This window comes from Pseudophryne corroboree, chromosome 3 (assembly GCF_028390025.1).
Source record: "Pseudophryne corroboree isolate aPseCor3 chromosome 3, aPseCor3.hap2, whole genome shotgun sequence".
Taxonomy (NCBI): domain Eukaryota; kingdom Metazoa; phylum Chordata; class Amphibia; order Anura; family Myobatrachidae; genus Pseudophryne; species Pseudophryne corroboree.
This window is the reverse complement of record NC_086446.1, coordinates 99,101,709-99,587,341: the sequence shown is the minus strand read 5'-3', so window position 1 is coordinate 99,587,341 and position 485,633 is coordinate 99,101,709. Positions and strand designations below refer to the sequence as shown.

The 485,633-nt window shown below is 48.0% G+C and overlaps 5 protein-coding genes and 1 pseudogene across 15 annotated transcripts; 4 read left to right on the top strand and 2 right to left on the bottom strand.

Moving 5' to 3' along the window:
- Window positions 1-24,946: 24,946 nt before the first annotated feature.
- Window positions 24,947-107,952, bottom strand: TEKT4 (tektin 4). Of its 3 annotated transcripts, none has more exons than XM_063958328.1 (6): window positions 107,333-107,948; window positions 74,225-74,295; window positions 72,383-72,526; window positions 37,739-37,961; window positions 27,363-27,517; window positions 24,947-25,234 (listed from the first exon to the last, which is right to left on the bottom strand). In XM_063958328.1, exons 1-6 carry the CDS (start codon window positions 107,861-107,863, stop codon window positions 25,018-25,020), a joined length of 1,341 nt encoding a protein of 446 aa, XP_063814398.1. In that variant the 5' UTR covers window positions 107,864-107,948; the 3' UTR covers window positions 24,947-25,017. The 3 variants fall into 3 exon arrangements, with proteins under 3 accessions (XP_063814398.1, XP_063814400.1, XP_063814399.1); XM_063958330.1 differs by having other exon boundaries at window positions 107,313-107,336; XM_063958329.1 differs by lacking the exon at window positions 72,383-72,526 and having other exon boundaries at window positions 107,333-107,952.
- A 51,571-nt stretch (window positions 107,953-159,523) lies between these two features.
- LOC135054883 (oocyte zinc finger protein XlCOF7.1-like) lies at window positions 159,524-406,874 on the bottom strand. 5 transcript variants are annotated; one of them, XM_063958319.1, is made up of 9 exons: window positions 406,791-406,874; window positions 335,032-335,150; window positions 276,667-276,956; window positions 197,875-197,994; window positions 197,246-197,437; window positions 171,904-172,021; window positions 164,572-164,669; window positions 163,782-163,905; window positions 159,524-162,865 (listed from the first exon to the last, which is right to left on the bottom strand). In XM_063958319.1, the coding sequence occupies exons 4-9, from the start codon at window positions 197,950-197,952 to the stop codon at window positions 161,895-161,897; spliced, it is 1,581 nt and encodes a 526-aa protein (XP_063814389.1). In that variant the 5' UTR covers window positions 197,953-197,994; window positions 276,667-276,956; window positions 335,032-335,150; window positions 406,791-406,874; the 3' UTR covers window positions 159,524-161,894. The 5 variants fall into 5 exon arrangements, with proteins under 5 accessions (XP_063814389.1, XP_063814390.1, XP_063814388.1 ...); XM_063958320.1 differs by lacking the exon at window positions 406,791-406,874 and adding an exon at window positions 359,337-359,411; XM_063958318.1 differs by lacking the exons at window positions 276,667-276,956; window positions 335,032-335,150; window positions 406,791-406,874 and adding an exon at window positions 217,298-217,590.
- On the top strand, window positions 216,092-230,973 carry LOC135054882 (uncharacterized). 4 transcript variants are annotated; one of them, XM_063958316.1, is made up of 3 exons: window positions 217,213-217,694; window positions 225,516-225,712; window positions 227,863-230,973. In XM_063958316.1, the coding sequence occupies exon 3, from the start codon at window positions 227,864-227,866 to the stop codon at window positions 229,331-229,333; it is 1,470 nt and encodes a 489-aa protein (XP_063814386.1). In that variant the 5' UTR covers window positions 217,213-217,694; window positions 225,516-225,712; window position 227,863; the 3' UTR covers window positions 229,334-230,973. The 4 variants fall into 4 exon arrangements, with proteins under 4 accessions (XP_063814387.1, XP_063814385.1, XP_063814384.1 ...); XM_063958317.1 differs by lacking the exons at window positions 217,213-217,694; window positions 225,516-225,712 and adding an exon at window positions 216,092-216,148; XM_063958315.1 differs by lacking the exons at window positions 217,213-217,694; window positions 225,516-225,712 and adding an exon at window positions 216,576-216,645.
- Window positions 296,044-296,161, top strand: LOC134890420 (5S ribosomal RNA; annotated as a pseudogene).
- A 19-nt stretch (window positions 406,875-406,893) lies between the features above and the next one.
- On the top strand, window positions 406,894-464,532 carry LOC135054875 (zinc finger protein 271-like). 2 transcript variants are annotated; one of them, XM_063958295.1, is made up of 10 exons: window positions 406,894-407,039; window positions 411,576-411,754; window positions 411,864-411,961; window positions 412,106-412,217; window positions 424,314-424,405; window positions 424,555-424,666; window positions 424,994-425,091; window positions 425,552-425,705; window positions 426,293-426,568; window positions 462,700-464,532. In XM_063958295.1, exons 2-10 carry the CDS (start codon window positions 411,724-411,726, stop codon window positions 464,427-464,429), a joined length of 2,703 nt encoding a protein of 900 aa, XP_063814365.1. In that variant the 5' UTR covers window positions 406,894-407,039; window positions 411,576-411,723; the 3' UTR covers window positions 464,430-464,532. The 2 variants fall into 2 exon arrangements, with proteins under 2 accessions (XP_063814365.1, XP_063814366.1); XM_063958296.1 differs by lacking the exon at window positions 406,894-407,039 and adding an exon at window positions 407,068-407,204.
- Window positions 426,574-427,441, top strand: LOC135055915 (gastrula zinc finger protein XlCGF71.1-like; the record flags this gene model as incomplete). The annotated part of the gene is made up of 1 exon (XM_063960509.1): window positions 426,574-427,441. A coding segment is annotated over one exon (678 nt), but the record flags the coding sequence as incomplete, so codon positions are not given.
- Window positions 464,533-485,633: the final 21,101 nt, after the last annotated feature.

Genomic DNA, 485,633 nt, shown 5'->3' with positions numbered 1-485,633 from the left:
CTGCCACAGTGGAGGCGTGTTCACAGCTCATGTTTATGGCACTGCATATGTGCACAAATACCTTATTTTTCCTGCACTTTTCAGTAATTTACACCCGTTTTGCTACCAACTGTGCATCAGCGCCTTATCGTCTATCTGCCTAGAAATAAATTACACATTTAAAGCAATTAATGAAGTATGCTCTGGACTACACATGGGGGGTCATTCCGAGTTGATCGCTCGCTAGCTGTGTTTAGCAGCTGTTCGAACGCATAGTCGCCACCCACAGGGGAGTGTATTTTAGCTGTGGAAGTGTGCGAACGCCTGTGCAGCCGAGCTCTGCAAAAACAGTTTGTGCAGTTTATGAGTAGGTCTGAACTTACTCAGCCGCTGCGATCACTTCAGCCTGTCAGGTCCTGGAATTAACGTCAGACACCCGCTCTCCAAACGCTTGGACACGCCTGCATTTTTCCAACCACTCCCTGAAAACGGTCAGTTGACACCCACAAACGCCTTCTTCCTGTCAATCTTCTTGCGATCAGCTGTGCAAATGGATTCTTCATTAAATCCATTGCCCAGCAACGATCCGCTTTGTACCCGTACGACGCGCCTGCGCATTGCGGTGCATACGTAGTAGTGACCTGATCGATGCGCTGCAAAAAACAGCAGCGTGTGATCAGGTTGGAATGACCCTCCAAGGAACGAACTCCAGAATGCTGCTGTACAGAGATCTCAACTTCTGATGTCCATAATGGTATCAAAAATATCTTTCCATCACTTACCTACAGTTCTGATGAAGTGAACAGGTGTTTTGCGAAACGCGTTAGCATTTACTGCTGCAATTGAAATGTCAGGAGAGACCTGCTTTATCTAATAAAGACTTAAAGAGTTAGGCACCTTGTGAAGGATTCCAACTTATCAAAGTAAGAATATCTCAATTAGATGGTACTCTTATGCCCACGAGAATTATTCTTTCTTAGGGGTATATTCATGAAACAGTGTGCCAGTGGAGAAGTTGTCCATGGCAACCAATCAGTGTTGAGGTAACATATAAAAAAGCATTGTCTAAAATTAAACGTAGCAGCCGATTGGTTGCCATGGGCAACTTCTCCACTGGCTTACTTCTCCACACTTTTCACTGCTTCATGAATAGACCCCTTAGCGATGATTTGCACCTTTAAGCAATTTTTTTTAAATAACTCAATTATCTCTTGTCAGTGGTTCTACCAAATTAATTTTGCATAATGTGAAGATTGTGGGGGAGATGTATCAAAACTTGGAAAGAGAGAAAGTGGAGAGAGATAAAGTACCAACCATACTGTTAGCTGTCATGTTTCGAGCACAGCCTGTCACATGGCAGTTAGGAACTGATTGGTTGGTACTTTATCTCTCTCCACCTTATTTCTCTTACAGGTTTGATAAATCTCCCCCTGTGTTTTTCCAGTTCTATGTTATCATTCCCGTAATCTTTCTCTTGTGACAATGTGAACACCCTTAGAACAAGATACCATTTTCTCTAACGTCCTAGTGGATGCTGGGGACTCCGTCAGGACCATGGGGAATAGCGGGCTCCGCAGGAGACAGGGCACATCTAAAAAAGCTTTTAGGTCACATGGTGTGTACTGGCTCCTCCCCCTATGACCCTCCTCCAAGCCTCAGTTAGGTTTTTGTGCCCGTCCGAGAAGGGTGCAATCTAGGTGGCTCTCTTGAGCTGTTTAGAAAAGTTTTTTTTAGGTTTCATTCAGTGATTCCTGCTGGCAACAGGATCACTGCAACGAGGGACTTAGGGGAGAGATCTTCAACTCACCTGCGTGCAGGATGGATTGGGATCTTAGGCTACTGGACACTGAGCTCCAGAGGGAGTCGGAACACAGGTCAGCCTGGGGTTCGTCCCGGAGCCGCGCCGCCGATCCCCCTTACAGACGCTGAAGAAGACGGCAGAACGGAGGTCCGGAAACAGGCGGCAGAAGACTTCACAGTCTTCATGAAGGTAGCGCACAGCACTGCAGCTGTGCGCCATTGTTGTCACACGGCTCACTGACCTAGTCACGGAGGGTGCAGGGCGCTGCTGGGGGCGCCCTGGGCAGCAATATAAGTACCTTATTGGCAAAATAAATACATCACATATAGCCATTAAGGCTATATGTATGTATTTTAACCCAGGCCAGTTCTTAAAAACCGGGAGAAAAAGCCCGCCGGAAAGGGGGCGGAGCTTATTCTCCTCAGCACACAGCGCCATTTTCCCTCACAGAAAGGCTGAGGGGAAGGCTCCCATGCTCTCCCCTGCACTGCACTACAGAAACAGGGTTAAAACAGAAAGGGGGGGGCACTGATTTGGCGATATAAATATATATTAAATGCTATAAGGGAGGAACACTTTTATAAAGGTTGTCCCTGTATAATTATAGCATTTTGGTGTGTGCTGGCAAACTCTCCCTCTGTCTCCCCAAAGGGCTAGTGGGTCCTGTCCTCTATCAGAGCATTCCCTGTGTGGGTGCTGTATGTCGGTACGTGTGTGTCGACATGTATGAGGAAAATGTTGGTGAGGAGGCGGAGCAAATTGCCTGTAATGGTGATGTCACTCTCTAGGGAGTCGACACCGGAATGGATGGCTTACTTGTGGAAGTACGTGATCATGTCAACACGCTGCGAGCCGGTTGACGACATGAGACGACCGGCAAGGGGCTCAGACACCGTCAGGGGCTTGTAAAAACGCCCATTTACCTCACGGACACTGACTCCAGTGTCGACGGTGAAGAAACAAACGTATTTTCCTTTAGGGCCACACGTTACATGTTAAGGGCATGAAGGAGGTGTTACATATTTCTGATACTACAAGTACCACAAATAAGGGTATTTTGTAGTGTGTGAATAAACTACTTGTAGTTTTGCCTGAATCAGATAAATTAAATGAAGTGTGTGATGATACGTGGGGTTCCTCCGATAGAAAGTTATGGGCGGTATACCCTTTCCCGCCAGAAGTAAGGGCGAGTTGGGAAACACACCTTAGGGTGGATAAGGCGCTCACACGCTTATAAAACAAGTGGCGTTACCGTCTCCAGATACGGCCGCCCTCAAGGAGCCAGCTGATAGGAAGCTGAAAAATAGCCTAAGAAGTATATACACACATACTGGTGTTATACTACGACCAGCAATCGCCTCAGACTGGATGTGCAGCGCTGAGGGGGCTTGGTCGGATTTCCTGACTGAAAATTTTGATACCCTTGACAGGGACAAGATTTTATTGTCTATAGAGCATTTTAAGGATGCATTTCTATATATGCGTGATGCGCAGAGGGATATTTGCATTCTGGCATCAAGAGTAAATGTGATGTCCATATCTGCCAGACGAAGACACGACAGTGGTCAGGTGAGGCAGATTCCAGACGGCACATGGAAGTATTGCCGTATAAAGGGGCGGTCCATCGGACCTGGTGGCCATGGCAACAGCTGAAAAATCCACCTTTTGTTCCCCGAGTCACATCTCAGCAGAAAAGGACACAGTCTTTTCAGTCTCAGTCCTTTCGTCCCCATACGGGCAGGCGGGCAAAGGCCAGTCATATCTGCCCAGGGGTAGAGGAACGGGAAGAAGACTGCAGCAAGCAGCCCATTCCCAGGAACAGAAGCTCTTCACAGCTTCTGCCAAGTCCGCAGCATGACGCTGGGGCAGTACAAGCGGACTCAGGTGCGGTAGGGGGTCATCTCAAGAGTTTCAGCACGCAGTGGGCTCACTCGCAAGGGAACTCCTGGATCCTACATGTAGTATCCCAGGTGTACATTGGAAATTCGAGACGTCTCCTCCTCACAAGTTCCGGAAGTCTGTTTTACCAACGTCTACCTCCGACAGGGAGGCAGTATTGGAAACAATTCACAGGCTGTATTCCCAGCAGGTGATAATCAAAGTACCCCTCCTACAACAAGGGAGGGGGTATTATTCCACACTATATTGTGGTACTGAAGCCAAACGGCTCGGTGAGATCTGAAATATTTGAACACTTACATACAAGCGTTCAAATCAAGATGGAGTCACTCAGAGCAGTGATAGCGAACCAGGAAGAAGGGGACGAGATGGTGTCACTGGATATCAGGGACATTTACCTACATGTCCAAAATTGGCCCTTCTCACCAAGGGTACTTCAGGTTCGTGGTACAGAACTGTCAATATCAGTTCAGACGCTGCCGTTTGGATTGTCCACGGCGCCCCGGGTCTTTACCAAGGTAATGGCCGAAATGATGATTCTTCTTAAAAGAAACTTGGACGCTTTCCTGATAAGGGCAAGGTCCAGAGAACAGTTGGAGGTCGGAGTAGCACTATCTTTAATAGTTCTACGACAGCACGAGTGGATTCTAAATATTCCAAAATCGTAGCTTTTCCGAGGACACGTCTACTGTTCCTAGGGATGATTCTGGACACAGTCCAAAAAAAAAAAGGTGTTTCTCCCAGAGGAGAAAGCCAGGGAGTTATCCGAGCTAATCGGGATCCTCCTAAAACCAGGAAAAGTGTCAGTGCATCATTGCACAAGAGTCCTGGTAAAAATGGTGGCTTATTACGAAGCAATTCCATTCGGCAGATTTCACGCAAGAACTCTTCAGTGGGATCTGCTGGACAAATGGTCCGGATCGCATCTTCAGATGCATCAGCGGATAACCCTATATCCAAGGACAAGGGTGTCTCTCCTGTGGTGATTACAGAGTGCTCATCTTCTAGAGGGCCACAGATTCAGCATTCAGGATTGGATGCTGGTGACCACGGAGGCCAGCCTGAGAGGCTGGGGAGCAGTCACACAGGGAAAAAATTTCCAGGAAAGTGTGATCAAGTCTGGAGAATTCTCTCCACATAGATGGAGCTAAGAGCAAAATTATAAGGCTCTAAACTTAGCAAGACCTCTGCTTCAAGGTCAGCCGGTATTGATCCAGTGGGATAACATCACGGCAGTCGCCCACGTAAACAGAAAGGGCGACACAAGAAGCTGGAGGGCAGTGAAAAAACTGCAAGGATTTTTCGCTAGGCGGAAAATCATGTGATAGCACTGTCAGCAGTGTTCTCTCCGGGAGTGGACGACTGGGAAGCAGACTTCCTCAGCAGGCATGACCTCCACCTGGGAGAGTGGGAACTTCATAGGGAAGTTTTTCCGCATGATTGTGAGCCATTGGCAAAGACCAAAGGTGGAAATGATGGCGTCCCGCCCGAACAAAAAACGGGACAGGTATTGCGCCAGGTCATGAGACCTTCAGGCGATAGCTGTGGATGTCCTAGTAACACCGTGGGTGTAACAGTCGGTGTATGTGTTCCCTCCTCTGCTTCTCATAACCAAGGTATTGAGAATTATAAGACATAGAGGAGTATGAACTATACTCGTGACTCCGGATTGGCCAAGAGGGACTTGGTACCCGGAACTTCAAGAGATGCTCACAGAGGACTAAGGGCCTGGGGAGCTAAGAAGGGACTTGCTTCAGCAGGTACCATGTCTATTCCAAGACTTACCGCGGCTGCGTTTGACGGCATTGCGGTTGAATGCCGGATCCTGAGGGAAAAAGGCATTCCATAAGAGGTCATACCTACCCTGGTCAAAGCCAGGAAGGAGGTGACCGCACAACGTCATCACCACATGTGGTGAAAATATGTTGCGTGGGTGAGGCCAGGAAGGCCCCACGAAGAAAATTCAACTAGGTCGAATTCTACACTTCCTGAAAACAGGAGTGTTTTGAGCCTAAAATTGGGGTTCTTTAAGGTTTTAAGTTTCGGCCCTGTAGAATTTCTTCCGAAAAGAATTGACTTCAGTTCCTGAAGTCCAGATTGTCAAGGGAGTATTGCATATACACCCCTTTTTGTGCCTCTAGTGGCACCGTGGGATCTCAACATAGTGTTGGGTTTCCTTAAAATCATATTGGTTTGAACCGCTCAAATCTGTGGATTTGAAATATATCACATGGAAAGTGAACATGCTGTTGACCAATATCTCACATGGACAGTGACCATGCTGTTGGTCCTGGCCTCGGCCAGGCGATTGTCAGAATGGGCGGCTTTGTCTTACAAAAGCCCATATTTAAATTTCCATTCGGACAGGGCAGAACTGGGACTCGTCTCCAGTTTTCTTCCTAAGGGGGTGTCAGGTTTTTCACCTGAAACAACCTATTATGGTGCCTGCGGCTTCTAGGGACTTGGAGGACTCCAGGTTAATAGACGTTGTCAGGACCCTAAAAATATATATATATATATATATATATATATATATATAGTTTAGGACGGCTGGAGTCAGAAAGTCTGACTTGCTGTTTATATTGTATGCACCCAACAATATGGGTGCTCCTGCGTCTAAACAGACGATTGCACGTTGGATCTGTAGCACAATCCAACTTGCACATTCTGTGGCAGGCGTGCCACAGCCTAAATCTGTAAAGGCCCACTCCACTAGGAAAGTGGGCGCATCTTGGGCGGCTGCCCGAGGGGTCTCGGCATTACAACTTTGCCGAGCAGCTACGTGGTCAGGGGAGAACACGTTTGTAAAATTTTACAAATTTGATACTCTGGCTAAGGAGGACCTGGAGTTCTCTCATTCGGTGCTGCAGAGTCATCCGCACTCTCCCGCCCGTTTGGGAGCTTTGGTATAATCCCCATGGTCCTGACGGAGTCCCCAGCATCCACTAGGACGTTAGAGAAAATAAGAATTTACTTACCGATAATTCTATTTCTCGTAGTCCGTAGTGGATGCTGGGCGCCCATCCCAAGTGCGGATTGTCTGCAATGCTTGTACATAGTTATTGTTACAAAAATCGGGTTATTCTTGTTGTGAGCCATCTTTTCAGAGGCTACTTCGTTTTGTTATCATACTGTTAACTGGGTTCAGATCACAAGTGGTACGGTGTGATTGGTGTGGCTGGTATGAGTCTTACCCGGGATTCAAGATCCTTCCTTATTGTGTACGCTCGTCCGGGCACAGTACCTAACTGAGGCTTGGAGGAGGGTCATAGGGGGAGGAGCCAGTACACACCATGTGACCTAAAAGCTTTTTTAGATGTGCCCTGTCTCCTGCGGAGCCCGCTATTCCCCATGGTCCTGACGGAGTCCCCAGCATCCACTACGGACTACGAGAAATAGAATTATCGGTAAGTAAATTCTTATTTATTCACACTCGCCTTAGAAGTTTGGCTGGTAAACCCCACACAAAGTACAGAAATGGTCACTTGTAGAGGTGGCCACAGTTCTGGAATTCTTTGTGCATACTTTGTTTTCTTACTGTCCTTACTCATCACATTGTGACTATAATCAGGATTTTCTCTCTCTTTCCTCTGTTCTCGGGAGAGAGCCCAACAACTGGGGATTTCTCTAACGTCCTAGTGGATGCTGGGGACTCCGTCAGGACCATGGGGAATAGCGGCTCCGCAGGAGACAGGGCACAAAAGCAAGCTTTTAGGATCACATGGTGTGTACTGGCTCCTCCCCCTATGACCCTCCTCCAAGCCTCAGTTAGGTTTTTGTGCCCGGCCGAGAAGGGTGCAATCTAGGTGGCTCTCTTAAAGAGTTACTTAGAAAAAGTTTTTAGGTTCTTTATTTTCAGTGAGTCCTGCTGGCAACAGGCTCACTGCATCGAGGGACTTAGGGGAGAGATTTTCAACTCACCTGCGTGCAGGATGGATTGGATTCTTAGGCTACTGGACATAGCTCCAGAGGGAGTCGGAACACAGGGCTCGCCCTGGGGTTCGTCCCGGAGCCGCGCCGCCGACCCCCCTTGCAGACGCTGAAGATGAAGAGGTCCGGAACCAGGCGGCAGAAGACTCTCAGTCTTCATCAGGTAGCGCACAGCACTGCAGCTGTGCGCCATTGTTGTCAGCACACTTCACACAGCGGTCACGGAGGGTGCAGGGCGCTGGGGGGGGGCGCCCTGGGCAGCAATGTATAATACCTGTATGGCGAAAAATACATCACATATAGCCCTTGAGGCTATATGGATGTATTTAACCCCTGCCAGATATCTAAAACTCCGGAGAAGAAGCCCGCCGAAAAGGGGGCGGGGCCTATTCTCCTCAGCACACAGCGCCATTTTCCCTCACAGAAAGGCTGGTGGGAAGGCTCCCATGCTCTCCCCTGCACTGCACTACAGAAACAGGGTTAAAACAGAGAGGGGGGGGCACTGATTTGGCGATATGTATATATATTAAAATGCTATAAGGGAGGAACACTTATATAAAGGTTGTCCCTGGATAATTATAGCGTTTTGGTGTGTGCTGGCAAACTCTCCCTCTGTCTCCCCAAAGGGCTAGTGGGTCCTGTCCTCTATCAGAGCATTCCCTATGTGTGTGCTGTATGTCGGTACGTGTGTGTCGACATGTATGAGGAAAATATTGGTGAGGAGGCGGAGCAAATTGCCTGTAATGGTGATGTCACTCTCTAGGGAGTCGACACCGGAATGGATGGCTTATTTATGGAAATTACGTGACAATGTCAACACGCTGCAAGCCGGTTGACGACATGAGAGGGCCGGCGAACAAATTAGTATCTGTCCAGGCGTCTCAAACACCGTCAGGGGCTGTAAAATGCCCATTTACCTCAGTCGGTCGACACAGACCCAGACACGGACACTGATTTCAGTGTCGACGGTGAAGAAACAAACGTATTTTCTTTTAGGGCCACACGTTAAGGGCAATGAAGGAGGTGTTACATATTTCTGATACTCCAAGTACCACAAAAAAGGGTATTATATGTGAGGTGAAAAAACTACCTGTAGTTTTTCCTGAATCAGATAAATTAAATGAAGTGTGTGATGATGCGTGGGTTTCCCCCGATAGAAAATTATTGGCGGTATACCCTTTCCCGCCAGAAGTTAAGGCGCGGTGGAAAACACCCCTCAGGGTGGATAAGGCGCTCACACGCTTATCAGAACAAGTGGCGGTACCATCTACGGATAGGGCCGTACTTAAGGAGCCAGCTGATAGGAGGCTGAAAAATATCCTAAAAAGTATACACACACATGCTGGTGTTATACTGCGACCAGCGATCGCCTCAGCCTGGATGTGCAGAGCTGAGGTGGCTTGGTCGGATTCCCTGACTAAAAATATTGATACCTTTGACAGGGACAGTATTTTATTGACTATAGAGCATTTAAAGGATGCATTTCTATATATGCGAGATGCGCAGAGGGATATTTGCACTCTGGCATCAAGAGTAAATGCGATGTCCATATCTGCAAGAAGATGTTTATGGACACGACAGTGGTCAGGTGATGCAGATTCCAAACGGCACAAAGATGTATTGCCGTATAAAGGGGAGGAGTTATTTGGGGTCGGTCCATGGGACCTGGTGGCCAGGGCAACTGCTGGAAAATCCACCGTTTTTTACCCTAAGTCACATCTCTGCAGAAAAAGACACCGTCTTTTCAGCCTCAGTCCTTTCGTCCCTATAAGAGTCATATCTGCCCAGGGATAGAGGAAAGGGAAGAAGACTGCAGCAGGCAGCCCATTCCCAGGAACAGAAGCCCTCCACCGCTTCTACCAAGTTCTCAGCATGACGCTGGGACCGTACAGGACCCCTGGATCCTACAAGTAGTATCCAAGGGGTACAGATTGGAATGTCGAGAGGTTTCCCCCCTCGCAGGTTCCTGTAGTCTGCTGTACCAATGTCTCCCTCCGACAGGGAGGCAGTATTGAAAACAATTCACAAGCTGTATTCCCAGCAGGTGATAATAAAATTACCCCTCCGACAACAAGGAAAGGGGTATTACTCCACACTATATGGTGGTACTGAAGGCTAGGTGAGACCTATTCTAAATCTGAAAAATTTGAACACTTACAAGGGTTCAAATCCAGATGGAGTCACTCAGAGCAGTGATAGCAAAGAACAAGGGGACTATATGGTGTCCCGGGACATCAGGGATGCTTACCTCCATGTCCCAAAATTTGCCTTTTCTCACCAAGGGTACCTCAGGTTCGTGGTACAGAACTGTCACTATCAGTTTCAAGACGATGCCGTTGGATTGTCCAAGGCACCCCGGGTCCTTACCAAGGTAATGACCGAAAGGAGGATTCGTCTTCAAAGAAAATGGACGACCTCCTGATAAGAACAAGGTCCAGAGAACAGTTGGAGGTCGGAGTAGCACTATCTCAAGTAGTTCTACGACAGCACGGGTGGATTCTAAATATTCCAAAACCGCAGTTGTTCCGACGACACGTCTGCTGGTCCTAGGGATGATTCTGGACACAGTCCAGGAAAAGGTGTTTCTCCCAGAGGAGAAAGCCAGGGAGTTATCCGAGCTAATCGGGATCCTCCTAAAACCAGGAAAAGTGTCAGTGCATCATTGCACAAGAGTCCTGGTAAAAATGGTGGCTTATTACGAAGCGCTTCCATTCGGCAGATTTCACGCAAGAACTCTTCAGTGGGATCTGCTGGACAAATGGTCCGGATCGCATCTTCAGATGCATCAGCGGATAACCCTATATCCAAGGACAAGGGTGTCTCTCCTGTGGTGATTACAGAGTGCTCATCTTCTAGAGGGACGCAGATTCGGCATTCAGGATTGGATGCTCGTGACCACGGAGGCCAGCCTGAGAGGCTGGGGAGCAGTCACACAAGGAGTGTGATCAAGTCTGGAGAATTCTCTCCACATAAATATACTGGAGCTAAGAGCAAATTTATAATGCTCTAAGCTTAGCAAGACCTCTGCTTCAAGGTCAGCCGGTATTGATCCAGTGGGATAACATCACGGCAGTCGCCCACGTAAACAGAAAGGGCGGCACAAGAAGCAGGAGGGCAGTGGCAAAACTGCAAGGATTTTTCGCTAGGCGGAAAATCATGTGATAGCACTGTCAGCAGTGTTCATTCCGGGAGTGGACGACTGGGAAGCAGACTTCCTCAGCAGGCACGACCTCCACCCGGGAGAGTGGGATCTTCATCGGGAAGTTTTCCGCATGATTGTGAACCGTTGGGAAAGACCAAAGGTGGACATGATGGCGTCCCGCCCGAACAAAAAATGGGACAGGTATTGCACCAGGTCACGAGACCTTCAGGCGATAGCTGTGGACGTCCTGGTAACACCGTGGGTGTAACAGTCGGTGTATGTGTTCCCTCCTCTGCTTCTCATAACCAAGGTATTGAGAATTATAAGACATAGAGGAGTAAGAACTATACTCGTGGCTCCGGATTGGCCAAGAGGGACTTGGTAACCGGAACTTCAAGAGATGCTCACAGAGGACTAATGGCCTCGGGAGCTAAGAAGGGATTTGCTTTCAGCAAGTACCATGTCTGTTCCAAGAGGAACCGTGGCATCGGCCTTTAAGAAAGGACCTGCTCCAGCAGGGACCTTGTCTGTTCCAAGACTTACCGCGACTGCGTTTGACGGCATGGCGGTTTGAACGCCGGATCCTAAGGGAAAAGGCATTCCGGAAGAGGTCATACCTACCCTGGTCAAAGCCAGGAAGGAGGTGACCGCACAACGTTATCACCACATGTGGTAAAAATATGTTGCGTGGGTGAGGCCAGGAAGGCCCCACGAAAAAATTTCAACTAGGTCGATTTCTGCACTTCCTGCAAACAGGAGTGTCTATGAGCCTCAAATTGGGGTCCATTAAGGTTCAAGTTTCGTCCCTATAGATTTTCTTCCAGAAAGAATTGGCTTCAGTTCCTGAAGTCCAGACGTTTGTCAAGGGAGTATTGCATATACAGCCCTTGTGTGCCTCCAGTGGCACCGTGGGATCTCAACGTAGTGTTGGGATTCCTCAAATCATATTGGTTTGAACCACTCAAATCTGTGGATTTGAAATATCTCACATGGAAAGTGACCATGCTGTTGGCCCTGGCCTCGGCCAGGCGATTGTCAAAATTGGCGGCTTTGTCTTACAAAAGCCCATATTTGATTTTCCATTCGGGACAGGGCAGAACTGCGGACTCGTCCCCAGTTTCTTCCTAAGGTGGTGTCAGCGTTTCACCTGAAACAACCTATTGTGGTGCCTGCGGCTACTAGGGACTTGGAGGACTCCAAGTTGCTAGACGTTGTCAGGGCCCTGAAAATATATATATATATATAATTCCAGGACGGCTGGAGTCAGAAAGTCTGACTTGCTGTTTATATTGTAGGCACCCAAAAAGCTGGGTGCTCCTGCTTCTAAGCAGACTATTGCTCGTTGGATTTGTAGTACAATTCAGCTTGCACATTCTGTGGCAGGCCTGCCACAGCCAAAATCTGTAAATGCCCATTCCACAAGGAAGGTGGGCTCATCTTGGGCGGCTGCCCGAGGGGTCTCGGCTTTACAACTTTGCCGAGCAGCTACTTGGTCAGGGGCAAACACGTTTGCTAAATTCTACAAATTTGATACCCTGGCTGAGGAGGACCTGGAGTTCTCTCATTCGGTGCTGCAGAGTCATCCGCACTCTCCCGCCCGTTTGGGAGCTTTGGTATAATCCCCATGGTCCTGACGGAGTCCCCAGCATCCACTAGGACGTTAGAGAAAATAAGATTTTACTTACCGATAAATCTATTTCTCATACTGTAGTCCGTAGTGGATGCTGGGCGCCCATCCCAAGTGCGGATTGTCTGCATTACTTGTACATAGTTATTGTTACAAAAAAATCGGGTTATTATTGTTGTGAGCCATCTTTTTTAGAGGCTACTTCATTGTTATCATACGGGCACAGTACCTAACTGAGGCTTGGAGGAGGGTCATAGGGGGAGGAGCCAGTACACACCATGTGATCCTAAAAGCTTGCTTTTGTGCCCTGTCTCCTGCGGAGCCGCTATTCCCCATGGTCCTGACGGAGTCCCCAGCATCCACTACGGACTATGAGAAATAGATTTATCGGTAAGTAAAATCTTATTTTTTTGCACGTCCAGTTCTGTTATACTGAGGACCCTTATCAATTTGTTTGGAGTCGGTGAATAAAAACTTGACACCTTCTTTTTCTGACTATTCTGTACGTTGACATCTCCGTATCATTGCTCTAGTGTTGTTTCCAATGTTTGTCACAAATCTCTCCCTTTGCTGACTGTTTTTCCATAAGGTCCAGTGTCAGTCATGGCTGGGATTTATAGCTGGGTGGTGATAACTGAATTGTCATCAGTAGGAGAGACTGATAGGCCCTACACACTGGGCGATATTTAAGAACGATATAGTTCAGAAATGATCGATATATCGTTCATATCGTTTAGTGTGGAGGCACCGACGATGAACAATGCGTGTCCCCACGGTCATTCATCCTTGTTTTTTCATCGTTAAACATAGCAAGCCAATTTGGACGATATCGTACAAAGTTCATATCGATCATCGTCTAAATCGCACACATCGCCCAGTGTGTAGGGCCTATTAGACTTACTGCATTTAATTAAAAATATAGTGTAATTCAGTGGTTCTCAAATATGGTCCTCAAGGCACCCTAACAGTCCAGGTTTTAAGAATAGCCATGGCTGAGCATAGATGGTTAAATAAAACTTAATGAGGTACAAATGATATTACCTATGCTCAATAAAGGATAGCCTTGAAACTCTGACCCTTAGAGTGCCTTGAGGACCAAGTTTGGGAACCAGCGATGTAAACAGATTTAGGCTATTTATCTATGTTTGTTAATCCAGGGAAAGGCTTAATAAGATGCCCAATGTGACATTTGGAAATTTTCCAACTCCAGTCCTTGGAGACCCCTAATAGTGCATGTTTTCCAGGTTTCCTAGTTCGCGCACAAACTAGGAAACCTGACTACCAGCTGACGTATTTTAAAAGATTAACATGTGGTGCTAATTATTGTGAGACTGAGGAGATCTGGAAAACATGCACCATTAGGTGTCCCTGAGGACTGGAGTTGGGAAACATGGTCTTTAGAAACACAGAGAAAGCGTTACATGTGCTGCCTGCAGCTCTGTTCTGTCTGCTTAATTGCTGTAGCAGCTGCATGGGATTAGTGATCTTTGGAGGCTTGGCTGCAGAAGTCTGGTGATTGGCTCTTGTTCCCTTTATCTCCTGAATCTGCCTTGCACTGCTTGCTGGTAATAGAGCTTAGTTGCAGCGGGAGCCCTTGTCCCTCTGTGTTGGAAACCTACCCATGTACGTTTTACTATCTTACATTCCTCCACAGCTGCTGCCTGGCAGAACCCCTATTGTCTGTCCCTTGGCCCTCTGTGTGGAAGCCTAGCTTTGTGTGTTTACTGTCTTCCTTTCTTCCTCAGCTGCAGCTTTGCAGAAGCCCTATTGTTTGTTCCTGCAACCAGTTCATTATTTGTGCCTCTGTTCCATGTGCTGTTGGTGGGTGTAGTATGAGTGGCTGGGGGCCAGCATACCGGCGCCGGGATCCCGACTGCTGAACGAGCGATAATGAGCCCCTTGCGGGCACGGTGGCACGCTTCGCTATCTATTCTCCCTCCAGGGTGGTCGTGAACCCCCAAGAGGGAGAATATGCCGGCGGTCGGGATCCTGGCGCTAGTATGCTGGTCGCTGGGATCCCGGCCGGCGGCATACTGAAGACCACCCGCTGTTGGTATGTATACATTGTATTATTAATTGGATAGTAAACAGTAATCACCACCCGAGTACCTAGAACTCCTGCCACCGTTATCTCCCAACAGTAGTATTGCTCCTCTGTGTCTATTACTGCGGTTGCCAGAGGCAACATCCATTGGCCTGGAGCATTCTGTGTTCTTTGTGTATCTGTTCTGCTATCCCTGTCTCATCACCTCCTAACAGTAATATTGCTCCTTTGTGTCGGTTACTGTGGTTGCCAGGGGCAACATCCATTTGCCTGGAGCCTTCTGTGTTCTTTGTGTATTTGTTTTGCTCTCCCTGTCTAATCACCTCCAAACAGTAATATTACTCCATTGTGTCGGTTACTGGGGTTGCCATTAGTGACATCCACTGGCCTGGAGAATTCCTTGTTATTTATGTACCAGTTGATATTTGTTCCTTGTCTGTCTCTTTAGTTAGATTACCCTGTCTGTCACTTTCCCCCTTCTCTTGTACCTCAGTCTCAGCCCTGTATCCATAGTTTGCCTTCTCTTAGCCCTGTAGTGTATTTCCGGTACTCGTTCCCACCGGCATTGATTCATGATACTCGGGGGTTGAGCTCATACTACCGTCAGTGGTGTAAGTCCTGGTGGGCATCCCAGTACCAGTAGGCACATCAAGCCTTATAGGAAAAACGGCTTACAGGCATGAAGACCTGCTGGTAGGTTCTATGAGTCACTACCAGAAGACCTTCAGGAGACTGATATCCTCAGAGTTCTCAGATCTTACCAAGGGAAGACCAATGCTTAAAGTGGTCCTAGAGGTGGTGGAACTCCCCTCCCCCCGGTGCCCATGTAATAAAGGTATTGGGCGTGCCCCCAAAAAGGGGCGTGGTCACACAATAGTAATAATGCCTACAGTAGCAGCACCCCTAATACACAATGCCCACACTAGTAGCACCCCGTAATACACATAATGCCCACAGCAGTGGCACCCCTTATACAATGCCCACAGTAGTAGTGCTCCTTTTACAGTATCCACTGTACTGGTAGTGCCCTTTATGTCCCCAGGAGTGATGGCCGTTATGAAGTGCCCCCTTTGCAATGCCATCAGTAGTGCCCCTGTGTAGTATTGCCCCCAGTAGTAATGTCGCCTGTAGTAATGCCCCTGCAGTTATGACCCCAGTAGTTTACCCCCCCTCCCCCTTTAGTTTATCCTCCCAGTGGTAATGCTCCCAGTAGTTTAGCCCTCACGTAGTTTGCCCCCTTGTAGTTTAGCCCCCCAGTGGTAATGCCCCCTGTAGTTTAGCCCCTGCAGTTATGCCCCCAGTAGTTTAGCGTCCCTGTAGTTTTACCCCCATGTAGTTAGCCCCCTGTACTTTGGCCCCCCTGTAGTTTGCCCCTTGTAGTTTAGCCCCCAATAGTTTAGCCCCCTTGTAATGCCCCCCTGTAGTTTGCCCCCAAGTAGTTATGCCCCCAGTAGTTATGCCCCCAGTAGTTTAGCCCCCTTGTAGTAATGCCCCCAAGCAGTTATACCTCCAGTAGTTATGCCCCCAGTAGTTTAGCCCCTGTAGTTATGCCCCCAGTAGTTTAGCCCCCTGTAGTATTGCCCCTGTAGTTATGCCCCCAGTAGATGTTTCGCTAATACATCACACATGTAAAAAAAAAAAAACCACACCATACCAAGCCCCGCTCCCGCGTCCGACCACTGCAGTCTTCCGGCATCCGCTCCTCGGCACTATGAGAGAGACGTCATGATGTCTCTCCCATAGCGCACACTGACAGAGCCGGAAGCCAGAGCTCAGTATTGAGCTCCTGCCACCGGTTTCCACTGTGGAGAGAGAGCTGGGCGCCCGCTGGTAACACAAACTCAGCGGGCGCCTGGCATCTCCCTGCTGCGCTGGGCACACATGAGGTTAGGTGATCCGGAGGAGGTGGAACGCAGTTCCACCCCGTTCCGGCTCACTTTAACCCCTGGGGAAGACTCTCCAGTTGTGACAGAAAGGGACAAAGGAGACTGGAAGCATGGATAGTGCTTATGATGAACATGAGGAAGGAAAGCCCTGCCCGCCAAGAGGAGGAGTGAGCATTAGGAGGGTGATCTGGGGAGAATTGTAGGACATGTGGATGTTCCCCCAGATGTATACTTGACAATTGAAATTAACGTAACTATGGTCATTCTCTTTTTGTATCTTGAGTTATTCCGTGCAGGTATCACCCAATTACCATCGCTGTTCCAGGTCCCTCGCAGTTGCGTGCTAGGTATCTCCTGTTACAAGTGTTCACAGTTTATGGTATACCTCACTTACATGCTATCACTAAATCCATGTCCCCTCTAAGTGCCATTACTTTTCAAGCTATCCCATACATCATCAATGTTATAGATATTAGCCAAATGCCTTCACAGTTGTGTGTATGCCCGTTTTTGAGCACTGTTCTACCAACTCCCCAAACTCGCATGCCATACTGGTCCGAGTATTCCTCCCACTATGTTTGGTCAGTTGCACATTCCATCATTGTCATTCTTCCCACATATGCCATAACTGAACCAGGTATCTCCTTTCTGTTGCCACTGTTCCAATACCCTCCACTCTGCCCTTCACTGTGTCAGATATACTTCTTATTCCATAACAGTTCTGTGTTTCCTCCAAATGCCTTTAGATATTTGCCCTCCTCCATGTGTCTTCACAGTTACAGGTATCTCCTACATATACTCAACTCAATAACTGTTCAAGGTTTACTCTTTTCTCATACGTCCTAGAGAATGCTGGGGTCCACTTCATGACCATGGGGTATAGATGGTTCTGCAGGAGCCATGGGCACTCTTAAGAATTTTCAATGGGTGTGAACTGGCTCCTCCCTCTATGCCCCTCCTCCAGACCTCAGTTTTAGAATTGTGCCCAGGCAGACTGGATGCACTCCAGGGGAGCTCTACTGAGTTCTCTGAAAAGACTTATGTTAGGGTTTTATTTTCAGGGAGAACTGCTGGCAACAGTCTCCCTGCTTCGTGGGACTGAGGGGGCAGAAGTAGGAACCAACTACCTGAAGAGTTTAATGGCTCTGCTTCTGGCTGACAGGACACCATTAGCTCCTGAAGGGAACTGAACGCTAGCTGTGTCTAGATGCTCACTCCCACAGCACGCCGTCACCCCCCTCACAGAGCCAGAAGACAGGTGAGTGTAAGAAGACAGATCTTCAATCAAGTAAAGTGACGGCTGAGGTACCGTGCGGCTGGTGGGAGTGCAGCACGCCATTGCTGTCCACACATACACAGGCACTGCAGGGCGCTGGGGGGGGCGCCCTGGGCAGCAAATAACCTCGTAAACTGGAAAAAAGGGGGCATAAGATGCCAAGGCACAGCCCTACCCCCGCCAGTATAAAATGTGAAAAATCTCTGAGGAGAAACGCGCCATTGCGGGGGCGGAGCTTCCTCAGTCAGCCAGCACACTGTCAGCGCCATTTTCTCTCATTCACAGACTGCAGAGAAGAAGCTGGTCCTCCTACACTTCTGAACAAGTATCAGGTGAAAAAAGGGGGGGCCTGGGTGCTAAAACATATTATTCATAATATAATAGCGCTTAAAGGTTTCTGTGTATGGAGTACGCGACACTGGGATTTTGTCTGTGTACATAGTACGCGGCATGGGGATTTTTTTCTTTGGCGCTGGGTTGTGAACTGGCTGCTCCTAAACTGTGTCCCTCTGACAGATTTTACTGTGGGTCTGTCCCCTATAAGTCCCAGTGTGTCTGTGAGTGTGTGTTGTACATGTGTGTAAGACATGTCTGAGGCAGGGAGTTCCTCCCCAGACGAAGGCATTTTAGGGACACAGAGTTGTAATGTGGTGGCGCTGCCGGCACACCAAGAGCCTGCATGGGTGAAAGAAATACGCGATAGTATGCATCATATCAATAGGAGATTAGATAAGTCTGAATCTCATGCTGAGTGCTGGAGAAAATCTGTGGAGGATGTGATTTTTCAGGGCTCCGTTCTTCCATCCGCAGGCGACCCCTCTGGGTCACATAAGAGACCATTTACGAATATTGTGAATACTGATACCGACACGGACACTAATTCTTGTGTTGACGATAGTGACTCCAGAGAAATAATCATAAATTGGCAAAAAATATACAATATATGATTGTAGTTATAAGGGAAGTTCTGGAAGTCACGGAAGCCACTTCTGTACCTCAGGAGAAGGCTTATTTCTATAAAGAAAAGAAATCCAAGGTCTCTTTCCCACTAGCTTAATACTCTCTTTGAAGGGATGTGGGTGAATCCCGAAAAGAAATTTCGTATTCCCAAGAGAATTCAGATAGCTTATCCTTTCCCGGTGAAGGACAGAAAAAAATGGGAGTCACCCCCTGTGTTAGACAGTGCTCTGTCCAGTTTGACAAAGAAGGTAATTCTCCCTGCACCTGGCACGGCTTCACTAAAGGAGCCGGCAGACCGCAAAATGGAAACTACATTGAAATCCATTTATGTTGCAAATGATACGCTACTCAGACCCACAATTGCTTGTGCGTGGGTGAGTCGCGCTATTGAAAAATGGTCAGAAAGCGTGTCATCAGAAATTGACACGATTAATAAAGATGAGATACTCCTTAAGTCAGGGAATATCAAAGACGCTGCCACATACATGCCAGAAGCGATGAAAGATATTGACTCTTGAGTTCACAAGCCGCTACCATGGCAGTATCGGCTCGGCGGGCATTGTGGATTCGCCAGTGGAACGCGGATGCAGATTCCAAAAGAAATATGGAGGCATTCCCAGATAAAGGTGAGGCCTTATTTGGCGATGGACTGGATGCGTTAGTCTCGGCGGCTACCGCAGGTAAGTCGACATTTTTGCCCTATGCGCCTGCATCGGCAAAAAAGACATATCACCCTCACATGCAGTCCTTTCGGCCCAGTAAATACAAAAAAGCGAGAGGTTCCCCCTACTTTGCAGGTAGGGGAAAGGGAAAGAAGTCCACAGCGGCTCCAGGTTCCCAGGAGCAGAAGTCTACTCCTCCTTCTGCCAAATCTACAGCATGACGCTGGGGCTCCCTTGCGGGAGGCCGCTCGGGTGGGGGCACGTCTCAAACTGTTCAGTCAGGGTTGGATTCAATCTGGCCTAGATCCCTGGGTTTTACAAATAGTGTCCCAAGGGTACAAACTGGAGTTTCAAAACGTTCCCCCATGCCGATTTTTCAAATCGACCTTGCCAGCTTCTCTTCCAGAAAGAGAAGCAGTAACGACGGCAATTCAAAAATTATGTCAGGACCAGGTCATAGTCCTGGTACCATTGCCACAACAAGGGGAGGGGTTTTATTCAAGCCTCTTTGTAGTTCCAAAGCCGGACGGCTCGGTCAGACCAATCCTAAACCTAAAAAAATCTTAATCTCTACTTGAAACGGTTCAAGTTCAGGATGGAATTACATGGTGTCGGTAGACATAAAGGATGCTTACCTGCATGTTCCCATTTTTCCTCTTCACCAGGCTTATCTGAGATTCGCGGTTCAGGATTGCCATTACCAGTTCCAGACGTTGCCTTTCGGTCTCTCCACGGCTCTGAGGGTATTCACCAAGGTGATGGCGGAGATGATGGTCCTCCTTCGTCAAAAAGGAGTCAATATAATTCCTTATCTGGACGATGTCCTGATAAAAGCGAGATCCAGGGAGCAGTTGCTACAGAACATCACACTCTCCCTGTCTATACTCCAACAACACGGTTGGATCATAAATTTTCCAAAGTCACAGTTGGATCCGGGATGATTCTGGACACAGAAGTTCAGAGAGTTTTTCTTCCGGTGGAAAAGGCTCTGGAAATCCAGAAAATGGTAAAACAGATATTCAAACCATCAAGTGTGTCGATCCATCAGTGCATTCGGTTTTTGGGGAAAATGGTGGCGGTCAACGAGGCCATACAGTTCAGCAGGTTCCATGCCAGAATATTCCAGTGGGACATGTTGGACAAGTGGTCGGGATCCCACCTACACATGCACCGGAAGATAGTCCTGTTGTAAAAAGCCAGGATTTCGCTCCTGTGGTGGCTACACAGTTCGGACCTACTAGAGGGACGCAGGTTCGGGATTCAGGACTGGGTCCTGGTAACCACGGATGCAAGTCTCCGAGGCTGGGGAGCTGTCACTCAGGGGGAAAGCTTCCAAGGAAAATGGTCAAGTCAGGAAGCTTGCCTTCACATAAACGTGCTGGAATTGAGAGCTATTTACAACGGCCTTCAACAATCTGTACATCTTCTTCAAGATCATCCCGTGCAAATCCAATCTGATAATGTAACAGCAGTCGCGTACACAAACAGGCAGGGCGGAACGAAAACCAGAGCGGCAATGGCAGAGGTGGCGAAGATCCTCCTCTGGGCAGAGAAGCATGTACAGGCTCTCAGCAATTTTCATTCCGGGAATAGACAACTGGGAAGCAGACTTCCTCAGTAGACACGATCTCCATCCAGGAGAGTGGGGCCTCCATCAAGAAGTCTTCGCAGAGGGGACAAGTCTTTGGGGAGTTCCTCAAGTAGACATGATGGCATCTCGTCTCAACAAGAAGCTTCAGAGATATTGTTTCAGGTCAAGAGACTCTCAAGCAATAGCGGTGGATGCGCTAGTGACCCAGTGGGTCAGTGTATGTCTTCCGTCCACTTCCGCTGATCCCAAAAGTTCTCAGGATCATAAGAAGAACAAGGGTTCGAGCAATCTTCATTGTCCCAGACTGGCCAAGGAGGGCTTGGTACCCAGATCTTCAGGAGTTGCTCATAGAAGATCCTCGACCTCTTCCTCTTGGTGAGGACCTGCTGCAGCAGGGGCCGTGCGTGTATCAAGACTTACCGCGGCTACGTTTGACGGCATGGCTGTTGAGCGCTGGATCCTAGCCCGAAAGAAGTCATTCCCACACTTATTCAAGCCAGGAAAGGAGTAATGTCGAAACATTACCACCATATTTGGAGAAAATATGTGTCTTGGTGTGAATCCAAGAAGGCTCCTACGGAAGAGTTTCAGTTGCGACGTTTTCTCCATTTTCTGCAGGCTGGTGTGGAGGCGGGCCTCCGATTGGGGTCAATCAAGGTCCAGATTTCGGCCTTGTCAGTGTTCTTCCAAAAACAATTGGCCTCTCTTCCAGAGGTTCAGACCTTCGTGAAAAGGGTTCTGCACATCCGGCCTCCATTTGTGCCTCCAGTGGCACCATGGGACCTTAATGTGGTGTTGCAGTTCCTTCAATCGGATTGGTTTGAGCCTCTACGAGAGATAGAGTTGAAGTTTCTCACTTGGAAAGTGGTGATGCTTTTGGCATTGGCATCCGCACGGCGGGTGTCTGAATTGGGGGCCTTGTCTCACAAGAGCCCTTACCTGATCTTCCGTGAAGATAGGGTAGAGTTGAGAACTCGTCAACATTTTCTTCCAAAGGTGGTTTCATCTTTCCACATAAACCAACCTATTGTGGTGCCAGTAGTTACTGACACATTCACTGAATCAAAGTCTCTAGATGTGGTTAGAGCTTTGAAGATTTATGTAGCTAGAACTAGAACAGCTCGAATTCGGAAAACAGAGTCTTTGTTTGTCCTTTATGCTCCCAATAAGATTGGGTGTCCTGCTTCCAAGCAGACTATTGCGCGTTGGATCAGAGGTACGATTCAGCAAGCTCATACTACGACTGGATTGCCGTTACCGACGTCGGTGAAGGCCCATTCCACTAGGAAGGTGGGCTCATCCTGGGCGGCTGCAAGTTGGCATTACAACTTTGCCGAGCAGCTACTTGGTCGGGGTCAAACACATTTGCAAAATTCTACAAGTTTGACACCTTGGCCGATGAAGACCTCAAGTTCGGTCAATCGGTGCTGCAGGGTCATCCGCACTCTCCCGCCCGTACTGGAGCTTTGGTATAAACCGCATGGTCATGAAGTGAACCCCAGCATCCTCTAGGACGTATGAGAAAACAGGATTTTAATACCTACCGGTAAATCTTTTTCTCCTAGTCCGTAGAGGATGCTGGGCGCCCGTCCCAGTGCTTACTTTACCTGCAGTTTAGTTCATTAGAGTTACACATGTTGTGTTATATTAGTTTCAGCATGTTGCTGTAATTGGTTCATGCCTGTTGGCATGTGTTATGTTGAATGCCATGTTGTGCGGCATGGTTGAGGTGTGAGCTGGTATGTATCTCACCACTAGTATTAAAAGTAAATCCTTTCCTCGAAATGTCCGTCTCCCTGGGCACAGTTCCTATAACTGAGGTCTGGAGGAGCGGCACAGAGTAATGAGCCAGTTTACACCCTTGAAAAGTCTTAAAGTGCCCATGGCTCCTGCGGAACCGTCTATACCCCATGGTCATGAAGTGGACCCCAGCATCCTCTACGGACTAGGATAAAAGGATTTACCGGTAGGTATTAAAATCCTGTTATTGCAATTACTGTTCCAAGTACCCTCCTACATGCACTCACCTTCCTTATATCTCTTCTCTATATGCCATCAGTTATGTGGGTCCCCCTTACAAATACATTCACTGTCCAGGTTACCTTCTACAAATACAATCATAGTTTCAGAAATCTCCCTTTTATACAGTCAAAGTTCTAGGTATATGTCCCACATACAGTAACATACTGTTCCAGATTTACTCTGTCATCACTGATCCAGGTACTCTTTCATCCACATGCCAAATCTGTTCCAAATATCGCTCTTTATATACCGTCAATGTTACAAGTGTCTAGACAACCCTCCTCAATTAGCCATGGACATATCATGGATTGTACAGTTATGTAGTATGCTCATTCCAGGAGCAGACTGTATTTACCAACAGGTGAATTTAAGGGGTTAGGCCACCCCTAGCCACACCATTACTGGTCAACCCCCCTCCCCCACCCCACCCCATCACTGGGGAAGAGCATTCCATTGGTTACATTTTCCCAGTGACTAATCCTTTCTGCAGCTGCCTGGACGGGGTGCCGCCAGGTTGCTCAATCACTGCGACCAGTACAAGGGAGGTCCTTCTGAGATTGGCAGCTGCAGGAAGACCATTTTCCAGCAGCTGCCCAGTGGGCATTTGACTGGTCACATCAAATGTGATCATGTCAAGGAAGCCCAGCTTGGCATGGTTGCATCTAATGCGACCACAGTAGGCAAGTGTTTTAGTCATGTACAATGCCCTTTTAATATATTGTCAAAAAAATAATGTATGCAAATGGTGATCTGTAAAACAGGGGGCCCTGAGGACTGGAGCTAGAAAACACTGAACATTTTCATCACACTTTATAGGGATGAAATAAAAAATGCTTACAAAGACTTAACCATTGATGGTGCTATTGGTACTTAGCATTCATGACATGAAACTAACAATGGGAATCAATCAATGGGTTCACCCATCAATGGACATCCCTGCTATGTTACATGTTGTGCATTCGGCCAAATAGGTGTGGTAGGACTTCGTGGTCATGACATCGGGAGGAAGCGGGGCTTTGCAGGTGGCATCAGGGGCAGCAGAGCTATGTCAAATATACCAGAACTGGGGGAGAAGAAGGAAAATAGTCATCGATGGCAGAGAGCCCAGCAATGGTGAGAACCATAAGATTTTCTGCCATCGATGTCCATTGAACCATAGGAATTTCTGCCATCAATGGAGGAACCCATGAGTGCCTCAACCGGCTTATTTTCAGTCGATTGGTGAAGAGGGATTGAAATGCTTGCTAGGCATAAACTAGTGTCGTCCTCGTCCCCCCCCCCCCCCCCCCCCCTTCCCTTTCTACCATCTGCCCTGTCCTTTTCTGGGTGCTGCTCTTTGTTCTGATGCCATTTCTTTTTTTCTCTCCTTTGTATCTGTTCTATTATTATTCCCCACTGTATTAATAGTCTACAAATTGCCCACTATATCCTATGCTGTTTCATCTGGTACTTTGAAGGTAAGCATGAGCAACATTTAGAACTTTTTGTGCAGTGGAGATCCAGTGAGTCGCTGTCTATTTTACATTTGTTTTATAGGGATGCAGTTAAGATTCCGTCAGTTGGAATACCGACGCCAGAAACCCGACAGCCGGCATCCTGACCATAAGTATAGCGGGCAGGGGAAGTGAGGTTAGGTTTAGGTGCCACCCGGGGGGGATAGGGTTAGGCTGCGGGGAGGTTATGTTTAGGCACTAAGGGGGGAGGTTAGTGGAGAGAGGATAGCATACTTACCTGGCCCCTGTCAGGATTTTAAAGTTCGGGGTGATAGCATTGGTATTGGGAGCATCGACATCCCTTCCGCCGGTCGTACATAGCGAACACTGTAACCTATGTAGAGAGCCGGAGAGGGCTTCCTCACCTGGTACTCGTGTAGGATTCTGTAGATTAGTATATTGTAGTACCCCCATTTCGTGCAATATTGTCCAGGCTTTGCTAGTTCTGCTGTATTTCACCCCAAGTAAATAGTAATAGCAAGTACAGTAGACAGATTAAATATCTAAAAAGTTGAAAAAATATAAAAACTTTAAATTCCCAGGAACAGATCTCTAGGCTGATACGTAGGTCAGGTCTGGAGATTTACACTAACAGATCTCTCACATAAACCTCAAAATGAATACAAAAATGAAATAGACTGTCATAGTTTATTCAAATTAAATTCACACTTGAGCATTCTATAACACTGTATGACTTTATCAATTCTACTGATAGCCAGTAAGCTTAATTAGGACAGGGTAACGGGTGCGGTGGGTCATGCACTTCTGCCGGTCAATAAATAGTGCATTGGTTTTGTAGGCTATGTCTTTTTCCAGAGACATCCTGGTGTCCTCCAGGTTCCTGAGAGACTGCTCAGCCTCCTCCAGCTTCTGCTTCAGGAATTCTATGGATTCTGTCAGCTCTCCCACTTCACTGACCAACCTACGGAAACACAACAATGACCATACTAGGGATAATACAGGAACATGGCCTGACCTAGCAGAATATATCTGGGGGAAGTGTGTGTGGGGAAAAAAGGTTCTATGACCAATCAGATTCTAATTGTCATTCTCCTAGTACTATTTATAAGTGGCTGATGAAGAGCTGGAAAACAAGGGCTGATGGGATCACTGCAGCACCAGACGTCTCTGACATTAAATAGGCCCCACATGCCCTTCCATAAAAATGAAACACTGATTTATTTCTGAATTCTTTTCTTCTGGGGTAATCATTGGCCTTTACTCTAATTTGGATTGAGTAATTTACTGGACTTTATATTGTTATGTTAATTAAAAGTAAACTAGAGAAAAGTGCTTAAACAGATATGTCCTCATTCATCTTTGCTGCAGTTACGCCAAACAGTCCCTCTTGGCACGCCTGGTCTCATGAGAATCTTGTATCGTCGGGCGTCTTTATTGCTTTTTTTTGGGGCCGAATATGTGTCTTAGGACACACAATGAGACTGATTAATGTGATATAGTGACATATGACACTTGTATATCTGTGTGCGACTGAGTCTCTGTAGTTACACCATTCTACTGTATAGTGTAACTTAGGGGTGGGAACCTCCGGCCCGCGGGCCATATTTTCGTTTGTTCCGGCCCAACCGCTGTGTCAATGGGACACACTGCCGCTCAGTCCGGCGGTTGCGTATTTCAGCTGTCAGGGCAGGGAGGAGATCGCAGCTACATGTCCGGGCAGGATCTCAAACCAGCCGCCGGTTCATGAGACCGACAGCCAATCAGGAGCCTCCACGGCTGGTCCGCGAGCTCTGATTGGCTCACGAACTGGCGGCTGGTTTGAGATCCTACATGCCGCTGCCCGACATAGCCGCGCTCTCCCCCCTGCCCTGACAACTGAGACACGCCGCCGGACGGAGCAGCTGCGGTGAGCAGCACAGTGGGGTGGGGGGGCACTGTGGGGGCATTTGTGGATCTGGCACTGTGGGGGCATTTGTGGATCTGGCACTGTGGGGGCATTTGTATATCTGGCACTGTGGGGGCATTTGTGTATCTGGCACTGCATTATTGGGGGCATATGTGTATCACGTACCATTTTAATTGGCCACACCCATTTTGTACCTCTAAGGGTCAGAACTACTGGGGGCAGGGTATTTTTAAGTTGATAATTTTTGTATGGTCCCCCAAGGATTTTTATAAATAGCCAAATGGCCCTTGGTAGAAAAAAGGTTCCCCACCCCTGGTGTAACTACTGTAGTAGTTACACCATACAGAAGAATACAAACAAGAGGTAATGATATTAAATATTTGATCTCCTTAACAATGGCTGATCATCATATGCACATGTTCCTGCTGTGACGCATCGACAACCCAGGAAAGAGGGGAGAAAGGACAAATTGTTCTGCGTAAAGCATGATTAACATGCTGGGAATTGTTATGGGAATATAATTCTGTATTTACATCCAGGTGGGACCACATAGAGTCCTGCAAAAGTATATCTAACAGTACTCACTAATTACACAAAAAAAGAAAAGTGTAGAGGCACTAAGGTCACATGGGCTGATGGAATTTGAGTGACTAGGTGGAACGCATTGGGGTTCTGAGCTCACATTTTCTTACTAGATACCCCCTTCAACCTGCGTGTTTCACTGATGGATATGCAGTATACAACACTGAGCCCATTCTATACATGTAAACACAGGAAATCCAATCTGGTGGCTAGTATCCAGTGCTGACCTGTCATGGCTAGTGGAATGAGCAGACCCCAATCTAGAGGTGAGATCTGCCCATTCTAGTACACTACAAATCAGACCTCCGTATTCAGTTAGCCCAGTGTTTTGGATATAGGCTTCCGCATAATGTTGTAGATTCCAGCAGTCCGTACAATGCCCGTGCAGCCAATAAGAAGCTTGCTTTCATTGTTAAATGAGAGCTGGTAGTTTGCGTTGGTTCAGGGCAAATAAAGTGCCTAAATGTAATGTTAGCAAATAAGCCCCAGTGGAAACTCAGTCTCGTGATCGCTAGGGCAGGTGGGTGCTCTAGCCTCCCCCCCCACCTTTTCTCCTATTCAGCTGCCCTAGTGATCTTTGATATCAGCGCTAATTACTTACCGGAACTGCGCAGGGTCCCTGCAGAGTTCTACATTGGGTCTGTACGAGCGCTCATACAGCCGGCTCTCTGCAACTTTCACAGGGGCCTCCTTATCCTTAATAGCCTGCTTAAGGGCAGCTATGTTCTTCTCCTGCCCTCCGATCTCATTCAGGATCTGTATAGAGAAAAATAATATACGGTTATATTGACGCAATATAGCAGCAGTGCCTTGTAGCTGCTGTAGTACTCAAATATTTACAAGGATATAAGCATGTGTACTGTAGGTTGGGTCTGATATGCTGGCGGGCAGGATGCCGTTGATCAGAATTCCAACCGCAGCATCCCGATGGTGACAATCCCGACAGAGGCAAGGTAAGTATACTTACCTTTTCCCTTTGCCTCCCTAAACCTAACCCTCTCTTCCGCAGCCGAAACCTAACCCACCCCTCCACCCACACAGCCTAACCCTCCCAGGTGGTGGCTAAACCTAACCCCCTCCCTGCAGCCTAAACCTAACCCACCCTCCACACAGCCTAACCCTCCCCCTAAGCCTAAACCTAACCTTCACCCCCACCCCACCCCCGTGGCTTAGCTCTCCGGCTGAGTTAGCCTTCTATGTGACAGGTCCAAATTACATGATTATAGATGTATTTATCAATTTTAAAAGAAATCAAGAGATACTTGAGGATCTGTGCACAACTCTAGTATAAAGGGAACCAACCATGTGGTTCACTGTGGGTCTAGGAATTCTGAGCCTCATTCACAGATAGACGCAGTGCGCATCGCTCCTGTGTTTTTGGATTCCCCACCCCCACAAGGTGACAGGCTGCGGCTTAGAAGGCACTGTGTGCTATGACGCAGGACCCGTTCTGCACATGCCCAGAACGGGGCCTGGGCAGATGCCCCACCATCAGAGATGTATGCAAACCAGAATTTAAGGAACCACTTGCATGTGATTAGTTTTGTCCAATAGGAATACATAAGGAAGTCATATATGGTAGAATTTGAACAATACCAAGAGAGCGCAATATAATTAACAATAGTTTTCACGACATGTATTATAATAAGCATAGAAATATAAAAATATTAATGTAGAGACTTTGAACTTCCTAAGGGACTCCAATATAATTAGTGTTCTCACCAATACATAGTTTCCTTAGCAGCGATAAGATGCATTTAGCAGACTCCAAAAGGTTTTGGTTATTTCATTCATGGGAAAAATAAGATTTTACTCACCGGTAAATCTATTTCTCGTAGTCCGAAGTGGATGCTGGGAACTCCGTAAGGACCATGGGGAATAGACGGGCTCCGCAGGAGACTGGGCACTCTAAAAGAAAGATTAGGTACTATCTGGTGTGCACTGGCTCCTCCCTCTATGCCCCTCCTCCAGACCTCAGTTAGGATACTGTGCCCGGAAGAGCTGACACAATAAGGAAGGATTTTGAATCCCGGGTAAGACTCATACCAGCCACACCAATCACACCGTATAACTCGTGATACTATACCCAGTTAACAGTATGAAATATAACTGAGCCTCTCAACAGATGGCTCAACAATAACCCTTTAGTTAGGCAATAACTATATACAAGTATTGCAGACAATCCGCACTTGGGATGGGCGCCCAGCATCCACTACGGACTACGAGAAATAGATTTACCGGTGAGTAAAATCTTATTTTCTCTGACGTCCTAGTGGATGCTGGGAACTCCGTAAGGACCATGGGGATTATACCAAAGCTCCCAAACGGGCGGGAGAGTGCGGATGACTCTGCAGCACCGAATGAGAGAACTCAAGGTCCTCCTCAGCCAGGGTATCAAATTTGTAGAATTTAGCAAACGTGTTTGCCCCTGACCAAGTTGCAGCTCGGCAAAGTTGTAAAGCCGAGACCCCTCGGGCAGCCGCCCAAGAAGAGCCCACTTTCCTCGTGGAATGGGCTTTTACTGATTTAGGATACGGCAATCCAGCCGCAGAATGCGCCAGCTGAATTGTGCTACAAATCCAGCGAGCAATAGTCTGTTTAGAAGCAGGAGCACCTAGTTTGTTGGGTGCATACAGGATAAAAAGCGAGTCAGTTTTCCTGACTCCAGCCGTCCTGGAAACATAAATTTTCAAGGCCCTGACTACGTCCAGTAACTTGGAATCTTCCAAGTCCCTAGTAGCCGCAGGCACTACAATAGGTTGGTTCAAGTGAAAAGCTGATACCACCTTAGGGAGAAACTGGGGACGAGTCCTCAATTCTGCCCTATCCATATGGAAAATCAGATAAGGGCTTTTACATGACAAAGCCGCCAATTCTGACACACGCCTGGCCGAAGCCAAGGCCAATAACATGACCACTTTCCACGTGAGATATTTCAGATCCACAGTTTTAAGTGGCTCAAACCAATGTGATTTCAGGAAACTCAACACCACGTTGAGATCCCAAGGTGCCACAGGAGGCACAAAAGGGGGCTGAATATGTAGCACTCCCTTTACAAATGTCTGAACTTCAGGCATTGAAGCCAGTTCTTTCTGGAAGAAAATCGACAGAGCCGAAATCTGGACCTTAATGGAACCCAATTTTAGGCCCATAGTCACTCCTGACTGTAGGAAGTGCAGAAAACGACCCAGCTGAAATTCCTCTGTAGGGGCCTTCCTGGCCTCACACCACGCAACATATTTTCGCCAAATACAGTGATAATGGTTTGCGGTTACTTCTTTCCTGGCTTTTATCAGCGTAGGAATGACTTCCTCCGGAATGCCCTTTTCCTTTAGGATCCGGAATTCAACCGCCATGCCGTCAAACGCAGCCGCGGTAAGTCTTGGAACAGACAGGGCCCCTGCTGTAGCAGATCCTGTCTGAGCGGTAGAGGCCATGGGTCCTCTGATATCATTTCTTGAAGTTCTGGGTACCAAGCTCTTCTTGGCCAATCCGGAACCACGAGTATCGTTCTTACTCCTCGCCTTCTTATTATTCTCAGTACCTTTGGTATGAGAGGCAGAGGAGGGAACACATAAACCGACTGGTACACCCATGGTGTCACTAGAGTGTCCACAGCTATCGCCTGAGGGTCCCTTGACCTGGCGCAATATCTCTTTAGCTTTTTGTTGAGGCGGGACGCCATCATGTCCACCTGTGGCCTTTCCCAACGGTTTACCAACAGTTTGAAGACTTCTGGATGAAGTCCCCACTCTCCCGGGTGTAGGTCGTGTCTGCTGAGGAAGTCTGCTTCCCAGTTGTCCACTCCCGGAATGAATACTGCTGACAGTGCTACGACGTGATTTTCCGCCCATCGGAGAATCCTTGTGGCTTCTGCCATCGCCATCCTGCTTCTTGTGCCGCCCTGTCGGTTTACATGGGCGACTGCCGTGATGTTGTCTGATTGGATCAGTACCGGCTGGTTTTGAAGCAGGGGCCTTGCCTGACTTAGGGCATTGTAAATGGCCCTCAGTTCCAGAATATTTATGTGTAGGGACGACTCCTGACTTGACCAAAGTCCTTGGAAATTTCTTCCCTGTGTGACTGCCCCCCAGCCTCGAAGGCTGGCATCCGTGGTCACCAGGACCCAGTCCTGTATGCCAAATCTGCGGCCCTCTTGAAGATGAGCACTCTGCAGCCACCACAGCAGAGACACCCTGGTCCTTGGAGACAGGGTTATCAGCCGATGCATCTGAAGATGCGATCCCGACCACTTGTCCAAGAGGTCCCACTGGAAGGTTCTTGCATGGAACCTGCCGAATGGAATTGCTTCGTATGAAGCCACCATTTTTTCCAGGACTCGTGTGCAGTGATGCACCGATACCTGTTTTGGTTTAAGGAGGTCTCTGACTAGAGATGACAGCTCCTTGGCTTTCTCCTGCGGGAGAAACACTTTTTTCTGTTCTGTGTCCAGAACCATCCCCAGGAACAGTAGACGTGTGGAAGGAACCAGCTGTGACTTTGGAATGTTTAGAATCCATCCGTGCTGTTGTAGCACTTCCCGAGATAGTGCTACTCCGACCAACAACTGCTCCTTGGACCTCGCCTTTATAAGGAGATCGTCCAAGTACGGGATAATTAAAACTCCCTTTTTTCGAAGGAGTATCATCATTTCTGCCATTACCTTGGTAAACACCCTCGGTGCCGTGGACAGTCCAAACGGCAGTGTCTGGAATTGGTAATGGCAATCCTGTACCACAAATCTGAGGTATTCCTGGTGAGGATGGTAAATGGGGACATGCAGGTAAGCATCCTTGATGTCCAGGGATACCATGTAATCCCCCTCGTCCAGGCTTGCAATAACCGCCCTGAGCGATTCCATCTTGAACTTGAATTTTTTTATGTATGTGTTCAAGGATTTCAAATTTAAAATGGGTCTCACCGAACCGTCCGGTTTCGGTACCACAAACAGTGTGGAATAGTAACCCCGTCCTTTTTGAAGTAGGGGCACCTTGACTATCACCTGCTGGGAATACAGCTTGTGAATTGCCTCTAGCACAGCCTCCCTGCCCGAGGGAGTTGTCGGCAAGGCAGATTTGAGGAAACGGCGGGGGGGGAGACGCCTCGAATTCCAGCTTGTACCCCTGAGATACTACTTGAAGGATCCAGGGATCCACCTGTGAGCGAGCCCACTGATCGCTGAAATTTTTGAGGCGGCCCCCCACCGTACCTGGCTCCGCCTGTGGAGCCCCACCGTCATGCGGCGGACTTGGAAGAAGCGGGGGAGGACTTTTGTTCCTGGGAACCTGCTGTTTGTTGCAGCTTTTTTTTTTTTCCCCTACCTCTGCCTCTAGACAGAAAGGACCCGCCTTTTCCCCGCCTGTTTTTCTGGGGTCGAAAGGACTGTACCTGATAATACGGCGCTTTCTTAGGCTGTGAGGGGACATGGGGCAAAAATGCTGACTTCCCAGCTGTTGCTGTGGAAACTAGGTCTGAGAGACCATCCCCGAATAACTCCTCACCCTTATAAGGCAAAACTTCCATGTGCCTTTTCGAATCTGCATCCCATGTCCACTGCCGAGTCCATAAGCCTCTCCTAGCAGAAATGGACAATGCACTTATTCTAGATGCCAGCCGGCAGATCTCCCTCTGTGCATCTCTCATGTATAAGACTGAGTCTTTTATATGCTCTACGGTTAGCAATATAGTGTCCCTGTCTAGGGTGTCAATATCTTCTGACAGGGAATCTGACCATGCAGCAGCAGCACTGCACATCCATGCTGAAGCAATAGCTGGTCTCAGTATAATGCCTGAGTGTGTATATACAGACTTCAGGATCGCCTCCTGCTTTCTATCAGCAGGTTCCTTTAGGGCGGCCGTATCCGTAGACGGTCGCCTCCTGCTTTCTATCAGCAGGTTCCTTTAGGGTGGCCGTATCCGTAGACGGTAGTGCCACCTTTTTTGACAAACGTGTGAGCGCTTTATCCACCCTAGGGGGTGTTTCCCAACGTGACCTATCCTCTGGCGAGAAAGGGAACGCCATTAGTAACTTTTTAGAAATTACCAATTTTTTATCGGGGAAAGCCCACGCTTCTTCACACACTTCATTTAATTCTTCAGATGGGGGAAAAACTATTGGTAGTTTTTTCTCCCCAAACATAATACCCTTTTTTGAGGTACCTGGGTTTATATCAGAAATGTGTAATACCTCTTTCATTGCCTCAATCATGCAACGAATGGCCCTAGTGGACATTAAATTAGACTCTTCGTCGTCGACACTGGTATCAGTATCCGTGTCGACATCTGTGTCTGCCATCTGAGGTAGTGGGCGCTTTAGAGCCCCTGATGGCCTTTGAGTCGTCTGGGCAGGCACGAGCTGAGAAGCCGGCTGTCCCGCATTTGGCATGTCGTAAAAAATTTTATGTAAGGAGTCGACACTTGCACGTAATTCCTTCCATAAGTCCATCCACTCAGGTGTCTGCCCCGCAGGGGGTGACATCACATTTATAGGCATCTGCTCTGCCTCCACATAAGCCTCCTCATCAAACATGTCGACACAGTCGTACCGACACACCGCACACACACAGGGAATGCTCTTAACAGGAGACAGGACCCCACAAAAGCCCTTTGGGGAGACAGAGAGAGAGTATGCCAGCACACACCAGAGCGCTATATAATGCAGGGACTAACTGAATTATGTCCCCTTATAGCTGCTATAAGTTATACTGCGCCTAAATTGAGTGCCCCCCCTCTCTTTTTTACCCTTTCTGTAGTGCAGACTGCAGGGGAGAGCCAGGGAGCTTCCTTCCAGCGGAGCTGTGAGGGAGAAATGGCGCCAGTGTGCTGAGGGAGATAGCTCCGCCCCTTTTTCGGTGGACTTTTCTCCCGCTTTTTTATGGATTCTGGCAGGGGTAATTATCACATATATAGCCTCTGGGGCTACATATTGTGATTATTTTGCCAGCCAAGGTGTTTATATTGCTGCTCAGGGCGCCCCCCCCCAGCGCCCTGCACCCATCAGTGACCGGAGTGTGAGGTGTACAGAGGAGCAATGGCGCACAGCTGCAGTGCTGTGCGCTACCTTGGTGAAGACTGAAGTCTTCTGCCGCCGATTTTCCGGACCATCTTCATGCTTCTGGCTCTGTAAGGGGGACGGCGGCGCGGCTCCGGGAACGAACACCAAGGACGGGTCCTGCGGTCGATCCCTCTGGAGCTAATGGTGTCCAGTAGCCTATGAAGCCCAAGCTAGCTGCAAGCAGGTAGGTTCGCTTCTTCTCCCCTTAGTCCCTCGTTGCAGTGAGCCTGTTGCCAGCAGGTCTCACTGTAAAATAAAAAACCTAAAATATACTTTCTTTCTAGGAGCTCAGGAGAGCCCCTAGTGTGCATCCAGCTCGGCCGGGCACAGAAATCTAACTGAGGTCTGGAGGAGGGGCATAGAGGGAGGAGCCAGTGCACACCAGATAGTACCTAATCTTTCTTTTAGAGTGCCCAGTCTCCTGCGGAGCCAGTCTATTCCCCATGGTCCTTACGGAGTTCCCAGCATCCACTAGGACGTCAGAGAAAAGACACTTGTACACTCACGCTGTGCTTGACCTCCCAGATGCGGTTTTAGTGCTGTGTGTGGTCCGGTCCTTTCAGATAAAGCAAGCAGCGGCTTTTGTGTTCCTCAGCCAGGGTGCAGGATCAACGGATCGGCGGTCTTAGTAAAAGCCCCCACTGTTCTGTGCTCGTAGTGGGCTTGCCGCACATAGTAGCCAAGCAAGTTCTGTTCAGTGGGACCCGCTTGGCCGCAAGGAGACTGCACATGGGTGCCTATGCAGGCGCCCACACATGTGCGGCAGTCCCACCGCCGCCGTATCCAACCGCAACATGCTGCGGTCGAGCCGGATGACAGAATGGCGGGATTTCAATGTGAACACATACATTTCAATGTATGTGTTCACACAGCGCGGCTGTGCAGCACTGTGTTCTATGAAATCCTGTGTGTCACTGACCGGATCCTGTTCTGCGGCATCCGTGTGCACATAGAACCCCTCTCCCAGCCAAGCGGGCCTCTGACCGCTATGTGTGGCTCCAGCTTAGGACCGTCGATCCATATTGCTTATTATAATACATGTAATATAAACTATTGTTCATTTTAGTGCGCTCTCTTGGTATTGTTCACATTTTACCATACAGGTCTTTCTGCTTTGACACCCCAGAGTGTCATTTGGGAGCTGCACAATTATCATTTGCTTAAGTTGATACATGGTTTTAGATAATTTGTTTTTTTACACATATAAATAGTTATATATATACTGCGCCTGATAAATTATTATTATTTTTTTAAAAAATTAAATGCATAAAGAAGTGTTTGCCGATTTTTATTCTCTTTCATTTGATTTTATATTAGATTGTATAGGTGATTTTATGTTCAATCCAAAACTGAACAAGAAACCACTAGTCAAAATTGACACACATCGAATTTGATTTTGAAATAGTTTTCAAAATTTAATATTGTTAAATGAACGATTTGGACAGTGAAATATAATGTGAATTTGATTTCAGTCTATTTAAATAGACCTTACAATGGAATACAAAATCGAACATTAGTAAATGTACCCCTTAGTAATCAAAACCGAGACAGTCCCAGGCAAATCTGGATGGTTGGTCACCCTATATACTAGTCACTTTTTCCTACAAATGAATAGTGGACATAGATTTGGTCATTCAATTGTTCAAGTCTAAAGGCAGCTTGATGAGAGCTAACTGATACCCGGCGGGTCGCACATGGGGGACTGACACGGGAGCTATCAGCCTCAGGCGCCCCGCTGCCGCAACCCAGCATATTGCCGGGTTGATGACGTCAGCGGTGACACAGCGGGGGCGACACTTGGAGATCACATGACATCCGAGCGCCGCCTGTACACAGAGAGTGAACGGAAAGAGGGTTGCATCGACCTGGCTCCCATGAGTTCAACCCTGCTTGTGACCAGGGTTGAAATACTGGGTCGCTCGACCTGGTATTTCAACCCTTGCACCTTCCAGACCGCACCTGAACACGGGTTATGCGCGCTCGTGTGCCAATGACCAGTGTTCATAGGTGGCGGTCTGAAAGGGGTATGACAGCTACCATGTATCAGATATCACCAAGTCATACCTAGCATGACATTTTAGATTACAAGTCATATGTCTGAAACAGCACTTTTGCTGTTGAAATCTCTAACAAGCCATGGGTTTAGAACACAGGGGGTAACTCAGACTGGATCACAGGCTGAATCCCTCTGTGGAGTGCACACGTGCAGTGGGTGTACTGCATGTGTGCACCCCGGGAGCCCAGTGAGATGCTACAAGTATCTCAGGGCTGCGATTGCCTCTGCCTGATTGACAGGCAGAGGCGGGTTGGGAGGGGGCATGCCAACGGCGTTAGAACAGCATTGGCGGGGCGCGGTCCGGAAAACACAGGCGTTGTGGGGCAAGCCGCAGCGGCTGTGATGTCACACGTAGCCGCTGTGACCCATCGCCACACATGTGGTGGGGGAGGGGGCAGAACCAGACATGTGGGGCGGATTAGTCCTTTGCTGGGCGTCCCCCCACATGTCAGAGTAAATGATCGTAGATGTGCTAAATTTAGCACATCTACGATCAGATCTGAATTACCCCCATAGGGGTCATTCTGACCCGATCGCACACTGCAATTTATGCGATCGGGTCAGTACTGCGCATGCGCCGCTGCCACAGTGCACCGGCACATGCCAGATGTCCGAAGGCTGCCGTTGCCTAGCGGTCGCTGGGCGGGAGGGGGCTAGACGGGGGCATTAAGCCGCCGTTTAGGGGGGTGCAGTGCGGCCAACGCGGGCGTAGCCGGACCGCTGGGGGAGGGGTGGGCCACGGCGGCTGCGTGACGTCACACGCAGCTGTTGCGACCCGGGCAGCGGGGAGGTTCTCCCTGCCAGCCACAGGCGCTGTGCTGGTCGGGAGTCACTCCTGAAATGCAAAAGCATCGCCGCTGTGCGATGCTTTTGCATTTCTGCAGGAAGGGGGGGGGGGGCGGCACTGACATGCAAGGCGGACTAGTCCTGAGCTGGGCGTCCCCCCGCATGTCTGAGTGCCTGATCGTAGCTGTGCTAAATTTAGCACAGCTACGATAAACTCAGAATGACCCCCATAGTGCGTTAACTTAATAAGACTCATCCTCTGTCCTAGGTGCTGAATACGTGGAACATCTAAACCAGACATGTATGCAAACAAACCACATTTGCAATTTAAATAAACTGACCTATTATTTCCACTCCAGCTTTGTATGCTTTTATGCCTCGGGCTACAGCATGCAAATGATATGCTAATGATCTTTCCTATCAATGCTAATTGTCACTTTTCTCAACGTACAGAACATTCTCACATGGCCTCACGTCAATACACTGTACAATGGCAATGTATACCAAATGGGTGTAGTAGGGTATGCCGGCTGCCGGGCTCCGACCGTCCGCATACCTATCTATTCTCCCTCCAGTAGGGTCGTGGACCCCCAAGAGGGAGAAAAGGTGTCGGTATGCCGGCTGTCAGGATTCCGGCGCCGGTATACTGTGCGCCGGGATCCCGACAGCCGGCAAACTGAAGACCAAATGACTTACATAGTGGAAAGAAAACTTGTTTTATTATAAAATAACCTTCATGTAAAGACATTTTAAGTAGAAAGAGGGAAGTGACTGTGTTCTATCCCTGTTACTAAGCACATGACAGTGACTGAGCAGCGGCCTAATAAAGGGTTTGTCGTATACACTTGGGGTCTGAGACTGTTCGATGAACTGTCATGAACACATCACTATTATAAGACATGTATATGAAATAAACTATACAGATCTGTAACAGCCGATATGAGCAATGTCCTGTGATAGGTCTGTGTAGTACGCAGCTCTAGGCCCACTATGCACATAGATAATCTAGAGGAGGAGCTGTCCTGCCAAGTGTATCATGTACAGTACTGTATCTGGAATGTATGATAAATGCCCAACGTACGTTTCTCAGGTGGCTTTCCATCTTCCTCTTGGCATCTTCCATTTCCTCGCAGCGCTGTGCAAAGGCGCTATTCACAGTATTGCACTGAGTCTGCAGGTCTTCTGCCGTGTCCTGGAGAATGTTGTCAATCAGAGAACGCAGATTGATGGAGGCAATTCTCTCTCTCTCAGCCTTATATATGATTTCGTGGCTGTACTGGGCCCACGTCTCTGGTGTGGAAGTGCTGGGGAAAGACACGGGCAACTTTATTTTCTTATACCACCCAGTATGTTCCTAGAAATATGCCATCTATACTTTATTATAAGGAATAAGCCGGAATCCTTTCCGATTACATTTAAAGCCTGGAGGCAGAATGGTGAGGACTCAGCAGCAGTCACCAATCACATTTTGTTAGTGGCGCTTTGGTTCCCGGCCCGCCGGGTTTGGGCGAAATGTGATTCATTCACTGCATGGGACTAGAATGTGACGCTGTTGTTTTGTACTGCGTTACCCTCTATGGTGCTGTGTGTGTTGCATTCAGAGGTGGAGTACTGTTCCCATGTATAAAGTCCTTCTATAGGTTATAATGTAGCCCCTGCTGTGTAATATAAAGATATTGGACGTCTCCAAGGAATTCCGTGACAATAGTAACAGCCGGTGCTGGCACCAGGGTTTAGGTGACACATAAAACACTGAATTATAAAGATTAATAATATTCCTATTTTATTTAATTATTTTATATTACAGATGGGACTAATAACATTTCATTTACAGTAGAAAACAGGTTATTTAGAATTAGAATAAAAATATATATGTTCATTTTGATCACATTGGGGGCCTGATTCCGAGTAGTACGCAGATATGGGGCCAGATGTAATGCACTGCGAGACGGCCAGAGCGCCGAGATTTCGGCCGAACTAATAAAATTTTTTTAAAGTGGCAATCATTTACTAGGCAAAACCAACCTGCTTTGCCTTGTAAATGATTGCCACGTTAAAAAAAAAAAAGTACGAGTTAGGCCGGAATCTCGGCGCGTCGGCCGTCTCGCACTGCATTACATCCAGCCCCTAGTCTATTGCAACATGCCTGTGACTTTATGTTACATCCATGTGTCCAAATGTGCACGGACTGAGACGGTCAGTGTCCGTAGATGCTGAGATACCAGTTGAGGAGTCTTTTAAAGCATCATGAAAACTTACACCAGCCCGTTGGCAGGTGCAGATTAACCATCTGAAAGGGTGTGGATCATAGGGTCGACCACACTTAGGTCAGCAGTCATTAGGTTGACCACTATTGGTCGACAGTGACTAGGTCGACAGCTGAAATAGGTCGATATGAGGTTTTTTAATTTTTCTTGTGTCGTTTTCATCGTAAAGTGACTGGGGACCCCAATTAGTGCACCGCGTCCACTCGCTTCGGCCACGGTGCCTCGCTCCGCTACTGCTGCGCTCGGCACAGGCTACTATTCCCAATCGTAGTCCACGTGGATCGTAAAGTATGAAAAAGTTCAAAAAATGAAAAAATAAGATTTTAAACCTACCGGTAAATCTTTTTCTCCTAGTCCGTAGAGGATGCTGGGGACTCCGTAAGGACCATGGGGTATAGACGGGCTCTGCAGGAGACATGGGCACTACAAATAACTTTAGATGGGCGTGCACTGGCTCCTCCCTCTATGCCCCTCCTCCAGACCTCAGTTAGAGAAACTGTGCCCAGAGGAGTCGGACAGTACGAGGAAAGGATTTTTGTTAATCTAAGGGAAAGATTCATACCAGCCCACACCATCCACACCGTATAACCTGGAATATACGCAACCAGTTAACAGTATGAACAAAACAGTATCAGCCAACAACTGATCTTAACTGTAACATAACCCTTATGTTAGCAACAACTATATACAAGTCATGCAGAAATATGTCCGCACTGGGACGGGCGCCCAGCATCCTCTACGGACTAGGAGAAATAGATTTACCGGTAGGTTTAAAATTTTATTTTCTCATACGTCCTAGAGCAGGGATGGGGAACTTTCGGCTCTCCAGCTGCTGTTGAACTACACATCCCAGCATGCCCTGCAACAGTTTTAGCATGACCAAATAGCAAAAATGTAGCAAGGCATGCTGGTATGTGTAGTTCAACAACAGCTGGAGGGCCGAAGGTTCCCCATCCCTGTCCTAGAGGATGCTGGGGACTACGTAAGGACCATGGGGATTATACCAAAGCTCCAAACCGGGCGGGAGAGTGCGGATGACTCTGCAGCACCGATTGAGCAAACATGAGGTCCTCATCAGCCAGGGTATCAAACTTGTAGAATTTTGCAAAAGTGTTTGAACCTGACCAAGTAGCCGCTCGGCAAAGCTGTAAAGCCGAGACGCCACGGGCAGCCGCCCAAGAAGACCCCACCTTCCTAGTGGAATGGGCCTTTACCAAATTTGGTAACGGCAATCCAACCGTAGAATGAGCCTGCTGAATCGTGTTACAGATCCAGCAAGCAATAGTGCCAACCTTGTTGGCTGCATACAGGACAAACAGTGCCTCTGTTTTCCTAATCCGAGCCGTCCTGGCTACGTAAATTTTTGAGGCCCTGACTACATCAAGGGACTTGGAATCCTCCAAGTCTCCCGTAGCCACAGGCACCACAATAGGCTGGTTCATATGAAACGATGACACCAACTTAGGCAAAAATTGAGGACGAGTCCTCAACTCAGCTCTATCCACATGGAAAATGAGATAGGAGCTCTTATGAGACAAAGCCGCCAATTCGGACACCCGCCTAGCAGATACCAAGGCCAACAACATGACCACCTTCCAAGTGAGAAATTTTAATTCAACTGTTTGAAGATGCTCAAACCAGTGAGATCTTAGGAACTGTAACCCACGTTAAGGTCCCATGGTGCCACTGGGGCACAAAAGGAGGCTGGATGTGTAGCACTCCCTTTACAAAAGTCTGGATTTCTGGGAGAGAAGCCAATTCCTTCTGGAAGAATATAGATAGGGCCAAAATCTGTACCTTAATGGAGCCTAACTTTAGGCCCATATCCACTCCTGTCTGTAGAAAGTGGAGAAAACGGCCCAAGTGGAAATCTTCAGTAGGAGCATTCTTAGCTTCACACCAAGATACATACTTCCTCCAGATACGGTGATAATAAGAATTTACTTACCGATAATTCTATTTCTCGTAGTCCGTAGTGGATGCTGGGGACTCCGTAAGGACCATGGGGAATAGCGGCTCCGCAGGAGACTGGGCACAAAAGTAAAGCTTTAGAACTACCTGGTGTGCACTGGCTCCTCCCCCTATGACCCTCCTCCAAGCCTCAGTTAGGATACTGTGCCCGGACGAGCGTACACAATAAGGAAGGATTTTGAATCCCGGGTAAGACTCATACCAGCCACACCAATCACACCGTATAACTCGTGATCTAAACCCAGTTAACAGCATGATAACAGAGGAGCCTCTAGAAAAGATGGCTCACTACAGCAATAACCCGATTTTTTTGTAACAATAACTACGTACCAGTATTGCAGACAATCCGCACTTGGGATGGGCGCCCAGCATCCACTACGGACTACGAGAAATAGAATTATCGGTAAGTAAATTCTTATTTTCTCTAACGTCCTAAGTGGATGCTGGGGACTCCGTAAGGACCATGGGGATTATACCAAAGCTCCCAAACGGGCGGGAGAGTGCGGATGACTCTGCAGCACCAAATGAGAGAACTCCAGGTCCTCCTCAGCCAGGGTATCAATTTTGTAGAATTTTACAAACGTATTTGCTCCTGACCAAGTAGCTGCTTGGCAAAGTTGTAAAGCCGAGACCCCTCGGGCAGCCGCCCAAGATGAGCCCACCTTCCTTGTGGAGTGGGCATTTACAGATTTTTGGCTGTGGCAGGCCTGCCACAGAATGTGCAAGCTGAATTGTACTACAAATCCAACGAGCAATAGTCTGCTTAGAAGCAGGAGCACCCAGCTTGTTGGGTGCATACAGGATAAACAGCGAGTCAGATTTTCTGACTCCAGCCGTCCTGGAAACATATATTTTCAGGGCCCTGACAACGTCTAGCTACTTGGAGTCCTCCAAGTCCCTAGTAGCCGCAGGCACCACAATAGGTTGGTTCAGGTGAAACGCTGAAACCACCTTAGGGAGAAACTGAGGACGAGTCCTCAATTCCGCCCTGTCCGAATGGAAAATCAGATAAGGGCTTTTACAGGATAAAGCCGCCAATTCTGACACGCGCCTGGCCCAGGCCAGGGCCAACAGCATGACCACTTTCCATGTGAGATATTTTAACTCCACAGATTTAAGTGGTTCAAACCAATGTGACTTTTGGAACCCAAAAACTACATTGAGATCCCAAAGTGCCACTGGAGGCACAAAAGGAGGCTGTATATGCAGTACCCCTTTTACAAACGTCTGAACTTCAGGGACTGAAGCTAGTTCTTTTTGGAAGAAAATTGACAGGGCCGAAATTTGAACCTTAATGGACCCCAATTTCAGGCCCATAGACACTCCTGTTTGCAGGAAATGTAGGAATCGACCCAGTTGAATTTCCTCCGTCGGGCCTTACTGGCCTCGCACCACGCAACATATTTTCGCCAAATGCGGTGATAATGTTTTGCGGTTACATCCTTCCTGGCTTTGATCAGGATAGGGATGACTTCATCCGGAATGCCTTTTTTCCTTCAGGATCCGGCGTTCAACCGCCATGCCGTCAAACGCAGCCGCGGTAAGTCTTGGAACAGACAGGGTCCTTGCTGGAGCAGGTCCCTTCTTAGAGGTAGAGGCCACGGATCCTCCGTGAGCATCTCTTGAAGTTCCGGTTACCAAGTCCTTCTTGGCCAATCCGGAGCCACGAATATAGTGCTTACTCCTCTCCATCTTATCAATCTCAGTACCTTGGGTATGAGAGGCAGAGGAGGGAACACATACACCGACTGGTACACCCGCGGTGTTACCAGAGCGTCTACAGCTATTGCCTGAGGGTCCCTTGACCTGGCGCAATACCTGTCGAGTTTTTCCCAACGGTTTATAATCATGTGGAAGACTTCTGGGTGAAGTCTCCACTCTCCCGGGTGGAGGTCGTGTCTGCTGAGGAAGTCTGCTTCCCAGTTGTCCACTCCCGGAATGAATACTGCTGACAGTGCTATCACATGATTTTCCGCCCAGCGAAGAATCCTTGCAGCTTCTGCCATTGCCCTCCTGCTTCTTGTGCCACCCTGTCTGTTTACGTGGGTGACTGCCGTGATGTTGTCCGACTGGATCAACACCGGCTGACCTTGAAGCAGGGGTCTTGCTAAGCTTAGAGCATTGTAAATGGCCCTTAGCTTCAGGATATTTATGTGAAGTGATGTCTCCAGGCTTGACCATAAGCCCTGGAAATTCCTTCCCTGTGTGACTGCTCCCCAGCCTCGCAGGCTGGCATCCGTGGTCACCAGGACCCAGTCCTGAATGCCGAATCTGCGGCCCTCTAGAAGATGAGCACTCTGCAACCACCACAGGAGGGACACCCTTGTCCTTGGTGACAGGGTTATCCGCTGATGCATCTGAAGATGCGACCCGGACCATTTGTCCAGCAGGTCCCACTGGAAAGTTCTTGCGTGGAATCTGCCGAATGGGATTGCTTCGTAGGAAGCCACCATTTTACCCAGAACCCTTGTGCATTGATGCACTGAGAGTTGGCTCGGTTTTAGGAGGTTCCTGACTAGCTCGGATAACTCCCTGGCTTTCTCCTCCGGGAGAAACACCTTTTTCTGGACTGTGTCCAGGATCATCCCTAGGAACAGAAGACGAGTCGTCGGAACCAGCTGCGATTTTGGAATATTGAGAATCCAATCGTGCTGCCGCAACACTACCTGAGATAGTGCTACACCGACCTCCAACTGTTCCCTGGATCTTACCCTTATCAGGGAATCGTCCAAGTAAGGGATAACTAAAATTCCCTTCCTTCGAAGGAATATCATCATTTCGGCCATTACCTTGGTAAAGACCCGGGGTGCCGTGGACCATCCATACGGCAGCGTCTGAACTGATAGTGACAGTTCTGTACCATAAACCTGAGGTACCCTTGGTGAGAAGGGTAAATTGGGACATGAAGGTAAGCATCCTTGATGTCCCGAGACATCATGTAGTCCCCTTCTTCCAGGTTCGCAATCACTGCTCTGAGTGACTCAATCTTGAATTTGAACCTCTGTATGTAAGTGTTCAAAGATTTTAGATTTAGAATCGGTCTCACCGAGCCGTCCAGCTTCGGTACCACAACAGTGTGGAATAATACCCCGTTCCCTGTTGCAGGAGGGGTACCTTGATTATCACCTGCTGGGAATACAGCTTGTGAATGGCTTCCAAAACTGTCTCCCTGTCAGAAGGAGACATCGGTAAAGCCGACTTTAGGAAACGGCGAGGGGGAGACGTCTCGAATTCCAATTTGTACCCCTGAGATACCACCTGAAGGATCCAGGGGTCTACTTGCGAGTGAGCCCACTGCGCGCTGAAATTCATTGAGACGGGCCCCCCACCGTGCCTGATTCTGCTTGTAAAGCCCCAGCGTCATACTGAGGGCTTGGCAGAGGCGGGAGAGGGTTTCTGTTCCTGGGAACTGGCTGATTTCTGCAGCCTTTTTCCTCTCCCTCTGTCACGGGGCAGAAATGAGGAACCTTTTGCCCGCTTGTCCACGAAAAGACTGCGCCTGATAATACGGCGTCTTCTCATGTTGAGAGGCGACCTGGGGTACAAACGTGGATTTCCCAGCTGTTGCCGTGGCCACCAGGTCTGAAAGACCGACCCCAAATAACTCCTCCCCTTAATAAGGCAATACTTCCAAATGCCGTTTGGAATCCACATCACCTGACCACTGTCGTGTCCATAACCCTCTACTGGTAGAAATGGACAACGCACTTAGACTTGATGCCAGTGGGCAAATATTCCGCTGTGCATCACGCATATATAGAAATGCATCTTTCAAATGCTCTATAGGCAATAATATACTGTCCCTATCTAGGGTATCAATATTTTCAGTCACGGAATCCGACCACGCCAACCCAGCACTGCACATCCAGGCTGAGGCGATTGCTGGTCGCAGTATAACACCAGTATGTGTGTAAATACATTTTAGGATACCCTCCTGCTTTCTATCAGCAGGATCCTTAAGGGCGGCCATCTCAGGAGAGGGTAGAGCCCTTGTTCTTACAAGCGTGTGAGCGCTTTATCCACCCTAGGGGGTGTTTCCCAACGCACCCTAACCTCTGGCGGGAAAGGATATAATGCCAATAACATTTTAGAAATTATCAGTTGTTATCGGGGGAAACCCACGCATCATCACACACCTCATTTAATTTCTCAGATTCAGGAAAACTACAGGTAGTTTTTCCTCACCGAACATAATACCCCTTTTTGGTGGTACTCGTATTATCAGAAATGTGTAAAACATTTTTCATTGCCTCAATCATGTAACGTGTGGCCCTACTGGAAGTCACATTTGTCTCTTCACCGTCGACACTGGAGTCAGTATCCGTGTCGGCGTCTATATCTGCCATCTGAGGTAACGGGCGCTTTAGAGCCCCTGACGGCCTATGAGACGTCTGGACAGGCACAAGCTGAGTAGCCGGCTGTCTCATGTCAACCACTGTCTTTTATACAGAGCTGACACTGTCACGTAATTCCTTCCAACAGTTCATCCACTCAGGTGTCGACCCCCTAGGGGGTGACATCACTATTACAGGCAATCTTCTCCGTCTCCACATCATTTTTCTCCTCATACATGTCGACACAAACGTACCGACACACAGCACACACACAGGGAATGCTCTGATAGAGGACAGGACCCCACTAGCCCTTTGGGGAGACAGAGGGAGAGTTTGCCAGCACACACCAGAGCGCTATATATATACAGGGATAACCTTATATAAGTGTTTTTCCCCTTATAGCTGCTGTATTGTTAATACTGCGCCTAATTAGTGCCCCCCTCTCTTTTTTAACCCTTTCTGTAGTGTAGTGACTGCAGGGGAGAGCCAGGGGAGCTTCCCTCCAACTGAGCTGTGAGGGAAAATGGCGCCAGTGTGCTGAGGAGATAGGCTCCGCCCCTTTTTCGCGGACTTTTCTCCTGCTTTTTTATGGATTCTGGCAGGGGTTAAAATTCATCCATATAGCCCTGGGGGCTATATGTGATGTATTTTCGCCAGCCAAGGTGTTTTTATTGCTGCTCAGGGCGCCCCCCCCTAGCGCCCTGCACCCTCAGTGACCGAAGTGTGAAGTGTGCTGAGGAGCAATGGCGCACAGCTGCAGTGCTGTGCGCTACCTTGGTGAAGACAGGACGTCTTCTGCCGCCGATTTTCCGGACCTCTTCTGTCTTCTGGCTCTGTAAGGGGGCCGGCGGCGCGGCTCTGGGACCCATCCATGGCTGGGCCTGTGATCGTCCCTCTGGAGCTAATGTCCAGTAGCCTAAGAAGCCCAATCCACTCTGCACGCAGGTGAGTTCGCTTCTTCTCCCCTTAGTCCCTCGATGCAGTGAGCCTGTTGCCAGCAGGTCTCACTGAAAATAAAAAACCTAAAACTAAACTTTTCACTAAGCAGCTCAGGAGAGCCACCTAGTGTGCACCCTTCTCGTTCGGGCACAAAAATCTAACTGAGGCTTGGAGGAGGGTCATAGGGGGAGGAGCCAGTGCACACCAGGTAGTTCTAAAGCTTTACTTTTGTGCCCAGTCTCCTGCGGAGCCGCTATTCCCCATGGTCCTTACGGAGTCCCCAGCATCCACTTAGGACGTTAGAGAAAATGTTTTTCGCCGTCACCTCCTTCCTAGCCTTTATCAGAGTAGGGATGACTTCCTCCGGAATACCTTTCCCAGCTAGGATTCGGTGTTAAACCGCCATGCCGTCAAACGTAACCGCGGTAAGTCTTGGAACACGCAGGGCCCCTGCTGCAACAGGTCCTCCCTGAGAGGAAGAGGCCATGGATCTTCTGTAAGCATCTCCTGAAGATCTGAATACCAGGCCCTTCGAGGACAATCTGGAACAATGAGTACTGTCCGCACTCTTTTTCGTCTTATGATTCTCAATATTTTTGAGATGAGAGGAAGAGGAGGGAACACATAGACCGACTGAAACACCCATGGTGTCACCAGGGCGTCCACCGCTACTGCCTGTGGGTCCCTAGACCTGGCACAATACCTCCGAAGTTTCTTGTTGAGGCGTGACGCCATCATGTCTATTTGAGGAAGTCCCCAAAGACTTGTTATCTCTGCAAAAAACTTCTTGATGAAGTCCCCACTCTCCTGGATGGAGATCGTGTCTGCTGAGGAAGTCTGCTTCCCAGTTGTCCACTCCCAGTCTTGAATGCCGAACCTGCGACCCTCTAGAAGGTGAGCACTCTGCAGCCACCACAGGAGGGACACCCTGGCCATGGGGGACAGGGTTATTTTCTGATGTATTTGAAGATGGGACCCGGACCACTTGCCCAGAAGGTCCCACTGAAAAGTCCTCGCATGAAACCTGCCGAAGGGGATGGCCTCGTAGGTCGCCACCATTTTCCACAGTACTCGAGTGCATTGATGGACTGACACTCATTTTGGTTTTAGCAGGTCTCTGACCATGTTCTGGAGTTCCTTGGCTTTTTCCATTGGGAGAAAAACCCTCTTCTGTTCCGTGTCCAGAATCATGCCTAAGAAAGATAGTCGAGTCGTTGGAATCAACTGTGACTTTGGTAGATTTAGAATCCAGCCATGCTGCTGCAGCACTCTCAGGGAGAGTGACACGCTTTTCAGCAACTGATCTCTCGATCTCGCTTTTATCAGGAGATCGTCCAAGTACGGGATAATTGTGACTCCTTGCCTACGCAGGAGCACCATCATTTCAGCCATTACCTTGGTGAAAACCCTCGGGGCCGTGGAAAGCCCAAACGGCAACGTCTGAAACTGGTAATGGCAGTCCTGTACAGCGAATCTCAGGTATGCCTGATGAGGAGGATATATGGGGACGTGAAGGTATGCATCCTTTATGTCTAGTGACACCATAAAATCTCCCCCTTCCAGGCTGGCCTGAGCGATTCCATCTTGAACCTTTTTAAGTACAGGTTTAGGGATTTTAAATTTAGAATGGGTCTGACCGAGCCATCCGGTTTCGGGACCACAAACAGAGTTGAATAGTACCCTTTTCCCTGTTGTATTAGGGGAACCTTGATAATCACTTGCTGTTGACACAGCTTTTGAATTGCAGCTAAAACTATCTCCCTCTCTGGGGGAGAAGCTGGTAAAGCCGATTTGAAGAATCGGCGAGGAGGCACGTCTTCGAATTCCAGCTTGTAGCCTTGGGATACAATTTCCATCGCCCAAGGATCCACGTCCGACTGAACCCAGACGTGGCTGAAGAGTCGAAGACGTGCCCCCACCGGCGCGGACACCCTCAGTGGAGCCCCAGCGTCATGCGGTGGATTTAGTAGAAGCCGGGGAGGACTTCTGCTCCTGGGAACTAGCTGTAGCATGCATTCTTTTCCCTCTACCCTTACCTCTGGAGAGGAAGGAAGAGCCCCGACCTCTTCTGGACTTATGCGACCGAAAGGACTGCATCTGATACAGTGGTGTTTTCTTTTGCTGTGGGGGAACATAAGGCAAAAAAGTAGATTTACCCGCGGTAGCTGTGGAAACCAGGTCCGCGAGACCTTCCCCAAATAAAACTTCACCCTTGTAAGGCAAAACTTCCATATGCCTCTTTGAGTCGGCATCACCCGTCCATTGGCGGGTCCACAGGGCTCACCTAGCAGAAATCGCCATGGCGTTGGCCCTCGAACCTAGTAGCCCAACGTCTCTCTGAGCGTCTCTCATATATAAGACTGCGTCTTTGATGTGACCTAAGGTCAATCAAATGGTATCCCTATCAAGGGTATCAATATCAGCTGACAAGGTATCTGTCCAAGCTGCTACCGCACTACAAACCCAAGCCGATGCTATTGCCGGTCTGAGCAAAGCCCCCGTATGTGTATAAATTGATTTTAAAGTTGTTTCCTGTCTGCGATCAGCAGGATCCTTGAGGGCCGCCATGTCTGGAGACGGTAGCGCCACCTTCTTGGATAAGCGCGTTAAAGCCTTGTCCACCCTGGGCGAGGATTCCCAACGTACCCTGTCCTGTGCAGGGAAAGGGTATGCCATAAGAATTCTCTTGGGAATCTGCAGTTTCTTGTCTGGAGTTTCCCAAGCCTTTTCAAATAACGCGTTCAGCTCATGAGATGGGGGAAACGTTACCTCAGGTTTCTTTTCCTTAAACATGTGTACCCTCGTGTCAGGGACAGAGGGGTCATCTGTGATATGCAAAACATCTTTTATTGCAATAATCATATAATTAATACTTTTGGCCACCCTTGGGTGTAACCTTGCATCATCGTAGTCGACACTGGAGTCAGAATCCGTGTCGGTATCAGTGTCTGCTATTTGGGATAGGGGACGTTTTTGAGACCCTGAAGGGCCCTGTGACACCGTCAAAGCCATTGATTGACTCCCTGTATTATCCCTGGACTCTGCTTTGTCTAATCTCTTATGTAATAGTCACATTTGCATTTAAAACATTCCACATGTCCAACCAATCAGGTGTCGGCGTTGCCGACGGAGACACCACAATCATCTGCTCCACCTCCTCCTTAGATGAGCCTTCCGCTTCAGACATGCCGACACACGCGTACCGACACCCCCACACAGACAGGGATATATTTATATGGAGACAGTTCCCCAATAAGGCCCTTTAAAGAGACAGAGAGAGAGTATGCCAGCACACCCCCAGCGCCAACTGACACTGGAAACCTAATTTCCAGATAAACAGCGCTCTTATATAACTATATATATATACACTCGCTGCGCCTTACAAGTGCCCCCCCCCCCCCCTCTTTTTTGCCCTCTGTCACCGTGTTCAGCGGGGAGAGTCCGGGGAGCCAGCTTCTCTGCAGTGTGCTGTGGAGAAAATGGCGCTGGTTAGTGCTGTGGGATCAAGCTCCGCCCCCTCAGCGGCAGGCTTCGGTCCCGCTCAAATTTTCAATACTGGCGGGGGATTGTATAATCTACTGCCTCCGCAGCCTATATAACTATATAAGCCAGTCCTAGAGGTTTATTATTGCTGCCCAGGGCGCCCCCCCTGCGCCTTGCACCCATCAGTGCCTGCAGTGTGTGTTGTGTGTGGGAGCAATGGCGCGCAGCGTTACCTCAGAGAAGATCTGAAGTCTTCTGCCGCCTTTGAAGTCTTCTTTCTTCTAATACTCACCCGGCTTCTATCTTCCGACTCTGTGAGGAGGACGGCGGCGCGTCTCCGGGACGAACGGCGAGGGTGAGACATGCGTTCCGACCCTCTGGAGCTAATGGTGTCCAGTAGCCTAAGAAGCAGAGCCTATCATTTAAGTAGGTCTGCTTCTCTCTCCTCAGTCCCACGATGCAGGGAGCCTGTTGCCAGCAGTGCTCCCTGAAAATAAAAAACCTAACAAAATTATTTTTCAGAGAAACTCAGGAGAGCTCCCCTGTAATGCACCCAGTCTCCTCTGGGCACAGGATCTAACTGAGGTTTGGAGGAGGGGCATAGAGGGAGGAGCCAGTGCACGCCCATCTAAAGTTCTTTGTAGTGCCCATGTCTCCTGCGGAGCCCGTCTATACCCCATGGTCCTTGCGGAGTCCCCAGCATCCTCTAGGACGTAAGAGAAAAAATAAATAGAAAAACTAATGTCAACCTTTTGTCACGTCGACCTAGAACATGTCGACCTATACACCACGTTGACCTAATGTATTTCGACTAATAGTGGTCGACCTAATGACTGTCGACCTACGTGTGGTCACCTAGAGACTGGACACCCATCTGAATATGGCTTGCTGTGTCAAGAATTCTGTATCTTTGTACGGAACGACTATTAGTGCCACGCAGTGGCACACACCTCTGTGCGTCTGCTTAGCAACCCCCGTTACCTGTTCTGTAGCAGGGACAAAAGTTACTCCATCTAACAGGAGTATACACACGTACTTGAGCAGCCTTGCTGAATGCTGCTACATGAGAACGCTGCTTTCTCTCCCCCCTTCTGGCCCTGAGGTTTGATAAAAATCCCTGCGGGTTTGCATAGTTGCATATGCGTGTGGTTTATATCACACTGTTTATATGAGTATATCAATGTGCTGTACAGGACAGTCTTAAGCCCCATACACACTAGACGAGAAAGTAAAAGATCTCACTCAGAAGGGCGAGATCTTTTACAATCTCGCCTAGTATGTACACTCAATGTCGTTAATGATGCGCACTCCCGCGTATCGTTAATGACCCCCTCCCTTGTTTGAACATGTACAGACGAGGGAGGTCCTCGTTAACGACAGCCATGCTGCAGGCGTAGTTCCCCCACCGCCGCCGCTTCCTTCCCCGCTGGCATCGTCAAGTGTATATGCACTTGCAGCTGCCGGCACCCCGCCGGGTCCCCACCGCTGCCAATATTGGTGTCGGCTCGGCTAGTGTGTACAGGGCTTTAAAATGAGTCATGTGTCACAAGTGACATCACTACCTGAAACATAACAACAGCACAAATTAATTTTACAGAAAACCTCTATTAACCACTTGCCTGGCACTAACGTATGAGATATGACTGCAGCCTGACCAGGTTGTATCCCATACTTCCGGCACTCCCTGTTATGGAGGAAACTGCAATGTGAATGGGTCTGAGCCTGCTCGGACTTGGGTCGCACCCAGGCTCAAATGCCGGGTCCAACCCGGGTTTGCAATCTGAAAGCGGTATATCTAAGCAATATACCAAAATGCTGTGTGAATAGGTTATCCTGTATTAGTGATGTTGAGCTAATCCTCTGCTGCCATCTAGTGGCCTTTGTGATGAATGATCAAAACGTAGACAGCATTTGAAGGAAGTGTGCAAGGCTGGTTATGGACAGAGGACTTATTCATGCCAGTGCATTCACAGCTGTGAATTTGTACGCAAATAATGTATGAAAATCTGCTAATGCTGGAGCCGCCTGGTAATGTGCTGAGACACCCCGCCGGTGGCTTCGCAGATCCAGGCAACTGCGTACAAACGTGCAGGGGCGGTCCTTCGATAACCAATCATGTAAGTAACCCTATGCCTGTGGGATCCGAGACGCTGGCGCTATGCTTGCGTTTTTGCTGCCACTTCCGGTTACCTCCCCCAAACGCTCCCTGACTGTCAATCACTTAGCAAAAAAATCCTCACTGCAATCAACATCAATATGGTACTGTACTTTGGCGCAACTCTCAACTCCGTAAATATAGGCAATGCGTACAACTCTAAATCAGGCCCAGAGAGGAGATATTTTAGTGTACTGATAGATTTATGAAGAAGACTGATCAAATGTACTGTGACAGGGACAGCATGCTTTCACATGAGGTTAATGTGGAGCAATAAACAGCATGGGGTAATGAGATCCAGTCCAAGACAGCAGTGCAAGTGGGCGGGTACGGGTGGGTATGGCGTACCCTTAAGAATTTAGCCGTGGGTACGCCATACCCATTGCCGACGGGCTGACGCTCCCTCTTTCCCTCCGCTGCTGCGAGGGGAGGAGAGCGCAGCGTGCGCCTCTCCTGCCCCTCAGTGTCTACCTTCAATTCAGTGCCGGCCCGTGAGCCAATCAGAGCTCGCAGACCGGCAGCCAAGGCTCCTGATTGGCTGCCGGACCGCGAGCTTTGATTGGCTCATGGATCGCACTGAATTGAAGGTAGACACCCGCATCGCCGCCGGAGACTGAGGGGCAGGAGAGGCGCACGCTGCACTCTCCTCCCCTCACACCCTGGATAGCAGCAGCGGTGAGCAGCAGGGGAAGGGGAGGGGGGCATGTGTACCTGGCACTGGGGGGACATGTGTATCTGGCATTGGGTGCATTCTGGCACTGTGGGGGCATTTCTGTATCTGGCACTGGGGGGCAATGTATATCTGACACAGTGGGGGCATTTGTGTATCTGGCACTGTGAGGCAATGTATATCTGGCACTGTGGGGCAATGTATATCTGACACTGTGGGGCAACGTGTATCTGGCACTATTGGGGTCATATGTGTATCTGCCCCTCCCCCCATATGTGTATCATGTCCCAATTTTCATTGGCCACACACATTTTTGGGCGCGCACACAGTACCTATAAGACATTTTTTCTACTTGCACCACTGGTCCAAGATTTCCTAGAATCAGTGGTAAGCCACAATGAAGACTACTTGGCAGCACCCATAGCCAAATTAAGGGGGGGGATGCATACTCTACCCTGGGCCCCCCGCCACCAGCCAGAGCACACTGACATAATTAGCTTTCCCTCCTATGCAACAGCAGAACCAGCAGCCAGAATGCGAGCAGGACAGAAGGCAGTGCAGGCAGAGACACAGGAATATCATGTTTCATGAACTATCAAATGAGCTTCCCAAGGATGTTGGAGAGAGCTGTAAGTTGCACAGGGTGGGATCCTTGTGTCACTTACAGCTTTCTCCACACCTTGGTTTCTGAGTCCTGTGTAACTTGTTATCTAATGAAGGTCTAGAGAGACACACACACACACACACACACACACACACACACACACAGTCCTCCTGAGTCTTGTCCCAGGGTGTAAGTAGTACAGAGGCTGCTGCTATTTTTGCATGTGACAAGATAAACTATAGATTTTATTTTTCTATGTGTATTTTAAGGTTGTTTAAGTTGCTTTTGTTCCACTACAAGAACATTTTATAAAATAGTTGTCTTTCAATTAGGTGGAGCTATAAACGGTACCCAGGCATTACTAAGCTATTAGTTCAAATCTAATATACGCCATTGGGCTAAATTTAATATACACAATCCATACCTCCCAACATGTGACCTATTCCAGGAGGGACAAAATGCTCTCTACCTGGACTTCCTTCTTACATTATGATTGCAATCACCTGTGTTAAAACACCTTTCTTATTAATTAAATAGTTCAACACAAGTGACTACAATCATATATTAAGAGGGAAGTCCAGGTAGAGAGCATTTTGTCCCTCCTGGATTAAGTCATGTTTGGAGTTATGCACAATCTAATATACAACACCCCCTCTCCCTCCCTCTTTCACTGGGGCCCCCCTGTCCTTAGTGCCCCGGGCACCCCCAAGCCTTAATCCGGCCCTGGCAGCTCCTGACATCAGCCTTTAAAGGTGTGTAAGTGCAGATCCACAGGGATTCAGATGGTGAACCAGCTGACTGGTCGATAGGCTGGGGGCGTGGAGTTACGATAGATGGATGTGTTGCCAACTTGCTTGTGAACTGTGAAGTGTATGCTGTCTGAAGGTAACCTGATGATTTTTTACCTGCCTGAAAATAAAGGAACTACTTGAACCTTTTAATCTAGAATATGTGATCCTTTCACTGTACCCATTAAAAAAATAAGAATTTACTTACCGATAATTCTATTTCTCGTAGTCCGTAGTGGATGCTGGGGACTCCGTAAGGACCATGGGGAATAGCGGCTCCGCAGGAGACTGGGCACAAAAGTAAAGCTTTAGAACTACCTGGTGTGCACTGGCTCCTCCCCCTATGACCCTCCTCCAAGCCTCAGTTAGGATACTGTGCCCGGACGAGCGTACACAATAAGGAAGGATTTTGAATCCCGGGTAAGACTCATACCAGCCACACCAATCACACCGTACAACTCGTGATCTAAACCCAGTTAACAGCATGATAACAGAGGAGCCTCTAGAAAAGATGGCTCACTACAGCAATAACCCGATTTTTTGGTAACAATAACTATGTACCAGTATTGCAGACAATCCGCACTTGGGATGGGCGCCCAGCATCCACTACGGACTACGAGAAATAGAATTATCGGTAAGTAAATTCTTATTTTCTCTAACGTCCTAAGTGGATGCTGGGGACTCCGTAAGGACCATGGGGATTATACCAAAGCTCCCAAACGGGCGGGAGAGTGCGGATGACTCTGCAGCACCAAATGAGAGAACTCCAGGTCCTCCTCAGCCAGGGTATCAATTTTGTAGAATTTTACAAACGTATTTGCTCCTGACCAAGTAGCTGCTCGGCAAAGTTGTAAAGCCGAGACCCCTCGGGCAGCCGCCCAAGATGAGCCCATCTTCCTTGTGGAGTGGGCATTTACAGATTTTTGGCTGTGGCAGGCCTGCCACAGAATGTGCAAGCTGAATTGTACTACAAATCCAACGAGCAATAGTCTGCTTAGAAGCAGGAGCACCCAGCTTGTTGGGTGCATACAGGATAAACAGCGAGTCAGATTTTCTGACTCCAGCCGTCCTGGAAACATATATTTTCAGGGCCCTGATAACGTCTAGCAACTTGGAGTCCTCCAAGTCCCTAGTAGCCGCAGGCACCACAATAGGTTGGTTCAGGTGAAACGCTGAAACCACTTTAGGGAGAAACTGAGGACGAGTCCTCAATTCCGCCCTGTCCGAATGGAAAATCAGATAAGAGCTTTTACAGGATAAAGCCGCCAATTCTGACACGCGCCTGGCCCAGGCCAGGGCCAACAGCATGACCACTTTCCATGTGAGATATTTTTAACTCCACAGATTTAAGTGGTTCAAACCAATGTGACTTTTGGAACCCAAAAACTACATTGAGATCTCAAGGTGCCACTGGAGGCACAAAAGGAGGCTGTATATGCAGTATCCCTTTTACAACGTCTGAACTTCAGGGACTGAAGCTAGTTCTTTCTGGAAGAAAATTGACAGGGCCGAAATTTGAACCTTAATGGACCCCAATTTCAGGCCCATAGACACTCCTGTTTGCAGGAAATGTAGGAATCGACCCAGTTGAATTTCCTCCGTCGGGCCTTACTGGCCTCGCACCACGCAACATATTTTCGCCAAATGCGGTGATAATGTTTTGCGGTTACATCCTTCCTGGCTTTGATCAGGATAGGGATGACTTCATCCGGAATGCCTTTTTTCCTTCAGGATCCGGCGTTCAACCGCCATGCCGTCAAACGCAGCCGCGGTAAGTCTTGGAACAGACAGGGTCCTTGCTGGAGCAGGTCCCTTCTTAGAGGTAGAGGCCACGGATCCTCCGTGAGCATCTCTTGAAGTTCCGGTTACCAAGTCCTTCTTGGCCAATCCGGAGCCACGAATATAGTGCTTACTCCTCTCCATCTTATCAATCTCAGTACCTTGGGTATGAGAGGCAGATGAGGGAACACATACACTGACTGGTACACCCACGGTGTTACCAGAGCGTCTACAGCTATTGCCTGAGGGTCCCTTGACCTGGCGCAATACCTGTCGAGTTTTTCCCAACGGTTTATAATCATGTGGAAGACTTCTGGGTGAAGTCCCCACTCTCCCGGGTGGAGGTCGTGTCTGCTGAGGAAGTCTGCTTCCCAGTTGCCCACTCCCGGAATTGCTGACAGTGCTATCACATGATTTTCCGCCCAGCGAAGAATCCTTGCAGCTTCTGCCATTGCCCTCCTGCTTCTTGTGCCACCCTGTCTGTTTACGTGGGTGACTGCCGTGATGTTGTCCGACTGGATCAACACCGGCTTGTCACGATCCAGGTAATTCCTTATCAGTATTTACCTTCCAGATGTCTCCTGAGACTGTCCCAGTGTTCCAAGCCTGGATTCCATCTGCACTGTCTGTGTGCAGGACGCTGCATCTCATTGTCTCTAATCTCCTTACTGTGATTCTGGCAGCATCAGGGTTAAGTTTCACATGCAAGTTACAAACAGTCTTTCCCTCCAAGTTCAAACATGGGCGCAGCCATGTTTGTTTTCATCACATGTTGCTTTTCAGCCTATCAGCTGCACTCTGGTTTCTACCTTATTACCCAGCAGCTGCACTCTAGACTCTGCTTAATCAGCCAGCCAATCCCTGTTTCCCAGCTGGTATAAATATCTTGTTCCTGGGCTGGAAAGATGGTCAGTGCTTCAATTGTCTTCAGTGATTCCAGTGTGCAGTTCTTCCATGGACTTTCTCTGCTGTACAGCCTGACTCTGCAGTGTCTACATTGCTCCCTGTGACTGGCAGTTACCTGAGACCGGCTTCCAGCTTCTAGCTTCCAGCGGTGCTCTGCCCTGCCAGTAACCATCGGTGTTCCGCCATCGATCCCCAGTCACCATCGGTGTTCCGCCATCGATCCCCAGTCACCATCGGTGTTCCGCCATCGATCCCCAGTCTCCATCGGTGCTCCGCCATCGATCCCAAGTCTCCATCGGTGTTCCGCCATTGATCCCCAGTAACCATCGGTGTTCCGCCATCGATCCCAAGTCTCCATCGGTGTTTCGCCATCGATCCCAAGTCACCATCGGTGTTTCGCCATCGATCCCAAGTCTCCATCGGTGCTCCGCCATCGACCCCAAGTCTCCATCGGTGCTCCGCCATCGATCCCAAGTCTCCATCGGTGCTCCGCCATCGATCCCAAGTCTCCATCGGTGCTCCGCCATCGATCCCAAGTCTCCATCGGTGCTCCGCCATCGATCCCAAGTCACCATCGGTGTTCTGTCATCGATCCCAAGTATTTCTCTGAACTGTGATTCCTGTTACCTGTACCAAGTCATCAGTATTCCTCTGAACTGTGTTTAATAAACCTTTGAACTTTCCTTCGTTGTCTTGGTCACGCCTTCGGGCATTTGTTCTAAAGGTTCCCTGCATGTCTAAGAACCCTGTACTGCCTCCCAGGTACACATATACCTCAGCCCCTACAACTGAGGCTTCCCCCTGGTCAGCATCAGCCCTCAGTTGTGACAGTAAGCACTGACCTAATGGATCCGGCCGGAGACCAGGTCCAAGCGACCAGGCCGATGCAAGAACTTGCAGCCTGCCTTGAACGTCAGGGGGCTACACGGGGCCATGTGATTCGCTGTCTCCAGGACCTCTCCCCTCGGCTGGATGGAATACAAGTAACCCTCCGTGGTTCAGGGGCGTCCAGTGTGCCGACTGCAGTACCTTTGGTGGTATCCCCACCCACCATTCCCGTTTCTGCTCTTTGTCTCCATTTACCGACACCTGCCAAGTTTGATGGTTCCCCAAAAGCCTGTCGGGGTTTCCTAAATCAGTGTGAGATATATTTCGAGTTACAGCCTGGCAGTTTCCCAACTGACCGCACCAAGGTTGCTTACATCATCTCCCTCCTCAGTGGCTCCGCCCTCGATTGGGCATCATCTCTATGGGAGAAGTCTGATGCCCTGCTCTCTTCATACACAGATTTCGTGGCAACCTTCAGGCGCATCTTTGACAAACCCTCAGCCTCCTCTGATATCCTCCGGCTACGTCAGGGGACACAAACAGTCGGTAAATATCTGGTACAGTACCAGATCCTAGTGTCCGAACTTTCCTCAGCCCTAGAAGGGGCGTCTGTGTCTACAGCCCAAGAAGGGGCGTCTGTGTCTACAGCCCAAGAAGGGGCGTCTGTGTCTACAGCCCAAGTTGGGGCGTTCGTTTCTGCAACCCCAGGAGGGGTATCCAATGTTCAAGCTCTAGTAGGGGCATATGAGTCTTCTCAAAAAGGAGTTTCTGATCTGTCAGCCCCAGGAGGGGTGCTGGAGAAAACAACCCTGAGAGAGGTGTCTGATTCGTCAACCCCAGGAGGGGTCACCGAAATTTCAGCCCCAAGAGAAGTATCCAGAGCCAAGTTCCCAGATGGAAATTTTTGTGCTACAGATGCAGTTATGAACTCCTGTTTGCCGTCTTCAGAGAGCACCACCCTGTTGGCATCCAGCATGGACCAGATCCAGGATGGTCTAACTAAACACTCTGATACCACTCATTCCGGTTCTAACCGGATTCTGACTCCTTCAGCTCCAGCTGATTCAACTGTCTCCAAACTCAATCCTGTCTTATCCGTCGGTCTAAAGACTCCACCGGTCTCAGCCGGTTCAAGTTTGTCTGGACTCAATCTGGTCTCGTCCATAGGTCCAGTACAGTCTCCTCTGGTTCCAGCCAGTTCAAGTTCATCAGGATTCAATCTAGATTCTTCCGTTTGTTCAGATAAAGAATTTATAAGAAGTGTCCTGGGGCCACTCCTAAAGGAGGGGTGCTGTCACGATCCAGGTAATTCCTTATCAGTATTTACCTTCCAGATGTCTCCTGAGACTGTCCCAGTGTTCCAAGCCTGGATTCCATCTGCACTGTCTGTGTGCAGGACGCTGCATCTCATTGTCTCTAATCTCCTTACTGTGATTCTGGCAGCATCAGGGTTAAGTTTCACATGCAAGTTACAAACAGTCTTTCCCTCCAAGTTCAAACATGGGCGCAGCCATGTTTGTTTTCATCACATGTTGCTTTTCAGCCTATCAGCTGCACTCTGGTTTCTACCTTATTACCCAGCAGCTGCACTCTAGACTCTGCTTAATCAGCCAGCCAATCCCTGTTTCCCAGCTGGTATAAATATCTTGTTCCTGGGCTGGAAAGATGGTCAGTGCTTCAATTGTCTTCAGTGATTCCAGTGTGCAGTTCTTCCATGGACTTTCTCTGCTGTACAGCCTGACTCTGCAGTGTCTACATTGCTCCCTGTGACTGGCAGTTACCTGAGACCGGCTTCCAGCTTCTAGCTTCCAGCGGTGCTCTGCCCTGCCAGTAACCATCGGTGTTCCGCCATCGATCCCCAGTCACCATCGGTGTTCCGCCATCGATCCCCAGTCTCCATCGGTGCTCCGCCATCGATCCCAAGTCTCCATCGGTGTTCCGCCATTGATCCCCAGTAACCATCGGTGTTCCGCCATCGATCCCAAGTCTCCATCGGTGTTTCGCCATCGATCCCAAGTCACCATCGGTGCTCCGCCATCGATCCCAAGTCTCCATCGGTGCTCCGCCATCGATCCCAAGTCTCCATCGGTGCTCCGCCATCGACCCCAAGTCTCCATCGGTGCTCCGCCATCGATCCCAAGTCTCCATCGGTGTTCCGCCATCGATCCCAAGTCACCATCGGTGTTCTGTCATCGATCCCAAGTATTTCTCTGAACTGTGATTCCTGTTACCTGTACCAAGTCATCAGTATTCCTCTGAACTGTGTTTAATAAACCTTTGAACTTTCCTTCGTTGTCTTGGTCACGCCTTCGGGCATTTGTTCTAAAGGTTCCCTGCATGTCTAAGAACCCTGTACTGCCTCCCAGGTACACATATACCTCAGCCCCTACAACTGAGGCTTCCCCCTGGTCAGCATCAGCCCTCAGTTGTGACACGGCTGACCTTGAAGCAGAGGTCTTGCTAAGCTTAGAGCATTGTAAATGGCCCTTAGCTTGAGGATATTTATGTGAAGTGATGTCTCCAGGCTTGACCATAAGCCCTGGAAATTTCTTCCCTGTGTGACTGCTCCCCAGCCTCGCAGGCTGGCATCCGTGGTCACCAGGACCCAGTCCTGAATGCCGAATCTGCGGCCCTCTAGAAGATGAGCACTCTGCAACCAACACAGGAGGGACACCCTTGTTCTTGGTGACAGGGTTATCCGCTGATGCATCTGAAGATGCGACCCAGACCATTTGTCCAGCAGGTCCCACTGGAAAGTTCTTGCGTGGAATCTGCCAAATGGGATTGCTTCGTAGGAAGCCACCATTTTACCCAGAACGCTTGTGCATTGATGCACTGAGACTTGGCTCGGTTTTAGGAGGTTCCTGACTAGCTCGGATAACTCCCTGGCTTTCTCCTCCGGGAGAAACACCTTTTTCTGGACTGTGTCCAGGATCATCCCTAGGAACAGAAGACGAGTCGTCGGAACCAGCTGCGATTTTGGAATATTGAGAATCCAATCGTGCTGCCGCAACACTACCTGAGATAGTGCTACACCGACCTCCAACTGTTCCCTGGATCTTACCCTTATCAGGGAATCGTCCAAGTAAGGGATAACTAAAATTCCCTTCCTTCGAAGGAATATCATCATTTCGGCCATTACCTTGGTAAAGACCCGGGGTGCCGTGGACCATCCATACGGCAGCGTCTGAACTGATAGTGACAGTTCTGTACCATAAACCTGAGGTACCCTTGGTGAGAAGGGTAAATTTGGACATGAAGGTAAGCATCCTCGATGTCCCGAGACATCATGTAGTCCCCTTCTTTCAGGTTCGCAATCACTGCTCTGAGTGACTCAATCTTGAATTTGAACCTCTGTATGTAAGTGTTCAAAGATTTTAGATTTAGAATAGGTCTCACCGAGCCGTCCGGCTTCGGTACCACAGCAGTGTGGAATAATACCCCGTTCCCTGTTGCAGGAGGGGTACCTTGATTATCACCTGCTGGGAATACAGCTTGTGAATGGCTTCCAAAACTGTCTCCCTGTCAGAAGGAGACATCGGTAAAGCCGACTTTAGGAAACGGCGAGGGGGAGACGTCTCGAATTCCAATTTGTACCCCTGAGATATCACCTGAAGGATCCAGGGGTCTACTTGCGAGTGAGCCCACTGCGCGCTGAAATTCATTGAGACGGGCCCCCCACCGTGCCTGATTCTGCTTGTAAAGCCCCAGCGTCATACTGAGGGCTTGGCAGAGGCGGGAAAGGGTTTCTGTTCCTGGGAACTGGCTGATTTCTGCAGCCTTTTTCCTCTCCCTCTGTCACGGGGCAGAAATTAGGAACCTTTTGCCTGCTTGTCCACGAAAAGACTGCGCCTGATAATACGGCGTCTTCTCATGTTGCTTCCAAATGCCGTTTGAAATCCGCATCACCTGACCACTGTCGTGTCCATAACCCTCTACTGGTAGAAATGGACAACGCACTTAGACTTGATGCCAGTCGACAAATATTCCGCTGTGCATCACGCATATATAGAAATGCATCTTTTAAATGCTCTATAGGCAAAAATATACTGTCCCTATCTAGGGTATCAATATTTTCAGTCAGGGAATCCGACCACGCCAACCCAGCACTGCGCATCCAGGCTGAGGCAATTGCTGGTCGCAGTATAACACCAGTATGTGTGTAAATACATTTTAGGATTCCCTCCTGCTTTCTATCAGCAGGATCCTTAAGGGCGGCCCTCTCAGGAGAGGGTAGAGCCCTTACAAGCGTGTGAGCGCTTTATCCACCCTAGGGGGTGTTTCCCAACGCACCCTAACCTCTGGCGGGAAAGGATATAATGCCAATAACATTTTAGAAATTATCAGTTGTTATCGGGGGAAACCCACGCATCATCACACACCTCATTTAATTTCTCAGATTCAGGAAAACTACAGGTAGTTTTTCCTCACCGAACATAATACCCCTTTTTGGTGGTACTCGTATTATCAGAAATGTGTAAAACATTTTTCATTGCCTCCATCATGTAACGTGTGGCCCTACTGGAAGTCACATTTGTCTCTTCACCGTCGACACTGGAGTCAGTATCCGTGTCGGCGTCTATATCTGCCATCTGAGGTAACGGGCGCTTTAGAGCCCCTGACGGCCTATGAGACGTCTGGACAGGCACAAGCTGAGTAGCCGGCTGTCTCATGTCAACCACTGTCTTTTATACAGAGCTGACACTGTCACGTAATTCCTTCCAACAGTTCATCCACTCAGGTGTCGACCCCCTAGGGGGTGACATCACTATTACAGGCAATCTGCTCCGTCTCCACATCATTTTTCTCCTCATACATGTCGACACAAACGTACCGACATACAGCACACACACAGGGAATGCTCTGATAGAGGACAGGACCCCACTAGCCCTTTGGGGAGACAGAGGGAGAGTTTGCCAGCACACACCAGAGCGCTATATATATACAGGGATAACCTTATATAAGTGTTTTTCCCCTTATAGCTGCTGTATCTTTAATACTGCGCGTAATTAGTGCCCCCCCCCTCTCTTTTTTAACCCTTTCTGTAGTGTAGTGACTGCAGGGGAGAGCCAGGGAGCTTCCCTCCAACGGAGCTGTGAGGGAAAATGGCGCCAGTGTGCTGAGGAGATAGGCTCCGCCCCCTTATCGGCGGCCTTATCTCCCGTTTTTCTATGTATTCTGGCAGGGGTTAAATGCATCCATATAGCCCAGGAGCTATATGTGATGCATTTTTTGTCATCCAAGGTGTTTTTATTGCGTCTCAGGGCGCCCCCCCCCAGCGCCCTGCACCCTCAGTGACCGGAGTGTGAAGTGTGCTGAGAGCAATGGCGCACAGCTGCAGTGCTGTACGCTACCTTGTTGAAGACAGGACGTCTTCTGCCGCCGATTTTCCGGACCTCTTCTGTCTTCTGGCTCTGTAAGGGGGCCGGCGGCGCGGCTCTGGGACCCATCCATGGCTGGGCCTGTGACCGTCCCTCTGGAGCTAATGTCCAGTAGCCTAAGAAGCCCAATCCACTCTGCACGCAGGTGAGTTCGCTTCTTCTCCCCTTAGTCCCTCGATGCAGTGAGCCTGTTGCCAGCAGGTCTCACTGAAAATAAAAAACCTAAAACTAAACTTTTCACTAAGCAGCTCAGGAGAGCCACCTAGTGTGCACCCTTCTCGTTCGGGCACAAAATCTTAACTGAGGCTTGGAGGAGGGTCATAGGGGGAGGAGCCAGTGCACACCAGGTAGTTCTAAAGCTTTACTTTTGTGCCCAGTCTCCTGCGGAGCCGCTATTCCCCATGGTCCTTACGGAGTCCCCAGCATCCACTTAGGACGTTAGAGAAATAGTGATTCCTGCCTATAACAAACAACATTGCTTGAAGTCCCTTGCAGATGACACCACAAACATGTTGGAAAGCTGTAAATAATTATTGTGACGGTATAGTCAGAGCCAGCTCTAGGCATAGGGCATAAAGGCCAATGAACAGTGGCGCCCTGCAGGTGAGGCCCTCACATTGCCTAGCACGCACTAATAGGAGGAGCCCCAGCAAACGGGACCTCTTAGCAGCGGCGTTACAGTCAGAATGCAGGAAAACACAGACTTAGGGGTATATCCAATTAGCCCCCGTAATTTACCGGGGCTAATTGTCCTGCCGGGGGCTATCTAATTAGCCCCGATAAGCCGGCGCGTGCCGCTGCTTATCGAGGATTTTGTTTCACCTGCCTCTGGCAGGCGAAGCAGAATCCCTGGAAAAGGACGAAAATGGGGCTCACACGAAAACACACAGGTTTCACTGAACCTATGTGTTTTCGGGAGAAGGTTTTTTGTTTTTTTACAGGCGATCAATCTGGATAGCCTGTAAACAAAAAATAATAAAAAAATAAAAAAAATCGGTGAAACATCGGGAAAAAGTCAGAAAAACGTCCGAAAATGGACGTTTTTCGAACCCAATGTTTTAACGGGGATAATTGGATACCTTTAGTGCCGCTGCCGGGAGATGTCCCACCCTCTGCACATAGACAAAGACATAAATCTATGTAGTAGTTTCTGTGTGAGCGCTTTGTGTTGGGATTTGCATCAATTTAATGGGCACTAGCTAAAATTCTTGCAGATGGCACCAATTTGGTCAAATTGTTTTTGCTAATTATGCCCTCCAAGTGGCACCTAGACGGGTGGGTGCCAGTAGTATTTACCTATACCAGAAGGGGGGGCCCATTCGGAGGCCTGGGTCTACGATCACCTCCACTGCTCTGCCCACTTCTGCTGGCTGCATCGACATAGCAGTGTAGCCAAACGGCACGTTGGGCAGTGAGAGAGGAGACTGCTGCAACAGTCCACTCTCACTGTCCGAGGCACCGCTGGGCTGCGTTGCTAATCAGGCACTGCCACTGGTAGTGGGCAGAGGAGAAGGGTGTCTCCACTCCTCTGGAGCAGCTACAAATAGTAGTTTATTAATTTTTTTTAAGGGATTGTGGTGAAGCCTTCCCAGATTTGCCCAATCCCCCCCCCCTCCCCACCCCACACACACACACACACACACACACACACACACACACACACACACACACACACACACATTCCCTGTCGTGATTTGGGCAGTCGGGATGTCCATTCCCTCTTCACGGCCCTGTCTATAATGTAGTACTTGCAGAGGAGGGCTGGCGATGTTTTTACTGAGAGCACACACAAGCAAGCCCAGTCTCTTCTACCAGCAACCCGCAGTAAAAAGTGTGTGTTACAAAAACAGAGAGGTTTGTCTAACCACAACTAATAGGTCAAAAAGCTATGACCGAATACAACAGTCCCATGTGACTAGTGTTCAATTCAGACTATTCCAGTGATTCCTTTATAACACACAGAGCATCTTAATGACTGATTTTTAAATGCAGAGAACATTCTAATGACTTCTATATCATATACAGCATTCTAGTGAGCGTTATGCAATACAGAGTATTCTAGTGACCTCTATACAATACACAGTGCATTCTATTGACCTTAATACAATAGAGAGCAATTTAGTGACTGCTATACAATACAGAGAGCACTACTGTGCCCACCATACAGAATACAGTGCATACCAGTGAACACTATTCACTATCAACCCTGTTCTGGAGGCTGCAATAGAAAAGGCAGACCTCTAAATAACTAGTGGTTTTGTCAGGGGCTGGTGTTCAGGGGCAGCTTTAGGGTCAGGCTCTCCCCTAGGGAAATCATTATTCCCCCACCTCACATCAGGGTTACTGTCGGCTCTGCCCCTTAATGTTGGGGGGTTTGATGCCTCCAGGCAGTCAAGGCAGCCCCAGCCTTACCTCTCACACCTAAATTCGTTGCTCATGACCCCGTTCCCCTCACCCACCGGTTGTAAAATAAAAAATTGTGATACAGTTCAGAGCCTTAAAACGTCTGGTGGCTTTACGATACAAACCCCAGAACACTGGCGCCTTTTATAATGTAGCCCACCCCCCAATCTTAGTTTTTGTAAGATATTAACTACATCTCAAGATTTGTCATGTACCGCTGCAATCCTTCTTATGTCATCACCATCCCACAGGGTACTATATAATTTAAACAATTTTTTAAATAGATAGATAGATAGATAGATAGATAGATAGATAGATAGATAATCTCATATTTTATCTGTTTCTAAATCTGTTTCTTTTAGTTTCCTTGGCTTTATTTTTTCACAACAATTGACTAGTCAGCTGACTAATGTGCATATACACTGTGTTTGGCAGAGTAGTAAGGTAACCGTTACAAACCCAGACTGGTATTGCTGAGGCAAAGGAGCGTCACCCAGCAGCCTTGGTGGGATTTTATTCACCACGCAGACTTCCTGGCATCGCAGACCCCGCTTTCGTTGGCCAGCTGCGTAAGCTAAGGATATACTCAGCTGGCCGTCTGTGTGAATAGCACAACCGATGGTTGCGATGTTAGTTCCCAGCTTGCAACGTTGGTCGCAGTGCTGGGATCGCAGCTACATGCATGAGGCGTCTGTTCTACTGAGACATCTCCTGCATATCCCTCCTTCAAATCTGACGGTAATTCAAAGTCGCTTACAAGTGGCTCTGAATTACCGCCAATCTATTAAAATAAGAATTTACTCACCGGTAATTCTATTTCTCGTAGTCCGTAGTGGATGCTGGGAACTCCGTAAGGACCATGGGGAATAGCGGGCTCCGAAGGAGGCTGGGCACTCTAGAAAGATCTTAGACTACCTGGTGTGCACTGGCTCCTCCCACTATGACCCTCCTCCAAGCCTCAGTTAGGTACTGTGCCCGGACGAGCGTACACAATAAGGAAGGATTTTGAATCCCGGGTAAGACTCATACCAGCCACACCAATCACACCGTACAACTCGTGATATGAAACACAGTTAACAGTATGAAACAATAGAGCCTCTCAACAGATGGCTCAACAATAACCCGATTTAGTTAACAATAACTATGTACAAGTAATGCAGATAAACCGCACTTGGGATGGGCGCCCAGCATCCACTACGGACTACGAGAAATAGAATTACCGGTGAGTAAATTCTTATTTTCTCTAACGTCCTAGTGGATGCTGGGAACTCCGTAAGGACCATGGGGATTATACCAAAGCTCCCAAACGGGCGGGAGAGTGCGGATGACTCTGCAGCACCGAATGAGAGAACTCCAGGTCCTCCTCAGCCAGGGTATCAAATTTGTAGAATTTTGCAAACCAAGTAGCTGCTCGGCAAAGTTGTAAAGCCGAGACCCCTCGGGCAGCCGCCCAAGATGAGCCCACCTTCCTTGTGGAATGGGCATTGACAGATTTTGGCTGTGGCAGGCCTGCCACAGTATGTGCAAGCTGAATTGTACTACAAATCCAACGAGCAATAGTCTGCTTAGAAGCAGGAGCACCCAGCTTGTTGGGTGCATATAGGATAAACAGCGAGTCAGATTTTCTGACTCCAGCCGTCCTGGAAACATATATTTTCAGGGCCCTGACAACGTCTAGCAACTTGGAGTCCTCCAAATCCTTAGTAGCCGCAGGCACCAAATAGGCTGGTTCAGGTGAAACGCTGACACCACCTTAGGGAGAAAATGGGGACGAGTCCTCAATTCTGCCCTATCCATATGGAAAATCAAATAAGGGCTTTTACAAGACAAAGCCGCCAATTCTGATACTCGCCTGGCAGAAGCCAAGGCCAATAACATAACCACCTTCCATGTGAGATATTTCAGATCCACGGTTTTTAGTGGTTCAAACCAATGTGATTTTAAGAAAACTCAACACCACGTTGAGATCCCAAGGTGCCACAGGAGGCACAAACGGGGGCTGACTATGCAGCACTCCTTTTATAAATGTCTGAACTTCAGGTACTGAAGCGAGTTCTTTTTTGAAAGAAAATCGACAGAGCCGAGATCTGTACCTTAATGGAACCCAATTTAAGGCCCATAGTCACTCCTGCTTGCAGGAAATGCAGAAATCGACCTAGTTGAAATTCCTCTGTTGGGGCCCTTTCGGCCTCACACCATGCAACATATTTTCGCCATATGCGGTGATAATGAGTTGCTGTAACCTCTTTCCTGGCTTTAGTAAGCGTAGGAATTACTTCCTCCGGAATGCCCTTTTCCTTCAGGATCCGGCGTTCAACCGCCATGCCGTCAAACGCAGCCGCGGTAAGTCTTGGAACAGACAGGGCCCCTGCTGCCGCAGGTCCTGACTGAGTGGCAGAGGCCATGGGTCCTCTGATATAAATTCTTGAAGTTCTGGGTACCAAGCTCTTCTTGGCCATCCACGAGTATTGTTCTTACTCCTCGCCTTCTTATTATTCTCAGTACCTTTGGTATGAGAGGCAGAGGGGAGAACACCTAAACCGACTGGTACACCCACGGTGTTACCAGAGCGTCCATAGCTATCGCCTGAGGGTCCCTTGACCTGGAGCAATATCTTTTATAGCTTTTTGTTAAGGCGGGACGCCATCATGTCCACCTGTGGCCTTTCCCAATGGTGTACAATCCTATTGGAAGACTTCTGGAGGAAGTCCCCATTCTCCCGGGTGGAGGTCGTGTCTGTTGAGAAGATCTGCTTCCCAGTTGTCCACTCCGGGAATGAACACTGCTGACAGTGCTAACACATGATTTTCCGCCTATCGGAGAATCCTTGTGGCTTCTGCCATCGCCATCCTGCTTTTTGTGCCGCCCTGTTGATTACATGGGCGACTGCCGTGATGTTGTCTGATTGGATCAGTACCGGCTGGTTTTGAAGCAGAGGCCTTGCTGGCCTCAGGGCATTGTAAATGGCCCTCAGATCCAGAATATTTATGTGTAGGGAAATAACCTGACTTGACCAAAGTCCCTGGAAGTTTCTTCCCTATGTGACTGCCCCCCAGCCTCAAAGGCTGGAATCCATGGTCACTAGGACCTAGTCCTGTATGCCGAACCTGCGGCCCTCTTGAAGATGGGCACTCTGCAGCCACCACAGTAGAGATACCCTGGTCCTTGAAGACAGGGTTATCAGCCTATGCATCGGAAGATGCGATCCGGACCACTTGTCCAACAGGTCCCTCTGAAAAGTTCTTGTATGGAACCTGCCTAATGGGATTGCTTCGTAAGAAGCTACCATTTTTCCCAGGACTCGCGTGCAATGATGCACCGCTACCTATTTTGGTTTCAGGAGGTCTCTGACTAGAGATGACAACTCCTTGGCTTTCTCCTCCGGGAGAAACACTATTTCTGGTTTATGTCCAGAACCATCCCCAGGAACAGTAGACGTGTCATAGGAACCAGCTGTGACTTTGGACTGTTTAGAATCCACCTATGCTGTTGTAGCACTTTCCAAAATAGTGCTACCCCGACTACCAACTGCTCCTTGGACCTCGCCCTTATAACGAGATTGTCCAAATACGGGATTATTACAACTCCCTTTTTTTTTTAAGGAGTATCATCATTTCGGCCATTACCTTGATAAAACACCCTCGGTGCCATGTACAGTCCAAACGGCAGTGTCTGGACTTGGTAATGGTAATCCTGTACCACAAATCTGAGGTACTCCTGGCGAGGATGGTAAATGGGGACATGCAGGTAAGCATCCTTGATGTCCCGGGATACCATGTAATCCCCCTCGTCCAGGCTTGCAATAACCGCCCTGAGCGATTCCATCTTGAACTTGAATTTTTTTATGTTCAAGGATTTTAATATAAAATGGGTCACACCGAACCATGCGGTTTCGGTACCCCAACCCGTGTGGAATAGTAACCCCGTCCTTGTTGAAGTAGGGGCACCTTGAGTATTACCTGCTGGGAATACCGCTTATTAATTGCCTCTAGCACAGCCTCCCTGCCTGAGGGAGTTGTCAGCAAGGCATATTTTAGGAAACGGCTGGGGGGAGACATCTCTAATTCCAGCTTGTACCCCTGAAATACTACTTGGAAGAAACAGGGATCCACCTGTGAGCGAGCCCACTAATTGCTGAAATTTTTGAGGCGGCCCCCCACCGTACCTGGCTACACCTGTGGAGCACCCGCGTCATGGTGTGTACTCACAGGAGGCGGGGGAAGAATCTTGATTCTGGGAACAGGCTGACTGGTGCAGCTTTTTCCCTCTACCCTTGTCTCTGTACAGAAAGGAAGCGCCATTTGACCCGCTTGCTTTTCTGAAGCCGAAAGGACTGTACCTTTTTCTGTGAGGAAACCTGAGGTAAAATTATTTCTTCCCAGCAGTTGCTGTGGATACGAGGTCCCAGAGACCATCCCCAAATAATTCCTCACCCTTATAAGGCTCTCTATGCGCTTTTTAAGTCAGCATCACCTGTCCAGTGACAGGTCTCTAATACCCTCCTGACAGAATGGACATTACATTTATTTTGGATGCCAGCCGGCAAAATATCCCTCTGTGCATCCCCCATATATAAGACAACGTCTTTAATATGTTTTTATGTTTGCCAACTATTATCCCTGTTTGACAGGGTCACCAACCACGCTGCAGCAGCACTATCTGCAGGTCTCAGTCTAGTACCTGAGTGTGTAAATACAGACTTCAGGATAGCCTCCTGTTTTTTATCAACAGGTACCTATTAAAGTGGCCGTATCCTAAGACGGCAGTGCCACCTTTTTTGACAAACGTGTGAGCGCCTTATCCACCCTAGGGGATATCTCCCAGCGTAACTTATCCTCCTGGCGGGAAAGGGTACGCCATCAGTAACTTTTTATAAATTACCAGTTTCTTAACGGGGGAACCCACGGTTTTCACACACTTCATTTATTCATCTGATGGGGGAACAAAACACTGCCTGTTTTTTCTCCCCAAACCTAAAACCCATTTATAGAGGTTAAAGTCAGAAATGTATAACACATTTTTTATTGCCGGGATCAAGTCACGGATTGGATTGTGTATATGTCTCCACCTTGTCGACACTGGAGTCAGACTCCGTGTCGACATCTGTGTCTGCCATCTGAGAGAGCGGGCGTTTTTGAGCCCCTGATGGCCTTTGAGACGCCTGGGCAGGCGCGGGCTGCGAAGCCGGCTGTCCCACAGCTGTTACGTCATCCACCCTTTTATGTAAGGAGTTGACACTGTCGGTTAATACCTTTTACCTCTCTATCCACTCTGGTGTCGGCCCCACAGGGGGCGCCATCACATATATCGGCCTCTGTTCCGTCACCATATAAGCCTCCTCATTCAACATGTCGACACAGCCGTACCGACACACCGCAGACACACAGGGAATGCTCTAAACGAGGACAGGACCCACAAAAGCCCTTTGGGGGGACAGAGTGAGAGTATGCCAGCACACACCAGAGCGCTATATACTGCAGGGACTAACTGAGTTATGTCCCCTATAGCTTTATATCTATATATATATATAATGTATACTGCGCCTAAATTTAGTGCCCCCTCTCTCTTTTTTTAACCCTTGTAGACTGCAGGGGAGAGCCAGGGAGCTTCCCTCCAACGGAGCTGTGAGGGAAAATGGCGCCAGTGTGCTGAGGAGATAGGCTCCGCCCCTTTTTCGCGGCCTATTCTCCCGTTTTTTATGGACTTCTGGCAGGGGTATTTACCTCATATATAGCCCCTGGGGCTATATATTGAGGTATTTTTGCCAGCCAAGGTGTTTTTATTGCTGCCTCAGAGCGCCCCCCCCCAGCGCTCTGCACCCTCAGTGACCGGAGTGTGAAGTGTGTATGAGGAGCAATGGCGCACAGCTGCAGTGCTGTGCGCTACCTTGGTGAAGACTGAGTCTTCATGCCGCCGATTTTCCGGACCATATTCTTGCTTCTGGCTCTGTAAGGGGGACGGCGGCGCGGCTCCGGGACCGAACATCAAGGCTGGGCCTGCGGTCGATCCCTCTGGAGCTAATGGTGTCCAGTAGCCTAAGAAGCCCAATCCGGCTGCAAGCAGGCGAGTTCGCTTCTTCTCCCCTTAGTCCCTCGCTGCAGTGAGCCTGTTGCCAGCAGGTCTCACTGAAAAGAACAAATTCTAAGACTATAACTTTCTAAGAGCTCAGGAGAGCCCCTAGTGTGCATCCAACCTCGGCCGGGCACGAAATCTAACTGAGGCTTGGAGGAGGGTCATAGTGGGAGGAGCCAGTGCACACCAGGTAGTCTAAGATCTTTCTAGAGTGCCCAGCCTCCTTCGGAGCCCGCTATTCCCCATGGTCCTTACGGAGTTCCCAGCATCCACTAGGACGTTAGAGAAATACACATTTTCCATATTGCCACTTCTAAATATCCACTACATATACACAGAAGCGTAACCGACCCTGCATTCACCAGGACAAGGGGCCCCTTCCATCCCTACACTTACCACAGAAGTAACATCTTTCAGCCAGCTCCCGGCCTCTCACTGAGCAGATCCGACTTGGTATAGGCTACAGAGCTTTATTATATGGATAATAGTGGTCATTCCGAGATGATCGCTAGCTGCATTTGTTTGCAGCGCAGCGATCAGGCTAAAAAACGGCAGTTCTGCGCATGCGGCACAAAGCGCGCGCGCATCGTACGGGCACAACAAACGATGCAGTTTTGCACAGGATCTAGCGAAGCATTTCAATCGCACTGGTGGCCGCAGAGTGATTGACAGGAAGTGGGCGTTTCTGGGTGGCAACTGACCGTTTCAGGGAGTGTTCGGAAAAACACAGGCGTGCCAGGAAAAATGCAGGCATGGCTGGGTGAACGCTGGGCGGGTTTGTGACGTCAAAACAGGAACTGAATAGTCTGAAGTGATCGCAAGCGCTGAATAGGTTTTGAGCTACTCTGAAACTGCACAAAAAAAAATAATAAAGCCGCTCTGCGATCCTTTTGTTCGCACTTCTGCTAGGCTAAAATACACTCCCAGTGGGCGGCAGCATAGCGTTTGCACGGCTGCTACAAACTGCTAGCGAGCGATCAACTCGAAATGACCACCAATGTGCACTATTTTGCACAGAGAAGCTAGACTACTAATGCCCTAATGTAGATAATGTGCAGAATATAACACTGCTCTTGCTGGAACGTCAGTGTAAAAGTAGCTCCGCTGCCAGTGACATACGCCCTCCATACACTTTGTGTCCTTACTTGTCTTCCCATTTAGATGAGTTGTGATGAAACTGGATTTCAGTGCTTTGATTACTGTATCTGCCGCATTTGACATCAGTGTCGTATGCTTCCACTTTATCTGACCAGTCCATTTCCAGCTTCTCCTTAGCATCTCTGTTCATCCTAAAGAGACAAACGTCCCATCAGGCAGAGAATCAGGATTCAGTCTCAGCCCAGAACAGTGGTGATACCAAGATAACACAGATTGGCTGAATGCAGAGCCCAAGATGTAGAACAACAAACGCATACTCTGCCTACTCTCCCCCAGTGTCGGACTGGGGTATGAAGGGCCCACCGGGGGTATGCTGATGTAGGGGCATATGCTTAAAGGTGTAGCCAGGTTGCCCCTTGGTAAATATATAATAAACCAAATTATTGTGAAGTATAATGCAGGGGCGGATCCAGAAGAAAATGATAGGGGGGGCACCATGGAAGGGGCAAGTACATTTGCGTGCGGCTTCGGTGCATGTGAGGTGGCGCTTCTTATACAATGCCCACAGTTGTGGCGCTCATTATGCAATGTCCACTGTACTGGTAGTGCCCCTTATATAGACCCCATAGTAGTGGTGCCCCTTATGCAATGCCCGTATTGCCCCCAGTAGTAATGCCCCCAGTCATTTAGCGCCCTAGTAGTTATGCCCCCAGTGGTAATGCCCTTGCAGTTATGACCCCAGTAGTTTACCCCCGCCCCCTTTAGTTTAGCCTCCCAGTGGTAATGCCCCCAGTAGTTTGCATGCTTGTAGTTTAGCCACCAGTAGTAATGCCCCCCTGTAGTTTGCCCCCTTGTAGTGTAGCCCCCAGTAGTTTGGCCCATGTAGTTATCCCCCAGTAGTTTGGCCCCTGTAGTTATGCCCCCAGTAGTTTGGCCCCCCTGTAGTTTAGCCCCCAAGTAGTAATGCCCCTATAGTTAAGCCGCCAGTAGTAATGCCCCTGTAGTTACGCCGCCAGTAGTAATGCCCTCCTGTAGTATGCCCCCAGTAGTTAGCCCCTTTGTAGTTGGCCCCCAGTAATGTCCCCCAGTAGTTTGCCCCTAGTAGATGCCCCCCCAGTAATAATGTCCCCAGTAGTTTGCCCGCAGTAGATGCCCCCCAGTAATAATGTCCTCCAGTAGTTTGCCCCCAGTAGTAATGCCCCCTAGAAGTTTGCCCCCAATATATGACCCCAGTAGTAATGCCCCCAGTAGATGCCCCCCAGTAAAAATGTCCCCCAGTAGCTGCCCCCAGTAGTAATGCCCCCAATAGATGACCCCCCAGTAGTAATGCCCCCAGTAGTTTGCCCCCAGTAGTAATGCCCCTTGTTGATGTCCCCCCAGTAGTAATGGCCCCCCGTTGTTTGCCCCCAGTAGATGCCCCCGCTGCACTAAGGAAGAAAAAAACATCATACTTACCGAGCCCCATTCCCGCTTCCAGACCACTGCAGTCCTCCTCTTGGCGTCCGCTCCTCAGCACTATGAGAGAGACGTCATGACTGACGTCTCTCCCATAGCAGTGACAGCGCCGGAAGCCGTTGCTCAGTACTGAGCTCCTGCCTTCGGCTGCCGCTGTGCAGGGAGACAGGCGCCCGCTGGTAACACAATCTCAGCGGGCGCCCGTCATCTCCCTGTGCGGCGCCGGGGGACGGAGGCCACAAATGACATGGGGGGCACGAGCCCGAGTGGTATAATGTAACATATGTATAATGCATAACTCCAGTGCACTAGGATAGTCTGGAACTTGATCCCTAAAGGAGAAGGAGGACCCACAAGCAGTAGGGCCCACCGGTGGTTTCCCCTGTTCCCCTGTGGGCCAGTCCGACCCTGCTCTCCCCCATTGTACGGTATACCTTATCTGCTGGACGGTTTGCTCCAGGGTCCTTTTCAGAAGTTCTTGAATATTTCTGATCAGTTCTACTTCCTGAGTAAGGGAAGGAGACAATGTATCACCATAACTCATATAGCATGCGTATTGTACTGTTAGTCATGTGATTTATGGTCCAGGACTGTGTACAGGCCCAGATGTACACTCTTGTCACTCTAAGCCAGGCAATTAATGGACAGCAATATTATTTTCTTTAGGTTTCTCAGAACCTTACCAGTACCCTGTGAGAGAGTCCTATTTGAAGATCTTCTCTCCTGCATTCCTGAAATGTGAATCAAATCTCCGAATTCTTTACTGCATTCAAGGGAACGCCACCAAGGATATTTCTGGGCAAGGGAGGTGATTTGTTGTAGTCACCAGTATAACCTCTGTCCAGGCTGTCGACTCCCAGAAAATCTTTGTGGTACCCCCAGCAGCAGAGACTACAGTTCGCCTAACCCCTGTTGATGTGCGACCCGAACCCCACATCTCTGGATAAGTGGCGAAGGGTACCTGAGGCAAAGAGAACTAAGGGGCAGATTTATTAAGCCTGGTGAAGTGATAAAGTGGAAGGTGATAAAGCACCAGCTAGTCGGCTCCTCACTGTCATTTTTCAAACCCAGCTTGTGACATGGTAGTTAGGAGCTGATTGGCTGGTACTTTATCACCTTCTATTTTATCACTTCACCAGGCTTAATAAATCTGCCCCTAAGTCCTATGAAAAGTCTGAAATAAAGTAAAGAAAAAAAGAGAACTGAGCTGGAGCTCAGCCAACAGTGACCGGCTCCCTAGGCACAAATTCAGAGATGATGGGGGATAGAGGGGGAGGAGCCTGTTTCACGTCTTAGATTATTTAAGGTGCCAGCTCCCTGTAAGCCACTATCATCGCCTCACAGTCTTGAAGTTGTGCCAGTGTCCCCTAGTGGCTGACAGAAAAAGTTTTAAAATCCATTTTTTTTTTTTAACTAGAGATGTTCATAAAAGTAAGACTTCACACAAAGAAAAAATGCATTTGGAATTTATTGCACAGGCATCACTGTTATGTTGAGTAAGAACAAAAAAAAATATTACAGTGAATAGTTGCACACAAGAAATCCACTATTGCAGGCAGCAGTGTTAGTACCAATAATTGCAAAATTTCCAAAATATATTCCTATATAGGCTGTGGAGAGGGGAGGTTGGTCATCACTGGAGGTAGGTTGGGTTTAGGATGCGGGGAATGGGGGATAGGTTTAGGCACCACCTGGGGAAGGTTAGTGTTAGGCTGCGGGAAGGGAGGGTTAGGGGGGGGGGACACATACTCGCCCCAGTCAGCATTTCACACTTAGGGATTCCAGCAACGGTATTGTGGCAACCGGCGTCCCGTCCAGTGGTCAATCATACTGATCCCACTGATTACCTCCCAACATGATCCTCTCCAGGAGGGACACAATGCTCTGCTTCTGGACTTTTCTCTTCATTTATGACTGCTGGCACCTGTGTTGAATAGGTTGATGGATAAGAAAGGTGTTTCAGCACAGATGATGGCAATCATACAGTAAGAGGGAAGTCCAGGAGCAGAGCATTCTGTCCTTCATGGAGAGGGTCATGTTGGGAGTTATGCCACTGTAATATATATAAGCTAACAACAGGGACAGTGCCAGGGATCATGTTACTGTCCATGAACTATATATCTAAGCCAAAAAGTTTATAACTGGAGAGGATGTAATATTTCCGTCGAACACAGAAAAACAGAAAAAAAAAGTGGATCTATTATATGCAGACTCTACAACCTGCTGGATTGAATGTAGAAATTGACATTAATGCATATTTGATAAACTAATAAAATTATTCCAAATAGTCACACACACCTTTTATTATTCATTTTATATTATACATTTATTAATATGAATGCCATACCAAACTTTTTAAAGTAATCTGCCCCACGTATGAATCTAAAAACACATGGTCGCCGCCGTTTGCAAGGACATCCGGTTTTATACTTCCTGTTTTTAATAAAGGAACAATAAAGTTTTTTACGAATAAAAAGGAGATCCACATCCACTATCTCTATCCTTGACAAGGAGCACCTAAGCTCGAAACGCTTTGGAGAAAGCACGGAGACGCGATAGTGACATCATCGCTAAGTGCTTATGGATGCCACAGCGCACAAGGGAACCAAGGCGGACACCATCAGGAAGCTGCTGAAGCGGACGAAAAAGGTAGATAGAGCAGGGAAAGTTAGATCTTGCACCCATAACCATTGAAGGTGTTGTTTGATCCGAACTATCCATCGGAACCCCCAGCACTCCATCTTTAAACTCTCTTAAAAAGAGCGGTTTACATTTTTATAAACCAAAACATTTTCTCACAGGTATGAGCGTTCACACTCCATTTAATAACAAGCACTCCTTTTTTACATTTATTAAATTGTCTATCTGAACGGAGCTGCTAACACTGAAGCACACCTACTTAGGCGTATAATCAATTAGCGTCGGATCCATTCCGACATGCATTTGTCGGAATGGATCCGACAATCCCTTTTCAAATCTCATCCCAATTCGACTTTTTCCAGTCGAATTGAGATGAGGGACCAAGAGGAGGAGGGGAGTGGGGAGGGAGGGGGGAGCTGGAACCGGGTGGAAGCTGCCGTGAGCGGTGCGGCTGTAAGACATCCTGCTGCAGCGTTGTGCTGTAGCGCTGATCTCGCCTGGCTGCCTGCGGCTGTCCCCCGTCTCCCTGCGGCTCTCCCCCCTCTCCTCCTCTGGGTCCCACATCTCAGTCCGACATTTTTTTATGTCGGACTGAGATGGTCGAAAAGGGGGCCAAAACCGTTTTCAACACAAGCACGTGGATCGGCAGCTATTCCGCCGATTCACATGCTTTTCGACAAGTCGAATTCATCGACTTGTCGAAAAATTTGGGGTTTGATTGAATAGGTCGAATCACGATTCGACCTTAAAAAGTCGAAAACTGCCGTCTTTTCGACAGACGGCAGCTTTTGACTTCAATTGAATATACCGTGCGGTAAACTCTTTTATTTAAAATATATATCGAAGCAAGTAACACTGAGACTGGAGGGGGGGGAGGTTCAGGGGAAATTTGCGGAAAAATTACTTCACAGAAAGGGTAGTGGACAAGTGGAATAGCCTCCCATCGGAGGTGGTAGAGGCTAAGACAGTAGAGCAATTTAAACATGCATGGGATAGACATAAGGATATCCTTACAAAGAAATAAGGATCAATTAAAGGTTAGAGCTAAAAATAAATAAAAAAAAGTGGCAGACTAGATGGGCCAAGTGGTTCTTATCTGCCGACAAATTCTATGGCCCTCATTCCGAGTTGATCGGTCGCAAGGCGATTTTAGCAGAGTTACACACGCTAAGCCGCCGCCTACTGGGAGTGAATCTTAGCTTCTTAAAATTGCGACCGATGTATTCGCAATATTGCGATTACTAACTACTTAGCAGTTTCAGAGTAGCTCCAGACTTACTCTGCCTGTGCGATCAGTTCAGTGCTTGTCGTTCCTGGTTGACGTCACAAACACACCCAGCGTTCGCCCAGGCACTCCCACCGTTTCCCCGGCCACTCCTGCGTTTTTTCCGGAAACGGTAGCGTTTTCAGCCACACGCCCCTGAAACGCCGTGTTTCCGCCCAGTAACACCCATTTCCTGTCAATCACATTACGATCGCCGGAGCGAAGAAAAAGCCGTGAGTAAAAATACTATCTTCATAGTAAAGTTACTTGGCGCAGTCGCAGTGCGAACATTGCGCATGCGTACTAAGCGGATTTTCACTGCGATGCGATGAAAAAGAACGAGCGAACAACTCGGAATGAGGGCCTATGTTTCTATGTAACAGGGACACAGATTACTACTGTCCACGATAGATAGAAGCTAATAATGGGGACAGCGCCAGAGATCATGATACACACACATATATATATATATATATATATATATATATATATATATATATATAATAAGAATTTACTCACCGGTAATTCTATTTCTCGTAGTCCGTAGTGGATGCTGGGAACTCCGTAAGGACCATGGGAATAGACGGGCTCCGCAGGAGACTGGGCACTCTAAAAGAAAGATTAGGTACTATCTGGTGTGCACTGGCTCCTCCCTCTATGCCCCTCCTCCAGACCTCAGTTAAGGAAACTGTGCCCGGAAGAGCTGACACAACAAGGAAAGGATTTGGAATCCAGGGTAAGACTCATACCAGCCACACCAATCACACCGTACAACTCGTGATAACCATACCCAGTTAACAGTATAAACAACAACTGAGCCTCAGTAACAGATGGCTCATAACAATAACCCTTTAGTTAAGCAATAACTATATACATGTATTGCAGAGAGTCCGCACTTGGGACGGGCGCCCAGCATCCACTACGGACTACGAGAAATAGAATTACCGGTGAGTAAATTCTTATTTTCTCTGACGTCCTAGTGGATGCTGGGAACTCCGTAAGGACCATGGGCATTATACCAAAGCTCCCAAACGGGCGGGAGAGTGCGGATGACTCTGCAGCACCGAATGAGCAAAGGCAAGGTCCTCCTCAGCCAGGGTATCAAACTTGTAGAACTTAGCAAATGTGTTTGAACCCGACCAAGTAGCAGCTCGGCAAAGCTGTAAAGCAGAGACCCCTCGGGCAGCCGCCCAAGAAGAGCCCACCTTCCTTGTGGAATGGGCTTTCACGGATTTAGGATGCGGCAATCCTGCCGCAGAATGAGCTTGCTGAATCGTGTTACAGATCCAGCGCGCAATAGTTTGCTTTGAAGCAGGAGCACCCAGCTTGTTAGGTGCATGCAGGATAAACAGCGAGTCAGTTTTCCTGACTCCAGCCGTCCTGGCTACATAGATTTTCAAAACCCTGACTACATCTAATAACTTGGAGTCCTCCAAGTCCCGAGTAGCCGCAGGCACCACAATAGGTTGGTTCAAATGAAACGCTGATACCACCTTAGGGAGAAATTGGGGACGAGTCCTCAATTCTGCCCTGTCCATATGGAAGATCAGATAAGGGCTTTTACAAGACAAAGCAGCCAATTCTGACACACGCCTAGCCGAAACTAAGGCCAATAGCATGACCACTTTCCACGTGAGATATTTTAGTTCCACGGTCTTAAGTGGCTCAAACCAGTGGGATTTCAGGAAATCCAACACAACGTTAAGATCTCAAGGTGCCACTGGAGGCACAAAAGGGGGCTGAATATGCAGCACTCCCTTAACAAACGTCTGAACTTCAGGCAGTGAAGCCAGTTTTTTTTTTAAAGAAAATAGATAGGGCCGAAAACTGGACCTTTATGGATCCTAATTTTAGGCCCATAGTCACTCCTGACTGTAGGAAGTGCAGGAATCGACCCAGCTGGAATTCCTCTGTAGGGGCCTTCCTGGCCTCACACCAAGCAACATATTTTCGCCATATACGGTGATAATGTTGTGCTGTCACGTCTTTCCTAGCCTTTATCAGCGTAGGAATCACTTCATCTGGAATGCCCTTTTCCGTTAGGATCCGGCGTTCAACCGCCATGCCGTCAAACGCAGCCGCGGTAAGTCTTGGAACAGACAGGGCCCCTGCTGTAACAGGTCCTGTCTGAGAGGCAGAGGCCATGGTTCCTCTGAGATCATTTCTTGTAGTTCTGGGTAACAAGTTCGTCTTGGCCAATCCGGAACGATGAGTATAGTTCTTACTCTTCTCTTTCTTACTATCCTCAGTACCTTGGGTATGAGAGGAAGAGGAGGGAACACATAAACCGACTGGTACACCCACGGTGTCACTAGTGCGTCTGGCGCAATATCTTTTTAGCTTTTTGTTGAGGCGGGACGCCATCATGTCCACCTGTGGCCGTTCCCAACGGTTTACAATCTGCGTGAAGACTTCTGGATGAAGTCCCCACTCTCCCGGGTGGAGGTCGTGCCTGCTGAGGAAGTCTGCTTCCCAGTTGTCCACTCCCGGAATGAACACTGCTGACAGTGCTAGCACGTGATTTTCCGCCCATCGAAGAATTCTTGTGGCTTCTGCCATCACCATCCTGCTTCTTGTGCCGCCCTGGCGGTTTACATGGGCGACCGCCGTGATGTTGTCTGATTGAATCAGCACTGGTTGGTTTTGAAGCAGGGGCTCTGCTTGACTCAGGACGTTGTAAATGGCCCTTAGTTCCAGGATATTTATGTGTAGTGAAGTCTCCTGACTTGACCACTGTCCTTGGAAGTGCCTTCCCTGAGTGACTGCCCCCCATCCTCGGAGGCTTGCGTCCGTGGTCACCAGGACCCAGTCCTGTATGCCGAATCTGCGGCCCTCGAGAAGATGAGCACTCTGCAGCCACCACAGCAGAGACACCCTGGCCCTTGGGGACAGGGTGATCAACCGATGCATCTGAAGATGCGATCCGGACCATTTGTCTAACAGATCCCACTGAAAGATCCTTGCATGGAACCTGCCGAAGGGAATTGCTTCGTAAGAAGCCACCATCTTTCCCAGGATTCGCGTGCAGTGATGCACCGACACCTGTTTTGGTTTCAGGAGGTCCCTGACCAGAGATGACAATTCCTGGGCCTTCTCCACCGGGAGAAACACCTTCTTCTGTTCTGTGTCCAGAATCATGCCCAGGAAGAGCAGACGCGTCGCAGGAATCAGCTGCGACTTTGGGATATTCAGAATCCAGCCGTGCTGTTGCAACACTTCCCGAGAAAGTGCTACGCTGACTAACAACTGCTCTCTGGACCTCGCCTTTATAAGGAGATCGTCCAAGTACGGGATAATTATAACTCCCTTCTTCCGAAGGAGTATCATCATTTCGGCCATTACCTTGGTAAATACTCTCGGTGCCGTGGACAGACCAAACGGCAGCGTCTGGAATTGGTAATGACAATCCTGTACCACAAACCTGAGGTACTCCTGGTGAGGTGGGTAAACGGGGACATGCAAGTAAGCATCCTTGATGTCCAGCGACACCATAAAATCCCCCTCTTCCAGGCTTGCAATAACCGCCCTGAGCGATTCCATTTTGAACTTGAACTTCCTTATATAAGTGTTCAAGGATTTTAAATTCAGAATGGGTCTCACCGAACCGTCTGGTTTCGGTACCACAAACATTGTGGAATAGTAACCCCGTCCCTGTTGAAGGAGGGGAACCTTGATTATCACCTGCTGGAGGTACAGCTTGTGAATTGCCGCCAGTACTACCTCCCTTTCCCTGGGAGCAGCTGGCAAGGCTGATTTGAGGTAACGGCGAGGGGGAGTCGCCTCGAACTCCAGCTTGTATCCCTGAGATACAATTTGTACAGCCCAGAGATCCACTTGTGAGCGAACCCACTGGTTGCTGAAGTTTCGGAGACGCGCCCCCACCGCGACCGGCTCCGCCTGTGGAGCCCCAGCGTCATGCGGTGGACTTAGAGGAAGCGGGGGAGGATTTTTGTTCCTGTGAACTGGCTGCCTGGTGCAGCTTCTTTCCTCTACCCCTGCCTCTGGGCAGAAAGGATGCACCTCTGATCCGCTTGCCTTTCTGAGGCCGAAAGGACTGTACATGATAATACGGTGCTTTCTTAGGCTGTGAGGGAACCTGAGGTAAAAAAGTTGACTTCCCGGCTGTTGCCGTGGATACGAGGTCCGAGAGACCGTCCCCAAACAATTCTTCACCCTTATAAGGCAAAACCTCCATGTGTCTTTTAGAATCAGCATCACCTGTCCACTGCCGAGTCCATAATACTCTCCTGGCAGAAATGGACATTGCATTAATTCTAGATGCCAGCCGGCAAATGTCCCTCTGTGCATCCCGCATATATAAGACGACGTCTTTTATATGTTCTATGGTTAGCAAAATAGTATCCCTGTCGAGGGAATCAATGTTGTCTGACAGGGTATCAGACCATGCGGCTGCAGCACTACACATCCATGCTGAAGCAATAGCAGGTCTCAGTATAGTACCTGAGTGTGTATACACAGACATCAGGATAGCTTCCAGCTTTCTATCCGCAGGCTCCTTTAAGGCGGCCGTATCCTGAGACGGCAGTGCCATCTTTTTCGATAAGCATGTGAGCGCCTTGTCCACCCTAGGGGATGTTTCCCAACGTAACCTATCCATTGGCGGGAAAGGGTACGCCATCAGTAACCTCTTAGAAATCACTAGTTTCTTATCGGGGGAACTCCACGCTTCCTCACACAATTCATTTAATTCATCAGATGGGGGAAAAGTCACTGACTGCTTTTTCTCCCCAAACATAATACCCTTCTTGGTAGTAACCGTGTTAATATCAGAAATGTGCAATACATTTTTCATTGCAGTAATCATGCATCGGATGGCTTTAGTAGACTGTGCATTTGTCTCATCCTCATCTACACTGGAGTCAGACTCCGTGTCGACATCTGTGTCTACCATCTGAGCTAGCGGGCGTTTATGAGCCCCTGATGGCCTCTGAGACGCCTGGGCAGGCGCGGGTTGAGATCCCGGCTGTCCCAAGGCTGCTGCGTCATCGAACCTTTTATGTAAGGAGTTGACACTGTCTGTTAAGACCTTCCACATATCCATCCAATCCGGTGTCGGCCCCGTCGGGGGCGACACCACACTTATCTGCCCTTGCTCCGCCTCCACGTAACCCTCATCAAACATGTCGACACAGCCGTACCGACACACCGCACACACACAGGGAATGCTTTGACTGAGGACAGGACCCCACAAAGTCCTTTGGGGAGACAGAGAGAGAGTATGCCAGCACACACCACAGCGCTATATAACACAGGGATTTACACTATAATGAGTGATTTTTCCCAATAGCTGCTTAATATATATTATTTGCGCCTAAATTTATGTGCCCCCCCTCTCTTTTTTACCCTTCTTGTATCAGGAATACTGCAGGGGAGAGCCTGGGGAGCTGCTTCCAGCGGAACTGTGAAGGAAAAAATAAGATTTTACTCACCGGTAAATCTATTTCTCGTAGTCCGTAGTGGATGCTGGGAACTCCGTAAGGACCATGGGGAATAGCGGCTCCGCAGGAGACTGGGCACAACTAAAGAAAGCTTTAGGTCACCTGGTGTGCACTGGCTCCTCCCACCATGACCCTCCTCCAAGCCTCAGTTAGGACACTGTGCCCGGACGAGCTGACATAATAAGGAAGGATTTTGAATCCCGGGTAAGACTCATACCAGCCACACCAATCACACCGTATAACTCGTGATACTATACCCAGTTAACAGTATGAATATAACTGAGCCTCTCAACAGATGGCTCAACAATAACCCTTTAGTTAGGCAATAACTATATACAAGTATTGCAGACAATCCGCACTTGGGATGGGCGCCCAGCATCCACTACGGACTACGAGAAATAGATTTACCGGTGAGTAAAATCTTATTTTCTCTGACGTCCTAGTGGATGCTGGGAACTCCGTAAGGACCATGGGGATTATACCAAAGCTCCCAAACGGGCGGGAGAGTGCGGATGACTCTGCAGCACCGAATGAGAGAACTCCAGGTCCTCCTCAGCCAGGGTATCAATTTTGTAGAATTTAGCAAACGTGTTTGCCCCTGACCAAGTTGCAGCTCGGCAAAGTTGGAAAGCCGAGACCCCTTTGGCAGCTGCCCAAGATGAGCCCACCTTCCTTGTGGAATGGGCTTTTACAGATTTTGGCTGCGGTAGTCCAGCCGCAGAATGCGCCAGCTGAATTGTGCTACAAATCCAGCGAGCAATAGTCTGCTTAGAAGCAGGAGCACCCAGTTTGCTGGGTGCATACAGGATAAACAGCGAGTCAGTTCTCCTGACTCTAGCCGTCCTGGAAACATAATTTTTCAAGGGCCTGACTACGTCCAGTAACTTGGAATCCTCCAAGTCCCTAGTAGCCGCAGGCACTACAATAGTTGGTTCAAGTGAAAAGCTGATATCACCTTAGGGAGAAACTGGGGACGAGTCCTCAATTCTGCCCTATCCATATGGAAAATCAGATAAGGACTTTTATATGACAAAGCCGCCAATTCTGATACACGCCTGGCCGAAGCCAAGGCCAATAACATGACCACTTTCCGCGTGAGATATTTTAGATCCACGGTTTTTAGTGGCTCACACCAATGTGATTTTAAGAAACTCAACACCACGTTGAGAACCCAAGGTGCCACTGGAGGCACAACCGGGGGCTGAATATGCAGCACTCCTTTTACAATGTCTGAACTTCAGGTACTGAAGCTAGTTCTTTTTGGAAGAAAATCGACAGAGCCGAGATCTGTACCTTAATGGAGCCTAATTTTAGGCCCATAGACACTCCTGCTTGTAGGAAATGCAGAAATCGACCTAGTTGAAATTCCTCTGTTGGGGCCTTTTTGGCCTCACACCAAGCAACATATTTTCGCCATATGCGGTGATAATATTTTGCAGTTACATCTTTCCTGGCTTGAATCAGCGTAGGAATGACTTCCTCCGGAATGCCCTTTTCCTTTAGGATCCGGCGTTCAACCGCCATGCCGTCAAAACGTAGCCGCGGTAAGTCTTGGAACAGACAGGGCCCCTGCTGCCGCAGGTCCTGTCTGAGCGGCAGAGGCCATGGGTCCTCTGATATAATTTCTTGAAGTTCTGGGTACCAAGCTCTTCTTGGCCAATCCGGAACCACGAGTATCGTTCTTACTCCTCGCCTTCCTATTATTCTCAGTACCTTTTGTATGAGAGGCAGAGGGAGGAACACATAAACCGACTGGTACACCCACGGTGTTACCAGAGCGTCCACAGCTATCGCCTGAGGGTCCTTTGACCTGGCGCAATATCTTTTATAGCTTTTTGTTGAGGCGGGACGCCATCATGTCCACCTGTTGCCTTTCCCAATGGTGTACAATCCTTTGGAAGACTTCTGGATGAAATCCCCACTCTCCCGGGTGGAGGTCGTGTCCGCTGAGAAGATCTGCTTCCCAGTCGTCCACTCCGGGAATGAACACTGCTGACAGTGTTAACACATGATTTTCCGCCCATCGGAGAATCCTTGTGGCTTCTGCCATCGCCATCCTGCTTCTTGTGCCGCCCTGTTGGTTTACATGGGCGACTGCCGTGATGTTGTCTGATTGGATCAGTACCGGCTGGTTTTGAAGCAGAGGCCTTGCCTGACTCAGGGCATTGTAAATGGCCCTCAGTTCCAGAATATTTATGTGTAGGGAAGTCACTTGACTTGACCAAAGTCCCTGGAAGTTTTTTCCCTGTGTGACTGCCCCCCAGCCTCAAAGGCTGGCATCCATGGTCACTAGGACCTAGTCCTGTATGCCGAACCTGCGGCCCTCTTGCATGGAACCTGCCGAATGGGATTGCTTCGTAGGAAGCTACCATTTTTTCCCAGGACTCGCGTGCAATGATGCACCGATACCTGTTTTTGCTTCAGGAGGTCTCTGACTAGAGATGACAGTTCCTTGGCTTTCTCCTCCGGGAGAAACACTTATTTCTGTTCTGTGTCCAGAACCATCCCCAGGAACAGTAGACGTGTCGTAGGAACCAGCTGTGACTTTGGACTGTTTAGAATCCAACCGTGCTGTTGTAGCACTTTCCAAAATAGTGCTACCCCGACTAGCAACTGCTCCTTGGACCTTGCCCTTATAAGGATATTGTCCAAGTACGGGATAATTAAAACTCCCTTTTTTTCGAAGGAGTATCATCATTTTGGCCATTACCTTGGTAAACACCCTCGGTGCCATGTACAGTCCAAACGGCAGTGTCTGGACTTGGTAATGGTAATCCTGTACCACAAATCTGAGGTACTCCTGGCGAGGATGGTAAATGGGGACATGCAGGTAAGCATCCTTGATGTCCCGGGATCCCATGTAATCCCCCTCGTCCAGGCTTGCAATAACCGCCCTGAGCGATTCCATCTTGAACTTGAATTTTTTTTATGTATGTGTTCAAGGATTTTAAATATAAAATGGGTCACACCGAACCATGCGGTTTCGGTACCCCAAACCGTGTGGAATAGTAACCCCGTCCTTGTTGAAGTAGGGGCACCTTGAGTATTACCTGCTGGGAATACAGCTTATTAATTGCCTCTAGCGCAGCCTCCCTGCCTGAGGGAGTTGTCGGCAAGGCATATTTGAGGAAACGGCGGGGGGGAGACATCTCGAATTCCAGCTTGTACCCCTGAAATACTACTTGAATGAAACAGGGATCCACCTGTGAGCGAGCCCACTGATCGCTGAAATTTTTGAGACGGCCCCCCACCGTACCTGGCTACACCTGTGGAGCCCCCGCGTCATGCTGTGGACTCAGAGGAAGCGAGAGAAGAATTTTGATTCTGGGAACAGGCTGACTGGTGCAGCTTTTTCCCTCTCCCCATGTCTCTGTACAGAAAGGAAGCGCCTTTGACCCGCTTGCTTTTCTGAAGCCGAAAGGACTGTACCTGATAATACAGTGCTTTCTTAGTCTGTGAGGAAACCTGAGGTAATGGATACGAGGTCCCAGAGACCATCCCCAAATAATTCCTCACCCTTATAAGGCAGAGTCTCTATGCGCCTTTTAAAGTCAGCATCACCTGTCCAGTGACAGGTCTCTAATACCCTCCTGACAGAATGGTCATTACATTCATTTTGGATGCCAGACGGCAAAATATCCCTCTGTGCATCCCTCATATATAAGACGACATCTTTAATATGTTCTCATGTGTGACAGGGTCACCGACCACGCTGCAGCAGCACGATCTGCAGGTCTCAGTCTAGTACCTGAGTGTGTAAATACAGACTTCAGGATAGCCTCCTGCTTTTTATCAACAGGTACCTTCAAAGTGGCCGTTCCTAAAACGGCAGTGCCACCTTTTTTGACAACCGTGTGAACGCCTTATCCACCCTAGGGGATATCTCCCAGCGTAACTTATCCTCTGGCGGGAAAGGGTACGCCATCAGTAACTTTTTAGAAATTACCAGTTTCTTATCGGGGGGAACCCACGCTTTTCACACACTTCATTCATTCATCTGATGGGGGAACAAAACACTGCCTGCTTTTTCTCCCCAAACATAAAACCCTTTTTTAGTGGTACTTGGGTTAATGTCAGAAATGTGCAACACATTTTTTATTGCCGGGATTAAGTCACGGATGTTCCTAGTGGATTGTGTATATGTGTCAACCTTGTCGACACTGGAGTCAGACTCCGTGTCGACATCTGTGTCTGCCATCTGAGTGAGCGGGCGTTTTTTTTTTGAGCCCCTGATGGCCTTTGAGACGCCTGGGCAGGCGCGTACTGAGAAGCCGGCTGTCCCACAGCTGTTACGTCATGCACCCTTTTATGTAAGGAGTTGACACTGTCGGTTAATACCTTTCACCTAACCATCCACTCTGGTGTCGGCCCCACAGGGGGCGACATCACATTTATCGGCATCTGCTCCGTCACCATATAAGCCTCCTCATTAAACATGTCGACACAGCTGTACCGACACACCGCACACACACAGGGAATGCTCTGACTGAGGACAGGACCCCACAAAGCCCTTTGGGGAGACAGAGAGAGAGTATGCCAGCACACACCAGAGTGCTATATAATGTGGGGATTAACACTATAACTGAGTGAAATTTCCCCAATAGCTGCTTGTATATATAATATTGCGCCTAAATTTAGTGCCCCCCCTCTCTTTTTAACCCTTTGAGCCTGAAAACTACAGGGGAGAGCCTGGGGAGCTTTCTTCCAGCTGCACTGTGAAGAGAAAATGGCGCCAGTGTGTCTGAGGGAGATAGCTCCGCCCCTTTTTCGCTGACTTTTCTCCTGCTTTTTTCTGGATTCTGGCAGGGGTATTTACCACATATATAGCCTCTGGGGCTATATATTGTGGTATTTTTGCCAGCCAAGGTGTTAATATTGCTGCTCAGGGCGCCCCCCCCCCCCCCAGCGCCCTGCACCCTCAGTGACCGGAGTGTGAGGTGTACATGAGGAGCAATGGCGCACAGCTGCAGTGCTGTGTGCTACCTTGGTGAAGACTGATGTCTTCTGCCGCCGATTTTCCGGACCTCTTCTTGCTTCTGGCTCTGTAAGGGGGACGGCGGCACGGCTCCGGGACCGAACACCAAGGACTGGGCCTGCGGTCGATCCCTCTGGAGCTAATGGTGTCCAGTAGCCTAAGAAGCCCAATCCGGCTGCAAGCAGGCGAGTTCGCTTCTTCTCCCCTTAGTCCCTCGCTGCAGTGAGCCTGTTGCCAGCAGGTCTCACTGAAAATAAAAAACCTAAATCTATACTTTCTTTCTAAGGGCTCAGGAGAGCCCCTAGTGTGCATCCAACCTCGGCCGGGCACAAAATCTAACTGAGGCTTGGAGGAGGGTCATAGTGGGAGGAGCCAGTGCACACCAGGTGACCTAAAGCTTTCTTTAGTTGTGCCCAGTCTCCTGCGGAGCCGCTATTCCCCATGGTCCTTACGGAGTTCCCAGCATCCACTACGGACAACGAGAAATAGATTTACCGGTGAGTAAAATCTTATTTTTCTTTCAGATTTTTTTATTTTACAGGGAGGCTGTTGGCGACAGCCTCCCTGCAGTGTGGGACTGTGGGGGGGGGGGGGGGGGGAGCAGTGTCCACCCCGCGGGGTCTTGAGCCACTGCTCCTGCTGACTGGACGGTGGCTCCAGAGGGGTCTGATCGCGCCCCGCCGCAGGGGAACGCTCGCCCCGGCAGCAGGCCGCCACCCCCTCAGAAGCTGAAGTGTGGCGAGTCAGTCACTGTCCCCCCTTGCAAGCGGGGGAACGGTGTGAAGAAGGCGGCTACGGGTCAGGAGCGCGGTTGTTCCCGCGCTCCGTGAAAGGCTCAGCGGTACCTTGGTGCGGCGCTTGGGAGGGAGCACTGGTTTTCTTCAGCGTGTCGGGGTCTGCGGACCCAGGTAAGCATATTCCTCCGGCCAGTATAATCATCTTGTGAGCGGGAAGACAGCGCCATTGAAGGGGGCGGATCTTCTCCTCAGAGCAAACCCAGCAGCGTTCAGCGCCATTTTTCCTGCCTGCAGCCACAGTTCACTGGATCCAGGTCCCTTCAGAGCTTTCTCCAGCAGTCTGTATGGTACCAGGTGGCTGTAGAAGGGGGGGGGGGGGGGGAGGCTGCTTAAAGGCTGTGTCACCTATTAAGGGACACAGCGCTGGGAAGGGACTCCCTTTGCCTGAAAAGCGCTGTGTGTGGGTTGGCTCCAATCTCTGTGCCTCTCTGCCATTTTTGGGGGGGAAACTCTGTCCTCAAAATAGTGTGTGTGTGTGTGTGTGTGTGTGTGTGTGTGTGTGTGTGTGCGCGCGCGCAACATGTCTAGGGACACTGTTTCATATGCTGCGGAGGATTTGTCTTCCCAGGAAGACTCCATTCCATGTAATCAGGATTGCACTGTTTTAGCCCAAATCCCAGCTAGAGAGCCAGAATGGTTAGTCTCTCTGAGGGGGACTATTTCCCAGATTTCTGATAGGGTGGCTAGGACTGAGCATGCCACTCAGGTCCTCCAGTCCTCTATGGTGGTATGGTCTGATCCTGCCTCCTCGGGGTCCCCTGCGGTACTTTCTTATAAGCGTGCGCTTGCAATTATGCAGGATGACACGGACACCGACTCTGACATTGCAGACGGTGAAGGGGAGGTGTTGCGGGGGACGGCATCGCTTGCCAGGGGGGTGCAGTTGATGATTGAGGCTGTTAGGGATGTTTTACACATTTCAGACACAGCTTCGGAACAGGTGGAGGAGGTCTTCTTCACAGATAATAAGAAGCCCCCCCTCACTTTCCCGGCATCCAAGGAATTGAATGCTATCTTTGAAAAGGCATGGGAAACTCCGGAAAAGAAATTCCAGATTCCCAAGGGAGTCTTGGTGGCTTTTCCCTTCCCAGAGGAAGATAGGAAGAGGTGGAAGTCCCCACCGATAGTCGACGCCTCTGTATCCAGGCTGTCCAAACAGGTAGTTTTACCGGTCCTGGGATCTACCGCGTTAAAGGACCCGGCAGATCGCAAGGTGGATGCTACGCTGAAATCCATTTACACGGCTTCAGGGGCTATATTGCGGCCTACTATAGCCTGTGCTTGGATTGCTAAAGCTATTGCCAGGTGGTCGATCACTCTGCAGGAGGAATCGTCTACGCTGGACAAAGGTGACATTGATTTGTTTTTGCATAATATTCAGGATTCTGCAGGGTTCCTGGTGGATTCCATGAAGGACCTGGGTTCCATGGCTGCGGGGATCTCCTCCATGTCAGTCTCGGCTCGAAGAGGTCTGCGGACGCGGAATCCAGGAAGTGTGTGGAGGGCCTTCCGTACAAAGGTCAGGCTCTATTTTGGGAGGCGCTGGATGTGTGGATTGCCACAGCTACCGCGGGTAAGTCTCCTTTTCTCCCCTCAGCTGCACCGGCTTCGAAAAAGCCCTTTTCATCTAACACGTCACAGTCCTTTCGGGCCGCGCGGCCAAGGAAGTATAAGCCTTCGAACACCTTCTTCAGAGGTGGTCGTGCCAAAGGAAAGACCCAGACCCAGAAGCCCGCTTCTGATACCCCTATGTCCTCCGCATGACGGTGGACAGCTAGGCCTGGAGGAAGGTCAGGTGGGGGCGAGACTCCGGCAGTTCAGCCACGTCTGGGTGTCGTCGGGTCTGGACCCCTGGGTTCTGGATATAGTGTCCAGGGGTATACGGGTGGAATAGAAAATAGCGCTCAGTGGGGACAAAGCAGCCTAAGGTATATTCTAGTGACTCCCAATCACTGAAAGCTAATACACAACAACAAATATTGAATACACCTTTGGGCGCTACCACTTTCTAGATGTCATATAATGTTCTCAATAGTCCCAAATACAGTCAATTGCTCCACTTGCACTGTTCTTTCTTCTAAACTTTCATTCCTCTTCAAATTGGTTTTCTCTAATCAAGAATGTATTTAGTAGATTTCACGTAGCACAGGTACAATACAGTCCGCATTCACTCGCAATACGACTCTCTCCAGGAGGGACACAATGCTCTGCTTCTGGAGAAAAGTCCAGAAGCAGAGCATTGTGTCCCTCCTGGAGAGAGTCGTATTGCGAGTGAATGCGGACTGTATTGTACCTGTGCTACGTGAAATCTACTAAATACATTCTTGATTAGAGAAAACCAATTTGAAGAGGAATGAAAGTTTAGAAGAAAGAACAGTGCAAGTGGAGCAATTGACTGTATTTGGGACTATTGAGAACATTATATGACATCTAGAAAGTGGTAGCGCCCAAAGGTGTATTCAATATTTGTTGTTGTATAGTGTCCAGGGGGTACAGATTGGAGTTTCAAGAGCCCCCGCCTCACCGTTTCTTCAAGTCAGGCTTACCAGCACTGCTGGCGGACAGGACAATTCTTCTGGAGGCCATCAGGAAATTGGTGGTGTCAGAGGTCATTGTTCAGGTCCCTCTTCAGCAACGGAACAAGGGTTATTATTCAAACCTTTTTTGTGGTACCGAAACCAGATGGTTCGGTACGGCCTATTCTAAATTTAAAGTCTTTGAACCCTTATCTCAAGGAGTTCAAATTCAAGATGGAATCTCTGAGAGCTCCACATTCCCATTTGGGCGCCGCATCAAGCTTATCTCAGGTTTGCGCTGATGGACGATCACTATCAGTTCCAGGCGCTGCCATTTGGCCTCTCAACAGCACCAAGGATCTTCACCAAGGTGATGGCGGAGATGATGGTTCTCCTCTGCAAACGGGGTGAACATAATTCCATATCTGGACGATCTCCTGATCAAGGCGTCATCCAGGGAGAGGTTGTTGCAGTCCATCGTGCTCACGACACAGCTGCTCAGGAAGCACGGTTGGATCCTGAACCTTCCGAAGTCTCATCTGGAGCCGACAAGGCAGCTGTCTTTCCTGGGAATGTTCCTCGACACGGAAGTACAGAGGGTATTTCTCCCGGCAGAGAAAGCGTTGGTGATTCAAACAATGGTCCGGGATGTCCAACGGCCTACCCGAGTATCGGTTCATCAATGCATACGCCTTCTGGGGAAGATGGTTGCCGCCTACGAGGTTTTGCAGTACGGCAGGTTTCATGCTCGACCTTTTCAACTGGACCTCTTGGATCAGTGGTCGGGCTCTCACCTACACATGCACAAGAGGATACGCCTGTCTCCAAAAGCCAGGATTTCACTCCTCTGGTGGCTGCAACTTCCACACCTTCTGGAAGGGCGAAGGTTCGGAATTCAAGACTGGATTCTTCTGACCACAGATGCAAGTCTAAGAGGTTGGGAGTGGTCGCTCTGGGGGAAACCTTTCAAGGACGATGGTCGGATCAAGAGTCACTTTTCCCAATAAACATCCTGGAACTCAGGGCCATTTACAACGCCCTTCTGCAAGCAGCACACCTTCTACAGGATCGGGCTGTTCAGGTGCAGTCGGACAACGTGACCACAGTAGCCTACATAAACCGACAAGGCGGAACGAAGAGCAGAGCTGTCAAAAATCCTCATCTGGGCAGAAAGGCACGCGGTGGCGATTTCGGCAATCTTCATTCCGGGCGTAGACAACTGGGAAGCAGACTTCAGCAGACACGATCTCCATCCAGGGGAATGGGGCCTCCATCCGGAGGTGTTCGAGGAGGTAACCGGTTGGTGGGGGGTTCCTCACATAGACATAATGGCCTCCCGCCTCAACAAGAAGCTACGGAAGTACTGTTTCAGGTCAAGAGACCCACCGGCAGTGGCGGTGGACGCACTGGTAACACCGTGGGTGTTCAAATCAGTGTATGTGTTCCCTCCACTTCCTCTGATACTAAAGGTTCTTCAACTCGTAAGAAGAACAAAGGTTCTGGGAATCCTCATTGCTCCGGACTGGCCAAGGAGGGCTTGGTACGCGGATCTGCTGGATCTTCTGCTGGAAGATCCGCAGCCTTTGCCTCTTCGGGAGGATCTGCTTCTGCAGGGGCCGTTCGCTTGTCAAGACTTACCGTGGCTTCGTTTGATGGCATGGCGGTTGAACGCCAGATCTTAACTCGGACGGGTATCCCGAGTGAGGTTATTCCTACCCTGATACAGGCCAGGAAGGGGGTAACGTCTAAGCATTACATCGCATTTGGAAGAAATATGTCTCTTGGTGTGAGGCCACGAAGTTCCCGGCGGTGGAGTTTCAACTGGGACATTTTCTCCTTTTCCTGCAAGCAGGGGTGGGTATGGGACTAAGACTGGGCTCCATCAAGGTCCAGATCTCTGCTTTGTCCATCTTCTTCCAAAAACGATTGGCTGTTCTTCCTGAGTTTGACCTTTTTGAAAGGGGTTCTGCACATCCAGCCTCCCTTTGTGGCGCCTACGGCTCCATGGGATCTTGATGTAATGCTGCATTTCCTACAATCTGCTTGGTTTGAGCCTCTACAGGAGGCTGATCTCAAGTTTCTCACGTGGAAGGCGGTCACCTTGTTGGCATTGGCTTCTGCACGACGCGTGTCGGAATTGGGGGCTTTATCTTGTAAAAGCCCCTATCTGATCTTCCATGAGGACAGGGCGGAATTTAGGACTCGTCCACAGTTCCTACCTAAGGTTGTGTCGGCTTTCCACATCAACCAACCTATTGTGGTGCCAGTGGCTACTGACTCCTCAATTACTTCAAAGGCCTTGGATGTAGTGAGGACTTTGAAGATTTACGTGAAGAGGACGGCTCATCACAGGAAAAGTGACTCCCTGTTTGTCCTCTTTGATTCAAAGAAAATTGGATGTCCTGCTTCTAAGCAGTCGATTTCATGCTGGCTCAGGTTTACTATCCAGCATGCTTATTCCACGGCAGGATTGCCGTGTCTGAAATCCGTAAAGGCCCACTCTACTCGTAAGGTGGGCTCTTCCTGGGCGGCTGCCCGGGGTGTCTCGGCGATACAACTCTGCCGAGCAGCTACTTGGTCTGGGTCGAACACGTTTGCCAAGTTTTACAAGTTCGATACTTTGGCCTCTGCTGACCTCAAGTTTGATCAAGCAGTGTTGCAGGAGCCTCCGCGCTCTCCCTCCCGTACTGGGAGCTTTGGTACATCCCCATGGTACTAATATGGATCCCAGCATCCTCTAGGACGTAAGAGAAAATTGGATTTTAATTACCTGAAACGGTAAATCCTTTTCTCGCAGTCCGTAGAGGATGCTGGGCGCCCGCCCAGCGCTTCGTTTTCCTGTATTGGTTATGGTTCAGTGTTACCTGGTTCCTAGGTAAGTTCTGCGTTATTTACTGTTTCAGCTGTTGCTGAGTTGTTCCGGCACGTTGGCCGGATTTTCATGTTTGTGTGAGCTGGTATGAATCTCGCCACTATCTGTGTAATTCATTCTCTCGAAGTATGTTGTCTCCTCGGGCACAGTTTCTAGACTGAGTCTGGTACGAGGGGCATAGAGGGAGGAGCCAGCCCACACTATTAAACTCTTAAAGTGCCAATGGCTCCTGGTGGACCCGTCTATACCCCATGGTACTAATATGGACCCCAGCATCCTCTACGGACTACGAGAAAAGGATTTACCGTTTCAGGTAATTAAAATCCTATTTTCTCCATTTTAAGCTCCAGTTTCCTCAGCCAGTATAAAAAAAGCGGGAAGACCGCGCACCATTGAAGGGCCGGGACTTCACTGTGACTGACAGGGATGCGCAGCTTCTCCAGTGTGGCTCCAGATTACCTCATCGGTACCAGGGGGTCACAGCAGGGGGGGGAGCGACTATTAGTTTACTAAGTCCCCTATCAGGGTACTTAGTCTGCGACCCAGCTAAGCTTGGCATTAGCGGCAAGGGCGCGGTGGGGACTGGCTCCAAACAACTGTGTGTCTCCCTGAAGGGCTCTTTGTTGGTTACTTGTGCTTAACCTTTTTTGTGTGTGTGTGTGCATACTGTCACATTTACATTATGTCAAGCAAAGAGTGTGTTTCTTGTACAGCGGAGTGTTCCTCTTCACCAGGGGGCTCACTACTGGGTACTCGGGGATCACAGAATAGCGGGGCTGAACCGGAGTGGGATAATTCTTATTTCCCATGGCTACAGACTGGAGTTCCAAGAGCTCCCACCTCACAGATTCTTCAAATCAGGCTTACCAGTTTCACAAGAGGCAAGTATAACTTCACAGCATGATATCCAAAAGCTGGTACAGACTCAAGTCATTGTTCCAGTTCCACCTCATCTGCACAACAAGGGGTATTATTCCAACTTGTTTGTAGTACCAAAATTGGACGGTTCGGTAAGACCAATTTTGAACCTCAAGTCATTGAACCCGTACTTATGAGTGTTCCAATTCAAAATGGAGTCTCTGAGAGCTGTGATCTCAGGTCTGGAGGAGGGGAAATTCCTAGTGTCTCTGGATATCAAGGATGCGTACCTTCACATTTCGATCTGGCCGCCTCATCATGCTTATCTACGGTTTGCACTGCAGGACTGTCACTACCAGTTCCAGGCCCTGCCATTTGGTCTCTCCATGGCACTGAGGGTGTTCACCAAGGTGTTTCTACTCCGCAAACAGTGAGTGAACATAATTCCGTACCTGAACGATCTCCTGATAAAAGCACCGTCCAGGGAAAGGTTGCTGGACAGCATTGGTCTCTCAAACTCCTCCAGGATCACTGGTGAATTCTGAACCTTCTGAAATCTCACCTAGAGCCAACACAGAGGCTTCGATTCCTGGGAATGACACTGGACACGGATTTGCAGAAAATGTTCCTTCCGTTGGAAAAGGCATTGGTAATCCAGTCAATGGTTCTGGATGTCCTGAAGCCAACCCGGATATTGGTGCATCTTTGCATTCGCCTTCTGGGGAAAATGGTGGCCTCTTACGAGGCACTTCAATATGGAAGGTTTCACGCAAGACCCTTCCAGCTCGACCTGTTGGACAAATGGTGCGGATCGTATCGTCACGTGCACCAGAGGATCTGTCTGTCGCCAAAAGCCAGGATCTCCCTTCTGTGGTGGCTACAGACTTCTCACCTCGTCGAGGGTCGGAGGTTCGGAATTCAGAACTGGATTCTGCTAATCACAGATGCAAGCCTCAGGGGTTGGGGAGCAGTCACTCAGGGGGTGCAGTTTCAAGGAAGATGGTCAAGTCAGGAAGTCATCCTTCCAATCAACATTCTGGAACTCAGGGCCATATACAATGCCCTTCTGCAGGCCTCACATCTTCAAGATCGGGCCATTCAGGTCCAGTCAGACAATGTGACGGCAGTAACGTACATAAACCGACAGGGCGGAACGAAAAGCAGAGCAGCAATGTCAGAGGTGTCAAGAATTCTCCTCTGGGCAGAAAGAAATGCTGTGGTGTTGTCAGCGGTATTCATTCCAGGAGTAGACAACTGGGAAGCAGACTTCCTCAGCAGACACGACTTGCACCCGGGGGAGTGGGGCCTTCACCCGGAAGTGTTCAGGTGCTTGACACGTCGATTGGGATATCCACAGATCGACATGATGGCCTCTCGTCTCAACAAGAAGCTCAGGCGGTATTGTTCCAGGTCGAGAGACCCACAGGCAGTGGCGGTAGATGCTCTGACCACTCCATGGGTCTATCAGATGGTGTACGTGTTTCCTCCACTTCCTCTGATCCCAAGAATTCTTAAGCGAATAAAAAGGGAAAGGTTCAAACAATACTCATTGCTCCGGACTGGCCAAGAAGGGCCTGGTACGCGGACCTTCGGGAGATGCTCCTCAAAGATCTGTGGCCTCTACCTCTTCGCAAGGATCTTCTGCAACAGGGCCTGTTCGTCTACAGGATTTACCGCGGCTACGTTTGACGGCATGAAAGTTGAACGGCTGATTCTAGCCAAGAGAAGGATCCCTAACAAGGTTATCCCGACTATGATCCAAGCCAGAAAGGGAGTAACGTCTAAGCATTACCATCGTATTTGAAAGAAATACGTCTCTTGGTGTGAGAGCAGAAATTATTCTGCGGTGGAATTTCATCTGCAACGTTTCCTGCTTTTTCTGAAGTCAGGTGTGGATGTGGGCCTGCGTCTGGGCTCCATAAAAGTACAGATTTCGGCCTTGTCCATTTTCTTTCAGAAACAATTGGCTTCTCTCCCTGAGGTCCAGACATTCTTGAAAGGTGTTCTGCACATCCAACCTCCCTTTGTGCTTCCCACGGCACCTTGGGATCTCAGTGTGGTGCTGCAGTTCCTCCAATCGGACTGGTTTGAACCGTTACAGGAGGTGGACATAAAATATCTTACGTGGCCTTTGCTCCAGCAAGACGTGTGTCGGAGCTGGGGGCTTTGTCTCACAAAAGTCCCTATTTAATTTTCCGTGAGGACAGAGCTGAACTCAGAACTTGTCAGCAATTTCTTCCTAAAGTGGTGTCTGCGTTTCACATCAACCAACCTATTGTGGTTCCGGTTGTCACCGACACCTCTGCTACTTCAAAGTCTTTGGATGTTGTGAGGGCTTTGAAGGTGTATGTCAAGCGAACAGCTCGTCACAGAAAATCGGACTCGCTGTTTGTTCTTTATGATCCCAATAAAATTGGGTGTCCTGCGTCAAAGCAGTCCATTGCACGCTGGATCAGGCTTACTATCCAGCATGCTTATTCCACGGCAGGTTTGCCATGTCCAAAATCTGTACAGGCCCACTCTACTAGGTCGGTGGGTTCTTCCTCGGCGGCTGCCTGGGGTGTCTTGGCTTTACAGCTCTGCCGAGCAGCTACTTGGTCAGGTTCGAACATGTTTGCTAAGTTCTACAAGTTAGATACTGTGGCCTATGAGGACCTTCAGTTTCCTGTAGGACTTAAGAGAAAATAAGATTGTAATTACCTACCGGTAAATCCTTTTCTCGTAGTCCGTAGAGGATACTGGGCGCCTGCCCGATGCTTCGTTCTTCCTGCACTGTTACTTGGTTAAGTAATGTTGGTTCAGCTGTTGCTGTTCCTGTTTCAAGTTTGGTTAGCTTGGCTTTCCTCTTGTTGTGTGTGCTGGTTCGGAATCTCACCACTATCCTTATCTATCCTCCTCTCAAAGCATGTCCGTCTCCTCGGGCACAGATTCCTAGACTGAGTCTGGTAGGAGGGGCATAGAGGGAGGAGCCAGCCCACACTATCAAATTCTTAAAGTGCCCATGGCTCCTAGTGGACCCGTCTATACCCATGGTACGAAATGGACCTCAGTATCCTCTACGGACTACGAGAAAAGGATTTACCGGTAAGTAATTAAAATCCTATTTTCTTTTTTCACTCTGAGATTTAGAATTAAGGGGGTGATTCAGAGCTAAATTTAGCACATCAACGATCAGTTTCTCTGACATGTGAGGGGGCGTCCAACACAGGACTAGTCCGCCCCGCATGTTATGCCCTTCCCCCGCGCACGGGTGTGAAAGCATCGCACGGCAGCGATACTTTAGCACCTGCTAAGTAGCTCCCTGCCTGTGCAGCGTAGCTGCGCTGGCGGGCGGCTACCCACCACGTTCTGGGTTGCAGCGGCTGCATGTGACGTCACGCAGCCACCGCGGCCTGCCTACGCAACGTTCCAGATATGCCTGCGTTGTCCGGACCGCGCTCCACCAGCGGTGTTCTAACGTCGTTGGCAAGCCCCCACCCTCCCCGCTACCGCTTCTGCCTGTCAATCAGGCAGAGGCGATCGCAGCAGTCAGATGCTTTTAGCATCTCACTGGGACTTACTGCTGCGCACTCCACAAAAGCCTTCAGAGTGCGATCGCTGCCGTTGCAGCGATCGCACTGAATCATCGCCTAAGCTAGGATGCACATGCTCCCGACTTGAAATATCTGCATATTCTAAGTTTGCCCCATTTGCAGAGCATCGAGGGTCTTCTTTTTTTTTTGTGTGTAATTTACACCTAGTTCTGAATTCGGCCCTTAGTGAATATTCTGTTCTTCTGTCATTTACTCTGTACATATTGCATTTGTTCTAAAACTATTGTGCCATAGCAATGTAACTATTCTATACTTGTAAATTGTAAAATTATAATACAAACTCTTGTCCTTTAATATATGTCTGGGTATCTGTTGTTCTGTATACTAAGGGTGTGTACACACAGTGAGATATTTTCTTATGATTTTGACTATATAGTCAGAATCGTAAGAAAAGTTAGTGCAGATCGCAAGGCGAAAGTCACCTTGCGATCCCGATTCGATGCCGATGCGCGGTCCCGTGCGGTCGGCATCGCAAGCCTAGATAGACTGTGCAGGCAAGTCAATTTTGACTAACTCATAGAAGAGATAGTCAAAATTGACACTTAGCCAAAATCGCACATAGTATCGCAAGCACACTCATTATGCGCTTGCGATGCCGACCTAGCCCCTGTCGCATAGTGAGAATCTGGGTATAGCCCGAATCTCACCGTGTGTATGGGCCTTAAGACAACCCCCTGGCTTTATTTTACTATGAATGACCGTTTTGTTTTTTTACCAGGATCTGCTCATTGTTATTTTATTTCCATCTTTTCCCTTATATGTGAGCGTGCCCCAAGCTCTTTATAGGGTCCTCCACTTGCTGTAGACTTTACTTCGGGTTATGTGACTGGCGGTCAGGGGTCCCGGCATCTGAAAATCCCGCCAACTTGGACTGTTCCCACTTGTGGGTATCCACAACACCCATAGAGTGGGAATAGAACCTGTGGTAAGCGCAGCGAACCCGCAAGGGGCTTCATTACGATTGCCCCCCCGCGCTGGCTATCCGACAGCCGGGATCCTATCGTCTGTATCGTGACTGCCGGTCACACATACCTAACCCCTTTACTTCCGTAGATCTTATCCACTCACATTTCAGTGATAACCCTATAATACACAGACTTTTTCAACACTAAACATCAAGTAACTAATGGCCTAATTCAGCATGGATCGCAAAAGCAAAATCTTTAATGGGCAAAACTATGTGCACTGCAGGGGGGGCGGGCTCCGCAGGAGGCTGGGCACTCTAAAAGAAAGATTAGGTACTATCTGGTGTGCACTGGCTCCTCCCACTATGACCCTCCTCCAGACCTCAGTTAGTATACTGTGCCCGGACGAGCTGACACAATAAGGAAGGATTTTGAATCCCGGGTAAGACTCATACCAGCCACACCAATCACACTGTATAACTCGTGATACTACACCCAGTTAACAGTATGAAATATAACTGAGCCTCTCAACAGATGGCTCAACAATAACCCTTAGTTAGGCAATAACTACATACAAGTATTGCAGACAATCCGCACTTGGGATGGGCGCCCAGCATCCACTACGGACTACGAGAAATAGATTTACCGGTGAGTAAAATCTTATTTTCTCTGACGTCCTAGTGGATGCTGGGAACTCCGTAAGGACCATGGGGATTATACCAAAGCTCCCAAACGGGCGGGAGAGTGCGGATGACTCTGCAGCACCGAATGAGAGAACTCAAGGTCCTCCTCAGCCAGGGTATCAATTTTGTAGAATTTAGCAAACGTGTTTGCCCCTGACCAAGTTGCAGCTCGGCAAAATTGTAAAGCCGAGACCCCTCGGGCAGCCGCCCAAGATGAGCCCACTTTCCTCGTGGAATGGGCTTTTACTGATTTAGGATGTGGCAATCCTGCCGCAGAATGAGCTTGCTGAATCGTGTTACAGATCCAGCGCGCAATAGTTTGCTTTGAAGCAGGAGCACCCAGCTTGTTAGGTGCATGCAGGATAAACAGCGAGTCAGTTTTCCTGACTCCAGCCGTCCTGGCTACATAGATTTTCAAAACCCTGACTACATCTAGTAACTTGGAGTCCTCCAAGTCCCGAGTAGCCGCAGGCACCACAATAGGTTGGTTCAAATGAAACGCTGATACCACCTTAGGGAGAAATTGGGGACGAGTCCTCAATTCTGCCCTGTCCATATGGAAGATCAGATAAGGGCTTTTACAAGACAAAGCAGCCAATTCTGACACACGCCTAGCCGAAACTAAGGCCAATAGCATGACCACTTTCCACGTGAGATATTTTAGTTCCACGGTCTTAAGTGGCTCAAACCAGTGGGATTTCAGGAAATCCAACACAACGTTAAGATCCCAAGGTGCCACTGGAGGCACAAAAGGGGGCTGAATATGCAGCACTCCCTTAACAAACGTCTGAACTTCAGGCAGTGAAGCCAGTTTTTTTTTAAAGAAAATAGATAGGGCCGAAAACTGGACCTTTATGGATCCTAATTTTAGGCCCATAGTCACTCCTGACTGTAGGAAGTGCAGGAATCGACCCAGCTGGAATTCCTCTGTAGGGGCCTTCCTGGCCTCACACCAAGCAACATATTTTCGCCATATACGGTGATAATGTTGTGCTGTCACGTCTTTCCTAGCCTTTATCAGCGTAGGAATCACTTCATCTGGAATGCCCTTTTCCGTTAGGATCCGGCGTTCAACCGCCATGCCGTCAAACGCAGCCGCGGTAAGTCTTGGAACAGACAGGGCCCCTGCTGTAACAGGTCCTGTCTGAGAGGCAGAGGCCATGGTTCCTCTGAGATCATTTCTTGTAGTTCTGGGTACCAAGTTCGTCTTGGCCAATCCGGAACGATGAGTATAGTTCTTACTCTTCTCTTTCTTACTATCCTCAGTACCTTGGGTATGAGAGGAAGAGGAGGGAACACATAAACCGACTGGTACACCCACGGTGTCACTAGTGCGTCTGGCGCAATATCTTTTTAGCTTTTTGTTGAGGCAGGACGCCATCATGTCCACCTGTGGCCGTTCCCAACGGTTTACAATCTGCGTGAAGACTTCTGGATGAAGTCCCCACTCTCCCGGGTGGAGGTCGTGCCTGCTGAGGAAGTCTGCTTCCCAGTTGTCCACTCCCGGAATGAACACTGCTGACAGTGCTAGCACGTGATTTTCCGCCCATCGGAGAATTCTTGTGGCTTCTGCCATCACCATCCTGCTTCTTGTGCCGCCCTGGCGGTTTACATGGGCGACCGCCGTGATGTTGTCTGATTGAATCAGCACTGGTTGGTTTTGAAGCAGGGGCTCTGCTTGACTCAGGGCGTTGTAAATGGCCCTTAGTTCCAGGATATTTATGTGTAGTGAAGTCTCCTGACTTGACCACTGTCCTTGGAAGTGCCTTCCCTGAGTGACTGCCCCCCATCCTCGGAGGCTTGCGTCCGTGGTCACCAGGACCCAGTCCTGTATGCCGAATCTGCGGCCCTCGAGAAGATGAGCACTCTGCAGCCACCACAGCAGAGACACCCTGGCCCTTGGGGACAGGGTGATCAACCGATGCATCTGAAGATGCGATCCGGACCATTTGTCTAACAGATCCCACTGAAAGATCCTTGCATGGAACCTGCCGAAGGGAATTGCTTCGTAAGAAGCCACCATCTTTCCCAGGATTCGCGTGCAGTGATGCACCGACACCTGTTTTGGTTTCAGGAGGTCCCTGACCAGAGATGACAATTCCTGGGCCTTCTCCACCGGGAGAAACACCTTCTTCTGTTCTGTGTCCAGAATCATGCCCAGGAAGAGCAGACGCGTCGCAGGAATCAGCTGCGACTTTGGGATATTCAGAATCCAGCCGTGCTGTTGCAACACTTCCCGAGAAAGTGCTACGCTGACTAACAACTGCTCTCTGGACCTCGCCTTTATAAGGAGATCGTCCAAGTACGGGATAATTATAACTCCCTTCTTCCGAAGGAGTATCATCATTTCGGCCATTACCTTGGTAAATACTCTCGGTGCCGTGGACAGACCAAACGGCAGCGTCTGGAATTGGTAATGACAATCCTGTACCACAAACCTGAGGTACTCCTGGTGAGGTGGGTAAACGGGGACATGCAAGTAAGCATCCTTGATGTCCAGCGACACCATAAAATCCCCCTCTTCCAGGCTTGCAATAACCGCCCTGAGCGATTCCATTTTGAACTTGAACTTCCTTATATAAGTGTTCAAGGATTTTAAATTCAGAATGGGTCTCACCGAACCGTCTGGTTTCGGTACCACAAACATTGTGGAATAGTAACCCCGTCCCTGTTGAAGGAGGGGAACCTTGATTATCACCTGCTGGAGGTACAGCTTGTGAATTGCCGCCAGTACTACCTCCCTTTCCCTGGGAGCAGCTGGCAAGGCTGATTTGAGGTAACGGCGAGGGGGAGTCGCCTCGAACTCCAGCTTGTATCCCCGAGATACAATTTGTACAGCCCAGAGATCCACTTGTGAGCGAACCCACTGGTTGCTGAAGTTTCGGAGACGCGCCCCCACCGCGAACGGCTCCGCCTGTGGAGCCCCAGCGTCATGCGGTGGACTTAGAGGAAGCGGGGGAGGATTTTTGTTCCTGGGAACTGGCTGCCTGGTGCAGCTTCTTTCCTCTACCCCTGCCTCTGGGCAGAAAGGATGCACCTCTGATCCGCTTGCCTTTCTGAGGCCGAAAGGACTGTACATGATAATACGGTGCTTTCTTAGGCTGTGAGGGAACCTGAGGTAAAAAAGTTGACTTCCCGGCTGTTGCCGTGGATACGAGGTCCGAGAGACCGTCCCCAAACAATTCCTCACCCTTATAAGGCAAAACCTCCATGTGTCTTTTAGAATCAGCATCACCTGTCCACTGCCGAGTCCATAATACTCTCCTGGCAGAAATGGACATTGCATTAATTCTAGATGCCAGCCGGCAAATGTCCCTCTGTGCATCCCGCATATATAAGACGACGTCTTTTATATGTTCTATGGTTAGCAAAATAGTATCCCTGTCGAGGGAATCAATTTTGTCTGACAGGGTATCAGACCATGCGGCTGCAGCACTACACATCCATGCTGAAGCAATAGCAGGTCTCAGTATAGTACCTGAGTGTGTATACACAGACTTCAGGATAGCTTCCAGCTTTCTATCCGCAGGCTCCTTTAAGGCGGCCGTATCCTGAGACGGCAGTGCCATCTTTTTCGATAAGCATGTGAGCGTCTTGTCCACCCTAGGGGATTTTATTATTTTATTTATTTATTAACACTTTCTTATATAGCGCAGCATATTCCGTTGCGCTTTACAATTGGAACAACAGTAATAGAACAAAACTGGGTAAAAACAGACAGAGAGGTAGGAAGGCCCTGCTCGCAAGCTTACAGTCTATAGGGAAATAGGCATAGATACACAAGGATTGATGCTACCTATTGCATAATGGTCCACCAGATTGCTAGGTTCTTAATGGGTTGTATGATGATACCCCACAAAGTTATCCAAGTGTCAGGAGGGTGTGAGACTAAAGAAAGACATGATAAGTGATGTTATGAATACTCTACAGAGGATGTAATTAGATAGGGAAGCACTGAAGGTTATGTGGGTGGGTCTGGAATTTGATAGGCTTGTCTGAAGAGGTGAGTTTTCAGGGAACATTTAAAGGTTTGGAGACTAGAGGAGAATCTTACTGTGCGTGGGAGGGCATTCCACAGAGTGGGTGAAGCCCGGATAAAGTCCTGTAATTTTGAGTGTGAACAAGTAATGCGTGTGGATGAGAGACGTAGGTCTTGTGCAGAGCGGAGAGGTCGGGTAGGGAGATATTTTGAGATGAGTGAAGAGATGTATGTTGGTGCAGTTTGGTTAATGGCCTTGTATGTGAGTAAAAGTATTTTATATTTAATACGGTAGAATACCGGTAACCAATGGAGGGACTGACAGAGCGGATCTGCAGACGATGAACGCCTGGCAAGGAAGATTAGCCTCGCAGCTGCATTCAAAATGGATTGTAGTGGTGAGAGCTTATGTTTGGGAAGACCGGTCAGGAGACTATTACAATAATCAATGCGGGAGATAATGAGAGCATGGATTAGAGTTTTTGCTGTGTCTTGTGTAAGATAAGGGCGTATTTTGGATATGTTTCTTAGATGCATGTAACATGATCTTGAGACAGATTGAATGTGGGTAACAAAGGACAGTTCAGAGTCAAGAATGACACCTAGGCAGCGAGCTTGTGGGGTAGGGGTGATTGGGATGTTTCCCAACGTAACCTATCCATTGGCGGGAAAGGGTACGCCATCAGTAACCTCTTAGAAATCACTAGTTTCTTATCGGGGGAACTCCACGCTTCCTCACACAATTCATTTAATTCATCAGATGGGGGAAAAGTCACTGACTGCTTTTTCTCCCCATAATATCAGAAATGTGCAATACATTTTTCATTGCAGTAATCATGCATCGGATGGCTTTAGTAGACTGTGCATTTGTCTCATCCTCATCTACACTGGAGTCAGACTCCGTGTCGACATCTGTGTCTACCATCTGAGCTAGCGGGCGTTTATGAGCCCCTGATGGCCTCTGAGACGCCTGGGCAGGCGCGGGTTGAGATCCCGGCTGTCCCAAGGCTGCTGCGTCATCGAACCTTTTATGTAAGGAGTTGACACTGTCTGTTAAGACCTTCCACATATCCATCCAATCCGGTGTCGGCCCCGTCGGGGGCGACACCACACTTATCTGCCCTTGCTCCGCCTCCACGTAACCCTCCTCATCAAACATGTCGACACAGCCGTACCGACACACCGCACACACACAGGGAATGCTCTGACTGAGGACAGGACCCCACAAAGTCCTTTGGGGAGACAGAGAGAGAGTATGCCAGCACACACCACAGCGCTATATAACACAGGGATTTACACTATAATGAGTGATTTTTCCCAATAGCTGCTTAATATATATTATTTGCGCCTAAATTTATGTGCCCCCCCTCTCTTTTTTACCCTTCTTGTATCAGGAATACTGCAGGGGAGAGCCTGGGGAGCTGCTTCCAGCGGAACTGTGAAGGAAAAATGGCGCTGGTGTGCTGAGGAAGAAGGCCCCACCCCCTCAGCGGCAGGCTTCTCCCTGCAGTTTCTGACTGAAAAATGGCAGGGGTTTTACACATATACAGTCACAGACTGTATTATGTGTATTTTTATGCCAAAAGGTATTTTATTGCTGCCCAGGGCGCCCCCCAGCGCCCTGCACCCTACAGTGACCGGAGTGTGTGGTGTGCAGTGGGAGCAAAGGCGCACAGCTGCAGTGCTGTGCGCTACCTTAATGAAGACCGGAGTCTTCAGCCGCCGATTTCATCTCCTTCTCTTCTGTCTTCTGGCTCTGCAAGGGGGACGGCGGCGCGGCTCCGGGAACGGACGATCGAGGTCAGGCCCTGTGTTCGAACCCTCTGGAGCTAATGGTGTCCAGTAGCCTAAGAAGCACAAGCTAGCTGCACGCAGGTAGGTTTGCTTCTCTCCCCTCAGTCCCTCGTAGCAGAGAGTCTGTTGCCAGCAGATCTCACTGAAAACAAAAAACCTAACAAATACTTTCTTTCTAGCAAGCTCAGGAGAGCTCACTAGGAGCACCCAGCTCTGGCCGGGCACAGATTCTAACTGAGGTCTGGAGGAGGGGCATAGAGGGAGGAGCCAGTGCACACCAGATAGTACCTAATCTTTCTTTTAGAGTGCCCAGTCTCCTGCGGAGCCCGTCTATTCCCATGGTCCTTACGGAGTTCCCAGCATCCACTAGGACGTCAGAGAAATATAAATAATCCTAACAAGCTGGTACTCAATCTTGATGGCACAGTACCTGGGTGCCTTTGCTGCATGCAATTAGTCGTCCAATTTAGTCAGAACTCGCGGTCCATAACTAGGCACCCACCACACGTCACTGCTAGGCACGGCACTCCAGGATTTGGTAAGGTGTATTTATGTAAAGCAAATCAAGTATACATCATATTACAACGCCCAGATGCATGTTAGATGCGGCATTTCGGAACCTCGCAGGGCTCCTTCATCAGGGTGTTGGTAACATGCACAAAGTGTTACCAACACCCTGATGAAGGAGCCCTGCGAGGTTCCGAAATGCTGCATCTAACATGCATCTGGGCGTTGTAATTTGATGTATACTTGATTTGCTTTACATAAATACGCCTTACCAAATCTTGGAGTGCCGTGCCTAGTTGTGGACCGCGAGTTCTGACTAAATTGGACAGTGTCTTTCCATGTGGTACAAATTCTATTTGAAAAGTTGTCACATATTCAAAGTCAACGTTTCGTGGTTGTACCACATGGAAAGACACTGAGTGCCACTGTTCAGTTCCATGGATGTAAGTTTGCTTTTGCAGAGTTCACCTGGGCAAAACTATTAATAGTAAGTGGAGTGACAGATTTCTTTCCAAATAAATAAATAAAAAAATATATCTATCTATATCTCTAACGACAGGAACAGTGCAAGAGATCATGATAAAGATAGAGATAGATAGATAGATAGATAGATAGATAGATAGATAGATAGATAGATAGATCTATATCTATGACAGAGACAGTGCTTAGAAAACACGGACCATGCTATGTTGTATCTCACCCTCAGCAGCTCCTCCTCGGGCCCGTCCCTGACTAGCTCCCCGGCCGCCCTACGCTCTCGGCACTGGAGGTTATCGCTGGCGATGCTGAGCGGGATCTCGGTGGCGTCCAAGCCCCGTTCCAGGCGCTGCTTCTGCTGCAGCAGCAGCTCGGTCTCGGCCGTCACGTCCCGGATCTCCCGGCCCAGCTCGGACTGCCAGAAGTGGATGTCCAGCAGCCTCTGGCCCAGCTGCTTGGTGGCGTCCGCCTGGCTGCGCCGGGTCCTGGCCTCGCACTCGGCCGCCAGCTGCTTGGACTCCCCGCGCAGCGACTCCGAGCCGCCCCGATCGGCGGCCGCCTGGTAGCCGGACGAGTCGGCGCCCTGCCGCCATTCCTCCAGCAGGTACTTGGCGGTGCGGAAGCCGGAGGTGGCCAGGCCTGAGGACGAGCTCTGTCCGGTGTTGTGGGCCGGCTGCACGGTGCGGGACGGGAGGCATTGCACGGGGATGCTCTGCGGGTGCAGCGGGCGGGACACGAGCACCTGAGCGGACATGGCGACGGCTGTCTGCGGGCCTCCGTTACTATGGCGACCGCGTACACTAGCATCAGGCGCCGCGTCCCGTTGCTAAGGGATCGTTGCCTGGATACATGCCGCGTCAGCCAAGGAGCCAATCATAGAGCGCAATGGGCGTTCCCATCAATGTGTTATTATAGTGGGAAAAGACTGCTCATGAATATGTAATATATGGAGTAATCTGCGCATGAGTATGTAATGAAGGTAGCGGGCTGCTCATGAATATGCAAATATCTCCTGGTTCTTATGATGCAATGTTCCCCAGCAGCACAATGATCTTTCTGTACACTGTCATGTTCTCATTTATGGGAGATATAACTACAGAGTAGCCTGTAGCTGGCGTGGTACGCCTCGCAAAAGTCACAGGCTGGCGCATCCATGACGGGGCGGGCCTCCCCCTGGGAGATCACAAGGTGGGAGGCCGACTTCTACAGTTCACCCAGGTATGGTTGAAGACCACTTCAGACGCTTGGGTGCGGGAAGTTGTCACTCACAGATACGCTATATCCTTCAAGACATGTCCCCCTCCTCGCTGTTGCCTGACGGACATCCCTTCGGACAGGGCCGGATTAAGCCCTCGGGTGGCCCGGGGCACCAAAGACAGCAGGGCCCCCCAGTGGTCCACCAGCCCCCACAGTTACACCCCCCCCCCCCCCCCCGCTGCTCACCTCCCGCGGTCGCAGGCAACGGGAGCCGCGCTGCAGCAGGGGGAGAAGAGAAGACACCAGGCTGCCGGGGTATGAGGGATCCACGCTGCCGGGGGAGGAGTGCGGCTGTGCATGCGGCTTCCTCCCCCCTCCTCTCGGGCAGCACGGTCGGGGACTGAGTCAAACAATCTCCAGCCTCTGCCGCCAGCAGCATCTCTCCTGGCAGCAGCGAAGGCTGGAGATTGCTTGACTCAGTCCCCGACCGTGCTGCCCGAGAGGAGAAGGGAGGAAGCCGCATGCACAGCGTGGATCCCTACTGCCCCGGCAACCTGTAGATCAGTGCAGAGCTTCGGCCGGGGGGCCCCTTAAAACAGGGGGGCCCGGGGTACTGACCCCCGGGGCACCCCCCTTAATCCGGCTCTGCCTTCGGATCAGGTGAAGGCAACAACTGTCCGTTTCGTGGTACAATCCCTCCTGCACACCAGAGTGGTAGTACCAGTGGCTCAGAGGGGCAGGGGGTACTATTCAACGCTGTTCCTCGTCCCCAAACCGAATGGTTCCTCCCGGCCCATTCTCAACCTCAAATCTTTGAACAAGTTTGTGGGGGTCTCCAAGTTTCGTATGGAGACCCTTCGCTCTATTGTCCTGGATTTGGAACCAGGGGACTATATGGTATCCCTGAAGGATGCTTACCTGCATTTACCTATTGCCATGTCACATCAGCAATACCTGCATTTTGCTATTGGCAATCTCCATTACCAATTCCGGGCCTTGCCGTTTGATCTGACCATGGCTCCAAGAATTTTCACCAAGGTCATGGCAGTTATGACGGCTTCACTCCGCCGTCGGGGCATCCGGATCCTGCCGTATCTGGACGATCTGCTGATCCTGGCCAATTCCCCAAAAGTTCTCCTCCGTCATTTGGATCTGACGGTCCAGTTTCTGCAAGCCCACGGGTGGCTGATCAACTGGAAAGAATCATCCCTTGTCCCTGCCCAGAGCATGGTGCACCTGAGAGCGTTGTTGGACACACACAACCAGAGGTTTTTGTCACAGTAGAAAGTCTTCAGGACAAGATATGTTGCTTCCAGTGGCGGAATTAGCGAGCGGTGGGCCCAGGTGCGACAAAATGCTTTGCCCCCCCCCCAACCCATCCCATCCAAGTCCACCCCCTCACACCTGGAGAGGATCTGGTGAGGGGGACCTGCTCAGGGCCAGAGAAATGGATACCTAGCAACAGTGCCGTAACTAGACATTTTAGCACTGTGTGCAAGAAACAGCATTAAAGCCCCATCCCTGCATGCAAAACAGGGGCAGTGCGCGCCGTAGGCGCGTGCAAAAATACATAGTGGCATGGCTTCGTGGGGAAGGGGTGTGGCCCCAAAATAATACCAATTCATAAAACGGTGCACAGTAGTCTCCATTATTCAAATTACGCAGCACAGTAGCACCACTACACCAGGTAGAGACCCTTTTACACCTTACGGCGGACGTATTCCTTTTATTACACATAACGGCAGACAGCATCCCCTTTTTACACATAACGGCAGACAGCGTCCCCCTTTTTACACATAACGGCAGACAGCGTCCCCCTTTTTACACATTGCGGCAGGCAGATTCCCCCTTTTTACACATTGCGGCAGGCAGATTCCCCCTTTTTACACATTGCGGCAGGCAGATTCCCCCTTTTTACACATTGGGGGTGATTCTGAGTTGATCGCAGCAGCAAGTTTGTTAGCAATTGGGCAAAACCATGCTGCACTGCAGGTGGGGCAGATGTAACATGTGCAGAGAGAGTTAGATTTGGGTGTGGTGTGTTCAATCTGCAATCTAAATTGCAGTGTAAAAATAAAGCAGCCAGTATGTACCCTGCACAGAAACAAAATAACCCACCCAAATCTAACTCTCTCTGCACATGTTATATCTGCCTCCCCTGCAGTGCACATGGTTTTGCCCAACTGCTAACAAAGTTCCTGCTGCGATCAACGCAGAATTACCCCCATTGAGGCAGGCAGATTGCCCCTTTTTACACATTGCGGCAGACAGTCCCCTTTTTGCACATGGAAAGAAAGAAGGAAAGAAAGAAAGAAAGAAAGAAAGAAAGAGAAAGAAAGAATGAATGAAAGAATGAATTATACTTACCCTCTCTGCTGGCTCAGGCTCCTCGGTGCGGCTTCTGACAGATCACGATTCCTGGGCAGGAGAGAAGGAGGAGGAGGGAGGAGGAGGAGGGAGCCGCAGCAGTGCTGTGTTATTGGTGGAGGCGCTGCTGCTGCTGTCCCTCTGCTTCACTATAGGCTGTTCTCGTAAGACAGCCTATAGTGAAGCAGAGGGACAGCAGCAGCAGCGCCTCAACCAGTAGCAAAGCGCTGCTGCGGCTCTCTCCTCCACCTCCCTCCTCCTCCTTCTCCCCCGTACCGCTGCGCTCCTCTCCTCTCTGTCCGGGCGGCTGTGTGCTGCGGGCAGCGGTTGCCCTCAGCACACAGCGGCATGTAATGAGTCAGTTTGACTCATTACATGCTTTGGGCCCCTGGACAGAGGCGGGCCCCAGTGCAACGCACTGGTTGCATTGGCGGTAGTTCCGCCTCTGGTTGCTTCCTCTCTCGTCCGCATGTGTCGATACACTCGGCGATGCAAGTACTAGGCCTCATGGTGTCGGCTTTCAACATGGTGGAGTATGCGCAGTTTCATTCCCGCCCTCTGTAGAAACTGATTCTTGCCAAATGGGATGGCCTGGCTCACCGGATCAGGTCTCAAATTATCTCCTTATCTCCGGAGTACAGCTGTCACTGACCTGGTGGCTGCAGGAACATCGATTGAGCAGGGGTCGTCCCTTCTGGATCTCCAACTGGGTCCTTCTGACGACGGATGCCAGACTGAGGGGTTGGGGCGCGGTGTTGGAGCAACACTCTCTTCAGGGTTGGTGGACCAGGGAGGAGTCTCTCCTCCTGATAAACATTCTGGAATTGTGGGCAGTGTTCAATGCTCTGAAACTGGCCCGGCAACTGGTACTGAACAGGCCTGTTTAAGTACAGTCAGACAACGGCACCACGGTGGCGTACATAAATCTTCAAGGTGGCACTCAAAGCCGCATGGCACTGTTGGAAGTGTCAAAGATTTTTCAATGGGCGGAACGCCATCTGCCAGCCATATCGGCAGTGTTCATTCCGGGGGTCCTCAACTGGGAAGCGGACTTCCTTAGATGTCAGGACGTACATGCCGGAGAGTGGAGCCTTCATCCAGAAGTATTTCAACTCCTAGTGGACAAGTGACCAGATGTAGACCTGATGGCGTCTCAACACAATCACAAGGTTCCGGTCTTTGGAGCAAGAACAAGGGATCCTCAAGCAGCGTTCGTGGACGCACTGCCAATTCTATGGAACTTTCGGCTGCCATACGTGTTACCTCCGGTGTCACTTGTGCCCAGAGTGGTGAGGAAGTTCAAGCAAGAAGGAGGAATCCTTCTTTTAATAGCTTCAGCATGGCCCAGACGGCATTGGTTCTCAGACCTACAGGGTCTCTCGCTAGAGCGCCCTCTTCTGCTTCTGCAACGACCAGACCTCCTCGTTTAGGATCCTTGTGTTTACCAGGATTTGGCCCGACTGGCTTTGACGGCGTGGCTCTTGAAGCTTCCGTACTGAGAGCCAAAGGATTTTCTGAGGCGGTCATTCAAACTATGTTGAAGGCCCGTAAGCCGGCTTCTGCTAGGATTTACCATAGGGTCTGGAATTCTTACTTTGCTTGGTGCGCATCTAACAATCATGACATTTACAAGTTTAGTACGGCCAAACCTTTGGCCTTCCTACAACAGGGCCTGGACTTGGACCTTGGGCTGGCCTCCCTCAAGGTTCATATTTCTGCCTCGTTGGTATGGTTTCAGAGAAAAATTGTGACTCTGCCTGATGTTCATACCTTCACTCGGGGTGTTTTACGGATTCAACCTCCCTATGTCCCACCTGTGGCTCCTTGGGATTTGTCGGTGGTTCTGGAGGCTTTGCAAGAGTCTCCGTTTGAACCTCTTGAATCTGCGGACCTTAAGTGGCTTTCCCTCAAGGTCTTGTTTCTGCTGGCTATTGCCTCTGCTAGACGGGTATCAGCTTTGGGTGCCTTGTCTTGTAGGTCCCCCTATCTGATTTTTCACTGTGACCGGTGGTTCTTCGAACACGCCCTGGTTATCTACCCAAGGTGATGTCTTTCCACCTTAACCAGGAGTTTGTGGTTCCGGCCTCTGTCTCTCTGGATTTATCCTCCAAAGAGCGGTCTTTGGATGTGGTACAGGCTCTCCGTATCTATGTGAAGAGGACAGCCTCCATTAGGAAGTCTGATTCTCTCTTTGTACTGTTTGGTTTCCACAAACATGGCTGGCCTGCTAACAAGCAGACCATGGCCAGATGGATTAGAATGGTGATTGCACATGCTTATGTACATGCTGGCCTTCCAGCTCCTGCTACCATCAAAGCCCATTCTACTCGGTCTGTTGGACCTTCTTGGGCGTCCCGCCGTGGTGCGACCCTTGAACAATTGTGCAAGGCGGCTACGTGGTCCTCAGTGAACACGTTTATAAGGTTCTATGCCTTCGATACTTCCGCCTCCCAAGATGCTTCCTTTGGACGCAGGGTTCTTGTGCCTGCTACATGAGGAACTGCTTTAGGCAGTGCCGTAACTAGGCATTTTAGCGCTGTGTGCAAGAAACGGCATTGGCGCCCCCCCATGCAAGACAGGGGCAGTGCGCGCCGTAGGCGTGTGCAAAATACATAGGGGCGTTGCTTCATGGGGAAGGGGTGTGGTCACAAAATAATACAAATTCATACTACGGTGCACAGAGCCGGCCCTAACCAATATGATGCCCTAGGCAAGATTTTGGCTGGTGCCCCCTAGCACCGCCGCTAGTTCTGCAGGAGATGCTTGGCATGAGTCAGCTGGCAGCTCTGCTAACGTCGGGCGCCTTTTGTTTATGAAAATGCATCTTATTTGCATTACTATGTGGCTAGAATACAAAAGCAGCTTTTGCTGATTAAAATAATATGCAGCATGCCTATATTCTGTGTGCGACTGCGGCTGTATCTGCATATGAAATGCTACATTACAGTGATTTCCAGGAATACACTGCAACGTAGCATTTCGTATGCAGATACAGCCGCAGTCACACACAGAATATAGGCATGCCGCATATCATTTTAATCATCAGAACCTGCTGGTGCCCCTAAGCATACCAAATGCCCTAGGCATTTGCCTAGTTTGCCTATGCCTAAGGCCGGCTCTGACGGTGCACAGTAGTCTCCATTATTCAAATTACGCTGCACAGTAGCGCCACTACACCAAGTAGAGCCCCTTTACACATTACGGCAGACAGTCCCCCTTTTTACACTGTATGGCAGACTTCGTCCCCTTTTTACACATTACGGCAGACTTTGCTGGTATATGTGGTTGGTTCATCCAGACAACTTAAGGCGCTCATACATCAGCAATCAACTGGGGCAATTTGACGTTTTGCAGATGATTGTGTAACTAAAACTGCAAGGTATGGGGTTCACAGATCGCAGATTCAGACCAAAAATCGATTGGGGTTGTTAACTCAGGTTGTCCAACATGTTGGATTCCACAGATCAAGTTGAGCTGTAGATTGCTAGTGAATGGTGACAATTAGCAGATTTGCAGACCGTTTCTAGTAAACTGATGAGCCTTTCAAGATTGCCATATATGTATTTGCTGAAAATGATCTGCAAATCGCTGAACAATATCTGTAATGTATGGGGGTAGATTGGTGGATTGGGGAATCTTTAAATCTGGGGAAAAAAACCTCAGAATCTGCAAATGGTCTTTTTGTGATTGGTGATGTATGGGGGGCCTTTAGTCGGGATGAGGGTAGCAGGCAGATTGTGGCTTAGAAGGCGGTGTTCAATACACGACAGGCGGGGAGCAGATTAGAGTGCTAGCTAGCTCTTATCTGGGTTTCAATGTTTAGATAGACAATGTCTAGGTTGACCCCATATGGTCAACATGCATTAGGTCAACACGGATAAAAGGCAGATGCTGGAAAAGGTAGACAGGTTCAAATTGTGGACATGGCAATGGTTGACACATGTCGACAACTTTTGAAAGTTTTTCCCTCTTACGTCCTAGAGGATACTGGGGTTCCATTTAGTACCATGGGGTATAGACGGGTTTACTAGGAGCCATTGGCACTTTAAGAAATTGATAGTGTGCGCTGGCCCTCCATCTATGCCCCTCCTACCAGACTCAGTTTGGAAAATGTGTCCGGAGGAGCCGGCCACGCTTATGGAAGCTCCTGAAGAGTTTTCTGCATTTATTTTATATGTTTGTTATTTTCAGGCAAGGCTGGATGGCACGAGCCTGCCTGCTTCGTGGGACTTGGGGGGGGGGGGGGGGCAACCTCTTGAACGGTTAATGGTCCCGTTCCCTGCTGACTCCTGAGGGAACTATTCGCAAACCCCACCACGGCGAGCGTACGTTCCCGCAGCATGCTGCCACCCCTAACAGAGCCAGAATAAAGAAGAGTGGTGGGTGCTAAGCAGCGTCCCAGTTAACGGGTTGCTGGCCATTATGGCGGCATGAGGGTACGGAGACGCACGGCTTCTAACCGGGGCGGAATGCGTCTCCAGACACAGTACACAGCTGCATCTCAGTACACTGTACACAGTACCCACACTGGCACAAACAGCCTTAAAACGGTTTTCTCTAACGTCCTAGTGGATGCTGGGGACTCCGTAAGGACCATGGGGAATAGACGGGCTCCGCAGGAGACATGGGCACTTTAAGAAAGAATTTAGATTCTGGTGTGCTCTGGCTCCTCCCTCTATGTCCCTCCTCCAGACCTCAGTTTGAATCTGTGCCCGGACGAGCTGGGTGCTGTTCAGTGAGCTCTCCTGAGCTTGCTGTAAGAAAGTATTTTGTTAGTTTTTTTTATTTTCAGGGAGTTCTGCTGGCAACAGACTCCCTGCATCGTGGGACTGAGGGGAGAGAAGCAGCCCTACTCTCTGAAGATAGGTCCTGCTTCTTAGGCTACTGGACACCATTAGCTCCAGAGGGATCGTACACAGGATCTCACCCTCGTCGTCCGATCCCGGAGCCGCGCCGCCGTCCCCCTCGCAGAGCCGGAAGACAGAAGCCGGGTGAAAGAAGCAAGAAGACTTCGAAATCGGCGGCAGAAGACTCCAGTCTTCACTGAGGTAGCGCACAGCACTGCAGCTGTGCGCCATTGCTCCCACACTACACCCACATACTCCAGTCACTGTAGGGTGCAGGGCGCAGGGGGGGGCACCCTGGGCAGCAATTAGAGACCTCTTTGGCAAAAGTTTGCATATATACAGTTGGGCACTGTATATATGTATGAGCCCCCGCCAAAAATTGTACATTAAAGCGGGACAGAAGCCCGCCATCGAGGGGGCGGGGCTTCTTCCTCAGCACTCACCAGCGCCATGTTTTTTCTCCACAGCACCGCTGAGAGGAAGCTCCCCAGCCTCTCCCCTGCAGTTACACGGTAGAAGAGGGTAAAAAGAGAGGGGGCACATAATTAGGCGCAAAAATCAATACAAACAGCAGCTACTGGGTTAACATTAAGTTACTGTGTTATTCCTGGGTTAATAGCGCTGGGGTGTGTGCTGGCATACTCTCTCTCTGTCTCTCCAAAGGGCCTTATGGGGGAATTGTCTTCAGATGAGCATTCCCTGAGTGTGTGGTGTGTCGGTACGTGTGTGTCGACATGTCTGAGGTAAAAGGCTCCCCTAAGGAGGAGATGGAGCAAATGTGTGTGTGAGGGTGTCTCCGTCGACAACGCCGACACCTGTTTGGATATGTGTAATTAAGTGCTAAGGTGAATTTATTGCACAAAAGATTAGAGAACAGACAGGGAATCTACCCATGTCTGTCCCTATGTCGCAGAGACCTTCAGAGTCTCTCAATGATCACTATTTAAAATAATAGACACTGATATCGACACGGAGTCTGACTCCAGTGTCGATACGATAATGCAAAGTTACAGCCAAAATGGCAGAAAAGTATTCAATATATGATTATTGTAATAAAAGATGATTTGCATATCACTGATGACTCATCTGTCCCTGACACAAGGGTACACGTTAAGGGGAAGAAAGCTGAGGTAAATTTCCCTCCTCTCATGAAGAAAAAGAGCGGGAATCTCCAGACAAGAGACTGCAGCTTCCCACAAAGAATTCTCAAGGAGTATCCTTTCCCCTAGGGCAGGGGTGGACAACCAGTCAGAGACAAAGAGCCAAGAAATCTTGTTAGGTACATGAAAGAGCCGACTTCGAGCCGAAGGCGCACTTGCAAAAATGGGGTGTGATCTTGTGCCTGCTAGGCCACGCCCCTGGTATAAAATACATTGAAAAAGCCAGATCCAACATAAAATACGATGAAAAATCCACTTCTACATCAAATAATTGAAAAAGCCAGATCCGCATAAAATATATTGAAAAAACCAGATTCACATAATACACTTCAGTTCCCCCATGTGTCACTCCAGCCAGCAGCCTCCTGTGTCACTCCAGCCAGCTCCCCCGTGTGTATTTGGCTCCCTCAGTTCTCAGTCTACGTAGTGCTGCTGCATGTCTGGCTGGAGTGCAGCAGTTTACAGATCTCTTGTGGTCACGTAACTTTGAGTGTTGGGAGCCACATTTGAATAAAGAAAGAGCCTCATGTGGCTCAAGAGCCACGCGTTGGCCACCACTGCCCTAGGGTGTCACGTTTGCCAAAAAGGTAGCCCTGACTTAACAGCTATCCTCAGGGATCCTGCAGATAGCGTGCACAGTCTGGTACACTACTCAGACCGGCGATTGTGTCGGCATGGGTTTATAGCGCTGTAGCAGCGTGGACAGGTACCTTATCAGCAGAGATTGAGACCCTAGTATGTATATATATTGTGACAAGAACACTGGGATAGTGTTTGAGGGCAGGTATGTTTGTCCCAGGTTCTTGTCTTACATGTTTTAAAAAGTGTTAACTTCTAGGAAAAATGCTTTTGGTTTTGTCAGAACCTTTTCAGTTTGCTGTAAAAGCTGGGTATAGGCTCTAAGAGAGAGATAAGGAGAGTTCTAGACATTGGGCCCAGTTCGGGTCTTTGGCCTCACAGAGGGCTAATCAGGGTTTCAGCTGTGTAAGTGTGTTATAGGGCTGCTAGCCTGATTAGTAGGAGCAGACTGCCTGGGAAGGCTGCAGGATCTGTGTGTGAGAGACACGCTTTCTGATGCAAGTAAGCTATACAGTATGTACTAAAGAACTCTGTGTTTTGTTTAGTGACAGTTAGGAATATCTTATGTTTAGTTAGTGCCGGACAGGCAAGGTATTTTTATTTTGGGGTTTGTTTTATTTTCTGTTTCAATAAAACTGGCCGGGGTCAGTTGTACCAGAAACTGGACTTGTGTTGTTCCTCAGCTGCTGCGTGCTGCCATATTCCCCAGGAAAAGGCGCCTTGCACCCCTACAGTGTTACAACTTGGTGGAGAATGCGAGCACACCGTTCTGCGCATAAGTGAAAGCAGCAGCTTTGTGAGGCCTGCAGAAAACGGTGGTTTATGCAGATACAGCCCAGTGTGAAGTTACTGAGACTCACCCCTGAGGGTTTGATATATGTCCTGGGTGAAAGCAGCTACAAAGCCGCCTGAAAAATCTGTCGACATGGAGGATCTGCTTAAAGCCTTGCTGCAAGCTACAGCGGCTCAGCAGGAGGCCAACCGACAGCAGCAGGTGGCAATGGAGGAAAATAGGAGACAACAGCAGGTGGCAATGGAGGAAAATTGGAGACTACAGCAGGAGGCCAACAGACAGCAGCAGGTGGCAATGGAGGAAAATAAGAGACAACAGCAGGCAGTTGTTGATGAACTTTACAGGCAACAGCGTCAGGATAGAGAGGCCTTAGCAGAAGTGGTGCAGAGACTTGCAGCTCGGGTTGGAGATGTGGCCGTCAGTGCTCCAACCAGCTCTAGTTCTATACGGGCCAGTCACTTCCTGCAGAAAATGACAGAGGCTGATGATGTGGAGGCCTATCTGACCACGTTTGAAAGGACTGCCGAGCGTGAGAACTGGCCGAAAGCACAGTGGGCCAGTCTGCTGGCACCTTTCCTGTCAGGTGAGCCCCAAAAAGCTTACTTTGATTTAAGCCCTGCTGAGGCTCGGGACTATGATAAACTAAAGACTGAGATCCTGACCCGCCTGGGAGTCACGCTGTCAGTACGAGCACAACGGGTGCACCGTTGGCTGTACGCCATGGAGAAGCCTCCGCGCTCCCAGATGCACGACCTTATTCAGCTAACAAAAAAATGGCTACAGCCAGAGACATTAACTGGTCCCCAGATGGTGGAAAGAGTCGTCATGGACCGCTACTTGAGATCTTTGCCCATGGTCCTGCGCAAGTGGGTGAGCCATGGAAACCCGGGTACTGCTGACCAATTAGTGGACATGGTAGAGAGGTATTTGGCAGCAGAGGAACTACTGATGACCACCCAGCAACCCATAGATCCTCGACAGCGCCCTTCAGTAAAGACTGGTAAGACTGTTCCGTGGGAAAACGTTGCTGGGCGGTTAAGAGAACGCAAGGCTGGAGAGACTGTAAACACTGGCCCTGGAAACAGGCCAATGGGGCTAGAACGGTCTATGCTGCCCAAACGGGTTGATAATCGTGTGATTAAATGTTTTAGGTGTGGTATGCCAGGTCATGTTATTGCCAATTGCCCAGTCACGCAAGAACCCATGCAATGTGATGCTGCCTTTGAATGTCGCAGAATGTCTTTCTTTGCTAGGTTAGCCTGTACTGTGGTACCTTCACCTGAGCTGGAAAAACAAATGTGTGATGTGTTCTTAGAGGGTAACCGGGTAGAGGCCTTGCTAGATTCAGGAAGTTTAGTTACCCTCGTGAAAGCTGGGTTAGTGAACCCCTTAAAGGTCCAGCAAATACCTATTGGGGTAACTTGCATACATGGGGATACCCAACATTATGCCACTGCTGAGGTGAATATAGAAACTTGTTGTGGGTCAGCAATAGTTAAAGTGGGACTGGTCCCTACCTTGGTGCATGAGGCCATAATAGGGAGGGATTTTCCTCATTTTTGGAAACTGTGGGAATCACGGTTATCTACAGATGTGAGAAGTAAAAAGCCAGTTGATAATACCGGTGATTTTATGGATGTACGTGGGTCTTCGGAACTTTCTGGCCCTTTGCCTTTTGCTAGTTTGGCTGGGGAAGTGACAGATGGGGAGTCCAGTGAGGACCCTTTTGCTGGGAACAGAGACATAGTAGTTAGAACTGAAAGCGTGCCTGACCTGGAGGTAAAGAAGGATCTGTTTGCGTCTGAACAGTTAAAGGATCCTACCTTAATAAAGGCTAGAGAGAATGTTAAGATTGTTAATGGGGAACCTGTGGTACCAGGTGACAGGGTTACGTATCCCCACATGGCCATCTGTAATGAGCTCTTGTACCACATTGTCAAAAGGGGTGAGGATGTGGTGGAACAGTTGGCAGTTCCCCAGCCTTATCGGAGAACGGTACTAGATTTAGCTCATAGTCACGTTACCGCAGGACATTTAGGGGCAGAAAAAACCACTGAAAGAGTTTTACAAAGGTTCTTTTGGCCAGGGGTTTATAAAGAAGTGTCTGAATATTGTTCTTCCTGTCCTAAATGCCAGTATCATGCCCCTAGACCCCATTTCAGGAGCCCACTAGTTCCCATGCCTATTATAGAGGTCCCGTTTGACAGAATAGCCATGGATCTCGTGGGGCCCTTGTTAAAGTCTGCTCGGGGCCATCAGTATATCCTGGTAATTATGGACTATGCCACTCGATATCCTGAGGCTGTCCCTTTACGCACTATCACAACCAAGGCGATAGCTAGGGAGCTGGTGCAGGTATTTAGTAGAGTGGGAATACCAAAAGAAATTTTGACTGACCAAGGTACTCCATTTATGTCAAGGATCATGAAAGAATTGTGCAAGTTATTTAAGGTCACTCACCTCAGGACGTCCATCTACCATCCCCAAACTGACGGGTTGGTGGAAAGGTTTAATAAAACATTAAAAAGTATGTTAAAAAAGGTTGTTGAGAGAGATGGGAAAAACTGGGATTGTTTGTTGCCCTACTTGTTAATGGCCATCAGAGAAGTTCCTCAGTCCTCTACGGGGTTTTCTCCATTTGATTTGTTGTATGGTAGACACCCCAGAGGGCTGTTGGATATTGCCAAAGAGACGTGGGAAGGACAGCCCACTCCTTATAGAAGCGTTATTGAGCATGTAACACAAATGCAGGATAGGATTGCAGCCGTGGTACCTGTTGTCAGAGAGCACATGGAACAGGCCCAAAGTGCTCAACAGAGGGTCTATAACCGGAGTGCCAAGATACGGGAATTTGCTCCTGGAGATAGAGTTCTTGTTTTGGTACCCACTGTGGAAAGCAAATTCCTAGCTAAATGGCAGGGTCCATTTGAGATTAGGGAAAAAGTGAATGAGGTTAATTACAAAGTATACCAGCCGGGAAAGAGAAAACCCGAACAGATCTACCATGTTAACTTAATCAAACCCTGGAAAGATAGGTTGTCTCTGTCAGCGGAGCCTTGCCCTTCGGTGTCTTCACCCCGGTTGCTTCCCGCAGTGAAGGTGTCAGAGACATTATCAGCTGATCAGAACAATCAGGTTAAAGAATTTCTCATCCAAAATAGGGAGGTATTTTCAGAGCTGCCTGGCCGAACGACCATAATAAAACATGACATTGTCACAGAACCAGGGGTCAGGGTTCATTTAAAGCCATATAGGATTCCTGAAGCTCAGCGAGAAGCTATTTCTAAAGAAGTTAAAACCATGTTAGAACTTGGAGTCATAGAGGAGTCTAACAGTGAGTGGTCCAGTCCCATAGTGCTCATCCCGAAGCCCGACGGTAGCATACGCTTCTGTAATGACTTTCGTAAGTTAAATGAGGTGTCCAAGTTTGACGCATACCCCATGCCCCGTGTGGATGAGCTTGTAGAAAGGCTGGGAACAGCCAGGTTTCTCACCACATTGGACCTGACCAAAGGTTACTGGCAAATACCTTTATCTGATAGCGCCAAAGAAAAAACAGCCTTTTCGGTTCCGGAGGGGCTGTACCAGTATAAGATGTTACCCTTTGGGTTGCATGGGGCTCCAGCAACCTTTCAACGGGCGATGGATAAAATTTTGAGGCCCCATAGAAAATATGCAGCTGCCTATTTGGATGATGTGGTAATTCACAGTAAAGACTGGGGGTCCCATTTGGTTAAAGTACAAGCAGTACTGGACTCAATCAGAGAGGCAGGGTTAACTGCTAACCCAAAGAAGTGCTGCCTCGCAATGGAGGAGGTCAAATACTTGGGCTTCACCATAGGCAGAGGTCTGATTAGGCCCCAATTGAATAAAGTTGATGCTATTCAAAACTGGCCTCGTCCAGTGAATAAAAAACAGGTAAGGGCTTTTTTGGGAATTACTGGGTACTATAGACGGTTTATTCCCAATTTTGCGACCACAGCGGTGCCGTTGTCAGACCTTACCAAAGGGAAGCAGTCAAATGTGGTGAAATGGAACCCTGATGCAGAAAAGGCGTTCCAAGCGTTAAAAGTGGCTTTGTGTTCACAACCGGTGTTGATAACACCAGATTTTTCAAAAGAATTTGTGGTACAGACAGATGCCTCAGAGGTAGGGATAGGTGCTGTGCTGTCCCAAACCAGAGATGGGGATGAACACCCTATCATTTATTTGAGTAGGAAACTCAATGAGCATGAAAAAAGGTATGCCATTGTGGAAAAGGAGGCTTTGGCCATTAAGTGGGCACTAGATACCTTGAGATATTACCTCTTGGGTAGACAATTCAGACTAGTGACGGATCATGCCCCTTTAAAATGGATGTATGTAAATAGAGGCAAGAATGCTCGGGTAACTAGATGGTTTCTAGCGTTGCAGGATTTTAAGTTTACTGTTGAACATAGACCGGGAACACAATTGGCCAACGCAGATGCATTGTCTCGCATCTTCTGTTTGGGGGCTACAAGTGTTCCGGCCCCTAGGTCGAAACAGGGGAGGGGGATATGTGACAAGAACACTGGGATAGTGTTTGAGGGCAGGTATGTTTGTCCCAGGTTCTTGTCTTACATGTTTTAAAAAGTGTTAACTTCTAGGAAAAATGCTTTTGGTTTTGTCAGAACCTTTTCAGTTTGCTGTAAAAGCTGGGTATAGGCTCTAAGAGAGAGATAAGGAGAGTTCTAGACATTGGGCCCAGTTCGGGTCTTTGGCCTCACAGAGGGCTAATCAGGGTTTCAGCTGTGTAAGTGTGTTATAGGGCTGCTAGCCTGATTAGTAGGAGCAGACTGCCTGGGAAGGCTGCAGGATCTGTGTGTGAGAGACACGCTTTCTGATGCAAGTAAGCTATACAGTATGTACTAAAGAACTCTGTGTTTTGTTTAGTGACAGTTAGGAATATCTTATGTTTAGTTAGTGCCGGACAGGCAAGGTATTTTTATTTTGGGGTTTGTTTTATTTTCTGTTTCAATAAAACTGGCCGGGGTCAGTTGTACCAGAAACTGGACTTGTGTTGTTCCTCAGCTGCTGCGTGCTGCCATATTCCCCAGGAAAAGGCGCCTTGCACCCCTACAGTGTTACAATATATATATATATATATATATATATATATATATATATATATATATATATATATATATATATATATATATATAGAGATATATATATAGAGATATATATATTTCTCTGACGTCCTAGTGGATGCTGGGACTCCGTAAGGACCATGGGGATATAGCGGCTCCGCAGGAGACAGGGCACAATAATAAAAGCTTTAGGATCAGGTGGTGTGCACTGGCTCCTCCCCCTATGACCCTCCTCCAAGCCTCAGTTAGATTTTTGTGCCCGACGAGAAGGGTGCAATCTAGGTGGCTCTCCTGAGCTGCTTAGAATAAAAGTTTAAGTTAGGTTTTTTATTTTCAGTGAGTCCTGCTGGCAACAGGCTCACTGCTACGAGGGACTTAGGGGAGAGAAGTAAACTCACCTGCGTGCAGGATGGATTTGCTTCTTAGGCTACTGGACACCATTAGCTCCAGAGGGATCGAACACAGGCCCAGCCATGGAGTCCGGTCCCGGAGCCGTGCCGCCGACCCCCCTTGCAGATGCCGAAGTTGAAGAGGTCCAGAAACAGGCTGCAGAAGACTTTCAGTCTTCATAAGGTAGCGCACAGCACTGCAGCTGTGCGCCATTGTTGTCAGCACACTTCACCAACAGTCACCAACTGTCACTGAGGGTGCAGGGCGCTGGGGGGGGCGCCCTGGGCAGCAATGTATAATACCTTTTTATGGCTAAAATACATCACATATAGCCCTTGAGGCTATATGGATGTATTTAACCCCTGCCAGATCTCACAAACTCCAGGAGAAGAGCCCGCCGAAAAGGGGGCGGGGCCTATTCTCCTCAGCACACGGCGCCATTTTCCTGCTCAGCTCTGCTGTGAGGAAGGCTCCCAGGCTCTCCCCTGCACTGCACTACAGAAACAGGGCTAAAACAGAGAGGGGGGGCACTTATTTGGCGATATGATTACATATATAAAAATGCTATAAGGGAAAACACTTGTATAAGGGGTTGTCCCTGTATAATTATAGCGTTTTTGGTGTGTGCTGGCAAACTCTCCCTCTGTCTCCCCAAAGGGCTAGTGGGGTCCTGTCCTCTATCAGAGCATTCCCTGTGTGTGTGCTGTGTGTCGGTACGTGTGTGTCGACATGTAGGAGGACGATGTTGGTGAGGAGGCGGAGCAAATTGCCTGTATTGGTGATGTCACTCTCTAGGGAGTCGACACTGGAATGGATGGCTTATTTAGGAATTACGTGATAATGTCAACACGCTGCAAGGTCGGTTGACGACATGAGACGGCCGGCAAACAAATTAGTACCTGTCCAGGCGTCTCAGACACCGTCAGGGGCTTGTAAAAACGCCCATTTACCTCAGTCGGTCGACACAGACACAGACACGGACACTGACTCCAGTGTCGACGGTGAAGAAACAAACGTATTTTCCTTTAGGGCCACACGTTACATGTTAAGGGCAATGAAGGAGGTGTTACATATTTCTGATACTACAAGTACCACAAATAAGGGTATTATGTAGGGTGTGAATAAACTACTTGTAGTTTTTCCTGAATCAGATAAATTAAATGAAGTGTGTGATGATACGTGGGTTTCCTCCGATAGAAAATTATTGGCGGTATACCTTTTCCCGCCAGAAGTTAGGGCGAGTTGGGAAACACACCTTAGGGTGGATAAGGCGCTCACACGCTTATAAAAACAAGTGGCGTTACCGTCTCCAGATACGGCAGCCCTCAAGGAGCCAGCTGATAGGAAGCTGAAACATATCCTAAAAGTATATACACACATACTGGTGTTATACTACGACAAGCAATCGCCTCAGTCTGGATGTGCAGCGCTGAGGGGGCTTGGTCGGATTTCCTGACTGAAAATATTGATACCCTTGACAGGGACAAGATTTTATTTACTATAGAGCATTTTAAGGATGCATTTCTATATATGCGAGATGCGCAGAGGGATATTTGCATTCTGGCATCAAGAGTAAATGTGATGTCCATATCTGCCAGACGAAGACACGACAGTGGTCAGGTGATGCAGATTCCAGACGGCAGATGGAAGTATTGCCGTATAAAGGGGCGGTCCATCGGACCTGGTGGCCATGGCAACAGCTGAAAAATCCACCTTTTGTTACCCCAAGTCACATCTCAGCAGAAAAGGACACAGTCTTTTCAGTCTCAGTCCTTTCGTTCCCATAAGGGCAGGCGGGCAAAAGGGCCAGTCATATCTGCCCAGGGTAGAGGAAAGGGAAGAAGACTGCAGCAGGCAGCCCATTCCCAGGAACAGAAGCCCTCCACAGCTTCTGCCAAGTCCGCAGCATGACGCTGGGGCCGTACAAGCGGACTCAGGTGCGGTAGGGGGTCATCTCAAGAGTTTCAGCACGCAGTGGGCTCACTCACAAGTGGACTCCTGGATCCTACACGTAGTATCCCAGGTGTACATTGGAAATTCGAGACGTCTCCCCCTCACAAGTTCCTGAAGTCTGCTTTACCAACGTCTCCCTCCGACAGGGAGGCAGTATTGGGAACAATTCACAGGCTGTATTCCCAGCAGGTGATAATCAAAGTACCCCTTCTACAACAAGGGAAGGGGTATTATTCCACACTATATTGTGGTACTGAAGCCAGACGGCTCGGTGAGATCTGAAATATTTGAACACTTACATACAAGCGTTCAAATCAAGATGGAGTCACTCAGAGCAGTGATAGCGAACCAGGAAGAAGGGGACGATATGGTGTCACTGGATATCAGGGACGCTTACCTACATGTCCAAATTTGCCCTTCTCACCAAGGGTACCTCAGGTTCGTGGTACAGAACTGTCACTATCAGTTCAGACGCTGCCGTTTGGATTGTCCACGGCACCCCGGGTCTTTACCAAGGTAATGGCCGAAATGATGATTCTTCTTAAAAGAAATATGGACGCTTTCCTGATAAGGGCAAGGTCCAGAGAACAGTTGGAGGTCGGAGTAGCACTATCTTAAGTAGTTCTACGACAGCACGAGTGGATTCTAAATATTCCAAAATCGCAGTTTTTTCCGACGACACGTCTACTGTTCCTAGGGATGATTCTGGACACAGTCCAGAAAAGGATGTTTTCTCCCGGAGAAGAAAGCCAGGGAGTTATCCGAGCTAGTCAGGAACCTCCTAAAACCAGGAAAAGTATCAGTGCATCATTGCACAAGGATCCTGTGAAAAGTGGTGGTTTCTTACAAAGCGATCCCATTCGGTAGATTTCACGCAAGAACCTTTCCGTGGGATCTGCTGGAAAAATGGTCCGGATCGCATCTTCAGATGCATCAGCGGATAACCCTGTCTCCAAGGACAAGGGTGTTTCTTCTGCGGTGGCTGCAGAGTGCTCATCTATGAAAGGGCCGCAGATTCGGCATTCAGGACTGGGTCCTGGTGACCACGGATGCCAGCCTGAGTGGCTGGGGAGCAGTCACACAAGGAAAAAATTTCCAGAGAGTGTGATCAAGTCTGGAGACTTCTCTCCACATAAATATACTGGAGCTAAGGGCAATTTACAATGCTCTAAGCTTAGCAAGACCTCTGCTTCAAGGTCAGCCGGTATTGATCCAGTGGGACAACATCACGGCAGTCGCCCACGTAAACAGACAGGGCGGCACAAGAAGCAGGAGGGAAATGGCAGAAATTGCAAGGATTCTTCGCTGGGCGAAAAATCATGTGATAACACTCTCAGCAGTGTTCATTCCGGGAGTGGAAAACTGGGAAGCAGACTTCCTCAGCAGGCATGACCTCCACCCGGGAGAGTGGGGACTTCATCGGGAAGTCTTCCACATGATTGTAAACCGTTGGGAAAAACCAAAGGTGGACATGATGGCGTCCCGCCTGAACAAAAAACTAGACAGATATTGCGCCAGGTCAAGGGACCCTCAGGCAATAGCGGTGGACGCTCTGGTAACACTGTGGGTGTACCAGTCAGAGTATGTGTTCCCTCCTATGCCTCTCATACCAAAAGTACTGAGAATCATAAGAGGGAGATGAGTAAGAACGATACTCGTGGTTCCGGATTGGCCAAGAAGGACTTGGTACCCGAAACTTCAAGAGATGTTCACGGAAGACCCGTGGCCTCTACCTTTAAGAAAGGACCTGCTCCAGCAGGGGCCTTGTCTGTTCCAAGACTTACCGCGGCCGCGTTTGACGGCATGGCGGTTGAACGCCGGATCCTGAAAGGGCAATCCAGATGAAGTCATCCCTACCCTGGTCGAAGACAGGAAGGATGTAACCGCAAAACATTTTCACCGCATTTGGCGAAGATATGTTGCGTGGTGTGAGGCCAAGAAGGCCCCTACAGAGGAATTCCAACTGGGTCGTTTCCTACATTTCCTGAAAACAGGACTGTCTATGGGCCTAAAATTAGGGTCCATTAAGGTTCAAATTTCGGCCCTGTCGAATTTCTTCCAGAAAGAACTGGCTTTAGTGCCTGACGTTCAGATGTTTGTAAAAGGGGTACTGCATATACAGCCTCCTTTTGTGCCCCAGTGGCACCTTGGGATCTCAATGTTGTTTTGAGTTTCCTAAAGTCACATTGGTTTGAGCCACTCACCACTGTGGACTTAAAATATCTCACATGGAAGGTGACGATGCTATTAGCCCTGGCTTCAGCCAGGCGTGTGTCAGAATTGGCGGCTTTATCATATATAAAGCCCTTACTTAATTTTTCATTCTGACAGGGCAGAATTGAGGACTCGTCCTCAATTTCTCCTTAAGGTGTTTTCTGTTTTTCACATGAACCAACCTATTGTGGTACCTGCGGGTACTAGGGACTTGGAGGACTCCAAGTTACTTGACGTTGTAAGGGCCCTGAAAAATATGTTTCCAGGACGGCTGGAGTCAGAAAATCTGACTCGCTGTTTAGCCTGTATGCACCCAACAAGATGGGTGCTCCTGCTTCTAAGCAGACGATTGCTCGCTGGATTTGTAATACAATTCAGTTTACACATTCTGTGGCAGGCCTGCCACAGCCAAAATCTGTAAAAGCCCATTCCAAAAGGAAGGGGGCTCATCTTGGGCGACTGCCCGAGGGGTCTCGGCTTTACAACTTTGCCGAGCAGCTACTTGGTCAGGGGCAAACACGTTTGCAAAATTCTACAAATTTGATACCCTGGCTGAGGAGGACATGGAGTTCTCTCATTCGGTGCTGCAGGGTCATCCGCACTCTCCCGCCCGTTTGGGAGCTTTGGTATAATCCCCATGGTCCTTACGGAGTCCCAGCATCCACTAGGACGTCAGAGAAAATAAGATTTTACTTACCGATAAATCTATTTCTCGTAGTCCGTAGTGGATGCTGGGCGCCCATCCCAAGTGCGGATTGTCTGCAATACTTGTACATAGTTATTGTTACAAAAATCGGGTTATTCTTGTTGTGAGCCGTCTTTTCAGAGGCTCCTTCGTTGTTATCATACTGTTAACTGGGTTCAGATCACAGGTTGTACGGTGTGATTGGTGTGGCTGGTATGAGTCTTACCCGGGTTTCAATATCCTTCCTTATTATGCACGCTCGTCCGGGCACAGTATCCTAACTGAGGCTTGGAGGAGGGTCATAGGGGGAGGAGCCAGTGCACACCACCTGATCCTAAAGCTTTTATTATTGTGCCCTGTCTCCTGCGGAGCCGCTATATCCCCATGGTCCTTACGGAGTCCCAGCATCCACTACGGACTACGAGAAATAGATTTATCGGTAAGTAAAATCTTATTATTAAAGATGCTGTCTTAAGAGATATATATATAAAACATGCCCAAAGAGACATTAGTCTACTGGGTTCTAGAGTCAACGCTATGTCGATTTCTGCTTGACGTGTCCTGTAGAATATGCAATGGACAGATGATGCCGACTTAAGAGGCATATGGAAGGCTGAGGATTGTGTGGAGAAGGGATCTCGGACCTGGTCTCCACAGTTATAGCTGGTAATTCTGATATTTTGCCATATATTCCTGCACAGCCTAGGAAAGCACGACATTATCAAATGCAGCCTTTCGAACACAAAGAAACAAGAAAGTCCGAGGTGCGTCCTTTCTTGCCAGAGGCAGGGGCAGAGGAAAGAAGCTGCACAACACAGCTAGTTCCCAGGAACAGAAGTCCTGCCCGGCCTCTACAAAATCCACCGCATGTCGCTGGGGCTCCACAGGCGGAGCTAGGCCCGGTGGGGGCACGTCTTCGTAAGTTCAGCCACAAGTGGGTTCACTCCCTGTTGGATCCCTGGGCAATAGATATTGTGTCTCAGGGATACAAGCTGGACTTTGAGGAGATGCCCCCTCACCGACGGCCCTGCCAGCTTCCCCCCACGAGAGGGAAATAGTGTTAACTGCAATTCACATATTGTATCTTCAACAGGTGGTGGTCAAGGTTCCCCTCCTTCAACAAGGAGGGGGTTATTATTCGACCATGTTGTAGTCCCGAAACCGGACGGTTCGGTCAGACCCATATTGAATTTAAAAATTCCTGAACATATACCTGAAAAGGTTCAAGTTCAAGATGGAATCGCTAAGAGCGGTCATCGCAAGCCTGAAAGGGGGTATCTGGACATAAAGGATGCATAACTTCATGTTCCCATTTATCCACCTCATCAGGCGTACCTCAGAATTGCGGTACAGGATTGTCATTACCAATTTCAGACGTTGCCGTTTGGTCTCTCCACGGCCCCGAGAATAGTCACCAAGGTAATGGCGGAAATGATGGTGCCCCTGCGGAAGCAAGGTGTCACAATTATCCTGTGCTTGGACGATCTCCTCATAGAAGCGAGATCAAGAGAGCAGTTGCTGAACAGCGTATCACTTTCTCTGGAAGTGTAACGGCAACACGGCTGGATTCTATATATTCCAAAGTCGCAGTTGGTTCCTACAGCTCATCTGCCTCTCCTAGGCATGATCCTAGACACAGACCAGAAAAGGGTTTATCTCCCGATAGAGAGAGCTTAGGAGCTCATGTCACTGGTCAGGAATCTATTAAAACCAAAACAGGTGTCAGTGCATCACTGCACTCGAGTCCTGGGAAGGATGGTGGCATCATACGAGCCCATTCTCTTCGGCAGGTTCCTTGCGAGGACCTTCCAATGGGACTTACTGGACAAGTGGTCCAGATCACATCTTCAGATGCATTGGTTAATCACCCTATCCCCCAGGGCCAGGGTGTCTCTCCTGTGGTGGCTGCAGAGTGCTCACCTTCTCGAGGGCCGCAGATTCGGCATTCAAGACTGGGTCCTGGTGACCACGGACGCTAGCCTCCGAGGGTGGGGAGCAGTCACACAGGGAAGAAATTTCCAAGGTCTGTGGTCAAGTCAAGAGACTTGCATTCACATCAACATCCTGGAACTAGGGGCCGTATACAGCGCCCTACGTCAAGCGGAGCACTTGCTTCGTGACCAACCGGTTCTGATTCAGTCAGACAACATCACCGCAGTGGCTCATGTGAACTGCCAAGGCGGCACACGGAGCAGAGTGGCGATGGTAGAAGCCGCCAGAATTCTTCGCTGGGCGGAGAATCACGTAAGCGCTCTGTCAGCAGTGTTCATCCCGGGAGTGGACAACTGGGAAGCAGACTTCCTCAGCAGACACGACCTCCACCCGGGAGAGTGGGGACTTCATCAGGAAGTCTTCACACAGATCACATATCGGTGGGAACTGCCACAGGTGGACATGATGGCATCCCGCCTCAACAAAAAACTACAGAGGTATTGCACCAGGTCAAGAGACCCTCAAGCAATAGTAGTAGATGCCCTGGTGACACCGTGGGTGTTCCAGTCGGTCTATGTATTTCCTCCTCTTCCTCTCATACCCAAGGTGCCGAGGATCATAAGAAAAAGAGGAGTGAGAACAATACTCATTCTTCCGGATTGGCCAAGAAGGACTTGGTATCCAGATCTGCAAGAAATGCTCACAGAGGACCCGTGGCCTCTGCCTCTACGACAGGACTTGTTGCAACAGGGGGCCTGTCTGTTCCAAGACTTACCGCGGCTGCGTTTGACGGCATGGCGGTTGAACGCCGGATCCTAGCAGAAAAAGGCATTCCGGATGAGGTCATTCCTACGCTGATAAAGGCTAGGAAGGACGTGACGACTCAACATTATCACTGTATATGGCGAAAATATGTTGCTTGGTGTGAGGCCAGGAATGCCCCTACGGAGGAATTCCAGCTGGGCCGTTTCCTTCACTTCCTACAGTCGGGAGTGACATTGGGCCTAAAATTGGGTTTCATTAAGGTCCAGATTTTGGCCCTATCCATTTTCTTTCAAAAAGAACTGGCTTCTCTGCCTGAAGTTCAGACGTTTGTAAAGGGAGTGCTGCATATTCAGCCCCCTTTTGTGCCTCCAGTGGCACCTTGGGATCTTAACGTGGTGTTGAGTTTCCTGAAATCACACTGGTTTGAACCACTCAAGACGGTGGAATTGAAATATCTCACGTGGAAGGTGGTCATGCTACTAGCCTTGGCTTCGGCTAGGCGTGTGTCAGAATTGGCGGCTTTGTCACATCAAAGCCCTTATCTGGTTTTCCATGCGGATAGAGCAGAATTGCGGACCCGCCCACAATTTCTGCCAAAAGTGGTTTCATCCTTTCATATAAACCAACCTATTGTGGTGCCTGTGGCTACAACTGACTTGGAGGATTCCAAGTTACTGGATGTGGTCAGGGCTTTGAAGGTTTATATAGAACGGCTAGGGTCAGGAAAACTGAATCTTTGTTTATCCTGTATGCTTCCAACAAGCTTGGGGCGCCTGCTTCAAAGCAAACTATTGCTCGCTGGATCTGTAACACGATTCAGCAGGCTCATTCTGCGGCTGGGTCGCCGCTGCCTAAATCAGTTAAGGCCCATTCCACAAGGAAGGTGGGCTCTTCTTGGGCGGCTGCCCGAGGGATCTCTGCATTACAGCTTTGCCGAGCGGCTACTTGGTCAGGTTCAAACACCTTTGCAAAGTTCTACAAGTTTGATACCCTGGCTGAGGAGGACCTTGTGTTTGCTCATTCGGTGCTGCAGAGTCATCCGCACTCTCCCGCCCGTTTGGGAGCTTTGGTATAATCCCCATGGTCCTTACGGAGTCCCCAGCATCCACTAGGACGTTAGAGAAAATAAGATTTTACTTACCGGTAAATCTATTTCTCGTAGTCCGTAGTGGATGTTGGGCGCCCGTCCCACGTGCGGACTTCTTCTGCAATGCTTGTATATAGTTATTGCTTAAATAAGGGTTATGTTATAGTTGCATCAGGGTTTCTCTGATGCTCTGTTATTGTTCATACTGTTAACTGGGTAAAGTTATCACAAGTTATACGGTGTGATTGGTGTGGCTGGTATGAGTCTTACCCTGGATTCCCAAAATCCTTTCCTTGTACTGTTAGCTCTTCCGGGCACAGTTTCTCTAACTGAGGTCTGGAGGAGGGACATAGAGGGAGAAGCCAGAGCACACCAGATTCTAAATTCTTTCTTAAAGTGCCCATGTCTCCTGCGGAGCCCGTCTATTCCCCATGGTCCTTCCGGAGTCCCCAGCATCCACTACGGACTACGAGAAATAGATTTACCGGTAAGTAAAATCTTATTTTCTCTCCATTTTAAGCAGCAGATTACCTCAACCAGTATAAAAAAGCAGGAAGACAGCGCCATTAAAGGGGTGAGGCCTTCACTATGAGAGGATCCAGCAGCTCACCAGCGCCATTTTCCCTCTGCAGTGAACACAGATGCTGACTGACAGGGTCGCGCAGCTCCTCCGGAGTGACTCCAGTTTACCTCAGCGGTACCAGGGGGTTATAGCAGGGGGGAGTGATTATTAGTGTTCTAAGGGGGAGATGTACTAAGCAGTTGTCGAATATTACAGTACACACATCACGGACAAACTCCACACAGATGGCCTCCGTGCGCGTACTTTGTCTGCCGTGCGTGCGCATATTCGCACGTTGCGTATGACCGCTCACACAGTCCTGCGTATTAGCGCGTGGTATGAGTAATTACGGTAGCATTTGTACTCGCATGGAAAAGCCACAAAGACATATCATATATTTTATCCACATAGTGCACAATGAACACATAGCCCACATGCACCACACCAGCAATTTATACTTGTTTAAATGGTACAACAACAAAGGGATTCACCTTTACAGTATATGAGGGGACAGCATTAGGTTATGAGGTGGTGTTTGGAATCCAGCTGTAGGGTATTTTAAGGGCAACATTCCGGTAGCAGTTTGCAGAAGATAGCACGCTCCTGCGCATAATTATGCGCAGGAACAGAATATTACTTTTATACTGTATTTACTGTACTCTGATATTCGGCGGGAACCCAGTGGAGACCAACTGCAAGCATACTTGGAACAGACATCGCCCACCTATTCAAACCAACCTATGACCCCTCCTGTACTGTAAATGACCAGCCCTTTGACCTATGGATGAAGAGGTTACAGTTTCTATTGTATTGTGTTTTTACCAACTGTATAAAAGCCAAAGCAGCCTAGCCGGTCACTCTCTCTCTGAAGGGTCATCTTGCCTGATTGATCTGAGCACCGGACCGTGTGGCGCTGGCGAAACCAAACGTATGTACCATTGTATTGTAGCCTCTTTTCTGTTAGTGTAATTGTATATTTGTTGTAACCCCATTTTATCAATTATATGTTGGCGGGTCGGATCCCAACAGCTTAAATACAATTGGTGTCATGTCTCTTTCCCTGCTAAGGTTATAAGTGTATTTCAGGCACACGTGTAGCTGCATAGTGCTCACGGCATGTCGGTGTGTGTGTATGCACCGCATGTACTTTGTACGTCCGTAGCGGCGTGTGTACGCAAAGTGCGTACATGGTACGGACCTTTGTACGCTAACCGAGTAAAAAGTACGTAGGTTAAGGATTGAATACAGCGGCTCGATTTATAAGTGTATTTAGTGTATTAAAGTATTGCTTTTAGTCCTGTAAGTAAATCAGCATTTACAATTGGGGGCTCGATCCGGTTTTTCACACGCTCATAGGCTAGCAGATCATAGCAGACTTTAATCTATCAGCAAAGGGTGGAAATACATCTTTAAGTTAAACCTTTTCCTGGTTGCTTGGATGTTTTAAAACTCTATTTTGTGCTGTTAGATTGCGTCTGCTCTGTCTGGTCTGCAGAGGTGCTGAAAGAACCGAGAGGTAAACAGGAAAAAAGCTATTTAAAAATCTGTGTAATTTTTTTTGGCGCCAAAAGCGTAACAAAGCGTACCAATATTTTGCATACCCCCCCACATAGTGTTACCATAGGTTATTAGTCATTTTAGACCCGTGTGAAATCGGATACATTTATTTTCTATATAGATACATTTGAAATAAGTGTATTAAGGGAGTAATTATAAAGACACAAAATGCAGTTCTGGCCTGGTTGTAAAGGTTTACACAGAACAAGTGTAGGTTGTGTTTGCGAGCGATTATAATTTATATTGCTCACATTTATAGAGATTGTGGTTTGTTTTATTGTGGACGCACGTTTGAACACAAGGTCCGGACAAAGTACACGCGGCTTTTGAAAAGCCTGTGTACTAACCATTACCAATAAGGCTTGGAACTAAATTGCACTTTGTTTAATGCTCTGCAGGACTGACCGGCACATAGGATGAGTTTTGTTATTAACAATTATTGAATTCTTTAAATTGTATTAATAAAGGTACATATCTTTTTAATAAGCGCTGCTATTTGTGTATTTAGTTTGTATATTAGATTCCAGTGATCGTAGGGCGGATAGGTAACAAGTACCTATACGCTGTGCGATTGGACCGCACGTTTGTGGGTGCGATACGTACTGCAACTTGATACCCCTTTACGAGCTTTGCGTAAAATCGCGGTATCATTAGCGCTGTGTAGAGCACACGCAAGCGTGATTTGTGTACGTCAAAAGGGAAGTTTTCGCTGGTCTCTCTCAGGAAAATCTTCAACGGTAGATATTCACTGGAAAAGGTAAGTTACTCCTAAAACTTCCAGTGAATAGAAGCCAGTTAGGGCCTCACTCGGGTACGCGGTGGTCACTATTGGAGTGAGTCGTGGTACATCAGCGGAGAAGGAGCGAGTGAAAGCGTTAGGTGTCTTTCACCGTCTATTGTGTTGTGCATTTGGGGATTGCGTTTACAGGCAAAAAGTCCGCGATGGGATCCAATTGCACAAGCAGTGGACGTTTGGTAGCCAGGGTTCAGGCTGGAGAATTGCGGCCCAGGGGGTTAGTGAGGTTTATTATGTGCGAGTAATATGGTTCACACACGGAGGCTTTTTGCAATGAATGGGTACGTATGACTGCTACAGATAGGGCAGCATTCCCTGGGGTGGGTAGCTTTGAATCAGAGGTACTGCAGAACATAAGGATTAAAATATGTCTGATTAAATCTAGAAAACAAAGGGTCAGACATATCAATTGTTTAAACCTATGGCAGCAAGAGGGGGAGGTGCAGAAGGAACTAGCTCGCACAGCAGGTTCCAAACCTAGCGGGAAAGCGATTGCGAGCGCACCACCACCACCATATGTTGATGGGGAGAAATTGGCTACAAGCAATGGTACATTGGTAAAGGATAGGAAAGTGATTGATCAATGTGTTCACCCTAACCCTTACCAGTTGTATCCCATCTTAAATTTTCCCCAGGATTGTGAACAGGAAGATGAGCCCAGCACGATATCGGCACTCTCTCTAGCAGCCACCATAAGGGACACCCAGGTGGGCACGGCCCAACCACCGAGAGTAGTAGCGATACTCCCCAGCGGAGGGGTGAGTGAGGTTGTGTCCACTGGTAAGTACGGTACCATACACTATGCAGAGACGATAGCTCCCCGCATTATAGAATCAAACAAAAATTATATCGTTTAACTAAATCCTGTCAGAATGATTGCAGTTCCCAATGGGAGAACTGATAGTCAGGGAGTAACTGCCATCAGGAACATTGCCATGCAGTGTCCTTGGTCCCAAGCAGAGTTGAGGTCAATTATGTCAGAATTCCCAGATCCCAGAAAAGATCTAGTCGGATGCCAGAAATTCGTTAAAGAGTTAGGTAACGCCCATGAACCCACAAATAAAGATTGGCGAACAGTGCTACGGGTGTGTTTACCCTCAAATATTGACATCACGAAATTCATAACGGATTGTAAGTTAGATGCAGAGGTACCTCTCACTGATGAGTATAATCAGGAGAACGTAATGCAAATCAATCTGCAATTAGGAGTATATTTCCCTACTGTTGTTAAATGGAATAAAATCTCCATAAGACAAAAAGAAGGTCAAATAGCATCTGAATATTTCCATCGAGCACTGCAGGAAATAGCTAGATACACTGGGATCGAGGATATTAAGGATAATGCACACTACAGGGAGGTAGCTGTTTCTGTGTTGATGGACGGTTTAAAGGAATCACTAAGGACAAGGGTGCAAACCTCTCTACCTAACTGGAGAGGTATATCGGTGGCAGCGTTGAGAGAGTCCGCTATCGAGCATGATCGTAACATCGGCAAACACAGGGACTCACAAGGGGATAGGCTGATGACGGTAAGTATACAGGCTCTTACAGCAAAACCACATCAGCCAAGACCTGATGGTAAGTCACGGTCAATAGTATGTTTCTATGGTAAGAAGGAAGGACATTTTGCAAGGGACTGTAGGAATAAAGGGACACATAACGTATACAGACCCCCTAGACCTGAATACGAGCCACACTACAATTCACATAATTGGGATAAGGGACCATATAGAAGAGAATACGAGCCACATAGAGGGGAAACAAGGAGGTACCCACCCAGGAGAGACTGGCAGGCCTCCGAAAACTCACAGCTAACCCCCTCACATATTGTAGCTGCCAATGCGCTGCGGGAGGGTCCCACTACACAATAGGCGTTGGGCCACACCTGTAGTCTGCAGCCAGTGAAGTTGATTGCTAGCCTTGGTAGTGAACCTGAGGTCATGGTTGATGTAGCTGGTGTACCATTACCTTTTCTTGTAGATACAGGGGCGGCCAGGTCAGTGTTGAATTACACATCAGGTGTAAAAACCACGGGTAAAACGATTTCGGCAATGGGAGTAACAGGAAGAGATTACGATAGGGCCCTTGCAGACAAAACATTCCTTTCTGCTGGCTGCATCGGCTCCGACTAATCTACTCGGCAGAGATTTATTGTGTAAAATGAGGTGTGTAATATATAGTACTCCTGAGGGTGTCTTCTTGGATATACCTGAGAACCACGCACAAGAAGTGCAAGATATACTAGACACCCCTCAAAGGCTAATGTCGCATTCTACTGTTATAGACAAGTGTGCATCAAAGGTAGAGGAAATTATCTCACAAATACCGGGTTCCCTTTGGACCAAAGATGGACAAGACACTGGATTGATGGCGAATGTAGCTCCAGTAGTAGTACAAGTAAAAGATGGTAGAATAGCTCCAAAAATCCCTCAGTATCCTCTGAAGCCAGAGGTAGAATTAGGAGTGTACCCCGTCATAGAGCGGCTACTACAGCAGGGCATCCTAGAACACTGAACTAATCCCCTCTTGCGCTGTAAATAGTATGATATGGCTCAAAGTTCAATAAGGACAAATGGATAAATTCATATATTCTATATATTTTTTAATAATACATATAATATATATATATATATATATATATATACACTTTACAATGAACTATTAGACCGGTCAAATAAAATCACTAACAAATATATTACCTAGCTATAGGAGGTGGATCTCAGGTAAACTCTGTGCACAGAGTATTCTTAAAAATAAAAATCAGTCCATGTATTGGATTAAAAAATCAATTGACCAACTATAATTCGCACCCATGTAGTGAATAACATATTTAAACGTGGTTATGTATTGGAATTCCTCAATATGTTACCACTTAACCAGGAAGATAGTATTGTGCAGAATAACCGCTCCACACTGGAGCCTTACGTGTAGCTTGCACCAGTGGTTGTATCACGGAAGAGTCCAATGACAGGAGAGACGGTCTCGGGCTGCGGGAACGGCGCTTCACTGGCGCCTGCTGTGCTGATAGTTTACCCGACTTCCAAGCTGCGGGAACGGCGCTTCACTGGCGCCTGCTGTGCTGATTGTTTACCCGACTTCCAGGCTCTTTGAGGAAGCCCCCATAAGAGGAGCGAAACGCGTCAGTAGTAGACCATTGGACCCTTGTACCAGCTTATTTGCACCCCTACAATATACCATCATCCAGCGGTACTATTCGTGGATCAAACGGAGATTGGCGGAATACAACCGTGACTGAGGTGTCTGCATACGGCACTTGGAGACGTGTACTCAGAGAGCCTGGAAGTCGGGTAAACAATCAGCACAGCAGGCGCCAGTGAAGCGCCGTTCCCGCAGCTTGGAAGTCGGGTAAACTATCAGCACAGCAGGCGCCAGTGAAGCGCCGTTCCCGCAGCCCGAGACCGTCTCTCCTGTCATTGGACTCTTCCGTGATACAACCACTGGTGCAAGCTACACGTAAGGCTCCAGTGTGGAGCGGTTATTCTGCACAATACTATCTTCCTGGTTAAGTGGTAACATATTGAGGAATTCCAATACATAACCACGTTTAAATATGTTATTCACTACATGGGTGCGAATTATAGTTGGTCAATTGATTTTTTAATCCAATACATGGACTGATTTTTATTTTTAAGAATACTCTGTGCACAGAGTTTACCTGAGATCCACCTCCTATAGCTAGGTAATATATTTGTTAGTGATTTTATTTGACCGGTCTAATAGTTCATTGTAAAGTGTATATATATATATATATATATATATATATATTTATATGTATTATTAAAAAATATATAGAATATATGAATTTATCCATTTGTCCTTATTGAACTTTGAGCCATATCATACTATTTACAGCGCAAGAGGGGATTAGTTCAGTGTTCTAGTGTTACCGGAGACTATAAAGTGCCGGTTCTTTTTGACTTGATTTACCCCAAGTCAAGCTCTCTCCTGCAGCTTGAGTATACAGTATTTGCAGTATTATTTATATATAATTTTTTAATTTTTGTAATTTGACCATCAAATTATGGTGATGATATATTAGCGCCTGGTTACATTCCTTTGTATTGTAGCAGGGCATCCTAGTCAGGACGTCCAGCACCGCCAATAGTCCCATCTTCCCTGTGAAAGAGAGTGGGGGGAGGGGTTACAGGCTAGTGCAGGATCTAAGGGGGATAAACAAAATAGTTGAGAGCCAATTCCCCGTAGTGCCCAATCCAGCTGTCATCCTTATGCAGATTCCCTCTACCGCAAAATTCTTCACTGTCATTGACCTCTGTTCTGCTTTCTTTTCTGTCTCTCTGCACCCTGACAGCCAATACCTCTTTGCCTTTACATACAGGGAAGTACAGTACACCTGGACTCATCTACCCCAAGGTTTCATTGACAGCCCGAGTATTTTCTCCCAGGTCTTGCATGACTGTTTACAATCCTTTCAACCTGAGAGTGGATCAGTGCTAATACAGTATGTTGATGACTTGTTGTTGTGTTCTGACTCACTCGAGTCATCCTTGAAAGATACTAAACAGCTTCTGTTTCATCTATCCCAGACAGGACACAAGGTTTCAAAGGATAAGTTGCAGTTGTGCCGGACCAGGGTCAAATACTTGGGACACTGCTTGAGACAAGGACTTAGGCACCTGACCACTGATAGGATACAGGCGATTCGCGACATGACCTTGCCGCAAACTCAGCAACAGGTCCGCACTTTCCTCGGAATGTGTGGGTACTGTCGGAACTGGAGTCCAGGGTTCTCCATACTAGCACTATCCTCACAGGAGATGGTCTCTTCGAACAAACCAGAACGGGTCTCACACACAGATGAGTCCAAACTGGCGTTTGAGAGACTAAAACAGTGTTTATCACAAGCACCTGTGTTGGGTATGCCAGATTATGAAAAGCCCTTTGAATTGTACGGTACTGAAAGTGCTGGGTGCGCGGCAGGAGTCCTAACACAGAGACATGGTGATGCCAGCAGACCGGTAGCTTACTACAGTGCACAGTTGGACACTGTAGCCCGGTCTCTCCCCACTTGCTTGCGAAGTGTTGCAGCGATAGCTTTGCTGGTAAGTAGAAGTGAGGACGTAGTGTTAGGACACGACTTGACCATCCATACACCTCATGCAGTATCAGCCTTACTAAACTCAGCCCAAACCAGACATGTCTCATCCGCTCGGTTTACAAAGTGGGAATTATCACTGATGGCCCCTGTAAACATCACCATTAAGAGATGCAGCTCACTAAATCCTGCAACTTACTTGCCAAGTGTGCCTGGACAGGCACAAAGGGTGGAGGATGAGAATAATGAGTCTCACTTGGTAACAGCCGGGCAGACGAAGCTGCTAAATCAGCAGCAAGCACCACCATACAAACGAACACCACACCACTGATGACATTTAACACGGTCAACACACAACAGTTAATTGAAATGCAAAATGTGTGTTCCCTACAGGAAAAGGCGGTCTGGAAGGCGAAGGGATATGGTCAGGAGTCCTCAGGACTTTGGACAGATGGACACGGTAAGCCAGTGGCCCCCAGAACATATCTCCCAAGTCTAGCTGAGGCGGCACACGGTCTGACTCATCTGGGCAAGTAGGGTATGTGCAAGCTGGTAAGAGCCTACTGGAGTGCACCAGGATTCTTTTCTCATGCACGTAAGAAAGCAATGACATGTCTTACTAGCTTGAGGAAGAATATTGGTAAGGCAATACCAAAGGAGCCATCCCTTAGCCCTCCTACAGACGGACCTTTTCAGGTAATACAAATCGACTTCATACAGTTACCGCCCTGTAGGAATTTAAAATATGTGTTAGTATGTACTGATGTGTTTTCAAACTGGGTAGAAGCATTCCCCGCTGCCACAAATACTGCTATGTTCACTGCAAAGAAATTGTGCAGGAATTTGTGTGTAGATATGGTATCCCTAGAATGACTGAAAGTGATAGGGGTACCCACTTTACAGGTGAAGTCTTTCAGGTCATGTGCAAACTGATGGGAATTAATAGCAAGCTACATACTCTGTACCGGCCACAGGCGAGTGCGAAGGTGGAGAGAATGAACTGCACTATTAAGAATAAGCAGAGCAAAGTGATGGCTGAAACTGGATTGTTGTGGCCAGAAGCTTTGCCACTAGTGTTGTACAGCATCAGAACCACTCCCAGGTCCCCGCTTAACTTATCACCCTTTGAAATTCTTTTTGGTCGACAACATCATGTAATAATAGACCCCCAGGATGATTTGAAGTGCAATAATGAAATAACTCTTGAAATATTTGGTTAGGATGAGCCAGCAGTTGAGTAAATCAACAAAGAAATCTAAAGTTGGTGATCCCTGACCTACCGAACAGTAATTGTCATGACATTGAGCCTGGGGATTATGTGATGATTCGAAATTTCTTATGCTCAGGTTGCCTCATAGACAGGTGGGAAGGACCGTACCAAGTCTTGTTAACCAGCACAACAGCACTAAAGGTCGTAGAAAGAGAGACTTGGGTCCACTCGTCCCACTGCAAGAAGGTCGCTGACCCGTAGAAAACTCGTGACAAAGAGCAAGGTGAAGAGAACCTCGTATCACTAGTGTTTGTTCCGGGAAAGCTGAGAGGCAGGACTGTTGAAACGGCACCTGAGCGCGGAGAGCAACAAGATCAAGGATGGTTGTCGCACCATTTTCTTTTTTTACCCCCCACTGCATTATCCTTTCTTTTCTCCTCCTTATTTTCCTTCTTTCCCCTAACAAAATGGATCTATCACAAGAGACTGTGTTTCGGGTTCTGCTGGTAATTTTGTTTTTGATCAGGACAATCTGTTTCGGTGAGGGTCCCAGAGAGGTCGAGCAAGGATCTGGAATGGGTTCTGATGGCGAGTATGAATTTGCAGGATCTTAGGAGCAGCACATCACTCGAGTAAAGGCTGGTATCAGTAAGCGCTCTGGTAGTCACGGAGCTCGGAGACAATGTGAGGGGTTATTGTCTGATGAATATTGTATTTGTAGATATTGCGAGAACATAATCGAAGATGGGTGCATCCAGAGATGTCAGTCCAACAGTAATATCGATATGGACCAACATCAGTTGAGTGATTACCACTCATTAGTGGGTAAGGTCCTAAACCAGACAGAATGCTGGGTGTGCTCACAAGTACCTCAAGGACAGAGTAAGTCGGGATTAGTGCTCGAGACACTCGAATTACGGGGTGGGAGACCGGTGGACAAGAAATTCAATATATCTAGGCCCCCTAGCTTGAAGCTCCACCAGTATCACGTAGATAGATCACTAATATGCTTTAATGTCTCCAATTTCCGAAAACCCGGAAATTGGGAAGTAACCTGGAATAACGAGACAATGACCTTTTCACACAGAGCTGATAGGCTACCTATTGACTCTGAACTTGTACGCAAGATAGCCAACAGTGGGAGGTATTTTCGGTATAGGTATACACGTGGGAGCAAGACCATGTGGGTTGGAAAAGTGTCACCGGGGTATTGTGCCCACATCATCCAGCCTGATACTTGTACTGAGCAGATGAGAGAACTGGGGATTGGTTTCTTTACCAGGAAGATTTGCAATATGGTGTTGTTACATTTTGTCCCCTATGTTCTCCCAGATGATACCCATTTCATATGTGGGAGGAAAGCGTACAAGTGGCTCACTCCGAGCTGAGGAATTGTGTTATATTGGAAGGTCATGACCTTAGAGCACGATAAAATGAAAGACATTCACCACAACGCTCAGACTCCTTATACTCACACCCATTATGAACACATCCTCAAGAGACACCTCATAGATAGGGCAGCGCACGCAGCCTCCGATGTGATCCACGAATCCACCGGGATTCAGTTCCTACTCGCATTAGATATCACCAGCACTGCCAGAGGAACTATAAATTATAGGTACATCCATGCGCTTGCGAACTTGATAGATAATATCACTGAGATGTATGATGACACCTTTAGGTATACGGGCAGGGAGTTACAAGCTTACAAGACAGAGCTGGTCCAGCACAGGATGGTCCTGAATTATGTCACGGCCGTGACGGGTGGGTACTGTGTCACTCTGGCAACTCAATATGGCGTGAAATGCTGTACGTATATTACGAATAGCACTAATGACCCCACGGAGATCATCGATAAAAAGATGGATGAGATCTTACAGTTGAAGTGGGAGTTCCGGAAGAGACACAATCTTACCCTGACAGCTGTGGGTAATGAATTGACCGGCTGGGTCTCATGGTTAAACCCACTCAAATGGTTTTCTGGATTAGTAGAGTGGGTGCAGAATGTAATTACAAGTGTAGGAAAGTTTATCCTGTGTATCCTAGGTGTCGTCATAATTATTGGTTTGATATTTAAGTGTGTTCGAATTCTGATGCGGCGCAAGCACAGCACAAATTTGACGAGTCTAAGGAGCGAGAACGCTGTTACAACAGCAGATTTGGTTTATGATCCATCCATAGAGACAGTGTTATGATAAGGATTGCAAATTAATTTCATGGCCTGTTTCTTTCACCATTTTCTCTGTTTCCCCCTCTTACCCAGAAAACATCCAACTGGAAAAGACGTCAGCCCTACCCAATGTTTATGTGAATGTATTTTTATATATGTGTCTTATCTTCATCTCTGCAACCTCCAGTTAATGGCACACATAGTCGACAGGTGATATCCACAGATACTAGCACTCACATGTTCCCCCTCCATGTATCATCAACTAAATGTGCTCCCCATTTGTTAGAATAAGAAGCCGAAAAGAGCTCGGTAGTGTTTGTTTGCCCATTTACAGACCCTTAATACGGGATGAGAAGGATTTAATGTATACTTCGCAATACCTCGAAGCTTACTTAAAACATATACGGCACGATGATACATGCCCCTCAGACATTGATTCATACATACATGCTTTTACTATCCCACTAGGCTATACATTTCCCACCTACAACTCTCCCCGATCATCCAAGCTGTGTATATATTGTATAGGTAATATTTTTAGTTTATTAGTTAAGAGTGGCAGTTATTGATGACTGCCAAAGGGTGGACTGTCGAAGTCGGAAAATATTACAGTACACAAATCACGGACAAACTCCACACAGATGGCCTCCGTGCGTGTACTTGTTCTGCCGTATGTGTGCATATTCACAAGTTGCGTATGACCGCTCACGCGATCCTGCGTATTAGCGCGTGGTATGAGTAATTACGGTAGCATTTGTACTCGCATGGAAAAGCCACAAAGACAGATCACATATTTAATTCACATAGTGCACAATGAACACATAGCCCACATGCACCACACCAGCAATTTATACTTTTTTAAATGGTACAACAACAAAGGGATTCACCTTTACAGGATATGAGGGGACAGTATTAGGTTATGAGGTGGTGTTTGGTATCCAGCTGTAGGGTATGTTAAGGGCAACATTCCGGTAGCAGTTTGCAGAAGATAGCACGCTCGCGCAGGAACAGAATATTACTATTATACTGTATTTACTGTACTCTGATATTCGGCAGGAACCCAGTGGAGACCAACTGCAAGCACACCTGGATCAGACATCGCCCACCTATTCATAACCAACCTATGACCCCTCCTGTACTGTAAATGACCAGCGCTTTGACCTATGGATGAAGAGGTTACAGTTTCCATTGTATTGTGTTTTTACCAACTGTATAAAAGCCAAAGCTGCCTAGCTGGAGACTCTCTCTCTCTGAAGGTCATCTTGCCTGATTGATCTGAGCACCGGACCGTGTGTCGCTGGCAAAACCAAACGTATGTACCATTGTATTGAAGCCTCTTTTCTGCTAGTGTAATTGTATATTTGTTGTAACCCCCTTTTATCAATTATATGTTGGCGGGTCGGATCCCAACAGCTTAAATACAATTGGTGTCGTGTCTCTTTCCCTGCTAAGGTTATAAGTGTATTTCAGGCACACGTGTAGCTGCATAGTGCTCACGGCGTGTCTGTGTGTGTGTGTATACACCGTGTGTACTTTGGCCCTCATTCCGAGTTGTTCGCTCGGTAAATTTCATCGCATCGCAGCGTTTTTCTGCTTAGTACGCATGCGCAATGTTCGCACTGCGACTGCGCCAAGTAAATTTGCTATGAAGATAGTATTTTTACTCACGGCTTTTTCTTCGCTCCGGTGAACGTAATGTGATTGACAGGAAATGGGTGTTACTGGGCGGAAACACGGCGTTTTATGGGCGTGTGGATGAAAACGCTACCGTTTCCGGAAAAAACGCAGGAGTGGCTGGAGAAACGGGGGAGTGTCTGGGCGAACGCTGGGTGTGTTTGTGACGTCAAACCAGGAATGACAAGCACTGAACTGATCGCAGATGCCGAGTAAGTCTGAAGCTACTCTGAAACTGCTAAGTAGTTTGTAATCGCAATATTGCGAATACATCGTTCGCAATTTTAAGAAGCTAAGATTCACTCCCAGTAGGTGGCGGCTTAGCGTGTGTAACTCTGCTAAAATCGCCTTGCGAGCGATCAACTCGGAATGAGGGCCTTTGTACGTCCATAGCGGCATGGTACGGACCTTTGTATGCTGAGTAAAAAGTACATAGGTTAAGGATTGAATACAGCGGCTCGATTTATAAGTGTATTGAGTGTATTAAAGTACTGCTTTTAGTCCTGTAAGTAAATCAGCATTTACACAGTGATAAAAGTGGAGAAGTGAGTCTGTGGAGAAGTGGCCCATGGACACCAATCAGCATTGATGTAACATTTAGAATTTGCATACCATAAACGTATACAGAGCAGCATTTTGGTTGCCATGGGCCGCTTCTCCACTTTTATCACTGCTTAGTACATGTCCCCCTAAGTCCCCTATCAGGGTACTTAGTCTGCGACCCGGCTAAGCTTGGCATTAGCGATAAGGGTGCAGTGGGGATGGCTCCAAATAACTCTGTCTCTCCCTGAAGGGCTCTTTGTGGGTTAATTGTGGTTAACCTTTTCCTTTGTGTATGTGCTGTCACATTTACATTATGTCAGGCATAGAGTGGGTTCCTTGTACAGCGGAATGTTTCTCTTCACCAGGTGGCTCACTACTGGGTACTCAGGGCAGTGCATCTTTCCAAAATAGCGGGGCTGAACTGGAGTGGGTTAATTCCATTAAAGGAAGGATCTCCAATATTTCTACGAAATTATCCCGCAATGAGAAAGGGACGCAATACTTAAGACAGACTGTGGATGAGTTTATGAATAGAGGCTCAGTCCCCAAACCAGCGTCTCAATCCCCTTCCATTTGTCCGAAAAAACGATCTCTGGCCCATATCATGCAGTCTGACTCTGACGGGTCAGACATGGAGGAGGGCGAGGTGGATTTGGAGAGGGGGGATGCTACTCTGTCACAGGGAATAGATGCTCTTATAGAGGCTATCAGAGATGTTCTGCAAATTCCTGATAAGGTGACAAGAGGAATGTGAGGAATCTTATTTTAATGTAAAAAAGAAGACCTCAGTCATTCACTTTTTCTGTGTCAAAGGAATTGAATACCCTGTTTGAAGAACCGTGGGTTAATCCTGATAAGAAATTTCAAATCCTTAGAAGGTTGCTCTCCTCTTTTCCCTTTCCTCTGGAGGATAGGAAAAAATAGGATTTTAATACCTACCGGTAAATCCTTGTCTCGTAGTCCATAGAGGATGCTGGGGACTCCGTAAGGACCATGGGGTATGGACGGGATCCGCAGGAGACATGGGCACACTATAAGACTTTGAATGCGTGTGAACTGGCTCCTCCCTCTATGCCCCTCCTCCAGACCTCAGTTAGAAAACTGTGCTCAGGGAGACGGACATTTAGAGGAAAGAATTTATTATTTAAACACGGTGAGTGTCATACCAGCTCACACCTTTAACATACCGCAGAACATAGTATTCAATAGAACACCAGCCACGGCATGAAAAATTACACAGCCACATACTGAGAAAATGTGTAACACAACCTGTGTGTCAACCCAACCAATAAAAAGGTACCGCATGCCATGGCATGAACAACGTCAGCAACATCCTGACAGAAAGAAACACAAGAGTGCAACCATAACCAATAACTGCAGACACAGTACGCACTGGGACGGGCGCCCAGCATCCTCTATGGACTAAGAGAAAAGGATTTACCGGTAGGTATTAAAATCCTATTTTCTCATGCGTCCTAGAAGATGCTGGGGACTCCGTAAGGACCATGGGGTTTATACCAAAGCTCCATACAGGGCAGGAGAGTGCGGACGACTCTGCAGCACCGACTGAGCAAACATGAGGTCCCCATCAGCCAGGGTATCAAACTTGTAGAGCTTAGCAAAAGCGTTTGAACCCGACCAAGTAGCCGCTCGGCAAAGTTGAACCGCCGAGACTCCTCGGGCATCCGCCCAAGAAGAGGCCACCTTCCTAGAAGAATGGGTCTCCACCGACTTCGGTAACGGCAATCCAGCCGTAGAACGAGCACGCCGAATCGTATCACAGATCCAGCGTGTAACAGACGGCATAGACGCAGCGCCCCAAACATGCTGGGAGCATACCGGACAAAACAGAGCCTCTGTTTCCCCAATCTGAGCCAAAATGGCGACCTAAATATTCAAAGCCCTGACTACATCGAGAGACTTTAAATCAGCCTATGCTCAAGTAACCACAGGCATCAAAATAGGCTGGGTTCTGCGAACACAGAACCACTTTTGGCAGAACCATTATCCGAGTTCTCAATTCCGCTCTATCCACATGGAAGATCAAACAGGGCCTCTTGTGAGACAAAACCGCTACTTCCGACACCCGCCTTGCGGACGCCAAGGCCAATAGCCTGACCACTTTCCAAGAGAGAAATTTTAACCCAACCTTTCATAAAGGTTCCAATCAGTGTGACACAAGAAAACCACAACACCACGTCAAGGTCCCACGGTGCCAATGGGCACAAATGGAGGTTGGATGTGCAGTACTCCTTCCACGAAAGTCTGAACTTCCGGAAAGGTGGCCAATTTTTTTTTTATTTTTTTTTAAAGAAAATGTATAAGTCCAAAGCTGCACTGAAATGGAGCCTAACTTTAGGCCCGCATCCACACCTGCTTGCCAAGAATGGAGAAGAACGACCCAGCTGAAAGTCATCCGTAGGAGCCTTCTTAGATTCACACAAAGACACATATTTACGCCAAATACGGTGTTAAGGCTTTGCCGTTACCTCTTTTCTAGCCCGAAGAAGTGTAGAAATGACTTCACTGGGAATACCCTTTCGGGCTAGGATATGGCGTTCAACCGCCACGCCGTCAAACGCAGCCGCGGTAAGTCTTGATACACGCCTGGATCTTGCTGTAACAGTTCCTCACGTAGAGGAAGAGGCCAGGGATCTTCTATGAGTAAATCTTGAAGAACTGGATACCAAGCCCTCCTAGGCTAGACCGGAACAATGAGGATCGCCTGAACCTTTGTTCTTCTTACGTTTATCACCTTCAGAAAGAGTGAAAGCAGAGGGAACACATAGACCGACTGAAAACACCCAAGGTGTCACGAGGGCGTCCACTGCTATAGCTTGAGTGTCCCTATACCTGGAACAATATCCCTGAGGTCTCTCGTTGAGGCGAGACGCCAACATGTCCAATTGAGGCACTCCTCAAAGACTTGTCACTTCTGTGAAAACTTCTCGATGACGACTGTATTTCTCCCGGATGGAGATCGCGTCTGCAGAGGAAATCTATTTCTCCGTCGTCTACATCCGGAACGAAGACTGCTAATATAGCGTTCACCTGTCTTTCCGCCCAGCGGAAAACTTTTGCAGCTTCTGCTCCTTGTTCCGCCCTAGCGGCTTACTTTCGCCACTGCTGTCAAGTCGTCCGACAGAATTAACACGGGCAGATCACGAAGAAAATGTTCGTTGAAAATAGCTCTTAATTCAAGAAAGCTTATTGCAGACAAGCTTCCCAGCTTGACCTTTTCCTCTGGAAATACTCTTGGAAAGACTGCTCCCCAGCCTCAGAGATCTGCATGCATGGACACCAGGATCTAATCCTGGATCCCGAACCTTCGTCCCTCTAGGAGGTGAGACTGTGCAGACACCACAGGAGCGATATCCTGGCCATTAGGATTATATTCCGGTGCATGTGCAAGTGAGACCCGGACCACATTTCCAACTGGTCCCGTGAAAACCACTCTGGCATATGACCTGCTCACCGAAAAGGCCTCTTAGGCCGCACCCATCTTCTTCAACAATGGAACTTATTGATGGATTGTCACTGCAAATCTGACCCGACTCTGAATTCTCAGACCTCTTTTCACAAGAAAACACAGAACCTCAACCGTTCAGTAACTACTCTGATACCCACTACCGACATCCGCGTCGTTGGGACAACAACCATTCCCTGTGTCGAAGAACAGTCAGAGAGAAACAACTATTTGGAGCACTTGTTTCTTGACCTCACCGGAATCAGGGGAGCGTCTCAGTACAGAATAACAATGGCTCTTACTATTGAAAGAAACCATCATACTGCCAACACTCCGGTGAGATGCAAAGACAATCCTGGATATCAACCCAGGTAGGCTGAATGCTGAGAAAAACGCATTTAAACCCTTTTTCTACCTTTACGTGCTGGAGCTCCCTCCCCAGCCCTGGCCTGAGAGATTCCAACCTGTAGTTCAACTAGAAGTCTTTGTTTCTGGTGGATGGGGATCTGAACCCAGGACCCCAGCTGTTGTAGTGCAGAGCACTGTACCACTAGGCTACTCGAGTGGCTATATATATATATTTTTTTTTAACAGGCACAGTAGGACAAAATCCTGAACCTGACGCAAGTCTGTTATGGCGCCGTGTACTACCTCCCCTTCCAGAGGGGAATCAGTAAGATCTATTTGAAAACTCAGTGAGGAGAATCATCTGTAAATTCCAGTATGTCCCCCTTTTGCTTCTACTATTAACCCCCAGGTCCAAGTCCATTCCCGGACTGACGGAAGAGTATTAGACGAGTTACCACCGGTGTGGGCTCCGGCCAGAGAGACCCAGCGACATGCGGTGGATGTGGTAGAAACCAAAGACAATATCCGCTTCTGCGAACCTAACAAGGCTGCAGAGCTCTTACCTTTTCACCTTCCACTATCTGCACAGAAGGGGAAAAAAGATCTGTATCGAAGCAGTTAAAATTACTGCATCCCACCAAAGAATGCGTCACCAACCGTTGCGAGGGAATCTAACTCACGAAGGTAGACTTACCAGTGTTATTCGCCGAGAGTGACTTAACTGAGGCATCCCCAAACAGCGGTACACCGTCACAGGGAAAGAACTCCAGTAACTCTCGGAGTCAGCCTCAGCATTCCTCCGGCCACACCTACTGCAGACGCACGGCAGCCTGCCGCAATGTTATAGAGAAGAACCAACATAAGAAACATCCCCTCTCTCTCTAGGGTAATACTATCGGATGTTTTTCTGAATACAAGCACTCCCCCATGCGCATGTAATGCAAATAACCTCAAAGCATATAAGTAAAATATCACTTAGCTTCCTGTATACGATCCTTTGTGACAGGGCCCGTGCCGACCAGGAGTTGACTTTCACAGTATTCTATCCGCGGCGGGAAAAGAATAAACACTCTGACTCCTCGTGAGGATCTGAGACCAACTCGTCACGGCCGACCTAGAGCTTTATCAACAGAGCGACCAGCACATGAGAAGGAATACTTTTACTTCAGCATTCATTAGAACTTGCAATATGAATATACATATTTAAATACACATAAACACACATATCCTCCCTCTCTCTCTCCCTATATATATATATATATATATATATATATATATATCATACATATAAGTATTATGTCCAGAACCCCAGGGTCCCTAGTGACATTAATGTGTGCTGAATGTGTACGACCATGTACTGAATGCCCAAGTCGTGGATCTGACCAGGAAACCTTATGGTCGACATAAAACATAGAAATTGTCGACAACAAGGAGTGGAAACTAGGTAAAATTAACATTCTTACGACCCCGAGGGGTTCGAGGGAAGTATATACACATAAATTTAATATCATTCCCCCACAAATAAAAGTACATCTGTACCAGAGCTACAGGGCCATAGAACCGTACCCTGTACAGGTATAGGTTTTGACTTCATGTTAATTTACCCCCAGTAATAACAGTTGGTGCTGACAGGTCACCCACATACTACTGTGTCACCCATACAGTGTTTACTTTGAAAAAGCATACAATTACCGACCTGCTGACACTTGATCTACAGACCCAAGTACCCTCAGGAGTCGGCAATGCCGACAGAGGGATTCCCATAGCCAGCTCGTGGCAGAGCACACACACGTCGACACATGAGCACTATAAGCTATCATGGGTATATGTGACAGGGAAAACACAGAATACAAGTACAACTCATTGACTAACACGCCCATTATAGTGTATAGTGCTATATTTATCTATTTTGCACTAAAACCACCTTGCCCCCCCCCCCCCCTCGTTTTCCACTGTTAGCTGCCTAACAGTGCTTTTTGGCGGGGACATTAGGAGAAAATGGCGCTGTAACAAGTTGTGAGGGCTAAGCCCCGCCCCCTCGCTGCGCGCTTCAGCCCCTCTAATATTATACATATTTATACTGGCGGGGGTCCCTATACAGTGCCTATGCACTGTACACTTCTTTTGCCAGTTGCAGGAAAGAGGTATATTGCTGCCCAGGGCGCCCCCCCTGCGCCCTTGTAGAACCGTTGGTGTGTGGGAGCAATGGCGCGCAGCGCGACCGCTGCGCTGTACCTCCGACCTGAAGTCTTCTGCTGTCACTGAAGTCTTCTTTTTCTTCCAATACTCACCCGGCTTCTGTCTTCTGTGAGGGGGTTGACGACGCGGCTCCAGGAACAAGTAGCTAGGCGCACCAAGTGATCGAACCCTCTGGAGCTAATGGTGTCCAGCAGCCTAAGAAGCAGAGCCCTTAACTCAGAAGTAGGTCTGACTTCTCTCCCCTCAGTCCCACGAAGCAGAGAGCCTGTAGCCAGCAGGTCTCTCTGAAAATAAAAAACCTAGCATAAAGGACCTCATTCCGAGTTGTTCGCTCGCAAGCTGCTTTTAGCAGCTTTGCACACGCTAAGCCGCCGCCTACTGGGAGTGAATCTTAGCATAGTAAAATTGCGAACGAAAGATTAGCAGAATTGCGAATAGACACTTCTTAGCAGTTTCTGAGTAGCTCCACACTTACTCGGCAACTGCGATCAGTTCAGTCAGTTTCGTTCCTGGTTTGACGTCACAAACACTCCCAGCGTTCGCCCAGACACTCCCCCGTTTCTTCAGACACTCCCGCGTTTTTCCCAGAAACGGCAGCGTTTTTTCACACACACCCATAAAACGGCCAGTTTCCGCCCAAAAACACACACTTCCTGTCAATCACATTACGATCACCAGAACGAAGAAAAAACCTTGTAATGCCGTGAGTAAAATTCCTAACTGCATAGCAAATTTACTTGGCACAGTCGCAGTGCGAACATTGCGCATGCGCAATTAGCGGAAAATCGCTGCAATGCGAAGAAAATTACCGAGCGAACAACTCGGAATGACCACCAAAGTCTTTCCAGAGAAACTCAGTAGAGCTCCCCTAGTGTATGACTAGTCTCTCCTGGGCACAGAATCTAACTGACGTCTGGAGGAGGGGCATAGAGGGAGGAGCCAGTTCACACCCATTCAAAGTCTTATAGTGTGCCCATGTCTCCTGCGGATCCCCTCTATACCCCATGGTCCTTACGGAGTCCCCAGCATCCTCTAGGACGTATGAGAAAATGGGAAAATCCACCGATAGTGGACGCATCAGTCTCTAGGCTGTCACGAAAAATTGTATTGCCTGTACCTGGTGCAGCCTCCCTAAAAGACACGGCTGATCGTCAAATTGAGACTACACTCAAATCATTGTACACAGCTACTGGGGTGGCCCAGAGACCCACTATTGGATATGCGTGGATCACAAAAGCCATTGCTAAATGGTCAGGTAACCTAATTTAGGGGTTAGATTCCTTGTCTAGGGGGATGCTGTTTTACTCCTGCAGCATATGCAGGACTCTGCGAACTTTATGGTGGAAGCCATAAAAGAGATAGGCTTGCTTAATGCATGCACCACCGCTATGGCAGTGTCACCACGCAGGGCTGTGGCTACACCAGTGGACTGCTGATGCGGACTCCAGGAAAGGCGTGGAAGGCCTACCATTCACAGGAGAGGCCTTGTTTGGAGATGAACTTGACAAATGGATCTCCAAAGCTACTGCGGGTAAGTCTACGTATCTTCCTTCCGCAGCTCTCCCAGCCAGGAAAGCTTATTCAGCTTCAAATTTACAGTCCTTTCGGGCGGACAAGTTTAAGGGCAAATCCAGAGGTGCTTCTATGTCCTCCAGAGGCGCAATGGGTAAACCACACAAACCAGCAACTGCAGGTGTTCAGGAACAGAGCTCAGGCTCTGCTTCCTCAAAGAGTTCAGCATGACGGTGGACCACAATGCCTGGAAGGCTGTCAGGTGGGAGCCCGACTAAAATTCTTCAGCAACATCTGGTCAAGTTTGTGCCGGGATCCCTGGGTCATAGATCTTATTTCTCAGGGCTACAGACTGGAGTTCCAAGAGTTCCCACCTCACAGATTCTTCAAATCATGCTTACCAGTTTCACAAGAGGCAAGTGTAACTTTACAGCATGCCATCCAAAAACTGGTACAGACTCAGGTCATTGTTCCAGTTCCACCTCATCTGCAAAACAAGGGGTACTATTCCAACTTGTTTGTAGTACCGAAACCGGACGGTTCGGTATGGTCGATTCTGAACCTCAAGTCCTTGAACCAGTTCTTAAGAGGGTTCAAGTTCAAGATGGAGTTTCTGAGAGCGGTGATCTCAGGTCTGGAGGAAGGGGAATTACTAGCGTCTCTGAATATCATGGATACGTACCTTCACATTCCGATCTGGCAGCCCCATCAGGTTTATCTACGGTTTGCACTGCAGGACAATCACTACCAGTTCCAGGCCCTACCATTTGGTCTCTCCACGGCACCGAGGGTGTTCACCAAGGTGATGGTGTTTCAACTCCGCAAACAGGGAGTGAATATAATTCCGTAGCTGGACGATCTTCTGATAAGGGCGCTGTCCAGGGAGAGGTTGGTGGACAGCACTGGCCTCTCAACCAAACTTCTCCAGGATCATGGGTGGATTCTGAACCTTCCGAAATCTCACCTAGAGCTAACACAGAGGTTTCCATTCCTGGGAATGATACTGGACACAGTCGCAGGTGGTGTTCCTTCCCTTGGAAAAGGCATTGGTAATCCAGTCGATGGTTCGGGATGTCCTGAAGCCAACCCCGATATCGGTTCATCTATGCATTCGCCTTCTGAGGAAATTGGTGGCCTCTTACGAGGCGCTTCAGTACGGAAGGTTTCACGCAAGACCCTTCCAGCTCGATCTGTTGGACAAATGGTCCGGATCGCATCTTCACAGGCACCAGAGGATCCGTCTGTCGCCAAAAGCCAGGAACTCCCTTCTGTGGTGGCTACAGACTTGTCGCCTAGTTGAGGTTCGGATTTCAAAACTGGATTCTGTTAACCACGGATGCAAGCCTCAGAGGTTGGGGAGCAGTCACCCAGGGGGTGCATTTTCAAGGAAGATGGTCAAGTCAGGAAGTCATCCTTCCAATCAACATTCTGGAACTCGGGGCCATATACAACGCCCTTCTGCAGGCCTCATATCTTCTTCAAGATCAGGCCATTCTGGTCCAGTCGGACGATGTGACAGCAGTGACGTACATAATCCGACAGGGTGGAACGAAAAGCAGAGCAGCAATGTCAGAGGTGTCAAGAATTCTCCACTAGTCATAAAAAAATGCTGTGGCACTGTCAGCGGTCTTCATTCCTGAGTAGACAACTGTGAAGCAGACTTCCTCAGCAGACACGACCTTCACCCAGGGGAGAGGGGCCTTCGATGGGAATATCCACAATTCGACATGATGGCCTCTCCTCTCAACAAGAAGCTCAAGCGGTATTGTTCCAGGTCAAGAGACCCACAGGCCACAGGCAGTGGCGGTAGATGCCCTGACGACTCCAGGGGTCTATCAGATGGTGTACGTGTTTCCTCCAATTCCTCTGATCCCAAGAAGGGGTAACTTCTAAACATTACCACCATATTTGGAAGCAATATGGCTCTTGGTGTGAGAGCAGAAAATATTCTGTGGTGGAACGGCACCTTGGGATCTCAATTTGGTGCTGCAGTTCCTCCAATCGGACTGGTTTGAACCGTTACAGGAGGTGGACGTAAAATATCTTACGTGGAACAACGTTACACTGTTGGCCTTGGCTTCGGCAAGACGTGTGTCGGAGCTGGGGGTTTTGTCTCACAAAAGTCCCTATTTAATTTTCCATGAGGACAGAGCTGAACTCAGAACTCATCAGCAATTTCTTCCTAAAGTGGTGTCTGCGTTTCACATTAACCAACCTATTGTGGATCCGGTTGTCACCAACACCTCTGCTACTTCAAAGTCTTTGGATGTTGTGAGGGTTTGAAGGGTGTATGTGCAGCGAACAGCTCATCCCAGAAAATCGGACTCGCTGTGTGTTCTTTATGATCCCAATAAAATTGAGTGTCCTGCTTCAAAGCAGTCTATTGCACGCTGGATCAGGCTCACTATCCAGCATGCTTATTCCATGGCAGGTTTGCCGGTTCCAAAATCTGTACAGGCCCACTCTACTAGGTCAGTGGGTTCTTCCTGGGCGGCTGCCCGGGGTGTCTCGGCTTTACAGCTCTGCCGAGCAGCTACTTGGTCGGGTTCGTACACGTTTGCTAAGTTCTACAAGTTCAATACTTTGGCCTCTGAGGACCTTCAGTTTGGTCAATCAATTCAGCAGGTACCTCAGCACTCTCCCACCCGGTTTGGGAGCTTTGGTACTTCCCCATGGTACTAAATGGAACCCCAGTATCCTCTAGGACGTAAGAGAAAATAGGATTGTAATTGCCTACCGGTAAATCCTTTTCTTGTAGTCCGTAGAGGGTACTGGGTGCCCGCCCGGTGCTTTGTTCTTCCTGCACTGTTACTTGGTTAAGTATTGTTGTTTGGTTCAGCCGTTGCTGTTCCAAGTTTGATTAGCATGGCTTTCCTTTTGTTGTGTGTGCTGTTTCGGAATGTCACCACTATCCTTTTATATGCTTCTCTCAAAGTATGTCCATCTCCTCCGGCAAAGTTTCCTAGACTGAGTCTAGTAGGAGGGCCAAAGAGGAAGGAGCCAGCCCACACTATTCAATTCTTAGAGTGCCCATGGCTCCTAGTGGACCAGTCTATACCCCATGGTACCAAATGGAACCCCAGTATCCTCTGCGGACTATGAGAAAAGGATTTACCGGTAGGCAATTAAAATCCTATTTTTGCATTTTTACACCATTTTCATACTGTACCATCCACGTAGACTACGATTGGGAATAGTAACCTGTGCCGAGTACAGCTGTAGCGGAGCGAGCCATGCAAGGGGACGCGGTACACCACTTGGGGTTCCCAGTGCTCTGACGGTGATTACGACACCAAAAAAACATAAATAGGTCAACCTTTTTTGTGTTGACCCTTTCCCGTGTAGACCTTTGTACCTGACGACCTTTTCCTGTGTCGACCTTATGCATGTCGACCTTTTGCAAGTGTCGACATAATGCATATTGACCTAGACATTGTAGATCTTCTATACCACAACCATCTTTAGAAAAAGTGGTGTTTATCAACCAGCAAACCCAGGGTTATCCCTGTGGATACCTATGGACCCTGGAGAAGAAATAGCTGTTATCACTGAAAAGCAGGGATACACACACACAGATGCACTAGAACAAAAGGTCCATTCCTGGTGGGTGATGTGCAGAGGGACTGCAATGTGCAAGACGGGAAACTGCGCATGCCTGGAAATAATTGGACTATCCCCCAAGCTATATGTACACTCACAGCAGTATCTGTGCTGGAGGGGGTGAGATGAGGGTTACAATCGACTCCCTTTATTAGGAATACATAAAGACCCCTTTTTTTTAGTTCTCATTGACAGAAGGACCGCTGTGCATTACTAAGATGAAAAGTACACATGAAGTAACTGAAGTTTTTATACACAACTAAGGGGTATATGCAATTGCGGTCGAATTCCCGAAATTGTCGAATTTCGGGTCATTTTCGCCAAAAAAAAAATTAGTCAATGCAATTCAGTGCTTTCCGTCAAAAAAACGGACTTTCAAAATTCTACTTTTTGAAATTCGACTTTTTGCAAATTCGACTTTTCTGCAATGATACAAGTGCTGCAATTCGACAAAAGCATATTCAATTCAAGTTTGGAAATTCGACAGCAGTGCTTTTAGACAGTAAATTCGTCATTTTCAATCCGCCACACTTTGGAGGGTGAAAACAATAAAAAAAAATTTAAACATGTTTTTTTTTGTGTTTTTTTTTTTTTTGGGAATAGCATATCTATTTATATTAGAAGGGATTAGGTACTTTTTTTTTTTTTTTTTTGGAGGCACAAGTATTATTTATATATTTTTAAAAATATTAATTTTTTTTTTTTTTTTTTTTTATTGCTGGAACGGTAAAATAATTTAAAAAAATGGCGTGGGGTCCCCCCTCCAAAGCATAACCAGCCTCGGGCTCTTCGAGCTGGTCCTGGTTCTAAAAATGCAGGGAAAAATTGGGCAGGGATCCCCCGTATTTTTAAAACCAGCACCGGGCTCTGCGCCTGGTGCTGGTGCAAAAAATACGGGGGACAAAACTTCGTTGCGCTCACCTGATTGGCTGTGCGCTGTCTGAACTCAGACAGCGCATCGCACAGCTCCGTCCATTATATTCAATGGTGGGAACTTAGCGGCTAGCGGTGAGGTCACCCGCCGGTCAGCGGCTGACCGCGGGTAACCCCACCGCTGACGGCAAAGTTCCCACCATTGAAACTAATGGAGCGGCTTTGCGATGCGCTGTCTGACAGCTCAGACAGCGCACAGCCAATCAGGTGAGCGCCACGGAAGTAGCGCTTCCTGATTGGCTGAAGGGACTTCAGTGACAGGAGTCACGTGATGTCCCGGCATTCGTGGAAAGGGGTCTCATGTGAAAGCATGGGACCCCTTTCAGTCCGGCATGGAACGGGTGTTCGTTTTTTTTTTTTTTAACAAGTTCGTGGATTATCTCTGGACGTGGATGTACCTCTGGACGCTGGAAGGTGAGTATAATTGTTTTCACAGGTACCCTCGGATCGTCGGAGACCGTGGCAGTCGGCATGTCAACATAGGTAAGTATGTGTGTGTCGGCAGTGTGTAATAAAGTTTTACTTGTCACGGTGTGTGTGTCCTGTTTTTATTTGGGTATTTTTTTCCCAGTAGAACTACAGGTACCAGCGGGCCCGGTTTTCTCCCGCATGCTGGTACTTGTGGTTCGCCAAGTACCAGCTTGCGGGGGAGGCTTGCTGGGACTTGTAGTACTGCTGGAAAAAACAATATTCTTGTCATTTTACTCAAGGCTATCAGCCTCCCATCCGCAGCCTTTGGATGGGGGGGGACAGCCTCGGGCTTCACCCCTGGCCCTTGGGTGGCTGGGGGGGGGACCCCTTGATTGAAGGGGTCCCCACTCCCCCAGGGTACCCCGGCCAGGGGTGACTAGTTGGATATTTAATGCCACGGCCGCAGGGCACTGTATAAAAGTGACCCCCGGCTGTGGCATTATCTGTCCAGCTAGTGGAGCCCGATGCTGGTGTGAAAAATACAGGGGACCCCTACTCGTTTTGTCCCCCGTATTTTTTGCACCAGCACCAGGCGCAGAGCCCGGTGCTGGTTTTAAAAATACGGGGGATCCCTGCCCAATTTTTCCCCGCATTTTTAGAACCAGGACCAGCTCGAAGAGCCCGAGGCTGGTTATGCTTTGGAGGGGGGACCCCACGCCATTTTTTTTTCTGGTTTTTTTAAATTGCGGCAAAATCCGGCAAATCGGCCGATTTTCGCCCGCGGGACTGTCGAATCCGTTTTTCATTGAATATGGCGAATTCCGGCAGCCACCTGCCGGAATTCACCTGTCGAATTGTGTCGAATTAAAAAACGGCGATAATTTGCCGCGATTCGCAGTGAATTGCATATACCCCTAAATCTGCCCGTTACGCTCCCTTTCACCATCTGCATAATGTCGCCAAGCTAGGAGGGAAGTACGTCAGGAACCCTGCAGGCAGAATGTGAGTGACAGACTTGTAGACTTGCTCTGTAACGTGCAGTGGTGGATACATAGCCCAGCGCCTGGACAGTGAGGTCACTGCGCCTTAATTGACTCAAGTTTCAGCTTGTACATTTGCATAATATATTGGTCTAACGATGAGGACTGTTGCTGCAGCTGCCTGTAGTGGAGCGGGGAGATACTATTATAGAAACTGTTTACCAGAACGGTGTATATATTTATTACATGCACGCCTTTGAAAATTCAGTGGTTTAAATGAAGAAACACAAACCAGTGTGTATCAATAGCGTCCAATATTTACGGATAAATATCTCACATGGGTAAACAGTACCTTATTCACACAATGTATTCATTACATTAGCAGTGTACAATGACATGGTTTTGCTTAAATGAATTGGGATAAAAGATATACAGTACCTGCGTCAGGGGTAAGACAAATGCTTTATGTTTGAGCGTTATGTTCCCTATAACTAACTGTAGCTACAACAGGGGCATTCTGTGTAAGAGGTGGAATGGATTTGTCTTTAGGGATATCATGTTGTGTACTGAATAATCCATAGTGCTCCATTGGTCTGTTGTCTGCCACTTCCTCCTCCTCCCTGGATAACGGATCTGTGTGTGTGCCCTAAGACACCTCCCTTTCACTGCCCAGGAGCGCCTGCTACATTCTCAATACGCTTCTCCCAGCGTACGTCTGACACAGAAACTGTAACTCTGGGCCTGATTCACAGATGTCGGACGTAGTGGAACATTGTTTTGCCATCGTGCATGTGTTACAGCCACACAGAGTGATAAGTGATGGCGGGCGTAGTGAGGTTTTATTCACAAAGTAAAGGGTGGGGGGATGGCTACAAAAACGCAGACTTTTTTTGGCGAGTCCAAGTTAGCCCCTGTCCAGTTGGACTGGTCCTGGATTTGGCCGTAAACAACATATAGGTCTGAGATTGTTCCAGTGTGTACCAGCCATTAGGCACAAGCACATTAGCAAAAATCGCTCAACATAGTCCGACGTCAGCACTGCTTCCAGCTGTCAATAGGGCCCAATAAGTGGAATGCAGTAAATAGGAAGTAATCCTGTCTGACCGTAATAGCAAATGATGGTGAGAAGCCGACTGCCAGTAAGATCGCTGTGGACACTCCTCTAAATGTACAAGCTGATATAAGACTGCGGATACGTCTTCAGACACTTATTCTATTCATTTTAAGAAATTACTTAACCAATTTCCTCTGGTTTATGGTAGTTATAAGATTTAAAAATGATATTTAAAAAACTGGTCGCAGCACTGCTCACCCCCGAGTCGCCCCAGGAAAAACACTGATCTGAGAGCACAGCAATGCGCAAGTAATGTTAAAAACCCAAGTAAAAAAACATCTGGGGGCATATGTAATAGTGTCCAAGTTTGCCAGAGGAGTGGAATGCCGTCTGATCTCTGAGGGGTTTTTTAAAGCAGCAATCATTTACAAGGCATAACCATGCCTTGTAAATGAGGGTATCCGGTCGTTAGGTCGACAGTAAGTAGGTCATCACTGTCTAGGTCGACCACTATTGGTCGACAGTAAGTAGGTCGACAGGGACTCTAGGTCGTCATGAAAAAAAAGTCGACATGACCTTTTCACTTTTTTTCCCATTTTTAAAACTTTTTCATACTTTACGAATCATATGGACTACAATTGGGAACGCAAGCATGGTGAGCGAAGCGAGCCATGCGAGGGGACACGGTGCACTAATTCGGGTTCCCGGTCACTGTACAAAGAAAACGACACAAAAAAAACAACTTTAAAAAAATCATGTCGACTTTTTTCATGTCGACCTAGAACCCATGTCGACCAATAGTGGTCAACCTAGACACTGTCAACCTAACTCTATTCTATCTAACATACCACACACGTAAATGAGTGCCGCTTTTTAAAAAAACCTGAGATCGGATGGTATCCTGTACACTGGGGCAGATGTATTAAGCCTAGAGAAAGCATAAAGAAGTGATAAAGCTGTGATAAGCGCAAGGTGATAATGCAGCAGCCAATCAGCTCCTAACTGTAAATGTACATATTGGAGCCGATTGGCTGGTGCATTATTATCACCTTGCACTTATCACTGCTTTATCACTTCTCCAGGCTTGATACATCTGCCCCCCTATTATATATGCCCCATGATGTTAAAAAGTTCTTCAGTCATATACATGATTAAAAACCACAATCAGCTTCCAGTTATTTCATAGACTATCCAAGCCCAGCATCTTCAATTTAAGTTATTGTGCACCTAGAATTAGCTGTATGGTTTTAAATGTTCTGTAGGTACCTCAAATGTATCCTAATATATTGACGTCACACGAAGTCTAATTGTATTACTGAGCACTTTGAATGGAATTTAACACCCCCCCCAGGCATATCACATGATAAATAACAACCCAATAGCGAATGATCACTGCTGAAACTTCTAGACACTGAGGATGGTACCGATTGACATGCAGTCAAGAAAGAGGAAACAGCCTTTAAAATGAGCGGACACTTCCTGTAGCCACCGAATGGTTAAAATCCAGGCATGTCATTCTAGGCTCAGAATGAATCGTAGATTCGGTCAGGAGTTAGTATTTACACTGAGCAAAAATGACATATACTAAAATGCACTTGTTCTTTACAATATAATTGTTATGGCTTCTCACCGGTGTGAGATTTCTGATGTTTAACTAGATTTGCCTTCTGGGTAAAATATTTCCCACAATCCTTGCAGGAAAATGGCTTCTCGCCGGAATGGGTCATCTGATGTCTGATGAGAACAGCTTTGTTTGCAAAACATTTTCCACACTGTGAGCATGAAAATGGCTTTTCGCCTGTGTGGATTTTCTGGTGCTCAATAAGATTTCCTTTCTGTGTAAAACATTTCCCGCACTCGGAACATGGAAATGGCTTCTCTCCCGTGTGAACGATCTGATGTTTAAGGAGAACGGATTTGTGTCCAAAACACTTCCCGCACTCAGAGCAGGAAAACGGCTTCTCCCCCGTGTGGCTTCTTTGGTGTCTCACAAGGACGGTTTTGTTTGTAAAAGATTTCCCGCAGTCGGAACAGGAAAAGGAACTTTCACCTGTGTGAATTCTCTGATGGTCTAAAAGGTTTGCTTTCCTGGTAAAACATTTTCCGCAGTCCGAGCATGAGAAGGGCTTCTCGCTGGTGTGGATTTTCTGGTGCTCAACAAGAGTTGATTTACGTGCAAAACATTTCCTGCAATCAAAGCAGGAAAATGGCTTCTCGCCAATGTGAACGATCTGATGTCTTACAAGCGAGGACTTTTTGGTAAAACCTTTCCCGCATACAGAACAGGAAAACGGCTTCTCACCAGGGTTGATTTCCTGTGGCAAAATAGCTGGGATGCAAAACGCGTCGCCTTCAGCATATGGAAACATTTCATCACCTCTGTGAAGTGTATTATCTGCATTTTCAGGAAAATCTTCCCCACGTCTTGATTGGTCAGATGAATTATCTGCACTTTGTGTATTTGGGGCAATGGAGTTTTCTCCTAGAGAATCTTTTGTGATGTCATCGTCATCATCATCGTCCATGTCGCAAACTAGAGATAAAGTTAAATGTCCCTCGGCTGATTTTCTGCTGTTCCGTTTCTCTGCTGTAAGTAATATAAAATGTGTGGAAATATAAGTATATATATATATATATATATATATATTATAGAAGTTTATTTAATTTTATTTATATTCATTTACAAAGGAAGCGTAAGGCAATGCCCCAAACTGTCCATGCTATTCAATGGCTCCCTTGCAATGGTCATCCCTACTGAATTTGGTATCCGGATGATAGATCTACAATGTCTAGGTAGACATTCAATAGGTCAACATGTACAAAATGTAGACGATGAAAGGTCGACATGACAACGGTCAAAGCGTTTTTTGTTTTTTTTCCACATATTTTCCCAACATTTGCTTGATTTACTATCCACAATGGACATCTATTGGGAATAGTAACCTCAAGCGTGCCACCTTGCCCGAAGCGAGGGTACACATTTCTACTGATTGTAGTCACATAACATGGAGTATAAGGTTTGGCCTTTTCACCCTGTCGACCATTTGTACCTGTCGACCTAATGAATGTTAACCATACAGTGTCGACTTGACAGTATACCTAGACAGTGTAGATCTATTATACCACACCCACTGAATTCAAACTCCTTCGAGAACACGTTCTAAAATAATAACTATACATATATGTTGTGGAGTTTGTACATACTCCCCGTGCTTGTGAGGGTTCCGCTGGGTGCTCCGGTTTCCTCCCGCGATAAAAATAATATACTGATAGAACTCCTTTCTATATATAGGGGTCTAATCATGAAGCAGCAAAAAGAGTGGAGAAGTGAGCCAGTGAAGAAGTTTGCCCATGGCAACCAATCAGCTGCTCTGTATAATTTCGTAATATGCAAAATCCTAAATGTTACTTCTGGGCTGATTGGTTGCCATGGGCAACTCCACTGGCTCAATTCCCCACACTTCAATGCTTCATGAATTGACCCCTTAGTGTTTATTACCCACCTGTGCTGATAAGTGCAGGGGTATCCTCCTCCTCCTCCTTACACTGCTGCTCGCCCATCATATACGTCTCTTCTTCAGAATCAATCTTGCATGTGTTAGTACTCACATCTCTTAATTTATCATCCTACATATAGTAGAAAAAAAAAAAGTTAAAATAACTGAATTTGAGAAAGCCACAACTTATGGGTAATGGCGAAAAAAAGTTGAGGTTGGGTACGGAACACCGGCAGTCAGAAGACCGACAGCGGAATTCCGACACATCCCGGGTAAGTATTTTTACCCTAGCTCGACTCCTAACCCTAATCCACCCCTTCTGCAGCCTAACCCTAACCTCTTCCTCCCAACAACCTAACCCTAACCTCCCACACCCCATCAGCCTATCCCTAACCTTCCCCACCCCCTCAGCATATCCCTAACCAAACCCCTAGTGCCTAACCCTAACCCTGGTACGTCAGGACGTGTCGGGTTCTGAGCGTCGGAATCCTGATTACGGGGATTTTGACCACATCCCAATAAAAGCATATAAAAGCACTTCAGCACAGTACACAGGCTGCCCCCTTTCTATAATTACACATTTTGAGAAAGCAAAACTAATGCTTTCATGCCATAACCCACGCCAAACATTGAGGCCCCTGGGGATGGCAGCCAGGACTTACATAAACTCAGCCAGGCTCCCATTTTACATCCTCCACTATGGCAGATTCAACCACAACATATTCAAAAACCTTATACTAATCAAGGTGTACTGTAGCTAGCACTTGTCATTTCTAGAAATGCCCCTTCCACCTACCTCATTAGCATGTGTGGTACTGTGATCTTCCTCTGTAGGATCCTGTGAGTACTGGGGACTGGAGCATCTCTCTGGGGTATTTCTGATACTGGATCCATCTGCAGGTAACACATAGTGACTGAGTACAGTGTATATACTGTATGTGTTTATCAGATGGTGCACATATCAGTGACTTGTACTTTCTCATTCCTTAATATAATCTCAGGATTTCAATGGGGAAGAAGAAGACAAAGAAAAAAAGATTTATGGGGGATGCTGGGTATGGTCTTAGTGGGGCATAGGAATAGAATTTAATGCACAAACCTGGAAAGTATATTTCTCATACGTCCTAGAGGATGCTGAGGTCACCATTACAACCATGGGGTATAGACGGGATCCGCAGGAGACATGGGCACTTTAAGACTTTGAAAGGGTGTGAACTGGCTCCTCCCTCTATGCCCCTCCTCCAGACTACAGTTTTTAGAATTGTGCCCAGTGAGACTGGACGCACTACAGGGAGCTCTACTGAGTTTCTCTGAAAATACTTTTTTGTTAGGTTTTTTATGTTCAGGGAGGCTGCTGGCAACAGTCTCCCTGCTTCGTGGGACTTACGGGAGAGAAGTATGACCCACTTCCAGTGAGTTCAAGGGCCCTGCTTCTGGCTACAGGACACCACTAGCTCCTGAGGGTTTGATCGCTGGGTATGCTCAGATGCTCGCTCCCACAGCCTGCCGTCATCCCCTTTCAGAGCCAGAAGTCAGAAGACAGGCGAGAAAGAAAAGAAGACTTCAACTTCAGTGACGGCATTTTATGAGGTACCGTGCAGCAGGCAGACGCTGCGCGCCAAGCTCCCACTCACACAGCACTGCAGGGTGCAGGGCGCAGGGGGGGCGCACTGGGCAGCTGAAAAAACATCCTCATTAAGCCCACTGGCAAGAGGGGACATTAGTGCAGCGGCACTGTCCCAGCCTCCGCCAGTATAAATATTGAGAAAAGCGGGATAGAAGCGCGCCATGAAGGGGGCGGAGCTTCTTCCTCACAAGTCACGCCGCCATTTCCTCTCCACAGCAGAGACGCTGGTCCTCTTTAGACAAGTACCAGGGGTGCAAAACGGGAGAGGGGGGGGGGATATAATTGGTGCAATATATATATATATATATATATATATATATACAGGTTGAGTCTCCCTTATCCAAAATGCTTGGGACCAGAGGTATTTTGGATATGGGATTTTTCCGTATTTTGGAATAATTGCATACCATAATGAGATATCATGGTGATGGGACCCAAGTATAAGCACAGAATGCATTTATGTTACATATACACCTTATACAGCCTGAAGGTCATTTTAGCCAATATTTTTTATAACTTTGTGCATTAAACATAATGTGTATACATTCACACAATTCATTTATGTTTCATATACACCTTATACACACAGCCTGAAGGTCATTTAATACAATATTTTTAATAACTTTGTGTATTAAACAAAGTTTGTGTACATTGAGCCATCAGAAAACAAAGGTTTCACTATCTCAATCTCACTCAAAAAAGTCCGTATTTCGGAATATTCCGTATTTCGGAATATTTGGATATGGGATACTCAACCTGTATATATATATGTGATAAAAGCGCTATAGGTCTGAAGCATTGTCTTGGCGCTTTCAGACCCGTTTTCTCAGCGCAGGGTTGTGAGCTGGCAAATTCCTCTCTGTGTTTCTCTGACAGACTTTACTGTGGGTCTGTCCCCTATATGCCCGGAGTGTCTGTGGGTGTTTGGTGCACAAGTGTTGACATGTCTGAGGCTGAAGGGTCTTCCCAGGAGGCGGATGTATTAGGGACGCAGACGGCTGCGGGTGTGACCCTGTCGGCACCGCCGACACCTGATTGGGTAAATGTGTTGAACGCTTTGAATGCTAATGTGGCTCTTATTAGTAAGAGGCTAGATAAGTCTGAATCGCAGACCCAGGCATGGAAGAAATCCGTGGAAGATATGTTATTCCAAAGTCAGGTCCCCTCAGGGTCACAAAAACGTACGTTGGCCCGGTTGGCAGACACTGATACCGACACGGACACTGATTCCAGTGTCGACTATAGCGATTCCAGTTTAGACCCAAAATTGGCTATAAGCATTCAGTACATGATTGTGGTGGTTACAGATGTATAACATATCACTGTGGACCCAGCTATCCCTGATAAAAGGGTCTGTATGTATAAAGAAAGGAAACCTGAGATAACGTTTCCTCTCTCTTATGAACTGAACACGCTATTTGAAAAAGCTTGGGAAGGTCCTGACAGAAAGTTTCAGATTCCCAAAAGAATTATGGCAGCTTATCCGTTTCCCTCAATGGATAGGGAAAAGTGGGAGTCACCCCCCACCGTGGACAAGGCCTTGTCTCGTTTGTCTAAAAAGGTGGCTCTCCCGTCACCTGACACGTCGGCCCTTAAGGATCCTGCGGATCGTAAACAAGAAACTACGTTGAAGTCCATTTATGTGACCACGGGTACACTACTCCGACCTGTCATTGCGTCTGCGTGGGTAAGTAGTGCTATCGAAAAGTGGGCAGATAACTTGTCATCTGATATAGATACCCTAGATGGGGATGGCATCCTCTTTACGCTGGGTTATATCAAGGACGCTGCAGCATACCTTAAGGAAGCTGCGAGAGATATTGGTCTTTGGGATCAAAGGCCAATGCCATGGCTGTCTCAGCTAGGCGTGCGTTGTGGATTCACCAATGGAATGCTGATGCTGACTCCAAGAAAAGGATGGAATCTCTACCATATAAAAGGTAAGGCCTTATTTGGAGACGGCCTTGATGATTTGGTCTCTACGGCTACCGCGGGTAAGTCATCCTTTTTACCTTATGTTCCTCCACAACAAAAGAAACAGCACCATTATCAGATGCAGTCCTTTCGGCCCAATAAATTCAGAAAGGGCCGAGGTTCTTCCTTCCTTGCTACTAGAGGAAGGGGAAGAGGTAAACGATCTCCAGCCTTGTCAGGCTCCCAGGAGCAGAAGTCCTCCCAGGCTTCTGCCAATTCCACCGCATGACGTTGGGGCTCCTGTGCGGGAGTCCGCACTGGTGGGGGCCCGTCAAAAACTCTTCAGTCAGTTTTGGGTTCGGTCGAACCTAGACCCTTGGATTTTACAAATAGTATCCCAAGGGTACAAGCTGGTGTTTCAAGACGTACCCCCTCGCCGGTTTTTCAAATCGGCCTTACCAGCTTTTCTTCCGGACAGGGAGGTAGTTTGCGACGCAATACAAAAATTGTGTCAAAATCAGGTTATCGTCAAGGTTCCCCAGTCACAACAGGGAGAAGGTTTTTATTCGAGCCTGTTTGTGGTCCCGAAGCCGGACGGCTCGGTCAGACCAATCCTAAACCTGAAATCCCGGAATTTCTACCTAAAGAGATTCAAATTCAAGATGGAGTCTCTACGAGCAGTGATCTCCAGTCTGGAGGAAGGGGATTTTATGGTGTCGGTGGACATAAAAGATGCCTATTTACATGTTCCCATTTATCCTCCGCATCAGGCTTACCTAAGATTTGCAATTCAGGATTGTCATTACCAATTTCAAACGTTGCCGTTTGGTCTATCCACGGCTCCGAGGATTTTCACCAAAGTGATGGCGGAGATGATGGTTCTCCTTCGCAAGCAAGGAGTCACAATTATCCTATACTTGGACAATCTCCTGATAAAGGCGAGATCCAGGGACCAGTTGGTCCAAAACGTTGCACTCTCCATGACAGTTCTTCAACAACATGGTTGGCTCCTAAACGTGCCAAAATCACAGTTGATTCAGACGACGCGGTTGTCGCTCTTGGGAATATTAGACACAGAACTACAGAGAGTCTTTCTTCCTGTGGAAAAGGCTCTGGAACTTCAGAGTCTGGTCAAACAAATTCTGAAACCAGCAAGAGTGTCAATCCATCAATGCATTCGGTTGCTGGGGAAGATGGTTGCGGCGTACAAGGCCATTCAGTTTGGCAGGTTCCATGCCAGGGTGTTCCAGTGGGACCTGTTGGACAAGTGGTCCGGGTCCCATCTACACATGCACCAGAGGATAATCCTGTCTTCCAAGACCAGGGTATCACTTCTGTGGTGGCTGCACAGCTCTCAATTCCTAGAGGGGCACAGGTTCGGGATCCAGGACTGGATCCTAGTAACCACGGATGCAAGTCTCCGAGGCTGGGGAGCAGTCACACAGGGGGAAAACTTCCAAGGAAGATAGTCAAACCAGGAAACTTGTCTCCACATAAACGTTCTGGAGTTAAGGGCCATTTACAACGGCCTACTACAAGCGGAACATCTTCTTCGAGGTCTGCCTGTACTGATCCAGTCGGACAATGTAACAGCAGTAGCGTACATAAACCGTCAGGTCGGAACGAAAAGCAGAGCGGCGATGGCAGAAGCCACAAGGATTTTCCGCTGAGCGGAAAAGTATACAAGCGCTCTGTCAGCAATCTTCATTCCAGGAGTGGACAACTGGGAAGCAGACTTCCTCAGCAGAAACGATCTCCATCCAGGAGAGTGGGGACTCCACCAAGAAGTCTTCGCAGAGGTGACAGGTCGTTGGGGAGTTCCTCAAGTGGACATGATGGCTTCTCGTCTCAACAAGAAGCTTCAGAGATATTGTTCCAGGTCAAGGGACCCTCAAGCGATTGCAGTGGATGCTCTGGTGACACTGTCGGTGTTTCAGTCAGTGTATGTGTTCCCTCCACTTACTCTCATTCCAAAAGTTCTAAAGAGCATAAGTAGAACAAAGGTCCAAGCGATCCTCATTGTTCCAGACTGGCCAAGGAGGGCTTGGTATCCAGATCTTCAGGAATTACTCATCGGAGATCCCTGGTCTCTTCCTCTGCGTGAGGACCTGTTACAACAGGGGCTGTGCGTGTATCAGGACTTACCACGGCTACGTTTGACGGCATGGCGGTTGAACACAAAATCCTAGCCCGTAAGGGTATTCCCAGTGAAGTAATTCCCACACTCATTCAGGCCAGCAAAGGGGTAACGTCCATACATTACCACCGTATTTGGAGGAAATATGTTTCTTGGTGTGAATCCAAGAAGGCTCCGATGGAAGAGTTTCAGCTAGGACGGTTTCTCCATTTTCTACAAGCAGGTGTGGATGCGGGCCTAAAATTGGGCTCAATTAAAGTTCAGATTTCAGCCTTGTCGGTTTTCTTTCAGAAACAACTGGCCTCCCTTCCAGAAGTTCAGACTTTCGTGAAAGGCGTGTTGCACATCCAACCTCCATTTGTGCCTCCAGTGGCACCATGGGATCTTAATGTGGTGTTGCAGTTCCTTCAATCACATTGGTTTGAACCTTTACGGAAGGTGGAGTTAAAATTCCTCACTTGGAAAGTGGTCATCCTGTTGGCCTTGGCATCTGCAAGGCGGGTGTCTGAGTTAGCGGCCTTGTCTCACAAGAGCCCTTATTTGATCTTCCATGAAGATAGAGCTGAATTGAGGATACGTCAGCAATTTTTACCGAAGGTGGTTTCCTCTTTTCACATAAACCAACCTATCGTGGTACCTGTGGCTACTGACGCCTTCATTGAGTCAAAATCTCTGGATGTGGTCAGAGCTTTGAAGATTTATGTCGCCAGAACGGCTCAGATTAGGAAAACAGAGGCTCTGTTTGTCCTGTATGCTCCCAACAAGGTTGGGTAGCCTGCTTCCAAGCAGACCATTGCACGCTGGATCTGTAACACGATTCAGCAGGCCCATTCCACGGCTGGATTACCATTACCGGAATCAGTGAAGGCCCATTCCACTAGAAAGGTGGGCTCATCCTGGGCGGTTGCCCGGGGGGTCTCGGCATTGCAACTTTGCCGAGCAGCTACTTGGTCGGGGTCAAACACTTTTGCAAAGTTCTACAAGTTTGACACCTTGGCCGATGAAGACCTTAAGTTCGGTCAATCGGTGCTGCAGAGTCGTCCGCACTCTCCCGCCCGTTCTAGAGCTTTGGTATAATCCCATGGTTCTAATGGTGACCCCAGCATCCTCTAGGACGTATGAGAAAATAGGATTTTAATACCTACCGGTAAATCCTATTCTCTTAGTCCGTAGAGGATGCTGGGCGCCCGTCCCAGTGTGTACTGTATCTGCAGTTATCAGTTCTGGTTACACATATGTTGTGTTACGTTTATTGTCAGCATGCTGCAATTGTTCATGCCGTTGGCCTGTGTTCTGTTGAATGCCATGTTGTGCGGCATGCTTGAGGTGTGAGCTGGTATGAATCTCACCTTAGTTTAACAATAAATCCTTTCCTCGAAATGTCCGTCTCCCTGGGCACAGTTCCTACAACTGGAGTCTGGAGGAGGGGCATAGAGGGAGGAGCCAGTTCACACCCTTTCAAAGTCTTAAAGTGCCCATGTCTCCTGCGGATCCGGTCTATACCCTATGGTTCCCCAGCATCCTCTACGGACTAAGAGAAAAGGATTTACCGGTAGGTATTAAAATCCTATTATTACATGTATTGCTGAAAATGGTAAAAAACATACAATGATGGGATAGACACAAAATGCTCCATGTTAGGATGCAGGTATAACTCAAAATTCTGTGAATGGCAAATTGCATGCAATGCTGGGAAGGGTTTGCAAGGATGCAATGCCGGGAAGGGGGTGCAAAGCGTAATGCCGGAAAGGGGGTGCAAGGCGGAATGCCGGGAAGGGAGCGCAAGGCGGAATGCCGGGAAGGGAGCGCAAGGCGGAATGCCGGGAAGGGGGCGCAAGGCAGAATGCCGGGAAGGGGGCGCAAGGCAGAATGCCGGGAAGGGGACGCAAAGCAGAATGCCGGGAAGGGGGCGCAAGGCAGAATGCCGGGGAGAGAGTGCAAGGGAGTACAAGGTGCAACTCTAAAAAGGAGGTGGCAAGGTGCAGTTCCAGGACAGGGGTGGCAAGAATGCAATGTCGGGAAGGGGTGAAAAGGATGCAATACTGGGAATGCATTGCAAGGTGCAAGGCATCATTTCTGGAAGGAGCAATGCCGGGAAGGATGTGGCAAGGCAAAATGCCGTGAAGGGGGTGAAATGTGTAAGGCCAGCAAAGGGTGCAAGGAGCAATGCTGCGAAAGGGGTGCAAAGAGCAATGCCAGGAAAGAGGTGCAAGGTGCAATCCCGAGAAAGGGCGTACAAGGCACAATGCTGGGCTCAGCATATGCTCCTCTGACCCCCCACTATAATCCAGCTCTGACAATAGGACAAACTAGATAAAAAAACTATATTGAACATACTCAGTGATGATTTCATATTCAGTGCTGGTAAATATTGTTGGCCAGTGAGTGCCCGTAACGAGACTGTCTGGCGAATGAGATTATGTGACTCCTCTTTCAGACATAGCGCTCACCTGTGCTGATATTTGAAGGGATTTTCTCCTCCTCCTTACACTGCTGGTCACTGCCCCACACACACGTCTCCTCTTCTTCCTCTATAACTTCAATTTTAATATCAAGTAAGTCTTCTCCCTGAACAGCCCACAAACAATACAGACAGCATGTTTAAATGGTGATTTTTGCACTTACAGTACACCTCTGATTATCCAAATGAAATGGGATCAGGAGTAATGCAGCTAATCAGTTTGTCGGATAACTGGACATACTGTATATCAATCATCATATGTATGTGTTTGTTTTTTCCATAATTTATAAGAGATTTGTTTTAATGGGCTAACATACAAACACTCAGCAGTTTAATGCAGTACTGTAACATAAATATGTAAACGGCTGTATGTGAAGCACCTTCTGTGCTGGGTGGGGGTATAACACAGTACCGAATGCCTGTCTGTAGGATAAAACTGCATGGAGTGCAGGAAGTTACATCAGAGCTTCTGGGAAGAGATGATGGAAAGCCGTCCAGGCAGTGGAACTGAACCACTGATATACGGTACTGCGTTGTACAGTGCCGCCAATGTGGCAAACCAGAGGGTATCCGGTTTTTTAGGTCGACACTCATTAGGTCGACATGGTCAACAGGTCGACACATGAAAAGGTCGACATACGTTTTTTACTTTTTTCCTTAATTTTTTGAACTTTTTCATACTTTACGATCCTCATGGACTACGATTGGGAATGGTAACCTGTGCCGAGCGCAGCGGTTGCGGAGCGAGGCACCTTGCCCGATCGCTCACCATGCGAGGGGATGCAGTGCACTAATTGGGGTTCCCGGTCACTTTATGAAGAAAACAACGTCATTTTTTTCCATGTCGGCCTAATGACCGCATCAACCTATTTCATGTGTCGACCTAGTCACTATGCTGACCTAGAAGACAGACTAAGTCGTCAGCACTAGGAGACATACACCAGGTACTGCATCCGGCAGCTGCTAGACTGTGGATTTCGCAGGGGCCACTGGAAGGAGATTAGAACACGCAATTAGAACATGCTGCTGTCAGGGAGGTGCTGTAAAACTCACATATGCTGAGAACAGTTCTGCAGGGACACCCAGGAGCTCCTGGTTTGCTGATGCCCCATTACGTACCAGCTAAGAAACACCCTGGTTGTGGGAAGATACAAGGCCTGATTCAGAGATGTAGGCAAACCCGATGTGTTTGCAGTTAAGCAATTATCGCAGGTCTGCGCTTGCATCTGAATCCCAGTGCGCCCCCATGGTCTTGCAACAGCGGTCACAGAGAGGATTTACTCACAAAGGGACTGACACTCAGGGGCCATTTGAAGGAGGTAATGGGGAGTGGCGGCAAAAACGCAGGCATGTCGTGACAGTTTTGGGGGAATGTCTGCTCGTATTTTTTAAGCAGTAATCATATGCTAGGCAAAACCAGGCTCACCCCAGAGACACACACACACACACACACACACACACACACACACACACACACACACACACACAACAAAACCCTCAGATGGAAATCTCTGTTACTAACATTATGTCAAGTAATATTTGCAAACCTTCGGATAAACACGGGACAAAAAAAGAAAAAGACTTCTGCGTTTGCAGCATGGCGTTGATGGCTTGAAGAGCAATGCCGTTAAATGCAGCTCTGTTAGAAGAAGGGGCCCTTAGAAAGACGGTCTGGCTGAAAACGACTGACAGATCAGCACTTCAGTATCGACTAGGCCAATTGGAAGAAATGGACGCTTGCACCCCTTCTTGTATGTGGGGTCAGAGAACTCAGCACAATGGAAGTGGAGGAATCAAACACAAAAGGCCACCGAACTCACAGCACATAGATTAGGTATGGGTACCTGATTTACACAAAGTGTCATTATACATATGGGTCTGAACAAGTTCCTCAAGCATTTGGCACGGAGGATAACACGGTCTGCTTCCTACTTATCCAGCCTAATATAATACAGATTCCTGATATGTGTGGAACAAACATTTTACCCACTGCAGGGTGCATCACTCGGAGCCAGTGCACTGCGAGGGAGAGTACAGATAAGGCACTGCGGGGGATGGTACAGGCAAGGCACTGAGGGGGGATGCTACAGGTAAGGCACTGCGGGGGGATGGTACAGGCAAGGCACTGAGGGGGATGCTACAGGTAAGGCACTGCGGGGGGATGATATGTAGAGCAATGCTGATACAGCAGCCCGAAAACACCATTTAGGTCATTTCCAGGAGCTATAATTTAAACTGGAGATGGTGCACTGCCAGCTACCCATATTGATCCTTCACCAAATCACATCTGACCCTCTGATGACATAAAAACACCGCCTATTCAGTATAAGCCATGAACTTCATGTAGACCGCACAGCTGACAAATGCAAAAAGGAGTGCCTAAACCTGGAAGCTGTTCTGTGGAAAGTAAAGCAGAGGAGATTCACTGGTCTACCATCTGGGGATATGAAGGTAGGCAGAAATTCCCCTTCCATTGGGCCCTAAATAAAGTCATTACACCTTTTATCGCTCCCATAGAAATAATTTGTTGAGCTCTTACAGATCCAACACAAGCTGGAATGAACAGTCCCTCTTGGACACAAAGAACGAATTGAATGTAAAATTCTCCACCTCTTAGATGACCCATATTGAGGACCAGCAGTCACTGAAGAGGAGACAAGACCCAAACAGTTCTGCGCAAGTTCTGTGATGGAGCCTAACATGAAGGGTATTCTGGAACATATAGATCCTTAATCAGAAGTTTTTGATAAAACTAACATTTTTTTTGTTACATTTTTCCTGGCTGGTAAACTTGATTGATATTTTTGTCTTTTTTAATGCTAGTCACATATGGAGGTACTTAGGGCCTAATTCAGGTTGGATCGCAAATGGCGATCACACTGTGCCAATGACTGGATACAACTTAGCTCAGCGGCATTGGTTACAGTGTTGGGGGTGCCAAAATGGAAATGCAAAGTGTATCAAGGAAAAAATTGGATTTTAATTACCTAAGGGCAAATCCATTTCTCGTAGTCCGTAGAGGATGCTGGGGTCCATATTAGTACCTAGGAACCAAGCAGTACTGAACTAAATAACCACTGCAGGATCACGAAGCGCTGGGCGGGCGCCCAGCATCTCCTACGGACTACGAGAAAAAGATTTACCAGTAGGTGATTAAAATCCTATTTTCTCTTACGCCCTAGAGGATGCTGGGGTCCATATTGGTACCATGGGGGATGTACCAAAGCTCCAAGAACGGGAGGGAGAGCGCGGAGGCTCCTGCTTGACCAAACTTGAGGTCATCAGAGGCCAAAGTATCGAACTTGTAAAACTTAGCAAACGTGTTCGACCCAGACCAAGTAGCTGCTCGGCAAAGCTGCATAGCCGAGACACCCCAGGTAGCCGCCCAGGAAGAGCCCACCTTACGAGTAGAGTGGGCCTTAACAGATTTTGCACACAGCAATCCTGCCGTAGAATACGCATGCTGGATGTTGAACCTGATCCAGCGTGAAATCGACTGCTTAGCAGCAGGGCACACAATTTTCTTGGGATCATAAAGGACAAACAGAGAGTCAGATTTTCTATGACGAGCCATTGTCTTCACATAAATCTTCAAAGCCCTCACAACATCCAAGGCCTTTGAAGCAATTGAGGAGTCAGTAGCCACTGGAACCACAATAGGTTGGTTGATATGAAAAGCTGACACAACCTTAGGAAGGATGAGTCCTGACTTCCGCCCTATCTTCATGGAAGACCAGATAGGGACTTTTACGGGACAAAGCCCCCAATTCCGACACGCGTCGAGCAGAAGCTAAGGCCAACAAAGTGACCGCCTTCCACGTGAGAAATTTGATTTCAGCCTCCTGTAGAGGCTCCAACCAATCCGATTGCAGGAACTGTAATACCACATCAAAATCCCAGGGTGCCCTTGGCGCCACAAAGGGAGGCTGGATGTGCAGAACACCTTTCAAAAAGGTCTGAACCTCAGGGAGGACAGCCAATTGTTTTTGGAAGAAAATGGATAAAGCTGAGATCTGGACCTTGATGGAGCCCAATCTCAGGCCCATATCCACACCTGCTTGCAGGAAAAGGAGAAAACGTCCAAGTTGAAACTCCACCGCAGGAAATTTCTTGGATTCACACCAAGATACATATTTTTTCCAAATTCGATGGTAATGTTTAGACGTTACCCCCTTCCTAGCCTGTATCAGGGTAGGAATAACCTTGCTCGGAATACCCTTCCGAGCTAAGATCTGGCGCTCAACCGCCATGCCGTCAAACGTAGCCGTGGTAAGTCTTAATAAGTGAACGGCCCCTGCAGTAGAAGATCCTTTCGAAGAGGAAGGGGCCTTGGATCTTCCAGCAGTAGATCCAGCAGATCCGCGTACCAAGCCCTCCTTGGCCAGTCCGGAGCAATGAGGATTGCCAGAACCTTTGTTCTTTTTATAAGTTGAAGAACTTTTGGAATTAGAGGAAGTGGAGGGAATACATACACCGGCGTGAACACCCATGGTGTTACCAGTGCATCCACCGCCACTGCCTGCGGGTCTCTCGACCTGGAACAGTACCTCCGCAGCTTCTTGTTGAGGCGGGAGGCCATCATGTCTATGTGAGGAACCCCCCACAAAAACTGGTTACCTCCTCGAACACCTCCGGGTGGAGGCCCCACTCTCCTGGACGGAGATCGTGTCTGCTGAGGAAGTCCGCTTCCCAGTTGTCTATTCCCGGAATGAAGATTGCTGACATCGCAACCGCGTGCCTTTCTGCCCAGAGGAGGATTCTTGTCACCTCTGACATTGCAGACCTGCTCTTCATTCCGCCTTGTCAGTTTATGTAGGCCACTGTGGTCACGTTGTCCGACTGCACCTGAACAGCCCGATCCTGCAGAAGGTGTGCTGCTTGAAGAAGGCCGTTGTATACCACTCTTAGCTCCAGGATGTTTATCGGGAGAAGGGATTCTTGACTTGACCACCTTCCTTGGAAGGTTTCCCCCTGAGCGACTGCTCCCCAACCTCTTAGACTTGCATCCGTGGTTAGAAGGATCCAGTCCTGAACTCCGAACCTTCGGCCCTCCAGAAGGTGTGGTAGTTGTAGCCACCAGAGGAGTGAAATCCTGGCTTTCGGTGACAGACGTATCCTCTGGTGCATATGTAGGTGAGATCCTGACCACTGGTCTAAGAGATCCAGCTGAAAGGATCGAGCATGAAACCTTCTGTACTACAGAGCCTCGTAGGAGGCAACCATCTTCCCCAGAAGGCAGATGCACTGATGAACCGATACCCGGGCAGGCTTCAAGACATCCCGGACTATCGTTTGAATCACCAACGCTTTCTCCACTGGTAGAAACACCCTCTGCACCTCCGTGTCCAGGATCATCCCCAGGAAAGACAGCCTCCTTGTCGGCTCCAGATGAGACTTTGGAAGGTTCAGGATCCAACCGTGTTCCTTGAGCAGATGTGTTGTGAGAGCAATGGATCTTAACAACTTCTCTCTGGACGATGCCTTGATCAGCAGATCGTCCAGATATGGAATTATGTTCACCCCCTGCTTGCTGCGGAGAACCATCATCTCTGCCATCGCCTTGGTGAAGACCCTCTGTGCCGTGGAGAGACCGAACGGCAGTGCCTGAAACTGATAGTGATCGTCTAACAGTGCAAACCTGAGATAGGCCTGATGCGGCGACCAAATGGGAATGTGGAGGTACGTATCCTTAATGTCCAGGGACACCAGGAACTCCCCCTCCGTCAGTCCTGAGATAACTGCTCTCAGAGACTCCATCTTGAATTTGAAGTCCCTGAGATAAGGGTTCAAAGATTTCAAATTCAGAATTGGCCTTACCGAATCATCCGGCTTTGGGACCACAAAAAGGTTTGAATAGCAACCTTTGTTCCACTGATGAGGTGGAACTGGAACAATGGCCTCGGACACTACCAATTTTCAGATAGCGTCCAGAAGAATCGCTCAGTCTGCTGGCAAAGCTGGCTAGCCTGATTTGAAGAAACGGTGAGGTGGGAGAGTTTGAAACTCTAGCCTGTACCCACTGGACACTAGGGCCAGTATTTACTAAAAAATCGAGTTTGTCAGATGTGTGTTTTTTTCTAAGTCCCAATCCGGGAATTCACTAAGCACCAATCTCGGCAGTGTCTGGACTATTCGTAATGGTTTGAATGACAGCCTTCCGAAATACGAATGAATAGACCATCGGTCAAACGCGGCTGTTATTTCATAGAATACGGGCATTCACTATTCATTCGTATTTGGGTGTTAGTTTCTGAGTGCTCAAGTGCGGGGCTGTTTTTTTTCGAATCGTTAAAAAAAAGCAGCAAAAAAATAGACCTGCTTTTTCCAGTCGAGTTTGGATAACCATGCACGGATCAGTGAGATCTGTGCATGGTTATCTATGGGAAAGGGTCTGTTTAGTGTAATATCAGAAAAAAAAAATTGCGTGGGGTCCCCCCTCCTAAGCATAACCAGCCTCGGGCTCTTTGAGCCGGTCCTGGTTGAAAAAATATGGGGGGAAAAATGACAGGGGTTCCCCCATATTTAATCAACCAGCACCGGGCTCAGCGCCTGGTCCTGGTTCCAAAAATACGGGGGACAAAAAGCGTAGAGGTCCCCCGTATTTCTGAAACCAGCACCATGCTCCACTAGCTGGGGAGATAATGCCACAGCCGGGGGACACTTTGATATCGGTCCCTGCGGCCGTGCCATTAAAACCCCAACTAGTCACCCCTGGCCGGGGTACCCTGGAGGAGTGGGGACCCCTTCAAATCAAGTGGTCCCCCCCCTCCAGCCACCCAAGGGCCAGGGGTGAAGCCCGAGGCTGTCTTCCCCATCCAAGGGCGGCGGATGGGGGGCTGATAGCCAAGTGTGAATATTGTTTTTTAGTAGCAGTACTACAAGTCCCAGCAAGCCTCCCCGCAAGCTGGTACTTGGAGAACCACAAGTACCAGCATGCGGTGGAAAACCGGGCCCGCTGGTACCTGTTGTCAAAGTCGAAAAATATCGTAATCCACAATGCCTTATACTAACCCCAATGCACATGCCCGCTGCTCGTGCATTCAGTCTGCCGTACGTGCACATGTCCGCAAATTGCGTACGCTCGCTCCGGCGATTACGCGCGGTATATGCGTATTTACGGTAGAGTTTATGAGCTTGTAGCGGGCGTCTCGTTTATAGCATAGTTAACCTTTATAGTGTGTTTTGTAGATATTAATCCCCTTAATAATGTCTGCAAGTATGTTTAGTGTAAATGGTTCGTGGACATGGGAATTCCTCTTTGCATGATACGAAGGGTCTGACAAAGGTTGAACAGTGGTGTCTAGTACCTAACTGAAGAGTATTTTATTAGAAACATTCCGGCGTTGGTTAGGAAGAGATTAATCGCTCCTGCGTATAGTTATGTCTATAAGAAGTTTATGGACATTTACTGTATTTGCAGTTTATTATCCATGCGGCGGGAATCCTGTGGATACCTCCCACCTGAGCAGTTTGAAATAGTCACAGCCCACCTGTTCAAATCCACCTATGACCTTTTGTTATAATGCAGAGAGACATTCCTGTGTCCAATGAACAATGAGATTGTAGGGCCCTTTGTAGTGTACTGTATGTTGTGTATATAAAGGCCACTGTCCCCTGACAGGCCAGTACTCTCTCTCATCAACATTTATCTGTCGGATAATTGGAGGACTGGATCCGGTTGTGCTAGCGAGTGTTCCCCCGTAAGGTATGTTTCTCTGTGGCCACTTTGTTACCCGTTTAATGTAAGCCATTCATTCTTATTCTATGAATTTGTGTTTGCGTTCGTTCGCCATTGTGTATATTTTTGTCTAGTTATTCTGTTTAGTTATTAATGTTAGGTTTGTAGTGTATAAGCTGTAATCTGTATTCTTTTCCCTTTTACTTACTAAAAATCATCTGGTAAGGTGTTGGAACCTTAACAAGTGTTTGTGTGATTCAGCATATAAGTGCTAAGGGTTTCAGAGCATCTCAATTGCTCAAACAGCTTGCATACTCACAAAGGTTCAGTGTTACACCATTATAGTACCACGGTATTAAGGTTTACAGTGTAAGCATATTCTGTGTTTAAAGTTTATAAAGGTTACTGTCTGTGTGTACGCTCGCTGTGTGTATTCCGTACACCCAGCGCAGCGTGTGTACGTAACTTGCGTACCACGTGTGAGGTCTTTGTACGCAAATAGCGTACAAAGTACGTAGCACGTGCACGAGGTTTAGCGGCCATTACGGCTTTACGGTATTAGTAAATAGCTTATGTTAAAAGGTAAATATTTAGCTTTATCAATTGGGTACTCGTCCGGGCCACCTCATATCCGCAGTCAGGCGAAAACGCGCAGACTTTATCGATCAGCAAAGGGCGGAAAGGTAGTATCCCCTGTATCCGTGTTTGTGGTTGGGGATACAGTAGTGCTGATCGGATAAGCGTCTGCTTTGCTTGGTTTGTAGGGATGCTGGTGAGATCCGAGGAAGGTAAGAACATACAGCTATTGTTTTAAATCTGTTTTCTCTCTCTCTCTCTGTTTGGCGCCAATTGCGCACACAATACACGCACACACACCTGTATTTTTATTTTGTGTATTTTCGCATAGTCACTCTCTTGTTGCCATTAGAATTGATTGTTAGACACGTGCTGAGGAAATTTGGTGCTATTTAGTTGAGATTATAAAAGTAATATTTAAGGGAATAATTGTAAAGGGCACACACACAGCATAACAGATACTGTGTGGTGTTCGGTAAGAGATTACAGTTGAACATCGTTTACATTTATAGAAGCGTGTTATTTGTGTTACTGTGAACGTATTTGGACTTTGTGCATACGTGTCTCGGGCAACGTGCGAGATTACGTACGTGACGCAAAGGCGTACACACGTAGCGTATATTACGCAACGTGCGTACGGATACGCCCACTAAACTCAAATCACACGGTAACATTGTTTTAGTGTGGGCGGTATAGCAGCCACGCGATAATAGCACACGTTTGTTCAGTTTCCAAAAGTTTTAGTTTAAAGAGAACCTTTTTCTATTGCAAAACCCGGGGATTGAACTACTGCCTGAATGAAAGCAATTTCTGTACAGAAAAATCAGTGTGCATATGAGTGAATAGGAGTGAGTGTGCAAATAAAGGTATTCTTTTTGTGAACCCAGAAATCGGGATCCCGTCGGAGACCACACCAGGTGAGTGGACACTTGGTGGCGTGGGATTGGCTTGCTCACGTTAACATTGTATAAGGTAAAGGAGCAAGTAGTATTCGCACACAAAAAGAACTGCGAAGGTTAAAGCGCAGCCCAGGGGGTTGGCGTAGTACCCATATAGGCACAAGTTGAGAAAACGCTCCGGCTGAAGGTTTTGCAGCCTAATCAACCGATTCCATTGGTCGCACGGCGAATAAATAATAGTTATTTATACGAAGTGCGACTGGACCGCACGCTACTGTGTACATTAGTTAGGTCACCTTGATACCCACTAAAATTTGCTGTGGGATCATAGACGCTATTTGTACATTTTAACGTGATTTGTGTAGATTTTTGTTATTTTAAGGGAGTTTCGCTGTTCACTCAGGAAATCTCCAACAACTAATATTTACTGGGAAGGGTAGCATACTCCCACACGCCCCAGTAAATAGAAGTTACAAAAAGATCCCGAGATTGGGTACGACCAGTGGTGGGCACATTGCTGGAATTCGTATTGGCCAATAGGGGCGTGAGTGAGTGAAGGCACTCGTTGAACTTTCACCGTCGCCTTATCTCTGGGAACTTGGTTTGTTTTGTAAGAATTCGCTGAGACAGCAATATCTGCAAACAACGGGGGCCAGTTGCTCAAGTAAGGGACGACCAACAAGGGTTCACGTTGGTAGTTGTTGGCCCAAAGGGTCAGCACGGTATATAATGTGTTAGAAATACGGATCACACACACAGGTATTATGCAAAGAATGGGAACGAATGACTGAGGATGATGGAGAACCGTTCCCCAGGGTGGGCAGTTTGAATCCTGAGGTATTGCAAAATCTAAGAAAGAGGATAGGTCTAATAAAATCTGCAAAACAGAGGATTAGACATTATGATTGTTTACAGTTATGGCAACAGGAGAGTGAAATACAACAGGAATTAGCTCAAAAAGCAAATTCAAATCCTGGTAGAAGTCTGATAGCAACGGCACCACCACCGTATATAGTAGGGGAAAAAGTGGCTGCAGAGAATGGCATACGGGTGTACGAAAAGAGTGCACTTAACAAATATAGTAGTGATAAGAGTAAAATGAATGTTAATGCAAATGTTGATGCTAATGCTAACCCGTGCAAGTTGTATCCCATTTTAAACTTCCCTCAGGAATGCGACCAGGAGGATGAGCCCACTACGATTTCAGCTCTCTCTCTAGCGGCCACCATAAACGATACTCCAGTGGGCACGGCCCAACCAGTAAGAGCGGTATCGAAGGCCCATAGTGCAGGGACAGGTGAGGTTGTGTCTACAGGTAAGTACGGCACTGTACAATATGCTGAAACTGTTACACCACACACTGTAGAATCAACCCAGAGTGAGGTAATTGATCTTAATCCTGTTAGAGTGATAGCGGTCCCCAATGGGAAGACCGACGCAAATGGAGCCACACCTATAAGGAATATTGCAATGCATTGTCCTTGGTCCCGGGCAGAATTAAGAACAATTTTGTCCGAATTTCCCGATCCCAGAAAAGATCTAGCTGCATGTCAAAGGTTCATTAAGGACCTAGGTAACTCCGCTGAACCCAATAACAAAGATTGGCGGACACTACTGCGGGCATGTCTGCCCTCTAGTATTGACCCTGTTAAATTCATTACAGATTGTAAATTGGATGCTGAGGTACCCCTCACTGACGAGTACAATCAGGAAAATGTTAAACAGATCAATCTGCAGTTAGGAGTATATTTCCCAGCCGTTGTAAAATGGAACAAAATTTTCTCCATTAAGCAAATGGAAGGAGAAGCTGCTTCTGATTATTTCCACCGGGCACTGGAGGAAATGGCTAGATATACTGGGATCATGGACATTGAGGCAAATGTACATCATAGAGAGGTAGCGGTGTCCGTATTGATGGACGGTTTAAAGGAAGTATTAAGAAATAGGGTACAAACCACTCAACCTAACTGGAGAGGTATGTCGGTGGCCGCCTTAAGAGAGACTGCTGTCAGGCACGACAGGAACATCACGAGACGCAGGGAGTCACAGGGTGATAAGATGATGGCCATAAGTATCCAAGCCCTTACAACAAGGCCGCTTCAGTTTAAATCTCAGACCCCTGGTGGTAAGCCGTATATGGTAAAATGTTACAATTGTAATAGGGAAGGACATTTTGCACGTAACTGCACCAATAGAAACTCACATAATGTATATCGACCCCCTAGACCAGAGCATGACACACAGTATGGCGCACGTAGATGGGAGCAGGGACCGCAGAGGAGGAGTGATGAGCCACACACAGGGGAAACTAGGAGGTACCCACCAAAAAGAGACTGGCAGATCTCTGAAAATTCCCAGTTACCTCCCTCACATATTGTAGCAACCAATGCGCTGCGGGAAGGTCACAATTTACAATAGGGGTGGGGCCACACCTGTAGTTTGCAGCCAGTGAAATTAATTGCGAGCCTTGGAAGTGAACCCGAGGTCACAATTGATGTAGCTGGTAGATCTCTACCTTTCCTTGTAGATACGGGGGCGGCCAAGTCAGTGTTAAATTCAACAGTGGGTATGAAGACCACTGGTAAGACAATTCCAGCCATGGGAGTAACAGGAGTAGTACAATACTATCCGTTAAGCAAACCAGCAGAGATTAGATAGGGCCTTTGCATACCAAGCATTCTTTTCTGCTGGCTGCATCGGCTCCGACTAATCTACTTGGTAGAGATTTACTGTGCAAAATGGGATGTGTCATATATTGTACTCCTGAAGGTGTATTCTTAGATATACCGGAGAATCACGCTCAGGAAGTGCAGGATATGTTAGACACCCCACAAAAGTTAATGACGCATACTGCTGTTACAGATAGATGTCCGTCCAAGGTAGAGGAAATGATTTCCCAGATACCGGAATCACTTTGGACCAAGGATGGACAAGACACTGGATTGATGGCAAATGTAGCTCCTGTAGTAGTTCAAGTAAAAGATGGTAGGATAGCTCCAAAAATCCCACAGTATCCTCTGAAGCCGGAGGTGGAGTTAGGAGTTTACCCAGTAATAGAGCGCTTGCTACAACAGGGCATTCTGGTTAGAACGTCCAGCACTGCCAATAGTCCCATCTTCCCTGTTAAAAAGAGTGGGGGGAGGGGTTACAGGCTAGTGCAGGATCTAAGGGGGATCAACAAAATAGTTGAGAGCCAATTCCCCGTAGTGCCAAATCCAGCCGTCATCCTTATGCAGATCCCTCCCACTGCCAAATTTTTCACTGTAATTGACCTCTGCTCCGCCTTCTTCTCGGTACCTCTGCACCCTGACAGCCAATATTTGTTTGCATTTACATATAGAGGAGTACAGTACACCTGGACTCGTTTACCACAAGGTTTCATCATCAGCCCAAGTATTTTCTCGCAGGCTTTGCATGATTGTTTACAATCCTTTCAACCTGAGAGTGGATCAATATTAATACAGTATGTAGACAACTTACTGCTGTGTTCTGATTCACTCGAATCGTCCTTGAGAGATACGAAACAGCTTCTGTTTCATCTTTCTGATACAGGACACAAGGTTTCAAAGGACAAGTTGCAATTATGCCAGACCAAGGTAAAATATTTGGGGCATTGTTTGACACAAGGACTGAGACACCTCACTACTGATAGAGTACAGGCAATTCACGACATGACTCTGCCACAGACTCGGCAACAGATTCGCACATTCCTAGGAATGTGTGGGTACTGTCGTAACTGGATCCCAGGATTTTCCATACTGGCCCTACCTTTGCAGGAGATGGTCTCATCAAACAAACCAGATCGGATCTCGCACACAGATGAGTCTGAGCTGGCGTTTGAGAGACTCAAGCAGTGCCTAACGCAGGCACCAGCATTAGGTATGCCAGATTATGGGAAACCCTTTGAACTGTACGGTACGGAAAATGCTGGATGTGCGGCAGGTGTCTTAACCCAGAAGCACGGTGATGCCAGCAGGCCGGTAGCCTACTACAGCGCTCAGCTAGACACGGTGGCGCGATCCCTCCCCACATGCTTGCGAAGTGTTGCAGCAATAGCATTGCTAGTGAGTAAAAGCGAAGATGTAGTGCTAGGACACAACCTCACAATCCATACACCTCATGCAGTGTCAGCCTTATTAAATTCTGCCCAAACCAGACACGTCTCATCCGCACGGTTTACAAGGTGGGAATTAGCACTAATGGCCCCTGTAAACATCACCATAAAGAGATGCAGTGCACTAAATCCAGCAACGTATCTCCCAGGTGTGCCTGGACAGGCACAAAGGGTGGGGGATGAGAGTGATGGTGAAGGAGGATTTAGTACAGACACCGACTCACATGATTGTATGGAATATTTGACCCAAAATTTCACGGCAAGGCCTGACATCAGTGACAATCCACTGGAAGATGTAGATTTTACTTTCTACACTGACGGTAGTTGTCACAGACAGACGGACTCGGGAGACTTGTGTACTGGATACGCAGTCGTAGATGACAAAGGTACCATAGAAGCGGAACCCCTGGGCCCACCTCACTCAGCACAAGTTGCTGAGCTGGTCGCCCTAACCAGAGCGTGTGAATTGGCTAAAGGTAAATCAGCCAATATCTACACAGATTCTAGGTACGCCTTTGGAGTAGTTCATGATTTCGGGGCCCTATGGCGCCTCAGAAATTTCATGACGGCAGCTGGCACACCCGTGGCACATGCAACCCACATCAAAAGACTTTTAGCAGCAATACAAGAACCTGACAGAGTGGCTGTTATCAAGTGTAAAGCCCACACGTACAGCCAAGACCCAGTGTCACTTGGTAACAGCCGAGCAGACGAAGCTGCTAAATCAGCAGACAGCACCCCCATGCAGACAGACACCACACAACTGATGGTATTTAATACTGTAAGCACACAGAAATTGTGTGAAATGCAAAATTTGTGTTCACCACAAGAAAAGGCAGTTTGGAGGTCAAAAGGATATGGCCAGGAGTCCTCAGGACTCTGGACAGATGGACAGGGTAAGCCAGTGGCACCCAGAGCATACCTCCCAAGTCTAGCGGAAGCGGCACATGGGCTGACTCATCTAGGCAAAGAAGGAATGTGTAAGTTGGTAAGAGCATATTGGTGCGCCCCAGGATTTTCTTCCCATGCGGGAAAAAGAGCGATGACATGTCTCACCTGCTTGAGGAAGAATATCGGAAAGGCAATACCAACAGAGCCATCCCATATCCCTCCTACAGATGGTCCTTTCCAAGTAATACAAATTGATTTCATACAATTGCCACCTTGTAGAAATCTTAAGTATGTATTGGTTTGTATTGATGTATTTTCAAATTGGGTAGAAGCATTCCCTGCTGCCACAAATACCGCTACATTTACCGCAAAGAAAATTGTGCAGGAATTTGTGTGCAGGTACGGTATCCCTAGGATAATTGAAAGCGATAGGGGTACTCATTTTACAGGTGAAGTCTTTCAGGTAATGTGTAAATTGTTGGGAATTAATAGTAAGCTGCATACTCCGTATCGCCCCCAGGCGAGTGCGAAAGTGGAAAGAGTAAACAGCACTATTAAGAACAAGTTGAGCAAAGTGATGGCTGAAACAGGATTGTTGTGGCCGGAAGCTTTGCCAATTGTATTGTACAGCATCAGAACCACTCCCAGGTCCCCTCTTAATCTGTCTCCCTTTGAGATTCTGTTTGGTCGACAACCTCATGTAATGATTGACCCCCAGGATGATTTGAAATGTAACAATGAAGTAACTGTAAAGTATCTGGTTAAGATGAGTAAGCAGTTAAAGAATCAAAATGACAACCTAAAGCTAGTGATTCTTGATCTGCCAGACAGTAATTGTCATGACATTGAACCTGGGGATTATGTAATGATTCGCAATTTTCTACGCTCAGGTTGCCTTATTGACAGATGGGAAGGACCATATCAAGTCTTACTGACCAGCACGACAGCGTTAAAGGTTGCCGAGAGAGAGACTTGGGTCCATTCGTCTCACTGTAAGAAGGTCACTGACCCAGAGAGGTCCCGTGACAAAGAACAGACTGCAGAGGAAATTGTATCGTTAGAGTGTCTGTTCCAGGAAGGTTGAGACGGCACCTGAGCGCTGAAAACAATAAGATCGGAGGCGGTTGTCGAGCCAAGATTTCTTTTTCCCTTTTGTTATTTTCTCCAGTTCCCATCTCCCTCCTATTCTTCTTCCCCCTTCTTACTCTTCTCCTTTTCCTCCTCTAAGATGGACTTACCCCAAGAGACTGTGTTCCGGATTTTCCTGTTGACCCTGTTGTTGACCAGAGCAGTCTGTTTCGGTGAGAGTACCAGAGAGGCCAAAGAGGGATCTGGAATGGGATCTGATGATCAGGATGGAGGCGTAGAATTTCTAGAGCAACACAATCACCGAGCAAAGGCGAGTATCAGAAAACGATCTGGTAGCCATGACATTAGTAGACATTGTGAAGGATTGTTAGCTGAAGAGAACTGCATCTGTAGAAATTGTAAAAATATAGTTGAGGACGATTGCATCAAGGAATGTCAGTCCAGTTTTAATATCAACATGGACCGGCATCCATTGAGTGACTATCACTCATTGGTGGGTAAAGTGTTAAATCAGACAGACTGTTGGGTATGCTCACAAGTACCTCAAGGCCATAGAAAGTCAGGACTAGTGCCATATCCTTTAACGGTAGATGAGGTACTTGAGTTAAAGGGTGGGAGACCGGTGGACAAGAGATTTAATATTTCTAGTCCTCCTAGTTTAAAGCTCCACCAATACCATGTAGATAGGTCCCTAATATGTTTTAACATTTCCAATCCCCGAAAGCCGGGAAATTGGGAAGTGTCATGGAACAACCAAACCATGACATTCTCACACAGAGCCGACAAAATGCCCCTAGACTCAGAACTTATACGCCAAATAGCCGACAGTGGAAAATATTTCCGGTATAGGTACACTCTAGGAAGTAGGATCCTGCGAGTTGGAGAAGTATCACCAGGATACTGTGCACGTCATACAGCCTGATACGTGTACTAGACAAATGAAAGAGTTAGGGATAGGACTGTTTTCATGGAAGGTTTGTAATATGGTTATGTCATTTTCCATCCCATATGTTCTCCCCGATGATGCATATTTCATATGTGGGAGGAAGGCGTATAAGTGGCTTGCCCCAAACTCAGAGGGATTGTGTTACGTTGGAAAAGTACTGCCTGAAGTAATGACCATTGCCCATAACAAAATGAAAGACATTCACCGCAGTGCCCAAGCTCCTTACACTCACATCGTTAAAAGATACCTTGTAGATAGGACAGAGCATGCGGCCTCTGATTTGATTCACGAATCCACCGGGATTCAATTCCTACTCGCGTTAGATATCACCCGTACCGCCAGAGGAGTTATAAATTATAGGTATATATCTGCGCTAGCGAACCTGTTAGACAATATCACCGAGATGTATGACGACACCTTCAGGTATACTGGGAGAGAGCTGCAAGCCTACAAAACAGAGCTGGTCCAGCATAGAATGGTTCTCAATTACCTCACAGCAGTAACAGGTGGGTATTGTGTCACCCTAGCAACTCAGTATGGCGTGAAATGCGGTACATATATCACTAACAGCACTGAGGACCCAACCGAGGTTATAGATCGAAAAATGGATGATATATTGCAATTAAAGTGGGAGTTTCGAAGGAGGCACAATCTTACACTCGCTGCTGTGGGTAATGAATTGACTGGCTGGGTGTCATGGTTGAACCCACGAAATTGGTTTTCAGGTTTAGGAGAATGGGCTCAGAGCACCATCATGGACGTAGGGAAATTCCTCTTGTGTATCCTGGGAGTTATCATATTGATTGGTCTGGTATTCAGATGTGTTCGGAGTCTAATGAATTGCAAGCGTAGTACCAAGGTGATGAGTCTGAGGAGTGAGGGCATTGTAACAACAACTAATTTGATTTATGATCCACCAATCGAGACAATGTTGTGATAAAATGTGATTCCACGGTCCGTTTCTTTCACCCGTTTCTCCTTTGATTTTCCCCGAGGTACCAAGAGATCAGCCTGGAAGAAGAATTTGATGACCATTTATACAAGACCAATGATGAACTGTATCACAGACACCTGATGAGCTTTTAGAGACTGTAATTCTTCTTATGGACACTTGAAGAAGCTTTTTGTTTGCCAATAAACCTCAAAGCTACAGTAAAGACCTGACGATCCCAACAAGACACCAGACAAGACATCAACAAGACCCCAATCGGCGACTGTATACTAAACCTCACATAGTTATATGACTGCATTTATAACGCTTGTTTCTTATCTTCATCTCTACAACCTCCAGGTAGTATCCCACATAGTCGACAGGTGATTTTCACATATTAGCATTCACATACTCTCCCCCTTCATGTATCATCAACTAATGTACACCCCATTTGTTGTAACCAAAAGCCGAAAAGAGCTCGGTAGAGTTTGACAGCCCATCCACAGAATCTTAATACGGGATAAGAAGGATTCAAATGTATACTTCGCAATACCTCGAAGCTTGATTTAGAACACGTACGGCACGATGATACATGACCCCTCAGACATGGATCCCATACACACATGCTTTTACTATCTCACTAGGTTATATCTTTCCCACCTTCTCCTCTCCTCCCTCTACCCAATCATAAAAAAAAAGGTATTCCATGACGACATATATTTTTCTGTTTGAATTGTTTAGAAAGTGGCAGTTATTGTTGACTGCCAAAGGGTGGACTGTCAAAGTCGAAAAATATCGTAATCCACAATGCCTTAAACTAACCCCAATGCACATGCCCGCAGCTCATGCATTCAGTCTGCCGTACGTGCACATGTCCGCAAATTGCGTATGCTCGCTCCGGCGATTACGCGCGGTATATGCGTATTTACGGTAGTTTATGAGCTTGTAGCGGGCGACTCGTTTATAGCATAGTTAACCTTTATAGTGTGTTTTGTAGATATTAATCCCCTTAATAATGTCTGCAAGTATGTTTAGTGTAAATGGTTCGTGGACATGGGAATTCCTCTTTGCATGATACGAAGGGTCTGACAAAGGTTGAACAGTGGTGTCTAGTACCTAACTGAAGAGTATTTTATTAGAAATATTCTGGCGTTGGTTAGGAAGAGATTAATCGCTCCTGCGTATAGTTATGTCTATAAGAAGTTTATGGACATTTACTGTATTTGCAGTTCATTATCCATGCGGCGGGAATCCTGTGGATACCTCCCACCTGAGCAGTTTGAAATAGTCACAGCCCACCTGTTCAAATCCACCTATGACCTTTTGTTATAATGCAGAGAGACATTCCTGTGTCCAATGAACAATGAGATTGTAGGGCCCTTTGTAGTGTACTGTATGTTGTGTATATAAAGGCCACTGTCCCCTGACCGGCCAGTACTCTCTCTCATCAACATTTATCTGTCGGATAATTGGAGGACTGGATCCGGTTGCGCTAGCGAGTGTTCCCCCGTATGGTATGTTTCTCTGTGGCCACTTTGTTACTCGTTTAATGTAAGCAATTCATTCTTATTCTATGTATTTGTGTTTGCGTTCGTTCGCCATTGTGTATATTTTTGTCTAGTTATTCTGTTTAGTTATTAATGTTAGGTTTGTAGTGTATAAGCTGTAATCTGTATTCTTTTCCCTTTTACTTACTAAAAATCATCTGGTAAGGTGTTGGAACCTTAACAAGTGTTTGTGTGATTCACCATATAAGTGCTAAGGGTTTCAGAGCATCTCAATTGCTCAAACAGCTTGCATACTCACAAAGGTTCAGTGTTACACCATTATAGTACCACGGTATTAAGGTTTACAGTGTAAGCATATTCTGTGTTTAAAGTTTATAAAGGTTACTGTCTGTGTGTACGCTCGCTGTGTGTATTCCGTACACCCAGCGCAGCATGTGTACGTAACTTGCGTACCACGTGTGAGGTCTTTGTACGCAAATAGCGTACAAAGTACGTAGCACGTGCACGAGGTTTAGCGGCCATTACGGCTTTACGGTATTAGTAAATAGCTTATGTTAAAAGGTAAATATTTAGCTTTATCACTGTAGTACTACTACTAAAAAAATACCCCAATAAAAACAGGACACACACACACCTTGAAAGTATAAGTTTATTACATACATGCACATCTACATACATACTTACCTATGTTCACACGAGGGTCGGTCCTCTTCTCCATGTAGAATCCATGGGGTACCTGTGGGAAAAATTATACTCACATAATCCAGTGTAGATCGGTCCTCTTCTGATCTTTGTATAATCCACGTACTTTGCAAAATAAAAAAACGGACACCCGACCACGCACTGAAAGGGGCCCCATGTTTTCACATGGGACCCCTTTCCCCGAATGCCAGGACCCCCCCCTGACTCCTGTCTAAGGGGGTTCCTTCAGCCAATCAGGGAGCGCCACGTCGTGGCACCCTCCTGATTGGCTGTGTGCTCCTCTAGTGTCTGTGAGGCAGCACACGGCAGTGATACAATGTAGCGCCTATGCGCTCCATTGTAGCCAATGGTGGGAACTTTGCGGTCAGCGGTGAGGTTACTTTCGGTCAACCGCTGACCGCCAAGTTCCCACCATTGGTTACAATGGAGCGCATAGGCGCTACATTGTATCACTGCCGTGTGCTGCCTCACAGACACTAGAGGAGCACACAGCCAATCAGGAGGGTGCCACGACGTGGCGCTCCCTGATTGGCTGAAGGAACCCCCTTAGACAGGAGTCAGGGGGGGGTCCTGGCATTCGGGGAAAGGGGTCCCATGTGAAAACATGGGGCCCCTTTCAGTGCGTGGTCGGGTGTCCGTTTTTTTATTTTGCAAAGTACGTGGATTTTACAAAGAACAGAAGAGGACCGATCTACACTGGATTATGTGAGTATAATTTTTCCCACAGGTACCCCATGGATTCTACATGGAGAAGAGGACCGACCCTCGTGTGAACATAGGTATGTATGTATGTATGTATGTAGGTGTGCATGTATGTAAAACTTATACTTTCAAGGTGTGTGTGTCCAGTTTTATTGGGGTATTTTTTTAGTAGTAGTACTACAGGTACCAGCGGGCCTGGTTTTCCACCGCATGCTGGTACTTGTGGTTCTCCAAGTACCAGCTTGCGGGGGAGGCTTGCTGGGACTTGTAGTACTGCTACTAAAAACAATATTCACACTTTCACACTTGGCTATCAGCCCCCCATCCGCCGCCCTTGGATGGGGGGGGACAGCCTCGGGCTTCACCCCTGGCCCTTGGGTGGCTGGAGGGGGGGGACCCCTTGATTGAAGGGGTCCCCACTCCTCCAGGGTACTCCGGCCAGGGGTGACTAGTTGGGGTTTTAATGGCACGGCCGCAGGGACCGATATCAAAGTGTCCCCCGGCTGTGGCATTATCTCCCCAGCTAGTGGAGCCTGGTGCTGGTTTCAGAAATACGGGGGACCCCTACGCTTTTTGTCCCCCGTATTTTTGTAACCAGGACCAGGCGCAGAGCCCGGTGCTGGTTGATTAAATATGGGGGAACCCCTGTCATTTTCCCCCCCATATTTTTTCAACCAGGACCGGCTCAAAGAGCCCGAGGCTGGTTGTGCTTAGGAGGGGGGACCCCACGCAATTTTTTTCAGAATTTTAAAGACTTTAATTAACTTTTTAAGGTACACAATGAAGCCCTGCGCGGATCTCACAGATCCGGCCGGGTTTCCTTCTGTTTTGTCAGGCAGTGTTTTACTCATCACTCCCGTAAAACACTGCCTGATATTACGAATCACATCGACATCGGAAAAAACGATTGTGCAAAACTCGGCAGCTTAGTGAATGACCGTATCAGGATTCAAAAAGTTGCAGTAAAATGCACCCGATACCATTCGAGTTCAAACACCCTTCAAAACGGTCAAAACACGAATATTAGTAAATAAACCCCTATATCTTGTATCCAAGGGTCCAGGCCAGACGACACCCAGACGTGGCTGGAATGCCGAAGTCTTGCTCCCACCTGACCTTCCTCCAGGCTGTGCGGTCCACCGTCATGCTCAGGACTTTGAGGCACCAGAAGCAGGCTTCTGGTCCTGGGAACCTGCGGGAGCAGGCTTTTTGGCTTTAGCACGACCACCTCTGAAGAAGGTATGAGAAGGCTTGTTCTTTCTAGGCCTCGTGGGCCGAAAGGACTGTGATGTGGCGGGAGTAAAAGGCTTCTTCGTAGCCGGTGCAGCTGAGGGGAGAAAAGGAGACTTACCCGTGGTAGCCGTGGCAATCCACGCATCCAGTGCCTCCACAAACAGAGCCTGACCTGTATAGGGTAGGCTCTCCACACTTTTCCAGGATTAACGTCCGCAGACCATTGGCGCACCCAGAGACCTCTGCGAGCCGAAACGGACATGGAGGAGATCCCAGCAGCCATGGAACCCAGATCCTTCATGGATTCTACCAGGAACCCTGCAGAACCCTGTATGTTACGTAAAAACAAATCAACGTCACCGTTATCCATCGTAGTCAAGTCCTCCTGCAGAGTGATTGACCACTTGGCTATAGCTTTAGAAATCCATGCACAGGCAATAGTAGGCCACAGTATAGACCCTGAAGCCGTGTATATGGATTTGAGCATAGCATCCACCTTGCGATCTGCCGGATCCTTCAACGCGGTTGATCCCGGGACTGGTAAAACCCCCTGTTTTGACAGCCTGGAGACAGAGGCGTCAACTATAGGCGGAGACTCCCATTTTTTTCTATCGTCTTCCGTTAAGGGAAAAGCAACCAGGACCCTTTTAGGGATCTGGATTTTTTTCTCCGGGTTTTCCCAGGCTTTTTCAAATATAGCATTTAATTCCTTAGATGCCGGGAAGGTGAGAGGGGCTTTCTTACTGTCCGTGAAAAAGGCCTCCTCAACCTGCTCACGAGGTGTGTCAGAAATATGTAACACATCCCGCATGGCCTCAATCATCAACTGCAACCCCCTAGCAAGAGATGCCGTCCCTATCGACACATCCCCCTCACCGTCTGCTGTGTCCGAATCGGTATCCGTGTCATCCTGCATAATTTGGGCAAGAGCACGTTTGTGAGAATGTACCGCAGGGGGCCACGAGGGAGCAGTATCGGACCATACTGCCATAGAGGACTGCAATACCCGAGTTGCATGCTCAGCCCTTGCAACCCTTTCAGAAATCGGAGAAATAGCCCCCCTAAGAGAGGCTATCCACTCCGGTTCTCTAGCTGGGATCTGCGCTACAACAGTACAATCCTGAGTACATGGGACGGGATCTTCCTGAGAAGATAAATCCTCTGCAGCATATGAGACAGAGTCTCTAGACATGTTTGCTTGTACACCCCACACACACAGGGTACAGGGCAGAGTCGCCCCCCCCCCCCCCCCCCCCCAAGAATGGCAGAGAGACACAGAGATTGGAGCCAACCCACACACAGCGCTATTACAGGTATAGGGAGACCCTAAACCAGCGCTGACGGTGTCCCTTAATAGGTGACACAGTCTTACACAGCTTCCGCTCTCTTCAACAACCCCCTGGTACCGTACAGATAGCTGGAGTTGCTCTGGAGGGACTGTTCTTCCACTGGCAGCGTGTCTGCAGGCAAGAAAATGGCGCTGAACGCTGCTGGGTCCACTCTGAGAAGCTCCACCCCCTTAATGGCTCTGTCTTCCCGCTCTTCCAAGATTATACTGGCCTGAGGATTTTCTGCTGGCTGAGATCCGCAGACCCCGAGAGGCTTTCTGGTAAGTGTAGGGTTAAGGCGCCGGCTCAGGGCGCCCCCCACAGCGCTGCACCCAAGTACCGCTGAGCCATCCCGGAGCGCAGTTAATACTGCGCTCCTACCCTGATGCCGCCATCTTCACATCGACCCCACGCTTGCTAGGGGGGGCGGTGACTCACTCGCCACAAACTTCAGCTCTGCAAGGGGGTGGCGGCATGCTGCTGGGATGAGTGTTCCCCTGTGGCGGGGAACGATCAATCCCCTCAGGAGCTCAGTGTCTAGTCAGCGGAGTCAGTGGCTCAGACCCCGCAGGGCGGACACTGCTCCCCCCCTCAGTTCCTCGATGCAGGGAGGCTGTTGCCAGCAGCCTCCCTGTAAAATAAAAAACTCTAAAATAAACTTTTACTAAAGAAGCTCTGTAGTGCTCCCCTAGCTGTGACCGGCTCCTCCGGGCACATTTTCTAAACTGAGCCTGGTAGGAGGGGCATAGAGGGAGGAGCCAGCCCACACCGTTAAACTCTTAAATTGTCAATGGCTCCTGGTGGACCCGTCTATACCCCATGGTACTAATATGAACCCCAGCATCCTCTAGGACGTAAGAGAAAATATAAAAAATTTTTTTGAAACATTCATAAATGCTAACAGAAGCATATTCTGTACCTGGGAGACAAAGGGTCAGCGTCAGTTGGGAGATCACAATCTTTAGATACAACAGCCGTCACGACTATTTGTAAAAAACCCTGAGCACCAGCATAGGATGTATCTGTTCCTGGTGTATTGCCATCTTTTTTACAATCCACCCATTCAGTTGTAAACAGTCAGAGACAGTCGTAACAAGTGGACGCTCAATACTGCGCACTACTTTACAATAAATGAAAACCTCTTTTTGGACAATGATGTGAGGGACCAATGATTCCCATTATTACACCCTTGTATGGATTCTTGTGTCCTAAATACTCCCACTCCTCCATGGAGAGATAGACAGTGACATCCTGACACCTTATAGGAACCTGACACACACAATGACACAGTCATCACCCAGACACCTCCCCTGGTGTTACTGTATAATGTCCCATTCCCAGCAGTCACCTCTCCAGTCATCACCCAGACACCTCCCCTGGTGTTACTGTATAATGTCCCATTCCCAGCAGTCACCTCCCCAGTCATCACCCAGACACCTCCCCTGGTGTTACTGTATAATGTCCCATTCCCAGCAGTCACCTCTCCAGTCATCACCCAGACACCTCCCCTGGTGTTACTGTATAATGTCCCATTCCCAGCAGTCACCTCTCCAGTCATCACCCAGACACCTCCCCTGGTGTTACTGTATAATGCCCCATTCCCAGCAGTCACCTCTCCAGTCATCACCCAGACACCTCCCCTGGTGTTACTGTATAACGCCCCATTCCCAGCAGTCACCTCTCCAGTCATCACCCAGACACCTCCCCTGGTGTTACTGTATAATGCCCCATTCCCAGCAGTCACCTCTCCAGTCATCACCCAGACACCTCCCCTGGTGTTACTGTATAATGCCCCATTCCCAGCAGTCACCTCTCCAGTCATCACCCAGACACCTCCCCTGGTGTTACTGTATAATGTCCCATTCCCAGCAGTCACCTCTCCAGTCATCACCCAGACACCTCCCCTGGTGTTACTGTATAATGCCCCATTCCCAGCAGTCACCTCTCCAGTCATCACCCAGACACCTCCCCTGGTGTTACTGTATAATGCCCCATTCCCAGCAGTCACCTCTCCAGTCATCACCCAGACACCTCCCCTGGTGTTACTGTATAATGTCCCATTCCCAGCAGTCACCTCTCCAGTCATCACCCAGACACCTCCCCTGGTGTTACTGTATAATGCCCCATTCCCAGCAGTCACCTCTCCAGTCATCACCCAGACACCTCCCCTGGTGTTACTGTATAATGTCCCATTCCCAGCAGTCACCTCTCCTGTCATCACCCAGACACCTCCCCTGGTGTTACTGTATAATGCCCCATTCCCAGCAGTCACATCTCCAGTCATCACCCAGACACCTCCCCTGGTGTTACTGTATAATGTCCCATTCCCAGCAGTCACCTCTCCAGTCATCACCCAGACACCTCCCCTGGTGTTACTGTATAATGTCCCATTCCCAGCAGTCACCTCTCCTGTCATCACCCAGACACCTCCCCTGGTGTTACTGTATAATGCCCCATTCCCAGCAGTCACCTCTCCAGTCATCACCCAGACACCTCCCCTGGTGTTACTGTATAATGTCCCATTCTCAGCAGTCACCTCTCCAGTCATCACCCAGACACCTCCCCTGGTGTTACTGTATAATGTCCCATTCCCAGCAGTCACCTCTCCAGTCATCACCCAGACACCTCCCCTGGTGATACTGTATAATGTCCCATTCCCAGTAGTCACCTCTCCAGTCATCACCCAGAAACCTCCCCTGGAGTTACTGTATAATGCCCCATTCCCAGCAGTCACCTCTCCAGTCAGCAGCTGAATGATCTTGTTGGTGAGTTCCAGGATCTTCTGCTCATTGTCTCTCCCATGTATGTATGAGTAAGGTGGAAGCACAGTGATGGGGCTCTGGGTCCTGCTCAGTCCTCCTGATCCACGGCGGCTACTACTGGGTGTCACGTGCTCACCTGATGATTTCTTGACAACAATGTATTCCTGTGTATAGGAAAATAAATTAAATAATACTGTCATAATGAACAGTGACATTTAATTATTACGTTTTTTTTTTTTTTGGCTTTATAAAACACGCACATATTACACAGTGCTTTACAGAGAATAGTCTTTCACATTGCTCCCTGTCCCAGTGGAGTTTACAGTCTATATTCCCTCCCAATATCGTGTATATTTCCATAATATCTCACCTCTCCAATAAGGTCTCAGTTATGTTAATAGAGATTAATAAGAGTGATGTCACTATGGCATTATCAGACAACAGTATTTTCCCTCTCATGTAAGGCTCTTGCTTTATTAATAAAGAAGATAAGAGTGATGTCACTGTGACACTCCTAGTACCTCTCACCTCCCCAGTCAGGTCCCTCTGTTAGTAATAGAGATAAGAGTGATGTCACTGTGACACTCCCAGACCCCCTCACCTCCCCAGTCAGAAGGTAAACGATTTCCAGAGTGAGATTTAATATCCTTCTAGTAATGCGACCCCTGTCCTTGTCCATCGTCAAGACTCAAAATGGGCTATGATCTTGATGGAACTGCACCTGTGAGTTGAAACAGAAATTATTTTCGTTAAAATGGAATTGATTGAGATATATATATTATATATAGATATATAATGCATCTTAGGTGCGGCACTCAGCTTCAAAATCCAAGAAGTACAAACACAAGGTTGATTATCAACGATTTTGGAGCTGAGTGCTGCACCTAAGATGTATTATACAAACTATTCGTGAGGGCACCAGCGCAGCTATCTTGTTCTACTTGGAGTGCCGGGCTGTGGATTGTTTTTGTGTGTGTGTGTGTGTGTGTGTGTGTGTGTGTGTGTGTGTGTGTGTGTGTGTGTGTGAGAGGACGACGAAACTAGGTTTTAATCGATTCTCAACATTATTTCCTTTTATTTTCTGAGATTGTGTACTGTATAGTTTGTCCATATTTGTAATCTTATAGTTTTTCTAATCATACCGTGGATTATTTTGTTTTGAATTAAAATACAGTTAATTCTCGCATATTCTCCATGTCTCTTGGCGAATCTGCATGCCTGTGAGGTAAAAGCTATGTATCGAAGTGTAAGTGAGTGTGCAATTGATCATTCTGTATGCAGGTAGCAGCAAAGGACTACCAGGCATCAGCACATTGATTATTTCCTTTGCTGGTGGCAGTTACCGTGTTTGATTGACCGCACATGCTTAGGTAACCATAACTCACTAGCGATTTTCAGATTGAAGTATCTGGAGCATCAGCTGGCCAGTCGTGACCCACCCAGATACACATATATAGCAGTGAAATGAGTGATGTGCTAGATTGTGCCTGCATGCAGGCCAATCTAGCACCGGCGATAGCGCCGCGCATTGCTATCGCTGTGGGGTAGACACACGGAGAGATCAGTGCTTAAATTCTAAGCAATCTAATCAGATTGCTTAAAATTTAAGTACAGATCTCTCTGTGTGTACCCACCTTAAGCCTGGAGAAGCGATAAAGCAGTGATAAGTGGAAGATGATAATGCACCAGCCAATCAGCTCCTAACTGTTAATGTACATATTGGAGCTGATTGGCTGGTGCGTTATCACCTTGCACTTATCACTGCTTTATCACTTCTCCAGGCTTAATACATCTGCCCCCCAGTTTGGTCACATGTTTAGCACACATTTTGTTTTGACGGTTGCCACTTTCTCAAGTTTAAATTACATCACTATGATGTCATACATGGCTGGTTTTGACGCCACTCTGGTTATTTAAAGAGCATGTTTCTTGATGGTAATCATTGTGCTTACAAAACATCCAGAAAAGTTGTCATTCCAGTAAAATAAACCTTAAATATTTATTGCAAAGTTTACAAATAGAAGTTTAAAGCTTGCATTCCGGGTGGGGCGATATCCAATTAGCTGCGTTAACATGGTTTCACAATAAATTATCGCATTTGTGATAATCCGTTATCCAATTAGCGGTGAAAAGTTATTGACCATAAGTCTCCAATGGGTTTATCACAAATTTCTCTTCACCATCTCTGAGCCGGGGATAAGTTGTGCAGCATCCCTATTTTAAGGTAAAAATGTCGGGATTTGTTTCAGAAGTCCTGGGAATGACTAATTAGGCACTTAGATGTTCTGAATTATTTTTAATTTGCACATAATGACATGTCATTTTTGAAGTCTAAAAATTCAAAGTGATGGAAATTGGAGTGCAAGGTATGGGATAGGTATATTGGGACGTTTTATCAGTGGGACAAGTGTTTTTAGACTTGCAGGTGGGAGTAATCGGTCCATTTCCACTTTTTTTTTCTTTTAGTCCCCTAAAATTACCCAAATATATACTTATACTTATTTATATGTACACCAAATTTAATAAAATAACTTATTTTGCTGACTAAAAATATCTATTATTTTTTCACATTTTTAAAAAAATGCATACAACAGCCATTTGACCCGATTTAATGATACCAAATACTTTTATTATGGCCACTAATATCATGTTTTTCTATATTAGTTTGGCTTTTTTGGGGTTACAGGAAGATTTCCCCACTTTCTCCTATACTTATCTCTGGTTTTGCCGCCTAGAATTATTGTACAAATCACGTTTTCGCTATTTTAGAATAGGATAGGTGCGAAAAACAAGAGCACGCAAGCTGTGATAAGCTGATTTTTTGGGAGATAGGTGCAATACATTTTGCCACTATCGCGGATCATGTTATCGCGGCTAATTGGATACCCCCCAAGTCAGTTCACGTTAACGTCTAGTGCAGTGTTTCAGACACTGTCTCACGTAACCATGACAGTGCATGTTTTCAAGGTATCCTTACAAATAGTACAGCATGTGGCTCTATTGTGTAAAGCTGGCTACAATTATTTGGCTGGTCAGAATGAACATCTGGTAATATATGGGAACAAATGACAATCAGCCATTTGCACCTAAACGCTGGAAAATGTTTGAAAATGGTCGTTCAGACAAGTTGGTTAAATCCGTTTGATATAACTATTTTGCCTAAACATGCGTTTTTGCCAGTTTTCCTGGAATACTGTAAGGGAGCAAATGGCTGGGTGGAAAGATAATCTGTTGGTGTGGCCAATTGTAATCAATTAACACACCTGTGCTCCAGGAAGACGATATGGAAAACGTGCACTGTAAGGCTGGGTACACACCTGGATGGCAGTGGCCAATTGTGAAAGTGTGTATGCTAACATAATCAGGCATCTGTGAGGTAAGTGTCGGCGGTTCCTGCAACCAGTGTACGGGCAGTCAGCGGGTCTTCCATAAACAAATGCAGATCCACCAATATATCTTTTAGCTATATCGGCATTGGCTGTGCTGCAGGGCCAATCAGATAGGTCCGTGAAGGACGTAGAGACATATCTGGTGTACCCACATGCTGATGCGTTCACAATATATCATTCGTCGATATGACAAACAATATACAACCAATGTGTTCCCAGCCTTAGGTCCTATGAGGCACGGGTTTGAAAAACTAGTGTATTGTTGTATTAGCATTGAGAGGGTTGAGGATCTGAGAATTTGTCTTTATTACATCTCCTATATAATAGCCCAGATCTGTGACTTTGTGCCTCATTTGCTCACGCTGGGTGGAGTCACAACACTGGGCGGAGTTAGTCAAATGAGTCACAGATCTGGGCAAATCTATAGGAGCAGAAGCAGATGGTATGGGCATGGCATTGGTAGGGGTGCATACCTCCCAGCTTTCTTCAGGCAGACAGGGGTGCATACCTCCCAGCTTTCTTCAGGCAGACGGAGGGACACACGTGTGGCGAAAGGGGGTGTGGCCAATGAAAAGGGGGCGTGGCTTCACAGGAGGACCCGTGATTGCGAGCCATGCCCCCGTTTTCGTCAGTGAGGGGGCATGCCCAGCGCTCTCTGAGCTGCTGGCATGCCCCCAGGAGCGGAGCCCAGGGCACTTGAGGCAGGGGGGCCCTATCTCATTGCTGTGCCTGCTGTGGGGTTGGGGGCGTGGCCTAATTGTGGGACGCGGGACCATGCCCCCTTATGCAAATTCCGGGATTATTATTTTTTTATGGGATTTTGGCCCCTCAGGTAGGGGTAAATCCAGAGGGGGTGGTCGCTCCCCCCTCCACACCCGCACAGGCAGAAGAAAGCAGGGAGGCTGCTGCCTCCCTGCAACACCACAGACCTGCCAACAAGCAGCAGCGTGTGCTGACTGTAGCACAATGCTGCTGCTGTTGCTGGCAGGACGGGGGAGCTTCAGAGCTGGGACAGAGTTACTCCAGCCGGGGGGCCCCCTAAAACTGAGGGGCACGCGGTACGTACCCCCTGGGCTCCCCCCTTAATCTGGCTCTACTGCCGGACCGCCCTCCCTTAATCCGTACCCCCTGATGCCCCCTCTCCCTGTCTCCACTAAATAGACGCTGTGCGCATGCGCACAGCGTCTATTCACCGCTGCTCTGCTAAGCAGAACAGCGAGTACAGGAGCTTCCCAACTGCCCTCCCCCCACCGCGGGTCACTGCGGCCTGCGGGTGGGACAGCGGGACAGACCCAAAAAAATGGGACTGTCCCGCGAAAATCGGGACAGTTGGGCGGTATGGGTGTGTGTGAGGGGGTATGCCATACAGACAGACAGGCACCGGCTCACTGTGTGCTTGACCCCCCACATCAGCATACTCAGCAGGGTCTCTCTGGCACACTCCACGCTTCTTAGCTGCAGTTTTGTGGGGCACCTGCCGCTGTGCAGGTTCCATACTGCCTGTTATCTCCAGCCCCGGCAACGCCCAGCTCCTTCACACACTTTAGCCGGCGGGCAGCGCTGCAGAAGTCCGCGCTGCTTGCAAGCTCTGACCCCCTCCTCCCTCCAGCTGCAGCATCTCCTGGGGGCTAACCAGTCACTCCCAGTCTACCCTTACCACAGTGCCCGTCAGCTGCGAGGTCCGCGCCGCGTGCATGCTATGACCCCCTCCTCCCTCCAGCTGCAGCGTCTCCTGGGGGCTAACCAGTCGCTCCCAGCCTCCCCTTACCACAGTGCCCGGTAGCCGCGCGAGGTCCGCGGTGTGTGACTGAGGAGTGGGGGGAGGGATGCGGACGGGCAGAGGAAGCAGGACTCCAGCCTGAGAGAGTCAGCCATGCCAAGTCTCCACCAGCAGCAGATCCCAACAGGTTGGAATGGAACAGCAGCAGCCAGCAGCAGTGACTCCGCTAAGACACATCTGTCTGTCACCACTGTTCTGTCCCTAATACCAATCTCTCCCGTGCCCTGTGTTCTGTCATGTCCCTGTCACCCCTGGCCTTGCCCTGTCACCCTTATCCTGGCCCTTTCACCCTTATCCTGACCCTGTCACCCTTATCCTGGCCCTATCACCCCTGTGCTTGCCCTGTCAACCCTATCCTGGCCCTGTCACCCCTGTCCTGGTCCTGCCGCCCCTACCCTGGCCCTGTCACCCCTATCCTGTCCCTGTCATTTCTGTCCTGGCCCCGTCGCCCCTGTCCTGGACCCGTCACCCCTGTCCTGGACCCGTCACCCCTGTCCTGGACCCGTCACCCCTGTCCTGGTACTGCATACCCCCCAACTACCTTTTTGGCAGGTACAGTACCGCAGCACCTCCAGACACCTCCCCAATGCACCACACCTCCGCACCTTCCCCTCCATCACATGCGGCACTCCACCCCTCCCCCACACGCTGTGCCTTCAGACCCCCTACACCACCCGCGGCTCCCACTCCCCCGCCCCTCCACCACCCACAGCACCTCCAGACCCCCTCCACCCCCCATATATATCTCCCCACACACCTGGCCCCCCTCCACCCGCAGCATCTGCAGAGACACTCCTCCATCCGCGGTCCCCCCCTCCCCCACCCACGGCACCCCCGCACCTGACCCTCCACCACCTGCAGCACCTCCGGACCCCCTTACCCATTCGCCGCACCACCCGCACCTGCCCCTCCCCCACCCGTGGCGCCTCCGGACCCCCTACCCCACCCCCCCCGCCCCTTCCCATCCCATAGCACCTCCGGAACCCTTAACTCATCCGCAACATCCCCTCACCTGCCCCTCCCCCACCCGTGGCACCCCTGCCCCTCCCCCACCTGCAGTGCCTCCGGACCCCTCCCCCATCTGCAGCCCCCACTCCTCTGCCCCTCCCCCACCCGCATCACCTCCCGACCCTTCCCCATCCGGGCCCCCCCCCACCCCCCACCCGCAGCATCTACAGACACCCTCCCCCATCCGCAGTCCCCCCTGCACCCGCTACCTTCTGTACATCGTGCCCTGCCCTGCAGGTGCTGTTCACGCCGTTGCAAGGGGCTGCGACGCCCTTTCATTGTGCAATATTTAACCACTAACAAAGGAATGCAGGTAATACTCCATATAATACAAATATTGAACCCTAGAAAGGCATGCAAGACTTAAGGGGCGTAGCCCCTTGCGACGGTGTGAAGCGCGCCCATAGGGCGCGATGAAGCACCTAGTTTATATATACTGGATCAATTTAAGGTGGGGGCCTTAATTCACAATCAGGAAAAACAATAAATTATATTTAGAGGCTGCAGGATGATTACAGAGAGTCCATGCGTGTATCTGCCCTCTCCCACCATAGTGGTTTTTTTATTTTTTATCTAACGGTGATGGAGTATACAGGTCTCTAAAGGCAGAGGGGGATTATTTACAAAGAATACATTTTTGGTTGGGGCCTTAATTAACAATTAGAAAAAAAAAACATTTTAATTTGGAAGCAGCAGGATGAGTGCAGTAAGCTACAATACCAATCTCCGCTCACCTACCATAGGGATGTTATTTTTTTATTGCTCAGTGATGGGGAATCCGGGTCACTACCGTTATGTGTATTGGTCACAATTTCTACGCTAGTAACGTGACACTGCTATATATTATCTTTTGCTTGATGTCTTATTTTCAGTATATGGAGTCTATTCAATTACTGTCAGACTTTTTAAAAAGTCGAAAAAAACGTCACTTTCCGACTTTTTAGGTCGAATTTAGATTCGACCTATTCAATTATAGTGCTGTATTTCCGACTTTTTTAAAAATCCGAATTGTCGGAAAACACTTGGATCGGCGGATTAGCCACAGATCCAGGTGTTTTGTCGGATTTGCCAACGATTCCGACAGTTTTTGCCACGTTTTCGAAAAAATGTCAATCCAAAAAAGTCGGATCGGCATTGTCGAAAATGGGCAAAAACCTGTCGGAATTGCCCGCAAACTGAATACTGAACTGTCGGATCTGACAGGCATTGAATATACCCTTATAAGTTCAGTCCAGAGTTAAGGTTATTTTAAATCTCTCCTGTGACCCAAGGATCCTATATATCAAAAATATTTGCGTGATATCCCCCAAAACACACATTTTCGGGGGGCACCTGCAACTATTAAGTATCTCCCAAATGTATGTACATGAGACCGCTGCAGGTATCTCCAATATCTGCTGCGGTCTACCAATTTCACTTGCAAAAGCAACCCATTAGGTTTCTATATAGGCTGCTTTTTTGCCAAATTTGCCAAGCTGCGATACATTCCGGACCTTGGCCCCCGGAGGCTAACACCATCTGCAAATGGCTTTAGCCACTGTAGTCTATGGCATAGGCTCCCAAACACTACTGTCCTCAAGTCATCCCAACAGTCCAGGTTTTAAGGGGTGGTCTTCAGTATGCCGGCGGTCGGGCTCCCGGCGACCAGCATACCGGCGCCGGGAGCCCGACAGCCGGCATACCGACACTTATTCTCCCTCGTGGGGGTCCACGACCCCCCTGGCGGGAGAATAAATTAGCGCGCCACCGTGCCCGTAGCGTGGCGAGCGCAGCGAGCCCGCAATGGGCTCATTTGCGCTCGCCACACTGTCGGTAAGCCGGCGGCCGGCCTCCCGGCGCCGGTATGCTGGTCGCCGGGAGGCCGGCCGCCGGCAGATCGTAGTGAACCCGTTTTAAGGATACCCATGCTTAGTCAAAAGTGACTTAATTGGTACCTCAGTCAGTTTTATTACACAATCTGTGCACAAGCAGGGATATCCCTAAAACCGGGATGATTATGGTGCTTGAGGACCACATCTGGGAACCACTGGCCTATGGGCTACAGTGTACACCTGTACTGGACCTAGCAGCAGAATCTATAGAAGTGCAGATAATTGATATTTTGGGGTCTATTCATGAAGCAGTGAAAAGAGTAGAGAAGTGAGCCAGTGATGAAGTTGCCCATGGCAACCAATCAGCTCTTAAGTAACAACCGTCAAGTACATTCTATAAAATTATACGTAGCAGCTGATTGGTTGCCAAGGGCAACTTCTCCATTCATCTCACTGCTTCATGAATAGACCCCTGTATCTTTTAACCCTTTACAGATTGCAAGAGTTACTAGGAGAGGGATTTGTAGGATCCCTCCCTGGAGCTGTCCACTTGCACATGACGCAAAAGGAAGAAAAAAAGAAAGACTCTGTGTTGGGGCACACTTAGAAAATTGTAATAAATTTATTAAAACTTAACTTTTAATTAAATAACACATAAAAGTGAAAAGTTTGATACAGGAGAATGTTCAAATGCACAAAATATACATATAATGTTAACAAAAATATACAGCAAGAGATTTGAGTGTTAAGCTGGGTACACACTGGCAGATATATCTGCAGTTCAATCGATCTGCAGACCTATCTGTAGATGGTACACACTGACCAATCACCACTGCCATCTGCAGATATATCTGTTGCAGAGGACATTGGCCAATTAATCTTTCCTCTGTACACACTGGCAGATTGTTGTCATGAAATGAGCCAAATATTCCTGCAATTTACATAATGGGCTGGCTTTCTAAAGGGTACACTCTATCTCTCTCGTACCATCCGTCTCTCTCTCGCTCCCTCGGTCTCCCACTTTCTCTCCCTCCCTCCGTCTCCCACTGTTTCTCACTCCCTCCATCTCCCACTGTCTTGCTCCATCTGATTCCCACTGTCTCTCTCTTTCTCTCTCTCTCTCTCACTCCTTCCGTCTCCCACTGTCTCAGTCCCTCGGTCTCCTGCAATCCTTACTGTTTCTGAGGAGATAATATATAAATAAAATATAACTACTGCGTGGAACTGACTCCATAAAACCCCTCAGGGCATATGTTGGCACCCACAGGTGACTGCTCTTGCTGGTCGGGCTTCCGCAGATCATGGCTCCCCGCTAGTAGAGGCTCCCAATTTCAGTCATTGTCTCCCACTGTGGAATAAAATCTTATGGACATAGAGCCACAAATTATTGTGTATGTACACAGGTGCATACATTTGACCTGAGATTTATGCTCCTACACACCGATACAATTTATCTATCTACCAGGTGTATATATATTACGCACTCGATACATCCAGATTTATTTCTTTATCTTATGCTTCCAATTGAGCAGGCTGAGAGTTATATGATACAAGCTAATATATATAGTTTTTTTTACAACAATCCAGTTACTACACTTAACACTGCCACATTGCATCATTGATTGTTGCTTCAAGTTGAATGTGTATGATTTTATGCATGTGTGTATTTTGTCTTAATAAATACACACTGGCTATGTCTCTTGCTGGCCAGGGCTCCTGATGGTCACAGAGCCCGCACCACCACCCTCACCGCCACTGATGGTCACACAGCAGCAGCATCTTCATGCCGGCCCCCCCCCCCTTTTCCCCGCTCCCTGTGGACCAGGAAGGGGACTACGTACCTGGCGAAACCTCCTCAAGGGAGCTGCAGACCTGAAGGGGAACTGTGAACCCGGCGGACCTTAAAGGGAACTGCCGACCAGGCGGAACCGAAGAGGAACTGCGACCCTTGCGGTGGTGCGGTATTGGCAGACCTGGAAGAGGACTGTGGTGACGGCAGACCTGGAAGGGAACTGCGTGCCCGGCGGACCTGAAGGGGACCTGCGGCGCCGAAGGAACTGGAAGAGGACCCCAGCTTGTCTCTCAACAGTGCTTGGAGCGGTGACCAAGGCATCCCCCAGGTAACCCGGCCAGCAGCAAGAACGCTCCGCTCCCTGCCAGCAGTGTACCTAGCAATACTACGACCTGGCTGAGTCATGTATTTACATAACCCAGCCCACCTAATGATGGGTAGAAAGGCTGACCTATCGCGGGTAGGCCATACACACATAGCGATGTACCAATATATCTGCAGATATATTGGTCATCGGCTGTGCTGCAGGGCCGACGCGATATGTCTGTGAACGACGTTGTTCACAGACATATTGTTTGTACACACCCGCCGATCAGTTAACGATATATTGGCCGATTAATTGATCGGCCAATATATCTGCCAGTGTGTACCCACCTTAAGTAATATGCAGATAGATTCAAACAATCCACATGAGGAAAGAGTGGATAATGTGCTGTTAAGGGTCAAACTTAATTTGACAAAATCACTAAATAGGAATCAGGATAAACCTGATACGAAATTAGGAGCACCTGTGGTGAAAAATATATAGAAAAACAATGAATTTGTGCCTAAGTTGATAAAAAAAATAAGAATTTACTTACCGATAATTCTATTTCTCGTAGTCCGTAGTGGATGCTGGGAACTCCGTAAGGACCATGGGGAATAGCGGCTCTGCAGGAGACTGGGCACAAAAGTAAAGCTTTAGGACTACCTGGTGTGCACTGGCTCCTCCCCCTATGACCCTCCTCCAAGCCTCGGTTAGGATACTGTGCCCGGACGAGCGTACACAATAAGGAAGGATTTATGAATCCCGGGTAAGACTCATACCAGCCACACCAATCACACCGTACAACTTGTGATCTGAACCCAGTTAACAGCATGATAACAGAGGAGCCTCTGGATAGATGGCTCACAACAATAACCCGATTTAGTTAACAATAACTATGTACAAGTATTGCAGACAATCCGCACTTGGGATGGGCGCCCAGCATCCACTACGGACTACGAGAAATAGAATTATCGGTAAGTAAATTCTTATTTTTTCTGACGTCCTAGTGGATGCTGGGAACTCCGTAAGGACCATGGGGATTATACCAAAGCTCCCAAACGGGCGGGAGAGTGCGGATTACTCTGCAGCACCGAATGAGAGAACTCCAGGTCCTCCTCAGCCAGGGTATCAAATTTGTAGAATTTAGCAAACGTGTTTTCCCCTGACCAAGTAGCTGCTCGGCAAAGTTGTAAAGCCGAGACCCCTCGGGCAGCCGCCCAAGATGAGCCCACCTTCCTTGTGGAATGGGCTTTTACAGATTTTGGCTGTGGCAGGCCTGCCACAGAATGTGCAAGCTGAATTGTATTACAAATCCAACGAGCAATAGTCTGCTTAGAAGCAGGAGCACCCAGCTTGTTGGGTGCATACAGGATAAACAGCGAGTCAGATTTTCTGACTCCAGCCGTCCTGGAAACATATATTTTCAAGGCCCTGACTACGTCCAACAACTTGGAGTCCTCCAAGTCACTAGTAGCCGCAGGTACCACAATAGGTTGGTTCAGATGAAACACTGAAACCACCTTAGGGAGAAAATGAGGACGAGTCCTCAATTCCGCCCTGTCTGAATGGAAGATCAGATAAGGGCTTTTACAGGATAAAGCCCGCCAATTCTGACACGCGCCTGGCCGAGGCCAGGGCCAACAACATGACCACTTTCCATGTGAGATATTTTAACTCCACAGATTCAAGTGGTTCAAACCAATGTGACTTTAGGAACCCCAAAACTACATTGAGATCCCAAGGTGCCACTGGAGGCACAAAAGGAGGCTGTATATGCAGTACCCCTTTTACAAACGTCTGAACTTCAGGAACTGAAGCTAGTTCTTTCTGGAAGAAAATTGACAGGGCCGAAATTTGAACCTTAATGGACCCCAATTTTAGGCCCATAGACACTCCTGTTTACAGGAAATGCAGGAATCGACCTAGTTGAAATTCCTCCATCGGGGCCTTACTGGCCTCGCACCACGCAACATATTTTCGCCAAATGCGGTGATAATGCTTTGCGGTTACATCCTTCCTGGCTTGATCAGGGTAGGGATGACTTCATCCGGAATGCCTTTTTCCTTCAGGATCCGGCGTTCAACCGCCCTGCCGTCAAACGCAGCCGCGGTAAGTCTTGGAATAGACAGGGTCCTTGCTGGAGCAGGTCCCTTCTTAGAGGTAGAGGCCACGGGTCCTCCGTGAGCATCTCTTGAAGTTCCGGGTACCAAGTCCTTCTTGGCCAATCCGGAGCCACGAGTATAGTTCTTACTCCCCTCCGTATTATAATTCTCAGTATTTTTGGTATGAGAGGAAGAGGAGGGAACACATACACTGACTGGTACACCCACGGTGTTACCAGAGCGTCCACAGCTATTGCCTGAGGGTCCCTTGACCTGGCGCAATACCTGTCCAATTTTTTGTTTAGGCGGGACGCCATCATGTCCACCTTTGGTTTTTCCCAACGGTTTACAATCATGTGGAAGACTTCTGGGTGAAGTCCCCACTCTCCCGGGTGGAGGTCGTGCCTGCTGAGGAAGTCTGCTTCCCAGTTGTCCACTCCCGGAATGAACACTGCTGACAATGCTATCACATGATTTTCCGCCCAGCGAAAAATCCTTGCAGCTTCTGCCATTGCCCTCCTGCTTCTTGTGCCGCCCTGTCTGTTTACGTGGGCGACTGCCGTGATGTTGTCCGACTGGATCAGCACCGGCTGACCTTGAAGCAGAGGTCTTGCTTGGCTTAGGGCATTGTAAATGGCCCTTAGCTCCAAAATATTTATGTGAAGTGATGTCTCCAGGCTTGACCACAAGCCCTGGAAATTTCTTCCCTGTGTGACTGCTCCCCAGCCTCGCAGGATGGCATCCGTGGTCACCAGGACCCAGTCCTGAATGCTGAATCTGCGGCCCTCTAGAAGATGAGCACTCTGCAACCACCACAGGAGAGACACCCTTGTCTTTGGTGACAGGGTTATCCGCTGATGCATCTGAAGATGCGATCCGGACCATTTGTCCAGCAGGTCCCACTGGAAAGTTCTTGCGTGGAATCTGCCGAATGGAATTGCTTCGTAGGAAGCCACCATTTTTCCCAGGACCCTTGTGCACTGATGCACTGACACTTGGCCTGGTTTTAGGAGGTTTCTGACTAGTTCGGATAACTTCCTGGCTTTCTCCTCCGGGAGAAACACCTTTTTCTGGACTGTGTCCAGGATCATCCCTAGGAATAGAAGACGTGTCGTCGGGATCAGCTGCGATTTTGGAATATTGAGAATCCAACCGTGCTGCCGCAACACTACTTGAGATAGTGCTACCCCGACTACCAACTGTTCCCTGGATCTTGCCCTTATCAGGAGATCGTCCAAGTAAGGGATAACTAAAACTCCCTTCCTTCGAAGGAGTATCATCATTTCGGCCATTACTTTGGTAAAGACCCGGGGTGCCGTGGACAAACCAAACGGCAGCGTCTGAAACTGATAGTGACAGTTCTGTACCACAAACCTGAGGTACCCTTGGTGAGAAGGGTAAATTGGGACATGGAGATAAGCATCCTTGATGTCCAGAGACACCATATAATCCCCTTCTTCCAGGTTCGCAATCACCGCTCTGAGTGACTCCATCTTGAATTTGAACCTTTGTATGTAAGTGTTCAATGATTTCAGATTTAAAATAAGTCTCACCGAGCCGTCCGGCTTCGGTACCACAAACAGCGTGGAATAATACCCCTTTCCCTGTTGTAGGAGGGGTACCTTGATTATCACCTGCTGGGAATACAGCTTGTGAATGGCTTCTGCTGCAGCCTTTTTCCTCTCCCTCTGCCACGGGGCAGAAATGAGGAGTCTTTTGCCCGCTTGCCCTTATGGGGCCTAAAGGACTGCGCCTGATAATACGGCGTCTTCTTATGTTGAGAGGCTACCTGGGGTAAAAATGTGGATTTCCCAGCCGTTGCCGTGGCCACCAGGTCTGTTAGACCTACCCCAAATAACTCCTCCCTTTTATAAGGCGATACTTCCATATGCCTTTTGGAATCAGCATCACCTGACCATTGTCTTGTCCATAACCCTCTTCTGGCAGAAATGGACAGCGCACTTACTCTTGATGCCAGTCGGCAAATATCCCTCTGTGCATCACGAATATATAGAAATGCATCTTTTAAATGCTCTATAGTCAGTAATATACTGTCCCTATCTAGGGTATCAATATTGTCAGTCAGGGAATCCGACCAAGCCACCCCAGCACTGCACATCCAGGCTGAGGCGATTGCTGGTCGCAGTATCACACCCGTGTGAGTGTATATACATTTTTAGGATATTTTCCTGCTTTCTGTCAGCAGGTTCCTTAAGGGCGGCCGTATCCGGGGACGGTAGTGCCACCTGTTTAGACAAGCGTGTGAGCGCTTTATCCACCCTAGGGGGTGTTTCCCAACGTGCCCTATCCTCTGGCGGGAAGGGGTATGATGCTAATAACTTTTTAGGAATTAACAGTTTTTATCGGGGGAAACCCACGCATCATCACACACTTCATTTAATTCCTCAGATGCAGGAAAAACTACAGGCAGTTTTTTCTCACCCAACATAATACCCTTTTTAGTGGTACTGGTATTATCAGAAATATGTAAAACATTTTCCATAGCCTCAATCATGTAACGTGTGGCCCTACTGGAAGTCACATTCGTCTCTTAATCGTCGACACTGGAGTCAGTATCCGTGTCGGCGTCTGTATCTGCCATCTGAGGTAACGGGCGTTTTAGAGCCCCTGATGGCTTTTGAGACACCTGGACAGGCACAGGCTGAGTAGCCGGCTGTCTCATGTCATCAATCTTTTGTAAAGAGCTGACACTGTTACGTAATTCCTTCCATAAGCTCAGCCACTCAGGTGTCGACTCCCTAGGGGGTGACATCTCCATTACAGGCAATTGCTCCGCCTCCACACCATTTTCCTCCTCATACATGTCGACACAATCGTACCGACACACAGCACACACACAGGGAATGCTCTGATAGAGGACAGGACCCCACTAGCCCTTTGGGGAGACAGAGGGAGAGTATGCCAGCACACACCAGAGCGCTATATATATACAGGGATAACCTTATAGAAGTGTTTTTCCCCTTATAGCTGCTGTTTTATTAATACTGCGCCTAATTAGTGCCCCCCTCTCTTTTTTAACCCCTTTCTGTAGTGTAGTAACTGCAGGGGAGAGCCAGGGAGCTTCCCTCCAACGGAGCTGTGAGAGAAAATGGCGCCAGTGTGCTGAGGAGATAGGCTCCGCCCCTTTTTCGCGGACTTTTCTCCCGCATTTTTATGGATTCTGGCAGGGGTTAAAATACATCCATATAGCCCTGGGGGTTATATGTGATGTATGTTTGCCAGCCAAGGTGTTTTTATTGCTGCTCAGGGCGCCCCCCCCCCCCCCAGCGCCCTGCACCCTCAGTGACTGCAGTGTGAGGTCAGTGGCGGTTCTTGCCACGGGCAAGCAGGACTTTTGCCCGGGGCGCCGCCTTCCGGAGGGCGCTGGCGCCATCCGGAGGGCGCCGCACCGTGGCAAGATCCGCCACTGCTGCCCGCTGTGTCCCCCGTCCGCCCCCGCTGCCGTCCCCGTCCTCGGCGCCTCCTGTGAAGGGAACTAGACGCTATGCGTCTAGTTTCCCTTCGTGGAGAGTAACTGCTGAGCGGTGCGCGATGACGTAATCGCGCACCGCACAGCAAAGGTCCTCTCCACGAAGGGAACTAGACGCATAGCGTCTAGTTTCTCTTCGTGGAGAGGACCTTTTGCTGTGCGGTGCGCGATGACGTCATCGCGCACCGCTCAGCATTCAAGCGGCGCTTTCAATGTACAGGGGGCGTGACTCACCACGCCCCCTGTATTAGGCCACGCCCCTTTCCTGCCCGGGGCGCTCTGCGCCCTTGAACCGGCCCTGTGTGAGGTGTGTATGAGGAGCAATGGCGCACAGCTGCAGTGCTGTGCGCTACCTTGGTGAAGACTGATGTCTTCTGCCGCCGATTTTCCGGACCTCTTCTTGCTTCTGGCTCTGTAAGGGGGCCGGCGGTGCGGCTCTGGGACCGGACTCCGAGGCTGGGCCTGTGTTCGGTCCCTCTGGAGCTAATGGTGTCCAGTAGCCAAGAAGCCCAAGCTGGCTGCAAGCAGGCAGGTTCGCTTCTTCTCCCCTTAGTCCCTCGATGCAGTGAGCCTGTTGCCAGCAGGTCTCACTGAAAATAAAAAACCTAAAACTAAACTTTCACTAAGAAGCTCAGGAGAGCCCCTAGTGTGCACCCTTCTCGGCCGGGCACAAAAATCTAACTGAGGCTTGGAGGAGGGTCATAGGGGGAGGAGCCAGTGCACACCAGGTAGTCCTAAAGCTTTACTTTTGTGCCCAGTCTCCTGCGGAGCCGCTATTCCCCATGGTCCTTAAAGAAGTTCCCAGCATCCACTAGGACGTCAGAGAAATAATAATATTAAAAGGTACAGGTAAAAGACATATAGGTATAATCGCAATAATGATAATGGTAGGTAAATACCGATCTAAATGTCTCATGAGACATTTAGATCGGTATTTACCTACCATTATCATTATTGCGATTATACCTATATGTCTTTTACCTGTACCTTTAATATTATTATTTTTTGATCAACTTAGGCACAAATTCATTGTTTTTCTATATATTTTTCACCACAGGTGCTCCTAATTTCGTATCAGGTTTATCCTGATTCCTATTTAGTGATTTTGTCAAATTAAGTTTGACCCTTAACAGCACATTATCCACTCTTTCCTCATGTGGATTGATTGTTTGAATCTATCTGCATATTACTTACACTCAAATCTCTTGCTGTATATTTTTGTTAACATTATATGTATATTTTGTGCATTTGAACATTCTCCTGTATCAAACTTTTCACTTTTATGTGTTATTTAATTAAAAGTTAAGTTTTAATAAATTTATTACAATTTTCTAAGTGTGCCCCAACACAGAGTCTTTCTTTTTTTCTTCCTTTTGCTCTATTATTACTGACTCTGGGAGCACCACCAACCAAAAATAATTGTTAGATACCTTCTTCAAGGATCTTTAAGCTCAGTATTGTTGGTTATTTCTGAACAGTTTTTCTACAATTTTTGTACAAACCTATGTTCCTCATTACAATATTTAAACTCCTGTGCGGAACCAAACCAAATCTCTCTGTTAATCCCGTAACACTTGCACATGACGATAAGAAATTATATTTATCAGGTCATGGATCCGATAAATTATAAATATATCCCTAAGGTCTAGAGCAGTCAGGGCACATTTCCTGGGATATCCTGGACACTTGCACCTGTTTGATTACCTGCAGAGATATAAAGTAAATCTATTTGCTTCTACTTATTACACCTCGCTATGTGACCATTATCATTCCTTCACTGTGCTAATATTCTGTGTACAGCGAAACCTCAGTATACAGGACACATTCACTTAATAGATCACAGTGCCTGAATGTAGAATTACTGGCGGTGTTTAGGCACCAGCGTACGAGGGAACTGGATGCAGGAGACACCATTCCATACCTCCAGAGCCGGCCCTAGGTACAGGCAAACTAGGCAATTGCCTAGGGCATCTGGTATGCCTAGGGGCACAAGCAGCTTCTGCTGATTAAAATGATATGCGGCATGCCTATATTCTGTGTGTAGCATTTTGTATGCAGATACAGCCACAGTCACACACAGTATATAGGCATGCCGCATATCATTTTAATCAGGAGAAGCTGCTTGTGCATCCTAGCCACATAGCAATGCAAATAAGATGCATTTTCATCAAAAACATGCACCCGACGTTAGCAGAGCTACAAGTTGACTCACGCCAGGCATCTCCTGATGCATGGTGTAAGATTTATGTGTCCAAGCAGAGGCAGAGGTCACAGTGTTAGCGGCCGTGTGAGTGCTGTGTGTGTGAGTGGTTTGGTTGTGCAATAGTGTTCAGCATATGTGTAAGGGTCATTATGCGTTTCATGTGTATAATGCATTAATAATGTGCAGCAATTGTGTATAGAAGGGCACTACTGTGTGGTCTAATGTGAATAAAGAGCAATATGATATGGTGTAATGTGAATAAGGAGCAATATGGTGTGGTGTAATGAGAATAAGGAGCAATATGGTGTGGTGTAATGAGAATAAAGAGCAATATGGTGTGGTGTAATGAGAATAAAGAGCAATATGGTGTGGTGTAATGTGAATAAGGAGCAATTCAGTATGATGTTATGTGAATGAGGGGCACTACTGTGAGGAGTAACGTATATAAGGTAAAGTGGTACTACTGTGTGATGTAATGTGAATAAGGGACACTATCGCATGATAAATTGTGAACAAAGTTGCAGTACTGTGTGGCATAATTTTAACTGGGGGTACTATTGTGTCGCCATGCACCTTCCCAGCAAGAACACATACCTTTTCGGGCTGTGCGCCGAATGTGCACACTGTTCCTATTTAAATTACAGGGGGTAGGAAAACCAAAAAAAGGATTGCTATGGGTGGGGGGTGATGGTGCTGGGAAAGGGGTGCAGGGTCAGAGACGGAACTAGCGTTGGTGCTAGGGGGCACCAGCCAAAATCTTGCCTAGGGCATCATATTGGGTAGGGCCGGCTCTGCATACCTCCCAACAGGACACTCTCCAGTAGGGACAAAATGCTTTGCTCCTGGACTTTTCTCTTAATGTATGATTGCCGGCACCTGTTTTGAACAGGTAATGGATAAGAAAGGTGTTTCAGCACAGGTGCTGGCAATCATAAATTAAGAGGGAAGTTCAGGAGCAGAGAACATACCCTCCAACTATACCTTTTTTAGCAGGTACAGTATCTTTTTTTTAATGGTCTGTACCGATTTTTGTCTCTCCAAACTTCCATTGAAAGTATAGTAAAAGGGGCATGGCAACACCCCTTCATCCGTGGCCACGCCCACTTTTCTAATGTGATCCTATTTTTGTGTGTAAAATGTTGGAGGGTATGAGAGCATTTTGTCCATCCTGGAGAGGGTCATGTTGGGAGGTATGCCATTCCCAGGCCTGCATCATATCTTCTGTTGCTCAGGTAGGATCATGGCACCTGGACAACAGAAAACCACAATAAATGTAGAGCATAGGTCTGCAAACTTGGTCCTCATTACTGCACACAGTGCATGTTTTGAAGGTAACCCAGCAGGTGCACAGGTGTATTAATTACTCACAGACACATTTTAAAAGGTCTGCAGGTGGAGTTAATTATTTCACTTGCGATTCTGTGAAGAGACCTGCAAAACATGCACTGTGTGGGCTCCTGAGGACCGAGTTTGAGAACCTGTGATGTAAAGTATGTATCAAGTGAAATACACAGAGGGGATTGGGTTGGGTTGGAGCTGCAGCAAGGTACTCGGCAGGTGGTAAAAGGGATTATTTAGGCTGATCATATTATCCCTTTAACCTGGGACACTCATGGATTACACAGGTTCTGTGGCTTCTTAAAACCAGGTGAAATGCAGGTATGAAGTCAGCCTGCCACAGAACCATACTTGCCTACCTGACCCTCTCCATGAGGGAGAAAATGCTCTGTTCCTGGACATGTATGATTGCCATCACCTGTGGTGAGCTAGTTCATTGATAAGAAAGGTGTTTCACCACAGGTGATGGCAATCATACATTACCAGGAAAGTCCAGGAACAGCGCATTTTCTCCCTCATGGAGAGGGTCAGGTAGGGAAGTATGCACAGAACCTGTGTAATTCATGAGTGTCACAGGTTAAAGGGATAATATGGTCAGCCTAGATTATTTACTCAGAGTCAATTTAAGGTGGGCTAACTAACAATTAGACTACACACACATATATATTCCATTTGTAGGCTGCAGGATAATAACATGGAGTGCAGCAAGCACAGGTCTGCCCACTCCTCAGTGTTGGAGAACACGGGTCTCAGAGGGGGACTGTGCTCCTCCTCTGCCCTCGATAGGTCACGATAACCGCTCACCTGTCCCGATGATGGGCTGCGCCTCCCGACCTTTTCTTGTATCGCCGTCGTATCTATGGTGACAGGTAGCTTCTTGCCCGGACCCAACATGGCCGCCGTTACCTCACTTCCCGTAACGTCGCACGCACACCAGCACTTCCTGTGGCAATGAGGGCATGCGCAGTGCGCAGAATGAGGCCGGCTGAGGTTAGGGAACGGCAGTCACCTCCTGCCTGTACGATCAATGAAGAGACGGAGAGGTATCACATTGAATGCGTAACTTCCTGGAACAGCAGGTCAAGCCCCTCGTTTCTATGGTGACCGGGAGCTTCCGTCGTGTCCTGCACATGCGCAGTGTGGAGCGTGAAGGTGCTGCTGCTGCCTCTTCGCTGGCGATCTGCCTGCAGTCTGGTACCAGGTAATTACACAATATTATTTCATATACATGTGGAGTTGTACTTTTGCCACAACAGCTGACACTCTAATATTTGAGAACACAGCTAGCAGTTCTATAGTACTATATAAAGTAACCTGAGGACCTCAGTGGTATTTGCTTGGCCATGATCCCTTGCCTGAAGAGCTGGCACTCTAATATGTGAGTGCAGAGTTATTGTAACTACACTGGAAGAGTGCAGCCAGGCCTCCTGTGCTGTCTGCCTGTGGGTAATCCTTCATAGGAGGAGGTGATCGTCTAATTTTAATATAGGTGTACGGTGAGACTGAGCAGTAATGAGTTATATAGTTTTCTCTATCGTCCTAGTGGATGCTGGGGTTCCTGAAAGGACCATGGGGAATAGCGGCTCCGCAGGAGACAGGGCACAAAAGTAAAGCTTTCCGATCAGGTGGTGTGCACTGGCTCCTCCCCCTATGACCCTCCTCCAAGCCAGTTAGATTTTTGTGCCCGGCCGAGAAGGGTGCAATCTAGGTGGCTCTCCTAAAGAGCTGCTTAGAAAAGTTTAGCTTAGGTTTTTTATTTTACAGTGAGTCCTGCTGGCAACAGGATCACTGCAACGAGGGACTTAGGGGAGAAGAAGTGAACTCACCTGCGTGCAGGATGGATTGGCTTCTTGGCTACTGGACATCAGCTCCAGAGGGACGATCACAGGTACAGCCTGGATGGTCACCGGAGCCTTGCCGCCGGCCCCCTTGCAGATGCTGAAGTAAGAAGAGGTCCAGAATCGGCGGCAGAAGACTCCTCAGTCTTCTAAAGGTAGCGCACAGCACTGCAGCTGTGCGCCATTTTCCTCTCAGCACACTTCACACGGCAGTCACTGAGGGTGCAGGGCGCTGGGAGGGGGGCGCCCTGGGAGGCAAATGAATACCTATTTTGGCTAAAAATACCTCACATATAGCCTCCGGAGGCTATATGGAGATATTTAACCCCTGCCAGAATCCGTTAAGAGCGGGAGACGAGGCCGCCGAAAAAGGGGCGGGGCCTATCTCCTCAGCACACCGCCATTTTCCCTCACAGAAAGGCTGGAGGGAAGGCTCCCAGGCTCTCCCCTGCACTGCACTACAGAAACAGGGTTAAAACAGAGAGGGGGGGCACTAAATTGGCGATAGAAATATATAAAAAAGATGCTATAAGGGAAAACACTTATATAAGGTTGTCCCTATATAATTATAGCGTTTTTGGTGTGTGCTGGTAAACACTCCCTCTGTCTCTCCAAAGGGCTAGTGGGTCCTGTCCTCTATCAGAGCATTCCCTGTGTGTGTGCTGTGTGTCGGTACGTGTGTGTCGACATGTATGAGGACGATGTTGGTGAGGAGGCGGAGCAATTGCCTGTAATGGTGATGTCACTCTCTAGGGAGTCGACACCGGAATGGATGGCTTATTTAGGAAATTACGTGATAATGTCAACACGCTGCAAGGTCGGTTGACGACATGAGACGGCCGACAAACAATTAGTACCGGTCCAGACGTCTCAAAAACACCGTCAGGGGTTTTAAAACGCCCGTTTACTTTAGTCGGTCGACACAGACACAGACAGGGACACTGAATCCAGTGTCGACGGTGAATAAACAAACGTATTCCTTATTAGGGCCACACGTTAAAGGCAATGAAGGAGGTGTTACATATTTCTGATACTACAAGTACCACAAAAGAGGGTATTATGTGGGATGTGAAAAAACTACCGTAGTTTTTCCTGAATCAGATAAATTAAATAAAGTGTGTGATGCGTGGGTTCCCCCCGATAGAAAATTATGGGCGGTATACCCTTTCCCGCCAGAAGTTAGGGCGCGTTGGGAAACACCCCTTAGGGTGGATAAGGCGCTCACACGCTTATCAAAACAAGTGGCGGTACCGTCTATAGATAGGGCCGTCCTCAAGGACCAGCTGACAGGAGGCTGGAAAATATCATAAAAAGTATATACACACATACTGGTGTTATACTGCGACCAGAGATCGCCTCAGCCTGGATGTGCAGAGCTGGGGTGGCTTGGTCGGATTCCCTGACTAAAAATATTGATACCCTTGACAGGGACAGTATTTTATTGACTATAGAGCATTTAAAGGATGCATTTCTATATATGCGAGATGCACAGAGGGATATTTGCACTCTGGCATCAAGAGTAAATGCGATGTCCATATCTGCCAGAAGATGTTATGGACACGACAGTGGTCAGGTGATGCAGATTCCAAACGGCACAAAGGTGTATTGCCGTATAAAGGAAGAGGAGTTATTTGGGGTCGGTCCATCGGACCTGGTGGCCACGGCAACTGCTGGAAAATCCGCCGTTTTTACCCTAAGTCACATCTCTGCAGAAAAAGACACCGTCTTTTCAGCCTCAGTCCTTTCGTCCCTATAAGATCATATCTGCCCAGGGATAGAGGAAAGGGAAGAAGACTGCAGCAGGCAGCCCATTCCCAGGAACAGAAGCGTTCCACCGCTTCTGACAAGTTCTCAGCATGGCGCTGAGACCGTACAGGACCCCTGGATCCTACAAGTAGTATCCCAGGGGTACAGATTGGAATGTCGAGACGTTTCCGCTTCGCAGGCTCCTGAAGTCTGCTTTACCAAGGTCTCCCTCCGACAAGGAGGCAGTATGGGAAAAAATTCACAAGCTGTATTCCAGCAGGTGATAATTAAATTACCCCTCCTACTACAAGAAAAGGGGTATTATTCCACATTATATTGTGGTACTGAAGCCAGAAGGCTAGGTGAGACTTATTCTAAAAAAATTTTTTTGAACACTTACAAAGGTTCAAATCAAGATGGAGTCACTCAGAGCAGTGATAACGAACCAGGAAGAAGGGGACTATATAGTGTCCCGGGACATCAGGGATGCTTACCTCTATGTCCCAAATTTGCCCTTCTCACTAAGGGTACCTCAGGTTCGTGGTGCAGAACTGTCACTATCAGTTTCAGACGCTGCCGTTTGGATTGTCCACGGCACCCCGGGTCTTTACCAAGGTAATGGCCGAAATGATGATTCTTCTTCGAAGAAAAGGCGTCTTAATTATCCCTTACTTGGACGATCTCCTGATAAGGGCATAGTCCAGGGAACAGTTGGAGGTCGGAGTAGCACTATCTCGGATACTGCTACAACAGCACGGGTGGATTCTAAATATTCCAAAATCGCAGCTGATCCCGACGACACGTCTGCTGTGCCTAGGGATGATTCTGGACACAGTCCAGAAAAAGGTGTTTCTCCCGGAAGAGAAAGCCAGGGAGTTATCCGAGCTAGTCAGGAACCTCCTAAAAACAGTGCATCATTGCACAAGGATCCTGGTAAAAATGGTGGCTTCCTACGAAGCAATTCCATTCGGCAGATTTCACGCAAGAACTTTTCAGTGGGATCTGCTGGACAAATGGTCCGGATCGCATCTTCAGATGCATCAGCGGATAACCCTATATCCAAGGACAAGGGTGTCTCTCCTGTGGTGGTTATAGAGTGCTCATCTTCTAGAGGGCCGCAGATTCGGCTTTCAGGATTGGATGCTGGTGACCACGGAGCCCAGCCCGAGAGGCTGGGGAGCAGTCACACAAGGAAAAAATTTCCAGGGAGTGTGATCAAGTCTGGAGACTTTTCTCCACATAAATATACTGGAGCTAAGGGTAAATTTATAATGCTCTAAGCTTTGCAAGACCTCTGCTTCAAGGTCAGCCGGTATTGATCCAGTGGGAAAAACATCACGGCAGTCGCCCACGTAAACAGACAGGGCGACACAAGAAGCAGGAGGGCAATGGCAAAAACTGCAAGGACTTTTCGCTGGGCGGAAAATCATGTGATAGCACTGTCAGCAGTGTTTCATCCCGGGAATGGAAACTGGGAAGCAGACTTCCTCAGCAGGCACGACCTCCACCCGGGAGAGTGGAAACTTCATCGGGAAGTTTTTTCCACATGATTGTAAACCGTTGGGAAATACCAAAGGTGGACATGATGGCGTCCCGTCTGAACAAAAAACGGGACAGGTATTGCGCCAGGTCAAGAGACCCTCAGGCAATAGCTGTGGACGTTCTGGTAACACCGTGGGTGTACCAGTCGGTGTATGTGTTCCCTCCTCTGCTTCTCATACCTAAGGTGCTGAGAATTATAAGACGTAGAGGAGTAAGAACTATACTCATGGCTCCGGATTGGCCAAGAAGGACTTGGTACCCGGAACTTCAAGAGATGCTTACAGAGGTCTTATGGCCTCTGCCGCTAAGAAGGGACTTGCTTCAGCAAGTACCATGTCTGTTCCAAGACTTACCGCAGCTGCGTTTGTCGGCATGGCGGTGGAAAGCCGGATCCTAAGGGAAAAAGGCATTCCGGAAGAGGTCATTCCTACCCTGGTCAAAGCCAGAAAGGAGGTGACCGCACAACATTATCACCACATGTGGCGAAAATATGTTGCGTGGTGTGAGGCCAGGAAGGCCCCACAAAGAAATTTCAACTCGGTCGTTTCCTGCATTTCCTGCAAACAGGAGTGTCTATGGGCCTCAAATTGGGGTCCATTAAGGTTCAAATTTCGGCCCTGTCTATTTTCTTCCAGAAAGAATTGGCTTCAGTTCCTGAAGTCCAGAAGTTTGTCAAGGGAGTATTGCATATACAACCCCCTTTTGTGCCTCCAGTGGCACTGTGGGATCTCAACGTAGTTCTGGGATTCCTCAAATCACATTGGTTTAAAACCAGTCAAATCTGTGGATTTGAAGCATCTCACATGAAAAGTGACCATGCTCTTGGCCCTGGCCTGGACCAGGCGAGTGTCAAATTGGTGGTTTTTTCTCAAAAAAGCCCATATCTGTTTGTCCATTCGGACAGGGCAGAGCTGCGGACTCGTCCCCAGTTCTCTCCCTAAGGTGGTGTCAGTGTTTCACCTGAACCAGCTTATTGTGGTGCCTTGCACCTACTAGGGACTTGGAGGACTCCAAGTTGCTAGATGTTGTCAGGGCCCTGAAAATATGTTCCAGGACGGCTGGAGTCAGGAAAACTGACTTGCTGTTATCCTGTATGCACCCAACAAACTGGGTGCTCTTGCTTCTAAGCAGACTATTGCTAGTTGGATGTGTAATACAATTCAGCTTGCACATTCTGTGGCAGGCCTGCCACAGCCAAAATATGTAAATGCCCATTCCACAAGGAAGGTGGGCTCATCTTGGGCGGCTGCCCGAGGGGTCTCGGCTTTACAACTTTGCCGAGCAGCTACTTGGTCAGGGGCAAACACGTTTGCTAAATTCTACAAATTTGATACCCTGGCTAAGGAGGACCTGGAGTTCTCTCATTCGGTGCTGCAGAGTCATCCGCACTCTCCCGCCCGTTTGGGAGCTTTGGTATAATCCCCATGGTCCTTTCAGGAACCCCAGCATCCACTAGGACGATAGAGAAAATAAGAATTTACTTACTGATAATTCTATTTCTCGGAGTCCGTAGTGGATGCTGGGCGCCCATCCCAAGTGCGGATTATCTGCAATACTTGTACATAGTTACAAAAATCGGGTTATTATTGTTGTGAGCCATCTTTTCAGAGGCTCCGCTGTTATCATACTGTTAACTGGGTTTAGATCACAAGTTGTACGGTGTGATTGGTGTGGCTGGTATGAGTCTTACCCGGGATTCAAAAATTCCTCCCTTATTGTGTACGCTCGTCCGGGCACAGTACCTAACTGGCTTGGAGGAGGGTCATAGGGGGAGGAGCCAGTGCACACCACCTGATCGGAAAGCTTTACTTTTGTGCCCTGTCTCCTGCGGAGCCGCTATTCCCCATGGTCCTTTCAGGAACCCCAGCATCCACTACGGACTCCGAGAAATAGAATTATCAGTAAGTAAATTCTTATTATTTATATAACGCACACCTATACTGCGACACTGTGCAAGGAATATGTCACTCATTCGCATCAGTATCTGCACTAGAGATGGCCAGTTGCTGGTCTTGCATCATCTTGCATGTAAATATATTGCTGCTTTCACATCGTGATTTTTGGATCAATTCTGTTTCATGTCTCCAGAATCCATCCAAAAATCGTGATGCACCCGGCATGAGCAAAGGATTTTTATTGATTTAAAAAAATAAATAAAAAATATTTAAATATTGGAGAACGATGCCCATCCCTCCTCTCTCTCCGCCAGTGGAGCTTATATGTTGTTGCTGTATCAAGTGGAGAAGTTGCCCATTGCAACCGATCGGTATTAAGGAAGCATTTATCAAGTACATCCTGTAAAATGAAAGGTAGAACCTTATTAGTTGGTATAGGCAACTTCTCCGCTGGTTCTCTGCTTGACAAATCGACTCCCTTAAATTTCTTGACACATAGATATACAGTGGGGCAAAAAAGTATTTGGACAGCCACTGATTGTGCAAGTTGACCCACTTAAAAAGATGAGAGGTCTGTAATTTCAATCATAGGTACACTTCAACTGTGAGAGAATCTGAAAAAAAAAAAAAAAAAAAACAGGAAATCACATTGTATGATTTTTAAACAATTTATTTGTATATTCTTGCGGAAAATAAATATTTGGACAATCAAAAAGTTTAACTCAATACTTTGTAATATAACCTCGGTTGGCAATTACAGAGGTCAATCGTTTCCTGTAATTCTTCACCAGGTTTGCAGACACTGTAGCAGGTATTTTGGCCTACCCTTCCATGCAGATCTTCTCTAGATCTGTCATGTTTTGGGGCTGTCGCCAGGCAAAACGGACTTTCAACTCCCTCCACAGATTTTCTATTGGGTTGAGGTCTGTAGACTGACTAGGCCACTCCAGGACCTTGAAATGCTTCTTACGGAGCCACTCCTTAGTTGCCCGGGCAGTGTGTTTGGGGTCATTGTCATGCTGGAAGACCCAGCCACGTTCCATCTTCAACGCTCTTACTGAGGGAAGGAGGTTTTTGCCCAAAATCTCATGATACATGGCCCCATTCATCCTCTCCTTAATACGGATCAGTCGTCCTGTCCCCTTTGCAGAAAAGCAGCCCCAAAGCATGATGTTTCCACCCCCATGCTTCACAGTGGGTATTGTGTTCTTGGGATGCCATTCATCATTCTTCTCCCTCCAAACACAGAGAGTGGAGTTTATACCAAAAAGTCAGATTTTGCTCTTATCTGACCACATTACGTTCTCCCAATCCTCCTCTGGATCATCCAGATGGTCACTGGCAAACTTTAGACGGGCCTGGACATGTGCTGGCTTAAGCAGGGGGACCTTTCAGGCGCTGCAGGATTTCAATCCACGACGACGTAGTGTGTTACTAATGGTAACCTTTGTGACTGTGGTCCCAGCTCTCTTGAGGTCATTGACCAGGTCCCCCCGTGTAGTTCTGGGCTGATTCCTCACTGTTCTCAAGATCATTGATACCCCACGAGGTGAGATCTTGCATGGAGCCCCAGGTTGAGGGAGATTGTCAGTGATCTTGTATTTCTTCCATTTTTTAATAATTGCGCCAACAGTTGATCTCTTCTCACCAAGCTGCTTGCCTATTGTCGAGTAGCTCATTCCAGCCTTGTGCAGATCTACAATTTTGTCCCTGGTGTCCTTAGACAGCTCCCTGGTCTTGGCCATGGTGGAGAGGTAGCAGTCCTACTGTTTGAGGGTGTGGACAGGTGTCTGTTATACAGATAACCAGTTCAAACAGGTGCCATTAATACAGGTAACGAGTGGAGGATAGAAGAGCTTCTTAAAGAAGAAGTAAAAGGTCTGAGAGCCAGAAATCTTGCTGCTTGGTAGGTGTCCAAATATTTATTTTCCACAAGAATATACAAGTAAATTGTTTAAAAATCATACAATGTGATTTCCTGTTTTTTTTTTTTTTTTTCAGGTTCTGTCTCTCACAGTTGAAGTGTACCTACGATGGAAATTACAGACCTCTCATCTTTTTAGTGGGTCAACTTGCACAATCGGTGGTTGTCCAAAGACTTTTTTGCCCCACTGTACATAGCACTGAGATATAGACCAGAGTGTGCTAGAAGCACCAGAGCAGAGAGACACCCCAGGCAGGAAAGAGGAACTGCACAGGTTGTACACTACAGGTTGAGCATCCCTTATCCAAACATTCAAAATCCAAAATTTGTGGGTCCCCCACTGAGATAATGGGATAATGGCTGCTTTTGCGCCAATACACTCAGCAGTTAGGTCTCTAATAAACAATTTAAGGAAATTGGCAAACTAATGAATACTCATCCCATTCATATTAACAAAATGTCATTTTGCATAATTTATGGTTGTTTTTTTATGATAAAATATAAAAGCGTATAAGGTTAGAAACTTACTTTTTTTCTGCTCTATGTAGGTCATTGTTTATAGAACAGGTTCTCAAACTCGATCCTCAGAACTCCACACAGTGCGTGTTTTCCAGGTTTCCTCACAGAATCACAAGTGAAATAATTATCTCCACCTGTGGATCTTTTTAAAAGTGTCAGTGAGTAATGAGCACACCTGTGCACCTGCTGGGTGACCTGGAAAACGGGAACTGCTTGGGGTCATGAGGACCGAGTTTGAGAACCACCCAAAACCCATGCCACGATTAAAGGAGATCTGGTGTTACAGTACTACATGGTTCCCAAGATTGGTCCTTAAGGCACCCTAACAGTCCAAGTTTTAAGGATATCCATGTTTGTGCACAGGTGGTATAATCCAAGATGTCTGAGGTACTAATTAAGTCACCTTTGCTTAAGCATGGATATCCTTAAAACCTGGATATATGAGCAGCCAATGTGTTTTGACCATCCCTTTATAATCCTACAGATGTAGCCATGCTCATTTTACTGCGATGCAGCATGCTGCAACACGGCTTGGTGCATGGCATAGGGATGGCCATCGGTGGACTGTCCATCGATGGTTTCCATCGATGTCACCATCAGTGATAACCATCGATGGCACATAAACCATCTATGGCGAACCATTGATGGTTTGTACCACTTGATGGTCAACTCTGAAAGGTGCTGGCTGGGCCGCAGACCAATAAAAAATGGGGGCGGGGCTATGCTCCATGTCCTGGCACCATTAATAAATAAATAAAATATATTAGTTTATGCTGTGCCATCGATGGAGGGAAAACATCTGGTTCTCTCCAATCGATGGCAAAAGCATTCTACATCGGCCATAAACCATTGATGAATAAGAATCATCGATGGCCGATAGCCACCCCTAGCATGGCATGCCAGGCAGCGACTTTTCGCAGCCGGTGATCTCTCCATTAATTTCTAAAGGAATTATTGAAACGATTGCTGGCTATGAATAGTCGCAGCCTGGCACGCCATGCAGTAAGATGAGCATGGCTACATCTGTATATTACCTTTTAAGATGTGTAATCCTTAATCTACAAACATTCTGTAATATTGTCACTGGTTTCAAAGTCTTTGTTGGATATGACTTGGTTCTGATCATGTGTGTATATAAAGGAGATTTGTAATAATTATTTAACAAAGGGAGGTCTTGTGGTTAAGTACATGATATAGTGTATTTGATAACGGCTAGCATTTTACATATCTGTTACACAAATACAGCCAACACAAAGGAGGTGCATATGCCCTGTGTCATTGACCTGTATTGTTTCTAAGGTCACAACAAAACTGCTCTTCGCTGATTTTTATAAAATGTACCAGTGCATTTCATAGGAATTAGCAAAGAGCAGTTTTGTTGTAAACTTAGAAACAGTACAGGTCATTGACCCAGTATACAAATATCATTGATGGACATACTATCATTAATTGGTAACTGTATTTGATGACGAGGCACGACATGTCATACAGAGCAGCTTACTACTCCTCCCATGATAATGTAATCACCATGGTAATGGGACATTATTCAGGTACGAATTGCTATGTAGTGTTCATTCTAGCACCCTGCCCCTTTCAAAACCGGTGCAGTTCCTCTTCTTGCCTGGGGTGTCGCTCTCTTCAGTGGTGTTTCTAGCACAGTCTGGTCTGTATCTCAGTGCTGAGATAGACCAGACTGTGCTAGAAGCACCAAAGCAGAGAGCTACACATCAGGCAGGAAAGAGGAAGTACATGGGTTTTGAAAGGCGTAGGGTGCTATAATGAACAGTAGCAATGCTTTTTATATTATGGGAAGTTATTGGAGATCGTACATATTTACTAAGTTGTATTCTTTGTGCCATTCGTTTAGATTTTAATGATTTTTATTTAATTTATGTTTTTGGACAGAATGCCATCATGCATTGTGAAGGGCTGTTCCTATTCATGGAAGAAAAAAGATCCAAATATAATTCTTCACTCCTTCCCCAACGACATCGCAATCATCAAATCTTGGTTGCTACAAACGAAACAAGATTTTGGCAACATAGATGACTTTTGTGAGAAAGTCCTGATAGGAAAGAAAACCGACGCGTTTCGCATGTGCTCTCAGCATTTCGCAATGGATTGTTATTACCAACGAGGCATGATAACCTCTTTAAAAAAGGATGCTTTGCCTACAATATTTCCCGAAAAAGCCAATGGAGGATCTGGAACCTTTAAAACAAAAAGTGGAAAACCACCCGCAAAAAAAGTTTGTCTTTCTGCTCCATCCACACAGACATGGGGAGATGTAGACAGTAGCCATACCCCCACATCCATAGTAATGGGTCTCCCACTGAGAATCGTTAAAATAGAACCAGATTTCATAGAACCTTCCACCAGCTCAAGTATTTTCCCTCAAGAGAAACCCTTTTCTCTATCTATGGAAACCTCTATAGAAAAAAAGAAAATGTTGGAACAGGTCCATTTCTCGCAAAAAGCTTCAAGAAAGAGCTTTGGCGTTGGAAATACTTTTACCATACAAAGAGAAGGCAGAACAGTTGGAACCAACACAGAGTACTTCCCAGGACAGAGACACAAGTCCACCCGTACAGACCCAAATATCGGTGTAAGACATAGAGAAGTACAAACCGAAAAACCAAAAGGTATCCAGTGCCTATGTGGTCTGCCAGATTTACCGTCTATACAAGAAGCGTCAAACTCGCACACAACATCAGAATATGAAATAGTATCTACACCATGGGCAAAGATATCTTCGACTGAGCCAATACAAACTCCTGCAATGTGCAAAATCATCATGGTGCCTCAGTGCCGACTGTCGGAACTCAGACGAACAGCTCTAACTTCCTTGTTGGATGTCCAAGGTTTCCTAGAAAACTCAGTTTCCAGAAGTCTGCTAGAGGAGATACCCACAGCCACTCATGACTCTCGTGCTGTGGAGAAAACTTTTCCGGTCTGTGAAATAGAACCAGGATTGCCTCCAGTTCCTGTACACAATGGTTCTGAATTGGTTTCTCTCCATGGACCACTGGTTTCTGATAAAGAAGGTGGTCCTAGTGAAAAGCAAGAAAGGAAGATCATCTACTCACCAGCAAAGCAAGAAGGAGCCAAAAACGAAAAGGTGGATCCCGAGGGCATGAATTTTACTGGAACAGAGATTCCAGAAGCAACTGGTCCTCCGGATCCCTTTTCCGAGAACAAATATATTGTTTTTGATAGCTGCTTGAACAAACTACTTTGGTCTTGCCGATGTTTGGCAGAGGACGATTGTAATGGACGCGTGATCGGTTTTAAAAAGTTTTTCATAGGATCAAGTGTGTCAGTAAATGCCAAGTGCTCGAAAGGACATACATTTCATATGTGGGATAGTCACCCTTAAAGAGGTTTACCACCTTTTTTTTACTTATTATTGGCTTTTTGTGTGACGCTGTGTACTTAGATGTAGGCAACGTGGGGCCTGATTAAGAGGTGGACGCATTTAGCACCGCCACTGCGCCTGTGCTAAAATATGCAAATGTTTGTAGACGCCCACGGCCAGCTTCTGTGACCCGCTTTCTGCAGATCACTCTGTGAGCATTGGACATCCGAATAACCCTCAGTTGCTGCCCCCAAACGCTAATAGCATGTCAATCATGTTGAAGGTTTTGGGGCACTGCAAGCGCCATTGCAGATCTAAAAGCATTGCAGACAGGTTTACATACATCTCTTTATTAGGCCCATGGTCATATATACTATACATACCTTACAATTAGCATAAAGGCGATCACTATCTGTCCTCTTGTACCAACTCTATTAGTGTTTGATTGTCTTTATTTCCATATTGTGTATTGCGGCAGTTACACCGGAGCATCGGAATGCAGGCATCCAGCCTATTAAGTATCGGAATTTGTAGCTTTGCTGCAGTTTCCCATTATGCTGATAGTTGGGCGGCTGTACTCTATAGTTGCTGTGCGGCTGCACAAGAAGAAACAAGTTGGCTGGTCGATGGAGATCGGCTTCCATATACCCTAATTGCGTGGAACTAGAGGAAAGTAGACCCCCCCCCCCCCCCCCCCCATTAGAGTTGCCAATTAAGCAATACAACGGGCAGCAAAAGATATCCCTTCCTGACCCCACAAATGTCATAAATAAGGTCCGTGGATTAATCACCCACCACCCCCATGATGTCTTCTGACAATTATCACTAAATATAAAATTTCAATGATTAAAACTACGTTAGTGAATTTGTCGTCACCATCTATTAACATAGGACACCCTCCTAGTATTCCTTTAATTCACCACTGATGAACCATTCTCCTCTATGTGGCATGAAAAAAAGACTGTTAATGCAGGAACATTATTAACATTTGTTTATAAGGAGCCACAATTTCCGCAGCACCATACATAGTAAAGGTATAAAACAGGGTAAACAAGGCAACAAAGTAACATGATTGCATAAATACAGGTACAGCTGTAGGGTATAGGCTGTGTTACTGGGCCTAGGGGTAGAGAGGGACCTGCTCACAAGAGCTTACATTCTAAAACAGGCATTGCCAACCTCGGTCTTTAAGGCTCGCCAACAGTATAGACTGTAGTGTTATGCAGGACTCAGCACACATGGTTATATCAAAATAACTGAGGTTCTAATTAAGTCACCTGTGCTCAAGCCTGGATATCACTAAAACCTGGATTACTAGTGTGCCTTGAGGACCGAGGTTAGGAATGACTGTTCTAAAAGGTGGGGAGAGAAGTGTTGGTAAAGGGGGAGAAACAGCAGGTTAAGGATAGTTGAGGAAAGACTGAATATCTGGCTGTGGTGAATAAGTGGGATTTGAGGGAGAACTTGAAGCAGTGGATGTTGGGGGGGATAGAGTCTTACAGAACAAGGGAGTATAGGAGTGTAGCTGAACAGAAATCATAAAACAGTCAAAATAAGGAAAATAATGGGAGACAAAAACATTCGATAAGAGTAGATACCACAGACAGCTTGTACAACAGACAGCAAAGTTGATGGAAGATTAAACAGGCCAAATGTACAGATATTTAAGGCAAAAAAAAAACTTGGTTTTTACGGTAGAGCAAGTTGGGCAAGAAATAATGTAGCGGCAGTCACTATTGCAGTAATATGGGAGGGTGTTTAGACTGCACACCCTAAGTTTAAACATACTAATAGATGCTGCCATGTAGAGCCTTGTAGTTCCACATACAAAAAACAGAGAAAATACAGGTGCACACTCTAGGTACTAAGCACTGGTAGTCAGAATAATTATAATAAACTCTGCAAAATAACAGTGAAAAACTGAGGTGCTTAGCATAATTTTGCCCCAAAATATGGACCAACCAACCACGTCCAGGTGACCTCATCTGCTGGTTCCCTAACATTCCTAAGGTCCAGAGCACAGGATACCCCAGGTCAGCACAAGCTAACTGCCCTAATGCATGTACATTAGTGAGAGGTTTAAGTGTTAAAGGGTGTTGCATGAGGAAGAAGCAGCTGCTATGCGTTGAGAGTATTACATAAGTGAGAGGTAATAATTAGGGACTTAAAAAACGAGATTTATGGTTTGAACTTACCATTGTTAAATCACTTTCTGCGAGGTACACTGGGCTCCACAGGGAATGACATTTGGGTGTGGAGTAGGATCTTGATCCGACGCACCAACAGGCTCAAAGCTTTGACCTTCTTCCCAGAATGCCTAGCGCCGCCTTCTCTATAACCCTGCCTCCGTGCACAGGAGCTCAGTTTTTGTTAACCAGTCCAATGCAGTAGCAGGCAAAAGAGATGACAACTGTTAGTAGCCACATACACAACATTCTCACGACAGGAGAAAGTGTCAGCGGCTAATGCCATACCAACCCAAGGAAGCTCAGTGCGTCAGGGTGGGCTCCCTGTGGAGCCCAGTGTACCTCACAGAAAGAGATTTAACAACGGTAAGTTTTTACCATAAATCTCATTTTCTGCTGCGGGGTACACTGGGCTCCACAGGGAATGACATTGGGGATGTCCTAAAGCAGTTCCTTATGGGAGGGGAAGCACTGTAGTGGGCACAAGAACCCGGCATCCAAAGGAAGCATCCTGGGAGGCGGAAGTATCGAAGGCATAGAACCTTATGAATGTGTTCACTGAGGACCACGTAGCCGCCTTGCACAACTGTTCAAGGGTCGCACCACGGCGGGCCGCCCAAGAAGGTCCAACTGGCCGAGTAGAATGGGCCTTTATGGTAGCAAGAGCTGGAAGGCCAGCCTGTACATAAGCATGTGCAATCACCATTCTAATCCATCTGGCCAGGGTCTGCTTGTGAGCAGGCCAGCCACGTTTGTGAAAACAAAACAGAACAAAGAGAGAATCCGACTTCCTGATGGAGGCAGTTCTCTTCACGTAGATACGGAGAGCCCGTACCACATCCAAAGACCGCTCTTTAATTCAGGAGATGCAAAGGCCGGAACTACAATCTCCTAATTAAGGTGGAAAGAAGACACCACCTTAGGTAAGTACGCGGGACGTGTTCTAAGAACCGCCCGATCACGGTGAAAAATCAGATATGGTGACCTACAAGACAAGGCACCCAGATCCGACACCCTTCTAGCAGAGGCAATAGCCAACAGAAACAATACCTTAAGAGAGCCACTTAAGGTCTGCAGATACAAGAGGCTCAAACGGAGACCCTTGCAACTCCTCCAAAACAACAGACAAGTCCCAAGGGGCCACATGCGGGATACAGGGAGGCCGAATCCGCAACACACCCTGTGTGAACGTATTTACATCATGTAAAGTCGCAATTTTCCTCTGGAACCAAACCGACAAGGCAGAAATATGAACCTTGATGGAGGCCAGACGAAGGCCCAAGTCCAGGCCTTGTTGTAGAAAGGCCAAAAGTTTGGCCATACTAAACTTGTAAGCGTCATGATTATTAGTGGCGCACCAAGCAAAGTAAGAATTCCAGACCCTATGATAACTCCAAGCAGAAGCCGGTTTCCGGGCCTTCAACATAGTTTGAATGACCGCCTCAGAAAATCCTTTGGCCCTCAAGACGGAAGAATCAAGAGCCACGCCGTCAAAGCGAACCGGGCTAAATTCTGATAAACACAGGGGCCCTGAATAAGGAGATCTGGGTGCTGTGTAAGTAGAAGAGGACGCTCTATCGAGAAACCCTGAAGGTCTGAGAACCAATGCCGTCTGGGCCACGCAGGAGCGATCAGAAGTAGGATTCCTCCTTCTTGCTTGAACTTCCTTATTACTCTGGGCAGGAGTGACACCGGAAGGAACACGTATGGCAGCCGAAAGTTCCATGGAATTGCCAGTGCGTCCACGCACGCTGCTTGAGGATCCCTTGTCTTTGCTCCGAAGACCGGAACCTTGTGATTGTGTCGAGACGCCATGAGGTCCACATCTGGAAGGCCCCACCTGTCCACAAAGAGTTGAAACACTTCTGGATGGAGGCTCCACTCTCCGACGTGTACGTCCTGACGACTGAGAAAGTCCGCTTCCCAGTTTAGGACCCCCGGAATGAACACTGCCAATATGGCTGGCAGATGGCGTTCCGCCCACTGAAGAATCCGTGATACTTCCCTCATTGCCATGCGGCTTCGAGTGCCTTGATTATTGATGTACACCACAGTGGTGGCGTTGTCCGACTGTACTTGAACAGTCTGTTCTGTATTAAATGCTGGGCCAAATTCAGAGCATTGAAAACTGCCCGCAGTTCCAGAATGTTTATCGGGAGGAGAGACTCCTCCTTGGTCCACCAACCCTGAAGGGGATGTTTGCTCCCACACCGCGCCCCAACCTCTCAGACTGGCATCCGTCGTCAGAAGGACCCAGTTGGAGATCCAGAAGGGACAACCCCTGCTCAATCGTTGGTCCTGAAGCCACCAGCTCATTGACAGATGGACCTCCGGAGACAAGGAGATCATTTGAGACATGATCTGGTTAGGCAGGCCGTCCCACTTGGCAAGAATCGGATTCTACAGAGGGCGGGAATGGAATTGAGCGTACTCCACCATGTCGAAAGCCGACACCATGAGACCTAGCACTTGCATTGCCGAATGTATCGACACTTGCGGACGAGATAGGAAGCATCGAATTCTGTCCTGAAGCTTCAGGACTTTCTCCTGAGACAAGAACAACTGCTTGTTGTGAGTGTCCAACAACGCCCCCAGGTGCACCATGCTCTGAGCAGGGACCAGGGAAGATTTCTTCCAGTTGATGAGCCACCCGTGGGCTTGCAGAAACTGGATAGTCAGATCCAGATTGCGTAAAAGAATTTCTGGGGAATTTGCCAGGATCAACAAGTCATCCAGGTACGGTAGGATCCTGACCCCTTGACGGAGGAGTACAGCTGTCATTACCGCCATGACCTTGGTGAAAACTCGCGGAGCCGTGGTCAAACCAAAAGGTAACGCCCGAAACTGGTAATGGAGGTTGCCAACTGTAAACCTCAGGTACTGCTGATGCGACACTGCAATGGGAATATGCAGGTAAGCATCCTGTATGTCCACGCAGACCATATAATCCCCAGGTTCCAATGCCAGAACAATAGAGCGAAGAGTTTCCATACGAAACTTGGAGACCCTCACAAATTTGTTCAAGGACTTGAGGTTGAGAATGGGCCGGGAGGACCCATTCGGTTTCAGTACTAGGAACAGCGGTGAATAGTACATCTTGCCTCTCTGAGCCAGAGGCACCTGTACTACCACTCCTGTGTTTAGGAGGGACTGTACCACCCAATGAAGAGTTTTTGCCTTCACTTGATCCAAAGGGACGTCTTGTCAGGCAAAATCGATGAGGGGGACGATTCTTGAAGGATACGGCGTAACCTCGAGTAACGACTTCCCGTCCCCAGGCATCGGAAGTGGTCTTCAACCATTCCTCGGTAAACCCTAGAAGTCGATCCCCCAGAGGGAGGCCCGCCCCGTCATGCGGCAGGCTTGTCAGTTTTGGAAGCAGGCTGACGGGCAGCCCATGCCCGCTTGGGTTTGGGTTTATTGGGTTTGGAAGTGCGAACCTGTTTCGGGTACACCTGACCTTTTGCTTTCCCTGAAGGACGAAAGGAGCAAAAGGGAGTACTCTTAGCCTTCGGCACCGAAGGAGCAGTACTAGGTAAACATGCTGTTTTAGCAGAAGCTAAGTCAGCTACTATCTTGTTGAGGTCTTCTCCGAAAAGAATGTCTCCCTTAAAAGGGAGTACCTCCAGGGTTTTCTTAGAGTCCAGATCTACAGACCAGGACCGTAACCAGAGAATCCGGTGAGCCAAAATGGACGTAGTAGAAGCCTTGGCCGCCAGAATACCGGCATCAGAAGCCGCCTCCTTAATATAATGAGACGCTGTGACAATATATGACAGACATTGTCTAGCATGATCAGAAGCATTGGAAGGCAACTCCGCCTCCAGCTCCTGAGCCCACGCTTCAACAGCCTCTGCAGCCCATGTCGCTGCAATGGTGGGCCTGTGCACAGCACCAGATAGGGTGTAAATTGCCTTTAAACAACCCTCCACACGCTTATCCGTCGGTTCTTTCAGAGACGTGACTAGTTACAGGCAGAGCCGAGGATACCACCAGCCTCTCCACCTGCGAATCCACTGACGGGGGTGTTTCCCAATTTTTACTTAGCTCCGCTGTAAGGGGGTAGCGAGCCAGCATCTTCTTGTGAGGCGTGAATTTCTTTCCTGGATTTTCCCACGACTCCTGGCATATGTCAACTAAATGGTCAGAATGAGGTAAAACTTGTTTAACCACTTTCTGACGTTTAAACCTGTCTGGTTTCTTAGGGGCAGCATCAGGCTCCGGGTCATCCGTAATTTGAAGAATGAGCCTGATAGCCTCCAACAAGTCAGGGACATCCACCTGTGAAACAGATTCCCTATCAGAAGCGTCGGGATCAGAATCTGTGGGGTCAGTATAAACGCCATCCTCATCAGACGAGGTGTCTGGGACGTTGGTGGATTGTGAGGAAGTAATGGCCCGCTTAGAGGACCCCTTGGTCTTAGGTGGGCGAGGGTTAGACTTCTGAGTAGTCAGTGATTGGTTCAATTGCTGTAACTGAGCGGACAGATGATCTGCCGATGACGGGTAAACTGCGGGGACCATAAGCGGTTGTACAGGTACAGGAGTTCCCATAGGGGGCGTTAGTCTAGTTACCAGCGTATTCAATAGCGTGGAGAAGGTAGCCCAAGGTGGGTAATTTTGAACCCCCGTGTCACAACTGAGGGCCTGAGCTGACGGGAGGCAGCCTCAGTTGTAGGGGCTGAGATGTACCGGAACCTGGGAGGTTGTATCAGACCCCTGGACTTGTAAGTAACATGAATAATAACTGCCCGAAGGCGTGACCACGACAACTTGGATAAAAGTCAATGATGTTTATTATGACAACTCCGCAACACAGCAGCAGTAAAAGAAAACGTAAAAGTCAGCAAAGAATAAATACAGTTCCTGGGTACTACAGGATGGCAGGAGCCACAGGGCACTGGTAGTGTGAGATAGTTCTTATGATCTTCTAGATGGAAAGTCCTTACCAGGCCCGACTGTAGCAATGGAGATAACCCAGGATTGTGCCAGCTGGTGTTCCAGGAAAAGCTGGGTTGCTGAAGATAAAACAGCTGCTGTGGATACTGGCTGGAACCAGACTGTTGTTAGCACGGAGTGGATACTGGCTGGAACCAGTTAAATAATAAATGAACTTGGGAGCGATGAAATATGAACTGAAATGTAGAACTTGAGAGCGGAGAAATAATAATACCGGTGGAGAGTGGTAAAGTGTAGAAAGGACACCGGCCCTTTAAGGGAAGCTGTACTCTGCTGGAAGCTGAGCTGGAAGCAGGTAATGTTGTAGCTGGAAACAGATGAATCCACAATGGATTGGAGAGTCAGGCTACACCGCAGGTGGAATGCTGGTGCGGGTCTCTATGGTGGAAGTCTTGAGACAGGAGCTGGAACCTGGAAGACAATCACAGGAGAGAGACAAACAGGAACTAGGTTTGACAACCAAAGCACTGACGCCTTCCTTGCTCAGGCACAGTGTATTTATACCTGCAGCAAGGAAGGGATTGGCTAGGCAATTATGCAGATTATCAATACTGAGAACAGATTGGTGGAAATGATCAGCTGACAGAATCCAAGATGGCTGCGCCCATGCAGACACTTGGAGGGAAGTTTGGTTTGTAATCCATGTGGTAATGAAAACAGTAATGGCGGCGCCGGCCACCGGAGACAGGAGGCGCCAGGCTGACAGATGCACATCCAACCACGCGGACACAGCGGAGGCCGCGGCTGACGTAATCGCCACTCAGACACTCTGCATGCAGAAGTTCAGGGACGGCGGCGGAGGCCGCGGGAGACGCCATGCCAGGTGTAATATGGCGTTTACTGTGACAGCGTCCCAGAGTGACAGGAGAGGATACAGGAATGTACACATCAGGATAACAGATGGAATCCGGTCCTGGAGCGCTGAGCCAGCCTTAGGAGGCATCTGATGGGTAAGAAATGGCGTCCAGATACCCGGATCGTGACAGCACCCCCCCCTTTAGGAGTGGCCCCAGGACACTTCTTTGGCTTTTGAGGAAACTTGGAATGGAATCTCCGGACCAAGGCAGGAGCATGGACATCAGAAGCATTGGTCCATGAACGTTCCTCAGGACCATAACCCTTCCAGTCAATAAGATATTGTAGTTGACCGTAACGGTGACGTGAGTCCAGGATCTTGGCCACTTCATACTCAACGCCTCGTTGAGTTTGGACTTTCGGAGTTGGAGGAAGTGAGGAATGAAACCGATTTCAAGATCAGCGGTTTCAACAGGGAAACATGGAATGTCCTGGGTATTTTTAAGAAGGGAGGCAACTGGAGTCTGTAAGCAACAGGATTGATGACTTGTTCAATCTTGAAAGGACCGATATAGCGAGGTGCAAACTTCATACTGGGAACTCTTAACCTCAAATTCTTTGTGGATAACCATACCCGATCACCCACCTTGAGAGCAGGAACTGCTCGACGCTTCTTATCCGCAAACTTCTTGTACCTGAACGATGCCTTGAGCAGAGCTGATCGTACGCTCTTCCAGATATTGGCAAACTGATGCAAGGTGATATCCACTGCGGGAACAGAAGTTGCTGGAAGCGGTTGGAACTCAGGGACTTTAGGGTGGAATCCAAAGTTAGTGAAGAATGGTGTTGAAGCAGATGAAGAATGATACTGGTTGTTATGACAGAACTCGGCCCAGGGAAGTAATTGAACCCAGTCATCTTGAGAGGAGGACACATAGATGCGGAGGAAGGCCTCCAAGTCCTGATTCACCCTCTCGGTTTGACCATTGGTCTGAGGATGGTAAGCCGTGGAAAACTTTAGCTTGACTTGGAGGACTTGACATAAACTTCGCCAGAATTTGGCTGTGAATTGAACTCCTCGATCTGAGATAATTTCTTCAGGAAGACCGTGGAGTCGGAAGATCTCTTGTATGAATACTTGAGCCAACTTGGAAGCTGACGGAAGACCGGTGAGAGGAATGAAGTGTGCCATCTTGGTGAACCGGTCAACTACCACCCAGATGGTATTGAACTTGTTGCACATGGGTAAGTCTGTAATGAAATCCATCGACAAGTGGGTCCATGGTCGACGGGGAACGGATAGTGGAACCAGTTGCCCCGCAGGCGACTGGCGGGATACTTTATGTTGGGCACACTTTGGGCAAGATGCAATAAACTCCAAGACGTCCTTTTTCAGAGTTGGCCACCAATAGGACCTAGAGATAAACTCCAGGGTTTTTTGGATACCTGTATGTCCGGCAAAACGGGAAGCATGGGCCCAATGCATGAGCTTCTTCCTTAGCATCGGCTTCACAAAACTTTTCCCTGATGGGGGCGTAGAGTCCATCCCTACCGTGGAGAATGCCAACGGATTTATAATAGGATGCTTGTCTGAAGACTCTGACTCATTTTCTTGCTCCCATGAGCGGGAAAGGGCATCGGCCTTGCGATTCTGAGAGCCCGGACAGAACTGGAGTTTAAAGTCGAACCTGGAAAAGAAAAGTGCCCATCTGGCCTGACGAGGGTTGAGACATTGTGCGCCCTTCAAGTATAAAAGGTTCTTGTGGTCTGTAAGTATGGTGATTGAATGAGAAGCTCCCTCCAACAGATACCTCCACTCTTCTAGAGCGAGCTTGATGGCTAGCAACTCCTGGTCGCCAATGGCATAGTTGCGCTCAGCTGGGGAGAACTTCCGGGAGAAGAAACTGCAAGGGTGTAAATGGCCATCTTTAGCCCTCTGAGATAACACCGCTCCTACTCCAACGGAGGAGGCATCCACCTCTAAGATGAAAGGAGAGTCGATGTCAGGCTGTTTCAGAACAGGCGCAGAGATGAACCTTTGTTTTAAAAGATGAAATGCTTGCATGGCTTCTTCAGACCACTTGGACGGGTTAGCACCCTTCTTAGTGAAAGCAGTAATAGGCGCCACAATGGTGGAAAAGTCTCGTATAAACTTTCGGTAATAGTTGGCGAACCCTAAGAACCTCTGGACCCCTTTGAGGGTTAAGGGTACCGGCCAATTTTGGATTGCTTGTAGTTTCTCAGGATCCATCTCTAGTCCGGAACCGGACACAATGTACCCTAGAAACGGAATGGACTTGACTTCAAAGACGCATTTTTCTAATTTGCAATAGAGATGATTGACACGGAGACAGGACAGAACCTCTTTAACCCAAAAACGATGTTCCTCTAAATCGTTGGCAAAAATGAGGATATCGTCTAGATAGACCACGACATGACGGTATAGAATGTCTCTGAAGATCTCATTGACAAAATGCTGGAAGACAGCTGGAGCATTGCTCAATCCGAAGGGCATGACGAGGTACTCATAATGTCCGTCACGGGTGTTAAAGGCGGTCTTCCACTCGTCACCCTCACGGATCCGGATGAGATTGTATGCACCTCGCAAGTCCAGCTTTGTAAAGATGGTAGCTCCGCTAACTCTGTCAAAGAGCTCAGTAATCAGGGGTAAAGGATAACGGTTCTTGATGGTAATGTCGTTCAAACCTCTGTAGTCGATGCACGGCCGCAGACCACCATCTTTCTTTTTTACAAAAAAGAAGCCTGCGCCGGCTGGAGAAGAAGAAGGTCGAATGAACCCCTTTGCTAGGTTCTCTTTAATATATTCCTCCATAGAATGCGTCTCAGGCAGAGACAACGGATAAGTTCGGCCTCGAGGTGGAACCTTCCCTGGAACGAGATCAATCGGACAGTCCCATTCTCTATGAGGAGGAAGGATATCAGCAGAAGCTTTACTGAACACATCCGTGAAATCTTGATATGGAGGAGGTGGAACATCAGACGACCTGGGGGAGGAAGAACAGACAGGCAATACTTTAAACAAACATGTCTCAGCACAGGAGGAACCCCATGCCAGGATTTGCGTAGTCGTCCAATCAATTGTAGGATTGTGAAGACGGAGCCATGGAAGGCCCAGGACCACAGGATGTGTGGCTCTTGGAATCACTAAAAAAGAAATAAGTTCGGAATGAAGAACTCCCACTCTCAGACGAACTGGTAGAGTCCTTAAAGAAATAACTGCATCAAAAATTTTGCTGCCATCCACGGCAGTTAAAGAAATGGACGAAGGAAGTCTCTCGGTGGGTAGGGACCACCGTTTAACATAGGCTTCGGTAATAAAGTTCCCAGCTGCTCCGGAATCAAGGAGGGCAATGACGTTCCGATAACGTTGAGCAACTTGAAGAGACTGGGAGATTACAATCTTGAGGAGATGGAGAGGAGATCATTACTCCTAGCCGGCCCTCTCCTTGGCGAGCTAGGATTTGGAGTTTCCCGGACGTTTGGGACAGGCATTAATGGTGTGAGACGGAGCTGCACAATAGAGACAGAGAAACTCGGAGAGACGTCTTCGGCGCTCAGCAGGAGTTAAACGGGAACGGCCAAGTTGCATGGGCTCATCTTTAGATGGTGACAGTTGACGAGGAGCAGAAGATTTTGGAGCAGATGATCTTCCACGCTCAGTTGCTCTCTCTCTGAAACGTAAATCAACTTTCGTGCAGAGTGAGATTAGCTCATCTAACTTAGAAGGTAAGTCTCTGGTAGCTAACTCATCTTTAATACGCTCAGATAAGCCATGCCAGAATGCAGCATACAGGGCCTCGTCGTTCCATGCCAGTTCGGATGCCAGGATCTGGAACTGTATCAGATATTGTCCTACAGTACGTGACCCCTGGCGTAAACGGAGAATCTCGGATGAAGCTGAGGTTACCCGGCCTGGCTCGTCGAAGATGCGCCTGAATGTTGACACGAAGGCAGTGTAGTTAGATAGCAGGGTGTCGGACCTCTCCCATAACGGTGATGCCCAATCAAGGGCTGAGCCACTGAGAAGAGAAATAATGTAGGCAATTTTTGTACGGTCACTGGGAAAATTGCCAGGTTGTAGCTCAAACTGAATCTCACACTGGTTGAGAAATCCCCTGCAGAATCTTGGAGATCCGTCAAATTTTGCTGGCGTTGGAAGATGAAGACGTGGAGCAGAAATGGGTAAGGTGGGTGGGGTTATAGCTGGAGTCACTGTGGTTGACGCACCAGACGCGCCTGATCCACGGAGAGTTGTCTGAATCCCATCCAGCCGAGTAGAGAGATCCTGGAGACAGCGGATGATGTGGCCCTGTGCAGCCTCCTGATGTTCTAGTCGGGCTGCCAGTTCTTGCATCGGCCTGGCCGCTTGATCCTGGTCTCCGGCTGGATTCATTAGGTCAGTGCTTACTGTCACAACTGAGGGCCTGAGCTGACGGGAGGCAGCCTCAGTTGTAGGGGCTGAGATGTACCGGAACCTGGGAGGTTGTATCAGACCCCTGGACATGTAAGTAACATGAATAATAACTGCCCGAAGGCGTGACCACGACAACTTGGATAAAAGTCAATGATGTTTATTATGACAACTCCGCAACACAGCAGCAGTAAAAGAAAACGTAAAAGTCAGCAAAGAATAAATACAGTTCCTGGGTACTACAGGATGGCAGGAGCCACAGGGCACTGGTAGTGTGAGATAGTTCTTATGATCTTCTAGATGGAAAGTCCTTACCAGGCCCGACTGTAGCAATGGAGATAATCCAGGATTGTGCCAGCTGGTGTTCCAGGAAAAGCTGGGTTGCTGAAGATAAAACAGCTGCTGTGGATACTGGCTGGAACCAGACTGTTGTTAGCACGGAGTGGATACTGGCTGGAACCAGTTAAATAATAAATGAACTTGGGAGCGATGAAATATGAACTGAAATGTAGAACTTGAGAGCGGAGAAATAATAATACCGGTGGAGAGTGGTAAAGTGTAGAAAGGACACCGGCCCTTTAAGGGAAGCTGTACTCTGCTGGAAGCTGAGCTGGAAGCAGGTAATGTTGTAGCTGGAAACAGATGAATCCACAATGGATTGGAGAGTCAGGCTACACCGCAGGTGGAATGCTGGTGCGGGTCTCTATGGTGGAAGTCTTGAGACAGGAGCTGGAACCTGGAAGACAATCACAGGAGAGAGACAAACAGGAACTAGGTTTGACAACCAAAGCACTGACGCCTTCCTTGCTCAGGCACAGTGTATTTATACCTGCAGCAAGGAAGGGATTGGCTAGGCAATTATGCAGATTATCAATACTGAGAACAGATTGGTGGAAATGATCAGCTGACAGAATCCAAGATGGCTGCGCCCATGCAGACACTTGGAGGGAAGTTTGGTTTGTAATCCATGTGGTAATGAAAACAGTAATGGCGGCGCCGGCCACCGGAGACAGGAGGCGCCAGGCTGACAGATGCACATCCAACCACGCGGACACAGCGGAGGCCGCGGCTGACGTAATCGCCACTCAGACACTCTGCATGCAGAAGTTCAGGGACGGCGGCGGAGGCCGCGGGAGACGCCATGCCAGGTGTAATATGGCGTTTACTGTGACAGCGTCCCAGAGTGACAGGAGAGGATACAGGAATGTACACATCAGGATAACAGATGGAATCCGGTCCTGGAGCGCTGAGCCAGCCTTAGGAGGCATCTGATGGGTAAGAAATGGCGTCCAGATACCCGGATCGTGACACCCCGTTGCTACAGTCCCACTTGGGGGTAAGGATCCCCTCAGAACCTGAACCCTCAGCTGCTATGTTTTCCTCAAATGTGTCTGCAGCGTCACCTCCACGCAATGTGGGATCAGCCCCAGGACCATTGCCCTGTGTAGCTGACATATCCGAAAGCTCATGCAAGGCAACACAGTACAATATCAGCTGCACAATACCTGACAAGAACCCCCTGTGCAGTGTATCAGCACAAACAGGGAATTCAAGAGGTATATGGTGACTAAAAATCACAGAGTAAAATACACAGTATATCCTGTGAACTACCTATATTAAATGATAAACCTGACGCACTTAGCCCCCTCAGGTTATAGAATATAGGGATGGCAATCTGAGTGAGATACACGAAATGGAGGTCACACAGCAGCTATATGCACACACACATAGTCACAATGTACAATGCAGAAATTATGACATGCACTGCACTCAATATGTTAGAATTAGGGTGTGCAGACCAAGCCCCCACCCCCATATATTCTATATTGTGTACACTAGTAGGTGGAGACTCCTTCGGCTTCAGTGATCGCGCTGAGCCCCAAACAAAGTGGGTCCCATGGACCCCTCACTTTTAGAAATTGGGGTCCTACCGGTCTTTTTCTGGGTCCCATCGGAATAAAGGTTCGTATTAATCTTAATCTTGTTTGGACACTACAAAAGTGTTGCAAGGTGGGGGGATGGGGTGACAGTGCTGCTGGGCTGTGTAGCATGCAGGACACCCTGCACCAGAGCAGTAACCAAACATTTTGGTGCCCTTAGGCATAAAGTGAATTAGTGTTCCACCTCCTAGCCTGGAAAGCACAGGCGGCGCGCTGCAAAATTTTAGGGGCGTGGCTTCATGGGGACAGACCACATAATAGTGCCAATTCACATTACACCACACAGTGGTGCCGCTTATACACATTGCACCAGGTAGAACCTCCTATGCACACTGCGCCAGGTACAGCACGTTATACACTTTGCGCCAGGTACAGCACGTTATATACTTTGCACCAGGTACAGCACGTTATACACTTTGCACCAGGTACAGCACGTTATACACTTTGGGCCAGTTAGAGCACGTTACTATACACATTGCGCCAGGCAGAGCACGTTACTATACACATTGCGCCAGGCAGAGCACGTTACTATACACATTGCGCCAGGCAGAGCACGTTACTATACACATTGCGCCAGGCAGAGCACGTTACTATACACATTGCGCCAGGCAGAGCACGTTACTATACACATTGCGCCAGGCAGAGCACGTTACTATACACATTGCGCCAGGCAGAGCACGTTACTATACACATTGCGCCAGGCAGAGCACGTTACTATACACATTGCGCCAGGCAGAGCACGTTACTATACACATTGCGCCAGGCAGAGCACGTTACTATACACATTGCGCCAGGCAGAGCACGTTATTATACACATTGCGCCAGGCAGAGCACGTTATTATACACATTGCGCCAGGCAGAGCACGTTATACACATTACGCCAGGCAGAGCATGAGTGTGGTTCTACCCCGCTAGCCCAAGTGGCATTATACCATTGTGCAGATATGCCAAGGCAGTGCAAATAGAGGGTACTGCATACATGAATTGCCAAATATAGCTGATGGGAACCCACTTCTTGGCAATTAGATTTTAAGTTAGACACCTCTGGCTTTAGTTTAAAAACACACACACACACACTCCTATACATACAGACACACATACTTATTATAAACAAACATCGACACACACGTATATATACAGACAATAACACAAGCTGCCCATCCCTGTTACCAGGTTGCTGGGTGTTGAGAATAGCCGGGAACAGAGCTCTCTCCACTCCGCGTCTCCTGCCGCCCGCCCCCAGGCCCGCGCTCCATAGACACTGTGCCTGACAAAGCCGTCTCCCCCCCCACCGCCAGGTAATCACTGCTCCGTTATAGCCGCCGCACTCTCTGCTGTGTCGGGCCGTCTGTGAGTGAGGGGAAGCGGCAGCAATGTCTGTCAGTGACCAGGGGGGAGGCTTGGGAAGGGGGGGGGGGTTCTCGGGGGGTAGCTCGCGGCAGCTATTGCAAGGGGACGGGGAGGCGGCACCAACCATGCGGCATCCTCCCTGTCTAGCAGTGACCGGGGGGGGGCTCATGGCAGCGCAGCACCAATTGGAAGGGGACGGGGAGGCGGCACCAACCATGTTCCACCCGGGCTCACGGCAGCGCAGCATCCATTGGAAGGGGACGGGGAGGCGGCAGCGACTATGCTCCGCCCTCCCTGTCTATCAGTGACCCGGGAAGGGGGGCGGCTCACGGCAGCGTAGCATCAATTGGAAGGGGACGGGGAGGCAGCAGGAGGATTTACTGATCGCGGTGTACAGCGCTCGTCACAGCGCGTCCTGTGGGACCCGCTGATTTTTGAAAACCGGGTCCCTTACTGCTTATAGCGCGTAAAATACGCGCTATAGCGAGTATTTGCGATCACTGGGCTTAGATTAGCACCCCTTCTACCTGCCGAAGTGTGTTTTTAATTAGCAATCATTTCTCTGACGTCCTAGTGGATGCTGGGAACTCCGTAAGGACCATGGGGAATAGCGGCTCCGCAGGAGACTGGGCACAACTAAAAGAAAGCTTTTAGACTACCTGGTGTGCACTGGCTCCTCCCACTATGACCCTCCTCCAAGCCTCAGTTAGATTTCTGTGCCCGGCCGAGCTGGATGCACACTAGGGGCTCTCCTGAGCTCCTAGAAAGAAAGTTTATTTTAGGTTTTTTATTTTACAGTGAGACCTGCTGGCAACAGGCTCACTGCATCGAGGGACTAAGGGGAGAAGAAGCAAACCTACCTTCTTGCAGCTAGCTTGGGCTTCTTAGGCTACTGGACACCATTAGCTCCAGAGGGATCGACCGCATGGAACTGGCCTTGGTGTTCGTTCCCGGAGCCGCGCCGCCGTCCCCCTTACAGAGCCAGAAGCAAGAAGAGGTCCGGAAAATCGGCGGCAGAAGACATCAGTCTTCACCAAGGTAGCGCACAGCACTGCAGCTGTGCGCCATTGCTCCTCATGCACACTTCACACTCCGGTCACTGAGGGTGCAGGGCGCTGGGGGGGGGGGGGGGGGGCGCCCTGAGCAGCAATAAAAACACCTTGGCTGGCAAATATATCACAATATATAGCCCCAGAGGCTATATATGTGATAAATACCCCTGCCAGAATCCATAAAAAGCGGGAGAAAAGTCCGCGAAAAAGGGGCGGAGCTATCTCAGCACACTGGCGCCGTTTTCTCTTCACAGTACAGCTGGAAGACAGCTCCCCAGGCTCTCCCCTGTAGTTTGCAGGCTCAAAGGGTTAAAAAGAGAGGGGGGGCACTAAATTTAGGCACAATATTGTATATACAAGCAGCTATTGGGAAAAATTCACTCAATATAGTGTTAATCCCTAAATTATATAGCGCTCTGGTGTGTGCTGGCATACTCTCTCTCTGTCTCCCCAAAGGGCTGTGTGGGGTCCTGTCCTCAGTCAGAGCATTCCCTGTGTGTGTGCGGTGTGTCGGTACGGCTGTGTCGACACGTTTGATGAGGAGGCTTATGTGATGGCAGAGCAGATGCCGATAAATGTGATGTCGCCCCCTGTGGGGCCGACACCAGAGTGGATGGATAGGTGGAAGGTATAAACCGACAGTGTCAACTCCTTACATAAAAGGCTGGATGACGTAACAGCTATGGGACAGCCGGCTTCTCAGCCCGCGCCTGCCCAGGCGTCTCAAAGGCCATCAGGGGCTCAAAAACGCCCGCTCCCTCAGATGGCAGACACAGATGTCGACACGGAGTCTGACTTCAGTGTCGACGAGGTTGAGACATAAACACAATCCACTAGGAACATCCGTTACATGATCCCGGCAATAAAAAATGTGTTACACATTTCTGACATTAACCCAAGTACCACTAAAAAAGGGTTTTATGTTTGGGGAGAAAAAGCAGGCAGTGTTTTGTTCCCCCATCAAATGAGTGAATGAAGTGTGAAAAAGCGTGGGTTCCCCCGATAAGAAACTGGTAATTTCTAAAAAGTTACTGATGGCGTACCCTTTCCCGCCAGAGGATAAGTTACGCTGGGAGATATCCCCTAGGGTGGATAAGGCGCTCACACGTTTGTCAAAAAAGGTGGCACTGCCGTCTTAGGATACGGCCACTTTGAAGGTACCTGCTGATAAAAAGCAGGAGGCTATCCTGAAGTCTGTATTTACACACTCAGGTACTAGACTGAGACCTGCAGATAGTGCTGCTGCAGTGTGGTCTGTAACCCTGTCAAACAGGGATACTATTTTGCGAACATAAGATCTCGTCTTATATATGAGTGATGCACAGAGGGATATTTTGCCGGCTGGCATCCAGAATTAATGCAATGTCCATTCTGTCAGGAGGGTATTAGAGACCCGACACTGGACAGGTGATGCTGACTTTAAAAGGCACATAGAGCCTTATAAGGGTGAGGAATTGTTTGGGGATGGTCTCTGGGACCTCGTATCCACAACAACAGCTGGGAAGAAAAATTTTTACCTCAGGTTTCCTCACAGCCTAAGAAAGCACTGTATTATCAAAGGCGCTTCCTTTCTGCACAGAGACGAGGGAAGAGGGAAAAAGCTGCACCAGTCAGCCAGTTCCCAGAATCAAAATTCTTCCCCCGCTTCCTCTGAGTCCACCGCATGACGCGGGGGCTCCACAGGCGTAGCCAGGTACGGTGGGGGGCCGCCTCAAAAATTTCAGCGATCAGTGGGATCGCTCACAGGTGGATCCCTGGATCCTTCAAGTAGTATCTCAGGGGTACAAGCTGGAATTCGAGGTGTCTCCCCCCCGCCGTTTCCTCAAATCTGCCTTGCCGACAACTCCCTCAGGCAGGGAGGCTGTGCTAGAGGCAATTCACAAGCTGTATTCCCAGCAGGTGATAGTCAAGGTGCCCCTACTTCAACAAGGACGGGGTTACTATTCCACACTGTTTGTGGTACCGAAACCGGACGGTTCGGTGAGACCCATTTTAAATTTGAAATACATAAAAAAATTCAAGTTCAAGATGGAATCGCTAAGGGCGATTATTGCAAGCCTGGATGAGGGGGATTACATGGTATCCCTGGACATCAAGGATGCTTACCTACATGTCCCCATTTACCATCCTCACCAGGAGTACCTCAGATTTGGGGTACAGTATTGCCATTACCAATTCCAAACACTGCCGTTTGGACTGTCCACGGCACCGAGGGTCTTTACCAAGGTAATGGCAGAAATGATGATACTCCTTCGAAAAAAGGGAGTTTTAATTATCCCGTTCTTGGACGATCTCCTTATAAAGGCAAGGTCCAAGGAGCAGTTGTTGGTCGGAGTAGCACTATCTCGGGAAGTGCTACAACAGCACGGATGGATTCTATACATTCCAAAGTCACAGCTGGTTCCTACCACACGCCTACTGTTCCTGGGGATGGTTCTGGACACAGAACAGAAAAAAGTGTTTCTCCCGCAGGAGAAAGCCAAGGAGCTGTCATCTCTAGTCAGAGACCTCCTGAAGCCAAAACAGGTATCGGTGCATCACTGCACACGAGTCCTGGGAAAAATGGTAGCTTCTTACGAAGCAAAATTCCATTCGGCAGGTTCCATGCAAGCACCTTTCAGTGGGACCTCTTGGACAAGTGGTCGGGATCGCATCTTCAGATGCATCGGCTGATAACCCTGTCTCCAAGGACCAGGGTATCTCTACTGTGGTGGCTGCAGAGTGCTCATCTTCAAGAGGGCCGCAGATTCGGCATACAGGACTGGGTCCTGGTAACCACGGATGCCAGCCTTCGAGGCTGGGGGGCAGTCACACAGGGAAGAAATTTCCAAGGACTTTGGTCAAGTCAGGAGTCGTCCCTACACATAAATATTCTGGAACTGAGGGCCATTTACAATGCCCTAAGTCTGGCAAGGCTTCAAAACCAGCCGGTACTGATCCAATCAGACAACATCACAGCAGTCGCCCTTATAAACCGACAGGGCGGCACAAGAAGCAGGATGGCGATGGCAGAAGCCACAAGGATTCTCAGATGGGCGGAGAATCACGTCTTAGCACTGTCAGCAGTGTTCATTCCGGGAGTGGACAACTGGGAAGCAGACTTCCTCAGCAGACACGACCTACACCCGGGAGAGTGGGGACTTCATCCAGAAGTCTTCCAACTGTTGGTAAACCGTTGGGAAAGGCCACAGGTGGACATGATGGCGTCCCGCCTAAACAAAAAACTAGATATTGCGCCAGGTCAAGGGACCCTCAGGCAATAGCTGTGGACGCTCTAGTGACACCGTGGGTGTACCAGTCGGTTTATGTATTCCCTCCTCTGCCTCTCATACCAAAGGTACTGAGAATAATAAGAAAACGAGGAGTAAGAACGATACTCGTGGTTCCGGATGGGCCAAGAAGAGCTTGGTACCCAGAACTTCAAGAAATGATATCAGAGGACCCATGGCCTCTACCGCTCAGACAGGATCTGCTACAGCAGGGGCCCTGTCTGTTCCAAGACTTACCGCGGCTGCGTTTGACGGCATGGCGGTTGAATTCCGGATCCTAAAGGAAAAAGGCATTCCGGAGGAAGTTATCCCTACGCTGATAAAAGCCAGGAAAGAAGTAATCGCAAACCTTATCACCGTATTTGGCGAAAATATGTTGCGTGGTGTGAGGCCAGGAAGGCCCCAACAGAGGAATTTCAGCTGGGTCGTTTTCTGCACTTCCTACAGTCAGGAGTGACTATGGGCCTAAACTTGGGTTCCATTAAGGTCCAGATTTCGACTCTGTTGATTTTCTTCCAGAAAGAACTGGCTTCACTGCCTGGAGTTTGTAAAGGGAGTGCTACATATTCAGCCCCCTTTTGTGCCTCCTGTGGCACCTTGGGATCTCAAACGTGGTGTCGAGTTTCCTAAAATCACATTGGTTTGAGCCACTTCAAACTGTGGATTTGAAATATCTCACGTGGAAAGTGGTCATGTTATTGGCCTTGGCTTCGGCCAGGCGTGTGTCAGAATTGGCGGCTTTGTCATGTAAAAGCCCTTATCTGATTTTCCATATGGATAGGGCAGAATTGAGGACTCGTCCCCAGTTTCTCCCTAAGGTGGTATCAGCTTTTCACTTAAACCAACCTATTGTAGTGCCTGCGGCTACTAGGGACTTGGAAGATTCCACGTTACTGGACGTAGTCAGGGCCTTAAAAATTTATATTTCCAGGACGGCTGGAGTCAGGAAAACTGACTCGCTTTTTATCCTGTAGGCACCCAACAAAATAGGTGCTCCTGCTTCTAAGCAGACTATTGCTCGCTGAATTTGTAGCACAATTCAGCTGGAGCATTCTGCGGCTGGATTGCCGCATCCTAAATCAGTAACAGCCCATTCCACGAGGAAAGTGGGCTCATCTTGGGTGGCTGCCCGAGGGGTCTCGGCTTTATAACTTTGCCGAGCTACAACTTGGTCAGGGGCAAACACGTTTGCAAAATTCTACAAATTTGATACCCTGGCTGAGGAGGACCTTGAGTTCTCTCATTCGGTGCTGCAGAGTCATCCGCACTCTCCCGCCCGTTTGGGAGCTTTGGTATAATCCCCATGGTCCTTACGGAGTTCCCAGCATCCACTAGGACGTCAGAGAAAATAAGATTTTACTCACCCGTAAATCTATTTCTCGTAGTCCGTAGTGGATGCTGGGCGCCCATCCCAAGTGCGGATTGTCTGCAATACTTGTATGTAGTTATTGCCTAACTAAGGGTTATTGTTGAGCCATCTGTTGAGAGGCTCAGTTATATTTCATACTGTTAACTGGGTATAGTATCACAAGTTATACGGTGTGATTGGTGTGGCTGGTATGAGTCTTACCCGGGATTCAAAATCCTTCCTTATTGTGTCAGCTCTTCCGGGCACAGTATCCTAACTGAGGCTTGGAGGAGGGTCATAGTGGGAGGAGCCAGTGCACACCAGGTAGTCTAAAAGCTTTCTTTTAGTTGTGCCCAGTCTCCTGCGGAGCCGCTATTCCCCATGGTCCTTACGGAGTTCCCAGCATCCACTACGGACTACGAGAAATAGATTTACCGGTGAGTAAAATCTTATTTTCTAGCATTTCAGACAGTATATTGGAAAATGCACTACGAGTGGTAATTCCTGAATACATTTATATAATTTGTCAATTTTAGTAAGGGGCGTGGGGACCTTGGGTGGGTGTGGCCTGGCTGCTTTGGGGCATCATATTGTAACATATTGCATACAATTTTTTTTTATTAATCAATGTAACAATTTTTAAGTCCCTAATTACAGTGCCAGAGGTGTGACATGCACGCGTGTGAGTAGTGATGGGAGAGAATATAATAAGAATTTACTCACCGGTATTCTATTTCTCGTAGTCCGTAGTGGATGCTGGGACTCCGTAAGGACCATGGGGAATAGCAGCTCCGCAGGAGACTGGGCACAACTAAAAGAAAGCTTTAGACTACTGGTGTGCACTGGCTCCTCCCACTATGACCCTCCTCCAGACTTCAGTTAGGATACTGTGCCCGGAAGAGCTGACGCAATAAGGAAGGATTTTGAATCCCGGGTAAGACTCATACCAGCCACACCGTATAACTCGTGATACAATACCCAGTTAACAGTATGATAACAACTGAGCCTCTCAACAATAACCCTTTAGTTAAACAATAACTATATACAAGTATTGCAGACAATCCGCACTTGGGATGGGCGCCCAGCATCCACTATGGACTACGAGAAATAGAATTACCGGTGAGTAAATTCTTATTTTCTCTGACGTCCTAAGTGGATGCTGGGACTCCGTAAGGACCATGGGGATTATACCAAAGCTCCCAAACGGGCGGGAGAGTGCTGATGACTCTGCAGCACCGAATGGGCAAACTCTAGGTCCTCCTCAGCCAGGGTGTCAAACTTATAGAATTTAGCAAACGTGTTTGACCCCGACCAAGTAGCTGCTCGGCAAAGTTGAAGAGCCGAGACCCCTCGGGCAGCCGCCCAAGAAGAGCCCACCTTCCTCGTGGAATGGGCTTTCACTGATTTAGGATGCGGCAGTCCAGCCGCAGAATGTGCAAGCTGAATCGTACTACAGATCCAGCGAACAATAGTCTGCTTTGAAGCAGGTGCACCCAACTTGTTGGGCGCATACAGGATAAATAGCGAGTCAGTCTTTCTGACTCCAGCTGTCCTGGAAACATAAATTTTCAGGGCCCTGACTACATCCAACGACTTGGAAGCCTCCAAGTCTTTAGTAGCCGCAGGCACCACGATAGGTTGGTTCAGATGAAAGGCTGATACCACCTTAGGGAGAAATTGGGGACGAGTCCTCAATTCTGCCCTATCCATATGGAAAATCAGATAAGGGCTTTTACATGACAAAGCCGCCAATTCTGATACACGCCTGGCCGAAGCCAAGGCCAACAACATGACCACTTTCCACGTGAGATATTTCAATTTCACGGTTTTAAGTGGCTCAAACCAATGCGACTTTAGGAAATCCAACACCACGTTGAGATCCCAAGGTGCCACTGGAGGCACAAAAGGGGGCTGAATATGCAGCACTCCCTTAACAAAAGTTTGAACTTCAGGTAATGAAGCCAGTTCTCTCTGGAAGAAAATCGATAGAGCCGAAATCTGGACCTTAATGGAACCCAATTTTTGGCCCATAGTCACCCCTGACTGTAGGAAGTGCAGGAAACGGCCCAGCTGAAATTCTTCCGTTGGGGCCTTCCTGGCCTCACACCACGCAACATATTTTCGCCATATGCGGTGATAATGGTTTGCGGTTACTTCTTTCCTAGCTTTAATCAGCGTAGGAATGACTTCCTCCGGAATGCCCTTTTCCTTCAGGATCCGGTGTTCAACCGCCATGCCGTCAAACGCAGCCGCGGTTAGTCTTGGAACAGACAGGGCCCCTGCTGCAGCAGGTCCTGTCTGAGCAGCAGAGGCCATGGGTCCTCTGAGATCATTTCCTGAAGTTCCGGGTACCAAGCTCTTCTTGGCCAATCCGGAACAATGAGTATAGTTCTTACTCCTCTTCTCCTTATTATCCTCAGTACCTTTGGTATGAGAGGAAGAGGAGGGAATACATAAACCGACCGGTACACCCACGGTGTCACTAGAGCGTCCACAGCTATCGCCTGCGGGTCTCTTGACCTGGCGCAATATTTTTCTAGCTTTTTGTTTAGGCGGGACGCCATCATGTCCACCTGTGGCCTTTCCCAACGGTTTACAATCAGTTGGAAGACTTCTGGATGAAGTCCCCACTCTCCCGGGTGGAGGTCGTGCCTGCTGAGGAAGTCTGCTTCCCAGTTGTCCACTCCCGGAATGAACACTGCTGCCAGTGCTAACACGTGATTTTCCGCCCATCGGAGAATCCTTGTGGCTTCTGCCATAGGCGTCCTGCTTCTCGTGCCGCCCTGTCGGTTTACATGGGCGACCGCCGTGATGTTGTCTGACTGGATCAGTACCGGCTGGTTTTGAAGCAGGGGTTTTGCCTGACTTAGGGCATTGTAAATGGCCCTCAGTTCCAGAATATTTATGTGCAGGGAAGTCTCCTGACTTGACCATAGTCCTTGGAAGTTTCTTCCCTGTGTGACTGCCCCCCAGCCTCGAAGGCTGGCATCCGTGGTCACCAGGACCCAGTCCTGTATGCCGAATCTGCGGCCCTCTTGAAGATGAGCACTCTGCAGCCACCACAGCAGAGACACCCTGGTCCTTGGAGACAAGGTTATCAGCCGATGCATCTGAAGATGCGATCCGGACCACTTGTCCAACAGGTCCCACTGAAAGGTTCTTGCATGGAACCTGCCGAATGGAATTGCTTCGTAGGAAGCTACCATCTTTCCCAGGATCCCCGTGCAGTGATGCACCGACACCTGTTTTGGTTTTAGGAGGCCTCTGACTAGAGATGACAGCTCCTTGGCCTTCTCCTCCGGGACAGTAGACGTGTCGTAGGGACCAGCTGTGACTTTGGATTATTTAGAATCCAGCAGTGCTGTTGTAGCACCTCCCGAGATAGTGCTACCCCGACCAACAACTGCTCCCTGGACCTCGCCTTTATCAGGAGATCGTCCAAGTACGGGATAATTAAAACTCCCTTCTTTCAAGGAGTATCATCATTTCGGCCATTACCTTGGTAAAGACCCTCGGAGCCGTGGATAGACCGAACGGCAACGTCTGGAATTGGTAATGACAATCCTGTACCACAAATCTGAGGTACTCCTGGTGAGGATGGTAAATGGGGACATGCAGGTTAGCATCCTTGATGTCCAGTGATACCATGTAATCCCCCTCGTCCAGGCTTGCAATAACCGCCCTGAGCGATTCCATCTTGAACTTGAATTTTTTTATATACGTGTTCAAAGATTTCAAATTTAAAATGGGTCTCACCGAACCGTCCGGTTTCGGTACCACAAACATTGTGGAATAGTAACCCCGTCCTTGTTGAAGTAGGGGCACCTTTACTATCACCTGTTGTGAATACAGCTTGTGAATTGCCTGTAACACTGCCTCCCTGCCTGAGGGAGTTGTTGGTAAGGCAAATTTGAGGAAACGGCGGGGGGAGACGTCTCGAATTCCAGCTTGTACCCCTGAGATACTACTTGAAAGATCCAGGGATCCACCCGTGAGCGAGCCCACTGATCGCTGACATTTTTGAGACGGGCCCCCACCGTACCTGGCTCCGCCTGTGGAGCCCCAGCGTCATGCTGTGGACTTAGAGGAAGCAGGGGAGGACTTTTGCTCCTGGGAACTGGCTGTATGCTGCAGCTTTTTCCCTCTACCTCTGCCTCTGGGCAGAAAGGACGCGCCCTTAACCCGCTTGCCCTTATTGGGCCGAAAGGACTGTACCTGATAATACGGTGCTTTCTTTGGCTGTGAGGGAACATGGGGTAAAAATGTAGACTTCCCAGCTGTTGCTGTGGAAACGAGGTCCGAGAGACCATCCCTGATCAACTCCTCACCCTTATAAGGCAAAACTTCCATGTGCCTTTTAGAATCTGCATCTCCTGTCCACTGCCGAGTCCATAACCCTCTCCTGGCAGAAATGGACATTGCACTTATTTTAGATGCCAGCCGGCAAATATCCCTCTATGCATCCCTCATGTATAAGAGTGCGTCTTTAATATGCTCTACGGTTAGCAATATAGTGTCCCTGTCTAGGGTATCAATATTTTCCGAAAGGGAATCTGACCACGCAGCTGCAGCACTGCACATCCATGCTGAAGCAATAGCTGGTCTCAGTATAACACCTGTGTGTGTATATATAGACTTCAGGATAGCCTCCTGCTTTCTATCAGCAGATTCCTTCAGGGCGGCCGTATCCGGAGACGGTAGTGCCACCTTCTTTGACAAGCGTGTGAGCGCTTTATCCACCCTAGAGGATGTTTCCCAACGTGACCTATCCTCTGGTGGGAAAGGGTACGCCATTAGTAACCTCTTAGAAATTACCAGTTTCTTATCAGGGGAAGCCCACGCTTCTTCACACACTTCATTTAATTCCTCAGATGGAGGAAAAACAACTGGTAGTTTTTTCTCTCCAAACATAATACCCTTTTTTGTGGTACCCGGGGTAACATCAGAAATATGCAACACATTTTTCATTGCCTCAATCATATAACGTGTGGCCCTATTGGAAGATACATTACTCTCATCGTCGTCGACACTGGAGTCAGTATCCGTGTCGACATCTGTGTCTGCCATCTGAGGTAGCGGGCGTTTTAGAGCCCCTGATGGCTTTTGAGACGCCTGGGCAGGCACAGGCTGAGAAGCCGGCTGTCCCACATTTGGTATGTCGTCAAACCTTTTATGCAAGGAGTCGACACTGTCGCGTAATTCCTTCCACAGAACCATCCACTCAGGTGTCGACCCCGCAGTGGGTGACATCACATTTATCGGCATCTGTTCCGCCTCCACATCAAACATGTCGACACAGCCGTACCGACACACCGCATACACACAGGGAATGCTCTGACAGAGGACAGGACCCCCAGAGAGAGAGTATGCCAGCACACACCAGAGCGCTATATAACACAGGGATCCCACTATAAATGAGTGTTTTTCCCTTATAGCTGCTTATATTATATATACTGCGCCTAAATTTAGTGCCCCCCTCTCTTTTTTTACCCTTATGTAGCTTGGCACTGCAGGGGAGAGCCAGGGAGCGTCCTTCCAGCGGAGCTGTGAGGGAAAAATGGCGCCAGTGTGCTGAGGGAGATGGCCCCGCCCCTTTTCCAGCGGACTTCTCCCGCTTTTTCTGGAATTCTGGCAGGGGTATTTTTACACCTATATAGCCTTCCTGACTATATATGGTGTAGATTTGCCAGCCAAGGTGTCTTATATTGCCCTCAGGGCGCCCCCCCCCAGCGCCCTGCACCCATTAGTGACCGGAGTGTGAGGTGTGCATGAGGAGCAATGGCGCACAGCTGCAGTGCTGTGCGCTACCTTGTTGAAGACAGAAGTCTTCTGCCGCCGATTTTCAGGAACACTTCTTGCTTCTGGCTCTGTAAGGGGGCCGGCGGCGCGGCTCCGGGACCGAACATCGAGGTCGGGTCCTGTGGTCGATCCCTCTGGAGCTAATGGTGTCCAGTAGCCTAAGAAGCCCAAGCTGCCACCAGTTAGGTAGGTTCGCTTCTTCTCCCCTTAGTCCCTCGCTGCAGTGAGTCTGTTGCCAGCAGATCTCACTGTAAAATAAAAAACCTAAAATATACTTTCTTTCTAGGAGCTCAGGAGAGCCCCTAGTGTGCATCCAGCTCAGCCGGGCACAAGATTCTAACTGAAGTCTGGAGGAGGGTCATAGTGGGAGGAGCCAGTGCACATCAGTAGTCTAAAGCTTTCTTTTAGTTGTGCCCAGTCTCCTGCGGAGCCGCTATTCCCCATGGTCCTTACGGAGTCCCAGCATCCACTTAGGACGTCAGAGAAAACTGGGTTAAGTATAATGGAATGAATTGTTGAAGGTACAGGACAACTGAAGTAACCTGGCAGATTCTGGGGATTCATGTATTTACAGTACTAGGGTATAATAAAACCTTGAACCAGGAAAAATGGGAATTGCCAGCTATGGTAGAACAACTGTATATGTCCCAGTATATCCCCTGCAAGCCTGGCATGATATGCTGGGACATTAGAGTTGCACAACAGCTGATGTACAGAACATGAGCATCCTGAATGTGTAACTGCAGGGAAGTACCCAAACAATGGATAAGACATAACTACTGGCTGTACTGAGTCCTTACCAGCCAAGTGACATTCATGGCTTCCCAGTGTCCGAGTCTGCCAGGTATCGTCAGTTCCACTACCACCACCAACGACAGCGCTTGTTCAGTCTCAGGCGTGACGGACACTTGTGAAGCCGTCCACTGCACCACCTTCTGTATTATGACAGGAACAGGGATTTACATAGAAACATAGACGTTGACAGCAAATAAGAACAACTTGGCCCATCTAGTCTGTCCATGTACATGCACACACACCAGGGTTCATTTTTGTTGGGAACCAATTAACTTACCAGTATATAGGACAACCTATAGATAGCGGGGTGAGCTTAGCCCTTACACTAGAACACCCTATAGAGAGTGGGGTAGGCTTAGCCTCTAAACCAGAAAAATCTATAGATAACGGGGTGGGTTCAGAACCTACACCAGAACAACCTATAGAAAGTGGGGTGAGCTCTGCCCCTACACCAGAAAAACCTACAGATAGTGGGGTGAGCTCAGCCCCTACACCAGAACACCCTATAGATAGTGGGGTGAGCTCAGCCCATACACCAGAACACCCTATAGATAGTGGGGTGAACTCAGCCCCTACACCAGAACACCCTATAGATAGTGGGGTGGGCTCAGCCCCTACATCAGAACAATCTATAAATAGCGGGGTGAACTCAGCCCCTACACCAGAACACCCTATAGATAGTGGGTTGAGCTCAGCCCCTACACCAGAACACCGTATAGATAGTGGGGTGAACTCAGCCCCTACACCAGAACACCCTATAGATAGTGGGGTTGGCTCAGCCCCTACACCAGAACACCCTATAGATAGTGGGGTGAGCTCAGCCCCTACACCAGAACACCTAAATAGTGGGGTGAGCTCAGCCCCTACACCAGAACACCCTATAGATAATGGGGTGAGCTCAACCCCTACACCAGAACACCCTATAGATAGTAGTGATGTGCACCGGACATTTTTCGGGTTTTGGTTTTGGATTCGGTTCCGCGGCCGTGTTTTGGATTCGGACGCGTTTTGGCAACACCTCACCAAAAATTTTTTGTCGGATTCGGGTGTGTTTTGGATTCGGGTGTTTTTTTTCAAAAAAACCTAAAAAAACAGCTTAAATCATAGAATTTGGGGGTCATTTTGATCCCATAGTATTATTAACCACAATTACCATAATTTCCACTCATTTCCAGTCTATTCTGAACACCTCACAATATTATTTTTAGTCCTACAATTTGCACCGAGGTCGCTGGATGGCTAAGCTAAGCGACACAAGTGGCCGACACAAACACCTGGCCCATCTAGGAGTGGCACTGCAGTGTCAATCAAGACAGGATGGCACTTCCAAAAAATTGTCCCCAAACAGCACATGATGCAAAGAAAAAAAGAGGCGCACCAAGGTCGCTGTGTGACTAAGCTAAGCGACACAAGTGGCCGACACAAACACATGGCCCATCTAGGAGTGGCACTGCAGTGTCAATCAAGACAGGATGGCACTTCCAAAAAATTGTCCCCAAACAGCACATGATGCAAAGAAAAAAAGAGGCACACCAAGGTGGCTGTTTGACTAAGCTAAGCGACACAAGTGGCTGACACAAACACCTGGCCCATCTAGGAGTGGTACTGCAGTGTCAATCAAGACAGGATGGCACTTCCAAAAAATTGTCCCCAAACAGCACATGATGCAAAGAAAAAAAGAGGCGCACCAAGGTGGCTGTTTGACTAAGCTAAGCGACACAAGTGGCCGACACAAACACCTGGCCTATCTAGGAGTGGCACTGCAGTGTCAATCAAGACAGGATGGCACTTCCAAAAAATTGTCCCCAAACAGCACATGATGCAAAGAAAAATGAAAGAAAAAAAGAGGTGCAAGATGGAATTGTCCTTGGGCCCTCCCACCCACCCTTATGTTGTATAAACAGGACATGCACACTTTAACGAACCCATCATTTCAGCGACAGGGTCTGCCACACGACTGTGACTGAAATGACTGGTTGGTTTGTGCCCCCACCAAAAAAGAAGCAATCAATCTCTCCTTGCACAAACTGGCTCTACAGAGGCAAGATGTCCACCTCATCATCCTCCGATTCCTCACCCCTTTCACTGTGTACATCCCCCTCCTCACAGATTATTAATTCGTCCCCACTGGAATCCACCATCTCAGGTCCCCGTGTACTTTCTGGAGGCAATTGCTGCTGGTGAATGTCTCCACGGAGGAATTGATTATAATTAATTTTGATGAACATCATCTTCTTCACATTTTCTGGAAGTAACCTCGTACGCCGATTGCTGACAAGGTGAGCGGCTGCACTAAACACTCTTTCGGAGTACACACTGGAGGCAGGGCAATTTAGGTAGAATAAAGCCAGTTTGTGCAAGGGCCTCCAAATTGCCTCTTCTTCCTGCCAGTATACGTACGGACTGTCTGACGTGCCTACTTGGATGCGGTCACTCATATAATCCTCCACCATTCTTTCCATGGTGAGAGAATCATATGCAGTGACAGTAGACGACATGTCAGTAATCATTGGCAGGTCCTTCAGTCCGGACCAGATGTCAGCACTCGCTCCAGACTGCCCTGCATCACCGCCAGCGGGTGGGCTAGGAATTCTTAGCCTTTTCCTCGCACCAGTTGCGGGAGAATGTGAAGGAGGAGATGTTGATGGGTCACGTTCCGCTTGACTTGACAATTTTCTCACCAGCAGGTCTTTCTTTCCGGCAGACACAAGTCTGCAGAGGTTCAGAGATACAACGTAGGTTTTAAATCTAGGATCGAACACGGTGGCCAAAATGTAGTGCTCTGATTTCAACAGATTGACCACCCGTGAATCCTGGTTAAGCGAATTAAGGGCTCCATCCACAAGTCCCAAATGCCTAGCGGAATCGCTCTGTTTTAGCTCCTCCTTCAATGTCTCCAGCTTCTTCTGCAAAAGCCTGATGAGGGGAATGACCTGACTCAGGCTGGCAGTGTCTGAACTGACTTCACGTGTGGCAAATTCAAAGGGTTGCAGAACCTTGCACAACGTTGAAATCATTCTCCACTGCGCTTGAGTCAGGTGCATTCCCCCTCCTTTGCCTATATCGTGGGCAGATGTATAGGCTTGAATGGCCTTTTGCTGCTCCTCCATCCTCTGAAGCATATAGAGGGTTGAATTCCACCTCGTTACCACCTCTTGCTTCAGATGATGGCAGGGCAGGTTCAGGAATGTTTGGTGGTGCTCCAGTCTTCTGTACGCGGTGCCTGAATGCCGAAAGTGGCCCGCAATTCTTCGGGCCACCGACAGCATCTCTTGCACGCCCCTGTCGTTTTTTAAATAATTCTGCACCACCAAATTCAATGTATGTGCAAAACATGGGACGTGCTGGAATTTGCACAGATGTAATGCACGCACAATATTGCTGGCGTTGTCCGATGTCACAAATCCCCAGGAGAGTCCAATTGGGGTAAGCCATTCTGCGATGATCTTCCTCAGTTCCCGTAAGAGGTTGTCAGCTGTGTGCCTCTTATGGAAAGCGGTGATACAAAGCATAGCCTGCCTAGGAACGAGTTGGCGTTTGCGAGATGCTGCTACTGGTGCCGCCGCTGCTGTTCTTGCAGCGGGAGGCAATACATCTACCCAGTGGGCTGTCACAGTCATATAGTCCTGAGTCTGCCCTGCTCCACTTGTCCACATGTCCGTGGTTAAGTGGACATTGGGTACAACTGCATTTTTTAGGACACTGGTGAGTCTTTTTCTGAGGTCTGTGTACATTTTCGGTATCGCCTGCCTAGAGAAATGGAACCTAGATGGTATTTGGTACCGGGGACACAGTACCTCAATCAAGTCTATAGTTGCCTCTGAATTAACGATGGATACCGGAACCACGTTTCTCACCGCCCAGGCTGCCAAGGCCTGAGTTATCTGCTTTGCAGCAGGATGACTGCTGTGATATTTCATCTTCCTCGCAAAGGACTGTTGGACAGTCAATTGCTTACTGGAAGTAGTACAAGTGGTCTTCCGACTTCCCCTCTTGGATGACGATCGACTCCCAGCAGCAACAACAGCAGCGCCAGCAGCAGTAGGCGTTACACTCAAGGATGCATCGGAGGAATCCCAGGCAGGAGAGGACTCGTCAGACTTGACAGTGACATGGCCTGCAGGACTATTGGCTTTCCTGGGTAAGGAGGAAATTGACACTGAGGGAGTTGGTGGTGTGGTTTGCAGGAGCTTGGTTACAAGAGGAAGGGATTTAGTGGTCAGTGGACTGCTTCCACTGTCACCCAAAGTTTTTGAACTTGTCACTGACTTATGATGAATGCGCTGCAGGTGACGTATAAGGGAGGATGTTCCGAGGTGGTTAACGTCCTTACCCCTACTTATTACAGCTTGACAAAGGCAACACACGGCTTGACACCTGTTGTCCGCATTTGTGTTGAAATAATTCCACACCGAAGAGCTGATTTTTTTTGTATTTTGACCAGGCATGTCAATGGCCATATTCCTCCCACGGACAACAGGTGTCTCCCCGGGTGCCTGACTTAAACAAACCACCTCACCATCAGAATCCTCCTTGTCAATTTCCTCCCCAGCGCCAGCAATACCCATATCCTCATCCTGGTGTACTTCAACAGTGACATCTTCAATTTGACTATCAGGAACTGGACTGCGGGTGCTCCTTCCAGCACTTGCAGGGGGCGTGCAAATGGTGGAAGGGGCAAGCTCTTCCCGTCCAGTGTTGGGAAGGTCAGGCATCGCAACCGACACAATTGGACTCTCCTTGGGGATTTGTGATTTAGAAGAACGCACAGTTCTTTGCTGTGCTTTTGCCAGCTTAAGTCTTTTCTTTTTTCTAGTGAGAGGATGAGTGCTTCCATCCTCATGTGTAGCTGAACCACTAGCCATGAACATAGGCCAGGGCCTCAGCCGTTCCTTGCCACTCCGTGTCGTAAATGGCATATTGGCAAGTTTACGCTTCTCCTCAGACGCTTTTAATTTAGATTTTTGGGTCATTTTACTGAACTTTTGTGTTTTGGATTTTACATGCTCTCTACTATGACATTGGGCATCGGCCTTGGCAGACGACGTTGATGGCATTTCATCGTCTCGGCCATGACTAGTGGCAGCAGCTTCAGCACGAGGTGGAAGTGGATCTTGATCTTTCCCTATTTTAACCTCCACATTTTTGTTCTCCATTTTTTAATGTGTGGAATTATATGCCAGTATCAATAGCAATGGCCTACTACTATATTTACTGCGCACAACTGAAATGCACCACAGGTATGGATGGATAGTATACTTGATGACACAGAGGTAGGTACAGCAGTGGCCTACCGTACTGCTATATATAGTATACTGGTGGACACTGTCAGCAAACTGCAAAACTAAAATGCACCACAGGTATAGAATGTAGATGGATAGTATACTTAATGGATGACGACACAGAGGTAGGTACAGCAGTGGCCTACCGTACTGCTATATATAGTATACTGGTGGTCACTGTGTCAGCAAACTGCAAAACTAAAATGCACCACAGGTATAGAATGTAGATGGATAGTATACTTAATGGATGACGACACAGAGGTAGGTACAGCAGTGGCCTACCGTACTGCTATATATAGTATACTGGTGGACACTGTCAGCAAACTGCAAAACTAAAATGCACCACAGGTATAGAATGTAGATGGATAGTATACTTAATGGATGACGACACAGAGGTAGGTACAGCAGTGGCCTACCGTACTGCTATATATAGTATACTGGTGGTCACTGTGTCAGCAAACTGCAAAACTAAAATGCACCACAGGTATAGAATGTAGATGGATAGTATACTTAATGGATGACGACACAGAGGTAGGTACAGCAGTGGCCTACCGTACTGCTATATATAGTATACTGGTGGACACTGTCAGCAAACTGCAAAACTAAAATGCACCACAGGTATAGAATGTAGATGGATAGTATACTTAATGGATGACGACACAGAGGTAGGTACAGCAGTGGCCTACCGTACTGCTATATATAGTATACTGGTGGACACTGTGTCAGCAAACTGCAAAACTAAAATGCACCACAGGTATAGAATGTAGATGGATAGTATACTTAATGGATGACGACACAGAGGTAGGTACAGCAGTGGCCTACCGTACTGCTATATATAGTATACTGGTGGTCACTGTGTCAGCAAACTGCAAAACTAAAATGCACCACAGGTATAGAATGTAGATGGATAGTATACTTAATGGATGACGACACAGAGGTAGGTACAGCAGTGGCCTACCGTACTGCTATATATAGTATACTGGTGGACACTGTCAGCAAACTGCAAAACTAAAATGCACCACAGGTATAGAATGTAGATGGATAGTATACTTAATGGATGACGACACAGAGGTAGGTACAGCAGTGGCCTACCGTACTGCTATATATAGTATACTGGTGGTCACTGTGTCAGCTAACTGCAAAACTAAAATGCACCACAGGTATAGAATGTAGATGGATAGTATACTTAATGGATGACGATACAGAGGTAGGTACAGCAGTGGCCTACCGTACTGCTATATATAGTATACTGGTGGACACTGTGTCAGCAAACTGCAAAACTAAAATGCACCACAGGTATAGAATGTAGATGGATAGTATACTTAATGGATGACGACACAGAGGTAGGTACAGCAGTGGCCTACCGTACTGCTATATATAGTATACTGGTGGACACTGGCCCTCATTCCGAGTTGTTCGCTCGGTATTTTTCATCGCATCGCAGTGAAAATCCGCTTAGTACGCATGCGCAAAGTTCGCACTGCGACTGCGCCAAGTAACTTTACTATGAAGAAAGTATTTTTACTCACGGCTTTTTCTTCGCTCCGGCGATCGTAATGTGATTGACAGGAAATGGGTGTTACTGGGCGGAAACACGGCGTTTCAGGGGCGTGTGGCTGAAAACGCTACCGTTTCCGGAAAAAACGCAGGAGTGGCCGGAGAAACGGTGGGAGTGCCTGGGCGAACGCTGGGTGTGTTTGTGACGTCAACCAGGAACGACAAGCACTGAACTGATCGCACAGGCAGAGTAAGTCTGAAGCTACTCTGAAACTGCTAAGTAGTTAGTAATCGCAATATTGCGCATACATCGGTCGCAATTTTAAGAAGCTAAGATTCACTCCCAGTAGGCGGCGGCTTAGCGTGTGTAACTCTGCTAAATTCGCCTTGCGACCGATCAACTCGGAATGAGGGCCACTGTCAGCAAACTGCAAAACTAAAATGCACCACAGGTATAGAATGTAGATGGATAGTATACTTAATGGATGACGACACAGAGGTAGGTACAGCAGTGGCCTACCGTACTGCTATATATAGTATACTGGTGGTCACTGTGTCAGCAAACTGCAAAACTAAAATGCACCACAGGTATAGAATGTAGATGGATAGTATACTTAATGGATGACGACACAGAGGTAGGTACAGCAGTGCACTCTGCACTGTACTCCTCCTATATAATATTAATTATACTGGTGGTCCCCAGTCCCCACAATAAAGCAGCACACTGTGAGCACAGATATGGAGTGTTTTTCAGGCAGACAACGTATACTGGTGGTCACTGTCAGCAAAACTCTGCACTGTACTCCTGCTATAGCTGCTCCCCAGTCCCCACAATTAAGCAGTGTGAGCACTCAGCACAGATATATTATGCAGCACACTGAGCACAGATATGGTATGGAGCGTTTTTTTCAGGCAGAGAACGGATAAAAACTGGTGGTCACTTATCAGCAAAACTCTGCACTGTACTCCTCCAAACAGCTGCTCCCCAATCCTCCCCACAAATAAGAAATAAACCAATCAACTTCTACAATAAATGGAGAGGACGCCAGCCACGTCCTCTCCCTATCATCTCCAATGCACGAGTGAAAATGGCGGCGACGCGCGGCTGCTTATATAGAATCCAAATCTCGCGAGAATCCGACAGCGGGATGATGACGTTCGGGCGCGCTCGGGTTAGCCGAGCAAGGCGGGAAGGTTCGAACCTGCCTCGGACCCGTGTAAAAAGGGTGAAGTTCGGGGGGTTCGGTTTCCGAGAAACCGAACCCGCTCATCTCTAATAGATAGTGTGGTAAGATCAGCCCCTACACCAGAACACCCTATAGATAGTGGGGTGAGCTCAGCCCCTACACCAGAACAACCTATAAATAGCGGGGTGAGCTCAGCCCCTACACCAAAACATCCTATAGATAGTGGGGTGAGCTCAGCCGCTACACCAGAATACCCTATGGATAATGGGGTGAGCTCAGCCCCTACACCAGAACACCCTATAGATAGTGGGGTGAACTCAGCCCCTACACCAGAACACCCTATAGATAGTGGGGTGAGCTCAGCCCCTACACCAGAACACCCTATAGATAGTGGGGTGAGCTCAGCCCCTACACCAGAACACCTTCTAAATAGTGGGTTGAGCTCAGCCTCTACACCAGAACAACCTATAGATAGTGGGGCGAGCTCAAACCCTACACCAGAACACCCTATAGATAGTGTGGTAAGATCAGAACCTACACCATAACACCCTATAGATAGTGGGGTGAGCTCAGCCCCCACACCAGAAAAACCTATAGATAGTGGGGTGAGCTTAGCCCCCAGAACAACAATATCATCATTAAATATTCCCTGCATCCTCCACCTACTGGAACAGCAACAGAATTTACAGGAGGGGGCATGAGAACGGCTGCAGATCAGATGTATGGGGTTGGATCCAGAATAAGGACAACTGCTGCTGTGGGGGATCACTGTAAGGTTACACAAAGGCAGTAACCTTCTCACATTATGTACCGTGCCGTGCTGACATAAACTCAGGCTCATTTCCCACAGCAGCCCATAGCGCCCAGTCCTGCATGACACTGATGGATTAGACACCAATCCCAGCACAATCAGCATGACAGAGTCTATGAGTTTTGTGAGCCGCGTACAACTCTCCTCTTATTCCATGCACGCAGCGGAACAGGATCCTGGCATCTCTCTGAGAATCTCACCCTGCTCACCACCACCTCTGTTTGCTGCTGGGGACAAGAGACTTCCCGGCATGTTACCAGCGGCGACTTGACCCCAAGGCAGGCAGGGAGATGTGTGATGTCAGCCCAGCCCAAAAGGGACCCCGGGCGGCCACTGCAGATTTTTTTGAGCTTCCAGCGGATACAGGATCCTGTGGGCCTATTTTCATGGGAGGCCTGGAGCTGCAGCTCCATCCGCCCCATTGTTAATCCGGCCCTGCCTAATTATTACCTCTCACTTATGTAATACTCTCAACGCATAACTGCTGCTTCTTACTAATGCAACACCCTTTAACACTTCTCACTAATGTAAATGCATTAGGGCAGTTAGCTTGTGCTGACCTGGGGTATCCTGTGCTCTGGACCTTAGGAATGTTAGGGACCCACCAGATGAGGTCACCTGGTCGTGGTTGGTGGGTCCATATTTTTGGGCAAAATTATGCTAAGCACCTCAGTTTTTCACCATGTTATTTTGCAGAGTTTATTATAATTATTCTGCCTACCAGTGCTTAGTACCTAGAGTGTGCACCTGCATTTTCTCTTTTTTCAAAGTACTAAACTCTGCTAATAAGAATAATTATAATAAACTCTGCAATGTAACAGTAAAATTGAGGTGCATAGTACAATTTTTGTAACAATGTCCTACAAGTAAGTGGATAGAGAAAAAAATAAATATAGAATTAAATAATGGACACAATGTACATGGAAATACTTTTAGTTTACGTAATAGTCTACAGGTATAGGCTTTCACCATATGTGTGTGTGTGTGTGTGTGTGTGTGTGTGTGTGTGTGTGTGTGTGTGTGTGTGTATATACTTACACACACCAGGGGTAATGCAGGGGAATGCTGTAGAAGTACAGGCAGTATGAGTGCTGTTTAGTAATGTTTGTAGGACTGACCCTTTTTATGCGTCTCAGAATTTTATTTGCCTTTCCCGCAGCTGCTTGGCTCTGTGTGGTTCTTCTCACTCCCAGCCTCTGACATTCCTAAATCCATTTGCTTTTGTGTTAGTCCCCAGTCTGTTCTGTGCATAAGTAGCAATAGTTATTAAAATAGCACTCAAAAGTACATAATTCTAATGTATTGTCCCTTCTTTATTTTATATAGAAATGTATATGACACTATGGGGCTAATTCAGACCTGATCGCTGCTGTGCGATCAGGTCTGAACTGCTCATGCGCCAGTGCCGCAGTGCACTGGTGCATGCCAGAGATGCGACCAGAATCTCAGCCCAGCGATCGCCTCTGCCTGATTGACAGGCAGAGGCGTCCGCTGGGCGGGAGGGGGCAGGCGGCGGCCAGCCGGCGTTTTGGGGGCATGGTCCGGGCAACGCAGGCGTGGCCGGACTGTGCAGGGGGGCGTGCTGCGGCGGCTGCGTGACGTCACACGCAGCCACTGTGACCCGGAGAGCGACGGGTAGCTTCCTGCCAGCACGCAGGAGCAGCACTGGTAGGGAACTACTCTTCAGGTACAAAAGCATTGCCTGCCGTGCGATGCTTTTGAACCTGTGCAGGGGAAGCAGAGCCAGACATGTGGGGCGGACCAGCCCTGTGCTGGGCGTCCCCCCGCATGTCAGTGAAAGTGATCGTAGATGTGCTAAATTTAGCACATCTACAATCATGTCTGAATTACCCCCTATAACCAACTGAATCAGTATGGCCGGACTCTCTCATCACTACTCTCTGTTTTTACTTGTACTTGTAGCTGTACATGTGCCAGCATACTCTAGCAGCCTTGGGTATAATGTGTGTGCTGTTACCCCGCTATTGCTTGCTAATCAAAAAATTATGCAAGACGTGTATTGGGTAAAAATTTTGCCACAGCTTTGTTTTATAAACCAACATTACAAGGATTGCAGGGAAAGGAATAAAGTGCTTGTAAGGCTCCTCAAATTCTCAAACAATGTTTGACTACATGGGGTGTATTTGGCCCTTGTAGACACAAAGCTATGTTTCCCTAGAGACCAGCTAATGATGCATACCGTCACAGAGGGCCTAATTCTGAGATGATCGCAGCAGCAAATTTGTTAGCAGTTGGGCAAAACCATGTACTATGCTGGGGGAGGGGGGGCAGATATAACATGTGCAGAGAGAGTTAGATTTGGGTGTGGTGTGTTCAAACTGAAATCTAAATTGCAGTGTAAAAATAAATCAGCCAGTATTTACCCTGCACAGGAACAATATAACCCACCCAATTCTAACTCTCTCTGCAAATGTTATATCTGCCCCACCTGCAGTGCAACATGGTTTTGCCCAATTGCTAACAAACTTGCTGCTGCGATCAACTCAGAATTACCCCCATAGAACGCACTCTGTAAGGCCACACCATCTAAACATGGAGCAAGTTGGTGAGTACACAAGCCAGTCTGACATTCCCCCACCTTGATTAGTCTACTGCTTCCCCTACCACATAAGGTCTCCTGGATTCGGAGGATCAAAGCCCCATCCTGCATCCTCTACCACTGTACTAGACCACAAATAGGTTGAACTCGATGGACAATTGTCTTTTTTCAACCTTAGATACTATGTAACTATGTACTCCTTCAAGCACTTTCTGCCAGGCATGTTGAAAATATCCATTTTTATGTACTGACAGATGCACGCCCTCACTCCTACAGTATATAGGGGGTAATTCAGAGTTGATCGCAGCAGCAAATTTGTTTGTAGTTGGGCAAAACCATGTGCACTGCAGGGGGGGCAGATATAACGTGCAGAGAGTTAGATTTGGGTGGGTTATTTTGTTTCTGTGCAGGGTAAATACTGGCTGCTTTATTTTTACACTGCAATTTAAATTTCAGTTTGAACACACCCCACCCAAATCTAACTCTCTCTGCACATGTTATATCTGCCCCCTCTGCAGTGCACATGGGGCCTAATTCTGAGTTGATCGCAGCAGCAAATATGGGGGTAATTCCAAGTTGATCGCAGCAGGAATTTGGTTAGCAGTTGGGCAAAACCATGTGCACTGCAGGGGAGGCAGATATAACATGTGCAGAGAGAGTTAGATTTGGGTGTGGTGTGTTCAATCTGCAATCTAAATTGCAGTGTAAATATAAAGCAGCCAGTATTTACCCTGCACAGAAACAAAATAACCCACCCAAATCTAACTCTCTCTGCACATGTTATTTCTCTAACGTCCTAGTGGATGCTGGGGACTCCGAAAGGACCATGGGGAATAGCGGCTCTGCAGGAGACTGGGCACAAAGTAAAAGCTTTAGGACTAGCTGGTGTGCACTGGCTCCTCCCCCTATGACCCTCCTCCAAGCCTCAGTTAGATCTTTGTGCCCGGCCGAGAAGGGTGCATGCTAGGTGGCTCTCCTGAGCTGCTTAGAAGTAAAAGTATACTTAGGTTTTTTTATTTTCAGTGAGTCCTGCTGGCAACAGGCTCACTGCAGCGTGGGACTAAGGGGAGAAGAAGCGAACTCACCTGCGTGCAGAGTGGATTGGGCTTCTTGGCTACTGGACATTAGCTCCAGAGGGACGATCACAGGCCCAGCCATGGATGGGTCCCGGAGCCGCGCCGCCGGCCCCCTTACAGATGCTGAAGCAAGAAGAGGTCCATAAATCGGCGGCAGAAGACTTTCCTGTCTTCATAAGGTAGCGCACAGCACTGCAGCTGTGCGCCATTGCTCTCAGCACACTTCACACTTCGGTCACTGAGGGTGCAGGGCGCTGGGGGAGGGCGCCCTGGGAAGCAATGAATTTACCTTATTTGGCAAAAAATACATCACATATAGCTCCTGGGCTATATGGATGTATTTAACCCCTGCCAGTTTTCCAGAAAAAAGCGGGAGAAGAGCCCGCCGTGAAGGGGGCGGGGCCTATCTCCTCAGCACACAGCGCCATTTTTCCCACACAGCTCCGCTGGTAGGAAGGCTCCCAGAATCTCCCCTGCATCCTGCACTACAGAAACAGGGTAAAAAAGAGAGAGGGGCACTTATTTGGCGAAATAACAGATATAAGCAGCTATAAGGGATAGACACTTATTGTAAGGTTGTCCCTATACATATATAGCGCTCTGGTGTGTGCTGGCAAACTCTCCCTCTGTCTCCCCAAGGGGCTAAGTGGGGTCCTGTCCTCTATCAGAGCATTCCCTGTGTGTGTGCTGGGTGTCGGTACGTGTGTGTCGACATGTATGAGGAGGAAAATGATGTGGAGGCGGAGCAATTGCCTATAATGGTGATGTCACCCCCTAGGGAGTCGACACCTGAATGGATGGCCGTAATTAAGGAATTACGTGACAGTGTCGGCACGTTACAGAAAACTGTTGACAACATGAGACAGCCGGCAGCTCAGTTAGTGCCTGTCCAGGCGTCTCAAACACCGTCAGGGGCTATAAAACGCCCGTTACCTCAGTGGGTCGACACGGACCCAGACACAGACACTGACTCCAGTGTCGACGGTGAAGAAACAAACGTATTTTCCAGTAGGGCCACACGTTACATGATCACGGCAATGAAGGAGGTTTTGCACATCTCTGATACTGCAAGTACCACGAAAAGGGGTATTATGTGGGGTGTGAAAAAACTACCCGTAGTTTTTCCTGAATCAGATGAATTGAATGAAGTGTGTGATGAAGCGTGGGTTACCCCCGACAAAAAACTGCTAATTTCTAAAAAATTATTGGCACTATATCCCTTCCCACCAGAGGTTAGGACTCGTTGGGAAACACAACCTAGGGTAGATAAGGCGCTCACACGCTTATCAAAACAAGTGGCGTTACCGTCTCCAGAAACGGCCGCCCTTAAGGAGCCAGCAGATAGGAGGCTGGAAAATATCCTTAAAAGTATATACACACATACTGGTGTTATACTGCGACCAGCAATCGCCTCAGCCTGGATGTGCAGTGCTGGGGTGGCTTGGTCGGATTCCCTGACTGAAAATATTGATACCCTGGACAGGGACAATATATTATTGACTATAGAGCATTTAAAGGATGCATTCCTATATATGCGAGATGCACAGAGAGACATTTGCACTCTGGCATCAAGAGTAAATACGATGTCCATTTCTGCCAGAAGAGGATTATGGACGCGACAGTGGTCAGGGGATGCGGATTCCAAACGGCATATGGAAGTATTGCCGTATAAAGGGGAGGAGTTATTTGGGGGCGGTCTATCGGACCTGGTGGCCACGGCAACGGCTGGGAAATCCACCTTTTTACCCCAAGTCACCTCGCAGCAGAAAAAGATACCGTCTTTTCAGGCTCAGTCCTTTCGTCCCCATAAGGGCAAGCGGGCAAAAGGCCACTCATATCTTCCCCGGGGCAGAGGAAGGGGAAAAAGACTGCAACAGACAGCTTCTTCCCACGAACAGAAGCCCTCCCCCGCTTCTGCCAAGTCCTCAGCATGACGCTGGGGCCTTACAAGCGGACTCAGGCACGGTGGGGGCCTGTCTCAAGATTTTCAGCGCGCAGTGGGCTCACTCGCAAGTGGACCCCTGGATCCTGCAGGTAGTATCTCAGGGGTACAAATTGGAATTCGAGACGTCTCCCCCTCGCCGGTTCCTGAAGTCTGCTTTACCAACGTCTACCCCCGACAGGGAGGCGGTATTGGAAGCCATTCACAAGCTGTATTCCCAGCAAGTGATAATCAAGGTACCCCTCCTACAACAGGGAAAGGGGTATTACTCCACGCTGTTTGTGGTACCAAAGCCGGACGGCTCGGTGAGACCCATTTTAAATCTGAAAGCCTTGAACACTTACATAAAAAGGTTCAAGTTCAAGATGGAGTCACTCAGAGCAGTGATAGCGAACCTGGAAGAAGGGGACTACATGGTGTCTCTGGACATCAAGGATGCTTACCTCCATGTCCCAATTTGCCCTTCTCACCAAGGGTACCTCAGGTTTGTGGTACAGAACTGTCACTGTCAGTTTCAGACGCTGCCGTTTGGATTGTCCACGGCACCCCGGGTCTTTACCAAGGTAATGGCCGAAATGATGATTCTTCTTCGAAGAAAAGGCGTCTTAATTATCCCTTACTTGGACGATCTCCTGATAAGGGCACGGTCCAGAGAACAGTTAGAGGTCGGAGTAGCACTATCTCAAATAGTACTACGACAGCACGGATGGATTCTAAATATTCCAAAATCGCAGCTGATTCCGACGACACGTCTGCTGTTCCTAGGGATGATTCTGGACACAGTACAGAAAAAGGTGTTTCTCCCGGAAGAGAAAGCCAGGGAGTTATCCGACCTAGTCAGGAAACTCCTAAGACCAGGCCAGGTGTCAGTGCATCAGTGCACAAGGGTCCTGGGAAAGATGGTGGCTTCTTACGAAGCGATTCCATTCGGCAGATTCCACGCAAGAACTTTTCAGTTGGATCTGCTAGACAAATGGTCCGGATCGCATCTTCAAATGCATCAGCGGATAACCCTGTCTCCAAGGACAAGGGTGTCTCTCCTGTGGTGGTTACAGAGTGCTCATCTCCTAGAGGGCCGCAGATTCGGCATTCAGGATTGGGTCCTGGTGACCACGGATGCCAGCCTGAGAGGCTGGGGAGCAGTCACACAGGGAAAAAATTTCCAGGGCTTGTGGTCAAGCATGGAAACGTCACTTCACATAAATATCCTGGAACTAAGGGCCATTTACAATGCCCTAAGTCAGGCAAGGCCTCTGCTTCAGGGTCAGCCAGTATTGATCCAGTCGGACAACATCACGGCAGTCGCCCACGTAAACAGACAGGGCGGCACAAGAAGCAGGAGGGCAATGACGGAAGTGGCAAGGATTCTTCGCTGGGCGGAAAATCATGTGATAGCACTGTCAGCAGTGTTCATTCCGGGAGTGGACAACTGGGAAGCAGACCTCCTCAGCAGACACGATCTTCACCCGGGGGAGTGGGGACTTCACCCAGAAGTCTTCCACATGATTGTAAACCGTTGGGAAAACCAAAGGTGGACATGATGGCGTCTCGCCTCAACAAAAAACTGGACAGATATTGCTCCAGGTCAAGGGACCCTCAGGCAATAGCTGTGGACGCTCTGGTAACACCGTGGGTGTACCGGTCAGTGTATGTGTTCCCTCCTCTTCCTCTCATACCAAAAGTACTGAGAATCATAAGAAGGAGAGGAGTAAAGACTATACTCGTGGCTCCGGATTGGCCAAGAAGGACTTGGTACCCGGAAATTCAAGAGATGCTCACGGAAGACCCGTGGCCTCTACCTCTAAGACAGGACCTGCTCCAGCAGGGACCATGTCTGTTCCAAGACTTACCGCGGCTGCGTTTGACGGCATGGCGGTTGAACGCCGGATCCTGAAGGAAAAAGGCATTCCGGATGAAGTCATCCCTACCCTGATCAAAGCCAGGAAGGATGTAACCGTACAACATTATCACCGTATTTGGCGTAAATATGTTGCGTGGTGCGAGGCCAGGAAGGCCCCTACGGAGGAATTTCAACTGGGTCGATTCCTGCATTTCCTGCAAACAGGACTGTTTATGGGCCTCAAATTAGGGTCCATTAAGGTTCAAATTTCGGCCCTGTCGATATTCTTCCAAAAAGAACTAGCTTCTGTTCCTGAAGTTCAGACGTTTGTCAAGGGAGTACTGCATATACAGCCTCCTTTTGTGCCTCCAGTGGCACCTTGGGATCTCAATGTAGTGTTGGGATTCCTAAAATCACATTGGTTTGAACCACTCACCACTGTGGACTTGAAATATCTCACATGGAAAGTGGTAATGCTGTTAGCCCTGGCTTCAGCCAGGCGTGTATCAGAATTGGCGGCTTTATCCTATAAAAGCCCTTACCTAATTTTTCATACGGACAGGGCAGAATTGAGGACTCGTCCTCAATTTCTCCCTAAGGTGGTTTCAGCATTTCACTTAAACCAACCTATTGTGGTGCCTGCGGCTACTAGGGACTTGGAGGATTCCAAGTTGCTGGACGTAGTCAGGGCCCTGAAAATATATGTTTCCAGGACGGCTGGAGTCAGAAAATCTGACTCGCTGTTTATCCTGTATGCACCCAACAAGCTGGGTGCTCCTGCTTCTAAGCAGACGATTGCTCGTTGGATTTGTAGTACAATTCAGCTTGCACATTCTGTGGCAGGCCTGCCACAGTCAAAATCTGTAAAAGCCCATTCCACACGGAAAGTGGGCTCATCTTGGGCGGCTGCCCGAGGGGTCTCGGCTTTACAACTTTGCCGAGCAGCTACTTGGTCAGGGGCAAACACGTTTGCTAAATTCTACAAATTTGATACCCTGGCTGAGGAGGACCTGGAGTTCTCTCATTCGGTGCTGCAGAGTCATCCGCACTCTCCCGCCCGTTTGGGAGCTTTTGTATAATCCCCATGGTCCTTTCGGAGTCCCCAGCATCCACTAGGACGTTAGAGAAAATAAGAATTTACTTACCGATAATTCTATTTCTCATAGTCCGTAGTGGATGCTGGGCGCCCATCCCAAGTGCGGATTGTCTGCATTACAATCGGGTTATTGTTGTTGTGAGCCATCTTTTCAGAGGCTCCTTCTGTTATCATGCTGTTAACTAGGTTCAGATCACAAGTTGTATGGTGTGATTGGTGTGGCTGGTATGAGTCTTACCCGGGATTCAAAATCCTTCCTTATTGTGTACGCTCGTCCGGGCACAGTATCCTAACTGAGGCTTGGAGGAGGGTCATAGGGGGAGGAGCCAGTGCACACCAGCTAGTCCTAAAGCTTTTACTTTGTGCCCAGTCTCCTGCGGAGCCGCTATTCCCCATGGTCCTTTCGGAGTCCCCAGCATCCACTACGGACTATGAGAAATAGAATTATCGGTAAGTAAATTCTTATTATCTGCCTCTCCTGCAGTGCACATGGGGGGTAATTCCAAGTTGATTGCAGCAGGAATTTTTTTTAGCAGTTGGGCAAAACCATGTGCACTGCAGGGGGGGGGGGGGGGGGCAGATATAACATGTGCAGAGAGAGTTAGATTTGGGTGTGGTGAGTTCAATCTGCAATCTAAATTGCAGTGTAAAAATAAAGCAGCCAGTATTTACCCTGCACAGAAACAAAATAACCCACCCAAATCTAACTCTCTCTACACATGTTATATCTGCCTCCCCTGCAGTGCACATGGTTTTGCCCAACTGCTAAAAAATTTCCTGCTGCGATCAACTTGGAATTACCCCCATGGTTTTGCCCAATTGCTAACAAAGATCCTGCTGCGATCAACTCAGAATTACCCCCTATGTTAGCAATTGGGCAAAAGCATGTGCAGTGCAGGGGGGACAGATATAACATGTGCAGAGAGAGTTAGATTTGGTTGGGGTGTATTCAAACTGAAATCTAACTTGCAGTGTAAAAATAAAGCAGCCAGTATTTACCCTGCACAGAGACAAAATAACCCACCCAAATTTAACTCTCTCTGCAAACGTTATATCTGCTCCCCCTGCAGTGCACATGGTTTTGCCCAATTGCTAACAAACCTGCTGCTGCGATCAACTCAGAATTACCCCCATGGTTTTGCCCAACTGCTAACAAATTTGGTGCTGCGATCAACTCTGAATTACCCCAATAGTCCATTGCCATGGCCCTTAGCCAGTGCTACACTAGTGGGTGAATCCAATTAGCTGCAGGGTTTGCAGCTATTCAATTAAATTGCGTTTTCTTCACTAACCCATTGATTCCATGTAAAATGCAGAATCAGTGGGTTTCCCCGCATGTTTAACCCCAGAGGGGCTTTTATCACAGATCAGTAGGCTGTGAGGAAAAGTGCACCTCTGTGGTTTAATGTGCAGGGTGAACTAGGGTTCTCAAATACAGTTCTCTCTCTAATCATGATGCTGAAGATGTCTGTGGCATGTAGAAATCTTAGGTTTTACAGAGAATGACCGTAAAGAATATATTATTTCTTTGATACCATAGAACTAGCAGACCTGGCTCTTAGTACAGTTAAGGACAATGGGGGTGATTCAGAGATGATCGTAGCTGTGCTAAATTTAGCACAGCTATGATCAGGCACACTGACGTGGGGGGACGCCCAGTACAGGGTTAGCCTGCCCCGCATGTTAGTCCCTGCCCCTTCGCAGAAGTACAAAAGCATTGCACAGCGGCGATGCTTTTGTACTTCAGCTACTCGTCGCTGCCCGGGTTGCAGCGGCTGCGTGACGTCATGCAACCGCCGCAGCCTGCCCCCGGCACGGTCTGACCACACCTGCGTCGGCCGGACTGCGCCCCCAGCGACTGCCTCTGCCTGTCAATCAGGCAGAGGCGATCGCTAGCTAAGGACAGCCTTCGGCTGTCTGGCCTGCGCAGTTCAGGCCTGATCGCTGTTGTGTGAACACGCACAGCACCGCTCAGGTCTGAATTAGCCCCAATGTCACTGTTTACCATGTGGGTTGTCCCAATAACTTGCCTGATTGTATGTACTGTAATGAAACCACTACTAAAAGTGGGATTACCTGTGATTGATTCAAAGACATCCGTATCCAGTTACCCGTACCTAAAGGGTTTAATAAAGTACCTTGGAATGGACTCTGCCCAGGCTGTAAGCACATGTAAGAGAAGCTGTGTGCTTTGGCCAATGGAGGGGTCTGGTGCAGAAGGATTCTGTTCTGTTCTAATTCTGAGGAATCAGCTCTTGGTAGACGTGGACTCTCTGTGTCGGAGCTGGAGTCTTTGTATCTGAATGAGAACATCATCCATAAGGACACTGAGACCCGGACCTGCTACATCCATCTTAGTGTGCAGAAGTTCTTTGCTGCTCTCTACTATGTCCCTGATGAGGAACATGTCGCAGAACCATTCATTGACCTGCAAAGGAGGAAAGTGAAAGAATTTGCTGGAAGCATCAGAACTTCAGGCTCATCTAACATTAACGGTATGATTCTTGTTTGGTCTGACCAATAAGAAACAAAGTCAGGAGGCTCAGAGAACCATCAGTTGTACCGCTAACACACAGGTTCTCAAACTCGGTCCTCAGGACCCCACACGGTTCATGTTTTGCAGGTCACCTGTAGATTTTTAAAATGTGACAGTTGGTGATACACAGTGCAGCTGCTGGGTGACATGGAAAACGTGAACCGTGTGGGGTCCTGAGGACAGAGTTTGAGAACCACTATGCTAACCTATTCCTTTCTCATTACATTCAAATTTTCAATTTCCTTTTATGTTTTATGTACCAGGGAATAACATACCTAATTTCTACCAGACCTAAAACGACCTAACCTGGATCTAAGTACCTAAAATGACCTATGTTGACTATTAGAACCTTTAAAGACCTAATTCTTAGAAACTATATAAATTTACTGTGGAAATGTGTGGAATGAGTAGTCTTCATATGTGGTTCATATATACAGATGTATCCTGTTACAGACTTGTTGTGTAGAGTACACGGCGCGACTGGCAGCACCTGCGATCCATTCGCTTCTATGGGAAAGCCACGGCTGTGAATGGATCGCAACCTCCCACGGCATAGTGCATTGCGGGAGCAAATGATGCAAGGATGTAGCAGGACACATCTGTGATAAAGGCACAGTATTTCACACATAATGATACGTTGCATGGTTTTGTTTTACTTGCATACAACGTATCAATTCCTAAACTCAGATTTTTAAAAACCTATAAAATTCTAAAACATTGAAAAAAAAAATTTAAGTTTTTTTTTTTTAGTTCCTAAAATTCCGTGGCCTACTAGTGAGACATCCATCAGACAACCCCAACGAGATACTATGCTGCCTGTGTGAGACGGGACGAGGACTGGGTCTCACTTTCTTGACGTTGTAATAAAATGTCTTTATGGTGAAAGAGAGGCCCTGACTGTTATTCGTGGCAGAGCTATGGCCTACTGCCTGTAGAGAAGTACAAGAAAACATAAGGTTTCCTTTGATAACTACACAATCATACCACAAGCTCGGAGTGCTCTATCCACAACACTCTCTCTAAGCCGGGGTCTATGTACTAAGCCTTGGATGGAGATAAAGTCCCAGCTAATCACTGTCTAACTGCCATGTCACAGTCTGGGTTTGAAAAATGACAGTTAGAAGCTCATTGGCTGTTACTTTATCTCCATTCACTTATCTCCATCCAGAGCTTAGTAAATAGACCCCGAAGTGTTCAAAACTTCGGTTTGCATGGTATTTGGCACATTACTGTGAACAAAGTTTCCCTGTGCTTTTCAGGCAATAATTCAGAGGTTTGAGCCTAATGTACATTTTTATGTATGAGATATCATTTACATTTCTTTATTGTGTAGAGGTCATGGTGGGAATAAGAGAATGTTAAGGAGATCATTAAGAAGATAATGAAACGGGTTGGGTAAAATATGCCAGTGTTTGGGATGCCGGGGGGGTGAGAATAGACTGCGGCATCCCGATGCTCAGATTCCACCCCCCTTCCTGCAGCCTAACCCTCCCTGGTGGTGCCTAAACCCAACCCCGCCCAGTCTAACCTTAACTCTCCTCCCGTATCCTAAACCTAACCTAAGTATATTCTGGGCCGTGCCACTAGAGTTGTTCTATTGCCACCGTACAGCAAATGTATTAAGACTTGTGGGGCATTACTGGGTCGCTTATATAATCTGTAACTGCGGCTGAACCTTAGCGGCCTATTAAAAATATTTTGACCTTTTTGATCTATGAACCTTTATGCATTAGCTGCTGAATAGCAAACAGTGATTTTGGGGTCTATTTACTAAGCCTTGGAAGGAGATAAAGTGGACAGAGATAAAGTATCAGCCAATCAGCTCCTAACTGCCGTGTCACAGGCTGGGTTTGAAAAATACAGTTAGGAGCTGGTTGGCTGGTACTTTATCTCCGTCCACTGTACCTCCTTCCAAGGCTTAGTAAATAGACCCCACTGTCCCGTTTATGTAGCGGATTGCACGCGGGTAAGTACTCTTCCTTTAATGATTTACTGGAACTTGCTACAAGTAACACTTTGCAGCAGTAATATAAAATTTACCGATTAAAAAGTAGAATTAAACGCAGTAATATGAGCTATAATATCTCTAGCGACAATAACTCCCTGCGACTCAGCTGCGCATGAAGAACAGTTACTGAGTATTGCTCATTCTACGCAGTGACACTACAGATCGCTGATTAGAACATTGTGATACACTCGCTGTCACTGATATAGTGCGGCTGAACGGTAGGCTGCTGATTTTAGAACTGACATACCCGCTGCCTTATCTACATTCTTCATATGTTTGAATTGCAGCTCCAGAGGAGGGACTGCAGCGCAGTCCACATTTCAAATAGGGGAGCCACACCAACTGCCACCAACTGTCATCATACCTCCCAACATTTTGTAGAGTGGAAGAGGAACACTTGCGCCGCGAAGCCGCACCTGATTTTGAAAAGGGAGCTCTGACCTATGTGAAATGGGGCGTGGGTTCACGGGAGCGTCTATTCACTAGAACCAGAGGGACTGGGGGAGGCTATGCCCCCACTGTGATAAAAACAGCCATGCTGCCACTGTGATGAAAACGGGAGGCGTGGCAGGCGGTCGCGCCATTATTGCAAAGCCACACACCCTTTTACAGAGGGCATGCCCCCTTTTCGGGCAGGCGCGGCTTTGTCGTGCAATGGAGTCCCTGATACTAAGGTACGAAAAGTTGGGACGTATGCCTACTGCCATGACAGTGAGTAATATACATGTGACTGCATATGTGCTATAATACACATAACAGTGAGTACTATACATGAGACGTGTGACCAGCATATGTGCTATTATACAGATAACAGTGAGTAATATACATGAGACGTGTGACCTGCATGTGTGCTATTATACAGATAACAGTGAGTAATATACATGAGACGTGTGACCAGCATACGTGCTATAATACAGATAACAGTGAGTAATATACATGAGACGTGTGACCTGCATACGTGCTATAATACAGATAACAGTGAGTAATATACATGAGACGTGTGACCAGCATACGTGCTATAATACAGATAACAGTGTGTAATATAAATGAGACGTGTGATCAGCATATGTGCTATAATACAGATAACAGTGTGTAATATACATGAGACGTGTGACCAGCATATGTGCTATTATACAGATAACAGTGAGTAATATACATGAGACGTGTGACCAGCATACGTGCTATAATACAGATAACAGTGTGTAATATAAATGAGACGTGTGACCTGCATATGTGCTATTATACAGATAACAGTGAGTAATGTACATGAGACGTGTGATCAGCATATGTGCTATAATACAGATAACAGTGAGTAATATACATGAGACGTGTGACCTGCATACGTGCTATAATACAGATAACAGTGAGTAATATACATGAGACGTGTGACCTGCATACGTGCTATTATACAGATAACAGTGAGTAATATACATGAGACGTGTGACCTGCATATGTGCTATTATACAGATAACAGTGAGTAATATACATGAGACGTGTGATCAGCATATGTGCTATAATACACATAACAGTGAGTAATATACATGAGACGTGTGACCTGCATACGTGCTATAATACAGATAACAGTGAGTAATATACATGAGACGTGTGACCTGCATATGTGCTATTATACAGATAACAGTGAGTAATATACATGAGACGTGTGATCAGCATATGTGCTATAATACACATAACAGTGAGTACTATACATGAGACGTGTGATCAGCATATGTGCTATTATACAGATAACAGTGAGTAATATACATGAGACGTGTGATCAGCATATGTGCTATAATACACATAACAGTGAGTAATATACATGAGACGTGTGACCTGCATACGTGCTATAATACAGATAACAGTGAGTAATATACATGAGACGTGTGACCTGCATACGTGCTATAATACAGATAACAGTGAGTAATATACATGAGACGTGTGACCAGCATACGTGCTATTATACAGATAACAGTGAGTAATATACATGAGACGTGTGATCAGCATATGTGCTATTATACAGATAACAGTGTGTAATATAAATGAGACGTGTGACCAGCATACGTGCTATTATACAGATAACAGTGAGTAATATACATGAGACGTGTGATCAGCATATGTGCTATTATACAGATAACAGTGAGTAATATACATGAGACGTGTGACCTGCATACGTGCTATTATACAGATAACAGTGAGTAATATACATGAGACGTGTGATCAGCATATGTGCTATTATACAGATAACAGTGAGTAATATACATGAGACGTGTGATCAGCATATGTGCTATAATACACATAACAGTGAGTAATATACATGAGACGTGTGACCTGCATACGTGCTATTATACAGATAACAGTGAGTAATATACATGAGACGTGTGATCAGCATATGTGCTATTATACAGATAACAGTGAGTAATATACATGAGACGTGTGATCAGCATATGTGCTATAATACACATAACAGTGAGTAATATACATGAGACGTGTGACCTGCATACGTGCTATAATACAGATAACAGTGAGTAATATACATGAGACGTGTGACCAGCATACGTGCTATTATACAGATAACAGTGAGTAATATACATGAGACGTGTGATCAGCATATGTGCTATTATACAGATAACAGTGAGTAATATACATGAGACGTGTGATCAGCATATGTGCTATAATACACATAACAGTGAGTAATATACATGAGACGTGTGACCTGCATACGTGCTATAATACAGATAACAGTGAGTAATATACATGAGACGTGTGACCTGCATATGTGCTATTATACAGATAACAGTGAGTAATATACATGAGACGTGTGATCAGCATATGTGCTATAATACACATAACAGTGAGTAATATACATGAGACGTGTGACCTGCATATGTGCTATTATACAGATAACAGTGAGTAATATAAATGAGACGTGTGACCAGCATATGTGCTATTATACAGATAACAGTGAGTAATATACATGAGACGTGTGATCAGCATATGTGCTATAATACACATAACAGTGAGTACTATACATGAGACGTGTGATCAGCATATGTGCTATTATACAGATAACAGCGAGTAATATACATGAGACGTGTGATCAGCATATGTGCTATAATACACATAACAGTGAGTAATATACATGAGACGTGTGACCTGCATACGTGCTATAATACAGATAACAGTGAGTAATATACATGAGACGTGTGACCAGCATACGTGCTATTATACAGATAACAGTGTGTAATATAAATGAGACGTGTGACCTGCATACGTGCTATTATACAGATAACAGTGAGTAATATACATGAGACGTGTGACCTGCATATGTGCTATTATACAGATAACAGTGTGTAATATACATGAGACGTGTGACCAGCATATGTGCTATTATACAGATAACAGTCAGTAATATACATGAGACATGTGATCAGCATATGTGCTATTATACAGATAACAGTGAGTAATGTACATGAGACGTGTGACCTGCATGTGCGCTATTATACAGACAACAGTGAGTAATGTACACGAGACGTGTGACCAGCATTTGTGCTATTATACAGATAACAGTGTGTAATATACATGAGACGTGTGGCCAGCATATGTGCTATTATACAGATAACAGTGTGTAATATAAATGAGACGTGTGACCTGCATATGTGCTATTATACAGATAACAGTGTGTAATATACATGAGACGTGTGACCAGCATATGTGCTATTATACAGATAACAGTGAGTAATATACATGAGACGTGTGATCAGCATATGTGCTATTATACAGATAACAGTGTGTAATGTACACAAGACATGTGACCAGCATATGTGCTATTATACAGATAACGGTGAGTAATATACATGAGACGTGTGACCTGCATATGTGCTATTATACAGATAACAGTGAGTAATATACATGAGACGTGTGACCAGCATATGTGCTATTATACAGATAACAGTGAGTAATATACATGAGACGTGTGACCTGCATATGTGCTATTATACAGATAACAGTGAGTAATATACATGAGACGTGTGACCTGCATATGTGCTATTATATAGATAACAGTGTGTAATACACATGAGACGTGTGACCAGCATATGTGCTATTATACAGATAACAGTGAGTAATATACATGAGACGTGTGATCAGCATATGTGCTATTATACAGATAACAGTGAGTAATGTACATGAGACGTGTGACCTGCATACGTGCTATAATACAGATAACAGTGAGTAATATACATGAGACGTGTGACCTGCATGTGCGCTATTATACAGATAACAGTGAGTAATGTACACGAGACGTGTGACCACCATTTGTGCTATTATACAGATAACAGTGAGTAATATACATGAGACGTGTGACCAGCATACGTGCTATTATACAGATAACAGTGAGTAATGTACACGAGACGTGTGTCCAGCATATGTGCTATTATACAGATAACAGTGTGTAATATACATGAGACGTGTGGCCAGCATATGTGCTATTATACAGATAACAGTGTGTAATATAAATGAGACGTGTGACCTGCATATGTGCTATTATACAGATAACAGTGTGTAATATACATGAGACGTGTGACCAGCATATGTGCTATTATACAGATAACAGTGTGTAATATACATGAGACGTGTGACCAGCATATGTGCTATTATACAGATAACAGTGAGTAATATACATGAGACGTGTGATCAGCATATGTGCTATTATACAGATAACAGTGTGTAATGTACACGAGACATGTGACCAGCATATGTGCTATTATACAGATAACGGTGAGTAATATACATGAGACGTGTGACCTGCATATGTGCTATTATACAGATAACAGTGAGTAATATACATGAGACGTGTGACCAGCATATGTGCTATTATACAGATAACAGTGAGTAATATACATGAGACGTGTGACCTGCATATGTGCTATTATACAGATAACAGTGAGTAAATAAGAATTTACTTACCGATAATTCTATTTCTCATAGTCCGTAGTGGATGCTGGGGACTCCGTAAGGACCATGGGGAATAGCGGCTCCGCAGGAGACTGGGCACATCTAAAGAAAGCTTTAGGACTAGCTGGTGTGCACTGGCTCCTCCCCCTATGACCCTCCTCCAAGCCTCAGTTAGGATACTGTGCCCGGACGAGCGTACACAATAAGGAAGGATTTTGAATCCCGGGTAAGACTCATACCAGCCACACCGATCACACCGTATAACTTGTGATCTGAACCCAGTTAACAGTATGATAACAGAGGAGCCTCTGAAAAGATGGCTCCCAACAATAATAACCCGATTTTTGTAACAATAACTATGTACAAGTATTGCAGACAATCCGCACTTGGGATGGGCGCCCAGCATCCACTACGGACTATGAGAAATAGAATTATCGGTAAGTAAATTCTTATTTTCTCTAACGTCCTAAGTGGATGCTGGGGACTCCGTAAGGACCATGGGGATTATACCAAAGCTCCCAAGCGGGCGGGAGAGTGCGGATGACTCTGCAGCACCGAATGAGAGAACTCCAGGTCCTCCTCAGCCAGGGTATCAAATTTGTAGAATTTAGCAAACGTGTTTGCCCCTGACCAAGTAGCTGCTCGTCAAAGTTGTAAAGCCGAGACCCCTCGGGCAGCCGCCCAAGATGAGCCCACTTTCCTTGTGGAACGGGCTTTTACAGATTTTAGCTGTGGCAGGCCTGCCACAGAATGTGCAAGCTGAATTGCACTACAATCCAACGAGCAATAGTCTGCTTAGAAGCAGAAACACCCAGCATGTTGGGTGCATACAGGATAAACAGCGAGTCAGATTTCCTGACTCCAGCCGTCCTGGAAACATCTTTTTCAGGGCCCTGACAACATCCAGCAACCTGGATTCCTCCAAGTCCCTAGTAGCCGCAGGCACCACAATAGGTTGGTTCAGGTGAAAACGCTGGAACCACCTTAGGGAGAAACTGAGGACGAGTCCTCAATTCCGCCCTGTCCGAATGGAAAATCAGATAAGGGCTTTCACAGGATAAAGCCGCCAATTCTGACACGCGCCTGGCCGAGGCCAGGGCCAACAGCATGACCACTTTCCATGTGAGATATTTTTAACTCCACAGATTTAAGTGGTTCAAACCAATGTGACTTTTGGAACCCAAACTACATTGAGATCCCAAATTGCCACTGGAGGCACAAAAGGAGGCTGTATATGCAGTACCCCTTTTACAAACGTCTAAACTTCAGGGACTGAAGCTAGTTCTTTTTTGGAAGAAAATTGACAGGGCCGAAATCTGAAACTTAATGGACCCCAATTTCAGGCCCATAAACACTCCTGTTTGCAGGAAATGTAGGAATCGACCCAGTTGAATTTCCTCCGTCGGGCCTTACTGGCCTCGCACTACGCAACATATTTTCGCCAATTGCGGTGATAATGTTTTTTGCGGTTACATCCTTCCTGGCTATTGATCAGGATAGGGATGACTTCATCCGGAATGCCTTTTTTCCTTCAGGATCCGGTGTTCAACCGCCATGCCGTCAAACGCAGCCGCGGTAAGTCTTGGAACAGACAGGGTCCTTGCTGGAGCAGGTCCCTTCTTAGAGGTAGAGGCCACGGATCCTCCGTGAGCATCTCTTGAAGTTCCGGTTACCAAGTCCTTCTTGGCCAATCCGGAGCCACGAATATAGTGCTTTCTCCTCTCCATCTTATCAATCTCAGTACCTTGGGTATGAGAGGCAGAGGAGGGAACACATATACTGACTGGTACACCCACGGTGTTACCAGAGCGTCTACAACTATTGCCTGAGGGTCTCTTGACCTGGCGCAATACCTGTCGAGTTTTTTAATCATGTGGACGACTTCTGGGTGAAGTCCCCACTCTCCCGGGTGGAGGTCGTGCTGAGGAAGTCTGCTTCCCAGTTGTCCACTCCCGGAATGAATACTATTGACAGTGCTATCACATGATTTTCCGCCCAGCGAAGAATCCTTGCAGCTTCTGCCATTGCCCTCCTGCTTCTTGTGCCACCCTGTCTGTTTACGTGGGTGACTGCCATGATGTTGTCCGACTGGATCAACACCGGCTGACCTTGAAGCAGAGGTCTTGCTAAGCTTAGAGCATTGTAAATGGCCCTTAGCTTCAGGATATTTATGTGAAGTGATGTATCCCGGCTTGACCCTAAGCCCTGGATATTCCTTCCCTGTGTGACTGCTCCCCAGCCTCGCAGGCTGGCATCCGTGGTCACCAGGACCCAGTCCTGAATGCCGAATCTGCGGCCCCCTAGAAGATGAGCACTCTGCAACCACCACAGGATGGATACCCTTGTCCTTGGTGACAGGGTTATCCGCTGATGCATCTGAAAATGCGACCCGGACCATTTGTCCAGTAGGTTCCACTGGAAAGTTCTTGCGTGGAATCTAACGAATGGGATTGCTTCGTATGAAGCCATCATTTTTTCCCAGAACCCTTGTGCATTGATGCACTGAGACTTGGTTCGGTTTTAGGAGGTTCCTGATTAGCTCGGATAACTCCCTGGCTTTCTCTTCCGGGAGAAACACCTTTTTTCTGGACTGTGTCCAGGATCATCCCTAGGAAACAGAAGACAAGTCGTCGGAACCAGCTGCGATTTTGGAATATTGAGAATCCAATCGTGCTGCCGCAACACTACCTGAGATAGTGCTACACCGACCTCCAACTGTTCCCTGGATCTTACCCTTATCAGGGAATCGTCCAAGTAAGGGATAACTAAAATTCCCTTCCTTCGAAGGGATATAATTTCGTCCATTACCTTGGTAAAGACCCGGGGTGCCGTGGACCATCCCTACGGCAGCGTCTGAACTGATAGTGACAGTTCTGTACCATAACCTGAGGTACCCTTGGTGAGAAGGGTAAATTTTGACATGAAGGTAAGCATCCTTGATGTCCCGAGACATCATGTAGTCCCCTTCTTCCAGGTTCGCAATCACTACTCTGAGTGACTCAATCTTGAATTTGAACCTCTGTATGTAAGTGTTCAAAGATTTTAGATTTTAGATTTAGAATCGGTCTCACCGAGCCGTCTGGCTTCGGTACCACAATAGTGTGGAATAATACCCCGTTCCCTGTTGCAGGAGGGGTACCTTGATTATCACCTGCTGGGAATACAGCTTGTGAATGGCTTCCAAAACTGCCTCCCTGTCAGAGGGAGACGTCGGTAAAGCCAACTTTTGGAAACGGCGAGGGGGAGACGTCTCGAATTCCAATATGTACCCCTGAGATATTACCTGAAGGATCCAGGGGTCTACTTGCGAGTGAGCCCACTGCGCACTGAAATTCATTGAGAACGGGCCCCCACCGTGCCTGAGCTTGTATAGCCCTAGCGTCATACTGAGGGCTTGGCAGAGGCGGGAAAGGGTTTCTGTTCCTGGGAACTGGCTGATCTCTGCAGCCTTTTTCCTCTCCGTCTGTCACGAGCAGAAAAGAGGAACCTTTTGTCCGCTTGCCAACAAAGGACTGCGCCTGATAATACGGCGTCTTATTTTGAGAGGCGACCTGGGGTACAAACGTGGATTTCCCAGCTGTTCCCGTGGCCACCAGGTCTAAAGGACCGACCCCAAATGTCCCCTTTCAAAGGCAATACTTCCAAATGCCGTTTGGAATCCGCATCACCTGACCATTTTACTGGTAGAATTGGACAACGCACTTATACTTGATGCCAGTCGGCAATTATTCCGCTGTGCATCATGCATATATAGAAATGCATCTTTTAAATGCTCTATAGGCAATAATATACTATCCTTATCTAGGATATCAATATTTCCAGTCAGGGAATCCGACCATGCCAACCCAGCACTGCACCTCCAGGCTGAGGCGATAGCTGGTCGCAGTATAACACCAGTATGTGTGTAAATACATTTTTGGATACCCTCCTGCTTTCTATCAGCAGGATCCTTAAGGGCGGCCATCTCATGAGAGGGTAGAGCCCTTGTTCTTACAAGCGTGTGAGCGCCTTATCCCCCCTAGGGGGTGTTTCCCAACGCACCCTAACCTCTGGCGGGAAAGGGTATGCAGCCAATACTTTTTAAGAAATTATCAAGTGTTATCGGGGGGAAACCCACGCATCATCACACACCTCATTTTATTTTTCAGATTTAGGAAAACTACAGGTAGTTTTTCCCCCACCGAACATAATACCCCTTTTTGGTGGTACTCGTATTATCAGAAATGTATAAAAACATTTTCCATTGTATCAATCATGTAACGTGTGGCCCTACTGGAAATCACGGTTGTCTCTTCACCATCGACACAGGAGTCAGTATCCGTGTCGGCGTCTGTATCTGCCATCTGAGGTAACGGCCGCTTTAGAGCCCCTGACGGCCTATGAGACGTCTGGACAGGCACAAGCTGAGTAGCCGGCTGTCTCATGTCAACCACTGTTTTTATATAGAGCTGACACTGTCACGTAATTTTCAACAGTACATCCACTCAGGTGTCGACCCCCTAGGGGGTGACATCACTGTTACAGACACTCTGCTCCGTCTCAACATCATTTTTCTCCTCATATATGTCGACACAAACGTACCGACACACAGCACACACACAGGGAATGCTCTGATAGAGGACAGGACCCCACTAGCCCTTTGGGGAGACAGAGGGAGAGTATGCCAGCACACACCAGAGCGCTATATATATACAGGGATAACCTTATATAAGTGTTTTTCCCCTTATAGCTGCTGTATGTTTTAATACTGCGCCTAATTAGTGCCCCCCTCTCTTTTTTAACCCTTTCTGTAGTGTAGTGACTGCAGGGGAGAGCCAGGGGAGCTTCCCTCCAACTGAGCTGTGAGGGAAAATGGCGCCAGTGTGCTGAGGAGATAGGCTCCGCCCCCTTTCCGGCGGCCTTATCTCCCGTTTTTTTGTATATTTTGGCAGGGGTTAAATGCATCCATATAGCCCAGGAGCTATATGTGATGTATTTTTTGCCATGTAAGGTATTTCTGTCGTGTTTTATTGCGTCTCAGGGCGCCCCCCCCAGCGCCCTGCACCCTCAGTGACCGGAGTATGAAGTGTGCTGAGAGCAATGGCGCACAGCTGCAGTGCTGTGCGCTACCTTATTGAAGACAGGAACGTCTTCTGCCGCCGATTTTTCCGGACCTCTTCGCTCTTCTGGCTCTGTAAGGGGGCCGGCGGCGCGGCTCCGGCACCCATCCAGGCTGAACCTGTGATCGTCCCTCTGGAGCTAATGTCCAGTAGCCAAGAAGCCCAATCCACTCTGCACGCAGGTGAGTTCGCTTCTTCTCCCCTTAGTCCCTCGATGCAGTGAGCCTGTTGCCAGCAGGTCTCACTGAAAATAACAAACCTAAACTAAAACTTTCACTAAGAAGCTCAGGAGAGCCCCTAGTGTGCACCCTTCTCGTCGGGCACAGAAATCTAACTGAGGCTTGGAGGAGGGTCATAGGGGGAGGAGCCAGTGCACACCAGCTAGTCCTAAAGCTTTCTTTAGATGTGCCCAGTCTCCTGCGGAGCCGCTATTCCCCATGGTCCATACGGAGTCCCCAGCATCCACTTAGGACGTTAGAGAAATATACATGAGACGTGTGACCTGCATATGTGCTATTATACAGATAACAGTGTGTAATATACATGAGACGTGTGACCAGCATATGTACTATTATACAGATAACAGTGAGTAATATACATGAGACGTGTGATCAGCATATGTGCTATTATACAGATAACAGTGAGTAATATACATGAGACGTGTGACCTGCATACGTGCTATAATACAGATAACAGTGAGTAATATACATGAGACGTGTGACCTGCATGTGCGCTATTATACAGATAACAGTGAGTAATGTACACGAGACGTGTGACCAGCATTTGTGCTATTATACAGATAACAGTGAGTAATATACATCAGACGTGTGACCAGCATACGTGCTATTATACAGATAACAGTGAGTAATGTACACGAGACGTGTGTCCAGCATATGTGCTATTATACAGATAACAGTGTGTAATATACATGAGACGTGTGACCAGCATACGTGCTATTATACAGATAACAGTGAGTAATGTACACGAGACGTGTGTCCAGCATACGTGCTATTATACACATACCAGTGTGTAATATACATGAGACGTGTGACCAGCATATGTGCTATTATACAGATAACAGTGTGTAATATAAATGAGACGTGTGACCAGCATATGTGCTATTATACACATAACAGTGTGTAATATACATGAGACGTGTGACCAGCATATGTGCTATTATACAGATAACAGTGAGTAATGTACATGAGACGTGTGACCTGCATACGTGCTATTATACACATAACAGTGTGTAATATACATGAGACGTGTGACCAGCATATGTGCTATTATACACATAACAGTGTGTAATATACATGAGACGTGTGACCAGCATATGTGCTATTATACAGATAACAGTGAGTAATGTACATGAGACATGTGACCTGTATCTGCAGCATGTTCTATGGGAAAGAAAGGCTATTGTGACACATACTGTGAAATTCTATTTCCATGGAAACTGCTGGTAAACAAATCACAGCTGTCCCTGGATTGGCTGACACTCAGCAAGTATCAGTGACAGGTAACATCTCATTTCACTATGGGAGGGCGGTGTCATTAATTTTGTGTTTGCTCCACTCAGTGACTCCCACCAACCCCCTGGCCCCATCATAAGTACATGTCTCCACCCTCTCTCCTTAGTCCCGCCCTTTTTTGCCACCTACACCATCCCCCCACCCCGTCTCTGATTTCCGCCTCCAGCTGTGTCCTGTCATGGTGCAGAGCCAGCTCCAACTGTGGTGGGACTACAAATGCCAGAAATCCCTGATACTAGACACTTGCATGGCATGCTGATATTTGTAGTTCCACAACTGCTGAAGATGACCCAGTTGTGTAACCCTCAGATAAAACAACACACTGTCTGTAATCTCTGTTAATGCAGATTACTGAAGATTGTCTTTTACTGTTTAGTATGGCTTTATTAATGGTTATCTTCTATATATTAGCCCGGTGACTCTGTGCCTGGCCCTCTAACGCTGGGTGGAGTCACAGACCTGGGTGGAGTTAGCAGCTCCTGCCCTGTCCCAGTGCCAGCACACCCCTTAGCAGTAGCTGCAACGGGAGCAGCAGCCACAGAATCCGGCCACCATCCCCAGTCAGAAGCCACCAGTGGATGGACGCACCACACTGCCCGGTAAGCATGGACCCCTCCCTTGGTTGCCCCACACACACAGCCACCTACAACCCAATTACACCCGCACCACACCCCCCCAAACCCACCTTCCACAAAACCACTCCACCAGCTGCCACATGCAGCCACTGACGGCTCTGCCAACCCCAGACCCGACGTCTGCATAACGGACCAGCACACACTGGCCATCCTAACCCCACAGCACCGAACCCACCCTCCGCACAACCCCAGCAACACCCCCCACATCCATCAGTGGGAGGGACAAGCTGGCTGGGCCCTGCCGTCCGCACCACGGACGCCCAGACAGCCGCACCCCACACCACCCCTCCCGTCATCCGCACAAACCCACCAACACCTACCGCACCCACCGTCCGCACCACGCCCGGCCAGACAGCTGCAGGCCACACTGCCGCTAACCCACCCTCCGCACAACCCCAGCACCGCCTGTCGCCTTGCAGCCGCGACGCGGACACACTGTAATGGGAACACGCCGTCCACACCACGGACGCAAAGACCGCTCCTGACCTCCCCACAATCCCAGCACCACCTCTCTTCATCTACCCGCCCCCGGGCCACTTTGTACCGGGAGACACCGTCAGCACAACGGATGAACACACTGCACTTACGCCGCACCTGTCTGTTTACCGGCGACAGGTCTCTCGCCACTCCTGCCCCCAACTCCACATAAACCAAGTCGCTCCCCTCCCAGCACCATACACCCGCACCCCCACCCAGCCAACAACTAAGCACCCACACAATAATAAATGCCCACCTACCCCTATCACCCATCCCCCTATGTGCATAAACATGCATGCCTCCCTTTTGCCCAAAACTCCACTCACAGCCCACTCATCTCAAGGTGGGGGGGAAACAAGTGCTGCCTCATAGACCCACATATACCATGGCCTACTACCTTACACACACATACACACTCAGCCTACACACTCCTAACAACTCGCAAGCACCCTACACCCCCACAACCACAGACAAAACACCTTTCCCCATCTTTACACCACCACCACCCACCTACTTTCACACCTGCCCCCATCACCCTCACACCACAATAACATACACAAAACACACACACACCCCCAACACGATATCATACATAAACGCACTCACCCAAACACCTCTCCTAAACACCCCACACACCCTAAGGCCATCCCACACCCAACCATAACCCCATACCTGCCAACCACCCACCACAAATACACCACCCATCCAGCTTCTCCCCTCCCCCCAAAAAAACAACTCTAAATTTACCATCTGCCCCCCCCCCACTTGCATGCACACCCACCAACCCCCACCACCATCCACCCATCCAAAACAAACTATACAACTACTATTCTACACCTTCACTTTTCAGTAGAGATTACGGGGGCGTAGCCCCTTACGACGGTGTGAAGAGCGCGATGAATCACCTAGTTGTATAGTACTGTACAATTATAATAATGTATACTGTATAGTACTGATCTATAGATACTTACTGAATATTACCAATCTAACCATTTATCTTGTATATTAACATTGTATTAATTATAGTGTATTTTCTATGGTAATTAATATATTCCATGTATTACCAATATATTAATTTGTTCATATATTTTGTATGTACTGTTAAAAACGAGATTTATGGTAAGAACTTACCGTTGTTAAATCTCTTTCTGCGAGGTACACTGGGCTCCACAAGGATTAACATCGGGGTGTAGCGTAGGATCTTGATCCGAGGCACGAACAGGCTCAAAGCTTTGACTGTTCCCAAGATGCACAGTGCCGCCTCCTCTATAACCCCGCCTCCGTGCATAGGAGCTCAGTTTTCGTTAACCAGCCCAATGCAGTAGCAGGTACTAGAGACGACAATCGCTCGTAGCCAATTACACCACACACTCACCACAGGAGAGGGTGTCAGCGGCTAATTCCACACCAACCCAAAGAAGCTAAGTGCGTCAGGGCGGGGCGCCTTGTGGAAACTTACAACGGTAAGTTCTTACCATAAATCTCATTTTCTGCTGCAGGGTACACTGGGCTCCACAAGGATTAACAACGGGGATGTCCTAAAGCAGTTCCTTATGGGAGGGGACGCACTGTAGTGGGTACAAGAACCTGGCATCCAAAGGAAGCATCCTGGGAGGCGGAAGTATCGAAGGCATAGAACCTAATAAACGTGTCCCTGAGGACCACGTAGCCGCCTTGCACAATTGTTAAAGGGTCGCACCACGGTGGGCCGCCCAAGAAGGTCCAACCGACCGAGTAGAATGGGCTTTGATGGTAGCAGGAACCGGACGATCAGCCTGTACATAAGCATATGCAATCACCATTCTAATCCATCTGGCCAGTGTCTGCTTGGAAGCAGGCCAGCCACGTTTGTGAAAACCAAACAGCGCGAAAAGAGAATCAGATTTCCTAATGGAGGATGTTCTCTTCACATAGATACGGAGAGCCCGTACTACATCCAAAGACCGCTCTTTGGTAGACAACTCAGGAGAATTAAAGGCCGGAACCACAATCTCCTGGTTAAGGTGGAAGGAAGACACCACCTTGGGTAAATAACCTGGCCGCGTTCTAAGAACCACCCTGTCACAGTGAAATATCAAATGGGGAAACTTACAGGATAAGGCACCCAAGTCGGAGACCTTTCTAGCTGAAGCAATGGCCAGCAAAAACAGTACCTTAAGGGAAAGCCACTTAAGGTCAGCAGAGGCAAGAGGTTCAAACGGAGACTCTCGCAAGGCCTCCAAAACCACCGACAGATCCCAAGAGGCCACAGGTGGCACATAAGGAGGCTGAATCCGCAACACGCCCTGAGTGAATGTATGGACATCAGGTAGGGCAGCAATCTTTCTCTGAAACCAAACCGACAAGGCAGAGATGTGAACCTTGAGGGAGGCCAGACGCAGGCCTAAGTCCAGGCCCTGTTGTAGAAAGGCCAATAGTTTGGCCGTACTAAACTTGAAAACGTCATGATTGTGAGACGCACACCAAGTAAAGTAAGCATTCCAGACCCTATGGTAGATCTGAGCATAAGCCGGCTTACGGGCCTTCAACATAGTTTGAACGACTGCCTCAGAAAAACCCTCGGCCCTCAGGACGGAAGCTTCAAGAGCCATGCCGTCAAAGCCAGATGGGCCAAGTCCTGGTAAACACAAGGGCCCTGAACGAGGAGATCTGGTCATTGTGGAAGTAGAAGGGGATGATCCAACCAGAGGCCCTGTAGATCGGAGAACCAGTGCCGCCTGGGCCACGCTGGAGCGACCAGAAGTAGGTTTCCTCCTTCTTGCTTGAACTTCCGTATTACTCTGGGCAGGAGTGACACCGGAGGGAACACATACGGCAGCCGAAAGTTCCATGGAATTGCCAGAGCATCCACGAACGCTGCTTGAGGATCCCTTGTACTTGCTCCGAAGATTGGAACCTTGTGATTGTGTCGAGACTCCATCAGATCCACATCTGGAAGGCCCCACGTGTCCACGAGAAGTTGAAACACCTCTGGATGGAGGCTCCACTCTCCGGCGTTTACGAAGACTGAGATAGTCCGCTTCCCAGTTCTGAGATGGCCGGCAGATGGCGTTCTGCCCATTGAAGAATCCGAGATACTTCCCTCATTGCCATGCGGCTTTGAGTGCCGCCTTCATGATTGATGTACACCACCGTGGTGGCATTGTCCGATTGTACTTGAACAGGTCTGTTCTGTATCAGATGCTGAGCCATTGTCAACGCATTGAACACTGCCCGCAATTCCAGAATGTTTATTAGGAGTAGAGACTCCTCCTCGGTCCACCGACCCTGAAGAGAGTGTTGTTCCAACACCGCGCCCCAACCTCTCAGACTGGCATCCATCGTCAGCAGGACCCAGTTGGATATCCAGAAGGGACGGCCCCTGCTCAATCGTTGGTCCTGAAGCCACCAGCTCAGTGACAGGCGGACCTCCGGAGACAAGGAGATCATGTGAGATCTGATCCGGTGAGGCAGCCCGTCCCACTTGGTCAGAATAAACTTCTGCAGAGGGCGAGAATGGAATTGAGCATACTCCACCATGTCGAAAGCAGACACCATGAGACCTAGCACTTGCATTGCTGAATGTATCGACACTTGCGGACGAGATAGAAAGCATCTAATCCGGTCCTGAAGCTTCAGGACTTTCTCCTGAGACAAGAACAACCGTTGGTTGCGAGTGTCCAAAAATGCTCCCAGGTGAACCATGCTCCGAGCAGGAACCAGGGAGGATTTTTTCCAGGTGATGAGCCACCTGTGGGCTTTCATGCACTGGACTGTCAGATCGAGATGACACAGGAGAAGTTCTGGGGAATTTGCCAGGATCAACAAATCGTCCAAGTACGGTAGGATCCTGACCCCTTGACGGCGGAGTGTAGCCATCATTACCGCCATTACTTTGGTGAAAGCACGGGGAACTATTGTCAAACCAAAGGGTAATGCTCAAAATTGGTAATGAAGATTGCCCACCGCAAACATGAGGTACTGCTGATATGACACTGGAATAGGAATATGCAGGTAGGCATCCTGTATGTCCAGGGAGATCATATAGTCCAGAAACATGTTTTTTTGTGGAACCGCACTAGTTAAACAATATTACTAACGTACCAAAATAAATGTTAACAATGACATACCAATATACATGCAGTTATTAAATAGTTCTAGAACTGCTAATGATTGGCGGTGCTCCCAGGAATTTTGTAGGTTATACTATTGGAAAGGACAAGAGGAAAAGACAAAAAAACCTTGTTTGGGAGCACTCATTTGAAAAGATAAGGATAATATGTATAGTGAAAGATACTGGCCCACTGCCATACTACCCTGAATACGCCCGATTTCATCTGATCTCGGAAGCTAAACAGGCATGGCCTGGCCAGTACTAGGATGGGAAACCTCCTGAGAATACCAGGTGCAGTGGGCCCAGTGTTACCCACCCCACCACATTAAACCCCCGACCCCCCCCCCCCCCTTCCACCAAGGGAAGCTCGATCACATTCCTTGCTCCACCCTTCTCGCATTCCCCTTGAGATCTACCTTGACCTAACTCAGAATTTTGCCCATACTGCCTCTATCAGTGATATCCATAATCCAGGCTAGTACAGTGATTTTCTGGATACCCTGTATCTCAATGAGACCATTTGGTATCCCTTACTACTCCACTGATATTTTCACCATCTTTATCATCTTGTACCTCATTTGCTAAAAAGGTTAAACAAGATTTTTACACACACGAGTCCCAATTTTTTGTCCAAAATTTCTTTTTATTCAAGGATTAAAATAAAGGTTATGTCTTAATATCTTTCACTATACATATTATCCTTATCTTTTCAAATGAGTGCTCCCAAACAAGGGTTTTTTGTCTTTTCCTCTTGTCCTTTCCAATTGTAGATCATATAGTCCCCAGGCTCCAAGGCCAGAACAATCGGGTGCAGAGTTTCCATACGAAACTTGGAGACCCGCACATACTTGTTCAAGGACTTCAGATTGAGAATGGGCCGCGAGGACCCGTTTGGTTTCGGGACTAGAAACAGCAGTGAATAGTACCTCTTGCCTCTCTGAGCCAGAGGCACCTGTACGACCACTCCTGTGGACAGGAGGGAATGTACCACTGAATGCAGAGTGTTTGCCTTTGTCAGATCCAGAGGAACATCTGTCAGGCAAAATCGATGAGGGGGACGATTCTTGAAGGGTACGGCGTAACCCAGGGGTGGGCAATTAATTTTTATAGGGGGCCACATGAAAAATCTGAACTGTGTTGGAGAGCCGAACCAATGATAACCTGAACTTAATTATGCTCAATGTTAATTTTCTCCCATTAGAAAAAGCAGCAAATTATATATTTTGATAAGATGCTACTGGTAATCAGAAGTTTAGAGTAATCGCCAGGTAGAGAGCACTGAGACACACTGCACCAGGTAGAGAGCACTGAGACACACTGCACCAGGTAGAGAGCACTGAGACACACTGCACCAGGTAGAGAGCACTGAGACACACTGCACCAGGTAGAGAGCACTGAGACACACTGCACCAGGTAGAGAGCACGGAGACACATTGCACCAGGTAGAGAGCACAGGGACACATTGCACCAGGTAGAGAGCACGGAGACACATTGCACCAGGTAGAGAGCACTGAGACACATTGCACCAGGTAGAGAGCACTGAGACACACTGCACCAGGTAGAGAGCATGGAGACACACAGCCTGCTGCAGCATAGGCACACATACAGATGCGGAGCGGCACTCACCGTTGCGGAGGATGACGCTGTGCCAGGTGAGCGAGGCCAGTCTATTGGTGCTGGCAGCAGAGCTTAGGTCAGTGCGCAGTGCCGCGATGAGGGGGGATTCAAACCGTACTGGCGGGAGACACCGTAGGATCTGATTGGCTGCTCTTCCCCGCTGCCCCTGTCTCCGCCGCTACAGTATTGCCTTCAGCTGAGAGCTGTTAACGCGACAAGCTGAAGGCAGCGGCAGGGAGGAGTGACAGCGCGGCGGGGAGGAGTGGTTCCATGGTGCAGGGAGCCTACGTGGGCCAGACAGGCATTGACAAAGGGCCGTATGTGGCCCGCGGGACGTACTTTGCCCAGGTCTGGCGTAACCTCAAGTGACGACTTCCCTTACCCAGGTATCTGAAGTGGTCTTCAACCATTCCTGGCCAAAACCTAGAAGTCGCCCTCCCACCCTGGGATCCCCCAGAGGGAGGCCCGCCCCGTCATGCGGCAAGCTTGTCAGTTCTGGAAGCAGGCTGATGGGCAGCCCAGGTTCGCTTCGGTCTGGGCTTTGCAGGTCTGGAAGCACGAGCTTGCTTTGGGTACGCCTGACCTTTTGCTTTACCTGGAGGACGAAAGGGCCGAGGGAAAGTACTTTTAGCTTTCTGTGCGGAAGGAGCCGTACTAGGTAGGCAAGCTGTTTTAGCAGTAGCCAGATCAGCCACAATCTTATTGAGGTCTTCTCCAGAATGTCTCCTTTGAAAGGAAGCACCTCCAGGGTTTTGTTTGAATCCATATTCACCGACCAGGATCTCAACCAAAGGATACGCCTGGCCAAGACGGACGTAGTAGCAGCCTTGGCCGCCAGCATTCCGGCATCGGAGGCCGCCTCCTTAAGGTACAGAGAAGCCGTGGTAATATACGAGAGACATTGTCGAGCATGCTCAGATGCATTAGAAAGTAACTCCGCCTCTAGCTCCTGAGCCCACACCTCAACAGCTTCAGCAGCCCAAGTCGCTGCAATGGTTGGCCTATGCACCGCCCCCTTTAGGGTGTAAATTGCTTTCAAACAACCCTCCACACGTCTATCCGTCGGTTCCTTCAGAGAGGTGACGGTAGTTAATGGCAGAGCTGAGGAAACTACCATGCGCGCCACATGAGAATCTACTGGTGGAGGAGTTTCCCAATTTTTACATAGCTCCACGGAGAGAGGATAGCGAGCCAACAGTCTCTTATTCGGTGTGAATTTCGTCCCCGGATTTTCCCAGGACTCCTGACGTATGTCAGCTAGGTGTTGAGAATGAGGTAAAACTTGTTTAACCACCTTCTTACATTTACATTTGTCCAGCTTTTTAGAGACAGCCTCAGGCTCAGGATCATCAGAAACCTGAAAAATGAGCCTAATTGCCTCAATCAAATCAGGGACATCCACCATTGACTTCCCTTCCCCATCAGAAGCATCTGAGTCAGTGTCTGTGGGGTCAGTATATGCGCCATCCTCGGAGGACGTGTCTGGGATAGCAGTGGATTGTGAGGAGGTAATGGTCTGTTTAGAAGACGTCTTAGTCTTAGGTGGGCGAGAGTGTCACTTAGATTTAGTCAGTGACTGGTTCAATTGCTGTAACTGAGTGAAGATTTGATCTGCCCACGGCGGATTAATAGCAGGGACCATAAACTGCTGCATTGGCACAGGTGGTCCCACAGGGGGCGCCAAATTAGTTACAAGCATGTTTAACAGCGTGGAAAAGGTAGCCCAAGGTGGGTCATGTGTTGCCCCCGGTGCTACAGACCCACTGGGGGGGTAAGGAACCCCCTGAACCTGAACTCTCTGCTGCCAAATTTTCCTCCAAAATGTCTGCGGCATCACCACCACGCAATGTGGGAGAAGCCCCAGCTCCGTTGCCTCGAGTAGCTGACATAACAAGAAGCACAATATCGGGCAACCTGGTACAATTCTTAGCAGCGATATACCTAGCAGTAACTCCCAGTGAAGTGTGACTATGTCAGCACAAACCGGGAATCCAAGAGATATATGGTGACTATAAATCACAAGGAAAAATACACAGCAAGTATATCTTGTGAAACAAATCCTATATTATACAGAAAACCTGAAACACTTAGCCCCCACAGGTTATGGAATATAGGAATAGCACGCTGAGTAAAATACCCGATAAGGCAACACGCACACACCCTACACCCCCACAACCACAGACAAAACACCTTCCCCATCTTTACACCACCACCACCCACCAACTTTCACACCTGCCCCCATCACCCTCACACCACAATAACATACACAAAACACACACACACACAAACACTCACACCCACCCAAACACCTCTCCTACACACCCTAAGGCCATCCCACACCCACCATAACCCTATACCTGCCAACCACCCATCACAAATACACCACCCATCCAGCTTCTCCTCCCCCCCCCCAAAAAAAAATAACTCTAAATTCACTAACTACCCCTCCCCCTTCCATGTACACACCCCAACCCCCACAAAACCCATCACCATCCACCCATCCAAAACAAACTATACAACAACTATTCTACACCTTCACTTTTCAGTAGAGATTACGGGGGCGTAGCCCCTTATGACGGTGAGAAGAGCGCCCCGGAAGGTGCGATGAATCACCTAGTAGCTATATATGTTAACAATAGATATAACAAAGCACAGTAGATACTGGATGTTTATCACAGGGTGTTTGTACTACACAACCCTGAATGTATGCACTATTTCTTAACTAACACTGTCCCAGTGACAGGTAGAATACTTAAGTGTCCTGTAAAATGCACAGCGCTGGCGATCAGGCGGCTTTACAGAGCAGTCCCAGGAACAGCTCAGCTTCGTTGTGATGGCTGCTGACAGGGAGTGAGGGAGAGATATGCAGCTCCAGGGTGGGAACATTCACTGAAATGGAGCCCTGGGGCTGGGGGATGGGCTACAGGTTAGGCCCCTCTTTCCCTGCTGGCTTCCCCACCGGGCGCTGCGGGCTATTAAAAACTGTTTTTTATGAGAGGAAAAACTCCCACCTGTGCCCAGTGTCCCGGCGGGTAGTGGAGTGGCTTCCCAGTAACAGTGTCCACGCCAGCGCGCGCACACCCGCCTCTCACGGCCACGCCGAATCGCGGTTAACAGCGGCCAAAGAGACCCCTTACCTCCCCTTGTACCTGCGGCCATGCGATCCTGGAGGGCAGCGGCGGGTGTGTGTGACTAACAAGGAGGACACCGGAGCCTCCGCTGTAGTAACCTGCCAACCAGGACACGGGAGTATACAGCGCCACTGGGGGAGTGATGGAGCTGCAGCAGAGTATGTCTTATGACATACATAAAAGCTGCAGCCCTTGAAGTCTTGAAAGTTTTCTTTCTTGTTTTCTTCAATATAAGCTATAATATGGGCTGCAAAGGCAGCCCCCCTGTTGATTGCCTGCTTTCTGCATGGAACCAACAGCCTCCTACTCTACACCCAGATGTTAATCTCTGTTGAGCCCAGTGGAGCCCTATATTCCATGTATTACCAATATATTAATTTGTTCATATATTTTGTATGTACTGTTAAAATAGGATTTTGATACCTACCGGTAAATCCTTTTCTCCTAGTCCGTAGAGGATGCTGGGGACGAGATCAAGACAATGGGGTATAGACGGGATCCGCAGGAGACATGGGCACTCTAAAGACTTTTCATTGGGTGTGAACTGGCTCCTCCCTCTATGCCCCTCCTCCAGACCTCAGTTGTGGGAACTGTGCCCAGGGAGCCTGACATTTCGAGGGAAAGAATTACTTAAACTAGTGGTGAGATATCTACCAACTCACACCCTCAACCATGCCGCACACATGGCATTCAACATAACACACGCCAACAGGCATGAACCAATTGCAGCAACATGCTGAAAACTAAGATAACACAACTTGTGTAATTCTAATAACTAAACTGTAGGTAAAGTACGCACTGGGACGGGCGCCCAGCATCCTCTACGGACTAGGAGAAAAGGATTTACCAGTAGGTATCAAAATCCTATTTTCTCATACGTCCTAGAGGATGCTGGGGACGACATCAAGACCATGGGGTCTATACCAAAGCTCCAGTACTGGCGGGAGAGTGCGGATGACCCTGCAGCACCGATTGACGGAACTTGAGGTCTTCATCGGCCAAGGTGTCAAACTTGTAGAATTTAGCAAACGTGTTTGACCCTGACCAAGTAGCTGCTCGGCAAAGTTGCAATGCCGAGCCCCCCTGGGCAGCCGCCCAGGATGTGCCCACCTTCCTAGTGGAATGGGCCTTCACCAACGTCTGTAACGGCAATCCAGCCGTAGTATGAGCGTGCTGAATCGTACTTCTGATCCAACGCGCAAGATCAGGTTAGGGCTCTTGTGAGACAAGGCCCCCAATTCAGACACAAGTGAGAAACTTCAACTCTATCTCTTGTAGAGGCTCAAACCAATCTGACTGAAGGAACTGCAACACCACGTTAAGGTCCCATGTGTTAGGATCTCCTGCTCTGTGCTGCCACGTCGCCATGGCAACCGGGAGGCAAGTGTTAGCGAAGTAACCTGAGCGCAGCTGATACTCCGGTCCGGGTTTTTACTGTGTAGTGGTTACAGGCTCTGTGCACGGCAGGGAATCCGGCGCTGGTTTTGTGCTCACAGTCTGTGAGGTCTGAGTGGGGCGTGGACAGCACCTGTTATATAAACCATCCTCTCAGGCTAGGCAAATGCTGCTGAATCTTTGTTTGTTAGTCAGTTCCAGAGAGTTAGCTAGTACTGTGTGACTTTGTATTTACTTGTTGCTTACTGCGAATAGGCCTTGGGATTCGGTACTTCATTCTGCCAATCTGGACCTAGCAGTAAGACTGGAGTCAGTTGTTTGACATGCTGGGGTTCTTTTGCTATTCTGTGAACCCAGCAGGTTTGCGGCTGTACTCTCAGACCTGCTTGCTTAATCCTCCCTCACTGTGCAGGGCGTCCAGGTGTCAGTTTAGTGGCAGTAAGCTGAACCTGTGCCCTGCAAGTGGGGGTTAGGATTGTGGATACTCTCCTTGTGTCTATATTTCTATCTCTGACCAAGGAGTTTATTCCCAAACCCGTTGGTAACCCTTTGGGGTTTTTTCTGTTGCTCTTAGCAACATCATTTCAGGTGCTCCACATGTTAAATCACTACACCTCGCTTCATTGTCCGCTCTATTCCATCTGAGCATTCCTGACACTAGGGAGACACCCAATTCCTGAGCCTTTGGGCTTCTCCGTTCACTTTGTGTTTATTAGTTATTCCATCACCTCCTGTGTATGTTATGTTATACTGTCTGTGAGTTCGTTTGCTTCGCTTCCCTCTCTGTTCATACACCGGTATACTCCTGTTAGCACTGGTGTGCGTAACATATTCAGCAGCCCTACTCCTGTTGAAATTTTGTGGGAATATGGAGCATACCCCTCAAAATACTTTGCAACAGGTGGTCGATCAGGTGCAGGTCCTGACTCGATAATTTAATGAGATGTCCATTAAAATGAACACCCCGCAGGCCGCTATCGGAGCTCCCGCAGCAGCAGCGGCAAGTTCAGGGGTTAAGGAGCCGAAAGTAAATCTCCCGGATCGTTTTTCTGGAGATCGCTCGCAGTTCTTTTGTTTCAAGGAGAGCTGTAAGCTATATTTCAGGCTTAGGCCCCAGTCTTCTGGGTCGGAGATTCAGCGGGTGGGCATGGTGATTTCCTTGCTACAAGGAGACCCACAGGTCTGGGCATATGGGTTACAGCCTGACTGTCCGTCGCTTAAAAGTGTTGATGCTTTTTTTACGGCACTGGGCATTTTGTATGATGACCCTGACAAGATGGCTTCAGCCGAGGCTCAGATTACGGTTCTTAAGCAAGGGCGACGGCCAGCTGAGGTTTATAGTACGGAGTTTCGGAGGTTGGCTCATGATACCCAGTGGAATGACCCAGCCCTGAGAAACCAGTACCGAAGGGACCTTTCTGACCAGATAAAGGACCAACTGGTACAATATCCCTCGCCTGATAGCTTAGATCAGCTCATGCAGTTATCCATCCGGGTGGATAGACGGCTGAGAGAGCGTAGGCTTGAAAGGGAGACCGCAGTTTCCTTTTTTCCCAAGGGAACCTCAGACTCTGAGGAATATTCCGAGGAGCCTATGCAGATTGGGGCTACCCGCCTCTCCTCGCGTGAGAAGACGCGGAGGAGACAGCAGGGTTTGTGTTTGTACTGTGGGAATAAAGGTCATGTTGTAGTATCATGCCCAGAAAAACCGGAAAACTTCAGGGCCTGAGGGTGATGGGAAATATCCTGTCAGGCCAGAAGTCAGAATTTCCCAAAAATACTTTTCTCATTCCGGTGACTTTGGAGATCCTTGGTCAAACTGTCAAGACTGAGGCCTTTGTTGACAGTGGGGCCGATGGGGTTTTCATGGACCGTCAATTCGCCCTGGAACACTCTGTTCCCTCAGTACCTTTGGCATCAGAGATTGAGATCTGTGGGTTAAACGGGGAACCATTGTCCCAGGGTAAAATTACCTCCTGCACCAGCCAAATTCCTTTGTTTATTGGAGCCACACACTCTGAAAAATTGTCTTTTTATGTGACTGTCTGTTCTTTTGCCCCATTGGTTTTGGGGTTACCCTGGTTAAGGGCCCATAACCCTCAATTTGACTGGGTCTCTGGGGAGATTCTTAGTTGGGGTAGTGATTGTTTCAGGAGTTGCTTGAGCCTTCCAGTCAGGCTCTCGCAGCTAAGTTTGCCAGGATTGCCAGGATGTTATGCAGATTTTGCGGATGTGTTCTCCAAAAAAGTTGCGGAGGTACTACCTCCCCATCGCCCCTATGACTGTGCCATTGATTTGTTGCCGGATGCTAAGCTTCCCAAGAGCAGGTTGTACTCCCTGTCACGTCCTGAGACTCAGGCTATGGCAGAGTACATTCAGGAGAACTTGGCTAAGGGATTTATCAGACCCTCACAGTCCCCAGTTGGGTCGGGGTTCTTCTTCGTGGGTAAAAAGGACGGTTCGTTGCGACCCTGCATCGACTTCAGGGAATTGAACCGTATCACGATTAAAAACTCGTACCCACTGCCTCTCATTTCGGTTTTGTTTGACCAGCTTCGTACTGCCACCATTTTTTCTAAGATTGACCTACGCGGTGCTTACAATCTAATCCGAATAAGAGAGGGGGATGAATGGAAGACTGCCTTTAATACCCACTCAGGGCATTATGAATATTTGGTGATGCCTTTTGGGCTCTCTAATGCCCCGGCAGTCTTCCAGGAATTCATGAACGATGTGCTCAGGGAATATTTGGATAGATTCTTAGTTGTTTATCTAGATGACATCCTAATCTTCTCTCATTCCCTGGAGGAACATCGGAAGCATGTACGCTTAGTCCTCCAGAAACTCAGAGACCACCAGCTTGGGGCGAAGCTGGAGAAGTGCGAGTTTGAAGTCCAGCAAATCGCATTTCTAGGGTATATTATCTCCTCAGAAGGTTTCCAAATGGAGGGTTCTAAGGTACAGGCAGTCCTGGATTGGGTGCAGCCCACTAGTTTGAAGGCGCTTCAGCGTTTTCTGGGCTTTGCGAATTTTTATAGACGGTTTATCGCTGGATTTTCGTCTATAGTGGCCCCCTTGGTGGCACTCACTAAGAAAGGGGCGGATGTTGCTCACTGGTCTTGTGAGGCCAAATCGGCCTTTGCCCGTCTCAAAAGGGCATTTGTCTCGGCCAAGGTGCTGCGACACCCAGATCCAGAGCGTCCTTTCGTGGTAGAAGTGGATGCCTCTGAGATAGGTATTGGGGCAGTGCTCTCTCAGATGGGGTTGTCTGATAATCGCCTTCATCCCTGTGCTTACTTTTCCCGTAAATTTTCGTCTGCCGAGATGAATTATGATGTGGGTAACCGGGAATTGTTGGCTATAAAGGATGCACTCGGGGAGTGGAGACACTGGCTTGAGGGGGCTAAGTTTGTGGTCTCAATTCTCACCGACCATAAGAATCTGGCATATTTAGAGTCAGCGAAGCGGCTCAATGCCAGGCAGGCACGATGGGCTTTGTTTTTTGCTCGCTTTAATTTTTTGATAACATATCGCCCTGGGTCAAAAAACATCAAGGCTGATGCGCTCTCGCAGAGTTTTGCTCCAGTTCAAGAGACCACCGAGGAGCCATTGCCCATTGTGTCCCCATCATGTATTAAAGTGGGCATTACCCAGGACCTCTTGTCATTAGTCCTTAGAGCACAGGAGCAGGCTCCTCCAGACCTTCCGGTAGGTCTCTTGTTTGTGCCTCCTAGGTTAAGACAGCGAGTGTTCCTGGAATTCCATGCCAAGAGGTCGGCAGGGCATCCGGGTATTGCCAGAACTCGGGAGTTGCTGTCTAGGGCGGTGTGGTGGCCCTCGGTGGCTAGGGATGTGGATCAGTGGGTTCGGGCATGTGACGTTTGTGCCCGAAATAAAACTTCTAGAGGGGTTCCTGTCGGCCCATTACATCCACTCTCTATTCCGTCTAAGCCATGGACCCACATTTCCATGGATTTTGTGGTGGACTTGCCCAAATCCTCGGGGATGACAGCCATTTGGGTTGTCGTTGACAGGTTTTCGAAGATGGCGCATTTCGTTCCACTGGTTGGGTTGCCATCGGCCAGACGCCTGTCTGAGTTATTTTTGCAGCATGTTGTGCGCCTCCACGGGTTGCCACTTGATGTGGTCTCTGACCGTGAATCCCAGTTTGTGGCCAAATTCTGGAGGGCATTTTGTTCTGATCTCCAGATTTCTGTGAGCTTGTCGTCAGGCTACCATCCACAGTCTAATGGGCAGACTGAGAGGGTGAACCAGTCCTTGGAGCAGTTCCTCAGGTGTTATGTCTCCAAGTGTCATACTGACTGGGTTGCTCATCTGTCCATGGCGGAGTTTGCCTATAACAACGGGGCTCACTCTGCTACAGGGATCTCTCCCTTCCTTTGTGTGTATGGGCATCATCCTAAGGCCAATTCTTTTGACCCCCTGGATTCCACGCCTGGTGGTTCCTCTGTTGTTTCGGTCCTTAGGGGTATTTGGAGGAAAGTGAAGAAAGCCCTTGTGTCTGTGTCATTAGTGACCAAAAGGGTTTTTGATAAGCGGAGAAGACCCTGCAGCTTCAAATTAGGAGACTTCGTCTGGTTGTCCACCAAGAATTTGAAGTTGAGACAGCCATCTCATAAGTTAGGCCCCCGGTTCATCGGCCCTTATAAGATCACCAGGGTTATCAATCCGGTGGCATTTCAGTTAGATCTGCCCCGTTCATTGGGTATCAATAAAACATTTCATTGTTCCCTTTTAAAACTGGCGGTTAGTAATCCTTCTTCCAGTGGAAGACCTTCTCCTCTTCTGATACGGGGTCAGAGGGAGTTTGTGGTTGAAAGGGTTCTTGACTCCAAGATGGTTCGGGGTCGGCTGTCATTTTTGGTGCACTTGAAGGGGTATAGCCCGGAGGAGCGGTCGTGGGTGCGCAGTTGTGATCTTCATGCCCCCAGACTGATACGCTCTTTCTTCTCGCAGTTCCCCGATAAACCCGGTGGTAGGGGTTCTTTGACCCCTCGTCAGAGGGGGGGTACTGTTAGGATCTCCTGCTCTGTGCTGCCACATCGCCATGGCAACCGGGAGGCAAGTGTTAGCGAAGTAACCTGAGCGCAGCTGATACTCCGGTCCGGGTTTTTACTGTGTAGTGGTTACAGGCTCTGTGCACGGCAGGGAATCCGGCGCTGGTTTTGTGCTCACAGTCTGTGAGGTCTGAGTGGGGCGTGGACAGCACCTGCTATATAAACCTTCCTCTCAGGCTAGGCAAATGCTGCTGAATCTTTGTTTGTTAGTCAGTTCCAGAGAGTTAGCTAGTACTGTGTGACTTTGTATTTACTTGTTGCTTACTGCGAATAGGCCTTGGGATTCGGTACTTCATTCTGCCAATCCGGACCTAGCAGTAAGACTGGAGTCAGTTGTTTGACATGCTGGGGTTCTTTTGCTATTCTGTGAACCCAGCAGGTTTGCGGCTGTACTCTCAGACCTGCTTGCTTAATCCTCCCTCACTGTGCAGGGCGTCCAGGTGTCAGTTTAGTGGCAGTAAGCTGAACCTGTGCCCTGCAAGTGGGGGTTAGGATTGTGGATACTCTCCTTGTGTCTATATTTCTATCTCTGACCAAGGAGTTTATTCCCAAACCCGTTGGTAACCCTTTGGGGTTTTTTCTGTTGCTCTTAGCAACATCATTTCAGGTGCTCCACATGTTAAATCACTACACCTCGCTTCATTGTCCGCTCTATTCCATCTGAGCATTCCTGACACTAGGGAGACACCCAATTCCTGAGCCTTTGGGATTCTCCGTTCACTTTGTGTTTATTAGTTATTCCATCACCTCCTGTGTATGTTATGTTATACTGTCTGTGAGTTCGTTTGCTTCGCTTCCCTTTCTGTTCATACACCGGTATACTCCTGTTAGCACTGGTGTGCGTAACATATTCAGCAGCCCTACTCCTGTTGAAATTTTGTGGGAATATGGAGCATACCCCTCAAAATACTTTGCAACAGGTGGTCGATCAGGTGCAGGTCCTGACTCGATAATTTAATGAGATGTCCATTAAAATGAACATCCCGCAGGCCGCTAGCGGAGCTCCCGCAGCAGCAGCGGCAAGTTCAGGGGTTAAGGAGCCGAAAGTAAATATCCCGGATCGTTTTTCTGGAGATCGCTCGCAGTTCTTTTGTTTCAAGGAGAGCTGTAAGCTATATTTCAGGCTTAGGCCCCAGTCTTCTGGGTCGGAGATTCAGCGGGTGGGCATGGTGATTTCCTTGCTACAAGGAGACCCACAGGTCTGGGCATATGGGTTACAGCCTGACTGTCCGTCGCTTAAAAGTGTTGATGCTTTTTTTACGGCACTGGGCATTTTGTATGATGACCCTGACAAGATGGCTTCAGCCGAGGCTCAGATTACGGTTCTTAAGCAAGGGCGACGGCCAGCTGAGGTTTATAGTACGGAGTTTCGGAGGTTGGCTCATGATACCCAGTGGAATGACCCAGCCCTGAGAAACCAGTACCGAAGGGGCCTTTCTGACCAGATAAAGGACCAACTGGTACAATATCCCTCGCCTGATAGCTTAGATCAGCTCATGCAGTTATCCATCCGGGTGGATAGACGGCTGAGAGAGCGTTGGCTTGAAAGGGAGACCGCAGTTTCCTTTTTTCCCAAGGGAACCTCAGACTCTGAGGAATATTCCGAGGAGCCTATGCAGATTGGGGCTACCCGCCTCTCCTCGCGTGAGAAGACGCGGAGGAGACAGCAGGGTTTGTGTTTGTACTGTGGGAATAAAGGTCATGTTGTAGTATCATGCCCAGAAAAAACGGAAAACTTCAGGGCCTGAGGGTGATGGGAAATATCCTGTCAGGCCAGAAGTCAGAATTTCCCAAAAATACTTTTTTCATTCCGGTGACTTTGGAGATCCTTGGTCAAACTGTCAAGACTGAGGCCTTTGTTGACAGTGGGGCCGATGGGGTTTTCATGGACCGTCAATTCGCCCTGGAACACTCTGTTCCCTCAGTACCTTTGGCATCAGAGATTGAGATCTGTGGGTTAAACGGGGAACCATTGTCCCAGGGTAAAATTACCTCCTGCACCAGCCAAATTCCTTTGTTTATTGGAGCCACACACTCTGAAAAATTGTCTTTTTATGTGACTGTCTGTTCTTTTGCCCCATTGGTTTTGGGGTTACCCTGGTTAAGGGCCCATAACCCTCAATTTGACCGGGTCTCTGGGGAGATTCTTAGTTGGGGTAGTGATTGTTTCAGGAGTTGCTTGAGCCTTCCAGTCAGGCTCTCGCAGCTAAGTTTGCCAGGATTGCCAGGATGTTATGCAGATTTTGCGGATGTGTTCTCCAAAAAAGTTGCGGAGGTACTACCTCCCCATCGCCCCTATGACTGTGCCATTGATTTGTTGCCGGATGCTAAGCTTCCCAAGAGCAGGTTGTACTCCCTGTCACGTCCTGAGACTCAGGCTATGGCAGAGTACATTCAGGAGAACTTGGCTAAGGGATTTATCAGACCCTCACAGTCCCCAGTTGGGTCGGGGTTCTTCTTCGTGGGTAAAAAGGACGGTTCGTTGCGACCCTGCATCGACTTCAGGGAATTGAACCGTATCACGATTAAAAACTCGTACCCACTGCCTCTCATTTCGGTTTTGTTTGACCAGCTTCGTACTGCCACCATTTTTTCTAAGATTGACCTACGCGGTGCTTACAATCTAATCCGAATAAGAGAGGGGGATGAATGGAAGACTGTCTTTAATACCCACTCAGGGCATTATGAATATTTGGTGATGCCTTTTGGGCTCTCTAATGCCCCGGCAGTCTTCCAGGAATTCATGAACGATGTGCTCAGGGAATATTTGGATAGATTCTTAGTTGTTTATCTAGATGACATCCTAATCTTCTCTCATTCCCTGGAGGAACATCGGAAGCATGTACGCTTAGTCCTCCAGAAACTCAGAGACCACCAGCTTGGGGCGAAGCTGGAGAAGTGCGAGTTTGAAGTCCAGCAAATCGCATTTCTAGGGTATATTATCTCCTCAGAAGGTTTCCAAATGGAGGGTTCTAAGGTACAGGCAGTCCTGGATTGGGTGCAGCCCACTAGTTTGAAGACGCTTCAGCGTTTTCTGGGCTTTGCGAATTTTTATAGACGGTTTATCGCTGGATTTTCGTCTATAGTGGCCCCCTTGGTGGCACTCACTAAGAAAGGGGCGGATGTTGCTCACTGGTCTTGTGAGGCCAAAGCGGCCTTTGCCCGTCTCAAAAGGGCATTTGTCTCGGCCAAGGTGCTGCGACACCCAGATCCAGAGCGTCCTTTCGTGGTAGAAGTGGATGCCTCTGAGATAGGTATTGGGGCAGTGCTCTCTCAGATGGGGGTGTCTGATAATCGCCTTCATCCCTGTGCTTACTTTTCCCGTAAATTTCCGTCTGCCGAGATGAATTATGATGTGGGTAACCGGGTATTGTTGGCTATAAAGGATGCACTCGGGGAGTGGAGACACTGGCTTGAGGGGGCTAAGTTTGTGGTCTCAATTCTCACCGACCATAAGAATCTGGCATATTTAGAGTCAGCGAAGCGGCTCAATGCCAGGCAGGCACGATGGGCTTTGTTTTTTGCTCGCTTTAATTTTTTGATAACATATCGCCCTGGGTCAAAAAACATCAAGGCTGATGCGCTCTCGCAGAGTTTTGCTCCAGTTCAAGAGACCACCGAGGAGCCATTGCCCATTGTGTCCCCATCATGTATTAAAGTGGGCATTACCCAGGACCTCTTGTCATTAGTCCTTAGAGCACAGGAGCAGGCTCCTCCAGACCTTCCGGTAGGTCTCTTGTTTGTGCCTCCTAGGTTAAGACAGCGAGTGTTCCTGGAATTCCATGCCAAGAGGTCGGCAGGGCATCCGGGTATTGCCAGAACTCGGGAGTTGCTGTCTAGGGCGGTGTGGTGGCCCTCGGTGGCTAGGGATGTGGATCAGTGGGTTCGGGCATGTGACGTTTGTGCCCGAAATAAAACTTCTAGAGGGGTTCCTGTCGGCCCATTACATCCACTCTCTATTCCGTCTAAGCCATGGACCCACATTTCCATGGATTTTGTGGTGGACTTGCCCAAATCCTCAGGGATGACAGCCATTTGGGTTGTCGTTGACAGGTTTTCGAAGATGGCGCATTTCGTTCCACTGGTTGGGTTGCCATCGGCCAGACGCCTGTCTGAGTTATTTTTGCAGCATGTTGTGCGCCTCCACGGGTTGCCACTTGATGTGGTCTCTGACCGTGGATCCCAGTTTGTGGCCAAATTCTGGAGGGCATTTTGTTCTGATCTCCAGATTTCTGTGAGCTTGTCGTCAGGCTACCATCCACAGTCTAATGGGCAGACTGAGAGGGTGAACCAGTCCTTGGAGCAGTTCCTCAGGTGTTATGTCTCCAAGTGTCATACTGACTGGGTTGCTCATCTGTCCATGGCGGAGTTTGCCTATAACAACGGGGCTCACTCTGCTACAGGGATCTCTCCCTTCCTTTGTGTGTATGGGCATCATCCTAAGGCCAATTCTTTTGACCCCCTGGATTCCACGCCTGGTGGTTCCTCTGTTGTTTCGGTCCTTAGGGGTATTTGGAGGAAAGTGAAGAAAGCCCTTGTGTCTGTGTCATTAGTGACCAAAAGGGTTTTTGATAAGCGGAGAAGACCCTGCAGCTTCAAATTAGGAGACTTCGTCTGGTTGTCCACCAAGAATTTGAAGTTGAGACAGCCATCTCATAAGTTAGGCCCCCGGTTCATCGGCCCTTATAAGATCACCAGGGTTATCAATCCGGTGGCATTTCAGTTAGATCTGCCCCGTTCATTGGGTATCAATAAAACATTTCATTGTTCCCTTTTAAAACTGGCGGTTAGTAATCCTTCTTCCAGTGGAAGACCTTCTCCTCTTCTGATACGGGGTCAGAGGGAGTTTGTGGTTGAAAGGGTTCTTGACTCCAAGATGGTTCGGGGTCGGCTGTCATTTTTGGTGCACTTGAAGGGGTATAGCCCGGAGGAGCGGTCGTGGGTGCGCAGTTGTGATCTTCATGCCCCCAGACTGATACGCTCTTTCTTCTCGCAGTTCCCCGATAAACCCGGTGGTAGGGGTTCTTTGACCCCTCGTCAGAGGGGGGGTACTGTTAGGATCTCCTGCTCTGTGCTGCCACATCGCCATGGCAACCGGGAGGCAAGTGTTAGCGAAGTAACCTGAGCGCAGCTGATACTCCGGTCCGGGTTTTTACTGTGTAGTGGTTACAGGCTCTGTGCACGGCAGGGAATCCGGCGCTGGTTTTGTGCTCACAGTCTGTGAGGTCTGAGTGGGGCGTGGACAGCACCTGCTATATAAACCTTCCTCTCAGGCTAGGCAAATGCTGCTGAATCTTTGTTTGTTAGTCAGTTCCAGAGAGTTAGCTAGTACTGTGTGACTTTGTATTTACTTGTTGCTTACTGCGAATAGGCCTTGGGATTCGGTACTTCATTCTGCCAATCCGGACCTAGCAGTAAGACTGGAGTCAGTTGTTTGACATGCTGGGGTTCTTTTGCTATTCTGTGAACCCAGCAGGTTTGCGGCTGTACTCTCAGACCTGCTTGCTTAATCCTCCCTCACTGTGCAGGGCGTCCAGGTGTCAGTTTAGTGGCAGTAAGCTGAACCTGTGCCCTGCAAGTGGGGGTTAGGATTGTGGATACTCTCCTTGTGTCTATATTTCTATCTCTGACCAAGGAGTTTATTCCCAAACCCGTTGGTAACCCTTTGGGGTTTTTTCTGTTGCTCTTAGCAACATCATTTCAGGTGCTCCACATGTTAAATCACTACACCTCGCTTCATTGTCCGCTCTATTCCATCTGAGCATTCCTGACACTAGGGAGACACCCAATTCCTGAGCCTTTGGGATTCTCCGTTCACTTTGTGTTTATTAGTTATTCCATCACCTCCTGTGTATGTTATGTTATACTGTCTGTGAGTTCGTTTGCTTCGCTTCCCTCTCTGTTCATACACCGGTATACTCCTGTTAGCACTGGTGTGCGTAACATATTCAGCAGCCCTACTCCTGTTGAAATTTTGTGGGAATATGGAGCATACCCCTCAAAATACTTTGCAACAGGTGGTCGATCAGGTGCAGGTCCTGACTCGATAATTTAATGAGATGTCCATTAAAATGAACATCCCGCAGGCCGCTAGCGGAGCTCCCGCAGCAGGAGCGGCAAGTTCAGGGGTTAAGGAGCCGAAAGTAAATCTCCCGGATCGTTTTTCTGGAGATCGCTCGCAGTTCTTTTGTTTCAAGGAGAGCTGTAAGCTATATTTCAGGCTTAGGCCCCAGTCTTCTGGGTCGGAGATTCAGCGGGTGGGCATGGTGATTTCCTTGCTACAAGGAGACCCACAGGTCTGGGCATATGGGTTACAGCCTGACTGTCCGTCGCTTAAAAGTGTTGATGCTTTTTTTACGGCACTGGGCATTTTGTAAGATGACCCTGACAAGATGGCTTCAGCCGAGGCTCAGATTACGGTTCTTAAGCAAGGGCGACGGCCAGCTGAGGTTTATAGTACGGAGTTTCGGAGGTTGGCTCATGATACCCAGTGGAATGACCCAGCCCTGAGAAACCAGTACCGAAGGGGCCTTTCTGACCAGATAAAGGACCAACTGGTACAATATCCCTCGCCTGATAGCTTAGATCAGCTCATGCAGTTATCCATCCGGGTGGATAGACGGCTGAGAGAGCGTTGGCTTGAAAGGGAGACCGCAGTTTCCTTTTTTCCCAAGGGAACCTCAGACTCTGAGGAATATTCCGAGGAGCCTATGCAGATTGGGGCTACCCGCCTCTCCTCGCGTGAGAAGACGCGGAGGAGACAGCAGGGTTTGTGTTTGTACTGTGGGAATAAAGGTCATGTTGTAGTATCATGCCCAGAAAAACCGGAAAACTTCAGGGCCTGAGGGTGATGGGAAATATCCTGTCAGGCCAGAAGTCAGAATTTCCCAAAAATACTTTTTTCATTCCGGTGACTTTGGAGATCCTTGGTCAAACTGTCAAGACTGAGGCCTTTGTTGACAGTGGGGCCGATGGGGTTTTCATGGACCGTCAATTCGCCCTGGAACACTCTGTTCCCTCAGTACCTTTGGCATCAGAGATTGAGATCTGTGGGTTAAACGGGGAACCATTGTCCCAGGGTAAAATTACCTCCTGCACCAGCCAAATTCCTTTGTTTATTGGAGCCACACACTCTGAAAAATTGTCTTTTTATGTGACTGTCTGTTCTTTTGCCCCATTGGTTTTGGGGTTACCCTGGTTAAGGGCCCATAACCCTCAATTTGACTGGGTCTCTGGGGAGATTCTTAGTTGGGGTAGTGATTGTTTCAGGAGTTGCTTGAGCCTTCCAGTCAGGCTCTCGCAGCTAAGTTTGCCAGGATTGCCAGGATGTTATGCAGATTTTGCGGATGTGTTCTCCAAAAAAGTTGCGGAGGTACTACCTCCCCATCGCCCCTATGACTGTGCCATTGATTTGTTGCCGGATGCTAAGCTTCCCAAGAGCAGGTTGTACTCCCTGTCACGTCCTGAGACTCAGGCTATGGCAGAGTACATTCAGGAGAACTTGGCTAAGGGATTTATCAGACCCTCACAGTCCCCAGTTGGGTCGGGGTTCTTCTTCGTGGGTAAAAAGGACGGTTCGTTGCGACCCTGCATCGACTTCAGGGAATTGAACCGTATCACGATTAAAAACTCGTACCCACTGCCTCTCATTTCGGTTTTGTTTGACCAGCTTCGTACTGCCACCATTTTTTCTAAGATTGACCTACGCGGTGCTTACAATCTAATCCGAATAAGAGAGGGGGATGAATGGAAGACTGTCTTTAATACCCACTCAGGGCATTATGAATATTTGGTGATGCCTTTTGGGCTCTCTAATGCCCCGGCAGTCTTCCAGGAATTCATGAACGATGTGCTCAGGGAATATTTGGATAGATTCTTAGTTGTTTATCTAGATGACATCCTAATCTTCTCTCATTCCCTGGAGGAACATCGGAAGCATGTACGCTTAGTCCTCCAGAAACTCAGAGACCACCAGCTTGGGGCGAAGCTGGAGAAGTGCGAGTTTGAAGTCCAGCAAATCGCATTTCTAGGGTATATTATCTCCTCAGAAGGTTTCCAAATGGAGGGTTCTAAGGTACAGGCAGTCCTGGATTGGGTGCAGCCCACTAGTTTGAAGACGCTTCAGCGTTTTCTGGGCTTTGCGAATTTTTATAGACGGTTTATCGCTGGATTTTCGTCTATAGTGGCCCCCTTGGTGGCACTCACTAAGAAAGGGGCGGATGTTGCTCACTGGTCTTGTGAGGCCAAAGCGGCCTTTGCCCGTCTCAAAAGGGCATTTGTCTCGGCCAAGGTGCTGCGACACCCAGATCCAGAGCGTCCTTTCGTGGTAGAAGTGGATGCCTCTGAGATAGGTATTGGGGCAGTGCTCTCTCAGATGGGGGTGTCTGATAATCGCCTTCATCCCTGTGCTTACTTTTCCCGTAAATTTCCGTCTGCCGAGATGAATTATGATGTGGGTAACCGGGTATTGTTGGCTATAAAGGATGCACTCGGGGAGTGGAGACACTGGCTTGAGGGGGCTAAGTTTGTGGTCTCAATTCTCACCGACCATAAGAATCTGGCATATTTAGAGTCAGCGAAGCGGCTCAATGCCAGGCAGGCACGATGGGCTTTGTTTTTTGCTCGCTTTAATTTTTTGATAACATATCGCCCTGGGTCAAAAAACATCAAGGCTGATGCGCTCTCGCAGAGTTTTGCTCCAGTTCAAGAGACCACCGAGGAGCCATTGCCCATTGTGTCCCCATCATGTATTAAAGTGGGCATTACCCAGGACCTCTTGTCATTAGTCCTTAGAGCACAGGAGCAGGCTCCTCCAGACCTTCCGGTAGGTCTCTTGTTTGTGCCTCCTAGGTTAAGACAGCGAGTGTTCCTGGAATTCCATGCCAAGAGGTCGGCAGGGCATCCGGGTATTGCCAGAACTCGGGAGTTGCTGTCTAGGGCGGTGTGGTGGCCCTCGGTGGCTAGGGATGTGGATCAGTGGGTTCGGGCATGTGACGTTTGTGCCCGAAATAAAACTTCTAGAGGGGTTCCTGTCGGCCCATTACATCCACTCTCTATTCCGTCTAAGCCATGGACCCACATTTCCATGGATTTTGTGGTGGACTTGCCCAAATCCTCGGGGATGACAGCCATTTGGGTTGTCGTTGACAGGTTTTCGAAGATGGCGCATTTCGTTCCACTGGTTGGGTTGCCATCGGCCAGACGCCTGTCTGAGTTATTTTTGCAGCATGTTGTGCGCCTCCACGGGTTGCCACTTGATGTGGTCTCTGACCGTGGATCCCAGTTTGTGGCCAAATTCTGGAGGGCATTTTGTTCTGATCTCCAGATTTCTGTGAGCTTGTCGTCAGGCTACCATCCACAGTCTAATGGGCAGACTGAGAGGGTGAACCAGTCCTTGGAGCAGTTCCTCAGGTGTTATGTCTCCAAGTGTCATACTGACTGGGTTGCTCATCTGTCCATGGCGGAGTTTGCCTATAACAACGCGGCTCACTCTGCTACAGGGATCTCTCCCTTCCTTTGTGTGTATGGGCATCATCCTAAGGCCAATTCTTTTGACCCCCTGGATTCCACGCCTGGTGGTTCCTCTGTTGTTTCGGTCCTTAGGGGTATTTGGAGGAAAGTGAAGAAAGCCCTTGTGTCTGTGTCATTAGTGACCAAAAGAGTTTTTGATAAGCGGAGAAGACCCTGCAGCTTCAAATTAGGAGACTTCGTCTGGTTGTCCACCAAGAATTTGAAGTTGAGACAGCCATCTCATAAGTTAGGCCCCCGGTTCATCGGCCCTTATAAGATCACCAGGGTTATCAATCCGGTGGCATTTCAGTTAGATCTGCCCCGTTCATTGGGTATCAATAAAACATTTCATTGTTCCCTTTTAAAACTGGCGGTTAGTAATCCTTCTTCCAGTGGAAGACCTTCTCCTCTTCTGATATGGGGTCAGAGGGAGTTTGTGGTTGAAAGGGTTCTTGACTCCAAGATGGTTCGGGGTCGGCTGTCATTTTTGGTGCACTGGAAGGAGTATAGCCCGGAGGAGCGGTCGTGGGTGCGCAGTTGTGATCTTCATGCCCCCAGACTGATACGCTCTTTCTTCTCGCAGTTCCCCGATAAACCCGGTGGTAGGGGTTCTTTGACCCCTCGTCAGAGGGGGGGTACTGTTAGGATCTCCTGCTCTGTGCTGCCACATCGCCATGGCAACCGGGAGGCAAGTGTTAGCGAAGTAACCTGAGCGCAGCTGATACTCCGGTCCGGGTTTTTACTGTGTAGTGGTTACAGGCTCTGTGCACGGCAGGGAATCCGGCGCTGGTTTTGTGCTCACAGTCTGTGAGGTCTGAGTGGGGCGTGGACAGCACCTGCTATATAAACCTTCCTCTCAGGCTAGGCAAATGCTGCTGAATCTTTGTTTGTTAGTCAGTTCCAGAGAGTTAGCTAGTACTGTGTGACTTTGTATTTACTTGTTGCTTACTGCGAATAGGCCTTGGGATTCGGTACTTCATTCTGCCAATCCGGACCTAGCAGTAAGACTGGAGTCAGTTGTTTGACATACTGGGGTTCTTTTGCTATTCTGTGAACCCAGCAGGTTTGCGGCTGTACTCTCAGACCTGCTTGCTTAATCCTCCCTCACTGTGCAGGGCGTCCAGGTGTCAGTTTAGTGGCAGTAAGCTGAACCTGTGCCCTGCAAGTGGGGGTTAGGATTGTGGATACTCTCCTTGTGTCTATATTTCTATCTCTGACCAAGGAGTTTATTCCCAAACCCGTTGGTAACCCTTTGGGGTTTTTTCTGTTGCTCTTAGCAACATCATTTCAGGTGCTCCACATGTTAAATCACTACACCTCGCTTCATTGTCCGCTCTATTCCATCTGAGCATTCCTGACACTAGGGTGACACCCAATTCCTGAGCCTTTGGGCTTCTCCGTTCACTTTGTGTTTATTAGTTATTCCATCACCTCCTGTGTATGTTATGTTATACTGTCTGTGAGTTCGTTTGCTTCGCTTCCCTCTCTGTTCATACACCGGTATACTCCTGTTAGCACTGGTGTGCGTAACACCATGGTGCCACTGGAGGCACAAATGGAGGCTGGATGTGCAGAACCCCTTTCACGAAGGTCTGAACCTCTGGAAGAGAGGCCAATTGTTTTTGGAAGAACACTGACAAGGCCGAAATCTGGACCTTGATTGATCCCAATCGTAGGCCCACCTCCACACCAGCCTGCAGAAAATGGAGAAAACGTCCCAATGTTTCAACGTTACTCTTTTCCTGGCCTGAATAAGGGTGGGGATGACTTCCTTGGGAATACCCTTTCGGGCTAGGATCCGGCGCTCAGCAGCCATGCTGTCAAACGTAGCCGCGGTAAGTCTTGATACACGCATGGCCCCTGCTGCAGCAGGTCCTCGCGAAGAGGAAGAGGATCTTCTATGAGCAACTCCTGAAGATCTGGGTACCAAGCCCTCCTTGGCCAGTCTGGGGCAATGAAGATTGCTCGAACTCTTGTTCTTCTTATGATCCTGAGCACTTTTGGGATCAGCGGAAGTGGAGGGAAGACATACACCGACCGGAACACCCACTGGGCCACCAGTGCATCCACTGCTATTGCTTGAGGGTCTCTCGACCTGGAACAATATTTCTGAAGCTTCTTGTTGAGATGAGATGCCATCATGTCTACTTGAGGAACTCCCCAAAGACTTGTCACCTCTGTGAACACTTCTTGGTGTAGGCCCCACTCTCCTGGATGGAGATCGTGTCTGCTGAGGAAGTCTGATTCCCAGGTGTCTACTCCCGGAATGAAAATTGCAGACAGAGCCTTTACATGTCTTTCTGCCCAGAGGAGGATCTTTGTCACCTCTGCCATTGCCGCTCTGCTTTTCGTTCCGCCCTGCCTGTTTATGTACGCGACTGCTGTTACATTGTCCGACTGGATCTGCACGGGATGATCTTGAAGAAGATGCACCGCTTGTTGAAGGCCGTTGTAAATGGCTCTCAATTCCAGCACGTTTATGTGAAGGCAGGCTTCCTGACTTGACCATTTTCCCTGGAAACTTTCTCCCTGAGTGACAGCTCCCCAGCCTCGGAGACTTGCATCCGTGGTTACCAGGAGCCAGTCCTGAATCCTAAACCTGCGTCCCTCTAGTAGGTGAGAACTGTATAGCCACCACAGGAGTGAAATCCTGGCTTTTGACGACAGGATTATCTTCCGGTGCCTGTGTAGGTGGGATCCCGACCACTTGTCCAACAGGTCCCACTGGAATACCCTGGCATGGAACCTGCCAAACTGTATGGCCTCGTAGGCCGCCACCATCTTCCCCAACAACCGAATGCACTGATGGATCGACACACTCGATGGTTTCAATATCGGTTATACCATTTTCTGAATTTCCAGAGCCTTTTCCACCGGAAGAAATACTCTCTGAACTTCTGTGTCCAGAATCATCCCGAGAAAAGACAATCTTGTCGTCGGTTCCAACTGTGACTTTGGGTAATTTATGATCCACCCGTGTTGTTGGAGTATTGACAGGGAGAGTGTGATGTTTTGTAACAACTGCTCCCTGGATCTCGCCTTTATCAGGAGATCGTCTAGATAAGGAATTATATTGACTCCTTTTTGACGTAGGAGAACCATCATCTCCGCCATCACCTTGGTGAATACCCTCCGCGCCGTGGAGAGACCGAAAGGTAACGTCTGGAATTGGTAATGGCAATCCTGAACCGCGAATCTCAGATAAGCCTGGTGAGGAGGATAAATGGGAACATGCAGTTAAGCATCTTTTATGTCTACCGACACCATGTAGTCCCCCTCCTCCAGACTGGAAATCACTGCCCTCAGTGATTCCATTTTGAACTTGAATTGTTTCAAGGAGAGATTCAGATTTTTCAGGTTTAGGATCGGTCTGACCGAGCCGTCCGGCTTCGGAACTACAAAAAAGGCTTGAATAAAACCCCTCCTCTTGTTGTGACAAAGGTACCAGGACTATGACCTGATCCTGACATAATTTTTGGATTGCCGCTGTTACTGCTTCCCTTTCTGGAAGAGAAGCTGGCAAGGTCGATTTGAAAAATAGGCATGGGGAAACGTCTTGAAACTCCAGCTTGTATTCCTGGGACACTATTTGCAACACTCAGGGATCCAGGTCAGACAGAATCCAACTTTGGCTGAACAGTTTGAGACGTGCCCCCACCCGAGCGGCCTCCCGCAAAGGAGCCCCAGCGTCATGCTGAAGATTTGGCAGAAGTAGGGGTAGACTTCTGCTCCTGGGAACCTGAAGCTGCTGTGGACTTCTTTCCCTTTCCCCTACCCGCAAAGAAGGGGGGACCTCTCGCTTTTTTGTATTTATTGGGCCGAAAGGACTGCATGTGCGGGTGATATGTCTTTTTTGCCGGTGCAGGCGCAGAGGGCAAAAATGTTGACTTACCTGCGGTAGCCGCCGAGACTAACGCATCCAGTCCATCGCCAAATAAGGCCTCACCTTTATATGGGAGAGCCTCCATATTTCTTTTGAAATCTGCATCCGCGTTCCACTGGCGAATCCACAGCGCCCGCCGAGCCGATACTGCCATGGTAGCGGATTGTGAACTCAAGAATCCAATATCTTTCATCGCTTCTAGCATGTATGCGGCAGCGTCTTTGATATTCCCTAACTTAAGGAGTATCACATCTTTATCAATCGTGTCAATTTCTGATGACACGCTTTCTGACCATTTTTCAATAGCGCGACTCACCCACGCACAAGCAATTGTGGGCCTGAGCAGCGTACCATTGGCAACATAAATGGATTTCAATGTACTTTCCATCTTTCGGTCTCCTGGCTCTTTTAGTGAAGCCGTGTCAGGTGCAGGGAGAATTACCTTCTTTGTCAACCTGGACAGTGCACTGTCCTCCACTCACATTTTTTCCTGTCCTCCACTGGGAAAGGATAAGCTATCTGAATTCTCTTGGGAATACGAAATTTATTTTCGGGATTCACCCACATCCCTTCAAAGAGTGTATTAAGCTCGTGGGAAAGAGGGAAAGTGACCTTAGATTTCTTTTCTTTATAGAAATAAGCCTTCTCCTGAGGTACAGGGGTGGCTTTCGTGACTTCCAGAACTTCCCTTATAGCCACAATCATATATTGTATATTTTTTGCCAATTTATGATCTATTTCCCTGGAGTCACTATCGTCGACACAAGAATCAGTGTCCGTGTCGGTATCAGTATTCACAATATTTGCAAATGGTCTCTTATGTGACCCAGAGGGGTCGCCTGCGGATGGAAGAACAGAGCCCGGAAAAATCAAATCCTCCACAGATTTTCTCCAGCACTCAGCATGAGATTCAGACATATCTAATCTCCTATTGATATGATGCATACTATCACGTATTTCTTTCACCCATGCAGGCTCTTGGTGTGCCGGCAGCGTCACCACATTACACTTCTGTGTCCCTAAAATGGTTTTCCCCGGGGAGGAACTCCCTGCCTCTGACATGTCTTAAACACATGTACAACACACACACACACACACACACACACACACACAGACACAGACACACTGGGACTTATTAGGGGACAGACCCACAGTAAAATCTGTCAGATGGACACAGTTTAGGAGCAGCCAGTTCACAACCCCAGCGCCAGTATCTAATGCCTGTGAACACAGAATGCCCACTGACATGCAGCGCTTTTTACACAGTAAAACACACTTGTAAAGCACCAAATTCGCTTGTGCCCCCCCCCCCCCCTGTTTTGCACCCTGATACTTGTAGTCAGAAGTGAAGGAGGACCAGCGATTTCTCTGCAGCCTGAGGAGAGAGAACATGGTACTGAGCAGTGTGCTGGCTGCCTGAGGAAGAAGCTCCGCCCTTTTTACCTCAGAAACTTTTCATAATATTTATACTGGCGGGGTTAGGGCTGTGCCCGGGCATCTTATGCCCCCTTTTTGCCAGTTTATAGAGGTATTTTTGCTGCCCAGGGCGCCCCCCCACCACGCCCTGCACCCTGCAGTGCCTGTGTGTGTGGGCAGCAATGGCGCGCTACGCTCCCGCCAGCCGCGCGGTACCTTTAGCCGTCACTTTCTTGATAGAAGATCTGTCTTCTTCTACTCACCTGTCTTCTGACTTCTGGCTCTGTGAGGGGGGTGACGGCGTGCTGTGGGAGTGAGCATCTAGGCACGGCTAGCATTCAGTACCCTTCAGGAGCTAATGGTGTCCTGTCAGCCAGAAGCAGAGCCATGAAACTCTTCAGGAAGTTGGTTCCTACTTCTGCCCCCTCAGTCCCACGAAGCAGGGAGTCTGTTGCCAGCAGTTCTCCCTGAAAATAACAAACCTAACATAAGTCTTTTCAGAGAAACTCAGTAGAGCTCTTCAGAGTGCATCCAGTCGACCTGGCCACATTTCTAAAACGGAGGTCTGGAGGAGGGGCATAGAGGGAGGAGCCAGTTCACACCCAATGAAAAGTCTTTAGAGTGCCCATGTCTCCTGCGGATCCCGTCTATACCCCATGGTCTTGATGTCATCCCCAGCATCCTCTAGGACGTGTGAGAAAATGGAAATAATGTAGAGGCGTGTAACACGCCAGCGCTGGTATACACATGACATACAGTATAATCAGGGGAAGATTATAAGGTGCCACTCTCTGGTATCCGGTCTCTAGGTCGACAGTGTCTAGGTCGACCACTATTGGTGGACAGTAACTAGGTTGACATGTTCTAGGTCGATAGAAAAACATGTGAAAAACTCATTTCAACCTTTTGACCATTTTTTTTAACTGTTTCACACTTTACGATCCACGTGGACTACGATTGGGAACGGTAACCTGCAGGCCGCAGAGCAAGCGGTGTCTGTGTTTGGGACAGATGGTGATAATCTACCTGTGTTTCTGTATCATGCAGTGATTTGATTTGCTGGTGTGAATAGCTCTGTACTGGGCCCATGTAACGCGATGCCCAGACGAAGAGTCAGATGCAGAGAACATTACCACTCCTACCCCTACATCACTGAGGTAAGGAGAGCGAAATGACTGCATAGGAATGGAGAGAGTTAAACATCCTGTGAGGGGTGGACCTAGCTGTGAGGAAAGTACAGCCCATGGAAAAAGGGGAGGGTTAATATATATAGGGAATGCTAGGCCAGCTCGGTCTCTCTTGCTGCTGAAATTGCCTTGGTGAGTGCTGCATAGCAGAGTCTCCCCATTGTTGGCCTTTGTTTTGCTTTAGATCCATTTATTAAAAGCCACTTCCCTTCACTATTTCTCATCTGTCTGTGATGGCCGCATCTCGCCCTCGCCGTGCCGCCGGGACCCCAGCCCGTTACCGCTCATCAGGCGGTGGGTCTGGGCCCGAGGACGGGCTGGCTGGCACTGTGGACGGCTTCCCATCCTCTGGGGCCTACGCGGGCGCTGGTGTGGACGGGGCGCGGCGGATCCGGTCATCCTTGCCGCTAGGTTCCGGGCCGGTCTTGCCAGCCGGGCGTGGGCAGCGGGGAGGGCTGGGGGTGCAGGCAGGACGCCCGGAGGTGGACGGGCATCGGCCCTCACCTTTGGGTGCAGCACTGGAGGCTTCGGTGCCGCGTTCGGGCGACCGCACGCGTGCCACGGTGGGCGGCCGATGGAGGATGCAGTGTCGTCCCGTCTCTTCCCCCTCGTCGCGGTCGCGAGGCGGTGCCAGGCGAGGGGGGCTGAGCGGGCGGGAGGCGGCGACAAGTCGGACGAGGCCCGTCGCGGGGTCTCGTTCGTCAGTTCCCCATGAAGGCGTGGACGGAGGGTTAGTGGCGGGAAGAGGCGGGCTGCGCGCACGGGGTGCGCGTTTGCCCGCGCTCTCCACAGGTGGTGCCGTTCGCGCACGTGTGCGCGCAGTGGCGCCGCTGGTCTCCTTGTCTCCTCGGCTCACTCCCTTGCAGCCGGAGTCCGGCGGAGAGCGGGGGGGACACAGCAGAAATGAGCAGGGCAGCGGGGAGTCATGCCGCGGCGCCCTCCCAACGGGTGGAGGGAGCTCCGGCCTGCGGGGGGAGGGTGCGCGCGGGGGGTCTGACAGCGGAGGCAGCGCTGGCACCATAAGGCAGACACTGGGGGGGAGCAGTGACTAATGGGGGACAAGGCCGCTGGTGGTCAGGGGCGCTGCCGGTTCCCCACCGGGCCAGTCTGGGCTTCGGGCATCGGGCCCCCTGTTGGCGCCTGTCGGGCGTCGGGCAGGGAGGCGCGCGCCGGCATCTGCGGGGGATCCCGCGGGGGACGGCAATGAGTTTTGGGGTGGTCAGGACCCCTCCGGAGAGCTGGCGTCGGCCCTGTCAACGGTGGTGGCGGCATTGGGTCCGCTGGCCGCTGCCGCATCCCCGGGGGTGGCAAGGCGTTCCGGCACGCATGCAGTAGCAAGCGGGTCCGGTACGCGGGCGGTGTCGGCGGCGCAGTGAGTTGCTCGCGCTTGCCGCGAGCTGGGGGCGGCCGCGGGGGAGCTGGGTCAGCGTTCCGTGCGGGACGAGCAGGGGCGCGAAGCGGGGAACGCCTTCGCCCCGGGGTGCTAGGCATGCGCCGCGATTGGTTTCTGGGTCCTTTGCTCCGTCTTCTTCTTCAGGTGATCGCGGAGAAGTTGAGATGGTGGGGAGCGAGGATGAGGATGTCGCATTTGCCACACCGGAGGATTCCCTGTCCGAGCAGTCGACGGCATCAGGTGAGGTAGAGCAGTCGGGATCGGGCTCCAGCACGCTCTCTAGTTCTCGCAGCTCTTCCTCTTCTTCTTCTCTGTCGTCGCCGGCGTCTGAAGTCAGTAGCACGACTAGGGCGAAAAAGCGCGCGACGAAATACGCCAAGAGGGCGGTGGGTCAGCAGGAGAGGCGGAAGAGACGTAAGCGGCTTAGCGAGGACGCTCGCAGGGCCAAGAAGCGCCGCGATTTGCCTGTGGTAGTCCACTGCGATTACACTGCCGTGATGCGGGGACTGAGGGATAGCTGCCGTAGGAAAATCTGCAGGGGCGATTACGTTGATATGTTTGTCTTGACGAAGGACGCAAAGAAGGACTATAAGTCGGCGTCAGCAAAGAAGGGCATCGGGGCCGAGGCTTTCCGTACCTTCGACAATTGGCTGGCCGGTTTTTGTGTCTTCGCGGCTTGTTACCTAGAAGATAGGCCTGACGAACATATGAACGTCATTAGATACCTGCATTTAATACACGATATGCAGCGCACATCGTCGGGCATCGAATGGCGGATGTATGACGAGAAATTCCGGGAAAAACAGGACTGCTTGCAGGAGATTGACTTTGGTTGCATGGACGTGGAAGTCTGGCTCCAAGTCACCCGGGCTTCTCAACCGGCTAGGGAGCCCCGGAATCCGGGGGTGGACGGGCACCGCGCAGGGTCGTCCGCCCAAGGGACCGGCGCGGACGGCGGATCGGGCAAGACAGGTAGGTTGGCCGTCCGTGGGGGGGGGGGGGGGGGGGGCAGGCCGCCGCAAAAGGGAAGTGCTTCGCATTTAACAATGCGTCCTGTTCCTTCGGCAAGCAGTGTCGGTTTCGACATTTGTGCTTGCAATGTGGCGGCTCCCACCCAGCCTCTACCTGTTTTAAAGGCAGTCGCCAGGGCGCCCGGGGTAAGCAAAATTACCCAAGACCTGGAGTGAGCGGGAGCGCTCCGCTGAGCACCAACGCCAATTAATTTGGATACAATGGCCAAGTGGTTGGATTGGTATCCAAATAAGGCGGACGCGCAGTTTTTGTTTTACGGTTTTCAGTTTGGTTTTTGTCGCTTGCCTGTTGCGAGCAAGGTTTCGGTCCGGGCCCAATGGAATCTCCAGTCTGCTCGTGCCTTGCCGTCGGTTCTGCGGGAGAAAGTGGATAAGGAGCTAAGGCTGGGTAGGATGGAGGGACCGTTTATCTCACCCCCGGTGGATGATTTTCCCATTGTGTGTTTATGTTCTGCTTCAAATTGGCTGGAAGCTTGTGCAGATCGGCTAGGCCGTTACTTCTGCAAGACACGAAAATCCATTTTTTCTTTTGGCAGATCCTTCAGGTTAATGCATTTAATAAACTCTGCTTTAGATTCTTATTAACCGAATTTTTACCCCTTTCCTTCTCTTCAGGTTGGGTAGACGATGATTTGGCAGTCTGGGTGGTTGGCCACTCTTATGTGTACTGGGCAGCCAGGTTTTTGGCCTCGGAGGGGGCGCAGATGTTTCCTAGGGCTCATGGCGTTCGTTGGCTTGGTTGGCGGGGGATGATGTGGAAAGATCTGAAGAGTAGATTAGTCAGTCAGGCCAGCGAGCATGGAGTCCCTAGGGTACTGGTTGTCCATTTAGGTGGCAACGACCTGGGGAAGAGGACATCTTTGGAGCTGCGGTGGGCCATGATGAAGGATCTGGCCTGTGTGGCCGCAGCATGGACCAATTGTGTCTTGGTGTTCTCAATGATGGTGCCAAGGTTGAGTTGGCGAGGTGTGGCGGACGGTCGCCTGATTGATGAGGCCAGGCAGAAGGTGAATGGGGCGGTGGCGAAGTGGGTGTTGTCCCACGGAGGCAAAGTGGTTCGCCACCCTAGGATTCGGTTTCGAGAAAGTCACCTTTTTCGGCCTGATGGTGTGCATCTGTCCAATGAGGGGATGATGCTGTTCCTGGAGGATCTGTTTCTAGTGTTGCAGGAGTTAGGTTGAGGTTATGGTGGCGGTGCAAAGACTCTGGGGAGGAGTCTTTCGCTGTTGGCGGAAAAGAACGGCAGGTTGTAGTTTGTCTTGTTAGCTGTAGTGATTTACAGTTTGGTGTGGTTTAGGTGCACTCACCTCCATTGACTTTTAAGGCCGCTCGACTACCCGTCCGGGGGCAGCGGCATCACCCATCAGGGTGGGTAGTCACCGTGGGGGTATGAGTTGGGCACCTATTACCGATTTTATAGTTTGTATTTAAATTAGGATAGTTTTCAATTTTAACGTTTTGAGGTTAGCGTCAGTTGAATAGAGCCGTTCTTTTTTCTGCCACCATATGCCGGCTGAATCGGCATGTTAAATACATTTTTCAATTTACAGGTTTACTAATGGTTAGGGTACAATAAATAGCTAACAATTTTCTGCCAAATTCAAGTCTCCGTGTCATTATTTCTTGGTAGTAAAGGTAATGAATGCTTTACTTTTGAATAAAGGGTCCACAAATTATCATTAGGTTGTTTATGTGTACAGACAGTGACACACATACTGTAGTTCTGACAGTAACCAGTAGGCGGCATTACAGTTTACATGTGGGGTGCACACAGGCTGCTCCAGCTCCACTGTAAACCAGGAATATATGTTTCTATGTAAACAAGGAGCCCACATGCCTGGACTGTACAAGGAGAAAGCAAGTACTTATAGAGGTCATGTATAGAGAGACTGTGACTTGTATAAGGATCAGTAGGGATCAGTCATGGTGACCTGGGAGACACTAATAAGGAATATATGGGATGGACGGGTGTGGTTCATCAAATCGACAGTGTCTAGGTCGACAATGTTTAGGTCGACCACTATAGGTCGACAGTCACTAGGTCGACATGGATGGAAGGTCGACAGGGTTTCTAGGTCGACATGTGCTAGGTCGACAGGTCTAAAGGTCGACATGAGGATTTTTTTTTTTTTGGTGTCGTTTTCTTCGTAGAGTGACCGGGATCCCAAATTAGTGCACCGCGTCCCCTCGCATGGCTCGCTTCGCTCGCCATGCTTCGGGCATGGTGCCTTCGCTCCGCTACCGCTTCGCTCGGCACACTTTACCGTTCCAATCGTAGTCCACGTGGATCGTTAAGTATGAAAAAATTCAAAAAAAGAAAAAAAATGTGAAAAACTCATGTCCACCTTTAGACCTGTCAACCTAGCACATGTCGACCTAGAAACCCTGTCGACCTTCCATCCATGTCGACCTAGTGACTGTCGACCTATAGTGGTCGACCTAAACATTGTCGACCTAGACACTGTCGATCTTCAGACCGGATCCCGGGATGGACACTGAGTCAGCAAGGGGAGACTGGGCACGCCCTGTTACTGAGCGTTTTACCCAGAGAGGTAACCTGCCACCTATATGACTGGTATTGTCTGTCTGCAGAATGACTACAATGATAGAGCCCCGCCCACCCACAGGCATGGCCACAGGGTACCGTATGGCAGACAGGAAAAGAGAGATGGCGAGACAGGGCCCAGCTGTGAGTATTCTACCTGTTTGTCTATACAAATATTATGTATATACTGTATATAGGTTTTTTTTTTTTTTTTTACTGACCGTAGGGTCTGATTAAGAGATGACCGAAGGTCACATGCTAATGGCGCAGGAGGCGTTTCAGGGAAAAGACGCCACATGCCAGCACCACAGATCCCAATGTTATGTCCTAAGATGCAGCATCGGATCACTTGCGAGACCATCGGCCATATCCGAGGGCTGCCTGCCCTTTGCAGCTCCGTATCTGAGCCCAGGAAGACACAACCATGGCCTCAACACTACCATAAAACGCCCCCAAATGACAGAAACCTGCCAATCAGGCTTCGGCTCCGGGGGGCACTGCATGTGACGAGGCCAGACCCATTCTGCACATGCCCAAGTGCACCACCATCAGGTCTGTGTACATCTCAGAATTAGGCCCTAAGGGATAAATAACCTTACGCAGCCCCTGCCGACACTGTGCCCTCAGTTTGCCAGTGATGTGTAATACAGAAGCAGGCTAGTGATGTGTAATACAGGGGCAGGTCAGTGATGTGTAATACAGAAGCAGGCTAGTGATGTGTAATACAGGGGCAGGCTAGTGATGTGTAATACAGGGGCAGGCTAGTGACGTGTAATACAGGGGCAGGCTAGTGATGTGTAATACAGAAGCAGGCTAGTGATGTGTAATACAGAGGTTAGTGATGTGTAATACAGAGGCAGGCCAGTGATGTGTAATACAGAGGTTAGCGATGTGTAATACAGAGGCAGGCTAGTGATGTGTAATACAGAGGTTAGTGAGGTGTAATACAGAGGCAGGCCAGTGATGTGTAATACAGAGGCAGGCCAGTGATGTGTAATACAGAGGCAGGCTAGTGATGTGTAATACAGAGGCAGGCCAGTGGTGTGTAATACAGAGGTTAGTGACATGTAATACAGAAGCAGGCTAGTGATGTGTAATACAGAGGCAGGCTAGTGATGTGTAATACAGAGGTTAGTGATGTGTAATACAGGTGCAGACCAGTAACGTGTAATACAGAGGCAGGCTAGTGATGTGTAATACAGGGGCAGGTTAGTGACGTGTAATACAGAGGCATGCTAGTGATGTGTAATACAGGGGCAGGTTAGTGATGTGTAACAGAGGCTAGTGACATGTAATACAGAGGAAGGCCAGTGACGTGTAATACAGAGGCAGGCCAGTGACGTGTAATACAGAGACAGGCCAGTGATGTGTAATACAGAGGCAGGCTAGTGATGTGTAATACAGGGGCAGGTTAGTAATGTGTAATACAGAGGCAGGCTAGTGATGTGTAATACAGAGGTTAGTGACGTGTAATACAGAGGCAGGCTAGTGATGTGTAATACAGAGGTTAGTGACGTGTAATACAGAGGCAGGCCAGTGAGGTGTAATACAGAGGCAGGCTAGTGATGTGTAACAGAGGCTAGTGACATGTAATACAGAGGCAGGCCAGTGACGTGTAATATAGAGGCAGGCCAGTGACGTGTAATACAGAGGCAGGCCAGTGATGTGTAATACAGAGGCAGGCCAGTGATGTGTAATACAGAGGCAGGCCAGTGATGTGTAATACAGGGGCAGGCCAGTGATGTGTAATACAGATGCAGGCCAGTGATGTGTAATACAGAGGCAGGCTAGTGATGTGTAATACAGAGGCAGGCCAGTGATGTGTAATACAGGGGCAGGTTAGTGATGTGTAATACAGAGGCAGGCTAGTGATGTGTAATACAGAGGTTAGTGATGTGTAATACAGAGGCAGGCTAGTGATGTGTAATACAGGGGCAGGTTAGTGATGTGTAATACAGAGGCAGGCCAGTGATGTGTAATACAGAGGCAGGCTAGTGATGTGTAATACAGGGGCAGGTTAGTGATGTGTAATACAGAGGCAAGCTAGTGATGTGTAATACAGAGGTTAGTGATGTGTAATACAGGGGCAGGCCAGTGACGTGTAATACAGAGGCAGGCCAGTGATGTGTAATACAGAGGCAGGCTAGTGATATGTAATACAGAGGCAGGCCAGTGATGTGTAATACAGAGGCAGGCTAGTGATGTGTAATACAGAGGCAGGCCAGTGATGTGTAATACAGGGGCAGGCCAGTGATGTGTAATACAGGGGCATGTTAGTGATGTGTAATACAGAGGCAGGCTAGTGATGTGTAATACAGGGGCAGGCCAGTGATGTGTAATACAGAGGTTAGTGATGTGTAATACAGAGGCAGGCCAGTGATGTGTAATACAGAGGTTAGTGATGTGTAATACAGGGGCAGGCCAGTGACGTGTAATACAGAGGCAGGCCAGTGATGTGTAATACAGGGGCATGTTAGTGATGTGTAATACAGAGGCAGGCTAGTGATGTGTAATACAGGGGTAGGCCAGTGATGTGTAATACAGAGGTTAGTGATGTGTAATACAGAGGCAGGCCAGTGATGTGTAATACAGAGGTTAGTGATGTGTAATACAGGGGCAGGCCAGTGACGTGTAATACAGAGGCAGGCCAGTGATGTGTAATACAGGGGCAGGCTAGTGATGTGTAATACAGAGGTTAGTGATGTGTAATACAGGGGCAGGCCAGTGAGGTGTAATACAGAGGCAGGCCAGTGATGTGTAATACAGAGGCAGGCCAGTGATGTGTAATACAGAGGCAGGCCAGTGACATGTAATACAGAGGCAGGCCAGTGACATGTAATACAGAGGCAGGCCAGTGATGTGTAATACAGAGGCAGGCCAGTGATGTGTAATACAGAGGCAGGCTAGTGATGTGTAATACAGAGGCAGGCTAGTGATGTGTAATACAGAGGCAGGCTAGTTATGTGTAATACAGAGGCAGGCTAGTGATGTGTAATACAGAGGTTAGTGATGTGTAATACAGGGGCAGGCCAGTGACGTGTAATACAGAGGCAGGCCAGTGACATGTAATACAGAGGCAGGCCAGTGACATGTAATACAGAGGCAGGCCAGTGATGTGTAATACAGAGGCAGGCCAGTGATGTGTAATACAGAGGCAGGCTAGTGATGTGTAATACAGAGGCAGGCTAGTGATGTGTAATACAGAGGCAGGCTAGTGATGTGTAATACAGAGGCAGGCTAGTGATGTGTAATACAGAGGTTAGTGATGTGTAATACAGGGGCAGGCCAGTGACGTGTAATACAGGGGCAGGCCAGTGACATGTAATACAGAGGCAGGCCAGTGACATGTAATACAGAGGCAGGCCAGTGATGTGTAATACAGAGGCAGGCCAGTGATGTGTAATACAGAGGCAGGCTAGTGATGTGTAATACAGAGGCAGGCTAGTGATGTGTAAGGGAGTAGGGAGTTACTAATACTAATTCCCATAGATTGTAAGCTTGTGAGCAGGGCCCTCCTACCTCTATGACTGCTTGTTATTACCCAGTTTTGTCTCATCATTGTGTCCAGTTGTAAAGTGCAACGGAATTTGCTGAGCTATATAAGAAACTGTTAATAAATAAATAATAAAATAATAATACCCTTGCAGCTGGCAGACCAATGCTGCCCCTAGAGGGCACAATGGAAAATACACCGGCCGGCCGCTACCTCTGCAACATAAGGAAGGATGATAAGAACTTCACAGGACCAAGAGATGCTCCTGCGATGCCCCCAATGAAGAGGCGATGTGCTGCCCTGGTAAGGAGACATACTGCACCTGTCACAGATTACAGAGCCATAACTTGGTACAGGCTTATAACGCTGGACCCAGTAATAGCCCTAACAGGTCTCCTGCCCAGGGTAGGGGCGGCCAGCAGACCTATCACCACATGTATAATAACCTCTTTCCCTGTGATGTGTGACACCAGGACCAGCAATGACAACGGCTGAGGAGCTGACATGTAACAGGGGGTCTCAGCTCAGGGGGAGGGGGGGCAGGGTTGTCCCAATGTGACAGGAAAACATGCTCAGGACAGCTGCAGCCGCCATGTTTGGGGACAGCTACACACACTGTCCTGTGTGGCCGCAGCGTCTGCACCTGATTGCTGTCACAGCCCTGTGCGACTGTATTATTATCTGTCCTGTAATGTGTATCTGCCATCACTATCGCTCCGCCCATAAAGATTTCCCAGCCGTGTGATTGGTCTATGTCTCTTCCCACAGATCCCTGACAAGAGATGCTACAACAGTGAGAATAATGTGCCACCCAGGAAGCAGCACAGAGAGAGGTAAGAGACGCAGCTAGAGGCGTATATTCAGTACCAATCTATGTGGCACACTCATACATAACACTATATATACTCATACTCCCACACGGAGAGGACACCTATACATCCAGCCTCATCCCAATGCAGATATGATGCAACTCAGTCCCTGTGCTCCCTGGTATATACCAGTGTTTCGGTGAAGCTGCTGTAATGGGGGCGCTGGGGCATAAGGACATGGGTAGGCCATGCTTAGATATGGATGTACGCAGGGGGCTGGGGTTGTACAATATAGGCATCAGTTATTAAATAACTAGCGCAGAGACATTGTGCATTTCCACGTACACGCAGAGACGTCTCAGAGTGCGCACGCCTCCGCACCGGCAGCATGTGTTTCCTAGTGTCCTCTCCAATGTGCCCCTGTATCTCCCTGTATATACACATAGTGGCCGGTCTGCGTGAGTCACATGTACAGGAACACACCATTCCTGAGTACTGCATACGAGAGTACGCTCCATCATGCTGCTGTGCCGCCTCACGTAAGGGATGGTGCACCTATAATGTGCCCTGCATTCACTCTCTGTGCTTGCGCAATGTAATACAAACATGCCCACTGGGTACATGGAATCAGGCGTGGAATGGTACATGGGGTCAGATGTGTAATGGTACATGGGTACATGGGATCAGGCATGTATTGGTACATGGGATCAGGAGTATAATGGTACATAGGATCAGTCGTGTAATGGTACATGGGATCAGGCGTGTAATGGTACATGGGATCAGGCGTGTAATGGTACATGGGGTCAGATGTGTAATGGTACATGGAATCAGGCGTGTAATGGTACATGGAATCAGGCGTGTAATGGTACATGGGATCAGGCGAGTAATGGTACATGGAATCAGGCGAGTAATGGTACATGGAATCAGGCGTGTAATGGTACGTGGAATCCGGCGTGTAATGGTACATGGGATCAGGCGTGTAATGGTACATGGGATCAGGCGAGTAATGGTACATGGAATCAGGCGTGTAATGGTACATGGAATCAGGCGTGTAATGGTACATGGGATCAAGCAAGTAATGGTACATGGAATCAGGCGAGTAATGGTACATGGAATGAGGCGAGTAATGGTACATGGAATGAGGCGTGTAATGGTACATGGGATCAGGCGAGTAATGGTACATGGAATCAGGCGAGTAATGGTACATGGAATCAGGCGTGTAATGGTACATGGGATCAGGCATGTAATGGCACATGGAATCAGGCGTGTAATGGCACATGGAATCAGGCGTGTAATGGTACATGGAATCAGGCGTGTAATAGTACATTACTTTACATTACAGTTATCTTCTCTGTTCCTTAGTCCCCAGGCTGTAGCACCTGTCCTCGGCCAGGATGTAAGCGATGGACCCACGCTGCCCCTAGAGGGGACAATAAAATATATGCCGGACGTTCTCTACCTTTGCGACATCAAGGATGATGATGAGCTCTTCACCAAATAGAGCTGAACCAACGGCAATACACTTTTTAGACTTATAATCTAGAACCTGTGTATTATATTGTCTCTGCAGTCAGACCTCACATTGCTGTCACTGGGCTCATCTCCCACCCTTCTATCACATTTTTATAGTCATTTATTGGAAAGGCTCAACATACAACATTAGGCTTACACTCCTTGTCCACTGACCGCCCCCATCCCCCTGGGACATGCAGTCTCTGCGCTCTTCAGGGATAGGAAGAGTATGTACTGTATGTACTGATAAGAATAACTTACTCCTACCTCTGTATATGTCTCAGAGACAGGGTTGTATCTTGAATCCTCCTTAGCATCCATATAGAATCAGAACAATAAAGAAAACAGCCACAAGGCACAGACCACGTCAAAGAATCTGTGGAGCGAATATTCCACATTCCTAAGAGGAGTCGTGCCAATAGGGAAGGGAAAACAATCTCCTGCTAGAGAAGAGAAGTGGGGAATGATGAGGGAGGAAAAGTGGGAACCGGGCAGAGCTTGGCCTGGTTACCATACCAGTGTGAGACAGTGCCTAACTCCGAAACCCTTCACCCAATAGTGACCGTCTGCAAACATCTAAGCAAGACTAAGGACAAGTGTACCTGAATCACGTACCCAAGCGGACTGCAAATGGGAACTAGACTGAAGTCCAGGTATACACGGGGAGGGGGGGATATAAACGGGAGACGCTGGAGCTGGCACTTTCTAAAAGACAGTAACGCATGGACACTGGCGTTTCCAGGGAACAAAGTGGCAGCCATCTGTGGAGTCTCTGCTGATGGGAAAGGTGGGCCAGCCTATTCAGGCTCTTCCATCAGGTACCAGGAAATATGGTCTCAATCATTGGTTCAAAGTAAAATGAAGGTTACGTGTTGTGGAGGTGATGTTATACTGGATGTTTCTCTGTGCTTTACTCTCATATAGAGGGGCAAAGACAGACAGACAAACAGTGACACATGCTAACTATAAGGAGGCATTTCAGTTACATACAATGGGAAAAAGTAATAGAATGTGATGACTCTAGTACTATATTACCATACGAACCCATCATGTTCATTATATTGCCAGGGGGCTCTCAGTTCAGCAATAATAAGACACAATGAAGATGTATCCTCTACAAGGAGACACTCCATTCAAGAATAATAATAATAATAATATTATAACAGTTATTACCGCTTTCAGGTGACCATCCATTCCGTAACACAGATCCTGCCCATCTGCTATAGAACAGGAAACTGAGGGTATGGGAGTCATCTCTGGGAATTGTAATCATGTAGGAAAAGCAGCGGATTCTAGAAAGTAAAATCAGGCATCAGTAATTGATTGCAGATGTATAACGTCCAGCAATATGTGTATATAGGAATCGGGAGATTAGCCCATTTACACAATAACAATGGTCGGATGATACCGCCATGTACAAACACTTCCAATGACCACTGAACGGTCTGTGGCTGATCCATAGAGTGCGAAGTGGACTGTAATACTGTACTACAGTGGTGTATTGCTGACCATTGGCGTATCTATAATGGGTGCAGGGTGTATGTGATGCACACAGGCCCCTGGGTCCAAAGGGACTCACACTGCACACCCATCTAATTATACTTACCTCTCCTGAGACCTGCATTGGCCAGTGCTGCTGATAGAAATCACTGGTAAAATGGCGGGGCAGCCATGTTACTAGAGATTTGTGCAGTAGAGAAGTCACTGGAAACATGGCGCGTAGGGCCATGTTCCCGGAGAACTGCACATGCGCAGTAGCCTCGTAGTCTACTGTACTGCCATAGCTGAAGGGACCCACACGGAGCCAACACACAGGCCCTCTCCTCTCTTAAACCACCCCATGCTGCTGACCTGTTGCCTCATCTTCTGCTGATGGTTCCGGCATTAGCCCCTAGGACCTGACCAGACCAGAGGTGTGAAATATTGATATGATTCAGAATCAGGCTCCACTTCTACACTTAAGTAGCATAAACTTATAGAGTCAGATATAGAGTACAAAAACCAATCTCAGTGGCAGTGTTTGGAAATCTCTTCAGTTGAGTGATGAGAAGTGCCCCCTTTGCACTCATGTATCAGGTCTCGGGTAGTTTTGGACATGTGTTCCTGTTGAGAATTAAAACTGACTCTTTAAACATTATACCACTGCGTCTGTGCATATTAATATTTATCCACTTACCTGGCATAGTGGTATGGGAGTAACTCCCAGAACCATTCACCTCTCCAGTCAGGTCTCTGAGTTACTAATAAAGATGGGATGCGGTCAAGATCCCGCCGGACGGAATCCCGGCGGTCGAAATACCGTCTCCGGGATTCCGACCAGCACAATCCCGACATATTCTCCCTCTGTGGGTGTCCACGACACCCATAGAGGGAGAATAAATTAGTGTGCCGAGCGTAGCGAGGCACCGTGCCCGCAGCGTGGTGAATGCAGCGAGCACAAGGGGCTGCGTTGCGCTCGCCCTCCTGTCCGGATTGTGCCAGTCGGGATCCCAGTGTCGGGATCCCGGCGGGATTTCGTACTGATCCTATAAAGATAAGTATGACATTCCCAGACTCCCTCGCCTCCCCTGTCAGGGGCCCTGTGTTAGTTATAGAGATAAGACTGATATTCCTGTGACACTCCCAAGCTTCCTTGCCACCCCAGTCAGGTCCCTGTATTAGTAATAGAGATAAGAGTGATGTCACTGTGACACTCCCAGACTCCCTCACCTCCCCAGTCAGGTTCCCTGTGTTAGTAATAGAGAAAACAGTGATGTCACTGTCACACTCCCAGACTCCCTCACTTCACCAGTCAGGTCCCCGTGTTAGTAAAAGATATAAGAGTGAGGTCACAGTGACACTTCTGGACAGTCCGCACTTCAGTATGGCTGCAGACTGTCAGTGATCAGAGGCAGAACTCTGGGAGGCAACGGAGTCACCTGCTGCCGGGCTCCTGCTTTGAAGGGGGGCACCTCTCCTCCTGTTCTGTGTGTTCAGCAACATTAATTAAGTTAATTGACAACAGCCGGTAACTCTTCCGCAGCCAACTTCCCCACTAGCCACAACACCTTACAAATCACACCCTCTTTATTATAGATATATTGGTAGCAGATACCTTACTGATGAAGCTATTTGCTCCTATAAAGGAAGCATGAGAATTTTAACTATATGAAGTTATTTCTCTGACAATTACAAGTAACTTCATATAGTTAGAATTCTCATACTTCCTATGCAACAGCAGATATCTCCAACAGTAAGGTGCATGCTTCCAGTGTAATAGGTTGTGGGTTCTAATCCTGGGTATGACACTTGCAAATTAATTGTCAGAGAAATAAATCAGCATTAGGAGTGACTGAGCAGAACTATGTAGGGTGTGGCTGGACCCCTACATAGATCTGCCTGGTTGCAATGGTTTTGTAGTAGCTTCATATAGTTAGAATCTGCAGGCTTACTATGCAGGAGCAAATTACATACATGGGGGGGGGGGGACACCAATATTTTTCTTGCTTCCGGGCAACTGAGACAAACTTACGCCACTGTCAGTGATTGACAGTCTGATGCTATTTGGGGGCAGGGAAGGGGCGGCGACGGAATCAGCTTCCCAAAATCAAGGTGTGTTGCTGATATGGGGGAATCTTGGCCTTTTTTTTTGCATCTGTGGCAGCTGGCTTGCAAACCCCTATGGGTCACGCAGCCGTGCAACTCGGAACACTAATGCAAGCAGAAAGCGTGACAACTCTTGCTGCATTACCATATTAGTGCTAGCGCTCCTGCTTTCATGTAAGCAGCAGTGATAGCAACAACAACCACACGAGTCGGGGCCCATATGCCTGCCCAGGAACCGCTGACAATGACAAAACTGCTGATCCTGTGGCCACATATGGCAGGCTGTGTATTGGTAATTGTGAATGCACAATATCATTGTGTATAGCACTTACCTAACAGTTGGATCGTTTCGCACATCGGGATCAAGTTCCCCAATGAAGGGATATTATTGGATGGGTTTATCTATAGGGACTGACCATAGAAGATGGGACTGCTAGAGAAGTCGGCCCTAGGAAACAGCGAACAATCTCTAAATCAGGAGTATTCAACATGAGCTATTGTGGAACCACACATCACAGCATGCCCTGACAGTGGGGCATGCCTAAACTATGTCAGGGCATGCTGGGATGTGAAGCGCCACAGCAGCTAGGGGGCTGCATGTTGAATACCCCTGCTCTAAATAGAACCCAAGTTGGGGGCAGGTTTTGTTACTAGTCCCTCTACCCCGTGACCACCAAAAGCCGAAGTAGGGACTCCTGCCTAATATGCTGATTTGGATGTTTACTTATGTTATGGATAACACCATTCAATTGTTTGTAAAGTCAGTTGGGTGTCTGTTTTTTTCCTATCTAATAGGACCTCCTTTGGCTTTCTCCTTTCCGGGAACTGGGGTAGCGGCAGCCCCCCCCCCCCCCCCCCCCCTCCTAAACGTAAGTAGGAGCCGCCGATGCTTAGAACCAGCTATTTCCAGTACTCAGATTGATGGCACCAGGACTCCAGCATGCACACTAAGGTTTTATCATTGAGAGTAAATAGGAATTTAATACCTACCAGTAATTCCTTTTCTCCTAGTCCATAGTGGATACTGGGGTCTTGTACTTTAGTACCATGGGGTATAGATCGGGTCCACTGGAGCCTGGCACTTTAAAAACTTTTAGTGTGTGTATGTGTGTGCTGTCTTCTTCCCTCTATGCCCCCCCCTATCAGACTCAGTCTAGGAAAACTGTGCCCGAGGAGACGGGCATAATCTGAGAGAAGAAACAATACAACCGCGGTTAGGCAACAAGCCAACACACAAGCAGAAACCAAAGGAGGGCGCTAACCAGAACAGAGGGTAGCAACACCAACCTAACCCGGATAGCACAGCTATCCCAACAACAGAATGGGACCGCAACGTCGGTCCAACCAAACACACAGGTAAGCAGGAACGAAGCACTGAGGCGGGCACCCAGTATCCACTACGGTCTAGGACAGGCATGTCCAAACTGCGGCCCTCCAGCTGCTGTGAAACTACATATCCCAGCATGCCCTAACACAGTTTTGCTGTCAGTGAATGCTAAAGCTGTGTCAGGGCATGCTGGGATGTGTAGTTTCTCAACAGCTGGAGGGCCGCAGTTTGGACATGCATGGTCTAGGAGAACAGGAATTACCGGTTGGTATTAAATTCCTATTTCTCTAACGTCCTAAGTGGATGCTGGGGACTCCGTAAGGACCATGGGGATTAGCGGCTCCGCAGGAGACTGGGCACAAAAGTAAAGCTTTAGAACTACCTGGTGTGCACTGGCTCCTCCCCCTATGACCCTCCTCCAAGCCTCAGTTAAGATTTTGTGCCCGAACGAGAAGGGTGCACACTAGGTGGCTCTCCTGAGCTGCTTAGTGAAAAGTTTAGTTTTAGGTTTTTTATTTTCAGTGAGACCTGCTGGCAACAGGCTCACTGCACCGAGGGACTAAGGGGAGAAGAAGCGAACTCACCTGCGTGCAGAGTGGATTGGGCTTCTTAGGCTACTGGACATTAGCTCCAGAGGGACGATCACAGGCCCAGCCATGGATGGGTCCCAGAGCCGCGCCGCCGGCCCCCTTACAGAGCCAGAAGACAGAAGAGGTCCGGAAAATCGGCGGCAGAAGACGTCCTGTCTTCAACAAGGTAGCGCACAGCACTGCAGCTGTGCGCCATTGCTCTCAGCACACTTCACACTCCGGTCACTGAGGGTGCAGGGCGCTGGGGGGGGGGGCGCCCTGAGACGCAATAAAAACACCTTGGATGGCAAAAAATGCATCACATATAGCTCCTGGGCTATATGGATGCATTTAACCCCTGCCAGAATACATAGAAAAACGGGAGATAAGGCCGCCGATAAGGGGGCGGAGCCTATCTCCTCAGCACACTGGCGCCATTTTCCCTCACAGCTCCGTTGGAGGGAAGCTCCCTGGCTCTCCCCTGCAGTCACTACACTACAGAAAGGGTTAAAAAAGAGAGGGGGGGCACTAATTACGCGCAGTATAAAAGATACAGCAGCTATAAGGGGAAAAACACTTATATAAGGTTATCCCTGTATATATATATATAGCGCTCTGGTGTGTGCTGGCAAACTCTCCCTCTGTCTCCCCAAAGGGCTGGTGGGGTCCTGTCCTCTATCAGAGCATTCCCTGTGTGTGTGCTGTATGTCGGTACGTTTGTGTCGACATGTATGAGGAGAAAAATGATGTGGAGACGGAGCAGATTGCCTGTAATAGTGATGTCACCCCCTAGGGGGTCGACACCTGAGTGGATGAACTGTTGGAAGGAATTACGTGACAGTGTCAGCTCTGTATAAAAGACAGTGGTTGACATGAGACAGCCGGCTACTCAGCTTGTGCCTGTCCAGACGTCTCATAGGCCGTCAGGGGCTCTAAAGCGCCTGTTACCTCAGATGGCAGATATAGACGCCGACACGGATACTGACTCCAGTGTCGACGGTGAAGAGACAAATGTGACTTCCAGTAGGGCCACACGTTACATGATGGAGGCAATGAAAAATGTTTTACACATTTCTGATAATACGAGTACCACCAAAAAGGGGTATTATGTTCGGTGAGGAAAAACTACCTGTAGTTTTCCTGAATCTGAGAAATTAAATGAGGTGTGTGATGATGCGTGGGTTTCCCCCGATAACAACTGATAATTTCTAAAATGTTATTGGCATTATATCCTTTCCCGCCAGAGGTTAGGGTGCGTTGGGAAACACCCCCTAGGGTGGATAAAGCGCTCACACGCTTGTAAGGGCTCTACCCTCTCCTGAGATGGCCGCCCTTAAGGATCCTGCTGATAGAAAGCAGGAGGGTATCCTAAAATGTATTTACACACATACTGGTGTTATACTGCGACCAGCAATCGCCTCAGCCTGGATGTGCAGTGCTGGGTTGGCGTGGTCGGATTCCCTGACTGAAAATATTGATACCCTAGATAGGGACAGTATATTTTTGCCTATAGAGGATTTAAAAGATGCATTTCTATATATGCGTGATGCACAGCGGAATATTTGCCGACTGGCATCAAGTCTAAGTGCGTTGTCCATTTCTACCAGTAGAGGGTTATGGACACGACAGTGGTCAGGTGATGCGGATTTCAAACGGCATTTGAAGCAACATGAGAAGACGCCGTATTATCAGGCGCAGTCTTTTCGTGGACAAGCGGGCAAAAGGTTCCTCATTTCTGCCCCGTGACAGAGGGAGAGGAAAAAGGCTGCAGAAATCAGCCAGTTCCCAGGAACAGAAACCCTCACCCGCCTCTGCCAAGCCCTCAGTATGACGCTGGGGCTTTACAAGCAGAATCAGGCACGGTGGGGGGCCCGTCTCAATGAATTTCAGCGCGCAGTGGGCTCACTCGCAAGTAGACCCCTGGATCCTTCAGGTGATATCTCAGGGGTACAAATTGGAATTCGAGATGTCTCCCCCTCGCCGTTTCCTAAAGTCGGCTTTACCGATGTCTCCTTCTGACAGGGAGACAGTTTTGGAAGCCATTCACAAGCTGTATTCCCAGCAGGTGATAATCAAGGTACCCCTCCTGCAACAGGGAACGGGGTATTATTCCACACTGTTGTGGTACCGAAGCCGGACGGCTCGGTGAGACCGATTCTAAATCTAAAATCTTTGAACACTTACATACAGAGGTTCAAATTCAAGATTGAGTCACTCAGAGCAGTGATTGCGAACCTGGAAGAAGGGGACTACATGATGTCTCGGGACATCGAGGATGCTTACCTTCATGTCCAAATTTACCCTTCTCACCAAGGGTACCTCAGGTTTATGGTACAGAACTGTCACTCTCAGTTCAGACGCTGCCATATGGATGGTCCACGGCACCCCGGGTCTTTACCAAGGTAATGGCCGAAATGATGATATTCCTTCGAAGGAAGGGAATTTTAGTTATCCCTTACTTGGACGATTCCCTGATAAGGGTAAGATCCAGGGAACAGTTGGAGGTCGGTGTAGCACTAGCTCAGGTAGTGTTGCGGCAGCACGATTGGATTCTCAATATTCCAAAATCGCAGCTGGTTCCGACGACTCGTCTTCTGTTCCTAGGGATGATCCTGGACACAGTCCAGAAAAAGGTGTTTCTCCCGGAGGAGAAAGCCAGGGAGTTATCCGAGCTAGTCAGGAACCTCCTAAAACCGAGCCAAGTCTCAGTGCATCAATGCACAAGGGTTCTGGGTAAAATGGTGGCTTCCTACGAAGCAATCCCATTCGGCAGATTCCACGCAAGAACTTTCCAGTGGGACCTGCTGGACAAATGGTCCGGGTCGCATCTTCAGATGCATCAGCGGATAACCCTGTCACCAAGAACAAGGGTGTCCCTCCTGTGTTGGTTGCAGAGTGCTCATCTTCTAGAGGGCCGCAGATTCGGCATTCAGGACTGGGTCCTGGTGACCACGGATGCCAGCCTGCGAGGCTGGGGAGCAGTCACACAGGGAAGGAATTTCCAGGGCTTATGGTCAAGCCTGGAGACATCACTTCACATAAATATCCTGAAGCTAAGGGCCATTTACAATGCTCTAAGCTTAGCAAGACCTCTGCTTCAAGGTCAGCCGGTGTTGATCCAGTCGGACAACATCACGGCAGTCACCCACGTAAACAGACAGGGTGGCACAAGAAGCAGGAGGGCAATGGCAGAAGCTGCAATGATTCTTCGCTGGGCGGAAAATCATGTGATAGCACTGTCAGCAATTCCGGGAGTGGACAACTGGGAAGCAGACTTCCTCAGCAGACACGACCTCCGCCCGGGAGAGTGAGGACTTCACCCAGAAGTCTTCCACATGATTATAAACCGTTGGGAAAAACTCGACAGGTATTGCGCCAGGTCAAGGGACCCTCAGGCAATAGCTGTAGACGCTCTGGTAACACCGTGGGTGTACCAGTCAGTGTATGTGTTCCCTCATCTGCATCTCATACCCAAGGTACTGAGATTGATAAGATGGAGAGGAGTAAGCACTATATTCGTGGCTCCGGATTGGCCAAGAAGGACTTGGTAACCGGAACTTCAAGAGATGCTCACCTCTAAGAAGGGACCTGCTCCAGCAAGGACACTGTCTGTTCCAAGACTTACCGCGGCTGCGTTTGACGGCATGGCGGTTGAACGCCGGATCCTGAAGGAAAAAAGGCATTCCGGATGAAGTCATCCCTATCCTGATCAAAGCCAGGAAGGATGTAACCGCAAAACATTATCACCGCATTTGGCGAAAATATGTTGCGTGGTGCGAGGCCAGTAAGGCCCGACGGAGGAAATTCAACTGGGTCGATTCCTACATTTCCTGCAAACAGGAGTGTCTATGGGCCTGAAATTGGGGTCCGTTAAGGTTCAAATTTCGGCCCTGTCAATTTTCTTCCAAAAAGAACTAGCTTCAGTCCCTGAAGTTCAGACGTTGTAAAAGGGGTACTGCATATACAGCCTCCTTTTGTGCCTCCAGTGGCACCTTGAGATCTCAATGTAGTTTTTGGGTTCCAAAAGTCACATTGGTTTGAACCACTTAAATCTGTGGAGTTACAATATCTCACATGGAAAGTGGTCATGCTGTTGGCCCTGGCCTGGGCCAGGCGCGTGTCAGAATTGGCGGCTTTATCCTGTAAAAGCCCTTATCTGATTTTCCATTCGGACAGGGCGGAATTGAGGACTCGTCCTCAGTTTCTCCCTAAGGTGGTTTCAGCGTTTCACCTGAACCAACCTATTGTGGTGCCTGCGGCTACTAGGGACTTGGAGGACTCCAAGTTGCTAGACGTTATCAGGGCCCTGAAAATATATGTTTCCAGGACGGCTGGAGTCAGAAAATCTGACTCGCTGTTTATCCTGTATGCACCCAACAAGCTGGGTGCTCCTGCTTCTAAGCAGACTATTGCTCGTTGGATTTGTAGTACAATTCAGCTTGCACATTCTGTGGCAGGCCTGCCACAGCCAAAAATCTGTAAATGCCCACTCCACAAGGAAGATGGGCTCATCTTGGGCGGCTGCCCGAGGGGTCTCGGCTTTACAACTTTGCCGAGCAGCTACTTGGTCAGGAGCAAATACGTTTGTAAAATTCTACAAAATTGATACCCTGGCTGAGGAGGACCTGGAGTTCTCTCATTTGGTGCTGCAGAGTCATCCGCACTCTCCCGCCCGTTTGGGAGCTTTGGTATAATCCCCATGGTCCTTACGGAGTCCCCAGCATCCACTTAGGACGTTAGAGAAAATAAGAATTTACTTACCGATAATTCTATTTCTCGTAGTCCGTAGTGGATGCTGGGCGCCCATCCCAAGTGCGGATTGTCTGCAATACTGGTACATAGTTATTGTTACCAAAAAATCGGGTTATTGCTGTAGTGAGCCATCTTTTCTAGAGGCTCCTCTGTTATCATGCTGTTAACTGGGTTTAGATCACGAGTTGTACGGTGTGATTGGTGTGGCTGGTATGAGTCTTACCCGGGATTCAAAATCCTTCCTTATTGTGTACGCTCGTCCGGGCACAGTATCCTAACTGAGGCTTGGAGGAGGGTCATAGGGGGAGGAGCCAGTGCACACCAGGTAGTTCTAAAGCTTTACTTTTGTGCCCAGTCTCCTGCGGAGCCGCTAATCCCCATGGTCCTTACGGAGTCCCCAGCATCCACTGCGGACTACGAGAAATAGAATTATCGGTAAGTAAATTCTTATTTTTCTCTTATGTCCTTGTATTTTAGTACCATGGGGAAGTCCCAGAGCTCCCAAACGGGCAGGAGAGTGCTGAGACCCCTGTAAAACCGCCTGACCAAACTGAAGGTCATCCCTGGCCAGGGTATCAAACCGATAGAATTTTACAAATGTGTTCGAACCAGACCAAGTTGCAGCTCGGCACAACTGTAGGGCCGATACACCCCGGGCAGCCTCCCAGAAAGACCCCACCGACCTCGTCGAGTGGGCATGAATAGACGTCGGCAAGGGCAGAGCCGACAAAGTATAAGCCTGTTGAATGGTCAACCAGAGCCAATGAGCAATAGATTGCTTAGAAGCTGGCCGACCAATCTTGGAGGCATCATAAAGGACAAACAGTGAGTCAGATTTCCGATGACAGGCCGTCCTTTTACCATAAATCTTCAGAGCCCTGACCACATCCAAGGACTCAGGACAAACGGAAGCGTCAGACAACACTGGAACCACAATAGGTTGATTCACATGAAAGGATGACACCACTTTAGGCAAAAACTGAGGGCGGTCCTAAGTTCCGCCCGGTCTGCATCAAAAATCAAATAAGGGCTCTTACAGAATAAGGCCCCTATGCTTATAACATCACCGTCTTCCATGTGAGAAACTTTAACTCCACCCTATGTAAGGGTTCAAATCAGTCAAAGGACAAAACCACATTGAGGTCCCACGGAGCCGTGGGAGGTATAAAAGGTGGTTGCATATGAAGAACACCCTTAAGGAAAGTCTGTACTTCTGGTAACATGGCAAGCTGTTTCTGGAAGAAAATAGAGAGCGCCGTAATCTGGAATTTGACAGAGCCTAAATGTAGGTCCATATCCACTCCCGCTTGCAGGAAAAGTAGAAACCGACCAATTCTAAATTCCATGGGAGACACCTATGTACTTTCACACCAGGAAACATACTTTTTCCAGGTAAGATGATAATGTCTTGACGTAACCATCTTCCTGGCCTGGACCATGGTGGAAATAACCTGGGAGGGAAGACCCTTTCTTGCTAGAATTTCCCTCTCAACTTCCAAGCCGTTAAACGTAGCCACTGTAAGTCTGGATAGAAAGAGTCGGGCATGAAATCTGCAGTAATGGATTGCCTCATAAGCAGCTACCATCTTGCCCAGTAATCGGATGCAAAGATGAATGGATACCTTGCGAGGACTGAGCACTGAGCTAACCATAGCTTGGATAGTCAAGGCCTTTTCCATTGGGAGAAACCCCTTTTGAGACACTGTATCCAGTATCATCCCCAGGAACTGAAGACGCTGTGTCAGTTCCAGGTGAGATTTCTGAAAAAGTATGATCCAACCATGATCTGTAAGTTGGCGAGTCGTCCGATCGATGCTGTCCAGCAGACGCTCCCTGGACACAACCTTTATTAGGAGATCGTCCAAGTATGGGACTATGGCCCTCATTCTGAGCTGATCGCTCGCTAGCTAATTTTAGCAGCCGTGCAAACGCATAGTCGCCGCCCACGGGGGAGTGTATTTTCGCTTTGCAAGAGTGCAAACACCTGTGCGGTCGAGCGGTACAAAAACATTTTGTGCAAAACAAGACCAGCCCTGTAGTTCATTATTCCGTGCAATGATTGCTTCGACGAAGGTCCCGGAATTGACGTCAGATACCCGCCCTGCAAACACTTTGACATGCCTGCGTTTTTCCAAACACTCACAGAAAATGGTCAGTTGACACCCATAAACTCCCACTTCCTGTCAATCTCCTTGCGTTCGGCTGTGCGAATGGAATCGTCACTAGAAGCAATGCAAAACAATGATGCTCTTTGTACCTGTGTGACGCGCGTGCGCATTGCGGCTCATACGCATGCGCAGTTTTGCCATTTTTTAAAATGATCGCTACGCAGCGAACAATGGCAGCTAGCGATCAACTTGGAATGAGGGCCTATGTTCACTCCCATCATGCGCAGTTGCAGCATCATCTCTGCAATAACTTTGGTGAAGACCCTCAGAGCTGTGGATAAACCGAAGGGTAAAGCCTGAAACTGGAAGTGGTCTTCCAATATGGCGAACCTGAGGTAAGCCTAATATGGTGGTCACATGGGAATGTGTAGGTAAGCATCCTTGAAGTCCAAAGCTCCAAAGACACCAGGAACTCCCCCTCTTCCACAGCGGACACCACCGCCCACAGAGATTCCATCTTGAATTTGAACACCCGCAGATACAGGTTTAGAGACTTCAGGTTCAAGATGGGGCGCACCGAACCGTCTGGTTTGGGAACGACAAAAAAAAATAGGATTTTAATTACTTACCGGTAAATCCTTTTCTTGTAGTCCGTAGAGGATACTGGAGTTCCATTTAGTAACATGGGGTATAGACGGGTCCACTAGGAGTCATGGGCACTTTAAGAATTTGATAGTGTGAGTTGGCTCCTCCCTCTATGCCCCTCCTACCGGACTCATTCTAGGAAACTGTGCCCGAGGAGACGGACATACTATGAGAGAAGGATAGCTAAAGATAGTGGCGAGATTCCGAACCAGCACACACAGAGGAAAGCTATGCTAACCCAACTTTAAACCGGAACAGCAACAGCTAAACCAACAATACTTAACCAAGTAACATTGCAGGAAGAACGAAGCACCGGGCAGGCGCTCAGTATCCTCTACGGACTACGAGAAAAGTATTTACCGGTAGGTAATTAAAATCCTATTTTCTCTTACGTCCTAGAGAATACTGGGGTTCCATTTAGTACCATGGGGATGTACCAAAGCTCCCAAACCGGGTGGGAGAGTGCTGAGGTTCCTGCAGAACTGACTGACCAAACTGAAGGTCCTCAGAGGCCAAAGTATCGAACTTGTAGAACATAACAAATGTGTTCGAACCAGACCAAGTAGCCGCTGGGGAGAGCTGTAAAGCCAAGACACCCTGGGCAGCCACCCAGGAAGAACCCACCGACCTAGTAGAGTGGGCCTGTACAGATTTTGGAACCGGCAAACCTGCCGTCGAATAAGCATGCTGGATAGTGAGCCTGATCCAGCGTGCAATTGTCTGTTTTGAATCAGGACACCCAATTTTATTGGAATCATATAGAATGAACAGTGAGTAGGATTTCCTGTGACGAGCTGTCCTCTTTACGTATACCTTCAAAGCCCTCACAACATCCAAAGACTTTGAAGTAGCGGAAGTGTCGGTGATAACCGGAATCACAATAGGTTGGTTGATGTGAAACGCAGACACAACTTTCTGGAGAAATTGCTGACGAGTTCTGAGTTCAGCTCTGTCCTCATGGAAAATTAAATAGGGGCTCTTGTGAGAAAAAGCCCCTAGTTCCGACACGTCTTGCTGAAGCCAAGGCCAACAGTGTGATGGTCTTCCAAGTAAGATATTTTTCTCTTACGTCCTAGAGGATGCTGGGGACTCCAAAAGGACCATGGGGTATAGACGGGATCCGCAGGAGACATGGGCACACTAAAAGACTTTTACTGGGTTTGAACTGACTCCTCCCTCTATGCCCCTCCTCCAGACCTCAGTTAGATTCTGTGCCCAGGAGAGACTGGACACACACTAGGGGAGCTCTACTGAGTTTCTCTGGAAAAGACTTTATGTTAGGTTTTTTATTTTCAGAGAGACCTGCTGGCTACAGGCTCTCTGCTTCGTGGGACTGAGGGGAGAGAAGTCAGACCTACTTCTGCTGAGCTAAGGGCTCTGCTTCTTAGGCTACTGGACACCATTAGCTCCAGAGGGTTCGATCACTTGGTGCGCCTAGCTGCTTGTTCCCGGAGCCGCGCCATCAACCCCCTCACAGAAGCCAGAAGAGAGAAGCCGGGTGAGTATGCAGAAGGCAGAAGACTTCAGTAACGGAGGTACAGCGCAGCGGTCGTGCTGCGCTCCATGCTCCCACACACACACCAACGGCATTCGCAGGGTGCAGGGTGCTGGGGGGGGGAGTGCCCTGGGCAGCAAGTTACTGAGGTTTTTAACTGGCAAAACGCATATTAGAGGTGCCTGGGCACTATGTATGAGCCCCCGCCAGTATAATAATTTAAATTTTGAGCGGGATTACAGCGCGTCGGGAAGGGCGTGGCTTAGCCGCACAGCTTACCAGCGCCATTTTCTCTCTTCACAGTGCATGCAGAGACGCTGGCCCGAACCTCCACTCTCCTTGCAAGTACTGGGAGCAAAACGGAGGGGGGGGGGGGGGGGGGCACAGTCAATTGGTGCTTTATACTACAGCGCAGATATCATATATTATTTTTTTAGTAGTATATGGGCGCTGGGGTGTGAGTTGGCATACTCCCTCTGTGTTCTCTCTACAGGCTTCCCTGTGGGTCTGTCCCCTTTTGCCAGTGTGAGTGTGTGTGTGTCGGTACCGTGTGTCGACATGTCTGAGGCTGAGTGCTCCTCCCCGGAGGAAGTTACTGGGGGCGAAGAGAAGGATTTGGGAGCGACTCTGTCGGCACAGCCGACTGCTGATTGGGTGAATATGTTGAGTACATTGAATGCAAATGTGGAGTTATTGTCTAAGAGGCTGGATAAATCTGAATCTCAGACACAAACGTGGAGAAAATCCATGGAGGACGCCTTGTCTCAGGTACAGGCCCCCTCAGGGTCACAGAAACGTTCCTTTACCCAAATGGCAGATACGGATACCGACACGGACTCTGATTCCAGTGTCGACTTTAGTGAAGCCACTTTACATCCGAAATTGGTAAAGAGTATTCAGTACATGATTGTGGCTATTAAGTATGTTTTACATATCTCTGAGGAACCTGCTGTTCCAGATACAAGGGTTTGTTTATTTAAAGGGAAAAAGCCTGAGGTGAAGTTTCCCCCCTCTCATGAACTGAAAGCTCTTTGTGAAAAGGCCTGGGAATCGCCTGACAAAAGGTGGCAGATTCCCAAGAGAATTTTTATGGCATATCCTTTCCCCTCTGACGACAGGGAGAAGTGGGAGTCATCTCCCAATGTGGACAAGGCTCTGTCCCGACTGTCCAAAAAAGTGGCGCTTCCGTCTCCGGACACGGCTGCCTTCAAGGATCCTACGGATCGCAAGCAGGAAACGACATTAAAGGCCATTTATGTCACTACGGGTGCACTCCTCAGGCCTGCCGTGGCGTCAGCATGGGTGAGTAGTGCTATTGCTAAGTGGGCTGATAATTTGGCATCTGACATGGATACCCTTGATAAGGATAACATTCTTTTGACTCTTGGTTATATCAGGGACGCTGCAGCTTACCTGAAGGATGCGGCGAGGGATATTTGCCTCTTGGGATCCAGGGCCAATGCCATGGCAGTCTCGGCCAGGAGAGCGCTGTGGATTCATCAATGGAATGCTGATGCCGACTCCAAGAAAGCTATGGAAGCTCTCCCTTATAAAGGTAGTGTCTTGTTTGGTGACGGCCTCGCTGACCTGGTGTCTACCGCTACTGCGGGTAAGTCATCTTTTCTTCCTTATGTTCCCGCACAAAAGAAAAAGGCACCCCATTATCAGATGCAGTCCTTTCAGCCTAATAAATACAAAAAAGGAAGGGGCTCGTCCTTCCTCGCTTCAAAAGGTAGAGGACGGGAAAAAAGGTCGCCTGCTGTGTCGGACACCCAGGACCAAAAGTCCTCCCCCGCCTCTGCCAAGTCCACCGCATGACGCTGGGGCTCGCCTACGGGAGTCCGTACCGGCGGGGGCCCATCTCTGATTCTTCAGTCAGGTCTGGGTTCAATCGGGCCTAGATCCTTGGGTCTTGGAAACAGTGTCCCAAGGGTACAAACTGGAGTTTCAGGAGATGCCCCCCCGCCGATTTTTCAAATCAGCCTTGCCAGTTTCTATTCCAGAAAGGGAAGTAGTAAATGCTGCGATACAAAAGCTGTGTCAACAGAGGGTCATTGTCCCGGTTCCCCTGTCCCAACGGGGGGAAGGGTTCTATTCGAGCCTCTTTGTCGTGCCGAAGCCGGACGGCTCGGTTAGACCGATCCTGAACCTAAAATCCCTCAACCTGTACTTGAAAACTTTCAAGTTCAAGATGGAATCTCTTCGAGCTGTGATCTCCAGCCTAGAAGAGGGGGATTTTATGGCGTCAGTCGACATAAAAGATGCTTACTTACATGTCCCGATATATCCTCCTTATGAGGCCTTCCTGAGATTTGCGGTCCAGGATTGTCATTACCAATTTCAGACGTTGCCGTTTGGGCTTTCCACGGCCCCGAGGCTCTTCACCAAAGTGATGGCGGAAATGATGGTACTTCTACGCAAGGGGTCACAATTATCCCGTACTTGGACGATCTCCTGATAAAGGCGAGATCAAAAGATCAGTTGCTGAGGAATGTGGAACTCTCACTGACGGTTCTGCGACATCATGGTTGGATTCTAAATTTGCCAAAGTCTCAGTTGATCCCGACAACTTGGCTGCCCTTCTTGGGCATGATCCTAGACACGGAACTACAGAGAGTGTTGCTTCCGGCGGAAAAAGCTCTGGAAATCCATTGCATGGTCAAGGAGTTGCTGAAACCGCCAAGTGTGTCGATTCATCAATGCACTCGAGTGCTCGGGAAGATGGTTGCGGCTTACGAAGCCATTCTGTTTGGCAGGTTTCATGCCCGGGTGTTTCAGTGGGACCTGCTGAACAAATGGTCTGGGTCTCACCTGCACATGCACCGGAAAATAAGTCTATCTTCAAGGGCCAGGATTTCTCTCCTGTGGTGGCTGCAAAGTTCTCACCTCCTAGAGGGACGCAGGTTCGGAATCCAGGATTGGGTCCTGCTGACCACGGATGCAAGTCTCCGAGGCTGGGGCGCAGTCACACAAGGAAGAAGTTTCCAGGGAAAATGGTCAAGCCAGGAATCTTGTCTCCACATAAATGTTCTGGAGTTAAGAGCCATTTACAACTGCCTTCTGCAAGCGAAAAACCTTCTTCAAGGTCTACCTGTCCTGATTCAGTCGGACAACATAATAGCGGTGGCGTACGTAAACCGCCAGGGCGGAACAAAGAGCAGAGTGGCAATGGCGGAGGCCACAAGAGTTCTCCGCTGGGCGGAACAGCACGTGAGCGCTCTGTCAGCAGTCTCCCTTCCGGGCGTGGACAACTGGGAAGCAGACTTCCTCAGCAGACACGATCGCCATCCAGGAGAGTGGGCCCTTCATCAAGAGGTATTTGCAGAAGTGACAAGGCTTTGGGGGACTCCTCAAATAGACATAATGGCATCTCGCCTCAACAAGAAGCTTCCGAGGTATTGTTCCAGGTCAAGGGACCCCCCAAGCCAGTGCGGTGGACGCCCTGGTAACTCCGTGGGTGTTTCAGTCGGTGTATGTGTTCCCTCCACTTCCTCTCTTTCCAAAAGTGTTTAGGATCATAAGACGAACAAGGGTTCCGGCAGTACTGGGCGTTCCAGATTGGCCACGGAGAGCCTGGTATCCGGATCTTCAGGAATTGCTCATAGAAGATCCTTGGCTGCTTCCTCTCAGAGAGGACCTGTTACTGCAGGGGCCATGCGTATTTCAGGACTTACCGCGGCTGCGTTTGACGGCGTGGAGGTTGAACGCCAAATCCTAGCTCGTAAAGGTATTCCTGGGGAAGTCATCCCCACTCTCTTTAAGGCTAGAAAGGAGGTCACGGCGAAGCATTATCACTGTATTTGGAGAAAATATGTGTCGTGGTGTGAAGCCAAAGAAGCTCCTGCGGAGGAGTTTCACCTGGGTCGTTTCCTCCATTTTTTGCAGGCAGGCGTGGATGCAGGCCTTAAATTGGGTTCCATCAAAGTGCAGATTTCGGCTTTATCTATTTTCTTTCAAAAGAATTGGCCGCTCTTTCTGAAGTTCAGACTTTCGTGAAGGGAGTGCTGCATATCCATCCTCCGTTTGTGCCACCCGTGGCATCGTGGGATCTTGAAGTGGTGTTACAAGTTCTTATGTCTCACTGGTTTGAACCTTTGCGTAAGGTTGAGTTAAAATTTCTCACTTGGAAAGTGGTCATGCCTTTGGCCTTAGCGTCCGCCAGACGGGTGTCAGAATTGGCGGCTTTGTCTCAGTGCCAGATTAAGGTCCTGATGGGCCTGGAGCTGAAATATATAAAAGGCCTATTGTGCACTGCCGGAGGGGGTGTGACCAGCATGGTGGGGGTGTGATTACTGATATGGGGGTGTGGTCGATGCCGTGGTGTGTGGCTAGTGCCATGGAGGGCATAGCTACCCACCTTCCTTCACCTACCTCAATCTCCCTCCTCTCTTTGCTTATATAAAGCATACACCACGTATTATTTTATTAACCACTGAATAAATGTTTGTTTTTTTAAAAACACAAACTATGGTTATTAATAAAATAAATGTTATTGAGGTTATATATAAAGTATATAGACAATTGCAGGCCGGCACTCCTCAATATTTGACCAACATGCTTCAGTGGCCATCCAGTGAATTAAATAGCATATGGAAATGGTAGCGTAATAGGATCTTACTAGCCCCGATCCCAGCATCCTTATTCCCCAATGCTGTCACTTATTGTGGACTATGCTTCGCATGCTTCAGGCGCGCACAGCATAATCTCTGATAAGCAGCCGCCAGAGACACAAAAACACAAGGGAATCGTGAACTTATCCCTGATTCCATGTGTTATCGTGCAATTGTAGGTATAATTTTGGTCGATAAAAATGGCCTCTAATTGGATACCGTGATAATGACCATTGATCATTAATCGCGACATCCGTATGTTTTTAATTACCAAAATCTCATCGGCAACGTTGCCTAATTCAGACCTGATCATAGATGTGCTAAATTTAGCACATCTACAATCCGCTTCCCTGACATGCGGGGGTACAGGGCTAGTCCGCCTCGCATGTCAGGCCCTACCCCGCCGCTGAAGTACAAAAGCATCACACGGCGGCAATGCTTTGTACTTGAAGAGTAGCTACCTATCAGCGCAGCTCCTGCGAGCTCGCAGGGAGCTACTCGTCGCTGTCCGGGTCGCAGTGGCTGCGTGTGACGTCACGCAGCTGCCGCGGCCCGCCCCCCGCACGATCCGGGCATGCCTGCATTGTCCGTACCGCGTGCCTAAAACGGCGTCCAAATGCCGCCAGCCCGCCCCCTCCCGCCCATGCCTGTCAATCCGGCAGAGGCGATCCCAGAGCTGAGATGGCTGTCGGCTGTCTGGCATGTGCTGGCGCATTCGCAGTTCAGACCTGATCGGCTGCTGTGCGAAAAAGCACAACAGCGATCAGGTCTGAATTAGGCCATGTGTCTGTATTTACTTCTGCCTGATTGAGTAGACTGTGAGTGACCATTTCCATATGAGATATATCCATTCAATTTTTGGACGTGACCGTCACACGTGATGGTTCAAGATTAAAAACGACCTTGTTCCAAAAGGAAACTGACAGGAACACTCTATTGCATGCTGCAAGTAACCATCCTCCACACCTAAAAAATAGCCTTTCCATTTCACAATTTATGTGGGTGATAAGGAACAATTCTGATCGAGACACTGCTGAAATTCAACTATCAGAAATGAAACGTTTTTTGGATAGGGGCTATAATTCTAGGACTATAGAGGGTTGCCTCACCAAAGCATGGAAAAAGACATGCAGACAACTAAACAAGAAAGGTGATCGGTTGACATTCGTAACTCAATTTGATGAGAAACCACCTTTGGTTGCTAGATCTATTAAGGAGCATTGGTCAATTTTGTCTACGGACTCTTCTTTCAGCGTTATATAGTAAAGAGACGCCAATGATGTCATATAGAAAGGGCAGAAATTTGAAAAACAATTTTTGATGCACCCCAGTGGAATAAGCAATACCAAAGATAACACCTGGTTAATGACACAGAAACCTGGCTGCATTAAATGTGTTGGTTGCACCACGTTCCGCTTAATGGTGTCAGGCACGAGTTTTCCGCATCCACAAACGGGAAGGGCGATTCAGATTCGGTATAAGCTCCATTGCCGTATGGAGTTTGTAATCTACCTACTCACGTGCCCCTGTGGGTTGTCCTATGTCGGGATGACCACATGTACTTTCCGGGAGAGAATGGCCAACCATAGGATGACGATTTGCCAGCCTATATCCACTGGAGTAACTGATAAACCAGTTGCCCATCATTTTATGACACTTGGACACCAAATTTCTGCTTTACAATGCCGTATCATTGACTGGGTACCACCACCATCAAGAGGTGGAGACAGGGCATTGTTTTGTTGTACCATATGCTATACACATTTGTTTTTGGTTCCCATGGTATTATCATTAGAGCCTCTATTACGGTCCCTTTTAGTATGCAGCGGCTATTGTTAGATGCCTGTTGCTATGTGTGATGCGATTGCCGGAAGTGACGTAGACGCATAGCTGCGCCCGTCACAGGAAATGCTATGCATTCCACCGGATAGCGGTGGAACGCACGCTGGCTACAGGCACTGTGTGAGGATGCTCGGGCGCCGGACCCAGCGGTGAGTACCAGCGTGAGAGGGGAGTTTATTTTGGTTACCTGGGTTAATGATATACTCTGTGATGTTGACTAAAGGTGTGTCCCCCCTATATCATCATGGTTTATTCTCGTGGTGATTGGTGCATAAGTATTTGCGCCGTTTTTTACATTGTTTGGGGTATTTTAGGGGGCCCGTCAGGAATAAATAATTTGGTACTGGACGGTGAACATGGGCAGCTGAGATATGCTGTATTTGCTGCATATGTTGTGCATCCTGATGACGATCCGGATTGGATCATAACGTCGATGAAGGAATGAATAACTTGAATCATCATGCTGTTAAGTATGAATTAAATGTCTTTTTAAGTGCAAAATTTCTGGTGAGTGCCCCTCTATCCTGTTCTCTCTCTCTCTCTCTCTATACATATATACACACACATCTAAAATCTGCTCACAATATGGAAAAGTCTAGAATCCTTATTGCTGCTAGCTCATAACTCTTGTAACTAATGCTATTTTTGTCATGTCATACAAATCATTATATTAGATGCATCATGGATCATTTTGTTGGATTTAAAACATAGATGTAGTGTAATGCCAAACGATAGAGCACACCATACCACATCAGATAAAATATCTGGCACACAAAAGGAAGGCATTCACGAGACTGCCTGTTGGGATCCCGGTGGTCACAATGCCTACACCGGAATCCCGACAGGCGGTGAAATACTGCTGCCGGAATACTGGCACCATAGACTTTTCTCCCTCTATGGGTGTCCACGACACCCATAGAGGGAGAATAGATCCAGTGGCGAGTGTAGCGAGCCTGCAAGGGGCTTTCTAGCGCTCACCCCGCTGCCAGCATACTGGTGGCCGGGATCCCGCTGTCGGGATCATAACAACCAGGATCCCGGCCGCCGGTAAAACATATGTATTCCACACAGAATGCACATAAGCCAGGACATAGCCGTATATGGCAGGATAAATCCGTTTCAACACAGCCTAAGCACACTAAAGATATGTATATGACCACATCCTATGACCTGAATACATCTATAGAACTAGGAGAGGATATGAAGACCCAGACGGACCCAGACAGGGTTAATATCACACACACCAGCATCTAGCAGTCATACCCTTACTTATTCTGCACATTCCTAAATAGAGCTTGCTTGGTACATTGCCTGCCCGGAATATAAAGACTCATGGCAAGATTCCTAAGAAGCATTTATCCAATACCGCCACCTACTATTTGTGATAAAAGCCAAACTTGTATGTATGATTTAGCCAACATTGCATCTAAAAACAAATATACGAGGCTAGCTCTAACATGGCACCCAACATCTGGGACTATCAATCATTCAGCAGAGCAATGCCTACTGCCACCTGATGAGATACCACTTCCCATAAAGACATTCCTATTCTGACTACTGTGCTACCCTTGAAAAAGGTCAGAAGGATTGCAGGGAGCAGACATATCAAGACACATGCGTCCTACACATACTGGGACACTGCAGCAAACAACCCACCAACTTAAGGTCCGTACACACTTAACGATTAAATGAGCGACGTCGCTCATTTTCCCCCTCCTTGAGCGACGTCGCTCATTTTATCGTTCAGTGTGTATGCCGCCAGCGACGGACGATGCGCGGCCCCGCGGGTCGGCAACGATCGTCGCTGTCGGTAGGGCATGCATGAAGGATGTGGACTGTCGTCCACGACCTTCATGCAGGGCTGGCGGGGGCGTGACGTCACTGAGCGATATGAGCTGTCATATCGCTCAGTGTGCATAGTCGGCCGCCGGCCAGCCGGCCCGGGAGGGGGAAACAATAGACGATGTCGCTCACAGAGCGACATCGTCTAATGTGTATGGGCCTTTAGTCTCCTCGCCGGCTAGTGAGTTTGAGCAGACAGGACATAGCAATAGAAATCAACGGGTACTGGGGGGTTAACTACGATATGCCGGCGGTCGGGCTCCCGGCGACCACCATACCGGCGCTGGGAGCCCGACCGCCGGCTTACCGACAGTGTGGCGAGCGCAAATGAACCCCTTGCGGGCTCGCTGCGCTCGCCGCGCTACGCGCACCACACTATTTTATTCTCCCTCCAGGGGGGTCGTGGATCCCCACGAGGGAGAATAAGTGTCGGTATGCTGGCAGTCGGGCTCCCGGCGCTGGTATGCTGGTCGCCGGGAGCCCGACCGCCGGCATACTGAAGACCACCCAGTACTAGGAGATCTTGCGGGCCAGGTGCCTGAAGTCTCGTAGCTCCAGATGGTCCCCCAGGTTACCGACAGGGTGTATGATCCTGCACCAACCGATCCACACAGGTACCTAGCCTGGGATAGCAAAGAAGGGAGGACTGCCTTCCATAGCAACATAGACACCAACGCGCACCAGGAGAAGCACCAACATACACCGGAGAGGGTAAGTTGATGCACCAGAGGGGTACGTCGGCCCTCCAGAACATAGGGCCTAATTCAGAATGAGTTGTAGTTTTGCGAGAAATCACAAAACTACAACTCATGTCTCTAGCATGCGGGGGCGCCCAGCACAAGTAAAGTCCGCCCGGCATCCCGGGTCCCCCCCCCCCCAACTAACATGCGAACACTTTGCTAAGCAGTGAAGCACTCGCATTATAAGAGTTGTCACGTAGGGAGACGGTAGGCTGCCATGATTTGACGTCACACGCAGCCGCTGCGGCTCGCCCCGCAAACAGTCCGGACATGCCTCCGTTGTCTGGACTGTGCCCCTGAAATGGTGCTTCGACACCCAGAAAACGCTATGTCGACGCCCCTTCACCACCACACCGGGACTTCGACTGCATTCAGATGCAAACGCAGAAATGCGAAAATCGGCAAATAGCGAGTTTAGCAGTTTTTCGTATCATGCTGAATCGGCCCTATAGCACCCATGAAGATATACCAAGGAGGGCACCATGCAAGACTCATACCCATTTGGACTAATGTAGCCCATACACTTGTGAGATATCAGGTACAATCCTTCGATTTCGACCGATAAATCGAAGGCATGTATGCACATTTTAAGTACCATGTGATGCGATGCGCGGGCACGCTGGTCGAATGTCGCGTTGCAAGATATAAAGTGCTGCACTCAATATTTATCACATCGCAGTGCGATTGCATGTGTTTTTAAAAAGACATGCGATATATCGCACTGCGATGGGCACTTGTCGGGAGCGTCCAGAGGCCGCTCCCACTCGGCGGTGACGTGCCCATCACGTGATTAGCATGTGATCTATCGCATGATTGCATGGTAATCACTTTGGCAGTTCAGGTGCGATTTCATCGCACTTGAACTGCCAGTGCGATGTCCCGCGATGTCGCGTCGCGGGGCATCCTACAACTGTATGGGGACCATTAATTGTTCATATAGCAGTACCCAGCATGCTAATGGCGGGAAGCAATACGATCGCAATTCAATTGTGATCGCATCGCTAATTAAGGGAAGCTCCCCTGCCTGCGCAACCTGGCTGCAAAGGCAGTCCCCCCGATCCTGCCCCCATTTCCGACATTATGCCCCCGCGTTGCCGCCCTCTTAATGCTGTATTACCACCCCGCCAACGCCTCTACCTGTCAATCAGGCAGTGGCGTTTGCATGAATGTGATCGCAATGGCCAGCCCGTGCACATTGGGTTGGGACCTGCACGTGCACACAGGGCCTAAGAGGCATAGGGTGTCATTCCGAGTTGTTCGCTCGCTAGCTGCTTTTAGCAGCAATGCAAACGCTAAGACGCCGCCCTCTGGGAGTGTATCTAAGCATTGTAAAAGTACGACCGAAAACAGCAAAAGAAGACTGTGCATTTTCTGAGTACCTGCAGACCTACTCCTTCCTTGCGATCACTTCACACCATTCAGTTCCTGATTTGACGTCACAAACATGCCCAGCGTTCTCACAGCCACGCCTGCGTTTCTACAGGCACGCCTGCGTTTTTATCTGGCACGCCTGCGTTTTTCCCAACATTTCCAGAAAACGGCCAGTTTCCGCCCAGAAACACCCACTTCCTGTCAATCACTCTGCGGCGTGTAGTGCGACTGAAAAGCGTTGTTCGAACATGTGTGAAAGTATATAGAATGTTGTGAAAGTGCGCCACGCGTGCGCATTGCGAACCATGCACAGAAATGCAGATTTTTCACCTAATAGTAGAAATGCGACCGAAATCTGCTAGCGAACTCGGAATGACCCCCATAATGGATCGCATCGCATTAGCAGCCCTTGTGAATAAGGCTCTGTGTCTCAATAAAGGACACTCCATTCATTTACTTTGTATTTCCGTGACCATACCATTATCAGGTGTGTTCAGGGACTCCCCACATTAAAGTCCCTAGCAGCAGTGAGGGAAGGGGCAATTGCTGGCCCAAGAATTAAAGTAATAAGGACACAAACCTTGGCACTCACCAATAGTTGTGCTGCATGTGCAGCAGCAGCAAATGAACCAAGCGCAGAATTTAGCCACTGACGGTGTACTACTGGCGCCGAGTGCATGATTATGGCATTAGGCCCCGCCCACTTTTGACGCGATTCGCGGGTCTCGAAGGGGCGTGGTTAACTGGTAAAAGGGGCGGGGCTTAGTACGAGGACCGCAGCAGGAGGCTAAAATATGTATGGCAGTGAGAAGTTGGCCTGATAGTGGGTGTTTACGGAGGTGGGTGTTGTTGACGCCGGAGGGGGCGGGGCATAGGACGCTGCAGGCTGAAGTAGCAGGATTTTTTTTTTCCCTGTCTACAGCAAAAGGACATCTGCAGATGCTGTGGGCCTATTTTAAAGGGTGGGCTTGGAGCTGCAGCTCCATCAGCCCCATTGTTAATCCGGCCCTGCTTTGTCTCACAAGAGACCATATTTGATTTTCCATGTGGATAGAGCGGAATTGAGGACTCGTCAACAATTTCTGCCGAAGGTGGTTTCTTCGTTTCACATAAACCAACCTATTGTGGTGCCTGTGGCTACGGATGCTGTGGCAGGGCCAAAATCTCTTGATGTCGTGAGAGCTTTGAAAATTTATGTCGCCAGAACGGCTCTTGTTAGGAAAACGGAGGCCCTGTTTGTCCAGTATGCTTCCAACAAGATTGGAAATCCTGCTTCCAAGCAGACTATTGCACGCTGGATTTGTAATACAATTCAGCACGCTCATTCAACGGCTGGGTTGCCGTTGCCGAAGTCAGTAAAGGCCCATTCTACCAGGAAGGTGGGCTCATCTTGGGCGGCTGCCCGAGGGGTTTCTGCACTTCAGCTGTGCCGAGCAGCTACGTGGTCGGGTTCAAACACTTTTGCCAATTTCTACAAGTTTGATACCGTGGCTGATGAGGACCTCATGTTTGCTCAATCGGTGCTGCAGAGTCGTCCGCACTCTCCCGCCCGGTCTGGAACTTTGGTATAGACCCCATGGTCCTTTTGGAGTCTCCAGCATCCTCTAGGACGTAAGAGAAAATAGGATTTTAATACCTACCGGTAAATCCTTTTCTCCTAGTCCGTAGAGGATGCTGGGCGCCCATCCCAGTGCGTAGAGATGAGCGCCTGAAATTTTTCGGGTTTTGTGTTTTGGTTTTGGGTTCGGTTCCGCGGCCGTGTTTTGGGTTCGAACGCGTTTTGGCAAAACCTCACCGAATTATTTTTGTCGGATTCGGGTGTGTTTTGGATTCGGGTGTTTTTTTCCAAAAACACTAAAAAACAGCTTAAATCATAGAATTTGGGGGTCATTTTGATCCCAAAGTATTATTAACCTCAAAAACCATAATTTACACTCATTTTCAGTCTATTCTGAATACCTCACACCTCACAATATTATTTTTAGTCCTAAAATTTGCACCGAGGTCGCTGTGTGAGTAAGATAAGCGACCCTAGTGGCCGACACAAACACCGGGCCCATCTAGGAGTGGCACTGCAGTGTCACGCAGGATGTCCCTTCCAAAAAACCCTCCCCAAACAGCACATGACGCAAAGAAAAAAAGAGGCGCAATGAGGTAGCTGTGTGAGTAAGATTAGCGACCCTAGTGGCCGACACAAACACCGGGCCCATCTAGGAGTGGCACTGCAGTGTCACGCAGGATGGCCCTTCCAAAAAACCCTCCCCAAACAGCACATGACGCAAAGAAAAAAAGAGGCGCAATGAGGTAGCTGACTGTGTGAGTAAGATTAGCGACCCTAGTGGCCGACACAAACACCGGGCCCATCTAGGAGTGGCACTGCAGTGTCACGCAGGATGGCCCTGCCAAAAAACCCTCCCCAAACAGCACGACGCAAAGAAAAAAAGAGGCGCAATGAGGTAGCTGACTGTGTGAGTAAGATTAGCGACCCTAGTGGCCGACACAAACACCGGGCCCATCTAGGAGTGGCACTGCAGTGTCACGCAGGATGTCCCTTCCAAAAAACCCTCCCCAAACAGCACATGACGCAAAGAAAAAAAGAGGCGCAATGAGGTAGCTGTGTGAGTAAGATTAGCGACCCTAGTGGCCGACACAAACACCGGGCCCATCTAGGAGTGGCACTGCAGTGTCACGCAGGATGTCCCTTCCAAAAAACCCTCCCCAAACAGCACATGACGCAAAGAAAAAAAGAGGCGCAATGAGGTAGCTGACTGTGTGAGTAAGATTAGCGACCCTAGTGGCCGACACAAACACCGGGCCCATTTAGGAGTGGCACTGCAGTGTCACGCAGGATGTCCCTTCCAAAAAACCCTCCCCAATCAGCACATGATGCAAAGAAAAAGAAAAGAAAAAAGAGGTGCAAGATGGAATTATCCTTGGGCCCTCCCACCCACCCTTATGTTGTATAAACAAAACAGGACATGCACACTTTAACCAACCCATCATTTCAGTGACAGGGTCTGCCACACGACTGTGACTGATATGACGGGTTGGTTTGGACCCCCCCCAAAAAAGAAGCAATTAATCTCTCCTTGCACAAACTGGCTCTACAGAGGCAAGATGTCCACCTCATCTTCACCCTCCGATATATCACCGTGTACATCCCCCTCCTCACAGATTATCAATTCGTCCCCACTGGAATCCACCATCTCAGCTCCCTGTGTACTTTGTGGAGGCAATTGCTGCTGGTCAATGTCTCCGCGGAGGAATTGATTATAATTCATTTTAATGAACATCATCTTCTCCACATTTTCTGGATGTAACCTCGTACGCCGATTGCTGACAAGGTGAGCGGCGGCACTAAACACTCTTTCGGAGTACACACTTGTGGGAGGGCAACTTAGGTAGAATAAAGCCAGTTTGTGCAAGGGCCTCCAAATTGCCTCTTTTTCCTGCCAGTATAAGTACGGACTGTGTGACGTGCCTACTTGGATGCGGTCACTCATATAATCCTCCACCATTCTATCAATGTTGAGAGAATCATATGCAGTGACAGTAGACGACATGTCCGTAATCGTTGTCAGGTCCTTCAGTCCGGACCAGATGTCAGCATCAGCAGTCGCTCCAGACTGCCCTGCATCACCGCCAGCGGGTGGGCTCGGAATTCTGAGCCTTTTCCTCGCACCCCCAGTTGCGGGAGAATGTGAAGGAGGAGATGTTGACAGGTCGCGTTCCGCTTGACTTGACAATTTTGTCACCAGCAGGTCTTTCAACCCCAGCAGACCTGTGTCTGCCGGAAAGAGAGATCCAAGGTAGGCTTTAAATCTAGGATCGAGCACGGTGGCCAAAATGTAGTGCTCTGATTTCAACAGATTGACCACCCGTGAATCCTTGTTAAGCGAATTAAGGGCTGCATCCACAAGTCCCACATGCCTAGCGGAATCGCTCCCTTTTAGCTCCTTCTTCAATGCCTCCAGCTTCTTCTGCAAAAGCCTGATGAGGGGAATGACCTGACTCAGGCTGGCAGTGTCTGAACTGACTTCACGTGTGGCAAGTTCAAAGGGCATCAGAACCTTGCACAACGTTGAAATCATTCTCCACTGCACTTGAGACTGGTGCATTCCATCTCCTATATCGTGCTCAATTGTATAGGCTTGAATGGCCTTTTGCTGCTCCTCCAACCTCTGAAGCATATAGAGGGTTGAATTCCACCTCGTTACCACTTCTTGCTTCAGATGATGGCAGGGCAGGTTCAGTAGTTTTTGGTGGTGCTCCAGTCTTCTGTACGTGGTGCCTGTACGCCGAAAGTGTCCCGCAATTTTTCTGGCCACCGACAGCATCTCTTGCACGCCCCTGTCGTTTTTAAAAAAATTCTGCACCACCAAATTCAAGGTATGTGCAAAACATGGGACGTGCTGGAATTTGCCCATATTTAATGCACACACAATATTGCTGGCGTTGTCCGATGCCACAAATCCACAGGAGAGTCCAATTGGGGTAAGCCATTCCGCGATGATCTTCCTCAGTTGCCGTAAGAGGTTTTCAGCTGTGTGCGTATTCTGGAAAGCGGTGATACAAAGCGTAGCCTGCCTAGGAAAGAGTTGGCGTTTGCGAGATGCTGCTACTGGTGCCGCCGCTGCTGTTCTTGCGGCGGGAGTCCATACATCTACCCAGTGGGCTGTCACAGTCATATAGTCCTGACCCTGCCCTGCTCCACTTGTCCACATGTCCGTGGTTAAGTGGACATTGGGTACAACTGCATTTTTTAGGACACTGGTGAGTCTTTTTCTGACGTCCGTGTACATTCTCGGTATCGCCTGCCTAGAGAAGTGGAACCTAGATGGTATTTGGTAACGGGGGCACACTGCCTCAATAAATTGTCTAGTTCCCTGTGAACTAATGGCGGATACCGGACGCACGTCTAACACCAACATAGTTGTCAAGGACTCAGTTATCCGCTTTGCAGTAGGATGACTGCTGTGATATTTCATCTTCCTCGCAAAGGACTGTTGAACAGTCAATTGCTTACTGGAAGTAGTACAAGTGGGCTTACGACTTCCCCTCTGGGATGACCATCGACTCCCAGCGGCAACAACAGCAGCGCCAGCAGCAGTAGGCGTTACACGCAAGGATGCATCGGAGGAATCCCAGGCAGGAGAGGACTCGTCAGACTTGCCAGTGACATGGCCTGCAGGACTATTGGCATTCCTGGGGAAGGAGGAAATTGACACTGAGGGAGTTGGTGGGGTGGTTTGCGTGAGCTTGGTTACAAGAGGAAGGGATTTACTGGTCAGTGGACTGCTTCCGCTGTCACCCAAAGTTTTTGAACTTGTCACTGACTTATTATGAATGCGCTGCAGGTGACGTATAAGGGAGGATGTTCCGAGGTGGTTAACGTCCTTACCCCTACTTATTACAGCTTGACAAAGGGAACACACGGCTTGACACCTGTTGTCCGCATTTCTGGTGAAATACCTCCACACCGAAGAGCTGATTTTTTTTGTATTTTCACCTGGCATGTCAACGGCCATATTCCTCCCACAGACAACAGGTGTCTCCCCGGGTGCCTGACTTAAACAAACCACCTCACCATCAGAATCCTCCTGGTCAATTTCCTCCCCAGCGCCAGCAACACCCATATCCTCCTCATCCTGGTGTACTTCAACACTGTCATCTTCAATCTGACTATCAGGAACTGGACTGCGGGTGCTCCTTCCAGCACTTGCAGGGGGCGTGCAAATGGTGGAAGGCGCATGCTCTTCACGTCCAGTGTTGGGAAGGTCAGGCATCGCAACCGACACAATTGGACTCTCCTTGTGGATTTGGGATTTCAAAGAACGCACAGTTCTTTGCGGTGCTTTTGCCAGCTTGAGTCTTTTCAGTTTTCTAGCGAGAGGCTGAGTGCTTCCATCCTCATGTGAAGCTGAACCACTAGCCATGAACATAGGCCAGGGCCTCAGCCGTTCCTTGCCACTCCGTGTGGTAAATGGCATATTGGCAAGTTTACGCTTCTCCTCCGACAATTTTATTTTAGGTTTTGGAGTCCTTTTTTTACTGATATTTGGTGTTTTGGTTTTGACATGCTCTGTACTATGCCATTGGGCATCGGCCTTGGCAGACGACGTTGCTGGCATTTCATCGTCTCGGCCATGACTAGTGGCAGCAGCTTCAGCACGAGGTGGAAGTGGATCTTGATCTTTCCCTAATTTTGGAACCTCAACATTTTTGTTCTCCATATTTTAATAGGCACAACTAAAAGGCACCTCAGGTAAACAATGCAGATGGATGGATTGGATACTAGTATACAATTATGGACGGGCTGCCGAGTGCCGACACAGAGGTAGCCACAGCCGTGAACTACCGCACTGTACTGTGTCTGCTGCTAATATATAGACTGGTTGATAAAGAGATAGTATACTCGTAACTAGTATGTATGTATAAAGAAAGAAAAAAAAACCACGGTTAGGTCACTGGTATATACAATTATGGACGGGCTGCCGAGTGCCGACACAAAGGTAGCCACAGCCGTGAACTACCGCACTGTACTGTGTCTGCTGCTAATATATAGACTGGTTGATAAAGAGATAGTATACTCGTAACTAGTATGTATGTATAAAGAAAGAAAAAAAAACCACGGTTAGGTGGTATATACAATTATGGACGGGCTGCCGAGTGCCGACACAGAGGTAGCCACAGCCGTGAACTACCGCACTGTACTGTGTCTGCTGCTAATATATAGACTGGTTGATAAAGAGATAGTATACTCGTAACTAGTATGTATGTATAAAGAAAGAAAAAAAAACCACGGTTAGGTCACTGGTATATACAATTATGGACGGGCTGCCGAGTGCCGACACAGAGGTAGCCACAGCCGTGAACTACCGCACTGTACTGTGTCTGCTGCTAATATATAGACTGGTTGATAAAGAGATAGTATACTCGTAACTAGTATGTATGTATAAAGAAAGAAAAAAAAACCACGGTTAGGTCACTGGTATATACAATTATGGACGGGCTGCCGAGTGCCGACACAGAGGTAGCCACAGCCGTGAACTACCGCACTGTACTGTGTCTGCTGCTAATATATAGACTGGTTGATAAAGAGATAGTATACTCGTAACTAGTATGTATGTATAAAGAAAGAAAAAAAAACCACGGTTAGGTGGTATATACAATTATGGACGGGCTGCCGAGTGCCGACACAGAGGTAGCCACAGCCGTGAACTACCGCACTGTACTGTGTCTGCTGCTAATATATAGACTGGTTGATAAAGAGATAGTATACTCGTAACTAGTATGTATGTATAAAGAAAGAAAAAAAAACCACGGTTAGGTCACTGGTATATACAATTATGGACGGGCTGCCGAGTGCCGACACAGAGGTAGCCACAGCCGTGAACTACCGCACTGTACACTGGTTGATAAAGAGATAGTAGTATACTCGTAACAACTAGTATGACGACGGTATAAAGAATGAAAAAAAAACCACGGTTAGGTGGTATATAATACAATTATGGTTGGACGGACTGCCTGCCGAGTGCCGACACAGAGGTAGCCACAGCCGTGAACTACCGCACTGTACACTGGTTGATAAAGAGATAGTAGTATACTCGTAACAACTAGTATGACGACGGTATAAAGAATGAAAAAAAAACCACGGTTAGGTGGTATATAATACAATTATGGTTGGACGGACTGCCTGCCGAGTGCCGACACAGAGGTAGCCACAGCCGTGAACTACCGCACTGTACACTGGTTGATAAAGAGATAGTAGTATACTCGTAACAACTAGTATGACGACGGTATAAAGAACGGAAAAAAAACCACGGTTAGGTGGTATATATTATAATACAATTATGGATGGACGGACTGCCTGCCGAGTTCCGACACAGAGGTAGCCACAGCCGTGAACTACCGCACTGTACACTGGTTGATAAATAGATAGTAGTATACTCGTAACAACTAGTATGACGACGGTATAAAGAACGAAAAAAAAACCACGGTTAGGTGGTATATATTATAATACAATTATGGATGGACGGACTGCCTGCCGAGTTCCGACACAGAGGTAGCCACAGCCGTGAACTACCGCACTGTACACTGGTTGATAAAGAGATAGTAGTATACTCGTAACAACTAGTATGACTATGACGACGGTATAAAGAAAGAAAAAAAAAACCACGGTTAGGTGGTATATAATACAATTATGGATGGACGGACTGCCTGCCGAGTGCCGACACAGAGGTAGCCACAGCCGTGAACTACCGCACTGTACTGTGTCTGCTGCTAATATAGACTGGTTGATAAAGAGATAGTATACAATACTACTAATATACTGGTGGTCAGGCACTGGTCACCACTAGTCACACTGGCAGTGGCACTCCTGCAGCAAAAGTGTGCACTGTTTAATTTTAATATAATATTATTTATCATGTACTCCTGGCTCCTGCTATAACAACCTGCAGTGCTCCCCAGTCTCCCCCACAATTATAAGCTTTATATACAATACATTGATGTGCAGCACACTGGGCTGAGCAGTGCACACAGACTGAGTCACTGTGTGACTGTGTATCGTTTTTTTCAGGCAGAGAACGGATATATTAAATAAAACAAACAACTGCACTGTCTCTGGTGGTCACTGGTCACTGTGGTCGTCAGTCACTAAACTCTGTCTGCACTCTGCACTCTCTTCTAATCTACAGTATCACAGCAATCTCTCTCTCTCTCTCTCTTCTAAATCTAATCTAAATGGAGAGGACGCCAGCCACGTCCTCTCCCTATCAATCTCAATGCACGTGTGAAAATGGCGGCGACGCGCGGCTCCTTATATAGAATCCGAGTCTCGCGAGAATCCGACAGCGTCATGATGACGTTCGGGCGCGCTCGGGTTAACCGAGCAAGGCGGGAAGATCCGAGTCGCTCGGACCCGTGAAAAAAAAAGTGAAGTTCGTGCGGGTTCGGATTCAAAGAAACCGAACCCGCTCATCTCTACCAGTGCGTACTGTTACTTGCAGTTGTATTGTTGATTATTGGTTTCGGTTACACGAAGGTTGTGTTTCGGTTATGTTCAGCTTGTTGCTGTTTTTCGTTCATACTGTTATCTGGTATTCCTGCTAATCCAGCTGTACGGTGTGTTTGTGGTGTGAGCTGGTATGTATCTCACCCTTAGTTTAACAAAAATCCTTTTCCTCGAAATGTCCGTCTCCCCTGGGCACAGTTCCTATAACTGAGGTCTGGAGGAGGGGCATAGAGGAAGGAGCCAGTTCACACCCAGTAAAAGTCTTTTAGTGTGCCCATGTCTCCTGCGGATCCCGTCTATACCCCATGGTCCTTTTGGAGTCCCCAGCATCCTCTACGGACTAGGAGAAAAGGATTTACCGGTAGGTATTAAAATCCTATTTACGGCCACCTCCTGTAATGGTTCAAACCAGTCCAATTGGAGGAACTGCAACACCAAATTGAGATCCCAAGGTGAAGTGGGAGGCACAAAGGGAGGTTGTATGCGCAGAACACCTTTCAAAAACGTCTGGACCTCAGGGAGAGAAGCCAATTGTTTTTTTTAAAGAAAATGGACAAGGCCGAAATCTGGACTTAGAGGGAGCCCAAACTTAGGCCCACATCCAAACCTGCCTGCAGAAAAAGCAGGAAACGTCCCAGGTGAAATTCCACCGCAGAATAAGTTCTGCTCTCACACCAAGAGACGTATTTTTTCTAAATACGGTGGTAATGTTTAGATATGGCTTGGATCATAGTCAGGATAACTTTATTAGGGATCCCTCTTCTGGCTAGAATCAGCCGTTCAACTTCCATGCCGTCAAACGTAGCCGTGGTAAGTCCTGATAGACGAACGGGCCCTGTTGCAGAAGATCCTCGCGAAGAGGTAGAGGCCACGGATCCTCGAGAAGTATCTCTAGAAGGTCCGAGTACCAGACCCTTCTTTGCCAGTCCGGAGCAATGAGGATTGCTTGAACCTTTTCCCTTTTTATTCTTTTGCAAATTCTTGGCGACAGACGAAGTCTCTGGTGCATGTAAAGATGCGATCCGGACTATTTGTCCAACAGTCCGGAGCAATGAGGATTGCTTGAACCTTTTCCCTTTTTATTCTTTTGCGAATTCTTGGCATCAGAGGAAGTGGAGGAAACACGTACACCATCTGATAGACCCATGGAGTCGTTAGAGCATCTACCACCACTGCCTGTGGGTCTCTAGACCTGGAACAATACCGCTTGAGCGCCTTGTTGAGACAAGAGGCCATCATGACAATTTGTGGATATCCCCAGCAACGTGTCAAGCACCTGAACACTTCTAGGTGAAAGCCCCACTCCCCTGGGTGCAGGTCATGTCTGCTGAGGAAGTCTGCTTCCCAGTTGTCTACTCCCGGAATGAAGACCGTTGACAACGCCACAACATTTTTTTCTGCCCAGAGGAGAATTCTTGACACATCTGACATTGCTGCTCTGCTTTTCATTTTGCCCTGTCGGTTTATGTACATCACTGCCGTTACATTGACCGACTGAACTTGAATGGCCCGATCCTGAAGAAGATAAGCGGCCTGCAGAAGGGCGTTATATATGGCCCTGAGTTCCAAAATGTTGATTGGAAGGACAACTTCCTGACTTGACCATCTTCCTTGAAACTGCACCCCCTGGGTGACTGCTCCCCAACCTCAGAGGCTTGCGTCCGTGGTTAACAGGATCCAGTCCGTACCTCCGACCCTCGACGAGGTGAGTGGTCTGTAGCCACCACAGAAAAGAGATCCTGGCTTTTGGCGACAGACGAATCCTCTGGTGCATGTGAACATGCGATCCAGACCATTTGTCCAACAGATAGAGCTGGAAGGGTCTTGCGTGAAACCTTCCATATTGAAGCGCCTTGTAAGACGCCACCATTTTCCACCGAAGGTGAATGCTTAGATGCACAGATATCCAGGTTGGCTTCAGGACATCCCAAACCATCGACTGGATTACCAATGCCTTTTCCAACGGAAGGAACACTTCTGCGACTCCATGTCCAGTATCATTCCCAGAATTGGGAGCCTCCGTATTGGCTCTAGGTGAAATTTCGGATGGTTCAGAATCCACCCGTGATCCCGGAGAAGTTTGGTTGAGAGGCCAATGCTGTTCAGCTACCTCTCCTTGGACGGCGCCTTTATCAGAAGATTGTCCGGGTACGGAATTATGTTCACTTCCTGTTTGCGGAGTATAAACATCATCTCTGCCATCACTTTGGTGAACACCATCGGTGCCGTAGAGAGACCAAATGGCAGGGCCTGGAACTGGTAGTGACAGTCCTGTAGTGCAAACCGTAGATAACTGTAAAAAAGGGGGGTATACAGCGCTTAAGACACAGAATAGTGTTAAATACACATTTTATTACTACATCAGATTTAAAAAAAACACATTTTTAGACCAAATTAAAAAACAATTAATATTCGATAAAATTATTAAAAAGGAATTCCTTAGTAGTAAATATAAGTCTCAGAAGCGTGCCCTTAGTGGAGATAATTTGATTATGACCAGATTTGTAATAGCGCCAAAAAAAGGGTGCGGATTCGCTAGCATATATACAGTCATTGAGTATGTCCAGAAATTGACAATGAATGTTAATAATTCATCCACTTGGATGTGATTACCAGTTCCGTGTTCCAATTTAGAAGGCTCCAATGATGTATGGTTTGTATGTCAACGGCAACCTGTAATGGAGTCCTGGTCCACAGTGGAGAAACAGTTCCGTGTTCCAATTTGAAGGTCTCCAGTAGTGTATAATTCATATGGCAGCAACAGCCGGCAATGGAGTCCTGGTTCTCAGACCCTAAGTGGACACCTTTGACCAGCGTCACCATTGCCTGGATTTTCAACCTAACAGTTCCCTTGCCGTTGCCATACGAACCATACATCATTGGAGCCTTCTAAACTGGAACACGGAACTGGTAATCACATCCAAGTGGATGAATTATTAACATTCATTGTCAATTTCTGGACATACTCAATGACTGTATATATGCTATCCGCACCCTTTTTTTTGGCGATATTACAAATCTAGACGTCTAGCAGGCGGCGTAGCCTACGGCAGATACAGTAAGTAGACTTACCCGCCGTTGCTTGGGAGATCCATTTATTTAGATAGTCACCAAACAAAGCATCACCTGTAAAGGGAAGATTTTCTACACTCTTTTTGGAATCAGTGTCTGCCGACCACTGACGCAACCACAGAGCTCTGCGCGCCGAAACAGCCATAACAGTAGTGCGGCCATTAATCTTACACAACTCCTTAATAGATTCGCTCATAAAATTTGCAGCATCCTGTATATGTTGCAGCAGAGTCTCGCGGCAAAGAGTCCAAACCGTCGATAACGTTATCAGACCACTTGACTATTGCCCTGGAAATCCACCCACAAGCAATTATGGGACGTTGAGCAGTGCTTGCCGCCGTATATACTGCCTTGAGCGTGATCTCAATCTTACGGTCAGCTGGCTCTTTTAGGGATATAGCCCCTGGCACCGGCAGTACCAATTTCTTAGACAGCCTGGACACAGACTTATCGACTGACGCGGGAGAGGGGGGGGGGGGGGGCGAAGGGTTTCCCATACCTTTCTGTACTCATCGGCAAAGGAAAAAGTAGTTAAAAACCTCTGAGGAAATTTCCATTTTTTATCAGGGTTTAACCAAGCCTCCCTGGCCAGGCAGTTCAAATCTTTAGACACCGGAAAGGTCGCTGAGGCCTTTGGTTTAACATTAAAATACAACTCCTCATCCGGCTCTGACTCTTGATCCGGTATGTGAAGGGCCTCTCTCACAGCAAAGATGAGGGCCTCCACCCCTGGGGACAGAGAGCTGTCCTCATCCATATCATCATCATCATTATTATCTACGTAAGGCCGATCAGAATCAGACTGGAGCACCTGTGGCAGTGAGCGTTTTTGTGAAATCACTAGATGGGGCTGAGAAGCCTTCTTTGTATCTGCTGCCTTGGCCACAGAATCAATAGAATGCTTCAACACCTGTCTCTCCCTTTTAGACGCAGCTAATTCAGAATTAACATGCTGGATCATGCTGGTAAAGCTGTCCAGCCAGGCAGGTGCTTGTGAACTTTGTCCTTGCGGAGACTAGGAACATTGTTTACACATGAGTGACCCCGGTGAAGACAGGGATGAATTACAGGCAGTACACATAACCATGTCTACAGACATTCTTCATCCTGTAAAACAGTGCAGCCCACTGACCAAACACCTCCACACAGACCCTAGAGAGCCCCAGGAGGAACACTTGAGGAGCAGACACCAGCTCCCAGAAACACAGCAGTATAAGAGTAACTAAATGTATGACCTGATAGGAGTGCAGTGGCACTGCCGCGAGTGTGGTCCCCCCGTCTAAGACCCCCTGGTATCAGTACAGAGTCCTGTAGCAGCGTGGGTCTCTGGAGGAGCAGCGTTGTGTGCAGCTTGATCCGCAGCAGCAGGAAAATGGCGCCTTTCCGCCTCAGGTCCTGCTCCAGGAAGCCCCGCCCCCTGTAATGGCGCACGGTCCCTGTTAATAGATTATACTGGCTATGTCAAAAAATAAGATTTTACTCACCGGTAAATCTATTTCTTGTTGTCCGTAGTGGATGCTGGGAACTCCGTAAGGACCATGGGGAATAGCGGCTCCGCAGGAGACTGGGCACAACTAAAGAAAGCTTTAGGACTACCTGGTGTGCACTGGCTCCTCCCTCTATGACGCTCCTCCAGACCTCAGTTAGGATACTGTGCCCGGAAGAGCTGACACAATAAGGAAAGGATTTTGAATCCCGGGTAAGACTCATACCAGCCACACCGTATAACTCGTGATACTATACCCAGTTAACAGTATGAAATATAACTGAGCGTCTCAACAGATGGCTCAACAATAACCCTTTAGTTAAACAATAACTATATACAAGTATTGCAGACAATCCGCACTTGGGACGGGCGCCCAGCATCCACTACGGACTACGAGAAATAGATTTACCGGTGAGTAAAATCTTATTTTCTCTGACGTCCTAGTGGATGCTGGGAACTCAGTAAGGACCATGGGAATTATACCAAAGCTCCCAAACGGGCGGGAGAGTGCGGATGACTCTGCAGCACAGAATGAGCGAACTCTCGGTCCTCCTCAGCCAGGGTATCAAACTTGTAGAATTTAGCAAATGTGTTTGACCCCGACCAAGTAGCTGCTCGGCAAAGTTGTAAAGCCGAGACCCCTCGGGCAGCCGCCCAAGAAGAGCCCACCTTCCTCGTGGAATGGGCTTTTACAGATTTAGGATGCGGCAGTCCAGCCGCAGAAAGTGCAAGTTGAATCGTGCTACAGATCCAGCGAGCAATAGTCTGCTTTGAAGCAGGCGCACCCAACTTGTTGGGCGCATGCAGGATAAATAGCGAGTCAGTCTTTCTGACTCCAGCTGTCCTGGAAACAGATTTTTAGGGCCCGGACTACGTCCAGCAACTTGGAGTCCTCCAAGTCACGAGTAGCCGCAGGCACCACAATAGGCTGGTTCAAATGAAACGCTGAAACCACCTTTGGGAGAAATTGGGGACGAGTCCTCAATTCCGCCCTATCCATATGGAAAATCAGATAAGGGCTTTTACAAGACAAAGCCGCCAATTCTGACACACGCCTGGCCGAAGCCAAGGCCAACAGCATGACCACTTTCCACGTGAGATATTTTAGTTCCACGGTTTTAAGTGGTTCAAACCAATGCGACTTTAGGAAATCCAACACCACGTTGAGATCCCAAGGTGCCACTGGGGGCACAAAAGGGGGCTGAATATGCAGCACTCCCATAACAAATGTCTGAACTTCAGGTAGTGAAGCCAGTTCTTTTTGGAAGAAAATCGATAGAGCCGAAATCTGGACCTTAATGGAACCCAATTTTAGGCCCATAGTCACCCCTGACTGTAGGAAGTGCAGAAATCGACCTAGCTGAAATTCCTCCGTTGGGGCCTTCCTGGCCTCACACCACGCAACATATTTCCGCCATATGCGGTGATAATGGTTTGCGGTCACTTCTTTCCTAGCTTTAATAAGCATAGGGATAACTTCCTCCGGAATGCCCTTTTTCTTCAGGATCCGGCGTTCAACCGCCATGCCGTCAAACGCAGCCGCGGTAAGTCTTGGAACAGACAGGGCCCCTGCTGCAGCAGGTCCTGTCTGAGCGGCAGAGGCCATGGGTCCTCTGAGATCATTTCTTGAAGTTCTGGGTACCAAGCTCTTCCTGGCCAATCCGGAACAATGAGTATAGTTCTTACTCCTCTCCTTCTTATTAGTCTCAGTACCTTGGGTATGAGAGGCAGAGGAGAGAACACATACACCGACCGGTACACCCACGGTGTTACCAGAGCGTCCACAGCTATCGCCTGAGGGTGCCTTGACCTGGCGCAATATCTTTTTAGCTTTTTGTTGAGGCGGGACGCCATCATGTCCACCTGTGGCCTTTCCCACCGGTGTACAATCATTTGGAAGACTTCTGGATGAAGTCCCCACTCTCCCGGGTGGAGGTCGTGTCTGCTGAGAAAGTCTGCTTCCCAGTTGTCCACTCCGGGAATGAACACTGCTGACAGTGCTAACACATGATTTTCCGCCCATCAGAGAATCCTTGTAGCTTCTGCCATTGCCATCCTGCTTCTTGTGCCGCCCTGTCGGTTTACATGGGCGACCGCCGTGATGTTGTCTGACTGGATCAGCACCGGCTGGTGTTGAAGCAGGGGTCTTGCCTGACTTAGGGCATTGTAAATGGCCCTTAGTTCGAGAATATTTATGTGTAGGGAAGTCTCCTGACTTGTCCATAGTCCCTGGAAGTTTCTTCCCTGTGTGACTGCCCCCCAACCTCGAAGGCTGGCATCCGTGGTCACCAGGACCCAGTCCTGTATGCCGAATCTGCGGCCCTCTAGAAGATGAGCACTCTGCAGCCACAACAGCGACACCCTGGTCCTTGGAGACAGGGTTATCAGCCGATGCATCTGAAGATGCGATCCGGAACACTTGTCCAACAGATCCCACTGAAAGATCCCTGCATGGAACCTCCCGAATGGAATTGCTTCGTAAGAAGCCACCATCTTTCCCAGGACTCGCGTGCAGTGGTGCACCGACACCTGTTTTGGTTTTAGGAGGTCTCTGACTAGAGATGACAACTCCTTGGCCTTCTCCTCCGGGAGAAATACTTTTTTCTGTTCTGTGTCCAGAACCATCCCCAGGAACAGTAGACGCGTTGTAGGAACCAGCTGCGACTTTGGAATATTCAGGATCCAGCCGTACTGTTGTAGCACTTCCCGAGCTAGTGCTACACCGATCAACAACTGTTCCCTGGACCTCGCCTTTATAAGGAGATCGTCCAAGTACAGGATAATTAAAACTCCCTTTCTCCGAAGGAGTATCATCATTTCGGCCATTACCTTGGTAAATACCCTCGGTGCCGTGGACAGACCAAACGTCAACGTCTGGAATTGGTAATGACAGTCCTGTACCACAAATCTGAGGTACTCCTGGTGAGGAGGGTAAATGGGGACATGCAGGTAAGCATCCTTGATGTCCAGTGATACCATGGAATCCCCCTCGTCCAGGCTTGCAATCACCGCCCTGAGCGATTCCATCTTGAACTTGAACCTTCTTATATAAGTGTTCAAGGATTTTAAATTTAAAATGGGTCTCACCGAACCGTCCGGTTTCGGTACCACAAACATTGTGGAATAGTAACCCCGTCCTTGTTGAAGGAGGGGTACCTTGATTATCACCTGCTGAGAATACAGCTTGTGAATCGCCTCCAGCACTGCCTCCCTGTCCGGGGGAGCTGCCGGCAAGGCAGATTTGAGGAAACGGCGAGGGGGAGACGTCTCGAATTCCAGCTTGTACCCCTGAGATACTACTTGTAGAATCCAGGGTTCCACCCGTGAGCGAGCCCACTGGTCGCTGAAGTTCTTGAGACGGGCCCCCACCGTACCTGGCTCCGCCTGTGGAGCCCCAGCGTCATGCTTAGAGGAAGATGCTCGACTTAGAGGAAGCGGGGGAGGACTTTTGTTCCTGGGAACTGGCTGTATGTTGCAGCTTTTTCCCTCTACCTCTGCCTCTGGGCAGAAAGGACGCGCCTCTAACCCGCTTGCCTTTCTGGGCCGAAAGAACTGTACCTGATAATACGGTGCTTTCTTTGGCTGTGAGGGAACATGGGGTAAAAATGCTGACTTCCCAGCTGTCGCTGTGGAAACGAGGTCCGAGAGACCATCCCCAAACAACTCCTCACCCTTGTAAGGCAATACTTCCATGTGCCTTTTAGAATCTGCATCTCCTGTCCACTGCCGAGTCCACAATCCTCTCCTGGCAGAAATGGACATTGCGTTTATTTTAGATGCCAGCCGGCAAATATCCCTCTGTGCATCTCTCATGTACAAGACAGCGTCTTTAATATGCTCTACGGTTAGCAATATAGTGTCCCTGTCTAGGGTATCAATGTTTTCCGACAGAGAATCTGACCACGCAGCTGCAGCACTGCACATCCATGCTGAAGCAATAGCCGGTCTCAGTATAATACCTGAGTGTGTATTGTCAAAGTCGAAAAATATCGTTATTCCAATGCTTTGTACTAACCCCAATGCACATGCCCGCTGCTCGTGCATTCAGTCTGCCGTACATGCACATGTCCGCAAATTGCGTACACTCGCTCCGGCGATTACGCGCGGTATATGCGTATTTACGGTAGAGTTTATGAACTTGTAGCGGGCGACTCGTTTATAGCATAGTTAACTAATATGGTGCGTTTTGTAGATAATATTCCCTTTAATAATGTCTGCAAGTATGTTTAGTGTAGATGGTTCAGGGACTTGGGAATTCCTCTTTGCATGATACGAAGGGTCTGACAAAGGTTGAACAGTGGTGTCTAGTACCTAACTGAAAAGTATTTTATTAGAAACATTCCGGTGTTGGTTAGGAAGTGATTAATCGCTCCTGCGTATAGTTATGTCTATAAGAAGTTTATGGACATTTACTGTATTTGCAGTTCATTATCCATGCGGCGGGAATCCTGTGAATACCTCCCACCTGAGCAGTTTGAAATAGTCACAGCCCACCTGTTCAAATCCACCTATGACCTTTTGTTATAATGCAGAGAGACATTCCTGTGTCCAATGAACAATGAGATTGTAGGGCCCTTTGTAGTGTACTGTATGTTGTGTATATAAAGGCCACTGTCCCCTGACCGGCCAGTACTCTCTCTCATCAACAATTATCAGTCGGATAATTGGAGGACTGGATCCGGTTGCGCTAGCGAGTGTTCCCCCGTATGGTATGTTTCTCTGTGGCCACTTTGTTCCCGTTTAGTGTAAGCCATTCATTCTTATTCTATGTATTTGTGTTTGCGTTCTTTCGCTATTGTGTATATTTTTGTTTAGTTATTGTGTTTAGGTATTAATGTTAGGATTGTAGTGTATAAGCTGTAAACTGTATTTCTTTTCCCTTTTACATACTAAAATCATCTAGTAGGGTGTTGGAACCTTAACCAGTGTCTGTGTGTTTCACCATTTATCACTAAGGGTTTCTGAGCATCTCAATCGCTCAAACAGCTGGCTTAAATACTAAGGTTAATCAGCGTTACATCGTTACAGTATCACGGTATTAAGGTTTACAGTGTAAGCATATTCCGTTTAAGGTTTAAAAGGTTATAGTCTATGTGTACGCTCGCTGTGTGTAGTCCGTACACCCAGCGCAGTGTGTGTACGTAACTTACGTACCACGTGCGAGGTCTTTGTACGCAAATAGCGCGCAAAGTGCGTAGCACGTGCACGAGGTTTAGCGGCCATTACGGCTTCACGGTATTAGTAAATAGCTTATGTTAAAAGGTAAATATTTAGCTTTATCAGTATATACAGACTTCAGGATAGCCTCCTGCTTTCTATCTGCAGGCTCCTTTAGGGCGGCCGTGTCCGGAGACAGTAGTGCCACCTTTTTTGACAGATGTGTGAGCGCTTTATCCACCCTAGGGGATGTCTCCCAACGTGACCTGTCCTCTGGCGGGAAAGGGTACGCCATTAGTAACTTTTTAGAAATTACCAGTTTCTTATCGGGGGAAGCCCACGCTTCTTCACATACTTCATTTAATTCATCAGATGGGGGAAAAACCACTGGTAGTTTTTTCTCCCCAAACATAATACCCTTTTTTGTGGTACCTGGGGTAATATCAGAAATATGCAACACATTTTTCATTGCCATAATCATGTAACGGGTGGCTCTATTGGAATGTACACTAGTCTCATCATCGTCGACACTAGAGTCAGTATCCGTGTCGACATCTGTGTCTGCCATCTGAGGTAGCGGGCGTTTTAGAGCCCCTGATGGCTTTAGAGACGTCTGGGCAGGCACAGGCTGAGAAGCCGGCTGTCCCACATCTGCTATGTCGTCAAACCTTTTATGTAAGGAGTCGACACTGTCGCGTAATTCCTTCCACATAACCATCCACTCAGGTGTCGACCCCGCAGGGGGTGACATCACATTTATCGGCACCTGCTCCGCCTCCACATAAGCCTCCTCATCAAACATGTCGACACAGCCGTACCGACACACCGCACGCACACAGGGAATGCTCTGACTGAGGACAGGACCCCACAAAGTCCTTTGGGGAGACAGAGAGAGAGTATGCCAGCACACACCAACAGCGCTATATAACACAGGGATTAACACTATAACTGAGTGATTTTTCCCAATAGCTGCTTGTATACACAATATTGCGCCTAAATTTAGTGCCCCCCCTCTCTTTTTTACCCTATGTAGTCTGGAAACTGCAGGGGAGAGCCTGGGAGCGATCCTTCCAGCGGAGCTGTGAGGGAAAATGGCGCCAGTGTGCTGAGAGAGATAGCCCCGCCCCTTTTTCGGCGGACTTCTCCCGCTTTTTTCTATGTATATCTGGCAGGGGTATTTTACACATATATAGTCTCTATGACTATATTATGTGTTATTTGCCAGCCAAGGAACTCAATATTGCAGCCCAAGGCGCCCCCTCCCCAGCGCCCTGCACCCATCAGTGACCGGAGTGTGAGGTGTGCATGGGAAGCAATGGCGCACAGCTGCAGTGCTGTGCGCTACCTTGATGAAGACCGAAGTCTTCTGCCGCCGATTTCCAGGACCCTCTTCTTGCTTCTGGCTCTGTAAGGGGGACGGCGGCGCGGCTCCGGGACCGGACGATCGAGGCTGGGCCTGTGTTCGATCCCTCTGGAGCTAATGGTGTCCAGTAGCCTAGAAGCCCAAGCTAGCTGCAAGCAGGTAGGTTCGCTTCTCTCCCCTTAGTCCCTCGTAGCAGTGAGTCTGTTGCCAGCAGATCTCACTGAAAATAAAAAACCTAAAATAAACTTTCATTTTCTAAGAGCTCAGGAGAGCCCCTAGTGTGCATCCAGCTCAGCCGGGCACAAAATTCTAACTGAGGTCTGGAGGAGGGTCATAGAGGGAGGAGCCAGTGCACACCAGGTAGTCCTAAAGCTTTCTTTAGTTGTGCCCAGTCTACTGCGGAGCCGCTATTCCCCATGGTCCTTACGGAGTTCCCAGCATCCACTAGGACGTCAGAGAAATAGATATATACAGTACTCCCAAAGCCATTCTGTGACAGTGAGCACCAAGGGGCGTCTGCCCATTGCCAGTTCGTCCGCGGCGGGCACCGCAGCTCAGGGCCGCGACCTCCGCGTGACCTGCCGCCAAAACTACACTGGGGACCCCAGTGTAACACTCAACGCATGTCACTGACCTAGATTGAGTGTGTTGTGAACTCGGGGAGTCTTCCGATGGTTGGGAAGAGGAACCACAACTGGGCCGAAACAGGGGTGATCTGATATAGGATTTCCTCATACAGGACTCTGACAGTAAGGTTTGGTGAAATATTGAAGAGCTTTATTGCAGGGAAAAAACAACTCAAAGTCATATAGCATAAAGGGAACTTATGAGGGAATGTCCAGGCCCATTGAATGGTTTGTGAGCAATGTCAGAGATACTGGTGACTGAAGAAATTGTGAGCGATGTTTTAAAAGAAACTGATGAGTTGAGAAACTTGTGAACGGTGGTTAAAGGCACAGATGACTTAAAGAACTTGAGAACGGAGATTAAGACGCTGGTGATTTGAAGAACTTAAGTGCAGTGGTTTAAGACGCTGATGATTTGTAGAACTTGCGAATGGTGTCTGAGACGCTGATGATTTGAAGAACTGAAGTGCAGTGGTTTAAGACGCTGATGATTTGTAGAACTTGAGAATGGTGACTGAGACGCTGATGATTTGAAGAACTGAAGTGCAGTGGTTTAAGACGCTGATGATTCGTAGAACTTGTGAACGGTGACTGTGACGCTGATGATTTGTAGAACTTGTGAACGGAGACCGTGACGTTGATGCTTCGTAGAACTTGTGAACGGTGACTGTGACGCTGATGCTTTGTAGAACTTGTGAACGGTGACTGTGACGCTGATGATTTGAAGAGCTGAAGTGCAGTGGTTTAAGACGCTGATTCCTAGGAGCACTGGTGACAGGACCGCAGAGAGACACACCAGCCGCTGGGAACGCTGGAACCAATGCAGCGAACTTGCACCTGGAAATGCCGGAGACACTGGAGTACAACTTCAGAGATTCTTGCCGCGAACAAGAGCGCTGGCATCCACCTCAAGGGAAAGACGATACTCAGGCGCTGAGGCTCTGTCCGGCGTCTGACTTGAATCTCCCGCCACCGCTGGATTGGCGGAACAGTCTGATGACGTCACCTGCTCCCCGCCCACGTGATACCGGGTGTCATAGCGGCGCCCCTGCCCAGAAGAACCGCCGGGAGCCGCGCCAGCTAGACGCCGGAGCCCGTGGCCCACCGAAGGTGGAGGCCGCAACACAGACCAGCAGGCACGCAGGGGTAAGCGCGGCGAACGCCGCCTCTGGCGTGTGACAGTACCCCCTCCTCCAGGAGTGGCCCCTGGACACTTTCCAGGTTTTGTTGGATGTCTGGAATGGAAGATCCGCACCAATCGGGGAGCCGTAACTTCAGTAGCGTTGACCCAGCTCCTTTCCTCGGGGCCAAAACCTTTCCATTCCACCAAATACTGTAGATTCTTGTGAAGATAGCGAGAGTCAAGAATAGCTTTGATTTCAAAGTCCGTACCATCTTTAGCCTCTGCAGAGGTTGGCCTTGGGGACTTGGAATGAAACCGGTTCAAAACAAGAGGGCGAAGGAGGGAGACATGAAAGGAATTCGGTATCCGGAGATGGGAAGGCAATCCCAATTTGCAAACAACCGGATTCAGGACTTGTAACACGGGATAAGGACCAATGAACCTCGGAGCGAACTTCATAGTGGGCACCTTTAAAACGGAGATTGCGGGTAGAGAGCCGTACCCTGTCACCAACCTTGTATTGAGGAGCTGCCCGTCGCTTCCTATCCGCAAAGAACTTATAGCGGCCGGAGACTCTCTTGAGGTTAGCATGAACTCGACTCCAGATTTGACTGAAGTGCCGGAGAGTAGAGGCTGCAGCAGGAACTTCTTCCGGAGGACAAATGGGTAACTCTGGAACTTGGGAATGAATCCATAATTAATAAAAAATGGAGACTCACCAGTCGAAGAGTGGTATAGATGATTATGGGCAAACTCGGCCCAAGACAACAGCTCCACCCAATTATCTTGCGAGGGGGAGAGATAAACACGGAGAAAAGTCTCTAAATCTTGATTGACGCGTTCAGTTTGCCCATTGGTTTGTGGATGGTAAGCAGATAAAAACTTGAGTTTTATTTGTAAGGCCGTACAGAGGGCTCTCCAGAATCTTGCAGTAAACTGTACCCCCGGTCAGAGACTATTTCCAGAGGTAACCCGTGCAGGCGGAAGTGTTCCCGGATAAATAACAAAGCCAACTTAGAAACTGATGGTAACCCGGTCAACGGAACAAAATGTGCCATCTTAGAGAAACGGTCAATAATTACCCAGGCGGTGTTATGACCCTTGGAGAGGGGCAATTCAGTAACAAAGTCCATAGAGATATGGGTCCAAGGCCTCTTAGGAATGGACAATGGGTGCAGCAACCCCGCAGGAGGCAGACGAAGAGTTTTGTGCTGAGCACATTGAGGACACGAGTTGACATAATCTTGTACATCCTTCTTCATAGTGTCCCACCAGTAAGATCTATGCAGGAATTCCCACATCTTTTGTACTCCAGGATGACCAGAAAACTTGGAAATGTGAGCCCACTGCAACAATCTTGGTCGAAATTTAGCTGGCACAGACATTCTTCCAGGAGGAGGGCCCAAAGCGGTGGGAGCCGCTGAAATAGAAACTGGACTGAGAATCAAGGCCTTTTCCACGGAATTCTCCTCATCCGAAGCCGTTAGGGAACGGGATAGGGCAACAGCCTTGGTGTTGAAAGTTCCAGCCCGGTACTTAATGACAAATGAAAATCGGGCAAAGAAGAGCGCCCATCTAGCTTGATGGGGATTCAAGCACTGGGCCGTCTTGAGATACAGCAAATTCTTGTGATCAGTGAAAATCGTAATTAGGTGTTTAGCACCTTCCAAAAAATATCTCCACTCTTCCAGGGCAGATTTTATTGCCAAAAGCTCTTTGTCTCCAATGGTGTAGTTTCGTTCAGCTGGAGAGAACTTGCGAGAATGGAAACCACATGGATGTAACTTCCCATCTGGAGCATACTGCGAAAGCACGGCACCAATGCCTACCGTAGAAGCATCAACCTCCAAAAAGAATGGTTTTACAAAGTCTGGTTGCTGAAGTACCGGAGCGGTCATAAAGGATGCCTTCAACTGAGCGAACGCTGCTACAGCTTCAGAGGACCAATGGCTTGGATCTGCCCCCTTCTTGGTTAGGGCAGTAATAGGCGCCACAATGGTAGAGAAACCCCTTATGAATTTCCGGTAGTAATTTGCAAACCCCAGAAATCGTTGCACCGCTTTCAAGGAAAGAGGCTGAGTCCAGTCCCGAATGGCAGAGAGTTTCTCCGGATCCATACGAAGCTCTGTGCCGAAATGATGTAACCCAGAAATGGAATAGAAGGGACCTCAAAGGTACACTTGGAAATCTTGCCGTATAGATGATTCTCTCGCAATCGAAGAAGTACCTCTTTAACCTGTACTCTGTGCTCAGTGAGATTCTTAGAAAATATCAGAATGTCATCCAAATATACCACTACATTCAGGTATAACATATCCCGAAAGATTTCATTAATGAACCCCTGGAAGACGGCGGGGGCGTTGCTGAGGCCGAACGGCATTACCATGTACTCATAATGCCCGTCCCTAGTATTGAAGGCCGTCTTCCATTCGTCCCCCTGTCGGATACGTATCAAATTATAAGCTCCCCTTAAATCGAGCTTGGTGAAGACTTGGGCTCCACGAACTCTATCAAAAAGCTCCGTGATGAGCGGCAAAGGATATTTATTCTTAATGGTGACATCGTTTAGACCACGATAGTCGATACATGGCCTCAGTCCTTTTTCTTCACAAAAAAGAAACCTGCTCCCGCCGGGGAAGTAGAGGGGCGGATGAATCCTTTCTGCAGATTAGATTTGATATATTCCGACATGGCTTGAGTCTCGGGTACAGATAAAGGATAAGTGCGACCCCGAGGTGGCATTTTCCCCGGAATGAGCTCAATAGGACAGTCCCAGGGTCTATGCGGTGGTAACTGATCGGCCGCCTGTTCTGAGAACACATCTGAAAACTCCCGATAAGCCTCTGGAATAAGCCCTTCATCCGACTTGGAAGATACACGGAGCAGGTAGACAGGAGTGAGACAATTTGAGTGACAAAATGGACTCCAAGAAATTATTTGTGTCGACCCCCAGTCGACGTGAGGGTTGTGAAGCTTGAGCCAAGGAAGACCAAGAACGAGATCGTGAGGCATCTCCCGAATCACAAGGAACTCCAGATGTTCTTGATGCAAAGCTCCCACTTGCAGCTTGATTGGCATTGTACAACTTGAAATCAGACCATTAGAAATTTGGGTACCGTTAATAGCAGTCAACATAATAGGTCGTTCGACCGACCGTAACTGTAAACCCAGATTCTGGGCACAGGAAAGGGAAATAAAATTCCCGGCAGCCCCTGAGTCCAACAGTGCTTTAACGGTTTTGACTACAGACTCAGAAAACAGAGACACGGAGAGTAAACAGTCCACTGACGGAGAAGATTGAGAAGAAACCCCTAGCTCGACTTCTCCAGAACAAGCTAGGACTGCAAATTTCCCGGGCGAGACTTGCAAAACTTGAGAAAATGATCCACAGCTCCACAGTAGAGGCAGAGTCTACCCTCACGACGACGCTGACGTTCCTCTGGAGACAGCCGAGACCAATTAATCTGCATGGGTTCGTCTGGACTCGGAATAACGGTTTGTTTAGACGGAAGAGATCGGAATCTTGACCGATCTGACCGACTACGTTCACCACCTCGTTCCTGCATGCGAAGATCCACCTTTACACAGAGTGAGATCAACTGTACCAAGGAATCTGGCAAATCTCTAGTGATCAACTCGTCCTTTAAACGATCCGAGAGTCCATTCCAAAAAGCAGCCCGAAGGGCATCATTATTCCAGCACAGTTCTGAAGCTATGGTTTGAAAATGAATCACATACTGTCCCACTGAACGAGAGCCTTGTCGAACACAGAGCAAGTCAGCAGAGGCAGCGGTCGTCCTGGCGGGCTCATCAAAGATCCTTCGGAATGACGTGATAAAGTTGGTATAACTAGAAACCAACGGATCTGATCGCTCCCATAACGGTGACACCCACTCCAACGCTGAACCCTCAAGCAAAGAGATAATGTATGCCACTTTAGATCGATCAGTAGGAAAGTTATGTGAAAGGAGTTCGAAATGTACCTCACACTGATTGAGGAAACCACGGCAATTCTTTGGATTCCCGTTATAACGAGGAGGAGCAGGAAGCTGAAGGCGTGACCTGGTTCCAGACGAAGACGGAACATTGCTAGAGACGACCACTGGGGCGGATACTGGAACTGGAGCTGAAACCACTGAAGCCAGAGAAGTCTGGATTTGATCCAGCCGGCCAGGTAATTCCTGGAGATAATGCATCACCTGATTCTGTGCTGCTTCCTGACTCTGTACTCGGGAAACCAGGTCCTGCATGGTACTTGCCTCTGGGTTCCGATTCCCCAGGACCATGGGGCCTGAGTATACTGTCACTGACCTAGATTGAGTGTGTTGTGAACTCGGGGAGTCTTCCGATGGTTGGGAAGAGGAACCACAACTGGGCCGGAACAGGGGTGATCTGATATAGGATTTCCTCATACAGGACTCTGACAGTAAGGTTTGGTGAAATATTGAAGAGCTTTATTGCAGGGAAAAAACAACTCAAAGTCATATAGCATAAAGGGAACTTATGAGGGAATGTCCAGAACTATTGAAGGATTTGTGAGCAATGTCAGAGATACTGGTGACTGAAGAAATTGTGAGCGATGTTTTAAAAGAAACTGATGAGTTGAGAAACTTGTGAACGGTGGTTAAAGGCACAGATGACTTAAAGAACTTGAGAACGGAGATTAAGACGCTGGTGATTTGAAGAACTTAAGTGCAGTGGTTTAAGACGCTGATGATTTGCAGAACTTGAGAATGGTGACTGAGACGCTGATGATTTGAAGAACTGAAGTGCAGTGGTTTAAGACGCTGATGATTCGTAGAACTTGTGAACGGTGACTGTGACGCTGATGATTTGTAGAACTTGTGAACGGTGACTGTGACGCTGATGCTTCGTAGAACTTGTGAACGGTGACTGTGACGCTGATGCTTCGTAGAACTTGTGAACGGTGACTGTGACGCTGATGATTTGTAGAACTTGTGAACGGTGACTGTGACGCTGATGCTTTGTAGAACTTGTGAACGGTGACTGTGACGCTTATGATTTGAAGAGCTGAAGTGCAGTGGTTTAAGACGCTGATTCCTAGGAGCACTGGTGACAGGACCGCAGAGAGACACACCAGCCGCTGGGAACGCTGGAACCAATGCAGCGAACTGGCACCTGGAAATGCCGGAGACACTGGAGTACAACTTCAGAGATTCTTGCCGGGAACAAGAGCGCTGGCATCCACCTCAAGGGAAAGACGATACTCAGGCGCTGAGGCTCTGTCCGGCGTCTGACTTTGAATCTCCCGCCACCGCTGGATTGGCGGAACAGTCTGATGACGTCACCTGCTCCCCGCCCACGTGATGCCGGGTGTCATGGTGGCACCCCTGCCCTGGAGAACCGCCGGGAGCCGCGCCAGCCAGACGCCGGAGCCCGTGGCCCACCGAAGGCGGAGGCCGCAACACAGACCAGCAGGCACGCAGGGGTAAGCGCGGCGAACGTCGCCTCTGGCGTGTGACAGTGCACCTGTATCTTCGGCATCTTTTAGAGGGTGGCGGCTAGCTGCTGGAGTGGGCACACATTACTAACGATGTGTGAACAGTAACCTCAGTGTCCGGTCAGCTGAGATTACGAACCATCAACCCTCAGGAGGTTGGTTCGGTCCCCCCTCTAAGTCCCACAAAGCTGGTTGTCTGTCTGCCAAGCAGAGCTACCTGAAAATAAAATTAAAAACTTGAGCTCCAGAGAAGTGCACTCGGCTCCTCGGGCACATTTTTCTAAACTGTGTCTGGTGGGAGGGGCAACACACACATACACACTAAAAGTTTTAAAGTGCCAGGCTCCAGTGGACCCGATCTATACCCCATGGTACTAAAGTACAAGACCCCAGTATCCACTAGGACGTAAGAGAAAACAGGTTTATAATATTACCCTAAATGTACAAAGCGATAGTACAGAATATATGCTCACTGGTAGCGCAGTCAAAGATAATTTTGACTGGTGCCCCTAGCACTGCCGCTAGTTCTGCATCTGACCCAACAACACTCAAGCAGTTGCGCCCACCAGGGGTTTACACTGTGCTCCTGTGGGCCAGTTCAACCCTGCATAATGCCACACAGTAATGCCCATAATACACATAATTCCGCACAGTAATGCACCTTACACATATGCCCCACATTAGTAATGTCCATAACACACATAATGCCACACAGTAATGCACCTTACACATATGCCCCACATTAGTAATGTCCATAATACACATAATTCCACACAGTAATGCACCTTACACATATGCCCCACATTAGTAATGTCCATAATACACATAATGCCACACAGTAATGCACCTTACACATATGCCCCACATTAGTAATGTCCATAATACACATAATGCCACACAGTAATGCACCTTACACATATGCCCCACATTAGTAATGTCCATAATACACATAATGCCACACAGTAATGCACCTTACACATATGCCCCACATTAGTAATGTCCATAATACACATAATTCCACACAGTAATGCACCTTACACATATGCCCCACATTAGTAATGTCCATAATACACATAATGCCACACAGTAATGCACCTTACACATATGCCCCACATTAGTAATGTCCATAATACACGTAATGCCACACAGTAATGCACCTTGCACATATGCCCCACATTAGAAATGCTAATAGCTTTTTTAAGAAAACTTACTACTGCTTGCTGGCATGCTTTCAGTCATTGCATGCACCCATGCAGCTCCCTGGATCCGTGACTGCGTTTTGTGTGCTTGCGCTATCACCCGTTAATGGGGCACCTGTACAAGGGATGTGGCCTCATAGGATATGCCATCCTTTGCTAGCCTCACCATTTATTTTCGCTTGCTGGTTGGACACAGAAAGCAGCTATGTCCAGATACTGCCATACTTGCTGGTGATGAAGAGCGAGTGCTTAAATTAGCGCAAGCGATCGTAAACTTCAAGGTAGTGAGCTTCACACAATTAGATTAGGTAATCAAACAGTTAATAGAACTGGGGCAGGAACCAGTTAGGTTAGTGGGAGTGTTTAGGGAGGAGCTAGCAGACATTTTGTGTGAGGTAGTATAGGATTCTTCCTCTTTATCTTTGGATTTCCCACCCTCTCTCCCCGTCACCTTTTTTCCCCACCCGTTTTTTTCTTTTTCTTTACTGGTTGGGGTTTGTCGACCTATATGTGGCAGGAAGGAACGGCAGTTACAGTGGCTATTGTGCCGCTGTTTGGAGGTGGGCTCTTTGCCAATACATTGTATACTCTGACCTTCCTTACCGGGGATCATTGGGCTTGGCTGTCTGGCCGACCCTATTATGGTGTATTGGGGAGAGAGTTGGAGACTCCGCATTTATTGGCCTAGCCAATGAGAGATATAAAGTCATGTTGTGGACATGTGTAGTGGTTAATAAGACGTAATGTCACTGATGATCTGGCCGTTCTTTCTTATTGCCACCATACTTAGTTTTAAGTATTATAAATAAAAATAAGAATTTACTTACCGATAATTCTATTTCTCGTAGTCCGTAGTGGATGCTGGGGACTCCGTCAGGACCATGGGGGAAAGCGGCTCCGCAGGAGACAGGGCACAAAAAGTAAGCTTTTAGGTTCACATGGTGTGTACTGGCTCCTCCCCCCATGACCCTCCTCCAAGCCTCAGTTAGGTACTGTGCCCGGACGAGCGTACACAATAAGGAAGGATATTGAACCCCGGGTAAGACTCATACCAGCCACACCAATCACACCGTATAACTTGTGATCTGAACCCAGTTAACAGTATGACAAACGTAGGAGCCTCTGAACAGACGGCTCACAACAAATAACAACCCGATTTTTTTGTAACAATAACTATGTACAAGTATTGCAGACAATCCGCACTTGGGATGGGCGCCCAGCATCCACTACGGACTACGAGAAATAGAATTATCGGTAAGTAAATTCTTATTTTCTCTAACGTCCTAAGTGGATGCTGGGGACTCCGTCAGGACCATGGGGATTATACCAAAGCTCCCAAACGGGCGGGAGAGTGCGGATGACTCTGCAGCACCGAATGAGAGAACTCAAGGTCCTCCTCAGCCAGGGTATCAAATTTGTAGAATTTTGCAAACGTGTTTGCCCCTGACCAAGTAGCAGCTCGGCAGAGTTGTAATGCCGAGACTCCCCGGGCAGCCGCCCAGGATGAGCCCACTTTCCTTGTGGAATGGGCCTTGACAGATTTAGGTTGTGGCAAGCCTGCCACAGAATGTGCAAGTTGAATTGTGCTACAAATCCAACGAGCAATCGTCTGCTTAGAAGCAGGAGCACCCATCTTGTTGGGTGCATACAATATAAGCAGTGAGTCAGACTTTCTGACTCCAGCCGTTCTTGAAATATATATTTTCAATGCCCGGACCACGTCCAACAACTTGGAATCCTCCAACTCGTTAGTAGCCGCAGGCACCACAATAGGCTGGTTCAGGTGAAACGCTGACACCACCTTAGGCAGAAAATGAGGACGCGTCCGCAGTTCTGCCCTGTCCGTATGGAAAATCAGATATGGGCTCTTATATGATAAAGCCGCCAATTCTGATACTCTCCTGGCTGAAGCCAGGGCCAGTAGCATGGTTACTTTCCATGTAAGATACTTCATCTCCACCGATTTGAGCGGCTCAAACCAATGGGATTTTAGAAAATCCAAGACTATATTAAGATCCCACGGTGCCACTGGGGGCACAACCGGGGCTGTATATGTAGTACTCCTTTTACAAAAGTCTGGACTTCAGGAACTGAAGCCAATTCTTTCTGGAAGAAAATCGACAGGGCCGAAATTTGAACCTTAATGGACCCCAATTTGAGGCCCATAGACAATCCTGTTTGCAGGAAATGTAGGAATCGACCCAGTTGAAATTCCTCCGTGGGGGCCTTCCTGGCCTCACACCACGCAACATATTTCCTCCAAATGCGGTGATAATGTTGTGCAGTCACCTCCTTCCTGGCCTTTACCAGTGTAGGAATGACCTCTTCCGGAATGCCTTTTTCCTTTAGAATTCGGCGTTCAACCGCCATGCCGTCAAACGCAGCCGCGGTAAGTCTTGGAATAGACACGGTCCCTGCTGAAGCAGGTCCCGTCTTAGAGGTAGAGGCCACGGATCCTCCGTGAGCATCTCTTGAAGTTCCGGGTACCAAGTTCTTCTTGGCCAATCCGGAGCCACTAGTATCGTTCTTACTCCCTTTTGCCGTATAATTCTCAGTACTTTTGGTATGAGAGGCAGAGGAGGGAACACATACACTGACTGGAACACCCACGGTGTTACCAGAGCGTCCACAGCTATTGCCTGAGGATCTCTTGACCTGGCGCAATACCTGTCCAGTTTTTTGTTGAGGCGGGACGCCATCATATCCACCATTGGTTTTTTTCCCAACGGTTCACAATCATGTGGAAGACTTCTGGATGAAGTCCCCACTCTCCCGGGTGTAGATCGTGTCTGCTGAGGAAGTCTGCTTCCCAGTTGTCCACTCCCGGAATGAATACTGCTGACAGTGCTATCACATGATCTTCCGCCCAGCGAAGAATCCTTGCAGCTTCTGCCATTGCTGTCCTGCTTCTTGTGCCGCCCTGTCTGTTTACGTGGGCGACTGCCTTGATGTTGTCCGACTGGATCAACACCGGCTGACCCTGAAGCAGGGGTTTTGCCAGACTTAGAGCATTGTAAATCGCTCTTAGCTCCAGTATATTTATGTGAAGAGACATCTCCAGGCTTGACCATACTCCCTGGAAGTTTCTTCCTTGTGTGACCGCTCCCCAGCCTCTCAGACTGGCATCCGTGGTCACCAGGACCCAGTCCTGTATGCCGAATCTGCGGCCCTCTAACAGATGAGCACTCTGCAACCACCACAGAAGAGACACCCTTGTCTGTGGCGATAAGGTTATCCGCTGATGCATCTGCAGATGCGATCCGGACCATTTGTCCAGCAGATCCCACTGAAAAGTTCGTGCGTGGAATCTGCCGAATGGAATCGCTTCGTAAGAAGCCACCATCTTTCCCAGGACTCTTGTGCATTGATGCACAGACACTGTCCCTGGTTTTAGGAGGTTCCTGACAAGTTCGGATAACTCCCTGGCTTTCTCCTCCGGAAGAAACACCTTTTTCTGAACCGTGTCCAGAATCATTCCCAGGAACAGCAGACGTGTCGTCGGGGTCAACTGAGATTTTGGAAAATTCAGAATCCACCCGTGTTGTTGCAGCACTAGTTGGGTTAGTGCTACTCCGTCTTCCAGCTGTTCTCTGGATCTTGCCCTTATCAGGAGATCGTCCAAGTAAGGGATAATTAATACGCCTCTTCTTCGTAGAAGGATCATCATTTCGGCCATTACCTTGGTAAAGACCCGAGGTGCCGTGGACAATCCAAACGGCAGCGTCTGAAACTGATAATGACAGTTTTGCACCACGAACCTGAGGTACCCTTGATGTGAAGGGCAAATTGGGACATGCAGGTAAGCGTCCTTTATGTCCAGGGACACCATAAAGTCCCCTTCTTCCAGATTCGCTATCACTGCTCTGAGTGACTCCATCTTGAACTTGAATTTTTGTATGTACAGGTTCAAAGATTTGAGATTTAGAATAGGTCTTACCGAGCCGTCCGGCTTCGGTACCACAAATAGCGTGGAGTAATACCCCTTTCCCTGTTGTAGGAGGGGTACCTTGACTATCACCTGCTGAGCAAACAGCTTGTGAATGGCTTCCAATACCGTCGCCCTGTCCGAGGGAGACGTTGGCAAAGCAGACTTTAGGAACCGGCGAGGGGGAGACTTCTCGAATTCCAACCTGTAACCCTGAGATACTACCTGTAGAATCCAGGGGTCCACCTGTGAGCAAGCCCACTGTGCGCTGAAATTCTTGAGTCGACCCCCCACCGTTCCTGAGTCCGCTTGTAAGGCCCCAGCGTCATGCTGAGGGCTTTGCAGAACCCTGGGAGGGCTTCTGTTCCTGGGCAGGGGCTGCTTGCTGCCCTCTCTTACCCCTTCCTCTGCCCCGAGGCAGATATGACTGTCCTTTTGTCCGCTTGTTCTTATAGGAACGAAAGGACTGCGGCTGAAAAGACGGTGTCTTTTTCTGTTGGGAGGGGGTCTGAGGTAAAAAAGTGGATTTTCCGGCAGTTGACGTAGCCACCAGATCCGATAGACCGACGCCAAATAATTCCTCCCCTTTATACGGCAATACTTCCATATGTCGTTTGGAATCCGCATCACCTGACCACTGTCGCGTCCATAAACTCCTTCTGGCAGATATGGACATCGCATTTACTCTCGATGCCAGAGTGCAAATATCTCTCTGTGCATCTCGCATATAAAGGAAAGCATCCTTTAATTGCTCTATAGTCAATAAAATACTGTCCCTATCCAGGGTATCAATATTTTCAGTCAGGGAATCCAACCAGACGACCCCAGCACTGCACATCCAGGCTGAGGCGATGGCTGGTCGCAGTATAACACCAGTATGAGTGTATATACTTTTCAGGGTAGTTTCCAGCCTCCTATCAGCTGGATCCTTGAGGGCGGCCGTATCAGGAGACGGTAACGCCACTTGTTTCGATAAGCGTGTGAGCGCCTTATCCACCCTAGGGGGTGTTTCCCAGCGCGCCCTAACCTCTGGCGGGAAAGGGTATAATGCTAATAACTTTTTTTGAAATTAGCATTTTTCTATCTGGGTTAACCCACGCTTCATCACATACATCATTTAATTCCTCTGATTCAGGAAAAACTACAGGTAGTTTTTTCACCCCCCACATAATACCCCTTTTTGTGGTACTTGTAGTATCAGAGATATGCAAAGCCTCCTTCATTGCCGTGATCATATAACGTGTGGCCCTACTTGAAAATACGTTTGTTTCATCACCGTCGACACTAGATTCAGTGTCTGGGTCTGGGTCTGTGTCGACCGACTGAGGTAAAGGGCGCTTTACAGCCCCTGACGGTGTCTGAGACGCCTGGGCAGGTACTAACTGGTTTGCCGGCCGTCTCATGTCGTCAACTGATTTTTGTAATGTGCTGACATTATCACGTAATTCCATAAACAAAGCCATCCATTCCGGTGTCGACTCCCTGGGGGGTGACATCACCATTATCGGCAATTGCTCTGCCTCCACGCCAACATCGTCCTCATACATGTCGACACACACGTACCGACACACAGCAGACACACAGGGAATGCTCTTATCGAAGACAGGACCCCACTAGCCCTTTGGGGAGACAGAGGGAGAGTTTGCCAGCACACACCCAAGCGCTATAATATATATGGGAACAACCCTATATAAGTGTTGTTCCTTATAGCCGCTTAAATATATAAAAATATCGCCAAAATATGCCCCCCCTCTCTGTTTTACCCTGTTTCTGTAGTGCAGTGCAGGGGAGAGTCCTGGGAGCCTTCCTCACAGCGGAGCTGAGCAGGAAAATGGCGCTGTGTGCTGAGGAGAATAAGCCCCGCCCCCTATTCCGGCGGGCTTTTCTCCCGGAGTTTTAGACATTTGGCATGGGTTAAATACATACATATAGCCTTAATGGCTATATGTGATGTATTCTTTTGCCATAAAAGGTATTATATATTGCTGCCCAGGGCGCCCCCAGCAGCGCCCTGCACCCTCCGTGACCGTCTGGTGTGAAGTGTGTGACAACAATGGCGCACAGCTGCAGTGCTGTGCGCTACCTTCATGAAGACTGAAGAGCCTTCTGCCGCCTGTTTCCGGACCTTCAATCTTCAGCATCTGTAAGGGGGGTCGGCGGCGCGGCTCCGGGACGAACCCCAGGGTGAGACCTGTGTTCCGACTCCCTCTGGAGCTAATGGTGTCCAGTAGCCTAAGAATCCAATCCATCCTGCACGCAGGTGAGTTGAAATTCTCTCCCCTAAGTCCCTCGATGCAGTGAGCCTGTTGCCAGCAGGACTCACTGAAAATAAAAAACCTAAAAAACTTTTTCTAAGCAGCTCTTTAGGAGAGCCACCTAGATTGCACCCTGCTCGGACGGGCACAAAAACCTAACTGAGGCTTGGAGGAGGGTCATGGGGGGAGGAGCCAGTACACACCATGTGATCCTAAAAGCTTACTTTTTGTACCCTGTCTCCTGCGGAGCCGCTTTCCCCCATGGTCCTGACGGAGTCCCCAGCATCCACTTAGGACGTTAGAGAAATAAGAATTTACTCACCGGTAATTCTATTTCTCGTAGTCCGTAGTGGATGCTGGGAACTCCGTAAGGACCATGGGGAATAGCGGGCTCCGAAGGAGACTGGGCACTCTAAGAAAGAATTAGGACTACCTGGTGTGCACTGGCTCCTCCCTCTATGCCCCTCCTCCAGACCTCAGTTAGGGAAACTGTGCCCGGAAGAGCTGAGACAATAAGGAAGGGATTTGGAATCCCGGGTAAGACTCATACCAGCCACACTGTACAACTCGTGATACTATATCCAGTTAACAGTATGAACAACAACTGAGCCTCACGAACAGATGGCTCAGAACAATAACCCTTTAGTTAGGCAATAACTATATACAAGTATTGCAGACAATCCGCACTTGGGATGGGCGCCCAGCATCCACTACGGACTACGAGAAATAGAATTACCGGTGAGTAAATTCTTATTTTCTCTGACGTCCTAGTGGATGCTGGGAACTCCGTAAGGACCATGGGGATTATACCAAAGCTCCCAAACGGGCGAGAGAGTGCGGATGACTCTGCAGCACCGAATGAGAAAACTCAAGGTCCTCCTCAGCCAGGGTATCAAATTTGTAGAATTTTGCAAATGTATTTGAACCCGACCAAGTAGCAGCTCGGCAAAGTTGTAAAGTCGAGACCCCTCGGGCAGCCGCCCAAGAAGAGCCCACTTTCCTCGTGGAATGGGCTTTTACAGATTTAGGATGCGGCAGTCCAGCCGCAGAATGTGCAAGATGAATCGTGCTACATATCCAGCGAGCAATAGTCTGCTTAGAAGCAGGAGCACCCAGCTTGTTGGGTGCATACAGGATAAATAGCGAGTCAGTTTTCCTGACTCCAGCCGTCCTGGCAACACATATTTTCAAGGCCCTGACTACGTCCAGTACTTGGAATCCTCCAAGTCCCGAGTAGCCGCAGGCACCACAATAGGTTGGTTCACATGAAAAGCTGAAACCACCTTAGGAAGGAATTGGGAAAGAGTCCTCAATTCCGCCCTATCCATATGAAAAATCAGATAATAAGATTTTACTCACCGGTAAATCTATTTTGCGTAGTCCGTAGTGGATGCTGGGACTCCGTAAGGACCATGGGGGATTAGCGGCTCCGCAGGAGACTGGGCACAACTAAAGAAAGCTTTAGGACTACCTGGTGTGCACTGGCTCCTCCCACTAAGACCCTCCTCCAGACCTCAGTTAGGATACTGTGCCCGGAAGAGCTGACACAAATAGGAAGGATTTTGAATCCCGGGTAAGACTCATACCAGCCACACCAATCACACCGTATAACTCGTGATACTATACCCAGTTAACAGTATGAAATATAACTGAGCCTCTCAACAGATGGCTCAACAATAACCCTTTAGTTAGGCAATAACTATAAACAAGTATTGCAGACAATCCGCACTTGGGATGGGCGCCCAGCATCCACTACGGACTACGAGAAATAGATTTACCGGTGAGTAAAATCTTATTTTCTCTGACGTCCTAAGTGGATGCTGGGACTCCGTAAGGACCATGGGGATTATACCAAAGCTCCCAAACGGGCGGGAGAGTGCGGATGACTCTGCAGCACCGAATGAGCAAACTCTAGGTCCTCCTCAGCCAGGGTATCAAACTTGTAGACTGTTGCAAAAATGTTTGAACCCGACCAAGTAACAGCTCGGCAAAGCTGTAAAGCCGAGACCCCTCGGGCAGCCGCCCAAGAAGAGCCCACTTTCCTCGTGGAATGGGCTTTTACAGATTTAGGGTGCGGCAGTCCAGCCGCAGCATGTGCAAGTTGAATAGTCTGCTTAGAAGCAGGAGCACCCAGCTTGTTGGGTGCATACAGAATAAATAGCGAGTCAGTTTTCCTGACTCCAGCCGTCCTGGAAACATATACTTTTCAGGGCCCTGACTACGTCCAGTAACTTGGAATCCTCCAAGTCCCAAGTAGCCGCAGGCACCACAATAGGTTGGTTCACATGAAAAACTGATACCACCTTAGGAAGGAATTGGGAACGAGTCCTCAATTCCGCCTTATCCATATAAAATACAGATAAGGGCTTTTGTATGACAAAGCCGCCAATTCTGATACACGCCTGGCCGACGCCACGGCCCACAGCATGACCACTTTCCACGTGAGGTATTGTAGCTCCACGGATTTAAGTGGCTCAACCCAATGCGACTTCAGGAAATCCAACACCACGTTGAGATCCCACGGTGCCACTTGAGGCACAAACGGGGGCTGACTATGCAGCACTCCCTTAACAAAAGTCCGAACTTCAGGCAGTGAAGCCAGTTCTATTTTGGAAGAAAATCGATAGAGCCGAAATCTGGACCTTCATGGAACCCAATTTTAGGCCCATAGTCACCTCTGACTGTAGGAAGTGCAGAAATCGACCTAGCTGAAATTTCTCCTTTGGGGCCTTCCTGGCCTCACAGCATGCAACATATTTCCACCATATGCAGTGATAATGGTTTGCGTTCACTTCTTTCCTAGCTTTAAATAGCGTAGGGATAACTTCCTCCGGAATGCCCTTTTCCTTCAGGATCCGGCGTTCAACCGCCGTGCCGTCAAACGCAGCCGCGGTACGTCTTGGAACAGACAGGCCCCCTGCTGCAGCAGGTCCTGTCTGAGCGGCAGAGGCCATGGGTCCTCTGAGATCATTTCTTGGAGTACTGGTTACCAAGCTCTTCTTGGCCAACCCGGAACAATGAGTATAGTTCTTACTCCTCTCCTTCTTATTATTCTCATTACCCTGGGTAAGAGAGGCAGAGAAGGGAACACATACACCAACTGGTACACCCACGGTGTTACCAGAGCGTCCACAGCTATCGCCTGAGGGTCCCTTGACCTGGCGCAATATCTTTGTAGCTTTTTGTTGAGGCGGGACGCCATCATGTCCACCTGTGGCCTTTCCCAACGGTGTACAATCATTTGGAAAACTTCTGGATGAAGTCCTCACTCTCCCGGGTGGAGGTCGTGTCTTCTGAGAAAGTCTGCTTCTCAGTTGTCCACTCCGGGAATGAACACTGCTGACAGTGCTAACACATGATTTTCCGCCCATCGGAGAATCCTTGTGGCTTCTGCCATCGCCATCCTGCTTCTTGTGCCGCCCTGTCGGTTTACATGAGCGACCGCCGTGATGTTGTCTGACTGGATCAGCACCGGCCGGTGTTGAAGCAGGGGTCTAGCCTGACTTAGGGCATTGTAAATGGCCCTTAGTTCCAGAATATTTATGTGTTGGGAAGTCTCCTGACTTTTCCATAGCCTTGGAAGTTTCTTCCCTGTGTGACTGCCCCCCAGCCTCGAAGGCTGGCATCCGTGGTCACCAGGACCCAGTCCTGTATGCCGAATCTGTGGCCCCCTAGAAGATGAGCACTCTGCAGCCACCACAACAGCGACACCCTGGCCCTTGGAGACAGGGTTATCCGCCGATGCATCTGAAGATGCGACCCGGACCACTTGTCCAACAGATCCCACTGGAAAATCCTTGCATGGGACCTGGCGAATGGAATTTCTTCGTAAGAAGCTACCATCCTTCCCAGGGCTCGCGTGCATTGATGCACCGACACCTGTATACGTATTAGGAGGTCTCTGTCTAGAGACGACAACTCCTTGGACTTCTCCTCCGGGAGAAACCCTTTTTATCCTGTTCTGTGTCCAGAACCATACCCAGGAACAGTAGACGCGTCGTAGGAACCAGCTGCGACTTTGGAATATTCAGAATCCAGCCGTGCTGTTGTAGCACTTCCCGAGATAGTGCTACTCCGCCGAACAACTGCTCCCTGGACCTCGCCTTTATAAGGAGATCGTCCAAGTACGGGATAATTATTTCGGCCATTACCTTGGTAAATACCTCTGTGCCGGGGACAGACCAACGGCAACGTCTGGAATTGGTAATGACAATCCTGTACCACAATTTTGAGGTACTCCTGGTGAAGAGGGTAAATAGGGACATGCAGGTAAGCATCCTTGATGTCCAGTGATACCATGAAATTCTCCAGGCTTGCAATAATCGCCCTGAGCGATTCCATTTTGAACTTGAACCTTCGTATATAAGTGTTCAAGGCTTTCAATTTTAGAATGGGTCTCACCGAACCGTCTGGTTTCGGTACCACAACATTTTGGAATAGTAACCCCGGCCTTGTTGAAGGAGGGGTACCTTGATTTCACCTGCTGGAAGTACAGCTTGTGAATTGCCGCCAGTACTACCTTTCTCCGAGGGCAGCAGGCAAGGCTGATGTGAGGTAACGGCGAGGGGGAGTCGCCTCGAACTCCAGCCTGTATCCCTGTGATACTATTCGCAGAACCTAGGGATCCACCTGTGGGCAAGCCCACTGGTCCCTGAAGTTCCCGAGACGCGCCCCTACCGCACCTGTCTCCACCTGTGGAGCCCCAACGTCATGCGGTGGACTCAGAGGAAGCCGGGGAAGATTTTTGATCCTGGGAACTGGCTGCTGGTGCAGCTTTTTCCTTCTTCCCTTGTCTCTGTGCAGAAAGGAAGCGCCTTTGACCCGCTTGCTTTTCTGAAGCCGAAAGGACTGTACCTGAAAATACAGTGCTTTCTTAAGCTGTGAGGAAACCTGAGGTAAAAAATTTTCTTCCCAGCTGTTGCTGTGGATACGAGGTCCCAGAGACCATCCCCAAACAATTCCTCACCCTTATAAGGCAGAATCTCCATGTGCCTTTTATAGGCAGCATCACCTGTCCACTGCCGGGTTTCTAATACCCTCCTGGCAGAATGGACATTGCATTAATTCTGGATGCCAGCCGGCAAATATCCCTCTGTGCATCCTTTATATCTAAGACGACGTCTTTAATATGCTCTATGTTAGCAAACTATTATCCCTGTCTTAGAGTATTAATATTATCTGACTGGGTATCAGACCACGCTGCAGCAGCACTATTTATGCTGAGGCAATTGCAGGTCTCAGTATATAATCTGAGTGTGCATATACAGACTTCAGGATAGCCTCCTGCTTTTTATCAACAGGCTCCTTCAAGGTGGCCGTATCCTAAGACGGCATTGCCACCTTTTTTGACAAACGTGTGAGTGCCTTATCCACCCTAAGGGATATCTCCCAACGTGACCTATCCTCTGGCGGGAAAGGGTACGCCATCAGTAACTTTTTAGAAATTACCAGTTTCTTATCGGGGGAACCCACGCTACTTTACACACTCCATTCATTCATCTGATGGGGGAACAAAACACTGGCTGCTTTTTCTCCCCAAAAATAAAACCCCTTTTATGTGGTACTTGGGTTCATGTCAGAAATGCGTAACACATTTTTCATTGCCGAGATCATGTAACGGATGTTCCTAGTGGATTGTGTATATGTCTCAACCTTGTCGACACTGGAGTCAGACTCCGTGTCGACATCTGTGTCTGCCATCTGAGGTAACGGGCGCTTTTTTGAGCCCCTGATGGCCTTTGAGACGCCTGGGCAGGCGCGGGCTGAGAAGCCGTCTGTCCCACAGCTGTTTTACGTCATCCAGCCTTCTATGTAAGGAGTTGACATTGTCGGTTAATACCTTCCACCTATCCATCCACTCTGGTGTCGGCCCCACAGGGGGCGACATCCCATTTATCGGCCTCTGCTCCACCTCCACGTAACCTTCCTCACCCCACATGTCGACACAGCCGTACCGACACACAGCACACACACAGGGAATGCTCTGACTGAGGACAGGACCCCACAAAGCCCTTTGGGGAGACAGAGAGAGAGTATGCCAGCACACACCAGAGCGCTATATAATGCAGGGATTAACACTATAACTGAGTGATTTTTCCCCCAATAGCTGCTTGTATAAACAATATTGCGCCTACATTTAGTGCCCCCCCCCTATCTTTTTAACCCTTTGAGCCTGAAAACTACAGGGGAGAGCCTGGGGAGCTGTCTTCCAGCTGCACTGTGAAGAGAAAATGGCGCCAGTGTGCTGAGGGAGATAGCTCCGCCCCTTTTTCACTGATTTTTCTCCCGCTTTTTTATGGATTCTAGCAGGGGTATTTATCACATATATAGCCTCTGGGGCTATATATTGTGATGATTTTGCCAGGCAAGGTGTTTATATTGCTGCTCAGGGCGCCCCCACCCCCAGCGCCCTGTACCCGTCAGTGACCGGAGTGTGAGGTGTGCATGAGGAGCAATGGCGCACAGCTGCAGTGCTGTGCGCTACCTTGGTGAAGACTGAAGTCTTCTGCCGCCGATTTTCCGGAACACTTCTTGCTTCTGGCTCTGTAAGGGGGCCGGCGGCGCGGCTCCGGGACCGAACATCAATGGCCGGTTCCATGCGGTCAATCCCTCTGGAGCTAATGGTGTCCAGTAGCCTAAGAAGCCCAAGCTACCACCAGTTAGGTAGGTTCGCTTCTTCTCCCGTTAGTCCCTCGCTGCAGTGAGTCTGTTGCCAGCAGATCTCACTGTAAAATAAAAAACCTAAAATATACTTTCTTTCTAGGAGCTCAGGAGAGCCCCTAGTGTGCATCCAGCTCAGCCGGGCACAAGAATCTAACTGAGGTCTGGAGGAGGGTCTTAGTGGGAGGAGCCAGTGCACACCAGGTAGTCCTAAAGCTTTCTTTAGTTGTGCCCAGTCTCCTGCGGAGCCGCTAATCCCCCATGGTCCTTACGGAGTCCCAGCATCCACTTAGGACGTCAGAGAAAAGGGCTTTTACATGACAAAGCCGCCAATTCTGATACACGCCTGGCCGACGCCAAGGCCAACAGCATGACCACTTTCCACGTGAGGTATTTTAGCTCCACGGTTTTAAGTGGCTCAAACAAAGCGACTTTAGGAAATCCAACACCACGTTGAGATCCCACGGTGCCACTGGAGACACAAAAGGGGGCTGAATATGCAGCACTCCTTTAACAAAAGTCTGAACTTCAGGCAGTGAAGCCAGTTCTTTTTGGAAGAAAATCGACAGAGCCGAGATCTGGACCTTAATGGAACCCAATTTTAGGCCCATAGTCACTCCTGACTGTAGGAAGTGCAGAAATCGACCGAGCTGAAATTCCTCCGTTGGGGCCTTCCTGGCCTCACACCAAGCAACATATTTTCGCCATATGCGGTGATAATGTCTTACGGTCACATCTTTCCTAGCTTTAATCAGCGTAGGAATGACTTCCTCCGGAATGCCCTTTTCTATTAGGATCCGGTGTTCAACCGCCATGCCGTCAAACGCAGCCGCGGTAAGTCTTGGAACAGACAGGGCCCCTGCTGCAGCAGGTCCTGTCTGAGCGGCAGAGGCCATGGGTCCTCTGAGATCATTTCTTGAAGTTCTGGGTACCAAGCTCTTCTTGGCCAATCCGGAACCACAAGTATAGTTCTTACTCCTTTCCTTCTTATTATTCTCAGTACCTTGGGTATGAGAGGCAGAGGAGGGAACACATAAACCGACTGATACACCCACGGTGTCACTAGAGCGTCCACAGCTATCGCCTGAGGGTCCCTTGACCTGGCGCAATATCTTTTTAGCTTTTTGTTGAGGCGGGACGCCATCATGTCCACCTGTGGCCTTTCCCAACGGTGTACAATCATTTGGAAGACTTCTGGATGAAGTCCCCACTCTCCCGGGTGGAGTTCGTGCCTGCTGAGGAAGTCTGCTTCCCAGTTGTCCACTCCCGGAATGAACACTGCTGACAGTGCTAACACATGATTTTCTGCCCATCGGAGAATCCTTGTGGCTTCTGCCATCGCCATCCTGCTTCTTGTGCCGCCCTGACGGTTTACATGGGCGACCGCCGTGATGTTGTCTGACTGGATCAGCACCGGCTGGTGTTGAAGCAGGGGTCTTGCCAGACTTAGGGCATTGTAAATGGCCCTTAGTTCCAGAATATTTATGTGTAGGGAAGTCTCCTGACTCGTCCATAGTCCTTGGAAGTTTCTTCCCTGTGTGACTGCCCCCCAACCTCGAAGGCTGGCATCCGTGGTCACCAGGACCCAGTCCTGTATGCCGAATCTGCGGCCCTCCAGAAGACGAGCACTCTGCAGCCACCACAACAGCGACACCCTGGTCCTTGGAGACAGGGTTATCAGCCGATGCATCTGAAGATGCGATCCGGACCACTTGTCCAACAGATCCCACTGAAAGATCCTTGCATGGAACCTTCCGAATGGAATTGCTTCGTAAGAAGCTACCATCTTTCCCAGGACTCGCGTGCAGTGGTGCACCAACACCTGTTTTGGTTTTAGGAGGTCTCTGACTAGAGATGACAACTCCTTGGTCTTCACCTCCGGGAGAAACACCTTTTTCTGTTCTGTGTCCAGAACCATCCCCAGGAACAGTAGACGCGTTGTAGGAACCAGCTGCGACTTTGGAATATTCAGGATCCAGCCGTGCTGTTGTAGCACTTCCCGAGCTAGTGCTACTCCGATCAACAACTGTTCCCTGGACCTCGCCTTTATAAGGAGATCGTCCAAGTACGGGATAATTATAACTCCCTTTTATCCAAGGAGTATCATCATTTCGGCCATTACCTTGGTAAATACCCTCGGTGCCGTGGACAGACCAAACGGCAACGTCTGGAATTGGTAATGACAGTCCTGTACTCCTGGTGAGGAGGGTAAATGGGGACATGCAGGTAAGCATCCTTGATGTCCAGTGATACCATGTAATCCCCTTCGTCCAGGCTTGCAATAACCGCCCTGAGCGATTCCATTTTGAACTTGAACCTTCTTATATAAGTGTTCAAGGATTTCAAATTTAAAATGGGTCTCACCGAACCGTCCAGTTTCGGTACCACAAACATTGTGGAATAGTAACCCCGTCCCTGTTGAATGAGGGGTACTTTGGTTATCACCTGCTGGGAGTACAGCTTGTGAATCGCCTCCAGCACCGCCTCCCTGTCTGGGGGAGTAGTTGGCAAGGCTGATTTGAGGAAACGGCGAGGGGGAGACGTCTCGAATTCCAGCTTGTACCCCTGAGATACCACTTGTAGAATCCAGGGATCCACCACTGGTCGCCGAAGTTCTGGAGACGGGCCCCCACCGCACCTGGCTCCACCTGTGGAGCCCCAGCGTCATGCGGTGGACTTAGAGGAAGCGGGAGAGGACTTTTGTTCCTGGGAACTTGCTGTTTGGTGCAGCTTTTTCCCCCTATCTCTGCCTCTGGGCAGAAAGGACGCGCCTTTAACCCGCTTGCCTTTCTGGGGCCGAAAGGACTGTACCTGATAATACGGTGCTTTCTTTGGCTGTGAGGGAACATGGGGTAAAAATGTCGACTTCCCAGCCGTCGCTGTGGAAACGAGGTCCGAGAGACTATCCCCAAACAATTCCTCACCCTTGTAAGGCAAAACCTCCATGTGCCTTTTAGAATCCGCAACACCTGTCCACTGCCGAGTCCATAATACTCATTGGACATTGCATTTATTCTAGATGCCAGTTGGCAAATATCCCTCTGTGCATCTCTCATGTATAAGACTACGTCTTTAATATGCTCTACAGTTAGCAATATAGTGTCCCTGTCAAGGGTATCAATGTTATCAGACAGGGAATCTGACCACGCAGCTGCAGCACTGCACATCCATGCTGAAGCAATAGCCGGCCTCAGTATAATACCTGAGTGTGTATATACAGACTTCAGGATAACCTCCTGCTTTCTATCCGCAGGCTTCTTTAGGGCGGCCGTATCCGGAGACGGTAGTGCCACCTTCTTCGACAAGCGTGTGAGCGCTTTATCCACCCTAGGGGATGTCTCCCAACGTATCCTATCCTCTGGCGGGAAAGGGTACGCCCTTAGTAACTTTTTGGAAATTACCAGTTTCTTATCGGGGGAACCCCACGCTTTATCACACACTTCATTTAACTCTTCAGAAGGGGGAAAAACCACAGGTTGCTTTTTCTCCCCAAACATAATACCTTTTTTTGTGGTACCAGGGTTAATGTCAGAAATGTGCAACACATTTTTCATTGCCGTAATCATGTAACGGATGGCCCTATTGGAATGTACACTAGTCTCATCGTCGTCGACACTGGAGTCAGTATCCGTGTCGACATCTGTGTCTGCCATCTGAGGTAGTGGGCGTTTTTGAGCACCTGATGGCTTTTGAGACGCCTGGGCAGGCACGGACTGAGAAGCCGGCTGTCCCACATCTGCTATGTCATCAAACCTCTTATGTAAGGAGTTGACACTGTCACGTAATTCCTTCCACATATCCATCCACTCAGGTGTCGACCCCGCAGGGGGTGACATCACATTTATCGGCACCTGCTCCGCCTCCACATAAGCCTCCTCATCAAACATGTCGACACAGCCGTACCGACACTCCGCACACACATAGGGAATGCTCTGACTGAGGACAGAACCCCACAAAGTCCTTTGGGGAGACAGAGAGAGAGTATGCCAGCACACACCACAGTGCTATAAATCACAGGGATGTACACTATAATGAGTGATTTTACCCTATAGCAGCTATATATATATTATATATATATATAGTATTTGCGCCTAAATTTAGTGCCCCCCCTCTCTTTTTTACCCTATTGAGCCTGGAAACTGCAGGGGAGAGCCTGGGGAGCGTCCTTCCAGCGGAGCTGTGAGAGGAAATGGCGCCAGTGTGCTGAGGGAGATAGCCCCGCCCCCTTCACGGCGGACTTCTCACGCTTTTTTTATGGATATATGGCAGGGGATTTTACACATATATATAGTCTTAATGACTATACGATGTGTATTTTTTTGCCAATGTAAGGTAATCATATTGCAGCCCAGGGCCCCCCCCCCCCCCCCAGCGCCCTGCACCCATCAGTGACCGGAGTGTGTGGTGTGCATGGGGAGCAATGGCGCACAGCTGCAGTGCTGTGCGCTACCTTAATGAAGACCGGAGTCTTCAGCCACCGATTTCCTGGACGTTCTTCTTGCTTCTGGCTCTGCAAGGGGGACGGCGGCGCGGCTCCGGGACCGGACGACCGAGGCTGGGCCTGTGTTCGATCCCTCTGGAGCTAATGGTGTCCAGTAGCCTAGAAGCCCAAGCTAGCTGCAAGCAGGTAGGTTCGCTTCTCTCCCCTAAGTCCCTCGTAGCAGTGAGTCTGTTGCCAGCAGATCTCACTGAAAATAAAAAACCTAAATATACTTTCTTTTCTAGAAGCTCAGGAGAGCCCCTAGTGTGCATCCAGCTCAAGCCGGGCACAGATTCTAACTGAGGTCTGGAGGAGGGGCATAGAGGGAGGATCCAGTGCACACCAGGTAGTCCTAATTCTTAATTAGGGTGCCCAGTCTCCTTCGGAGCCCGCTATTCCCTATGGTCCTTATGGAGTTCCCAGCATCCACTAGGACGTCAGAGAAATAACGGTTGACTGATTTTAATGCATTTCAGTGGTCTGTGTTGTTATTTCTAGATAAGTTAAGTTTAGTAATTTTAGCAGGTAAGAAGATTGTGGGGCCATTCCGAGTTGATCACATGCTGCCGATTTTTGCAGCGCAGCGATCAAGTTACTACTGCGCATGCACCGCAATGCGCACGCGCGTCGTACGGGTACAAACAGCATCGTTGCTGGGCAATGCTTCTAGCGACAAATCCATTCGCAGGGGTGATCGTAAGGAGATTGACAGAAAGAGGGTGTTTATGGGTGTCAACTGACCGTTTTCTGGGAGTGGTAGGGAAAAAGCAGGCGTGTCCAGGCGTTTGCAGGGTGGGTGTCTGACGTCAGTTCCGGGATTGTACAGGCTGAAGTGATCGCAAGGGCTGAGTAAGGTCAGACCTACTCTGAAACTGCAAAAAACTTTTTCATCCCACTCGGCTGCACATGCCATCGCACACTTGCAAAGTGAAAGTAAACTCCCCCGTGGGCGGCGACTGTGTGTTTGCACGGCTGCAAAAAGTAGCTAGCGAGCAATCAACTCGGTGTGATGATGTCATTCGAGCCAACATCTGCTGATAGAAAGTTTATACAAAAAGACCAATATCAAACATGTAGCAACTGTCCATTCTCTTCACTGTTCAGTGTATTTGCTGGTGTCTGTTACTCCCAGCAACTACATGCCCTTTATTTTATACAGTGGGAGCGATATGCTCTGCCCTCCAGTCTGACGTGTCCGAATGTCACGCTGCACTTATGTTTCATATAGAAATAGCTCAACGCAACTTACTGGCCACGTTGCAGTGCTGGATGACAGGGGAATTTTACGGCATGGACTGACTGAGAAATAAAGTGTGGGGAGAACACTGCCCATGTTATGTCCCTGCAGACACCTGGGGTTTGCACAGGGATAAGGGACACACACAGGATAGCAGGGTCTCCCTCCCCCATGTGCACAAGCAGTATAGGTGATGTCAGATTTATGTGGAGCAGTCTTCCAAATTACACATGTGGTATCATCTGGAGCCATCCAGTAATAACCTTATATAGTCAGTGAAAATGTCACAGGTCCAGGAATTGCAGCTTCTGCTGTCTAAGGTCTCACAGGTCAGGGGCATTCAAGTCTGTCCGAGGGATGTTAAGGGACTGTCTGCATTCTATTTGACAAATGTAAACAGCAGTGTATACAAGTACTGATTGAATACATTAGGGAAGTAACAGATAGTTTGCAGACTGTACCTCCTAGCATGAGATACTGCAGGGACATGCTTGGATGCCCTAGGCAAATGCTTAGCCTGCCTATAGCTAAGACCGGCTTTGCAAGTGTCAGCTACCATAATTATAGTTTGTGACATGTCTCAATAATGTGCTGTGTCACATGCACAGGTCAGGTCACGCATGTATCAAGCACAGCCCAGAGGCCATACATGTATCACATAAAGCCCGCATCATATATGCACCATACACAGGCCAAATATCACAACACATACAGGTCATATATGTATAATGCACAGCACACAGATCATACATGTACCGAGCACAGCACACAGATCATACATGTACCAAGCACAGCACACAGGTCATACATGTATGACAGTGCAAGCAGGCAGGGTGCAGCAGTGCGAGCAGTTCAGGCCAGGTTTATATAGATATCCTACTCTTCCCACCATGTCGCCCTATAGTGGTCGACCTAATGCCAGTCGACCTAATGACCATATCTCCTGTTCCCCTATTATCTCTTCCCTAAGTTTAGCATCTTCTCACCACAGCTCCACTCACTGCTAGGTTACTAGACGCTAGGTTACCAGCAGTCACGGAAGTGACGTCACATTACGTTTCCAGCTACTAGGCGCCGCCATTTCTCTTCCTGGCATTTGCCAGTTACTCCCCTACTTCCTCCAAGTTCTACCGGATGGGGGTGTTTCAGCTGCACTGCCCGTATCCCGTGTTCTCCGGGGGAATAAACAGTAGGAGGAGGCCGCTGCCTGGCACTGAGGGGGACGCTGTGAGTCGGTGAGTGACGGTAATGTCCCCTGATCATACACACAGCGGCTGAGGAGGGTGGTGGAGGCCTCACCCTGCTGCTGCTGCCCGGGGCCAGGGTGCTGCTCCCAGGCCACGCCCCCTACTGGTCACAGAGGGCCATGTACCCCGCACATCAGCTCTAGGTTTATGTCTGTGTGTATATAGGCTCCATTTTATTTAATTTTAGTTATATTGTTGCCATTTATTGCACAGTGGTTAAAAAAAACACCTTATTTTTCCTTATTTACTAACGTTACATTGTTTTGTTCTGTTGCTGCTATAGTTTAAATATTATATATTGCATTTTAACTAGTCACTGTGCCCTCCCAAGGTGTCTCTTTCTCACCACCTGATTTGCCTATTTATGTTATATATACTTTCTCTGTCTCACATTAATATTGATTAGACCGCGGCTGGGATTTTCGCCCCCTTCCCCTTTACCTTCAATTTTGAATTTGCTCACAATTTCTAAGAAGTCATCCGGCGAAATGCGTTGCGCACAAAAGGATCTATTCATGAAGCAGTGGAAAGAATGGAGAAGTGAGCCAATGGAGTAGTTGCCCATGGCGACCAATCAGCATTGAAGTAACATTTATAATTTGCAGCCGATTGGTTCACTTCTCCACTCCTTTCACTGCTTCATGAATAGACATGAAGAAAAGTGACGGGCAATAGCCTGTAAGGACGCACCAGCGTGTACAGAAACTAAAGGCGGGCGTCTTGGCTCACACGGATGTACACAAGGGAAATAATTTGTAGCATTTGCATGAAGTCATAGACTGGTGACTGGCAATAGATGCTGCTGCATGTGCTCAGAATCAGGACCGGTGTGTTGCGTTTTCATTGACTGATACATTTGGGGTTTACAGCCCTAACTGTAACCCGACAAAGAATTATGGGAACGTGCGTCATTTTGCTTGAATTAGCTGACTTGTCTGTGATCATAATATAGATACGTATTGTCCAAGTTAGAAAATATGTTCAGGCAGTAATGTGATCAACTACCCTCTGGTCTGTATGAATGAAAGCCGCAATACGCAGTGTATGCAGCAGGGCTGGATTTACTGCTAGGCAACCTAGGCTCCTGGTAAGTCCCAAGGGACCCGTGGCCAGGCCCCCCCAAAATCCGGCCTTGGGGAGCAGCCGCAGTCCCAACGACGTCCAAATTGTAGAGGAAGGAAGACGCCCACGGTGTCACTGAGAAGCATTTGCCTCCAGGTGCCAGCAGGGGGAGCTGAGAGGATTGTCGGCTTCCTTAGTGTGTTCCTGACTCCTGGGCAGCTCTAATACTACTGGCAGTGAGGGGGGCTTTTATATACCATTCCTCCCAACATAGGTGCACCTGGACGCGGGACCTTGCAAGTGCCAGAAAAAGGGGCAGAGAATTATGGCACCCCTGTTTGTGTCATTATAGGGGTGTGCCCAGGCTCTTCCTGCGCAATGATTAGGTGTCGTGCACATCTATCCACCTGCTGCAGTAGTGTGTGCTCCCCCCACCTTCAACCCCCCCATGTGGGACACTGCGGCCCACTGGTGGGACAGCGAGACAGTACCAGAAAACCGGACAGTTGGGAGGTATGATACTGTGTCCCTGCGCTCTGAAGCCGCAAATGGCGTCCTACTGCTCTGCCACAGTAAACAGACAGACAGGTTAGTCACTGAGTTGTGGACGGAGGGAAGGAGGAGGGCTGCTGTGCAAGCTGCCAAGAGCAGTCAGTCATTGGATTCAGTCCGCTGAAGTAATGAAGACCAATATTTGCATTCCTGATGCGGTAATAGATGGGTAGTGTGTCCGGTGGCTAGGTGCTGCGGCTGTCTGAAGTGATGGCTGGGAGACCTGACATCATTGTTCAGTGGAATATTCAGTGATCTCGTAGTGTATTGTCGGTGATGGAGTTTGTGGTGGTGATCTTTAACCTCATAGACAGGCACATAGTATTGTGGGCAGTGTCTGGTTGCAGCAATAGTGTGAGCATCCTTCTTGTCGCCTGGTCCCTAGCAGCATCTCATGCACCTGATTCTTTGTGCTCCCAGCTCATCATGTGCTTTAGCCGCTAGGACCATGGGTTTAACGTGGCAGGATTCAGATCATTGCATGACTTTGCTGTGGGTGCATTGAAGGTGGTGTGATGGTAGATTCAGCAACGGATAACGTTGGGGTTGGTATGTGAATTACACAGTAGAATCATCAACTGATAACGTTACACAGTATCCACCTTTTAATATTTACTACGGAACACCTTATTAATGCAAATATCTGATCAGCCATATGTCATATGGCAGCAACTCCATGCATAAAATCATTCAGAATGGTGAAGAGGTTCAGTTGTTGCTTAGACCAAACACCAGAATGGGGAAGAGATGTGACCAAAGTAACTTTGGTGTTAGTGTGATGAAGGTGACAGTGTGGTAAAACACTAAGAATGTGTTGTACATTGGTCACTAAAGCTGTTCCTGTATTGTATATAAGTCCCTACAATGTTTCCTGTGTTATGTTCCTTTTTCATGTTTAAGCATAGAATTTGATGGCAGAAAAGAACCACTTGTCCTATCTGGTCAGCCGTAAACACATGTACATGCACACACTTACACACTGGGGTTAATTTTTTTTTGTCGGGAGCCAACTAACCTACCAGTATATTTTTGGATTGTGGGAGGAAACTGGAGTACCCATAGGATACCTACGCAAGCATAGGGAGAATATACAAACTCCACACTGTTAAGGCAGGTGGGAATCGAACCCATGACCTCAGTGCTGTGAGGCAGTAATGCTAACTATTACACCATTTTGTCATTTCTCCAATGTTTTAAGCTTTGATTATAAGGAGGAAACATGAACCATTGTTAGGGGCATGAATCTGGAATGAAAATATAGTACTAAGGATTGTTTTAGGGAGGGAGACCCAAACCGTTATCTTGCCTAAGGCCACATGAGATATTCGGCTCTGGTATGCAGACCTTTTGAAGAACAGGTTATGGTTCTCAGTTACTCCTTGTACTTTAAGGGACATGTACAGCATGCTAATATTAGGATATAAAGACAGTGTGAAAATATATGTTCAGATGCATCCCTTGTACATCCAGCCTCAATATGCCATGCATCGGGAGATGCCGTCAGGTTCCATGCAACTCTGCTATGTCAGGTGTCTTTTTCTGCTGAAAATGTGTCGTATTCGCAACGCAGTGTGACTGGGACACACGAGGAGACTGTGCTGATTAACGTGACATGACACTTGTATACAGGGGCTAATTCAGATCTGCTCACTGCTGTGCGTTTTCGCACAGCGGGCGATCAGGTCTGAACTGCGCAGGCGCCGCAGTGCGCCAGCGCATGCCAGAGATGCTATCGGCATCTCAACCCAGCGATCGCCTCTGCCTGACTGACAGGCAGAGGCATTTGGTGGGCGGGCCGGAGGCGTTGGGCCGCCATTTGGGGGGCACGGTCTGGGCAACGCAGGTGTGCCCAGACCGTGCAGGGGGCGGGCCACGGTGGCTGCGTGATGTCGCACGCAGGAGCTGCGCTGGTAGGGAGCTACTCTTCAGGTATAAAAGTATCGCCGCCGTGTAATGCTTTTGTACCTGTGCAGGGGGTGGGGGTGGGGGGCAGAGTCAGACATGCGGGGCGGACTAGCCCTGTGCTGGGCGTCCCTCCGCATGTCTGTGAAAGTGATCGTAACGATCAGGTCTGAATTAGGCCCATAGCGTAACTGTGGGGTCTATTTAGTAAGACGATGTTAGAAGATTCTCATGTGACCTGGCATGCCACGAGGGGCTGTTTGGCGTGACTTTATGAGGACACATTTATACAGACGCCAGCTAACTGACTGGTCCCTGGCTGGTATAAGTGCATATGGATGTATTCAATAAGAATAACGGAGCTGATAATTAGCATCTTCATCTACATATAAGGGAATGATGTTACCTGCAAATCTTGTTAGTTGCTGAAGAATTGTGTACTCATGCTGTCAATTCTATTCTCCTAGATTATGACCCATAATTCAGGATGTACTCTAAAAAAATGTTTATTGGAGGACTATTGTCTAATAATAAGTACATTTAAAAGCAACCTGTCTAAAGCTGGGTACACACTATGCCATATATTGGCCAATCTTGCGACCCGTGATAGACAGCAACGGCTGTCGTATAGTGTGTACCCCCAATTCATTATTTGATTAATTGTCTGGTCGCATCTTCCTATATGATGTTCTGCACATCAGATGGGACATTGTGACATGCCATGTGGTGTGATAATGTTACCCCTGTAACTATAATACGTATCATCGTTCAGCCGATTGTAAATGGTCATGATGTATCTTTACTACTTATCGTTACCTTGCATCACACCATTGCTAGATTGATCATGCGTCGTAAAAGAGAGAATAGGATTTGTTTTTGTAACATAGGCAGTTCCTGTATATTTTGCACAATTAACTGGTAAAAAAGGACTTCAAATAATTTGATTTCTTTTTACCTGTTATTTATTATGTTTTGTTATGTCTCCCAATACACTGGATTACACTGTAGTGAAGAAGACCTCTGGTGAGTGTGTGACATCCAGCGGCCCTCCATATATGTGTTAGGAGGACTGAGCAGGACCCAGAGCCCCAACACGGTGCCTCCACCTCAGTCACTGATACATGGGAGAGACAATGGGCAGAAGACTGGAGAAGTAATGGAGAGTCACATGTCATTGAGATCACTGGGTAAGAGGAATATTTTATTTATTTTAGACAAGTGAGCAATTTTGAGGGCCACACGTCATCTAGAAATGACATGCAAACAATGTATTCAATCACTGTGTGTCTCCTACAGATCTAACCAGTAACAGAGATACCCCAGAGAGATGTCCCCGTCCTCTTTATTCCCAGGACTGTACAGAGGAGACTCGCAGGACCCCACAGAAGGATCAAGTTAGTGGAATTTAGGGTTTTTCCAAATACCAAAGTGACTGTCCCTATATGATCTGTGTGTGTCTTATACATTGATTTTCTGTTTCATTTCATGTACTGAAGTCTGATCATTATGTGATATTTATTGTTTTGTGTGTTATTTAGGAGGAAGATCTGACTGATATTAAGGTAGAAGTTATAGATGAAGGAGGAGAGACGCACGTGACGGTGTATCAGCAGTGTAAGGAGGAGGAAATCCCTACAGATACCAGCACAGGTGAGTAATACTCACTTATTACAGAGAAGAGTCACACATTCTCCTTGTTCAGTCCCTACAGCAGCCTCTTATTCTATACCAGCGTGGCCAGTTTGCTCCTTGATGTAATCTGCCCGGACAGCACTGAGGTGGTTTGACTCTATTCTCTCTCTGTAGCTCTACATGGCTGCTGCCTCCTCTGTGTACTCTGCAGGTGTGACTGGAGTCAGTGAGGTGGTTGTGTGCGGACTCGCAGGAGCCAGACAGAAAGAGACCACAAAGGCCAAACAGACGGACTGTCATTGGGGAGAAGGGGTGACTGTACAGCTAGGTCATGAGTGGGGGCTTTAGGCTGCCATGTAAGGGCATGAGGCAGCACTGGGCTTATAAAAGGGTTGACTGAGGGAGTATTGCGGCTGGCGTTTAAAAGGTCATGATGAGGGGGCTCTGAGGCTGGCATATACAGTGACATGACTTGGGTTGCTCTGTGTGGTATATTACTAGTTGGGGTCCTTACTCTGTGGCATTTCACCAATTGGGGGCACTGTGGTGTGGCGTATTATTAATTGGAGCATTACTGTGTGGTATATTATAATTGGAGCACACTGCTATGAGGCATATTACCAATTAGGGGCACAACTGGGACATATTATGAATTTGGGACACTGCTGTAAGGCTTTTCATTGCAATGAGCAAAATTTTAATTTTGAAAATCAGTTTATTTCAAGATTCTTTTTTTCTATTACATTTTATGTTTCTTATAATAAGATTTACCCAACAAAAAGCCCTAACCTAATTGCTGGGAGGCTAACTGTGTGAAGACATTTTCTGTCCCTCTACCTAAAGTCGTTTTCTTTTCTTTTTCTCTTTACCTCCCTCTACTTGATTCCTCACCTTCCTTGTGTGTGATTCCTACACTCCTGATGGGTGTGTATTGCGTCACCGGCGTCTGGGATACTGGTGTTCAGCATCCCGGCCGCAGAATGCAGGGGGGAAGGGTGGGGTGGGGAGGTGTTTGTGCGAGTGCAACCTGCGGTCACCACAGGTTCTATTACCACTCTATGGGTGTCGTGGGAATAGTCTCTGTTGGTTGGCATGCGAACCGTCAGGATTGTGAGGGGGCGGGATGTTGGGGGAGGTAATGTGACCGGTGGTCTCCAGACTACATCCCCTCCTGATACCTTTATCCCGTAATTTGTGTTTCCTCCTCTCCACTTCTTCCAATTTTCCTTCCCTATTTCCCTCCTTGACCTCCACGATCTTGGACATTTCTCATCTAGATAGAGGAGGGTTGTACTTGTTACCCCCAGGATTGCTGGTTACAGATGCAGTTTCTCCACTTAAACAGAGTATTTGTCTTGGCTATAGCTCAGGTTGTTGAGTTGCTGCACGGAGAGGCTCGTTGAGGTGCGACAACATACACAGCATGCAATACACATATTCACCACTGGGTGGCTAATGCTTCACTAATCCGGTACTGTAGAGCGAATAGCGGCGGATGGATACACAGTACAGTATGGTAATCGTACTGGAATAGTGTACTCTTAGCAAGCTCTGGCAAATGGCCAGTGACAGCTGTAATGTTATACACATAGACCAACAGTAACATGGAGAGAGTCAATCAGGAAGTTGAAGTGTTTAGTGTACTGTAAATAAAGGGATGCTGCAGAAAATATTAATTTTCTGTCGGGACCAAAAAAATAAATCAATGAATAAAAAGTGTATACAGACGCAAACTTATGTGTTAAAGCAATGGTCCATTGCTCAGTCTCGTAAAGATAAGACTCTCGTAATTTGAAAAGTCACACTTCTATATTTGTGTACTAAGTAGCACCTACGTGTTTTTTTCCATTTGTGACTGCATATCTGTGTGCATGTCTGGTACTGTATACAAAGTATGACAGGACTTGTTTTGGCAAAATTAGAAAAATCTGTGGATGCTAATCTTTACACAGATATACAATACAAGTATGTCCTTTGTGGGAATCAAACCCTAGCTCACGGGCATGGCAAGCATCGGTGATACCACTATGCCAAGCTGTGTAGAACTCTGAACTGTGCTTTTCTTTGTGTGCATTGGAGACGCTGTCCTCTTACATCCCTGCTGCAGTCACTCTAAACAGTCCTTGAAGTCACACCATGCCATGGTAGGACTCCGTAGCACCGATCTTCTTTGTTTGCAGTTTTTTCCGCGAAAAAGCGTCTTAGATGCAAAATAATGTAATAAGCAGTTTCTGCTGATTAAAATGATATGTATCATGCTTATATTCTGTGTGTGACTGCGACTGTATTTGCATACAAAATGCTATGCTACAGTGTTTTCCTGGAATACACTGTAACGTTTCATTTCGGATGCAGATAGAGCCGCTATTACATACATAATATAGGCATGCTGCATATCATTTTAATCAGCAGAAGCTGCTTGTGCGTCCTATTCACAGAGCAATGTGTATAAGAGGCATTTATGGCAAAAAAAAGATTGTGGCATGGTGAGACTTCAAGAGCTGTTCAGAGTGACTGCAGCAAGGATGTAAGAGGGCACATCTGTAAGATGCATTTACAGCAAGAAAAGACACCCGACATTAGCAGAGCTGCCCGGCAAATGACGGCTCACCCAGAAGCCGCAGAAGGCACATTAATTTCTAAAGCATGTTAGTACTGTACATGCACCTAGAGATCGAGAGATGCCTGGCGTGAGTGAGCAGTCATTTGCCGGGCAGCTCTGCTAACCTCACGCACGCGCAATGGTGATTTTCAAAAGCGACATCTAGTGGATGATCACTGGTATTACACTCACTGGTAACGCACCACCCTGCGACAAAACATGCTGCCTTGAGACCAGGCACACTGCGACTCCGTGATTGGGCTAAACGCCATAGTATAGATGAGCGAGGCTGTACTTCAAATCTGGAACTACCTACTGGACTCACGGGTGCTCCGGGTATGCTGACGCTCCTTTTGTCTAATGCCTAGTCCACCCACTACATTTCTCTAACCTCACAGTATATGATAACATTGATATCTATTATTGCTGTGCATTCAGTGTCTCAGATATACTGTATAGTTAAGCAGCCTCTGACATTCACTCAAACAATTTCTTACAATATATACTGAAATAGAGAGGTTTGTGTTACAACATTGGGGGTAATTCAGAGTTGATCGTAGCAGCAAATTTGTTAGCAGTTGGGCAAAACCATGTGCCCTGCAGGGGGGGCAGATATAACATGTGCAGAGAGAGTTAGATTTGTGTGGGTTATATTGTTTCTGTGCAGGGTAAATACTGGCTGCTTTATTTTTACACTACAATTTAGATTTCAGTTTGAACACACCACACCCAAATCTAACTCTCTCTGCACATGTTACATCTGCCCCCCCCCCCCCCCCCCCCCCCCCCCCCCCACACTCCCCCCTTGCAGTGCACATTGTTTTGCCCAACTGCTAACAAATTTGCTGCTGCTATCAGATCTGAATTAGGCCCATTGTTGTCAGGTTCCCGAGCACCGGTCACATGACCACATCCCGTTGTCAGTACAGTAGCTTAGTAGCATTGCTCGTGAGAACAGCTCTTCATAGCCTCAAGCTTACATTCCTCTGTGTATGCAATTTTATACGTGCTCTACATATATTGTCATTTTGATTTAGGTCAGCCTTGCCTAAGGTTCAAAGTTGTAATTTGACTGCAAGTTTGCTTCTTATAGGCCCTATACACTCGGCCGAGCTGCCCGACCGCCGATACGGGCGACGGGTGACCCGGCGGCAGGGGGGCAGTGACGGGGGGGAGTGAAGTTTCTTCACTCCCCCCGTCACCCGGCTCCGTAGACTTGCAGGCAAATATGGACGATCTCGTCCATATTGGCCTGCATGCACAGCCGACATGGCACCAGCGATGAACGAGCGCGGGGACGCGCATCGTTCATCGCTGGTGCCTCCACACTGCACGATATGAACGTTATCTCGTTCATTAATGAGCGAGATCGTTCATATCGTGCAGTGATATCTGCCAGTGTGTAGGGCCCATTAGCCAACGCTCCTCACTAGATTGTTGTGTTTCACGGTGTATGCATCTAGTGGCAAATATTGATATTACATACTACAATTCTACTTGATTAGTTTAAAGGTTCTGGTTGCCACATAGCACCAGCTGCTGGCTAGTACATCTTGCTTTCTTTTCATTTTCAGCACTGTGAATCTCAGGCTGCTTGTCATTTACATATTTTGTCACTAAGAATCATTTCATAAGGAATTTAAAATCTGACTCGACAAATTGAGACACTTAGATCAAATGACTAAGCCAGGCTTACAAAATGGTCTATCTCTTTTCCTAATACTGAGCTTGCAGAGGCCATCACTCAGGTTCTTTTATCACACACTGAGAATAGGGTGGAGAAAGGCGATGCCGCCACTTGGGATCCCGGAGGTCACCATGCCGACGATGGGATCCCAAACGCTCAAATGCCTGACAGTCAGCATGCCGATTACAGGGACTATTCCCACTCGTTACCCATAGATTGGGAATAGAACCTGTGTCGAGCGCAGCGAGCCACCGAGCCCACTGCATTGCGAGCGTAGCGAGCCCGCCAGGGGCTTCGTTCCGCTCGCACCCCTCCTCCCTCCCTGCCGGGATCCCAGCGTAGGTATTGTGACCGGTAGTCACATACCCAACGTGAAAGGACAATCTAGGAGATCAGGTTACAAGCAATCTTGTACAAAATGGAACAAGCTCCTCCCACCCATGAATGCTGGCACTGATGTTTTTCCAGTTTCAGCAACATCAAAATGTATTTAGCATCATGGACACCAGGGGATCTCCTGTGGGGTCTCCGCTATCTCAGCTCCTTGAAACAGATTTTTCCCTTATCAGGGGTATAGCCGCAGAAAGTCAGGTTCACCAATTTGACACAGTGATATGCTTATGCTCTGGCAAACTGGAGGCTGGGGATAGTCCCTGTCCTGTGAAAGTAAAGTTTTTGGATGTCTGGGACAATAACAAAGGGGGTCATTCCAAGTTGATCGCTCGCTAGCAACTTTTTGCAGCGCTGTGATCAGGTTAAAATTCGGCCAAACTGCGCATGCGTATGCACCGCAATGCGCAGGCGCGTCGTACGGGTACAAAGAGAATTGGTGCTGGGCGATGGATTTAACGAAGAATCCATTCGCACAGCCAATCGCAAGGAGATTGACAGGAAGAGGGCGTTTATGGGTGTCAACTGACCGTTTTCAGGGAGTGTTTGGAAAAACGCAGGCGTGTCCAAGCGTTTGCAGGATGGATGTCTGACGTCAATTCCGGGACCGGACAGGCTGAAGTGATCGCAGCGGCTGAGTAAGTTCAGACCTACTCAGAAACTGCAAAAACCTTTTTTGTACCGTCGGCTGCAAAAGCGTTTGCGCACTTGCAAAGTGAAAATACACTCCCCCATAGGCAGCGACTATCTGATCGCCGCGCTGCAAAAAATAGCTAGCGAGCGATCAACTCGGAATGACCCCCTTTGTCTCTCATATCCTGTATTTCTCTGACGTCCTAGTGGATGCTGGGACTCCGTCAGGACCATGGGGAATAGCGGCTCCGCAGGAGACAGGGCACAAAATTTAAAAGTTTGACCACTAGGTGGTGTGTTCTGGCTCCTCCCCCTATGACCCTCCTCCAAGCCTCAGTTAGGTTTTTGTGCCCGTCCGAGCAGGGTGCAATCTAGGTGGCTCTCCTAAAGAGCTGCTTAGAAAAAGTTTGTTAGGTTTTTTATTTTCAGTGAGTCCTGCTGGCAACAGGCTCACTGCAACGAGGGACTTAGGGGAGAAGAAGTGAACTCACCTGCGTGCAGGATGGATTTGCTTCTTAGGCTACTGGACACTAGCTCCAGAGGGACGATCACAGGTACAGCCTGGATGGGTCACCGGAGCCGCGCCGCCGACCCCCTTGCAGATGCCGAATAGAGAAGAGGTCCAGAAACCGGCGGCAGAAGACGTCTCAGTCTTCATGAGGTAGCGCACAGCACTGCAGCTGTGCGCCATTGCTCTCCGCACACTTCACACCAGCGGTCACTGAGGGTGCAGGGCGCTGGGGGGGGCGCCCTGGGCAGCAATGTAATATACCTATTCTGGCTAAAATATCACATATAGCCCCTGGGGCTATATGGATGTATTTAACCCCTGCCAGGTTCCAAAAAAAACCGGGAGAAGAAGCCCGCCGAAAAGGGGGCGGGGCCTATTCTCCTCAGCACACAGCGCCATTTTCCTGCCCAGCTCCGCTGCGAGGAAGGCTCCCAGGACTCTCCCCTGCACTGCACTACAGAAACAGGGTAAAAACAGAGAGGGGGGGGCACTTATTGGCGATATTTATAATATTTGAGCTGCTATAAAGGGAACACACTTATTAAGGTTGTCCCTATATATATTTATAGCGCTTGGGTGTGTGCTGGCAAACTCTCCCTCTGTCTCCCCAAAGGGCTAGTGGGGTCCTGTCTTCTATCAGAGCATTCCCTGTGTGTCTGCTGTGTGTCGGTACGTGTGTGTCGACATGTATGAGGACGATGTTGGCGTGGAGGCGGAGCAATTGCCTGTAATGGTGATGTCACCCTCTAGGGAGTCGACACCAGAATGGATGGCTCTGTTTATGGAATTACGGGATAGTGTCAGCACGCTCAAAAGTCGGTCGACGACATGAGACAGCCGGCAAACCAGTTAGTACCTGTCCAGGCGTCTCAGACACCGTCAGGGGCTGTAAAACGCCCTTTACCTCAGTCGGTCGACACAGACCCAGACACTGACACTGAATCCAGTGTCGACGGTGAAGAAACAAACGTATTTTCCAGTAGGGCCACACGTTATATGATCACGGCAATGAAGGAGGCTTTGCATATCTCTGATACTGCAAGTACCACAAAAAGGGGTATTATGTGGGGTGTGAAAAAACTACCGATAGTTTTTCCTGAATCAGAGGAACTGAATGAAGTGTGTGATGAAGCGTGGGTTACCCCAGATAGAAAACTGCTAATTTCAAAGAAGTTATTGGCATTATACCCTTTCCCGCCAGAGGTTAGGGCGCGCTGGGAAACACCTCCTAGGGTGGATAAGGCGCTCACACGCTTATCAAAGCAAGTGGCGTTACCGTCTCCTGATACGGCCGCCCTCAAGGATCTAGCTGATAGGAGGCTGGAGAATACATTAAAAAGTATATACACACATACGGGTGTTATACTGAGACCAGCAATCGCCTCAGCCTGGATGTGCAGTGCTGGCGTGGCTTGGTCGGAGTCACTGTCTGAAAATATTGATACCCTGGATAGGGACAGTATTTTACTGACTATAGAGCAGTTAAAGGATGCATTTCTTTATATGCGAGATGCACAGAGAGATATTTGCACTCTGGCATCAAGAGTAAGTGCGATGTCCATATCTGCCAGAGAAGCCCTCCCCGGCTTCTACAAAGGCGTCAGCATGACGCTGGGACCTTACAAGCAGACTCAGGGGCGGTGGGGGGTCGCCTCAAACATTTCAGCGCACAGTGGGCTCACTCGCAGGTGGACCCCTGGATCCTGCAGGTAGTATCTCAGGGTTACAGGTTGGAATTCGAGAAGTCCCCTCCTCGCCGTTTCCTAAAGTCTGTTTTGCCAACGTCTCCCTCCGACAGGGCGACGGTATTGGAGGACATTCACAAGCTGTATTCTCAGCAGGTGATAGTCAAGGTACCCCTCCTACAACAGGGACAGGGGTATTATTCCACGCTATTTGTGGTACCGAAGCCGGACGGCTCGGTAAGACCGATTCTAAATCTAAAATCTCTGAACCTGTACATACAAAAATTCAAGTTCAAGATGGAGTCACTCAGAGCAGTGATAGCGAATCTGGAAGAAGGGGATTTTATGGTGTCCTTGGACATCAAGGATGCTTACCTTCATGTTCCAATTTGTCCTTCACACCAAGGGTACCTCAGGTTCGTGGTCCAAAACTGTCATTATCAGTTTCAGACGCTGCCGTTTGGATTGTCCACGGCACCCCGGGTCTTTACCAAGGTAATGGCCGAAATGATGATCCTTCTTCGAAGAGAAGGCGTCTTAATTATCCCTTACTTGGACGATCTCCTGATAAGGGCAAGATCCAGAGAACAGCTGGAGGTCGGAGTAGCACTAACCCAGGTAGTGCTCCAACAACACGGGTGGATTCTGAATTTTCCAAAATCCCAACTGATCCCGACGACACATCTGTTGTTCCTAGGGATGATTCTGGACACTGTTCAGAAAAAGGTATTTCTTCCGGAGGAGAAAGCCAGAGAGTTATCCGATCTAGTCAGGAACCTCCTAAAACCAGGAAAAGTATCTGTGCATCAATGCACAAGAGTCCTGGGAAAAATGGTAGCTTCTTACGAAGCGATTCCATTCGGCAGATTCCATGCACGAACTTTTCAGTGGGATCTGCTGGACAAATGGTCCGGATCGCATCTGCAGATGCATCAGCGGATAAAATTGTCCACAAGGACAAGAGTGTCTCTGCTATGGTGGTTGCAGAGTGCTCATCTGTTAGAGGGCCGCAGATTCGGCATACAGAACTGGGTCCTAGTGACCACGGATGCCAGCCTGAGAGGCTGGGGAGCGGTCACACAGGGAAGAAACTTCCAGGGCGTGTGGTCAAGCCTGGAGACGTCTCTTCACATAAATATACTGGAGCTAAGAGCAATCTACAATGCTCTAAGCCTGGCAAAACCTCTGCTTCAGGGTCAGCCGGTGTTGATTCAGTCGGACAACATCACGGCAGTCGCCCACGCAAACAGACAGGGCGGCACAAGAAGCAGGAGGGCAATGGCAGAAGCTGCAAGGATTCTCCGCTGGGCAGAAAATCATGTGTTAGCACTGTCAGCTGTGTTCATCCCGGGAGTGGACAACTGGGAAGCAGACTTCCTCAGCAGACACGATCTGCACCCGGGAGAGTGGGGACTTCATCCAGAAGTCTTCCACATGATTGTGGTCCATTGGGAAAGACCAATGGTGGACATGATGGCGTCCCGCCTCAACAAAAAACTGGACAGGTATTGCGCCAGGTCAAGAGACCCTCAGGCAATAGCTGTAGACGCTCTGGTAACACCATGGGTGTACCAGTCAGTGTCTGTGTTTCCTCCTCTGCCTCTCATACCAAAAGTACTGAGAATTATACGGCAAAGGGGAGTAAGAACGATACTCGTGGCTCCGGATTGGCCAAGAAGAACTTGGTACCCGGAACTTCAGGAGATGCTCACGGAAGATCCGTGGCCTCTACCTCTAAGACGGGACCTGCTTCAGCAGGGACCGTGTCTATTCCAAGACTTACCGCGGCTGCGTTTGACGGCATGGCGGTTGAACGCCGAATCCTAAGGGAAAAAGGCATTCCGGAAGAGGTCATCCCTACCCTGGTAAAAGCCAGGAAGGAGGTGACTGCACAACATTATCACCGCATTTGGAGAAAATATGTTGCGTGGTGTGAGGCCAGGAAGGCCCCGACAGAGGAATTTCAACTGGGTCGATTCCTACATTTCCTGCAAACAGGATTGTCTATGGGCCTCAAATTAGGGTCCATTAAGGTTCAAATTTCGGCCCTGTCGATTTTCTTCCAGAAAGAATTGGCTTCAGTTCCTGAAGTCCAGACTTTTGTAAAATGAGTACTACATATACAGCCCCCGGTTGTGCCCCCAGTGGCACCGTGGGATCTTAATGTAGTTTTGGATTTTCTCAAATCCCATTGGTTTGAGCCACTCAAATCGGTGGATTTGAAATATCTTACATGGAAAGTAACCATGCTACTGGCCCTGGCTTCAGCCAGGAGAGTGTCAGAATTGGCGGCTTTATCGTATAAAAGCCCATATCTGATTTTCCATTCGGACAGGGCAGAACTGCGGACGCGTCCTCACTTTCTGCCTAAGGTGGTTTCAGCGTTTCACCTGAACCAGCCTATTGTGGTGCCTGCGGCTACTAGCGATTTGGAGGATTCCAAGTTGCTGGACGTTGTCAGAGCATTGAAAATATATATTTCAAGGACGGCTGGAGTCAGAAAATCTGACTCGCTGTTTATACTGTATGCACCCAACAAGCTGGGTGCTCCTGCTTCTAAGCAGACGATTGCTCGTTGGATTTGTAGCACAATTAAACTTGCACATTCTGTGGCAGGCCTGCCACAGCCTAAATCTGTCAAGGCCCATTCCACAAGGAAGGTGGGCTCATCTTGGGCGGCTGCCCGAGGGGTCTCGGCATTACAACTCTGCCGAGCAACTACGTGGTCAGGGGAGAACACGTTTGTAAAATTCTACAAATTTGATACCCTGGCTAAGGAGGACCTGGAGTTCTCTCATTCGGTGCTGCAGAGTCATCCGCACTCTCCCGCCCGTTTGGGAGTTTTGGTATAATCCCCATGGTCCTGATGGAGTCCCAGCATCCACTAGGACGTCAGAGAAAATAAGATTTTACTTACCGATAAATCTATTTCTCGTAGTCCGTAGTGGATGCTGGGCGCCCATCCCAAGTGCGGATTGTCTGCATTACTTGTACATAGTTATTGTTACAAAAAAATCGGGTTGTTATTGTTGTGAGCCGTCTGTTCAGAGGCTCCTACGTTTGTCATACTGTTAACTGGGTTCAGATCACAAGTTGTACGGTGTGATTGGTGTGGCTGGTAGGAGTCTTACCCGGGATTCAAAATCCTTCCTTATTGTGTACGCTCGTCCGGGCACAGTATCCTAACTGAGGCTTGGAGGAGGGTCATAGGGGGAGGAGCCAGTACACACCACCTAGTGGTCAAACTTTTAAATTTTGTGCCCTGTCTCCTGCGGAGCCGCTATTCCCCATGGTCCTGACGGAGTCCCAGCATCCACTACGGACTACGAGAAATAGATTTATCGGTAAGTAAAATCTTATTATTTGTTTCCGCAGTCTTAACAAAATGCAGCTAAGGTTTTGTTTTTTTTCTTATTCCTTTTCTCTTTGTTTTGTTTTTGTTTTCTTTTTTTGGCTTCCATTTTTGTAACACAGCCACTTTATTATGTTATTATATGGGACATCGTCTAACTCACCCTCAGTTCCTGCATAACATAAATAGTATTGCAGGTTGATCTTCTGCCCCTAGTTGTTTGGTTTGTTTGTTTGCTTCTTCTTTGGGGGTGGGCTGCAGTAAACCAGTGGCTCACGTCCTTATCGTTGGCGTGGAAAATAAGAAAATTGTGGTGCTGGAAGGTGCACAACATGTGTTTTTTTTTGTTTTTTTTTTTTACCTAGTGACCCTACACTTGCGACTCCCTACTACCAGAGAGCCATGTCAAGAGTAAGTGAGGGCGTGTGGGCACAACCAAAGTACAGTAAGGGTGTGCACAGGGGTGTCTTATGACTCGATTGCAAACTGCCTGCTGAAAAGAAATGATTGCTCATGTCTGGATGCACTGGAATTTTGGGTGCAAGCTGCAAGAAGATCATGAAAGCTGATTTGCTGAACAATGTAGGCAAATGTAGTAAGAGTTCTGCAGCTGTGTTTTAAAAGCAACCACACATTATAATGAGCACTTGTTTTACGAAAATGAAGTATGTTTCCTGCTTCCCATATGTTTTAGTGTTGACCAACAACAAGAAAACATCATATGGCCATCTTACAAGTTCCGATCCCACAGTGTACTTCTTATCTGCACTCTTATGCCTTCTTTTTTTTTTTTTTTGTTGTTGCAATTTTGTGCTCACGGGTAAGCCACACCTCCTGTCATACTCTTGGCACATTTACTCCTTATGCTTGCATGAGGAGGTAGCAGCATTTGCTACATAGGGATATAGTCAGGATCCCGGCGGTCAGAATACAGATTCCGGGATCCCTACCACCAGAATGCCAGCAGCGCCGCCACAGCTATTCCTACTCCTGGGTATCCATGACACCCATGGACTGGGAATAGAACCTGTGGCGAGTGCAGCAAGCCACCTAGCTCTCAGTGTGGCAAGCGCAGCGAGCCTCAAGGGTATTCGTTCCGGTCGGAATCCCGGCGTCTGTATTCTGGCCGCCGAGATCCCGTACCCAACCCGCTACATATGCAAATTTAGTTGCATCTGAGGCCAACTCTGAATAAGGCCTATCATCTCATAAAGACAAATAATAATGTATTTGGTCCCTATATGTCTCCTATAGATGGATCCAGACATACCTTAGAGAGATGTCTCCGTCCTCTCTATTCCCAGGACAGCACAGAGGGAAATCACAGGATCCCACAAGAGAATCAGGTAGATGGGCTTTAGTTCTCTTGAAATAGCTTTCTACTATATATAATCTGCAGAGTAGCTGTATAGAGCTGTGTCCTGTGCAATGACAATTGACTTTTTGTCTTAATTAATGACATTTGACATTGTTACTTTGTATTGTATTTATTTAGAGTCAAGATCGGATTAATATTAAGTTGGAAGTAATAAAAGGAGAAGAAGAGACATATGTGAGGGGTGATCATCAGTGTAAGGAGGAGGAAATCCCTACAGATATCAGCACAGGTGAGTAATAATCACTCACAACAGAGAAGAGTCACATTCTCTGAAATCCATTATAGCAGTCTCTAAGTCACTGGCTAACTTACTGGATGAGAGGAGACTTCCACATATTGTAAAGTGGCATTCTGCTGTAAAGCATTGAGTTAAGCAGGTGCTATGTAAATTACATTACCCAGAAGTCCATTCTCTTAATGGAATAGTTTATTTAAAAAAAAAAAAATGGCGGCATTTGTGCTTTCCCTAAACCACGATAGGCTGCTTCGGTTACTGTACACGTCATGTGATAATCACATATACACAATGTACTCAGTCACTGTGTGTCTCCTACAGATGGATTCAGGAACAGAGATACCCCAGATAGATGTCTCCGTCCTCCTTATTTACAGGGTAATACAGAGGAAAATCACAGGACCCCACAGGAGGATCAGGTAAATGATATGTGTGGGTCTAATTCACTTATATTCTACTTTATTATATCAATGAATAATCTCAGCGAGTATTACATTGCGGTTGGGATGGAAATGCCGGCAGTTGGGATGCCGACGGTCAGAATACCGACCATGGCATCCAGAAGTATACTTACCCTCCCAAAACCCCTCTCTCCCGGCCTAAACCTAACCCCCCCTTTCCGCAGCCTAACCTCCCCTCCCCAGGGTGCAGCCTAACCCTTCCCCTGGCCCCCAACTACCCCCCCCCACCCCCCCCCCCCCCCCCCCGGACTATCTCTACGGCAGCCTGACGGATGGTCGTTTGGGATCCCAGCGGTTGGGCTTCCTGCATCGGGCAGGTGACCCTATCTGTATTACGAGTAGTGTCAAGATTCTAGCTTCGGTATTCTGGCTGCCATGAGCCCAACCGGATCCCATTACATTGCTATTGTTTATTTAGGGAGAAGGTCAGACTACTATGAAGTCAGAAGATGTAGAGGAAGAAGAAACATATGTGACTGCCATTAAGGTAGAAGTTATAGAGGGAGAAGAAGAGATTTCTGTGAGGAATGATCAGTGTAAGGAGGAGGAAATCCCTACAGATATCAGCACAGGTGAGTAATAATCACTTATTACAGAGAATAGTCACTGGCCGAGACCATGTTCCTCCAACAAGTAACTTATTACATAACTGTATTCCTCTTATTGGTGCAGGACACCTGGTATATCCTTGTAAGTGCAGTAAGTCCGTTTTAGTGTATATACAGTAGGTATGGGACTTTACATTTAGCTTTGTTTGATGCAAACTTTAGATAATTATATTGAATAACTAATTAACAAGAGATATTCGTTAAGTAACTCAACCCCCCCCTCCCCCCTGTAAAAAAATAAAATTACTAATTAAAGTAATTTGTTTGAACAGTTAATGCATTATACATACATTGCAATGATATGGGCTGATGTTAGACCGTTTTCTATCTGTTGTAAGAATCGTCCAATTCTTTCCCAGCTGTTGCTGATAGGAATTGTAATTACAATAAATACCCCCCATTTAGAGTGCAAGTATTTTTTTTTCTGTTTTCCAATACATCTATAGTATACATATAGAAGTTAAACAAAGGAACATCTGTAACTCGTTAATAGTATGAAAGTTCCTCACTGTAATATGTCTATTATCATAAATGTATTTTATTTCCAATAGATTGGTGCCAAGGCAGGAATAGCTCAGGGGGACATCTCGCTTCGTCTCCATATCTGAAAAGAGAAGATGACAACATCGTACCAGGTTCCCATGGAAAAATCCCTGTTACCTTAAATATACATCCATTACTTCACACTGCAGAAACATCGTCTAATCCCTCTAACCTTGAGGAATGTTCTCCTGATGATTCAAGTGCTAAAAACTTTTCTTGTTCTGAGTGTGGGCAAAGTTTTACATATAAATCAGGTCTTCGTAGACATCAGAGAATTCACACAGGTGAGAAACCATTTTCATGTTCCGAGTGTGGGAAATGTTTTAGATATAAATCAGCTTTTGTTGTACATCAGAGAAATCACACAGGTGAGAAACCGTTTCCATGTCCCGAGTGTGGGAAATGTTTTACACGGAAATCAAATCTAAGTGTGCATCAGAGATATCACACAGGTGAGAAACCATTTTCTTGTTCCGAGTGTGGGAAACGTTTTACAAATAAATCAGGTCTTGTTGAACATCAGAGAACACACACAGGTGAGAAACCGTTTCCTTGCGCAGAGTGTGGGAAATGTTTTACAGAGAAATCGAGTCTTCTTAGACATCAGAAAACTCACACAGATAAAAAACCGTTCTCATGCTCCCAGTGTGAGAAATGTTTTACAAACAAACAATGTCTTGTTGAACATCAACGACTTCACACAGGTGAGAAACCATTTCCTTGCTCCGAGTGTGGAAAATGTTTTACACAGAAATCACATCTTCTTGTACATCAGCGGCTTCATACGGGTGAGAAACCATTTACCTGCTCTGAGTGTGGGAAATGTTATACGCAGAAATCATATCTTGTTAGACATCAGAGAACTCACACGGGTGAGAAACCATTTACATGCTCTGAGTGTGGGAAATGTTATACACAGAAACCATATCTGGTTACGCATCAGAAAACTCACACAGGCGATAAGTAGTTCATATGAACTGATATACAGGAAATAAGTCAAAGCAATACTCTAAATGTATAATTGCTGATATTAACGTAAGTGATAAAATAGACATGAAGTTATAAAGTGTATACACAGTGTTCTATTTATGGAGGCCAGTTGAAAGCTCCAGGCACACAGTATGTTAACATGTTATAATGTTGTTATCCTCCGCAGACATGGGCAGAATAGATGTGATCAAGACTGGAACTGATTGGTTATTTGTGCAAATTATTATCGTTTATTATGTCGGATTTGGCCGTTCATTGAATAGTGTTTTGTCAGATCCTTTCCGACAATGCTTGTCGGAAAGGATGTTAATTGAATTTAACATACTCCACAACGTTGGATCTATGACAGTAGAACCTTATGCTTTATTCTAATCATATGTTCAATTACAGAGATGATTCATATAATTCTGTAATCATTTAAAAATATGCCAAAATGTTAGAGGCAGTATAAGATCCCTTGCCCTAGGCACAATAAGGGTTCCTTGCCCCATACACATATATAGAGAAGATGACACTACTACCACCAGAACTTGGATGACTGCTCCTGTTTTTCCAGCTTTGCCCGCCTGATGCTGCTGCTAGTGTTATAAGCTCAGTTGCTGTTTGAGCGTATTGTGGGATGATGGGGATCTGTCTTAAAAAGACCTAGATAAAATTCACCTCCTGGAAATCTTAGGTATAAATGAATGTGTTACATGAACGGGATCAGTATGAGATCCCGGCATACGGTATTCCCGGCATGCAAAATACAGACCCCTAACCCTAACCACTCCCCAGAGGGGCCTTTACCATATAGTCCCGCTCCCTGACTCAGTCAGATCAGTTTTTCTCCTGGTGCGGCAGGAAGCCGCATGGTCATAGGGCGGTTGTGAGAGCAGCCTCAAGCTTTTATTATTTTATTTTTATAGACTTACTATATTGTTTTTTTGAGCAACTTATCTTAATAGCGTCTTAAACGCATTCTAGAAAGAGTCGCTCCAACAACTCCCCACCGGGTCGCAACAACGCTTACCTTCGGGTATCAGTGCTGTCTCGACGGGCGTCTGTGTCGGATGTTCTAGCAGGTCCAGCAGACGTAACCAGGCTGTGGCCGGAGCATGGGGAGACGGTGAGTCTATGGACTTCCTCTTACTAGAGGGGTCAGGACACAGCTACACTGATTTTGGTGGAGACTACAAACAGTGTGTTGATGCGCCGAACATCTAGAGTGCGACAGCGCTACGCTCCGGGGATCATAGGCGCCAGGACTAGGTAGAGGCCGCGATCCTGGGAGTTTAAGTCAACAGGGGGATTCAGACGCTCTCCTGGCCGTCCCTCCTCCGAGTTCATGGCCAGTTCCCGCGTGTTTCTCGTTTCATGAACTAAATGACCTCACTTCCGGCTCAGACGCTACCACGAGGGTACTCTGTCGCAGCTTAGACGCTGCGGTTGTGTACACTGGAGATAAACCCGCCCAGACCGAGTCGCAGGCCTTAGCATCTGCATACACGTGGAAGTCGCTCAGCGTCCGTGTCCGTTATCAGTTATCAAGAGCGGCAGTGTACACCAGTAGCGTCTGAATCCACTCAGCGTCTTACGAGCGTATTTGCTTGGATATGGAAGTGTGGTGAGTCTCCCTGTATCCCGCTCTACGGAGGCAGGGTATACAGTACTAAAAATTCTCTCTACTTCTTAGTATGCATTGTTAATTTTTAGTACCTATTGCATATGAGACCTGTCTATTACTGTGTTTTCTGCATGCTATGTTGAAAAAAGAACCAGTTTAAAACAGAAGTACAATTTTCCTACTTATGTATAAGTTGTTATGGAGGTTGTATTCTCATATGGCAATGTCTAATGCTTTAACATGTGACTGACTGCTAGTATGTGTGCTGACTTTTCTGTGTAATGTCAGTCCTGTTCTGACCCTCAAATCAGGTGCACTGTGGTCAGATTGATCTCACCTCTATATACTGACATATAGGGTGATTTTCAGTCACAAAATTGTGTAGTCAATAACAGATTAATACCATGTCTGTGAGCGGCAAAAGTGATGAGGAGAATTTATCTAGCACTCCTACAGCCCTAACATGCTTATCTAGTAAGTCAGGGGTAATTGATATGAATCAATTGGTCACTTATGAGGGTTTGTGTGCAAACTGTTTCACTTTTCAGCGAAGTAAAAAACAGGAGTTGGTTCAACCACCAACAGAGCCACCATGGAATATGTTCGCAAAGACTCTGTCTTCAATAGCGGACAGGTTAGCTCCGGTAGCACCGCCTCAAGGGTTAGGTTACACTATGAACCCATACATGCAGCTCCCTTCCTATGGCTTGGTTCCAGTAGCCTCTACAAGCAACCAAGGGACAGGTAAAACTAAGACAGATACGTCTGTGTGGCAAACTACACAAGATGATACATCGGATGATAATGATACAATAGATTCAACTCCGTATGATGATCAGTCGCAGAGCTTTAGTTCAGAAGATGTAGCTGAACTTATTAATGCTGTGAAGGCTGTTCTCTCGTTGGAAGAGCCAGCCAAGACAGTGTTAAAAGCTAAAGCACCTGTATTTAAACGAACAAAATCAGTGAAAGCTGAATTCCCAGCGTCAGATGAGCTGACGGAAATGATGGATGAGTCTTGGGCAGCGCCCAGTGAAAAGTACAAGATTCCTAAGAGATGGGATTCTTATTATCCATTTCCTGCTGGAGATTGTTAAAAAAGAGAAGTTCCTCCAAAAATAGATGCACATGTTCTGCGACTCGTGCATAAATCTGCTTTACCACTGTCATCTACCTCATTGAATGATGTCACAGACAGAAGGGTAGAGAGCCTTTTGAAAAATATTTTTTCTCTAGTAGGAGCAGTGGTAAGACCTGCTATGGCTTCGGCCTGGGTAGCAAAGGCAATGGGCGAATGGATAGAGGAACTAGAGAATGACATCCCTTCTCCTACTAGGGAGCAAGAGGATAGTTTTTGCCGTTTAAGACAATCTGCCCAGTATTTGGAAGAAGCAGCAATTGATGTAGGTACAGTTGCTTCTAAAGCTTCAGCCTTGACGGTAGTCGCTCGCAGAGCAGTTTGGCTATGGACCTGGAAGGCAGATGCGGAGTCAAAGAAAGAATTGGAAGCATTGCCTTTTGTCGGTAATATATTATTTGGAAAACCTTTTATCGGATATCTTAGAATCAGAGGCTGAATCGAAAAAGGTCAGATTTCCGGCTGCTTATAACCCTAAATCCAAGGGTTTAAAATTTTGCTCATTTCGTTGGCAAAGCAAAGCGAAAGCTAAAGAGGAGCCTAAGCAACCCCAGTTTAAATCCAGGGGTAGGAAGCAGTGGGCTAGCAAAAAGCCAGCTTCCAAACCTGAACAGAAACAGTCAGCCTGAAGAGACAGGCCTCCACCTGGAGGATTCCAGGGTTGGGGGCCGACTCCTTCTTTTTGCACACATATGGCAACAGTCAACAGCACATGCTTGGGTGCAGAAGGTAGTATCTCAGGGGTATGGGTTCCCATTCAGGGAGGCAGCCTCCTCAAAGATTTTTTTGCACCAGCCCGTCTCGTACAGAGTCGAAGGCCAATGCCCTGCAAGAAGCAGTCCAAAAATTACTGCAGTCAGGTGTGATTGTCCCAGTACCTCCATCACAAAGTGGACAGGGGTTTTACTACAATCTATTTCTAATCCAGAAGCCAAATGGGTCATATCGACCAATTCTAAATCTGAAAATGCTGAACAAATACATATGGATCCCGAAGTTTCACATTTAGACGTTACGCTCCATAATGTTGGCTATGGAAACCGGGAGATTTCATGGTATCTCTGCTCTGGATGTACGGGATGCTTACCTACATGTGCTTATAGCACTGTCGCATCAGTGTTACCTCAGGTTTGCCATCCTCCAGGAACATTTCCAGTTCAAAGCTCTGCCTTTCGGGCTAGCTACAGCACCCAGGGTGTTTACCAAGATCATGGTGGTTATGGCAGCTTGTCTGCGCAAACAGGGGATAAGAATATTCCCATACTTAGACGACCTGTTAATCTTAGCATAGTCGCAAGATTTACTGTTGAGCCATCTCCAACAGATGATAGTTTTACAGAGACACGGGTGGCTCATAAATTAGGAAAAGTCGTCCCTGAATCCATCACAGCGGATGGTTCATTTGGGAGCCATATTGGATTCAGACCTACAGAAAGTTCTCTTACCGGAGAAAAAAATAGTCAAGGTGCAGGTCATGGCTCAGGAAGCATTGCACGCTCAGACAATGTCAGTCCATGCAGTAATGCGACTGTTGGGTCTGATGGTATCAACCTTCGACATGGTGCAATATGCGCAATTCCACTCCAGACCGTTGCTGCACCTTATTCTGACCAAATGGAACGGAAATCATCAGACTATAAAGAAGCAGATGTTGAAGACAGACCATTTAAACAAGGGGAGACCCTTTTGGATAAAAGAGTGGCAAGTCCTGACAACAGATGCCAGCCTGCAGGGCTGGGGGGCGGTACTCGGAAGCCTATGGTTCCAGGGAAAGTGGACCGCAAGGGAAAGTCGCCTGCCAATAAATCTGTTAGAAATAAGGGCCATTTACTTGGCTCTGGTTCAGGCAAAGGACAATCTACAAGGAAGACCAGTCCAGATCCGCTCAGACAATGCGACGGCATTAGCATACCTCAATCATCAAGGAGGAACTCACAGCAAGAGATTGATGGAGGAAGTAACTCCCATTCTAAAATGGGCAGAACTCCATCTCCCAGCATTGTCAGCAGTATTTGTCCCGGGTGTACTAAACTGGGAAGCGGATTTTCTCAGTCGGCACACCATTCAGGAAACAGAATGGGCACTACACCCAGAAGTGTTTCAGACACTGGTGAACAGATGGGGTCTACCAGAGATAGACCTTATGACGTCTCGTCTGAACAACAAAGTTCCAAGGTATGGATCGAGACCAAGGGACCCAGGAGCGGTCCTTGTAGACGCACTGTCAGTAGAATGGAGGTTTCAGCTGGCGTGTCTGTTCCCGCCAATATCTCTGTTACCCAGAGTAGTGAGAAAGATAAAACAGGCAAAAGGTGCAATCATTCTAATAGCTCCAGCTTGGCCAAGAAGGCATTGGTACACAGATCTGTTGAGAATGTCCATGGAAGCACCGATACTTCTCCCTCAACGTCCAGATCTGCTAATGCAGGGTCCTTGTTGTCACAGTCATCTGGATCGCCTGTCTTTGACGGCGTGGCTGTTGAAACCTCTATCTTAGAGGCTAAAGGTTTTTTGAAACAAGTAATCCAAACTATGCTTAGAGCAAGAAAGCCTTCTTCGGCCTGTGTGTATCATAGAATATGGCATGCCTATATTCATTGGTGTACTGGAAAAAATTTCAATCCGAGATCTTTTAAAGTAGCTAGAATTTTGGATTTCCTTCAGGCAGGATTGGATAAAGGGTTGAAAGTTGCTTCCTTGAGGGTTCAAGTTTCAGCGTTAACTGTATGGTTTCAGCAGAAGATTGCTGATTTACAGGATGTACGTACATTTTTTCAAGGAGTAGTACATATTCAACCTCCATTTGTTCCTCCTGCAGCTCCCTGGGATTTGAATTTAGTTCTTAAATTTCTCCAGGGTCCTCTATTTGAACCACTTGAGAGAGCAGATCTTAAGTGGTTAACGGTTAAAGTTCTTTTTTTTTTTACTGGCAATGGCGTCAGCCAGAAGAGTGTCAGATTTAGGAGCATTATCATGTAAATCTCCTTTCCTAAGTTTTTTTCCAGACAGAGCAGTTCTCAGAACGAGATCTAGCTATCATCCAAAGGTGGTATCAAAGTTTCACCTGAATGAAGAGATTGTAGTCCCAGATTTTCAGGTATCGGGACTTTCTGCGGGAGAAGCGTCGCTGGACGTGGTCCGGGCTTTAAGAATCTACATAGATTGTACTAGTGCCAACAGGAAAACAGATTCTCTCTTCATCCTCTACGGATTCCATAGAAGAGGATGGCCTGCTAGTAAACAGACGCTGGCGAGATGGCTCCGAATGGTAATATCAGAAGCTTATTTTAATGCAGATCTCCCTATTCCAGCTAATGTCTCTGCACACTCTACACGTAAGGTAGGTCCTTCTTGGGCAGCACAACAGGGTGCTTCAGCAGAACAGATATGTAGGGCAGCCACATGGTCTTCCATAAACACATTCATTAGACATTATGCCTTGGATACTTTTGCCTCTCATGACGCAGAGCGTCCCCACCACTAAAATGGCTTTGGGAATCCCAATGTTATCCTGTGGATCCAGCCAGAGAAATATACGTTATGGTAAGAACTTACCGTTGATAACGTGATTTCTCTTATGTCCACAGGTATTCACAGGGATCCCACCCTTACGCATCGGATTTGAGGATCTAGACAATCACTAAAACCTCTTCCTTCTTGTATGGAAGGGTGTGCATGTGTGTTCTTATCGCCTAAACAGTCTCTACCTGATGTTCCTGCCTAAAATCGCTGTGGAAAAAACTGATCTGACTGAGTCAGGGGGCGGGACTATATGGTGAAGGCCCCAATGCATCCTAGGAGGCCAGAAAGCTTGTGACCGTGTTGGTGCCATTTTCGCTGTCGCTCGACAATATCCCAGTGTTATCCTGTGGACATAAGAGAAATCACGTTATCAACGGTAATTTCTTACCATAACGTATATTTTATGATAGTTGGTCTTAGAGTTACGGCTCTTGGTAAGATAATGTTCATGGTTCTACATTTGAAAATATGGATTCAGTATGATTTACCGACGGTCATAATCCCGAGAGTCATTGCCCTACAGTCAAAATACAGACATTCATTATGTCGACATGCTCAAAATGCATTTGAAATGCTGATATGTCAAACTATCGACATGGGTTTTTTGGGGGGCAAGGGGTCAATATCGACATAGGTCGACGTGGACACCATCTAAGTGTACCGCATCCCCTCACATGGCTCATGCATCCCCTAGCTGCGCTCGGCACACTATTCTGTTCCCCCTCCAGGTCCACTGGAATAGTAAAGTATGAACAAAATGCCTTAAACGCATGTTGGCATTTTGATAAGTCAGCATTCTTACTATGTCGGTCTTTTGAGCACGTCGGCATAATTATTGTCTGTATTTTGACTGTTATTGGCTGTCGGAATTATGACCGTCAACGGTTTTGTGTCCGCCGGTAAATCAGCTGCTACCCAAAAAATATCTGGGGTGTTCACATGCAAACTAAGTCCTCCGCTCTATGACCTTCACTAGAGTAGGAGACATAGGGTGTATCTATAAAGTATTAGAGTATATCAGAGTTTCTCAAATGCGGTCCTCTAGGCACCCCAAAGGTCAAGGTTTTAAGTTTATCCATGCTTGGCCACAGGTGACTTAATTAACACCTCAGGCAATTTGATTTAACCATCTGTGCTGAGACATGGATATACCAAAAACCTATTTTCTCTCGCATACTGTACCTCTTGCATGCCCCACAGACTTCCATACATATTCCACATGCAATCAGACCTCCTTACATGTCCAACTTACCTATATCTAGATGCACGCTCTATATAAAACCAAGCACTGCTAATCAGAATAATTATAATGAACTCTGCAATCTAACATAGAGTAAACGTGAGGTGCTTGGCATAATTTTTGGCCTAACACCAAGGGTGCCTACACACTAGGACAACATCGCAAACGATGCGATGCTGTCTGCAACGGGACCAGACATTCGGCATTCCACAGCATGGTCCTCGTCTGGTTCATCAGGCTCGCTGGAGTGCGCATCGTGCAATATATTGTCTGTACACACTAGACAATATTGTTCTATACCGGCCGATATCGCCAAGATCATATGCGATATCACCTAGTGTGAACGCACCCTGAGGTTCAAGTCAAGGGCACAGGTACCCCCCAAGTCAGTAACAGCCAGCTGCCCCAAAGCACCACACTGACCTTCCTACACCATTACATATGCCATCACACCTCAAATGCCCCACAGACCTCCATACATCACCCACATGCCATCAGTCCTCCTTACATTCCCCACTGACCTCCTCCCTACACCTTCACACATGCCATCAGTCCTCAAGTGCAGCACAGACCTCCTTGCACCGTCCCACTGGCTGACAGAGATGCTTGCAGCTTTTCACATGCCATCAGTCCTCCCTACATATCATAATGTTTAGACATTGGGGGTGATTCCGAGTTGTTCGCTCGCTAGCTGCTTTTAGCAGCATTGCAAACACTAAGCCGCCGCCCTCTGGGAGTGTATCTTAGCTTAGCAGAATTGCGAACGAAAGATTAGCAGAATTGCGAATAGAAATTTCTTAGCAGTTTCTGAGTAGCTCGAGACTTATTCACAGATTGCGATCAGCTCAGGCCGTTTCGTTCCTGGTTTGACGTCACACACACGCCCAGCGTTCGGCCAGCCACTCCCCCGTTTCTCCAGACACTCCCGCGTTTTTCCCTGACACGCCTGCGTTTTTCTGCACACTCCCAGAAAACGGCCAGTTTCCGCCCAGAAACACCCACTTCCTGTCAATCACACTCCGATCACTTCAACGAAGAAAAATCTTTGTTCGGACGTGAGTAAATCTACTAAGTTTTTTGTGCTAAAATACTAACCGCATGAGCACTGCGAAAATCGGCAACGAGCGAACAACTCGGAATGACCCCCATTATCCAGTTAGCAACGTTTTTACCCCCAGTACAGTCTCATTTTCGCTCACACTGCTACTCCATAATCGCTGTGGTAGTACTGTTTGACTGGGAAGAAAACCATAAATGGCCACATGTCCTTCACATCTAGGAACATGGCATCAGACACGTCACCTTCACCCACTTACCCATCAGACTACCTTCATATACCCAAAAAATGTTTAAAGAAAGATAACCCAGCGCCAGCTGATATTTCTCTGACGTCCTAGTGGATGCTGGGAACTCCGTAAGGACCATGGGGAATAGCGGGCTCCGAAGGAGGCTGGGCACTCTAGAAAGATCTTAGACTACCTGGTGTGCACTGGCTCCTCCCACTATGACCCTCCTCCAAGCCTCAGTTAGATTTCGTGCCCGGCCGAGGTTGGATGCACACTAGGGGCTCTCCTGAGCTCTTAGAAAGTAATAGTCTTAGATTTTTTTATTTTCAGTGAGACCTGCTGGCAACAGGCTCACTGCAGCGAGGGACTAAGGGGAGAAGAAGCGAACTCGCCTGCTTGCAGCCGGATTGGGCTTCTTAGGCTACTGGACACCATTAGCTCCAGAGGGATCGACCGCAGGCCCAGCCTTGATGTTCGGTCCCGGAGCCGCGCCGCCGTCCCCCTTACAGAGCCAGAAGCAAGAAGATGGTCCGGAAAATCGGCGGCATGAAGACTCTGTCTTCACCAAGGTAGCGCACAGCACTGCAGCTGTGCGCCATTGCTCCTCTCACACACTTCACACTCCGGTCACTGAGGGTGCAGGGCGCTGGGGGGGGCGCCCTGAGGCAGCAATAAAAACACCTTGGCTGGCTAAAATACCTCAATATATAGCCCCAGGGGCTATATATGAGGTAAATACCCCTGCCAGAATTCCATAAAAAGCGGGAGAATAGGCCGCGAAAAAGGGGCGGAGCCTATCTCCTCAGCACACTGGCGCCATTTTTCCCTCACAGCTCCGCTGGAAGGAAGCTCCCTGGCTCTTCCCTGCAATCTACAGTACCAGTAAGAGGGAAAAGAGAGGGGGGGCATTAAATTTGGCAGTATATATATATATATATATATATATATTTTATTGAAAAGCAGCTATTAGGGACATAACTCAGTTAGTCCCTGTATATATATATATATATATATATATAGCGCTCTGGTGTGTGCTGGCATACTCTTACTCTGTCCCCCCAAAGGGCTTTTTGTGGGTCCTGTCCTCTGTTTGAGCATTCCCTGTGTGTGTGGAGTGTGTCGGTACGGCTGTGTCGACATGTTTGAGGAGGATAATGATGTGGAGGGGGAGCAGATGCCTTTAGCAGGGATGTCACCCCCGGGGGGGCAGACACCTGAGTGGATGAGTTTATGGGTGGAAATGAGTGCACGTATAGACTCCTTACATAAAAAATTTGACGACATGCCGACTGTGGGACAGCCGAGTCTTCAGCTCGTGCCTGTCCAGGTGTCTCAAAAGTCATCAGGGGCTCTGAAACGCCCGCTATCTCAGATGGCACAAGTAGATGTCGACACGGATACTGACACCAGTGTCGACGACGATGAGTCAAATTTAATGCCCGTTAAGGCCATTCACTGCATGATTGAGGCAATGAAAGAGGTGTTAAATATTTCTGATTTACATCCAGGTACCACAAAAAAGGGTATTATGTTTGGGGAGAAAAAACTACCTGTAGTTTTTCCCCCGTCAGATGAATTAAATGAAGTGTGTGAAGAAGCGTGGGCTTCCCCTGATAAGAAATTGGTAATTCCTAAGAAGATACTAATGGCGTTCCCTTTCCCGCCAGAGGATAGGTTACGTTGGGAAACACCCCCTAGGGTGGATAAAGCGCTCACACGTTTGTCTAAAAAGGTGGCACTACCGTCCCAGGATACGGCCGCCCTTAAGGAACCTGCTGATAGAAAGCAGGAGGCGATCCTGAAGTCTGTATATACACACTCAGGCATTATACTTAGACCAGCTATTGCGTCAGCATGGATGTGCAGTGCTGCCGCTGCGTGGTCAGATAAACTGTCAGAAAATATTGACACATTAGACAGAGACACGATTCTGCTAACAATTGACCATATCAAAGACTCAGTCTTATACATGAGAGATGCACAGAGGGAAATCTGCCGGCTGGCATCTAAAGTAAGTGCATTATCCATCTCTGCTAGGAGATGCTTATGGACTCGCCAGTGGACTGGAGATGCAGATTCCAAAAGGCACATGGAAGTTTTGCCTTATAAAGGGGAGGAATTATTTGGGGATGGTCTCTCCGACCTAGTTTCCACAGCAACGTCTGGGAAGTCAGCATTTTTACCCCATGTCCCCTCACAGCCTAAGAAGGCGCCATTTTATCAGGTTCAGTCCTTTCGGACCCAGAAAAACAAGCGGGGAAAAGGAGGGTCTTTTCTGTCTAGAGGCAGAGGTAGGGGAAAAAGGTTGCAGCAAACAGCAGGTTCCCAGGAACAAAAGTCCTCCCCCGCTTCCTCTTCCAAGTCCGCCGCATGACGGTGGGGCTCCACAGGCGGAGCCAGGTACGGTGGGGGCCCGCCTCATGAATTTCAGCGATCAGTGGGCTCGCTCACAGGTGGATCCCTGGATCCTTCAAATAGTATCTCAGGGATACAAGCTGGAATTCGAGGCGGCTCCACCCCACCGGTTCCTAAAATCTGCCTTGCCGATTGCTCCCTCAGACAGGGAGGCGGTGCTAGCAGCGATTCACAAGCTGTATTCCCAGCAGGTGATAATCGGGGTACCCCTACTTCAACAAGGCCGGGGTTACTATTCCACACTATTTGTGGTGCCGAAACCGGACGGTTCGGTGAGACCCATTTTAAATTTGAAATCCTTGAACACATACATAAAAAAATTCAAGTTCAAGATGGAACCGCTCAGGGCGGTTATTGCAAGCCTGGACGAGGGGGATTACATGGTATCCCTGGACATCAAGGATGCTTACCTGCATGTCCCCATTTACCATCCTCACCAGGAGTACCTCAGATTTGTGGTACAGGATTGCCATTACCAATTCCAGACGCTGCCGTTTGGACTCTCCACGGCACCGAGGGTATTTACCAAGGTTATGGCGGAAATGATGATACTCCTTCGAAAAAAGGGAGTTTTAATTATCCCATACTTGGACGATCTCCTAATAAAGGCACGATCCAAGGAACAGTTGTTAGTGGGAGTAGCACTATCTCAGGAAGTGCTGCGCCAGCACGGCTGGATTCTGAATATCCCAAAGTCACAGCTGGTCCCCACGACACGTCTAATGTTCCTGGGAATGATTCTGGACACAGTCCAGAAAAAAGTGTTTCTCCCGGAGGAGAAAGCCAGGGAGTTGTCTTCTCTAGTCAGAGACCTCCTAAAACCAAAACAGGTATCGGTGCATCACTGCACGCGGGTCCTGGGAAAGATGGTAGCTTCTTACGAAGCAATTCCATTCGGCAGGTTCCATGCCAGAATTTTTCAGTGGGACCTGTTGGACAAGTGGTCCGGATCGCATCTTCAGATGCATCGCTTGATAACCCTGTCCCCAAGAACCAGGGTGTCTCTTCTGTGGTGGCTGCAGAGTGCTCATCTTCTGGAGGGCCGCAGATTCGGCATACAGGACTGGGTCCTGGTGACCACGGATGCCAGCCTACGAGGCTGGGGGGCAGTCACAAAGGGAAGAAACTTCCAAGGACTATGGTCAAGTCAGGAGACTGCCCTTTACATAAATATTCTGGAACTAAGGGCCATTTACAATGCCCTAAGTCAAGCAAAATCCCTGCTCCTACACCAGCCGGTGCTGATCCAGTCAGACAACATCACGGCAGTCGCCCATGTGAATCGACAGGGCGGCACAAGAAGCAGGATGGCAATGGCAGAAGCCACAAGAATTCTCCGATGGGCGGAGAATCATGTACTAGCACTGTCAGCAGTGTTCATCCCGGGAGTGGACAGCTGGGAAGCAGACTTCCTCAGCAGGCACGACCTCCACCCGGGAGAGTGGGGACTTCATCCAGAAGTCTTCCAAATGATTGTAAATCAATGGGGTCGTCCACAGGTGGACATGATGGCGTCCCGCCTAAACAAAAAACTAGAGAGGTATTGCGCCAGGTCAAGAGACCCTCAGGCGATAGCTGTGGACGCTCTAGTGACACCGTGGGTGTACCGGTCAGTTTATGTGTTCCCTCCTCTACCTCTCATACCAAAGGTATTGAGAATAATAAGAAAGCGAGGAGTAAACACAATTCTCGTGGTTCCGGATTGGCCAAGAAGAGCGTGGTACCCGGAACTTCAAGAGATGATCTCAGAGGACCCGTGGTCTCTGCCGCTTAGACAAGACCTGCTACAGCAGGGGCCCTGTCTGTTCCAAGACTTACCGCGGCTGCGTTTGACGGCATGGCGGTTGAACGCCGGATCCTGAAGGAAAAGGGCATTCCGGAGGAAGTCATTCCTACGCTTATTAAAGCCAGGAAAGAGGTCACAGCAACTCATTATCACCGCATATGGCGGAAGTATGTTGCATGGTGTGAGGCCGAAAAGGCCCCAACGGAGGAATTTCAACTAGGTCGATTTCTGCATTTCCTGCAAGCAGGAGTAAATATGGGCCTAAAACTGGGCTCCATTAAGGTACAGATCTCGGCTCTGTCGATTTTCTTTCAAAAAGAACTAGCTTCAGTACCTGAAGTTCAGACATTTGTTAAAGGAGTGCTGCATATTCAGCCCCCGTTTGTGCCCCCTGTGGCACCTTGGGATCTCAACGTGGTGTTGAGTTTCTTAAAATCACATTGGTTTGAACCACTAAAAACCGTGGATCTGAAATATCTCACGTGGAAGGTGGTTATGTTATTGGCCTTGGCTTCTGCCAGGCGAGTATCAGAATTGGCGGCTTTGTCCTGTAAAAGCCCTTATCTGATTTTCCATATGGATAGGGCAGAATTGAGGACTCGTCCCCAGTTTCTCCCAAAGGTGGTGTCAGCGTTTCACCTGAACCAGCCTATTGTGGTGCCTGCGGCTACTAGGGACTTGGAGGACTCCAAGTTGCTAGACGTTGTCAGGGCACTGAAAATATATGTTTCCAGAACGGCTCGAGTCAGAAAATCTGACTCGCTGTTTATCCTATATGCACCCAACAAGCTGGGTGCTCCTGCTTCTAAGCAGACTATTGCTCGTTGGATTTGTAATACAATTCAGCTTGCACATTCTGTGGCAGGCCTGCCACAGCCAAAATCTGTTAATGCCCATTCCACAAAGAAGGTGGGCTCATCTTGGGCGGCTGCCCGAGGGGTCTCGGCTTTACAACTTTGCCGAGCTGCTACTTGGTCAGGGGCAAACACATTTGCAAAATTCTATAAATTTGATACCCTGGCTGAGGAGGACCTGGAGTTCTCTCATTCGGTGTTGCAGAGTCATCCGCACTCTCCCGCCCGTTTGGGAGCTTTGGTATAATCCCCATGGTCCTTACGGAGTTCCCAGCATCCACTAGGACGTCAGAGAAAATAAGAATTTACTCACCGGTAATTCTATTTCTCGTAGTCCGTAGTGGATGCTGGGCGCCCATCCCAAGTGCGGTTTATCTGCAATACTTGTACATAGTTACTGTTAACTAAATCGGGTTATTGTTGAGCCATCTGTTGAGAGGCTCTGTTGTTTCATACTGTTAACTGGGTTTCATATCACGAGTTGTACGGTGTGATTGGTGTGGCTGGTATGAGTCTTACCCGGGATTCAAAATCCTTCCTTATTGTGTACGCTCGTCCGGGCACAGTATCCTAACTGAGGCTTGGAGGAGGGTCATAGTGGGAGGAGCCAGTGCACACCAGGTAGTCTAAGATCTTTCTAGAGTGCCCAGCCTCCTTCGGAGCCCGCTATTCCCCATGGTCCTTACGGAGTTCCCAGCATCCACTACGGACTACGAGAAATAGAATTACCGGTGAGTAAATTCTTATTTTAAATATCTGCAGCCTCAAAAGTGGGTATGCTCCTCCCACAACAAGACAAAAAAGACTAAAAAGTCCCCCCCCCCCCCACAAATGGAGAAAAAAAAGGGGTAGAGGCGCTGATATGAAAATATTGTTGATAAATACACAATATAACAATGTATATGGTTAATAATTTATTTAAGCAATAAAATTATTATTATTAATATTTATATCAATACCGGCCGGTAAATACAATCAGATACATTTCATGATTTATATAATCCTTAAAACTAAACAATTTAAAACAAATTTGTTCCTGGATCTAAAGAACTGCACTACAGAGTATCCTTTATAGTGAACACGTATCCAGATGCTTATAATGAACACGTGTGCCCAACTCAGTAATTATAATCACTCTTCCCGTCCGCTGGTTGCAGTTCCTTTATGTGCGGACATATCTGGAAATCCGGTGAGTATATTTAATTCACAGCTGGTTTTTATGATACTCAAAACTGGTGTTGGTTTGCCCAGTAAATTTCACTGTAAGGCAGTCTCTTAATTATTGAACCACAGAAGCGGTACACTCGGCAGTCTATTATTCCCTATATCGCAGGAGGGGCACAGTTTTCCTTTATGTACATGATACTTTAATTAATCATGGGAGAGCTAGACGGCACTATTTCCATTTACATGAGGTGTGTATTAAAGTGCTCACCTCGTCCTTTGCGCTGGACTATAAGCCGCTTCCAAGTTGAGCCGCCGGCTACGCTCCAAGCGCTTGTCTCTCCCGCACCCGTATCATGAGCTGCTCCCTCTATGCCGTAGTGTCGAGCTCCACGATGCACACGAGCCGCATGGCAATTGATGTCCTCAGTGCCGCTCACTTCCGGACCAGGTTACCGACGCTGCCTTGAGCACTTGTCCCTCCTGCAGCCGTCTCCTAGTTAGCTCCCTCTGTGCCTGCAGTGTCGGACTCCACACTGCATGTGAATCATACGGCAAAAGTTGTTCTCCGTGCCTCTCCTATAAATTGTTATATTGTGTATTTATCAACAATATTTTCATATCCGCGCCTCTACCCCTTTTTTTTCTCCATTTGTGGGGGGAAAAAAACTTTTTAGTCTTTTTTTTACCTTCATATACACCAGGCCTCACAACAGCCCCATCAGACATCCCTATATGCCACCAGACCATGCACATTGGATACTTCCCACGGTGTTCATTACATGCTCATTAAATACAACCACTCGCCCATCAGCCCCAAAGGCTTGCTACTTACATGCCATCAGATCTCCGGCAGTGCCCCTTACATCCTTATCAGATCCACCCACATGACGTCTGACCTTCCCACGTGCCTTTATGACATCAGACTCCCTGCCACTTATTCAGATGCTCCCCATGCCTCATACATGCCCATCATATGTCTCCATATGCACTTATGTCTTCAGATCTCGACAAGAGGTTTTTGGTTTGTTTTATACATTTCTCCCACAAACAATTGCTGCTGAACTGTAGCCCGGGTGCAGAGCGGGAGAGCACACTCCTTCCACCTCCTGCACAGATTGGATTAGCTGCACTGTGTTGTGACCCCTCAGCCCGCACAGCAGTGTACGTATCAGTGCTGCAGTGTCGGCCAGACCTCCCTTGCCCTGTATAAGACACATCTGAGGTGTACATTAAGCTAGGCAACGCTACACAATGACGTTCTTGCGTCAGTCCCACTGTTCCCAGATTTTACTCCCGGGTGGCCAGGTGGGATTTAGCATTGGAATTAAAAAACCTGAATTCTTAAAACTAAGTGCAGCGGGCCTCAAGGTACCAGTCAGGCTCTGGGTGTGTACCTGTACCTCCCTTTTGGTAATCCCACCCCGGAAACTGTGTGCCCAGAGTACAAATTCAGTTTTGTGAAGCCATGTGGCTCATTTTATACAATTTCACCTGATTATACAGTTACAGTACGTGCATGGCTTTGTGGTTCAAGATTTGTCTGCAGTGGTGCAAAACTTTACTCGGAAAAGACTATGTACACTTTACAGTAGCTGAATGTATCCTATGTATACTAATGGTCAGACAGTCCCAAATAGTCTTGTTCCAAAGGGATGGAGTGTGTGAGGAAATGGGCATGCATTAGCAGTCTGGTCAAAGCTTCCTTTGTCGTGTTTTTGCATGTGTCCATGTTGGGAGGTATTCCTTGGTATGCACTAAACTAATAATTAGGTGTATTTGTGTATGATTAGATGCTCTGTGGGGCTGTATTTTAATTTCTGGTTTTCTCATACGTCCTAGAGGATGCTGGGGATGCTTCAAGAACCATGGGGTATAGACGGGATCCGCAGGAGACATGGGCACTTTAAGACTTTAGAAGGGGTGTGAACTGGCTCCTCCCTCTATGCCCCTCCTCCAGACTCCAGTTAGATTCTGTGCCCAGTGAGACTGGATGCACACTGAGAGGCTCTCCAGAGTTTCTCAGAAAAAGACTTATGTTAGGTTTATTATTTTCAGGGAGACCTGGTGGCAACAGTCTCCCTGCATCGTGGGACTGAGGGGAGAGAAGTCAGACCTACTTCTGTGAGTTTCAAGGCTCTGCTTCTTAGGCTACTGGACACCATTAGCTCCAGAGGGTCTGATCGCTAGGTACGCCAAGATGCTCGTTCCCAGAGCCGCGCCATCACTCCCCCTGCAGAGCCAGAAGTCAGAAGATGGGTGAGTAGAAGAAGATCAGAAGACTTCAGTGACGGCTTTGGGGTACCGCAGGGCGGCCGCGCTGCGCGCCATGTTCCCACACACACAGCGGCACTACAGGGTGCAGGGCGCAGGGGGGGCGCCCTGGGCAGCATGAATCCTCAGTAATCACTGGCAAAAAAGGGCTTACAGTGCTTGGGCACAAAACCGGACCCCCGCCAGTATAAAAAAATTGAAAAATAGTGGGGCTGAAGCACGCCATGGAGGGGGCGTGGCTCAGCCCCCACAGCTCTAATCAGCGCCATTTTCTTTTCACAGAGCTGCAGAGACGTTGGTCCTGACCTCCTACACTGCTGTACAAGTAACAGGGTGCAAAACAGAATGCGGGGGGGGCACAGTATTTTGGTGCTGTTTTTATTAATATAAAAGCGCTAACAGGTCTGAGGCATTGTTTTAATAGTTTCAGTACCGGGATAGGCGCTGGGTTGTGAGCTGGCAAAATTCCCTCTGTGTTTCTCTAACGGGCTTTGATGTGGGTCTGTCCCCTTTAGCCCCAGTGTGGTTGTGGGTGTCGGTACGCATGTGTCGACATGTCTGAGGCTGAGTGCTCTTCCCAGGAGGAGGCTGGAGTGGGGACAGAAAAAACTGTGGGAGTGACCATGTCGGCACCGCCGACGGCTGATTGGGTAAATATGTTGAGTGTTTTGAATGCAAATGTGACTCGGTTAAATAAGAGATTAAATAAATCTGAGTCTCAGAACCAGACATGGAGAAAATCCACGGAGGATACATTATCACAGAAGCGGTCATTTACCCAGATAGCGGATACGATACCGACACGGACTCTGATTCCAGTGTCGACTATAGTGATGCCAGATTGAATCCTAAACTGGCCAAGAGCATTCAGTACATGATTGTGGCGATAAAAGACGTATTACATATTACGGAAGACCCTGCTGTTCCTGATACTAGTGTCTGCATGTTTAAGGGAAAGAAACCTGAGGTAACGTTTCCTCCCTCTCATGAACTGAACGCTCTTTTTGAAAAAGCTTGGGAAAATCCTGACAAGAAGGTACAGGTTCCCAAGAGAATTCAGGTGGCATATCCGTTCCCCTCTGGGGACAGAGAAAGATGGGAGTCAACCCCCACGGTGAACAAAGCTCTATCGTGTCTGTCCAAAAAGGTGGCACTTCCGTCTCCTGACACGGCAGCCTTCAAAGATCCTGCGGATCGTAAGCAGGAAAATGCACTAAAATCCATTTGTCACTACAGGTACGCTGCTCAGGCCTGCCATTGCATTGGCATGGGTGAGTAGCGCTATTGAAAAGTGGGCAGATAACTTGTCATCTGAGAGAGATTCCCTGGACAGGGATAGTGTGCTTTTGACACTGTGTCATATCAGGGACGCTGCAGCTTATCTAAAGGAAGCTGCGAGGGATATTGGCCTTTTGGGATCAAGGGACAATGCCATGGCAGTCTCAGCTAGAAGAGCATTGTGGATTCATCAATGGAATGCTGATGCTGACCCTAAGAAGACTATGGAGTCTCTGCCGTTTAACGGTAGGGTCTTGTTTGGTGACGGCCTCACTGACCTGGTATCTACGGCTACCGCGGGTAAGTCATCGTTCCTACCTTATGTGCCTGCACAACAAAAGAAAACGCCCCACTATCAGATGCAGTCCTTTCGGCCTAATAAATACAAAAAAGGACGAGGGTCTTCCTTCCTTGCTGCGAGAGGAAGAGGAAGGGGAAAAAGGTCACAGGCTGTGGCAAGTTCCCAAGATCAGAAGTCCTCCCCGGCTTCTACCAAATCCACCGCATGACGCTGGGGCTCCTCTGCGGGAGTCCGCTCCGGTGGGGGCACGTCTCCAACTCTTCAGTCAGGTCTGGGTTCGCTCGGCCCTGGATCCTTGGGTATTAGAAATAGTAGGCCAAGGGTACAAATTGGAGTTTCAAATCGTCGATGCCAGCTTCTCTTCCAGAAAGGGACGTAGTATGCGCTGCAATACTAAAGCTGTGTCAAAATCATGTCATTGTCACGGTACCCCCGTCACAACAGGGGGAAGGCTTTTATTCGAGCCTGTTCGTGGTCCCGAAGCCGGATGGCTCAGTCAGACTGATTCTGAACCTAAAATCCCTCAATTTCTATCTAAAAAAATTCAAATTCAAGATGGAATCTCTCCGAGCAGTGATCTACAGTCTGGAGGAGGGGGATTTTATGGTGTCGGTCACCATAAAGGATGCCTACTTACACGTTCCCATATACCCTCCACATCGGGCTTACTTGAGGTTTGCTGTTCAGGATTGTCATTACCAATTTCAGACGTTGCCGCTTGGCCTGTCCACGGCTCCGAGGATTTTCACCAAGGTTATGGCGGAAATGATGGTTCTCCTGCGCAAGCACGGAATCACAATTATCCCCTACTTGGACGATCTCCTGATAAAGGCGAGATCAAAGGAGCAGTTACTAAAAAACGTTACGCTCTCCCTGACGATTCTGCAGCAACATGGTTGGCTCCTAAACTTGCCAAAATCACAATTTGTTCCGACGACACAACTGTCGTTCTTGGGTATGATTCTGGATTCAGAATTACAGAGAGGTTTTTCTTCCAGTGGAAAAGGCTCTGGAAATACAGAACATGGTAAAACAGATTCTGAAACCGGCAAGAGTGTAGATTCTTCAATGCACTCGGTTGCTGGGGAAGATGATTGCGGCCTACGAGGCCATTCAGTTTGGCAGGTTCCATGCCAGAGTGTTTCAGTGGGACCTGTTGGACAAGTGGTCCGGGTCTCACCTGCACATGCACTGGAAAATAATCCTATCTTCCAGGACCAGAATCTCTCACCTGTGGTGGCTGCACAGTTCTCACCTCCTGGAGGGGCGCAGGTTCGGGATTCAGGATTGTATCCTGGTGACCACAGATGCAAGTCTCCGAGGCTGGGGATCAGTCACACAGGGGTAAAATTTCCAGGGAAAATGGTCAAGCCAGGAAGCTTGTCTGCACATAAACATTCTGAAATTAAGGGCCATTTACAAAGTGGAACATCTTCTGCGCGGTCTGCCCGTCTTGGTTCAGTCAGACAACGTAACAGCAGTGGCGTACATAAACCGCCAGGGGGAACAAAGAGCAGAGCGGCAGTGGCGGAGGCCACCAAAGTTCTTCGCTGGGCGGAAACTCATGCAGGCGCTCTGTCAGCAGTCTTCATTCCAGGAGTGGACAACTGGGAAGCAGACTTCCTCAGCAGACACGATCTCCATCCAGGAGAGTGGGGTCTTCATCAAGAGGTCTTTGCAGAAGTGACAAGTCGTTGGGGAATTCCTCAAATAGACATGATGGCGTCTCACCTCAACAAGAAACTTCAGAGATATTGTTCCAGGTCGAGGGACCCTCAAGCAATAGCGGTGGACGCTCTAGTGACACCGTGGGTGTTTCAGTCGATCTATGTGTTCCCTCCACTTCCACTCATTCCAAAGGTGATAAGGATCATAAGAATAACAAGGGTTCAGCCGATACTCATTGTTCCAGACTGGCGAACGAGGACCTGATATCCCGATCTTCAAGAATTACTCATAGAAGATCCCTGGCCTCTGCCTCTACGAGAGGACCTGTTACAGCAAGGACCGTGCGTGTATCAAGACTTACCGCGGCTGCGTTTGACGGCATGGCGGTTGAACGCCAAATCCTAGCCCGAAAGGGTATTCCCAGTGAAGTTATTCCCACACTACTTCAGGCTAGAAAGGAAGTAACGGCGAAGCATTACCACTGTATTTGGAAGAAATATGTGTTTTGGTGTGAATCCAAGAAGGCTCCTACGGAGCAATTTCAGCTGGGGCGTTTGCTCCATTCTCTGCAAGCAGGTGTGGATGCGGGCCTAAAGTTGGGCTCAATTAAAGTACAAATTTCGGCCTTATCAATTTTCTTTCAGAAAGAATTGGCCTCCCTTCCAGAAGTTCAGACCTTCGTGAAAGGCGTACTACACATCCAACCTCCCTTTGTGCCCCCAGTGGCACCATGGGATCTGAATGTGGTGTTGCAGTTCCTGCAATCACCTTGGTTTGAACCTTTGCGTAAGGTTGAGTTAAAATTCCTTACATGGAAACTAGTCATGTTGTTGGCCTTGGCATCCGCAAGGCGGGTATCTGAATTGGCGGCTTTGTCTCACAAAAGCCCCTATTTAATCTTCCATGCTGATAGGGCGGAGTTGAGAACACGTCAGCAATTTCTGCCAAAAGTGGTTTCATCGTTTCACGTAAATCAGCCTATTGTGGTGCCAGTGGCTACTGACGCCTTGGCGGAATCGAAGTCTCTTTGAAAATCTATGTTCCAGAACGGCTCAAATTAGGAAAACAGAGGCTCTGTTTGTCCTGTGGGCTCCCAACAAGATTGGGGCTCCTGCTTCCAAGCAGACTATTGTACGCTGGATCTGTAATACGATTCAGCAGGCTCACTCTACGGCAGGATTGCCGTTACCGATAACTGTGAAGGCCCATTCTACCAGAAAGGTGGGCTCATCCTGGGCGGCTGCCCGAGGGGTCTCGGCATTACAGCTTTACCAAGCTGCTACTTGGTCGGGATCAAGCACCTTTGCGAAGTTTTACAAGTTTGATACCCTGGCTGAGGAGGACCTCTTGTTTGGTCAATCGGTGCTGCAGAGTCATCCGCACTCTCCCGCCCGTTCTAGAGCTTTGGTATAAACTAGAGATGAGCGCCGGAAATTTTTCGGGTTTTGTGTTTTGGTTTTGGGTTCGGTTCCGCGGCCGTGTTTTGGGTTCGACCGCGTTTTGGCAAAACCTCACCGAATTTTTTTTGTCGGATTCGGGTGTGTTTTGGATTCGGGTGTTTTTTTCCAAAAAACCTAAAAAACAGCTTAAATCATAGAATTTGGCGGTCATTTTGATCCCAAAGTATTATTAACCTCAAAAACCATAATTTCCACTCATTTTCAGTCTATTCTGAATACCTCACACCTCACAATATTATTTTTAGTCCTAAAATTTGCACCGAGGTCGCTGTGTGAGTAAGATAAGCGACCCTAGTGGCCGACACAAACACCGGGCCCATCTAGGAGTGGCACTGCAGTGTCACGCAGGATGGCCCTTCCAAAAAACCCTCCCCAAACAGCACATGACGCAAAGAAAAAAAGAGGCGCAATGAGGTAGCTGTGTGAGTAAGATAAGCGACCCTAGTGGCCGACACAAACACCGGGCCCATCTAGGAGTGTCACTGCAGTGTCACGCAGGATGTCCCTTCCAAAAAACCCTCCCCAAACAGCACATGACGCAAAGAAAAAAAGAGGCGCAATGAGGTAGCTGTGTGAGTAAGATAAGCGACCCTAGTGGCCGACACAAACACCGGGCCCATCTAGGAGTGTCACTGCAGTGTCACGCAGGATGTCCCTTCCAAAAAACCCTCCCCAAACAGCACATGACGCAAAGAAAAAGAAAAGAAAAAAGAGGTGCAAGATGGAATTGTCCTTGGGCCCTCCCACCCACCCTTATGTTGTATAAACAAAACAGGACATGCACACTTTAACCAACCCATCATTTCAGTGACAGGGTCTGCCACACGACTGTGACTGATATGACGGGTTGGTTTGGACCCCCCCCAAAAAAGAAGCAATTAATCTCTCCTTGCACAAACTGGCTCTACAGAGGCAAGATGTCCACCTCATCATCACCCTCCGATATATCACCGTGTACATCCCCCTCCTCACAGATTATCAATTCGTCCCCACTGGAATCCACCATCTCAGCTCCCTGTGTACTTTGTGGAGGCAATTGCTGCTGGTCAATGTCTCCGCGGAGGAATTGATTATAATTCATTTTAATGAACATCATCTTCTCCACATTTTCTGGATGTAACCTCGTACGCCGATTGCTGACAAGGTGAGCGGCGGCACTAAACACTCTTTCGGAGTACACACTTGTGGGAGGGCAACTTAGGTAGAATAAAGCCAGTTTGTGCAAGGGCCTCCAAATTGCCTCTTTTTCCTGCCAGTATAAGTACGGACTGTGTGACGTGCCTACTTGGATGCGGTCACTCATATAATCCTCCACCATTCTATCAATGTTGAGAGAATCATATGCAGTGACAGTAGACGACATGTCCGTAATCGTTGTCAGGTCCTTCAGTCCGGACCAGATGTCAGCATCAGCAGTCGCTCCAGACTGCCCTGCATCACCGCCAGCGGGTGGGCTCGGAATTCTGAGCCTTTTCCTCGCACCCCCAGTTGTGGGAGAATGTGAAGGAGGAGATGTTGACAGGTCGCGTTCCGCTTGACTTGACAATTTTGTCACCAGCAGGTCTTTCAACCCCAGCAGACTTGTGTCTGCCGGAAAGAGAGATCCAAGGTAGGCTTTAAATCTAGGATCGAGCACGGTGGCCAAAATGTAGTGCTCTGATTTCAACAGATTGACCACCCGTGAATCCTTGTTAAGCGAATTAAGGGCTCCATCCACAAGTCCCACATGCCTAGCGGAATCGCTCCGTGTTAGCTCCTCCTTCAATGTCTCCAGCTTCTTCTGCAAAAGCCTGATGAGGGGAATGACCTGACTCAGGCTGGCAGTGTCTGAACTGACTTCACGTGTGGCAAGTTCAAAGGGCATCAGAACCTTGCACAGCGTTGAAATCATTCTCCACTGCGCTTGAGACAGGTGCATTCCACCTACTATATCGTGCTCAATTGTATAGGCTTGAATGGCCTTTTGCTGCTCCTCCAACCTCTGAAGCATATAGAGGGTTGAATTCCACCTCGTTACCACTTCTTGCTTCAGATGATGGCAGGGCAGGTTCAGTAGTTTTTGGTGGTGCTCCAGTCTTCTGTACGTGGTGCCTGTACGCCGAAAGTGTCCCGCAATTCTTCTGGCCACCGACAGCATCTCTTGCACGCCCCTGTCGTTTTTTAAAAAATTCTGCACCACCAAATTCAAGGTATGTGCAAAACATGGGACGTGCTGGAATTTGCCCATATTTAATGCACACACAATATTGCTGGCGTTGTCCGATGCCACAAATCCACAGGAGAGTCCAATTGGGGTAAGCCATTCCGCGATGATCTTCCTCAGTTGCCGTAAGAGGTTTTCAGCTGTGTGCGTATTCTGGAAAGCGGTGATACAAAGCGTAGCCTGCCTAGGAAAGAGTTGGCGTTTGCGAGATGCTGCTACTGGTGCCGCCGCTGCTGTTCTTGCGGCGGGAGTCCATACATCTACCCAGTGGGCTGTCACAGTCATATAGTCCTGACCCTGCCCTGCTCCACTTGTCCACATGTCCGTGGTTAAGTGGACATTGGGTACAACTGCATTTTTTAGGACACTGGTGAGTCTTTTTCTGACGTCCGTGTACATTCTCGGTATCGCCTGCCTAGAGAAGTGGAACCTAGATGGTATTTGGTAACGGGGGCACACTGCCTCAATAAATTGTCTAGTTCCCTGTGAACTAACGGCGGATACCGGACGCACGTCTAACACCAACATAGTTGTCAAGGCCTCAGTTATCCGCTTTGCAGCAGGATGACTGCTGTGATATTTCATCTTCCTCGCAAAGGACTGTTGAACAGTCAATTGCTTACTGGAAGTAGTACAAGTGGGCTTACGACTTCCCCTCTGGGATGACCATCGACTCCCAGCAGCAACAACAGCAGCGCCAGCAGCAGTAGGCGTTACACGCAAGGATGCATCGGAGGAATCCCAGGCAGGAGAGGACTCGTCAGAATTGCCAGTGACATGGCCTGCAGGACTATTGGCATTCCTGGGGAAGGAGGAAATTGACACTGAGGGAGTTGGTGGGGTGGTTTGCGTGAGCTTGGTTACAAGAGGAAGGGATTTACTGGTCAGTGGACTGCTTCCGCTGTCACCCAAAGTTTTTGAACTTGTCACTGACTTATTATGAATGCGCTGCAGGTGACGTATAAGGGAGGATGTTCCGAGGTGGTTAACGTCCTTACCCCTACTTATTACAGCTTGACAAAGGGAACACACGGCTTGACACCTGTTGTCCGCATTTCTGGTGAAATACTTCCACACCGAAGAGCTGATTTTTTTGGTATTTTCACCAGGCATGTCAACGGCCATATTCCTACCACGGACAACAGGTGTCTCCCCGGGTGCCTGACTTAAACAAACCACCTCACCATCAGAATCCTCCTGGTCAATTTCCTCCCCAGCGCCAGCAACACCCATATCCTCCTCATCCTGGTGTACTTCAACACTGACATCTTCAATCTGACTATCAGGAACTGGACTGCGGGTGCTCCTTCCATCACTTGCAGGGGGCGTGCAAATGGTGGAAGGCGCATGCTCTTCACGTCCAGTGTTGGGAAGGTCAGGCATCGCAACCGACACAATTGGAGTCGGACTCTCCTTGTGGATTTGGGATTTCGAAGAACGCACAGTTCTTTGCGGTGCTACTGCTTTTGCCAGCTTTAGTCTTTTCATTTTTCTAGCGAGAGGCTGAGTGCTTCCATCCTCATGTGAAGCTGAACCACTAGCCATGAACATAGGCCAGGGCCTCAGCCGTTCCTTGCCACTCCGTGTGGTAAATGGCATATTGGCAAGTTTACGCTTCTCCGACGACAATTTTATTTTAGGTTTTGGAGTCCTTTTTTTACTGATATTTGGTGTTTTGGATTTGACATGCTCTGTACTATGACATTGGGCATCGGCCTTGGCAGACGACGTTGCTGGCATTTCATCGTCTCGGCCATGACTAGTGGCAGCAGCTTCAGCACGAGGTGGAAGTGGATCTTGATCTTTCCCTAATTTTGGTACCTCAACATTTTTGTTCTCCATATTTTAATAGGCACAACTAAAAGGCACCTCAGGTAAACAATGGAGATGGATGGATTGGATACTAGTATACAATTATGGACGGGCTGCCGAGTGCCGACACAGAGGTAGCCACAGCCGTGAACTACCGCACTGTACTGTGTCTGCTGCTAATATATAGACTGGTTGATAAAGAGATAGTATACTCGTAACTAGTATGTATGTATAAAGAAAGAAAAAAAAACCACGGTTAGGTGGTATATACAATTATGGACGGGCTGCCGAGTGCCGACACAGAGGTAGCCACAGCCGTGAACTACCGCACTGTACTGTGTCTGCTGCTAATATATAGACTGGTTGATAAAGAGATAGTATACTCGTAACTAGTATGTATGTATAAAGAAAGAAAAAAAAACCACGGTTAGGTGGTATATACAATTATGGACGGGCTGCCGAGTGCCGACACAGAGGTAGCCACAGCCGTGAACTACCGCACTGTACTGTGTCTGCTGCTAATATATAGACTGGTTGATAAAGAGATAGTATACTCGTAACTAGTATGTATGTATAAAGAAAGAAAAAAAAACCACGGTTAGGTGGTATATACAATTATGGACGGGCTGCCGAGTGCCGACACAGAGGTAGCCACAGCCGTGAACTACCGCACTGTACTGTGTCTGCTGCTAATATATAGACTGGTTGATAAAGAGATAGTATACTCGTAACTAGTATGTATGTATAAAGAAAGAAAAAAAAACCACGGTTAGGTGGTATATACAATTATGGACGGGCTGCCGAGTGCCGACACAGAGGTAGCCACAGCCGTGAACTACCGCACTGTACTGTGTCTGCTGCTAATATAGACTGGTTGATAAAGAGATAGTATACTCGTAACTAGTATGTATGTATAAAGAAAGAAAAAAAAAACCACGGTTAGGTGGTATATACAATTATGGACGGGCTGCCGAGTGCCGACACAGAGGTAGCCACAGCCGTGAACTACCGCACTGTACTGTGTCTGCTGCTAATATATAGACTGGTTGATAAAGAGATAGTATACTCGTAACTAGTATGTATGTATAAAGAAAGAAAAAAAAACCACGGTTAGGTGGTATATACAATTATGGACGGGCTGCCGAGTGCCGACACAGAGGTAGCCACAGCCGTGAACTACCGCACTGTACTGTGTCTGCTGCTAATATATAGACTGGTTGATAAAGAGATAGTATACTCGTAACTAGTATGTATGTATAAAGAAAGAAAAAAAAAACACGGTTAGGTGGTATATACAATTATGGACGGGCTGCCGAGTGCCGACACAGAGGTAGCCACAGCCGTGAACTACCGCACTGTACTGTGTCTGCTGCTAATATAGACTGGTTGATAAAGAGATAGTATACTCGTAACTAGTATGACTATAAAGAAAGAAAAAAAAAACACGGTTAGGTGGTATATACAATTATGGACGGGCTGCCGAGTGCCGACACAGAGGTAGCCACAGCCGTGAACTACCGCACTGTACTGTGTCTGCTGCTAATATAGACTGGTTGATAAAGAGATAGTATACTACTAATATTATATATACTGGTGGTCAGGTCACTGGTCACTAGTCACACTGGCAGTGGCACTCCTGCAGCAAAAGTGTGCACTGTTTAATTTTAATATAATATTATGTACTCCTGGCTCCTGCTATAACCTATAACTGGCACTGCAGTGCTCCCCAGTCTCCCCCACAATTATAAGCTATGTGAGCTGAGCACAGTCAGATATATATATACATTGATGCAGCACACTGGGCTGAGCAGTGCACACAGATATGGTATGTGACTGAGTCACTGTGTGTATCGTTTTTTTCAGGCAGAGAACGGATATATTAAATAAAACAAACAACTGCACTGTCTGGTGGTCACTGTGGTCGTCAGTCACTAAACTCTGCACTCTCTTCTACAGTATCACAGCCTCAGGTCAATCTCTCTCTCTCTCTCTCTCAACCCTAATCTAAATGGAGAGGACGCCAGCCACGTCCTCTCCCTATCAATCTCAATGCACGTGTGAAAATGGCGGCGACGCGCGGCTCCTTATATAGAATCCGAGTCTCGCGATAGAATCCGAGCCTCGCGAGAATCCGACAGCGTCATGATGACGTTCGGGCGCGCTCGGGTTAACCGAGCAAGGCGGGAAGATCCGAGTCGCTCGGACCCGTGAAAAAAAACATGAAGTTCGGGCGGGTTAGGATTCAGAGAAACCGAACCCGCTCATCTCTAGTATAAACCCCATGGTTCTTGAAGCATCCCGAGCATCCTCTAGGACGTATGAGAAAATAGGATTTTAATACCTACAGGTAAATCCTTTTCTCTTAGTCCGTAGAGGATGCTGGGCGCCCGTCCCAGTGCGGGCTGTATCTGCAGTTATTGGTTAGGGTTACACACATGTTGTGTTGAGTACAGTCAGTCTGTGGCTGATGTTAGTCATGCCGTTGCATGCCTTGTTGTTGAATGCCATGTTGTACGGCGTGTTTGAGGTGTTTAGCTGGTATGTATCTCACCTTAGTTTAAAAATTAAATAAATCCTTTTCCCCGAAAATGTCCATCTCCCTGGGCACAGTTCCTATAACTAGAGTCTGGAGGAGGGGCATAGAGGGAGGAGCCAGTTCACACCCCTTTTAAAGTCTTGAAGTGCCCATGTCTCCTGCAGATCCCGTCTATACCCCATGGTTCTTGAAGCATCCCCAGCATCCTCTACGGACTAAGAGAAAAGGATTTACCGGTAGGTATTAAAATCCTATTTTTTTTACTTCAGTGGATCCAGCCATCATCTGATTGGATGAATGGCTTCATCTCCTTTGTACATAGCAAAGATCTCTCTCACCTTCTCTTTAGGCTTCATTCACAAAGTTAAGTAGACTTGTTTAATTGACCTCTTCTGTCATTGTACATATTGGATACATTTAGTGATAAGATTACGGGATGCGGTTAGCATGCCAGCAGTCGGGAAGCTGGCGGTCATGTGACCTGGAATCCTAACACGACTCTGAATCCCGGTGCCAGAACACCATCCTTATCAAGGCTCACTGTTAGGGTTAAGGCCCCGGGAGTTTAGGGTTAGGCACTAGAGGATGGGGTATAGCCGTAGCCGCCACCCCCCGAGTCTGATTCGCAGACATCCCAACTGCCGGGATCACATGCCCAACCCTAAGATTACCTGGGGCATAGGAAGCGGATGGCTGTCCACCTTGTAATAAAGCATTTAATGGACATATTATAAAAGGCAATCATATCCAGCCAAGTGGTCAGTTCTATCAGTTGCTGTTCCTCCATCCCCATGCCTTGAATATCTCGGCTTTGCTTACATACTGACATCGGGCTTCCTCTCGATTGCTTGCACCTCATGATATCTGTCTGTCGCCCCTTCCCACTAGATTGTTAGCTCTTCAGAGCAGGGCCCCCTTTCCTCTTGTTGTCAAAGCCCTCTTCTCAGCTCATTTCACTCGCAGCTCTCTCCTACTCAGCGACCATCTTTACCTGCTTTCTCTCCTACTGGTAAAGGCCCATCGCTCTCTATGGCCGCCAGCCCCAAGTAGTACAATGATTACTCCCTCGCTACTTACATCTTAGCTGTATTATGTCTTGAGAGTTGTGGTGCTCCTTGTTACCTGTACTCTATTTTTGTTATTTATTTACTGTAATGCTAAGGTTTGCTCCCTGGACTGTCCTTTGTACAGTGCTGCAAAACACTTGTGGCGCCCTATAAATAAAATGTAAATAATAATAATAATGTCAGAAGCACAAATTGAATGAGTGTCTGCAAAGTTGAAATTGCCAGCTATGTGTTACGTCACACAGTCAGTAACAGCTTACAGCAGCTGTGATGTACTAACTGGACACTGCTCACTCAGAGCCAGGAACTAGCTCTGTGTCTGCGGTGACAAGCTGTAATGGGCCTGTACCCACTGATGGCAACTGGTGCTATGCCTGTGGCTCACAATAGACCAAGGCCGGAAACAAGCACAGGAACTTTATCTGCCAACTGGCCGGAGCCAACTATGGGCCTGTACTCCCACCAACAGCCACTGTAGTTATTCCGCTATGTTACCTCTTGGAGACTTTTACCCACCTCTTAGATTGTGAGCTCAATCAGGGAGGGTCATCCTTACCTTCTGTTTCATGTTATTTTCTTGTATCGCCATTCCCCCAAGCTAAGTAATATGTTGCTGCTTTCTAAATAAAATATAGCAGGAATACCAACCGCCCATGGTGCTTACAAAAAGTACAGTTTATACACCGCATACGCAGCCATTTGGTGGCTGAAAGAATATGACCCAAAATTGGCTGCATGCACTGTTCTGGCGACGGCTTTTCCTTGGCAGCTAAAAGAAGAGCCGTCGCTGATCCTCTTGATGTACATGATAGCTGCTAAGGATGAGCCCGACTCATCCTTAGAACTGAAGCAGTACAAATACAGGAAAACATACCTCCATTGCTGTGTCTTGGTGCTGGAGCTGGGAAAGGTGGGAGTTGGAATTAAACCCCTTTCCCCTACCTTACAACTCCATGAAATTAAAAATAACGTGCCAGGGAATGGTGTTCGCAGACTAAAAACGCTATATCTCCCCCAATCCTGGCACTTACAGACTTGGGGTTACTATTATGTGAGAGGGCACTTCCATTTTTCAAATGATGTGATCCCTGAGAAGTATGATCTTTTTCTACATTGACCGTATAATTAATAAGTCAAGGGATGGAGGAGTATCTCACCAAGTCTGGCTTTAATAAACTCAGTGCTACCCTTAATTGAAAAAGCGGAGCCTCCTCTTTCAAATTATGGAGACCCCTTAGTGGTTACATTTTGGATCAGGCATTATCATCCCACACTACAGAAACACCAGTAGAGCCAGGAGGTAGGGGAGGAATTAAAATGCCACTTCTCCCCCCATTATGGCGGGTTGGGTATGTGTGGACACCCACGAGTGGGAATAGTCCCTATTGGTCGGCATGCTGATTGGCATAATTTTCAGATGCCGGGATCCCGGCGTCGGTACCAGTCGCATAACCGCATCCCATTATGGCATCCCTGTTTTTTGGCATCAATAAGCACCGGCTGCCCTAATACAGTGTAGCACATTTCTGCATTTTTCTAAATGTTATGACTTATTATTCCAACAAATTTTATGTGCGTCAGTCAAACAAGTAAAAAAAAAAAAAAATCGACTTCAAGGGCAGAATCTATTCAAAAAAACAAAAACGTAATAGGCGGCGGGATGTAATGGAGTCTGACGTCACCGGCTCTGCAGGATGCCAGACGATCATGGACGTTTTTTTGTTTTTATTAAACGGGCAATCGCTTACAAGGCATGTTGTTGGGTTTTTTTATTTTTCTTTGTAAATGTTCACCCCTTTAAAGATCTCGGACTCCATCACATCTCGCCACGGGTGTGAGAATCCGGAGATGCAGGAGTTTGTATGAGAGTGCCCGTATTTTTAAAGCAGCAATCAAACCAAGGCCGCACCTCCCACTTCTCGCACCCTAATACATTGGGGTAATTGGCTGTTTTGGAAAGGCGCTTTAATGCTGAAACATGAATTTATTAAGAAGTATTTCTTTGTATTGTAATAAATAAAAAAAAGAGAACTCATTTTGGCTAGATTTTCTATTTCTAGTGAGTATCTATTAACAAACGAATGCTGTTTTCTGAAAAATAGCCTTCTAAAATAAATGACATTAAGGTGTCATTTGTATGGATGCTGTACAAATAAATGATACACAGTAGGTATTATAGTGTGCCCAGCAAAAGGGTGAGAGAGCCTCGGCAGTGATGGGGTGAATGGATGTAATACTGCAGCATATAGAACACCCAATACATATAGAATACCCTAATCCAGTGGTTCTCAACCACGGTCCTCAAGTACCCCCAACAGTTCATGTTTTCCAGGTCTCCTCACAGGATTGTAAGTGAAATAATTTGCTTCACCTGTGGGTCTTTTATAATGTGTCAGTGAGTAATGAATACACCTGTGCACCAGCCAGGGGACCTGGAAAACATGAACTGTTGGGGGTTCTTGAGGACCGAGGTTGAGAACCACTGGTATAATCAGAATATGTATAGGTTACCATAGATACCGCTAATGACTGGCGTGTATTTTCTTCTGGCTTGCATACTGTGCTCTGTAGGCTGCATGTGATTAATGGAACATGTTTTAAGATCCAGTTTGATTTGTAAATAATATCAGCAATATGTATATGGACTTGACAGGTAATGTTATGTTCTATACAAAATTAAGGTAATAAAAGATAATTGCCAACCAAGTTGCCGCCTTGTTTTTTTATGATTATTTAAACATTTTGGAGGATGATCTCTCCTCTTCTTATAATGTGTTGTAGGTATTCATTTCCAAACACCATAATCGCTGATATATTTTCATGACTTTGAAACTGCACTAATAGAACAATATTATGGTGTGATGAGTTGCTAAGCGTATGCCTGTGGAAGGCTAGGACTGGCCCTTTTTGAGGATCTGTAAAGCCAGATTGCCACTACAAAGACTGAGACACCTCAGTTTTGATGGTGCTACCCTATTAATTTTTATTTATTAAAATAATTTTTAATCTCCTATTCTGGAAAGTTGATGGAAACTGGCACCCATTATTCATTTGGATCAGTTTGGACTTCTATTAGAGAAACAGTGGTGTAAGACATTCCCTTTCCTCAATGCTCTTCAGTTATCTACCCACTGCCCAGTTCTGTCTTCTATGTTGGTTTGGTCATCTGTATTATCAGACTTTCATTCCAGTGCGGATCAGTGAAGTTCCATCTCCTGATATCTCACATCTACTGTGCTTTTTCTAAGAGACATAAAGTCCTGTGGGTATCCTTATATCTGAGAATGTCTGGTTCTACAAAAAAGGCAGCTGCTATAGGAGAATCCCTCAGCAAGGATGTTCTAATGGCTTATTAAAAGTAACTGGTCCTAACCGGTTGTGAGAAACCACAAGTCCCTATTGGGCTCCTGCTGTCCCCCTCACATATTATTCTGTTCTACCAGCCCAGAGACCTGACCAGTCGTTTCCCCACCACCACCACCCACCCTCTAGTCTATCTCATACATCAGTAGACCTAAGTCCCCATTATACTCCTGCTCGTCCCTTCATATCATGTCACTGTGTGTTACCAGCCCAGAGATCTGACCGGTATCCTCCCCACACTCTCTGGTGTATATCCTACAACAGGAGACCTCAATCCCTATTATACTCCTGCTCTCCCCCTACCATCATGTCACTGTGTGTTACCAGCCCAGAGATCTGACCAGTCTCCTCCCCACACTCTCTGGTGTATCTCATACATCAGGAGCCATCAGCCCCTATTATACTCCTGCTCTCCCCCTCACATCATGTCACTGTGTGTTACCAGCACAGAGATCTGACCAGTCTCCTCCCCCCACACTCTGGTGTATATCATACATCAGGAGACCTCAATCCCTATTATACTCCTGCTCTCGCCCTCACATCATGTCGCTGTGTGTTCCCAGCCCAGAGATCTGACCAGTCTCCTCCCCACACTCTTTTGCATCTCATAATATCAGTACAATAGATGTCATGGTAGTGATTCGGTCACTGATCAATGGGATGAGATCCCATGCGACAGTACCCACGACTCTACTCTCACACTTATGACGTGACCCAATAATCCTCCCACTTTCACATGTAACCTTTCACATCCTATTTAATTTTAATTGAACATGTTATTGTCTAAAAGCTGGGTACACACCTGACCGACACGACTGCGTACCCAGCATACACACTTACTAACCAGGCAGTTGGCGTGTTGGCCAGGACACAGAGCTGGACAGGGATTTGCATTTGCCCACCAAGCTGTAACAGCCTCCCGAACCAAGTGTACAGACCGCCTGTACACACAGCCAGACTCGCCGATATATTTACATCGGCTGCGCTGCACATCCAACATAATATGTCTGTGAACTACGTTGTTTGCAGACATATTGGGGGGTACACAACCACCAACGGATAATGATATAGGCCCGTTTGCTCGAACGGCCTATATATCAACTAGTGTACACCCAGCTAAAGTAGTACCATGTCTCTGGCCGTGGGGCTATGATAGCTGAGGTTGATCAGAAGGACATAGGGTGGTTTACTGTTATGCTTTGCTGCCTGTGTGTCCTAATGGAGATCTTTAAGTAGTACAGATGAATGAATAGGACTTGCTTTTATTTTAGCTCATCATTTCTACTCCAAATCCAGTATTTGTGATTGAGGGCAGTGTCTGGATGGTTGTCGTGTTTGGACAGTGTTATTGGCTAATAAAGCCTCCAGTCCTATAATGCCATTGATATACAAGAATTAATACTCGGCGTTAAACGCACATATTTTTGGTGTAGTAACTATCTGCATAAAATAATCGCACAGGTAAAAATATCAATATTGCATCAAACTCAAATTGCAGTTTTTGGATTCGGAAAATGAATGCAGTGGCTGATTTAAAGAGCCAATTGTAGCCAGTATTCGTCACAAAGCCTGCTGTTAATTAAACTAAAGCAGATTGCAGGCCAGAAGTCAGTGTATTGCAGCCGTTATGCTGCCGATAACTTTGTGGATTATTAGGGAAGAATAGATCAGTTAAACTCAGAGACAGAATAAAATAAGTATAGATAGACGTACGGAATGTGTCCATACGGTGTTAAAACTATGCATTGGACAATGATATTTGTAAGAAAGACCTGTGCCTCTCAATAAGTCAAGAGTTTTTATCCCAGTGAGTCACATGTGTTTGCCAATATTACTTTCAGATACTGTGTAACTGGAAAATTCTTCTACCGCATTTCTGAATCCATCAACAACACTTTCATCAGCAGTGTTCTCTTGTGGGAAGGGGTTTTAAAGTCCTAAAGTCCCACACTCCAATCGGAATTTTGGAGTGAAACTATTCTTTCGACCTTTTAATGTGCAGATGCCCTACACTAATATTGATCATGGGGGAGGTGTATAGGAAGTTAGACTGAGGTTACTGTCAGACAATGGGATCTTAAGGGACCTTAAAGACTTTATTTCACACTCTCATTTATTATTTTATATGTAATTGGCAAGTTTATTTAAAAAATTCTTGGCGCTGCGATGGAAATTAATTACATCTGGAAAGTGTATGCTTGGGAATTATTACTCCCTAATAACTGCATTTTTATTGGAGTTCTGCAGTGTGGCTGCACAATCTGCCAGTCACTATGGCTGGGTTTCCTCAATGTGCCTGTAATTTACCATATCTGCTAAACAGGAGAACCGTGTTCATAGTATGCAGATCGAAGCTAAAACGCAGAACATCTGTAACTCAGCAATAGTATGTAAACATGCTCCTCACTGTAAAATAAGGTCTGTTATGATACAATTATTTTATTTCCCACAGATTGGTGTGAAAGCAGGTATAGCTCGGAGGGACATCTCTCTTCGTCTCCAAATTTTAAAGCGGAAGATGACAACATCGTACCAGATTACCAAGGAGAAAATTCTGTTGCCCTTCATACACATCCAGTACTTCACACTGGAGAAATATCGTCTTATCCCTCTAACCTTGAGAAATGTTCTCCTGATGGTTCAGGTGATAAAAACTTTTCCTGCTCTGAATGTGGGCAAAGTTTTACATATAAAACAGATCTTGTTATACATAAGAGACTTCACACAGGAGAGGATGTATTTAGGTGTTTTGAATGTGGAAAATGTTTTACACATAAACTACGTCTTGTTAAACATGAGAGAAGTCACACAGGTGAGAGACCATTTCCATGTTCTGAGTGTGGGAAATGTTTTAGACAGAAACAACATCTTGTTTCACATCAGAAAACTCATACAGGTGAGAAACCGTTTGCATGTTCTGAGTGTGGGATATATTTTACAGAGAAATCCAGTCTAATTAGGCATCAGAGAATGCACACAGGCAAGAAACCATTTCCATGTTCTGAGTGTGAGAAATGTTTTAGAAACAAATCAAGTCTTGTTCAGCATCAACGACTTCACACTGGTGAGAAGCCATTTAAATGTTATGAGTGTGGGAAATGTTTTACACAGAAACAACTTCTTGTTACACATGAGAAACTTCACACAGGTGAGAATTTATTTCCATGTTCTGAGTGTGGGAAATGTTTTAATCATAAACAACATCTTGTTACACATCAGAGAACTCATACGGGTGAGAAACCATTTCCCTGTTCTGAGTGTGGGAAATGTTTTACACAGAAATCAATTCTAATTATACACCAGAGAACTCACACAGGCGTGAAACCATTTCCATGTCCTGATTGTGGCAAATGTTTTGCACAGAAATCAATGCTAATTATACATCAGAGAACTCACACAGGCGACAAGCCATTTCCATGTTCTGAGTGTGGGAAAAGTTTCAGAAACAGATCCGGTCTTGTTGACCATCAGAGACGTCAATCATGTGGAAAACTATTTTCATGTTCTTGGTGTGGGAAATGTTTTACAGAGAAATCTTTTCTTGTTAGACATCAGAGAAGTCACACAGATAACAAAATGTTTCCATGCTTTGAGTGTGGGAAAAGTTTTACACGAAAATCAAGTCTAATTAGTCATCAGAGAACTCACACAGGTGACAATCAATTTCCATGTTCTGAGTGTGGGAGATGTTTTAGAAGTAAATCGGGCCTTGTTGGACATCGTAGACTTCACACAGACAAAAAAATACTTCCATGCTCAGAGTATGGGAAATGTTTTCCGAACAAACAAAATCTTGTTGAACATCAACAAATTCACATCGGTGAAAAAACATTTTCATGTTCTGAGTGTGGGAAATGTTTTACATGTAAATCAGCTCTTGTTATACACGAGAGAATTCACACAGGCGAGACTTTATTTCCATGTTCTGAATGTGGAAAATGTTTTATACATAAACATCGTCTTGTTAGACATGAGCGAAGTCACACAGGTGAGAGACCATTTCCATGTTCTGAGTGTGGAAAATGTTTTATGCAGAAACAACATCTTGTTATACATCAGAAAACTCACACAGGTGAGAAATCTTTTCAGTGTTCCAAATGTGGGAAATGTTTCGCACGGAAATTAAGTCTAATTCGCCATCAGAAAACTCACACAGGAGAGAATCCATGTCCAAAGTCTTAGTGTGGTAAATGTTCTAGAAATAAATCGCATATGGCTGAAAATCATAGACATCAAGTGGAAATCCGTTTCCATACTCTTGATGTGGGAAATATTTTCCGGAGAAATCCTCTTGTTATGCATACACGTTATGCGATCCCATACGATACACTATCGTATAATATTGTATAAGTCTGATCAGATCGTGTGTACACACTACAAACGATGTCAAACAATGTCTAGAAACAAAGTCATCACTGGAGTTCAAAACCCACACACTATCCCCTCATCAAGACTGCATGCAGTACGAGGCCGCATGCGACCCACAGGAGCGCGTATGGTACGTCGGATCATGCATACACATTATGCAATATAATTTAGGACTGAACAATATCGTTCAGATTGTGAACGATATTGCATAGTGTGCATGGGCCATTAGACATCAGAGAACTTACACAGATATAAAACCGTTTCCATGCTCTGAGTGTGGCAAATATATTTCACAAAGACACCACATCTTGTTGTGTATCAGCCATTTTACACGTGTGAGAAGCCATTTTTATGCTTCCATTGAGAAATGTTAGGTACATAATTTAACTCTTGTTACATATAAGAAAACACAGGAGAAAAGTAGTTTATATGAGCTGATATACAATAAGCAAGGTTGTAGCAGTAATATATAGGTATATTTATGGAGGGCAGGTAAAAGCACTACTAACATATGGGGCTAAATGTAATAGCCCCCGACTTGCCGGAAGTGTGGGACATTATGCCAATCTGCCTGTTTTTTTAATTATTATTTCTCTGACGTCCTAGTGGATGCTGGGAACTCCGTAAGGACCATGGGGAATAGACGGCTCCGCAGGAGACTGGGCACATCTAAGAAAGATTTAGGACTATCTGGTGTGCACTGGCTCCTCCCCCTATGACCCTCCTCCAAGCCTCAGTTAGATTTCTGTGCCCGGCTGAGCTGGATGCACACTAGGGGCTCTCCTGAGCTCCTAGAAGAAAGTATAGTTTAGGTTTTTTATTTTACAGTGAGACCTGCTGGCAACAGGCTCACTGCAGTGAGGGACTAAGGGGAGAAGAAGCGAACCTACCTAACTGGTGGTAGCTTGGGCTTCTTAGGCTACTGGACACCATTAGCTCCAGAGGGATCGAACACAGGACCCGACCTCGTCGTCCGTTCCCGGTGCCGCGCCGCCGTCCCCCTTACAGAGCCAGAAGCAAGAAGGTGGTCCAGAAAATCGGCGGCTGAAGACTTCTGTCTTCTCCAAGGTAGCGCACAGCACTGCAGCTGTGCGCCATTGCTCCTCATGCACACCACACACTCCGGTCACTGATGAGTGCAGGGCGCTGGGGGGGGGGGGCGCCCTGAGCAGCAATATTAACACCTTGGCTGGCAAAACTAACACCATATATAGCCTCAGGAGCTATATAGGTGTATATTAACCCCTGCCAGAAACGATAAAATAGCGGGAGAAAGCCCGCCGAAAAAGGGGCGGAGCCATCTCCCTCAGCACACTGGCGCCATTTTTCCCTCACAGCTCCGCTGGAAGGAAGCTCCCTGGCTCTCCCCTGCCGTCCTGCACTACAGAAAGGGTAAAAAAGAGAGGGGGGGCACAATTTAGGCGCAGTATATATATTATATAGGCAGCTATAAGGGAAAACACTCTGTATAGGTGATATCCCTGTGTTATATAGCGCCATGGTGTGTGCTGGCATACTCTCCCTCTGTCTCCCCAAAGGGCTTTGTGGGGTCCTGTCCTCTGTAAGAGCATTCCCTGGGTGTCTGCTGGGTGTCGGTACTGCTGTGTCGACATGTATGATGAGGATAATGATGTGGAGGCGGAGCAAATGCCTGTGAATGTGATGTCACCCCCTGCGGGGTCGACACCAGTGTGGATGGACTTATGGAAGGAATTACGTGACAGTGTCAGCTCCTTACATAAAAGGTTTGACGACATAGGACAGCCGGCTACTCAGCTTGTGCCTGTCCAAGCGTCTCAAATGTCATCAGGGGCTATAAAACGCCCGCTACCTCAGATGACAGATACAGATGTCGACACGGATACCGACTCCAGTGTCGATGATGATGAGACGAGTGTACCCTCCAATAGATCCACCCGTTACATGATTGAGGCAATGAAAAATGTTTTACACATTTCTGATGATACCCCTGGTACCACAAAAAAGGGTATTATGTTTGGTGAGAAAAAACTACCAGTAGTTTTTCCTGCATCTGACGAATTAAATGAGGTGTGTGAGGAAGCGTGGACTTCCCCAGATAAGAAATTGATCATTTCTAAACGGTTAATGGCTGCGTACCCTTTCCCGCCAGAGGATAGGTCACGCTGGGAAACACCCCCTAGGGTAGATAAAGCGCTGACACGCTTATCAAAGAAGGTGGCACTACCATCTCCGGATACGGCCGCCCTAAAAGAACCTGCTGATAGAAAGCAGGAAAGTACCCTAAAAGCTATATACACACACACTGGCATTATATTGAGACCCGCTATTGCATCAGCTTGGATGTGCAGTGCTGCAGCTGCGTGGTCAGACTCCCTGTCGGAAAACATTGATACCATGGATAGGGACAATATTTTGCTAACGATTGACCATATAAAAGACGCGGTCTTATACATGCGTGATGCACAGAGGGATATCTGCCGGCTGGCATCAAAAATAAGCGCTATGTCCATTGCCGCCAGACGGGGGTTATGGACTAGGCAATGGTCAGGTGATGCCGACTCCAAGCGGCACATGGAAGTTTTACCCTATAAAGGGGTGGAACTTTTTGGGGAAGGTCTTTCAGACCTCGTTTCCACAGCTACTGCTGGGAAATCTACTTTTTTGCCACAGGCTACCCCACAGCAAAAGAAAGCACCGTATTATCAGGTACAGTCCTTTCGGCCCCAGAAAAATAAGAGGGCTAGAGGCTCATCCTTTCTGCCGAGGGGCAGAGGAAGGGGGAAAAAGCTGCAGCACACAGCTAGTTCCCAGGAGCAGAAGTCCTCCCCTGCGTCCGGTAAGTCCACAGCATGACGCTGGGGCTGCTCAGGCGGAACCGGGAACGGTGGGGGCACGTCTCAGGTTTTTCAGCACACAGTGGGCTCTCTCACAGGTGGATCCCTGGGTCCTTAAAGTAGTATCTCAGGGGTACAGGCTGGAATTCGAGACGTCTCCCCCCCGCCGTTTCCTAAAATCTGCCTTGCCGGCAACTCCCTCTGCCAGGGAGGCAGTGTTGGTGGCTATTCAAAAACTGTATTCACAGAAAGTGATTGTCAAGGTACCCCTCCTTGTTTGTGGTACCGAAACCGGACGGTTCGGTGAGACCCATCTTAAATTTAAAAGACTTGAACACTTATATCAAAAGGTTCAAGTTCAAGATGGAATCGCTCAGGGCGGTTATTGCGAGCCTGGAGGAGGGGGATTACATGGTCTCCCTGGACATCAAGGATGCGTACCTGCATGTCCCCATTTACCCTCCGCACCAGGAGTACCTCAGATTTGTGGTACAAGACTGTCATTATCAGTTCCAGACGCTGCCGTTTGGGTTATCCACGGCACCGAGGGTCTTTACCAAGGTAATGGCCGAAATGATGATACTCCTTCGCAAGAAGGGAGTTTTAATTATCCCGTACTTGGACGATCTCCTGATAAAGGCGAGGTCCAAAGAACAGTTGATAGTGGGGGTGGCACTTTCTCGGGAAGTGCTACAACAGCACGGCTGGATTCTCAATATTCCAAAGTCACAGCTGGTCCCGACGACACGTCTTCTGTTCCTGGGAATGATTCTGGTCACAGACCAGAAAAGAGTGTTTCTTCCACTGGAAAAAGCCGAGGAATTGTCATCTCTGGTCAGAGACATCCTAAAACCAGGAAAAGTGTCGGTACATCAATGCACACGAGTCCTGGGAAAAATGGTAGCTTCATACGAAGCAATTCCATTCGGAAGGTTCCACGCAAGGACGTTCCAGTGGGACCTGTTGGACAAATGGTCCGGGTCCCATCTCCAGATGCAACAGCGGATAACCCTATCGTCCAGAACCAGGGTGTCGCTGCTGTGGTGGCTGCAGAGGGCTCATCTACTAGAGGGCCGCAGATTCGGAATACAGGACTGGGTCCTGGTGACCACGGATGCCAGCCTTCGGGGCTGGGTTGCAGTCACAAAGGGAAGAAATTTCCAAGGACTGTGGTCAAATCGGGAGATTTCTCTTCACATAAATATCCTGGAGCTAAGGGCCATTTACAATGCCCTAAGCCAGGCAAGACCCCTGCTTCAAAACCAGCCGGTACTGATCCAGTCAGACAACATCACGGCGGTCGCCCATGTAAACAGACAGGGCGGCACGAGAAGCAGGATGGCTATGGCAGAAGCCACAAGGATTCTCAGATGGGCAGAGAATCATGTGTTAGCACTGACAGCAGTGTTCATTCCGGGAGTGGACAACTAGGAAGCAGACTTCCTCAGCAGGCACGGCCTCCACCCGGGAGAATGGGGACTTCATCCGGAAGTCTTCCAAATGCTGGTCAACCGGTGGGAAAAACCACAGGTAGACATGATGGCGTCCCGCCTCAACAAGAAGTTGAAAAGATATTGCGCCAGGTCAAGAGACCCTCAGGCGATAGCGGTGGACGCTCTAGTGACACCATGGGTGTACCAGTCGGTTTATGTGTTTCCTCCTCTACCTCTCATACCAAAGGTACTGAGAATAATAAGAAGGCAAGGAGTGAAAACCATACTCGTGGTTCCGGATTGGCCAAGAAGAGCTTGGTACCCGGAACTTCAAGAGATGCTTGCAGAGGACCCTTGGCCTCTGCCGCTCAGACAAGACCTGCTGCAGCAGGGACCCTGTCTGTTCCAAGACTTACCACGGCTGCGTTTGACGGCATGGCGGTTGAACACCGGATCCTGAAGGAAAAGGGCATTCCGGAGGAAGTCATCCCTACCCTGATCAAAGCCAGGAAGGATGTCACCGCAAAACATTATCACCGCATTTGGCGGAAATATGTTGCTTGGTGTGAGGCCATGAAGGCCCCGACGGAGGAATTTCAACTGGGTCGATTCCTGCACTTCCTGCAAGCAGGGGTGTCGTTGGGCCTCAAATTGGGGTCCATAAAGGTCCAGATTTCGGCTCTGTCGATTTTCTTCCAGAAAGAACTGGCTTCACTGCCTGAAGTTCAGACTTTTGTCAAAGGAGTTCTGCATATTCAGCCTCCTTTTGTGCCCCCAGTGGCACCTTGGGATCTCAATGTGGTTTTGGCATTCCTAAAATCACATTGGTTCGAACCACTTAAGACTGTGGATTTAAAATATCTCACGTGGAAAGTGGTCATGCTGTTGGCCCTGGCGTCGGCCAGGCGGGTTTCAGAATTGGCGGCTTTGTCTTGTAAAAGCCCTTATCTGATTTTCCATATGGATAGGGCAGAATTGAGGACTCGTCCTCAGTTTCTCCCAAAGGTGGTCTCAGCTTTTCACTTGAACCAACCTATTGTGGTGCCTGCGGCTACTAGGGACTTGGAGGATTCCAAGTTGCTGGACGTAGTCAGGGCCCTGAAAATGTATGTTTCCAGGACGGCTGGAGTCAGAAAAACTGACTCGCTGTTTATGCTGTATGCACCCACCAAGCTGGGTGCTCCTGCTTCTAAGCAGTCTATTGCGCGCTGGATTTGTAGCACTATTCAGCTGGCGCATTCTGCGGTGGGACTACCGCAGCCTAAATCTGTAAAAGCCCATTCCACAAGGAAGGTGGGCTCATCTTGGGCGGCTGCCCGAGGGGTCTCGGCTTTACAACTTTGCCGAGCTGCTACTTGGTCAGGGGCAAACACGTTTGCAAAATTCTACAAATTTGATACCCTGGCTGAGGAGGACCTGGAGTTCTCTCATTCGGTGTTGCAGAGTCGTCCGCACTCTCCCGCCCGTTTGGGAGCTTTGGTATAATCCCCATGGTCCTTACGGAGTTCCCAGCATCCACTAGGACGTCAGAGAAAATAAGAATTTACTCACCGGTAATTCTATTTCTCATAGTCCGTAGTGGATGCTGGGCGCCCATCCCAAGTGCGGATTGTCTGCAATACTTGTAGATAGTTATTGTTACACAAATCGGGTTATTATTGCGAGCCATCTGTTCAGAGGCTCCTTTTGTTATCATACTGTTAACCGGGGTTCCTATCACGAGTTATACGTGTGATTGGTGTGGCTGGTATGAGTCTTACCCGGGATTCAAAATCCTTCCTTATTGTGTCAGCTCTTCTGGGCACAGTGTCCTAACTGAGGCTTGGACGAGGGTCATAGGGGGAGGAGCCAGTGCACACCAGATAGTCCTAAATCTTTCTTAGATGTGCCCAGTCTCCTGCGGAGCCGTCTATTCCCCATGGTCCTTACGGAGTTCCCAGCATCCACTACGGACTACGAGAAATAGAATTACCGGTGAGTAAATTCTTATTTTTTTTTAGCAGCAATCATTTACAAAGCAAAATCATTTAATAGGTAAATTAATTGCCTATTATAAAAGAATGGATTATCCACAGATGTTAAAAACATAATGACTTAATGATTGGCATCTAAGGCGAAATAAAATAAATGAATAACATAAAACGTTTTAGAATAATAAAAGTAAATTGCACAAAGTTAAATAGAATAATTGCTAATAGAGCAGCAATATGAAACACCAAATAAAATAATAAGCTTTACGTAAATGGGATAAATTTTCCAAAAGTCTAATCTCAAAACTAGAAATTACAAATGATTTGTTGCATGTCCATATGCAGTTAATACCATACAGCGCTGTTAGTATTGGGAATAATACTATATCATAGATATTATCTGACACATATATGCTCCCTTATGGTTAACAGTATCCTAGAGCTATGTTGTTGGCAAATGTCACTCTGTAACCGCTTCAGGTCCGAGATTCAAACTAAAGGCCCGTACACACTGGTCGATATATCGGCCGTTCTCAGTCCCCGACGGATCGGGCAGTGTGTATGCTGAACACACTGCCCGATCCGTCCATAGATATATCTGCAGATCAATTGATCTGCAGATATATCTACCAGTGTGTACCCACCTTAAGAGTCATAGTCCACTGTTGGCAGCGTCCTGCTAATAGTCTTCCGCTGCCTCTGGACAGATGTCCTCTGCTTCCAGTCTTTTCCCTGATCCTGGTGTGTTTTTCCCGTGGTAGACTGGTGTGGTTTCCACAAGGTGATCCCTTCACGTTGGTCAGCACTTGTGTAGCTTGGTTGCGGTCGCTGGTGTAAATGGACTAATCACTCAGGTATTAGCATCCAGAGTGTTAAATACTGATAATGGACCTCTTGCCACTAATGGGTTTCACTCCTGAAAGGGCTTCATCAGAGATGAAAGGTGGATTTTACTGCCATTTCCTTCTGAATCATGTGGACTATCTTTTATTGTTATTTTCAACCATCAGTGCCAACCTCGAAGGTTCCGTGTTGCTTCATTTGGGTGATTCTTGTAGCCAGTTCTATACATTTTAGATGCATATTATAAAGATGTGTCTGAATACACTTAGCATTCATACACCGTGCAGCGCTAGATGCCTGGTGCGACTGAGGGGTCTATTCATGAAGAAGTGAAAAGTGTGGAGAAGTGAGCCAGTGGAGAAGTTGTCCATGGCAACCAATGCGCATTGAAGTAACATTTATAATTTGCACACTATACAATTGTACGGAGCAGCTGATTGGCTTTCCACTGCCTTACTTCTCCACTCTTTTCACTCCTTCATGAATAGACCCCTGAGCCACTCCGAGAGGAGTAGTATACCATCTTTTTTACATTTTACGTCTTATTCACACCATACATGCGCATATATATATATATATATATATATATATATATATATATATATATCCAACAGGTGGTTGCACTCACATCTTCAAAATTATGTAACCGCTGGGGTGTCCACTCGAATACCGTGGTATCCAAATGTAGAGAAAAAGATTCAGAGGGGGCACTCTCCAGACTTTTTTTCATAAACAACTGTTCATTTATTGATTATATACTTTACATGATCAGCATTTCCTCATTCGAGGAAATGCTGATCATGTAAAGTATATAATCAATAAATGAACAGTTGTTTATGAAAAAAGTCTGGAGAGTGCCCCCTCTGAATCTTTTTCTCTCTCTATATATATATATATATATATATATATATATACACACACACACACACACACACACACACACACACACACACACACACACACACACACACACAATCTCCAAGCTCCGGCACTCACTGGAAACCACAGAATGCTGTACCCCGTTGCCTTCCTCAACAATAGCCCACAGGCTACGTGTTATACATCCTCCAATGGCGGCACTCGGGAATAAATAAAGACTCTAACAAGCTGCTGCCAGAGTCTATTTATTCCTGAGTGCCACTATTGGAGGATATATATATATACACTGTATATAATGAGACATATCATTTAGTGCTGACACCCTTTGCTGTATAAAAACCAATATAATTAGTGGGATTTTGCCTGAAATAATGGTATTTTGGGGTTAATCTTGATGTGTAGTGTCATGATTTAATGACTGTGGGGGACATGTACTAAGCAGTGATAAGTGGTGAAGTGAGCCAGTGGAGAAGTTGCCCATGGCAACCAATTAGCATTGACGTAACATTTATAATTTGCATACTATAAAAGTATACAGAGCAGCTGATTGGTTGCCACTTTTATCACTGCTTAGTACATGTTCTCCTTTATCTCATGTTGGAAGTTGTCTATGTATACAATAAAGAGATGTATTTGTTCATAATTAATGCTGTGTGTGGCTGTATATTTCCAGTTGGTAAATTACTTTTAATGCATCCAGCAATTCTCTGGTTGGGTAAGCTTTTTCTCATCTCCTTTGTAGAACGCAAACACTTGTATAAATAGTATAACATCATGTCATGTTTGATGGGAAAGGGTTTTTTTAAATTTTTGGTTTATTTTATAATGATTCAGAAATTCTGCTCTGTGCTGTAGTTTGCACAGTGACTAATGGAATGTTTTAGATGTAGTTAGATTTTTGTTATCATAGCTGTACTTTTTTGTTTTTTAAATATATGTTAATTGAGAAGCAACATGCAATAAAAATACAAGTCGTATGTCATAATGCTTGTGAGAAAACATCAACCACTGCAAGGTACAGAAATTGCCAATAAAAGAGCTGAACAAAATTTTTTAATAGTATAAGCAAGGTTATGAAGACAGTCAACCATATAGTTCAAGCAGGAGAATGTAACATCAGTCTTAACAATTTTAAAAGGGTGGTGAGCCTTTAATGAGAGATTCCGTATTATACCATGTTGTTAATCGAACTACTTTGCGCACATATTCCCTGGTGGTAGTTGGTAGCGTGAGTAGGTAAGGTAACCAAATGGCAAAGAATTTTGGCGAGCGGGACTCTGCGTCTAGGGAACAATCAACCCAATCCATGTGATAGAGGTATGTTAAACGTGGTAACATGAGGGAAAGGGGTATTGGCTCCGAATGTATCCATTGGGATAAAATAGTTTTCTTTGTGGCAGCAGCCACACGAGCCAACAATAATTTCGTCCCTTTGGAATATGGGGGATCCTGAGCATTTATAAAGTTCCAGAAAGCCCAGACCATAGTAATATTAAAAGAAATACGAAGTTCCACATTAATATACGTTTGGACTGCCGCCCAAAATGTTTGTACTACTGGGCATGCCCAGAGACAATGAATAATATCGGCTTCGGGGGAATTACATTTAAAACATAAAGAGTTATCAGATACTCCAGTGAGAAACCTAAGTCTGGGGGTGTAGTAAGCTCTATGTAATATTTTAAAGTGCATCTCTGCATAGGAAGATGAAACTAGTTGTTTATTTAGTATACCACACCGCCGAATCACTGTCAGAAGATCAGTGTCCGGGAAGTTGTCTGTCCATTTGGCCATCCCTATTGTGAGCTTAGACAAATCCAGCCTCCGACTGGTGTTAGAAAAAATTAAGCAACTGTCTGCAGACATATCAAGGATTGGATTTCACATTCTGAATTATATTCTAATTATGTGGTTGAAAAATCCTTTCTTACTAATACAGATTTAGTTTGTTTTTTGCATCTCCATAAATTTGAAATCCCATCTGAAACATTGGATAATCCTTTGTTAATGTCTGCATGGTCAGTGTGGCATACGATCCGCAACAAATGGAAACTTAATGCCTCCTATTCTTTATTTCTTCCTCTATTAAATAATACAAATTTCCAACATGGGCTAGCCTCTACTCCCCTTAATATGTGGGCAGCAAATGGTCTTACAACACTTCGACATCTCACAAACCAAAAGGAACATCGTACTCTTACTTTCTCTCAGGCACAATCCCACTTCTCCTTTTTACAAATTCATAATTTAGCCTTTCTTCAGGCACAACATTATGTCTCTAAGGTGATATCTTACCTCTCTCCTATGGACTGGGTGAACCAATTGGACTTGGCTTTCCAATCCTCGAATATCTCCAGGAAAGCCATCTCTATATTTTACAAAATATTGCGTATACCATATTACGAAGGACATTATGAAACTGGCATAACTCGATGGCAGGGGCACTTCCCCAATCTTAATGAATCAACCATCCTAAAAGCACTTTTATATTCTAATCGTGTTTTACCATCCGTTACATACCAAGAAATGTTTTTCAAAAAATTTTATAGGGGCTATTTGTCACCCACTCGATGCCAGATTATAGGAATATCACCTACTTCCACTTGTATAAAATGTGCACGGCCCGATGCTACTCTGTACCACTGTTTATGGGATTGCATTTACATTAAAAAATTCTGGATTCAGATTAAACAATTTGCACTCTTAGAATTAGTTAATTTTTTGCCACTGTCCCCAGAATGGGCCATTTTTGGCATTTTAATAACAACCTCTAGAATATCTCCGGGCTGTCGTAAATTACTTCTGATTATTTCTGCAGTGGCAAAGAAATGTATCCTTCAGCAATGGATAAACCCTTCCCCACCTTCACTACAAATGTTCAGAGAAAAGCTTTTCTATGTATTTAAAATGGATTGGATGGAGACTTCATTACATAAAGAACAACGAATTGAACAATTCTTTGAGATTTGGGAATCTTTTATTGACACATTAGATATCTCTATAAAAAAGCAAATCCACAATTGCTTTAAAATGACCTTGTGGTATGAGACAAAAATATTTCTAGCCGATCCTCCCATACAGTTTCATTGATATCTGGGGGTTTTTGATGATGTGTGTGTGGGCGGTTGTGGGGCTACGGGCGATCCTTCTTCTCTTTCTTCTTCTTTTCTTCTCTCTTCTCTTTCCTTAAATATAACCTGTTTAGGAAACTGCTATAAATAATTAACAAAGAAAGAAACATGCATATATATGTAACGATACTATGGAAAAATATTTCATATTTCTGTAACTCTTACATTATGTAACAGAAGTTTTAGAGATTTTTGATTTGTATTGTTTGCATCTACTTAATATTGCAATTGCAATGTTATTGTAAACTAAAATGTTTGAAAAACCAATAAAAACATTTATAAAAAAAAAAAAGAAAAAATGAAAGAAGTATTATATGGGGCTCCTGTGGACTGTCGTACCAGACCATCAAGGGGAAAGGTGAGATCAGGGGAGCGCAGTCGTGATAATTTGCTAGTGACAAAGCTACGAATTTGGAAATAGGCAAAAAGGGGAAAATGAAGAGTGGGGAATTTTACTTTTAGTTGTGCTAAAGTCAATATCGCAGAGCATTCTACATTCAAAAATTGATATAAGAAGGAAAGGTCCTGGAGATGCCAGCCACGAATAATCCCATTATCCTCTCCACCCTGAAATTGGGGATTACACAACAAAGGCTGAAATAAAGAATCTGTTAGGGAGAGGCCTAAACATTTCTTAAATTACGCCAAGCTGTACACGGGGCATATATTAATGAATTATGGAGTCTGTCATGTTGAGGAGGGATGTCCACAAAATGCAACAAATGTACCAAAGTGTGTTGAGGTGAGAGCCTGTTCCAAAGCTCTATTAACAAAATTGTCACTATCCCCTATCCAATCCAGAGCATATCTATAATTGGCGGCTAGGGAGTAGTCTTCAGGACAGGGGAGATTAACACCACCAAGTGACGGGGGTTGTTTTAATTTAAAAAGTGCAATGCGGGGACGTTTGTTTGCCCAAATAAATTTAGTAAGGGCTTTATTAATAGTCTGGACATCACGTTTGGACAATATAAATTTGAGCATCTGGATTGGATAAAGTAGTCGAGGGAAGGAGACCATCTTATATAAATGGCACCTACCCAGATAAGAGATAGGGAGATGTTGCCATTTCAAAAAGTTATTCGTCATTTGAGTGATGTGGTAAGAAAAGTTCACTGTATGTAGGTCAGTGAGGAGTGGCGGGATGCGGAGGCCTAAATATTTTGAATATCGGTAGGCCCATCTGAAGGGAAATGAGTCGCCCCAATCCCGTGCCGCCTCCCCTCCCAATGCCAGCGCCTCTGTCTTATCAAAATTAATAAGAAATCCGGAAATTAAATTAAAATCATGCAGGTTGGTTAGTAACGATGGAAATGCCTGTTTGGGGTCGGCAAAATATAGTAAACAGGTCGTCAGCAAAAGCAGACACCTTGACTTCGTTGTTACCTACCATAATACCTTGCCAAGTGGGATCTAGTATAAAATGACGTATCAATGCGTCTAGGGCCAGATTGAATAGTAGGGGGGAAAGAGGGCATCCCTGACGGGTCCCTCTACCTAACGTAAAAGCAGACGAGTTTAAACCATTTATAGTCATGTGCCTGGGGTAGTGTATATAACATTCTAAATAGATAGATGAATTCCTCACCAAATTGCTGGACATGAAAAATACGAAGTAAATGAGACCAGGAGACGCGGTCAAACGCCTTATCGGCGTCACAGCTTACAATAAGAGCGTTTGAGCAGGCAGATTGTTGTGCACTATACATTGCTGCAATTGGCGTACGAATAATATGAACTGAGGTTCTATCTTTGACAAACCCTGTTTGAGCAGGATGCAGGACCCTATTCAGAATTGGTTGAAGTCTTGTTGCAATTAGTTTTGTAAAAAGCTTCAGGTCCTGATTCAATAATAGAATAGGTCTATAAGATTGAGTATATCGGGGATCTTTTCCCGGTTTCGTAAACAGCACAATTCTGGCTTCACTAAATCCCATGGGGGGAGGTTTACCCTCCCAACAGTGCATTAAAAAGAGATAATAAATGGGGTAATATATGGAGGGCCAGAATTTGATAATACTCCGCCCCAAATCCGTCCGGGCCAGGAGACTTGCCATTGTGCAGTGATTTGATCAAAGAAAGTAATTCCGGTACTGTGACCGGTTCTGTTAAGGATTTTCTTTCCTCTTCCGTTTAAAACAGGTAGTTTTGCCCTCTCAAGGAATTGCATTCCAAGAGTCGGATGATCCAAGGGGGCTTCATAGAGAGTGTTATAATATTGTAAGAAGGCCTCAGAAATTGAGGGAGTATCAAAGATGGCTGCAGACGAATCCGTTATTAGTTGGGGAATACGAGAAGGAGCGGAGTACGACCGAACCAAATTCGCCAATAATCTCACGGATTTATTTCCCCCTCGAAAAAATCTATTCCGTTGTAAATCGTATGAAAATCTCGCCCGCTCAGTATACAATGAGTCATACAGTTGCTTAGCAGCAAGATAGGCCTGTCGGTTGTCGGGTGAATCCTGCAACAAAAGTGCGTCATAAGTCTTGGTCAGGTTACAAGCAGGGTCCTGTAATTGGATAGCGAGCTGCTTGCATCTCCTGGAAACATACTCCATAATATGTCCTCGAATCACTGGCTTCGAAGCTGACCAAAACAAACTGATATCCTCCCATATGTGTACTATTGTCTGCTACATAATTACGAAACGTTTGTTCTAGGTGCGTGCAAAAATCAGAGGATTTTATAAGATAGGCTGGAAATCTCCAATTATATGACTGAGAGACAGGGGAGTGTAAGTTAAGGGTAAACCAAACTGGGGCATGGTCAGATAATGATATGGGTTCTATTTTAGTTTCAGCCAAGCGCTGCAATAGGGTGTCAGTGATTAGCCAATAGTCAAGGCGAGAAGAGGAATGATGTGGATGAGAGTAAAATGTGTACTTTCGGGAGTCAGGGTGTTGGCATCTCCAGGGGTCGCAGAGCCGCAGTGAATCAGTCAATAAAGATAGGGATTGGGGTGGTGTAGAAATATGCAATCTAGCAGAGGTGGATCTATCCAAACCCGGAGACTTGACAGTATTGAAGTTTCCGCCTAAAATAATCTCCCCCTCCGCCCATTCTTGTAACTTATTGTATAGATTAGAAAAAAAGAGTGAGTTGGGGCCATTAGGTGCGTAGATAGTAGCTATGGTGTAGAGAACACCAAAAATAGTGATTTTTATAAATAGCGGCCTTCAGGGTCACTGAGACTATCATTTATTTGATACGTGAGGCGTCTACTAAAAAGAATCAGTACACCCCTTCGTTTAGCTGAGTAAGAGGCCGATTTAAATTCTAAACCCTAAACCGATTTTAAACCCTCAACATTCGAGGTTACAAATTTAATATGGGACTGTACTCTAGTGGAGGTGGCAACATTCAAGGACATTTAACCTATACCTATTCTAGGCCAAGATTCCCATTTAACTAGTAATGATAAACCCAACCAACCTGTCCCAGCAAGCGGGCTAGCGAGCAAAATACCTGTACCAAAGCAGTATAAGGATAAAAGTGTCACACACCAAGTACAAACTACACACACATGGCCACCACGCGTGTACTTGTTCTGCCGTGCGTGCACATATCCGCAATTTGCGTATGGTCGCTCCCGCGGTCATGCACATTAGCGCATGGTATGGGTATTTACGGTAGAGTTTGTGCACGCATGGAGAGCCATCAAAACACATTACATATTTAATCCAAATAGTGCATAATGTACACATAGTTTCCTTGCATCACATCAGAAAGTAACAGCTGTTTAAATGGTTACAGAACAAAGGGATTCACCTTTACAGAATAGGAGGGGACAGAACAAGGTTATAAGGTGATGTTTGGTATCCAGCTGTAGGGTATTTTAAGGGTAACATTCCGGTGTTGGTCTGCGGAAGATCGCATGTTCCTGCGGATAGTTATGTGCAGAAGCAGAATATAGATATAAACTGTATATTATGTATGCAGCGGGAATCCAGAGGAGACCACCCACAAGAGCAGTTGGAGCAGGCATCGCCCACCAATTCAAATCGACCTATGACCTCTCCTGTACTGTAAAAGTGCATTCCTGTGTCCAATGGACAAAGGGATTACAGTGTCCATTGTATTGCTTTTGGAAGAATTGTATAAATAAAGCCTGCTGCAGGCCTGATCTGGCACAAGACTCCCAAAGTTATCTATTAGATGACGGAGGACCGGACCGGGAAGCGCACGTGAAGATACTCACGTATGTACCATTGACTGTAGCCATTATTCTGTTATATTGTCTTATATTGTATTGTATATATTGTAACCCCCTTTCAGCAATATTACGCTGTGGTGTCGGAACCCAGTGGTTTAACTACAAATCGGTGTTGTCTTCCTTTCCCTGCTAAGGTTTAAAAGTGTATTAGTAACGCATCGCATTGCTGTATAAGGTTTAGAGTGTACTCATTGGGTGTGTACGCGCTGTGGGTACATTGTACCGTCGGCGCGGCGTTTGTACACAGAGTCCGTACATCGTACGGGCCTCTACGCTAATAGCGTAAAAAGTACGTAGCGTGTGTACCAAGTGTAGCGGCTGCAGCGGCTAAAGGTTTAAAGTGTGTTTAGAGTGTATAGGAGGTATAGCTTTTCATTCCTGTATATAAATCGACTATCAATTGGGGGCATCGTCCGGTTTTCCACATACTTGCTACCTAACAGGTCACAGCAGACTTAATCTATCAGCAAAGGGCGGACAGGTATCCTACGTATCCTTTTCTTGGTCAGTGGATGCACTGTAAACCCTACTTAATTGCTGATTAGATGGTGTCTGCTCTGTATGATTTGTAGAGATGCTGGTAGAACTCGTAAGGTAAACAGGAAAAAAGCTATTTAAAATCTGTGAATTTATTTTTGGCGCCAAATGCGTACACAACAAAAGCGTACACCCATACTCTTTGTACACCCGCTCACATTGTTGCCATAGGACTGATTGCTAGATTCATAGAATAAATATTAAGGAAGTAAGTGTAAAACACAAACGCAGTCTGGCCTAGTTATAAAGGTTTATACAGAAAGAAACTGGCATGTTAAGTGAGCGATTATAGTTAATATTGCTCACATTTATAGAAATTGTGTGAGTTGTTTTATTGCGTACGCACATTGGTACAAGTGGTACGGAACGTGAGGACAGCGTACACAAAACGTGCACGTGGGGCAAGGCCGCACACGTGGCAGAGGTACGCACGGTTGTGTAATTACGCAAGCTTGCGTAGCGTGCGCGCATAATAAAACCACACGATAGTTCGTTTAGTTTAAAGGTGGGACAGTAGCCATGCTACAATAGCACAAAAATTGCCTAGTTTCCAAAGTTTAGTATAAAACTCTTATTTACTGTATTGCCTCTGGAAGTAAAGCTGCTTATCTGAATGAATGATAATTTTCTGTACAGAAAAACCAAAGTGTATTTGAGTGAGCGAACGTAGGAGCGAGTGGAAATTTGAACCCCGGAATTCGGGATCCCGTCGTGCGGTACACCAAGTAAGAGGAGGCTTGGTGGCGTGAGAAGGCTGACTCACGTTAGTATAAGGTATAAGTATAAGGTATACGCAAATCGTGAGTTGATTTGTAGAGGAGCGTGATAGTACATTGTATTGCGAAGTACTGAAGTAAAAAGGTTTTTTGGTATTACGCTCCGGACTGAGGGTCCCAGTTTGTACAACGACCCGTGATCGTACGGCAGATAGGTAACAAGTACCTATACGCTGTGCGATTGGACCGTGCATTTGTGGATGCGAGATATATAGCGCAACTGGATACCCCTTTACGTGCTTTGCGTAAAACCGCGTAAAATGCTTTGCGTAAAATCGCGGTACCATTAGCACTGTATAGAGCATAAGCAAGTGTGATTTGTGTATAAGTGTATAGAGAGTTTTCGCTGGTCTCTCTCCAGCGGTGTATATTCATTGGAATAGGTAAGTCACTCCTAAAACACTTCCAGTGAATAGAAATCAGATAGGGACCTCACTGGGTACGCAGTGGCCATTATTGGAGTAAGTCGTGGCACCCGGCGGAGAAGGAGTGGGTGAAAGCGCTCTAAGAACTTTCACTGTCTATTCGTATTGTGCATTGGGGATTGCGTAATAAGGAAAAAGTCCGCGATGGGATCCAATTGCACAAGCGGTGGACGTTTAACCAGGGTTCAGGTTGAGGTGCCGCGGCCCAAGGGGTTAGCGAGGTATGTTATGTGTGGAAAATATGGATCACACACGGAAGACTTTTTGTCTGAATGGGTATGTATGACTGACAAAGATAGGGTACCATTCCCTAAAGTGGGCAGCTTTGAACCAGAGGTATTGCAGACTTTAAGGATAAGGATATGTTTAATAAAATCCAGAAAACAAAGGATTAGACATGCAGATTGTTTAAATTTATGGCAACAAGAGGGGGATATACAAAGAATTGGCTCACGCAGCAGGTTCCAAACCTAGCGGGAAAATAATGGCGACCGCACCACCACCACCACGGTATATTGTGGGGGAGAAAGTGGCTACAGACAATGGCACATTGATACAAGATAAGAGTGTAATTGATAAATGTACTAATGCTAACCCTTGCCAGTTGTATCCCATTTATAAATTTTCCCCAGGACTGCGAGCAGGAAGATGAGCCCAGCACGATATCGGCACTCTCTCTAGCAGCCACCATACAAGACACTCAGGTGGGCACGGCTCAACCAACAAGAGCAGTAGCAAGGCCCCCTAGCGGAGGGATAAGTGAGGTCGTGTCCACAGGTGAGTACGGTACCGTACATTATGCAGAGACAATAGCACCTCACATTGTAGAGTCAAATCAAAATGATGTAATTGAACTAAATCCTGTCATGGTGATCGTGATCCCCAATAGGAAGACTGACGCTCAGGGAGTAACTCCCGTCAGGAACATTGCCATGCATTGTCCCTGGTCCCGGACAGAGTTAAGGTCAATTATGTCAGAATTTCCCGATCCCAGAAAAGATCTAATCGCATGCCAGAGGTTCATTAAAGAGTTGGGTAACGCCACCGAACCCACAAACAAAGATTGGCGAACAGTGCTACGGGTATGTTTACCCTCCAATATTGACCCCGCGAAGTTCATAACTGATTGTAATTTAGACGCAGATGTACCTCTCACTGATGAGTACACTCAGGAGAATGTGCGGCAAATCAATCTGCAATTAGGAGTATATTTCCCTACTGTTGTCAAATGGAATAAAATATTTTCCATAAGACAAAAGGAAGGTGAAATGGCATCTGAATATTTCCATCGAGCACTGCAGGAAATGGCTAGATACACTGGGATCGAGGACATTAAGGACAATGCACATCACAGGCAGGTACCCGTTTCTGTATTAATGGACGGGTTGAAGGAGACACTGAGGACAAGGGTACAGACCTCTCTACCAAACTGGAGAGGTATCTCGGTGGCTGCATTGAGAGAGTCCGCTATCGAGCATGATAGGAACATCGTTAAACACAGGGAGTCACAGGGGGAAAAACTGATGACTGTAAGTATAGGTGCACTTACCACAAAGCGACATCAGCCGAAACCCCAGACCCCTGATGGTAAGTCACGTGAAGCAACATGCTATAATTGTCACAAAGTAGGACATTACTCAAGGGAATGTAGGAATAAAGGTTCACATAATGTATACCGACCCCCTAGACCAGGATATGAACCACACTATAATACACATAATTGGGATCAGGAACCGCATAGAAGTTACGAGCCACACGCAGGGGAAACAAGGAGGTACCCACCTAGGAGGGACTGGCAGACCTCTGAAAATTCTCAGCTACCCCCCTCACATATTGTAGCTGCCAGTGCGTTGCGGGAGGGTCTCGCCACTCAATAGGGGTTGGGCCACACCTGTAGTCTGCAGCCAGTGAAGTTGATTGCTAGCCTTGGTAGTGAACCTGAGGTCACGGTTGATGTAACTGGTATACCATTACCTTTTCTTGTAGACACAGGGGTGGCCAGGTCAGTGTTAAATTCGACGGTAGGTATAAAAACCACGGGTAAAACAATTTCGGCAATGGGAGTAACAGGAACAGTGCAACACTACCCTTTGGGGGTAATCCCAAGTTGATCGTAGCAGGAAATTTTTTAGCAGTTGGGCAAAACCATGTGCAGTGCAGGTGAGACAGATATAACATGTGCAGAGAGAGTTAGATTTGGGTGTGCTGTGTTCAATCTGCAATCTAAATTGCAGTGTAAAAAAAAATCAGCCAGTATTTACCCTGCACAGAAACAAAATAACCCACCCAAATCTAACTCTCTCTGCACTTGTTATATCAGCCCCCCCTGCAGTGCACATGGTTTTGCCCAACTGCTAAAAAATTTCCTGCTGCGATCAACTTGGAATTACCCCCTTTGAGTAGACCTGCAGAGATTACGATAGGGCCCTTGCAAACCAAGCATTCTTTTTTGCTGGCTGCAGCGGCTCCGACTAACCTGCTTGGAAGAGATTTATTGTGTAAAATGCGGTGTGTCATATACTGTACTCCTGAGGGTGTCTTCTTGGATATACCTGAGAACCACGTTCAGGAAGTGCAAGATACATTAGGCACCCCTCAAAGGCTAATGTCGCATTCTGCTGTTATAGACGAGTGTCCAGCAAAGGTAGAGGAAATGATCTCACAAATACCGGGTTCCCTTTGGACCAAAGATGGACAAGACACTGGATTGATGGCGAATGTAGCTCCGGTAGTAGTGCAAGTAAAAGACTGTAGGATAGCTCCAAAAATCCCTCAGTATCCTCTGAAGCCAGAGGTAGAATTAGGAGTGTATCCCGTCATAGAGCGGTTGCTACTACAGGGCATACTAGTCAGGACGTCAAGCACTGCCAATAGTCCCATCTTCCCTGTGAAAAAGAGTGGGGGGAGGGGTTACAGGCTAGTGCAGGATCTAAGGGGGATAAACAAGATAGTTGAGAGCCAATTCCCCGTAGTGCCCAATCCAGCTGTCATCCTCATGCAAATTCCCCCTACTACAAAATTTTTCACTGTCATTGACCTCTGTTCTGCCTTCTTTTCTGTCCCTCTGCACCCTGATAGCCAATACCTCTTTGCATTTACATACTGCGTACATCGTACGGGACTCTGTACGCTAATAGCGTAAAAAGTACGTAGCGTGTGTACTAAGTATAGCGGCCGCAGCGGCTAAAGGTTTAAAGTGTGTTTAGAGTGTATAGGAGGTATAGCTTTTCATTCCTGTATATAAATCGACTTTATCAAAAGGAACAATAGTGACAATGACATAAAATAAGTTTAAACAACATCTAGATCAAAATCCCGACTCAAAATTATTTTAAGTATTATACGAACCAAAGTGTAAAGGTCTATGGAGCAGCCCACCGAAAAGCTTAACAGATTCCAACCTAAAACATGCGTATAGTGGAGAACCGTGCCAAGAGACCGTACAATAATCAAACATAACAATAACAGATAAGGGAAGGAAAAAGGGGGGGGGGTTTAGTTGGAGAAGAGAAGGAAGAAAAAGAGTAAAAGAAAGTAGAGAGCATTTCAAGAAGAATTGAAAATAATAGGATAAACGGTCACAGAGAGAGAGAATATTTCGGGAAATGCAATAGGGTATAGGTGACAATATACCCACATATATAGAGATAAACAAAAGATATATCAACCAGTGGTAGGACCCACTCTTAGTAGTTACTAAGAACCTGAATGTGTATTGTTCAAGAAGATGCGAATATACAAGGCCATTGGGTATCAGTCCTCATCGTCCATCCCGGCAGAGGAGTGTGAGGATAGTGAATCTACAAAGTTCTTGGCCGTCTTTGGATTCTCAAAGAAGAAGGCCCTTCCCGCATGAGTGACTCTCAATTTAGCCGGATAGAGAAGCGCAAAGCGGTGACCTAGTTCAAAAAGTCTCTTGCAGACAGGCGAGAATTATCTCCGTTTTGAAGCAACCATATAGGAAAAGTCCTGGTAAAGCAGCAATTTAGCAT

Excerpts from the sequence above, each read along its gene's own strand:
- TEKT4 (XM_063958328.1), bottom strand. The coding sequence starts at position 107,863 with ATGTCCGCTCAGGTGCTCGTGTCCCGCCCGCTGCACCCGCAGAGCATC. Across the intron at positions 37,962-72,382 it reads TCATCTAAATGGGAAGACAA|CACTTCCACACCAGAGACGT; the intron begins GTAAGGACACAA and ends GTCTTTCCCCAG. Across the intron at positions 25,235-27,362 it reads AGGGACCCTGCGCAGTTCCG|GTTGGTCAGTGAAGTGGGAG; the intron begins GTAAGTAATTAG and ends GTGTTTCCGTAG.
- LOC135054883 (XM_063958319.1), bottom strand. The coding sequence starts at position 197,952 with ATGGACAAGGACAGGGGTCGCATTACTAGAAGGATATTAAATCTCACT. Across the intron at positions 197,438-197,874 it reads TTTACCTTCTGACTGGGGAG|GAATACATTGTTGTCAAGAA; the intron begins GTGAGGGGGTCT and ends TCCTATACACAG. Across the intron at positions 162,866-163,781 it reads CCCTGCACTTATCAGCACAG|CAGAGAAACGGAACAGCAGA; the intron begins GTGGGTAATAAA and ends TATTACTTACAG.
- LOC135054882 (XM_063958314.1), top strand. The coding sequence starts at position 217,549 with ATGCGTAACTTCCTGGAACAGCAGGTCAAGCCCCTCGTTTCTATGGTG. Across the intron at positions 217,695-227,862 it reads TGCCTGCAGTCTGGTACCAG|AATGCCATCATGCATTGTGA; the intron begins GTAATTACACAA and ends GTTTTTGGACAG.
- LOC135054875 (XM_063958295.1), top strand. The coding sequence starts at position 411,724 with ATGGAGAGTCACATGTCATTGAGATCACTGG. Across the intron at positions 411,755-411,863 it reads CATGTCATTGAGATCACTGG|ATCTAACCAGTAACAGAGAT; the intron begins GTAAGAGGAATA and ends TGTCTCCTACAG. Across the intron at positions 426,569-462,699 it reads ACATCAGAGAATTCACACAG|ATTGGTGTGAAAGCAGGTAT; the intron begins GTGAGAAACCAT and ends TATTTCCCACAG.